The sequence below is a fragment of the Chelonia mydas genome, chromosome 7 (assembly GCF_015237465.2).
Source record: "Chelonia mydas isolate rCheMyd1 chromosome 7, rCheMyd1.pri.v2, whole genome shotgun sequence".
Taxonomy (NCBI): domain Eukaryota; kingdom Metazoa; phylum Chordata; order Testudines; family Cheloniidae; genus Chelonia; species Chelonia mydas.
Window position 1 is genome coordinate 94268466 of NC_057853.1, and position 573491 is coordinate 94841956.

The 573491-nt window shown below is 39.9% G+C and overlaps 1 protein-coding gene and 2 pseudogenes across 1 annotated transcript; 1 reads left to right on the forward strand and 2 right to left on the reverse strand.

Moving 5' to 3' along the window:
- Positions 1-11659: 11659 nt before the first annotated feature.
- On the reverse strand, positions 11660-476940 carry ADGRA1 (adhesion G protein-coupled receptor A1). Its single transcript, XM_043551597.1, is given in 20 exon segments — positions 11660-15640; positions 19947-20042; positions 64354-64415; positions 64417-64500; positions 72579-72702; positions 74154-74281; positions 82750-82958; positions 83886-84093; positions 195300-195515; positions 203542-203703; positions 207774-207923; positions 212593-212791; positions 218181-218345; positions 233338-233551; positions 268701-268864; positions 270020-270091; positions 279103-279174; positions 287509-287580; positions 406426-406497; positions 476456-476940. Coding segments are annotated over 20 exon segments (3912 nt in total). The 5' UTR covers positions 476677-476940; the 3' UTR covers positions 11660-14418.
- Positions 399262-399421, reverse strand: LOC114018971 (annotated as a pseudogene).
- Positions 476941-487194: 10254 nt separating the features above from the next.
- Positions 487195-488793, forward strand: LOC114018762 (annotated as a pseudogene).
- The last annotated feature ends 84698 nt before the right edge of the window (positions 488794-573491 follow it).

Genomic DNA, 573491 nt, shown 5'->3' on the forward strand with positions numbered 1-573491 from the left:
GCTAATGCAATAAAATGCATCACTATATTGGATGCATTAATATAGTATCTGCCTTATACTGCAGGTCCATGCAGCGGCAAAGTGTGGTCTTTGCAAAAACAAGAAAAATATTAAAATTCCTCAGCAACCCTCAAATTGTAGCATTTGTTTTGCTACTTAACAACCATGTTATGTATTTTATGAAAATTAGTGTGTGCAAAAGATCGTGTCATTATATGCAGCTGTTAAAAACCTATAGAGCAAACAATGTGCTGTTAACATACACATAATATGTTCTGTTCATAGTTAAATATTTGTACTCTTTTGCCAGATTTCAATCTCTTTGGAGGCCAACTGTAACAGCTGCAATAGAACATTAAAAATGTTGTGATACAGGGGCACAGGTGGTTGCAACTCAGTGTCAAAATAATATTTCACTTTTCCCCTAATGAATGGTAAATTGTGGGAGAAAATAAATCTTGTCAATAATACCCATAATCCCAGGTGTGAAAATGGTACTGTTTAGCTAACAAAGAATTATTTCAGATGTTCATTCATAAAATGTCAGTTTGATGGAGGTCACATACAAATAAAAGATCTGTGAGGTAATATATTTTACCTGACCACGAGGTTGGCATATTGGGAAGCCATCTGAGTACCCATGGCTATTCCAGTGGTTTGAACAAAGCGTTTATTGTTGGTGCGGTGGATATCTGCATGTTGTGCATTGTCTTATAAATATTTGAGGCAGGCAGTGATGCTGTCATTGTGAGGGGTGTTCATGTATAGGGAAGAGACATCCATAATGGCAACATCTCTCACAGTGATGGCATCGCCGCCTGCCTCAATATCTACAAGAAAATGGACAACACTCAGCCATCCACCCCAAAATCATCTATTTTATCCTCACCCATAACAATTTAACATTCCACAACAAACGTTTTGTTCAAGCCATAAGAACAACTGTGGGTACTAGTATGGCCAACGTTTTCATAAGCCACCATGAGAAAGAATTTCTGGATAAATGCATCATGCAACCCAGTGATATAGCAGAGATACATCGATGCTATTTTCATCATCTGGACAGATGACCTTGTCAAGCAAACTCACCACCTATCCATTAAACTCTCTGTAGAACACTCTCACACTAGGATCAATTTCCGGGACACAGTGATCAGCTTCAGTAATGGAATCCTACAGACAACTACATACAAGAAACTGCCCGGATCACCCCCCCCCCCCACACTACACCTTTCAAGATCCTTGGGTACTAAACATGCCTATCACAACATGTAATGTACCTCATCCAGTGTGCTAAATGCCCTAACAACAACTATGTAGGTGAAATGAGACAATTGCTAATCTCTCAAATGAAATCACACAAAAAAAGATAAAAGACAAAAACACTGTATCAACACCTGTGGGTGAACACTTTTCACAAAATGATCACTCTATTTCTGACCTGTCAGTCCTCATCCTCAAAGGAAACCTGCACAACATCTTCAAAAGATGAGTACATGAGCTTAAATTCGTAACTTTGCTAGACACTAAAAATCATGAACTGAATAAAGACAATGGGTTTATGGCTAACCATCCTCCCACTCCCACTTTTTTTCTCCTTTCCCCCCACTCAGTTGGAGAGGGATTGGCCATTTCATTTTGAATGGTCCCCTGTGTTAACTACTTATACTAAAAAATCTGTTTCACCTTGTGTTTAGCTGTGACACTTGGAGTACATTTCCCAGACCAGAAGAAGATCTGTGTAAGCTCGAAAGCTGGTCTCTCTCACCAACAGAAGTTGGTTCAATAAAAGATATTACCTCATCTACCTTGTCTCTCTAATATCCTAAGACCAACACAGCCACAACAACCTTGCATACAAAATAACCTCCCAAAAAGGTCTGTCCTTTATATAAATTACTTTAGACCAATTGATTTTCTGCATCTGAAGGGAACTCTAAAAACCACATTGAAGTTTGCAGCTTCAGTTCTTCATTTTGGGGCTGAAAGCTATAGTTATTTCAAAAAGGCAGGATGGCTTTTCATAGGAGACACACCTATTGAATGCAGTACAGACAATGAATGTGTTAAATCAACTAAAACTAGTCCATTTCTGCGAATAGAACAGGTAGAGTAGTTTGCAGATGCCATCTATCTATCTTTAGGAAAGTGTTTTATGGAGAAACAAACTCAGAAATTAAAATAATAGGGTCAAATTCTGCCCATAGGTAACACTTGTGCAATCCTACTCTTGTCACTGAGGTTGCCTTTGTGTAATTGAGGATAGAATTTGATCCAGAACAGCTTCATGGCATAGCTAGGGCCTAGTCCTGCATTGCTTGCACAGCGACAGCTTGGGGATGTGCAAGGAATGCAGAAATGGTCCCTTAGGAATCATATTCTGGCTCAAAGATGCGACCATATAGAGAAATAAAGTTTTAGGGTTTGACTCAGCTTCCGGGTGGTAGCCTCTAAGACAATGCAGTTTACTTACCGTTATGAGGAGGCTGTATTCCCTTTGTAGCTATAATGGAATGCTAGGTGTTCCTTGCTGAGAACTCCCTAAGGGCAGAGTTGCCTGGATATGATGTTGGGCTGCTCACGTGGGCATATCCAAAGAGGCCACTGGTATCACAATATTGGGGAAGGTTTTTGAATGTCTGTCAGTCAGAGACAACATTTAAAAGTGCTACGGCCTAGAGGTATGCGGCTCTCCTTGGTTTAGAACTCCATTGCTGAGATCAGCCAAAAACACAGAATGAACGACAATGTGGTCTTAGATGTCTTAAAAAGAATGAATAAAACAGTAATTAGACGAGAAGGATGATGACCTCCCAAATATCAGTATCACAGAGAAGAAGTAACAGCAGTTTCCACGATATGCTATGCATCCGATGAAGTGAGCTGTAGCTCACGAAAGCTCATGCTCAAATAAACTGGTTAGTCTCTAAGGTGCCACAAGTACTCCTTTTCTTTTTACGAATACAGACTAACACGGCTGTTACTCTGAAACCAGTCCTTATACTGCAGCACAACTGTGAAAACGATTCCCACACCTGACCACATTTTTATTTCTTGTTAAACAAAACCCAATTCTGCTCCAGCTAGTGGAGTAATAGCTCTCACCACACTATGCAAGCACAGTCCAGTCAGTCCCAGCAATTGAGCACGGGCGAGCCTGATGCAGGAGAAAGAACCTCAGGTAAGTGTGTAAATGTATTTCTCATTAAAATGATATACAGAAGATGGCTCCCCCAACTTAGCAGGACACAGCTATTGACTTTTAATTCATTTACTCCTACTAGAAGAAGTAGTAGTACAACAAGGAGAGGTAGAGTTAGGTAAGGGGGAGGAAGTGCAATGCAGAGCAGTTTGTTGATGTACATAGGATTTCCCTTGAATCGTCCTGAGAGACCTGGATGAAACTTTCATAGAAGTACTCTGTAATCATCTCCTGAAGGCTTCTAGTCATGGCAGTCTTATTTGTCTCCATGATAGGACACTGTCTCACGCTGGCTGGCAGAAATTTCTGCAGGCATGACTGCAGTAAACAGGCTAGTGGCATAGAGGCCCCGGCGGCTTTGGGACACCAGCAGCAGCTGTGCTGTCTGTGCCTTTGTTACCCTCAGCAGTGAGATATCTGCTAAAATCACCGCTGCCTGTGGAAAATGGTGCCAGTGTTCAGTGCCAGTGCCCTATACTCATAGTTTCGTGAAAGTAAGCAATTCCTTTGCTCATTTCCCTCACCCCTGGCTGGCCGTACTCACCATGCTAGTGCTGTGAGTAATGCCATGTACAATCACTCCCAAACAGACATGTCCACAAGCAGGTCTTGTTTAAAACTTTAGGGGAGCAAGGGAAGGGAGTTCTGAACCTTAACTTTCGCTTTGTGTTGTGACTACAATGACAGTTGTAGCTCTGTGTGTTTTATCTGCAGCTGATGCCGTTGCAGTTTGGGTGTTTGCAGTAGCTGTGCTGCTGTAAGATCTGTAGTGTAACCTGACTGCTCTATGCCGATGGCAGAGAGGTCTCCCATCGACATAATTAATCCACCCCAATGAGTGACGGTAGCTATGCTGGCAGGAGAAGATCTTCCGCTGACATAGTGCTGTCCACACTGGTGCTTATGTCAGTGTAACTTATGTCACTTGGGGGGGGTGGTTTATTCACACCCCTGAGCAATATAAGTTATGCCAGCAGACAGTCCCCCAACCTGAAGCAAATACTCACCAGCAACCACACACCACATAACAAAAACACTAACCCAAGAACCTATCCTTGCAACAAAGCCCATTGCCAACTGTGTCCACATATCTATTCAGGGGACACCATCATAGGACCTAATCACATCAGCCACACTATCAGAGGCTCCTTCACCTGCACATCTACCAATGTGATATATGCCATCATGTGCCAGCAATGCCCCTCTGCCATGTACATTGGCCAAACTGGACAGTCTCTACGTAAAAGAATAAATGAACACAAATCAGACGTCAAGAATTATAACATTCAAAAACCAGTCAGAGAACACTTCAATCTCTTTGGTCACTCGATTACAGACCTAAAAGTGGCAATTCTTCAACAAACAAACTTCAAAAACAGACTCCAAGGAGAGACTGCTGAATTGGAATTAATTTGCAAACTGGATACAATGAACTTAGGCTTGAATAAAGACTGGGAGTGGGTACACAAAGTAAAATTATTTCCCCATGTTTATTTTTCCTCCCTACTGTTCCTCACATGTTTTTGTCAACTGTTGGAAATGGCCCACCTTCATTATCACTACAAAAGGTTTTTTTCTCTCCTGCTGGTAATAGCTCACCTTACCTGATCACTCGCCTTTCAGTGTGTATGGTAACACCCATTGTCTCATGTTCTCTGTGTATATAAAATCCCACTACTGTATTTTCCACTGAATGCATCTGATAAAGTGAGCTGTACCTCACAAAAGCTTATGCTCAAATAAATTTGTTAGTCTCTAAGGTGACACAAGTACTCCTTTTCTTTTTGCGGACACGGACTAACATGGCTGCTACTCTGAAATAAGTGGTAGTGTAGACATAGCTTAATAGCTCCACAGTGAGTCCTAACAGTCCTTGTGTCTGGCTGTTCAAACTCAGCAGACAGCTGCTCCACCTTTGCCCTCCACTCCTGTGGCAACTTTTCCCCCTTTCCCTCACAGATATCATGCAGGACACAGCAGGCAGGTATAACCTTTGGGATGTTTTTCTCACTGAGATCCAATCTTATGAGTAATCAACGCCATTGTCCCTTCAATCTATCAAAACCACATTCAACTGTCATTCTGCACCTGCTGAGCTTGTGGTTGAGTCTTTCCTTGCTGCTGTTGAAATGGCTGGTATATGGCTTCATGAGCAAAGAGAGTAAGGGGTAGGCTAGGTCTACTAGGATCACTACTGATATTTCAACATCACCAATGGTAATTCATGGTTGTGAAAGAAAGTCCCTGCTTGCAGCTTTTTGAACGGGCCTGTGTTCTTAAAGATGCAAGCATCATGAACCTTCCCTAACCAGCCAACAGTGATTCGGTGAAGCATGCCTGGTGATCCACCCAGGCTTGCATAACCATAGTAAAGTAATCCTTTCTATTGATATTCTCTGGAGCACGATGGGCTGGTGGCAAAACAGGGATACCTATTGGTGCCATCTGTCGCCCCACTGCACTTCAGGAACCCTACTGGTGCAAATCCATCACTATATCCTGCACATTGCTGAATGTGACAGTCCATGAGTAATGGCCCTGAACACTTGCATGACAATGGCCCCCATGGTGGATTTTCCAATTCCCCTGTGATTTCCCACTGACTAGCAACAGCCCAGTGTTGCAAGGTTCCATAGTGTGATTGCCACTTGCTTCTCCCCGTCAGTGCAGCTCTCATTCTGTTGTTCCTGCACAGGAGGGAGGGGGTGGCCTTTAGCATCCAAAAGTTCTGCAGTCACTGCTCATCATCCCAAACCTGGGTTACAATGCCATCCCACCGATCAGTGCTCATTTCTTGGGCCCAGAAGAGGTGCTCCACCATCTGCAGCTGCTCCATGAACACTACCAACAACCTTGAATTGGTTTTTCACTATGTCCCACACAAATCCGTCTTCCATGATGATGTGGTTCTTTTTGCAGCTCTGCAAAAACTGGAGAAGCTGTGCTTGCAATGCCCATTACAACAATGCAGAGCTGTGCCAGTTCCATACTTCTATCAGAGATGGTGGACAGTGAGGAGGGCTGTGTGGTTTTATGGGATTTTTTAAAAAGGTGCTAAAATGATGGGATATGGTGATATTAGGGGATGGAGAAAGTTGCATGCTGGAACTTGACCCCTTGCTCCCAGTCACTCCTGTGTGACTTGTTTCTGCCCAGTCATGCATTACCAACCCCTCCAACCCCACTTTTCCCCAAAAAAGACAGTGTGCTGAGCAGTGGAGAGTTGCACACTGGGATGCCTACCCATCGTGCACTGTACTGTACATCGACACAAGCACTTTTGAAAAGTACATGCAGCACTGATGCAAGGAGCCAAGTATTCATGTGCACAAGTAATATACTAACTGCAGCAGCTTTATGCCAATGTAACTTGTGGCAGCCAAAATGTAGATATGGCCTGAGTGGGGAAAAGATATGAAAAGTAGATTTACTATCAGAATTCAGGAGGCAGCAAGTTCATTTACATGACATTTTATCCCTCCAGGCAACTCCATAACCTACTGCTGCAGAGCTGGGGGTTTTGTGTTTTGCCATCTGCAGCAAGGCATCTTTTCTGCGGGATCATCTAGCTTCCCTGGTCTGTGCATCTCAGAAGACTCTCGATGGATTTTGGCTCGAATGGGCCCTGCAAGACTAGAAAAGCTACTTCCATAGTAAAGAAAAAAACCAATCAGATCTAATCTCGGTTCCACAGTGCTCACTACCTCCATCTAAAACCACCTCAGACATTTCACCTTCAACAAAGTGTGTATCTCAAAGAGCTGCTTTGCAGAGGGTTTTTTTTTTTCTCTACTCAAAAAAAAAATGAAGCGCACTGAAATAGCATCTCTACTTTACATAGCTATTAGGGCTGATTCTCTGCTCAAGGATAAAGTGCTCCGGGGAGATTTCATAGGAGTGACCTAAGGAAGGGAGGGGAGAATTAAAAGGAGACAAAATGCATGCAAAATACTTGGGACTAAAACCTAAAGTTCCTCTTTTTATTTCTGCCTGTTGAGCAAAAAAGGTATGAGCCACATCACCCCGACACATTGAGGTGCCTTCAGAAGAGCGACGGGGACCAGGAATATTTGTGAGCCTGAATTTGATAAGTTCAATGGGGAAGCACGAGCAGTCCCCGACAGCACGACTCAGCCATGCCTCTGCCTGTGCTACACTACTATTTGTACTGGTGCTAGCTCTAATTGAGTTACCACCAATATGTGCACACGAGCAAGGGAATCGCACACCCCTAGACATAGCCAAAGAGGAATCAGGTCCGACCTATCTGCTCATAGCAAAAACAGCTGAAGGCCAATAATATGAGCTAATTCTTGATTAAAGAGACAAGGTGGGTGAGAATATCTTTTACTGGAGCAACGTCAACAATAAAAGATATCCCCTACCTTGTCTCTCTAATGTCCTGGGACTGACAACTACAACTACGCTTAATTCCTGCTGACAGAATTGGAATATCACAATTTACCTGGACAATTGAACAGTGGGTGCAGTTTAAAATGTCAAAATTTTGTTAGCAGTAAGATATTACCAGTACTAGTGGTATTCCTGTTCCACACAAAGGGAATACCTGCTCAAACAAGGCAGGAAAGGGTTATTCTGTTACACATTGTTGCCTAAATATTTTAGCTCTGCACTGTGATGTAATCCTATCAATACAAAGGCCAGCACTGTTCAGTCAGTGCTGAAGTCAGCACTGTGCCTGAGTGGGCGATGAAGCCTAGCTTCTTTCCTAAAGGGATTTTTTAGTGTCTACATCAGGAACAAAGCAGCTGGGTGCAGTCTGCTAGCCAGAGCAGCATATGGGGGAACATGAGAGAGAGAAAACAGAAATAAATAGAGATACAAAATCCCAGTCTCCACTCCTCAGGCTTCATATCCCTGTCTCCTTGCCTAGCCAGTCTTAGTCTCTCCCTCCAGCTCACTGTCCAAGTCCCAGTTTTCCCCCTCCCAGTCTTTGACTCTCCCCAGACGCACTCCCAGGTCAGTCTTTGCTCAGCCAGTCCCAGGTCCCCACTCCCAGCCCCCCATCACATCTCTCTTTCCCCTCCCTGAGCACTGGATCCCAGTTCTAGTGTCCTCCCAGCGTTCATTATCCAATCTCAGTCTCTCTCCAATGCTGGCTCTTTGCTCCACTGTCCTTTCTCCCTTTTTCCTTGTACCAGGCTCTTTGGCCAGCCAGTGCCAGTTCTCCCTCAGCACTCCAGCTCTTTGTCAGAGTTGTTGTTCCCTCCCCACAGCCCCTGACTACTTCCTAGTCCCAATCTCCTTTTCCCAGTTCCTCAGCTGATCTCAGTGTTCCCCACCTCAGCTAACTAGCTCCCAATCTCCACCCCATTTCCCTCACCAACTCCCAGTCCCAGTCTCCTTGCCCAACCAATCCCAGCCTCCCCTCACCATGTTGGCCCCTATTGCCAGTATCCTTGCCCAATGAATCCAGCCTCCACACCACCAACCACCAGCTTCCAGTTCCTGCCGCTACTCCCTTCCAGTCTCAGTCTCCTTTCCCAGCCAGTGACAGTCACAGTTTCTCCCTCTCCAGTCCTAATCTCACCAGATTCCTTGTCACACTCTACTCCTTTCCCTCCCTCTAGTTCAGCCTTTGTCTACTCTGCATTTGAATAGGACAACTTCCTTTTCTATGCTGCATAGGTGCTAGCAAGGGGGTCATTGAGAGCACAAAAAAGACAGGCTCCCTGCTCTCAGTTCTGGTACCTCGCCCCATCCCAGGCCAGAGCAGCTGGAGGAGCCATTACATGGAAAGTGCTCCTGAGTACCCATAGCCCTGGGCTGGAGCATGCTCAGTCACTCTGTGGGGATGACACATATGCAGTGCTTGAGAGGCTGTAGTGTGCTCAGTGAGAATGGAATCTTTGGAGAATTTAGTTGCTAAAATTAAAGGTGTTGAAAATGTGTGACCTGCTATTTTTCAAACACTTGACCAAATTTGGGCAGATTCATGGGGATGGTAATTGGTAAAAGCCATTTCCTTGACACAAAGGCCATCCTCCCGCCCAATTTCAACTCTTTGCTCTAGAGCAAGGGCGAAGCAGAGCTGTTCAAAGAAAAGATCACCAGAATTGTTTACCATGGGCAAAAAAACAATATATTTTTCCCTAGCCTTATTTGTGGTAATGGCTGAGTGGTTTTTGGATGAAATTTTCCAAATAAATTCAGGCTGAGGCAGACCATGGAAAACTTCAGCCAAAATGGTTAATGTGGCAAAGTTACAAGCAACTGAAAATGGGGTCTTGTGACAGGAAGTGTAAGGCAAACTTAATAAATAGTGCTACCAGCTCCACCTATCATAGGATAAAAGATGGGTAATGAATGAGTGCATTGTGCTAGGAATGAGTATAATTCACAAACCTGAGATTACCATCTTCTCTTTTTCTCCCAGAGTAGCCCCCAAGGTTAGTTTTTCCTTTTTCCAGCTGCATCCTTCAGGTATTGCTTAGTCTTACTCAGGGGGTAAGTGGATGGAGCCACGGATATGCTGAGCCAGATGACTTGTCTTCTATCTGCCAGACAGCTAGACAATGTACTGAAGGAGTGGAGGAGGAGCTACAACAGTTATAATGACCTGCCAATGAAAGAAGTCGGTTTTCTGCCTACCCAGAGCCCAAGAGTCTTAGGTGATAGATACCACAGTGACAATACATCAAAACAACCCCCCAAAACAGATAGTAGCTGGAAGCGTAGCCCCTACGGCTTGGCAGGGGGCATGCATTTAAAACAAACCTCTCTCTCTGACTTGACATGCCATAGCCTTAAGGCATGAAATTTATCAGGGAGGGTGGACCGCTTTAGAAATTGAAGAAGCTTGAAGACCAAATCCTGACCTTTCCCATTAGGCAGCAGTAAAAGCTGCATTAGCACTTCTATTTCATTTATGCTGTCTGCTTGGACCAGACCAATCCTGAGGACATTCAGGTTGTGTGGGAAGGTGGGGGTGAATTTACTCACTTTCACCTGGAGGTGCAGTAATTTCTGCAGAGAAGATATAGAGCAAGAAGAGAAGAGGGAACCAAAATGTATCTCTACATTTTACACACACACACACACACATTTATACCTTGGTAAGAGTGCAGCTGGCTTTGAAGAATCATAGGGGATTATGCCCTTCTCCATCTTCCAATCTCCAAGGTGCAGTGATTCTTCTCTATAATGCACACCAACATGCTCCTGATGACATCTCATTCTGGAACTTTTGAGTGGGCCTGGCCTTTTCTGTCAAAAAACCCCTTCTGTTTTCAAAATCTGCTTAGATTTATCCAGAATCCCCCACTGATTCTTTGAAGGAAGGAACATGCTGCACTGTGGAGCTAAAGAAGCACTGAGCACTAACAGGAAGGCCACGACAACATCCTCAAGTGTTCAGGGAGCACAGCATTATTGACTCCATCCCAGGGCACAGATCAAAGGGTGCCAACCATCGAGCAGCTTTGTGGCTGAACCTCAGGGGGTATTTCCCTCATAATATATACTCATGCTTCTCTGGCCACATGGCTCTACTAGACTGTTTAGCTCCATCTGGGCTCTGGATGCTCCTGGACCAGGATTTGTTCCTGAGCCTCGAAGTGAAAGTTGCTTAGACTCAATGGTGAGATGACTGTGTGAACACCTGGGAACAGCACACATGCCCCAGGCATAATTTTCAAACATTCATAATTTATTTCCATATTGAATTTCTTTACATGAGGTTAAGCAGGAATTCCTCATGCAAAACTGCATGTGTGCCATGATCCAAGTCTTAAAAGAAAGCCACTTTGAGGTGCCCAAAACTGAACTAATTAAAACTGGAAGCTGTGTACATACACAGAGTTAAGAATACATCCATCATAAGAAATTGGAGTAATAAATTTGATCCCTAATTACCTTTATTTAATGTTCAGTATAAATGTGAATTACTAAACCTCAAGTGATCTGTCTGGCAGAGAATTTTTTAAAAGTTTATGCTTTCTTGGATTATATCTTAATGGGAGTTACATGGGAAACAGTAATTGCCACACTGGATTTGACCCATGGTCCATCTAGTCCAGTATTCTATCTCCAACAGTTAAGAGTAAGACAGAACTTTAATTTTAACCCCCTGTTGTCAATTGCCTGTATCATTCTCAGAAAATTACCTTTGGGGCTGAAATTTCTCATGCTTTGTCTCAGGCCCGGAAGTGATCTATAAAAATCTGTTCTGCCACTTTTGTGTTATTCATGCACAACTAAAACTAATGTTAGTATTCAGCTGGGTTACATGTGCATGTCCAGGAGGGAATTTGTTAGTACAATATATCTGCTATACTGTACGTATTTCACAGACTTTATTTTTATGTCATAAGAAATCAGGTAAAGTCAATGATTCACTGACTCTAAATGACAAAAAAACCAACAATTAAATGATCCCATTTATCTTGGAAAAAAAAAGTCAAAAGCACAGAAAGAATTTTGGTCAAATCTGATGTTATAAAACATGTTGTAATTTATTTAATATCATGTTCTCCTACTCTGTAGTTATATATTTCTGAAAAAATAATATGCAAACAGATTATTGCATAACACATCTTTTCCAAATTAGCCCCAAAATATTTACTAAATTAATATTTTAACACAATAAGAAAGGTGTTTTCATATTTAATGTTAATTTTCCAGAGAGTTTTATCACATAAGATATTCTGTGGAAAGCAGCACCTATTTTACTTCTTTGTAAGCCATTATGAAGATCATACACAAGCCTCTCAGACAAAACAACACGAGTGACAGAAATGCAAGCTGAATAAAGAACCTCACTGGGTGTGTTCTAGCAAAGTGAATATTTCACCTGGCCATGTATGTGGGATATTTTGCATAATGATCTATAGACCCTCTAGGATTCATCTATTACAGCATAGATATATACTGCTGAGATACAGAGAAGTGGTATTTAGCATTATGTCTATGCTTGCTTAGGGCTCACTGTCTATGTGAAATGAGAATAAAATAATATTAAAATGAAAATAATTATTAAACAGAAAATATTGCATTATGCAAACAATGAAAATACTGTATTTTAGTTTTGAGACAGTTCAAGCACATACAGCATATACATAATAAAGCATAGGTTTTTTTTAAATTCCCCCCATCACTTAAAGAAGCAGTCATGAAAAGGTTGTATACTGGTTTAAAACTCAACAACCAACTAGTGCATTCTTCCTGCTCTTTCAAAGACACACATAATAGGAAATGGATACATTACATTGCTGTAGTTTACAATATATATTTCAAATTTACAAAAATACAGAAAAACAAGATTTCTTGCACTCAGATACTGAGCATTAACCCTTTGAGTACTAATTCCCACCTGCAACACTGCAGAACACATTCGTCTGACTTATGCACTTTTATAACATTGCAACAATTATAATTGTCACCTATATGTACACTGTTAGGAAATGTTTTCCTACATAATTTAAAAAAAAAGAGTAGGGACTAATAAACTGCAGCTAACAGACAAATGATGGGTTGAGGCATGTTAGTATTTCTGCAAAATATACATTGTAAATTGATGCTCCATCAAGGGGCTTTTATTATTTGTTCTGTGCTCTATAGCAATGTATCAGTTACCCAAGCCTGTGTTAGGATATGACAGACTTGTTCATATGGCCATACAACATTGTGCTTTGTCTTTTTATTTATGAAACCACTTCTCTCCTTTCATTGCAGACATTTTTCTTCCAGCTATATGTTTCTATTCACATTATATAACTCATTCTTACTTTGCAGCCTTCTTATTTTAAAAAGGAGTTTCATTTCACATAAGAATAATTATAATTCAGATCTGTCCTGTGAGTTGACGCTTTGTGTACAGACGTTCATGGACAAAGAATTTCTTGCCAAAAGCCTTGTTAACAGAGAATGTTACTGACCCTAACATGCCCTATGGTTGAGCGGAATTAATGAACACAAGTAACTGCTTTTGAAGGTCAAATTTGCATTAAAGGATAAAGACAATCTGAAATTTGCTGGGAGGGAAAGTGGCTTTCACATAAGATGTGAAATTAATAAATTAGTATCTGGAAAGTTATGTTTCTGGAAAATGATTAAACGTTCACTTTCCTGACAACTCTGGACTACATTGTTCATATGATTAAATAGACAATATAGTATATACAGTCTCTCTGAAGTAGAGTAAGCTATTTTTAAGAAAATGACAGTAGTCCTCAAAGAGTTAATGATAAAACTGCTCTACCTAAACAGATTTTGAAAGGTTATTGTGAAACAGCTTACAGATTTGTTCAAAAGGCATACTTTACAAAGAAGTGTAAAACTTGTTGAGACAATTGCTATTACACTGCACAGTGTCACATACAATGAGTAGTGCATGCTCTGTAAAGACATTAGAGTGGACCCTTATCAAAGCTATCATATAACCTTATACAAAGGATTGTGCCACTTAAACTAGTGCTTTAGTGATTTTTTGTAGATTCATAATGCTCTAGATTAAATACCAACAGGGTTTCCACAGCCTTTTACAATACTTGTTTTTACATATGTAACACTAGAACACAGCAAATGGTATATCCTGACATATGTCATGCAAAATACAACCAATACAGCACCATAGATGTAACAGACATTACCTAGTACTTCTCTCCAACAAGAAAAGAGGCATAACAGAGACTGTACATTACATGATTTTACAGGCCATATGCTACAGAAGATCTTTAGAGGCAGTATCACTTTGTAGGGCTAAAAAGCTGTATCAATAATTTATTAAAATCCTGCTCCTCATTTCTATTATTGTAACTTCTGATTAAAATCCATGGCACAGTAATAATATTTTGCTACAAAAATAAATAAGTAAAAGATGCGGATATGTATATAAAAGAGTCTGAAGTTACCTTAGAATTAAAAAAAAAACCCAAATAATGAATTAAAAGTGATGTATTTCTAAAGAAATACAGTTCTTTGTAACAAAAGGATATTGCCTCTTATATTCAGTTTTCTAGACTTCAGTTTCAAATTCTCTCCCAGAACAATTTTCTAACATTCTTTTAAAAATAACTTCACTTTTAAAACACTGCCACTACTTCTCTCTTTTAGTCGCTCATTCAGAAAACAGAAATAAAGGTGTAAAACCTGTACAATTTGCTGATGTGCTACACAAATGTAATCTTATTCAGTTTAGAATAAAAACAAAACTGAAGATGATCTGAGTTGAAAAAGACAATATAATGGCCCATGAACTACACAGTAGTTTCATTCTTCCAAGGACCAGTTTTGATATTTCCTGTACTATCTGAACTGTATATCATGGCTTCATGCACATTTCCCTTGAGAATTCCATTGTGATTAGTTGTATTAAATGGCAATGATTGTGTCCGCGGATGCATCTCAAAATGAGCTGTATGGTGCACAGTGTCACTTTCTGGGATTTTAGCACAACTGTATATTACAGTACTTGCATCGCTACTTTCAGGCTGGTTGATAGTAGGATATGCATCACTTTTCGCACAGCAAGCCCGTCTGTGCCCTGACTGACTATCATGCGTGCTGTGTGGACTGTCTGTATGTGAACTGTGGATGCTACCATCAATGCTCGAAGGAATGTGATAGGCATATTCTCTTTCTCCTGCAGATCTATGTCGACTGAAGTAACGTGGTTTAGTTCTGCTTTTCAGACATCTGTGAATGTGCATGTTGGGCCTGAAAGTTCCCTCGTTATGCACATGTATATGAGCTTCATCATCCAAAAGTTGATCACAGTGCATTTTTGCACAACATGGTGTAACTGGTGAAAGGCAGTTAACATGGTTTTGAACAGCTTGTAGATTAGTAAGCTTGCAGTGATTAGCAGGTGGATGATTAAAAACAGCTGATTTGTTAGGACATGGTGACTCTTGAAGACAAGGTGCATGAACCTGCGTGTCCCCATTGACATTAACCTTTGGGCGGACATTAACTTGTACAGAATATGTGCTTCTTCTAGATGGGCAACAGGACCACCAGCAATGCCATACATCATCTCGCTTTGCACAGTGATGGATGAGGATGAAAAGCCCTAAGGTCACACAAAATGCTCCATAGAGGCAGCTAAATATCATATCCAAGAAATGTCCTTGAGATACAGCAAGAGCTCCAAAGGTCCAAGTGGCAGTGAACAAGAACAAAGTGAATGCAGCAGCTCGAAGCTGAGCCTTAAACGAGTGCTCATTTTCCAACAAAGAAGAAGAAATCATGGAGCATGTTGTCTGGGAAACTGACCCAGTGTCCGTAATATGACTACGGCCCACTTCAGTACTTGCCAACCTCTGCTGATCTTCTGTCCTTTCTCTTAATTCATACTTGCGTTCTGGATGACGCTTCAATTGCACGTATGTGCAGAGAAAGTAAACACAGGTGACTAGCACAATGAATGCTACTGGCCCATAAAACGCACCAAGGCTAGGTTCCCAAGCCATCCAACAACTGCAAACAAACAAACAAAAAAGTGAAAAGTCAAATTAATTTTTAAACCCAAATTTGACATAATGGACAATAACTTCTCATATGTACAATACATTGGTTTTGCCTTAACAGCATGATATCCCCTTGATGTGTATGGAGAGCTCCCATTAATGTCAAGGAAACTATTAAATGTTAGCAATGGGAGGGAGAGAATATGATAATTAAGGTTCATTATTCTGAGTCATCACCCTCAGTCCCATTAAACACATATTTAGACTGAGATACTTTGGACTGAGGCTGTAGAGCAGACTCATTAATTGCTCTCTAAGTGGTCTCAGTGCCACTGCATGGGACAGAACATCACACCCAGGAGGTGTGTGTGTTACACTGAGACTCTCGGCCTCACCTTGCTTTCTGACCTCCAGTCTCCAAACGCAGTCTGACTGACCCTGACTCTGTCCTCCTGATTCCCACCTGGTAACTGCCTCTGATATCCAGTCTCTGACTCCAGCCTGCCTCTGACTCTTACGTATTGATCCCAGCTCTAGCAATTATTCTGATTCCTGCTCACTGACTACCACTTTGTGGCTGTCCTTGACTTGCAGACACCAGCTCAGTTGTGACCAAAAGGCCAGACCACTTATGCCCCCGGTCCTTTACACTGGGGTCATGAGGCAGCAGGAGTTACTTCAACCCTAGTGCTGTAGTCATTAAAGTAGTGTGGAGAAAAGATAACAGGACGGTATTCCTTTTCTATTTATTTCAAACAAAACAGCAACACATGCTAGCTGCGGGGTGGGAGGTGGGGAAAGGAAGAAGTCCCTTTCTGTTCCCCAATATGATTGCTATTTGGGATAACCTTCTCTCCCAGATGACACTCTTCTATTTCTCTTTGACTGAGTCCCATTTCTGAAACAAGAATTCTCTTAAACCTGCACCGACTCTTTTACAGTCTCTCCTGAGGCCCACTGACATTTAAACCAGGGAGGAGCCCACCATGAGCAAATGATCACTTCCACAGAAAAGCGGATGTTGAGATGGATGAGTGGATGTTGGAGATGGATAAGCAAGAAAGACCACATGTGGAATATGTTTGTTAGAGACAAGCTCAAAGTAACAGTCTAATGGAAAAATGAGGGCGTGCAGGCTTAGAGGGTTTGGTCATGTAAACCACAGTCCTGACAACTACATAGGTAAGAGAGTCCAGCAGATCAAGATTGAAGGAAAAAGCCAGAGAGGCTGACCCAAGAAAAAGTGGTGGGATGTTATAAAAGAAGACATTATTATGTGGTGTGATAGGGGATACGGCATTAAACAGAGCACTTTGGAAGGAGAGGATTCAGAGTGGACCCAATTTGATGCAAGGAAGAAGAACAAGAAGGGCCCACTCTCCTGCTGGGAAGTAGACAAGGTTCATTGCCTTCCCAAAGTCATTCTCCAGAGTTCACTATCTACATATGGCATTCAGAGTGATAGGTAACTTAGGCCACGTCTACACTACCCGCCGGATCGGCGGGTAGCGATCAATCTATCGGGGATCAATTTATCGTGTCTAGTGTAGATGCGATAAATCGATACCCGATCGCTCTGCCGTTGACTCCGGAACTCCACCACAGCGAGAGGTGGAAGCAGAGTCAATGGGAGAGCAGCAGCCGTCGATCCTGCACCGCAAGGACGCGAAGTAAGTGATTCTAAGTCGATCTAAGATACGTCGACTTCAGCTACGCTATTCTCGTAGCTGAAGTTGCGTACCTTAGATCAATCCCCCCCCCCCACCAGTGTAGACCAGGCCTTAGACTATTTGACGTGGGCTCCATAACACAGAAAATGTTATGCATGTCAACAATGGGCCCTTAGGGAAAGGAAAGTGGCATGGAAGAGGCATGATACTTTATTTACAATACTTATTCACAGTCCACTAATTAAAAATAGGGTTAGTCATTTATAGCCAGAGGTGTGTATGATTCTTTACAAGGAGAACAGAAGTCCCCAATTTTGGATGTGGTCCATCTAATACAATGGTTCTGAAACTTTTCCATGCCAGGACTCCCTCTCACGACACTCTCATGTAGCCAGAATCCCCTCGAACATTTAGTAATACGAGTGGTCATACTCTCTGGGTTCAGAACCCCCTCATCTAACAAAATTCAGCCCTGGTGTGTTTTGGTCAGCTTTAGTAGCATTTACATTTGATTATTACATTTACATTTTTGATTCTGGACGCTGATCTTTTACAAATGCACACAATTTATTATTTATTTCATAAGCACCACAGGGTTTAAGTATTATGCCCTTCTGGCAAATGACCAAGGTGATTTTACTCCCAGGGTCATAAGAAAACAGGTTAACTCCTACTTTTCATTTGATAAGTGTGAAGCACTGATATATGTGCATACATTAAATAAACTCCAATGTTGCACATTTGATGCAAAGTGAAAACCAAAATATTCCCCAGTAGAACATTGTCTCAGGATGTTGTTGGTTCACATGGAATCTCATCAGGATCACTTCAAAAATCAGTTCCTCAGTTCCATAAAAAACATGTTGAAGTTACTGCATCTACATTTTGATGTGTTAATATTATTAAAAATGAATCAGGCATATAATCCACTGTGCTGCTGTTCAATTTGTATCTTTCCTAGACAATTTTATAACCATCCTTCACCTGCTTTCCGTTTTCTGTACAGATTGTGATATCTGGTATTGATTGTCTATGATTAAAGTGATTAAAGTAGTACAACCTCTGTAATTGTGCCAAAATAAAAAATGTCTCACAGATTTATGAAGATAAATAATCAAGTCTTTAATATATTGTTGATTATAAATGATTGTCTAATTGTACATGTTTGAATAAATATGTTTTGAATATATGACAGGCATGGTCTGAGTAGGTACCAGGCTAAGCAGATAAAGTTGCCTAGGGTCTCTTCTAATTTACTGTCAGGTTTTACAATTTAATTCTCTCTGAAAATGATTTTGAAAGGTCAAATATTTAATTATTATACCTTTCACTTTGTTTCCAGACAACTCTATTTCTACTCATTCCATGGCTGCTTTGAGATGTGTCAAGATGCATTTTCAAAGCACCGTAGCATTAATTGAAACTGAATCCCTTCCAAGAATCCGTATACCTGTATTGACAGAATGGACTGAAAGTTCCATTAAAGCACTGATCACTGGCATGATGAATCATCTCCGTGCAATCAGTGTCAATTGCTATTCTAAACCACTTCCTGTTCAGCTCTTCTGGAAAAAGCCTATTGGGGGCCTCCTTTGGCACTCCCCACCCCCAGGCAACAAGAGCAAATAATGTAGCTAAGGTGCCTGAAGCACCAACACGTAACAGCTGTACAGCCACCTTGGTCAGACTGGGTACTAGAAGGTTGGGTCATAACTGCAAGACGATATTGCTGGGATGTTTCTGCGTTGCTGAAAACCCAAGAATGTTTTTTTAAGGGAAAAAATATAATTAAAAAAAATAATTTTGTTGAAATTACATTAACGATTTCTTCACTTACGAAGAATAGTCTCTCTCTCCTTTTAAGGTTGGGGGCTAAAAGTGTCAATAGCGCCCCTTAAAAATACTATGCATTAGGTATTTTGTAGCAGTCATAATGATACTAAGCAAAATGTGGAGGGACAACATCTGGGCACCAAATACGTGCATGCAAGTGGGGGTTTCTGGTCAGCTCAGTGAAGTGTGGTACTTATTCCTCTTATACCAGCTGGTGTACATGGGGATGTCCTTTCATCATTGCCCCCTTTTGGGTTTCTCTGCTGAGAGTCAGACAGTGAGCATTGTGACTGTTCATTGCACAAGTGGGCAAGAAGTAGGGAAGGTCATGTTGAGCTGTCACTCCCCACCCTGTGCAAACCCAAGCAGAGCCAATTATAGTCTGGTTGCACTGCTTTGAATAGGAGAATACATGGTAAATCAAACAGTAGTTAGAGGCGTAATCAAGATTTTGTTGTTTCTGATTGGCTAGTGTGGTCCTTTTTATACAATACATGCAACAGTACATGATTATAGTAAATGTAGAAACAACAGGTCTGATTCTCTTCTCATTTACGCTGGTGTAAATCAAATGTAACTCCATTGATATCAGTGAAATCAAACTGGTATAAAACCGTTGGTAAGTGAGCCAAGCATCAGACCCCAAAGTAAGACAATGATTTTTCACAGCCATTATTCCATGCAGGCAAATATGGAATTTTATCTTAAAGTTTTATGTTTCTGTCCCTTATGAAGGCAGTAACATTTATCAGCATCTGACAGAGACATATTACTTATTTCTGAGAGTATTTTATTACAATGCTATATACTTACTATGGGGCATTGCCTTCAATTCCATAATTATTGATGTTGGTCGCTGCTGTAATCCCACATATAATAAAAGGAACACCTCCACTAATTAGATAAAATCTGTCAAGAGATAACAATTGATATTTTAATTTTCTTGGTTTGCAATTGCTAGAATTTTTTTTAAACAGTTTTTCTTTCTTGATGTTTTGTAAAAAGATAACAATGCACAATATAGCCTGAAACATTAAATATCAGAGACATAAGATCAGAAAATCAAGAAAATAAAATAGTTTTGAAAACCCTGAAAGCCCAGTATGAAGCAATAGCAGAGGGCTAATGTTTGCATTGATCCATTTCAGAATTTCCTCACAATCTCTTGACTTGTAGTTTCAATATGTATAATTACACTCCAAAAAGAACCTCAGTAATGAGAGAAAACAATGAGGAGTCCTTGTGGCACCTTAGAGACTAACAAATTCATTAGGGCATAAGCTTTTGTGGGTTAAAACCCACTTCATCAGATGCATGGAGTGGAAAATACAGTAGGGAGGTATAAATACACAACATATGAAAAGATGGGATTTGCCTTACCAAGTAGGGGATCAGCGCTAACTAGACAATTCAATTAAGCTGGAAGTGGGCTATTCTCAACAGTTGACAAGAAGGGGTGGAAATCACTGTTGTAGTGCTACTGAGGCCAATGTAATCAAGGTGGCCCATTTCAAACAGTTGACAAGAAGGTGTGAGTATCAGCAGGGTGGAATTAGTTTTTGTAGTGACCCATCCACTCACAGTCGTTATTCAGGCCTAATTTGATGATGTCCAGTTTGCAAATTAATTACAACATCTCAAATAATAAGTTATTCCTTCTACTTAAATGTTTTTGCTTTATATACATATATGCACTATAAATTCAGAAAGTACAGCCAAGTCAGCTGTTTATGGTCTATATCCAACGTAAATTTTCTCAGAAGCTTCTGTCCTACAGAGGTTCTGAGGTCACAAAAACTGTTCCTAGCTGACAACTCTGAAATGGAAGAGAAAAAGAGGTGGTCCATTGGGCAAAGCTTGCCCTCCAAACAGGGATGCCCTGCTAACTGTGATGAGGGCCCTTCCCGCTAAGGTCTGGAAATCAAGATGATAAAACCTCCCTCTGCCTACTGCTCCTCACCATTGAAGGGTGGTGGGACAGCACTCTAACAATTTAATGCCCTAATCCTGCATCTGTATCCATGTGGGCAAACCTCTGAACCCCTGATCCCGGCCTCACAAAAATCTAACAAAATATATATTTTAATATCTTTCTTTTGTAACTTGTATGAAAAGAACGGAACACATAATTTCACAGCCCCTTAACTGGTTAAACACCACTTTACTTGGATCCAAATTAATCCCAATAAGAGGAATACACACTAATACTATCCTAGTTAAGCCACAGTCATTACCATTCACTATAATTAGGCTAAATCAGATTCCTAGGAGATGTCCTTTGAAGCAGCCATCCTGTTTTATGATGTTCAAATTCAGCAGAGTGTACTGTAATATTATTTTACATTTGCATAGCACCTTCCCTTCCAAAGCAAACAGCAAATTATGCATATAATGCAGCACTGAACTGCTGTGACCTCTGAGACAGAGAGCAGCAGCCAACTGGTGCACAGGAGACTGCAGAATAGTTATGGTGGAAAGGAATTTTGTTCAGTGGCCCAAGGAGAAAACTCAAATTTTACTAAAAGAAAAGGAGCACTTGTGGCTCCTTAGAGACTAACAAATTTATTTGAGCATAAGCTTTCGTGAGCTACAGCTCACTTCATCGGATGCATCCGATGAAGTGAGCTGTAGCTCACGAAAGCTTATGCTCAAATAAATTTGTTAGTCTCTAAGGAGCCACAAGTAGTCCTTTTCTTTTTATGAATACAGACTAACATGGCTGCTATTCTGAAACCTGTCAAATTTTACAGACAGTGTTAAGCTCTTTAATATCCACACAGAGAACTTTAGTTTGTAGAGTGTTGTTTGAAAAATCCATGCAGTAAGCTCTAGTGAACTCACTTTATCTACCTTTAGGATGAAGGGCTGAGATAACCCTGCTTAGCTTTGAACCTGTGGCTGCAGGGACACTACACATTTCAAACCAGAGAACCAAGCCCCTCCTGCAGACCCTGTAAGCTCTGTTGTTGCTCTCTGTGTACATCCTCTCTCATCTCCGATTTAAACCAGCTTTTCTCTCCGCTGAAACAATTCCTTTCTCTTCTATCACCTCTCAACTGTGGAAGGCAGTAGAGTTAAATTATAAGAAAGGATATTTTTTCTTCCCCACCCAGTACTTTCTGCTCCTCCAAACAAAAGGGGAACCTCTTACTTATACAACACATTATTGTGTGAGGTTCTGATCTGAGATTAGAATCTGGTCCCTATATTTTCCAAAGCCCTATTCAAACATTACATAATCTCACAGTTATTGTAAGATAGAGCTTGGGCAGATTGGCGAAACAGAGGTAGAGTGAGTGGAAGTGACTGCCCCAAGCTCACTCAGAAGGCTAATCAGAATCAGGGTTTTAATCCAGATTCTTTTGGTTCCCAGGCCCAAAGTTAGAGGTCACTTTATAAACAGAAAGATCACACAGCAAAGCTTATAGCACACTTTTTCCTAGGGTTCCAAGCTGTAAAAAAAAGCAAAGAAACCTACCAGAAAATTACCTCGCATACGCCTGAAAAATCTTTCAGATTTTATACCTTAAGCACATTTCCTTCAAACTTGGTTTAACTAGATCTCAATGAGTGCTACAGAATAAGCAAAGTCCAGACAAAATCCATTCAGCCATTGCTACTTTATGATTATGCAATCATTTTGTGATCTGGGCAGATAGGACAAACATAATGTAATTAATTTATCTTTTTTACATACACAATTCAAAACTGGATGAATGAAGTTTTCAGAAATGTTTTAAAAAATTGCTCTGGGTAGAGACAAAGCATGAAAAATTTCAGACCAATTTGTCTGAGAAAATTATAAGAAACACAAAAATAAGAATGTACAGATCTATATAGGAAATCACATTTCAATCTTAAGTATAGTAGTCACAAAAATTTCACAATATTACGTTCTATAATCTCACTTTCTATCTAGATACACATTTCTTCTACATTGAATATATACTCACACACATTGTATATCCTTTAACCCTATAAACACTTCTATTGTACATCTTTGAACACTATAAAATACTAATCTATTTTAGGTTTTCAAAAGAAATATATCATGTCAATATCACACAGGGCACTGTGCTGTGGGCTGGTAATTTTCAGATGCTCTGGAAGCAGTTACCTATACGATGCTCCAGAAATGAGGCAATGTCCAGCCAAATGTCTATCCTGTCTCATTGCTAAAAGTAGGAAAATACATTCTAGAAGTGACATAAGGTGAAGTCAAATGCTTTCCATGCACCCAACGTGCACTGCACTGATATCCATCACAGCACAGTGACTGCCCTGTCTCATTGCTAATTTTTTTTTTAAAAAAATCACAGGCTAGAAATGATACTATGTACAAATGATTCTTCAACTATAGTATCAGGCCTCCTCAGGAATAGGAAACAACTCCCCAGAAAATATACGGCTGAGAAATGAAACTGGGTAGCAGATGGATGGCACAAAGCAAAATGAAGACAAAATATGGAGAAATGGGAGTTAAAGTATAAGAACTAGGTTATATGCACTTTGGGGCAGGAACCATGTATTCTTGTTTATCTGTATAGAGACCATAACACTTGGGTGCTGTAAATATTATATTAATGAACAAACAATAAGTATCTGAAGATTGAAAAAAGAGGAAGAGGCATTGTTCAGGATGGTCCAGAGGAATATAACTAGTAGTTTAGGAAATTTAGACCATTTTTAATGTGGTCTATGAAATATTAGGAGAGTCTGCCAAGAGAAGAAATGGATGAAGGGTCATTATTTGAGTAATTTAAAATGACTGGACAAAGCACTGGAGGAAATAGTGCTGGGGACAATTTGTTAGGAGTCTGGACTGTGTGACATAATAGGTTTTTTCAATCACTAGCAATTATGCAATATTTTATTATTAAAGGGAGAAAATTTATAAATGCAAGTAATTTCTAAGAAGCAGCCAAGAACAGAATTCACAATGCAAAAGAAAGAAAAACCACAATAATGAATAAAAAAAAGTGAGGAAAAGGTTGATAACAATTAGTAACACTTAGTACTTATAGAGCACCTTTCATCTGAGGAAATTAAAGTGCTTTATAATATTAATTGATTTAACCTTACAAACCCCTGTGTGGTCAATAAGTATTATTAACCTTGTCATACCGATGAGAAAACTAGCAAAGAGAGATAATGTGGTTTGTCCAAGGTCACACAGAAAGTCTCTCTCAGAACCAGACCTCTTGATTCCCAGTCCTGTGATTTAAACACAAGACTATCTTTCCACCCTGTTAGAGTAAAATGAAGGGAATGGGTCACAATATGCCACCCAGGAAACAGTTTCCACATCAAGGAATTTACAAGAAATGGGATTTGCCTCCCCTTGGAGTGAACAAGGGCATCACCCTTCATTAAACTCAGACATCTCCTGGATCTTAAAAGCAGGACTGAGGATTCACAAGGAGGGCTGGGTGGCTCTGTGCTACTCCTGGGGCTTGTTGATGCCCGGGTGTCCCTGCTCATATCTGGCAATTACTCCCTAAAAGGGTTTGACAGCAGGTAGATGGAACCTGTGTGAGTTAAGCCTGACAATGTTAATCCTAGCTTCCACTTGTATTTTCTTCTTGGATTGCCAGGGAATGTCACAAGCATCAGCTTTTCACCACCCAAATCAATGGAGCCCAAACATTCAGAATTTTGTCCGGGGCGGTGGAGGGGGTGGGAGTGTGTTCCTCTGAGATCAGAGCATGGAGAGTACTGATCAGGTTCAGCTCCTCTCCCTGCAGCATATTTTCTGCTATTTCAACAGATTTTCAATTACTTTCATCTATACAGCAGGAAAAATCAGGGGGAATATTCTTGCCCAATGACACACACACACACAATCCAGTACAGCACCCAGTTTTGTGGTGTGAACTGCAATTATTCCCCATAAACAAACACACTTCTCTCCATCTCATTCTCGTCTCATGTTTTATACCATCAATCTTTTTTCATTCGCTTCTTTACAGTTTCCTTAGCATTTGTATACTCCCCTAAACTTACCTTATCTCCCTCTAGGTACATCTGGGTTTCAGAGCTTGGCTCTGTGCCCTTTGGCTTTTCAGTTTCTAATGACCATCTCCATCTCTGCATACAAGTCACTCAATTTTTTACAGTCCAGTTCTATTTGTGCTTCACTCTCTTTAACTAAGCCTGGCCTAAGCCAGTTTGCACAAAAGGTTTACAGCCAAACCAGTGCCTCCACTTTGAATTTTTATTTCTCCTTTGTTTTACTAACTACTTTTTATTTACTGTGTAAACACTGACTCATCATCAGATCTATCTGAAGTGTCTGATCTATGGAATAGATGATGCCATAACATCTTAGCATTATTTAAAAATGGACAGAGATATGGGTTAACTTAAGAGATGGATACATGACATCAGCTTGCCTACACCTCAAACAACAGGTGAAGGTGCTTGCCGTTCAGATCGTGACCTTGTTGGATGCATACAAACTCAGCAGTTGTATCAGCTGCAGGAATGCAGACTGCTAGCTAGAAATAATGCTTCTCATGATTGGGCACTCATTTGACATCTGCATACATTTATTTACTTGAATCATACACTCCTTCCATTTGAAGGAGCACCTATCCTTTGCTCCAGGGGACACACACACACACGTTATAAAAATAGACAAATCCTCTAACACCTTTTGTCCAATAATGCATATATATAATAACCCATCAGCTGAAAACATATGTGAGGTCTTTTCAATCTCCCATCAGACTTCCCAGTCCTTTGCAGACAGGGAAAATAAATGGCCCTTGCAACGTATCCTGCAGTTTGATAAAGGCCAATTGCAGATCTATATGAACCCCTGGAAGTCTTGGTTCCATATCTGTGGTCTGGTGAAGATGGAGTTGTGCAGCTGATTAGAGTTATTTTTCTTATCTTTCCCATTCCCATTCATAAGTGCTCTCTCTGCCTCCACAGCAAAACATCCAGTAACATCAGAGATCAGAGCTAGTTTCACCCATTAGCGTGGCTATTTCGTAACTCATGCAAGTTAAAGCTGATAACGTATGCTATCAGCAGTGAAACACACTCGAAGGTAGTAAGATAGAAAAGCCATGCTAGTGGGTGAAACCAGCTCTGATATCCAGGGCCGGCTCTAGGTTTGTTGCCGCCCCAAGCAAAAAATTTGCCGCCCCAGGCTCAGGTGGGGCTGGGCCTCGCAGGCGGCGCTGGAAGCGGAGGGAGTGATGTCTCCTTCTCTCAGCGCCTGCAGGGGCTTTACCCCCTCCCCCGCCAGGCCACGCAGAGAAGCCTCGATATAAGGGGTGGCACAAGGCCGCGCAGCAGCCAGTGCGCAGATGAGGTGGCACAACCCCAGCTCCCCGGTAGGACTCGTCCTCTCCTCGTAGCGGCTGGGCCCTGGCAGCTCAGCATCCCAGGGCTGGGGCTTCCCCTTCCTGCTATGGCCGGGGGCGTGGCGCCCTCGCCCTGTCTAAGTGGTGCAGCTCCGAGAGCACAACTGCCCCCCAAAAAGGGTGGCCAGAATGCCGCCCCAAGCACATGCTTGCTTTGCTGGTGCCTAGAGCCGGTCCTGCTGATATCATTGTAGGCTAATGTGTGGGGTTTGGAGTGGGAATGATGCACGTGCACACGCACACAGGAAATGGCTTCACACACACACACACAGGAAATGGCTTGAGACTCAAAGAAAACTACAGAGAAGAAATAAGGGTTTTATAGATAAAAACTGATTTTGACACACTGTTTATTTATGTAATATTTTAGAATTGTTTTACAGGGAATTTAATCCAGGGGCAATTCCACACACAAAGGCAATTGCCAAGCAATGTCTTCAGCAGTCCCTGAGGAATGCTTTTTAGTATTTGCACATTGTTGTTAGCATTGGGCCATGTCCTTGCCATCAGTCTGAGTCAGGGCCTGAAAAAACACCAGGCACAGAAACGATAAAAACGCCCACACTCCTGTTTCGGAATACACACACTGCACATATTTTGAAGTCATTTTTATATGCACTTAGAGCTATAGATAGGCACATTTTAGGAATATAAAAACAACAGTGAAACACTGATGCCTTCCTTCCTTTCACTCTCTCCACCCTCCAAAAATGTGTATCTTTGTAAAGAGTGACAGGATGGGTGAGGTCATACCTTTTATCGGAACAACTTCAGAGAAAAAAATGTTGAGAACACCTGTTCTAAGGGACTATTCAAGGTAGAGTGGCACTTAACACATCTGCAGCCATAGGCCAAAAAGAGGGGGTTAGTGGGTTACAGATTGTCGTAACAAGCCAGAAATTAGTGTCTCTGTTCAGTCTATGATTTTTAGTGTCCAGCAGAATTATGAATTTAAGTTCCCAGACGTGTCTTTTGAAAGGGTAGTGCAGGTTTCCTGCCCCTGTTTTTTCAATCCTTATCCCCTGTAATCATTTGCCATCTGCACTTTGTGGTTCATCACTCCTGGTTAAGGTGGTGGGCCTTTAGTTCTGAGCAACCATATGGCCGCCTGTCCCAGTATCTGCAATAGATACACACCTTCTGATTTCTACAGCAAATGAGGCAGGTCTCCTACAAACAACCTCCTCCTTCAGTACAAATCCCTCACCCCTATTCCTGAATCACCTATTAACTTGAATGGTTAAAGTCTAGCAAAGTTATAAGCAACTGAAAACAGTTATAAGCAACAGGAAGGATGAGGCAACATTAACTATAGATTAGCTCTGCCTATCATACCTATCTTTATGGCAGGAAAGGGGTTAACTCAGGGCCCATTACAGTACAGATAGAAACCTAAGGCATATAAAAGCTAAGGGAAAGGTTATACAAGGATAAGAAGTTGTCTCTCCTCCAAAATCGAGGCAAGAAGAAAGTGGAAAACTGAAAACTGATATTGAGAGTCATCAGATTTTGGTGTGTGACAAAGCCACACACTTTTGCTTCACTGTCATTGAGAATCATCCAAACTACACTCAGTTATAAAGGAACAAGTGCTAGGTGAATATTTTAGTTTAATATATACAGATTCTTTAGGTATTCATTTCACTTCAAAAATACATTTTTCTTTCCAGTACTGATAAGCCAGAGTTGCGTCAGCTTGCTGGAAAAATTTTAGTATTCATTTGAATCAGGCTCCTAAATGAGAGAAGTTATACTGCTGTTAGGTAATAACATGCTGTAAAATAATTGATTAGAATGTTCCGAGGTTTCAAAATCCTTGAGGGAAAAAAAAGAAGCTAATACCCCTAAGCTTGTCCGAGTTTTCTGAGTAAACCTACCACCTATATTCTGTTCTATCAAGCTAGCAAGATTTCTGTGCTGACAAGTTCTTTTTTATATTTTCAAACAGAATAAATAACATCTTACCATCAAAACATTTTTAATGACAATAGTATTTCACAACTGCAGACCAAAGATATGGAGAACAGAATGAGTCTAAACTGCAGAGCATTAGGTTCACTCTTGCCAGTGCAGGGAGGCATAATTTCAAATGCATCTCCCTACACTAGTTTGGGGAATTCACTTTAGGGAGTGCAGCTTTAGCTTCTGCCATTGGCCCTCCCAGTGTAAGTGGCCTGATGTGCTGAATCCACACATACCCAGCCTCCCTGTTTAAGCTCAGTGCCGCATAGAGGGTCTGCTATGGCTTTTTGCAGGTGGAAAGGAATTTATAGGCACCTAATATAGCAGCAAACTGCCGTTGTCTCAATAGCTTTTCTGTTGCCAGTGCCCCACAGCAGAGTTTGAGCCAGCAGAGGGAATCAGGCCCAGAAAATTTGTTCACAAGAATAGCATTAAATGAATAACTCCAAACATCTTAAAGAAAATAAAAATCGGGAGGAAAAGATATAGAAGAAGTTGCACTTGCACATAAGGGACTCAATTACTTCTTGGAGACAGTGAAACTGCACTGCCCCAGAAGGGCACCAGGAGGTTCCTTTCCTGGAGCTTCCAGGAATGCAGAGGCTTTCTTGCTACTAGGGCCCTTTGTGGGGGTGAGACTTACATGCTACAATCCCATAGTGAAAGTCAGCTTTGTTGGCCCGTGCACAGGGAGGGCAAAGTCATAGCCCTGCCTCTTCCCCAGCCCCTTACGGGCTCTATGAGTCCCCACACTGCCCAAAACACAAGGACTAAAGCAGATCCTAAGAATGAGGACTGCAATCTATTTGGTCCTTATAGGGACCATGTAAGTGGGGAAAGCTCTCCTCATGTAAGGGTCAGGCAGAATCTGGCCCAGAACGAGGGTAGCAACTGTAGAGATTTCCACTCACGCTTAATGAATAATAACTAAGTAGCAAAAATGAGTAAAGAACTAGTCATGCTGAAATAATTAAATAAAATATTTCTACAGCCTATTTGTGATCTGTAAAATAAAAGGAAAGTAAATGCACAAAAATCATATCTTTTTAAGCAAAGGAAAAAAATAAAGGAATGCAAAATGAGGATTCAAATTACAGAGAAAAAATGATTGTGTTAATCCTTTGAGAAGAATTATATAATGTAAATAAATACCTCTTTCTCCCAAAATATTCACATTTGATCCTTACCCCACCCCACCCACATGCATTTTCACTGTCATTTTCTCCTGAGGAATCATAAACAGCTTGTCAATACCGTTTAAAATGTTAATTTCTAGCAGTAAAATGGCTGATACTCTTGTCGTAAGCAATTCATTGCTTCCTCCTTCTTCCGGGCATTTGACTACATCAGTGTAGAGCTGTTATCTAAAATTCTATTGCAGCTCCAGCCTGCTGAATCAAATACAACTGCATTACCGAGCACCACAGAATACACCTTTCGAAAGTCAATTACCATCAAGATGTCCTTCTGCCTTTCAGTGAGGAGAAAAGAATCATTAACCCAGCAACCCTCATCTAGGCAACAAATTCTGATAAGTGCCTATTTATGACAATGCCATTTTATATCATACAACGCTGAATGGAAAATAAAGCATACACAGATAATAATAATAAGTTCTATGACCTTATATTCTGCTATATTTAATACATGGTTCACATTATATTAGTATCCATGTTTTATAGCTGTCAGTAGAATCAACTTGCATTTTAAATAGACAATATAGATTTATTTGGTTCTGCTCAATGTAAATTGCATTAAGTCTGCCAAAGGAACCAAATGAAACTATCACCAAAGGGAAATGCATTGTACTTTTGATCAAGAATGCAAGCCCTTGTCAGTGGTTCCCAGTTTGTGTTCCCCTACAACTGAAATATGAAATAGTAGTTTTTAAAAGTTATTTTCGCTAATCCTTTATGTCACGGGGGACCTTCAGTGTAGTTCCCTGATTAGTACTAAAGTTTATCTCCCATGCTTCAGAGCTGTTGGTTTATTTTGGCCATTAAATAACATTTAGTTTATTTGGCAGAATTCTCTCTCCTGTAGGAATTCTCTTATTTAAAATGGAATAGTCAGGCTAATGATTTGTAATCTATGCACACATCTTAAAACATCTTTCCCCACTTGTATAAGAAGCAGCATTTGTACAACTCTCTCTGCAGTATTTTATTCACTGTTGGAGATTTTTCCTTACAATATGAAAGATGGCACCATAGATTTAACCTATTGTATTAAAAATAAATATCCTGAAAATAATTACACCATGAGTTATACCACAAACTTAAGACTCCATTATTTGAATCATGGATTTCAAAGAAAATGTGTGGAACTGTTCATTTTCCATGACAAAAATGTAAAGTCTCTGAGAAACAAACAAAATGTAACTTTCTGCCACTTTTCTCTTACTACACATGCATAGAGGGAAGCTGGAGAGACCTGGAAGTGACTGAGCAAGCAATCTAATTGAGTTATAGACTTTACTGTTGGAGCCAGATGGTCTGTTCTTAGGCTCCCTCAGTGGAGCCTATAAATTAGAACTCTGAAAATGGCAGAGGAAGAATGGAAGACAACACACAGGAGGCTCAGGAGATAGGAGACCCGCTTCTATTCTATTCCCTTCTCCGAAGTTCATGAGTCTTCTTTTCCCTCCTCTCTTACTGCAATCAATAGTCTACCCTGAAGGTCAGGCTCCTTGTTCCAGCAGCCAGAGAGAATTAAATCACTGATGAGAAGTGGGAGAGTGGAAAATATCTCAAATAATTCAGAGAAAGGAGACCTGACTTTCCATCCTCACCTGCTATCAGTGTTCCAACTCGCAAGACTTGCAATCAAGTTTTGAGACATTTGATGTTTTTCTTAACCCCAGTTCTTGAAGTCAGATGATTATGTGAGAATCTCAGTGTTCATTAAAAAATTAAAAGTTTTCAACACTCGTGGTTGTGGAGAAAAGCTGGAAAATGGGAACCCTAGTGGCTCAAAAACCAGAAGACAAATCAAAGGAACCTCAAATTTAGTATTTTTAAATCTCATGATTTTGGGGCAAAGTCATGATTCCGAGTAGCAATACTGCCTATCGGAAAAAATACTATTAGGCAAGTACCAGCTCCAACAAGCTGAGAAGCACCTTGGAAATTATTTTTATCTTTTTCAGGTACCAAAACATTTTTAGCACCTTATGAAGCCTTGTTTGATTGATACTGGCCAATAAAACAATGTAAATTAGGAAATTTAATGTTACCCAAAGAAACTTGCCATTTTCTCCATAAAAAATGGGCCATTTAAAATGAAAACAAAAAACTACAGTCCTACACATACTGTATGTAAAATCAGCTGAAATGCATCAGCTGGCTTCCTTTGAATAATGGTCAACAAATGGTAAATATTATGGAGATTAAGCTGTCACAACTATTTTAAAATGATCTGCTCTCTGACCATAATGTAAAACATTTTTGAGCTATCTGGCACTATATATTCCTATTTTCCAACCAAGCTCTATATTATGAAGTCAAGTTTAAAGTGAAATGGTATATTTTGTCACTTTTACTGGATTTGTTGTGCATATCATAAGCATATCTGTGAATGAAGGCTTTTTTATACACCAGACAAAATAGATGATTATACTATATGTGCATGTATATGGAGCGACTTCCAGAAGGTTAAAACATACCTACTATTTCTGTGGGCATAATACACAAGATACTAAGAAACAAATCCTTAAAACATTCCTAAAGCATAGTTGCTACATCATCAAAATTAAACACAGTTAGTATGTCACGCTACTACATCTTTTTTCTACAATTATGTTCTAATCACAATTTACTCTTTCCTCCCATCTATTTAGGTATTCAGATGTATTTTCAACTTCATGAATCTAAAAATCTAATCTCTCACAGCTACAGCAAGATGTATCCTCAGGCCAAGTGAGAGAACAGCACTGTTTAAGACAGGAAGTAAACCAAACAAATAAAAATATCATCATTGTATTAAGTCTAGTTGGTCTAATTGAGAAATTCAGTCACAAACCCAGAAGGCAATTCAAAATTGAAGAGCCTTTATAGAAATGCTCCATGGATATCATCAAAACCCCAGCTGTCGAAGCTTACTAGCTGTCAGCTTCTGTCATGGACAAAGTCAGCCTGCACTTTACAGAACAGATGAAACATTCTCCTGAAAAGAATGGCTGAATATGTGAAAGAAATAAGAGATGATAAATTCTTCTAAAGTCCACCATGCAGAAAGCTATCTCGACGCCTATCACTTTAGGTTGCCTATCACTTCCCATTCTAAATATATTTCCAGTCTGTTTGGAAGGGCTCTAATGCTTTTATGGTTAGCAGTAGGAACTTGAAATTTGGCAGGGGGTAGTCTTGGGGGTGCGAGGATCAAAAAAGGTGCCCACGTGAAACACAGAGGACATGATTTTCAGAGGCCCTGAGCACTAAAAACTCCAGATGAAGTCAGTAAGAAGCACCTCCGAAAAATAAGGTCCCAGCTGCCTCAACTCGGCCACCTAATCATTGAGGCACTCAAAATTAGTGAAAAATTTGGTCTAAATAACTTGCCGAAGGCCACACGATGCCATAGAAAATAATTACTCTTGTCAAGGTATCTTTAGGACTTAAATGTGGAAATGTGCCATATTTCATCAGTTTTATTTCCCCCTTCTCGTTTCTACTCTCCATTTTAATCTGTCCACTAATATTGGCTGAGCAAACATCTGAAGCTCAGGACTGAAATAAGAGAACAGAGTATCCTTGTTTGAGGAATTTCCTTACAGTATATGAAGGCTGGAAGTTCAAAAATCTTTGATGGAACAATTCTCTGTAAGAAAATGCAATTTCCTCTAACCATTTCATGAGGACATGTTAATTTAAACAAAATTTTTGATGGGAAAGTCAAAATGTTTTCTTTAGACTTTCTTGTTTCATTTCAATAATGTTTAAATATTTCATTCAAATAATGTTAAAACCATTCATTTTGTATCAACTTCTATATAACATTGATTTTATTATATTATACACACCTTGCATTTAATATACAGTACATATTTTTTTCTAATATAGTGTTTTGATATTATTAGAACAAAATGTTTAGAGTTTCTGAATTGATTTTTTTCAAAATTTCTGTACCACGGGACATTTTGAAATTTCAACCTTTTGGTTTGATTTGGAAAAAACAAACTTTGAAATGTCAAAGTCTCCTGTGGAACAGAAATTCCATTTTCTAACCAGCCCTAATTGGAAGATACAGAGATATCTGAAGTGGGAGGTCCAGATATGAAATGCTACTTGTGACTAGATATATAAAGCTTTCAGAGTAGCAGCCGTGTTAATCTGTATCTGCAAAAAGAAAAGGAGGACTTGTGGCACCTTAGAGACTAACAAATTTATTTGAGCATAAGCTTTTGTGAGCTACAGCTCACTTCATCAGATGCATTCAGTGGAAAATACAGTGGGGAGATTTATATACACAGAGAACATGAAACAATGGGTGTTACCATACACACTGTAACAAGAGTGATCAGGTAAGGTAAGCTATTACCAGCAGGAGAGCGGGGGCGGGGGGAACCTTTTGTAGTGATAATCAAGGTGGGCCATTTCCAGCAGTTGACAAGAACATCTGAGGAACTGTGGGGGTTGTGGGAGCGGGAATAAACATGGGGAAATAGTTTTACTTTGTGTAATGACCCATCCACTCCCAGTCTTTATTCAAGTCTAAGTTAATTGTATCCAGTTTGCAAATTAATTCCAATTCAGCAGTCTCTCCTTGGAGTCTGTTTTTGAAGATTTTTTGTTGAAGAATTGCCACTTTTAGGTCTGTAATCGAAGAGATTGAAGTGTTCTCCGACTGGTTTTTGAATGTTATAATTCTTGACGTCTGATTTGTGTCCATTTATTCTTTTATGTAGAGACTGTCCAGTTTGGCCAATGTACATGGCAGAGGGGCATTGCTGACACATGACGGCATATCTCACATTGGTAGATGTGCAGGTGAACAAGCCTCTGATAGCGTGGCTGATGTGATTAGGCCCTATGATGGTGTCCCCTGAATAGATATGTGGGCACAGTTGGCAACAGGCTTTGTTGCAAGGATAGGTTCCTGGGTTAGTGGTTCTGTTGTGTGGTGTGTGGTTGCTGGTGAGTATTTGCTTCAGGTTGGGGGGCTGTCTGTAAGCAAGAACTGGCTTGTCTCCCAAGATCTGTGAGAGTGATGGGTCATCGTTCAGGCTAGGTTGTAGATCCTTGATGATGAGTTGGAGAGGTTTTAGTTGGGGGCTGAAGGTGACGGCTAGTAGCGTTCTGTTATTTTCTTTGTTGGGCCTGTCCGGTAGTAGGTAACTTCTGGGTACTCTTCTGGCTCTGTCAATCTGTTTCTTCACTTCAGCAGGTGGGTACTGTAGTTGTAAGAACGCTTGATAGAGATCTTGTAGGTGTTTGTCTCTGTCTGAGGGGTTGGAGCAAATGCGGTTGTATCGTAGAGCTTGGCTGTAGACGATGGATCGTGTGGTGTGGTCTGGATGAAAGCTGGAGGCATGTAGGTAGGCATAGCGGTCAATAGGCTTCTGGTATAGGGTGGTGTTTATGTGACCATCGCTTATTAGCACTGTAGTGTCCAGGAAGTGGATCTCTTGTGTGGACTGGTCTAGGCTGAGGTTGATGGTGGGATGGAAATTGTTGAAATCATGGTGGAATTCTTTTCCATGGGTTCAGATGATGAAGATGTCATCAATGTAGCGCAAGTAGAGTAGGGGCATTAGGGGACGAGCGCTGAGGAAGTGTTGTTCTAAGTCAGCCATAAAAATGTTGGAATACTGTGGGGCCATGTGGGTACCCATAGTAGTGCTGCTGATTTGAAGGTATACATTGTCCCCAAATGTGAAGTAGTTATGGGTGAGTACAAAGTCACAAAGTTCAGCCACCAGGTTTGCCATGACATTATCGGGGATACTGTTCCTGATGGCTTGTAGTCCATCTTTGTGTGGAATGTTAGAGTAGAGGGCTTCTACATCCATAGTGGCCAGGAAGATCACTGATGGATTGTAGTTTCCTCAGGAAGTCAGTGGTGTCTCGAAGATAGCTGGGAGTGCTGGTAGAATAGGGCCTGAGGAGGAAGTCTACATAGCCAGACAAACCTGCTGTCAGGGTGCCAATGCCTGAGATGATGGGGCGTCCAGGATTTCCAGGTTTATGGATCTTGGGTAGCAGATAGAATACCCCTGGTCAGGGTTCCAGGGGTATGTCTGTGCGGATTTGTTCTTGTGCTTTTTCAGGGAGTTTCTTGAGCAAATGCTATAGTTTCTTTTGGTAACCCTCAGTGGGATCAGAGGGTAATGGCTTGTAGAAAGTGGTGTTGGAGAGCTGCCTAGCAGCTTCTTGTTCATATTCCGACCTATTCATGATGACGACAGCACCTCCTTTGTCAGCCTTTTTGATATTGATGTCAGAGTTGCCAAAACCTTATCTTGATTAACAATAATGTAAATGGTTACACTACTTGACCTGATAAATTAGGTGCTATTTAATGTTATGTCAAATGCACTTTATCACTTCCAGTCTCTCATGGTGAAACATTAGGTGTAAATGCTTATAGATACACTTGTAATGCCAACATCACCGCATGTTTTCCTGCACTTCAATACTACAGGCTTTAAGCCAGCTTCAGTGTTTAAAACATGACATTCTTTTATGAGCTTCCTTCTTTACATGTGCTAAGCAATGAGTGGACCAAGTCATTAATTAATACTCATATATACAAATCCAGATGAATGTATTCTGATGACATTACTATGGAACAACAATGGCATCCAGTGGCCAAAACCATTTATTGTCTATCCTGTACAGAACATAATGCACCAGACAGTGATTGCTCTATGGCATACATTCCCCTTCATACATTTAGGTGTGTACATGTGGTGCCAAATCTGGCAAAGATGAGTAAATTCAAAGCTTCATAGCTTACAAGGCCAGAAGGGATCATTATGATCAACTAGTCCAATCTCCTATATAATACAAGTCAGAGGACTTCCCTTAATTAATTCCTATTTGAACTAGAGCACATCTTTTAGAAAAGCGTCAAAACTTGATTAAAAAATTTCCAGTGATGGAAAATCTGCCACAGCCCTTGGTAAATTATCCCAATGGTTAAATACTCTCTGTTAAAAACTGCACTGTATTTCCAGTTTTAATTTGTCTAGCTTCAACTTCTAGCCCATGGCTCTTATTATATTTTTTTCTGCCAAACTGAGGAGCCCATTATCAAATTTTTATTCCCCATGTAGATACTTATAAACACTGATCAAGTCACCTCTTTATCTTCTCTTTGTTAAGCTAAGCAAATGGAGCTCCTTAAGTCTAACAATGTGAGGCACATCTTCCAAGCCTTTAATAATTCTGGTGGCTCTACTCTGAATCTTCTCCACTTTACCAACATAAATCGCCTCCATCTCTCATGGTATTTGTCAGACCAGGTTTTGATCTCACGCTGATCAGAGAGTTTTGTAAGGTACTACTCATAACACAGGCATTGAGGTAAGAATCCACTTAGAATTGACTGGCTTTTGTCAGTTTGATGCATTTTTTTTTAAAACAAACATTTATTAAAAATACATAACTTCCTATTGAGAGCTATGTATTATTGTACAAACATGGGATTATGAAGTCTTTTAAAGACTTCTGAAACCTTTGCAAAGAAGGGATCTTGGATAATTAAGATTGCAGTACTGATAAACAGCTGCAAGATGGGTTGACCAACAGTTAAGAAATGAGGCATTTCTCTTACCTCAGGGTTGGCTAAATTGAATACTTAAGTCATGAATAATTTAGATATATTACATACATTTTTATGTGCACATTATACAGTAAATGTACATTACATTATATGGGATATACATTTTTATTAGGCCTGTGTAAAACTCAGTGACTTCAATTTTCAGGACCTTTGCTTCAGAATGGTTTGTATCTTTTGAGTTTCAGGTTTGAATGAACCAGAAAACTCAAAGTGAAATTGAGCCACATAAGGGAACTAATAAGGGGATGAGAAGCCCTGTAACAAGATGTAACGATGTTTTTAGCCCTAGCAGAACTGAATGTTAACTCATCAAAAAACAAACAAACAAAGGATGGGTGAGAGAGAAGGTATTTCTGTAACTCTCTTACATTTTCTACTGTAAATGAAATAATAATAGTTCATTTCAGTGTTTTATTTGCACTGTGCAAATATCAGTCTTTATAAATATCTGTAAATATTATTTTAACGTTATTCTCTGGTATGATCTTGTGATTCAATCCCTAATGGCAAATCCCTTACAGGATAGATGTTATATGTATAAAGATTCAGAACATCGGGTCCTAGCAGCCCATTTCTTGTACGGATTAAGAGGAAGTACAATGAAATCCAAAGTGTTATGTTCCCTCCACCCCAAGCAACAGTCTTGAAGAGGCTCAAGTAACTCGGTACAGTGTGTGATTTGGGAAAGACACTCTGGTGGCTACAGACTCACAGTGCAAGTCCCACAGTAGGTTCAGTACAATGTATCACCTTACAGCCTAGTTCTCTTTAGTTTTATTGCGAAATGATTTATTTACTTCGCGGTGGGTACATATGCACATATTGTGTTAATTGTACTCTATTACACTGCTTCACAATGACAATAACTGATAGCATTGGGAGATAACTTACATTTTGTTGACAGTCAGTGGCTTTATTTCAAACTGAACAGGCAACATCTTGTATTATAGCAAGCAGCTATATACTCTCCGATATCTAAATTTATGTGGTCACCATCAAAAAGTGGTGTTTTCCAATGGTTACCTCACTAAAATTACCAAAGTCTTCCTCTACTCTTACAATAAGAGATATCTACATGGTAACATTTGGCAAAAGGTGACTCTTTAAATGGTGACCACTGTAACGCATTTCCCATATCATTATATACCAAGTGATAATTTAAACAGAACCACAAGGGCTACAGACTTAAATCATTTGGTGCTATAAACTTTATTATATGATTTTATTAGTTGTTAGGTGATGACAGAGGCATTGGTGCTGCTGTATTAGACACAAAGTTAAGGATTGTCCCTGCTTACAGGCTAAAAGACAAACCAGCTAGGCTGAGTTCACTCAGAAATCCAGAAAGTGTGTTGCTTAACTTTTCTTTATTCCTTTTATTTATGAACTCATAATTTATAGGTATGTAGGAGAAGTGAGTTTTATATCTTTCTTCCATATTCTGGCTTAGGTTTTTTTCATATCTTTCTTGTTATCCTTTAAATCATGCCAGTTATCCCTCCTTATCAGCTGTTCTCTGTTCAATGCAGAGAGAAAGTCTCTTTAGTTCTACTCTTATTGTACTTTTATATGACAATGTAAATTGGAACTACATACTATTCAGGGAACTGATGTGTTTGACATAACAAGTTCAGATAAATATACAGTGGTGTCTCATGTAGAAGCTATATATTAATCTACCACTGTACAAAACTGAAAGAGATCTTATATTACACCAGGTGGATCACAGACCTATAAAACATATCTGGCCAGATTCTTTTCTGCACTCCTACCCATTGCGATGATCTGATAGTACAAGGGGTATGGAAAGCCACTGAATCCCCCCGGGAAGGGATTCTCTGAGTATGGGTAATCTGTAGCGGGCATAGATCTGGCAGAAGTGGATCTATAACACCTGCCATGAAACTATGAGTGTAGAGGTCAGGTCAGGGCTACAGGGGGGTTGGCAAAACTCTAGCTATTCTTCTATGGTGAATGGCCCCCAGGGACTATAGCCAGGCAGGGCACTTTGAGGAGCCCCAGGGTGCATTAAAGTATTCCTGGGCTGGTGTTGAATTGTTCTCAGATGTGAGAAACCACAACCAACTTCTTTGAGACTCATCCCTTCATCCCAGAAGATAATGCACGCAGCTGAGTATGTCACCCACAGCCTGTATGCTTCTTGCACTAAAGGAAATGTTTAATCTAAAGCCTATTTTTATCTGTGCTGTCTATAGAACCTCTCTGTTATAATACAGACATGAATGTAGAACCGTTACTCATGCTGATGAATACATACTGTGACTCATGCAAGTAGTCCCACTGACTTCAATCAAGCCCTATGTAAGTGTAGTCTAGACTCACACAATTCAGTACTACAGACACGCATTGTTCATCGCTGGGAACTCATTCATACTGTGAAGAACGTTCGCGAGGTTTCATCTGTTCAATTTTCATGAAGAAAAATTAACTCTTCTAAGTTTGTTTTCATGGATAAAGTCTCTCTTATTATTGGTGGTCCAATTTCACATCTTACAATTTATCACCCTAAAAAGATAACTATAGATAACCAGTGACTCAAACCCTTACCCAGCTGCTAACTATTGAATACAATAAAGTAGTACATTTGAAGCATGAAAACATGATGGAAACCACGCTCCCTGGTGACTTCTGACTTTTGGCTCCTTCTTAGAGATCTCTCTCTTTCATTTCTGCTTTCTCTAGCAGGCACAGTTCAATCTGCTAATAAAGAGACAGCATCAAAGCATGCTCTTTTAAAGTTATACACAAAGGATAGATATTAGGGATTATAATGCTATTAAGTCACAGAGAAACTGTAATCAAGTAATGATTTGAATCCTCACAACCAAGGAGATTTAGAGTTAATGGCAAAAATTCAGGTTGACATTTCATCCTTAGCTCACCCTACTGAAAAGTAAAAAAGCAAAGGTACAATGGCAGGAGTGTCAGCCCAAATTTTTAGCTTTAATGTTGAATTCTTTTGCTATTGTCAGTTTAAGTTGGATACCTAAATGGAGCTACGTGAAAACTTTCACATATACAATTAAATTCATGCATTCTGGCTCTCTGTTGTTTTTAAAAAACTGACACACACGAACACACAAATCTATTTTTGGTGACTCCTGTCCCAGATTTTTAACCAGAAGCTAAAACAAAACTTTTCCATCATCTATAAAAGTCAAAGGGTAAATTACAGAAAGTCACAAGCTTTTGAAGGACAAATCTTATTTTCCCCACCCTCAGCATTGTTTCAGACCAACAATGATGAAAGACTTCAGAAAGAAAAAAGAGAGGAGGGAAAGAATACAGCTATTTTCATGTGTTGTGGTTTTGTTGTTGGTTTTCTTTTTGTTTTTGCTTTTTTGGAGACACACACATCAGGTTAGAAAGAAAAATTGGCTAAATTGCCTAAAAATGTTGAGCTAAACATCCAGACAATGGGAAATTTGCGAGAAGAGGAATGAACAACTAGCATTGCGATCATCAACAAAGCTGCCAGTCTCAAAGTGCACATTTCTGCTCAGTTTCCTGTTCATTAGTCTGCTTAGTTTATAATCAAATGAATTTATTTTGGCCAGGGCTCATGATCTTTTTGCATTCACTTTTCTTCGTGAGATTGACTTTTACTGGCATAAACGCTCACAGAAAGCAAATTTCAAAGTGACATGCACGCACACACACTTGTGGAAAATAAATTTTGCTTGCACAGGCATTTGTGCTGGAAGTGCCTGCACACTCCATCCACTCAGGGAGCAGACGCAACACCCTGTGACCTGTTTGACTGTCATGACCAACATATAAAGCAATATCAAATATTCAGAGGACTTCCCACAATCAATTCATAAGTTAAAACAGTTGTGAATTTTTGTTTTTTTAAATTATGAGATAATTTAGGACAACAGATAAACCTGAGGAAATTGTAATCTTCTCCTGGATATTCTGGGAGCAGAAACAGAAGCTATATTTATTAGATAAATTATTAATTGAGAATTATATACTCCATTCTAGTGCCGATATACAACAAGTGCAGCTACAGATCGAGGCACCTCAGAAGAGAGAACTGTGCTGTACACCTATAACTTCCTACACTTTCAATGTCTTTCAGAATAAACAACAGAGCCTCTGTAGGTAAACTTATGCAGCACTTTAGCATACCCAGTTTTGCAGGCACTGTTGAAAAAAATCACAGGTACTAGCACAAATTATCTTGTGGAACTACTATTGCAGAATACATCCATTTACAGTCAGATGACTGGATCTGGATCTCATTGGGATCTCAAAAGCAAAAGAAATGGGCCAATCTCCACTCAGATGCACTGGTATAAATCTGGAGAAACTCCACTGATAGTGGCCCAATAAGTACGGCATTTCCCACCTAAAAAAGGAAGGACCCAGTAGGGGCATAAATTGTATACTGGACGTTGACCAGTATTGTTGGAGCATATGAGATATGTTAAATTGGTAGACTACTTGTATTGCAAACTATTTTAAACCGTGCTGCTGATACTAATAAGTACAGGAATATGCAGGTAGTTACTTTTATTTATTGGCACTAATAAAGGGGAAAAGATATGTGGATGAAATACTTCCCTGGGTTACACATGTGCAGCTGCCAATGATTTCAGTTAGGGGTGTGCATGTGTCTGTCTGTCTGTCTGTCTGTCTGATTGACTCAGAGCAGAACTTGGCCTAAATTTTTGGTTTGTATTGTAGAGCTCTACAGCAGTGTGGTACCTGAACAAAAATACCTGGAGGACCAGCAGCCAGCTTCTACTAGACTCACAACAAATATGCCTTCTGAACACTGCAGGCATATTTGGAACACATTAGTTTCAAAGTCTCCTCTGTCCGAGTTGGCTTACATAATAAAAGACTATAGGTTCCTACCAGCTCCATAAAGCTGTAGGAATCCAGCAGGAAAAAAAGGCTTTTGAAAATGAGAACACGGTTAACAAAAATGCTTATTTTTAGATTCCTTATCCCATATTAATTTACTTTTCAGAGAACATTTTTTGGTTTATTTAAAAATGCCCACGGCCCCTCAATATTTTCTATCTGGGAGGGACTTGCCATCTCCTTGTTTTATTTCTGTCCTCCTTTCCCTCATTCTCTGACTGCAAGACCTTCCTCCTTCTGCCTGCCTCTAACACCTCTACCTGCCCACTGGCCCCTGTTACAAGCAGTCATTTGAGGGCTGAGATGGAAGAGAACCTTGTTTCAACAGCCTGAGAGGACAGCTCCTAAGACCAGTGGTGAGAGGCCCACACAGGCTCTTAAGGACCTAACTGCCCACCTCTTTCTCGAGGAAACCTCTATTCTTGTAATTGGACTGTTTTTCTTGGGGAAGGGACCCCTTGGATCCCCTTTCTCTTAACTATCACTATGTCTATGTTTGGAGCTGGTGGTGTCGTTCCCAGCTTGAGCAGACATACTTGTGCTAGTGTAATGCTGACAGACCCCGGTCATCAGTGGGCGGGATTGAACCAGGAACCTCTGGAGCTTAGTGCATGAGCCTCTACCGCATGAGCTAAAAGCCAACTGCCTCTTAGCTAAGGCTGTAGAGCAGACTCATTTAACTCTGTCGAAGTGGTCTCGGCGCCACTAGATGGGACAGAACACCACAGCCAGAAGGTGTGTAGGTTACACTAGACCTGAGCAAGCTAGGGTGCTATAAACAGCAATATAGCCACATTAGCACAGGCAGTGGCCAGTGACAGCACAGTCTAGCTGCCCTGAGTATGTATGCACAGGGTGCAGGTGGGTTTGTAGCTGGGGCAGATAGCTCATGCGTTCTCTCAACACTTCCCATGGTACTGGGGCTATTTGTAATGTACTAGATCAATGAGCACCAGTGTGAGTTTATCTGCATAAGCTGGGAATCACACCCCCAGCTCCAAGTGTAGATGTAGCCTCTACACTGAGACTAGGTCTTTTAGCTTTCTTTTCCCTCCTATCCTCCACTATGCTCTCAATGGCCTGGTCTGCAGACTCCTCTCTCCCTCACCCCAACCTGCAGGGCCCAGTTCAGGTGAACCTGCTCCAGCAGAGGTCCAGTCTTTCAACCTGCTCCCTATCTGCCTGTTCTAAGTAGGTGAGCCAGACAAGAGTGCTGGTAAGAAAATGGTCTATTTCTTGGCCCCAGTTACCAGGTATAGACCAGAGTTCCAGAAGGTCATAAACAGGGGGGTCAGTATTCACTGACTCACATGGCCCACTAAAAGACTGAAACTAGGAGTTAGCTCCCCCCACCCCCCAAAAGCATGACTGTCTCCAAAATCATGAGATATTTAAAAAAATAATGTATTTTTGGTTCTTGTTTTCCTTTTGGTTTCTGTGCCTTTAGCGTACACACTGGTCATATTTTCATGCTTTTCTCCCCAGCCATGAGGGCTAGAAACTTTTGTTTTTAAACAGAAATTGAAGTTCTCATTTAATCACATGGCTCCAGTGGCTGGGGCTTTAAGGAAGACACAAAATATCATGACGCTCATGATAAAATGGCGAGGGTTGGTAGCACTACACTCCTGCTTTCTCTTTCCATTTCCCCTTTTCTGCCACGAAAATTCCTCTTACCTGATTGATGAGGGTCCCTGCAGCCTAGGACCTAGCCCACAAACAAGGCATTAGCTAATGCATATAGGGTATATTCACGCACTTATACATATACCATATTAATAGGTATTATGCACATGGTATTAATGTAATATATATGTGTGTTGGGTTGGATAACAGTGCTAAATTGTACTTTATTTATTCTTGCTCACTTATGCTTAGGGGCATATATCCCATGATGCCCTGGGACAAGTATAGCTCAGCACTTGGTTTAAGAAAATACAAAAGATGGCAAAAACTAGATCGACGAGTGTTATGAAACAAAGGTACAATGTAGCATAAGACAATAAGGTAAGATTTTTGAATATTTTGTGCTAGGGAGTATCTTCATACCCCTTAACATCTGGAATTTAATATTCAAACAAAAGATGGTAAAGTATAGGGAGGCACCAAAGGCAAAGCTGGCACAAAGTTGGTTAATTAAACTTACACATTAAGTGACATGATCAGTGTACTGCAACTTGTAAAGAGCCTTCCTATAAAAGATGGCTAGTTTAAAGGGGCATCTCGGAAGCACATCTTCTGTGAAGATGAACTGAACATGCTGCATGAATTCGCCTCCTGGGAAGGACTGGTGATGTATTATCCCCTTCTTTCCTGTACTGTGTTGGATTGTCTTCAGACAATAAATTTGGCTGAGCTTGGTTATTTGGTCTCCCAAACATTCTTAACATCAAATGACACATACAGTGAATTAGTTGACTATACCCTTTGTCAATAAAGGGGATGATTTATTATCTCAATTATTAGTGAATGTTGGGAGCTTTGATATCAAGCACTATCTAAATGTTAATCATAGTCATAATCTCTTGCCTTGATTTCTGCACCCCCCTAAATCCCCTCCCTGTTCCCCCTTATGTTACCGCAGCTAACATTTTCTACCTCTTCTGTATTCCATTAGCATCATCCCATCCTCAAATCCCTTCAACCTTCCTCTCATTTACTGCATTATATTGTCATTATTACCTTTGAGGATGTGGACAGTTCTCCCCATGACCACATCAACCTTTGTTTCCACCTGCACTCTGTCTCAAGCCGAAGGCCTTCTCGGTTCTCTCTCTCTCTCTCTTTCTCTCTCTACAGCATTCTTTGCCCACTCCGTTTTCTGCCTTTTTACACACTGGCCCTACACTTGAAACAGCTTCTTTTTTCTGTGCCAAACTTCCTTCTCCCCATGTGCCTCTTCAAGCCCATTTTTTTCACTGGCTCTTTCATTTGCCCTCATTCCTAGCCCTTCGGTCCTCTGCATTGTGCCTGTCCCAATTGCAGTGTATGTTCCTCCAGATGGGGAACTTGCCTAAATGTGTTTGTAAAGTGCAATGTACTCCCATAGCATTGTATAATAAATGTGGTAAGTAAAATCAATGTGAGATTACAGCTGAGAAATTCAAAAAACTAATTCCATCATGTTGCACAAGACGTATAAGTTAAGATGTAAAATTTATGGTACACAACAGTATAAAAATTAAAACGTTAATGTAAACATTTAAAAGCACATAGTAGTATTTTCCTATGTACAACATCATGGAATTAATGTTAAGAATACAAGAACTGCCATATTGGATCAGGCCCATCTACTCCAGTATCCTGTATGAGACAGTGGCCTGTATCAGCTGCTTCTGAGGAAGGTGTAAAAAACAATGCTGTAGTCAGTTATGGAGTAATCTTCCCCCAGCTTTCCTCTTAACATCCAATGGTCAGTGGTTGGCTTATGCGCTGAAGCATGAGGGTTTATATCCTTTCAGCACTTATGTTTTAATATTTATTATTATAAGTCTGGATATTGCATAAGAAATCTTCATTTGTCAAGGCCAGTGTTGCATTAACTTTAGTTATAGCATTTAGTTTTCCTATTTTTTTTGAAGTTAAAAGAAAAGTGAATATAAATGCAAAAAGCAAACAAAAATGCTTTAGATGTAAAGCGCTTGAGGTAGATATGCACTAAAAGCAGTCTTAAATGCTGAGTCACCTTACACTTTAAGGCCTTAAGCACCTCGCTATCTAAAGGTGGTTTTGTTGCTTACAGCTTTAATGGTTTAAGGGCAATATAAAATGATTTGATGCCTGCCAGGCATTTTAAATGGATTTACCTTTAGGGTGTCATGAAAATCAAATTAAAATACTCTAAAATACTTTAAAATTAAAATACTTTAAAATTAAAATACTCCATAGCTTTGTGCATATTCCAACTTTAAACATTCATACCTCTAAAACTACAGGTGAAATTTTAATTCAGATGTCTTCATATTTGGTGTCAAGGCTGATTCCGCACTCTGGCACTTTGAGTGCAGAAGGTGGGGGCCTGCAAGGATTCTAAAAATTACTAATGGTCACTCCAGGCTGGTATTAAACTCCCAAGGTTACAGCTTTTCTCTGACCTTGGATGGGTAGATGCTGCCACCACCCAAGTGCACAAAAACCCCTTTGGGAACCCAGGAAGGTGCACTTGGGAATTCCTTCCTGTGGGGTACCCTCAAGCCCTTTCACCCCCCATCCGGGGAAGGGCTGAGAAAGAAAAACAAAAGAAATCAGCTGTTGCCACAAGCTAATTAAACATGTGCACAAACCTCTTAGGACGCAAAAACCCAATCCTGTTCTTAAAAAAGGTAAATTTTATTAAAAACAGAAGAAAATACATCTGGAACTTAGGCTATTGCTAGATTTCAAAAGAGCAAATATAATAATTCAGCACCAAGAATGGTTTTCTTGAGGTCCAGCTTAATGGTTACAAACAAAACAAAAGCATTTGGGGGTTACCACAGAGGAGTCCACAAGCCATAAAGAAATAAAAGAGATAAACCTAATCACATCTTCCTAGACATTTCCTGATCTACTTACATATCTGGGGTTTCAAATGAGTAGTTTCTAGGTATAATCTGATGATTTTTCATACCTGGCTCAAAGTTTTTTACAGCACAGTTCCAGCCCTGTCCCTGCTCTCCGAGAGAACAGCACAGACAGACAAAGGGGAAGTTTTTCCCCAATTTTAAAAAGTTCTAGTCTTCCCATTGACTCTTTTGGTGAGATGCCCACTCCCTTCGTTTTACCTATCGACTTTTTAACCCTTTACAGGTAAAGCAAGTAGAGAACAGCTACTAACAGGGATTTTATAGCTAACTGGCTGGCTGGATGTCCATAAAAGAGAGCTACCCCCACTTCATTTGTCACATCAGGATTCTTAATGAAGATTATAAAAAAAGACAGGTTTGCTAGCTTCGACCACTTACAATGTACAAGCACAAAAATGCCATCTGGAACATATGGGGACAAGTGTATTTTTACAAGCTCCCATAACTCAAAAACAATTGAGCTAATTTAATTCAAACCTTTTCCCCCAAACACCAAAACCAGCCAGCCAAATACACACACTTTTGGCTGGAGATTAAGCATGGAAAATTCCAGCCCCAAGTGAATCTGTCAGAGGAGGTTATGAGCAACCAAATAAAAGGATGTTAAAATGGAAGATAGATTTCAACCTTAAGCATAGTATTTGCTTCCTGCCAATACAGACGTGAATACAAAAGCACTTACAACAGTAACCACCACACACTGCATTGTGTAATTAATAATCATGAAGTCCTGTAATCTTCTCTGGTGACTATAGGTGAATTATACTTTGGTTTGAATGCATTACAGGACACCAGTGTGTAGCTATCTCATGATCATTCACCTCCTCTGTGTGTTTACTTGTTCTTTAATTTTTAATTGTATTTACTATTTGTGAAATGTCCTGAACTGACAGCATTTACAGACTGAAATGCTCTATTTACTCTGTTCTCAATGCAGATTATCACACGGGAAACTACGCCATAAACTGCACAACATTATCTCACCAACCTGCTCAATCCTTTTATGGAGGGAGGACCTTCACAGACTGAAAGTAAGCCAAGGTCTTCTGCCCATTTCAACTTTGGTCTCCTGGCAGAGACTGCCAAAAAGAGGCCAGTTAGTGCCAACTGTGATGTGACACCTGTCCACGTGGGATTGATCTAAAACTTCCAACTCATTTGAACTGGCAACAGATGATGAAGCAAATAAACATTTTACATGCTAGTTGTCCTCTGTCCTCCTATTCACCTTGGGCCACATCCTCCGGGCTGCAAACTGCCTTAGCTGAGCAGCTGAGGATATTCCCCACACTGAGAAATTCCTGAGTTGAGTAGAGTTGGCACAACTGTTTCTACATCATCCTCTATCAGTCCCCTCATTAAAGGGGGCATGGCCAGTGGCAGGTGTGGCCAAGGGAAGGGGGCAATATTCAGCTGGTGTAAATACCTCTTGGGGGGTTACTACCAACTGGCACAAGTTAGAACAGCCCTAAGACAACCCTTACTTGTGCTGGAAACTGAACCAGCCTCTGATGCATAAAACCACCTTTGTTCCTCCAACCCTCCTTGGGTTCTCAGCAGACTCCACCTGGACAGATCCAGAAAACTGGGAGATTTAAGTACAGTAGCACCTTACAGACAAGCATAGTATTATACAGAAATTGTGTATTAAACTGTGCCACCTAGGGAGCTGTACTATTTGCAATGGTCCACTGGCCATATTAAAAGATACTGATATTACTCCAGGTCATACTATCTATAGCCACACATACTGTAGCCATACACATATACAACTGGGGCACAGCATCAGAGTATTTTCTTTCCAGTGTATATTTCCTGATAATAGTACTATTTTCTTTTCATGATAAAGCCAAGCAAAATATTTTGAAATGTAACAGCATATTTCAATAAATTATTGAAAAGGAAATTGCATGCACACACACACACACACAAGAGATAACTACTTTTGATTGACAATGTCTTTTTAAGATAACCCTTTGTTCCATATACTGCATTCTATACAATAATTTCTCTTGGTATCTTATAACACCTTGAATCCACAAGCGCTTAACAAATTAACTGTAATGCACGATCAAAATGCTATAGCCTTTCTGTACATTTATGTTATGCTGTCATAAACATATAATGCTTGTACAGTATTGCAATTCATAGAATTATAGAATATCAGGGTTGGAAGGGACCTCAGGAGGTCATCTAGTCCAACCCCCTGCTCAAAGCAGGACCAATCCCCAACTAAATCATCCCAGCCAGGGCTTTGTCAAACCTGACCTTAAAAACCTCACAGGAAGGAAATTCTACCACTTTCCTAGGTAACCCATTCCAGTGCTTCACCACCCTCCTAGTGAAAAAGTTTTTCCTAATATCCAACCTAAACCTTCCCCACTGCAACTTGAGACCATTACTCCTTGTGTAATCATCAATTATGATTGATTACTGAATCACATATCGTTAATTGTTGGCTAACTGCGTTCCAAGTTTCTGAAATGTTGCAGCGTGTCAATCACATATTATACTTAGTTCCTTGAATCACATCTTGCCACACTAATTCTTTAATCACTTCACTGTTTAGCCCCTCCTCTCCTGCACACATACCCTTACACATACACACAGTTGAAAAGTTCTAATTGGACGATATATTGGAAAATTCTAACTCCATTATTCACAGCATACCAGCTATGGAGTTGTACCATCTTCTGCCACATATTGATAGTTTTCATAAGCAATAATTTTTATCCTATATTTTATTTAAATAAGCCAATAAATTCTTTTTCTAATTTCCTTAATAAATGGTAGCTGTACTAATCATTGGCAATGAATGTCAAAATGGTCTTTTCTGTAACTGTAGTGAATATTATTCCCTATAGAGAGGAATGGTTGATCACGTATGTCACAAATCTTTGTTTTTATTATGGCAGTATCCGCAATATAAACATATGAAATGTATTCTTATGTGTTTGTCCTTACCACTCTTTGCATAATCAAGTCTCTACCTATGCAACACTGCATTCATCACAGAAAATATCTAGAGTCTCCAAATCTGACAGGATTTTCTGCAAAGCCCCCGCTGAAGTTTGAATATATTATCTTCAAGGATTTTCAGAACTTGCAAAGTTTACAATTACCCCTTTACATTTTGCCTGGAGCAGCACATTAAAGTTGTAATTTTATCTGTCTTACTCTATCCTCTACAATTACATATATGACTAGAACAGAGTCTGGAAACTGTAGAGAGATGTGCTAGGATTACAAGAATTCTGAATTTCTAGGAAATATGTAGATGTGTATTTGTGATAAAAGCACGAAAACATCCACTCAAATTGTAGTATTCCAGAGCAGCAGTTTGTGGTTATGAGTCTATCCAACTTGACAAAATCACAGCAGAAATCCCACTGAACCTATGTCATTTTGGAAGCATGAATTCAACTAACAACTGATCTAAACCATGATGATAGCTTTAATAGTTTCCATGTTACAAGCACCCTAAGCCTAACCTTTAATCTTTTTCTTAGTAAAATGACTGTGCATCACCCATATGTTGCCTCATTTTTTTCTCTGCTAAAAAGTTTGTACAGATGCACTGCATGCTTTCAGAATTTGGGAGATTTTAAAGCATACTCTCCTTCAAGTCATCTGCTTTCCCAACTGATAGCTCAAAGAAGGTGTCCAGGAGATATACATACTTGGCAAAGCAGTTAAGTATCTTGTTTACAAGTAAGGAATTTACCTACATAACTTTCTCTTTGAAGTACCTGTAAACCATCTGTATAGATCTGTAGTAAGTAGTTTATTCACTGTTCTTCTAATACAGAGGACAAACTTCATTGTAGATCCAAATTACCAATCATCTCATAAAGACATGGTATTAGACCACCTTTTATTATTGCACATTATATACATCATAAATACTGAATCTGAAACTATTACTGAAAGGCATAATTTTGCTGAATATATTTATATCTGATAAACAAAAACAAAATACCTAAGTGAATTGAAATATAGTATCCTGGCACAGATTTTCTTCTTCAGTTTATATTAGTTGTTGTTAGCTACTGTGATTCATATTTCAATATATAATGGATTAGTAACAAAAAAACCTTTCTTGTAAAGTACTGTATCTTCTATGATACATTTTCATCTACTGTGCTTTAGCCAGTGCAAAAATTGAAGAGGCCATATTGTATTTCAGCAATCTGGCAAGGACTTTGTTGGCAAACATATTAAGCTTCAAGCCAAGAGCTATATGGGCTACCGAAATGTAGAGAATGTGTCTAAAAGTAGCTATTATGCATTTTGTCCGCTAAGAGGCTTCTGGTATTCAAGCAATGTGGAAGCCTGGGAAAATACATGAGAATTGCTAACATTTCCATTGTTCAATAATGAATTAACCCAATTACAGCACAATTGGAAAATGATCTAAAAATATACATTACAATTATTGGAGAAAAAGAGACAAGTTTCTAGTATTAACTTCTTCTTAAGATTTTCCACAGCTAACATGAGAAGCATACTTATACTGTGGCTTTAGTTATATTCCTTGCTTTTCTACTGTACCAAACTTGGGTGGAAGAGACTAACTCTACCAATGCTAGAATTCACATTAATGGTCCAAACTATGTTGTCCTCTAAATAAAAGAGTGTACTTGGCTAGGACATGTGGTCAGGCAAAAGTCATGCAGGAATAACATACCAGTAAGCCTAGAAATTGGGAAAAAAAAGTTTTCCCCCGAAACTAGACATCAACACAAAAGTGTATATAATGTATATATGAAAATTGTGAATATTTTATTGTATTCTGCTGTATTCCTATGTACAGTGCTTAGCATAAATAGGCTGTTACATGGAACCTCAGTACACATAATAAATAATAATTATTACTGTCAATGTATTTTTTAATATGCCATCACCTAGAAGCTAGGTATCACAGATTTTTCACTGGGATCAAAAATCATTGGGCTAATCCACCATTACTATGACTATGAGAAAGCTTATTCAAAGAGACTCATCCTTCCATTTAGACATAAAGGTGGTGAGACTCCAGCTCATCCTGACTTCTTGTGGAAGAGAGTTCCGCAGCCAAGGGTCCTACAGGGGGAGCGCCCTGACTATGGCTCCTGAGCATTTTGCTCTGGGCTTTGTTAGTTGCAGCATTCGCTATTACTTGCAATATCCATGAGTTATAGAATCATAGGACTGGAAGGGACCTCGAAAGGTCATCTAGTCCAGTCCCCTGCACTCATGGCAGGACTAAGTATTATCTAGACCATCCCTGACAGGTGTTTGTCTAACCTGCTCTTAAAAATCTCCAATGATGGAGATTCCACAACCTCCCTAGGCAACTTATTCCAGTGCTTAGTCACCCTGACAATTAGGATGCTTTTCCTAATATCCAGCCTAACCCTCCCTTGCTGCAGTTTAGGCCCATTGCTTCTTGTCCTATCCTCAGAGGTTAAGAACAATAATTTTTCTCCCTCCTCCTATGTACTTGAAAACTGTTATGTCCCCTCTCAGTCTTCACTTTTCAAAACTAAACAAACCCAATTTTTTCAATCTTCCCTCATAGGTCATGTTTTCTAGATCTTTAATCAAGTTTGTTGCTCTTCTCTGGATTATCTCCAATTTGCCCACATCTTTCCTGAAATGTGGTGCCCAGAACTGGACACAACACTGCAGTTGAGGCCTAATCAGCGCGATGTAAAGCAGAAGAATTACTTCTCGTGCCTTACTTACAACACTCCTCCTAATACATCCCAGAATGATGTTAGCTTTTTTTGAAACAGTGTTATACTGTTGACTCATATTTAGTTTGTGGTCCACTATGACCCCCAGATCCTTTTCTGCAGTACTCCTTCCTAGGCAGTCATTTCCATTTTGTATGTGTGCAAGTGATTGTTGCTTCCTAAGTGGAGTACTTTGCATTTGTCCTTCTTGAATTTCATCCTATTTACTTCAGACCATTTCTCTAGTTTGTCCAGATCACTTTGAATTATAATCCTATCCTCCAAAGCACTTGTAACACTGACCAGCTTGGTATCATCTGCAAAACTTTATAAGTGTACTTTCTATGCCATTATCTAAATCATTAATGAAGATATTGAATAGAACTAATCCTTGTGGCACTCCACTCGTTATGCCCTTCCAGCATTACTGTGAACCACTGATAACTACTCTCTGGGAATGGTTTTCCAACCATTTATGCACCCACCTTATAGTAGCTCCATCTAGGTTGCATTTCCCTAGTTTGTTTATGAGAAGGTCATGCAAGACAGTGTCAAAAGTCAAGATATACCACATCTACCACTTCCCCCCTTCCACAAGGCTAGTTACTAGTTACCCTGTCAAAGAAAGCTATCAGGTTGGTTTGACACAATTTGTTCTTGACAAATCCATGCTGACTGTTACTTATCACCTTATCTTCTAGATGTTTGCAAACTGATTCCTTAATTATTTGCTACATTATCTTTCCAGATACAGAAGTTAAGCTGACCGGTCTGTAATTCCCTGGATTCTCCTTATTTCCCTTTTATAGGTTGGCACTATATTTGCCCTTTTCCAGTCCTCTGGAATCTCTCCCATCTTTCATGACTTTTCAAAGATAATCGCTAATGGCTCAGATATCTCTTCAGTCAGCTCCTTGAGAATTCTAGTATGCAGTTCATCAGGCCCTTGTGACTTCATAGAATCATAGATTTTAAGGTCAGAAGGCACTATTATGATCGTCTAATCTGACCTCCTGCACAACGCAGGCCACAGAATCTCACCCACCTACTTCTGTAACAACCCCTAACTTATGTCTGAGCGATTGAAGTCCTCAAATCGTAGTTTAAAGACTTCAAGGTGTAGAGAATCCTCCAGCAAGTGACCCGTGCCCCACACTGCAGAGGAAGGTGAAAAACCCCCATGGCTTCTGACAATCTGCCCTGGAGGAAAATTCCTTCTCAACCCCAAATATGGTGATCAGCTAAACCCTGAGCATGTGGGCAAGACTCACCAGCCAGACACCCAGGAAAGAATTCTCTGTAGTAACTCGGATCCCACCTTATCTAACATCCCATCACAGGCCATTGGGCATATCTATCGCTAATAGTCGAAGATCAATTAATTGCCACAATTAGGCAATCCCATCATATCATCCCTTCCATAAACTTATCAAACTTAGTCTTGAAGCCAGATATGTCTTTTGCCCCCACTGCTTCCCTTGGAAGGCTGTTCCAGAACTTCACTCCTCTGAAGGTTAGAAACCTTCGTCTAATTTCAAGTCTAAACTTCCTGACGGCCAGTTTATATCCATTTGTTCTTGTGTCCACATTGGTACTGAGCTTAAATAATTCTTCTCCCACCATGGTATTTATCCCCCTGATATATTTATAGATAGCAATTGTATCTCCTCTCAGCCTACTTTTGGTTAGGCTAAACAAGCCAAGCTCTTTGAGTCTCCTTTCATAAAACAGGTTTTCCATTCCTCAGATCATCCTAGGAGCCCTTCCCTGTACCTGTTTGAATTCATCCTTAACTTGAAGACATCTAATTTGTCTAAGTAATTTTTAACTTGTTCTTCCCCTATTTTAGCCTCTAATCCTACCTCATTTTCACTGGCATTCACAGACGTCCAATCACCCCCAACCTTTTTTGGTGAAAACTGAAACAAGAATCATTAAGCAACCGCTGCGATTTCCACATTTTCTGTTATTGTTTCGCCACCCTCATTGAGTAATGGGCCTACCCTGTCCTTGCTCTTCCTCCTGTTTCTAATGTATTTGTGGAATATTTTTGTTACCCTTTATGTCTCTAGCTAGTTTGATCTTGTTTTGTGCCTTGGCCTTTCTAGTTTTGTCCCTATATACTTGTGTTATTTGTTTATATTCATCCTTTGTAACTTGACCTAATTTCCACTTTTTGTATGACTCTTTTTTTTATTTTTAGATCCTTGAAGATCTCCTGGTTAAGCCAGGTGCTCTCTTATCATATTTCCCATCTTTCCTAAGCAATGGGATAGTTTGCTGTTGTGCTCTTAATAATGTTTCTTTGAAAAACTGCCAACTGTCTTCAATTGTTTTTCCCCTTAGACTTGCTTTCCATGGGATCTTACCTTCCCATGTAGGTAAGTTGTAGAGGGCTGGGAAGGGAAAGGCAGACAGTCTTTGGGATAACCAGTCAAGGCTTTATAAATGAGGACTGGTATGGTCACTGTACGATGAAAGTGGCTTCCATAAAGGAAGATAAGAGAAAATAACATTTAAGAACACAGAAGAAAGAGGAAAACAATAGGCAGTAACTGATGCTTATCTGGTGACCCCTCTCCCTCCTTTTACACTAGGAGACATAAATTCATAAGATCCATTTCTAATGAAAAATGCACTAGAGCTTAACTGCATACATTTCAGAGCCACTGGTGCCAAGGGGCTAGTACAGTCTGTGTCTGTCAGGGTGTGAATTATGCCACTTCATATGATTTCACCTGAAGATGGCAGGACTAAAGATGTGAACATGGCCGAGAAGAGAAATATCCACACATCTACGAAAGGATCCAAAATGCAAAGTCCAGACATTTACTAGAGGATCTATCACCCTTGGCCAAAATTCATCCCAAAATAACTTCATTACATTGATTGGTATTACATTAGGGATGACTTTGCACCCATGAGCTATACATTGATATGGGAAATTTCCTAGACCCTGAGATCAGTGAGATCTCTTGCTAAAGGAACTTGCAACTTCAAGTATATTAGATATACTCAATATACTAGATATACTGGTAAGTGACTATTATTGTGCCTCAGAGAACTAACTATAAGACTCTTGAAAAGTTAAAGGAGCACTTTTTATGCTTATACATGCTTTGACTCAGTTACCAGAATTCTAAACATTTAATGCCTTCCTTAGAGTCCAGAAAAATTGCACAGATGTGTTTTTATGATGTAGCTTAAACATACTGCAAGCGGCCAAACTGAGGAGTGCCACAGGGTGGTATAAGGCAATTATATGTAAGTTAATGTAAAACACCATGTAAACAGATGTAATTAACACAGTAAAGGGTGAAACAGGAAGGGGGTAGAAGGAAAAGAACAAAAGAGGGTTTAATAAGGTAAAAATAAATGAGGCGCATACACCATTCAGCATAATTAGATTCAGGCTCATCCTGCTTTATTTCATAACCACTTCTTAGCTGCTTTTCGTTACTTCCTCCCAAACTCCACTGAATTATACCCATTCACAACAATTCATCGGTCTGCAACTTACACAATATTTACCTCACCTCCCAATTTGGCCTTTTTTAAAAAAACAACAACAACCTTGGTTGGTAATCCTTGCTGATAAACTAGGATCTAGGGCAACAGCCGGATCAGGGAAGCTGCCTTCAATATTCATCATTTGCAGTGAGTGGAGGGTTGATCTATAAGAAGGATGTGGTTTGCCAGTCACAAGGGTAGACCCTTAGGGCACCCAGCTCTGATATATGTGCCCCAGATGACCCACAATCTCTGCAGTGAGGTAATTACTATTGCACATTGTTCAAACTGAACAAAAAAAGACGATTGAATAAGCAAATAAACCAATAGAACAAAAGTTGCAGCCAATTTGACTTGCATCCAGCTGCATCCAGTCTCTCTGGGTAGTCACAACCTGGCGAATGCATTAACATATAGCTGTAAAACTTTAAACCCACTTGCGCCAGTGACTTAAATATTGTGCTTGTCAGTATTCGAGCCATGCCTCCATTGCTTCATATGATTCACACTGAAACAAGCAAGGCTAAATCTATGGGACCAGAAGTTAAGTAAAGGACCTGACCCCCCATGGCATCATTTAGAGCCCCGTGAAAAGAACTGAGCTGCAAGGCCAGAGGGTTAGTGAAGGACTTGTTACCAGATGTCAAAGAGTGATGGGGGAGATTTTCTAAACTTTGACACTTAGCAAGACTTCTCTCACTGCAAAAGGTAAATGCAGTAGACAAGTTTAAGTGCTAGACGTATATAGCTGGATATCAATGACTCACTTTAGGGTACCTGAGAGAACTAAAGATAACATTATATCCTCGAAAGGATTAAAGGAGCACTGATGCATATTAATGTATTTCATAAGTGTGGGTTCTGGAAAAGAGTATCTGTAATTTAGTGATTTGATTAGAAATTAAGTAGGTTTTGTGGTTGATTTGCTTCAGAGTGATAATGATATGATGGGGAAAGCCTTTTGGCCTCATCTTTTAGATAAAACTGAAGAATCCAATGGAATTTATGTAGGAACATAAAATCTAAAGTTATACTGTAACTTTTAGTGAGCTTTCAGATTAGCTTTTCTCTTTGTGATCAATCCTATTTTCTAATTAATTATATGATTTCTGATAGTCTATTCCATGTCAGCCAATATTGTGTGTGTGTAAATATATATGTGTATATATATATACATATATACACACACCTGCACACATGTGTACACACACACACACACTGTATAGGAACCCATTCTCATGTCTGAAAGTTTGAGTGACAACTGGAATTAAAATTGCCTAAACATTTCCATTCTAGCCCACTGTTTTCAATCATTCATAGTATACACTCAACTCTGATTTTTGAGTTGAAATTTTCCAGGCTTGCACTGTGCCCAAAGGTGATTTTTTAAATGAAAAGTTTATGTTAAATGGTTTAGTCATTTTTTGGAAAGTGAAAATATGAACATTTCCCCATTAATTGTTCTTAAATTATAAATACACACTTATTTTTAAATTAGTGCCAAAGAAAATTTAAATTTGGCAGGTCAATAGTGCTCACTGAGAAGTGCTTCTGAGTGTTCTGGTGAAAACTGATTTAATTTGGGTGCGTTACAACCTGCAGAAAATTGCACATGTACATTTTTAATGACAATAATGCTAACCTTGATAAGATGTTTAGCAAAGGAAGGACATATTGCCCATTCATAAAGAGCTATATACTGTAAAGTGCTCTGTAGGAATGCAGTGTCTGAAGCAGCGACCCCTAGATGCCTTATTGCATTCAGTGGGCATCTTGGAAGATATATATTTTGTACACTGCATAATGAACAAGACAAAGCTCCATGGTCTCATTCATTGAACAACTTGGGCCTGCTTAGCAAGTAGGGCTGTATTTGATGACAAGCAGCAATGGGACTATTTATGTGAGCTAGGGTTTGCAAGGTTAGTCCCCCGCCAGGCATCCAGCGAATGAGGGAGAGGGGAGGAAACCAGGAGACCTGTTTGTCTTGCAAACAATTCCCAAGCTTTTCCAAAGAGGGAGGGGGAGGGCGGTGCTCTGGCCCTATAATTAATTAATTAATTTGTTCAAATTTTTAAAATTTAACTATAGGTGCCCATCCTAGGTGCTCTAGGTACCTACCCAATCAACTAAAATACACACCATTAACAGAAAGACTGCCACTAAACATACATACTGAGCCCACACCCTCCTCAGCAGTCTTAAAAAAAGAAGTAAAGAGATAGGCTTTGTAGTGTGCTCAAAAGGTTTACAAATCTGAAGAGAAAATAATAAATATGTCTGAGAGGAAAATAAAGCTAACAAAAAAATTGAATGAACTAATTTAATTACTAATACAAAATTATTTACTTGCACTCTGTGATGGACTAGTGCCCAAAGAAAAAATAGATAAGCTAATTCTCAGTTTTGCTATAAGTGATATGCTGCCCCTGTTGATTGTTGAAGGGAGTGGCTTTCACACTTTACTTCGCAAAATGATTCCCAAGGCCACTGTTATGTGTACAGAAACATTAAAACATAAGCTAGTGGGACAATACAACTTGGATCTTGAAAGAATTAAAAACAAATTGGCATCTCTGCCTTATGTTGTCCATGAATTGTCTTCCTTTTTGGAAGGAAACCTGGGTGTTATCTGTCACTGGACTGACCCAATTAACCTAACAAGAGAATCAGCAGTCCTAGGTTTCTGATGCTTCGCTGGAACACATTCATACAACAAGATTTCTTCTCTACTGACTGAGATCCACTAACAGTTTGATCTGGACTCAATACAAATAACGGATGTACTCACAGACAATGGCAACAATTTTGTTAAAGCCTTCAGTATGTTTTCAGATGCTGGAGAATGATGCTGGAAAGCAGGAGAAAGAGGATGCGGGTAAAGAAATGGAGGATGATGCTGGTAAGGAAGTGGACTCACCAGATTCTGATATATGTAGCCCAGTGAGTACTGATGAAGTTTTGTCAAGCAATACTGCTGACTGTTAGTGTATATTGTACTTGCCACCAAACAGGACCTGTTTTTCATACACACTCAACATGGTAGCAACTACTGATGCTTCTAGGGCTCTCGCCAAAAACTCCTCATACAAGTGTGTTTTTTAGAAGTGTGGCAGGTAAGTGCTCTGCACTACACACCAAAGTTCAAAGATTGCTGAGACAGTGAATGACACACTTTGAAAAACAATTCCCAAACCTATCTCTGTGTGCCGGAATTCAGAATTTGATTGCTTTCCACACATTTATGACATGAGTAATAGGATTTAAATTGTGATGCAGCATCTCCAGCTGCCAAAATTGTCCAACTCAGAGCTGGAATTCTAGGTGAGTAGTTGGACATGATGTCCCCAATTTCCACTACACTTGACAAACTATAGGGGGAGGAGAACAAAGTCTTTCTATGGTGCCGTTCTGCCTATTGGGTTTGTGCTAAAATCCAGACTTTACATGTTTTCTCCAAAATGCAGTTCTTGCTTGGTAGATAATTTGAAGGAGGGACTTAGAAAATGGTTCAGGCATATTTTGACCTTTGATGTAGTGGTGAATAACAAAAGTACTAAGTCATTTGTTGTTATTCCTGTGTCATACCTATTTCTTAAGTTGCATTAGCTGCAGAATCAGGGTAAGAGAAAAAACAAAGAGGAACTTTAAAAAAAAAAGATCTGGTTTGTTGTGACACCTTATTGAAGCCTGTAGATCAAGTTACTTCATCTAAAGCTGCCACTAATTTTGATGGCTTTGATGATTAGAGGGGCATCTGCATCTGACTCTGACTTAAGAATTCTTGGGATGCAATTCCTCAATGATCCATTGCATGAACTGGATCAACTGGACCAATGATCCATTGCATGAACTGGATCAACAGTTGTTATGCTTTTTATCAAATTTAATATCAAAGAGCCAAGCTCTGCTCCTGGGGCAAGAGTATCCAGTTATACTGGACGAATCCTTTTGCCAAGAAGGAACTGTCTTTAGGATATGTTTGAGATTATGTTGTTATTGAAGAAAAATGCCCACTTCATGGAATGATTGCTGTACATAATATGTACATATGTACATGCTGTATGTAATATTCTTATTAATAAATTTATTAAGGAAAGTAAATTTATACATTTATTTACATTTAGAGATTTTTTCGTTGTTATTCCATGCTTATTTGTATATATGAATAAAATTTAATTGTTGCTCTTTTTCTTTCTCTTCCATTATGTACTATATTATTTAGGCCATAGTCCATATATTGACCAAATAATTGCAGGGAATACAGGAGTTGAAAGTACTTGAAAGTATACTTGTACTTATAAACACATAAATACTATTTCCATGGAATATTTACATTTATATTTATAAGTGCTTCTGTAATACTATTCTTAGTTGCTTAAACTTAAGCTCTTTTTATTAGTTCTTACAGGAACACTGTAAGCAGGGCCAGGGTAGAATAATGAAACAGAAAATTCACAAAGGCTGAAACATAATCACCTTTGCTTGGCACATTTTTACTGCAGAGGTTCTATTTTAATCTAAAATGACACACATTTAGCAATAGTCTCTAGTTACACAATCCTTCTATACATTTATAAATATGTCTGCCATGTCAGTATAATTATACAGGTTAACACCCATATTTCCAGATACACTAACCGAGTTTATAGTAGTCTAATATTATTCTTCTCATCCACAATGTAATAATTCTAACAGAGCTGTTTAATGATCAATTTTTCCCCACTCCTCCTACGTCTCTCTAAAACATATTGTGCAGTGTTCAAATTAAACTGGTCAGTCCCAAGAGACCACCCTTGAAGCCCATGTATGCACCATGTGCACAACCTGATCCTATCCATGCCTGACAGTGGGATGATGCCAAGTTTCAAAGCCCAGACCCAACCACTAGAAGAGGACAAAGAGTTGGTGTTTCGTCTGCCAGCTAAGTACTCCTCATGTTTCAGGACAGTGGTGGGCACTTTACAAATGCCATACATAGACAGAATAGATTGATATATTTCCATTTACTCTGAAGCACATCACAAACTATGTTTATATAAACACATGTACAGCAATGACTTCATTTTTGCAGTGTTAATGGTTAGAATTTAATTGCACAAAATTCAGTGAAGCATTCATTAATTCATGTTTTGTAAGCATTCTAAAACATTAATCTGAAGGGCAGTTTGGAAAATGCCAGAATGTTAAGAGTTAATGAGTTTCTTTCACTAAATAGTTATGGGCTTATATTTAATCATTGAACTATGCAGAGAAGAAGTCACTACACTCAAAATAATATTGCCTAGGAGGAGTGAGTTTCAGTAAAAATGTACAAGTTTAATAAGCATATCCTTTAGGTTCCTAAAGCATTCTGGTTTTGGTCACTGTACCTATACATAACAAGAAAATAATCTATACATGGCCAGCATTTCTTTTGGCAACCGAACACCCATAGCATCAGTCAAGAAGCAGACAAAATATGTGCTTTTTAAAAAAACAACAACCCTACAAGGAAATACATCAGATACTATTTGTCATTTACTTTAATTCTTTAAAATTAAATTTAAAATTAAAATTAAATGCTATAGTGATAAAGCAGAAACCTTTTTGCAAGTGGAATTTTAACAAAGAATAGAATGAAAAAGAAGTTATAAAATTCAAGTTACAATAAAAGCAATAAAATGGTATTGCAAAATCTCAAAGACTCATCTACTGCAAAACTGACAAGAGAAAAACTTGATAAAAACCACAACAGGTCTACTCTGATTTTTACATTATTGAATTTAATAAACATATCTTTCTGGGTCAAATGTATATTTATGAGTCAATTTTTTTAAAATGGCACAATTAGGATGAAAATATATACCTGTAATTGTGCACACAATTAGTATAAAACTGCATGCCCAAATGGTAAAATGTACATGTAAGTGGCAAGATAGACTCTTGATTATTTGTACACATAAATTCAGTAATTGTATGTGTAACCTCAAATGTCTTTTCACATACAGAGGTCGAGTCTCCATTTTGAAAATTTGGCCCTTTGGTATTTATTCAATATTTTCCACTATTTCAACTGCTTTAAAAGGTGAATCAAGCCCTTTTAAACATGCATTAGGTTTTTTTAAATTTCTTGGTAAATATTTGGTAAATGCTGTTCTACTGAGTTATTTTTTAATTTCCTGCAGTAGAATCCTCCAGTGAATCACAACAGATATCCTTGTCTCCTATAGAAAGAGTACATTAAGAAGGTGTAAAAACATCCATATGCAAACTGGGAAGCCAGTCAACTCTACACATTCATTTTGAGGAAAGAAAAGTTTGTAGAAGAGCAGCAAACTGTGCAGTTTATGTGATATGCACTCAGACATTTTTGAAAGAGGTAGAGATACCAGCCAAAATAGACTTATAAACCTGAATTACTGATAGCAATTTACCTCCTAGTTTTTTTAATTGCCTTTGCAGGTCATATTATTTACATTTTACAAATGACAGCTCTTATATGTAGCAGTAAAAGGGCCTCAACTCAGCCTCTCTTACGTGAGCACAATTATTTATGAGTGCCAAAATTGAGGTAATTTGTTTGCTTTTACGAAAAATCAGTCCTGAAAAAATTTCATTATCCTTTACTTATGTGAAAATATTTCATACACACAAAGCAGCCAATGTCAGCTTTCAGGTCCAAAAAATTAACATTAAAACCTATTTCTTATTAATATAGTAACAATTTAAGCAGTACCAAATGGATGTTATGGAAATATTTTGGATACATGATACAGAATATTGTAGATATTAACTTTATTGAAAATAACCAAATTAAAATGACCATGAAATTATCTTTGTCTTTCCAAAAGAACAACAATTACTAATTCTGAGTTTGGGCATTCTCTGAATTAAAGGATTTTTTAATTTTACACATAACATGCCCATTTTCTACTTGAAATAGATCCTTCACTATTTTGAAACTAGTACTAACTATTATGGAATCACACCAGACATTTCAGTGGTTGAATCTCTAGGACATATGATGCTCTGAGTGAGAAAACTAACTGTAGAATAAATTTAGTTAGCTATTAAACAATTATTTACATGTGCTCTTACAGCTAAAAGTAGGTCTATCGTTTCTATTACAAAGTTTAAAATACCTACAATTTATTTTCACTGTCTGAGGAACTCTATACAATTGCCAGAACAAGGGCTCTAATTAGAGTAATCTTTTCTGTAACCTGATTGTCTGTTGTTTTCTTCTAGCTCTAACAGGATTTGAATTTGAAGAACATACAATACACTGGGTCTGTGTAACCTGAAACAATTTTCTTCCTTAATAACCTCACTGCAGTACTTGAAAATTAACAATTATTCATTTCGCCATGAGCAAATAACTGAATGACTGAAATTCACATCTGTGAAGAATGGTATAGTAAATCACAGATTAGCACTCACTCTCAACAAAAACATTTGCCTTTGCTTATACCTAACACAAAGCCAACCTTCAGTGTGAGTCTTCTCCTTTCCACCAGACAAATTTTATGTAAGTGTTAATCAACTTCGTCTTTGGAAAGAAAATATTTTAAAAAGCAGAGAACTAATGACGGTAATAAAGATTTCATTCAATGGGGTCTGGGTTATAAAACAAATCTTTTTACAGAACATGTGCACAATGCATATTTCTATATAATGTTAACAGTCTGGCTCATGTTCACACAGCATGGCCTATCAAGGCCATATAACAGATTTTATGTTCTCAGTAAAAAATGCTGTTCTAGACATTTTTGTACAGAATTTACTATTTTGGACTGAGTTCTCATGAAATTATGCCCCCTTGGTGAGAATTCTTTTGAAATTACAGCTGCTGTAAATTCAGAAGAATTCTTTCCAGATGGCCTCCTCTACTGAGCATCTTGACAATCTCTCAAGTAGTGACGGATCATCTCTGGTGTGTGGTGAGATGGGTGGTGGGAGGACTGGCATAAGATCTCTATGGAATGAAGAAGAGCATGAGTAAGATTTGCGGGCATAAGGGGAAAGTGAAGGCCATTATGGGCCAGTTTCTGATCACTGAATAGTACCTTACTCCACAAGTGGGCCACGGTATTTGGCTCAATAGGAAATCAACAGGATCCATTGGGGAGGTAGGTGCTATCTGGCATAAATAAGGGAATCAGAATCTAGCTGTATATAACTTCTATATATTTCAGTGTTTTGAGTGAAGTTAGCCATAACCAGTGCTGCAAAGTGGCAGATTTTTCCACATATTTAACAGACATTTCTGTAGTACTCTGAGGGATTCAGGTTTTCAGTGGTCTTACCTATAGTTTTCACAACTGAAGATGACAGCAAATAATGCAACAGACTATTTAAAAAGTTAGAATTGTTAACAAATCTTAGGCACTCAGATAAAAAAAAATCAACCTTTAATGTTATTAGTCCATACCTGAGCAATGGCTGTTTTGGATAAGAAGCTTGGTCACTATTTTGGCATGGCTGAGCTTTTTTTTGTGACTTGCTTATAAATATTCCTTGCAGTTACTCCGATCCATAGCATAGTGGAGAGGGTAGAATAATGCAATACTATGCCAACCTAAAACAAGAGGGTAATAGTTACAGAAATCGGCAAATGGCCAGTAAAACAAAAATACTTTGTAACATAAGCCTATTGTACAAATGCACAAGTAAACCAGAATAATTTTATTTTAAATGAACTGAATTTGTGATTACCTTAACAACATTTTTGCATTTCTCTGGTTACTTCTAATCAGTGCAAGAGAATTAAAATGATTTAAAAAGCAGGTGGCATCTCTTACTTAAACTAATGTTTAAATTATAATTGCTAATATCTGAGACACCCAGTAAGGTGTTATGAAATCAGAACACATAAAATGTGTTTTCTGAGAGCATCATTAGTGGCTACTCACTGAATGTGCAAATTTAAGCTTATGGAAGATTAGCTTGATTCTCAACGTTTTGTTAGCAAGGAACCTGCCACTGCTTTGCTAATTATGCTGCATATAATGCAAATTTCAAGTCTGGGGTCAATGAAAAGGCAAACGTTTTGTCTGAATTTGTACTATCAGCATTAATTTTAGTAAGTTTTGTGGAAGCAGTATATCTTTTCCCTCTCAGCTAGGTACAGCCATGTAGGACCTGATGAAATGACCCATTAGTAGGTTGGGATAGGATCCTAGCATCTCAGGCATGCTAAGAAAAAATATTTTTGGTGTCTTTAAAAACTGGCCATTTTAGCCACACCATAGCCAAAAGTAGGTGAAAAAGATTTGCATCTTTTAAAACAGTACTTAGTATGGAAATAAAAGAAAAAGGAAGTACAAACCTAAAAGTGTGGCTGTCCTGATCTTTCCAATAAAGTGCTGTGTGTATCATTAAAAGTAAAACAAAAACATCAACGCTAAGATGCTAACATGTTTACTCTGCTAGTAACTGTTATTCATTACTATGGAAATAGTAATTGGAATTTTATCCAATCTACAATGCTTTATTATATTAGCTAAGTCTCCATCTGATTATATAAAATGAGGTTACTTTTGAAGCAATAACCTGACATTTTGCTGTGACAAGTAAAATATTGCTATAATTGGAAAGCCCATACATTTTTAAGGAATACAGAGAATTACTGAATAAAGCTAACGCAAACCTATTATAATGATTTATCTAAACTAGAGTTCCATTTTTGCTTAAGTTGAAAAAAAATAATTGATAGAAAGAAAAAACATGAATTTTATTTAGGTTTAATAATACATCGTAATATTTATATATATGCACAGCAAATATTAATCAAGGCAAAGGCTGTTGGAATTCTTTTTTTTTCCTGGGCTTGTCTGACACATTAGACAGGGGAGAGTATGGACTTCACAGTGGCTGTCGCTTGAGGTGAGAGAAGCAGAAATAAGAGAATGAGACATCTATGCACCATCAGCTGGCAGATGTTGCCAATTCAGTGGCTAGTGCTGTCTAGGTTTATTTCATGTGCAGCTCACAGAAGAGTTTTGCAGGGACACAGTGAGTACTAGTATGAATCCAAGGGGGGCGGGAATGAGAAGAAAGAATCAGAAAAATATGAAGGACTAAATTGATAACATTGTTCTAGTTATTTCAGTGTAGGGCTGAGGCTGTGTATTGTATGGTTATTCAGAAAATATATCAAGAAAATATATATTAACAAATGCACGAGCATGAGGGATGAGTCTGGTGTCAGTATATACAAATGTGTGAAGTTCAGACACCATATGGGATGATAAAATTCCATTCCCTATTGATGTACCAACAGATATGGCCAACAATATAAATTAATGTGGATCCTAATAAAATAGTACAATAAAATAGCAACCGTTTCACTGCACTATCAAAGAAGCAACAGAAATGAGGCCAGAATAGAATTTCTGTGTCATACCCTACCCACATGACTTTTCTTTATACAATGCCCAACTTTCAGAGATTAGTCCCCTTCAGTAACATCAGATAAAACATGCTGACAAGGAAGACAGACCATACATATTATTAGCTGTTGTGCAACCTCTTAAATACTAAGCCTATTAAAAAACCTATTGGTATTTCCTGCCTTTAATAGAGGAGAACATGTTTTCAGGCCCTGAATGGCTAGTAAATTTGAAGGATGATGGTGGCTCCAGACTTATTATTTAGCCAGACATATATGCAGGCATTCATAAAATATGCTCAGTGCAGATTGGGTGATGCATTCGGCTTCTATATTCAAGTCAGAGGGCAACAGTGCCTTTTTTCTTCATAGATTCTAAAGCCAGAAGGTACTATTGTCATAATCTAGCCTGATTGCCTGTTAGTGCCTTACTTCACTCCATAAACACTGGATTAGAGGACAGATTTTTCTGATGTTAAATATGTATTCAATAGAACAGACGTGTTTGTCACACCTCATTTTGGAATGAGGTCAAGTGCTTGTAAGGGTACCCTCACTCAAATCCAGATTCAGGATATGGGAGTTCAAATGTATGCGGTGGGTATTGAAAGTCCTAATGGGTTACTTGTTTAAGGTGCTGAGTGGGGTTTGGGTTTATTTGTGTATATTGTGTTATTGGATTTGGGCCTAGAGCACATGGACAGATGCTATATAAAAATCCAAACAAATAGATTAAAAATTAAGTAGTTTAAACACGATGTGGATGTGGTGCTCAGGTTCATCATTGTGTACAGATGATGTACACACTTGCATGATGGGCCCTGTTTCCAATATGGAGAAAAGGATAAAGATTGAGGATACTAGATCTACACAAAACAGAGGGGGAGGAGGAGGGAGACTTTCCTTATAACCTTCAGACTAATGCTTAGAGCACTCACCCAGGATGTGGGAGATCGCGGGTTCAAGTCCCCACTCTGACTGATAAGGAGAAGGGATTTGAAGAGAAGATCTGTCACCTCTCAGGTGAGTGCTCTAACCACTGAACTATGGGATATACTGATGTGGGTCTCTCTCTCAGTCTTTTCTGCTGAAATTGTTCCATGTCAATTAAATAATTGAATAATTAAATATTAATTGGGCCAGAGAAAGAGTGAGAATGACGCCATAGCAGGGGTAGACAACCTATAGCACACGTGCCAAAGGTGGCACGCGAGCTGATTTTCAGTGGCACTCACACTGCCCGGGTCCTGGCCACCGGTCCGGGGGGCTCTGCATTTTAATTTAATTTTAAATGAAGCTTCTTAACCATTTTAAAAACCTTATTTACTTTACATACACCAATAGTTTAGTTATATACTATAGACTTATAGAAAGAGACCTTCTAAAAACATTTAAATGTATTACTGGCACGTGAAACCTTAAATTAGAGTGAATAAATGAAGACTTGGCACACCACTTCTGAAAGGTTGCCGACCCCTGCTCTATAGCCTAGGACACGCCCCTGAGAAACAGATCACTGGCAGAGATAGGCGCTTCCCTGCTGCCTGGACTTAGGCACATATCTCTGAGAGGGGGGGTAGGGTTTAGGACACACCCATCTCATCCGATGATACGCATCTCTCACTGGCTATTTTAGGAACAAGACTGTGACCCACAAAGCCTGAGTTAGGCACCTAGGTTCCCTATACAATGAGCGGATTGCCTGCCTGTCTCTCCCCACTCATTGTATAGGAAACCTAGGTGCCTAACTCAGGCTTTGTGGGTCGCAGTCTTGTTCCTATGATTTTCTAGGTACTTAAAAGTTATGCATAATGTTGCAATGCTTAAGTCCATTTGTGGATCAGAGTCAGAGAGACATGCTCAAGATCACACAGCAAGACTGGGGTAGATTAGAGTATTGAATTCAGGTCTCCCAAGTCCCAGGCCAGCACTCTAATCAGTGGACCATCCTTCCTCTCTTTACAAATGACAGATAATGAGCATCTAATAGGTAGCAAAATGAGGTAAACCATTTGAATGGGATTTTCATGTCTGAAAGGAATTTTTAGATGTTTGGATTTCAGATTAAAATAAATACTGTACCACAGAGGGAAGTAATTGTTTTTCTTTAGTTCAACTACTTGACATTCAAGGATATAATAAGATGAATTAGTGGCCTAGTGCAGAAAACAACCCTTGTTCATACCATTAACTCTTTCTCCCTAAACTGGGATCATTGTGAGACACTTAATTCTGGGGTAGAGCAATGGTTAAACTCAAATATTCTGCAAAGACATCTGCTAATGAGGTAGAGCCTTAAGGAAATTCACTTTATTATTTCACTTAGGTGAAAGAGTTGTAATGAGGTTTTGTCATGTGCAATAGAAAGTGCTGGGGGTATGGAGCTGAGTATGGTGAGAAAGCTAGGAGAAGATTCACTCCACAACACTCAGAGCAGTGACTCCATCAGAAAAGGCTGCATTTGGAATTTTCCACCAAGCATTGCACTATAAAACAACAAGGCAGACTTCCCTCTGTCCTTTCCTTTGTTCCTGGGCTGCATTTATGTTGCATTTGTAAAGCAGGGAGAGACACCGAAGGTACTGTAACTGTATCCCCAATGGAATATATGTTAACTTGTTTTAATGCTTCTTTGAGATAAATCATTTGAAACAGCCATCTTTACAAAATGTGTGATTAACAAGCAATGTTATGGTAACATCCTCTTCAGATACATCCTGTCGGAAAGAAGATCAGATAGTTCTGTACCAGTGTTCTTTTCTTTCTGCCCAGGTCCAGTTGTGCTTGCAAGAATTTAAAAAAAGGATCAGCCAATCCTCATTCCTGCTTACACAGTCCTGAGGGACACCTGAACCAAATATGGCTTTTTAAAAAGGTTCTGCCCTGGACTGACTGATCTTGACGATGGCTGCACTCATTGTGTGCACCCACTCCACAGGGCCTTGTGTGGAGCTGCTTGAGCGGCTATTGGGTATCATCATATAAATGAGCTCCCAGACACCCTGAGAAGCCATATGCAGGTCTCCCTTCTTTCCAGTACTGGCCTCTTACAGGTTACGTCAACGCTGCTGCAGCAATAATACCCAGAGAGCTGTCAGAAGAGGAGACAGGTACCAGGACTGAGGGCTCTGTATGACTTTTTTACATGTGTATGTTGGCAGGCAAGGAGGTTAGGAAGGGTGGTGGTGGTGAAACAATGGCTGCGAATGGGCAGTATGTTCAGCCTGTGGTATCAGCTAAAATATCCCCTTCATGGGTTTTTCAGTCCATTCGATCTCCCCTGCTGTCAATCAGCTCCTCTCAGGGAATCAGAGAAGCTGTATGCACGCTCAGTGAGCTCCGTGTCATCCCTGGACCCTTGGTGAAGTACGGTGCTGACACTCTCCATAGACGGGCATGGTCTTATGTGGATGATTGAACCTAATGCAGGTGCCTTGGGGGCATGTGTGTGGGGTCTCAGGATCTGTTTAGATTTCTCTAGCTGCACAGTGTGACTATGCTTTACAATGACTCAGGATTTGGCCTAATACCATGAGAGGAAATAACTACCATATGCACTGCATTTTATTAAAAAATTCCTGTAGCTTATCATAGAATCATAGGACTGGAAGGGACCTCAAGAGGTCATTTAGTCCAGTCCCCTGCCCTCATGTTATGTATTACTCATAACAGAATTATTAATAACTCATTTAACAAAATCTATTTTTCAATATCATTTTTACTGTGCAATCTGCAAGGTAAATAACCAAGCAAAAATTGTAACAACAGATGGTAATTTGTGACCATGTAATTACATGGCCATGGCTGTCCTATAAACTTTCAATCTACAGATAAAAAAAAATTTAAATGATGTTTAGATTTGTGAGAATTTAGAGATTAATTACCATGCAATTGGCTAGATATTAAGAGAGATTTATCTCAGAATAATGAAATAGACAAAAATGTCGTAAAAATAATGTCACGTAAGGCATATTTTACAACTTAGTGTTTATTGCACTAGAGAAGCTTATAATATTTATAGGTGCTGTCTGCTGAAAGTCATACAAATGTAAATGTTCAACTTTCAGAACAGGTTACAGAAAATTAGAAACAGAATTCCTAAAATTGGTTATGGGTGCTGTATTATATAAATTCCTGTACTCATATTAAAAAAATCTAATTATATAAAATGTAAAGGACATGCTTCAAACAGTGTTAGAATTTCAAGTTGTGAAGAACAGGAGAATTCTAGCATGGAACTGTTGTCTTGTGGCTAGAACAAGAGAACGTGAGTCAGGATTCCTGGGTTCTCCTTGTGGCCTTGTAATGCGACTTTCACTTAACCTCTCTATACCTTGGTTTATCCACCTGTGCAATGGATATAGTAGTAACAAACTCACTTGAGTGTTTTGATGTTATTTCTGTTCATAAAGGGCTCTGACATCTTCCAATGAAAGTATTATGTAAGTAGAAAGTATTACTTCAGCAAGAACAGTCTTGCAAATCCTCATTGGTATATTACACAGATCCTAAATATTTTATCACCATTTTTAGTTGAATTATATTTAAGAACTTCATAATACATTAAGCACTAACTGTATTAACTATGGGCCAAATACTGCCTTCATTTACAATCACACAGTGACATTGAATCCATTATAAAAATGGGGAGAATTTTGTGTCTTATTTGCTTTCCTCAGACAGGAATAATTCAAAGTAAGATGTGTAACTTGCTGTCTATTCCTTCCCTGGGTCACTATTCTAACTGAGAGATTGCATCTCAATTAAAATTTTACTTTAGAAATAAATTCTATCAGGAAATACAGAGGGGCATTTTACATGCTGCTATTTTTAGTAAGCCTGCTGAGCAATCATGAGTGCTTAGAAGAACAATTGCAACACTTTTTGATTCTCCTTGTTAGTAACAGAAATATTATAATGCATGAATGAAGAAATAATTTTTTAATTAAAAAAGTGGGCAAAGAATAATTTATAAATTAGCTAAAAAAAGGCAAGCAGACAAGTTGGGTCACTGTTCTCAAGTAAGATTTATTACTGGTGATGTTTTTTTATCCTCTTGTCTGCTAAAACCCCATGAAGCTCTGCTCACTTTTAAATTAAATGTGAGAACAGAACTTCTAATATATTAGTACTGCGGCTACACTGTGCAGACTCAGTTCCACCATGAGTAATGGAAAGAGATCAGCCACACATTTGTTTTCAATGGGCTGGGTTTCAAGACTATAGCCTGTTTAAGTAAAGGAGAATACACATCTCATATTAGAGGTCTCAGGGCTAATACCATTAGATAAAAGCTGAGTGTTGCATTCACAGATATTTTTGCTTCATGAAATTCTTTAGCAAAGGTCAGCAACAATATCATTCATGAGAACAGGGGCATCTGTTCTAAAAAATTCCAGAAAAAATTATTAGAAATACAAAGCTGGATTTTAACTGGTCCTTGTGAGGTTTTGCTGAGAGGGGAGGACTGAAGCAGCCTTCTTCCCTTCCTCTCCTGCCAAAGGACCAATCACAATCTCATTCCTTGTATCCAGGAGAGCACAGAGACTGCTCCCTCTGTGAGATTCCAGGGATGTATCTCCCCATATAAGATGTTTCACAGGAGGAGGAGGTGGGGATTGTGCAGCCTGCACAACACCCATGCCTGCATACCAGGAAACTCAGTGAGGCTCCCTAACATACAAGCCCTTTTCTGGGGACAGGGTGGTATAAGCATTGCCTCCAAAGCCTGCGCTGCACTTAAAATACATCGTTATGTTATAAACATTAAGTTGCTAAAATATATTCAGTGATTACACAGTGAGCATAAACGGCCTACATTACAAAGCTGAAACAGGTAGGTTAGTATGATATTCGCATGGTAAGCAACCGCAAGAGTAATAATTCTAACTTTGCCCCTCTAATCTGAAGATCTCAAAGGGCATTACAAACATGAATAAACCATATCCCCCAACACTCCTGTAAAAAAGAGAAATAGTATTAACTCCATTTTGCTTTTGGATAGGGAAATTGAGGCACAGAGAAGTTAATATATTTGCCCAAGTTCACACAGCAACTCAGTGGCACAAATGGAAATACAATACAGAGTTCCTGATTGCCACTGCTGCATATTAGCCACAATCTTCATAGTGATGACTAATTCTGGTACATATGTCTGACAAAATATAGAATCTTTGATAAGAAAGAATATCATCAGTATTAAGTCAACATGTATAATTTCAGTGGCTTTTTTTTTAAAATAAGAATAAGGTAACAAAGGTACTTACAGCTTGACATATAATTGGGTATTTTATGCGATTGATTCCACCAGCAAAGACAGCAAAAGTAAGAGCAGTATGGAAACAGAAGTTGAGAAGCATGTGCCATCCTTTTCTACTGATTCGGATTGTGCTGTTTAAAATTAACATATTTTTTCAATTCACATCTTTATTGTAAAAATCTTCAAATGCGTTCTTATATTTTTGGAAAAAATATATTTGACATATAGATTTCAAACTCTCAGATTCTTGACTACTAGACTACTTGCAGCATAGCGAGTCTGTTTTAAAGCCCATTGAAGTCAATGGGAGGTTTTTAAAATTTTTTTTACTGACTTCAGTGGGCTTTTTAAACAGGCCCAGAATGAAATAATACATGTATTTAAAAGGCTTTCTGCCAGATGTCAAATATGCAGTAGTCTAACTATGACAACTCTGAAGGATTACGTATAAGTTGAAGATCAAAATTCATTACATTAAATACATTCTTAATTAATGTTTATCAGCTTATACAGTAAAATACATTCCTGCTCTTTTAAATAGTTAATGACTTTTAACTACTGTGTACACACACACACACACACACACACACACACACTTAAAAATCTCATTCATATAAATGAAATCACAACATTTCTAAAACCAAACAGATTTAAAAGCAAGAAAACACCTTTCTGATAAGATGATATTTATCAAACCCTTTGTACAAGGTTGTTCTCTGATTCTAATACAATTAGTGTATCTTTCCAAGGGGCTGTCGTGGAACTGGAAGCGAGCATCTAGTAGTTTGATATCAAAGGTGGCCTTATATCACAGAGCTTTATATTGCAGTATCAAATTATAAAGAATATAAGAAATTTTAGGAACAATATAAGACCATCTCTAAACACACATCTGCTTCTTTTTAGGGGAAGCTACAGCTTGGGAACAAGCCCATCATAATATTTTATGGGTTTCTAGTTTTCTAGTCCTTAAATTTTGTTTGTGTGTGAAACCAATATTTGAATGGATATTTTTTTCCAAATGGAGTCAAGAAGGACACATTTCCATAAGTTACTGATTAGAAGAGCTTGTTTTGGTATGTGTTGTCACATGTAGAAAGATTAATTATGAATGTTTTTGAGGGCAAAGTTCAGTTTCCCTTTTCTCTCACAGAGCTTAGTACAGTGGTTCTCAAACTATTGTACTGGTGACCCCTTTCACATAGCAAGCCCCTGAGTGCAACTCCCTCCCCCCAATAAATTAAAAACACTTGTTTATATATTTAATACCACTATAAATGCTGGAGGCAAAGAGGGGTTTGGGGTGGAGACTGACAGCTAGTGACCACCCATGTAATAACCTCATAAGCCCCTGAGGGGTCCCAACCCCCAGTTTGAGAACCCCTGCCTTAGTATAAACAAAACAGATTATTTGACTTTGTATATATTTTTACTTATGAAACACCATATTCCATTCTTTTTTTTACTACATTATACTGTAAATTTTAGTATCCATCAGTAACTAAACCATTTAAGCATTTTATCTTTGTGAAAAGAAAAGATAGATAATGAATGTCTGTTTGCTTCTGTATTGAATTCTTACCTGTGATGCACAATGTAAGTGATAATGGATGCAAACAGGCACAATAACATGACTGCAGTACATGCATATACCACAGGGTGCAGGAACTCCCCTGGGTACTGGGGAAAGGAGAGCACTGTCTTCAAATCCTGCCAAGGAAGGAAAATAAAATTAGCATTTTAAGGGGTGAGAACCTAAGACTTCACTGCAATACTCCCATCATTCCCAATTAACCCCCTCTAGATTTTCACATGCTGCATTTTGGAATAGAAAAATAAGATGATGAATTTATCTGCATAAAGTTCATGAATTTACAATTGCAACAAACTGCTCTCCACGATTCTGCATATACTTCTCAGGAGGAAATTAACTTTCTTCCACAGGCAAGGCTGTCCTGATTAAAAAAATATATTCCAGAAAGAAAATTGTGCAAAATTCCACAGCAAACGGACATCAGTAACGTCTGTACTATCTGACACTACGAACTTTATGCATCTCTTTTACTATGATAGTGAGTACAAAATACCTATTTACCATGAACAGTATTCTACTTCCAACATACTCATTTCTTCTTAAGGAAACAGAAACATGACAAGGGACCCAAGATAGCTAACTGAGAGAATTCGTTATTAAGATACTACAGGAGTCTGATCCTCATCTGCTGTAAAGCAGCATAAATCCACGTGGGCCAACAGATTGGAGTAGAATGTCTTTCCATAAAATGCCACCTTTGATGCACACATGCATAGCTTCTGTTGATGTCAGTTGAACAGCAGCTGCACAATTACATCTAAGGCAAAACCTAGGTGCAAGAGTTCTTTTTAGGGAAGCTGGAGGTGTTGCCACAGTTATTCATGGAAACAGCATGTCAGTGAGAAGACTGACAAAGGATATACTTCGGTGGACTCAACCATAGCAGATTCCCATACCAACCGGTTGGATGCTCATCCTGGTTATGCCTGGCATAAGGTCCCAAATACAACTGAGGCTATTAGAGATAACAGGAGAATAAGAAAAACATAAGACCAAGGGTAAACACCGCTAGGTCAGTAGAAGAATTCCTCCATGGGGGAGGCTCCTACGTTTGGTCTGGCAGTTTTCTAGGTCTAGAGGCCTATCCTTCTGTACTTATTTAAAATATAAATCCCATTTACAGTGCACTTGTTACTTTAAATTAATTCTTAATAGAGAAAGAATTTAAAAAAAACGTGATTGGCTAAGAATTGTGCAGACAGTTAGTTTGTGCTAGAACATACTTAATACTAACTCATTATTCTCCTTCAAAACTATCCTTAAAACTCTCCTTTGCTGTGAGGCCTACAAAATCTTGATCAGCGCTAGGCTGCTGGTGTGCTGAGACCATAGACTAGCATGTTAACCAATATTGTTACATTGTTTTCTTGTACTCCCCTGCCTTTCTATATCTGTTGGTTCCTTCTTGTTTTATACTCAGACTGTAAGCTCTCTGGGGCAGGAACAGTTTTTTTGTTCTGTGTTTTGTTTTTTGTTGACTGGGGCTCCTAGTGCTACAATAATATATCTAATTCAAAATAATAAAATAACAACAACAGCAACAACATCCTATTCTCCAACACACCTATTTGTATCATCCACCTGTTATGGCTTATCTTTTAGATTGTAAGCTCTTTCAAGCAGGGACTATCATTCACTACAAACATACAGTGCCTAGCAAAACGGCACTTGGGTGTGTGACAGACCTCTATGCTACTACTATAATATACATATAATAAAATTAGACTGCTTTGCTGAAAAAGATAAAATAGTATCAGCTTCTAGCTCTCACTAATGTAGTCACATTTATGGTAAATAAATACCAAAACCATGGTCAGAATTTTATTTTGAGGCCCTTTACATTTCCAGAAATGTATATAATAGCTACCACACCTGATACAATAATAGTAATACAATTATTTAAACAAGTAACAAGAGAAGAAAGCACTTTTCTGACATTTCTGTAACCTATTATTGCAAAACAAATTATAAAAAGCTAACAGAGTTGAAAACAGAAATAAAAAAAACTGTCAATGTACTGCATTGAGATATATATAGTATACCAAACTTAAAAGGGTTTAACTGACATGGCATCATTTCACATATTAAAGAGCTAGCCTTTAATCATGTGTAATAGTGTAGATGCAGGATTCTACCAATCCTCTTACACTTGAGTGTTTACATGAAAGCAAATGCTATATGTCTTGCAGGAATATGGCTATTTTTGTCCCCAGAAGAGTCATGAACAATCAGCCTTTTAAACCTATTTCCAAGTTTAATCTTTCTCTTTTCTGATCTTGTACATCAAGTCTGTTAAAGAGTGAAATTCTAAAGAAAAATAGCTTAATAATAATTACCACTGTAGAATATCTTTTTTTAGAGTTCTGAACACTGAAAACTGATTTCACTACAGATAAATGATAAATGTATCTAGTCTGCTTTTTAATGATAATTAAAGCTTATTGATCTGTCAACCGCCCCTGAGTGATCTTCTGGGAGAGACAGCATGAGAAGATAAAGTTAATTTTTTTTCATGCCTTATGCAGAGTAGTATAATTGTACATTACATTGAAATAAGGCTGTTTTGATTTTATTTCCTGGAGCGGATTCAAAGAACGATGATATTAAAAACTGGCAGGAAATATCTAAGGGAAAAAAGGATATGCAGTGGAGCATTTTGACATTCTAAAGAAAGCATCATCTAGAATTATACGGCCTGTAAAATGCTGCCGTAATCAGAAATCTCCATTCACTCCCTCTAATAGTAAAGGTGTCAAGCTCACTTATCATAGGTATAAATGGCTGCACCATATGGAAGGCAGTAGACAATCAGGCCCATAGAAACTAGAGATGGAAAAGACTTATTACAGCATCTAATCACTACAGAATTTTTTTAAAAAAAGTTTCACCACAAACAGGGTTTTCACCACTTTCCCTTTGGAACCCAGACAAAAATAAATTGTCTAAAGCAGATAAATCTGTAAAGATGGCTTAGTGGGTGATATAAAAGTATAAAGAAGTGTTGATAAATTATATAACGATAGTCCAGAGATATCCAACAGCAAACACTGAGAAAGGAGGGGGAGAAGTTATTTTGCTCTAGAAACCAGGTAGACGCAACACTATCTGTGCTCGTTCACTAAAATACGTGGAGTTAACAAACAAGATTGTGCACTTTAGAAGAGGTAAGTTTTTGTAATCAGGGTATTTATATTGGTAAATTCTGAATTTATTTTTTTTGTAGGATTCAAAGTCAGATAAATACTGTGAGAGTATCCTCCCTTATAATATTATGACACTTCTGGCAAATGAAATTCAATGTTGATAAATGCAAAGCAATGCACATTGGAAAACATAACCCTAACTATACATATAAAAAGATGACATCTAAATTAGCTGTTACCACTTCAGAAAGAGATCATAGAATCATAGATCTTGGACTCATTGTGAATAGTTCTCTGAAAACATCCACTCACTGTGCAGTGGCAGTCAAAGAAGCTAACAGAATGTTAGGAAACATTAGGAAAGGGATAGATAATAAGACAGAAATATCATATTGTCTCTATAAAAATCCATGGTATGCCCACATCTTGAATACTGCATGCAGATCTGGTTGTCCCATCTTAAAAAAGATATGTTGGAATTGGAAAAGGTACAGAAAAGGGCAACAAAAATGATTATGGGTATGGAACGGCTGCCATATGAGGAGAGATTAATAAGACTGGGACTTTTCAGCTAGGAAAAAAGATGACTAAGGGAGATATGACAAAGGTCTATAAAATCATGACTGGTGTGGAGAAAGTAAATAAGGAAGTGTTATTTACTTCTTCTCATAACACAAGAACGAAGGGCACCAAATGAAATTAATAGGCAGCAGGTTTAAAACAAACAAAAGGAAGTATTTCTTCACACAACGCACAGTCAACCTGTGGAACTCTTTGCCAGAGGATGTTGTGAAGGCCAAGAGTCTAACAGGGTTCAAAAAAGAGCAAGATACGTTCATGGAGGATAGGTCCATCAATGGCTATTAGCCAGGGTGGGCAGGAATGCCAAACCATGCTCTGAAGTGTCCCTAGTCTCTGTTTGCCAGATGCTGGGAATGGGTGACAGGGGCTGGATCACTTGATGATTATCTGTTCTCTTCGTTCCCTCTGAAGCATCTGGCATTGGCCACTGTCAGAAGAAATTATACTGGGCTAGATAGACAATTGGTCTGACCCAGTATGGCTGTTCTTATGTTCTTCTCATCCTGGCCAGAATCAGGACAGGCAAAGGGTGTATGGAAAACTCTGCCAGTTTCCCCCAAAAGAGAGTTCATGGTTGTTCCAAGGTTTATGTTGAGCAAAGATTCAGATTGGTTCTATTGTTGTGAAATTGGCCTGGCCATCCCTAGTTATCAGGTACTAAATAGATGTCCCTGACTACGCCACTCTCCTGATCAAAGGAGAATTATTGACATTCATACCAAGAAAATTAACAATCATTTAAATTATTTTTAAAAACTAGAGTGATACAATAAGTCCTGTTTTACTGTGATAAAATATAGGAAACGATAATTTCAGACTTCTCATTTGTTTGGCAAAAATTCATTAAAAAGAAGAAGGAATCCTAACAGCATTTATTAATCAATTTTCTCTTCATTTAGAAGCATACTGTTTAGGCAAATTGGGGAATTTCACTTCTATTTATTTACTAAATGTGTGTAAATTATTATGGACAAAACCAATCTGATAGGGAAAGGAATGCACTGTACACAATTACAATAACATTCATCCCTATTAAATTGTGAGTGTGTTTTAAGAAAAAAGAAATAAAGAAAAACAAAGGAAAATATATGACAAAGATTTAATCACAGATTTGAGAAGTTCTCACTTTATCTCATTAAGAGTTACAATTCTCTGAGCTATGTGCTATGATTGCAGAAAACTATACTCCTTGAAAAAAATAAACACTGTTCTTGCAGAAATTAAAATATTAATATAACATTCATTTCATAAGTGATGCACTCATATTTGTCTATACCTATTAAAAGCTTCTGCTTGTTACAAAACAAACTTTGGTAATTAGGTATACTAAGGCTTTAGAATATATACATTTATAATGCTACAATAAATCAGAACAGTTTGCTTTATATAGGTGCATTTTTATCTTTATCTGAAGATCTAAAAGTGCTTTGCATAGAGTAAATAATAAAGCCTCAGAACATTTCAGTGAGAAACTAAGTATTACTATACCACTTTTATACACAGATAAACTGAGGAAGGGAGAAGTTAAGGTGACTTAACCAAACTCATGCAGCAAATCAATGGCTGACACAGGAATAAAACTCAATGATACTGTCTCACAGTAAGAAGAAAAGGAGTACTTGTGGCACCTTAGAGACTAACCAATTTATTTGAGCATAAGCTTTCGTGAGCTACAGCTCACTTCATCGGATGCATACTGTGGAAAGTGTAGAAGATCTTATTATATACACACAAAGCATGAAAAAATACCTCCTCCCACCCCACTCTCCTGCTGGTAATAGCTTATCTAAAGTTATCACTCTCCTTACAATGTGTATGATAATCAAGTTGGGCCATTTCCAGCACAAATCCAGGTTTTCTCACCCCCCCCCCCCCACAAACTCACTCTCCTGCTGGTAATAGCTTATCTAAAGTGACCACTCTCCTTACAATGTGTATGATAACCAAGGTGGGCCATTTCCAACACAAATACAGGTTTTCTCACCCCCCCCCCCCCCCAGTCTTCAGTTCTAACCACTAGCCCACACTTTTCAGCAACTGATCAAGGGAAAATCTTGATGTTATGCTTTCACTTCTAGCCACTTGCCCAAAAAACAGTGTGAGATGAAGGTACATTATACCCACTTGTATCTCACTCCCAATTCAAAGCACTGAAACTTTCAAATTTATATCACTTGAACAACATCACGGAGAGAAAAACAGATAAACATAAATACCTACAAAAACATTAGTCGTAGCTATTAATTATTATGGAGAAAAATCTCAAATTATATTTACTAAACGAAAACCATATTAAACAATTTTTCTGAAGAAGGCCTCCACTAAAGCTATGATTTTGTGGTCATAGACGGCAGCAACTCTAGAGAAATAACTCAAAGGTTCCTCTTTTAATATTCCAAAAAGTCTCCCTGTCAAATACATAATAGCTATGATGAATCTGAACGTGTGCTGTGCTAGCAGTACAATGCACAGCTGGATTAATTTAGGCATTTACTTCATCTTGTTCCACAGCAGGGTATACATTATCCTGATAGTGATGCAAACCTTCAGGATCACTGCAGCTTTATTGCTTCACTTCAGTTTAGTTGTATTACTTCAATTCACTGATATTGGCCCACACCATAATAGTGCTTTATTATTGGATGGTACAGTTGGTTTAAAAAAAAATATCCTATACCAGTACATGGCATCCCATTCTACTGAGTCACAAATAACATGCTACCTATTTTTAATTTACTGTTAGGTAAAATACATTAGGTACTCAGCTGATCTGGTTAGCTGAAGCTATGCAGTTTATTACTATAACTTAGTCCATCATTAGAATAATGCTTCACTATTCTGATATGAACAACAAAACACCTAGAAACTCTTAATCTAAATCAAACTCAACAAATATCTCATTTTATGCCCCAAAATGCCACATTAACAAATAAGGCACTAACATTTACAACTACTAATGCACTTAATTATGCTGCTAAAGTTTTCCATTGGTTCTTCCAGAAGATCTTGGAAGGCATGTCTGGATAAACATTGCAAAAAACATTATTGCTTTTCTTAACAGTGATTGACAAACACAGAACAGGTGCCATATTACATTATTTAGAGCTGTACCAACTACTAAGGCAAAGTAGGATGTGAAAGATTTTATTTTGATGATGTTTTGCACAGATCAAAAAGGAGATCCGCATATAGGGAAAGAAAAGATGGAGTAATGAAACAATATAAAAAAGCCTAAATCAAAGTAACAAATTAAACATAAAAAGTCCAAGAAAACCCATCATGTTACACTTTACCAAATGATATAAACATGGAATAAATTTGATATAAATGTCTAAAATAAAAATAAATTAGTCAATCTTTAAAGTAGTATATGATTTTTGTAAACAAAACAAGCAAATGAGTTGTTTGTGAGTAAATAATTAGTAGCTAATTATTAACTAAGCAAACTTTAAGTATGATAACTTGAACTGAAACAGTTCTAGAAAGAGACAGCCATTTTGGGTGTGGTACCTGCAAAGTCAACAGGTGTTTTCTTTAAAATTTTTAGAAAAACCTCTTCAGAGCAAAATTATGTTTCCTACTTAGAAAAAAAGACAAATGTCCAGAAAAAATAAGTCCATACTAGCTATATAAGGGTGAGACATGTTTGACACCATCTGATCTTCAGCAACAGGATGCTAAATTCGGAGTCATTCAGGTATGTGTGAAAAAATGATCAAATAACTCTGAGGGAAATCAGTTCTTATAAAGTAGATGATAATTCCGCATTTAACTACTCATTGTCACAGCTTCGTGCAATGATTGGCTGCCATCTATGCTCCATCTGACAGCAGCAGATTGGTATTCTCTGCACACGTCTTCTCAATTCCTGTCGTCTATGTTTGCTGTCCTTTACAAATACACACAATGCATTATTTACTTAACTATAAACCTATCAAAAACATTCACAAGCAGTACCAAACATGTACAAATGCACCAGCATTTAGGAAAAATTCAGTATTAGGCAAATACAAGTGACTAATCTATTTACAACCGGCTCACAATGACCCCTTTTAATGATGTAAAAGATTGTCAACAACATGTTCTTCAATCAGCAACCTTATATTTTTTTGTTTGCTTTTCTCTTTCTCAACCAAGAAGCCATTTATTATCGCATATGGTTGCCTTTTCTTTCATTAAGGTAACTTTCTGTTAAGCATAGTAGTTAAATAACTGCAGTGTCAACTGCAAGTGTGACTGAGAACAGACCAAAGCAGCCTGATTGTGTTAGCATTGCACAGAAATATCTTTCCTCATGAACACCAATTTAGCAAAAAGAATATTATCATCAGTATACACACTAAAGCTCCCAAAACACCAGCAAGGACAAAAAAGTGCTTGTTTAAAAGGGCATGAGATGTTATTCATTTCCATTTATTAAATGATTCAACATTGCGGTATGCCTGAAACTAATTAGTATGATCAACACAGTGTGAGGCAGGAACAAAAGCAGATGAGCTTTCTGAGATATATTGATGTAAAAGCATAAATGAGTATACATTTAAAAAACCTTCTCCTGTAATTTGTAACCTTCACATACTGATCATTCCTTGATAGAACTTTCATCTGACAAGATTGACTTAAATGTCATTTACAATTGGGCCTCTCTCTAGATATTAGGCTGAGATGACCACCAGGTTTATTCACTTATTAGCAGTTAAATAATTTACTTTTCTTTAAGGTTGTATTGTATAAAACATCATGAGAAATGAAACCTCAGTTACTGGCAAGCAAGGATGGTACATGTACATATAAGAGGAATACATCTGTGTATATATAGATATATATTTATAGATATACTTGCTAAGTCATATACTCACCATTAGCACTGCAAAGTTACTGAAGTGTGTACTCTGAATGGTGGTAATATTGCCTACAGAGCTAATTATGTGGCACCCTTCTCCACACCAGCCTCCATGTCCATCTAGAAGGTCAAAATCCCAAAAGGCTGCAATGGGGTCTATACCCCGTGCAAAGTGTCTCAAACCTATAGTAAGAGGCGTGGTGAGGTTTCCGAAACTGCATCCATCTGCAAAAGCAACAAACTGAATCAGAGAAATAGACTGGAAAATCCTTTACTGCTGAATGCTGTATATTCACAGATTCAAAAATGTACTGAACTATGGAAAACCAAGCAATAGCCACATATTCCTGTCTGTGTGAATTAAAAGCAAATACAGAAAAGTTTACTACAGTTTAAATTAATCTTAATGACTATTTCAGCCTGTTGAGGTGTCCGATTGATCTGATCATCCTTAATAAAGCTGGATTTGTTGTGTAAGTCTTAAATTAAGACACGTTATACTATTCACTCATGTAACTGAAAAAAGAGCTGTCCCTTAGTATGATTAATAGCTAAGGCAATTTTGCACTTTTAAAGTTACATTAAAACATTGTTTTAAAAGCAAATGGAAATGTGAATACTATTCAGAATAAAGTAAAACTATTAAAATTGCCTAGGTGACTAATTAACATAATTAGTCACAGTTCTGTAAGATTCATCACACTGAGACAAAAGCCTTTAGCAACACCTGTTTTAGGGCTTCATACCAAAAACTATTCTGGTGAATATTAAGATACATGCAACAGGGCATTAACACCGCCCCCCCCATCTTAATATTTATCTGAATCCAGAGTGATGGTCTTGCAATTTTCCTTGTATAGAGTAAAACAAGGTTCTTTTCTATTTCACCTTGGTTTGAGATATAAGCTTCTGTCACAACAACATAAAAAAAATGTAAAACCTAATTTGCCTTCTGTTCCTACAATAATTACACTTCTCTTGTGGACAAGTTAATTTGAATAAAACCATATACATATGAATAAATACAAACACTTGTGTTAAGAAACAGAGAGACCCCAGGCTCTCAGCATACTGTATACTCTGCTGCTCCATTCTGTAATCAAGTATACCGTAGCTTTCAGATTAAAAGAAATAATGAATAACACTCCTCACCTATTTTAGCAAAGACAGCTGGTGTGGTAACTGTCCTACGTTTCCCGTCATCTGCAAGATTTGATGAGTTTCCCGTGCTAGGAAAGAGTTTTCCATTCCGAAAGACAATAAACTGTAGCTTGCAAGTGGAGTTATCAACAGATTGCAAGGCTGAAGACTGAGAGAAGACAGACTGTGGCAAATGAACTGAAGCTACTGCTACAGCATTCTGTACAATGAGAGGAAAAAAGAAAAATTTAAAATGCAAATCACAACAGGGTTGCTTTCAGTATGTTTTAAACTCCTGTACAAGAAATGTATGCTGCCTCCCTTTTCCAACAGACTAGAAGCAACCAAAGAAGCAGGAGCGGTAACCATGGGAATAGGATTGGTACAGCGCATATTAAAAGGGAAAACGTTTTGATTGAATGTGTGAGCCTATATGGTCAAGCTCCCTGCTGCAGAGGTGCAAATGGTTCTTACCATGCCTGCTAGAGGGTCCATCAACACTGCAGATCTGATTTAAAGAGACAACCTCTACCAGGTTTTCTCCTTCACTTAAAACAGAATCAGACAATTTACATGAAAATATTTCTCTGAAAGGGTACTTAAAGAGTACTGGTATAATTTTATTAATACAAAAATTACAACAGTGGAGAACGCTAAACAGAAAAAATGCAGTGTAGTAAATATATTGTATGGGTAGTATTTAATACTTGCTTCACATAAAGAAAATTATTCATCCAACTCCATTTTTTAGTAAATCTAGCATTATAAATATCTCAAAGTACCAATATACCAGAAGAAAGCAAGGTTAGTATGAAGTGAATACAAAGACTGTCAGATCACGATAATGGCTTTGACTTGTGAATGTGTTATACATCATTATGTAAGTAGAGATGTCACTTACAAAATGCATATAAACACACCAGAATGAATGCTAGGCTGATTTTTCTCATCATTCATTCCTCTTCCTCCTGCTCTAGAGGGAACCTTATCAGTAAGCACTGAGATATGTACAAGAAAAAACAAAAGGGGAACAGAGTGTAAATAAACAGGACAAGAGATTGGCCTGAGTCTATTTATGTGAAAAGTCTATTTATTTAAAAACAAACAAATTGAAAAATGTTCTGAGTAATTTACATTCCCCCAAAGGCAAAGTACAGCTTCTGTGCACACAATTTGCATAGATTATCACACAATTTACTTATAGCACATGTGCAGTACCTCTTTGAAAATTAAAAAAGAATCATCTTCCCAATCATGCAGACAAACATGACATTAATATATGTATATGTGCTGGGAAGGATACATGTGTGATAGATACATAATGCTACTCAGGTGAGTGAGCAGAAAGGCTACAATAATGTAACAGAGGCTTCTTGTGACATCATAGGTATGAGAGCAAAGCTTGGGTGGCCTCTAATGTCATCGGAACTCTTAGATGAGTGGGTATAGGCTTATTCACAATTCTCCTCTGTTCCAGTGCACATTCTGGAAGTGTATCAAGATTTTAACATGACAAAAGCGTTTAAAAATTACGTAAAAGTCCTTCTGGACTGGATGGCATTTTCTTATCTGGAAGATGCCATTTGTTAGATAAAGACATTTCGGAAAAACGGAACAAAAAACAACACGAGAGAATCTTTTAGATATTTTTAACCTCACCATTAGATTTTAAAACAGCTGAGGAAGTAGTGACATGAGCGATAACTGGAACTGTGACATTATTGGTAACTCAGTCCATCATCATGCACTCAACTTCAGATAATGTTTATATTGCAGTCCCATTGTTTATAAAGCTGTAAAATTTCTGATTATTCCCTCATGCTTTTAAAAAAAAGTCATATTTCACTGTTATGATATCATACAGTAGCTGTGAAAATATGAACCTCTGATGACATCACCTTAGCCACAAATCAGTTTTCAACAACTAGAAGTAAGGATTTTTACTAGGTCCATTCATCAAATTTCAGCAAGTACCTATTGAGGACTTTTCTAGGGTCACATATGAGCATGAGCGAGGTTATAATTTATTTATATTGCTCTTTTATTATTATTACTGTGTGCTGGAAGCAACAAAAGCACTAAATTACACAAATTATTTAGTATATAAAAAGGAGAAAGCTAGCAGCTCTTGAATAAGATTATGATAATGAGACTGACTCCTAAAAGCATTGGGATAAATAATGATGTACCTTGACAAAATAGCTTGACAAAAGCAGCGGTGAATAAGCTGGATGAACACAAGGGTTTTTATAGAGTATTTACTGAGATAGAAAACTATTAAGCCAGTGTGACTCTTAAGCTCTTCCATACTGTGACTTCATGTTACAGAGAGAAAAAAAGTTATGGATCCCCCTTTCCCAAATAGGTATAAAGGAAAGTGGTAATAATGTCCTTCAGCTTTGAGAAGCCATGAACTAAGCCAATCAGACTTGGAATGCTGTCCATGTATTACAAATGATTTGTGGAAATACCTACACTTGGCTGAGGAAGTCTGATGTGCATAACACTACAGATTGGTGAGTCAATCAGAAAATAAAAAAGACTAATTATATTGTTGTATGCAGCATAATTGTAGCAGTGTTGGTCTCAGGATATTTAATATCTTTTATTGGACCAACTTCTATTGGTGAGAGAGACACCCACACCTTGTCTCTGTAGGATTAATTACAGACAACTGAAATTTTTTCTCCATTAGTAGAGCTGACAAAATAATCTGTAACAAGACACTTCATTGCTGAATTTTGTCTCTTTTTCTCTTTACAAAAATTGCCTACAAACAGATAGCAATTTTCAAAAATATAACAATTATTTTGAAATTATCTACCAACAAATCTCTGAATAATTCTTGATCTGTACTTCATTCATGAGCATGTCACTTTGAGCATTTAATATTTCAAATAAAAGTTGTTTTAAGTGGATATACGGGGCACATGGGTTTTTTGTTTTGTTTCCTGATTGGAGATGTGTAAATCCAAAGAGCAAATACTCGTGATTATGCATTCAAAATTTGCTTTCCATGGATATTCTGCAATGATAGATTAAAACTGGCTGTTTCAGCACACATTCCTGCCAATAAACTCATCTGCTAGAATATTCATGGAGCACACACACATTGGGAGTGCCTACACATTCACATTGCTGTTTAAAAATATGAACAAATATTTGTGAACAATTTTTACATCTTAGCCACATGAGAAATTTTTGTTCAACAGCATTACTCATATGAGGAAGGTATACTGTAGACTAGAATTCTCTCTCTTCTGCAACAGAAGAAGCAGCAGTGTCTTGTGGATAAAGCACTGGCCTAGTTGAAGGACTTGAGCTCTATCCTTGGCTGTACCATTAACCTTCTGTGTAAGAGCAGGCAAGTTATGTCACCTCTCTCCCTCAGTTTCCCCACTGGCAAAATGCAATAATGATATTCACTTTCCTTTATAAGACATTTTGAGAGCTATAGCTAAAAAGCATTATAGAAAAACAGTTTTATTATTATTGATAATATTAATATTACATCTGGGGAGACTTATGACTGAATGAATCAAGTGCCAATTGCGGTACTATATGTAAAATTGTTATTATGGTTTAAATTAAGACATTTCCCCTGTTACAAATTGTATTTGATCACTATAATATGAAACTGCCTATGTGTGGCACTTCACAAAATTCAGCTAACAGCATTATGAGAAGGAGCTCCACGGTTATGACAGCAATTATAACACTACCCTAAAAATGCCATCTGGTGTCTAGCAAGGGAACTGCAGTGTTACAATGATGTGAAGATTCAGAAATGACACCTGGCATTTGCTCAGGGAAAGGCAGGAAAAGCTGCCAGCTTGTGCAGTTTATTTAACCATTAGGATTTACGCACTTGGTGGGGTTTTGGAAAATAACCATATAGGTAATCCAGTCATGACAGCAGGGTTGTTTGCATTCCATTTTTCACGACTGTATTTAGACTAGACACACCCTTCAAAAGGGGAAATACTAGAGCGACTGGAACTAGTTCAACACAATGTTTTTTCCAGTGGAAACACTGATTGGTTGAAATCAAAATGTTCCATGGGAATGTGTCAACTTCAATGAAATTCTGATGGAACCCTGCCTGCCAGGAATGTTACAAAACCTACCTGGTTTCTTGCCAGCTTACCTGCCTGGCTCCTCAGCAGACCACCAGAGGAGCTGAGAGACTGCAAGCCCTGGCTCACAGCTTTTCAAAATCCAGGGCTCCTAGATTTCCTGGCTCTTGCATAGCCTGCCAGGTGGACTGTCCTGGAGCCAAGGCTCCCAGCCTCCTCATCAGCCTAGAAGCCCTGTGAGCCCCAGCTCCCTAAGCTGCTTGGCTCCTTCACTGGCATGCTGCTGGGACTCCAGGGAGCCTCAGAAACATTTAGATAAGGATGAAACAAAATACCATTTTGACTTTTTCTAAACAAAATTTCAGAATTCCCATTTTGTGGAAAATTTTGACATTTAAATTTTGTTTTATCTAAGAATTTTATTTTGGAATTTCCCACAGAATGGGAATTCCAGTTACCAGCCAACTCCAGAAAACTCTAAAAAGGGACATAAGAATCCAACAGAACAATACTGAAATTAACAAGTTTGTCTGCAGTGTTGTAGCCGTCTTGGTCTCAGGATATTAGAGACACAAGGTGGGCGAGGTAATATCTTTTATTGGATCAACTTCTGTTGGCGAAAGAGCCAAGCTTTTGAACTACACAGAGTTCTTCTTCATACATCACCCACTTTACCTATCAAAAGTTTAAAATTTCTCATACCATAAAGTGAATGATCCTCAAAATATTGAGAGCTACTGAATCTTGACGTTTTTTGTAGCTCATGCATGTGTGACTCTTATTAAAAATGTTTAAGGGAAAAACTGAAAGATTTAAAGTGAATTTCTTCCCCCAGGCAATTTTACTCTGGCCTGGAGCACACTTCCTCATAATTGATGCTAGCATTCAGGAGGAGTTTTTAAGAGTTTAGAGAAGACATTGCTTCAGGTACCTTTGTGATATGGTAACCTCTTCCTAGTTGCCCTCTACTTTCATGACCTTTACTTCTTTAAAGAGGCCTGCTCCTGTTTTCAGCATTCCTTGCTGATTGTCCTGCTCTAGCTAAATGAAATTGGAACGTTGTAAGTTATCAGAGGTTTGTTATTAATGTATTTACCTGCTTGCCCTGTGCTGGAGTGACATTCATTGGATGATCAGGTACACAAATTCTTCTTCTAGTGCTGTCCTTGCTTTTACCATTAGGATATTGCGCTGCAAGAATATGAGGGTCTTGTTCCATTGTAGCTGGAGTGCTACATCAGCTGTAGTGAGTCATGACACAACAGAAGCCCTTCCCTCCGGCTGCATATATCTTGTAAGGAGTGCAGTGAATGAGGCCAGGGCTGTCACACACTATTTTTCAAATATTACAATGTAATATCATAGAATATTTTCTGCAACCTTGGTAATTGCAGCTTGTATGGTGAGGAGTGATTGAGGCAGAAACCTGCAAGAGCCATTGTCTTCTTCATTATGGATCTTGTATATAAATGGATTTCATGGAGCCCTGTTTGTGCTGTAAACACAGAGTAGTACACAGCACTACAAGAAGACAAACACATATCTGGGGATCTATTTTATGGTATTATATTACACTACTTGAGAAACAGCATGTGCTCATATAGTTAGAAATTATGTGACAGATAATTCAAACACACAAAAGGAAAGATATAAGTGCAACCGTAACTTTTGCATTTCCTGATTTTCAGTGCTTCAACTTTGCTTGATTTACATTATTCTTCAAGTAATTGGGAATCCACCACATCCCTAGATGAGCTGTTCCAATTGTTAATTTTCCTAATTTAAAAATGTGCACCTGAGTATGAGGTCGGAAGAAAATAATCTCTGGCAAAAATGAAACAAATGTAGCCACCTCAATCCCACAATCTGAAAAAGAAGCTGGCAAGGAAATAGAGAAAGTAGGTGCAGTGCTTCCAAACATTAAAGAATTTGATGACTGACTAATGGATTGGGATGCATTAAGGATATAATTCATCATACTGATAGAGATCTGAGTGTGCCGCCAGAAATACATGCACCACATAAAGTTGCATTAGCAGTAAGAGAGCAAGTAAAAACTGAACTTGACTGGATGGTAATATCAGGTGTTATTGAACAAATACAGACACCAACGGACTGAGCTAATTGCATGGTCCCCACAATAAAATCAAACACAGGATTTATATATAAACAAATAGAGAATATCCAAAAGATGAAGACAAGGACCTAAAATGAGACTTCTGCTGCACACAAATTGCTGAGAAGGTCATTCAAGACTTCAGAATAAAAGAGTATGTTCAGTTTGAGTTGCATGCCAAGGGTTTAGGCAGACTGACTTGATACAAAAAGTGCAAAACTCTGCACTTTCAATTCCCCTTGTCGATAGATATTGGGGTTGTCTCAGCACATGTGACAGATTGAGGTATCACATTCCAGATCCTTGTGGTTCTAGATTGGGCAAAAGTAAATTTTGAGTTGCTGATTTGGGGCAAAAATAATTAACGAGCAATGAGAACCTTTGTAATGTTCTTCAACATGCCAATTAAAGGAACTTTAAATCAAACAGAAGCAAATGACAATTTGAATAGAATGTAGTTAGTTATAAACTTGGTGACAAAGTTTGACAGGACCTAAAAAAAGTAAAGCTAATTGTACAAATAGAAAGACCCCCAAGCAAGAAAACTTTACAGAGTCATAGCCAAGAAAATTATTTCCTGATTTGTCACAGTCAAATCCTCCACTTAGAATGCTGCTTGAACACAAGTGCAGAATGGTACAGAAATGATTGGCAATAAAATAAACCTTAATTTTTTGTCAATTAAATGACAAATATAAAATGACCTAACCCTACAACTGGTCAGACAGTGAGAAAAAGCTGGGTACCTCCAAGAATAAATATTTATTGAGACTATAGAGATGTAATTGCTGTATATGACAGGATTATTGTGCGCTACAAATATTATATAACAATACTGCATAGCATGAGGTTGGAAATACTAAACATAATGCACATCCACCTATGTACTGAGAAATGTAAGACTAGAGTCCAAGAAGTCCCATTCTGGCCAGACATGGATATGCCATAGGGTATAGTGAAAGTGGAATCTACAGTAAAGAAATACAGGAAACGCAAAAAAAAAAAAAAAAAAAAAAAACCCTGAAACCACATAGGATTCCAGATCGCTTTTGTTTCAGTGCTGGTGCAAATGTATTTGAATTTAAAAACAAAGAAAGAAAGAAATTATATATATATATATATATATATATATATATATATATATATATATACACACACAAATACTATATGTGTTGCACAATACACCACATAGCAATGTAAACCAGCTTTTCTTCCATGTGATTCTAGAGAAGTTGCTAACAAATAATGGCACATTTCTCTTTGGTATATTACCTCAAACACACCAAGTCACATCCTTTTTATGCAGTCAAACATGTTAGCAGAAAAGTCAGTATGAAGAGAAAAGAACTTTATTTTAAAAAACACTGGTGGATTCAAATGATCCATACTTAGACTACAACAACCCCAATGCTGTATTAGAATCACCATTTTCAGAGGTACTGAATCCACTGAAGTCCACTGAAAATACAGGTGCTCAGTACTTTTGAAAATCAGGGCACTTATTTAGGTGCCTGAATATGGATTTAGGAGTCTAACTTCAGGCACCCAATTCTGAAAATTTCAATTTAAATGCATAAAAATTAGAACAGCTACAGACATGTTTTAAACCTCAGAGTTAAACAACTTTTTATCTCATTACTAAGTACCATGAAGAACCAAGAGACCATCCACCCCTCCGCTAAGAAGCACAAGCTTCCAACCACTCTGAAGTGTGTGACAGTCTGGGCCATTCCACAAAATATCAATATTCAATGCAAATGACCTAGCTAACTACTAGCCCATGCTCAGCCAAATATTCCTGATGCTAAATCACAGAAAATGTGGAAGCAAGCAAGCAAATTCCAACAAAGCTAATCTTCTGCCAATGTCGTAGATTTGCCTTACCCATTTAGGCTAAGACTGGGACACAGCACGGACACAGTACTGGCAGCACATCTCAGTCACTTGTCCTTTGTTCATGGTAGCCATGGATAGAGCACAAACTGCTACACTTACACTGCTGGATCTGTCTGCAGCCTTCCACGTGTGACTGATGCACATATAAGCAGAAAGAACAGGAGTACTTATGGCACCTTAGAGACAAACAAATTAATTTGAGCATAAGCTTTCATGGGCTACAGCCCACTTCATCAGTTGCACAGAATGGAACATATAGTAAGAAGCTTATGCTCAAATAAATTTGTTAGTCTCTAAGGTGCCACAAGTACTCCTGTTCTTTTTGCGGATACAGACTAACACGGCTGCTACTCTGAAACATATAAGTAGGGTTCTATGTACTCTGTGACCACAATATTTTCTATAAACCCCTCCACTCACATCATAGAATTGTGCTCCACAATTTTTCATTGTTTGAAAAGTTCTTCCACCATGATGACTGCAAAGAAAACGTTTGAAATGTAAACTGAGTATTTCTACATTGTCTTGAAGTGTGGGCATCAGAACTGGACAAATATTTTAGTACTGGTATTACCCATTCGGTGTGCAGAAGAAAGACCACTTCTTTGTGTCTACTTGATATTCCCCGTTTTATACATCCAAGCATCACATTAGCCCTTTTTGCACAGCAGAGAGCTCATGTTGAGGTGATTATCTATAATGACCCAATAATCCTTCTCTGAGTCACTGCTTTCCAAAACAGTCTCCCTTCCCGTAGGTATAGTGTTTATTCTTTGTTCCCAGATATATTACCTTGTATTTGGTTGTAATGTTGGACTGTGACTATTTAACCAGGTGGTTCATATCACTCTGTAACAGTAACCTGTCCTCCTTATTTACTACTGCAGCAATTTGTGTGGTCATATGGAATCTTTACCAGCAAAGATTTCATATCATCTAGGTTTCAGAGTAACAGCCGTGTTAGTCTGTATTCGCAAAAAGAAAAGGAGTACTTGTGGCACCTAAGAGACTAACCAATTTATTTGAGCATAAGCTTTCGTGAGCTACAGCTCACATCATCTAGATTGTTGATAAAACCATTTAATAACACTGATCAAAAGAATTGATCCCTGAAGAAGCCCTCTAGAAAAGGTCCCATTCATTGGTACCTTCTCATTAACAACTACATATTGAGATCTGTCAGTGAGCCAGTTTTTAATCCATCTAATATATGCCCTGTTAATTCCATATAATGCAAGATTTTAAATCAAGATGCCATGTTGTACTAAATCAGTTTCAACAAGCTAATATGCTAATCCTGCAACCCCACACCTCTGGTACCTCCTAGACACCAAAACATCTGGCTCTCCAAAAACTTCTCTGAATCAGTTATGTGTTGACAATACAAAACTCTGAAGCATATTGAAACCTGAAAATGTGTGAACAACATTATGTCAATTTAAATATAAAAATAAATAGGACAGGGCTACTCTACTGACTGTATTATTCACTTTCATATTTAATTTAAATACAAACTTTAATTTTAACGAATCTGCCACAGTGCCCCATCAGAGCACTGCGAAAAAAAGGGACCTTGTTGCAAAATGTAGGTACAGCTTGATGCAGAGTCTCCAGAGGAATATATACAAGATTTAGCAGGATTAAACGGTACGTTCCAAGTGGATAGATCTCTTAGAGCTATGATAAGCAATCACTCATTGCTGCTAAGATCCGAGAGATGGGATGCCTCCTGAGGACACTGGAGAATACGTGCCTCCATCTGTTCCTTGTTTCCCCACATGCTGGAGGATAAAATGAACCATTATGGTATTGCCACAAGATGACAAAAATCAGACAGCTCATGTTGCGGGAGTTGTATCATATTCATAGTGCTCCTTTGTTTGGCTAGCCATCTAACAGTAAGACAGTCTAAACACTAGCGCAGTTCTGAAGCCCAGTAATTGTTATTTATTTTAAAATAAATCTGAAAATTCATCAGAATAAATGCACACAACCTTTCCAGAAGTGTAGGATTAGGACCCCCAGAACTCTGGTTTGCTTGGGAATTTACCTCCTTTTATTCATTATTAAAGGTGAGTATGTGTGCAATCCCATGTGCCTGTCCTGAGAGGGGATGTTGCAAAGAAGAAGGGGGACAGTTGGGGAAGTTGGGAGGACTTGCGCATTGCAGGAAAGGAGAGATCTGTCAATCAGGGGTAAAGAGGTATCCAAAATGAAATATTTTTAAAAATTGAAATCTGTAAAGGGAAAGGGCTGTAGTTTGGATTATTACTTGTGCTCTCAAAACTAGTTTACCCATCCCAAGTTGTAAATCCAGCATAGCCTCATTGTGCTTGTCACAATGCAGTGGCCCACTTACCGAGTGGAGTTTCACTCTGAGAATGCATGTCACAGGTATTCTGGAGCTGTGCTGGCTGCTTATGAGTTTCTAAGTGGAATTGAAGGTGCTGTTTTTGATCTTTTAAAGGTCTGGGACATAGTTACCTGAGACAACATAATATCCCCATTATCATTTGCCTCTGCAGAGATGTTCTCACTGGAGCTCCCTTTTCATAATGGAATGTAGCAGCTGGCAGTGTGTGTTCCAGAAAGCTCCATCAGATCTAGAATCCGTTTCCCCCTTGCCCCTTGCAGACTGTATTTGTTAAACTCTGGGAATGATACATTTTGTCCCAGACATGTTGGGTGAAGGCTGCCTGAGGTGTGGGGATGTATTTCTATTTTATAGGGAATGTTATTTGCCATCTAAGGCATGTTGGGAGTGAAGATTTTATGGTGGAATGAGGAGACAATTTATTATTATGATATTGATGGGACTGTAACGTTAATTGTTACAAGGGCACTCAGAGGATAGACGGGCACCTGTTGAATTCTTGGATTTTTTTTTTTTTATAAATCAAAATAAAGAAACAGACAAGTAAATAAATATCATCAGTGGAGCTGTCTGGATGGCTCATTCAGCTACATTCCATGTTTTGCAGGTCTAGCATAATGGGACGTCAGAGATAAGAATCACAATTAGACCCAATAGCCACTCAGCCAATAGCCTCTGTGACTCATCATCCACAGAGTTGAATTGTGGATGAGCACTGCCAGTTTTGATCAAGGACTCATGTGAATTCCAGCTCCAGTATATTAACAGATATTCTTTTTTTGCACATGAATATATGTGATTTCCATTTACAACTAGTTAAACCCTGTCAATACACATGCCTCATGAGCTTTTAGTTTTTATTTTCTATGCGGGTTCATAGCTTACTGACACAGACGCAGAAGATTCTCAGTAAAACCAGGAAAAAGTACTTTTTATCAACCGTGTCATCTTATTACTCCCACCACCCAAAAATAATAAAGTGACACCCAAAGGTTTTACAGCATTAGGATCAAAATATCTGAGTTAAAAGAGGATGCTTATGATATGTACAAGAAAAAAATATTTAAGACTGAGACTGTATTGCAAATTGTATTTGCATTTGGGTAGTAAGCAGAATATACATGAAGGCACCAGTCAAACTTTTACTGAAGTCTCACACTTAGATACATTTTACATATTTTTGCTTACTGAATCTGATGCAAACAGATTCAGCCATTAGGTGACATATAAGGCCCTGCTTGAACTCTAGGATGATTGTCAAAAAATTGCAGCTAAGTTGAGGACAAGGCATGGAAAATTGAGGGAAAGGAATAATGGACCTTATTATTTGCAGTAATAAAGTCCATTATTACATTTCCATGATTTTCCTCTGTCAGCTGCTCGGGTTTCCGAGCAGGGGCCCACACTGTTGGCCGCCCAGAAGTGACAACGGGGATCCAGGGCTGAGAGTGGCCACCGGAGCTCACAGCAGGGGATTCCACTCTCAGCCCTGAAATGGCCCAGGCTCCCACTGTCAAAATTGCAGTGGAAGCCTAATATCGCGAAATCTGTAACTTTTGCAATATTACAAGTTACAAAGGACCTTAGTGATGTAATAATTTAAATGACTGAATATTACAGCTCTTTAAGCATATTAGTTATTAAGATTCTAAACTTCACAGAACTATATTCACACTAACTAGATAAATATAAAGTTCATCAAGGAACATGAATGGGAATGCAATGCAAAACAAAATTCATAGAGCTCTCTTATGAAGTTTGTCATTAGAATGTTGAGACTGAAAAATATAAAGAACATACAGTGTACTGAAGTCTTGGTATTACATGATTTTTAGCATTCTTAGTTATTTCTTGTGGATAACAGGGAGTTGATTACTGAAGTGCAATACTGATATTACTAGTCAATGGCTATTGAGAAATTGCTACTTTTTGTTTAAGGAAAAACATAAACTCATTTAATGCAGTCAATGACAGCAATTCCAGTTATCTTTGTTTTTTTCTGGAAGTGGGTTGGGGAAGTTCCATACCATAAAAACTCCACCCATCATTCTTCATATTTTAAATCTGATTTTGAACAATTCACAGACAGTATTAAATCAGTATTCCCCAAGCTGCACACACTGCTACAGAAGGGTGTGAGATTATCAAGGGCTGTGAAGGCACTTCAGCTCCCTCTTCATGTGGTAAGAAGGATTTATGTAAAGGAAGAAGCAGTGAGGCTAACGTTAAGGTTTGCCTCAATTCTAAGAGCCATGTGTAGACCCACCCCCATCTTTTGCTGTACTCCAAGAAACAACAACCCTGCCACTCTCACACTACTAAGGGGCACAATCATCCCCAAGGTGGGGGGGAGGTGTCACATATTATTATTTTCCCTGTTCTTGTCCCTCCCCCCTGAACCAATACTGTCTCCCTGTCCCCAAGATAGACAGAAATCAGTCTCTCTTTTCTGAATTCCCAAAGGTGACAAATAGCAGTCTCCTCTCTGGATCTCAGTTAACACAGCTGATCTGATAGTTTCTAGAATGCAACTTGAAGGAATAAGTAATAGAGAGAATTGCCCTTGGGTCAAAAGGTTTCATTAGCTTGTTAATGAAATTCAAATGTCACAAAGGTGGTGATTCTTATACTGGAAGATAGATGGAGACCAAATCCTTAAAAAATGTCTTCACGTTTGGGTGAACAAAAAAGAGAAGACCATTGGATTGTGGGTTATATGATGGTATAATTGATGAGTGGACTTTAATAGTGGCAAGAGCTAGATCTGACTTTTCAGAGAAAACATGCTGTCCAAGACGTTGGTAATGGAGGAAGATAGAGACTGTATTCTTGCTGTATGCCCATATTGTAAACCACCTTTATTTCACAGCATGTATCTTTTTGTAGTACTCTCATGAAATTCTTTGGAAGAGCCAGTTGGATCTACTGTGAACACTAAGGGGGAAATTCTGACCCTATTGAAGGCAACAGGAGTTTTGTAATTTGTTCATTCGGGCCAGGATTTCACCATAAAAGCCCAAGGGCTTGTCTATACTACCGCTTAAGTCGATGTAACTTATATCGCTCAGGGATGTGAAAAAGACATCCCCCTGAGCAACAAAAGTTACAGCGACCTAACTGCTGTCTACAGCAGTGCTGTGTCAGCCGGAGATGCTCTCCTGCTAACTTCTGCCTCTCGCAGAGGTGCAGTAATTATGCTGATGGGAGAACACTCTCCCATCAGCATACAGCATCTTCACCAGACATGCTACAGCACTTCCAATGTAGACCTGCCGTAAGTCTAGCAGAATGCCATGCTAAAGGTCTACATGAACTGGACACGGGGCTGAGTGAAGGACCTAGCTTTGGGCCTGGGAAAAGAGACATGGAGATGCTATACTGGTAAGTGATGCAGAGGTTCCAAGGCTATGACTACAGGTTCCAGTTACTAGCACTGCTGAGCCCAGGTTGGAAATATAAGGATGATCTGAGCCTTGTCCTTACTTTAGCTTTCTGAAGACTTGAGGGTAATGTGGTAGAGAAGAGGATGCTTAGCTGTGCACCAGTTCATAAGATCTAGGGATGAATTTAGGGGCAAGTGACCCAGGCGACCGCCTGGAGTGCTGGGCTTGGACGGTGCTGGGCTGAGGGTGCTATTCTGGTTGTTAGTGACAAAAGGGAAAATAGAATGTTTGAAGTAAAATATTTCAGGTATTCTGTATGTGGATTCATTTTTCACTAAAATCCTACAATGTTCTGGAACTTTGTAGAATATCAAGGAACCTTCCAGACTTTCTGAGAACTACATTTTCCTTGAACCTCCTAGAATGTTGTTAGCCATGCCCTCATATGTGTATAATGGGTCAGGCATCACCTTAAGACTGCAGAACATAGACTTTTGCTTTCCCTAATACTGTCTGTTTTCCCCTGTAGAAAATACAAGATTCCCCCAAAGAATCCTTCAGGAGCTCAGTATAGGAAGCAAAAAGCTCAATTGCAATCTGGTTTGCAGCAAGGGGCAAATTTGATGGGAAAATATCTGAAACAGAACAACATAGAATGGACTTTAGGTACTAGTGATCGTCCCAGTGCAGAAGAAATTGAAGACGAAGCATAAATGATGGAAGTCCTATTACTAAGGAATTCGCAGATTTACCTGATGCACAGTTCAATTTCTTGATGTTAGTACATTTCAGTTATTCTTAAAATTCAAAAGTTTCTATAAGCTTAGAGGAAACAATTTTTTATTTGCTTATATATGGCATGAATAAATACAGATTTACAGATCCTGGCATACAAATTTACCATCTTGCATAACAGGGATAAATAAGGCATGTAAATCGTGCATCAGAGTCATTAAATGGGCTACAAATGCAATAAAAAAGAAGATATTCAAAAGTTTAACAAATGGGGCGGGGGAGCACCAAAGACACTCCTCACCTGGGGCACCATTCGGTCTTGGGCTGGCCCTGATAAGATCTATGTTCTTTAATAAACTCAGGTCAGATCCTTATTAACTTTTGAACAATGTAAAGGACACTTAGTATTGTCCTACAAGACAAACACATAATTGGGCGTCCCCATTGTTAGAATCAGCCTTTAGTGACACTTGTGTTGATCTTGTTGTTTCAGGTCCTTTGTAAAGAAATTATCTTTGCCTGCCAAATTTAGAATCACAGGGATGCCTGGATGAATAAACTACTGCCAGAACCATGTGAACAGTGAGGAGCAAACCCTTCATGTGGTAGTACATTCTGACTGTGCCATATGTCAGAATCTGTGGTGTCAGACTCTTGATTCAAGGAAGAGAGACATTCCAAGCCACAAAATCTCTCATAGTTCAAGCTCGTTCATTTAAATTCTGGATTATCTGATCATAAACTATTAGTCAGTCTAGGTTAACCTCCTAGGTTAACTAGGCTGGATGCACAAGCATTGATGGAAATGACTGACCAAATGGAAGCCACTCCTCACCCTGAATCAGTCTAGGTAAGGTTTTTCTAAGGCTCTAACCACAGAGGTATCTAAACATCAAAGAACATTTGCTATCACTACCAACAAAGGCAATGACAAAAATTCTGAGGCAACATATGCAAGGTCTTAATGTTGCTTTTCTCACGCTCTGTTGCCACTTCACAAAGTGCTTTCAATTGACAGTATTTTTTGGGAAAAACAAAAGACATCTTGGATAAAATTTCCAAAAGCGCCTAAATGATTTAGGATCCTAAATGACTTTTTTGAAAATGGGACTTATGTTGTTAAATCATATCAGTTCTATTGCAAATTTTACCCCATTATTTTTGCAAAAATAAAAGTATAATGGCAAAGTGGCAAATTATTTTGCAAAAGTGGATTGTGAAAAATAGTAAATTTCCAACTGAGACAAAATCTTGAACATTTACCATTTTGCTCATATAACATTAAAAGCTGGTGACATTTCATCCTGGGTCAAATTTGAAAATAATCACAAACATAATCAGTTTTCACCACAAATACTCATCATGTGAAAACTGATAGCTTAAAGTGAGGAGAGAGTAGCTGATATTTGAGGGACAGCATGGGAAGGAAGATTGTGAAACAGCAGCTCCTGCCACAGACTTGTTATATGGCCTTGTGTGAATCCCAATCTCTCTTCCCCACTTTCTAGATCTATAAAAAGGGAAGAAGAAGAATATTGTGTAATCTTCTTCTTCATTCTTGTGGGTGGTAGATTGACTTGCGAGTGATAATACAAGGTTAAGTCACTACAGTATTCCAGAAGTGGATGGAAAGAGCTTGTCTTCTAGTTTTTTCTCTTGCTTATGAATTCAGATAAGTTTTCACATACTAATGCTGCAGGGCCCTTATCCTTCAGAGAAAAGCATTAATAAAAAATAGCAGTTTATACACCATGCAGTACTTATTTTTGAATCTTGTATAGTAGGAGCAAATTTGCAATTTAATCAGAAAAAAAAGAATTGTTTTACGTTATTATATATAAGCATTGCTATAACTTGAATATTTTTGGTCCTCCCATCTTGCTCTACTGATTTTCTAATTCCTTTCAGTAAAGGTCAAATTTTCTGGCAAAAGTATATTTAATGTGTTCACAAATTTGTACCAAAGGCCTTTAGACTAAAGGGCTTCACTTTACCAGTCAGACACATCAACATTGTGTATAATTCAGATTTACTCAAGGGCTTCTACTGCTAAATCTGACTAATCTTTAATTTTTTTTAAAGGCAGCATTTTGTCATCCTTACTGAATCACTCCCAGTCTCCCATTAAATTGATATACCTTTTTCTATTAATATTCTATCACAATACTGTAATATGTTCACATTTACCCTATGTGTTACTTCCTCTTCTAGAGTCTCTAACTTTACTTTAAACATTAGTGTCCTAAAAGAATGGGAGTGCTTTGGTAAGTTTGGCACATGCATTTTTGCATTCTCACTACTCTTACAAGATGTTGGTATGAGGACCTGAGTGGAGGAATCAATTATTTAAGAGCCAAGAGCTGAGAAAGCATGCTAGAGAGGGGAAAAAAATCAGTAAAGAAAAAATTGGGTCTCTGATGCCAACTGAAGGGCTAACACTGCGTACAAAATTAATAACTTGCATTATTAGCTGAAAGACAGTAGATTTGAGAAAGTTTGGCAGAGTCCTAAATTGCCTACTTCAGCAACTGGTCTTGGAAACTACCCACCTAAGGTGATCACAAAATGCTCCTGACAAGGGCACAGAGTAAACTAATGACTAAACTCCTATTACTTTCTTCCTTTCTGGCTCTGCAAGTCTCCAGAATAGCCTAGCAGGAAAAAAAAATAGCTGTGATGATGACTGTTGTGGTTAGATGAAACTAGACTAGACTAGGATCGCAAGGAAACCAGTCAATTTTGACACAGCTCCTAAAAAAACCAACTTTAGAAGTGTGGTGTTGCACTTCCATGCAACATATAGCATCTGCAAAGCAAATAAAGACAATGCCTTTCCTACAGTCTGCATTAAATAAATGGCTTAATTTTGATGAAATGAAATATCATAGATTGAGGTCTCCTTCCCCTCCAGATGTAAAAACAAAAACTGAACACAATAAAAACTGATTGAGCTCTTTATGCTCTTCTGCTAGTCGAAATGATGATGCTACTACATTCTTCCTATAGTACATACTACAAATACATTGACAAACATATTCAAAACAACACAAGACTAATTAAATTATAAATATCTTACATCTCATCTCTGCATTTTACAACCATTTTAGGGCTCTTGAAAGAACCTTATTCAACACTCATTTTCTGGATTAGCTTGGGTACTCTTTAACTGGTTAGATTTTCAATGAAAATGTTCATTAACAATAAACCAAAATGATGTGCTCTCGGGTATCTGTTTTTTTTTTCTTTTCTCTTTTGTACCTTGACATGGAAAATGCAAGATACTTGTACTTGCTAAGCAATGGTCTATTCAGCACCATTGTGTTGGCATTACTCACCAAGTGGAATTAAAAACTGCACTACAGTTACCATGACAACCAGCTGTCTCCCACATACAGCATCAGTTTGAATTTTTGCAGACCATTTCTAAAAAAGATTTAAGTCAACAAATTCAGTCTTATCCTGAGGTAAAACCCTGGTTTAAGGACAAATAAATAAAATTACTAAACTGAAAATATTTAAGATCAATACACGTTTATCCCTTTCATATGACTTTGGTCTTCAAATATCAGCAGTGACTTTTGTCAGAAATTAAAGGTAAACAGAAATCTCCCTGTTCAAACTATAGCTGAGGGCCAGTGAAATTCTTGACCCAATATCTATCCAAGATTATTTAATGTGGTAAAGCTACAAGAAATTCTTGATATATTGTGCCCTCAGACATATTAAGCTTTTCCATTTAGCATTGCTTTTGCAAATCAGTCACATAATAAATGAAATAAAATATAGCAACCCCAATGTTTACAACTGCATTTCAAGTCCTGAGGTTCTTGAAACAATGGAACTATAAAGTTAGGTATTATGAATCTTTTGTGTTTCAACAAATCTGCAAATTAGCCACTGAACTGAGGAGTAGGGCTTGCATAACCAAATAAATAATTTAGGGCAAGCCAGACAGAAAAGACAGCACTGTTCTCAATGGTCTAATATATTATACACTAATATTTATCATCATCTGATTATGTTTTAAAACATTATACACCCTTTCCTCCAAGCAGGGGGTATTTCATTATGTATTCAGGGAAAACACTCCTACTAAATCTAAATTTTCTTTTTAAGCTACCTTTTTAAAAAATGAAAGAAATTCAGAGATTAAGAACACACATAAATAATGTTTACTTAAATCCTAACAAAATCAGACAATACACAATTCAGACTTGCACTCCCCTGGAAAAGTGGGACACTGTGACATGCAATTATGAAACAAAACAGTAAAACACCAGAAGTTAAGCACGACTTTAGCTTTAAATCTTCTTGCTGTTGATGGTTTGTATGATAATTGCATTTAAACAGCATCAAAGTTTTGTTCTGATTAACAAAGGGCAAAATAAAAGGAAAAGATCTTTCACAGAAGGACATCAAATATATATTATATTCACACAGCATGTGAAAGAAAGAGCTATTTTTTCTCCATCCCCAACTTGTTTTCAGGTAAGAGTGTGTATGTGTGTGCATGTGTGCAAGAGAGAGAGAGGGAACAAACAATAATGTAAACAACCACTCTTCTGACCAGAATTTTTGGATAAATAAATTATTGATCTCAAACATAAATCTGTAATCTCAAAGTATCTGGAAAACATACATTAATTAATCATACTTATTATTATAAAACAATTATATTGCACTATATATTTCCATTTTGCTTTACAGAACATTAAAGACACATTCCCTGCCTTGAAGAGCTTGCTAACCTGGTAAGGCCTGGATGGAAAAAAGGAGTATCACAGTGCCTAACTTTTAGGTGCCTAGAAAAATCACTGTGATTCACAAAGCCTGAGTTAGGCACCTAGACTCCTACAAAATGACTGGGGAAAGACATTTTCCTTTGAATATGATTCACAAAAGCCACTAGATTAGGCATTGAGCCGAATAAGCTAGCCAATGGGTGATGTCAGCTAGAGGGATGTGTGCTACCCCACTCATGCAGATAGATGCCCAAGTCCAAACTGCAGGGAGGAACCTAGCTCCATTGGTGATTCTGAGCCGTGAACCTTCTTCTCGAGTTAGGTGCCTATGCTGTTTTAGCAAGAACTGGGGGGAGAGAGGAGAGGGCAGAACAAGGAGAAGGAGGAGGAGCTCCCTCATAAGTTTTAGTCCAGTAGTCAGGGTACTCACCTGGGATGTGGAAGACCTCTGGTTTAAATACCCCCTTCACCTGAGGGGAAGAAGGGTTTTGAATGGGGGTCTGCCACCTCTAAAATGATTGCTCTAGCCAGTGAGCTATGGGGGCCAGTCCCTCAGTCTCTCCGGTGGAAGCTGATGCACTCTGGATAAATAACTAAGGTGTCACTTGGGACAAAGGGAGAGAGTGAGAGAGCACAAGCATAAGAATGACTCTGTAGCTCAGTGGTTAGAGCTCACTCAGATGGTAGAAGAACCAGTATCCAATCCCCCTACTCCAGTGACACTCATTATTTATCCAGAGTGCAACGGCTTCAAAAGGAGAGACTGAGGGACACCCACATCAGAATATCTATAACCCAATGATTTGAGCACTCATCTGAGGGGTGGCAGATCCCTGTTGAAATCTCGTCTCTTCTCAGGTGGATGGGGGACTTAAACCGAGGGTCTCCGACATCCCAGGTGAGTACCCTGACCACTGGGCTAAAAGTTCTGAGAGAGCTGCCTGTCCTCTCTAACATCCTATCCCAGTGAACTCACCTGAGGGACCAGTCTGGTAGGCATGCTCAGAAGATGCCTATTGGATCGGACCCTGCACATGACTCAGGCAGTCAAACACCTATCTTGCCCTGGTTTGTGAATCTCCCTGAGGCTTTGGTGGGAGATAGGCATCCAGATGCCTAGAGGGAGGCTGCAGAATGCATGCTGAGAGGCAGAAACACAGGCATTTAGGAAACTTCTACTACAAAAACTTAGATGCCCAAAGAGTTTAGGTAGCTACGGGATTCAGCAGGCATCTTGTGCATCGCATTGATCCTGAAACAGGGACATAGGCACCTAATTCCTTTTGTGCGTCCAGGCCTAAACAACAAGAAGGCAACAGATTCATTCAGAAGAGGCAGTGTCTCTTGGGTAGACTATTAACAGATCTTGGCCTCCATTTCCTAAGAGGTAAAAATCGTAAGAATAGTATTCCCTGTGCTTGCAAGGCCTCTCAAATTTTTATATATAGTTTTATTGTTCTGTCAATCGCAAAACTCCCATTTTATAGCTGGATAAACCGAGACATAGAAAGGTTGCAACACACCCACAGGAACACCTCAGAGGCAACTCAACTGCTCTCTGTTCTTAAGGTTCAAAGGTGTTTGTGTGCATGTGCACAGTAAGTGTGAGATTTTACTCTGTCTCTTTGAAATCTACCTGTCTGCACTCTTATTCATTTTGATAGCCTCTGATATTCACCAAATTGTCCCAAACAGCTGGGTTGTGGGTGTTTAAAAAACAAACAAACCTCAGACAAAGAGACCACCTGCCCAAACCATCCACCCTGACAAAGGGCCAACTCATCTCCTACTCCTGGAAGTGAAGTATCAAGGAAGAAAATCTTTGCAAGGATCCCCTTGTATCAATTCACTCACATCGTCTCTTTGGAGAGGTAGCTCAATTGATCTGCAGAAGGCCAGCACCATCCACAGAGAAGCCCTGTTACTCTACATTGGCTCTAGCCTGCAACACCCCTATTGCCTTGTGTTCCTGGCAGCATAACAACACTGGAGCCACACGACAAGGTATTCCCCCAGAGTGCTGCTGGCTTTGGGACCCCAGGGCAAAAAATGTAGTACAGCCTGACCGAGCTCCACATGGCCAAAATGAGGGACAAAGGGGGGGGATAGATCTAAGTTACGCAACTGAAGTTGACGTACTTAGATCGACTTACCATGGTGTCTTCACCATGGTGAGTTGACTGCTGCCACTCCCCCATCGACTCCGCCTGCGCCTCTCGCAGCGGTGGAGTACAGGAGTTGACGGGAGAGCGCTCAAGGATCGATTTATCGCGTCTTGACTAGATACAATAAATCGATCCCCGCTGGATCGATTGCTGTCCGCCGGTAGACATACCCTTAGACTTTGTCCTCCACAAGACTTCTACAGGATCCAGAGGACAGTGATAATATTATGTTAGCAGCTGAAGTTCACTTCCACACATAGGTGCTGGAAGTAGGGGTGCTGCCACACCCCCTGGCCTGAAGTGGTTTCCATTATATACAGGGTTTACAGTTGGTTCAATGGCTCTCAGGGAACCCACTATACAAATTGGTCCAGCACCCCTACTTCCACATGCACCCTCTTGTGCCTGGACATCAGGGACAAAAGCTACAAGTTACTCTGGTCAATATTACTCAAATCACTTTGCAGAAGGAAAAACAAACTCTGAAGAAAGGCACTGCCACAGCCAGGCTATTACATCAGCACTAGTGGGGAAGGAACAACCAAGGGAGCGAGATGGAGTAGGGGTTGATTGACATTAATAAATGACAAGGGGCCATAGTAAGAGTGCTTCAGATGCAGAAGTTTGTAAACCACAGGTCTAGTGGGTTAGATGTGGACCTTTTAGTCAGGGTCTTAATCTACTCAGCTCAAGTTGTAACCATGGTTTCTGAAATGGTACTTAACACTGAGTGTCCTCTTGGTTATGTTTGCTGTTAAATCATGTTCAGCGCTGATTCAACCACACCTGCTGGTGACAGCCATTGTCAACAATGGGTAATTCTGATCAGGGCCGGCTCTAGGTTTGCACGTGCTTGGTTTGCTGGTGCCTAGAGCCGGCCCTGATTCGGATAGTGAGGACAAAGCTTTATTACAGCTGAGATGACAACAGGCCACCAAGACAAAGCTTCATTTTATATTCTACTTTGTTACATTTGTGCTTTGTATATGTCTGTGTTTTCACATTTTAATACAAAAAAAGGGCAAATCTTGTGGAACTGGAGATCTGCAAACACTGAAGATGTAATACAATTGCAAAAATATTTTATTAATATTATTAATAAATATTATTAATAAATAATAATAATAATAAACATTTATATTGTGGTAACCCCCAGTGGCCCAATTGCAATTGGGACCCCATTGTGCTAGGAGGTGTACAAACTAAGGCCCTATTCCTGTAATGACTTATGCATGTGATTAGCTTTATCCAATGTGACTAGCCCCATTGACTTCAGTCAAGTTCAATATGTGTAAAGTTAAGCATGTGCATATGTCTTTGCAGGAATAGAAAACGGACCATCCCTGCCCTAGAGGACTTCATTTCACAGGCTTCCCAGATAAGTTTGGGAACCTTTCTGTCCCTATAATTTAAACCCATGGGATGATTCAAGTTAGAGGGAAGGCGACAATCATCCGAAGAGAAGGTCTGTTACTCTGCACTGGCTCTAGAATGTAGCACCCTACACTGGTCTGGGTTCCTGGCAGCATGGCTCCATTGGAGTCACACTACCAGGTATTCCCCCTGGCCTGCCAGTAAAAAGTGAGATGAACTCCTGTGACTAATAATAAATCACACCCACCCCCACGTGAACCTACAAAAATAAACAAAAAATGACTTAGGCTAGCATAAGTGGGCTATTTTTAATAGCACATACATACTTTATCTGTGTTTTCCATTAGGTTTTTTTCTCAGGTCTTCTCTATGCTCCTTTTCCCACTGATGCTTGGTAAAACCCTCCCTTTCCAAAATCAAAAGGAGTTGTAACATGGCCAGGATTTCATTCACTGTATTTGGCTTTCAATCTTCTGATCTATTTTTCATCCTTGCATTTTCTTTCTCTTGCTCCTTATTTCATCGTCTCTCCTGAGCACATCAGATATACAACAACGTTCCAATTCAAGCTGAACTTATGAACCCTTGGTCTCTAGGTGAGTTTGATATTAAAAGAAACAAGTTAGTCTATTTCAAAATAATAATGCTTGGGGTACAAAAAGAAAAATACTTTAATTCACAGCCATCTGAGTGGCATCTGACTATTTGCATAGTTAAAAAAAATAGGTTCTGGGTCTTTTGGTTTAATTCTTGTTTTTCTGAAGAAAAAATGCATTTGCCTAACTCATCTCCCACCCGCCACAAAACCTGAATAAACAGCATGCCTCTGTATTGGCCTCATCCTGCCTGTACAGTGGCACAGACTGAGCACATACAAGTGTGTGTCTGTGGACTTCCCCCTCTTCATGTGCCACATGGGATATGGAGGAAGAGGTCATGGGACATGGAGGAAGAGGTAGGATTTGACCCTATGTAAGTACTGAAAGGAAAAACCAATCCTTTATTGTGGACTGTAATAAAGTACAGAGAATACTTTTTGAAAAAAATCCTTCTTTCTTTTTGTGAGATCTTCTCCCACAGTCTGCAACCAGAGCCAATCTGCTCCTGGCTCTTACTTGCAGATGGAAGTGGTTAATTTCCCAAAAACCATGCAAATAACATTGCATTGTCATTTACACCTGTGCAAGATGGGTGATGGGCACCTGTGCCGCTACTAAAGCAGAGCTCTCTAGTTGAAACATTGTATCCTGCATTTAGGAGGTATGACAAAGATCCCAAATCAGAGAGACAAAGACATTATTCATGCAGGAAACTTAAAAGGGTGCAGGACTCATTTCTGTAGCATCAATAATTATTTCCATAACCTGTTTCATGATTCTGTATTTCTACTGTAAATACTTTTCTATAATAAAAGTGCTGAGGACACCCATTTTGTGTGGAACCAATGTGCATTTGGCACTAAAATAAGAGACGTCCCTTAAAAAAGTTTATTTGAGGCTATGTCTACCCTATGAGCTAAAGATGCCATTCCTCTGCTCGTATTCACATACTTGTTCTAGCTCTCATCAATCTAGTGTAAGTTAGGGTGACCAGATGTCCTGTTTTTAAAGGGACAGTCCCATTTTTTGGGACTTTCTCTGATAGAGGCGCCTATTATCGCCCACCCCCGTCCCATTTTTTCACAGTTGCTATCTGGTAACCCGAGTGTAAGTATCAACGTCTGGGTAGCTCTGGGTAGCAATATGGTGGCAGCGAAGGCACTTAGCTTAGCTGTGCCAAATATTTACCCACCGGTTTCAGGCAAGATTTTACCCAGCACAGCTCAGCTATGTCTCTGCTGCCACTTCCATTGCTACCGCAACTACAATGCTATTTATACTTGCACTAGCTCAACCAGAGCTAGTGCAAATATACATACATGAGAAGGGGAATTACATACCTAGCTCATACTACAGACATATCCTGAGAGGTATGTTCTACTTGCACCAAAAGTAGGGTTTAACATCTACCTTTTATGAAGGTAAAGGACTATATAAAATTCAAAGCAGTGGAGAGTCTAGACCCAGAATGAACTTTGGGATAATCCTACACAGTTCCCATATTCTGGTCAAAAGCATACAAAAAAATCTCAGTCTATATCCAAAAATTGTTTCTGAAAGTACCTTGCGGAAAACGTGAAATGCATAAGGAGCGCTGCGATTCACAGTAGTTTGTTCTAAGTTGCAGATGTGAAAGTTGCAAATTTGGATTTTTTGAAACATTTCTGAGCTTTGTGTTCATGAAGTGAACTACCATGCTCATGTACAATGAAAAGCTTTTCTAGGCAATCTTTGTCTCTTTTTGGATTTACATATCACCCAGCACATTTTGATCGAGAGTCTATCTCATGATGCATAGATATGCTTTTGTATAAGTTACACAAGAAAGGCATGTTACTTGATTGTCTTTATAATTAATATAATATACCTTATTATGAAGCCCTATGTAAAACAAAAATATAAAAATATTAAGATTAAGATGCAAATAACGATAAAAATCATAGACAAGCTCACAAAATAACTTTTATAGTAGACAAGGCTAGGTCAGCAAAACATGTCCAAATGCCATCATCAAATTGCCAAACTTAAGGGTTTAGATTCTTTATTGCCACATAAATGTCTTTTTAAAATAAAGTGGTCATGAATCTAATTTTTGCTGTGCTTTTCCTGTTGGATCCCAGGGGAAAATTCTTAACATCTGCTTCCTATTCAAAGGTGGTAAATTGAATTCAAAACTAGAAAAAGACTTTCTTCCCAAGAGTTGCATCACTAATTAAGATGTGGTCAAGAAGATGATCCTTAAATAGTCCTGGCAAAGTAGTAGTTGAGAGGCATCTACATATCCTGGGACAGTATCTTGAGGGTGATGGGTATTCTGATCACTGATGGGTATTTAAAAGCACTCTAACTTCTTATATGCCACCATCAAATATCAAGTCACTGATTTCTATACATAGCACTGTACAAATGTATTCTCTTCAGAGCCCTTGTTTAGCCTAGAAGGAATAACTGACAATGTGGTATATATAGCAATGTAATTGCTTTCTTTGCACTGCATTTTTAATTGTCTAGGAGTTGGCTTTCTGCAGGACTAACTACTGTTTGGCAAAGATGATGTGATGCAGAATGTGACACAAGAAAGTTACTGCACTCTTTCATAGAGACATTTATTTTATTCTAATGTATTTTACCACTCTCCTCAATCTAAGAGTCTTTAAAACAAAGCATATGATTAATTACTCATTGCGTATGGAAAACATAAGAGAATTGTATATTGTTTATAGCAGAGTTTGTGTGAACAAAATTTTAAAATAATCTTATTTAACTATTTTGTAAGTCTAGGTTTGAATCACTGTGTGTCGATTACATTGGAAAGCATGGCTAGTGTAGCCAAGCTCACGCAGTGAGGGAGGAATTTGCAATCCATGCTCACCTGAAGCATCACCAGGCAACAGCTATAGCATAGGTTCAAAAAAAAAAAAAATCTAAAACTTGTTAGTTCCTGTAGTGGAAATTCTAAAATGGGATTTTTTTCACTAAATCTGATGTGTTTCACTTGTACTCCAATAATGGGATTTCTACCAAACTTCTCATATCTTAAACAATTTGCAAAAACAGTAGAACCTCAGAGTTACGAACACCTCGGTAATGGAGGTTGTTCGTAACTCTGAACAAAATGTTATGGTTGTTGTTTCAAAAGTTTACAACTGAATGTTAAAATTACTTTTAATTTTAGCTCGGCAGGCTGGCCTACTGGTTAGCAACCAAAAGGGGAAGTTAGGAGACTTGGGTTCTAGTTTAGCTCCAACATTCGCTCACTGAGTTACCTTAACTTTTCTGAAACCCCAGTTCATGAAGAGCATGAAGTACCCTTCAAAAGTTTACAACAGCTGCGAAACTACTCTACAGAATAAAAATTCTGCATTCCCCCCTTTTTTAGTTTACATTTAATACAGTACTGTACTGTATTTGCTTTTTTGTGTGTGTCTCCGCTGCTTCCTGATTGCGTACTTCCAGTTCCAAATGAGGTGTGCGGTTGATTGGTCAGTTCGTAACTCTGGTGTTTGTAACTCCAAGGTTCCACTGTAAAGAGAAGGCAGCAAAGCCACAGCTGAGCTAATGAAGGAGAGGGGAAAACAATTATTGTTTCCAGCATATCATCTTTATATTCTCTAGTGAAGCTGCAGTAAGATGAATGTCTGGTTATCTGTATGAAGTAGCAGTCCAGCACTTTTCAAACCCTGTTGATCACTGAATACACTTACAATAGGGAATGGATGGTTTTAATTGCCAGTATGTTAAAATACAATGCAGCAACATCCCAAATCTGTCTGCAGGGGATTTGTCAATTTTGAAAAAAGAAAAACAAACTGAGCAAAATCCCACCTCCAGAATACAAAACCCAGCTGATTTTGCTCAAATGTAATATCAGCACAGGGGGCTGGAACAAAGAGTTGGAAAACACTGAAATAATGGCAGGAGAAATCAACCGTCTATTACAATTTTTTTAAATGCAATCTAATCACAGGGAATAAAATAACTTATTTTCATAAAGGAAACCATAACAAAAAAATCAAGGAGCAATTCTTAGGATGGAGAATTTGACAGTAGCTCCCAAAAATATTAATGGAAGTAGTAACAGCATGTGTTCAAGTCCCCACATATTAATACTATATCTCCAACTCCTCACTCAGTGTTCTGGTAAGATAATGCCATGATTTAGGTCATTACAGGTACCACTTTTCATCTAATGTTTAAGGTAGTAATTGAGGTGCTCCTGTTTTGGAGTCTGACATAGGACCAGTAGCATCACAGAACTTAAAATACACAACAAAAAAAGAAAACAGGAAGAAATCAATATAAAAAATCAGCATTGTAAACACCAGAGACATTATAGGAGCCGATGCTGTTTGTGAGCAGTTGTAATCTGTGACTGAAGGCTATCAAAGCCTAACCCTCAGCACAACATATATTTTATCCACACTAAAGCTTCTGATGAGCACATATTATTGCTTGCAATTTCATATTACTTTTCTTTACTTGGAGCACTTGCCAGAGGATAAAGTTAGAAAAATAAAAGAAATCTAGGAAGACTAACAAAGGCAGTAGCACAAAAAAAGCATTTAGTCCTGGATCGCTGTGGACACATTTTTATTAGTGACAGGTAATGTGAAATGAAGCATAAACTGAAATCAAACCCATCTTTAAGGTTACACTAAATTGAACTGACAAGAACACTACATGGAAGGGGGGGAAAGAAATGGATTGCTACATAGTACTTTGATCTTCACAAATGAGAGTGCACAGTGCTTAAATATAAAACCAGAAGAGGTGGAATTCAAGGTACAGGAGAGATGGAAAACAAGAGGAGGTGTAAACTTTAACCTGGAACTTCAACTCCCCAAGTCCAGATAGATGCCAGTCTTTGTTGGTAAAGGGGATTGAGGGAGAAAAGGATGGTGAAGAAGGAGAAATAACAGAAGTGAGTTACTGATATTTAACAGTGCTGTCAATATGTACTCTGTCCTATATTTAGCTACAGCATAAGACCATAAAAGAAACAAAGAATAGAGGAAAATCAAGTGGTAGCCTAGGCAGACATGTATTACTCTGAGGCTGGGTTTGATTCCTGAGATTACAAATGCAGTTAAAGAGTAACATTGCTAAAAACAGCTAACGGATACTCTCTCAGGGCATTTTAGAAGACTATAGACAATGTCAGTCAAAGGAAACATTTTTCTGTGTGGTTTATTGAATCTAGCAGCTCAAAAACAGGCCTCACAGATTGCTGTCTTGAAATGAGAAAAGAAAATTAAAATAGCAAGACAGGAAAATCAACAAGTTATGTTCAAACTTAATATTCCAGTACATATCTGCAAACATTCCCCACCAAAGCCAATTTCCAGGCCTCCTATAAGGCCATCTGCAGAAACCAATATGGGGAGTGGTGTTCTTTAGCAAGTCAGAACTGCAGGCATTTGCAGCTTGAGGTGGGCAGCTGAAACAGGTGTTGGATGAAATGAGTGCTGGTAGAGTGAAGTTGGTTCCGAAGTTATTTTAGATCAGATTCATTAGAATCTCTGGCCTTGGTACTGATTTCCTTATTCCAGATTCACAATGGTGTAACTTCATTGAGTTACGCCTAATTTATACCAACACAAACAAGGCAGAATCAGTCATTTGTCTCAGCAGAAAAAACAACTAGTTTATATAACTGGTAATGGAAAATAAAGCTAATTTCAGTCTTACCAACAGTACCTCTCTTAGCAGGACACTTTGCATTTGTTTCTGCAGTCTGCGTCCTCTTGAGCCTCCCCTGCAGGCAGAGGCACTAGAGAGATTTGCAGTGTGCTGCTGTCTCAGTACTATTCCTAGTACAACCATACAACAAAAAACACCTGAACATGGCATGTGTGTAGACAGTCTATGTCTGCAGAGACTTGGACTATCCTTTTTATCTAGAGGTGGGCACTTCATCTCAGGAAATAAATACATTAACAGAAATATCTTGGAATCTTTCAGTGCTGGAGACCAGCTGTAGATAAACTGAGTAGTTCATTATGAGTGCTACAGTCTAGTGTGCTTTAAAAGCATATAATTAAATATTTTTAACTAAAGGTTTCGGTTTTGTGTTTTTATTTTAATCTAATAAACATGGCACACAAGAATTATTTTGAATTGTGAAGCATTACTTCATCCCCAGTAATGTAATGGCAGTAATCCATATGACTTGTCCGAAGACGCAAAAACAGAAAGGAGTTTTGTTGTCTGACTTTCAGATTGGATCGAATCAATGAAAGAGCAAGTCAGGAATGTTTATTTTCTCCTGACCAATTTAATCTCTTCTCAGATAGCTACAAAGAGAAATGCTGGATGAGATTTCAATTCCACTCCCAGGAAGGAAACAACATTTTTGTTGTGCAGATAATCAAATAAGATATTTATAAGACTTGGCTGACAACCAATTATTCCAGTCCAAGCTTTGTGTTTCAGATAAACAAATAAGTACATAATGAACAGCATGTTCCTAAGAAAAGTGCGTAATTGTCTAAAGTGGAGGGATGTGAACAGTAAAAATTAGTCTGAAAATGGGTATTCTTGCATTCATCAATTTAAGTATCGACAGCCGTAATAATCCTACGTATCATCTTTGTCCTTTTCTTATATGGGTTCCAATACAAGGGAATGTTCAACAGATTTGTTGCCAGTCTATGCCCTTACTTATGCTGAATATTACCTTACTACTCATAATGTAAAGTCCTTAACTGTCAGTAAAGATGTCAGAATTTGGCCCTATGTTCAAATGCACAATCAGTCACTATTATCTCATGTAGTTCATAGCCTGCTTCTGCTATTCACATGATGAGAAATACAGTTGTGATTACTTCTTTAACATCCTCACCATAATGTAGGATGCTGCTATTTCAGTGCAACCCATGGACCTATCTCCATATTCTGTTATCTTACAGAGATCATCATCAAATAAATGGGCTGCAGGGAATGATGGAATATAGCCAAACTGAAGCTGAAATTGCTAGGCCATAGCCACAGATTGAAAAAAGATTGAGCAGCAATAGCAAGTGTACACATAAGTATGTCCTAGCTCTAAAAAGCCTTATACCCAAATGTGTAGGCAAAATAACAGCAAATCTTCTAAGACGCAGAGAGTATTATTAAATTGATTACAAGTTTAATGAAGTATCTGTTTAAGAGGATATAATACTCTGCTGTTCAAAGTGAGAATCTCCGAAGAGTAAGTATTCCGTCCTTGACTTTGTTTTTCAGATATGATGAGAGACGAGCAGATACTCCAATTCATTTAACTTATGAAAGCAGGACATATATAAAAGGAACGTTGGGAGTGAAAACAGGCAGAATGCTGCTAGAGATTACTTATGTGGGCAGGATAAGGAAAACTCTTACAGAACTGGCAAAGATACTAAATAGGGTTACTTTGACAAAGAGGGTCAAATATATCAAGTGAAAAATGAACTGCATTAAAACATTTAAGTAAATGTTCATAATCTAGGCATTAGAGGAAGAACTACTTAACGCTTCTCATTTACCCCTCTCAACACACTTAGTCATCTCGTTTTTCAAATATGAAATGTGAAAGCATGACAGACATATCTGCAAAATTATAACCGCCCGTCTATTCAACTTCATACCTTGAATTACTCAAATGTATTAGTATTCTTAAGCCATTTATATTTTTTTTTACAAAAAGGAAAGGAAAATGTCATAGCAAAATACTACTTTATGAAAGCTGTGGGTCTCATTTACAGTAGTATAGAGGACCCATAATTGCAAATGAGGTCACTGGGTGCCGCAGGTTCGCAGCACCTCTGAAAAACAGACCTATATCTATACTTCATCAAAAAAGAACTTTAGGAAAATATCAAGATCACATGGTTAAATGCTCAGTAGTAAAGAAATAAACAACCTTAATTATGCCTTGTAATAAATATACATTATGATGCTGTCTTTAATTATATACTATTTCTCAAATTATACAATGTCATGCCATTTTTTTACACTCAAATAGCTATGTGAAGAATATTTTTATCTTCTTTCATTATTTTCTACTTAAACTAACTTTCATAATAATCCTTCTAAATGTATTGATGTAAACATTTCATAATCTCAGTAACTCTATGATGTTTCTTTCAGTAATTTTGTGTACCCTTTCTTTTCCATCAGCCCTACAGACCTGTTTAGAAACAATTCAGAGAATAAAACTGTTGGCTATGAAGCTAATTTAGCTACATATATACAGCATGGGTTTCCCAGCCTGCAATTTGGGGGATGAGATTGTTAGCTATGAAATCCTGCCCTGTTGCAATTTAGCCATAAAATAGCTAATACTAGTTAAGAATCTTTCTGGAATAAATGTCAAAGGAATGTATGGTCCTGTGTATACAAGGCATGCGCAGGGTATCCTTTGCAATAACTGGGTTTCCTGTTTAAAAATGTATCATAGGCTTTAGTTAGATTATACAATTGGATTTCTGCCAAGTTTCAGAAACAGGTAACTCAGGAAAAGTTGCACAGTGTAATTTTGGATTTGGTGGTATAACATTTGTCCTTTTCATTGGGTATGAGGGAGAGTTAATTTCACATGCATACTGCTAACACTAATGATCACTTAGTTGCATATACCCTGTGGAAATACATTTCTCTAACAAATGCACAAATTTAAAATGAGAAAATGTGTATCACTAATAAATGTTTGCTCTAGTGAGGCTGATAAACTGCATCCAAACACTGAACACTCAAGCTACAATGAGGCAGATCCCCTGTTGGTGTAAACTGTCATAGTTCCATTGAAGTCTATGGAGCCATGACAATTTGTACCAGGTACTGCCCCGGTGTCTCTCTTCTGCTTTTGACCAAAAAGGTTATTAAAACATTTTAATCCTCCAGACAAACTTTATATTTCCATAATAACTTCTCAAGGGCTTCTTATCCTAAATGAGCGAGGGCCTGCTCTTGCTCCCAATGAATTAACAAACTCCCATTGATTTCAGTAGAAGCAGAATAGGACCCTGGGTGACAAAGCAACTTCCTCCCTGGTGCAAATGGCCTGTGTAAATCTCAGCTCTATTTAATCCCTCAGCACCAAATGACCAATTTTGTCATCTTCATTTGGACAAAACAATCACTAAAACTTTTGCAAAGAGGCTCGTCCGTGCAAGAAAAATGAGTCTACTCACTGGACTGCAGACTGGGAACTTGCTGCTTTATTTAACTGCATCACAACAGAGTTGGGGGTGGGACTGACTAAATAGGAAGTAATGCAAGGATAGAGCGTGGCGCCAACCTGTAATACTCTAAGTAACCCAGCTAACCCCTTGATATTCACTTACTACAGTAGAAGTTTTGCCTGAATAAGGACTACAGGCATCATCCCAGTGATGCAAAGGGGTTTACACAGGTAAGTTTACCCTTCAGATTTTATGTACATTTGCAAATCTCACTGTGATTTTACCTTCATTCAGACACCCTCTTTATCATATTGAATACCTGCATAAGTGTCTGCTATGCTTGACCTTGCAGTGTACTTTGGTCTGCAATGTCATTAAACTGATTCACTTCAGCTTTATGAATGAACCATCAGGAATCTCCCTAGTATTACATAGATTATAGTCTTCCTTAACTCCATAAAACACTCAGAAGAATCTGAATTTATGTGAAAAGTTCAAGAATGCAATTTTTAATTCTTTCTTAAAATCTCTGGTCCAGAAAACAAAATATGATTAAAATATTTATCAACTATTTGGTAACAGACCAATTCAAAGGGCAAAATTCTGCTCCCAGAGTTAGACATTGTTTCACTCTGGTATTCTGCTCTCTCTATACACACAGATCAAGGGACTGTCATCCATGTCATGAAAGCACAATACTGGAATTGAAAATCACTGTGTGAATCTGAGAGCAGAATTTTGCTGATGCTTTGATGGAGTATTTAATCAGTTACATGGAAGAAGTATGTGACAGGAGATAAAAAGAGAGAGATCATCTCTATGGAAACAACTATGGTCTACTTCAGCAGTAAGGGATATCACAAGAATGAACTATTCTAATGTTACAAGAAAGTCCAGTAATGGAGAAAGTGTGATTTGAAACTACTGCCTGCATGGCCAAAATTATATAGAATTACATAAAATGATTCACATAAATTGCATAGAAGATTTTACCAGCAATTACCACTAATGAAGTGATCAAAGATGAAGTGGTTCTGTTGTGCTATAGCAGAAACATGAGGTCCCCGAAGTTCCTGTCACTATTTCATCTGTTTAAATGAGCATAAGTAAAATACCATGATAGCTGTTTTGGAAGATAGCTTAATCTTCAATCTCATTTAATACAATAGTAGTCACTGATGAACTTCAGTCTTATGAAATAAAAGAAATGACCCCTTAACATGCAGTTCTACCTTGCAAAAATATCTCTGTAAAAATGGCATGGTCTTACTCAACAGATCTGCTCCCTGATGTATACTCTGAGATATATTTGCTTACTTCAGTGACAGCACAACATTTTTACTTGATTTTTATTCTTAACCCAGATCTAATAGTTAAGGCAGAGTGAACTAGATTCCGTTCTTCCTTGTGCATCATCAACAGAATTGTTCACCGTGTCTAATCAGTCACACCTGCACAAATCCATCGAAGGCACAAGTGTCAGTAATGGCCTAATTTGCTAGCTGCAAAATTTCAAAACTTTCAGTGTAAAATGGCAGATTTATCTGGAAAACTTCCCCCACTTTTCAACCATTTCTGACAACTGGTGATGATGCTCTAGAAGGAAGGACCATAGTGTTTACTATGATTATTAAATATTGGTACAGCACCAAAACATGCAAAAAGCACCTTAGAGAACAGATATTTAGGCTGGTCCCTGTGCCAAAGGACTTACAGTCTAAGGAAAAGCTAACATATATGAGAACTAGGGCAAGCAAGAAGAAATGGGTCAGGACAGGATAAGTTCAAAAGATCATGCGGAGAGGTGCTAATATATTTCACGTGAACACGTTTTATTTTCTTCCCAGTCACCTATAGTCCTTATTTTGTAAGTTTAATTGGTTCACTTCTAACAGGCTTTGTGTGAGGGATCGCAGCCCTCAAAGCGAGTCCTGCAGGTCCCCAGATGGTGCTGAAGACCACAGCTGCCACTCAGCAGCTCACCTAACCCCCTGGAGAAGGAGGCCAATGAAGCTCTAGCTTACAAAGGATTCCACCCAACAGAGCTCTTGACTGGGGGAGACATCCTGCCCTACCAATTGCCTGACTCCTACTTAAACCAGAAAGAGACACAGGAAATTGAGCAACTAGGTGAATCCATGACTGGCTGCTATTATGCACCCCACCTGCTTGCCTGACTCCTGAGCCCTGCCTGGTCCCGGTTCCTGCTTTCCTGCCTTGCTCCCGGTCCCTGCTGATCTGGCTCTGACTCTTGGCTTGGCATCTGGCTCTGGTTCCAGGCTTCTGACTCTAACCATTAGGCCTGACCGCCCATGCCCTGGTCTCTATTCTTTGCAGCAGTCAGGAGAGGAGCTGATTAGAATGTGGACAAATAGCATAACTCTCAAACTGAGGCTAAATTTGCAGGACTGAGTTTTAGAAAAAAATTGTTTTACTTGTGAAATGAGCAAATCTAATAGGCAAAAATCACTAAAAGGCAAATATGGAACTTTACAATGGAGCCTCACAATTTTTAGAATAGAACTTCACTTTAAACATCTTGGCCACAGTTAACTGGCTGTTGTTGTAAGTCTGACATTTATTATATAATTTCAGTAAGTAGAGTACTGTGATTGGGGAGGCTCATATTAAGCCTTTTAAAAACATTTACAACTTTGGGAGAAAAATTATCTCTTGGGCTAAAATTTCTAAAGTTACTTTTGTCTCTTAAATATGTATTTATTAAGTCTAGTAACATTCTATTTTGATAATTTTTACTAAACCAAGTACAGAAGACAATGACTGAAATCCTGGTCCCATTGGGGTCAATAGAAGTTTTACCATTAACTTCACTGGGGACAGCATTTCACCCAGTGTGTTTTTCATTTTTTAAGAACATCCACATGTGCCTTTCTTGAACATGGGTGTGACAGACTGACACTATCCTGCAATATTTTGAATGAATTTTATTGAATTAAGTTTACCATCTTTGGGATTCATTGTATGAAAAAAGCAATTGCGTATGTGTGATTGCAGAATTGAACGTATGCACCTTCTCTAGGAGACTGACTAATGCAATCTCTGGAAGGTATTAGGAACTTCAAAGGACTTTTTGGAACAATATCTGTGAATTGAATTTCATAGGAAATGTCTATGAAATGCAAAAGACCTACTTCAATCTACTCTTTTGAAGCTATGTCCTGGGGAGAAAAACCCACGGTTTATTAATTACCTGATCCTGGAAACTAGTTCAAACACCCCTGACCTGCATAAAGGATGGACTAACATGTTATGAATGTGTTTGTTCTGAACTGAAGCTGTGATGAACTTGTAACCACATGGAATCCCCTTGAATGCTTCTGACATGGTCCATGTAGGATTAGGTGAACTCTGGTAAATTTATTAGCATGCATGTTGGTTCTTTTATTGTTTTTAATATGTTTTCTCTGTAGTGGTTTTTACCTTAAGAATAAAGTAGAAAGAACTGTATGGTACTTATACTGTTTCAATCACTCTTATTAATCTCTGAACAGGAAGCAACCAGGTGTGCTTGGGTAACCTGTCCCTGCTGGTAACAACACAGTGAAGGCAGGAAACTGCAGCCTGGACATATCCCAGATGGAAGGAAGTGAGACATAGGTTTCCACCAAAGAAAGGCAATAGTTTGGGAGCTGGAAGTCTGTGAATGGGTGCTTTGCTGGGCCACTGAGGGGAAATCGAGGTTCATTTGCCCTGAACTGTGACACAGGGATTCAAAACCAGCTACTCAAAATTTCAACTTTTCCATAGACCTAGTCAATGAGAACACGTGCCGTTGACATAATTTAGTATGGAAGTATTTGGAGTTCACATAGTTTGTTAAACCATTTTCTCTGAAGGTGTTTGAAAGAAATAAATCTCTTGATGGTCACAGATTATGGTGATGTTGATATTCCCAAAGAGAGGTTTCTGCTTTAAGTCTATCCATCACTTGAGACATAATTGAATGTTTATTGGTTTTAGGCGAGATACAGATGAAAAGCCAGAGGATTTTGTAGCAATTAAAATAAGCTGAGCCAGCCCTCTGATAAAATTTATCTTTTAATACAGCTGAAAAATATATCTTCTGCTTTCTGACAGAGCTTCCAGTGGTTCTCTTCCAAAAATTGATAAGGAATATATTTGTTTATTTTGTATGAACATGGTATTAAGTTCCTTTAATGCCCAAAAGAATACTAAAAGAAAGTGGAGGATAAATCAAATTCAAAACATTAATCTAATCTGATCTTCTTCCCATCGGAGAAATATGGTTATTTAATCAGAAATTGGAATATATGTTCCAAAATTAATAGTAGAAACCTTTTAAAAAAGACAGATGTTTTCTGTTACATATATGTAGAGGTTATGCTGATTCAGAGCAACAAAGTCTTTCTGAGGCAGGGATAGACTGGAGAGTTCGGAGACCCAGCTTTCCATGATCTTGGGATGAGGTATGTTGTTACATTAAATCATGGCAAATTAATGGTTATGATGCAAAAATCAGGTGAAACTCAGTGGTTTAGAGTGAGCTTCGTGTTGAGAGTTTGAGCTCCTTCAATCAATGATCCAAAATTAAAGAGATACAAACCACCGTGGAATGAAACCAAAGAATATTTGCGTGACATGTAGGATGTGAAACAGCCAACTTTTGAGTCAGCTCTCACACTAGCAGACCTAGTTGACATATGGGGGTTAGTGCAGAACAACAACATTTTATACTTGACAGGTATCTAGCAACTAAAAATCTATTTGTAGCATTACATTATTTTAACTATAGAAATAAAAGATCTTGGAAAAGAAATAATAATAGTAATAAAAATAATACGGCCTATCTGTGAGATTAGGAAGGTGGTTAGGGTTTTTTGTTTTGTAAAAGAGTTACAGTGTATCTTTTAGTTAATGTCAGTTTTGATAATATGCAATGATTTTATTGTAACTGAACCACATCTAACAAATGTAAAACTAGGCATTGTTGATTTCTTAAGTGTACTTCCCACTCCACCTCATCCAAGGCTCTTGGGACCCTGCACTAAATTCAATATAAAGTAGTAAATACTCCTAGGCTTCCAGCTGAAACAGACAAGATGGTAGGAGATTAAATACAGAGAAAAAAAATGGATTTTAACATTTTTGAAAATGGACAAAACACTACACTAAACATACATACATGCATGCTTTCCTACTAATACTTTGCATTTAAGCAATTGCTGTATTTGCCACAGTGGTGATGTGAGAGGGGAAGGGATCTGATCTGAGCAGACATGAATAGAAAGACAAAGGAAAAGGAGATAGTTTTGACTGAAGCAAGGACTCACACCACTAAGGGTTTCTACAAAAACAATAGAATCAATTGACCCCTATGGAAGGCATTGGAAAGAAAGCAGGACAAGGGGAATGTAATCATGATACATAGTATATTTTCCTTTGGATTTATCCCCACAGTGATTTGCTGTAGTCAACAGAGAGCACTAAGGAGATGTCTTTGTCTTTTTTACAAAGCACATATTGGATGATCCTCTTTCAATAAGCTTTGAAAGCTGGAAAAACCTCTAGGTGCCTACAGGATGGGGTAGAGGAATTCCTTCCTGACCCAAACTTCCACCACTTCACAAGGCAATTTTACAAATGAGTTCTCAGTGATGTCAGCTAGATGATTCTTTCTTCCATATAACTGTACACTCTGGAAATGTGCCAAAATATTAGGAAAGGAAATTTCCAGGCCTTCTAATCTGTTATTAGAAGCTATATTAGTGTGTGACTAACTGGGGAAGGTGGGGAGGGGAAATGGGATAAAAATACTAGGATATAGGCCAGACTATTACCTATTTTTGGTTAGCAGAAAAAAATAATTTAATTGCACATTAGGTAAATTCTTCCAGGTACATGGCATTTAAGATATAGAAGTTTAATAGAATGAGGCACCCTTTCTTAACACATTTTATAAGCCTGTTTATAATATTATGCAAGATTGCTGCCATAGGATAAGTGGAATTAATAAACTATGATGCCTTATATCTGTCTCTGTTTTTATCTGCCTTTGACTCTGCTTTCAGGGAAAGACTGTATGCTCCGAAACAGAAAGTACAGTGTTGTGCAGTGGTTATGTCAATTTGGTTTGGTTTTACATTGTTACTTTGAACAATTACTCCCAGTAAGAGCATTCATGGTAATTCAGCCAAATGGAAAATGCTGCATTTGTGTCATACAGACAACATTACATTTGCTGAATTATGATGTTTTCAAAAATTTTATTAAAAAGAGAATTAAAAAAGGCAGGTGAATTTGGTTGATCTGATTACCTAATGTCAGTCCTGAGCTTTGACTTTTACAAAGCAAAATTCAGAGGTCAGAATTTCATTGGTTTCAAGTGGTGAATTTTTGCTATATTATATTCACTAGTCTGACCTAGAGAACCTCAACCTTATTTCACAATGGGATAAATCTTGAGAGGGGATGAGCTCCTAAAACATCCCTTGGATTTAGGGTCACCGTCAGGATTTGGCACAATATAGATGGTGTTTCTTAATGGCAAGTGTGATTTGTCAAGTATATTGTTGCTACAGATCTAAACTCTGGCACTCACTCACTTATTGCTGTATGGAAAGCAAACCACTGGGGGTAACACTTATGACCCTTCACAGAACTGAACATTCTTTCAGACTCAGGGATATTAGAAAGACTGTGGATCCAACACAATCAGTTCCCAACCACTAACTCATTCATTCAAGATCCAACATAGCTTTCGGAAGAAGTGGAGAACCTGCAGAAGCAATATACATAAAGAACTGGTTTCTTTGAGTTAACCTTTCTTTCTCTTTCAAAAATTGCATCGGCAGAACACCACTCTGTGAGATTAATAAGCAGTATGACCTCCTAGGAGGAATAGGGCTAAAGATTACTAATTGAATAAAGAATGTAGGAAAGGCTTCCTTGAGAAGCACGGGCTCTGATGAACCAGTCGTTCAAGTTCAAGCAACGGGAGGTGGACATACAAGAGCAAAAGGCCCCCCCATAACCACTACTTTCCAGAAGATTCAGACCCAGTGGTGCTATGGGTGAATGCATTCCGAAATTGGAATCTGCAGAGACAATTGTCAAAGGAGAATAAGATAATCATAACAATACACCCCTTTGTGAGACACACATTCTTTCAATTCACACCTCCTTACATTGAAGAGCATATAACTTTCAGCCTCATGCTTAACTTCACACTAGGTTAAACTAATGCAAAACAATTCACGCCCAGTCATATCTCACTATCTGAACATAACAATCTCAGGTAACAGAATTCATATAAGACAGAAAAGAACAGGCCAAATCCATCTTTGGAGTAACCTCATGAACTTCAGCTGGGCTACTCTGGGGACAAATTTAGCATAAATATAGCATGAAAAAGTCTCTGATGTGACGAATACTGATCTGACAAAAGAATGCTACCACACAAATATTAAATGCATTAGACAGTGGTTATCCTTAAAAACTTGTCAGTTGCCTTTGAGAATAGGTTTACCTCCTTATTTGGAACATTCTAATTGTCGCATCTAGTAAATATAGGAAAGTTTAGGTAGGACTGCAAATTCTGAGATAAAGTTATTTAATTAAGGCAAGATTGTCAAGTTTTTAAGAAGGGCTCTGTAGATTTAATTTATTTCACTCACTCACTACTTTAACTGCTATTAACACATTGTTTTGCCCAATTTCATGGTGTACTTAATTATTTTAAGAAATGAATGTAACAAGTATTTAACATTAATATGAAATCCCTCAACACAAGAAAATTAATGATAAATAATACAAATGCTTTCCATTTTTATAGCCGAATATCTTAAAGTGCTATATAAATATTTAATATAGTTTCACAAGGGAGTTAAGAATTATTATGCCTTAATTTTACAGAATGCAGAACTGAGGCATGGAGAGGTTAAATGATTTGCTCACAGTCACACAGCAAGTCTGTGGTACAGCCAGGAATAAATCCCAGAACTCCTAAATCCCAGTCCACAAGATCATCCTCCCTTCTTATTCCTAGTTAAAGCATCACAGCTCCTTTATCTCAGTTCTACTGCTTCCAAGCATCATAGTCTGATTAGGTCTTGCACTGGATTAAATCACAATGAGTAAACTTGCACACAATGGGCCAAATTCTGCACTCAGACATACAGGTAATGTGTTAAAGATAAGTATTAGCATCAGCCATCTGAAAACTGGAGATACCATTTCCTCCAGTTTCTTTTCCAATCCACCACACAGACAAACAGCAGTAGGGACCTGTGTGTCAGCTATTTTCACTCTGCCGTATCTCCCCACGCAACCCACCATGGGAGAGACCAAAAGCAGCAGCAACAAAGAGAGACTTAGAGCAAGCTTCTTCATGTATTTGTTGGTTTTTACTTCTGCTCCTGACCTCTCTAGGTCTAGTCTACACCTAAAACTTAGGTCAACCTGGCTATCTCGCTCAAGAGTGTGAAAAAATCACACCCCTGAGACACATAATTAAGCTGACCTAAACCCCAGAATAGACACTGCTCGGTCAAAGAAAGAATTTTTTTTTATCAACCTAGCTATCCCCTCTCAAGGGGCTGGATTAACTAGAGAGATGGAAAACCCTCTTCCATCACTGTAGCAAGTGTCTACACTATGGCGCTACAGTGCCATAACTGTGTTGATGTAGTATGTGTAATGTAGATATACCCTTAGTCTCAGTACATAGTTCTTCCCAGAGCAGGTCACACTGGCAGAGTGGAGTAGCTAGATGGATGGGCCTCCCTGCTCCCACTCAGCTCTCTTTTATTTTGTTCTGATGCTAGACCTGCTGGAATCGGATGAATGCTATAAATATCCTTATAAGTTTTTTTTGGCGGAACCAGCCAATCAGACATAGGAAAACCAGTAAGAAAATTAGAAACAAACAAAATTAGAACATAAATGACAGATAAGATGACAATCACTGGAGATGGGAGAGATGTGGGCACTGAGATCTCCTTGTCTAAAGATATTTTAACAATTACTAAAGGCACTGTGGGTAATTCTGGAAGGAAACTGAATAATTCATTTGATGCTAAAATAGATGATGCTGTTGACTTTGAAACACTGGCTAAAGTTACAGTTAGGATTCAGGAGGCCGAGTTTTGCATTGTGATCATAGAAAGGCAGCTGGAAAAGACTCTAATTCTGCTAGATGTTGGAAAGGCTGTGGACAGTAACTATGTGCACACGTGGTGAAGTTGTACTGTTGCACACGTGGTGGAATTGTTCTGTTGTTAAAACATTCTGGACAGCTGTTCATTCCAAGATCACCACACTGTTACAAGTTGACTTGCCATTGGACCCTGCACCATTTCTATTAGGTCGATGGACTTTTAAAATGTCGAGTGTAGTCTGCTGAATATTAACAAACCACCTTATTCAGTCAGCACTGTACAAAAAAGTCTCAGATAGCTTTCATATGATCATACTCAGCCAGACATCAAGAGGCTGGATGATTATGAATTTGCATGGAATCTGCTCAATTCCAGAACTTTGTGAGGCTCTAGTCCATTGTCTCTCATTCTTTCCTCACTCTGCTTACTAATGCTCACTTCTTGTTACCTAACTGCGGCTTCAACACGCTTGTCAATAGTGTTATAAGAGAGAATAGTTGTGCATTCGAAAAGCACATAAGAAAGAGAGGAGTGTCTCAGCCATTCAGAATATCAACAATATCTGATATATGTTAGAGACTTTACTTGCCATACTTTTCACATTAATCTATTTTATGTTACATTTCCCCAAAGAGGCTTTAACTGGGTTAAAAAACAAATGTGTTAAAGATAATCTGAATGAAATTCTAGTATGAAAATTTCCATTTGGACTGAAAAATTATCTCAGTGCATTTGGAAATGACCAAGGGCTTGATCCTGCGCTCTGGCCCTAATCCAGCAAAGCTCAAAACTTTAAGCACTTGAGCAGTTCCATTGAAATCATTGAGTGGCCAGTGACATGGATTTGTGACCTCAATGTAAATGACACAGCATACTAGAGAGCAGGATGCCCGCTCCTACAGAGAACTCATACTACTTACTCTAACTCCTCTAAATAGAAAAGAAGTTTGTGGGGAATGGGAGGAGTGGGGATATTCAAAACCTTTATAAAATTAGGCGTGGTGGTCTTAATTCACAGAAAGAGTTAAGGAGCACAGAAATCTAGAAAGTGCTTTATCTATAGTGTAGGTCCAAAGGTCGAACAAACTTATTCTCACAAATTCCATATACAGCATAACATACTGTTAGTACTGGACCATTATTTTAAGTACTTGACTGCCTCCATATTTATGTCCAGAGTTTATTTGCTTAATTACTGCTCCACAATCATTCAACAGTTAAGTAAGTATGGTTTCATAATAAATAGTAGTAGTAAATATATTATGCAGTCAGCTAGGGGGCATGCTGTATATATACAAGATAATCCAACTCATAGGTTTGCATTCTTGAATTTCACATTTTGTGCAGTGAACCTTTGAAAAACTGTATAAAAATGTAAACTAATACAAACATTTGGAATATTCTTATTTGATAAGCCCAAGCAACCTTTAATTAACAATATTGTTAAAAGGCTGTGTGATTCTTAGGAAACCCTTCAAAGCAGGTTATCACAGATTAATTTTATCATATTAATCCACATGCAATATTCAGTTTTTCACCATTCCAAGAACACATGTCAATTTCAGGAAGATTAAATAAAATGTCATATCAACCCTAGGATTCCTCTGCTTAGTTTACTTTATTTTGAGACTGTTCCTTTGTGACTTTACAAAACAAACATTTACACTCAAAAAGACACTAGTGGAAAGACCAATCATCGATATAACCCAATAAGTTGTTTAAAGTGGGTACATGGACAATGCCCAGCTTTTCTGTTCATTAAAAGCATAAGAACAGCAGCATTTTTGTTAGGACTTCATAGAAATGTGAAGAATTTTGTATTTGGATAACCATTTAGGACCAAATCCTGGATGGCTGTGCAAAAATCATGTAATCATGTAATCATGTCCTTCATGCAGTGCAGACTGAAGCAGAGCAAATCCTTCTCCCAGGATGTGGAGCATCAGAGCAGATGCTCTTCAGCCATTACTACAGTCCATAGGCAGTGGGAGCCTCCCCCACTCTGAACTCTAGGGTACAGATGTGGGGACCTGCATGAAAAACCTCCTAAGCTTATCTTTACCAGCTTAGGTCAAAACTTCCCCAAGGTACAAAATATTCCACCCTTTGTCCTTGGATTGGCCGCTACCACCACCAAACTAATACTGGTTACTGGGGAAGAGCTGTTTGGACACGTCTTTCCCCCCCAGAATACTTCCCAAAACCTTGCACCCCACTTCCTGGACAAGGTTTGGTAAAAAGCCTCACCAATTTGCCTAGGTGACTACAGACCCAGACCCTTGGATCTTAAGAACAATGAACAATCCTCCCAACACTTGCACCCCTCCTTTCCTGGGAAATGTTGGATAAAAAACCTCACCAATTTGCATAGGTGACCACAGACCCAAACCCTTGGATCTGAGAACAATGAAAAAGCATTCAGTTTTCTTACAAGAAGACTTTTAATAAAAATAGAAGTAAATAGAAATAAAGAAATCCCCCCTGTAAAATCAGGATGGTAGATACCTTACAGGGTAATTAGATTCAAAACATAGAGAACCCCTCTAGGCAAAACCTTAAGTTACAAAAAAGATACACAGACAGAAATAGTTATTCTATTCAGCACAGTTCTTTTCTCAGCCATTTAAAGAAATCATAATCTAACACGTACCTAGCTAGATTACTTACTAAAAGTTCTAAGACTCCATTCCTGGTCTATCCCCGGCAAAGACAGAATATAGACAGACACACAGACCCTTTGTTTCTCTCCCTCCTCCCAGCTTTTGAAAGTATCTTGTCTCCTCATTGGTCATTTTGGTCAGGTGCCAGCGAGGTTACCTTTAGCTTCTTAACCTTTTACAGGTGAGAGGAGCTTTCCCCTGGCCAGGAGGGATTTCAAAGGGGTTTACCCTTCCCTTTATATTTATGACACATGTAATCATGTCCTTCATGCAGTGCAGACTGAAGCAGAGCAAATCCTTCTCCCAGGATATGGAGCATCAGAGCAGATGCTCTTCAGCCATTACTACAGTCCATAGGCAGTGGGAGCCACAGCTGCTATGAACTACTCTAAGCGGGAATTTGGGACAGTAGATCCATGTAGTCACAGACCCAATGACCATGCCCCCATCTTAATAACTCCTCCTTACTGCCCAAAAACAAAAACAAAAAACCCAGAACCAAAGAAACACCACAGAGAATTGCTCTGTAGGGAGCAAGGAGTGCAGAGTTCTCTGTATGGCCATTCTGCAAATTAGAATTCCCCAAACTTTAAAAAAACTATTTTTTATATTCATGGTATTAATGCTTTTAAAGACATTTTCTGAACTCTTTGTTTATTCATGAGCATGTCTTCCTAAGACTAACTGTGCACTCCCTGCATTTTCAGTTCTTATCTTGTCAAAATCATAAATTGAATCTTTGATTAGAAAGTTGGATTTGATTGGACATCACATTGGGGCCATTCTTCCCATGCATTAAAATCAAAGCTATTCTTTAAAGGATTTCCATCTAGTCACTGACAGGAGGTTCTGGAACAAAAGGACAGCCTTTCTTGTCTATTGTTTAATTTTGCTGATGAATCAATATTTTCCTCTTGGCTCTTGTGACATTATGTCTTACTTCAGTGAATTTCACTCAGTATTTAATTACAATAGAGGCAAATTTGTTTTTTTCTTGCAAATAATAGATCAGTAAAGGAGAATCCCTAATTATTTGCAATATTTATATAAATATATAAAATTTTGTGCTGGAAATGTGTATTTTTATATTATTCAATTACTTTTCACATGAAGAACAGTGGTCACCCTTGTCAATTGGCTTAGATCATAGGTTTTTAAACTGTAGTCGGTGAGAAAGACTGTCCATCATCACAAAAAAGATGGGGTTAATAATCAGTTCTGAAAAAATAAATGTAATGGAACCCCACCAATTCCCAACTCAAGCATTACCTTAGAAGGCAAAGAATTGAGTCAATTCACATATCGTCAGTAACATGCATGCCAACGAGGATATCCAGAAGGAAATAATGTCACGCATTGGCAAAGAGGCAGCTGTATTCACCAGCTTAAACAAGATTTAGTCATCAAAAAAATCTACAATTAAAAAGACCAAACTACAAATTTTAAGTCAAATGTTATTTCCATCTTAACCCCTGGACAGAAAACCACCAAAAGTACAGACAAACATGTCAATACCTTTGAAAAATGCTAGGTATTAAATGCAATAAATTTATAAGGTATGATAAGATTTTGTCAGAGAGCTCAACTATTCCATCTCTCTAAAGTTATTCAGAAAAGAAGATAACATAGCTCCCAGATATTTCTAAGGATGAAGCCAGAGAATCTGCCATAGCAAGCATGCCATTGGGCAACTGGATGAACACGCAAAAGGATCTAACCCAAAGAATCCCTCCATGGAACACTGCTTAGAAAGGGAAAATATATGGCACTTAACAACATAGAGGACATGCAAAGAGCATCTCAGGATACACAGAGATGGCACAGCCTTGTTCATGCCAGTGGCTCTCAACCTTTCCAAACTACTATACCCCTTTCAGGAGTCTGATTTGTCTTGCATACCTCACAAGTTACATCTCACTTAAAAGCGACTTGCTTACAAAATCAGACATAAAAATACAAAAGTGTCACAGCACACTATTACTGAAAAATTGCTTACTTTCTCATTTATACCATATAATTATAAAATAAATCAATTGGAATATAAATATTGTACTTACATTTCAGTGTATAGGATATAGAGCAGTATAAACAAGTCAGTGTCTGTAGGAAATTTTAGTTTGTACTGACTTTGCTAGTGCTTTTTATGTAGCCTATTATAAAACTAAGCAAATATCTAGATGAGTTGATGTACACCCTGGAAGATCACTGCATACTTCCAGAGGTACGAGTATCCGTGGTTGAGAACCACTGCACTATGTGACATCTGATGGCACAGGAAGGATTCCAATTCAGAGTGCCTCATGGATGCTGCGTGGTCACTAGGGTAGGTCGAAATTTTGCTGTCAAAACAGTTTGCTGACTGAAATGGTTTGTAGATGAAACAACAGTTTATGTGGAAAGTACCTGCTTTCCTTCAAAACTTATAATTATTTTTACCACAAAATTGAAAACCTATTTTTTGTATCCAAAACTTGAACATGTTCAGGTTTTGTGTTTTTGACTAAAAAAAATATTTCTGTGAAAATAAACCTTTCTGACCAGCTCTAGTGACCACAGATGAAAGCAGAGATGTCTGTGTGATTCCAAATAGGACAGGAAGTATATCCACGAAATAGCTTTTTTACAAAAATGTGATCCACCCGCTGAGAAAGTTTGAGGACCTTTGCAGTAAACTAAATAATTTTACCTCACTGTTTGCAGTATTCCCCTAAGCATTCTTTATATTAAGTACAGGGAATACTGAGAAAATCTTTGTATTACTTTAAGGTAAAATTAACAAGTTTTAAAGGTTATGTCAGACAAACATGTCTGTGTTTAAGAGAACTGTTGAGATTAATATTGTAGCATTAAAGTACAGCGAGGTGACTAAGTGAAACAGGACTGAGCAGTTTGAACCCACTTGTACAGCCTTTTTTATTATAGTGAGATACAGAATGAAAGTCATACAATCTGCAACCTCTTTTCCCATAATAATGCAAAGGAAGTCTTTGCATATAATGCACAGAGGTCATTATCACATTTGAATTGTGCTTTGTTAGCAGTTAGCACTATACGTGATACTTCAGGTTTGGGAAATTTCATTTTGATAACTGGAAAGGGACAATATGAATGATATCAGGTTCCCAAAATCAACCTTTACACATTTCAGTTGAATGACTGCTGGCATTACATTAAAATAATGAATACACAATTGTGAAGCTGTCAGATAGTCTCCTTTTTCAATATTGTTTGGAGAAGATTCATGAGATAACAGCAAGTGAGAATATAGGATCTGCTGGTACAATATGCCCAGTTCCTAGTTACTTCTTCAGAGCAAGAGTTTTATATATTGGTAAGCAGGACAGTTATTCTTCTTGACTACAGAAGACCATTTCCAATGTACTGTAACTCAACACAAACTACTTATAGTTTACCAGAGTAAAAGGCAATATTTTGAAGTTGCTTGAAAAATGAATATGTCCAAAAGCTCTAAAATATGTTTGATCCATTTCTAAGAAAAACAGGGTGTTTTATTATATGTTGAAGCAAACATCTATCTGATCCAAAACATTTCACATTTTAAAAAGCCAAGTTAGAGAAAGAAAAGTTCTTCCATTTAAAAAGGTGACAATTATAAAAGCTGAAGAAGAGGACTGTTTAAATGACTAATTCAAGATAAACACAACAAGTAGAGCTAATTTGGTCTTTTCCTTGTTATTTGTCTTCTCTAGAGCTAAATACTGATACAAATGAAAAATAGAAATCACAAAATATTTGCTTCTGAAAGCACTTTCTGTATTTCATACATCTTAATTTAGAGCATGTCACTCTGAGATATCCACTATACAGAATTAACAACTAGCTTCACAAAAACACTACACAAATAAAACCTACTAATCCAAGTACCAGACATAGCAAGAACTCACCATAGCCACCGTGCTAGAATGTACCTCTGTGGTCACACACTACACATTATTGTAATAATCTTTGTACAAGGTATGCTTTGTGAAGTATGATTTGAAAACTCAGTAACTTGCTGATCAGTAATGTCATGGTAAAATGTATGTAGTAACATTATGTGTAAAATTATGAACATAAGCTAAAATCTGACTGAAGTGTGTTTCCCAGATAAGTCTGGGAAGTGGCTAAACCAGTTTCTCAAAGACAAAGGACAATGTAACACCCCAGCCAGCTGTCAACAAAGCTGATGGGCCCTCACTTATCAAGTGGCTATTCTTTGGCAAGAAAGCAGGAGGGACAAAGAGATCTGCATGTTATCATAGAAACGGTCCTGCACCAGACCCCATCTCTTGATTCTGAACTGGAAATACATTTCAAAGAGGGACTGAAACTATAAAAAGAAGGGGCAAACACCTCAAGATACCCCCCTCTCTCTTCCTGACCATCTCATTCTCTGCATCTGAGATGATAAAGGAAACAGCCGTTGGAAACTGGGGGAGGGGTCCTGACCTGAAAATTTGGTCAGTAATGCTGTTGGATGCATGTGGCAAGAAGCTTTGCTACAAATCTAATATAGTCTGTTAAGATAGGCACTAGAAAGCGTTTTTATCTTTATTTTCTTGTAACCATTTCTGACTCTTATGCCTCATTCCTTGTACTCACTTAAAATCTCTATTTTTGAAGTCAATAAACTTATTTTATTGTTTTATCTAATCCAGTGTCTTTAAGTTAAAGTGTCTGGACAACTCTATTCAAGGTAACAAAGCTAGCATATATTATTCCCTTATAGGAATAATGGATTTAATATATTTGTACTGTCCAGACAAGGGCTGGGCATTACAGGATATAGATTTCTGGGGGAGAAATCTGGGACTCAGAGTGTATTGGGGTCACCCTGCAGAAGTAACCAAGGCTGGTAAAAGCCAGAGTGTAACCCAAGTGTGGCTGGCAGGTTGCAGTTACACACAGACCCTCAGGGTATGGCTTGCACACTGTAGGGCTATTTGTGAGTAACCAAGGTGGGAATACTGCAGCAAGCCATTATAAAGCACCCAAGGTAGCAGGGCAGGGGGTCACACAGCCCCTCACTGGTTTAGATTGCACACCAGTATGTCACAATCACCAGCAAACCACAGTGAAGAACCAGAGAATCAAATTACTAATTCCAGCTTTCACCTATAAAATGCCATGACGGCAAATAAATTATTCAGAAATTAAGAAGTTATTTAGCAATTTAGTTGTAAATAATGAATTAAGGTAAAACATGAACACTGCTGCAGTTATCATGCTGCTTTAACATATTTAACCTCCAGGATGGAATTCTGCATAAAAGAAAGAGATTGTGCCATTTGAAAGCAAAATTATTTCTGCAATTACGGAACTCAGAATATACACTATAAATGAATACCTACTGTATATTTGGGATTGGGACTAAGTTTCATTTCAACTCTATACTGCCTCTGGTGTCATTAAGTTTTTTTTTAAAAAATCATATATATATTTTTGGTAAGTGCTCACCTTCAAGAGCTCAGTAGAAATGAAAATATATTTTCCTTATTGTCTGTGTTAAGAAATGAAACTATTGGCATACCACACAAGATGATCAACAGCACGATAGCATTAGCTCCTTGGATGCAACATCTCTGTCATGTGCATGTCCATTTATTTCAGGGCATTGACACTGATGTATCAGGTCACACAGTGTGTGGCAAGTCCAGTGGGATATTTTTGATATTAGTCCAACACATTTTGACAGCATTTTTACTATGCAGCAGTGAAAGTACTAGTAATTTCCACTAGTAATGGAATGGCTTTCACAAATCTCTCAAGATTCTGCCATAGCAGTTTTCTCATTTTCTAATTTATTGACACACAAAAGTTCAGTGCAGATATGGCATCTGTTTTCCACTGAAGTCCAGCTTTTTGCACAGTTCCAGCTGGGTTAACTGAGGCAAAAGAAAGTTAAATGATTTGCCTAAGGTCACACATTGAGCGAGTGGCTTACATGAGATTAGAAACCACTTTTCTCCAAAGTCCCAATTCTGTCTTGTACACGGAACACTAGAATTCTTTAATAACAAATTGTTTTGAGGTACTCTATGCTTAGTCAAAACTGTACAATTCCAATGCTGCTGCAGCTTACAGATTTACAGGTAAGGACTTGTGTCCTTTCTCTCTTCTCAAACCACCTCTGGAAGGTGCTCAGATACCATGGCGAGGGGTATAAGAGTGAGTAGAATTTACAGTCTCCATTTTCCAGAGCCTCTATTGAGTTTAAGAAAATGCATGCACAGTAAACCATGGCATAGGACTTTGGAGTGATTATTTGCTCCACAACTTTATTTTCAGTTTTAAAGAGCAAAACAACAGGCCTGAATAGCTACATGTGCTTTTAGTAAATTTATTTGACTAAATGTTGACATTGATGTTTTTAAAAGCAGCATAATTTTGGAAGCAATTTGTCCAGTAATCTAGTTACTTTTGATATAATTGAAACAATATGAATCAAATAAGCAGTATACCTGCTGTTTAAAATTTGGCTATAGCCCACTGCACACTACATTTTTCACACAGCATGTAAACAAAAACTCTACAGATACCAGTAAATTCAAACACAGTAAATAAATGTTTTATTTAAAATAATCCTCCAGTTAAATCAGAAGTCTAATATCTCCTCTTGCGGTGTCTCTAAATCCCAATAAGATAATGGGGAGCCATACACATGAAGCAGTATATCCAATATACATTACAGATTAAAAAATCTTTTTTTAGATAGGATATATATTTTTCTCAGTGTAAATATTACTTGATATTTTTAAAGGTGCCTTAGAGTAATCAGTAATGTCTTTTCTGTATAGCTGACTGTTAAATAAACAGTCCCTACGCACAGCCAGTCATATTCCATTAAAAGAAGACAGTAAACCTTACCTACAGGGTTTTTGTTCAAATCAACACTTTTAACACGTTGGAAGAGTGAGTAGAACCACCAGGACTGGAAGAACTCTGAGGAAGATCTGTCTGTGGCCAGAGTACCACTTAGTCACTCTGCTAACTTGCCAGGAAACTAAAGGGTATGTTACAAGATTTTTCTCTGCATCTACAAGTAATGTTTATGTTGTTTTTTCCTTCCCTTAAAAATATTTCAACAAAGGGCCATTACTCCAAGTAAAGTGCAGCAGTCCTGCACAGTTCTGCATGAACTATTCTCAGGAGCAAATTTACATAGCCAAGGATGATCTATTTTAATAGAATATGCATACATATATATATATTATATACATATATTTCGATACAAAGAAACTTAATTGAAGTGAAGTTGAGGTTGCAGGCTCTGCTTTCCCACAAAAACTTAACCACTAGACTCCTTGGATTCTTAAAGGTCCCACAAACATGCTGTCCATAGGGTAGGATGGCTGTGGAGCCTTCTAATACTTGTAAAGACTTTGGGGCTTTTAACAAACTTTATAATGGGTGCAAAGGGGTTGATACACTCTGAGAGGGGCATTAGTTATATTTTGTCCTTAGGTAGATTGTAAGCAGTTCAAACCATGCCTGCTTACATATTAGTACATTGCCTAGCACAATGTGGCCCTGCTGCTGAATCAGGCACTTGGGTGCTACTGTAATATAAATACACATATCATATCATAGAAGCATATATATTGTGATTGCATCTACGCAGACTGTCAAGTCAAATGTGTTACTAGCTGAGGGAAGAGCACTGTGCAAGTCCATGAGGAATACAAACGGTTCTTGCCAAAGAATGCAGCTTGCAATATGTGGCCCTTATCTTCTAACGAGCCACAGCTGCAAAGTGGGGAGTCACGAGGGTCCCACTTATAGTCACTAGAAGCACACCTGATCAGTCCACAGCATGGCAATTAATCACATGCCTGTGCCCATATCTCCTCACTCCTAATCCATCTCTCTGAGACTGGCCCTAGTGTTCCAAAAAACTCCCATTTAAACCACAAAATCAACTTGTTAAAGAAATGTCTCCTGTGGTATCCCAACAACATAAAGACCACTCAAGTGTAAATTCAAACAAGACGAAACCGTATTCCAGGGATCTTACTTAGACTTCTAGGCTTCTCTTCCTCATTACCCCCTCACTGGGACCTCTCCTCTCCCTCCTCCTGGCTCCACTTCCTGGTTTCTTAAAAGAGCCATGCCTCATAAGCAGCCGTTCCCAAATACGACATCTGCTCCTCTGGATTTCCTTCCCAGGCTGCAACTGCCTCAGGCCTAGAACTTTCAAGCTTTAGTTATGGTCCAGTAACTTTTAGGTCTCTAGACCTAAAAGTGTCACATCATTAAAGTTTGATATTGTGCATCCACCCTGCAAGGCACAAGGGTTTTTTTTTTTTCAGGTGTTTGCAGAGGCGAAGTTCTCTAGCTTCCTGAGTCTGAAGCAGGAACAAGTAGTAAATGGAGCAATGGGCGACGATGTGAGCCTCTCCGAGACAATACAGAAAATGTTGGTGCTCATCACTTACAGAGAAGGAGCACAGGCATGAAGCACAACTTTTGAAGCTGGCTTGCAGGGCTTTGTCCTCAGGTGAACTCCACAAGGGGAAGAACTCCACAACGGGAAGAAATCCAACTGTGGGAGACCTAACTAACAACTCCTGGAACTATATACAATTGACAAAAAGTATGTACAAATGGCAGAAAACGGACTAGTCAGTTCATAACTCTGGTGTTTGTAACTCTGAGGTTCTACTGTAGTTCCTTTGCATAATCTCCTTGAAAAGGATGTGAGGTGTGAATAGGGATGAAGCATACAAGAACAACTTTAATGAGATAAAACATTCAATTTCCACCAGTCCTTTTGATAAAAAAAATCCTATTCTGTCATTAAGATAGAGGGCAGTGAGTGGGTGGGTGAGGTTCTCTGGCCAACAATGTGCAGGAGGTCAGACTAGATGATCATGATTAAGATTAAGATTCTGTCATTGTTATTTTTAGTAAAAGTCATGGACAGGTTACAGGCAATAAACAAAAATTTCCTCCCAGCCATGGAGGAAGGGACAACTCCAGCCCCGGACGCTTGGGAGGCAGGGGATGACTCCATCCCCAGCCACTGGTGTGGGGACCACTCCCGCCCCAGCCCCAGCCACTGACAGCTCCTGCCCTGGCCCCTGACAGTTGTGACCATGGCCCTGGTCCTGCTCTGGCACCAGCTGCTGATGGCTCTTGTCCTAGCCATTGCCGGGGGGGTGGGGGGAGGGGAGAAACAGGGGGACAGCTCCAGCTCCTGCTGCTGACCAGTCCCGGCTGCAGGCACAGTGGTGGGGACTGAAGCCAAAGAAGTCCCAGAGGTCCATTAAAGCCTTGGAATCCATGACCAAATCATATCCTTAATCACGATGGTCCCTTCTGACCTTAAAGTCTGTGAATCTACAAGTAAGATACTGCAGAACCTGCCTTTGGGGTAGGAGATTTTTCTTAAGATCTGATCACAAACCTCTTTCAGCTTTATTCACTGCATGAGGTTCTGGATGAACACCACCAAGAATTGCCAAATGGGCCACCAAACTACTGGACTTTGTTTTCCAGACAGTTTATCTTCCAGGTTCCAAGAACACCACTGCAGATTGTCTGTCTCGCTTGCCATACCTTATCATGAAGGTGCAATACAGAAATAGGATAATAAGAGATTACTATTTCACAAATCACAGTTTCAGAGTTGGCAACACCCATGAGAGAAGACAAGGAACTTAAGGACATGGAGACTTACACAGTCAACGGATGGCCTTACAATATGACCAAACCAGAACACTTGCAACCATATAGACACACATCACATGAGCTGTTCCTTGCAAATGAATGGCTCTTAAGAACTGACCATCTTATTGTGCCTACATTTCTGAGAGAATGACTGATCCACCTGGCATGTGAAGGACATCTGGGGGTGACTTTAATTAAAAGTTGACTGCAACAAGACTTTTAATGGCCAGAGATGGACAAGAAGGTTGAGGAAATAATCAAGAATTACATGGCTTGTGCTGCTAGTGATAAATCAAAAGAAAACCTTCAGCATTCCTCTCACCATCTGAATATCAACCGTCCATGGAAGAAACTGGCTTTCAACCTAATGGGACCATTTGAAGATCAGCCTGCTATGCAAAGGGTTGGAATAGAAGTGATAGACTATAATTCCATGTGGCTGGAAGTTACAGTCACTGGAAAGGTTACCACTGAAATAGTGATAAAGTCTTTGCTCGAGAAGGCTTTCCCAAGAAATTGGTAAGTGACAATGAAATGCAATTGTCCTCTACCAGAAATGAAACACCACCTCAGTAACAGTGATATCAAGCACAAAACGGTGTCTCTATGCTATCTGAGAGCTAATGGTCTAGTCGAGAGAATGAACAGACTAGTGAAAGAAAGTTTGCAACTTAACAGTTTGCAAGCAAGACCATGGAATGATGCTTTATGTGAAACACTGTTTGGTTACAGGACCACTCCACACTCAATGGGAGTATCACCCTTTGAACTGTTCAGAGGAACCTTTTAGTGTTATATACATTTTAGACCAGATCCTTGGCACCATTAGGTTGTTTTTTTACTGTTCCAGCAACATAAACCAGCCTTAGTGTTATTTTTATTGGCAACTGGAGGAGTCTCCCTACACCCCCCATGTGGTCCTATTGACAACCCGATCTTGGCTCCAACATTCAGTGCTTCAAGATGGTATGTCTTTACAGAATGTTCTTGAAGTTCAGGGGTACTAGAGGAGGGTACAGCCTACAAATGGAATAACAGAGGCTGCCTTGAAGAAGTAGCTTCCATTTGCAGCCCTACCAGTGCCCATAGCACATGCATATGGCATGACACAAGGCCTGAAGGGGGAAATGATGTACGACAACTCTATTGAGAATGCAGCTCTCAGGCTGGTCTCTCAGTGGTGCCTGGTGTGCATGACATGCACATCTCACAGCTGTGAGAGCCTGGCACATATGTGGTTCATGGCCATGATTAAAATGTGTGGGCTATAATTATGCAGGTGGAGATGCTACATGGTCACATCACTTCTCACAAAACAAGCACAAACACAGTGAAGAAACCATGGGGACGGATTTAAATCAGTTGAGTAACTCTGAATTTGTAAAAAGAAAAGGAGTACTTGTGGCACCTTAGAGACTAACCAATTTATTTGAGCATAAGCTTTCATGAGCTACAGCTCACTTCATCGGGTGCATACTGTGGAAAGTACAGAAGACGTTTTTATACACACAAACCATGAAAAAATGGGTGATTATCACTACAAAAGGTTTTCTCTCTCCCCATCCCACTCTCCTGCTGGTAATAGCTTATGTGAAGTGATCACTCTCCTTACAATGTGTATGATAATCAAGGTGGGCCATTTCCAGCACAAATCCAGGTTTTCTCCCCCCCAACACCCCCCCTCCCCCCAAAACACACTCTCCTGTTGGTAATAGCTTATCTAAAGTAATCACTAAGGAGAGTGATCACTTTAGATAAGCTACTACCAACAGGAGAGTGTTTTTCTGGGGGGGGTGGGGGGGGAGAAAACCTGGATTTGTGTTTTTTGGGGGGGGTGTTGGGGGGGGGACAAAACCTGGATTTGTGCTGGAAATGGCCCACCTTGATTATCATACACATTGTAAGGAGAGTGATCACTTTAGATAAGCTATTACCAACAGGAGAGTGGTTTTTTTTTGGGGGGGGGGGTTTGGGGGGAAGGAGAAAACCTGGATTTGTGCTGGAAATGGCCCACCTTGATTATCATACACATCGTAAGGAGAGTGATCACTTTACATAAGCTATTACCAGCAGGAGAGTGGGGTGGGGGAAGAGAAAACCTTTTGTAGTGATAATCACCCATTTTTTCATGGTTTGTATGTATAAAAATGTCTTCTGTACTTTCCACAGTATGCATCCGATGAAGTGAGCTGTAGCTCACGAAAGCTTATGCTCAAATAAATTGGTTAGTCTCTAAGGTGCCACAAGTACTCCTTTTCTTTTTGCAAATACAGACTAACATGGCTGTTACTCTGAAATCTGAATTTGTGCCGCTGTAGCTGAGATCAGAATATAGCCATAAAGTGTGAGGGCAGTTAAAATGTTTCTTTTAACTTTTCACTGATATTTCCTGTTAAAGGTAAAGGGACTACCTGCTCAAACTAGTAATATCTTATATACTGCTACAAAGATAAAAGAAAATGTTTTACCTATATCTACTCTCTCTCTCTCTCTCTCTCTCTCTCTCTCTCTGTGGTACAAATAGGTATGAGTGAAAACTTTTGACCTTCCCAATTCATTCTTTTGGAAATTGAACTAGTTTAAATCTTCAGTAAGGTGATCATTATAGTATATATTTAAGATCTGAACTAGTCATACAACAGAGTAAAGGTTGAGCTTATTAGATTCTCTTCAGCACACATCAATTATACCCACCATTGAAGGTGATGTAAGTATGATTCCAGCTAATTAAGTCTGTACTATTAAGATGGAGTGCTTAATAAGGCTTAACATGGGAAATCAAGTTAACTGTCAATCTCCTTTGTGATAATATGTTTCACTTCTAAACAGTCAGCGTAGCTGTGATTTGCAATGTTGCCAACTTCCAATGCATTTGGGTGCTTTTTGTACAGGTTTTAAATAATAAATAATAATAATAATTAGGATAGAAGCTCTTGGGGTGGCCAGATGTGTGTCTTTTTTGTTAACATCTTTATTGGTATTGTTACGAAATATTCTCTAAAATCCAATAGGGAAAACACTTGTTTTGTATTCTACTGAGTCTAAATCTTTCTCTGTGTTTTGTTATCCATAAGAAGGAAAGCCAGAATAGTATATTGGAAATAGACTATTATCAGACCTCACTGAGTGATGTTACCCATTTAATGACTACATGGTCTTGTAAGAATCACATAAAGCCAAAACTTTTCAAAACAAATGTGAGTAGTTTTGTCTCCCATTTTCTACTCACTATCAAATCACAGTCCTCACAAATACACGACTAATATTAAGCCTGTTAAACAGTAGGTTGATGCAGTATAGAGCTCTCTACAGCAATTTTCCGGTATCATTCAATCCTTAAGTATAAAGATGCCAGGGTATAATGGATACTGATGTTTACTTAATTTGGTAATAATGCAACAAACACATAATGTGCAATAGCAATAGATTACCTTAGACTAGAAATAGTTTACCTTAGGTAGGTCTGAATGTCATTACGTTGTTCCACTCTTATCATGGGTCCTATTTAAATTGAAATTTATAGTCTTTGACACTGACTTCACTGGGAGTAGGATCTGAGTCGACAGGCCAGTCCTTGCTTACAGACAGCCCCCCAACCTAAAACAAATACTCACCAGCAACCACATACCACACAACAGAACCCCTAACCCAGGAACTTATCCTTGCAACAAAGCCCGTTGCCAACTGTGTCCACATATCTATTCGGGGGACACCATCATAGGGCCTAATCACATCAGCCACACCATTAGAGGCTCGTTCACCTGCACATCTACCAATGTGAGATATGGCATCATGTGCCAGCAATGCCCTCTGCCATGTACATTAGTCAGACTGGACAGTCTCTACGTAAAAGAATAAATGGACACAAATCAGACGTCAAGAATTATAACATTCAAAAACCAGTTGGAGAACACTTCAATCTCTTTGGTCACTTGATTACAGACCTAAAAGTGGCAATACTTCAACAAAAAAACTTCAAAAACAGACTCCAAGGAGAGACTGCTGAATTGGAATTAATTTGCAAACTGCATACAATTAACTTAGGCTTGAATAGAGACTGGGAGTGGATGGGTAACTACACAAAGTAAAACTATTTTCCCATGTTTATCTCCCCCCCTTCCACTGTTCCTCATACATTCTTGTCAACTGCTAGAAATGGCCCACCTTGATTATCACTACAAAAGGTTTCTCCCTCCCCCCCCGCCCTCCGCTCTCCTGCTGGTAATAGCTCACCTTAAGTGATCACTCTGGTTACAGTGTATATGGTAACACCTATTGTTTCATGTTCTCTATGTATATAAATCTCCCCACTGTATTTTCCACTGAATGCATCTGATGAAGTGAGCTGTGGCTCATGAAAGCTTATGCTCAAATAAATTGGTTAGTCTCTAAGGTGCCACAAGTACTCCTTTTCTTTCTGCGAATACAGACTAACACGGCTGCTACTCTGAAATCTGACAAATCAGTGAGCAAAAAAAGGCACCTCCTTTAGCACTGCACAGCCAATACAGCAGAGAGAGAGAGAGCATGAATTAGATTCTGTTCCTTCCTTGGGATGCATCAGGCGAGGTATTTCCAGTAGGGATAAGGAGGTTTTAGTACCGTTGTACAAGGCACTGGTGAGACCTCACCTGGAATACTGCGTGCAGTTCTGGTCTCCCATGTTTAAGAAGGATGAATTCAAACAGGAACAGGTACAGAGAAGGGCTACTAGGATGATCCGAGGAATGGAAAACTTGTCTTATGAAAGGAGACTCAAGGAGCTTGGCTTGTTTAGCCTAACTAAAAGAAGGTTGAAGGGAGATATGATTGCTCTCTATAAATAGATCAGAGGGATAAATACCAGAGAGGGAGAGGAATTATTTAAGCTCAGTACCAATGTGGACACAAGAACAAATGGATATAAAATGGCCACCAGGAAGTTTAGACTTGAAATTAGACGAAGGTTTCTAACCATCAGAGGAGTGAAGTTTTGGAATAGCCTTCCAAGAGAAGCAGTGGGGGCAAAAGATCTATCTGGCTTTAAGATTAAACTCGATAAGTTTATGGAGGAGATGGTATGATGGGTTAACATGGTTTTGGTAATTAAATATTCATGGTAAATAGGCCCAATGGCCTGTGATGGGATATTAGATGGGGTGGGATCTGAGTTACCCAGGAAAGAATTTTCTGTAGTATCTGGCTGGTGAATCTTGCTCATATGCTCAGGGTTTAGCTGATCGCCATATTTGGGGTCGGGAAAGAATTTTCCTCCAGGGCAGACTGGAAGAGGCCCTGGAGGTTTTTCGCCTTCCTCTGTAGCATGGGGCACGGGTCACTTGCTGGAGGATTCTCTGTTCCTTGAAGTTTTTAAACGACAATTTGAGGACTTCAATAGCTCAGAAATAGGTGAGAGGTTTTTCGCAGGAGTGAGTGGGTGAAATTCTGTGGCCTGCGTTGTGCAGGAGGTCAGACTAGATGATCATAATGGTCCCTTCTGACCTTAGTATCTATGAATCTATGTGAATCAACAGAATTGTTTATTAAGGTCCAAGAAATTACACCTGAAGAAACACCCAATGAAGGCTATTTGGAGACAATGGGCTTTCACAAATATAAGAGAGGGCCCAATTTGGCCTCAAGAACAACACTTTAAGTGACCATTGAGGGGACCTACAAAATTTGGTTCTTTTGACACACACAATCTTCTAATAGAGGAAAGAAGAATTATTCTATGCCTAGTTTTGCTTTCTTACACTGGTTTAAAGTTTGGAGTAACTCACTGAAGTTCTACTTGTATGAAACATGTAAGAGAAAGAAGAATAAAATGCAACATGGTTAGGAATTCTTTGAGGGAATCTCTTAGAAGGGGTTAAATAAGAAGTGTCTTTTGTAAAGATATTACTGTGATTTAAATCCTTAAGGCTGCATCCTTAGCTGGGGTAAAATGGTGAGCCCCATTGAAGTCTGTGGTGCTCTACTGATTTACACCAACTGAGGATGTGGTACTAGTAATCTGCACTTTAACAACATCATCAATACACAGTGAATTGCATGTGTATATTCATTTCTTTACTGAAAATGTCTTTATCATAAATCCCTTACATCCAGTGATCTTGAGGTTCTTTATGCATTTTTGTGAAGATTTTGTACACTTGCAGCCCCTCTATTAAATATTATTTCAGTAACTTCTTACTGACAACATAGGATCCAGCATTGTCTTATTTATCCTGTGATTAACACGAATGTTTTAGTATTATTCTAACTTATGTTTAATATGAACTAATAATTATACCCTTCAAACATAAATGTACTGTTACGAAGGCATCCTGTTTAAAATACAAAGAATGCAAAACCCTTCTATCAAGCTTTAGATGACAAATTAACATTCAACACTTGTCACAAACAGAGTGACTAATTATGCCCAGGCAGGCACAACAGAGATAACAGGTGTCTGCGATAAGGTCACACAGAGGGCTTTATATTCAACTTGAATGAGAAAGTGATTGTTGTAACAGTCTGCATAGCAACACCCAGCCACAAGCAGCATGTGTATTTTGAAAATTGCTAATGCTTCTAAACATGGGGAAAAAATCTTCATTTGATAGCACCAAGACTATCTTTGAGTTTCTGATTAGGATGCATACATAAAAATAAATGAATACAAATATTCCCAAACAGAATCAGTCAAGCAATATTAAAACACTCTACATTATTTAGTTTTGGTATTCCTTTAGGCACTCACCACTTACTACTGGTCACATGAAAGCTGACGCTCAAAAGGATACATGGGGACAATTTCCTGGTGCAAGTGCTGGAGGAACCAACTAAGGGCAGAGCTCTTCTTGACCTGCTGCTCACAAACCGGGAAGAATTAGTAGGGGAAGCAAAAGTGGATGGGAACACTGGGAGGCAGTGACCATGAGATGGTCGAGTTCAGGATCCTGACACAGGGAAGAATGGAGAGCAGCAGAATACAGACCCTGGACTTCAGAAAAGCAGACTTTGACTCCCTCAGGGAACTGATGGGCAGGATCCCCTGGGAGAATAACATGAGGGGGAAAGGAGTCCAGGAGAGCTGGCTGTATTTTAAAGAATCCTTATTGAGGTTACAGGGACAAACCATCCCGATGTGTAGAAAGAATAGTGAATATGGCAGGCGACCAGCTTGGCTTAACAGTGAAATCCCTGCGGCTCTTAAACACAAAAAAGAAGCTTACAAGAAGTGGAAGATTGGACAAATGACCAGGGAAGAGTATAAAAATATTGCTCGGGCATGCAGGAGTGAAATCAGGAAGGCCAAACCACACCTGGAGTTGCAGCTAGCAAGAGATGTTAAGAGTAACAAGAAGGGTTTCTTCAGGTATGTTAGCAACAAGAAGAAAGTCAAGGAAAGTGTGGGCCCCTTACTGAATGAGGAGGGCAACTTAGTGACAGAGGATGTGAAAAAAACTAATGTACTCAATGCTTTTTTTGCCTCTGTCTTCACGAACAAGGTCAGCTCCCAGACTACTGCACTGGGCAGCATAGCATGGGGAGGAGGTGACCAGCCCTCTGTGGAGAAAGAAGTGGTTCGGGACAATTTAGAAAAGCTAGACAAGCACAAGTCCATGGGGCCGGATGCATCGCATCCAAGAGTGCTAAAGGAGTTGGTAGATGTGATTGCAGAGCCATTGGCCATTATCTTTGAAAACTCACGGCGATTGGGGGAAGTCCCAGACGACTGGAAATGTAGTGCCCATCTTTAAAAAAGGGAAGGAGGAGGATCCTGGGAACTACAGGCGAGTCAGCCTCACCTCAGTCCCTGGAAAAATCATGGAGCAGGTCCACAAGGAATCAGTTCTGAAGCACTTAGAGGAAAGTGATCAGGAATAGTCAGCATGGATTCACCAAGGGCAAATCGTGTTTGACTAATCTAATTGCCTTCTATGACGAGATAACTGGCTCTGTGGATGAGGGGAAAGCAGTGGACGTGTTGTTCCTTGACTTTAGCAAAGCTTTTGACATGGTCTCCCACAGTATTCTTGCCAGCAAGTTAAAGAAGTATGGGCTGGATGAATGGACTATAAGGTGGATAGAAAGTTGGCTAGATTGTCAGGCTCAACAGGTACTGATCAATGGCTTCATGTCTAGTTGGCAGCCGGTAGCAAGTGGAGTACGCCAAGGACTGGTCCTCGGGCCGGTTTTGTTCAATAACTTCATAAATGATCTGGAGGATGGTGTGGATTGCACCCTCAGCAAGTTTGCAGATGACACTAAACTGGGAGGAAAGGTAGATATGCTGGAGGGTAGGGGTAGGATACAGAGGGACCTAGACAAATTAGAGGATTGGTCCAAAAGAAATCGGATGAGGTTCAACAAGGACAAGTGCAGAGTCCTGCGCTTAGGACGGAAGAATCCCATGCACCGCTACAGACTAGGGACCGAATAGCTAGGCAGCAGTTCTGCAGAAAAGGACCAATGGGTTACAGTGGATGAGAAGCTGGATATGAGTCAACAGTGTGCCCTTGTTGCCAAGAAGGCCAATGGCATTTTGGGATGTATAAGTAGGGGCAGTGCCAGCAGATCGAGGGACATGATCTTTCCCCTCTATTCGACATTGGTGAGGCCTCATCTGGAGTACTGTGTCCAGTTTTGGGCCCCACACTACAAGAAGGATGTGGAAAAATTGGAAAGAGTCCAGCGGAGGGCAAGAAAAATGATTAGGGGACTGGAACACATGACTTATGAGGAGAGGCTGAGGGAACTGGGATTGTTTAGTCTGCGGAAGAGAAGAATGAGGGGGGATTTGATAGCTGCTTTCAACTACCTGAAAGGGGTTCCAAAGAGGATGGATCTAGACTGTTCTCAGTGGTAGCGGATGACAGAACAAGGAGTAATGGTCTCAAGTTGCAGTGGGGGAGGTTTAGGTTGGATATTAGGAAATTAGGAGGGTGGTGAAACACTGGAATGCGTTACCTACGGAGGTGGTGGAATCTCCTTCCTTAGAAGTTTTTAAGGTCAGGCTTGACAAAGCCCTGGCTGGGATGATTTAGTTGGGGATTGGTCCGGCTTTGAGCAGGGGGTTGGACTAGATGACCTCCTGAGGTCCCTTCCAACCCTGATATTCTATGATTCTATGATATCCTGTAAGTTTTTTATTCTTCTGGTCAGAAAGTGCTAATGATATAAAAATAGTAACAGTAACAATACCGTATTATTTAAAAATTGAGATGGTCTTTGGTTTTGCTACTAAAGATGGACTGGAGAGGTATTTAAGTTGCCCAGGAACCATTAGCAATTATCTCCAAGAACTCATGGAAGACAGGTGAGGTCTCAGAGGACTGGAGAAGGGCAAACATAGAACCTATCTTTAAAAACAGGAACAAAGAGGACCAGAGGAATTATAGATCAATTAGCCTAACTTTGAGATCTGGAAAGATAATTGAACAAATTATTAAATTAAATTATTATTATTAAATTATTAATACTTACATTAAATTATTAAACTATTAATTAAATCATTATTAAATTATTAAATTATCATTAAAGAATCCATTAATAAGCACCTAGAGGCTATGAGGGTGATAAGGGATAGCCAGCATGGGTTTGTCAAGAATGAATCTTGCCAAACTAATCTAATTTCTTTCTTTGACATGATTACTGGCCTAGTGGATAGGGGGAAGTGGTAGATGTGATATATCCTGATTTTAGTAAGGCTTTTGACATTCCCACATGGCAGTCTCATAAGCAAACTAGGGAAACGAGGTCTAGATGAATTTACTAGGAGGAGGGTGCACCACTGGTTGAAAAGCAGTACTCACAGAGTAGTTATCAGTGGTTCAGTAGCAAAATGGGAGGATGTAGCTATTGGGTCCCGTAGGGGCCTGTCCTGGGTTTGATACTATTAAATATTTTCATTAATGTCTTGGATAATGGAGTGAAGAGTATGCTCATAAAATTTATGGTTGACTCCAAGTTGGGAGGTGTGGCAAGCACTTTGGAGGACAGGATTAGAATTCAAAATGACCTTTACAAATTGGAGAATTGGTCTGAAATCAACAAGATGAAATTCAATAAAGACAAGTGCAAAGTATTTTGCTTCAGAAGGAAAAAAAAACAAATGCACAATTACAAAATGGAGAATTACTGGCTAGGTGGTAATACTATGGAAAAGGATCTGGGGGATATAGTGGATCACAAATTAAATCTGAGTCAATAATGTGATGCAGTTGTGGGTTGGACAAATACCTGTCAGGAATAGCCACATATCTTAGGTATTTCTAAGGTGCCTATTTCCTTGGTATCTAAGTATCCCTTATCCCCAGTACTGAGAGAGTGATACAGTACCTCGGTCATATGGTCACCTACATTCAAAAAGCATGCTTGTCATTCAGTTTTATTAAATCCTTCATGCATTTTTAAAAAACCCCTATAAACTTTTATGATTTGACTTGGTCAGGCCTAGTAATGTTCACTGTCTACAAATAGAAGCTCTTGTTCTGGAGAGTTGTAATTATTTCTACTGAGACAGTTCTATTATATTCTCTTCATTTCATTATAAAGATGCATGTTTTCATATTTTAATATCCATGTCAGTGCTATGCTCCCGATTTAATACATTATATTTAATGTTAATGAGACACACTGTATTATTTTTAAATGTACTATCAACACTCTTTTAAAACAATAACAAGACCAACATTATTCATACTTCATCTAGGAGCAAGTTGAGATTTCAGTTTCTTTCATGAAAAGAGCAAACATAAGAGGATAGACCAATCCCCTCCTTCCACCCAACTGGCTCTGCCAATAGAACAAAAGATGCATATGTTTAATTGAAATACACTATATGTCAAATTCTAAAAAACGAAAAAACCACACGTGTTGTAGAGTATACTGAAAGATATGCATGAGTGTGCATAATGCTGAAATACACAAGATAAGTTGGTTTGTGTGTGTATATATATATCTATATATAAAAGCAGGTGTTTACTATTTGAATTTATAGATTTGTTTGGAAAGGGAACAGTGAATATAAGCATTCAATCTTCTTTTGCTTATCTGTATGCCAGCAACATCTGTGATAACTCTGACCATGGTTTCAAAAATTTTCCAAGCAGGGCAAACCTCTCCTGGGATTCTGACTCTGATTCCCTGAGTTCAAATTGAGACAGCTCTCCTTCTTCCACTGAGAGTGGAGATGAGTCACAGGAATAGGAGGTCTTTTGTTTCCTTTGAAGTGATTTTTCTTTTTCTTAGCATGTTTACATTTCTCCTCTTCTTTTTGTACGTATGAACTCTGATGCTAGACAGAGAGGAATGGTGATGTGCCATCTTCACTGACTGTTTCCTTTTCAGAAGCACTTGGAATCTTGAACAGCTAAGCTGACCCTATTCATTTCAGAGTTGAAAAGGCTCATTTACCTAGAATAATTCTGATACGTCTTTGCCATCAACTTCTGAAAGAAAAATCTAATGAAGAACTCAATCCAACTCCCATTAAAGTCAATGGAAAGACTCAGATTGCCTTCAGTGGGTGCTGGATCCAATCATGTTATATTCATTCCAACAGTAATTTACTGTTGGAATAATTTTTGATAGAAAATGCCATTTCTGGAAAGTCAAAATTTTCCATAGGAAAATTTGATTTTGCTGAAGTTTTTCAATTTTTTTAAATTGGGAAAACTCATACAACATATTTCATTTCTTATCCGTTCAAACAGCATCAAAATAAATGACTAAGTGGTGTGATGCTTCATGGGAGAGACTGCATTGCATCCTGAGAGATATACTGCAGCCAGGGAGTTGAGTTTGTTGGAGACCCCAGGGCATGGCCACTAGTTAAGTCGAGGGGATGGAAGGCCATAAGGGTCGAGGAAGTCTCCCTGCTGTAGGCCTAAGGGCTTCTTTTCAACCCCCCTTTATAGAACTCAGGCCTGGCTGGTTTGAGTAAGATCTTTTGCTCTTAAAACAATGTTGCAGCCGCAGATAATGCCTCATAGTGTAAGGTTTGCTGACGCCAAGTTAAAAATAACAGGAGAGACAGCTACAAGGCCAGACAGGATGTGCTGGTTGTTTAAGTTGCTAGAAATGCTTGTTAGAGGTTGCAGAAAATAAATATTGTTGTAATCATATAAGGAAGGCAGAGTATTTGAGCAAAGTTTTGATTGGCTGATGTGTAGTGCAGTAGCATTAAAAAATATAAAAGTGTGTGTAATGACCTGCTCTAATGTGCAGGATTTGAGATTCTATTCTCCCTGTACCTTGTTTGCAGCTGCAAATAAATGTTTCTGCTTCTCCACCCCGTTGTGTTTATTGGGTGACGCACGCCGGGCAACGAACCCCTGCTGTTGTTTGCCTCTGGCACTGGGTGCCGGCAACAGCTTTTGGCATCCCTGGGTGGGCGTAAGGCTGCAATTTAGCCTTGCCCGGATCCCTTCCGGCGGTCAAGGACTGCAGTGACAACCGACGCCCAGCGCGCACCGGTGAGTTCCACTCCCTGCAGCCCGGTAATTCAGTGCTCGTACGTACCTAAAAAAACGAGCCCCTCCAAAAAAAGTGGAAGGGACCCTATACCGTCCTGCTGGTCTCCCACACGGCAGCAAAGGACGAAAGACACAAAAATTGAATTCATTATACCCGTCTGAAAGCGGTGTCAACCCCCCCGGCTGAAAGCTGCAAATAAATTTTTCTGCTTCTCCACCCCGTTGTGTTTATTGGGTAGTGCACACCGGATAACAAACCCCAGCTCTTGTTTGCCTCTGGCACTGGGTGCCGGCAACAAGTTCATAAAGAGAATGGGGTCATCAGGCCTGGAAACTACAGTGAGGAAATGCACCACAATAAGGAAATGTATTTTAATGTTGAATTAACTCAAACTTAAATATTTCAGGTCAGTTCAACAATCCTGTCTCCTGCTGACTAAGTGGTGTGGTGCACCATGGGAGATGTAGTCTGGCCTGGGAGCCCAGCCCTAGAGGAGAATGGGGGCAAGGAGAGTACAAACTACAAAACCCATGAGGCAATGTTACTCAATAGGGAAATGCAGTTTAATGATGAATTGTTTGTCCTGATTTGTGACAAAAAACAAATGTTGAAATATTACAATTTCCTGTGGGATGGAAATTCTGGTTTTTGTCCAGTTCCATTCATTAGCATTATAATATGTCATATTCTGTTAAATGTATTAATCTGATTGAAGACAAGTTAACATACCATGGCTCTGATCTTGCAAGATGTTCCATGGTAGTGGACCCACATGCCACTGATGTCTTCATTTTGGCGCCATGGTAAATGAGAGGAGAAGGAGCAGGGTCTATGTTGCTAACACAAGAATTTTTTAAATTTGATACTTGTTTTTTAGTTAGTGGACACCATTTCCCAATAGATATTTTCTCACTAAAATGTCTTTCCTTGGAGGGAAGGAGTTGGGAGTCAGAAGGTGCAGAGTTTTAATTTGGGCACTGCCATTGGCTTGCTGCATGTCTCTGTCTCCATTTTCCCATTTGTAAAAAAAGTAATTAAATAATATGTACCCACTAACCTCACAGAAGTATTGTGAGAGCTAATTAATTAATTTTTGAACAGTGTTTTGAGCAGCTACAGCAATATTATAACTGCTAAATATCTGTATTATCAGCAGTCAGTTTGGAGAAGGTCTTGCACTATAAAACTGCCCAGATGTATCAATGCTCTCTTGAAGCTAAGATCAAATTCAATCAATTTTGTGGGAATAATCCCATTAATTTGCATTTTCAGCTATTTCTGTGCTTTACAAAATACTAAATGAAAACAAGAAAACATACAAACAATGACTTAATATATGAGGATTTGCATCAGTTTTGATAAAGAATTAGGTTGTAGCTCTATGATTTTCTCCTTTGCACAGATTTCATTTTAAATCAGCCTCAGTCTAAGGGTATATCTACACTGCAATGAAAACCCACGGCTGGCCCATGCCAGCCAATGAAGGCTCACGAGGCTGTGGCTGTGGAGCTGTTTCACTGCAGTGTAGACTTCCAGGCCTGAGCCCAGAAGTCTACAGAGCAATGAAACTGCCCTGCAGCCTGAGCCCAAGTCAGCTGGCACAGAAACAGTTCCATAAGCTGAAGGACCAGATGGTCTCAGCCTTTGGGGAATTCTCTCCAGCTAAAGAGGAAGTTCTGCTTCTTCTAGGCAAGACAGATAACTTGGGAAAGGGAACTGAACAGTGAAAATGTAAAGATTATTTAGATTTCAAAGAGCTCTGAAGACTGATTTCTGATGAAAAACTAGAGAAGATATGGCCTCAGGGAGAAAACAAATAGCAGTTTTCTTGATGACTCTTTTCTAAGAGTTTTTGGACACTAACAGATTAAAAAGGTAAAGGTTTTGACACCACTGTGTCACATCTTAGTACATGGAAATTAAAGTTATCTTTCTATCTATGTACTGCTTAATAAACACTTAATTGTCAGAACAGAAATCAATCTCACATCAGCTGAAAAAGCAGACAGTTTTCCCCTTTTTGTCTGGATTTATTTCTTACAATCATTTGACAAATAATTTACAAAAGTGATTAATGACTATAGTGTCATGTTAGAAGGCTGAAACTTTTAAAGATTCAAATTAATCAGTTCTAGTACACTATTTCTTTAGTTCAGTAGCGGTGCTGATGGATGGATATATGATTAGGCTTAATTATTATACATTTTTAAGTTTTTTGCTGGGAAATTTTGCACGACATGATTCCTTTTCCATTTACTTACCAATTTCTTTGAAAAAGCACATCAAACTTACTAGAGGGATATTGACAATGTTTTGCTTATAGATGATTCTTTCTGTTCCTAATAAATAGAGTACAACCTTCTATTTGAATTGTTAAGATTACTATAATTTAATGGAAAATTAAATTGTCCTGGAGGTAAAAGCCTATGTTGTTTGGAAAATGTGAAAGATGCCTTTATTCTTTTAAAAGAAACGTATCCTTTTATAAAGTAGTAACTCAGCTGCAGCTGGAGTCATTAAACTATTTTCTCAGCTTCCTAGACTCAAAATGAGATCCTGACTGTAACTACTGTAGCAGGGTGTTGAGGCTTGGGATGCATGGGTGTATCCCAGTGCGCTTGTTATAGCCCTTAGCTCCTTAGAAACAGGGAGCTGTATTTGCAGGATACATGAACAGGAGCAAGAATGTGACCTACAGGAATCTAGATACAAGGTTTCCAGCAGACAGGAAAAGAGCCAGGGTCAGAGACACCCTAGTATGGCTACACAGTAGCCAGAAATGGGTACTGAAGGGGAAGGATGTGTCCTCACAGCTGTCAGAAGCTGGGCTACCATATAGTTAGGGTATGTCCTTTTCCCTCCCAGGAAGTTGGGAAAGCCTCCGGTGGGTAGTACCACATATTCTGAGCTTATTTGCTCTTGGTTTGGAACTAGTACTTGTGTTCTGTAAAATTGTGCAAGCAAAGGCAGTGATAGGATATTTTAAAGTACAAGTTCTTTAAGTTGGCACTTCTACTCACGTCACCCTACAATTTTCCAACCAGTTTAACCAGAACTAGGTGAACTTATTGACAGTGAATTTTTTGAACCAAGTGAGAACAACGACTAAGAATGTTCTGTAGTGCTAATTCCAGTTTACCTGCAATGGTTCAGTGTATTCTCGCCATCTTGTGTGCCATGTTCATAGAATCATAGAATATCAGGGTTGGAAGGGACCTTGGGAGGTCATCTAGTCCAACACCCTGCTCAAAGCAGGACCAATCTACAACTAAATCACCCCAGCCAGGGCTTTGTCAAGCCTGATCTTAAAAACTTCAAAGGAAGGAGATTCCCCCACCTCCCTAGGGAACGCATTCCAGTGCTTCACCACCCTCCTAGTGAAAAGTTTTTCCTAATATCCAACCTAATCCTCCCCCACTGCAACTTGAGACCATTACTCCTCGTTCTGTCATCTGCTACCACTGAGAACAGTCTAGATCCATCCTCTTTGGAACCCCCTTTCAGGTAGTTGAAAGCAGCTATCAAATCCCACCTCATTCTTCTCTTCCGCAGACTAAACAATCCAAGTTCCCTCAGACTCTCCTCATAAGTCATGTGTTCCGGTCCCCTAATCATTTTTGTTGCCCTCCGCTGGACGCTTTCCAATTTTTTTACATTCTTAGCTCAACCATAACAAATGCTAGAAAACAGCTCAAAATTAATGAGACTACCAGCACTGGGAAAGGGAATGACATCTAGTCAGTGGGAGCCAGGGTAAGAAAAGTGAGAGCTGTGGAGAGGATCCACCTTGTTTCTACAGCACTCTGCAGATCATGGTGCTTTAGAGAAGAGAGCAAGGATGGCCAACAGGGGCAGGGAGTAGAGATTTCCACCACTTTCAGCATACCTATCAGTGGAGACCTGGAAAGGAGGAGCATCTTCAGGAGTCTATTCTACAGTTTGGTATTATGACCAGGAAGAGCTAAGAAGTCAAGGAATAAAATTAAATTATTGCATGCCTCACTCCACTGATGGCCTGAGGAGTGTTACAAGGGTGGCACATGATCCCAAATGGGTTCACTGGCAAGAAAAAATATCTATACTATCCTGGAAGACATTATACATCAAAATGAAGGCACCCAACAGATACTATCAAGTCTGGATGTACAATTTGACCAGTTAACAAGTAGTGCAGATAATACTGAAATTCAAACATGGAAACAAATGAACAGGCTGGAGTTAGTCTGCAAAGGGCTTCACAACTTTTAAAACAGACACTGAAATGACTAAAACAATATTAAACTGAAATAATGAAGATCTACTAAGGACAAACATTAGAATTTTGATATATCCAGTGGTCAACCAAAGGAAGTGCTGACAGAATTTGTGGAGCAGTGACCAGCCAGTATATTGTCTCCCATATTTAATAACAAACCTATGCATACTAAAAAGGCAGCCCCAGTGATGTAGGAGCAGGATTTTATATTTGTACTATAAGAATTAATGTATGATTTGATCATCCTGCCAGCCACACTTTTTGAATAGCAGAAAGGAATGACCCCCTGGGACATTGGTAGAAATGCATCTGACAGACTGCCAATGTCTGTACTGATATTAAGACAGACCAGAAGAATCCTTATGACTGATTATGTTCACCCTTTAGTTTTAGGATAAGTTATAATGTCTACTATGGTTTCCTATATGTATTATAAATTAGGCACTCTAGTTAAATATACATTTCTTTGTTTTAAGGTTTAGTAAGTAAGAGACAGGATCTTGTATTGTGTCTATGTTAAGGAGATTAGAGGAATGTTGAAGGCCCAGGCCACAATGTGAACTGTTTTGATTACAAGATTTAGTAAGGTTTAATTTACAATGCCTTTCTTGCTCAACATAAACTCTGCCGTATACCTCTGAAGGTCTCTGTAAAAGACTGTTTGTGTGAATGAGGAATGCATGCATCAGGAAAAGATAAGGTATGAAGGCCATTGTTATAGCCAGATGGTCAAGGAAGAAGGAGTGAAGAGACTTAACGACACCAGAGAACCATCAATGCACATCTATAATTAAGGAAGGGCAGATTTACCCTGAGGTGGAGGCTGGCAGCCCTAAAGACAAGACAATTGATTCAATCAGAAACCATGACAGGATGACCCTCTTAGAGGTGTTTTGGAATGTTAACATAAAAAGATAACACCAATTAAGGAGTAACCAGTCACAAGCTTACAAAGCAAAATCCATAGATTTCAACAGAGAAAAAAGACTATAAGAACAGGGTGCTTGGCCATGGGACTTTGGGTTCATCTTGCCTAAACTCCAGGAGCATCGGATTGTGACCGACAGAGCCCGGCTCCCCTGGGCAACCAATCTGGCTGGCCACTAGATTGATCCAGACTCTGGACTGCTAACTATAAACATCTATCAGGTTTCAGAGTAGCAGCCATGTTAGTCTGTATTCGCAAAAAGAAAAGGAGTACTTGTGGCACCTTAGAGACTAACAAATTTATTTGAGCATAAGCTTTCATGAGCTACAGCTCAGGACTGTGTGCATGGTGTGTTGTGTGTGTGTGTGTAACTGAAAAGCATATGGTAACTGCTGTATTCTCAATAAATGCAGCGTATTGCCTTCTTCCCTGAAAAACATCCCGTGTGCTTCTTACAAGTGTAACAGTGAGATCATTGCAGTGCAGTCAATGTTGGCAGAAAAGGCACGAGACAATTGCAGGTAGCAATGTGTTTTATTCCAAACCTCTGAACAACATAACTCATAAGAAATGTCCCTGGCTTTTCAGGGGACACACGACAACGGGGTGGGTGTGGGGGACGACTTTTTGGCCCGAGGGCCACATCTGGGAATAGAAATTGCATGGCAGGCCATGAATGCTCACAAAATTGGGGTTGGGGTGCGAGAGGGGGTGAGGGCTCTGGTTGGGGGTGCGGGCTCTGGGGTGGGCCCAGAAATTAGGAGTTCAGGGTACGGGAGGGGGCTCCAGGCTGGGGTGGAGGAGTGGGATGTGTGGGGAGATGTGTGTGGGGGTGAGGGCTCTGGCTGGGGGTGCGGGCTCTGGGGTGGGGCTGGGGATGAGGAGTTTGGGGTATAGGAGGGTGCTCTGGGCTAGGACCAAAGGGTTCAGAGGGCAGGAGGGGGATTGGGGCAGGGGGTTGGAGTGCAGGAAGGGGTGCAGGCTCTGGGATGGGGCTGGAGATGAGGGATTTGGGGTGCACAAGGGTGCTCCGGGCTGGGATTGAGGGGTTAGGAGGGCAGGAGAGGGATCAGGGCTGGGGCAGGGGGTTGGGGCGTGGGGAGAGGCTCAGAGGTGCAGGCTCCAGGGTGGCTCTTACCTCAAGTGGCTCCCGGAAGCAGCGGCATGTCCCTTCTCCGGCTCCTATGAAGAGGCGTGGACAGGTAGCTCTACATGCTGCTCCGTCCACAGGTACCACCACTGCAGCTCCCATAGGAGTACTGGAGGGGGCCATTGGAGCACATAGGAGACAGAGGGGGGCCATGTGGCTGCTTCCGGGAGCCACGTGGAATGGCCCCCGACCCTGCTCCGTGGCTGGAGTGCCAGAGCAAGTCAAGCCCCAGACCCCGCTCCCCAGCGGGAGCTCGAAGGCAAGTTTAAAATGGCTGGTGAGCTGGATCCGGCCTATGGGCCATAGTTTGCCCACCCCTGCACTACAGCAAGAGTTACAAAAGTCCAAATCAGACTAAGTTCAAAGTTGCTCACCCGATTATACTGTTCAACATGCCTACATGCAGAGGTCCTCCTAGCCCAAGTTCCAGGCATCATGTCCCTCCCTAGAACCAAGGACCCATTTCCCTAATGAAGCCTGGCAGTCAGTCCCTTCCTTACATGAACACTTAGTTGCCCATTTATCCTCTTGGTAGGGCAGGTATATACATTTTGCCATGTGATGCTACATGGCAAAAATAACTCTACACAATAGCAGGCTAACCTCATCTGCAAAATAAAAACTTCCTCATAGCAAAATGTGGAATCACCATTCATACACCTGGTAATATTGTAGGTTTAAAACTGGCGGGGGAGGGAGGGGAGAAAGGAGGTGCAGCACATCCCAAAAGAAGTAGAAATTCTACTACAAACATTTGGAGGTGGAGATGTCAATAGCAGCCCTCAATGGGAAAAAAGTAAAATCAGAGAATGACAAAGTCTGAAAAGAAAGACATTGTATAGTAAAGATTACTGAACAACAATGGGTGTATAATAGATAATTGAAAATTATTCTACTGTTGCTTTAAGATGCAACTCAGTAAATTGGCAGATTTTTTTAAATAAGATGTGATCTGATTGATTTTCCTTTTGCTAGTATTCTACTGCACACTCTAGGTATACGGAAGCATGTGCTGGACAAATTAAAGTTAATAAGGTGTTTTTTCTGGACCTATTGTTCTTGCAAGCAATGAAGGGATTATATGCCTATTAAAAAGCCAATGGCTGCACAACAATATTTCTAAAAGCAGATGCCAATACTCCCACATCCTCCAGCCCTGAATAGAGGTCAGACTTTGGAAAGCTGACTATTGATCATTTTTTCTTTTGTAAATGCCTTTTAAGGTGGAAGTTTGAAATCTATATATTAAAATTGACTAGAGGAATGTATTTAGAGTAGCTGCTGGTTCTTGTTCTTTTATACCAGTATGCTCCTTGTGACTTTTTGACATTGTATGATATTAAAAGTTATATAAAAATCACGAAACATTAGAAAGAAAAAGTGAATTCACTCCAAACTGCCCCAAAATCTATGGAGCTAACCTAAACATCGAGAAGAAATTATATGAGTAACATTTTTTCCTGTATTGGCCATTGGCCATAGTAACATGTTAATGTATGTTCAAGAATGCTACAATTTGGTATCACATAAATATTTCTCACTACAGCTATGTCAAAGACTAGAACTTGGTAAAGTATTTATAACAGACTAATTATTATGTATATTTAACTCCTTTTTTCCATCTGTGAATTGTCCATGAACAGACTTCAATTTCTATTAAATATATTCATTATTTGAACTATTCAATCTGTGGTTTAAACTAATGTAGTTCAAGGTATGTTGCTTAAGAGCTATTCCCACTGGAACCGTGTCGGAATCCTTGCCATTCTTATTTACTAACTGTGCTGAGAGACTGGTAACCTAAATCACATGGTATTCTTTTTGCTCTCTGGCTGATAAATCCCAAGCCCACAAAGATCTTTTAGATGGCCACTGAGCACTTCCAGCCCAAATATTTATGTGCATACATGTTTACATAAGTATTTGCAAGATTATTTTTCGGAAAATGTTCTTGAGAACAAATATTTGCACACACAAATATTCAAAGAAAGCACATTGAAGGGGTCACAAATACCACCTAGCTCTTCTTCAGGTGACCTGAAGGTGATGTAGCAGGTGATCTGAAGAATAGTTCTGTGGAGCTTGAAAGTGTGTTTCTTTCACCAACAGAAGTTGGTCAAATAAAAGATATTACCTCATCCACCTTATCTCTTTCCTGTCCTGGAACCAACATGACTACAACAACAACAACGGTTGATTCTTACAGGCCAGTGCAACATATGTTTGACACTGCCAAGAAAATAGTTATTTGTTTCAGCCTCTCCACCCAAATTGAATGTATTGAATGTTTCAGCGAGAAAACAATTTGGCAAGTAAACAACTACATCAAGGTATACAACAAAATTCCATTTTCTACATGCTACAATGGTAACTGAAGCAGAAAGAAGCAGTGTGCAGTTACCGTTTGCTCTTGGTTCTGATGGGGTAAAGCTAGCATATCAAGAGTGGGCATTAATGGAACATATCTTCCTTATACTCAGCCCCTTTGAGACAGTCTGTCATAAATATAAAGGGAAGGGGTTAAGAAGCTCTGATACAGTACTATAAAATCCTCTTACCTGTAAAGGGTTAAGAAGCTCAAGTAACCTGGTTGGCACCTGACCAAAATGACAAATAAGGGGACAAGAGACTTTCAAATTTGGGGGGCGGGGAAGGCTTTGTCTGTCTGTCTGTGTGATGCCTCTGCTGGGGACAGATCAAGAAAGCAAGCAATCCAACTCCTATGGAGTTGGTAAGTAATCTAGCTAGAAAAATGTGTTAGATTTTCTTTTGTTTTTGTCTTGTGAAATTCGCTGTGCTGGAGGGAATGTGTATCCCTGTTTTTATGTCTTTTTGTAACTTAAGGTTTTGCCTAGAGGGATCTCTATATTCTGAATCTGACTGCCTGTGAGATTATCTTCCATTCTAATCTTGCAGAGTTTTTCTTTTATCTTTATTTTGTTCTTGTAATAAAGTTCTGTTTTTTAAGAATCTGACTGGGTTTTTAGGGTCCTAAAAACCCAAGGCTGGTCTGTGCTCATTGTGTTTATTCTCAAGCCTCCCCAGGAAAGGGGGTGTAAAGGTTGGGGGGATATTTTGGGGGAAGAGGTCTCCAAGTGGTCTCTTCTCTAATTCTTTGTTAAATCACTTGGTGGTGGCAGCATACTGAATCCCAGACATGAGGAGTTTTGTGTCTTGGGGAAGTTTTAACCTAAGCTGGTAGAAATAAGCCTAGAGGGTCTTTCATGTGGGTCCCCACATTTGTACCCCAGAGTTCAGAGTGGGGAAGGGAACCCTGACACAGTCACTTGTAATATATTTTCTGATACTGCTGGTATAAGCCAGGTCATTCCTCTTCTCAGACTTCTGAAATGCTACTTGAAAACGCTCAAAAAATCATTTAGGAAAAGTCACGTTCTTAATGCTATATCCCTGATTGATTCCATGCAAGAAAGATTCACATAAGTGAAAATCATTAGTTTGAGATAATCTAAGCAATATGTCTTGGGTTGGCAACACCCAAAATCACACCTTAAAATATACAAATGTTGATCAACCTCCGTTGTAAATAATTATTCTGAAAAGGAACTGGCTCAGCCACTCAGTTTACAGATGCTATACAGGGGTTGACGTACAACGGAACAGCTTTGTTCACTGTACAATTTCTGGTTGTGAAATCTGTTTTACATAGCAACTGGATGGATGTATCTCAGTGACAGTATCTCAGTTCACAAGTCCTTGTACTGTCATCAGCTGCCAACACTCGTTAGCCAGAATGTGATAGTTTATATGACCACTGCCCAGTAACTTAATAATTTAGTAAAATGTACTGTGAATATGTAAATCTCTCTGCTCTATTGGCTCCAATAATTCCTTTTTTTATTTCCTCCTGTTACTCAGGAATAAACAATTTTATTTTTAGAATACTGAAATACAATAAATAAATTTAATTTGAGTTCTCTTAATTCAGTAGTGGTTAATGTAATCTAAGTCTTTATTAATTCTAATGCTACAGTTGTTGAGAGCTCTTCTGTATGATTTATATTGTACTTGATTAAATACTGCAAAACCTTTTGTTGAGCAAAAAGGACTTACAAAGACTGAATAATAAAAAGAATTTTGGGCTTTATCATGTATACAACCCTCTGAATATAAATGCACCATTGTAGAGATAATCTATGAGAAAATGTGAATTCTGGCTAATAACCAAACATTGTATCAATTCTACTCTATTAGCTTGGAAAAAAATAATTAGTGCTGACAAAAAACCTCACTAGTGGCTTGAAGGCAAACAAACAGGTGGATAATTTAACACATCAATTGCTAGTTAGTTAATATTGTACCTAATGTATACATAATATTTTGATGGTTTTCAGATGTTTCTATTGGACTTTAAAGACATGCTGAAGAATTCATTATAATTGCTCAACTTGAAAATGTTAGGTATATCATTGTCATCTGCTCGCATTTTTCAAAGAAATGCTGAAAAGAAGGAAAAGAGCGATGCTTCTGAACCATGGCACTGAAAAAGGCTGTTGGAGTGAGAGTTCAATAACTTGTGACTGATCATTAGAACTGAAGTTATGCAAATATTCAGGTTGCTTTTGACAAATGTCAGGTTTCAGAGTAACAGCCGTGTTAGTCTGTATTCGCAAAAAGAAAAGGAGGACTTGTGGCACCTTAGAGACTAACCAATTTATTTGAGCATAAGCTTTCGTGAGCTACAGCTCACTTCATCGGATGCATACTTTGGAAAGCACAGCAGATCTTTTTATACACACAAAGCATGAAAAAATGGGTGTTTACCACTATAAAAGGTAGAGATAAAAGGGAGGGAAAACGTTTTGTAGTGGTAAACACCCATTTTTTCATTACAACAATATTTGCTCTTCACTGGTGCATTTCTCTATGAAATCCCCGCAAAGTTCAAGTAATGGATAATTTTTTCTTTTCATTTACTCATGGCTGGAGAGGCCTGAATTATCATAACTCTGAGGTCATGGGCCTGATCTGCCACTGTATTCTAAATCTACTGGAACAGCTACCAACAACCTTAGGCTCCTATCTCTTTGGGAAGGGGAAGGAGAAGGAGAAGGATGGGAGGAGATTGTGTTGAATCATTCCTACAAGTGGCATGAATCCTCAAAGTGAACACCAGCTTGAAAAAAATGTCAGGGTGAAATCTTGGCTCCACTGATGTTGATAGGAGTCTTACCATTTACATCAATAGTACCATAATTTCACCCTCACACTATACCTCAAAAAAAACCTGGTTAAACTACCTTTGAGGAAAAGTCTGTATTACCATTTTTTAAAATTTGGCTTATGTCATTAACGGCCAGCCACCAACATGTAAAATAACAATCCCCCCTTCTACCTCCCCAAAGATTTTATGTTTAACTTTGTTGTTCTTGTACAAAGAGATATGCTACTCAGAAAAAGTTTATGTAGCATGTTTAGCTACTCAAAGCCTTTCATTTAATTGGCTAAATGGGCTCATCCTCTTTAAACAGGTAATTTTCTCTTGTCTCCTATAGGTAGCAGTAATTTTTAGTTCAGCAAGCTGTTTCCAAAACTCTCGACAAAAGGAGTTCAAACTCACAGCCTTAACTAGGGTTTTTGCCACTCTGTCAAACACATCTTCTTGTACAACTTTTATCGACATATGGTAGTGAGTAGAATATTATTTAAAGCTGCTGTTGCAATGAGAACTAAACTGATTTTGTAGCTCAGCTTTCTGCAATAATAGAATTATATGTTTTTAACACTAATACATTTTTAATATCAGATGATGTGCTGATACGTGTAATGCAACTTACAATGAGATTTTAGTTGCTACCATTGTGAACTTTTGCCGTAATTTTAAAAAGAAAACCCCCACATCAATACTGCATGTAATGACAGATCCATACCCTGCTTTAAAAAAAAGAGTAATTGAGATTAGAATCTATGATGTGCCTACAAGGCAGAGTCACTCCCACTTCACAAAAAGAAAAGGATTTTTAAATTGGTTAGTCTCTAAGGTGCCACAAGTACTCCTTTTCTTTTTGCGAATACAGACTAACACGGCTGCTACTCTGAAACTCCCACTTCAGAGCTCCATTGACTAACTTTGACATTTTCTGAAAAAGAAAACGGGCTTCAACATGCATAAGAAATGTGGGAGTGTTTTGTCAACAAACTTGCCAAAACCTGTTGTTAGTATTCAACAATAACAAAAACAAACAAATATATAGGTTCAGGGAAACTAAATAGAATCAACAGCAGCTTTCAACAGACAGCAAAATGCAAAGCTGGAGCCTGGATAGAGTAATGGGGTCTGTTCACTACAATAGTTTTCCCTAAATTAAAAATACAGCCAGGTTACTCCAATAGTACTTCTGTTGCAAAGACAATAGTGAAATGCCTATTATGTACTTTGAAATGAAACTTCCCATGAAGACGCTTGCCAAAAGGATTCAATACGGACTGGCTACATCAACTGCACCAGACAGTCCTAAAGGGTTGAACATATGGGTTAAACACGCTTTTCCATCTATATGGAGACTTGCAAAGAAGCCCCTTCCAATGGATATTGGTCAAATTTGTCTGAGTTACTCTGTGTTGCAGAGCAGTTGTCCAGAAGGGTAAATGTACAGGCTCACAGCTGATTCATGCTGAGTACTGAGAACAATTAGCTCCATTGGGGCAAGAGCTGGTGACTTTGGGATTAGAGGTGTTCCAGGTGAGAGTACAAGAGAGTACAATGAGACAGTGTGCTGAGAAACAAAAAGACCAAAGGTGAGAAAGAGAGATTTATTTCTGGCACGAATACTGGACACCCAGATAAAAGTTTCTTTATGCGGAGGTAGTTATGTGTAGCTTTGCTGTTGTTATTGCCATCTCTTTTCAAGGTAAACAGGAGCCATGTGCCTCTTATGAATAAATCAAACTATGAAATATCCTGAGCCTCTATGTTTGCTAAATTCTGTTCCAACAAATAATCATTCTACCCCAGAGGTGTAATTGTTCAAAGGGACATCAGTATAAATCCATCATATACATTTACAGCGTGCTCTCTGCCTACCACTTTGGGATATCCATGAATCATTGGGGGTGGGAAGGGATATGATTTAGCCAGTACTATACAATTACAATTCACTGGGAATTGATTTTTGTTGAAAAATTTCATTGGGGAAAACAATGTTTTTTCTTTCAAGTTTTGTAAAAAAAAAAAAAAAAAAAAAAAAGTCTTTGGAAGCTTTGGGGTTTTCACTGTAAACACCCAAAATAACTTTTTTTGGTGCTCAGCACCAACGTCTCACATTTTTCAGTTGCAGAAAATGGATTAGTTTTTGCTTTTTTGAGGAAAAACCTGAAATTTCCACTCTGTAGGAAAAAAACCTTCTCTTTATTTATGAAAAAAAAAAAAGTTACTGGAAAATGTTTTGACCAACCCTAAATGCAATGTACCTACATAAGACATTTGGGCAGGGACAAAGCTAGGGCAGTAAGGTGACTGAGCAGGCAATGCCACATCTAGATTTTTAAAAAGGACCGTCCCTGAAGTATAATAAGATGCTAATTCCCTGAAAATTCTTGCACTGAAAGATTGGGTGTTTAGTCAGCTGCTACCCAGTGCATCTTTGTCTTGAAGTGCACTGTCTGCATGTCCTTTGGCTCTGGAGCTGTGTGTCACCTTGTCTGCAGAGTATGAGCAGATGAGAGCACAAGCAGTCCAAAGGCAAGATATGCCTGACAGCTTCTATCACAAAGAGAAAAAAGAAGAGAGAACCAGCAATGAAGGAGTAAAGAAGAGTCTAAAGGTTAAACAATACTAATTTAAAGAGACAAATTACAGGAGCAAAAGGAGGAAATGCATAAGAAACTGAAGAAAACATTAACATCAAAAGAAAATAAATTCTAAAGGAAAAAGAGAAAAAAAGGATAGAGGAAGAAAAAAGCAGAGAATTTAAAAATGGAGAATAAACTCATACCAGAAAAGGAATAAGGGGGAAAAGGGGGAAATGTTAAAAAGAGAGTGAGAGAGAAAAAATGAAAGACAACAATTTGCAGTGATTATTTTGGATTTGTTCTGTTGACAACTACTTCCCCATGGCCAGGTGTGAAACTTTGTTTTGAGTTTTAAAGAGCTCCTATGAGCTGACACAATGAGCATAGGCCATTTGCTAGGAGAGATTTTAAAGCTTCAAAACCTGGTGACAGGTAAGCCTCAGAATAAAAATGATGGGTTTGCAGCCATTGGATCTGTGGACATGCAGATTCAACACATGTAGTGTCTTCTCTTAAAACAGAACATAAGCTCCTTGGGGACAGGATCCATCTGCCAATTGTGTGTTGGTATAGTGCTAGTACAATGAAGCCCAAATCAGGAGTGCTGGGCCTCTGGTTACTACTGTAATACAAATAATTAGAATAAGGCCTGCAAGCAACAGGATCCACAACACTTATGCACCCCTTCTATGAGGAAGTAGCTACAGATCTGCTGGATCTACTCTTCCTTTGTCCCCATCCCTAATCTCCAAACCCCACAGCATGCTGGAGTGCAATGAGCCATTACAAAGCCTCTTTCAAAGGGCACTGGAATCCTGCCCACCTAAGATGTATAACCACACCATTTTTGTTGCAAGCAATGTGCCCTGTGGCTATAGAGAAAGGAGCAAAATTTTACCCCTACAAACAGCATTTTAACTGAAACAGCACTAAGCATTTCTCACGCTGCTTAATGATTATAAGATGTTTGAACTACAAAAGGAGTTCCTATGAGTCCAATATCAATATTGTAAGAAGAAAAATGGGAAGATGTGAGATGAAAAAAAGCTATAGGATATCTTGAAACTGGTTGTTAGGAACTTTATGAAAATTTGTTGTACCTGAGGAAAAGCTCATGATAGATAAGTTGTCCTTCATTCATATCTGTAGGCTTTGCTGTCTGTTTACCCTATCAAGATAAACTTTGAAGTACTAATATGTATTTTTGTTAGATACAACATTTGATTTATGATTTCTCTGTTTTCCTTGTGTTGTGTGTGTTACCTTTAAAATAAATACAGATGTTCAGCTTTTAGTTGCAAAAAAACCCAATGACTCAACCTTTATTATCTATGTGCATTTGTGAGCTTAAGATTTACTTCAGCTTTTCTTGAAAACCCCCCCCCAAAACCAACCACATTTAGAAGAAAGGAAAGAAGGGTGAATTGCTTCCTATTTAATATTCCATTCAATTCTATGTAGTTTGTAAAACACCAAACTACGATTCAGCCTGACTTGACTTATTAACATTAAATAATCTTAAGGATTGAGAAGTTTGCTTTTTTCTAGGTGAAATTCAGCCCTTTGCTTAGGTCCAACTCAAGCACAATTTAAGGCCTTCTGCTGGCCCTCTGCACCAGAGTGAATTCCACCTAAGACACAGAGTATTCATTTCTTTTGCAATTTATTTGGGCCAACATAAAATTCATGGATTACACAGTTTGAAGGTCTTTCAGCAATTTCTTTCTTCAAAATGTAAGTTTTCATTAAAAGAAATGTTTTTCCATAACAGAGAGCCTTAAAAATGTAAACAGATGCACAATTAATATAGGCTTGCAAAAACAATATTCAAAACTAAAATGGTACCCAGACAAACAGCAGCAAATGTGTGCTATGCTCCTTCACAAAATACAGATTCCTGTAGTACAAGTGAACAGTTATGTACACTGTAAAGGAAGCTTGCTGCATTTGCATCATACCACTGTCTACTAGTCTGACCTCTTGCATAACAGAGGCCAAAGAACCACATCCAGTATTTTCTGTGTCTAGCTCATACCTTCTGTTTGAGTTATAGCATATCTTTTAGAGAGATATCCAATCTTAAAGACTTCTAGAGATGGAGAACCCACCGTGTTCCCAGGTAAGTTGTTCCAATATCTAATTACCATCAATTAGAATTTTTTTTGCCTTATTTAAAATTTGAATTTGTCTAGCTTCAGCTTCCAATCTTTAGATCTCATTATTCCTTTCTGTGCTAGATTGAAGAGCCTCCTCTCGGGGTGCTGGAACAATTTGTATAGTGGGGGTGCTGAGGGGCATTGACCCAAACTGTAAACCCTGTATATAATGAAAACCACTTCAAGCCAGGGGGTGCAGCAGCACCCCTAGCATCCCTAGGTCCAGCACCTATGCCTCCTCTATTATTAGAAATCTTCCCCCATGTATGTAGTTGTAGACTGTGAATCAGTCACCTCTTAACTCTCTCTTGGACAAATTAAACAAATTGAGCTTCTTAAATTTCTCATTGTAAAAGCAGGTTTTGCAAAACCTCAAATTAATCTTATTGATCTTTTCTGAACCTTTTCCAGTTTTTCAACATGCTTTTTGAAGTGATGACGCCAGAACTGGATACAGGGTTCCTGTAATGATCTCACTACTGCTGTAAATAGAGGTAATACCACCTCCCTACTTTTACTTGCTATTCCCCTGCTCTTACATCCGAGAATCATGTTCTTAGCTACACCAATGCACTAATAGTTCTAGTTCAACAGGTCGAGTTCAGCCATGACCCCTAAATCCTTTTCAGTGTCAATGCATTTCAGGATATAATTCCCCAATTTGTGTGACCTTCATTCTCTGTTCCTAGACACATGACCTTGTTTTTTACTGTATTAAAATGCAGGTTGTTCAAATGAGCCTGTCTCTCCAAACAAGCCGGGTTGGTCTGTGTAAGTGACCTATCCCCATCACTAATAACTATACCACCAACTTTTGTATCATTGGCAAATTTTACTAGGAATGATTCTATATTTTCTTCCAAATTGTTCATGAAGATTCTGAATACCATCAGGTAAAGAACAGATCTCTCTCGCACAGAAACAGCCCCATTAAATGACATTTTCCCACAATTGCTAATATTTTTATCAGAATGTCCTACAGGACTGACACTCCTGAGTAAGGTTTCAGAGTAGCAGCCGTGTTAGTCTGTATTCGCAAAAAGAAAAGGAGCACTTGTGGCACCTTAGAGACTAACAAATTTATTTGAGCATAAGCTTTCGTGAGCTACAGCTCACTTCATCGGATGCATTCAGTGGAAAATACAGTGGGGAGATTTATATACATAGCGAACATGAAACAATGGGTGTTACCATACACACTGTAACCAGAGTGATCACTTAAAGTGAGCTTTTACCAGCAGGAGAGCGGGGGGGAAAAGCCTTTTGTAGTGATAATCAAGGTGGGCCATTTCCAGCAGTTGACAAGAACATCTGAGGAACAGTGGGGGGTGTGAGAGGGGTATAAACATGGGGAAATAGTTTTACTTTGTGTAATGACCCATCCACTCCCAGTCTTTATTGAAGGCTAAGTTAATTGTATCCAGTTTGCAAATTAATTCCAATTCATCAGTCTCTCTTTGGAGTCTGTTTTTTTGTTGAAGAATTGCCACTTTTAGGTTTGTAATCAAGTGACCAAAGAGATTGAAGTGTTCTCTGATTGGTTTTTGAGTGTTATAATTCTTGACGTCTGATTTGTGTCCATTTATTCTTTTACGTAGAGACTGTCCAGTTTGACCAATGTACATGGCAGAGGGGCATTGCTGGCACATGATGGCATATCTCACATTGGTAGATGTGCAGGTGAACGAGCCTCTAATAGTGTGGCCTGGGGTTAGAGGCCTGCCTGGTGCTCTGGGGCTGGGAGCACTTGGGCAGCCTGGGGCTGGGGCAGAGGGGGCTGTGGCCATGGTGGGAGTGCTCTGGGCTCCTCCGGGGGGAGGAGTGTGTGAGGGGTGGGGCCTTGGGCAGAAGGGGAGGGCATGGTGGTTAGCCTCCCCCAATGGCCTGTTCGTTGGCTGCTCATGATCTCAGTGTTACTCACTGAATTCACCATTGGGGCAAGCACTACCTTGCAGGACAGGTGCAACTGTAAAATGTCAGTACTGTGCATCAGTACTTGCCAATGCACTTCACTGGAGGTACTCCTGATTTACACTGGCCCAGATTCTCCCCTCACTTACACCATTCCATGAGGAAAGAAATGACACTTTCAGCCCTCAGGGACAGGGAGGGAATTTCAGAAGTAGATAGACTTTCTCCCTGGTCTGTTTTGTAGATTTGATTGGGCAGAGATTTGAGGTTATTCTATGTGGCAGACATGGCATAGGGTTAGGTTCTCACACCAACACTGGTGAGACTATGAGAGGGAATAGAGAGGAAGCAAGTGCTAGACCAGAATAGGGGGAACAGAGAAGGTCTATGAAGACTTCTTTTTAACTGCTGCTACAATCTGTTCTATATATTTTAGAGCATTTACATGCTATGAAGTAACAAAATTTGCTTCTTAACTAAGGAAACTCAGTAGATGCCTTTGTATCTTGGTAGATGTCTAAGGCCCAAACAAATTCCCATAAATAACAATGGAAAGACTCCCATTAACTTTTGTCAATAAATGCAAAAGAGTCTAGGTCTAGGTTTGGCATTTCCACTTATTTCTTTATAGTTTTTTTCTGATTCTATTTGACCAACACATTCATTAACAAGCAGAAGGGATCCTTCACATCTATATTTGATTTCTACACAAAATGTCACATTTGTCTCTGCTCTGCCTAGAGGCTACAACACCGCCATGCTCAAAAAGACAAAAACTGAAAAGGAAAATTACATAATGAGGTTTAACCAGAAAATGGTATTATTTCATGCAGTGTCATTAACCTTAGATTTCATTTACTCTCTGGGAAAAACTCTCCCTTCAACATGGTATATAATTCCTGTGAATACTAATGGCACACACTGATGTGCAAATAAGAGAAAAATACCTCAAAATTTTGAAAATGCTCGATTATGTAACATGAGGTGCACTTCTAATATTTATAGGAACCAGCTCTATTCCTAATTAAGACTCCCAATTAAAGGATCTTAATAAAAAGAACATTTTTACCATATTTAACCTAGATGATGAATAGTTTGAAATAAGCAATAAAACAACAGTACCTTTCACTTTATGGTAAAGTTTGAGAGTCTCTCTAGGGCCTGATTTTGCAAACATCTTATACAGTGAGTACTCTATTTGCATGAGTATTCCCATTGCAACCAGGCCACACAAGGGAAGGTTTCTGGTGCCCTTCATGTCCTGAGCACCTACAAAAGGGTGAAACACACTCTGGCTATTATTTAATGATTATTAGATAGGTAAAATGCTTCATCAATCCTTCCTCACAATAAAATAAATGACAATTGCTTGAATTTTAAAAATATGTCTAAAAACTAGCATTATGCAGATTTTAATTAGTCAATCCTTGTACAGAACAATTAAATAATTGTCTTGTACTCTGCTCTATACTGGCTCTAATATTACCCTTATCATGGTGTCAACTGAATGTCCTCCGTATGTTTTGATTACTCATTAGACCTCTGAGTGAATTTCACCCTTGTGCAGAGTCAGCTGAGTCCCACTTACACCCTAAAACATTGAACAGGCCTTGTATTGGCCTGCTGCACAAGGGTGAGTTTCACCATTCTTGTAGAATATTTATTGAATGAATGAATATCATAGAAATTCTTGCTTTTCCCATGTGTCTTTGGACAGTGATTTTATAATTATTTTTACATTATTTTAGATTTAGAAATCTTCATATATAATGCTAAGATGTTATATGTTGATGATTTTTACTTTTCCTTTGTGTTTCCCATTTTCGTAACTAGACATCATATATAGAGTTGGTTAAGTTATTTGTATAAAATGTATGTCCTGCTAAAGCAATTATTTTCATTTCTGTTGTCCAAACATTTTCTTAAAATCATAAATACAAAGCACTGAATGTTTCAAGCAGCAAGTAGAGAATACTATACTCAGATATTTGTTAAAATGTTAATTTTTACACTATTACATAACTTAATTTAAACAAGCGAGATAAATTTGTCAGTAGTCATCTGAAACTCATAAAAGTTATTTCCAGCATAACTTGGAATAATTTTACTTAGATTTAATATCTAATTATACTGTAGCAGTTTCTTTAGGGGGAAAATTATTTGGGTCCCATCCAGAATCTGCATTTAAATTAAGATATATTCCTGATTCAGACCTCCAAGCTGAAGTCAGCATGCTCTAATTAGTACACAATTGTGGTAAATATTGAATACAAAACTAAATTAACTACTCATTTATAAGAGATAAAGGCAATGAAAATCAGGATTATAACTGCCATCGTGTTTTATGGTGAGCTACATTTTTTTTTTAAAGAAAAGCTCTTTTAAGATTTCAAGTCATTAACAAAAACATACAATTAAAAGTACAGATAAATACAGTTAAAAGGGTTTGCAGCTTACTTTTCATCTGCCAGGATGTAAATTCCTAATCTTGCCAGCATTTACTGCTCTGACTTGTCATTTCAATGTGCTATTCACAGCAATAAGTATTAGGCCTGGCAGCAAATGTAGGCAGCATTTCAGCCATAGATTATAAACTCCTCTCTGAAGTGCAGCACTGAACTTGCAACCTGGGTCAGGGGGGTAGTGGGGAAGAAGGAGTGCCAGGCTGAAAGAGTTTCCACCATGTGGCCACATCATTTTTTGCTGTGAGCTCACAGTTGGGTGAAGACATCGCCAAAGCTGTGTATGAAATCTGTAGCCTGTTCCTTCTTTGTATTGCAGATGTTTATATTTGTGCCCTGAAGTTAGCAACTCAGCTTCAACATTTATTCAATGGGCTAAACAGACATTTCTTCTCTGACTCTTCAGAGTTATAGAACAAGTTCATGTAATAAATCTGTTTACCTCTGCCAAGGTTCCTTCCCCACTCTGAACTCTAGGGTACAGATGTGGGGACATGCACGAAAAATCCCCTAAGCTTATTTTTACCAGCTTAGGTTAAAACTTCCCCAAGGTACAAACTATTTTACCTTTTGTCCCTGGACTTTACTGCTGCCACCACCAAGCATCTAACAAATATAACAGGGAAAGAGCCTACTTGGAAACGTCTTTTCCCCCGAAAATCCCCCCAAGCCCTACACCCCCTTTCCTGGGGAAGGCTTGATAAAAATCCTCACCAATTTGCATAGGTGAACACAGACCCAAACCCTTGGATTTTAAGAACAATAAAAAAGCAATCAGGTTCTTAAAAGAAGAATTTTAATTGAAGAAAAAGTAAAAAAATCACCTCTGTAAAATCAGGATGGTAAATACCTTACAGGGTAATCAGATTCAAAACACAGAGAATCCCTCTAGTCAAAACCTTAAGTTACAAAGAGACACAAAAACAGGAATATACATTCCATTCAGCACAGCTTATTTTATCAGCCATTTAAACAAAACAGAATCTAACGCATATCTAACTAGATTGCTTACTGATTTTTTACAGGAGTTCTGACCTGCATTCCTGCTCTGGTCCCGGCAAAAGACACACACAGCCGGAGAGAACCCTTTGTTTCCCCCCTCCCCAGCTTTGAAAGTATCTTGTCTCCTCGTTGGTCATTTTGGTCAGGTGCCAGCGAGGTTATCTTTAGCTTCTTAACCCTTTACAGGCGAAAGGGTTTTTCCTCTGGCCAGGAGGGATTTAAAGGTGGTTAGCCTTCCCTTTATATTTATGACAACCTCCTTGCCTATAATAGGCATATTTGAAAGTTCAGTTCTCCCATCCTTTGCATTACTTCAAAGGGGCCCTGTCACTGTGCAGGAAGTTTGTCCTCAGAGCATGATAGTGAGAAAAGGCTCCAGTCTCCGGGTTGATCCACCTAAGGTCAAGAATTTCTATTGTAATATTGCTCTTGGGAATATTGAGCAACATGTAAAATTTAACAAGTGAAAGCCCCTATCAGCTGCAGATGTTTCTGTGAATTGAGGACACACTAGAGGTGAAGATGCCACTCACCTCATGTTATAGGTAATGCTCTCTTAGGAGACTAAGGATTCCAAGCAGTGATTCAAAAGAGGCAAAGCATAGTAGAAGATTACAGGATCTCATAGATTAATAGATGACTGCTATAAAAGCAATTTGTTCCATTTAATGTTTATGCAATCCCAATATGTATCACATAAACTACTTTCAATTCTGTTGAAATGGCTATTACATCAGTTTGAAGGTTATAGACTAAAGATTTTGCCATAACAACCTTTGGGAGGGACTGCACCTCTCCCCAACCCGAATCAGTTAACAGTTTTGGGGGGATATCATCAACCTGAGAAAGTATTTTCAGCAACTCACTTGTTAATAATTGTGCTGGCTGTGGACCAAGTTCATCACTGTTCTACTCCAATTTTATGGTGGTGTAACTTCATTGGTTGCACACAAGCATAACATTGTGGAAACTCGCCAGAAAGTGCAGCAGAATGGTCTCTGGGTAACTGTTTGGACAGTTAACTATCACTAGATTTTAACAGCACCTACTACTTCTCAGCTTGAGAGATTCTATCTATCTAATGTGATCAAACAGCATGTACATTTATGATAGCAGGATGAGTAGGCCCTTTGATTAGTCTGGAAAAAAAAGAACTGGCACTGTGAGGAAAATACACAATTATCTTTGTGTAAAATTATTCCTGACCGTAGGAACTCAACCAACATTCTGTCCTGTTTCCTCATGATCTCCAAAGGGCCAGACCACTAAAAAGAATGAGCTAGGCTCTGTGTCGTCTGCTGAAAACCTTTTCTTACTAATTACTACTTAGTAAAGCTAAGATTTTCTTGTAAGAAGAGCGTCTTGTTTGGGTTGTTTAATGATCCTCCCCAGGTCAAAGTGGGGATAGCTGTACACAGGGTATCATCCCGCAGTGCCTCATTATTCACCCTTGCCATCCAAACATAAGCAGCTGAACACAGAGCCGTTTCTGTGGTCCTACATAAAATCCGCAGAACTAGTAACCAACTGAAAGTCGACTGGTGAGAGGGTATGTGGTGGCTAGACCTGAACTGGTACTCCACGATAGTCCAAATTATAAAGTCCCTCTAAGCCCCTTTATCTGGATCTTCTGGGGTTATAATTTAACCCTCATTTGGTCAACAGATATTCCCTCTGTTTTTAGGAGATGGAATCCGGGACAGAACAGGTCAGGGTCTTGAAGGGGATTTATTTTCTCTTCCACATATGCATACCTATATATACTTTCTCTCTTCCTCTCTCTATTTATATCTCCTCAACCATATATACACACTCTCACACAAAAAATCTGCTGAGTAAGATCTGATAACTCATTGTGGCAGATGCAGCTTGTTAATGTCACAAGGATATGAGAGAATTGCGCATAGCCTTAGGTCAGAGGGAACTAGGGGCAGAGACAGGGAGGTCCCACAGGAAAGCCTAGGACTTTTGTTGATAAATTTTAGGCTGAAGTTCATATTTTGTTATTATTTGTTACCAGTGAAGCCAAACGGCATGGATGGGGTACCTTTTACACCATTTATACACCATGTGTGTATTTCATTTGGAATATACACAAAGATATATGTGCACATCCACTCACTCTCTCTAAAAGTTGTAGCCAGAAATTAATTAACACAAGGTGAGAGATAAGCCTCTGAAAAACAAGCAATCTAAAAACAGATGGCAACTCAAATTAAGCATACTGCAAAAGTATGCCAAAATTCAAATTCAAATGTTCTGTGTGTAGACCTTATCTGCAACTATTAATTAAATAGTTTTGCATATTAAAGCCTATTTTTTCTTCATGTACATATTGTAATCATTAGTATCAGTTGAATAGTATGTTTTCTGACATCCCTCTAGATGATATTGCTCTTTTCTGATTAGGAATACTTAAGGCTTCAAAGACAGAGTGTATCTGTAAATAACTATTCAGTTCAGTGAGTCTGATAATTACATTTGACATTGGCAGATAATATTTAGCAAGAGTGTCAGCTCTGTTGAATACTTTATACCAGCGGTTCCCAGACTTGTTCCGCTGCTTGTGCAGGGAAAGCCCCTGGCGGGCCGGGCCGGTTTGTTTACCTGCCGCGTCTGCAGGTTCGGCCGATCGCGGCTCCCAGTGGCCGTGGTTACTGCTCCAGGCCAATGGGAGCTGCTGGAAGCAGCGGCCAGTACATCCCTCGGCCCACACCCCTCGGCTTTCAGCGGCTCCCATTGGCCTGGAGCAGTGAACCGCGGCCACTGGGAACCTGCGGATGCGGCCGGCAAACAAACCTGCACAAGCAGCGGAACAAGTTTGGGAACCGCTGATTTATAAAATACTGGTCACCAAAGCGAATTTATTAAATGCAGGATGCTTTTTGTGACGGACTCTCTTAAGGAGGTGGTGTTTTAAGTATAATTCTTAGGCCTATTCTTTTCTTTTCCAGTCGGAATTGCAGCATATGTTGATCAGTGAAGCATAAGCTAGACAGCTGTTAACCCTACTGTATGACCTGCACATACTGAATTAGCCATTGTGTTTTTCAATTCTGGTTCATCAAACTTTTGGTCTGAGGAGCTTTAATCTATATTTAGTAAAGAAATACAATTCAATGCTCTTTTGTCTATCCATAATTCATAGCCTCTAGTCTGCTTTACATTTACAGCAATTGCTAAGGATTTTTTCGCAGTTACATTGGAAGTATAGAAAAACAACACAGTTCATGGATTGATGGTAGTGAACCTAAGAATAGTTCTTTTGTTAGCAGTTTTGATGAAGTAAATGCTTATGGACACACAGAGGCAATTAACAGATGTTTTTGGTGTCAATATTTTGTATATTAAGAATGATAATTTAGCACATAAATACCATACAATACAAAATTCAATTGGAGATAAATAGAAAACAATAAGGGTAGAGCCCACTAAGACCAGAGGTGAAAGGGGGCCGGTATGGCATACTGGTAAGAAGTGCCTGCCGGTACCGGCCCATACACAGCCAATGTTAAAGCGCTTAACGTCGCTGGCCCTTTTGCCCCCCCGCCCACAGAGCTGCTGATGGGGTGGGGGCAGAGGCGTGGCACAAAAGGGGCAGCTGCCCTGGGGCCCAGTGATTTTAAAGGGCCCAGGGCTCCCAGCTGCCGCCTCAGGCCTTTTAAATCACCCCCAGAGTCCCAGGCAGCACAGGCTGGGCAGCGTGGAAGGGCTGGTTGGGGGAGGCCCCTTCTGCCCGAGGCCCTGCTCCTCCTGGGGGCCCAGAGCCGGGCCCCCGTACTGGTAAGTCTTTTCTGTTGCTTTCATCCCTGACTAAGACCTATTCCATTAAGACCTACCAGAACTTCAAATCTACCCGTCTGTCATGACTGGGGTGTGGGCAGTCTGACCTAATGGTTCGAGCACCAATCAGGCAGGGTCAGGTTACCAGGAGAGCAAGAGCAGGTATTGCAGGGGCAATAGTCCGAAGCAGGGTGAAACCAGTTGCATCAACAACTTCCTGATTCTGTGCTGGGTTTAAATGGAAGCTCTGAGCCAAGTAGTTCCCAGGACTGAGGTCCTCTATCAGAGTTCAGCTCCTCTTCTGACGACAGTTTGAAGGTCACTGGATTGCAGGTTGGAACTTACTAGTTTCAAAGAACCCTGTGGACCAGGCTTCAAGACGCCTGGTCTCTGACACCACTCCCTCCCCAAGGGGCACCACTGAGGCGATGTGGGACCAGACTTTTCAGGGGGATTCCTATGGAATGCTTGTACAAGCACAGGGGCATGGACTTTTTCCTCAGGTTCCTGAATCCATTCGTGAGGACCATATCTCTTCCAGTCAACAAGATACAACAGCTTGCCACATTTATGTTTTGAGTTCAGGATTTCATTAAACACGAATTTCTCGTTGCCCTTTATCAGTATCAGTGGAAAAGGTGTCTGGCTTCTGGGAGGAAAAGGGTTTTCGATCGAGGGCTTCAAAAGTGAGACATGAAACACCGGGTACACTAGTACATCTGTGATGCCTTGCTCCAGTCGGTATTGGCATTGAGGCAGAAGAATTGCATGGCATAAGTGGCTACAGTGCCCCTGTTGAGCTTCCTTAGGGAAACCTCTGCTGTTTGAGCTCAATGTGGATTGTCAAATAGCACTGACATGCCTTGGAGGAAGACCTCCCAGATGGACAATACTGGGCTGTCACACTCCATGCAGGGGGAAGCCCAGTCTAATACTTCCCTGGACAGCAGGCTGATAACCAGGCTCATCTTTGCACAATCAGTAATACAGGACTGAGGGTGCATCGTGAACAGAAGACGGCACTGGTTTATAAAACCCTGGAATTGCTGGTGATTACCATCAAACCATTCCAGCAGATATAGAGGGGAACAGGGCTCTGCGAGCCATGTCTGGAGTGCAGCATTTTCCGCATACAACTGCATGAATTGCTCCTGCAAGAGCACATTCTCCGAGGTCAGCTGGACGACACGGGCCTGCAGGGCTTTGTTGTCTGCCTGAAGGCAGGTGGCGCACTTGAGTGGATCGGTGCTCTCAAAGGGTTAGTCAGGTCCATTCTGCTGGTACTAGGACCAAGCCTGTGACCTAAGCGATCCACAGAAACTGTGTAAATGATACCCAGTGTGCATGCATAAATCAAATAGCTGCATGTACATGTGACCACTCAGCCTACAGACTCATTTTAAGATAATCTGTCTGAGTCTTTATTAAATCAGCTAGATAAGTTCCCTTCATGCATAATTCAACAGATATACATTGAGTAATTCCCCAAGATGCTATGAGAATAACATTCCAATCAGTCTATATTATAAACAAACTGGAAGTTTATCATCAGAAACATAAATGATGAATCAACAGACTTACTTGTAGAAGGAATTCACTTTAAGTTCATACAACAAATGTGTTTGGACTTTCAATTGTCTTTACAGACTATTTGTAGACATAGCATCTAGAAGTATTCTTGGAGTCAAAGAAAACTCATATATAAGCATGGAGAATGAATATTTGTAGCTCCATTGTGGATTAATGATGATGGAAAGAATAAACTTCACAGTACTCTAACTCTGGGGAATATATGTAAAGTTGCATCCTGGATATATATCCTGAATTCTTAACTTTAAAATCAGATGTAAATGGTTCATTAGAACTATTGAGGCATTAAAACTAAGACAAATCTTAACAATATGGAAAGGAAATACGAAAACTAGTTTAGAACAATAGATTAATTCGGTGCTGGAAATACGGAATTTTGAAGATAATTTTTTATAAAATACATTCAGTAGATTGGCTATGATCATATCTGGTAGCACTTTTTTAGATCTCCACAGTATGCATTGAATAAGAGCTTAATTAATTTACAACCTCTCCTTCACATTTTATATATGATATGCCAACCATACATAATTCAATAATGCAGGAAGTGCTCCCTATCCAAACATGAATCAGCAGATCAACATTTATTTAGATAAAATTACTTTCATTGAGATAGCCTTGTGAGATGCAGTGCGTATGTCTTCTTTGTGAGGGGCCCAGGGGAATGGTAGTCATGCAATCTTACTTCATATGTTACACAAATTGTAACGTAAGACACAGTCTAAAACAGCAGACAAAAATGAGTCACAGTTTCAGTCAACTCTTTTTACTCTGACAAGGCTTCTTAAGATAATTTAAAAAACAATTACTTGTTTTATTGCAAGAGACATTATTCCATCTCCCTGGGGCTTTAACCCCACAAAAGATCGACTCTACAATGTATTATCATACTTTGATATCACATCCCCCCTCCTTCTCTCTTTTCTTGTTTATTTCTTTCTCTGTGCTTTTTTTGGTTTGGTTTTCTTGTTGTTGGTTTATATATGTATATCTATACACACAAGTTTACATTGAACTCATAACCCATAAACTCATCATACATTCTTTTTATATGGTAACTAATTCTTATATTATTTCTTCAAAACTAATTTTGTAAAATATTGCCAATTGAGTACTGCCAACTCCATGCATTCAAAAATAATAAGACATGATCCCAAAGTTATGAGATTTGTTTTTTAAAAATAAACATTTTGGATTATTTTATTTGCCTTGCATTTTCTGAGCCATTAAGATTTTCTCTGAAACAATGAGGGCTACAAACTTGCCCGGTTTTTAAATGAAAGCTCAGATTCTCATGTCATTACTGGATTCCAGTAGCTGGGGATTTACTAAAAACAATTATCTCAAAATCGTGAGAGTTGGCAACTCTGCTAATTCCTGCCTCCACAGGAATTTACACTCCGTGTTTTGGTAAACACACAGGAATCCTGATTTGCAACCAACTGGGGCAGGAATATGCCATATATTCCCTCTGGGGCTGGCAGACGCTGATCGCACCTGTTCCAAGGAATTGTTTTATAGGGTGGCTAGTCAAAGAAACAGAAGGTCACTTTAGAGTGGTTCCATCCAGCCCTGGTTTTCCCAGTGACCTGAAAAGGAGAATGTGTAAAGAAGAAGAAAAAAATCACAAGGATTCAGACAGCCTCTAGAATGCCAATGAGTAACAACAACTACTGAAGTTACTGGATACTGAACCCTGTCATATGACAGGGGCAATTAATCTTTTGCAGCCTTGATGTATGTCATCATCTGACCAAGACAAGAAATAAAGATCAGTCTCTCTTCTCAGCATGCTTCTTAGCTTCAGAAGAGAACTGAAGAGCTGCCAAAAATATAACAAAAGGAAGCTGCCTGAAGTTGCCAATCTGAAAAGGAACTGGGCAGAACACAGGCACAGCTAGATGTAGCACTTTCAGGTTCTGCTGGAAGCAACAGGCATTGAAGACAAATGAGACAGGCTGAAATTCTCCACATAAACCCAGATGCATTGGAGATCTACAATACATTCCAATGGGACTGCAAACAGCTAGAAAATGTCATTCATAAATTTTGGCAATAATTTAATTCACACAAGGCAGTAACTTGGGAAAGGCCCATTCTCTTTACTTGAAACCAACTGACCATTACGATTTAGACCTGGGTAATAAAGCTAAGTCCACGTGAATTTGAATATGTGTAACCCCTTTAGAGGGGGTGCTTCTGAAATACCACACTGAGCATTTAGGGGACTCACCCCTGGACTATAGCATTAATAGTAGCAGAGGCTCAGGACTCTGATTTCAGGTTACCTAGAGTCCAGGACAGAGAACTGGCTAGCAACACTACCAGAACCAATCATAAGCCAGAAGTCAAAGACAAAGGGTTTGGTTTTACTTTCGGTTTTAGCTGTATTTGGGGAGTGGAGCAGAGAGAAAGCTACACACCTGGGGGTGAGCCTTCTACCCTCCACAGTCCTATGCAAGGGAAGACTTGGAACTCCTGGGATCCAGGGACACTGAGCAGTGTCATCTGAGCAGATATCAGAAACCCAGGAGGCTGAGGAGAGTCACAGTCAGGATACCAAGAGCCCGCCTAACTGTACATGGGAATCCAGATCAGAGAGCCACAAAGACAGTCTTACCATCCTTGGTATGGAGACTTTGGAAGAACACCCCTCTTTATTTATTTTTCTATTTTGTTCAAAGCTGGCCAATGATTGTCTGTTAAATATTTTATCTAGGGACAAAACCACTATGTTCTCTGCACTAGGAATGGTTTCCCTGAGTGGAGGCACCAGGCACTCTCATAGGTGAACCAAGGACCCATACCCCTGAAAAAGAAAAGGGAAAGGCTGGATCCACACCGCAGGGTGGAGTCTACAAACAGTTACTATATGGACTAGGTAAAGTAAGAATTATTTAATAGTCAGCAAGATTGTTATTGTGTGAAACTGACGTGACTCTCAATTACAAAGACAGCTGATATTTGTGAGGCTAGAGAAAACTTCCCAATGAAAGAGTTGGCAAACAATGAAAGAACTGTGATGCAATTAAAAGTGCACTTCACTTTATAATGTGAGCTGCCAAAAATCCACGCATCATGTAGTGCAATAAAGGTTTGATGTTTCCTGAACTTTTCTTTAAATAAATGTAAATGAAAATTGTTCACTTTTTGACATTTAATTATATAAAATTTAATAAAAATATTCTCTAATGGGATGGACGGCTGATAGTCAAACAGCCACTGTGAGCATATTTTCAAACTGGGTCACCTAAGTCCGATAACTGCATTTGGCCTCTCAAATCTTCATTCACACACCCAACCTATTTTAAGTTCTAATCTTCTGGTGTGAAGGTGGGCACCTTCAGTTAGTGATTTTCAACCTTTTTCATTTGTGGACCCCTAAAAAATTTCACATGGAGGTGTGCACCCTTTGAAAATCTTAGACATAGTTTGTGGTCCCCCGGGGTCTGCGGACCACAGATTGAAAACCACTGCTCTAAGTCATCCAAATTTGAAAACTGAGCTACCCTACTGTAAATAGGAGAAGTAGACAGTGTAGCGAAACTGCCCTGTAGAAAGAACACTTTGGATTAGCCAACTGTAACTATCCCCTGGTTGCTACTTTTGTAATATATTCAGCATAGTACATTTTGCTATTCAGTATCAAGTATATTTTGATGACTGAAAATAAAGTGGGCCTTGGAAGCCAAAGATTAGAAAGAGCAGTTACAGGTATTCAGCTCATATATGGAACTATGGTACAGCATGATATGGTATGTCTTAAAATGGGCCACATATGAAAAACACATCATAACGGCAGTAAATTGCTCTATTAGATTTAGGGTCTAGTTCTTGAGGTGCTCAGGGCTTCCTCAGAATCATGCCCCAGGAAACTTGTACAGTACTCAGTGTTCGACTCGTTCTTTATTATAGTTAATACCATTAAGTTAACTTCAAATATATTCTAACAACTAAAGTGCTATATTATTAACTGTTACAATATCAGTGTGGTTTTATTATCAGATTTATCTTAATTAGTGTACAAGCTATTATTTAACAGCACATTGCACATGAAGAAGTTTGGCAATTTTGCTTTCTTGGCTCATAATAATAATCCTATCTTCTAATGCACTTTGGGAAATCATGAAAAGTACTTTCCATAACAGGGGAGCATGCAAAGAGAAGAAGAAGAATCTTTCTTACACACACCATTTTGAATTAGAAATAGATAGCTTGATCAATCTTTCAGATATGTCTGACAAGTCATGTAAAATATGTATTTTACAGGATTCAAGAAAGTCAGAGGAGAGTGAAAGGAAAGAATTTCTTGTCAGATAAAATTTTTTCAATCTTGTGTTTCTTATTTCTTTTCCCTACCCAAATTTCATATATATCTATATTGGAAATACAAACTCCATATGTCTTTAATGGACAACCTAACATAAATTATACAACTAGATGAATAGATTTATCTTTGGTTTTGTGAACACTTTTTGGGAAACTGAACATTGCCAAATTTTGTTCAAATCTGGTATTTTTATCCAAACATTTGTTGTTTTAAAGATAACTCATGCCTACAGAAACATCAGTCCAGAGACAAAGTTATAGATGTAACAACTGCTTGGCAACTGATACTACTATTTGCATAATGAACATTTTATTTGCTGAAAGAAGGCGACATACGACAGTAAGAGGCAAGATGCAAGATATCTGTAGGATACATTTTAAAGATGTTTTTATTATTACCACAAAAGCAAACAGAAGCCATGTATAAAGTATAGGAAAATGAGATAAAATCCCTTTTCCTTTTAAAAAAAAAATTTTTGGAAGAACTTATGTGGAAGGATAAGTAACTGCATAGCTAAAAATCTAAAAGCATACATGAAATAAACAATGAGATGATGGGAAAAGTGGGAATGATTAGCGTGTACATAATACCTTACCCATTTGTTGTACATGTGAAATCTATTATTATAGCGCAATTTAATCTTCTTGGTATTTTTTTTTGTTTTGGATATTTGTAACAGGAGGGGAGCATTTACATTTAAAAGACTATAAAAATAAAACTATGATAAGGTAGGAAATATGAGGTGGCAAATTGTCGTCCATATAGATGGGATCATTGTAGGAACTATAGGTATTTACATAGATGATTTGGTTTTGGGAGGGGGGGGCAGGGGATGCATTCTGGCAATTTTTTTAAAAAAAGGAGGTGAGTAAATCTTCTTCTCATTAAAATGACCTGATCCAGCAACTGAAAAAAGATGCTCAGTTTTCCCCACAACTGTTTTTTACTTCTCAAAGTAACTACAAACAAATTCATTCCTGTGAAGAGGGCCAGCACAAGTCCTATGCCCCACTCAAGTCCAACTGAAAATAGATGATAGTTCACTCCAGCTGACTATTCCCATTCTCAACACTAGATATATTAAAGATTTATGCCTAATTATGATTTCAGGTTGCATCATCAACTTGATAGCTGCAACAATACAACAATGGCCCAGTGACTTCATTTTTAATATAGCTACCTTTCTATTTTTCCTAGATCTCCGTTCTTATCAAGAAGAATATTGCAAGTCATCAGTACATATTTTGGCATTGATATGAATGGAATGATAAGTACAGTACATGTGTATACAGTCTACTTACAACACATCCCATTATATCATAAATCTTGAAACTGAAAGCTTAATGGATTAAAAAAGCCAGTCAAATGACACAGGAAGGAAAAAAAGCTCGTAAACTGTCTATGGAATGTAAGGATATCCCGGTGTGAAAGTAGCAACCAAGTACACACACACAGAAAGAAGCAATAGATTCAAAAGAATTACTATACAAACATAGGTGCAGATTATGTAGCATTTGAGCCAATTTCCTCATGAATATCCACAGCAAACACCCCAAAAGACATCAACATTTAATATTACAATAGCAGGATGCTTTTTGCACTTGGATATCACAGTGGTGGGTGATGAAAAGGTAGAAGAACAAATTACAAAATTCTAGTCTGTAAACAGAACATTTATTACTCAATCTTGATTTATACACTGAGGAAGTGTCTTGCAATACTTGGATAAGAAAATCTGAAACCAATGTAAGTTATTGGTTATTGGTATATTATCTTCCCTTCTCTTTCTTATCAGCATTGAGTCTAACTGCCTCCAGATGATATACAGTACCTGTAAATTAGAAAAGTCAGTCCTCTGTTGTGTATCTGTTCTCTTGAAGCAGCACAAACTAGAAAAGACAATTTCTTACTAATCTTACATACACTTGCATCTGGACATTTTATTTGGTGTTACTGTACTATTCCATCTGAAGCCAGCAAAATGTTTATTAGGGAACTGGTGGCAATTAATGTGGCTTAGAGCACCATATCTTCTATTACACCCTACGCGTACCTATCAATTTACTAAATGTTACCACGCTGCGGCATCAGAGATACTGCTGTTCTCCCATCTTCTAAATATAGAATACCCACCATGGTATCTCTAATACTACTGTGCGTTAAAGGTTGACTTTTATGGCTATGATTTTGTTTGTGTGTGTATTTATACCCAAAGAGATTTCTTCGAATCACGTCACCTGTAACTGATGCATAGCCATCTCCTGACTGAAACAGTCATTGTTTCATCGCATAATACATTAAATGTAGAAGTGAAGAAAATCCAGTGAAGAAAATGTAGAAGTGAAGAAAATCAGATCTAACTGAATTTACTGGGAGAATTTTATGTTGGCAGATTTGGCTAGGACAATCTGGTTAAAGCACTCATAATCTTGTGAAAGTTGCCATGAAGTATTTATATGTCAGCAAGTAGAAAAAATGTAATCTGAAATTAGATTCTACTAACTTTTACCATTTTTTCATTTCCCTATACTTCTGAATTCCCTTATCTGAATTTATCTTGCCTATATTTTGTGGGTATCCAAATTTTGAGCAAAACTGAACTGTATATCTGTAATGGATGCACTTCCCATTACAGGCAATAGGCTTTAAACACATGCGTATTGTTAAGTGCTTTCTTGATTCAGGTTGTTATGTAGTTAGAGCTTTAAGGACTCAACTGAGCACACAAATCAGTTGTGGGCACAAATTGGAACCGCAAAATGAAGGCCACTCTTTTGAAACTTTATCCACTGGAGAGCTGGAAAAGCTGCTTCCAAATGTCTTCCCAGTCTTCAAAGTAACAGAAGAAGAGTTATTGTTCAAAAGTCAAGTCAAAACTGGCTGGTTTTATAAAAGTTCAGTATGAAAACCATTTTGAAACCTATAGCTGTTTAGCCGTGCATGTGAGACATTCTGGGTTTTGACACTTTCAGTATAAATAATAATTATTTATATAAGAACTAGCTTTTGCATTAATGGGAAAGTTAATTAGTGCACACTCTGCTAGGCAGCTTCTGAACAGATACAATTAATTATCCACAAAGATTCTGACAATTTCACACATGCTGAATTATAGAGTAGAAGGCACTTTCATTATGAGACCTATTTTCTGGACCTTATAACTTTCCCCTTCAAATTCCTCTTTGGGCTTCAGTTTTCCATGCTTGATCCTAGCTCAAAAATGTTTTTTTCCCTCTTTCGTGGTGGAAGCGGTTGTACTATATTCTATTCTCCACTCTTTTAACTCAAGCACTTCTACCTAGTGACTTATCATCATCATCTTTACAATTACTAAAATTTACATACTATTTTTATAATTTGAAATTCAAAATTGATTCTGGGCAAAAGGAAAACTGCTTCTCACAAGATGATTGCATATTTTTCAATTCACAAGTCATTGTGGTAATAGTTCCATTGAATAATATTATTTAACATCTGAAAATATTATACCGTGAACAAATAAGCATAGGTTTTTGTCAAGGTACTTTAAAATCCCAGGTACGTTTCTTCATGGTTGACATGTTTAAAGTTATAATACCAATTCAACTTTTAACATCCCAACCTACGAACATCTCCTGTAATGCAACCTGACAAATCAAAAGGCCAGTCTCACTCTGAAAAACATAAGAAGTAAATAGAACTGAAAAGCTAATAGGAATGTGTGGAGTGCAATGTGCCTACCTTGAATTTTAAAATGCAAGGCATACATACAGGAAAAGAATATCGTTATTGCACCTCTGAAGCATTAACTCGATGATTCACCTCTCTGTGAGATGACCCAAAGGGAGGTAAGGCTTTTTATTGTGGTTTATGCTCTGAAACAGCAATCACTTAAGCTGAGACCTGCAAGTAAAATGCTTTTTCAAAGTCTATTTATGACACTAACTCTAAGGCCCTATCTATATTACAAATGTGACTGTGATATTAAAAGGTTTTAAAAAGTTTTCTGCTAACAGAATTTTAATGATAGTATAGAAGGGCTATATATCTTAATGTACTGTACATGTTCAAGATGGGTCATATTAAGTTTAAACTGGATTTCAGGTCTGAGGATGAATCAAGACTAGAATTTGGGTTCAGATTTGACAGGATTGAAATTTCATGAGTTGTTCTCACAATATCTGACCCCAAAATGCAGGAATATCACTTCTTGTGATAGCTTGATAGCAACCAATGCAGCCAGAGCAAGGGATGGAATCAGTCCTAGTTGTGAGTTTTTAGGACAAGGGCCAAAATATAAACCAGAAGGATCAGAAGTCTGAAATTCTGGCAGCATATAATACAGAATGATTGATGTTCTTCAATCTCAAGCATTGTGGAAAAAATCGAAACCAACTTGTCCTTTCTTGAACACACACACACACACACACACACACATATATTATGGTTCCAGTATTTTCCCCTAAGTCTGAAGTCATACTAAAATACTTTATTATTATTATTGACTTGGTATAATCAAATTGTACTGATTTTCTTTCTCTTCAGAGGTAAGAGGTTTGATGACAATAATGGTAAAGCTCTGTGTGCGCGCGTAGGGGGGAACTTGCATGGTGCCTACTTGCAATACATTTCGCTCTCACTATTAGATACTCCCTTTCTTTTGTTCACTCTCCATTGGATTCTGGACTTACTGCCTTGACTTACTTTATGGAAAACATCCTAAAGTTGAAATGAAAATTAAATTGAAAATCTGTGAATCAGACAGGAATGAACTGCAGGCTTTAGGACATCTTGAGAACATTACAAGTTATTCTCCCAGAAGGGTCTTGCTGATAGTGGAATCAGAACTGGATGTTGAAATGTATTAAAAATTGTTTCCTAAACTCCTGTGAATGACTGTTCTCTCTCTCTCTGTCTCTCTCTCAGGTGCCATTTTTGTAATTTAGTTTTAATTTTTTTTGTCCCTATAATTTGTTTTATTTTACCTGTTTAACTCTGTATTCAGTACATTACGCCCAGTTTAGATTTTCCTCCTTCCCGAAGGCTACAACTGGATGATCTATTCACAGCAAAGTATTTAATAATTTTGCCATATTTTTCTATTTATGAAAATAGAAATAGCAGGCTCCAAATGTTAGGAGTTTATTATTCAAATGACAATATATTTCACCCTACATCAGTAAATTGTTTTCAAACTACTTATTGTGGCTACTGCTTGAGTATTTACTATTCTTTTATTGAGTAATTGGTCATCTACAACATGTGGGTTTTGTTTATGCTCCCTGAATTGGATGACTAAATATCTCATAAATAAATTGCAAGATAGTTATATACTTCCAGGACAAAATCATGTAAATATTTCTCTTTCCTCAAACGTTTTTGAGGACAACAACAGATAGTACTTATGTTGGTGGAAAGCAAATAACAGGGATTAGTAAGAGTACTGTTGTAGTGATTTTGTGGCTTTTGCTCCTCCGCCCCCACCCATATTCACCCAGCTCTAATTAAGGAAATGCTAAAAGAATAATTAAAAATGAAAAGTAGTCTTTGAAACTGAGACCATCAGCCTCCCATCACTGCCACTGATGGGCCTGATTCTCCATTTTCTTGCACCTTGTGTAGTCATTTACAACTGTACAATCACTATTGTCAATCAGTAAGGTTTCATTTTGCATCTAGTTTGCACAGGTATAAATGGCTTTTGCAAAGTGCAGGGCAGTGGGGAATCAGCATGGATCAGATAGCTGGAATTCTCCAGCTCATTTTATTGGGAGAGAACATGTATAGAACAGGTGAAATATAGCTACTCAACTGTTTAAAATAAATTAAAAGAGAACTGTTTAACTTACCAGTGGCAGAGAAAAGCCAGTCTATGGAAAACTCTCACTTATCAGAATTAAGTTAAGGAATGTACTTAATGCTGCAAACTCACATCTTAAATTTAAGCTCTGACTAATTTTTTTAGTCAAGCAATAAAACCCATGAAAATACGATAGGAACCGCCACTCAGCCTCATCTATAAACAGCAACAATGTGCTGATATAATATTTATAAATTCACATACACATTCACATGATAGGCAATGATCCACTTAATGAAATCACTTCTCTCAAAATATCTCATATACTCCAAAATTGTTTTGCATGCTAAATAAGTAAAACATTCTTTTCAATTTCCATCTTCTTCCTGTGTGTACATTCAGTATGGAGGGTTTCCCTTCAGTACTGCATATGGGTTTGAAAGCAAGCTTTGCGTTACCCTATAGCAGCATGGTAACAGAAGAAATGTTCTTAGACCCAGGGGAAAATAACTACTTAATTCCATACTTTCTCCTATTCCTAAGAGCTGGAGGTACAGACGAAACTTCACACTAAAGCATGGAAATGCAAACTGAGGAAAGGGTTTTAGTGGCGAGGCAGGGGAGAAATAGAAACGGTGTCACCGGTGACGGTCTTTAGTAACTGTAAAGATGGCTGCTCAGTGCTCATGAGGGTGCACACTCTGCACCAGCCATCAGAACAGAGCTGATTGCTCCTCCCACGCACATTCTAGTGCCAGTGTCCCACATTCCTCTCTGCCCCTTTCTGGATGATTTGCTTATCGGGGGAGGAAGGGGTAAACACTCCTATTTTCATAGGTAACCCTTGCACACACAGGGAGAGGAGACTCTTTGCGTTCCTCCCCCATCCCCAACACAAGGACCACTCACAATTGGGTCCAGCAATAATTTAAATGCTCTATGTTCCAAGGGCACATTTGTCTTTATACTCCTCTTAATTTGCAGAGCTTAATATTTCTACATTTTCTAGATATAAAAGTGTGCTGTATTTAAGGAGCTGAAAAAGATTGACTTGCATCTTGTTTCAAATTACATTGCAAACTCTTCTCCACTGCAATCGTGTCTGTTTACATGTTTGTCTACTTCCCAGCACCATGGGACCCCCAAAACGTTTGAGGCCTTTGGATGCTACACCAATAAAAACTGATACTAATGATGATGATAACGATAAAAATAATTAACAATAAGATGGAAGTGGAATCTTTTCTCTGCCAGTGCCTGATACAAATGTATCGGATCAAAGCTTATAATCTTCTCTCAGGTAAATGCCTTACTGATTTCAGTGCGGGTTTTGCCTGAATAAGGACAAAGGTCTGCAGGATCTGTCCCACTATCTCCATTTTACAAATGGAAGGGAAAAGAGTGTGTTTGAGCATTACTTTGTATGATTACTATTAGAAAAAATGCATTGACTTCTTATCGAAACAGCTTCTGTGCTCAGTCCGAGAATAAATCTGAAACCAGTTTAAAAAAGGTTCTGCTTGAGACATGGAAACCTTCTCATCTAAAAAACACAGATCAAGAAAATACGTCACCACTATAGAATTGCTTTTACTATGGTTAGTGTTGCTGTAGCCGTGTAGGTCCCGGAATATTAGAGAGAGACAGGGTGGTGAGGTAATATCTTTTACTGGACCAACCTCTGTTGGTGAGAGAGAAGCTTTCATGCTTAGATAGAGCTTTTCTTAAAAACTATTTCCTCATCCACCTTGTTTCTTTACTATATTTAGTATAGCTAAAAGAGAAGAAAAGGCAGCTTACAATGTTTCAAGCTAAATCAAGCTGAGTTTCACTCTATTTTATTTTATTAAATTGGGAATGAAGGATGCTTACGTGTACCTTTTCCTGTTCTAATATATCTTTTTTGAGATGGGGCCACGAAAAATGCATGCACTATTCAAGGTGTGAGAATAGCATGGATTTATATAGAGACAATATGATATTTTCTGTCATATTATCTATTCCTTTCTTAATGATTCCCAATGTTCTGTTTGCTTTTTTGACTGCCGCTGCACATTGAGTGGATGTTTTCAGAGAACTATCCACAATGACTCCAAGATCTCTTTCTTGAGTGATAACAGCTAATTTAGACCCCATCATTTTATATGTATAGTTGGGATGATGTTTTCCAACGTGCACTACTTAGCACTTATCAACATTGAATTTCATCGGCCATTTTGTTGCCCAGTCACCCAGTTCTGTGAGATCCTTTTGTAATTCTTTGCAGTCTGCTCTGGACTTAACTTGAATAGTTTTGTACCATCTGCAAATTATGCCACCTCACTGTTCACCCCCTTTCCCAGACCATTTATAAAGATGTTGAACAGCACATGTCCCAGAACAGATCCTTGGGGGACCCTGCAATTTATCTCTATTCACTGAGAAGGCTCACCATTTATTTCTACCCTGTGTTTCTTAACTTTTAACCAGTTACTGATCCAATAAAGGGCCTTCCCTCTTATCCTATGACTGCTTAGTTTGCTTAATAGCCTTTGGTGAAGGACCTTTTCAAAGGTATTATGAAATTCCAAGTACACTGTATCAACTGTATGACCCTTTCCCACATGCTTGTTGACTCCCTCAAAGAATTCTAATAGATTGGTGAGGCACAATTTCCCTTTAACAAAAGCTGTGTTGACTCTTCCCCAGCGTGTATCCATCTGTGTGTCTGACAATTCTGTTCTTTACTATAGTTTCAGCCTATTTGCCTGGTACTGAAGTCAGACTTACTGGCCTTTAATTGCCAGGATCACCTCTAGAGCCTTTTTAAAAAATCAGTGTTACATTAGCTATATTCCACCCATCTGCTATGGAGGGTGATTTAAGTAATAGCTTACATACCAAAGTTAGTAGTTCTGCAATTTCATATTTGAGTTTCTTCAGAACTCTTGGATGAATACCATCTGGTCCTGGTGACTTATTACTGTTTAATTTATCAATTTGTTCCAAAACGTCCTCTATTGACACATCGATCTGGGACAATTCTTCAGATGTGTCATCTAAAAATAATGGCTCAAGTGTTGGCATCTCCCTCATATCCCCTGTGGTGAAGACTGATGCAAAGAATTTTGTTTTGCTTCCCTGCAATGGCTTTGAGTGCTCCTTTAGCACCTTGATCTCCCAGTGGCCCCACTGACTGTTGGGAAGGCTTCTGGCTTCTGAGGTACTTAAAAAAAATTTGCTGTTAGTTTTTGTGTCTTTTGTTATCTGCTCTTCAAATTCTTTTTTGGCCTGCTTAATTACACTTTTGCACTTGACTTTCCAGGGTTTATGCCCTTTTCCGTTTTCTGCAGTAGGATTTCAGTTCCCATTTTTAAAGGATGCATTTTTGCATCTTTTACGCCATTGTTAAGCCATGGTGCCATTATTTTTGTCCTATTACAGTTTTTTTTAATTTGGGGAATTCATTTAGTTTGAGCCTCTATTATGGTGTTTTAAAATAGTTTCTATACAGCTTGCAGGCATTTCACTCTTGTGGCTCTTCCTTTTAATTTCTGTTCAATTAGCTTCCTCATTTATGTATAGTTCCCCTTTCTAAAGTTAAATGCTACTCTGGTAGGTTTCTTTGTTATTTAAGGATGTTAAATTTAATTACATTATGGTTGCTATTACCGAGTGGTTCAGCTATATTTATCTCTTGGACCCAATTCTGTGGACTACTTTGGACTAAATCAAGAATTGCCTCTCCCCTTCTGGGTTTCAGGACTAGCTGCTCCAAGAACAGTCATTAATGGTGTCTAGAAACTTTATCTCCATATCCCATTCTCTGGTGACATGTACTCAGCCAATGTGGGGATAGTTAAAATTCCCCATTATTATTGCATTTTCTGGTTTTTTAGCCTCTCCAATCTCCCTGAGCATTTCACAATCACTGTCACCATCCTAATCAGGTGGGTGGGAGTGTACTCCTGATGCTATATTCATTATTTAAGGATAGAATGTTTATTCCCCGAAATTCCATGGAACTGAGTCATTTAAGATTTTTATTATATTGGACTGCTTTCTTTCACATATAGTGCCACGCTCACACTAGCATGTCCTACTCACTCATGGCCTATATATTTTGTTCCTTGGTATTATTGTGTCCCAGTGATTACCATCATTCCGCCAAGTTTCTGTGATGCCTATTACATCAATATTTAATACCAGGCACTCAAGTTCATCCATCTTAGTATTTAGATTTCTAGCATTTGTATACAAGCACTTATATAATTTGTCAATATTTTGTTGTCTGCTTTCATGTGATGTAATTGAATAGGACTCTTTCGTTTGACTGTTTTTCTTCATTTCCTACCACTACTATCCTTTCCTCTTTACTAGGATATAGAATGTCCCCTTTAATAGATCCTCCCCTAACAAATGTTTCTGTCTGAACCGTGTGCTTCACATTATCTTTCCCCCAGCCCTTAGTCATATAAAAGCATCCATGCATGGGGCCCTTATGCCACACGATCCTTTTGCCTAAAATAGTATTATTACTTTTATTACTAATCTCTGTTCAATGTTCTGTAAAATCACAGATGACTTACAGCTATGTTAAGATACTTCTGCGTAAGGTATAAATAAAACAATAAAAGAACAGGAAAAATGTGATACTGAAATAACCTCTTGAGATGCCAAACCAAAATATGTAGGAAAGATTAGAGAAAAAAAAAAGAAAAAAAGTTAATCTTTTAAAGAATAATGAAACCTTGTATAGAATAACGTTCTTTTTCCTTTGGAAACTTGATGCCATTTAGAATTGTTCATGTGTTTGAATATCCAAATCTTTCTTATTCTACATCTGTGCCTGTAAACACTTAAGCACTCATATACTTACTGCCAATAAGTCAGTATTACTAAAATGACACAAGTGTGTTTGAAACATCGCACTGAAGAATCACACTGTCACATAGCAGCGTGGTGGGGGCCGAGGAACTTCGCACAAGGGCCAGTCCCTGTGCCTCACACTATATGCATTTTAGTATGCTCTTCACTGTGTAGTTAAGTTAGCTATGATGATTCAAACTCTATTTAGCTGTACAATTTACAAAATTAGCATAACTCCGGTAGAATGTATTGCACATGATCAATTTGCACTTTTCAAAGGCTCATAACTTGGTCAAATCAAAACCAATGCACACTAGAACACTTACAGCCACTTTCTCCTCAATGAGGGCTATTTCTATGCCAAGTTTTAAGACTCAACCATTTTATATGTATCATTAGATCTGTTTTGATTTTATTTTTTAATATTGCTAGAATTTCTTTTTGATAATAATAAAAGGAAAAAATTATCTCCTCCACATCTCTTGTATTCAAAAACCAGCTTTATTCAATCTTTCTAAACCAGCTCACCTTTGAACAGTGACAAAGCCTGGAACATTTCCACCTGCAAAGTGAAAGTTTTCAGTCATAATAACTTTTTAGAAACAGGAGGTAGAATGGAAAGCATAATTTAACCTTACCTACTACACAGAGGTCACTTCTGTTCTCAGTATAAGAAGAACATAAGAATGGCCATACTGGGTTAGACCAAAGGTCCATCTAGCACAAACATTCAATAAAGAGATGCTTGCCTCATGCCCAGCTATAATCTTTAAACTTACTAATGCACAGGTTAAAGAGACACTGTCAAATTTAATAGGGCCAAAATTTAACCTACTTTGTTATTTTTATCTCTGTTTACACAGTCCCTGCCATTTTTGTAAAACAAATGCTTCAGCACTCTTTTCTTCTCAAAAGGAATGATAGATTCCAGCAGGTCAGCACTCATGTGAAAAATACTTTTCACATGTGTTGGAAGGGAGAAATGTGTGTAAGGAAATGGTTTCATTTTCAAGGAGTTATTATAAACAAAGTGAAAAGAAAAATGAATTATAAAGTTATGAGAAATAACTTGACAGTCTCCTTTTAAGGAAGACTTGCTATATTTGCAAGCCTTAGTTTGGTATCAAATTTAGCAGTACATTCCTGATAAAATCTTACATTTGGTTATAATTATAGAACAATGGGGTTCTAAAGAGCATTATGAAATACCCTATTGCACCTGCAGTTTAAAAAAATATTTTTATCCACTGAAACTAGATATGAAAACGCAAATTTGGATGGAAATTCTGACTTGGATGCTTTCTATAAACATGGCAAAATATGTAAGAAAAGATTATAATGACCCTTTATGCAGTGATGCACTGCCAACTTTTTATAAAAAGGGCTTCAACCAAAATGTTCTGCCTTAGCCTGTGATAAATCTTGCATGCCTGTGTGCTTATAGACATGGAGGATGAGGGGCTGTGGAATCTATTTGTTTTCCTATTTAAACCAAAATGCTTAATCATAACCAAAGAAGGAGACATCATCACTTGGCAAACAAACTTCTATGGACTGCATTTACTGAAAATGTTTATTCTTTGTTCCTGAAAAATATACAAAATACATATATAGATTTAGATATTTTAGGGCCAGAAGGGACCATTATAATCATCTTGTCTGACCTTCTGCATAAGATTGGCCAAAGAACCTTACCGGTAAACTCTGCTTCAAGCTCACAACTTCTGCTTGAGTTATAGCATATATATAGCACAGTGCTCAGCTTGTGTAGTTTGAAGTGTGTGTATATAGCTATATTAATAAATAGATTGTTTTGTAAGAAAGTGCAGGAGTATTAGTCCCTAGGGATCTTTCTTTTTTTTCCTTTTTAATGTAATCATTGACATTAGGTTCTACCTTGTGCATTCCAAGGACTAAAAAGTTGCTCTTCAGAAGCATCTTTGTAAGTCATCCTCGGTGTAGATGGTGTTCATCCCTCCCTGGATGCTGCTAAACTATCAAAGGGAGGAAAGCTACCCAATCCTTCCTTCAATTTGGTGACAGAATTTTTACAAGGTTCTCCCAAGAGCTCCCTCCACTGGCATTACCTAAGTTACACAGAGCTTCAAAAGGCAGCACTAGGAAAATAACTGCAATCAAAGTACTCTCAGAGTTCAGTAAGCTTGTAGTATTACCTAGAAAAGTATCACTTTGGAGTACTCAGCATTTCCAGGAATAAGCCTATTAAAATGAGATGCTGTTGGAGGATAACTAAAATTCAACCCTAGTTCTCTTAAATTTAATAACACACTCAACCAAACGCAAAATTTCCATTTCCCGCTAGATAAAAATTTCATTGTACCACTTCATTATTTGATAATAATACTGCATTCTATTAAGAGGCTTATTTATTATTGTTTTCCTTAGGCTGTTCCAAAACTCCAAGGTAATGCTCTTCTTTTATATCAAGTTTTGGAGATAAAAACCGTAAAGTAATTTAGTGGAAGTAAAGACAATTTTTCTGAAAATGTCACTGTCCATGCAAGCTTAACTCACCTGAGAGTTCCTGACAAAACTCAGTACTTCCCATCGACTTCAGTGGGATTGCTCACATGTGTAGAAGTTTGTAGGATCGAGCCCAAAGATTATAATTGCAAAATATATACTCATTTCTGTTTATATGTTGAATTTTTACATCATGCATGGAAACACTTATGCAATATTTGTAAACACAGCACACTGGTATTGGAAGTAAAATATGCATTTCTATCATACTTGAAGTTAAATATTTAAGACCAGTAACAAGTTACAATTACTTCTCTTATTAATCAATTTACAAGATTAAAAGCTCATATAATTATTTAATATAATCAGTTTGAGTCCTGCAGTGGTAAAGTAGTAATCTGCTTTGAATACAAGATACAAATGAAAAAAAATATATATATACCTATGAGTCAGTTGTACACAACTGTTTATACCACTTACTTTGGTAGAAAAATTCATGAAAGAACCACTGAGACTGCCATCGTTGCACTTAAAATTCAAATGTTGGTCTGGGTGATAATCTGCTTCCCAGCTCCCCACCTCATGGATCAGTGACCTGTCTGAATTTTCAGATATTTTCTGGAAGGCAGTGCAAGTCATTCCTATGAAGCTAGATGGCTTGATCATAAAGGCTTCCAGAGCAATATTAAGGGAAATCTGTCAAAACACATTGAGAAACTGGTATTTTGCTAACATACTTTAAAAGGAATCCTTGGTACAAAATATGCATTTTGTATACATTGTATATTATATATATATATACACACACACACACGAAATAAACATAAACATTTCAATAAAATGCCTAAAATAGAAAACATGAAACATCCATACATATTCAATTTGATTTGTATAAAATCTTGAATGTATATGTAGTAGAGCTAAGGAGAGAGATAAGCTTTAGGTTTCGTTTCCAAATTATATCCTTTATAGTGAAATTACTACTGACTCTCCTTATGTTTCTATTCCACTCAGGAAACAATTAGAGAGAACTCAGGAAAGTTTAAGATACTTTCCCTACTAAAGCATATCCACGTTATGCTGTGCAGCAATAAAAGCCATTAATATGTCTGTTAAGATACAGGCCTGGAAAGCAGGGAAAAGCATTATCATTGGTGCAACTTCCCTTTCATACAAGAGCTGTTTTTGCACTTTCCGTGTTCTGGTTCACACAATCAACATGGGTATGATACATACTACAACTTACATAGGTCAAGCTGGCTCTGTGGATGAGGGGAAAGCAGTGGACATGTTGTTCCTTAACTTTAGCAATGCTTTTGACACAGTCTCCCACAGTATTCTTGCCAGCAAGTTAAAGAAGTATGGGCTGGATGAATGGACTATAAGGTGGATAGAAAGTTGGCTAGATTGTCGGGCTCAACGGGTAGTGATCAATGGTTCCATGTCTAGCTGGCAGCCGGTATCAAGTGGAGTGCCCCAAGGGTCGGTCCTCGGGCAGGTTTTGTTCAATATCTTCATAAATGATCTGGAGGATGGTGTGGATTGCACCCTCAGCAAGTTTGCAGATGACACTAAACTGGGAGGAGAGGTAGATACGCTGGAGGGTAGGGATAGGATACAGAGGGCCCTCGACAAATTAGAGGATTGGGCCAAAAGAAATCTAATGAGGTTCAACAAGGACAAGTGCAGAGTCCTGCACTTAGGACGGAAGAATCCCATGCACTGCTACAGACTAGGGACCAAATGGCTAGGCAGCAGTTCTGCAGAAAAGGACTAACGGGTTACAGTGGACGAGAAGCTGGATATGAGTCAACAGTGTGCCCTTGTTGCCAAGAAGGCCAATGGCATTTTGGGATGTATAAGTAGGGGCATTGCCAGCAGATCGAGGGACGTGATCGTTCCCCTCTATTAGACTTTGGTGAGGCCTCACCTGGAGTACTGTGTCCAGTTTTGGGCCCCACACTACAAGAAGGATGTGGAAAAATTGGAAAGACTCCAGCGGAGGGCAAGAAAAATGATTAGGGGACTGGAACACATGACTTACGAGAAGAGGCTGAGGGAACTGGGATTGTTTAGTCTGCGGAAGAGAAGAATGAGGTGGGATTTGATAGCTGCTTTCAACTACCTGAAAGGGGGTTCCAAAGAGGATGAATCTAGACTGTTTTCAGTGGTAGCAGATGACAGAACAAGAAGTGATGGTCTCAAGTTGCAGTGGGGGAGGTTTAGGTTGGATATTAGGAAAAACTTTTTCACTAGGAGGGTGGTGAAACACTGGAATGCGTTACCTAGGGAGGTGGTGGAATCTCCTTCCTTAGAAGTTTTTAAGGTCAGGCTTGACAAAGCCCTGGCTGGGATGATTTAGTTGGGGATTGGTCCTGCTTTGAGCAGGGGGTTGGACTAGATGGCCTCCTGAGGTCCCTTCCAACCCTGATATTCTATGATGGGCTTATTAGTGGGCTCACATTTGCTGAGTGCAGTCAATGGAAGAGCACCATCTTTACTAGTCCTAGAGAGACGGTGTTTCATCTTTCATTATGCAAAGTGGTAATTAATGATGATGGGAAAGTTTTAACAGCAGCAGAGCTCTGAAGAATAGCAAGTTTTCTACCCCTGGATTTTTGTTAATTGGGTATATTTGCTGCAGCAAAAACACAGTTTTGATGATTATTTGTAGAATAACAAAGGTGCACATGGCACTTTTTCATTTGTGGGGATGAGGTTGTCTGGGAAATTTTGCCCCTTGATTTAGAAAAGGAAGGGACTCTAGAGTGTATTAGGCTCCAAGCATTCTAGGATACTCCTCAACCCCTCAGGCAATAGTGTTCCACAATAAGACTCAACTCCACTCAGTATTGATTAGGATGGGGTAAAATTGTCACATCAAACCCCAGGAAATTTGGAGTATGGTGCCAGTTCTGCTGAAGGTTTATTTTGCAGAAAATTTTCACATGACTTCACACTAAAGGAAAGTACTTTCTACCTGGCAGGGAAAAAAACAAAACAAAACAAAAAACCAAGCAAACATAAGACTCAGTTTAGAGCTGGGTGGGAAACTGTTTTCCTGTCCCAGGAAAATGTTTGAAATTTTGAAAATATTTCCTGTCCTGATTGGAATAAAAAGCTGAAATTTTGAAGTTTTTTGCTGAATGGATATATCACATTATTTCATTTTGGAAGCACTGAAATGCGGTATTTCTGAAGGGAAATATATTCATCAGGATCCCTGACTGCCCACCTGGTGAGCTGAAATGGAGCTGGGGACCCTGGAAGCCCTAGCAGCTGCAGACTGAAGTTGACATGATTCTTGTCAGTTTCATGACTGCCCACCACTGAACAGCAAAGTAAAACTGACCAGACCCTGTTAACAAGAGTCTGGTCAGCAACACTGCTGCTGTTAGTGAGGACAGCAATGAAACTGACAAGAATTATATCAATTTCAGCCCCCTGTGGCCAGATCTTTGAGGGTCCTCCAGAGCCCCCAGCTCCAAAGCAGCCAACTTGGTGGGGGCTTTCAGGCTCCTGGTTTCCCTCAGCCTGTATGGTGGGCTGAAGTGGAACTGTGAGCCCGGAAACACTGGCTCCTATGTTCTGAGACTCCCAGCTCAGTGGACTGCCAAGGAGCTGGTCAGGCAAGCTGGAAGGAAACCAGGAGGTTTATGATGGAAACCTGACTGGCAGGCAGGTTTTGAAACCTGGGGTCCATTGGAAGTTTGTGAAAATCCAACCAGTCTCACAAAATGGTTTGATCCCAATGAACTGGCAAATTCCAAAAAAGAAAGTTTTGTCAGCATTTTTCTGATCAGCACTCTACTCAGGATGTTGTAGGCTTGGAGCCAAAACATTAAAACCTCATTGTAAGGTGGGGAGGAAATATGGTGGCTTTGCTGCTCTTAGGTCCTGCCTTGTCAATTCAGATTGCCTGGATTCTGTCATAAGCCAGTGGGGTGTCTCATGATAACCCTTCAGTGGCTGGTTTATCTGTGTGTGCTCAAAACGAAGCTATGAAGTGCAGTAAATTCCTGTCGGCCACAAGTGCTGCCACCTCCAACACTATATTTAGGCTGTAGCACTAATGGCTAATTATAGCAGGAACTGCAGCTTCTGCTACAGTTAAGGTTCCATAATATTTCCATTCTAATCCCTTGTTTTCAGTTGCTGCTAATTTTCTAAAATATTCACCTGTCCAGATTTTTTAAGTTTGAGTAAAAATGGTTGAGCCATTTTAGAACACACAAAGCAGAATTTTTTCCCCCACTAAAAAAAATATCCTGAGACTTTGTTTTGAACAGTCTAATTGCTGGAACAGCCAGGCAGGAAAGCTTTAAAATTGAAACCAGGTTTTCCTGGATAACTTGATGCACCCTACACATATAGATTTCTGTGCTGTGCAGACAAGTTTCACTGGCACATGTTATGCTTGTGGAAAAGTCAAAAGATATGGGTTCAATACCCAGCTCTGCCAAAGACTTCTTGTGTGGCCTTAGATAAGTCATGTAGTGTCCCCGTGCCTCAGATCTCTCTCTGGAAAATGGGGATAATAGAGACAATTTCATTAATGCTAACTTAGATATTTTCATGATGGAGGACATGTAAACAGAAGTAAAGTAATTTGCAATAATGAACGCTACTATTTTTGTAAATATATATAATTATATTGAAATATATTCTTGCAAATGCCATGCAGTTCTCTCATGCCAAGCACAGAAGAATATGTCGATAAGGTACTGTATATGATATGGTAAGGCATCCAAAGTAAATCCGCAGAATTAGATATATCATGGGCAAGGATAGATGCAGAACTAAAACTTTCCACCCTCTACTCCATTCACACAATCATAGCAAGTTACAGTCAGAATGGCAAGCATTGTATGGAAAGCTACCAAACTAATCTTCTTGTTTCCAAGTGCTATAAATATATAAAATAATATGGTATCCATGCATGTAACAGCAGGTTGGGGCAACACTTAAGATGATGGCAAGAATAGCTCCTTGGGTGTGCAGCTCAGGACAATGCCAAAGGGCACAAAGATGCCTACAAAGGGAAAGCCTCATTAACAGTTAACCTGAAATTCTCTGACAGTTTCAGTGGGATTATTTAGAGCAGTGGTTCTCAAACTTTTGTAGTGGTGACCCCTTTCACCTAGCAAGCCTCTGAGTGCAACCCCCCACACCCCCTTATAAATTAAAAATACTTTTTATGTATTTAACACCATTATAAATGCTGGAGGCAAAGAGGGGTTTGGGGTGGAGGCTGACATATAATAATAACCTTGCGACCCCCTGAGGGGTCCTGACCCCCAGTTTGAAAACCCCTGATTTAGAGAAAGATGTGAAAAAATATATGGAAGGTTTTAATACTATTTTGTGCATTTCCAAAAATGGGCTGAGGAATTAACATAGAACATGTTATTTCATGGCAAAGAGGCTGCCAACAAGGTCACTACCTAGTTATAGATAGGCAGGATAGTTTGCTTTTGAAAGCTAAACAGTTACCGTAAATTAGATAAATAGATAGACAGTTAGCCAGCCAGCCATGGAAAGATATTGCAAACTACTTAGAACATTTACACATACATTAACAATGAAGTTGGTTTAATCTGAGTGGGTCAGGTTAGCACACTAAGAGCAAAAAATAGTAGCTTTTTCACTTGTCTCTGTCCCATCAGAAGAATTTTGTGTTCATAGGAATTTATTCTTACTTTTTAATATAACATACAGAAGAAGAGTTTCTTTTTCACTCTGCACGGTAATATTAATGTGAAGACAATATACAATTTCCTACCTTAAATGCATTATTATATGGGATACAGTATCTGGGATTTATACATTTGAGAAGACGTAACAGGCCATTCCTTATGTAAAGAACAATGTTTATATATACACCACCCCAAACTGAGGGAGGCATAAGGAAATACAACTGATCTATTGCCCTATCTTTCAACTCAGGGGTTTGTTTGCCTTTGTGATAACCCATCCCGTAGTGCATGAGAAAAACATGTCTGTCTTCCCCCAAAAACCATTGCCATTTAAGGAATTTTTCAATAGACTTAGAATGAAAATGGCCAGTTTCATGTCATACAATTGACAGATTTAGTCGGAGACTTAATTTTTCAGAAATTATATCTAAAACCGGTGACCACTTCAAGCTGTGTGCAGTCTTACTCTGTTTAAAGAAACTAAAGCAATTTCTATGAGCCAGTTAACTGGCTAATTGTTTGCTGGCTGGTCTCCAAAAGGAACAGAATTGCATGAGACTACACAAGAAAGTCCACAGATTTGTTTATTTACAAGCTGCACTCGACTGTGCACTAAATCTCCTACAGAAAACTGTAAGAATAAAAAAGATAGAGCACAGCTAATAGGTTAAGGATACAGATTTACAGCTTGCATAAACAGAAAGAATTACTTTGGATAGGAATGTCAACATCCTCCCGAAGCAGTGACAAGAAAAATGACCTATGGAACTTGACATTTAAAATAAACCAGGAGTTTATACAAATAGAGCATCCCCTTAGCTGTTACATAAAAAGTCAGCCCTAGGAAGGCACTTTACTGTCTATACGTATTCTAAATAGATACATACATAAAAATGGGCATCAAAGTGATTCTTTTCTATATATAACCATTTAAATGAACAGCTTTTTTCTCATAGAGTATAATCTGCAAGTGAAAAAAGACTGGCTCTTCTAGCTCTTTCTTCTCTAAGGATATGTGTTTACTGCAGTTAAAAACCCAAAGCTGGCCCATGCTAGCTGACTCAGACTCACAGGGCTCGGGCTAAAAAACTGTTTAATTGTGGTGTAGATGTTCGGGCTCAGGCTATAGCCCAAGTTCTAAGACCCTCCCACCTCACCTAAGTTGTACTGTAGAAGAATCTAAGGATATAGGCAGGCCATCAATGCCTTTTTGTGTCTGTGCGCGCACTAGGGTGAACAGACAGCAAGTGTGAAAAAATGGGACAGGGGGTGGGGAGTAATAGCAGCCAATATAAGAAAAGCAATATAAGGGTGGGGGAGTGATAGCTCAGTGGTTTGAGCATTGGCCTGCTAAACCCAGGGTTGTGAGTTCAATCCTTGAGGGGGCCATTTAGGGATCTGGGGCAAAAATTGGGGATTGGTCCTGCTTTGAGCAGGGGGTTGGACTAGATGACCTCCTGAGGTCCCTTCCAACCCTGATATTCTATGAAAAAGCCCCAAATATCGGGACTGTCCCTATAAAATCGGGACATCTGCTCACTCTAGCGTGCACATGTGTGTTTGCAAATACACACTGTTCAGTAACTAAAATTAACAATGAATTCACTTTCAAGCAATACCCCCAAACAAATTCTGTAGATAACTGACCAAAATATGCAAGGTTTGCAAGTTGTTATTGTTTTTTTCTTTTTTACACAAACTCAGTAACTCTTTAAATATTTAATTTAAAATTGTGAAGGGTTTGGATTTAAGCTTCTGATTTTGGTCCATTTCTACTATTTAAATGTTGAAAATTTGATAAAACATATTCAGTGTCCCGGGAGTGAACTCTTGTGAACTGGAGGCTGGGCATTTTTGGTAGCAGGTCCATGCATCTACAGTTTGCTCCCCATAGACAGGACCAGCAAAATAAGCAGGTGCTTTGGGCAGCACATTTCTAGGGGCGGCATTCTGGTACCGGCCATTCTGCCCCTAGAAATGTGCCCCCGCCAGCCCAGCTCGCCTCCGCTCCGTCTCCGCCTGCTCCCCTGAGTGCGCTGCCGCCGCTCCGCTTCTCCGCCCTCCCTCCCAGGCTTGCTGTGCGTGAAACAGCTGTTTCGCAAGGCAAGCCTGGGAGGGAGGGGGGAGAAGCCGAGCGGCGGCGCACTCGGGGGAGGCGGTGGTGGTGGAGCGGAGGCAAGCTGGGGTGGGGAGCGGTTCCTCTAACCTCCCCCCCGTTATTTCCTGTGCTCCCCCCCGACCCTCGCTCACCTATGCTCTGCCTGCTCCCCTGAACGCGCTGCCTCTCCCTCGCCTGAGAGGGAGAGGGGAGAAGAGGGGCGGCGGCATGTTCAGGGGAGCAGGCGGAGCAGAGGTGAGCTAGGGCGGGCGGTTGTGGGGGGGGGAGCCACAGGAAGCAACGGGGGTGGAGGGAAATCCGGCATGCCCGGGGGAGGAGGCAGGGCCGGGAATTTGGGGAAGGGGTTGGGGGGGCACGAAAAAAAAGCGGGGATGGCCAAAATTTTTTTTGCTTGGGACAGCAAAAATCCTAGAGCCATAGAAATAAGCTTAAACACAAAACTAGCTGCTATCTTTACCAAGAGCAACAAGATGCACCTTTTCAGCCAGGCCTTTCTCACCGGTTTACGCTATTAATACCTAGAATACTCTCTGACAGCCATATCAAAAGCTGCAGGCAACAACAGAGCATGTTGTCTTATCCTCTTATTGGAAATGTTGATTGACCCAATTTAAGCCTTCTAAAATGAACACAGATCACCAACAGTGATGGGTAAACTGAAGTGAACAGCAATACCATATTTGAAGAACACTCCACAAACAAAACAATCCACTATGATAATAAATAGATAAATGTCAGTTATTGAGCCTATCTGTAATGTTCGATAAACCTGCTGTATTTGTGCTCTTTTTCTGTCTTCCAACGGTACTTTAATGTATATAAATTGCTAATGCAAAAATTCATAGAAAAATGAGAGATCTTTCGAACAACCCCCCCACCCCAAAATGTTTGTAATTTTATTACATACCTTTGATATAACCTGAGTATGGCTGCTCAGCGTCTGATTTGTAATGTGCGCCACACATTGTACAATCCTGGTACAAGCTTTGTTTTCATTCTGGGCCATCCACAACACATGGTCATCTACCAACATTATGTTGCTGGCAATTTCAACTATAGCATCTACGAGCTGAAAGAAAAAGTAATTACAAGGGAAACTATTATACCATTAAAACTGCAACAAAGAACACAAGAGTGAAATTGAAATTAGGCACCTTATCTCACCTAATGGCAGTCATTTTAAGGAGACTAGTCATTCTGTTAGATCATTACATTTCAACAAACACAGAGACCAAGGAGAAGAGGAGACAAAAGTGCCAACTGACATCAAAGAAAACACTTTCTGGTTCACTATTTAAGTGTAATATCCCCACAATACTCAAGTTTTTATTTTTTTTTTATGTATTTATTTAATTGTGTATTTCACCATTTTGGGTTAAAGCAGGTGCTATTGGTCATGTTTTTCCTATTAACTAAAATCAATTAAAATAAAGTAACACTGCTAATTTTTTATTTGTTTATTACAAATATGATTATTGATTATTGATCATTCCTCTGGTTATTTTGGTATTTTATTCTGCTCTGCTAATTTAATATGTTCTACTCTACTGTTTGTCTTATTAATGTGGGATATTTACAAGTCTTTATTTTTAAAGAATTTCAGTTCTCCTCTTACTATCTCAGCCACTGGATCTTCCCTATAACAACAAATATGAATTGATTTTGTATGGATTTATCTTTTCCCAAATTAATTTTTTAAAACTAAATCTGTTTGAGTTATATATGCCCAAGAAAGCATTCTACTCAGATGAAGTATATTTTTAACCAGGATTAACCAGGTAAAAAGTTTTCCTTCATGATTTATATAAAACCAAACCAAAATACCAGAATCAAACCCAAAAACAAACACCGCCCCCCACTCCACCCCCGAACTTCTTGTTTTCTGAATTACAATCTTTTTTGTTCAGAAAACAAGAGACTAAGATGGAAACAAGAATACAGCCATAACGGCTACAGTGCAACTTGCAATATCCCTTGATATTTTACAGCATTTTGTACAAGAAAGGAAATGCTCCATATGACTGAATACATGCCTGGCAACAGTCTGCATCAGAATGTTGGCAGTTTGTGAGAGTCTGACAAATTTCATCAGACAGCAGAGTGAACAGTGCCCCCAAACCAAGGTGTTTCTGAGATTAATACTGAGGTACCCAAGATACAATCATTTTATATTTTGATGGGTACAACGATTCATCAGAAAGCCTGAAATGTTTCTTTGACTTAAAAGCACAGTCAACTTAAAAAACACATTTCTACCTGAAAATTACTTTCCCTGGTGTTGTTTCAAGTAATACCTACACTTACTGTAACTGAGAGGGTTTTAAAAAACTGTATTTCTTTTTTACTTTGTGCATTTGAAAGCACTTTGTGTATAGTCAGTTTCACTCTCGCTCTCTATGTAGGGAGAGAGGGCCTAATTCTCAAAAGCCTGGAGAACAGACAACTCAATTTGAAATGAATGAGAGTTGCAGGTCCTCCGTATCTCTGAAAATCAGGCTCACAGTCAGTTTACATTTTTGGTTGATTGCTTCTAAGTATGAGCATTGCAGTAGTTCCAGGAAGCCTGTGAAGAGCCCCACTGTCCTAGGTACCTTAAATGAGCCCTTGCCCTAAATAGCAAAATTGAAGAGAAAACCATTTTAGAAAATGTGATTGTAATGATACTCCAAGGATTTCATCTTGAATTGAATCAATGATGCAATGGCTTCTTTCTTGACTTTTCATTCTGAAATGAAAATATTAACTTTTTTGGAAATTAAACTTAATTTTAATCAGATTACAAAGTCATATAGCCTTGTAAATGTACACAGCAGTTTCCAGAACCCACAGATATGGCATCCCAAAGAGTTTACTGATCAATTCACACAAAAATGATGCATGGAAGAGTTATTACATTCAGGGGCATAAAAATAACTAAAAAATGTTTCAACAGGGAAAGAGGTAAACTAATATATCTGGACATATAGTTCAAAGTACAGATATTCACTAGAAAAAAGAAACCTCTAAAGCAACAATACTGAGATGTCGGAGATGGCAGACATTAAGAAATTAAACAGGAGTTTGCAGTGCTAATGGTTGCTGAAAAAGCCAATGCAATTTTAAACTTTATATACAGCCGTCACACAACAATGGACAGAGATATAATGTGTCCTCTCTATATGGCTCTTTTGTGATGACCTGAAATAATATATTAATTTCTGGTAACCTAATTACTAGCAGGTTATTGACAAATTATGTTACTGATGCAGTGAAGAGTAATAAAAATGATTAGGAGACTGGAGGCAATGATTTATGAGAAAAGATTAAGACGTATAGCTCAGCTAGGTGAGGGATAGGATAATAGCCTATACATAAATAAGAGGTGGGAAAATGAGGGAGAGGAAGCAATTCTTTAGCATAATAAAATGTGCTAACTAGGAGTAATAGCATGAAATCAAGAAAATGAAAAATTGGGTGAATGTTTGCACATTTTCCTGACAACATGATGTACTAGACTGTTAAATTATGCCCCAGGAGAAGCAGTGAAAGCCCTATCATTTGACACATTTGACACTAGATGGGACAATGCAGGAGTAAAATGTGCAGTAAGGAACAAACATGCACTGGCTGCAATGTAGACTAAATGATCAAATTGGTCTTTTTCTGCTCTAAGCATGACCTCAACATAGAAGTTGCACAAATTTAACTAAAATCGGTTTAAAACAGTGCAAAACTGTGAAGCCACTTACGTTAAAAAAACAAAGAGTACTTGTGGCACCTTAGAGACTAATACATTTATTTGGGCATAAGCTTTTGTGGGTTAAAACCCACTTCATTGGTGGAAAATACAGTAGGAAGATATATATACACAGAGAACATAAAAAAATGGGTGTTGCCATACCAACTGTAATGAGACCAATCAATTAAGGTGGGCTATTATCTTTGATTATCTCTGATTGTGAGAGATTATGAAAGAAACGGGTGGAGAAGTCACACGCGATGAGGGGTAGAGTGGTGTGGATGCTTTGATAGTGCGGATCAGGAGTTTGAACATTACATGGCAGGAGAAGCAAAACCAACTGGAGCTGAGGCTAATTTATGTAATGAACAATACATAAGGAGCTAGAACCAAAACCAAAGTGGAATCAAAGGATTTTTGAGGAGAGCTATAACTGTGAGTAAGGCTGTTTTTTGTCAGAGAGAAAATTCTTACTTTTGCAGGGGAGAGGGGGTCAAAAAGCAACATCATCATATTGGGATTCTAAGCCAGGAGGCTGAAAAGCAATTGTAGCTTTGAAATATGACTCTGGGAAGCACTTAGTATGCACTTTAGTTCTGGCATATGATGATGAAATTAAAGTTGAAGGCACTCTCAAAGTGGCACTAAAATGTTAACCATTACAAACCCCAAAGCCAGAATGAAATGAACAATGCCAAACCAAAAGAAAAACAAATGTTTTAACTATAACGATCATGTAGTCAAAAATTACAGAAAATGAAATCTTTATGCAAGCAGCTATTCTGAAAATTAAACAATGAAAACTTTTATGAGTATCATTGCTGTTCTCTATAAAAAGCTATTTTTTCCTTTGGGATTTGCATAACTGATTAGATTTCCTTGTAAAATGTTACCCCCTGTGCTAGAAGTTTCTTCAGAAAGTTATACTTAAAGAGGCATTTTGTCCTCTTCACATAAAGTGATACATACACTCGTAATTCTTCAAAATGCAGTGAAAATATCCTCCATAGTTATTCTGTTGGTAATACAGAAGAAACAAAATAAACATTTGTGACACTCAGATACTGTCATGGAAATATCCAGAAGGAAAAGCATCTGGGGTTACTTCCAATACTTTATCCACTGTATAATTTAAAAAGGCACAAAGTAAAGGAAATGTGTGCATCCTAAAATATTTTGTTCCAAAACAGCAATGGATCTATCAGGCAGATGAGAAGGCTCAATCCTCCGACTAGACACTGAGCAACCCACTGCTGAATCTTTTGTACAAAGTATATGCATTCACAAGAGCAGGGAGCAGTTTTAGAATCTACACTGCAATGTGTGCCTGCATATGTTAAAACAGGACCATGCCCTAAATGTACAAATACGTGATTTCAATTTTAAGTGGTAGATTATTCAGTATTCAAACAGTGTCTTACATCTTTGACTTCATCCACGATGGCTATTAACTTTTCCATTATGTAAGCCAAATATATAATATCCATCTTATCTGCAAAGTTGGAAGCATCTCTTGTGTAGGCTGTAAGTTGGCGGGAAAATTCAAGAGCATTGGTGGCGTTGACGTGCATCTGGAAATACATCAGAATTGTTATGTGTAATATCTGGCTTGGCTTTTATCACTCTTTTCACATTTCTGAGGCTACATAACTTGTTTAATGTGTACCAATTTAGGATCTGATCATAGAATCAAGGAAGATTAGGGTTGGAAGAGACCTCAGGAGGTCATCTAGTCCAATCCCCTGCTCAAAGCAGGACCAACACCAACTAAATCATCCCAGCCAGGGCTTTGTCAAGCTGGGCCTTAAAAACCTTCTAAGGATGGCAATTCCACCACTTCCCTAGGTAACCCATTCCAGTGCTTCACCACCCTCAAGTGAAATAGTATTTCCTAATATACAACCTAGACCTCCCCCACTGCAACTTGAGACCATTGCTCCTTGTTCTGTCATCTGCCACCACTGAGAACAGCCAAGCTCCATCCTCTTTGGAACCCCCCTTCAGGTAGTTGAAGGCTACTATCAACCCCCACCCCCACTCTTCTCTTCTGCAGACTAAACAAGCCCAGTTCCCTCAGCCTCTCCTCGTAAGTCATGTGCCCCAGCCCCCTGATCATTTTTGTTGCCCTCCTCTGGACTCTCCAATTTTTCCACATCCTTTCTGTAGTGGGGGGCCCAAAACTGGATGCAATACTCCAGATGTGGCCTCACCAGTGCCGAATAGAGTGGACTAATCACTTCCCTCAATCCTTCAAAAGACTTACACACGTGAATAGTGCCATTGACCTAAAGTGAAGCATGTGTACAAGTCTTTGCAGGATCAGGGCTTTAGTCAGATGATTCCCACTAACATGGAAAAATGCAGCTAAGAATCAATACACTGCACTGAATCAGGATTCCCTAGGACCTGTGGTTTTTATCTCATACACACAGCTGTGAATCTGAAATAACTTTTGACTTCAATGGCATTTCTTTGGATTTACACTAACATGAAGGTGACCAGGATACATGGCTCTTGGAGTCTTTATGTCAGGAACATGTTCAGATTTTCAGAAATGTAGCTACTGGAGTAAAAAAATCAGTTTTAAAAGCAGAGGGGTATTATTTTCATTGACAATTTTCAGGTAGAAAAGCAAGTCCCAACTCTGAAGGTCTGGGAAAATTATAAGCAAGTAGTTATAATGGAAAGGGATTTTCATCCTTAACTATCACATGCACTACACACGTTCACTATACTATTTCTGATATTGGCTAACTACACAGTTAGATGACTGCAGTTCAAACAGGCTACACAAAAACAGGCTAATAATTACTCTGTGCACCTTGGCTCTATAGCTTGGATTTGACAGTAACATCTGATTATTGAACAATTTGTTAATAAACTTTCTGCTATGGCAACAGGCAGCACGATTTCTCTAAAGACTTGAGAGTCCTCCAAAGAGAGGAAGAGGTGAGACAGGAAACTAATGAATGGAAAAAAGAAAAAAGCAATAAGAAAAAAAGTCCTGTAAGGAAAACTCACAGGTATGTGTGAGATAAAGATATTTTTCGAGGATAAAGCCAGAGTAAGGAAACAGAATGTCTGGATTCATTAAACAGAACCACTGAAATCACACAGACTAAACAGATGACCAGGCAAAAGAAAGGCATTGCTTTGCTGTAGCATTCCTTCAACCCAATCTTTTCATTTCTCTTTCCTGAGATGCTTTTCCTCAGATTAATCTTTGACTTTTCTCACAAGAATTTTTTTAAAAAAATTACATTTGGTTTACCTATCAACTGTTGTAGATTATTATAAATGGAAATCATATTTCCAGATTGAACTTTCTGGCTGTGTTATGAAAATATGTTCTGTTTATGTTTTAGTTTAACTCTGATATTTTAATTCATTGTATCTGTGATATAATTCATCTGAAGAAGTCCAAAGAGTAGAAGAGGCAAGAGATCAAAGAGCAATTCTCTTCTTCCCCCTGTACCTTTTGGTGGCACTGTTTGTGTTAAGTATCATTACATCAAGACTTGTTTTTTTAACAAGCTAGAATTAAAAGGGGAGTTTTGCAGGCAGTGGCTTTAACAGGCACAAGTTAAAAATATTTAGGCTTACATATTTAAGCTTTGCACTGAGAACAAGAGGTGGAAACAGTTGCCTTGTGTATATAATACTCCTAGTAACTTTTTCAGACTGAAAGCAGAGTTTATATTATTAATATTATTTATGCAGCATTGTAGGTCTGCATCAAGCTTTACAGAAATGAAAGTAGAAACACTCCCTACCCCAGAAAACATATAATTTAAAGGCCTGATCCTGCTAATTGTTCAGCAACCTTAATTTCCAATGGAGTCTGGGGTTCAGCACCTCTGACCAGACTCTGCAATTTGCAGCATCAAATTAAGCAAACACAGATAACGGACAAAGCTGGTGGAAGAGACAGGAGGGATGAGGGTTTCAACAAACCAAGATAATGTGATCTGAACTGTTATGCTGTGTGCAGCCCACACACTTCGGGTTGGACGTATTAATGTATTTATTTCAAAGAGAAGCTTGTGAAAAAATGTGAAAGAGAAGCTTGTGAAAAAATGTGAAAGAGAAGCCCTAGGAGTGGAGGTGTGGTGGAAACCTAGCAAACAGAAGCAATTTCAGGCTAGGTTGGGTAGATTGATGCACTAGGAAAGGGAGGCTGTTGTCATACATCAGGGGCAGCGCATGAAAGGAAGTGCATGGAAGGAGACAAAGAAGAAAGAGTGTTGGAGTGAAAAGAGTGTGCTGAGAACAGAGGCATGGGATTGAGATGGGAGCTGAGGGCAGATGTGCAAGCAGGTACAGAGCTGTGCAGTTCCAACCACCGTCCTCCCTTCTATACACTTTCCTGCTCTCTCCCTATACCTCTTTCAACATCTCACTCATTTTTTTTTTGGACTTTGATGCTATCTAGACAATGACTGGAGGTGGAGGAGGTGATGGTAGCTGTATCCCTCTTACAAACTTTAGTCTAGTGACTAGGGCGCTCAGTTGGGATGGAAGAGACCCCAGTTTGAATCCCTACTCTGGTGCCCTAACCACCAGGCTATGGGGTATTCTCTGGTGGGTCTTTCTCTATCTCTCCTGTTGAAACTGCTCCATGTTGTAAATAATTAAATATTTATTGGAGCAGGGACTTCAACTTGGGTCTCCCACTTCTCTCTCTGGGCTAATAACTAATCAAGGGAGTGCGAATGACTCGATAGCCTGGTGGTTACAGCACTCACCTGGGAGGAGGGAGATTTGAACCTGTCTCCCTTACAGCCCAGATGAATGCCTTTCATGCCACGCTAAAGCTTGGTGGTGGGGGGAGGGAACACCACATCCCATTCCCCCATTTTGTGACTCTAGTCCTTTAAAAATGTTCAGAAACAAAACATTTTGGGTTAATGAAACATTTTGTTCGATTCACAACAGACTTTTTTGAATCACTGAAATTAAAAAAACAAACAAACAGATTTACTTCAACCCAAGCCATTCTTTTTTTCCAGTTTTTTAGAACTGCCACCAAACCAAAATAATCAGTTATTCATCCAGCTCTACCCAACCTTGCCTCCAGTAGGTGTTGAACACTCTTCATGCTAGTCTAAAGCTTTCTCCTTTCCTCTTTCTTACAGACCCTCTAATCTGTGCTCTGCTTCTTACGCAACTGAAATGCCCACAGAACCAGTATCATGGCAATGAGGAGAGACATTCTAGTTGGGGAGTCAGCCATATAAGAATTCAAGAGAAACTAACACCACTGTGGCAAGAATGTGTGTGTGGAGGAGAAAAGACAAACGAAAGTGGTGCTCTGATGTCTCATTGTTCTTGTCAGTGAGTACCAGCATGTCACTCCATTACCAATGTTCACGTAAGTTCCAGACACAGGGAGAAACACACATTGCAATGAAGGTGCTGATATGCTGTACACACTCACATCCACGGCACAATTATAGCACTACATTATTCCAGTTTTACCTCAGTTTAAGTATAGTTACACTGAAGTAAAACTGGAGTAATATAGGGTATATTTATACAGCAGTAAAATACCTGTGGCTGGCCTGGATCAACTGACTCGGGTTTGGAGGTTATAAAATTGCAGTGTAGACATACAGGCTTGGGCTGGAGCCCAGGTTCTGAGACCCCACAAGGGCTCTAGCAAGAACATCTACACTGCAATTTTATGGCCTCACAGCCTGAGCCCCATGAGCCCAAGTCCACGGACCCAGCCTGCCACAGATGTGCTGTGGGTCTTTTATCACAACATAGATGTACCCATAGTGGTGAATCTGGCCCAAAACATTTTCCTATATATATCATATTTTACAGTCTTTTTTGTGATAGAGAAAGCTAAGGAAGTGAAGACAGTATAGGCCCTTTCCTTATTCTGAGGGCATCAGTTTCCACAAACCCTTCGAATGACGACTGCCTCATTTAGATGAAGTACTTCATTTTGCCTTGCTAGAGTGTAGAAATCCCAGACTTGTGCCTAAACTCAGGTTTGCTTGCAAGCTGTGCAATAAATCAAAGCTACAGCAAGGTGGCCCTAGTTAGTGCTTTAAAACATCATGATCATATTGCTCCATGGTATTTGGATCCTGACAGGAACCCATTGTTGTATGCCCTAGAAACAGACGCATATTCTGTTTCATGTGAAGTACCAACAACCACCTCACATATATATGTGTACCCTAACAATAACTACAGTACATTCTATGAATAAGGACTTTGTAATATTACCTGACTAAAGGCATGAAGTACTTGAGTTACTTCTTGTGAATACGGACATTCAGAATAGTTTTCATCTGCCCAGCGTCCCGTCCGGTTACATTTACGCCATGCCTTTGACTCTTCTGCTCCATTGTGGAGGGAAATGGAGCTAAATGAATACTGAAGACAGGGGTGATAAGCAGTTATCCCAGCTAGAGTTTTGGGCCATCTATAAGGAGGATAATAATAAGCAATTTGAACTTGACATGCCTTATTTAGAACCAATTTACAATGTGGCAGCAATATGGCAGAACATTTGAAAAAAACTGTCAGTACAAAGTAATAATTTAAAACATTTTATTTTCTAAAAATAGCTTCCTGTTTTTGTGCTTTGTGGTAAATTACTTTGTTTTCTTGGGAAATGCCAAAAATACACGAACCCAGGGTCTGGCAGTGATGAAAACTGGCAACTGATCTGTTCTAATGAGGCGTTTGGTTGTTAAAAAAATATATATAGATGGCATGTTTCCTCCATTTGCGTCTATTCAGCTCTCTAAGAGCAGAGCTAAAGAGCACAGAACTATCTGGAAATGCAACATCTGTTATTAAAAACCGAATGGCAAATGCTCCAAAAAGGGACGGCCATTTGTACTGTGGATTTTGGCCCAAAGCCACAGAAGGGAAGATCATGAGTTCACTTGCAAGCTCCTCCTTCTGCCTTAAGCATGTGGAAACCAATCTATTGGGGGTCTGACGAACTCGGGATCCATGGGTGAGGAGGGTGCTAAGCTCCAGGTGAAATGGGACAGTTATACTCTAGCAGGTTTCACCTAAAAAGTATAGTGGATAAGCCAGTGTAAGTTACACATCAGTTCCTCTGCTTTGCTGTCAAGTCACTCCTGGAAAGAGGGCTCATAGGGCAACAGCAGTCAGCACAGCTCAACTAGGCTAGAGGGGACCAGTAGGCAATACAATGTCTCTGTACTGCTACTGTATTCTCAAGAGCCTCACAAATCCCAAAGAATCTGAAACTTTTGGGGCTGAATCCTGTGCCATTTACAGGGCAGTGGGAACAAAATGTGTTCAAATGATTAAACGGGGAAATTAGAAGGAAACATAACTACAATCTCATAGAGTTTCAGATGCCTTCATAAGTTTGGAGAGGATCAGGCCCTTTAGCACATGTCTAGTGAGCCTCCTAGTCTTGGTCAACAGACTTGGGCTAGGAGGGCTTGGGTCTAATCGTTACATCAGTATAATTTCAACTGAGGATATGTCTACACCGCATTTCGGAGTGAGTCTCCCAGCCTGGTTCGACAGACTGAGGATAGTGGGGCTTATACTAATGCTCTAAAACCTACGGTGTAGACAGTGCTTTGAAGTTGCAGCTCAAGCTGGAGCTTGTGCTCTGAAGTCTAGGAAGGGGCAAGAGCTTCACAATCTGAGCTGCAACTTCAAAGCACTGTCCGCACCGTTGTTTTTAGAGCACCAGTACGAGCCCTACTAGCCTCAGTCTGTTGAACCAGGCTGGGAGACTCACTCCAAAATGTGGTGTAGACATATCCTCAGTTGAAATTATACTGATGTAATGATTAGACCTAAGCAGTCGTACTAGTACTCAGCTTCTCAGTGACGCATGTAGCACACCTCGATTATTAATGTTTAGATTAACATGTAAATTAACCCTTTTCACTTGTGCTCTGTAGATTGATTTGAACACTAGTACATAATATGCTGACAGGTTCTGAGCCATCCACATCTTTTCAATTCCAAAGAAAGCTAAGCCAAGAAGAAAAATTATCTTCCTTTTCCACAGCTGACAAATCAATGAAATAACTCATCACATGGAGCAAAAACATTGGACGCAAAATGAAACACGAACAGAGTTGTGGGAAAAAAAAGAAAAAGAAAATACCACATATTTCCCTCTTTGCCTTTGAATGGAATGCTACCTTTAGTGAAAGGTAGTGTACTGTATTAGCTAAAGGCCCAGTTCTTACCTCAAACATAAAATCGATGAGGCTCCTCAGAAAAATAAGCACCTAATCTAAGCAAGGCTGGCAGAATCTGACCCTTTAGGATTAGGAATAATGCAACATAAAGCTTTTACCTTTAGCATTTAAGAACAGACTTATAGTGAGTGGAAAGCAAAGTACAGCATCACACAAAATATCATTTAGTTCATAGGATCAGTTCAGTCTGATTCACAATGCATAATATTCTTATTGCAATTATAAATACCACCTGGGCCTGCCAACTAAAAGAACCAATCTTCGACAGCATTTATTGCTTCTCTGCCCAATAAAGAGGCAGTTCTTTTTAGTTTTGCTTTTGTGGATGATATCTTTCTACCTACCTATTTGCTATGATATCAAAACCTCAAAGATCTTTCCATGAAAAATTACTGGCATGTTAGCTACATCTCAGAGGAGAAACCTTTGAAACAAGCTTCATGTGTTAATGCTAAGTTTGCTCAAAAGAAGTTCTCTATAATTTTACATTAATTCCCTTCAAATGTCAAAAGAATCCATGGATTCAAGATACTTTTGATCTATGCTTCAAAACTAAATTTGTCTGGACTTTCTGAAAGATGATCAATAAGGAAAGAAACATGCATTCCTGTTCCTTTGATTTATATAAAAAGGCAAAATGCCCTTGGCGTTAGTTTGAGACACTATGTAGGAATTTATATATCTTTTATTTATAAATAAAAGAATGACATTTACTGGCAAGTGTATAATAGGACTCTTAAAGTTGCCATTTGAAAGCTGCATTGTGTGGCACTCAGTACAATTTTATATAATCTATTTCAAAAACGGTTCATTAAAAAACACCCACAATTCATCCTTTTGGGGCTGGACAGAAAGGTAGTTTTGCCAGTAACAAATAAACCCAACAAGCTCTGCTTGAGACTTTTAAAGGAATCCAAGGGATTTAGCTATGTGTCTTCCATTATTTCAATATTTTCCTTGAAATTTGTGGTGAAGCAAAAAAATATGTTTTGGGGTGGGTTTTTTTTGGAGAATTGTGAAAAGAATCTTTGGTCGCAGTAAGTTTTCCTTCTCTACACAGCTCTATCTGTGCTGTACCATAAGTGAAAGCTAGAGGCAAAGTACCAAGAAAAATGAGTCATTCTCACAGTTTAAGGATAAATTAAAAGAGAAGATATTTATTCCAGTTAGAAGCTTGTACAGAGAGCACTAAGCTCCCACAGGGAAAGCTCCCTGCCCACCTTACTTTTCTTTTAATTAATTATGCAACATCATCCTTATCATAATCAACCTGGCAACAAGTTACCTTCTTGCTCTTTGGGGACTATTACACTTTGGTGTTACTCAGTCATGGCCCGCCCCCACCCCCCGGGACTCCTGCCCCATCCAACCCCCCGCATTCCTTGACGCCCCCCGCAGGACCCCTGCCCCATCCACCCCCCTCCCCTTTCCTCTGACTGCCGCAGAACCAGGCAGGAGGGTCTTGTGGGCCACCGTAGTGGGTGCCCACCGCGCCCCGCCCCTAAGAGCCAGAGGGACCTGCTGGGGGGTGAGGTGGGGAGTCCCGGCAGTGCTTACTTGGGGCGGCTCCCAGGAAGCATCCAGCAGGTCCCTCTGGCTCCTAGAAGTGGGATAGCGTAGCTGGGGGGGAACAGGGGGAGGGCCGCTCCCTCCACTGATCACATCAAAAGTGGTGCCTTAGGTGCTGACTCTGTGGGTGCTCCGGGGCTGGAGCACCCACGGGGAAAATTTGTTAGGTGCAGAGGACCCACGGCAGCTTCCCGCCCCATGCCCAGCCCCAGCTCACCTCTGCCTCCTCCCCTGAATGCACTGCCCCGCTCTGCTTCTCCGCCCCGCCTTCCTGTGAATCAGCTGTTCGCGTGGGAAGCTGGGGAGGGCTGAGAAGCAAGCAGCAGCTTTGAGCTCAGGCCCAGGGAGGCGGAGGTGAGCTGGGGTGGGGAGCAGTTCCCCTGCACGCCTCCGCCCTCCTGGGTTACCTACTGTGGTGTGGGCGGCCTTCCTCGCGCCTCCCTGCCCCAGCTCACCTCCGCCTCTCTGGGCCTGAGTGCAAAGCCGCCGCCTGCTTCTCAGCCCTCCCCGGCTTCCTGCGCGAACAGCTGATTCTAAAAGGCTTCCCGTGAGAACAGCTGATTCGCGGGAAGCTGGGGGTCGGGTGGGGTGGAGAAGCAGAGTGGGGCGGCGCATTCAGGGGAGGAGGCGGAGACGGAGCGGAGGTGAGGTGAGCTGGGGCCGGGTGAGGGGCTGCCGGTGGGTGCTCTGCACCTACCAAATTTTCCCCGTCGGTGCTCCAGCCCCGGAACACCACAGAGGTGGTGCTTAAGGCGCCACTTTTGGCTGGTTGTTAAATTTAGAAGCCCTTAAAAGGGCTTCTAAATTTAACAACCAGTTCCAGCGAACCGGTATGAACCGGCTCCAGCTCACCACTGGTGTTACTGCAGGACAGGTTAAAAAAAAACGTATCTTAGAATTTTATATTCATCACCATCATATTTCAACTTCTCCTACTTAAAATCTCTAGCAATAGTGGAATCCCTAGCAGATTTCATGAAGTCTCTGGTTCTCCTCCATTTTGGGAGTTAAAAACTTCTTAAAACATATCATGTGATTAAACTGGAGTTAAATCATAAGTTACATTTGGTCACCACTTTGTGCAGACTACAGGTTTAATATGTAATTTTAGGGGGAAAGTCTACCCAAATGCAACTAATATATCTAATCTCTTTCAAAATACAATTTGTGGGTAATATTCATATTTATTTAAAAGAACAAGTTTTTCTGAAAGCAGGGTTAAGTATTCTATTAATATTTTTTCAAATTTTATTATATATTACTAGGTATTTTGGGAACTTGGGTACTATATTCATAAAAAGTCATCTGTTTATCTGAACAGTTTTCACTTTAAATTTTTAGTACCTCCAGTGGAATATTCCGTAACAGTTGTATGCTATTTATTGCTCCTAATAGCACCTGAGCAAAACAATTTGAACTGGAATGGATTCATCAGAAGTGTATTGAAGATTATATCTTTTAATGTTTTAGTCCAGTGGTTATTGACTTATTCTTTACTATGATTCCGTGTTACAACAGAAAAAAGAGTCCCAGAAGTTTTCAGAGCCTTCTCTCATTTAGCCATAATGGAAAGGAAGGCAGTCACAACCCCCCCCCCCCGAAACCTTCCATGCCTCAGGTTGAGAACACATGCTATACTGCAAGCATTATAACAGAGTTTTTCATAATGCATTCTATGGACCACAGAGCACTTGCTGGTGGTCCTCAGAGATCTGGCTAGTCACAGGGTGTTGGTTCTTCCTCCTACTAAATCACATTAAAAAGACAGCAAAAACTAAGTGAGATACTTTCCTAAAGTTCCTTTTCCACATGAGCACTTGTTGTAGTTACCACAAGGATATTTATATAAATCATGGATGAGAGGGAAAATAGTCCACAGGTTAATTTCTTGCATCAATATGAGGTCCATGCTGAGAAAATGTTTAAGAACCTGTTGTAAGTAATGTGTCCAGGATGAATTTACAGATCCATTTTATAGAGGACAAAGGCTTTTGCTTTCTTCATGTTTGTATATTTTAAACTTAGAGGAAATCATACCTGAAATCTCCTTTATTATTAATTATTCTTTCTTCAGGGCAGTAGGGTGCTGCTGTTTCTAATACCACAATTTCTACGTGCTTAGTACTGGTTCCATAGGAGTTGTTGATCAGACACTCCCAATCTCCAGTTGCACCAATGTCAATGCTGGACAAGATAAGCTCACTATAGGTATATATAAAAAAATAAAATACAAATTATTGACCACACCTAATCTATGCATGGGTAGACATTTGTTACTTGAAAAATATGAAGTTATCTTTTAGGGCTTTACTACAGAAATACACAACCATTTGTGTATGTGTATTGCTATAAAGACAGAGAAACATGGTGATTTGGTATGAAGTTTTCATCAGCATAAATTTGGATTAGCTGTTCTGACCATGAGTGACAAAGCCACAGATATTTGTACAGGTCATCCCAAATGAGTATCAGATACATACAAAAAGCTACAGAAAAAGAATGTTATTTATGCTGCAAAGTCAAACAACTGAAAGTTAGAAAATGCCAGATTTACAGTTGCCACTGCAACCTTAATTTGGCCATGACGTCCTCCTGTCCTCCACCCCACAGCTGTTTTAGCAACTCCAAGGCATTCCCAGTGCAGTGCCTGATACTGCTGTAGCACGTGCATGGGCCTGGCTCTTTAAAGTTTTCAGTGACTTCGGCAAACTGTCAACAGTTTCCTGAGGAATGCAAACTAGAAGATGAAAATGATATTTTTTTAGTATTGTGCAACTCAGGGACATCTGAATGGCATTTCAAGGGACAAAGAAAAGGCATTTGTATAGCCAGGGGCTTCTCACTGTTGAATATGAAAGACTTCCTCCAAACAGTGGAGGTGTTACTACTTGTCCAAAAAAAAAAAAAAAAAAAAAGGGCATACAAACCTTTATACTGGAGTATTAAGAAACTTAAATATATGGGTTGCTATCAACATCCTCAATACTGAAACTTCTGTGCAGTACCACACCACACTAACATGTTGACTCTGTATGACAAATATTCTACAGGGAATTATTTGGGGAATTATTTTAGAACCATTTCTAAATTTTATTGATACTATTTTTCATAGACTTCAACATGTCAGCCCAGCTTCTCTTAGTATAATGAGTGAACCCTTTACCACACTGAAGTCAAAGGGAATTTTACCACTGACTTCAACAGGACCAGGATTTCACCCAATGAGTGCAATTCCATAGATCTTATAAACAAAAAATTCTAACTATTAAATTTTCGGAAGCAAATTCTACATTTAAGTCCTTATTAAGGATGCACTTCTGCTGTGCTACATACAGCAAATATTCTTGGTTTGAGTCCTACCTACAACAAATCTACTTGGAAACAAACATTGTTCCCCTTCCTCTAACTTGTGTGTCTGTCCTTACACTGGGAGATTCTTGTGTCATGGCCCATCCCTTTCAGAATTTCTGGGAGGTGCCTTGTTAATTATAGTCACTAACAAACAAACAAATAAATAATAAAACACCTTTAAAAGGTACCTAAAAACTTTTATTTACATAATTCATATTAATATTTAAAGGTGTAAAGTGTCATGATCTACCATGAAAAATTTACACCATTGAAAAAAGCTTGCTTTCTAATAAACAAATCACAAAATATTAGACCGTAAATCTGTCACTGATCCAGAACTGAATATTGCTCATTCTGATCCTCAAGGAAGTGCATTTCTAGAAAGAAACTCTAGATTTAAAAAGGAGTTGGGAGGGTGGGAAAGGCAACATCTCCCTGAAAATTTTTATTGTTTTACAAATATGGCAGCTGTTCAAATCTGCTCAGTGACTTGGAATGTTAGTTGTTCTGGAAGAATTGGATTATGGGCAGAATGCAGGGCAGGTAATAAATGTACATGATAAAACAACATCACATAGTTCAGTAACTGTCAAACCGATATCAAAACAAAATTTGAGGTAGTTAAAACAAGACCTTATCAGCAGGTATTTGGTTTTCCTTCAAGTTATCTGTAATGAGTTTGACAATTTTTAAAGGCAATGTGTAGTAAAAAGAATTGTACCAGTTATTGAATTTTGTCATCTTAAACTTGATAAATTTCCATTTTCTTTCAACTTAAATCATGATGAATAAATTAAACCACAACACATTAGCTGCATGAAGGTGTCCGATTTCCTCACATATAAACTAGTTGAACAGATGCTTTCATCTATATAAAAATGGACTACAACTGATTGATTCACTCAGCAACCTATATTCCCATTTTTTCCCCATAAACAATGGAGGACGACCGTCTCAGCTAGTCACTTCAATATCATTAACCAGTTGATAATGATTCCTAAATTAAATTTACTCTTTCAGACCACAAATATTTTCACATCACCTTCACAGTCAGCTGGGGACAAAAACTTCAAGCTGGTTGAAAAATTTCCATTGAAACTGTTTTTCAATAAAACATTGTTTTTTTTTTAAAATGACCTCACAGTAGCGTTGGGGCAGAATAACTTCTGAAATGCGTGGAATATGTGACAGTCAGATGAGTTAACCTATTGATATAATTGATAAAAAAGCAGATGAGATCACTGTTAAGGGTTTGCATTTGAGTACAAGTTTGATGAAGTTGAAGTTGCTTTTGGGTATCTGCTGGATACAGATGTGAAAGCCTTATGGGGGTACTGGACTGCATTATCAACAGCATTGTGGGGAATATGAAGGTGGAAAGGAATGTACATGTCTTTCCCCTTAACTTCTTATTTGCATTCTTTTAAGGTTCTGATTGCATGAAGTTTTGCCATAATCTTAACTACTACTAAACTTAGTCTTTGTTTGTAATTAAGTTAACTCAATTTTCACACAGCTCCACAGGCAAATATTTACTAGCATAACATCAGTCCTTACATTAGAAGTACAAGAGATCAGCGTTCTCCGAGATCATATGAGGAAGCTGACATTCAGACTCATTTAGCCTTCTATGAGCCTTGACTAATGGTGGACAAAATAAAAGGCCAGATCCAGCATTAAGCAAAGCAGAAGACCCTGCATAATGACTAGGGTACGAATTACCATCTGGCCATGGCAAATTAAGAATGAATTTATATTCCTCTAGGAACATTTTGGGTAGAGAGCCCAATGGTGAAATTGTTCATTTTCTTACCATCTGGATATGACAAATGATTAATTGATTTTTATCCCCCCCAGAGGCTTTTTGGGAACTGGTCAAGTAGAGAAACCTTTTACATTCTTAAAAAGAGAAGTCTGTAAATTGTCCTGCCACTCAACATGATGTCTTAAACATTTTTTCACCTATAATCCTTAGCAACTTCAGGTTTCTGGAAGACTTTAAGGAAAGCATGGGTCCGCATAGAATTTTAAACTCCTTTGTAAATCTTTCCAGGAGGTACACTGCTTATGCTGTGTCTTGGCATTATTACAGTAGCCTTCTCAAAGGTTCCAATAATAATAGTGTTTTTTGGCTCCTAATAACAGGCTGCTCTTGAGCTTCCTTGAGGATGGTGGTGAGTCTTGGCAACAGGTAGAAACTCTCAGTCCCCACATGAGCCTAGAAGAATGCTGAATTTAGGCAGCTTGATCAGAGAGGAATCAAGACATGAGGAGGATGGAGGCTTCTGGTCCCTCCTGTTCACAAGAGATGCATTTAGTTGTGCCTCTGGCTGCCATCTCTCCTTCAGACACCTGGCTTATCCCACAAAGGCTAAGGATCATTCCCACGAGTTCACTCAGCAGACCTTGGGGCAGTAGTGAGTTTTCCAAGGGGTGAAGCAGAGGACAGAAAGAGCCCACTGCAGCGGGCATCATGCCTTTCCTAAAATTGGAATGGATTCTCTCTCTCTTCTTGAGAAGTGCGGTAGTTGCCATTTCCAATAGAAACTTGTGACATGCCAAGAGGTACAGTGCAGGAAAGCCTAGGTGTTCACAAGAGGGGATTACTGCAATTTGGAATGGAAGTGTTCTGACTGGAAAGCTGCCTGATGAGGTCAAAGGGCCGAGTAGCACAAATGTTGTTCAATTTATCATGCACCTTATAACACAGAACCTTGAAAGCAAGGAAGAGGATTGTAGTGGGGTTCACCCAGAGGCCAGCTGGCTCAGTGGACATGCTGTGGCACAACAGTCTCCAAAGTCCGGAGGGATAGGGGGCTTTGTCAGGCAATCTCAGGGTCTGGCAGCCAAGTTACAGTCTGTCCTTCTCTATGTTGGACTGGGGCAAAGGGAAGAGTAAGGAGACCCGGGTGATCCCTCTGCACATGGTCCCAGCCCAGAGCCCAAGGGATGTGTCTGTCCCCTCTGGCTGATACCCCAGACCAGCCTCCCCTGGGCCACCTCCAACCCCCCCCCACCATCACCACTACCACCCACAGACTTTCTTCGTTTGGGGAATGGTCACAGCTCTCTGCTTCCCTTCTGACAGAAGGCTGTTCAAGTAGTGTCAGTGATTCTGACAGTTGGCTGGGGCTTCCCAGCTCACTTCGCAGTGTTCAACGATTTCCTCCTTGTCAGGGAGAAGGGGAGAGAAAAAGGGGTCAGGTTTCTGGCTGACTATTTGGGCCTTACCCACAGTCCTTCCCATGTATATTCCTAGAAGGTACTAACTGGCTTCCTCCCTGGGTACAGCCTCTTTTACACTCTTCCCGCAGCTTGATTGCCAGAGTCTCATTTCAAACAGGTCTCCTATTTGGAGCATGCGCCGCAGCTGCTGAGGGCCAGGGCCTTCTTGGCCCAGTACTGCTCCATCACCCCTTTAGTCTTAGTGAGGGGTCTGCAAACCCTATCACAAGGATATACATATTTTTTCCTCTTTGTGCTGGGAGAACTCATGCATGATTGGAGTCCTCTCTCAAATGTAATGATTGACATGCTGGAAAATTAACCACAATATGCAACTGAAACTATTCCATGAAAAGTCGTTATAATACTCTACAACACCCTGCAGTGTTGGTCATTGCTAAGTGAGGAAGCTTAATACAGGCAGAAAGCATATCCATTTAATCAGTTAACCTATGGCAAAAGATTTTCATTTGAAGCATAGATTTTCTTCGTTATAGCTATGCATAACTAATTAGGCAGATCGGAACTAGGTCATGTTTTGTAGAGTTACTCATTTCTTGTCCCCAAGTAATACCTTAGTGACATTTATCTTACATTCTGATAGTCATTTACATGTCAGAAAAAACAACAACCAAGGGAGGGGATGACTACAGCAGCCTATTTTGATAATCTTCCTTCAGAAAGGTTTTAGAATCTGACCGAATTTCCTATATAACACTGCAAGAACCTATCTCCGTACAGGGGAAAAACAAAAATAAATTATTGGAACATGAACAGGTTTTTAACATTTGTGGCACTCTTCTTCAGACAGACAGACAGACAGACGCAGAGAATTGGTTTCCACAATTTAGGCAAAAAGCCGGCATAGCCTATATCTAATCCAAGCCTCCATAAATTATTAATACTAACAAAGAATTTAAAAAATGATGATCCCTGGAGTCTGCTGCTGCTGGGAATGCAGTCTTTCACAGAGGATAAAAGGTTAAAGCATGGGAAATCAAAAGACAATGTGCAAGTCTGGGCATTTAAAACGAATTTATATTGCTAATCTGCTCTCTCTGACCAATTGTCAGAATTGCCCAGGAAATAAATATCTTTAGAGAACTGATGGACTTTTAAATAAAATTTGTGTCACGCAGCAGCAAGAGAAAGGGAAGATTAAAGTACTTATTCAGGATCTTCTATGCAACACAGAAGAGTTCTAGCAAATATATTCCAGGTGTAATCAATTTGTCAAAGTCATAGCAAATTCAATACACTGTATTTTCTATTTCTTCTGATCAAATATATAAAACACATTACTAATCATTTAATTCAATCTATGTGTTGAAAAAACAGACACTCAAAATATTGACTATATTAAACATTAAGTTTCATTGTGATTTAAATAGTGCCTAACATGCTACACTGTGGATTAAATTTAAGAGATGTTAATGGAATGGAGAAAATGATCTATTGCGGCATTACAATAAAAATATCTTGACAAAAATATAAGACATATACCATCAACACAGGAGACAAATGATCCTGGAGATTAGTTTTATTTCTGTTATTCAAATGAATGATACTGACTGAAGAGACATCAATGGTCAACATTGTCATAGGATAATACGCTCCATCTGCCACCAAGTACTTGGCCAAAGGTGAAGTATATGTTTTCAAAGTAGGGTCAGTGATTCTGTGACTCAGTCTACAGTTCCATTGAAATACTTTCTCATAAATAAGATAATAAATACAGCAATATTAATATTGGAGACAAGTGGCAATTTCTCACTGTGCAATGGGAAATCTGCTGCATACTGACTGTCTGTAACACATGACAGATTAGCTTTTTTAATCTCGAAGCCCATCAGATATAGTCAGAGCCCAGATACTCAGCTGTAGCTACAGAGTGCTCAAAGGGCTGCATGCAAAAGTGGTCTTAGGCCTCCTGGATCCAATCTGTACCAATCCATTCATCAGGAGGGTGAGCTGCTCTAATTTCTCCCAGCAACCAGAGTTAGCTGGGACATAAGAGAGCCTTGCCCACACAGAACTTGTCAAAAGAGCAGGTACAGGCCACTCAAGGATTCCCCTAGGTTGGGTAAATCATCTGACAACTGGGTTTTGTACCAGAAGAGTGCTATAAAGCTGCCCTAACAGGGCAGGATCTGGCCTGGTGTTTTTTTAAAGTATACTGTACATTTATTAATTAGTCAACGGTTCAGTAGTTGAAAGGTTTGGGGGAGGGGTGTAGTTTGTTTTATTGCTTTAAAAAAATATCAGCAGACAATAGTCAGCTATATTGGAATTCGTTCGACTGCCACAGCAGTTGTTTGGTACAATGCAATTAGACCTGTTGTACATCTTCCATTTGCTCTCAGAGAAGTAGTATTCTATAGACTGGAATATTGTATCCTGAGAAAGTTTTATTCCATTTGCATAGTTCTTGTGACTTGTGCACTAGGAGAGGTTTTCAGACAAAAATATCATTGTGACAATCAGTCCAACAGAATCAAAATTGCATAAAAAGCTTTTTAAGTAAAAACATTTCCCAGATGATTCACGAGAAGTGTTAACCTCTTTTTGATGATTCTTGATTACTTGATTACAGGCCTTTGGGACTAGCCAGAAAAAGGCAATGCTCAGTTCACTACACTAACTAATTTTTTAATTTGAAATTATTTCTTTCTCAAGTTTGTAGTTCAAATGCTTGCACAGCAGTATGGCTGAAGTGGGGCTGCTATCTAATCACTTGTACTTATGAATATTGAAATGTAACAATTTATGAATACTGTATGAAACCTGGTCAGTCAGGGTTACTGGGGTCAGAAGATTTGCCTGTGTGAATGCATTGATTTAGCAAGAGAAGGCTATGGGAATTACAAACAGGGAAGCAATCCAATGACTTCCCAGATAAGAACATCTAGGTAGACACTTGAAAGACAATGGGGCAAACTGTTGACTTCAAAAATCCTGTCTCCAACATGTTAGACATCTTGTTTTGCCAGAGTGGGCAGTTGCCAGATCAAAGGGCTATAAACAGTCAAAAAGTGTCTTGATTCCTGCCAGGGTGGTGAGTTGCCAAGGGCTGCTCAGGATGTTCTCAATGAGCCCTGACAGGCTCAGATTCCCTGTGGGGCTTGTGTGGGGAACAGTGTGCACTACCTGCACCCTCCAGTCCAGGCCAACTCTTTCTCCACACACAGATCCTGACCTGATATGCTGCTGATGGCTTGTGGGTGGGGGAAGTGAGGGAAGGGGAGATCAGTGCCACAGAGGCAGCTGACCCTTCCACCATTCCATGCTGGAAGATTCAATTGTGCAGGGTCCCCTCTAAGTACATCTCACAGGGAGATGAGTGGGCCCCAAGATAGCTAACAGTTCCTATTTTCTTTAGGAAACAAGAATTGTTTTTAGCCTTTCAGCCAAAACTTTACACTTTACAATACTTGTTTTGATTAATGTTCTTATCTCTTAATATTTCAGTATTCTCAAAATTAAGCAGTCAGATAGTATATCACAAGACAACTTTTTGCAGTTGCCTTTATTCCATCAAACAAGTAGAAAGTACCATATCTGCCCCTATTGTTTTCCACAGGATTCATACATTTAGTTCACAAATTTATTTTAAACTATTCTCACATCTTTAATAAGTTACAAATGGTAAATCATCTCCCTTGTCACTGGATTTTATTTAATCAATTCAGATTATTTCAGAAAAATCCTAACATTACTCTTCCAATTAATTAATGTGAAAACTCTCTTGTTCTTCGCAGATAATTAAGCCCTAAGTCTGTATCCTTCCAAAAAAACTGCACTGATTTTTAACATTTTTTTTACAGTCTAAAAATACTGTGTGAGATGGGATTCTTTTCTAAAAGTATTAGCAATAAGGACTTTTTGTGCTTTCAGTATCCTTTGTCTGTTGCACAGTCTGAAGTTTAAGGTAATCTCAAAATGTTGTAGGAGCATTGATTTACAAGTTAAATGGGTTTTTGCTTTGCTAAGTCATTTACCTAGCTGTTCAGCAATTAAGCATCAAATAGAACCCAAGATTGCTGCTCAAATGATGTACAAATAAAATATCAGCACTATACAATTACTGCTGATTACCACTGGCCTCTCAGTATGCCCTTTAGCTGCTCATCCATCACCAAGAGGTAACTGACAGCAGTACATAAAGTCCTTCTCAAAAATCTATTGGATGAATCAGATTTCTTGGTCTCTCCTCTTATCCTCACAACTGTTGTCTTTTTGTCTTGCCTAGATTAAGTCTCCCAGACTCTGTCATCACTTTACACTCATATAGCCTCATCTAATTATGCATCTGGTTGCAATCTATTTATCTCTGGAACACAACTCTCAGAATGCTCCTAACATATTAGCACCACCACAAGTTCACTCACAACTCTTCCCGAGGAAATGTATGGTTACCAGTTTGCCAAAAACTGATAAGAGAATCTGGAAATCACTAGTTCCCCACTTCCTTTCTACCAGAACTTCTGCAAATGTGTCATTCCTTCTGCTGGATCTCAAAATTGCCATGAAACTGACAGCCTAACTCTTGGCACGTCTTGATGTCCACAGCGTGTTCTCTCTCAACAGCCACACCTTGCCCCATCCTCATTTTGTTAGCATGCTTTTGCAACTCTTCCTCTCACCCAATGAAATTCCTTTGCTAACTGCAGTATTATCAATCCCAACAATTTATAAATAATGAGTCAGAAACTAAAAAATCATGAGATTGGCTTTAAGATCATGATATATTTTGTAAAAAGTGTTGAGCTTTTTATTTGCTTTCTGGTTTTTGAGTCTTTGTGGGTCCTGTTTTCGAACTTTCCTCTGCAACCATGAGGATTATAAACTTACTTACAAAAAAATCTGAGATTTACATCTAATCACTTTCCTCCAGGAACAGGAGCTTTAAGGAATATGCACTCTGCAGAATTTTAGTTCACTCCTTTTTTCTCCTACCCTTGCATCTCTTAAAGGATCAGTGGTAATTTTGTTCTTATTGTCTCAAACAGGTGTTTCCTCTTTCCTTAATCATTAACACTCAGTCCAAGACAGCTCATCACAACATATGCAGAGGACTCTGCTGGAAAAGCATGAGGAAATGCTACGTGCATGAAAAGCTCAGATTCCTAGGCATATTTCCTTTTGGTAATGTATTCTAAATACTCTAAATGTACATCTATGGCAGCTCACAGCTCTATACTTTGGACACATTTTAAAAGGAAAACTATCATTTGCAATGGTTCATGGGTGGGACATATCGGCATAAATTCATGGTGGCATTTGAATCTACATAGCATGACGATCAAGTACTTAGATGATGTGAATAATGTGCCTTCTAATAGCACCTACTATCTCGGCTTCAGTTAAGGGCATGCTAGTTTTCCCATTAGCAACATCTACTTTCATGGGTTCTTAACCTACTGCACAATTCACTATTTTCAAAAAGAGCCTCACAAACCATAATAGCCCCACAGCAACCACGAAAGCCAAATAAGTGCTGTTAAACACTGTCTAAATAAGTATTTACAGGATAGAACAAAGTATCTCTAAAGTAGTCATTACAGTCTATTGGGTAACTAATGCAATTATCTGAAAAAAATCTCTCACTACTGAGGAGCTGATGGATTCTTGACAACTACAATATTTTCTCTTTGAACAGAAAATCTAAAATTTTCTAAACTAAACTATATAATTGTAGTACCTGCTTACTGGCAACTCCTCAGAACAATAAAGTACAAAAATGGGTTGAAGTGTGAGGAGATAGCTGTCGTTTGCTGTACATAACGCTTCTGTTGGCAGAAAGGCTGCTTTTACCTGGAAGTAAAACTGAGCAAGTCCTTAGGTGGAAGAGAATTTTTTTGGAAAAAATAACATTATCTGCCCAGCCAGTGGAAAACAAAACCAAAAGAACAGTTTTAGAAAAGCGCTGATAATGTGTAGTCTCCTAGAATGTCTATAATTTATCATAAACTGTTATCAAACCTAAGACCTATGTGTTACCAAACCATTTCATAAGCTATAATCCTGAAATATTTACACATTAACTCACTGTACATATGCAAATAGCCCTCAACATTACTTGTGTGCCTAGAGGGTTTGCAGGATTGGAGTCCATGTGTGTAAACTCAAAGGACAGCAAATAGAATGGGACAAAAATGAGATGACAGTATAAATCAGAGTGTCAATGTCTTCACTGTCTATATATCAATCCTGCTCTTTATTTCACACCTTTACTTAAAATTGTCTCCTCAGTTTCATTTAAAATCCCAATTTTTAAAAGGTCCTTAAGTCCTAAAAAGCCCCCAGTAGCTAAGTCATCAGTAAAAGGGTGGCTACTATATCAAACCACTGGATTTATTTTCCCTACAAACTAAGGGCCAGATTGTGGCACACCTTGCATGCAAGCAGCAGGGAATACAGGGGGTATTAGTCATCTCCCTTACTCCTTGTGCTAATGCACTGTATTATAGCTTCCTGTGAAAGTGGGAAGCAGGCTACATTTCCCACCCTCACCCCAAACGTGGGTGGGAAGTGCTGAAGGGAGTAGCTGGAGCCTAGACTCCACACACACCTGTAAGTTTTAGTTATGCCAGTGTATCAGTAAGCAAATACTGTGACACCCTCCCCAGAACAGTGAGAAGATCAGGAGGATGATGGTGCTCAAATGAGTTAGTCTCCCTTCTGGGCTGCTCCAGAGATCATGTGTTATTGCCCTGCCCCTTACCTTGAGCTAGGCCCCAATCTAATGGTCTAGCCCTAAGAAACTAGCACTGCCTTGGTACAAACAAGTCAATTTCTGGATATCTCACACACACACACACACACACACACATACATATATAATGACGGAAAGTTCAACATGAGCGAAATCAAATACTATTATTGTTGGCAAGAAATGGTAAATGTGAGCTAGCAGCAGAATTGAAAACACCCTTTTGAATATCCCATAAGGAAATACCCTTTGCCAAGAAAAATATCAAGACAGAATATGGTTTCAAAAATCTATAATTAGCAGAAGAAAAAGTATTTATTTTATTTTGTTTTACCATAGGAGACATAAATATGCATTTGATATTCTATCCTTGCATGTTGCCAATTAATAAAATGGAAAGATTTAGGAGGATATTTTTGTTACAAATCCATGTCTACAAATATCTGGAAATCTGGAGCTACCAAATAAAATAATAATCTACAACTGTTTAAATAAGTTGCTTTTGGAACAGCACCTCTTTGTTCAAAGTCAGCTTCAGAAGTAGAACCATAAGCTGCTAAGCATTATGGGTCAAATTCTGCCCTCAGTGCAATCACAGGAACAGAATAGATTTCAATGGGAGCTACACGCATAGGAGGGCAGTAGGTAGTACTTTAAGAACTGCAGGAAGGAGTAGTTTTATTTATGTACTGATACTATGTAAGTTCCTCAGGGGAGGGATTTTTTATTTAGAGTTGTACAGTGCCTATCACAGAGTGGTAGTCTATGACTGGGGACCCTAAGGACTACAGTAAAACACAGTAATAATAACTGCAGCAAATATAAACAAAACCATTCTATACAATGACATAAAGCTTAGAAAATGCTGTCAAGTGATTTTAGGACTAAAATTTTACTAATGTATTTTTAGTATCTGTTTGCAGAGTCCAAACAACTTTTTTTAACATTAATTATTTGAAGAATAGTTTTGTTTAATAATAATAGAAGAACAAGAGAGACCAGTTTTAACAGCACTACACTCATAAGCAACGGTAAGCCCTGATGCTACAATGAGCCCTATTTTGGTGCGCCCCAGCACCCACACAGAGCCATAAGTTCAATGGCAGCACTACGCCAGCAGGATTGGGGCCTTGACATATAACAAACTGAAGTATTACAGGATAGGGGCTGTAATGCATAAAAAGTGAAATCTACAACCAATCGAGAAAATAAAGTCAGTCATGAAAATCATTTGTTTTACACTTCCAATTTTTAAATATTCTGAAAATACCTTGGGAGAGTCATTTTGCATATTGCATATAATATGCCTTTAGCATTGTACTGTTTAAAAAAAGAAACTTTCTAGTCTACAGTCCATCAGCAAATTAACGTTTCCAGATCCATCAATATTCCATACACTATTATAACATAGTAATTTCAAGCATCTGTTTAAGAGCACCCTTTAAAGTGGTAGACAGAAGCCCCGTAATCTTTATTGAAGTATTACTATAGGCCTAGATTTTTATTTTATGATTGGACACACAGCTGGCAATCATAAATAAATTCAGTTTCATTGCTCCATAATCTAACTTTTTAAAGAGGAAGCAGTAGCAATTTTGCAGACCCTAATATGATCAGACAATTTAATACTTTAGTGTACTATGACCCTCTCCCTTCCTACAAATTCTTCATATAGTATAAAATATAATTTGGTTGAAGAGTGTAATGATGGTAATTAAGAGTATGTCTCTTAATTCTGATATCATGGAAATAAGGAGCACATGCTTAAATTAAAGTGATTTAGCAGCACTTATACCAGCTCATACACTTGGCATTACCATCTTAATTGGTATAATATTCTTGTTCATTATCCATTACACCCCTTGACATTGCTATTACAAATTAATAGATGAAAGAATAGATCTCTTCCACATCTCTCCATCTATCAAAAACCAAATAGGGTCAAATCGCCAATAAGGAGACTCCGCAAAAATCACTAAAGTAGGAAAGCCCCAAATGGTTTGGAAGCAATTTATTATATACAAAACAAACCTTCCATAACCTTAGTTTGACAGTTCAAGAAGCATTTTGGGTAAATTACATTAATAGAAAGTGGTTGAGGTGGAAATAAATTAATGATGTTCCAAAAGGCAATTAGTATGGTTACTTTCACTGTGTTTTTTAGACAGAGAAAGGTGGTGGTAAAGAATACAAACAGCCTTGAAGGATTGATTCTTCCTGATCACATAGGGAAACTGGCTGGGGATCTGCTGAAGGGATATTTACAATAGGTTAGTTGCTTTCAGAGCTAGTTTTTGCCATCATAATGGGAACCAAAAACAAATATATGAATAAAAATAAAGGGAGGGAAAAACTAAAAGACAAAACAGAGGCACAAGCCAACATGGTATGTTCACTATCAGACAACCTTTTTATTAGATGATATTTTTAAAATACGTTTTTTATGCAATCAACCTTTTACTTCAATTATATGCTACTCTATTCTTTCAACATTTTTTCACATCTAAAACATCTGAGGATATCCAAGGATGGTCATAGCTAAGATTGTAGATACCTGTAAAGACAGGTTCTAACCAGATGCAAAAGACAAGTTTATCTAATTAAAGTAACTGTAAGGGTATGTCTACACTATGAAATTAGATCGAATTTATAGAAGTCGGTTTTTTAGAAATCGTTTTTATATATTCGAGTGTGTGTGTCCCCACAGAAAATGCTCTAAGTGCATTAACTTGGTGGAGTGCTTCCACAGTACCGAGGCAAGCGTCGACTTCCGGAGTGTTGCACTGTGGGTAGCTATCCCACAGTTCCAGCAGTCTCTGCTGCCCATTGGAATTCTGGGTTGAGATCCCAATGCCTGATGGGGCTAAAACATTGTCACGGGTGGTTCTGGGTACATATCGTCATACCGTCAGGCCCCCGTTCCCTCCCTCCCTCCGTGAAAGCAGCAGCAGACAATCGTTTTGCGCCTTTTTTCTTGAGCTCTGCATAGTCACCATGCTCTGCATGGTCACCCGCAGCTTGCCACGCTGGCCAAACAGGAAATGAGATTCAAAAGTTCGCGGTTCTTTTCCTGTCTACCTGGCCAGTGCATCTGAGTTGAGAGTGCTGTCCAGAGCGGTCACAATGGAGCACTCTGGGATAGCTCCCGGAGGCCAATACCATTGAATTGTGTCTACAGTACCCCAAATTCGACCAGGCAAGACCGATTTAAGTGCTAATCCACTTGTCAGGGGTGGAGTAAGGAAATCGATTTTAAGAGCCCTTTAAGTAAAAAAAAAAGGGCTTCATCATGTGGACGGGTGCAGGTTTACATCGATTTAACGCTGCTAAATTCGACCTAAAGTCCTAGTATAGACCAGGGCTAAGACTCCCATCATAATAGTATATAATGTGCTGGATCCTAAGTAAATTCATCCAATCTCTTCTATTTATAGTTTTTCGTAGCTGGATCCCACTTTGCTGTTCCAGGTAGTCTCAGCAAAAAGTGGTCTGGCTAAGAGTTAAAGTTCTCCTAGGCTACTGAGTTATTAAAACTTTATTTAATTTTTTTCCCATTCCTTTCATCACCCTCTGTGTCAGAACCACTAATCATTATCTTGGAGTTTTCTCTAGCTCCCAATTCCAGAGCAAGTCAGAGACACCAACATTTTCTCAGTGATTCTTCAAGTTCTAATCTGAATATGGTAGCATGTAGACTAGAAAAATGAGGGTTAGAATATGCATCCATGTATAGATACGACGATTCCATGCCTCTATCTCTTAAGGTTCAACACCATGCATATGGAACACTTCCATTTCACCAACTCAAACTAATCTTTCTGCACATTCCTGTTAGGCTTGTTATTTATTTTGCATTTGTTTGCACTGCCTGCAGTATTGTATATCATTAAAATGTGTATACATTACCGTGTAATTAAACAGCAGTCATGTATTATGCTGTCCTCCACAAATATGCCACTCTCTTCATCAGTTCCAATAAGATGACCGTCATGGTACCAGTGTACTTGGGTAGTGTTGTCAACGTATGTTGCAGTGCACTGAAATGGCAAGCGGTCTCCATGAAAAACCACCTGCCTTTGTGATGGTATCAGTTCAAAAAGAGGCAGCTCCAAAGGTCCAGCTGTGGGAAAAAAAATTTCCTGTTATTTAAGGAATGGAAAACAGGCCATAGTGTGCTTTTCAAAAATTGCTTGGATTTTGTTAATAGCTATTATTTCTACAAGTGTCAGCATGCATTATAGAAGAAATCAAGTGTTCTACAATTTAACACTTTCAGATAAGATCAAACATTTTTCATGCACAGGACAAAATATGCAATCAAATATCTACTCTACATCTACTGCTGCTTTTCTTGCATAAAGCAATAAAAATACAATACTGGCTACACACCATGTATAATACTGCACCCATCATGCACAGAATAGATTTTTTTCTGAATTCTCTTGCACGTGAGTTTGTCTTATTACTTTTTCATTGATTGGGATTCTCCGAAGTTAATTCATTCATTGCCTCTGCATTTATTTTACCAGGAACCAATGGCACAATGGCTGCCCAAGGTGACTTTTGTGCCTCATGTGCATTGTGAAGATGGGCTCTGCACCATCCCAAAATATGCTGAGGCAGAGGGAACTGTTGAGGGTGAGTTGGGGAAGGAGCTATTGGATCTGCTTACATAGATACAGTGTTCCTCACAATTAAGGTGGATGTGGAGGGGCTGAAGCTGCTTCTCAAGCCCATAGCTAGCGATAGCAGCTTCCAAGGAACTGAACTTCAGCTTCATCATGACTTGCCCCACTACTTAGTTCCTAGCATGAATAATCAGATTTTTTGTGGGGAAAATCTATTTTCTCTACAACTAGTGAAACACACACACACACACACACACACACACTCTGCAGCTATCTTTAAGTGCACACCTTAGACTTAAAGATGTTGTCTATCAAGGACCATCTGTAATCAGACCTGCTGAATTGTTTGTCAGCTGATGATTGTCTATGTCTGCTGCAGCTAACTTTAAAAGACATGCCCGCTAAGACAACTCTCCTTTAGGTTAACCATAACTTGGAGCAAAAGGTAAATTTGTTTTCTTCACAGTTCATCTATGCGATCAGCTGGCAACCACAATGGCTAAATCCACAGATTGTTATAGCCATCCACATTTAGTATAAAAAGTTAGTGTTGTTCTACAATAGTTGTTATTGCTGATTATTAAAGCAAAACAGGACAAATTAGAAAGTTTGTCTTTAAACATATAAATTATTACTCTAGCAAAGCTGTATTGAAAAAAGAATTAACAGAACTTTGACAAAAATTAAAGACATACAATCATTGCCACAACCACTGAGAAGGAGGAAGAGCAAAGAAAGGAATTAAGTTGCATTTAGCTGGAGTTTCAACAACTGAGAATGGTTTTGGATTCAGTTCCATTTTCTGAAAAATGTAGCCACATATTTGAGTTAAAAGGATGCATTCAAAGTAATCTGGTAATCTGAAATTCTCCTCCTTAAATGCTTGAGAAAAAAGCTTACCACCTTGGAAACTACCAGATGGAAATTTACCCAGACTAAAGCAAAATTCCTCTTTTGCCCAGTAAATTATGTCCTCCTATGCAATGATTTTTTTTTTTTACCATGAATACTGTAGAGTGTATGTTTGAGTGATTAGTGACAAAGCCAATAAAACTATTCTAGCGAACCTTAGACAGTGTGGCCATCATGGTCCAGACACCCTAAGGGGAGAACAGAAGGTTTTAACCCCCAAAATGATCAGTTAAACCAATTGATTGTATATTGTGTTATTGTACAATAAAAACATATCAGTTAAGGTCTTTTATGAAAGCCTGTAATGTTCTGAACTTAATGGTCAAGACTGGTTATGAATGTATATATTTGTGTATATAGAAAATTGTGCTTATAATCTCTGGCACAAATTCAACTACACCTCATGGCAGGATGGTGAGAAGTTAAGCAGAGAGCTGCACCTGCCAAGCCAGTTCTTTACGTGCAACAGGCTTAAAGTAACTCTCTGTTGTCCAATCCAGGAAAGGACAACGGTGGACCATTAGAGTTCATGGAAAGACATTTAGACAACTCAGAATTGAAAAGAATATCCTGACTCCTGGACACCAAATCAGGAGGAAATTTCCCCATTCTGATTAACCATGAGTCAGGGTAGACTTGGGGGGCAGGGAGAGGAGAAGAGAAGGAAAAAAGCCTTTTAAAAAGCAGATTTGGGATTGAAGCTCGGGGGACAGTCTTGAGAAAGGAGGATGCTCATGAACAGTGGATCCCGCCTACAACTAGGGGATATGCTGGGAAATTGTTTTAAGGCAATAGGTAACTCTTATTAGAAAAGTATCAGAGGGGTAGCCATGTTAGTCTGGATCTGTAAAAGCGGCAAAGAGTCCTGTCGCACTTTATAGACTAACAGACGTATTGGAGCATAAGCTTTCCAGAGGCAGTAATAAATACGCATCCGACGAAGTGGGTATTCACCCACGAAAGCTTATGCTCCAATACATCTGTTAGTCTATAAGGTGCCACAGGACTCTTTGCCTCTTATTAGAAAAGACATTTTACCTAAGAAAGTGTAAAGCCTGAGGTTGTATCTTTATCTTTATTTTCTGTGCAACTTTTATGTTTGCTTTCCCTTATGATTTCACCTTTCCATCTGTGATTTTTCTATTATACAAACTTTTTGTTTATTTTTATCCCAAGCAGGTCTCTGGTGTGCAAACTGTGTGGAGTGTTTATGCCAAAGGGAGCTGATAACTGGGGTTAGGTTTTCACACCTTGTGGGGGTGATGAACCAGAGGGGAATGGCCTGAGTGTCTGGTAATTAAGAACTCATGGAAGAAATATTTGGGGAGACTAGGGACTGGAAGGGCTGTTGGAGTCACCCTGCAAAGAGTAACTGGGCAGGTGAGCCTCCTTAAATGCTTGCGGGATGGCTACTACTGGTGTCAGGGATCCAAACCATAACAAACAAACAAACAAACAAAGGCTCTCAAGGTTACGGGGCAGGCAGTGACAACTCCTTGCTGATCTGAGTAGTCCCCAAAACGTCACAGTCAGCAAACCTCATTTACTGTGATGGAAAGAAACCACATTACACAGATGATTCACCAACCTGTATCCAGTGCTTTTGACATTTGTGTCTTTTACAGTACAAACAGGACATCTTACAACCTAAAAACAAGGTTTCAGTGCATTTAAAATGTTCTTTAAAAACATCACAAAGACTGCCAAAATGAAACCATGTTCATTTGCTGAAACACATCTTTAAATATATTTTGGTCAACAATAAAACTACCTGTGGTATGCTTCAGCATATTGGTTGTTCAAACTACAAGCCTGCTACCCACTAAAAGCCCCACAATCAGTGGGTCACTGTGGAGTAGTTATTCATCTGATTAAACTAACAGATTTGCTAAATCTTTAAATGTGCCCAGCTGTTTTTGTCTGAATAATATATTGCAAATTGAACAAAGTGTATAAAATTCTAGCTTCCACCAACCCGAATATTAAAAGCACTTAAATAAAATGTATGCCTATAAACTACCCACATATATTTAATCATATTTTCAGTTTGGCAGCACAAATATCTTTAAATAGGCTGAGACAAGACTATTATATGATTATTGGAAAATACTGCAGTAAATAAAATGTTCATTTCACAGCCAGGTACATGCAAAAGAGATGAGAGGCCAACAATATAGAATCATAGGGTTAAAAGGGACCACAAGGGTTATCTAGTCTAACCCCTTGCCAAGATGCAGGATTTGAGCGTCTAAACCATTCAAGACAGATGGCTATCCAGCCTCCTTTTGAAAACCTACAGTGAATAAGCTTTCACAACCTCCTGAGGCAGTCAGTTCCATTGTCCTACTGTTCTTACAGTTAGGAAGTTTTTCATGAGATTTAATCTAAATCTGCTATGCTGTAGTTTGAACCCATTGCCTCTTGTGCTGTCCACTGTGGCAAAAGAGAACAACTTTACTCTAGCTTTTTTTATGGCAGCCTTTCAAATATCTGAAGACTGCTATCATGTCCCCACTTAATATCCTCTTTTCCAAACTAAACATCCCCAGTTCCTTCAGTCTTTGCTCACATGGCTTTCATTACATCCCTTTGATCATCTTTGTCGCTTGCCTTTGGACCCTTTCTAGTTTCTCTACATCCTTTCTATACATTAGTGACCAAAACTGGACACAGTACTCCAGATGAGGCCTAACCAGCGCCGAATAGAGTGGTACTATCACCTCCTATGACTTGCATGCCATGCCTCTGTTAATGCAACCTAAAATTGCATTTGCTTTTTTTGCAACAGCATTGCATTGCTGACTCTCGTTTAGGCCGTGAGCCACCACAACTCCCAGATCCTTCTCAGCAGTGCTGCTGCCAAGCCAGTTTCCCCCCATTCTGTATTTGTGCATTTGTTTTTTTTCCCCTTAAGTGTGGCACCTTACATTTGTCTTTGCTGAATTTCATTTTGTTATCTATAGCCCAGTTCTCCAATTTATCAAGATTCCTCTGAATCTTAGCTCTATTCTCCACAGTATTGGCAACCACATCCTATCTTTATCTCATCTGAAAACTTGATCAGTATGCTCTCTATGCCTACATCCAGGTCCTTAATAGAGATGTTAAACAACACCAGACACAGAACAGCTCCCTGTGGAACCCCACTTGAGACCTCCCTCCAATCCCACATCATTCCATTAATAGCTACTCTTTGTTTGCAATCGTTTAACCACTCATTGGTAGCTCTGTCAAACCCGCATTTCTCCAGCTTACTTATCAGAATGTCCAATGGGACTGTGTCAAAAGCCTTGCTGAAGTCCACCTCATAAGTATATTATGTCCACCTCATTCCCCCATCTACCAAATCAGTTATGCTGTTAAAGAAGAAAATCAAGCTGGTTTGGCATGATTTGTTCTTAGTAGCAGCCAGCGTGGCTGCTAAAGATTACCCCTTCGTCCTCCAGGTATTCACAAATTGAATGTTTTATACATTGTTCAAGTAGCTTCACAGGTCAAGTCAGACTGTCGGGTCTATAGGTCCCCTGCACCTCCTTTTTGCCCCTCTCTAAAGACAGGCAGTAGGTTAGCCCTTCTACAGTCTTCCAGGACCGCTCCTATCATCCATGAGTTTGGAAATATTATTGCCAGTGACTCAGAGATTTCTTCAGCTAATTCCTTCAGTACCCTTGGGTGAATAGCATCTGGACCTGCTGATTTGAATTCATTCAAATTCATCAGAAGATATCTAACGTGTTCTTTACTTATCCTGATCTGCATCTCTTCCCCTTTATTGTCTATGGTAATTTCACTTGTTGTCCGGTCACATGTCATATTTTGTAAGAAGACTGAAACAAAATAGGCACTCAGCAGCTCTGCTGTCCTATCATTTTCTGTTACCAGCTCACATTCTCTATTGAGCAACAGATTCACACCATCCATGATCCATTTTTTCGTCTGATATATTTGAAGAACCCCTTCCTGTTGTCTCTAACATTTCTTGCCAGCTGTAATTCATTGTTTGCCTTAGCTTTCCTGATTTTGTCCCTACATACCTGCACTATTACTGTGAAAACTTCCTTGGTGACATGCCCCTCCTTCCATTTCCTGTATGTATCCCTTTTGGTTTTTAGAGAACTAAAAAGCTCCTTTTGCAGCCACATTGATCAGTATGCTCTCTATGCCTACATCCAGGTCCTTAATAGAGATGTTAAACAACAGCAGACATAGAACAGCTCCCTGTGGAACCCCACTTGAGACCTCCCTCCAATCCCACATCATTCCATTAATAGCTACTCTTTGTTTGCAGTCGTTTAACCACTCATTGGTAGCTCTGTCAAACCCGCATTTCTCCAGCATTTCTCCTGTGGCTCTTCTTATCTTTCCTCTGCGTTGGAATAGCTTGATGTTGAGCCTCTAGTATTACATCTTTTAAAAAGCAACCCCCTTCAGCTCCTTTTCTTCCTAATTGGTCTTTCCATGAACCTTTCCTACTATTTCTCTGAGTCAGTTGAAAGCTGCCTTTCTGAAGTCCAGTGTCCTTGTTTTGCTGTTCTCATGTCCTCCTTTCCATAGTATCTTGAATTCTATCAGATCAGGATCACTTCCTTCCAAGTTACACCTCCAAGTTTGCAACTAATTCATCCCTGTTGCTCAAAACCAGACCCAAAACGATGCCCTAGTTGTTTCCTCAACTTTCTGAATCAGAAAGCTGTCCCCTACAGGTTCTAGGAATTTTCAGGACATATTATGTTTTGCTGCCATAGTCTTCCAACAGAAATGAGGGAAGTTAAAATACCCCATTAATACCAGCTCCCGTGTGTTAGCTAATCTTGTTACCTGCTTGCAGAATGATTCATCCACTTCCTCTTCCTGATTTGGTTGTCTTTAATAGACCCCCAAATAACATCACTACTGTTCTTTTCCCTTGTTATCCCCCCCAGAGATTCTCAGTAGGTCTGTTGCTCACTTCCCCTTGGACCTTGGAGCAAATGTACACATACTTGATGTACAGCGCAACATCTCCTCCTTTTTTCGCATATTTATCCTTTTGGAACAAGCTATATCCCTCATTCTTGGTACTCCAATTATGGGAGTTTTCCCACCAAGTTTATGTGATGCCAATTAAGTCATAATTTTCTTCATATACCATGACTTCCCGTTCATCCTGCTTGTTCCCCATACTCCTTGCATTTGTATACAGGCATCAAAGATATTTTGCAGACTGCCATGCAGCTTTTCTTTTTGTCTTTATAATGCAGTTGTGATTTCTACATCCTTCTCCATAAAGTAGCCCCCCCATCTTAGTTAGTTTAGCCTAGATGCGCTTGGCCTGGATTTTTGTCACCATCCCCGACAGGACCTCATTTAAACCTTTCCTTATCAGGTTAGCCAGACAACATCCAAAGATGCTGCTCTGAGAATTTGATATATGGAGTCCATCTCAGCACAGTAATCCCCTTTCTTGGAACATCAGCTTGTTGTCAAAGAAGCCAAAGCCCTCTCACCAAAACCACCTGCATAACCACACATTTCCTTTCACAATTCCACAGTCCCTTCCAGGGCCTTTTCCTTCAACAAGGTGGATGGATGAGAACACCATTTGCACCCCAAACTCTGTTATCCTTCCTCCCAGAGCCACATAGTCTGCAGTGTTCTGCTCAGGGTCATTCTTGGCAGTATCACTGGTGACCACATGGATAAATAGCAAGGGGTAGCAGTCTGAGGGCTAAAATTACTTTAGCTTGTGCTTAACGTATTTTTTCTACTCTCTCTCTCTCTATATATGAGTACAAAACAGAATTGAGTCTCACAGCTCAAAGATCAGATCCTGACACCTTTCATCAGGTTGAGTAGTACCTTACCCTGCAAGTAATTCTATTTATTTCAACAATACTAGTCAGATTCCAATTGGACTATTCAGTGTGCATAAACACAACCAAAGCTTACTCCTACTTAGTAGAAAGTAGCCGTGTCCAACCGTGTGCTATACACAAAATCTGATGAGTTCCTGGGTTTTCCATTTTCCATTTTGTGGGGAAGTAAGAATATTTAGCCATTCTTTGGTCACTGTGGAATAAGTTATTAGGCATTCTGTAACTCCTCTTTGCCGTGAAGAGATTCTTGCTCAGCCCAGCTCATATGCCTTACAAATGGGCAACTGGCATTTGGACAGTGACACTGTGGACAGCCTACTAACTTTGATCATGAAAGAAGCAAGACACTCTGCTACTGGAGTGACCCCCTCCCCTGACTGAAACAGATATGGCCAGCCTCTTACACTAGGAAATATTTAAAAGGCCAGTCATAGAATCATAGAATATTAGGGTTGGAAAAGACCTCAGGAGGTCATCTAGTCCAATCCCCTGCTCAAAGCAGGACCAACACCAACTAAATCATCCCAGCCAAGACTTTGTCATGCCAGAACTTAAAAACCTCTAAGGATGGCGATTCCACCACTTCCCTAGGTAACCCATTCCACTGCTTCACCACCCTCAAGTGAAACAGTGTTTCCAAATATCCAACCTAGATCTCCCCCACTGCAACTTGAGACCATTGCTTCTTGTTCTGTCAACTACCACCACCGAGAACAGCCTAGCTCCATCCTCTTTTGAACCCCTGTTCAGGTAATTGAAGGCTGCTATCAAATCCCCCCCTCACTCTTCTCTTCTACAGACTAAATAACCCTAGTTCCCACAGGCTCTCCTCATAAGTCATGTTTGACAGAGCATAACCAATGTTTGATAGACCTTGACTACAGGTCCAATCCATTAGCCAGTGAGAGCAATTTATGTCAGCAACTTGGTTCTTGTTCCTTTAGTACTAAAGGAAATGTGTAAGTGATTGGATGATATGCAAACTTCTCCCTGGCTGACCTTAGTGGAGATCTTAGACCCATATGGGTCTAAGCAGTGTAGGGCTTCAGTCTACCTGGGTCCCTGCATCACATGCAGAAATCCAATTACACAGCCTGAGCCATATCCTCATTTTGCCGTCTCTTATCACTGAGGGGATGGTTACAGATTGGTGTTATGAGTATGCAGAGGTTGGGGGCCCTTCATAGGAGAGGAAGGAGCTGGATGTGTCTAAGGTGTTTATATGCCCCCCCACCACCACCACCACCACAGTATCTAAACCCAACACAACCTGTAATGTATTTATTTTTACAATGCCCCTGTAAGTTAGAGAAGTACTATTATCTGCAGTTAACAGATGGGAAAATGAGACAGAGAGAGTCTCTTCCTCTGTCCCAGGCCTTGTTTCCCTCTGTCTGTAAGAGATTGCCACCTGCCCCCTCTTGTTCCCCGGCTACAGTAAACAAGATGCACATTGCATTCTGACTCAGTAGTAATTACCTTGTGTCTTTCTGGAGGATTCTAGCACCTCGCATCAGGATGACTCATTAGATGAGCCTTGAAATCCTATACAGTATCCGTTATGCTTACGACTTCACACTAATGACTCGGATTATTGAATTTGGTGAATTAGCAAGTAAGTGAGCAAACAATACAAAGGAATGTTAAGACATCACAAAATGTACTGTATGTTGCCAAATAAATATTTGTAAGGATTTAACATGCTTCACCAACTACATGTAATGTAAAATGTTTTGTGAAAATAATGAAATCCTGATGGCATAAAAAATCTCGTAGAAGTTATATTTTTGGTTAATGTTAAGGAACTACTCCTTTCTTTGTGTGGATTACAAAGTGTGTGTTCAACAAATTGTGGTTTAGAATGGTTATTTTGTAATATTACCTACAAAGAAATGGCTATCCTCATCTTTCCCTCCTCTCCTTCATCCTTTTGTGAAGTATAGGAAATTTACTAGAGTTGCATGTTCGTGGGCAAAGAATTTTTCAGAATTCTCAAGAACTGGATATTGTGAGCTGAGGGGTTAAAATTATTTGCATGGGCTTTCCTCTTCCCACTTAGATCTACAACTTTTTGATACATACTGGTAATCTTATTTTTAATTAGGTTGGCGCTAATATTGCTACATATCAATTCTGTTGAGCGTATTGGCTTTTTGCAGAATTCAGATCCATGGCCTTCTGCGCAAAGCACATAAAATTAGTTAAATATAAATCAGACATAACTCTGTACCAGTGAAAGTTAAAACTACCAAAATGCACAGGTAGACATGCCCTCCAATCCATAGACCACATCCCATGCTGTGCTCCCTGAACCCTCTTCCTCTTATTACACAGTAGTAAATCAAGTGCAGGTTTGAGGCCAATGAGTAACATTAGTAGAACCTCCAGTTCATCTAATTTTGAAAGCACACTTAAAATATATTTCATAGTTTCAACTTCCAAAGTTATAATGCACAACCTGCTCTATGCAGCTTTTGACAGATAACTCAGATCACTCCTGATCTTATTCCGTCAGCATAATGGGATAATTTTCAATGCAGTTTAAAGAGAAGGAGACGTGGAATTCCTATTAACATGGAAAATGTACCACATTGTGGCATTAGATTGTGGTGTGTCAATCTCATGAATATGTAAGTACTTTTTGTAATGTATGATGGTCTGGGTGTCAAAAATGATTTAAACTTTAACTTGCCAGTTAATCCCTTAATGCTAATAAAACAAAGCCATTCATAATAATTTCCATGTTGATTATCATGATGTTATTCATAACTTGCTATGCACGATGCATAAACCTCACACATTCTCTTCAATTATAATTCTTTCTGAAATAAATGCAAATGGTTTTATTTATTGGCAGCATCCTACAGAATTTACCACGTCAAGTAAACGCATCAGCATCATACTGAAAGGATTAATCATTTAACTGAGATCTTCCATGAGGCCAAAAAAAGATCCTTCATATATTTGGCAATAGTCTCTTGACATATAATCATGTAATTGAGGATATTTTCTATTTTTGTATATCTAGACAAATTCACAAATTTTGGAAGCAGAAAAACATCAAAAAATGTATCTTATTCCACACCTCTTATTTTCAGCTGACAAACCCTTTCCTCCACATTCTAATATATGCCCTTCCCTCATGTTAACAATCCTCTCACTTTTGGTTCCTATTCTGTTTCTATCTCTCCCCAAACCAGAAAACTTTCACTACCTTTATTTAATACTATCCCCATCTCTCCCAGGTGTTCTCTTTTCCACCTTATTTCTCACCCTTCAGGTTCAACTGTTTTTCCCAAGACATGGCCTGGTAATACAAATGCTGCACATGCTTACTCAGGTAAATGGTTTTTTGCATATAACTATACTTCACAGTTTCTTCTAAGTTTTTGTCATGCACATCCTTAAAGTTAATAAGAATTTTTATTTTTTGAGATCAACAGTTAAACTCTTGAAGGTAAATTATGTTAATTTACTGAACTTCAATTTATGCTAAAGACCATGCCCACTCACACTTGAATCTCTGCACTGGTTTCCCTTTCCCCCCACCCCCATATACTTTTAAGCTCTCTACAGTTGTGCATCAGCATATTCTATGTATAATAACTTGTACATACTCATTATATAGCTCTTGCATGCCTCTCTATTCCTTGCAGAACGTAGGGCCCTCATCACTGCTTTCCAACTTTGACTGTCTCCTACTGCAATCTTCCCATGTCATTCTGATAGCTTTCAATTTTCCTTCTATTGTGCATTTCCATATTATTCTTGGTCTACCTCATCACCTCTTGCCCTGTGGGTTCCAGTCCAACATTTGTCTTGTTATATGTTATGAGAATATATGTACTCTTGCTTTAAATTTGTAACAGGAAGCTAGGCAGTAATGGGAAACAGGAATGGGGAAAGTAATTTAGGCAGAACCTCTGTAGTGAACCAGAGAGAGGCAGAGTACCTCCAAGGATAAAAAGATTTTCATTTTTCTAACATTAATCCTCATTAGGTGTTAGAAGAAAGTGACTCTCTCTACCTGTGATGCTGTTCCTCATGAATAGAGAAAGGACCCAGTCAAATCTGTAAAGCCACCATCTTATCCCCGATCTCCCTCCTCAAAATTCACTTCTGCCAAAATGCATACAGAAAACGACAACCTAAGAATTCCTAAGCAGGTAGCGAGTCGCAGTCACTGCTCCTTGGATGGCTAAGAACTGTGCACCTTCTGTTATAGTTGCTACCTTATCTCCCCCTTGCCTGCACCCCGGACCTGTTGGTTTATGTCATCCACCTGTTGTCTTGTCGTTTGGATTATAAATTCTTTGGGGCAGGACTGTCATTGTTATATGTTTGCACAGCACCCAGCACAATGAGGCCAGACCCAATTATAGACTTAAGGTGCTTCCGCCATAAATAATAAGAAGTTTAAAGCATATCTTAAACAGACGGCAAGAAGGACAGATACTGCTTAAAGTCAGATAAGTTTCTTTTACATAGTATCTTTCATACTCAAGGTATATCAAAACTCTTTATAGAATAATGGATTAAATTCTTGTAGTAGAGGAACAGTATAAGTAAACAGAAGCGATTGTACTCTTGGTAATAACTCATAGATTGCCTTTGTAATTAGAACTTGTCCTATGTACTTAGCCATGTATAGACAGGACTTGCATGAATGTATGATATTGCTTTCTGGGGACTGGCCTGCAGGAGATTAACGGATCTGCTGATATTACCTGGTTAAATGGTAGAGGTCGGTTTTGGCCATTATAGACAAGTGTTTAGTCCCCACTCCCTGTGCAGACATGTGTGTGTGGAATACCATTTATGTAGTAATGGTGTCTGTTGTGTGCAGACATGAATTTTTTACACTAGATTGCTTGGAATATACCCTGGAGTTTTAAAAAAATTATGTGATTTTTAATGTACATCTGAACAGCTAAAAGATATTAGAAAGGAAGCCAATTTAACAACTCATTCAAAGGATAGCACTGCTACTACTAAGAGGATATTGCATGGTTGCATGGTGTCAAGTGGTACATATTAGGAGAAATCATGGCATTGGAGGAGATCGGCCACCTGGCTGAATGAAATGACAGCTTAGCAAAATGTAAGCGTCCATGATCAGAGAACATGGAAAAATAACCTAAGAGAATCCACACAAGTTAAACATACCATCACTACAGTAACAGCAATTCATTAAACTAGCATCCTTAATTCATAAGGTGCTTTCTGTGAATGTGATCACTGTTTACTGAGGGTACGTTGTACTACTGAATTTAAGTGTTCATTAGTGCAGTGATCTATTGTGTCAAAAGGCACCTAGTAGAGCATGAAATATAACATTGGTATTTCATAAATCAAGCTAAATAACTTGCATGGTGTATCGATTTAGAGTAATGTTGGAACAGCAATACTTTGAATTTACTTCTCCCTTCACAACTGGTCTTAGATGCTCTTTTCTATCAGTACTTTGGTATTCAGCCTTGGGAATTGGACCAAAATGAGGAATGAAATAAGCACCAAATATTCTGAACAGATTTTTTAAGTTAAAGACTACAAACAAATTAAACCTTTGTTTACAGATGGATGTCAAAAAAGGAGAAAATCTTTTGTTTGACATCAAACATGCCATGTTCATTTTCTTGTTATTTACAAACCCTTGAAAGCATGAGGAGACATGCCAAGTGATACTGAATGGAACCTGCTACTGGTTTACCACTAATTTCTAGGAGAGCCTTGTAACCTTATGAACTCTTGAAGAATGTAAATTTTTGGTTTGACCAACCTGACAAAAAAATTGTGCACACACATTTTTTAACTGAAACTGATTTAATCGCTTGTGAATTATGTCATTTGCAGAGCATAGAAGACACATTTTAGTACTGCTTTACAACATCTGTTTTTCATTCTAAGGATGTCTCTGGAAAAATGATTGGTATCTTTAATCCTCAGCTGTCTCTTGGAGATAATCTTGATTCAAATGACTGAGCCCAATCCTGCAACTAATACTTCTGCAAAAAGTCTCATTGACTTCAAAGAGACTAATCACAGATGCAAGGATTATTCACCATGAAAGAGTGTCTCAGGATTAGATACTATATACCAAGTCATAAAATGTCTGCATAGCAATAGGAGCAGTGCAGATGGAGACACTTGTTTCTAAAACTATAATTTATCAATCCCTCAGTTTTGGAAATGTGTATAATTTAAAGTGCTTATTTACCAATAGAATACGCACATTTTCAAATTATACACTTTAAGCAAAGCACAAAATAGGAAAGAATCTATTCAGAAGCCATTTAAGGGTCTATTCTTAGTTATTTTCCAGTTATCTTTGTACAGATAGCACTTAATATAACTACAAACATGCTAGGATAATCATATCCTGGCCCTAGCACAATTTATTCATTGATTAAATAATTATTGAAGACCCAGATAAGTATAGAACAAAACAATCTTTTCAGCTAGTATTATGAAGACGTTGCACCAAACGGTTACAGCCCCACTGCTGAGTTTTATAAGGCAAATGAGAGTTAAAAAAAAATGTTCTGCTTCGTAGGCTCTCCTTCCAGACAAACCCACCCGCCTTGCAAAAATGCAGGAAAAGAGAAGTGTGATTCTGCTCCAGGCATTTAGATCAAGAGTTGGTAAAGTATTTTACAGTAATCTCCTATCTCGTCTATTCTGTCAGCACTGAACAATGATTGCAGTGCAGCACCACAGGAATCACTGATTACACAAGGTATTCAAAGGCCTAACACATCATTATAATAATTCCATCTTTTTCTTGATTTCTCTACCTCATTTTGATGTCAAAACAGGTTTTTGTTGAATGAAAGCTGTATTCTTTCTATTAAAAATGACCATTATCAATCCTAAATTCCAGATTAGCTATGGTTTATAAGACAGAGCAAAGATGGAACAGAAATCAGCTAGGTTCTATACTAAATGCTATGGTGGTGAGTTTGAATACTGCTAAAGGGCCCGTCTATTATAGTGCATGATAACAAGGTGCATGTACGATAGCAAAATAGAAATGATAGGACATACAAGATCTTGTGAATTGCATCTGAAATATGAAAAGCATATTTGGAATAGCATGGACGATTCATTGCATATCTCTAGGGCAACAGAAATTCTGTCCCAATTTCAACACACACACACACACACACACACACACACTTAATAACCTTATAATGAGATTCAGAACACAAATACTTTAAATAATTTACTGCTTGTACCCTTAAACCTCAATTTTGACTGAACACTTACAATATTCAAATTATAGTTCTCACTTGGTTTCCTTTTTAAATTTCTATTTCAAAAGGTGGGTAGGGGAAGAATGTACTGGAAATAAAGGAAAACTCTAACCTATCTTTATGCATAAAAGCAACACATGAATGTATGTGACAGACATCACCTAGAATACATCTATAACTCTGAATTTTAATTACATTTTAAATATTTTAAATATAGCTCTTTGTATTTGAATAAATTAAGCATTAATGTATTTTTAATGGACAAACACTCTTTCCTGCTGGGTAAGGGGTGAAAAACAAATGTTCAGTCTCAGTAGCCATCCCATGAAGTAGACATACTGGGACATGTTCTAAACATAGCTCTTTGTCATTCTTTGGCGAGACAGACCTACGCGGCATGCTGGAGATGTGGGAGCATGACCAGAGCAATTGTAGGCATGTCCCAACACAATCTAACTCCTTCCATGCTGACTTCCACACACACAAGCTACTACAGCATGAACAAGAAACTTCTCACAGCCAAAGAGTTGGCAAGTATACTTCGGGGTTACCACTCTATAGCATTTTGGTTGTTCAGTTTGCCATTCATTTCTATGATTCTTTCTTTCTGTTATAAAATTTAGTGAGCCACATTAGCTTATTTTGCCAGTTTGGAGTGGGTGGGTATAGTAGTGTTAGTGAGAAGAAAATCCAGTTTTTGTAGGTGGCTTACCATGCTTTCCATACATGCAACTGTTATGATGCTTATGCCTTAGAATAAAACGGTGAACTTGTGCCTCTCTTTGTGTATATTATTCAGCTCATTATAGCCTACTGTGAGCTTTGGAAGGCATGAAAACCAGAGTTTGGTATATTATTTCTTGTTAATCAATTGATTTGTTGTATTGTCAATGGACCTTTCTAGCTGAACTGCGTATGCACACTGAGTATAGCATGTACTGATGATGAAAGCTCTACTATTTGTATACAGTCTCAGTGGGAAAGAAATATGCAAGGCAGAGTTCAGTGGGAAGAAACTGGAAGCCATGACAAAGTAAAGTAACTTGTCCAATAATGAAGATAAATGAAAAACTGGAGGAGGACTGGAAAAAACAACTTTGAAAATGTTTTAAAAATTGAATTGCTGATAAAGCAAATTATCAAATAGTGACATTGACTACACAGAACCAAAGAAAACAGAAAAAATTGGAATGCTGTAAATGCTGGGTCTGCTAAGTATGGAAAATGTTAGTAAAACAATGCCAATTTATGTACTGCAAAACATTGTTGAGCATGACACAGGATTCTGTGCAGAAGGTCAAAAACAGCGCCACAGCATTAGAGACAGACCAGAATGAATAGAGAAGTGGAGACAAGTTTCAGTTTAATGAAATCCTATCCAGTCTCTGATTTCTACATAATTTATAGAAAACGTAGCAGACGATGTATAAAATGCATAAAAACAAGTCAAATTTTACTGGGCTGAGGGTAAAGACATTGTGAACCATACCCATACTGCTCACTAAAGAAGGGGAAGAGCCTCCATTCAAGTAATGGCTTCTCATTTCTACCAACTTTATACTACCAGCAAGGGAAATTGGGATTCCAAATCATTTTAACAACCTCTGCTTCCTTAATACAAATGCTCTAGTCAGTAATATAAAATGGAAGTTGTTTTCGCAGTATCTCAAAATTAAATCACAGCTTTATGTTTGTTTCTCAATGTGCAGCTGTACTCTGAAAAGTGATTGTATAAAAATGGCAGATTTTTACTTAAGAGAGGCTCCCTGTGTGTATGCAGAGTCATACTGGCTGCCTGTAGGACCAAAGTTTTATTACATTTACTCCTGTTATCTCTGCAGAGCTAACACAGCTGAGAGAGAGAGAGATGGATTGTAGAGCTTCTTGGTTAAATTGCAGTTGGTTACATGTGTGCAAAAACCATTGAATGTAGCAAAGTTACAAGTAAGGGCCTAAATTGACCTGCATAATTTTTATTGCTGGAGTTGATGTATAAAGTCAGTGTGTCCGAGAGAAACACATTCTAACACTGGCTTATTGTGTGGCATTTGGCTGGTCACTTCAAATTTCAGTCTGTTTGCCATCTGTAAAATGGGGGCACTTACAGGGATGTTGTGAGGATGAACTAATTCTGTACAGTACTCCAAACAGAGTAAATACTATGTGAATGAGAAATCTTATCATTAAGAGACTAAAAGAACCCTGTGTGTTGTAGACCCTAAGTTCAGTATGCAGGGCGGGGAGTAAATTAAGTATAGTCTTCTCTAGCAACATTGACACACTATCAATATTGCACCCTGCATTATCACTTTCAGAATAGAATTGCAGTGTGCAAGAAGATCTATCATTCTATTTCACTGAAGGAAATTGTACTGTGCAGTACTTTTGGTGTCTACAATGTGACAGAAAGGCCACAGAAGAGTTAATCCCCCATTGGATTCCCTCAGGGGCTTGAGAGAACTACCGCATGTCTCTCCCCATCCCTCCAAGTCTGCACCCTACTTACAAATTAGGGCCCTCTGTGTATGAATCCTGGGTGAACTATTTTCCATGATGACCATGAGCTTTTATTTACAACTCTGTATGTAGTAAGCGCCCATTCACCTCCCCAAAATATAGTATTTCTAAAGACACTCCCACACTATGGCAATGTTTTACTTACCTCGCCCAACATGGACATGCCTTATACTACAAAATGCTGTGGAATATGGCCACATGTAGTAAATGAGATGCCATCAGAATATCATCTAACTGGAAGAAAAACTGATTGAGGACTTTGGATTTACAGGGGAGTAAAAGACTAATAAGAAACTCCTTCTGGACCAGAGGCATTCCACACAATACAATGAATAAGGCTTTTTAGTCTGATGTGGAACTAGGACTCTGGTCATGGTGTCTTGTATGATAACTGCCTGAAGCATTTTTATTTTCTGTTTTGGTTCTCTCTCATTTTTTTACTTAAATAAATAAATAAATTATGTTAATGTTACTCATTTTATTACACCTGAGCAGAAGCTATAATTAAGGTTCCAATGCAGTGTCCATGATAACTCACTGTTTCCAATCACTTAACTTGTTTCAGCTTACACTTTTTGTGCTGACATTTTCAAAGCTTGGTCTCACAAAAAGTGATTTTATTTTAAGTCGGAGAAGAACTCTTCAAACTGGTAGGTGAATCAACAATCAACTGCAGGAGAAAGTCCTTCTCGGTGTAATTTAAACCAAGTTATCATTAACAAATCAATCTTAACATCCAGCCCTCCATAGCTGGGTGTGGAGTCCTTCCTTGCCACATACATTCTCCTGCTTTCAGTTCTCCAACAGTCTCTCCTATAGCCCAGAGCATCTGTGCAAGGGAGTTGGAAACAGCTGGAGTTGCACCAAGGTGAGGCAGTGTCCCTGCCTGCATCAGACCCATTCACCCCGTTTTGAGTAAGGCAAGAGCAAAAGTACACTTTCCCATCTAACAAAAAAAAGTCATGTTTCGTTTCAGGGCGGGTCAAGGAACAGTTGTAAGAGCTAACTCTTGAAATTTGACATGAATATAGTTCTCAGGGTATAATGCATACTCTACTGAGTTTCAGAAAAATCAGCTGTAAAATAGCTGTAGCTGTCTGAAAAATCTGCATGAGTGTATGTATAATATGAAACGGTAAATTTTATCCATTTTAATCCCAAGTGTGATCTGAAACTAAGGCCCTGATCCTGTAAGGAGCTCAAACAGGAACAGGGGTCCCTGAAGGGTGGACAGAGCAAAGGTGGCTTTATGCCCACTCTTGTCACCCCCCGATCCTTGGCTTTTACGTTGCCAGACCAATCTCCTGCCACACATCAAAGAAGCTGGGGATCAGCAAGTTGCAAGGATGTTCTGGGGTACGTGGTAATATAGCTTTACACCATCAGAGGATTCCCCAATAGAGGAAGGCTCCTCCACTGGTCAGATCAACCAGGTTTAGGATACATTTAAACTGGGAGACTAGTGCAAATTTTCCCTGACTCATCATAGAATCTGTCCTTTAGTTTTCATTTAGCCAATAACTCAAAACTAAACAGGATGACTCACAATTTTATTTTTAAGGCAAACAAGCTGAGGCTCTCTCTTGGCAGTGTGTGGATATTTCAGTTTATCATTGGTCAATAACAATGATCAAGCAATGGCAGAAATTAGGATATGAAACTGCACAAAACTTGGCAGCTATATCTGGGGTACTGGTCGGTGTCTGGGATGCTTGCGTCAATGCGTGCTGAAGGGTGTCTGAAGGATGCTAAGGTTGCTGTGGATGTCTGGGTTCTCTCTGGTGGGAACTGGATGTTGTTGGTGTGTCTACGACAGAAAGTGGAGTTCGTCCTGGGTGCTGTCTGGGAGAGAAACTGGGGTCTCTCACCGGGCAGTGATCTGGCTAGGTACCGTTTGCAAAGGTAACTGGGTCTGGTTGGGAAGTTTGGAGGCAATATTGATCACCACTACCTTATGTCACTACTAGTCAGGTGCCCATTGACACCATCTCTTCTGACTCCTTCCATGCAGAGATCCATTAGGGGGATCAGTAAGAGGGGAAGCAGAGAGGCAACTACCCCATTTTCCTGCAGTCCAGTTGGCTGCATGAGGATCCAGCTGGGCTGCTGGAATGAATGCCTTACAGGGCTGCCATATGCATTAATATCATGTGAGATGTGTAACGCTTGACAGTCCTGTCAGACTAAGAATTTACCCCTTTCTCATGCTGAGAAATTTCTCCTGTTCCCACTGCTCTGCAGTACCTTCAGCACAGATGGCTACCATGTCTGCTACTGCGGTTCCACGGAACTGTGTAATTACATTTTTATAGATACATTAAAGAAAGTACTTTGAGATGAAAGGTGCTACATAAATGTAAAATGCCATTACAGCATATTCTACGTAATTGGGACACAGGATATCGGGATGGCTGCTCTATTGCAATATCTCTCAATAAACTAATTTAAGCTACTGATAGTGAACAGTAATAACTGCTGCTTATCAGGCCAAATAGTATAAATTTAGCTAAGGAGTTTGATGTATTTTAAACCAGTGTAATATGTGTCAGAGTAACAGCCGTGTTAGTCTGTATTCGCAAAAAGAAAAGGAGTACGTGTGGCACCTTAGAGACTAACCAATTTATTTGAGCATAAGCTTGAAGTGAGCTGTAGCTCACGAAAGCTTATGCTCAAATAAATTGGTTAGTCTCTAAGGTGCCACAAGTACTCCTTTTCTTTTTGTAATATGTGTGAAATTCTGAACTCTAGTCTTAAATGCACAGGTTGCCAAATTAAGATTACATGACACATTTTCTTGGGTACTCAATAAGTCTCATTCAAGGGTGGCTGTGTTCTCATTGTCTTGGTTAAGGGTTGGGTTCTAGAGGCATCCAGCCAAGGCACTGGTGCTTAGAAGCTTTGGAGACTGAAGCTCTCTCCTTTGTGTTAATTTTCTCCTCTCCTTCCCTGCAATTTTAGAAAGAGAAGGAGGAGGGAATGTAGGAAATTAGACACAAAACTACACTAACAACGATTATGATAATCTGAAGTTAGGATACATGAAAAATACAAATTAGATATGCTTCCAAATACGAGACATACTGAAAGATGAAAACCCACAACATTTAACTCTTTCTCTGTGTATTTCTCTGAGGAACAGTATGAGATACCACAATAATAAAATATTTGTTATGCATGCACAATTCACTGAGCTCAATGAGTGTTGTAGCTTACAACTTAATTGCAGACTTTGGATTTAAGTTAATAAAGATATTCTGGAAAAATATGACAATGAAATTAAAGTATACAAAAATGAAAACAATATATTCCAAGATGCTACATATGTAAAGCTGAGAAAAATTAACTATATTGAATTACACAATATACTGTATTTCAGGAATTATGTGAGATCATTTAGGTAAAGGCTATTGCAATGCACATGCACAGGAGGAAAGGTCAACCTAACTTTGGTACTTCCTGACATTTGATGGTTTAACCATACAGCCTTGATGGTACATTTATGTTTTAAAAAAAAAAAATCAATCATATTTACACTGAACAATTAATTACTTTCTTTTTCAAAAAACAGACTAGCCAGTTTGGGAGGGGGTATCATTTTCAGGATCATTTCATTTTCTAGTATTCACACATTAGCACAGCTGCAAGAAAGTATTTAAATAGCAGTTTTCATTTACATTTCTAAAAATATTAACATTTAATAGAAATGCCTGATCTGATAAATGTGTGTAATCAGAGATTTCAATTAAAAAAAAATCACTAGAAACAGCATCCCATGGGTAGGGTAAAGGCACTCCCTTTGTAATGTGGTAACACACTGTTAAATAGAGAGTTCTGATGATTGCTACTTTATATTTCTCTGAACAAAGTCTCCTTGTTTTAATGATTATTGTCCTGTTTCTGATATTTACATGCAAGGATTTGTAAACCTGTTAAACCTTCATAAATAAATAGGTTTTTTTTAAAGTTTCTATTAATGTTAGATTTTGGTAGGTTTTAATTTTAATAAATGTTAGGACCAAAGATTGGCAGTTTTCTTTTATACTAGTACAAAATGAATGAAAATAATAATTTCCCTGTACTTTCACATAGATAACACATTATTGTTTTATTTTCCAGCTAAAAATGTCTGAGATTGGATGAGAAACCTAGGGTTTGTAGCCAGAGCTAGTTCAACACTATTGGCCTCATATCCTCACTGAGTTATCTATTGCAAAGTTTGACATATAAAATGAACCACTTAACTCTGGCAAGAAACTAGAACCCACAACCTCCCACTTTAAAAGACATCCAAAAACTTTCAGCTGCATTAGTTGATTTATATGTAAATCTGTTAAGAGGCATATATTGTTATAGCTACAAAACCTTGATTTGATAAAAATTTGACACAAATAAAATACCACAGGATATATTTTTACTGATCACTGGTAAATGTATCACAGTTCATCTCTTCTGAAACCTGAAGCATGTATTAAATAATGGTCAGATCCTGAAAAACATTACTCATGTGCATATTCCCATTTACATTTAATTAGAGCAATTCTCAAGAATTCCCCACAGGATTGGGCCTCAAGTCCTTGCTCCTGCAGCTTTGTAAAGTCAGTGGAGCTCAGTGAGGGTGCAAAACATTGCATGACTGGAACCTTAATTTGGATAATCAACCCATCCATACTTTGTACTTGTGAGTCTCAGTTCAGCAAATATTTTTTAAAAACCACTAATGTTTACACTGTACCAGATTTATCGTAGAGTAGAAAGAGCAGCTGAACGAAGAATTTGTATGAAGAATGTCCTGTCTTGAGTACAGGGGACTGGACTAGAAGACCTTTCATGGCCCTTCCAGTGCTACAATTCTATGATTCTAAGAACGAAGTTAGCGAAGTGTGCTAACCCTGGAGAATTTTACTACAAAAAGTACCAAACAACAGGGGTTGGTACAGAAAAAGGGAACGTTGAATGCCATTATTATATAAGAAAGTTATTAACTTCCCAAACTGGGACAAAGTTCTCATTAATTTTCAGCTAGTTGTTACTACTGCAATATGTTACATAGGGGAAGCATAATTTTCCAGAAGGGGCACCTAAATCTACATGTAGGCAACTAAAACTGTTGTTTATTTATTGCCCAAGTGCCAACGTGGGCAACTAATTTGTGGTACTCATTAGAAACATTTTAAACCACCACTTCCAACCAATGGTTGGCACATACTATCTAACAGTAGTCTATAAAGTAGCTGACTTGACAAGGTGCTGAATGCCCTCAATTCTTATTGAGTTCAGGATTGAAGCTCAGTGATGAAAAGGCTCTATTCAAAAGTAAACTTTCCCATCATCAATCACTCTCTATTTTTGTCATTTTAAAAGTATGTGCCCTCCAAGGAGCTTCTAATTATAAAGCCAGGCTGTTTCAGATAGCTGTGTCAGGGACGAAGGTGAAATTACATGTATGCATGTCAAGTAAAAGATCGCGGCTACCTCAACACATTTAGGACATGAGAATCATTAATCAACCACAGTTATGAAAAGAGCTAGTGCCATATTAGAAATACATCACTGGAGGAAAAGAACACATTTCTAAATAGGTGAATACTTCATGACAAAATAATACTTAAAAGGAAATTCTCTTCTTCATAAAGATTCCAGAGCTGTAATTGACAGATGTCTTGCATTTTCTGCATTGCTGTGGCATTATCTGTATAACTGTAGTACACACTTCTTATGAAGAGAAGTTAGGAAGCTGTGTACTGACCTGACAGAAATATGCCTTAGTGTGTTGCTTACACTAAAAGAGTGGAAAATAGACTGGAAAATGTCATAGTGGATATGGAATGATGAAAAGACTTGGTGTCCTTCTCACATCTAACAAAACAAGTCTTAAAATGATTAAGAATTCTGTGCGACTGAAAGTGGAAGAAGAACGTGAACATGTTCTTCTCCCTTTTTTTGCTTAGAGTCAATTTTAGTGTGAATAAGCAGAGTGCATCAGAGCATAAAGTGCTTACTTCTTTACCTGACTCTGCTCCTCTTGGGGATGAATACTTTTGATATTCAGTGAAGTGAGGGCAACTGCAAAAGACAGGCTGGTGAACTGTCTCACAAATAATTCCCTAACAAATGTGTGTTTTTCCTAAGAAAATGGCACAAAGATTTCATTGAAATGTCATATGAAACTTTTAATTAATTGGATCCTAAAACACACAGCAAAGAATAAGGTATCCTTTTGAAAATTCCTTCAAAGGCATCTTATTAGACTCCCCCCACCTACCCGGAAAAAAAGCATTTCAGATAACATTTTGTGTCACTACTTGCTAATTTCACTCATGACTTAACACTTAAAATTAAGGTAGTTTGCAAACTATACAGACTGGAAAATCATTCAAATGCTGGTGGTTTAAAAATGATTCTCCATCACTTAGGATAGGTACATTCTTTCACTCTTTTCGTCCTGAGCCTTAATAAGAGAATTTTTGTGGTCTTTAGTATTAACACATTTCAAAGTATATTCTACTTTAATGCCCACAACAGACTAAATCCTACAGACCTTACACAAACCAAACTCCCATTTGCTTCTGTAAGTTCTGCAGGATAGGGTTGTAAATTGCCAAGAGTAATATATCCCAAGCACTTACTCCATCAAAAAAAGAAAGTGTGATTTACTAGCAATTAAAGCTATATGTAAATTACCAGGGCCATTCCTAGGAAGGTGCAGGGCTGGGACAAATCAGCCCCCGCTGGCTTAGGGGCCCCACTCTGTATCGGTGGCCAGGCCAGCAGGATGGAGCCAGCCTGGTGCTGTGCCCTCTGCTGCTGCTGGCAGCTGCAAGCGCCTACCGCAGGGCTATTGTGGGCTATTGTTGGCTATAGGGCCATGACAGCTCAGGGCTCTGGCTGGGACAGAGGATTTGCTGCACCAAAACGTGGGCGGCAGAGCCCATGGCACATAAGGCCAGCAGCCGGGATCCCGGGTGAGCAGGGCCAGCAGCCCAGGGGTGCTGCTGCAGCACCACCCGACCCCCCGCACCCTTAGTTCCTGCGCCTATGTCTTCTGGGACATTTGTCTTCTGGCTAATTACACTGGCCCGCGGGGCCCTCGAAATAGTGGGGCCGGGAGTGGTCTCCCCAATTCGCCCTACGGAAGGGATAGCTCTGTAAATTACAAACCAATCAATAAGTAAATTCACAACGCAAATTTAATGTAATCAGTTGCGCTATTATTCAAATCCAGCATGGACTTACTAACCTATGAATCTCTTTTGTACAGTTTGTACATGCTGCTACCAACACTACTTACCACAGTTCTTGCCATTCAGAGACACTGAACTGTAACCATCATAAACCTTGAGCATACACACTTTTTCATTTAACATATTTTTGTCCATGTATAACATCCCCAGTGGAGTTGGTTGAAATACATTGGGTCCAATTTTCAGATGCACTGAGCACCCAGAATTCCAGTTAAAGTCAATGAGAGTTGTGGGCACTCAGCACCTATGAAAATTAGGTTCTAATTACATATAACTGAGAGACATCCTCACATACCAGCTTGGCAATCTTTATGAAAGAGTAGACTTTTTATTTTTAATATTAATTCTTATTAATAATAATTAAAGGGAAAAAGAAAGCTGTTCTATGTCATGGAAAGTACATTAATAGTCACTGAAGCAGGGATTTGCACTTGGTTCTCCCATGTTGCAGGTGAGTGTCCTAACCACCAGGTTATAAAGTCATTATCTCTCTCTGACCCAATATATATTTAATATTATTTATATGAAGTGGAACAGCTTCAGCAGTCCCACTCAAGAATCTCCCTATAGCCCAAAGGTTAGGGCACTCCTCTATAACATCTCTGAATTAGGCAGAGTGGTGACCTGAAGCCAGGTCTCCCTCATGCCCAGTAAGCACTCTAACCACGGTTTTCTACAGTACCTCCTTCTTCTCCCTCCACGAATGGTATTTCCAACTTTCCTTTGCTTTTAATGGAAAAAAAAGTGGTTAAAATGCCCCAAACTGAAATAATAATAATAACCCATTCATTTAGGTCATATTAAACATCATATTTGACCCAAAATGAAATTTTTGTTTTTTGTTTCACTAAGAGAAGTCAACCTAAAATGATTTTTTTCTGATTTTTTTGGCTTGGCCAGCAAGCAGAGAAATAGATTATTCACACAGTTCTAATTAGACCCAACTATCAAATAGAAACAGTCCATGTACAGTATCATTTTTTTAATGATGCCAAGACACTGCCATGAGTATGAGTCAAAACATGTTAAATATATTAATGTATAATCTTTATATCCAAGAGAGGAGAGATGCAATTTCTTAGAGCAATTCTTAGGGCCTCTTCTCATAGCCACCAACCTTTTAGCTGTCAGGCACCATAGGTCTTGAACTCAGCGGACAAGGTTGCCAGCTGAGAGACTTATCCTCTGCACCACTGCACTGCAGGATCAGATGAGGGAACTGCAGCTGATGCCCCACCACCTGAGGCTGCACCCTCTGACTCAGCACTGTCAGGTAATTTGCAGCAGACTCATGAATGGACACCATCGGCTATAATGCTTCCTGCCTTGTCCCACTCTTGTCTGAGCAGCTAGTTGCTGGCCAAACCTCTGAGACAAAGTTCCTGCCTATTGACCTGGTCCCTGCTCTTTGCTCCTACCATCACACTTTGTTCCTAGTTTCTGCTTCATCATCCTAGCTCCAGTTACTGGTTCTGGCTTGACCCTTGGTATGGCCTCTGTCTCCAACTCTGGCTTAATCCTTGGCGTAGTTTCCACCTCTGGCTCGGACCCTTGGCTTGGCTTCAGACTCTGGCTTTGACCTTTGACGGGACTTCCAACCCCTGACTCCACCCTTGGTTCTGGTCACTAGGTCAGACCACTTTCTTACTGCCCTGACACTAGTAGAGGATAACTGAATAGGAACAACTGGAGAATCCTCCAGGCAGTGAAGTCTGTATTGAGCATTGTAAGATACTCCCTCTACATAGGTGCCTTGAATGCTCCCTCAAGAGATGCCCTATTACTCCAACAAACAGAAGACCAGAGCCAAAAGTCTAACCAGTGCTTTCCACAGAGAAGTGCAGAATATTACCACCAAGTCATAAGGCCACCCCAGATTATAAAAGGATGTCACTTGTGCCCTTTATTGCACATTTATTCTAATAAATATTACATATTTTTATGTATCTCAACAACAGTTCCCTTGTTTTGTGAAGGGTGGATATGGAAAGAACATGGATCACCTTAGGAAAGCATTAAATTCCTGCAAGTCTGCAATAGCCTAGACAACAAGAAAATAATTAAAAACATTCCTGGTCTCCACATCCGGCAAAGAAAAATATACTTAAACAATGTAGACTGAAAATTTAAGTTAGTGCCTCCACATACAGGGAAAGCATTAGCAAAAATGATATTGCATAATAGCATGTCACTTTCTACTCTTAACTAGGAATCTGTGAAACACAAATTGAGGTGATTATATCATGAAATAACAGGTTTCAGAGTAACAGCCGTGTTAGTCTGTATTCGTAAAAAGAAAAGGAGTACTTGTGGCACCTTAGAGACTAACCAGTTTATTTGAGCATGAGCTTTCGTGAGCTACAGCTCACTTCATCGGATGCATAGCATATCGTGGAAACTGCAGAAGACATTATATACACACAGAGACCATGAAACAAAACTTCCTCCCACCCCACTCTCCTGCTGGTAACAGGTTTTCTCACCCTTTCCCCCCCCCCCCCACACACACATACAAACTCACTCTCCTGCTGGTAATAGCCCATCCCTCTTTGAAACCTCTCTTTATAATGCGCATGATAATCAAGGTGGGTCATTTCCAGCACTAATCCAGGTTTTCTCCACCCTATACCGGAAACCTACTGACCGCTATTCCTACCTACATGCCTCCAGCTTTCACCCTGACCACACCACACGATCCATCGTCTACAGCCAAGCTCTGCGATACAACCGCATTTGCTCCAACCCCTCAGACAGAGACAAACACCTACAAGATCTCTATCAAGCATTCTTACAACTACAATACCCACCTGCGGAAGTGAAGAAACAGATTGATAGAGCCAGAAGAGTTCCCAGAAGTCACCTACTACAGTACAGGCCTAACAAAGAAAATAACAGAACGCCACTAGCCGTCACCTTCAGCCCCCAACTAAAACCCCTCCAACGCATTATTAAGGATCTACAACCTATCCTGAAGGATGACCCAACACTCTCACAAATCTTGGGAGAAAGGCCAGTCCTTGCCTACAGACAGCCCCCCAACCTGAAGCGAATACTCACCAACAACCACATACCACACAACAGAACCACTAACCCAGGAACCTATCCTTGCAACAAAGCCCGTTGCCAACTGTGCCCACATATCTATTCAGGGGACACCATCACAGGGCCTAACAACATCAGCCACACTATCAGAGGCTCGTTCACCTGCACATCCACCAATGTGATATATGCCATCATGTGCCAGCAATGCCCCTCTGCCATGTATATTGGTCAAACTGGACAGTCTCTACGTAAAAGAATAAATGGACACAAATCAGATGTTAAGAATTATAACATTCATAAACCAGTCGGAGAACACTTCAATCTCTCTGGTCACGCAATCACAGACATGAGGGTCGCTATCTTAAAGCAAAAAAACTTCAAATCCAGACTCCTGCGAGAAACTGCTGAATTGGAATTCATTTGCAAATTGGATACTATTAATTTGGGCTTGAATAGAGACTGGGAGTGGCTAAGTCATTATGCAAGGTAGCCTATCTCCCCTTGTTTTTTTCCTACAACGCCCCCCCCAAGACGTTCTGGTTAAACTTGGATTATTGCTGTGCACATTGTAAGATGAGCTATTGCCAGCAGGAGAGTGAGTTTGTGTGTGTGGTTTTTGGAGGGGGGTGTGTGGGGGGGGGTGAGAAAACCTGGATTAGTGCTGGAAATGACCCACCTTGATTATCATGCGCATTATAAAGAGAGGTTTCAAAGAGGGATGGGCTATTACCAGCAGGAGAGTGAGTTTGTATGTGTGTGTGTGGGGGGGGGGGGGGGGGAAGGGTGAGAAAACCTGGATTTGTGCTGGAAATGGCCCTACTGGATGATCACTTTAGATAAGCTGTTACCAGCAGGAGAGTGGGGTGGGAGGAAGTTTTGTTTCATGGTCTCTGTGTGTATATAATGTCTTCTGCAGTTTCCACGATATGCTATGCATCCGATGAAGTGAGCTGTAGCTCACGAAAGCTCATGCTCAAATAAACTGGTTAGTCTCTAAGGTGCCACAAGTACTCCTTTTCTTATCATGAAATAAGTGTATCTCCAAGAAAAATGAAAGCATTCAGCCTCATTGTTCAGCCAGCTGAAACAGAGGCAAAATTAATGCTAATTAATTACTCATTAATGAGGAAACCCCAAATACAAGCTAGGATTTTTTTTAAAAAAATAGCAGAAATAATAGTATATTTTTATTAAGTATGTGAATCCAATACAGAATTTTGCTCTATTCCTATAAGAAATCAAAACCATTAAGGCTAAATGAATAGTGAATTAATGGACTGGTACCTCAGGGAGACCCAGGCTCAAATCTACTTTGATGTGAGCTAAAATCAGTGTCATGATTATAACTTAGTTCCTAGCAGATGTTGCGCACATCATAAAGCAACCTTACATTCACCCAAAATTCAGGTTTCTTTACACAAGAGAGGACTAGAATTTGGGAAGGGTGAATTTGAAGCTGAGACAAAGTGCAAATCTATTGTCTGTGAGAAAAACTTGCCCAATGGCTAACTATTTCTCCAGGCAGCTTCGGCCATTGCTATCACTCCCTTATTTTAATTAATCATAAGAATGGCCATCCCGGGTCAGACCAAAGGTCCATGTCTAGCCAAGTATCCTGTCTTCTGACAGTGGCCAATGCCAGGTGCTTCAGAGGGAATGAACAGAGCAGGTAATCATCACAGGATCCATCCTGTCGCCCATTCCCAACTTCTGGCAACAAAAATCAATCTATGAAAATACAGGGCCAAATTACTCAAGCCCTGAAGTCAATGGAGTTTCATCGGGTGACAACAGATTTGAATTTGGTTCATAAAGTACTATATTGCTCTACCCTAAAAAAATGACTGTGTAAAAATGATACCTTCTTAATCAACACTGCTCCCAATGTGTTTTTGTAGCAGAGCTGGCTTCTCTATGTGCTATGAGAAGTTTTCAAGATTTTGAAAATTTTTCCTTTCCTGAATTGGGACAAAGTCAAAATCTCAAAAATGTTTGCAAACCAATAAACCATATTTTTTTGGATCAGATCAAAATGTCTTATATCAATAATTTTGAAACATTAAGTTTTGATTTTGATCCTTTTTTAACAATTAAAATTTCTAAATGAGTCATTATGATTTGAAAAAAGAAACTTTCAAAAATTCAAAATGGGACATTCTGAGAATTCTGAAACATTTTACAATTTTTTGAAAGATCAAAACTGACCCTTTCCTGGGAACAATTTTGGCTTTGATAAATCAACATTTTTGGATGAAAAAAATGTTTCAACAGAAAATTCCCAACCAGGTTCTAATCTGCAGGTTTTCAGAACAAATAAGCTCTGATTATTTTGTACTGCTAGCTTGGTAGAGCCCACACAGCTATGTTGAACTGGGTCACTCAACATAATTAACTAAGCCTTAATTGCAGCACCAATCACTTTCACTTGTGTAATTCCATTTAAGACAAATGTCAGCACTTCACAAGTTAGGTTAACCCAGCGACTTCACTCATTGATGTGAAAAATCTAAACTCATGAGTGATATAGTTAAGCTGACGTAACCCCCAATGTAGTCAGAGCTAGCCTGACAGAAAAATTCTTCTGCCAGCCTCGTGACCACCTCTCAGGGAAGTGGACTAACTATGTTGACAGGAGAACCCTGAAACGCAAAATTGAAGTGCTACAGTGGTGCAGCTGCTGCGGTGCCACTGTACTGTTTCGAGTGTAGACAAGGCCAAAGGGCTTATACAGGTGTAACCAAAGGCACAATTTAGCCCGCAGAATCGTTATGGCTAGTGATGATGTGTGAAAAGGGGGGGGGAAAAACAGTCTGATCTTCAGACCTCAGGCTGAGTTTGCAAGCTGGTATTCAGAAAAGTCACCTTTTTGACTATAACCTGAGCAAGTTTTATCTAGAGTCAGAGAGAGAGTAACATGGAATCTCATCATGCCATTTTCAGCCACTTTTCAGAGCAATACTGTTCCTAAAATGTTATAAAACCACTGTAGTATCCTGTAGTTGTTTGGTCTGTAACACTATTTTTATTATCATCCAAGTTTTGACCCACACCTCGAAGATTCTTTAAAAATCACTTTTAACCCTGGAATTTATTCTGATGACAAGGGATGTGTGTGTGTTACATGCATTAGTTATAGTCAGGGCCCTATGAATTCAATGACTGTGCAGCTGCAAATTTTTGAAAATTACTTTCATACTGTTAGACACTACAAAAAGTGTCTACCTACCTCACACAGGGTACTTTTTTCTTTGTTTTAGAAATGGGGAAACAGACAGGGCCAGGCAGCTCTATTGATTTTAATGGAATTACGCCAATTTACATAAACTGAGTATCTGACAGAGAGTTTGGCACAGTCAAGATATATACCCAGGTCTCTGAAATCCCAGACCACTACCATCTAACCGTATGTCTACACTGCAATCAGGTGTGGTTATACCACATGTAGGTATAACTGAGCTGGTTTTGACTGTGCTAGGTCACTTAAAATAGCAGTGAAACCATGGCAGTATGGGTGGTGGCAAAAGGCTAGCAGACTGAGTATGTACTCGGGTCCTAGGAGGTCTTGCCCTTGGGAATCTGCCCCATGATGTTGCGGCTTCACTGTATTTTTAGCAAGCTAGTTTGATCAAAGCTCGCTTGGGTGTGTCTATATGTGCTGCAATCAAACCATCGTTTGCAGTACTGACATAGCCTTAGTTGGGAGACTCTTTTCTCTACTATTTGTGACAGCTGCTGCATGATCTTCTATTTTGGTGGCAGTTTTGCCAGTTTAGTTGCAACCTGCTGCTATTTTGTACTTTCTGACATTTCTCCTCTCTGCCCTCCCTCCAACAAGGCAGATTTCTAATTGTTTTTAGTGGACAGACTACACAACTAGATAGAGTTTTCCACCTGATCCATTGGAAGGCTCTTCTCAGGAAGAACCACGAAAGACAGTGTTTTCCCTTACTTCAAAAGTAAAAAAAAAAGAAAAAGAAAAAATCACTCTACAAAGTGCTTCAGAGGCTTTTTATTAAACCCAAGTACAAATTAAATGATTGAAAATTAAATTTCTCAGTGTTGTGAGCACCATGGGCTGCATAGAACCATGAAGTACCTGGAAGACATTATAAAGATTGTGAACCACTCAAGAATTATTATAATCATTGTGAAGCTCTCAGAGGATATTAAAACAGCATCAAGTTCTGGGCAGACATGGTAAACAAGTGTTCTATGGACATAATAAACAGCATTTTATAAATACTACAAGTATATCAGTGGTGTTATAAGGAGTATTATCCGAGTATGACTTTCTGAGAAATCATCGTTTCACTTCCTTTATAACATTCACTGGACTCTCTGGGAAGTTCACGTTAGTTAAGAGCCTAAAAATACCAGTTCAAAGCCTTCTTTGAGACTTCTCTGGCTTCTCCAGAACTTTCAATAGCCAGGAGCCCCTTTTTCCACCTGCACTGCATTCTCTATACTGGATTGCTATAAAGTAGCAGACTGACCATGAATGGTATTGCAGGTTTTGAAGTACTTAATAATGTAGGCTGTGGAATTATGGGGTAGTTCCTCCTTGAGTTTTATCCTGATGGGTATCTGCACTTTCTACCTACCCATTATTTAAGACTCTATCCTCATGACTTTAGCCTTAAGGATCATCTCACAAGTAGGGCCATCAAGAGATTAAAAAATTTAATCACAATTAATCGTGCGATTAAAAAAAATAATCGTGATTTATCTCACTGTTAAATAATAACAGAATACCATTTATTTAAATATTTTTGGATGTTTTCTACATTTTCAAATATATTGATTTCAATTACAATACAGAATACAAAGTGTACAATTGCTCACTTTATATTTATTTTTGATTACAAGTATTTGCATTGTAAAAAAACAAAATAAATAGTATTCTTCAATTTACCTAATACAAGTACTGTAGTGCAATCTCTTTATCATGAAAGTTGAACTTACAAATGTAGAATTATGTACAAAAAAACTGCATTCAATAATAAAACAATGTAAAAGTTTACAGCCTTCAAGTGCACTAAGTCTTACTTCTTGTTTAGCCAATTGCTAAGATAAACAAGTTTGTTTACATTTGCAGAAGATAATGCTGCCCACTTCTTGTTTACAATGTCACCTGAAAGTGAGAACAGGTGTTCTCATGGCACTGTTGTAGCTGGCATCACAAGATATTTACGTGCCAGATGCGCTAAAGATTCGTATGTCCCTTCATGCTTCAACCACCATTCCAGGGGACATATGTCCATGCTGATTACGGGTTGTGCCTGATAATAATCCAAAGCAGTGCAGACCGATGCGCGTTCATTTTCATTATCTGAGTCAGATGCCCCTAGCAGAAGGTTGATTTTCTTTTTTGGTGGTTCGGGTTCTGTAGTTTCCGCATCAGAGTGCTGCTCTTTTAAGACTTCTGAAAGCATGCGCCACACCTCGTTCCTCTCAAATTTTGGAAGGCACTTCAGATTCTTAAACCTTGGGTCGAGTGCTGTCGCTATCTTTAGAAATCTCACATTGGTACCTTCTTTGCATTTTGATAAATCTGCAGTGAAAGTGTTCTTAAAATGAACATGTGCTGGGTGATCATCTGAGACTGCCATAATATGAAATATATGGCAGAAGGTAGGTAAAATACAGAGCAGTAGACATACAATTCTCCCCAAGGAGTTCAGCTACAAATTTAATTAAAGCATTATTTTTTTTAACAAGCATCATCAACATGGAAGCATGTCATCTGGAATGGTGGCCAAAGCAAGAAGGGACATACAAATGTTTAGCATATCGAGCACCTAAATACTTTGCAATGCCGGCTACAAAAGTGCCATGCAAATGCCTGTTCTCACTTTCAGATGACATTATAAATAAGAAGAGGGCAGCATTATCTCCTCTAAATGTAAACAAACTTGTTTGTCTTAGCGATTGGCTGAACAAGAAGTAGGTCTGAGTGGACTTGTAGGTTCTGAAGTTTTACATTGCTTTATTTTTGAGTGCAGTTATGTAACAAAAAAACCTTATATTTGTAAGTTGCACTTATGCAATAAAGAGATTGCACTACAGTATTTGTGTGAGATGAATTGAAAAATACTATGGTTAATCGTGATTAATTTTTTTAAGTTAACTGCATGAGTTAACTGCAATTAATTAACAGTCCTACTCACAATCACACGTTTTGCTGCAGAGAAAGGCACTTGCATCCCTTGGTATCTCTCCCAACTTCTAAATACCTGAAAATTGTTTTTAAAACCAGAATTTGTACTAGGATCACTGCTGGGCCCTACCTCCCTCCTTCGTATTAGCACGGCCTACTCTTTGCTTTTATAGTTTTTAGTATAAGGGTGTGTCTACACTGCAGCTGGGAGCTTGCTTCCCTGTGCAAGTAGACAGATACATGCCAGCTCTGCTTGCACTAGCATGTTCAAAATAACAAGGTAGATGGAGGTAGCACCAGTGGCTCACACTAGCCACCCGAGTGCATACCCAGGGGGCCTGGACAGGTTTCTATCTGCTCTCAGCTACAGAACAGATGTACACACAGAATGCAACTAGTACACTGGTCTTTGTATCATGTTTTTAGAATATATTTAGCATGCATCGCAGCAACCTATTGTAATTCAAGAAACTCCTCATAAAGATCATATTAATATTGAAGGGTCTGTGAAGTGATATTTCTGTCTGTGTTAGGATTTTCTATTAAGGTCATCACTGTGGTATCTGAGAGCTTCTGATGTACTTTTTTGCACTTACTAATTTATAACATTGTTGCTTTGAGTCACCTGTTTTAGTCTCTTCCTTACTATAAGAGGCTGACCTTGATATATCTTTTATTCATTCATTCATATTCTTCTCTCTCACCTCCTCCTTTCCCCATCACTTTGGTTATGGTGGGAAAGCTTTTTCAAAGAGCTATTTCCTTTATACATTTTCAAATAATGAATTTTGCCTAACTGGAAATATAAAAATTCTATTCCTCTCCAGTGCACAGTGGTAAAGAATACTGTACAGGTTCATAAACGTGAGAGATGTAGCAATGTGGTTTCACATTTATGCCATGCTGTTAAGAGTACAACCTAAAAAAATATTGTTTTAATCCCTGCAGGAATACACTGCTTCATGTAGAACTACCACTATGGATTGATGTTTATTTTATACCATAATTAAATATTATTTTATATATGGGACATGACAGTTATGTTTCTGCGATTTACAAATTCCATTTTACATGAAACAAGACAGCTGTATTTTTTCCAAGTTGTATTCTCTTTCAATTATCAGAGGGGTAGTAGCCGTGTTAGTCTGTATCCACAAAAACAATGAGGAGTCCGGTGGAACCTTGAAAACTAACAGATTTATTGGGGCATAAGCTTTCATGGGTAAAAAATCCACTTCTTCAAAAGCAATTTTCCCTCTCTTGGTATTGACACTGCCTCATCAATTATTGGGAGTTGACCACATCCACCCTGACTGAATTGGCCTTCAACATTGGTTCTCCACTTGTAAGGTAACTCCCTTCTCTTCATGTGCCAATATATATATTTATGCCTGTATCTGTAATTTTCACTCCATGCATCTGAAGAAGTGGCTTTTTACCCACGAAAGCTTATGCCCAAATAAATCTGTTTGTCTTTAAGGTGCCACCGGACTCCTCATTCTCTTTCAATGTTAGTGCTATTTTCTGTGCACCGTACCTTGGTTTTCTTCCACTCATGAGAAGGCTATACATCAGCACATTCTGTTTGGCATTCATTCATCGGTTTACACCTTTTCCTGGGAAATCCACTTCAATTTATAATGTTAAATTAGTGTGCAACTCACCACATATCAGCTGGTTTTCCTTCAGGTTATGAAATGCCAGTCCTCGTAAAGTACTGGGGTAAGCACAAACTGTTTCTTCTGCTATTCGAACTGAAGCATTTCTAGCCCACTGCAAAACCCATTTTAGATTACAGTCACAGATGAGCGAATCAGTGTTGAAATGTCTAGGAAAATAAAAAAGTAACACTGAAGGACCAAAATGCACTTTTGCAAAATAAATTAATGTATACAGCACAAAATTAGACTGATGCATCTAAACATAAAGACAGGCATCACATGGCAAATAATATACATTTTCCTCACTCATATGGATTCCAAGATACTATGCCCAATTCTACTCTTAGGTACAATGCAACATCCTTTGACTTCAATGAGAATTTGGCCCACCATATTCCATATGCACGTAATTACAGTGACACTCTTTGTCCACTATACTCGTTAATTTTGCATCAGTGTGTGCACTCAAAGCTAAAACCTGTATGACCCTACTGAGCAAAATGATCCTAAGCTATTACTTTGTCTATTAAAAATTCCCCTTAGAGTATGTCTACCTTGCAATGAAAGACTCATGGCATGGCTAGGCTATGGCTTGCCTTGGGACAGCTGATTCAGGCTCAGTGGGCTAGGGCTGCGAGGCTAAAAAGTTCAGTGTAGATGTTTGGACACAGACTGGAGCCTAAGCTCTGAAGCCCTGCTGGGAAAAAGGGGGAAATGGGGACAGGTCTCAGAGCCCAGGCTCCAGCCTGAGCCTGAATGCAGTGTAGTCATGACTACACTGCCATGTTTAACCTTGCAGCCCAAGCCTTGTGCTGTGGGTTTTTTATTGCAGTGTAGATATACCCTCTGCCTCTAACACCATGCAAACAATATTTACCCATTTATAAAACCCTCTAATATGTGTATTTAATACATTCAGTAATTAATTACTGGAAATTTTCAAATGAAAATTATTTGGTATTAATTTGTTTTTCCTCTTTCCATAAAAAACAAAGGAAAATTATTGCAAAAGGCAGTACGTTTTAAGTAATTAGAAACTGACAAAAGAAGCCCATTCAAATTAATACTGCAGTTCTGCCATGCTGGTTCTGAGAAGTTCTCAAATTAGGGTAAATGGGGAAAAAGAAACACTATATAGTCTACGGTATCAACAGAAGGACTTAATATGTAGTTTCAGCCTTGATTCTTAAACCTCTGTGCTTTTGACATGTAAAAACTAGATAAAGCCAAGATATCTTAGCTACAATATTGTACACATATATGACAACAATAGATTTGTATGATATCCAAAATCGAATTTTACATAATGAAGCCATACTTACAAGGCTTTCAGAGCTAATAGCTCAGAAAAAAGTCCAGTCATGAGACTTGAAAAAATATTCCCTGATAAATTCCTAGAAAAGAAGCAACATACAGTTACTATAACAAATAAAAGATACAAACCAGTTGTTAATTTATATGGCAGAATTTTTGCTGCTGTTAAAAAAATAAAATAGGTTAGAACTTTGCTGCTTTCTTCCATGGGAAGAATAAATAAGATATACTTTCTTAAGGTTACATATTCTTTTTTGATGAAAGACTCTGTATAAACATGTATAAAGCAAATCACACACCGATTTTCATCTTCCTTTCACAGCAGACACATTTCTATGATGCAATATCTTCTAATAAACAGCTATTCATAGCTGTTATAGATCCAGTAATATTTTCCGTGTTTAAATTTGAAGTTATGATATAGTGATATAAACAGACCTATGTTAGAGCTATGTTGTGCTCTTTTAAATCTATGTAACATGATACTTCACGGTAATCCAGACCAAATAAATTGATTAATTTAATATTGAGAAGAGTTTAGAGAACATACTTAATATGTTTTATGTGTAAAATGAGACTAACTATAAAGCAAGTTAGTTTCATATTCTAAGGTTGCATTTCATTATACCTTCATAAAAATAATATTTTCATATTAAACTTCTTGGAAATGTAAACTTTTTCTATAAACTACAAAAAGATCCAGCTTCATGGGGTCAGTCAAGAAATGTCTGTTGTAAGAGGATTTGTCCATGAATTTGCTTTGAAAATTTATTACTGTCTTTAAGGAACAAGTCTGAACATCTCAGTTCTAAATAGCTCTAATTGTCTTTGGTAATTGATTCCTGATTGGTTTTTAACTTCATGACTACAAATATATTAATTTTCTTTTGCATAGTCTAATGGTATTGTTGTGCTCAATACATGTTAACATCAATGGCAAATGCCTAAATGTCAAGTCATATTCTCCATTGCTATACCAGTTAAATAAAAATTGGTGTAGCATCTAAGATTAAAGTTTCCTTTCAGATAAAGCACATATTTCTGGATTGCTGACAAACGTTCTTTTCTATCTATGCAAATAAGTAAATGCCTCAAGCCTTCTGAATTTACATGACTACATTTAAGATGGCTGCAAAATTTCATGTCTTAGAGGATTGTTCAGCAGGAAATGTGTTGTTACCAAGAAGAAAATAAGTTGTATCGAAAAATAAAGATGCAAGCCTTTTTGACAGAAAAATTGATTTTTTACTGATTTATATTTCTTGTTCTGTCTACAAAGTAAAGAACTCAAGCTATACTGAAGGTAAGAATTAAGTTTAAAATTACTGTTTAACAAATGAAGCCTCTGGCAAGCTGTAAATAATCTGATTTAAAAAAAAATCTTTGCAGGGACTCCATTATGTACAGGAACATGTGCCCTGATGAGTTCCTGCCAGAAAGATGAGGAAGTATCACAGGTCAAAAACGTTTATGGAATTCTTTTACGAAAATCATTTATTCTTGAAAGATAATATTACTTTTAGGGTGTTTATTCAAGAAAACTGTACCGTGCATGAAGCCCAATGACAAATATGCAGTGTGGATGATAATGTATGAAGCCATGAAGATAACTGAATAAATGTTGTAAAGATAGGAGATGCTAAAACCCATTTCCATCCTACTAGAAATGTTGGTGCAAGTTTGTGAAGTGCTGAGTACCTTGCATCTCTCATAGTGTAGCAGGAACTGCACCCTATTTAAGGCTCTATTACAGAACTCAGTTTAAACAAGAACTTTACATCTTTATTTAGTAATAATCTCATCAAAATGGCAAAACCCAAAACACAGAATATAAACTTTGAGTACAATGAATTTTATCATGCTTTGACGAAAAACAAATTTATACAAAAAAAAATAAATTGATATTTTATTTGCACTCTAAAGCAAACCCTTAACAGTGACCTCAGCAATGTTAAGGCAAAAGAACTTCCCAAGTGCGTGGAACATATGAGTCAGGTGTGCTGTTCTTTTGAGACACTCGATCTGAAAGGAGTGTGACAGGGTCAGGCCAGATGGCTATAGGAGAGTAATAGAAGGCAGATATATTAGCCCCAGGTTAAGTAGCTCCCTTTTCCCTGGGTAAGGTAATAGGGAAGGTTTTGTTTTTTTTTTGAAACAGAAAAAAAAATTTATTGCGACAATTACAATAGGGAAGGTTTTTTTGAAACAGAAAAGAAATTTATTTGTAACAATTACAGGAATTACAAAAGGATAAAGAAAAACTTAGCAACAAAACAACGCAATCAGAAGGTATAACACAACAGCTTTCAGGAGGGAGAGGTGTTCAGGTTAGCCCAGGCCCAGAGCGGGGGGGCTTCCTCGACACTCGTGGTCTTCCACCCTCCTGAGTTACCTGGTGGCCTAGAGCGGGGGGGCTTCCTCGACACTCGTGGTCTTCCACCCCCTCGAGTTACCTAGTGCCGCGCCCAGGGTCACCGACCCTCCCTCTCCTGAGAGTGCCCGACAAGATGGGACAATAGGGAAGGTTCCAGAACAATCAGGAACCTTCTGGAGACAATTAAGGCAGGCTGATTAGAACACCTGCAGCCAATCAAGAAGCTGCTAGAATCAATTAAGGAAGGCTAATCAGGGCACCTGGGTTTTAAAAAGGAGCTCACTTCAGTTTGTGGTGTGCGTGTGAGGAGCTGGGAGCAAGAGGCACTAGGAGCTGAGAGTGAGAACGCGGACTGTTGGAGGACTGAGGTGTACAAGCATTATCAGACACCAGGAGGAAGGGCCTGTGGTGAGGATAAAGAAGGTGTTGGGAGGCGGCCATGGGGAGGTAGCCCAGGCAGTTGTAGCTGTCACACAGCTATTCCAGGAGGCACTCTAGACAGCTGCATTCCACAGGACTCTGGGCTGGAACCCGGAGTAGAGGGTGGGCCCGGGTTCCCCCCAAATCCTCCCAACCCCTGGTCAGACACAGGAGAAGTCAACCTGGACTGTGGGTTCAGAAAAACAGCCAAGCTGAGGGCTGCTGTGAAGCGCCAAGGTGAGCAAATCCGCCAATAAGCGCAAGACCCACCAAGGTAGAGCAGGACCTTTGTCACAGGAGATGAGGTCCCTGTTAAAGTTTTGTGTCACCCTCCAAGTTTGATGAAACTGCAGTATGTATTGCTTGTAGGGATCTGCTGGAAACGGAAATAAAAGCCTGATGGGGTGTTGGAGCACATTACTGACTGTAGGAAATATGGAGATATAAAGGAATGCAATAGACTTTCCCCATAAATTCTTATGTCTATGCTTTTAGCATACCATAGTGTAGATGGAGCATGCTCTGTGCAATTTTAACTCTCATTAAATATAGTTTTTGTTTGCTGATATCAATGGGAGTTGGGGGCACTCAGCATCATAGAGACCCCAATTATGCAGATGCCTAACTCTAAAGTCAGTGAGACCATTCATGTGCTTACTGTTAGGCACATGCTTAAACACCTTGCTGAGGGTTCCTCAGCGTGAACTGGACGGATCAGGATTTGGCCTACACTATGGTAACCTAAATATTTCTGAATCACCTGCCATCAAGGGTTTTCTGTTTTTCTTATTTGCTGTAATCATGAAGGATGAGAATATTTTCTTCAGTGTTTTAATCAATGTTAAATGCTGCACAACTCTAACACCAACACACACACACAGAGGATAATGCTAATCTGTAGTCTTTTTTTCTTTCTTCTTCTAGTTGTATTTTCTCTTTCAAATGAGGGAGTGATCCCAGCATTTGATTGACAGGATGGTTTTTTGTGGTTATGGCAGAAGTGAAGTATGAGGAGGGATTTAAGTGAAAATAGGGAGGACACAAGGGGCATTTGAATAGGGAGTGTGTTCCAGGCATAAGAACAGCACTGAAGAAAGTATAAAGATGAAAGTGATGAACAGATAAAGGGAGAGGCAAGGAGAGATTAATTAAATGTGGGAAGAGATTGAGGGGGTGGGGGATAAAAATGAGAGGAGAGGTGTAGGCTGGGATAGGTTCCAGTGGATAGTTTCTTGATACCACTACAGTAGTGCCAATTGGATTCCCTACATGTTACTTGTTTTGTACTTTTTCTCTACAGTGTACATAGTGATTAGCTGCTTCAATGACATTAACAAAGTCACAAGAGAATTTATTATAAGATATTATCATAAAGATAACTGATGATGATTCAGAGTCAGGATGAAATATAAATCATATGTACTTTAATCAAATAATTGCAAGTAAGCAGCAAGGTGTGCTTCATACTTTTAAAAAGAAGATTCAGAAGTAACTGTTTGTCAAAGCATGTTTCGGGCTGGAACATTTTATAGTCTGAGGTGCTAATTTATCCAGGTTCATCAAAATAGACTCTGATATATCATTAAAGTGATACCCATAATCTTCTGCTGCTCCTGATACTTAGTTCCAAGTAGAACAGGTGTCTAAATTATTAAGAGCCCCATTACACACCAGAAATCCATTTGCATACCTGGTTCCTGGAACATAGCATTGAAACATGACCCTTGAGAAGGCCAAAAGGAGATACGAAAGACTTGTTACATTCAATTATGTCACTTATAATCATGTTTAGAATATAAGAAGCTCACCAAATATAAGCATGGCCAAAGGATAAAATACAAGCCAGGAAAGCCAAGCCAATAGATTAGCGAGTCATAACAAAGCATCTTTTGAACTACCTGGATTGCAGTCAGCTACACCTGTCATATAACATGAATATATGCGCTAGGATCATTTTGGTACTCTTCCATTTTGGCAAATTCATCAGCTCCAAGTAAGTGTAAAACCTGGATCAATCTCAGGGAAAATAATCACACATCATTGACAGGCAGTGATAAATTCCTGGAATAGTGTGAAAACTTTGGATTTCAATACTAACCAAAAGTTCAACTCCTATTCATTGCAAGGTATGAGACTTTTTTGGCACAAGCTTTGGGCAAAATCCTCCATCTCTATGGGTGCCATCAAGGGGGCTATGTTTTTAAGTGGATTCAGTGGTTGTACTTGAAACCCAATCTAGCTTAAACATGGCAATTATCAATGAATTTATTAACCAAATCAAGTCTGTGGTTTGGCCAGATCTAAAATAATTGTGTAGCCTTTTTGGTACTGACGAGAATATACTGTACCATGGCCCTTGGCTTTCAGAGCCAGCAGACAAAATCCTGCCCAGGTCAATGAACATAAATATTCTTCTTACTCCTGTTTTGAAGACAATCTGCTCCAAACTGCCCTCTATCCGCCCTTTAATTAAACTAGTTAAAGACCTTTGCATTAGAGTTGGTACCTCTGACAGTTTTTTCAGGGCAGCCCAAGTTGTCCTCCCTAATTCAAGCAAAGGATTTAAATCCTTCCCCATGTTGCTGGGTATGGATATATACCCTACAGTACATGATGAAAAACCAATATGAAATGAAACCTAAAGCCAGTGGTGTCCCAAAACGTTCTGCAAATTAAAATCAAAGGGTAACACATAACTCTTAAAAAACCTTGAATTATGTTAATCTAAATGAAACATATTCCAATTGCCTTTGTTTCACCCGATATTTATGCTTTTAAACACTGTAAGAAACCTAATCTCTGTAGTTAGCAGAAGATGACTAGAGATTTACCTCTCTTGCTCTTTCCAGTAGACTTATGGCTCTCTCTACTGGTTCTAATAATGGCCTACAAATGATTCCTTGTACTTTGTCATGCTAAGGTAGCAAGAGAGATTAGAAGAGTTTCTACAGTAAGTAGGTTCCAGAGTAGCAGCTGTGTTAGTCTGTATCCGTAAAAAGAAAAGGAGTACTTGTGGCACCTTAGAGACTAACAAATTTATTAGAGCATAAGCTTTCGTGAGCTACAGCTCCAGCATTCAAAGAGTATGTATGTGATTTCCATTTTGCTGTTTCAGTTACCTGGACCAGGCCTGATTGCTTTATCAGTGCCAGTTACTAGTTTAAGAACTTGTCACCTTCACATCACTTGCTCAGTGCTTTCAAAACTGTGTATATCAGCACTATTGTTATGCTAAATAAATGTTTCTACACAGCTCTTCTACAATTTAGCTGTCTCATGCTCCTCAGTTGACTAGTAAACACATTTCCAATTATATCAATGGCAAATGCATTACTACCAGACAATTTTCTGTATTTCAAACAGGTGCTAAAGAAGGGAGAGTCTGGAAAGTATTTGTTCATGAACCACCAAGAAAAACCTAGGGTGCTGCTATCCAGATTCAAAAGATGGAACTAGCATGGAATTAGGAGGCAGTGCACTTTTACCACCTTTTGGACAAGAGGAAAACTGAGGTATTAACCCCAGTGTTCCTGGCTAAATTCCAACTTCATTCTACTTATGTAAATAGCCTTGGCAGTTTCAAATAGATCCGATATTCCTCACTTATACAATACTGCTTCATAATGCTAGAAATGGCCACAGTCTGCCTCAGAGGGTGGCTTCCTTTTCTTGGTGAGTGAGGAGAATTCTATATATCCTATAAACATGTGTTTACTCGAATCAGGCCCAAGGATCATATTCTCAAGCCCACTGAAATCAAAGAGTGCTAACTGGTGGATCCATTTATAGAATTTAAGAACTTTGGTTACGTTTGTTTGACAGGTACTATATAAGTGTAATATATAGTTTTGTGTTCAGAATACACTACATATTCACATAAGAACTAAGATTTAAGAATAAACTGCTGACTTGATCAGCCAATAGGAAATAAGTAAACTTCCAAAGGTTCCTTCTGCTCATGAATAAACTTTTATCATCTGTTAGATGCAATGACACACTCCCTTCAACTTCAGAATGCTTTAGTTCTACTACTCAATCAATAGCTTTTACAAGAAGAGATTTATTAAATGCACTACTTGTTCTGCATTTCAACATCCTTGTTGCACTAATATATCATTACATACAACGCCAAGAAATTCAGGACTGAATGATCCACATGTACAATGAAGCAATTATACAAGTTAAATTAATGGCAAATAGGATGCTGACTGCTTCCTTAAAATTGAGCTGCCTAAATTAATATTTCCAGAAGCAACCCAATTTGAAGTACCCTGGTTTTCTAAATCTCTCCTAATTTAATAGTCTATGGACTACTTTTTCTCAGCTACTATTTTGAGTCTTCACTGTAATAAGTTTTATTGCACATTTAAGATGATAAAATATTATGCCATCTGTACGGAATATAAACAGGTGATTTTTTTTTACCATTATGAATACCAATATTTGGGATTATCATTAGCATGTTTGATCTGAGCTGAGTTTTCAAACTATGCAAAATGAAAGACATCATATTTTATCTCCTGCCTCTTCTTGGTATGAAAGTTAAACTTTCAGTTGCATTCTTTGTAGAGTATACGCTTAATAGGTAACTTGGCTTATATCATAATTACATATAGAAAGTATGTTAGAAGAATGTCAAGCCCTCAAAAGCAGAATACAACTTGAACGGGGTGGGGGGGGGAGAGTGGGGAGAAGGGAAAGAAAGGAGGGAAAAAATAGATCTACTCCTGTCATAAATATAAAGGGAAGGGTAACAACCTTCCGTTATACAGTACTATAAAATCCTTCCTAGCCAGAGGCACAAAATCCTTTTACCTGTAAAGGGTTAAGAAGCTCAGGTAACCTGGCTGGCACCTGACCAAAAGGACCAATAAGGGGACAAGATACTTTCAAATCTGGGGCCAGGGGGGAGGCTTTTGGTCTGTCTGTTCTGTGTGCTTGCTGGACACAGATCAAGGAAGCAGGCAATCCAACTCCATTAGAATTAGTAAGTACTAGTAAGGGAATGCGTTAGCTTATTTTTGTTTTGGCTTGTGATTTTCTCTGTGCTGAGAGGAAGGTGTATTCCTGGTTTTCTTTTTGTAACTTTAAAGTTTGGCCCAGAGGGAAATCCTCTGCATTTTTGAATCTGATTGCCCTGTAAGATTATCTTCCATTCTAATTTTACAGAGGTGCTTCTTTTACCTTTTTTCTTTATAATAAAGTTCTGTTTCTTTTAGAATCTGATTGGGTTTTTTTTTTTAGTATCCTAAAAAAACCCAAGGTTGGTCTGTGCTCATCTTGTTTATTCCCAAGCCTCCCCCGGAAAGGGGGTGCGGGGGCTTGGAGGGATATTACGGGGGGAGTAGGAACTCCAAGTGGTCCTTTCGCTGAGTTTTAATAAAACCACTTGGTGGTAGCAGTGTTACCGCATCCAAGGTACAAGAGAGAATTTGTGTCTTGGGGAGTTTTTAACCTAAGCTGGTAGAAATAAGCTTAGGGGGTCTTTCATGTGGGTCCCCATGTCTGTACCCTAGAGTTCAGAGTGGGAGGGAACCCTGACAACTCCCATTTTTCAATACCAACTTTTCACCAAAAAAGGGGATCCTTTTGAAAATGATTTTCAATTTTTTTGAATTTTTTAATGAACAAAATCTTACTTTTTGGATCAGTTCTATTCAAATGTAGGAAGTGCCAAAATTAAGGTTGTCCACGTAAACCTTAGTCTTGCCCCACATATCCCCAAATCTGTGATAGAACCAAGAAAAAATCCATTTATTCTACATCCCAATCCAGTGTTGTCGGACTTAAACACAGAGAATGCCCTTTTGCTTTTAGTATTGAATGGAGGCAGGAGTCTTGTAGTACAAATTATATAATCACGTAATTGAAGATGATACCATAATGCATAAGGAGAAAGAGTAAAGGTTTATTTTTGCATTTAAAATTAGTTTAGACTCTTTAAAAAAATAAATTTGCAGTCTTTCCCATACTCTGCACACCCCACTGTCTGGCTTACATAACATACCAAACAAATTGGATAATGGCTGGTTTACTTTTATGTTCTTCTACTTCACTCTTGTCCTAGCAGGCTTGAGTGACAGGATCCCATTCTCTGTTTTTCATTAAGTGTCCAGGGGAAGTCCACTGAAAAAGTTTGGCTTTCTCTAGTTTAAAATGTACAGACATGCCTGCTTTTAAAATCCTTTGCAGATAGTTCAGTCAACACAATTGACAGACAATTTCCTGTTCTCCTAGTTGTAATGTGTTAAAGGTTTTTTTAAAAAAATGATTATTACAAAATGGTATTATACTCACAATTTGTGAAGATTGTTAAGGCCCTCAAATATTTCTGGGGTCAGACATCCAATTCTATTATTGGAAAGATCCCTGAAACAAACAAAAAAAAATCAAAAACATTAGTTGTGTACTATGGGCGTACACAGCTACATAGCCACAAACAGCTTTGTTAGTTTTGATTTTAAGGAGTTAGAAAGCTACAAATGAAAGAATAAATATAATTTTTTTGTACTGTAACATATTTGAATTTAACTGATTTTTATAGCTTTTTAATTTTTATTATATTAACATAGTTACGAATCCCACTTAACAGTTAAACTTTCCTGTAACACATTGGATTGAATTTTACATTAATTGCTTTGTAAATGAGTGTCATGTCTCTAGAGGCCTCAAAGTAAAATCAGTCTTCATCTCATAGCAGTAATTTTTAGCAACATTTATTTAATAATGAGAAAATGGTATGTATTTTAGGAATTGCTGCATACAATAGTTTCTGCAGCCTGGTCTGAACCCTAGGTATCATCTATTTTTCCCCTTATTAAGTTACTCCATGCTCAAGGCCTCCTATCATTGCCAACCAGGATGGATTTGATTTCAGTCAAATTGATTTAAATCGTGATTTAAATCGCTATACAGGAAAACTCGATTTAATCATGGATTTCTACATAAAAGTGCATTCTTGTTGTTTGTTATAACCTTAATACATATTCTTCGCAACTCAGAGATAGATAGATGTAGGTTTCATTTTTAGAAGGCACACACTATGCATTTTTAAAGTGATTTATTTTGAAAACTTTTCAGATTAGCTTACAGCTATATCAGAAAATGAATGATTGTTTGGTTATTTCATTTACCAAAGGTAACTGAAGCAGATATTTATGAAGTCATTGGGAGGTAAACTATCTCCAATTCAACAGGTTAATCATTAATATTTGTAGAAATTTCTTGCCTCCAAATATTAATGATTAACCTGTTGAAGGTTAATCACCAGACAGACATTTAAACTGTTTTATTTAACTAAAACAACAATGTTATGTATTCTGGAATTTTTTCTTCAACAGCAAATGTCTAATGTTTTAACAAAACATGCATATGAATTTTTGAATTTAGTTAAACATTCAAGTTTTTTTAAAATCGGGTTTGTTTTTGTTACAATTGTTTTTAACTAAAATAGTTAAATGAAATATTAAAAAAAATTGACAATGTCAGCCAGGTTAACACAAGAAACTTAAAATATTGGCTCCTGCAGCTAACTCAGTCGTCTTCACCTTCATTTTCCTGTTTGTTCATAATCTGGAAAAGAAAAACAAGCTTTCCTGCTTTTTCAGGTCCCAAACAATTTCTAAATTTGGAATGAATTAGTCCAAAGGAAGAAAATATTCTTTCTACACCTTTCTACATTCTTTAACAGCTACTGCTGTTAAAAGTGAGATTATCACTTCAACAGTCTCTGAATCCAAGTGTTTAAGTGACTTCCACCAGTTCACTGGTGTGACTTTCTTTAAAACATCATCAGCAAGCATATATTTCTTGAATGGTTCACCCTTAGCTCTGAAGTTTATTATAGTTGGCATTATGGAGGGATGATTGCTGGATGTCCATGTCATAGCCAACTCCTCTTCTTCAGCAATTAGGGTTTGACCCTGGAACCAAGTATTGAGAATATCTGCAAGAAAATGAGATGGAGATAGTGCTTGTCCCATTCCTTTTCTTAATGCTTGTAATTTAACTCTGTCATTGCATATTTCTCTTTTTAAGATCTCACTCAGTTCCTTCCAAATTTCGACAGCATCAGCAATAAAACAGTGATTTCCCTGCATTTTGTTCAAGGCTACAGAAATAGGCTTCAGGGTACTCAGTATGTGTTCAACATTTCTCTTAAGCCCAGTGCTGAGAACTTTGGTTATGACAGTGCCATCTAGTTTTTAATTTTGTTCATAAAGTGTCATCAGATTAGGCCAGTTCTTGATATAGTGCTCAAAACAGTCCACTACTGAGTTACATCACAAATCTTGTGGGAGAGTAAGCTTGGTTCCTCCCACTCTTTTCAGAGCAGCTGCTGCAAAGTGGTTGTTACAGAAGTATTTTGCAATTTCAGCAACATTAGCAACCGTATGTTATTAGCTTGAGACTCTCTTCACTTTCCTCTAAATAATTTCTTCTCATTTTGGATACATTTCCAGCATTGTCTGTGACCAAGCTGCGTACCAGACATTTGAATTTTTGTTCACAGTTTGTTATAGCTTTTGCTGCTACTTCTTGTAAGTATTCTGCTGTGTGCGCATTTCCTGATGTATCAATTGTTTCTGTAAGAAAGACATTCCCTTCTTCTGTTGTCACACAAGCACATACAACAGGATCATTGTGGACACTGCTCCATCAAGACTCAGGTTAACAATTTTACCCTTACCTCTAGACCTTTTGCACACTGCTCAATTTCTCTTTCATACACTTTATCCAGCAATTTGCCTGAGACATCTGCTCTGTTGGGTGGACTGTATTCTGCTCTTAATCACTGAACCATGCTAATGAAGTGTGGGTTCTCAGTCATACAGAAAGGAGAGTTTGTTCCATAAACAAACTGGGCAATTTTTTCATCTATTACCTCTTTTTGTAATCTGCTAGTTCCTATCACAAACTTATCTATGGTTGTTTCTGGATGATGGATTTTTTTTTTCTTTTTGCTACAGGTGATATAATGTGGCTATGTGACATACATGATGTGACTGAAACACTATCATTGGCAGATAACTCTGAAACTATAGAAAATGATGGTGATCTTGAAGGTGGATAGTCTTCAGAATCCCATATGTTGAGGATGGATTCTCCTAAACAAAATAAGTCAATGCAGTTATTTAATTATTATTAATGTACTGCTCGTTTAGTATTACTCATTGCATTCACTGACACTCAGTACTACTTTAAAGGTGAAATTGTAAAAGGAAGATCTACCTATTTCAGCTATTTATTTTTTATCACAACTGCATCTAAAAGGATAGTACCATAGAGTAACAACCATATTTTTTGCTCAAACATGAGAATTCAAGAATAGTCCAGAAGGAAGACAGGCAGTCCTAAGAAAGAAGTATGAAATGAAAAAGTTTACCAACCTGAAGATCCTGCATGTTCAGACATGTTCCTTTCCATCATCTTCAACGCAGCTTCCTCCTGAGAAGGAACACTTCTCATGATGTTTCATTCAGGCAACTAGGCCTTGCATTTCTTTGTTGCACTGTTTGCATTTTGCATGGATGCCTGTCTTACACACAGGTAGAGGAACTTCATTAAAATATTCCTATACTGGGTCTCTTTTACGGCCTGCTGCCATTATAGGTTTTCGCTTCTAGTGAGAGAATGGTATGGTAGGTCTTAAATTAATGAAGACTACACTCAGAAAGACCGCAAGACTTCTGGAATATGCTGCTCAAACAATTTAATTGTTTCTACTGCCTGTCCCTCCCTTCTCACATTTATCTCCAGACTTCTTCTCCTTGTCCAGATCTATTCCACCCCAAATCTTCTCTTCATTGAACTTTTTGAAATTTTGCACTTTTAGAGAGAGGTAAGGGATTGACTCTGTGTGCACAAATTTGCAGGGGCAATAGGGTTGAGGTCTTATTTTTCACCTCTATATATTATTTATTGATTTTAAAACGTTTTTGCTGTTAACAAGCGTGTTATCTCTGGAGACACAAATCCACAGTTTGAGAACTGCAAAACTAAGCATCTCTGATGGTATCTTCTAGACTGAGCACTGAGTCCCATTGGGTAGATAGAAAGATTAACCTAAATAATCGATACAGAAGCCCCTGGAACCCCATAAAATTGGGTCCCTAATCCATGAACTATTGGAACTCATTCACAAAACTTTTCTTAAACATTACATGAATACATTGTCTCATACTAGAGAATTAGAATTTATAATCCCTATTCCATCATGAGATTCTTTGAGCTATAACGTATCTTAATTAAAATGATCTTTGGATAGATTTTGTCCTCAAAAAGCATTTTATAAAAAAAACTTATTTAAATTTAAAAAAATCTGATTTTTTAAAAATCATTGATTTTTATCCACCTTGTTGCCAACATTCTTCCAGCTGAGGAAGTCTGTATGAGAGTTTTGAAGCCATCAATGCCACTCTTTAATTAACCAGAAATATAACTCTTGAGAAATGCAAACAGTGTACCGCTGCCTCTGCAGCATGCCTTGGGTCTGCAGACCAAAAGTTTAGAGAGACTGGCCCAAACCATAAATTTTGGATCTAGATTTCAAACATCCCAAAAATTCAGAGAAGTTTGTATCCAGGAGTTTATCTTGAGATCTTGGGTCTCAAGAGGGAAACAGATTAGGACTGGAAAACTGAACAACCATCTCCCATGTGATATTAATAAATAAGCCATGAATGTCTTACTGGAGGTCCGTATTAAAAGTTATAAAAGCAAAAAACCAAAATATTAGCCTAGGGTAAATTTTCATTATTATGCCCATTTATACTCTAATTTCAAAGCTAACTTATATATAGCTGACTGATAGCCATAATAGAAAGCTTAAAGCACTAATTAATAGTTGTTATAAAACCCATTTGTGTTGTAGCTTATAAAACCCAGGTGGGGGCTGTTATGGAAGCCAAGTGAGTGGCACCAGTGGGGTATTTCTTCTGCGTTTTGTGTCACTGGTTTTCTTCATCTCCTTTTTCTTATATTCCAGTGTGCTTCTGACACAACACACAAAACATAGTTGCAACAGGGACAGGATATGAGCAGCTAGGACTGAAAATTCACAGAAGGCCCAGGTGAAGGAAAAGGGAAAAAATCACTTCTCTGGTTCAAGCAAAAGAACATAATTCAGCAAAGTTTCTGGCTACATTACTTGCAGTTTAACAGCCTAAACTCTACAAATAATATTAATCTAACCAAAGTAACGAACAGGGCAGCTGTTATGTCTCTTGAGCACCAAGTAGGGGGTGTTTGGCCCTCCTACAAGAGTATACCAGCCACTTCATAAAACACTAATCCTCACTAGGTTTTCAACTTAACCTGAATGCCTCCTGCTCAAGGAGGCACTTATAACAAGGACTCCAAAAATCCTCATCAAGGTATAACCCCAGCTCCCCCCAAAAAAACCTCCCCACAAACACACTGATTGTCATAGCAATGTTTATTATTAAATGTACAGATGGGATGGGCTATAACAGGTCTGTGGAACCTTCTCAAGGGTTCCAAAAGATTGGTACAACCCATTGCACCAGAGTAATAACATGAGGCATAAAGTCACTATGATGTGACTATAGTCTCCAGAAGAGTGTATGCAAGACTACACTCTATGTAATTCATAACTGCGACAGCGTACACTTTCAAGAGACAGCCACCAGGGCTCTCCCACCATTTACAAGATGACAGCAACTGCGTAATTCCAGATTTTCCACCCTATGTGTATTCTCAGCTATAACCTAATTTCCTGACTTTCAAATGTTTCGTTTGTAATTTTAACTTAAATTTCTTCAGCTCTGTTTTTTGTGAAAACTGCAATGATCTAATCATCTTTCAAATGAACAGATAACCTTTTACAATGTTAAATCTAGTCTGTTTGGGAACTAGATTGGTATTGCTTCAGGTATTGTGCCGCCTTTCTCTGCCGCCCTATTTTCTCCTATTATCCTCCGCATCTGTCAACACACATGTCCAAAATAAGAAAGCAAGAGTAATAATTTGCCATCTTGTAACTAAATCCTCAGAATCTTGGAGAGCCACCCAAAAAAATTACTGAAAGAACAGGGCATCTTTTAAATCTCACTGTGTTTCATGTTATACTTAAAAAAATGAAAGTTTTGGATAATCAAATATTACTGTATCGTTTTACTAGACATGAAAATATTCTTGTGCAGCTAAACATTTTAAAGTAATTTTTAAATATAGCATACATTTTTCTTATATACTTCTCAATTATATTAGCTGGACTAGTCCAGAAAAAGAGTAGTTTGTGTAAAAATATTAAAAATGTTAATTTATATTTTTTCCTACTGAAAGGATCATTACTCCAGAATGAACACAAGCATAAAACAGAAATACATCAGTAATTTTCCTAGTATGTCAGTGTCACTGGATTATCCTGGAAATCTGTAGTTTAACTTAAAAAAAGAAGGAAAAAATAACAGCCAAATCCTAAAATTGTTACTTGGGCAAAATTTTATCTGAAATCATTAGGAATTTTACCTGAGCAAAGACTGAGCAGGGATTTCAGAATATGGATCACTGTATGTGGCAAAACTGGGTAACAAAACTAGATTTCAGCCAAAAGAAAAAAAAAATCACAAAACTAAAAACGATCTTGCCATCCTATTCATGTAGTTCTCAAGAAGAGACATGCAGTAACAGGCTATTTCTAACAAAGCCACAGCACATGTATCCTCTTCTCAGCCTCTAAAATAACAAATGCTATTTTCACAACATGTTGCATAAGCTGGCAACAACTGAAATCTGTTCACTGTAAACCATTTTTCCTCATGAAACATTAGCAAAGAGAAATGACAGCTTGCACCAGCTTGCTGCACATACCTCTCAGCTGATCCTTATGATTTTAGGCCCAATTTGCTGCATGTTACAAAAATCTGGTGTTCATTTTTAGTTGTAAAATATTTACATCAGAAATGTTGACTCATGAAATTGATCTTACAGAAGACAAATATTCCTCTGTTAAAGAAACGAGTCCCACATGCTTTCTGTGCTTCCTCACATTTTAGTTTTTATGTATCCATCATTTTGTGTTAACCCAAATGGTAACGCAGTTTGCCATTGCAAATAATGAATTCTCACAATACGATCAGTTCTCAGAAAGGGTTATACACAGGAGAAATTGTTAATTTTTATAGGACCTTGACAACTTGCAATTTACCCAGCTCACTCACTGTAATTATGTCTCCTTCAGCGGCCTATGCTACCCTAGCTTCAGCTGCCTACTGGATTACTCATGGGACATATGTGAAACAATACTAAATGAATGCAAGTACAGTCAAAGTAATTACAGCATTCAGACTTCAGTAACGTTTTTTATTTAGAGCTAGCTCTGGTTGATATTGTGTAGTGATCTTCTACTACTCAAGAACATTTTCCTCGTGGATAAGAGTGGAACATATCAGTACCAAACACAGAATACTTCTTTTTAAAGTCTGGCATGGTAAATCTCAGGATTTCTGCGGGTGATGAGAGCTTCTGCTGAGGAGTCTTTTTGCTAGCTGTCCCATCTCCTAATACCTTTTCCCTACTTTGACTTCTCTTTTGCGGCCAACCTTTGACTTCCTCAAAAAGTTTCTTTTCTGTGACTCAGAAAGATTAAATCATGGCGTTTACAGGTTACCCATTCTTCCCACAAGAGGTCAGGGTTGTGTTATTAGATTATATGGCCGCATCAGTAATTAACATTCATTCTCATCATTGCACTACAATGTAATTATCTGTGTATGCAATACAGAAAAAATTCAAATATAGAGATCATAACTAAACAGCAAATGTGTATGATTATATAACATCATTTATTTTTCATAAAATTGCCCTCCACAAGCTCTAAATGAAGAATTTACGCAGTATAGGGATTTACTTATAAACATAACTGCATTCACCATTCTTTGATGTTTATTATTAACACTGCTATTTACAAGCCATGTAAAATTAGCAGATATCAAAGTCCTTTACTAAAACCAAAGAATGTTAATTGAATATGTTGTTAGGGAATTAACGAGTTAAGAATATAAAGGTGTATGCCAAAATGTATTATTTGAAATTTGACCCCAATATTTTGCATTAAATTAGTAGGGAAGTAATATTTTAAAACCCAACTTCAAAAATACACAGTTATCACATGATCACCAGTATTCGGAAGGATATGGTATACAATATGACCAAAGAGATTAAACAAACAAACAAAAAAAGACACAGAGTAGAGTAGACTTGATAGACAAGAAATTGGTGAACTTAACTTCTTCAGCATGCAGAATCCTCCTTCTGAGGAAATTGTTTTATAAATCTGGCCTATGGTATCTATGAGTAAAAGTGGACCTCATAACAAAAAAAGTGAGTGCGCAGAATTTTTATTTCAATGTACTAGTTAGGTCATTAGTTACACATTTTTAAAAAATGTATCAGCTACAGACTTATTTATTTAGATATTTAATAGGGTATTTCTTTGCTAGAAGACAAAAAGATATTTTCAAATACTCCAAAGCATGCCCCCAAATAGAGCAGAAAATAGGAATGGGACCTATGTAGAAGAAAAAAAATTAAAAGAATCCAAGTACAGTATGTGGTTTTATGTCCTTTGCCCTAAGTCCTTATGTTATTATTGCTTGGTGGCATACTCAAGTTCCCCAAGGACAGAAATGTTGATATGAACACAATTTCCAGGGTAATTCAATTGGAATTAATACTTACAAGCGCTTCAGTTCTGGAAGTCCATGGAAGGTTCCAGGCTCAATAGTGCTAATCAAGTTATTCTTCAGATCTCTAGAGATATATAATAGGAGGAGCAATTAATTAGCACTTTACCTAGAATACTAGTCTCACACATGAACAGAAGAACAAAAAAGATAACATACTAAGGCTTATCCTAAGCTTTATTTGGTTTAACTCAGAACAAGAATGCATGTATTTTAGATAGCAAAACTGAAAAATATTACCAAGCTCACAGTTTGGAAATCAATGGGGAGATTTTGCAATAAAAAGAGTTGGTTAAGATTGGGGGGAAACATATGTGGCTATGTGCCCTTTATTTTAAATTCTTTTTAAAAAATTTCCCTAAACAAGTTTGCCAGCTTTACCAGCCTAAGGAAAAATGCATTAGTCAACAGAACATTTTAAAGTGAGTGAAACAATTAGATCAACCTATTGGTTTGCTTATTCACTGTGCTGTGCCCTTTTACACTCAAAATAGTCTTCCTTCCCACCTACGGAAAGCAAAGCAACTGGCATTTGGTATATTGTGCAGATAGATCAGCACAGTGCATTGGCACACATACATATTTGGCAGACAGGTGTACTTGGTAACTATCCAGGGGATCAGATGTTGTAGAGATAAAGAATATTTTACTAGCATTAGTAGCCTCATCTGCTACCGGCGCAGTACTTGAGGCAGTGACTCTGCTCTCAATTCAATCTCCACTGAGATTTACTATGAGATTTTCTGATGCTCTCCAGGATTCGGACTCTGAAGTGTGTTTTGGGAGTAATTAGAAAGGCAGGCATAGGGGATATCTGCTGTAAATTCTTGTAGACTCTTGGTGTTCATCTTTTAAACAGTTTGAAACTCACAGTTGAGGGCTGGCATTCAATAATATTAGTGATGTTTTTCTCAGGACAAGTCTAAACTACAGCGCTACATCGGTGCAGCTGCGCCATGGTAGCACGTCTGGTGAAGACGCACTATGCCGATGGTAGAGCGCTCTCCTGTCAGCAGAACTACTCCACCTCCACAAGAAGCGGAAGCTATGTCAGCAGGAGAGCATCTCCACCAACAAAGTGCCGCTGTGGACAGCGTGAAATTTGCATCGCTTGGGGGCAGGGGGAGCTTTCATACCCCGGAGTGACGTAAGTGATATTGATTTAGGCTGTAGTTTAGGCCTGCTCTCAGATTGGTGAAACATTCTACAATGGATGCACTGCTTCTGGGAGTACCACAGGACAGCTATGTCAGCACCAGTATGAGTCACCCTACCTATGGCTTTCTATTTTATTGCAAATACAATACATACCAAGTGAAATCCTGGTCCAATTGAAGTCAACAGGAGTTTTGCCATTGACTTTAATAGGGCCAGATTTCACTCACAATATTTATTTCAAATATTTTCAAATAAGATCCACACATGAGAAACCAACTTTTTGTATCTTTTGCTAACTATGTAGGTGGACCTTTACATTCACTGGTTCAGTAAGGTGCTGTGCATTAATGCTGCTTAGATTTAATGCTGGTGGCCCGTTAATGCTCTGTCTCCCTCATATTCCTCAGTCACCCGTTGATTGAAAGCTCACTTCACATAACCACCCCCCAGTTCCATTAAGAAGGAGATCATGACCGCTTACAGACAAGGAGTTCCAGTAACTTCTACGTTTGTGAACATTTGAATTTTTCCTATTGACTTGACGCAAAAACTGTTTATATGGTTATCGTTATGGAGTAAAGAGCAAAGCTATCGGGCAAACAGTAGTAATATTCGAATCTTACTGGAAGAGACTGAAGGAGGAGTGAATGCCTCACAGCATTTCTACTATTCATCTCTCATTTCAGCCAGAAGAGCATATTTAGGTAGTCACTTGTTGAAGTTATAAATATAAACCTGAGTCAGGATAATCATACTGTGATTATTATTGCAGCTAATAAAAAGAGCCTAGTCAGCTCAAAGATTCTGCAACAGCTCAATCTACAAACACACATAAGCAAGAACTGAATACTCCAATATTCACATTTACTCCAATATTCATACTAACAAAGATTCTGTTAACCATAGTTCATTTTCATCAATACATTTTATGTATCAATGATTTATTTATATGCACATAGCAATAATGTGACAAGACCCAGATCTGCCTACAAATAAATGTGAAAATAATATGAAAACCCAGACCTTTAAAAATGAGTATAAACTGGTATTGCTTATGTTTAATCCAATATGAAAAAAACAGCAAGTTATTAAGTTATTTAACTTAATGTGATTTGTGGTTAAATTGCACTGTATACGGAGTGATTCATAATATTTTAAAATAAACCATTCGTAGTGTATTTCCCCCTGGCTTTGACCACAAAGATCATGTATTATAAAAATCAACTACTCTATTGTTCTTAAATCAACTTTTGTTCTTTACGTCAACATGTTCGACAGGGGCGGGGCTTTCATAATGAAGACGTCATATTTTCTCATCTTGTGACATCATTAGAACAAATCACATAAGAAAACTGAGAAGGGAGCTGCATTTTTAAAGCTGAGCTAAAATCCTTTTAAATGAAATATAGGTAGTGCAAGTAGTCCATGTTTACTTAATCCCTATAATTAAATACTTAATCTAAAAAAGTGAAGATTTAAGAAGAAAGAGTAATACATTGGTAATATAATTTTTCTCCTTGCCACCCCAGATATTGCAAGTATAAGTTTTATTTTATTTTATTTTTTTAAAAAAAAATATTTCAGTTGCTATTCTCCAGCCCTAATTTTCACCTATATCAGATATACATCGATCATTGTCTTATACAAACATAACTCATCAGAGTAAGTTAAACTTATTTTAACAAAAATAAATTGAACATTACGATGACATGTTGGCAAATATTAATATGTTTCAATTAAGCCAATATTGATATAACTTTTTTAATAAATATGCATGCATACACAAATATGCACATGTGCATATCCAACATTAGAGGTTTATTGCATTTTCATATATTTGGGCATGGTCCAGCATCCTATTTCCTTGGACCATAATGACTCCTTATGCATACTCTCTTGCTGCCTGCTACGTAGGCAGGAAGCAAGCATCAGGCCCAGAGGCTTCCTCTTTCCCTTCCCTTGTGTGGTCACTCTGCAGGAAGTGAATGTGCTAGGGGTTGACTGAGGAAGGGAGAGAATCAGTGCCCCCTTTCCTCCATTGTGGAATCCCAAGAACCTGGGAAAGTTGGCCACTGACAGGTTGAGTAGAAGAGAGGCAGGTGGCAAACAGTAAAGTGAGGAAAGCAATTGAGCTGCAGGACAAAGTGGAGCAGCCAGAAAGGGGCAAAGGGCTTGAGAGAGGAAACTTGATGGTGATTCTGAGACATAAGGGGACAGGAACAAAGGAAACTGAGATAAAGGGACAAAGAGAGGAAGAGATATGAAATTCAGAGGAAGAAAGAGACAGTGACTCTCCCTCACAGTGGACAAGAGGTGCTACCTCTCAAGTTGCACAGAGTGGATAACAGATCCATTATCTACCCCTAAAGATGCTAATTTTATTGCAGGCTTTTTATGGGCCCAAAATAGACGTCCTATGGTCAGTTTCCGCATAAAGGTCAATGAGTTAATAACCATAAATCTAAAGTATCTTCTCATGCTTGGGGGTCATCTCTCTTCAAGTTTGTAGCTGGACAGTCTAACTCCCGGGACCATTGTTGCATGGACCTGTAGTAGTCCTCCTCTCATTCCCTCAGTCACAGTAGTTTGCCAAAAGTGTGCAGCAGATAAAGTGGGATGGAAGGATAATGAAAGGCAGTCACTAGTTACTACAGTGACAGGAGAAATACATATGCACAGACTTGACTGGAGAAAGACTTGCGCTGATTCTGATCAACTGCAGCACAATCCTCCTCTTGCTCGAAGTGTATGTGAAACCGCACAGCAGATGACTGAGAAATTATGGGCAATGGTGTCATCATTACACTGCTGATACTCTACTCTCCACCTCTTTGTTATCAAAGCAAGAAAATGGCAGTGTCTGGATTTCTCAATGTCTGGTACAGATAGGAACTTGGATGAAAGCATCTGTAGCTGGGCGAGATACAGATGATGTTTATTAGTAAGGGGACACACCCTCAGGAATCAGCAAAGGCTGTGATCTCATCTTCTGTTTTTTGTCAAGGTGGTTTGCAGACTAGTGATAAAATGGATTCATCTGCTGTCCTAGGACTACAAGAAAGCAGCAGTGGCCAAAAGTGCCATCTTCCACCTTCAGTTGACCAAGAAGCTGTGAAATTTTCTTCTAGATCAGAACCTCACTATTTATATAGTAAGAGTGGTGTGTGTGTGTGTGTGTGTGCGCACACACACACACACATATATTCCTCCAGACTAGACTATTGTAATGCATTTGTAGATCTCTTGAATAGTGTCCCAGGCCTTTCAGAAGACATACTTGAGCCTTTGGTTAAGGTTAACCAGCAGAGTTTATTTTCTTTTGGTGATCCTGGGTTATTCACCCTGTATAAACTTCAACCACAACCGAATTCCCTTAACTCTCCAAAATCCAAAATAAACCTTGCAGCCTACTGAACTCTGTCCACAAACAACATCAGGAGTTAGCCTTCTCCAGTCAAGACAACTGAAAAATACCTCAGCTACTTACAGATGTAACCTTTTGCCTGCTTAGTATGTTCAGTCTATACCATCACAGCACTCTATGCAGATAAATTTGAAGACCACTTGTCAGCTTCATCTAGTGCAGATGTCCACATTTAGACAGGTTAAACTAACAAGAACACGTTACAACAATAATCCATATTCTTCATTGGTTGCCAATTAACTTCAATGTGAAATTCAAGTTGTTGATTATAATCTGTATAGCCATAAAAGATATACAAATTTAATAACTATTTGAAGAGATCCTCTCTCATAGTTAACAGTACCAATGGCTAGTGACAAATCTAAAAGAACCAGAATGCAGAGAACGTTGTTGATGGGTGCATTTTAATGTATGTCAAAATGGAAAAGTAGACACCAGGTTTTAGACTTATTGAAATTTGCTGTGTATTTGCCCATGGAAACAATGTTCTATTTCTAGGTAACTTGTGAAAGCCCATAGGAAAAAGAAGCATAATCCTGAACTATCATCTGCAGGAATTAAAAAGCACAGCCTCATGTTAGTAAAAAACAGACCATTTCCAGGAAAACTGTCTATCAATTGGATGGCCAAGCTAGGCTATCTGCTCTCCTTATTTTAGAAATTATACTAGAATTTGGTAGGTCATTTTAGTGATGGCTTTTCCCAGAAAACTGTAGATATACTACCCACAGTCTTGGCACCATATCGGTAAGTATGTTCTTCTTGTGATTATTCCATGATGTGTCAATACACTGTTAACTTTATCTTTTCCTATCTAGCACCCACTGTAGACTACAATACTGTCAAAATAAATGTGAAAATTACCACAACTGCATACCATCTATATTTCTTATTTCTGCAGTAGGAATGTTACTTGATTATTATTACTTCCTTACCTTTAACTGGTATTTTTGTTTCAAACAGAATGACTTTTGCCAAAATATTAAATACAGGCCTGTCATTTTCTAATTTAGCTAAAGCAGCTGGTTACATTGAAGCTTTATAGTAAGTATCAACTTTCACTGAGTTAAATAAAGAAACCAGGCTAATTTGGTTGTATGTTTACACTTCCTCCCAAGAAGATATTCCTGAGGTTTGGCAAAAGGCTTGATCCTAAACATGCCAAGCAGCAGCCCAGGCTGGACCACACACACACATACTCTGTGCAAGCAACTTTGGCATCAGCCAAGCATAGGAAAGGAGGAAAAAGACCTACCACCGTAATACTCAATGGCTGTAGGGTGACCCAGTTAAAGTGACCAAAAAATGCATTTTATAACTAACAGTTATGGTTTTATGATAGAGAATTCTAACTTCTAAGTTGCTGTTCTTAGTCTAAATGACGTGTCATTTGTGGTGTGGGTGTATACATCCGGTGGCACGACCTGAAAATAAATCAAAACTAAACTGCTGTTACAATTACAGATACACGAAGCTACATGAAGTCCACTCTAGTTGTAATAATTGAAATGTTTATACCAAGGTTGTACAGTTGTAAAACTATTACTAGAATATGTATTGGAAAGTCATATCTTGCATCATTTTATATTACTATTGTTAGAGGTACTTATGGTGTGGTACCATGATCTTGACTAAATATGAATGGGAAAAATAACAACAGGGTGGAGTTACTTAGTAGGAATTGCCTTGTCATAACAGAAAATATTTTCTGCAGAGTTAGAAAAAGTAACCAGAAGACAGTTTCCTTTCTATTTACAAATTAGAACATATGTAGAACAGGGGGCCACAAACAAGGGAGTTTGGGAGGCTGGGAAGGAGATACTCCTGCTGAATGAACAATGTGCAAATACTAATGTCTTGGGGTGAGTGAGTTTGTTTGGCTGTTTGTGTTTTTCTCTCTCTTTCAGATCATTCAATTTCATGGTGGATTGGGATTGTGAATCTGGGTACTATTTAAACCTTTGTTCCCTTGCATGGTGTCAAGTATCAGGGGGTAGCTGTGTTAGTCTGTATTCACAAAAACAATAAGGAGTCTGGTGGCACTTTAAAGACTAACAGATTTATTTGGGCGTAAGGTTTTGTGGGTAAAAAGCTTTCAGAAGAAGTAGGTTTGTTATCCACGAAAGTTTATGCCCAAATAAATATGTTAGTCTTTAAGGTGCCACCGGACTCCTTGTTGTTTTTGTTCCCTTGATCATCTTTGACCAGCCTCAATCAGCTTTGTGATCACCCTCCCCCCGTATGATTAATGAGGGGGTAGGGCTGACCTAGGAGAGAAGGCCTTAAAAGCCAAAGGCTAAGTGACCAAGGGGAGCTAGCGAACACGGGACCACAAACAGGGGAGTTAGAGAGGGAGTTTGTGGAAGGGAGACGTAATATAATCACTATGGCATCACCAGTGCCAACGCTGCTCCTGTCTCCTCCACCTGTGCCTGTATCCAGACAGACAATCTGACCATGGATGCCTCTACCCAGATCCCAGTGTGGATTTTCAGAGACTGTGGCCTGCATTTCCCATGCAAAGAAAGCCAGGCTGGGGGGAACATCCAGTGTGAAAGGTGCCTGCTGGTGGAATATCTCAGGAAGCAGGTGTGAGAACTACATGAGGAGGTGGCTAGGCTGAGGGGCATCTGTGCCCATGAGGAATTCCTTGAGAGTATTCATATGGAGACATCCAAGGCTGAGGAAACTATCCAGCTACAGAGGATGGCTGTCACAACACCGGAGGAGGAGGATATGGCCCTATCACAGGGAGTACAGTGGCTCCAACCCACCTACCATGGAAAACCGTTATGCTGCCCTAGCAACGAGCGATGAGGAATCACCCAAAGGTGGAGGAGGAGAAACCATTTACCCACAAAGCTGGGAGGATCACAGCCACCACTCCCGGGAAGAAACGTAGGGTAGTGGTGGTTGGTGACTCTCTTCTGAGGGTGATGGAGGCACCATCTGTCACCCTGACATGGCATCCCAGGAGGTATGCTGTCTGCCAGGGGCCTGTATCTAAGACATTACAGAGGGATTGTCGTGGATCATCTGGCCCGCTGACTACTACCCCATGCTACTCATCTATGTAGGCACTAATGATACTGCCAGATATGACCCTCAGCAGATCAGAAGTGACTACAGGGCTCTGGGAGTAAGGGTGAAGGAGCTTGGAGCGCAGGTGATGTTCTCTTCGATTCTTCTGGTCAAGGGTAGGGGCCCAGGTAGTGACAGATGCATCCTGGAGGTGAATGCCTGGCTGCAAGGATGGTGTCGCCAGGAGGGCTTCGGCTTCCTTGACCACAGGATGCTGTTCCAGGAAGAAGGACTGCTAAGCAGAGATGGGGTCCACCTATCGAGGAAGGGGAAGAGCATATTTGAATACAGACTGGCAAACACAGTGAGGAGGGGGCAGGTGACCAAAGCCCACAGGTAAGTCAAAAACATGGAGACCTGGGAGAAGGGTCAGAATCTGGGGGGTGAGCATGGGCTGTTATAGCAGGAGAAAGGAGAGACAAGACAGAACTGGGGAAGGTGGAATCAAATCAGTATCTTAGATGTGTGTATACTAATGCAAGAAGTATGGAGAATAATCAGGAAGAACTTGAAATGTTAGTAAACAAACAAAACTATGACATAATTGGCATCACAGATTTGACTTGGTTGAATAATACACGGCTGGAATATTGGTATAGAAGGTACAGCTTGCTCAGGAAGGATAGGCAGGGAAAAAAAGGAGAAGGTGTCACCTTATATATTAAAAATGTATACACTTGGACTAAGGTTGAGATTGAAATAGGAGATAGACTTGTTGAAAGTCTCTGGGTAAGGATAAAAGGGGTAAAAAACAAGGCTGATGTCATGGTAGGGGTCTACTACATGTATTAGCGGGAGAGTTGTAAGCAAGACACGAGAAGTAATTCTTCCATTCTACTTCACGCTGATTAGCCCTCAACTAGAGTATTGTGTCCAGCTCTGAGCGCCACATTTCAGGAAAAATGTGGACAAATTGGAGAAAGTCCAGAGAAGAGCAACAAAAATGATTAAAGGTCTAGAAAACATGACCTGTGAGGGAAGACTTAAAAAATTGGGTTTGTTTAGTCTGGAAAAAGAGAAGACTGAGAGGGGACATGATAACAGTTTCCAAGTACATAAAATGTTGTTACAAGGAGGAGGGAGAAAAATTGTTCTTCTTAACCTCTGAGTATAGGATAAGAAACAATGGGCTTAAATTGCAGCAAGGGAGGTTTAGGTTGGACATTAGGAAAAACTTCCCAACTGTCAGGGTGGGTAAGCACTGGAATAAATTGCCTAGAGAGGTTGTGGAAGATTGGAGATTTTTAAGAGCAGGTGTCAAATATAAAGGAAAGGGTAACAACCTTCCATTATACAGTACTATAAAATCCCTCCTGGCCAGAGGCTCAAAATCCTTTTACCTGTAAAGGGTTAAGAAGCTCAGGTAACCTGGCTGGCACCTGACCAAAAGGACCAATAAGGGGACAAGATACTTTCAAATCTGGGGGGAGGGGAGGAGCGGCGGAGAAAAGGTTTTGGTCTGTCTGTTTTGTGTACTTGCCGGACACAGATCAAGGAAGCAAGCAATCCAACTCCATTAGAATTAGTAAGTACTAGTAAGGGAATGCGTTAGCTTACTTTTGTTTTGGCTTGTGATTTTCTCTGTGCTGAGAGGAAGGTGTATTCCTGGTTTTCTTTTTATAACTTTGAAGTTTGGCCCAGAGGGAAATCCTCTGTGTTTTTGAATCTTTTGTTACCCTGTAACTTTACTACCCTGTAAAGTTATTTTCCATCCTGATTTTACAGAGGTGATTTTTACCTTTTTTTTTTTTTTTTTTAAATAAAATCGTTCTTTTCAGAACCTGACTGATTTCTCTATTGTCTTAAGACCCAGGGGTTTGGGTCTGTGATCACTTCGTAACCAATTGGTTAGGATATTATTCTCAAGCCTCCCCAGGAAAGGGGGTGTAAGGGCTTGTGGGGGAATATTTTGGGGGAATAGGACTCCAAGTGGTCCTTTCCCTGGTTCTTTGTCTAAATAACTTGGTGGCACCATACTCTTCAAGAACAAGGTGGAATTCGTGCCTTGGGAAAGTGTTTAACCTAAGCTGGTAAAAATAAGCTTAGGGGGTCTTTCATGTGGGTCCCCACGTCCATATCCAGAGTGGGGAGGGAACCCTGACAGCAGGTTAGACAAACACCGGTCAGGGATGGTCTAGATAATACTTAGTCCTGCCATGAGTGCAGGGGACTGGAATAGATGACCTCTCGAGGTCCCATCCAGTCCTATGATTCTATGTACAAAATGTACAAACTTGTACAAAATGTGATATAACAAGCACCCCCTGCACTCCCCCACACATTTTCAGCATCTCAGACATACCTATGCAGACTAATAGTCCCTCACATTTAAAAATACAACCATCCTACAGAGTAACACATGGTGCTTACAGCAGAGCTGGTTAGAAATTTTTCATAAAAAAAGTTTATCCAACTAAAAATGCTGATTTGAAAAATGTTGATTTTGATAAAGTTTTATTTGTCAAAATGTCTCATTACATTTTCATAACAGAACACTTTGATTTTTCATTTGAAAACAAAATTCATTGTTTTTAACAAAAAACGTTGAAGTTTTAAAAGGTTGAAATTGGAACAATACCTTTTGATTTTATCTACACAAAACCCAAAATGATTTTTTTTGGGGGGGTAGGAATTTAGTTTCATGGTAAATTTTTAGTTTTTGGTCTGTTTCAGAATTGATTTTTTTTTTTTCAAAATAACAGAATTTACCATTAAGTGAAAAATTTGGTTTCTGCCCTGCTCTAGCTGAGAGCTTATCACCTTGAGCCTCTGATTTTTGAACTGGTTCCCATTTACTAACTGGATACTTGCACTTCAGTTAAATGGAGATAACTGATTAAAGTCAGGGAGAGCTCTGTGTTTGAATGGTCAACATCCCAAAGGCCTTATGGTGGTAGAGAAGAGATGGGAAAAGAAACTACTAATGAGCCTTTATATGTAGAAACTTTAACGGCTTTAAAATAGCTGCTTACTTCTTCCCTCTCAGCCATCCAGCTTCCCTATCTAATTGAACCTCTGATTATCCAAAGATGTCCTTGTGACTTTTGATGATTCATATTTACTATATGCATTCATATAATATAATGAATTATGGTGAAATAGCTATATTTAAACCTAAATCTCATTAACAAAAAGAACATATTTCCCTTGACAAGTTAGATGCTGACAAATTGGGCATACTGTTTTAGATTATTGGTGGTTATACTGGAGGTCTTCAGATACTATGGAACTTGCTTCCAACTTAAAATATATGCACTGAAAATATTTTGAATACATATTTTTAACAAATATGTTTGGTCTTTGTTCGAGTTCTTGACATTGATACATCTTTCATAAAAAAATATTGGTTGTACAGAGAGTACATCTGTGTTTGGAAAGTTGTCATTGTGGTACTATAGACATTCCAAAAAAAGCTCTGAGAAATGCAATCAGTCATGGAGCAGATGCCAAATACCAGTGAAATATAACTGACATTGCTTTTTGCATGTTGTCTGTTACTATGAAACAAAACACACATAGAGAGATCAAATCCTCCACTCCTTACTCTTACAAAACTCCAACTGAACTATATGGGACTTATACCCAATTGTGACTGTAGGATCATGTACCTTAAAGAACAATGTGCTTTTACAATATGGTTATAATTAGTGGTGGTTGTGGAAGGCCACAGGACAGACAGGACCAAGCTGATCACCACATCTAATGCATATCATGCTAAGATGATCACTTTTCATCAGGTGGCTACAGAGACCAAGACCTAAGGTGAGTTGGCAAATCTATGTGAAGACATTTCAGGAGGATCTGACCATATTATGCCTGGCTCGTGCCAATGATTCAGTGCCCACCTCTCACCTCCCACAGCATAGCTATTTTTGTTAATAACTGCAACCATACATATTTGAGAGAGAGAGAGGAACGGTGTATAAGCCAACTCTCTATTAACCAAAGCTGTTAACGCCCTCAACAACACAGCACACAATGCTTCTCTGAAACTCTTGGGGTTTGCATTTTTTGGAAGGGGGGTGGGGTTTGTAGATTAAGGATGTTTACACCACATTTCAGAAAAGTCAAGGTTGCACTGAATGTAAATGTCAAGAGATAAGAATACATCCCTGCTTATCTTAAGAATTCCCCCCCAAGAGATATTTCTATTTACCAGATATCAGATAGACAGTAATTGCTTCTTTGGAGCCACTACAGTGTTTTGGATTAAAATTCATTCACTTTTAAATGTTTATGTCTTCTTTGTTTAATTTTCTTTATTAAATAATTAAATATTGTAGAACGTCACACATACGAATCTTATGTTTCAATTCATGATACTTACTAGTATGGCTACCTATGCCAATAGACCTGAGGATAGGAGCAAAAAAACCCCACAATCTCCCACCTCTACAAAATGCTAGGAATTGTCAGCAGTTCCTACCCTGCCATATTCAATTGCTGTAATGAGATATAAAACAACAAAGTCTCTCACATAGACTGAACCTATTGTGCTGCAATAACTAGGCAGCTAGTTGCAATTTAGAGACAAGTTTAAAAATACTAAATAAAGAGCATCAGTATATAGCTGAAACAAAACAGAATTTGATGCATTATGGAACACTTTACATATGAAAACTACTAAAGTATTTTTAATGTAATTAGTTTTAATGATAATAGCGCAGTGACTGTTATAATACCTTGTTACTGAACACTATCTCCCACAGCCCATTTAGATTTTTTTTTTTTTAAATTGTAGGAGCGTTATGTTGGCCAAGACGTATGGGTTCTTCTCTGACCTCTACAGAAAGTGCAGTGGGATGTTTCACTTTCACATCTGCTGCCATCAGAGTTATCTCAGTTATAACATTTCTTCTGAAGGACAATACCTCCAACAGTGTAATAATTCCCAGCATACTTTGCAGTGCTATCGTTTGGTATGACCTTAATTCCTGGCAGGGCTCTGAACTTAAACTTCTAGTCCAGATGTGAAAGTGCAACTCAGCCATATTAACACATTGTTAGTTTTGAAGTAAACTTTTGTTAGACTCCCTTTTTTGCTTCTTAGTATAAATAATCAAAATGTAAATGTATGGAATGGGGTTTTGGTCTGTGCATTCCATGTACGCAGAGAAAATCTAGGCTAACTATTTGGCATGGGTGATTGTCCAATGTTTCCTCTGCTATTGTCCCATCTTACTTGCTCTGACTTACTCTTGTAAGTGCTGGTCACATTAACATTGCCTGATGGAGTCAATTTTCCAGCACTGTTTGTACATATTTGTTCACTGTCATTGTTTTCATGATAAGCCCAGCGTTCCCTTATATCTTGTGATCTACCGACCTTGTTATTTGCTTATATTCCTACTCACAAACCTGATGCTCTATTCACCGGCACCAAGTAACCAAAAGGAATTAATTTCATGTGTATAATTTATACAAAAACAGCCACATATGAGTGCTACACACCACACAGCGCTCAACCTAAAGACATTTAAAGAAATGGAATCGGAACTGTAGTTAAAACAACACCACCACACTTGGTAAGTAAAGATAGTTGTCCTAAATGTTTTTTTTGGGGGGTGTTTAAATATATTTTGGAAGATTGCACTTTTGCTAATTTGGAATTTTTTAAAATATTAATTTATGGCATGCTGGCTTCAGAGAGGTACAAATTTGACCAGGTACAAATTCTAATCTAAGTTTAAACATGATGCCAACCAATGAGAAACTGGAGTGCAGATGCACAGAAATTAGAATCTGTCAATCACAGTTGGAGTTTAATTTAGGTTTGGTGTTTTATTACTGTATATAAATAAATATAGGGAAAGTCATCATGGCTGCAGCTAATCTGAAGCAGAAAACCCAGTTGAGCATTACATGCAGCTTTGAGTTCATATATCCCCATGGGATAGACACAGTAGTATATTGTTAAAAATAAAAAAAAAATGAATATACTCCAGATTGTTACTAATTAACAAGCAAATTTTAAATGCAGATATTTATTCTTCTAGAAAGCTTTCCTCTCATTCAACTCTGACATACTGAGATCTCCAAGAACACAAATTCTGCTCCTGTTACCTAATATACAAACCACAGTTTTAAACACATCCCTGCATACACTAAAATATCCCCTACTTAAATTAACATATGTAGTATCCCACCTTTGAATCATAAGATTCTTCTGAGCCCCATCTGGTCCATTCCAGAGGCAATGAATGGAGAACTACTGCACTGCATGGAGAAATCAGTCTGGAGGCAAAGGCAACAGCCACTCTGGCTGCAGACATAAGCCTTGTCTTCACTACAAAATGTGTAAACACAGTTGTGATTGATCGTGTTAACTGAACACAGTTTAACCATCAGTGTAAACTTGGATAAATCATCTTCAGCACTAGATCAGCCAATTGTGATTAAACTCTGATCTCAGCAGAACTTAATCACAGTTAGCCATATGCTTTGTGCTGGTCTACGCTGACTGCTAAACTGTGCTCAGTTAGGCTGACCTTTCACAATGGTACTCAAACACAGTAACATTTTGTAGACTAGACAAGGGCACAGAAGTTGCTGGCAGCAAAGGGTGATAGAGAGAGTAGTATAAGGGAGCTCAGGGCAGGAGCTGAACTGTCATGTTTCAGAGAAGAGAAAGTAGGTGAAGCAAAAGCTTCTGCAAGGCATGAATCCAGGAGTCAGGTCCAGAAATTATATCAGATAACAAGACTATTTTGAATTAGGAAGCTGTCATTCCAATAACGATTCCAATGACTATATAAACCGCTCAAGCTTTCTTCTCATGGTTTGTGGGGTGACTAGAACTCCTTGATGGAATTATAGCCTCATCGTGCATAGTTACCTGTTAAAAATAAAACTTATAAACATCTTATTGAAATGGAGCTTTTCTGTTAAAACTTATGACAATAACATGTGCATGCACCTATTAACATCTCAACCTTTACCAATTTTTACATTATTTGAGGCTGACCCAGAAGTCACAGGCTAGCAATAAATACAATCTCCAACCAGGCGAAAGAATCATTTTATCCTTCCTACACAGAATTAATGAGGTAGTAGCCAAGCATCTGACAGATGTTTAGGTTTTACTCATGAACTTATTTAACCTTTCATTTTCTAACCACACAATTCCTTCTCCACAAACAGAACAGCCACATATTATTAATTTCCTTCCCCTAGGTCTTTTCCTCACTATCTGTTAAAGACCAACAATGAACAGACAAAGAATAGATGAGAATAGGGGGTACATACCAGGGTCAGCTAAGGTCTGTGAATCAATGGCTTTAATTGTTGCAAAAGATACTGCCACATGTGGCTGGAGGTAATAACTAAGAGAACCAGCCAGGGGGTCCATGAATTAGTGCTACAGGGAACCAGTAGGAATGAATGGATGGAGGCAATGAATGCCAAGGGAGGCATACAGAGTGGAGGAGCTCAGCCTACACCAGTGTGTGGGTGACTCACTGGAAACAGGATTTTGAGCACTAGATATCAGCACCATACTGATATACAGTGAGATGTCCTACATGCTAAATCCTGTTCTCTGCTGATCACCACTGCTGATGGCTGTTTGTCTGTCCATAACTGGTTCTCCATGGCCCATAGATTCATTACAACCAGCTTTTAGAGAACCACACTGCATTCATCAGGCATCTTTTCCTCTACAGCCCTGCACATGCTGTCTCCACATCTACCTGTGGCTAGACATGCACAGCAGCCTTCCAGGAGTCTAGCTATTTCCGTGGAGACACTGATGAGCATGAAGAGTTTGGCAGCTGAAAGTAGCCGGAGGCTTCTTTAATTTGTGCACCCATTGGGACCCCTCTGAGCATGTATGCCCAGGGGGTAATTCTGTGTGGACTAGATTTCCTTAGACATTCTCAATCCTTTTTGTAACTGGCTCACTCACACATCTGCTTTCTGGGCACAAATTCAGAGCACAATAGCAGCAAATGAAAAAGCTGCCTGCAGAGAAGATGGGAAAATGTACGCCTGACCTTTAAAAAAAAATCTGATAGAAAATGATACTTTCACGTTTATATGCTGCTTTGTGTCCCAGGGCCACTGGTACTCACTGCACCCTAAGCATATAGAACAAATGAAATATAAAATAAAGACTGTGAAAATGAAATACAATATAATAATTGCTATTTGTGTGGCAGATTTCAGGTCTGTTATCGGAATGGTTATTCTCCGTTCTAACAATGCATTTATTTATGTATTTATTTAATTTATTTACAAAGTTCCAACATTATCAATATAATATTCTCCGAGATCAAATTCCAGTCACTCGTCTGAAGTTACCGGTTAACAACAGAAATATACACTTTTGATACAGTATATTAAATATCTCATGCCTGTATTTCAAAAGTATATTTAAATTCAATTTCTATAATAAATTAGAGAAGTGGCATTTTTACACTGAATTAACAAATACACTGGGTAAGTGATCATGCACTTTGTTTAATAATTTGAGAACTATAATAAATGAATTATTGAAACATGGACATAATATTTTAAAGGGAAACACATGCCTGATTCTCACTTTTGTTCTGCTGTGGAAGATTATCCCAGGCCGACACTGAAGAACACACACAATATGTCATTACATTTAATTTAGAACGTTGTAAACTATGTCACTTACACTGGATAAAAAGTCAGACTGGGCTATACTAAAAATGGGAGAAATTCAGCCCTCAAGTGTGTGTGTCTGCACACAAATCCAAATATTTGAGACCAGATTTGAGACAAAAATGAATGAATTTACTATTCTGTATAAATCAAATCTGATAATGAATCTATCCTCCTAGACATTTTTAGGTTACTCTAAAAACATCTTAAAGCGGATCTTAAAAACTTCTAAAAATTACTAATTAATAGTGTTAGAATCCAAAACCCCACAGAAGGAAATCTGGCTTCCAGTCCACTCCCTTGGTCAGTATAATTCTGCAAGAAGAACTGAGAGTTAATGTGGATAAATAGTGTCACAAAGAACCCTCTCAATTTGTTAAATTAATCGGAAATGGGTTTTTGGCCTAGTTAAGTCCCGCCGAAGTTCTCATGTTGCCTCCTATAACTGTCTAGTTGTTTTTTGCTTATTTAGAAAAAAGTTACCCTATGTACAACTGCTTCGCAGAATTTCAGCAAGAACTATATTCAAAGCTGTTCTTCCTATTTACATGGGCAGTTTAATACCCACAAGCAGTAACCATGACTGGATAAATTCTAACTACTGTATCTTAAACTAGCACTGGAAGCAGTTTCCAGAAAAAATAATTTTAAATTCAGTTTTACTCATCTGAACAGGACAGAGGCATTTTTAATGATGTAGAGAGACTTTCAATTAACTCTCACAATTACAGGTACTTTTCAGGGAAATTGGAAGTGGTTTTAGAACTGAGGACAGAGTGGAACCATTTGTCTGCAGTACTACTCACAGGAATTAAAATTAGCTAAAAAGGTGGCCCAGGAACTCTTCCCCGGAAACATTTGTGGACGTAAAACAGTAGCTTTTGAAAATAATTTCAAAAGCGTTCATGCATGCAAATGACAGAGCATGCAGAGTGGTTTTATACTGGGTAGCTGTGATTAATAATCTCCCTTTTCATACAAATAGAAGAGAGTTCACAGGGATTTTCACTGTCATTCTGCATAGATGAACATGGAAGGAAAGCGACATCTCTAGCCACCCAGGTATTGCTAGAAAACTTTATGAAATTTTAAGTAAGAAATAATAATCAATACAGATAAGGACAGCACACTACAAAGTTTGCAAAGCAAGGAGTTAGTGGACACATGTAAGGGTGGTGTGATCCATTGTTCTGTTATGCTCCGTATCAGATATTTTGCTTGTTACATCATCTGTACCCTTGTGCCATTTCTAGGGAAACAGCTTTCTTGAATTTCACCCACGTTGGTGAAATGCCGTTTAGACCATTCCTCACTCCAGGGATTCTCTTGGTACTTTAAGAGCCAAATTTTCAAAAGAGCTCATCTGATTTGGACAATTTGGGTGTGTCTACCCTGCAATGTAAGTCCAGGCTCAGACTCAAGTCCACCCTTCACTCCACACTATTCTGTCTACACAAAAGTCTGTCTGGCTTGGGCCCCAGGATCCCAAAGGAGTGGAGGATCTGAGCCCAAGCCATGAGGGCTTGGGCCCAAACTCCATTGTTTGCAGTGAGGATGCAGCTCAGGTCTGGTCTACCAGTCCTGCAAGTCCACCAACACGATCCCACAATCTCATGGGACAGTGTTCTTTGTCCTTTCTATCCCAAGACTGGACAATTGACTCCCAGGAAATGGAAAGGTATAGCTGCTTGGCGTTTAACCCTTCCCTTTTGTTCTGGTCACTGAAATGCAGAGTGAGCCTTCTCCTGCATTTGCAAGGGACAGCGACATGAAGAAGTGCTTTGCCAAGCATGCTGCTAGCTGATCATGGGAGCACACCTAGATTTTGGTTCATCTCTGGTACAAGACGAGCAAACCGTTCCAGGACCATGCATACCAGCTAATAACAAAGAAGCTGTCAGTGTTGGGCATTCACCGGACTAATGACCAGTGCAGGTAGAGAATTAAGAAGCTCAAGACCAACTATCAGAAAGCCAGGGATGCACACTGCACTTCTGTGAACTCCCCATCATCTGCCCCTTTTACGAGGAGTCTGACCAGGTGTCCAATACTGTTCCAAGCACTGAGGTATGCCTACAATTAGACACCTGCAGCTGGCCCATGCTAAGTGACTCCAGCTCATGGGGCTCAACCTAAGGGGCTGTTTAATTCCAATGAATTCCGATAGATATTCGGGCTCGAGCTGCAGCTCAAGCTCTGGGACTCTTCCACCTCACAGTTTCCTAGAGACCAGGCTCCAGCCCGAGCCCAAACATCTACACTGCAATTAAAAAAGCCCCTTAGCCAAAGCATAAGTCAGCTGGCACAGGCCAGCCATGGGTTTTAATTGCAATGTAGACATACCCTGAACCACCAGTGCTTCACAACAGCTTGATCAGCTGTGGCGGCGACTTTCTCACCCCTAATCCAGCATAGGACTGGAGGGGAGCCAGCAAGGGTTGGATGAGACTGCCAAACCAACTCTTACTCAAACCAGTCCCTGAGGAGGCTTTACCTCTGGAGCAGGTGCAGCACATTCCGGGTCCCTAATCAGAGAAACATTTTGATGCCTCCCTGCCCCAAAAGGAGCTGACCGCTAACCACCCTAGCACCAGCATCAGAAACAAAAGAAGCGGAAGTAGACCCTGAGTCCGGTAAGCTTCTGGCTCCATATTTATTATCAATATAGAGATGGGCAGGATTTCCGGTTTTAACCCAATGCAAAATGTATTGCAAGCCACATGCAGCAGCATGCATCTGCTCATGGTGGATTGCACGTCAGCGCCTCTCCTGCACCTCCCCAACACAACTACACCTCTACCCAGATATAACGCGGTCCTCGGGAGCCAAAAAATCTTACTGCATTATAGGTGAAACTGTGTTATATCGAACTTGCTTTGGCCTCGGGTATTTCCATTATTAATAGTCACTTCCCGCCCCCTGACTGATCCCCTCAGAACCGCCGACCCATCCAACCCTCCCCTGCTCCCTGACCCCTATCCACACCCCTGCTCCCTGACAGGCCCCCGGGACCTCATCCCTATCCAATGCCCCCGTTCCCCATCCCCTGACCGCCCCACCCCCAGAACCTCCGAACCATCCAACCCCCCCGCTCCCTGTCCCCTGACTGCCCCCCGAGACCCTCAGCCCCTTATCCAACCCCTCGCCCCGGCACCCTTAACACGCGGCTCAGAGCAGTGTGTCGGAGCCTCACGCGCTGATCCGCCGGAGCACGCAGCCCCGCCCCCCAGAGTGTTGCTTTACCGCGTTATATCTGAATTCATGTTGTATCGGGTCACGTTATATCGGAGTAGAGGTGTACATGGAGACCAGGAAGCACAAACGGCAATGAAACAAGGATTTACAATTAAAATTTTTATTAGAAACTCTCATATTTTTAGAGAGATGTGCTGCGGTATTAAAAGTAAGAACCTTATATTGCCTTCCCTTTTAGTACGCCATACCATACAAATCAAGCACACCATAACATAATGAGTCGCCTGTAAACAGAGAACTGTATAGGGACGGGGGAAGGGTGGTTAAATGTAGTCCATGGGTGACAAAAATCAACATACGGAGCATGGCTGGGGGGTTGTATGTAGTTCAGAAACATGCCAGGGGAGAGGGGGTGACTGTGTAGTTCTTTGAGAGTCTATAATATCATGTGTGTTTGCATCTACTAGTCCCTGACTAGATGAGTTCAAAGCAGCCTCCATTAGAAGTTGTACAAAGCCATACAGAGGTAGTCATTCACGAGGATGCTAACACAGCATACTGCTGAGTCCCCATGAATTTGAACCCAATCCCGAGCGCTGATAGCCGCAAACTTTTTCCGGTAATAGGAACTCCAGAAAGATAATCACATTTTGGAGAAGGGGGCATTTTCTAGGCCCAGCTCTATAAGCTCACTCCACTCAGAAAGGTGCTGCTCTGACACCACAAATTTGAAAACTCTGTGGCATACATGGCTAGATTGCCATGGCAGCTTGGAATAAAATCTCCCTTTGCCATTCTGGAGCCTCTCAGATTATGTCCTCAAGAATGTGGAATGCCTGAAAGCACAGAGAAGGCTTATGTAGTAAGCCGTGGCTTCTCCTCCCCATCCCACCAAAAAGCCCAGGGATCTCTGTAATTTTTTTTTAAAAAGTATAAAACTTACTACCATTGTCTGTGTAGTCTTTTCACTGTGGTTAGCTGAGTTTTATCCAAGGAGCTTCTGGGACCTGAGGCGTTCCTCTCAGAAGATAGTGAAGCTGTTTTACAAAGTCATTTGTGGCCTTGAGATTCCACAAGGCACTTTTTCGTGGGGGTACACTGAACTGGTTGGGAAGCACTGAAACAGTAATGCACTGTTTGATGTCTGGTTTTAGATCCTTCAAGTTCTGATGGTACTCCAACCTCTGCTGGTCCTTCCACCTCGGTGGCAGGCCCCTGGGATTCAGAACGGTCATGGACTGGTCTTACCGGAAGTGTTTCCTTGATGAACTTTTGGTGGATATTGTGGACATGGGCCAACAAGCATATGCAGTACCAGAGGGAGAAGGATTTGTGGCAAGAAGAAAGGTGCAGGCAGGTTGCAGAGCAAGAGGACAGAATTTCATGATGGGAGGAGAGGCTTGTAGTACAATTTCTGGACCAGAAACATAATCTGATGGGGGAGGATATAGCCGAGCAGAAAGATATTTAAGAGGCTGCTTATGCTTATGGCCCCCAGAGTACAGGCTCCTCTTCTATCCTAAGCAGTCGTCCACCCTCATGCTGACCCCTGCCCCTATGAACAGTTTCACCCTGCTGCAGTGGTGCCAAGTGCACACTAAACGTGGAAGGAATGGAAAGGAACATGAGGGACCAGGAGACACACAACAGTTGTGAAGGTTATTGTTTGGAACTAGATTCACTGTTTGCACTGTTCAAGCCCTTTGTGTTTGTTTAAGATTTTGCTGTAGGTTGATGACTGGTGTTTTGGTATGCTAATAGCAGCTGGCTTGCCCGGCAATGGTTTAATATTGTGCTTTTCTAATATATGTTCAAAAATGAAGGTTTTTATTTTATTAAGAAAGTTTACCGCCATCATTGCATCATCTAATATAATGTGTATTTCAAATAATAAAAGTAAACACATGGTAAGGGTCAACTGGGAAGTAGGATGCAAACACTATTTCTCAATACATTTCTTTACATCGAGCCACATTGATAACCCACAATTCTGGCCCTTACCCCAACCCCATTTCATAAGCAGTCAGATCATTCACAACTACAATGCATGGCAATCCATCACCCCACGCCATTTCACTGTATGATGTGACAGTACCTCATTTATTGTAAATATTGTACAAGCACATCCACAGATATACTATTTTTCCTCTTCCAATGGCCCATACAAGCCTAAGTGGCATGGACGCTTTAGCCCCAGCTTTGGAGCCTGGATCTAGAAATGCTAAACTTAGGGTCAATATGCAGTATGGATGCTCAAGCCCTAGGCTTATGAACCACAAAGGTCCACAAACTCAAGTCCCACTAATCCTCGGTTTATATTGCAGTTTAGACATACTCTTAAACAAAGTGACTAGAGTTTTAAAAGAGCACAGAAGCTCTCATTGAGAACAACGTGCTCACTGCAACCTTCATGTGGCTAGCTTGAAAGAAAAGGGATGCTCCCTTACAAGGGGTGAGGAAAGGGGAAGTTTACAGGGATAGACAGGAAGCATAGAAAACAGGTGGGGTCAGGTTCTTGTAGCAGGTTCTTAGTCCAAAGGATTTCAGTGGAGTCGTCTTGGAAGATGGGCCCTAGAAAGGATCCACATCATCCCATCACTGTTAAAAAAAGCTTAGAAATTTGGTGAAGGTACTCTATCAAAATTTGTAGAAGCTGACAGGAGGAGGCCTTGGTCAAGGCTACATTCCTGATAGTGTTTTTTCCAGCTTTTAGAGTCAGCAAGCTAGTGCTTGGGTGAGCAAGGGATACTTTGGGAAGCACTTTGGAGTGAAGGAGTTTACCATGGGAAGAGCAATCAGTCATCCCTAACCCTGAGGATCTTGAAAACCAAATTGAGGCAATGAGGTGAGTTCTTAATACTACAGGAGGGTGGCGGGACAAAGCAAGGATTGGCTCAATAAGGGAAGTGAGGACTAGACAGTAAAGAGACTCATTGGAGAGGGGCCCCTCTTTATTCATGGTGATGGAAATCCCTTCATAACATACCAATTTGTTACAGTTTTCAAAAATGGGCTTACAAAGTTACAAAACACAGGAATAAACAGTCAGTTTTCACAGTGAAGGGGTAAATAGTGGAGTCCCCCCAAGATCTGAACTGAGACCAGTGCTGTTCAACATATTCATAAATGAGATGGAAAAAAGGGTAAACCATGAGGTGGCAAAGTTTGCAGATGTTACAAAATTACTCAAGATAGTTAAGCCCAAAGCAGACTTCAAAGAGTTACAAAGGGATCATACTAAACTGGATGACTGGCCAAAAAAAAAAAAAAAAAAAAAAAAAACCAGATGAAATTCACTGTTAATAAATGCAAAGTAATGCACACTGGAAAACTATCGCAAGTATACATACAAAATGATGGGGTCTCAGTTAGCTGTTACCACTCAGAGAGATCTTGCAGTCACTGTGGAGAGTTCTCTGAAAATACCTGTTCATTGTGCAGTGGCAGTCAAAAAGGCCTACAAAATGTTAGGAACTATTAGGAAAGAGATCACAGAATCATAGAACTGGAAGGGACCTCGAGACGTCATCTAGTGCAGCCCCCTGCACTCATGGCAGGACTAAGTATTATCTAGACCATTCCTGATAGGTATTTGTCTAACCTGCTCTTAAAAATCTCCAATGATGGAGATTCCACGACCTCCCTAGGCAATTTATTCCAGTGCTGAACCACCCTGACAATTAGGAAGTTTTTCCTAATGGCCAACTTAAACCTCCTTTGCTGCAATTTAAGCCCTTTGCTTCTTGTCCTATCCTCAGAGATTAAGAACAACAATTTTTCTCCCTCCTCCTTGTAACGTTTTATGTACTTGGAAACTCTTATCACGTTCTCTCTCAATCTTCTCTTTTCCATACTAAACAGTCCATAGATAACATAGAAAATATCAGAATGCCATTATATAAATCCGTGGTATGCCCACTCCTTGAATACCATGTGCAGTTCTGGTCACCCAAAAAAGATACATTAGAATTGGAAAAGGTACAGAGGAGAGCAACAAAAATGATCATGGGTATAGAACAGCTTCATATGACGAGAGATTAAAAAGAGTGGAACTGTTCAGCTTGGAAAAGAGATGACTCAGGAGGGGTATGATAGAGTCTATAAAATCATGAATGGAGTAAGTGAATAAGGAAGTGTTATTTACCCTTTCACATAACACACGAACCAGGGGTCACCCAATGAAATTAGAAAAGGAGTACTTGTGGCACCTTAGAGACTAACCAATTTATTTGAGCATAAGCTTTCGTGAGCTACAGCTCACTTCATCGGATGCATACTGTGGAAAATACAGAAGACGTTTTTATACACGCAAACCATGAAAAAATGGGTGATTATCACTACAAAAGGTTTTCTCTCCCCTCACCTCACTCTCCTGCTGGTAATAGCTTATGTAAAGTGATCACTCTCCTTACAATGTGTATGATAATCAAGGTGGGCCATTTCCACATTGTAAGGAGAGTGATCACTTAGATAAGCTATTACCAACAGGAGAGTGGGTTTTTTGGGGGGTGGGGGTGGGGGGGGGGGAGGGAGAAAACCTGGATTTGTGCTGGAAATATTTTCCACAGTATGCATCTGATGAAGACGTTTTTATACACGCAAACCATGAAAAAATGGGTGATTATCACTACAAAAGGTTTTCTCCCCCCCACCCCACTCTCCTGCTGGTAATAGCTTATGTAAAGTGATGTGTATGATAATCAAGGTGGGCCATTTCCAGCACAAATCCAGGTTTTCTCCCTCCCCCCCCCCAAAAAAACCCCACTCTCCTGTTGGTAATAGCTTATCTAAAGTGATCACTCTCCTTACAATGTGGAAATGGCCCACCTTGATTATCATACAATTGTAAGGAGAGTGATCACTTTAGATAAGCTATTGCCAACAGGAGAGTGGGGTGGGGGGAGAGAAAACCTTTTGTAGTGATAATCACCCATTTTTTCATGGTTTGTATGTATAAAAACATCTTTTGTATTTTCCACAGTATGCATCCGATGAAGTGAGCTGTAGCTCACGAAAGCTTATGCTCAAATAAATTGGTTAGTCTCTAAGGTGCCACAAGTACTCCTTTTCTTTTTGCAAATACAGACTAACACGGCTGTTACTCTGAAACCAATGAAATTAATAGGCAGCAAGTTGAAAGCAAATAGGAAGTACTTCTTCACACAATGCAGTCAACCTATGGAACTAGTTGCCAAGGGATGTTGTGAAGGCCAAAAGTATAACTGAGTTCAAAAAAGAATTAGATAAGCTCATGGATGAAAGGTCCATCAATGACTATTCATCAAGATTGTCAGGGATGGAACCCCATGCCCTGGGTGTTTCTAAACCTGTGGCTGCTAGAAGCTGGGACTGGCTGACAAGGGATGAATCATTCGATAAATTGTCCTGTTCTGTTCATTCCCTCTGAAACATTTGGCACTAGCCACTGTTGGAAAACAGGATACTGGGCTAGATGGCTCATTGGCCATATTGAGTCAAAACATTCTTATGTTTTTATGTTCTAAAGTTTGGGCTACTATTTTTGGTTCCTGCTCTTTCCAGACAGGGGCTGCAAGATTGTGGCCCAACTAGAGCTAGACACTGCAATGATTCAGGCAATTGTGCAATGGCATTCAAGTACACACAGGACATATGTGAGACCCTCCCATTAAAGAATCTAAGCTGATTTTATACTTTCAGAACCAGGCAGAGAGACTAGTGATGTGGACTTGCAGGCACAGTATTGTAGACTGGGTGCACAAGCAGGGTTTCCAGGTTGTTGGGCAGTTCACATCTGGACCCAGGGAGTGAGGCAATTCTGAGCTGGCATGAAAAAAGGGGCATGCTATGGAACCAGCTGATGCCCCTTGTATCCTCTTGGCAGCCTAGGAGAGGACACCAGATACAAATATAGTTCACCAGATGCCTGAAACGCTGCAGTGTCTAGCTCTAGTTGGGCCACAGTCTTGCAGCCCCTGTCTTGAAAGAGCAGGAACCAAATAGTAGCCCAAACTTTAGAACATAAAAACATAAGAATGTTTTGACTTAAAAAGGGAGAGGGGGCTGGGGAAAAATCAATCAATATCTGGGAACTTATTAGAGGCGTGGGGGAGGCAGCCAAGTATTTTTTGGCACTTCCTTGCAGCAGTTGTACAGTCACTCTGTATGGAAGGGATACAGTTATCATACAAAATATATTGGAAAAGGATTTGAAGGAAAGCATCCCTTAAAAGATCTGAGTTAGGGTGATTAGGGCTCCTGCATCTCTTACAGCAAGGAGCCAACCCCCATCCTTTTCCTAGGCCCCTTTAAGGGAGCTTGGGAAGGGAGGTTGGGGCTCCTACATATGGAACAGTGGGGAGCCACCCCTTTCCTTTTATAGCCCCCTTTCACCTCATTTAAGGAGAGGGCAGGGGGGTCCCAGTAGCAGCATGGCTGGGACCTTGTTGGGGTTATGTAGAAATGATTAAGGAAAGGATAATGACCTGCATTGTACAATTTGTTGCTGGCTACTGCCAGATATTTTCAGAGAATAAAGTTGCAGCCTAATTAAACCACATCCATTGCCTCAAATCTTTTTTCCAGTGCACCTTGCTGACAACAGTGTGATGTTGACACCAAGAGCTGCCATCTTTAATAGTTAATCTAACCCACAGTGGTTTAGAGTAAACCTAATATGGATCCAGCAAAAAATCATCTACCAGGTGCACGTAGATACACTGATTTATCTGAGCTTCATTCTATGCAAATCAATCAAGGCACAATCACTTGGATGTCATCAAGACCGAGGTTTAAAGGTGTGATGTTAGCAAACATTATTTAAGTCTAATGTAGACAAAGCACATTGCCTTTAACATGTTAAACTTGCCCAATTTAAGCTAGCGTGCTTTGTGCACACCAAGCTTTTAAATGTGTTACTCAGGACATGTTAACTAACTCACCCTTTTAAACTCACTTTTAAATCTCAGTCTAGGTAAGGCCTTCAAGCCTGGAGTGTAGACAAGTCCAAAGTCAGGAGAAATATACATAGACATCATCCTCCAGCTGTATAATACTTGCTTTCACTGAAGGAATGGAGATTGTGGGGAATAAACTAGTTCACAGTGACAATTGACAATGCAAAGTTATAAGTTACTATCTTAATGCTAGAGCCCTGCAAATCTGTGGATATCTGCTTTGTATCTGCTGACCCTTTTTTCGGATCAGGGTCCGGATCGCGGATACAAATTTTATATCCGGGCAGGGCTCTACTTAAAGCTGTCTTACTGCTTCATTCCCTTTCATATTCTTTTTTGTCTTACTCTCCACCTATTTCTATTTCCTCTTCTGTTTCTACTGTTTAGCATTCTCTCATGCATTTATGTATTCCCTCTCTCTCGCTGAAAGAATTTATTTTCTCACATAATGGAGCAGCATCCCCGTGCCCTATGCATTTAAGGGCCTGATTTTCTCCCCATTCCAGCCCTTGGAGTTGCTCAGGTGGCACAAAGGGGCTGGAATCAGGCCAAATGAGAATTCTCCACACACAAGGGAGCTCTCCACTGGCCCTGTAGTAGAGCGTGTGCAGGGGGCATAGGTGGAACGTTGATGTACTCCAGCTATTCTTATTTGATGCACAGTTACTTTGAAATCCTTAACAACTGACTTAGGTTGGAGCTCAAAGGGCTGTGGACCAGTTGGGCAGAAAAAATAACTCCCCAATAGACTCCCCTCTGTGCTGAACTACCTCGTCACAGTAGAGAATCTGGCCTTTTGTGTTCATCAATGAAAATTACTGCTGAATGAGGACAGTGCTCAGTGCTGCATATGACCCAGATAAGGATATAGTCCCTTCCTCAGGGAGTTCACAGTCAGAGAAATACATTTTTTCTTCACAGTTTTTCCCCCGCATCCCCACTTTCATCTCCCAGCTTCCCTCTGCACCATCCAGAGGCACGGGAACTAGCAGTGTGTGGGGGGGGGTGCTGCAGCTGGCCCTGGGGTCCCGGCAGCCAGCCCCACGGTCCCAGCCGCCGGCCCCGCAACCCTGGGGTCCTGGCCCCACACCTAGGACTCCTAGCCTCAGCTCAGGGGTGGGGGGGAAGGGATGGACAAGAGTCTTTCTTAAGTGCTCCCTTTAGGCCTTAGATTCATCCAATCTGCTGCTCAAAAAGGTCAGCTTTTATGTCAGAAAAAGCCCATACAAGCCTGCAGGAGGCAGAAAAACTGAACATCAGCGCACGGGGAAGCAGCAGTCTGCTTTCTTTGCTCCCTGCAAGGCCTGATGGGTACTATATCATTAATAAGCAGGGAGTCAAACTGGAGGTGGAGGAGAGTATTTTAACATGTACTGTCCCTCCCCAAACTTGTGACCAGGTCCTATCCTGCTCCTACCCCAGTTTCAGAGGTATCAGTGAGGAAATGCTCGCGGAAGCAGAGGTACATAGTCACTATTTTAAATGCCTATTTAACATGGTAAAAGATTTTATTATGTTTGTAGTTTGTACAATCAGGGTACACTTTCAAGCCACACCAAAAGTATATTTTACATGATGTAAATTTATAAATCTGTACTTGATAAATCTTTCTAAAAGATGACAGTATCCAATACAATTTTTTTTGTCACCTTAATGACATCATTGTTTAAAATGTCAGATGCATATTTCATCTAGCTGAGATGGTAGACTGCACGTCAAACTAATTTGACTATTTGCACAGGGTTACTGAGAAACAGAAGACTGGATGCCCATAAATCCAATTATGTGACTTTCTGAAATACCGCAACATTTGTTAAAGACCTATTATATTGATTTTTAAAGATCATATTGTCCGTAATTTAAACAGCTCTATAAATTAATGTTATAGGATATTTTATTTTATATTTTTGCCATTTTGAATGCAAATATTGGAATTTTATATGGAACACACGCTATATATATTTGTTTTGTTGCACTATACACATCATAAATTGTTAGTTTAATCGTGTCTAATGTTATTTTAAATCTGTTGATGAAAATCATTGTAATGTGAAATGGAATCAGTATATAATCAGTAATGAATAATAGTTCAAAACAATACAACTTTTAAATAGTGACTGAAAAACAGGACTGCTAGGGGATACTCTGTATTTGTCTGTTTAATAAACAGTATGTATTCCAAAAAAAAAAAAAAAAAAAAAAAGGAGTACTTGTGGCACCTTAGAGACTAACCAGTTTATTTGAGCATGAGCTTTCGTGAGCTACAGCTCACTTCATCGGATGCCACGATATGCTATGCATCCGATGAAGTGAGCTGTAGCTCACGAAAGCTCATGCTCAAATAAACTGGTTAGTCTCTAAGGTGCCACAAGTACTCCTTTTCTTTTTACGAATACAGACTAACACGGCTGTTACTCTGAAACCTATGTATTCAAAGTTACAGCTGCTTTTTGAGCCTTATTTATAAACAATATCTTAAAGAATATCCCACAAAGCCCTGTGCCTGCAAGAATATATTGCTATAATATACCCTAAAACAAAAACAGCCCAGTAAAGGTTAATATAAATGAACTAATATTGTACTTATTTTGCATAAGTAATACCTATCACATAGCATGCAAGCACCAGACTCCACACCAAAAGTGTTATTTAATTCCAAGTTTACAACAAAGAATTTCCTTTTGGGAAAATACCACCAAGAGTTTAATTGCTTCTATTTTTTCTAGAAATGGCAAAGTTTTCAACAAAACCAACATTTATGCCAAAGACATACTGAAATTACACACACACACACACACACAGAGTCAAATTCTTATTTACACTGAAATCCAAATTGTGAATCCTAGCCTTTTGCCCCTGCTTACAGCTATCTAATACGTAAATATGAATTAAATCCTGCCCCCACCCCACCCCAAACAAGAGAGGTCAAACTTTCCCCTACTCATTGTTTCAACAGCAAGTGAATAATTTATTGCCCTTTGATTGCATGGATTGCCACTGAATTTCAAGCTGAGTAGATAAAGTACCTATTTTCTGTCATGTATTGTATAGCCTGTCTTCTTGCATCATCGGTACATCTTCAAAAAAAAAATTCAGTCAAACATACCATATGCTATGTCCATTTTCCCATTTTCGAGGAGTACATCTATTTTGCTGAATAATTTAAAGATAAAAGAAACGTACAGTATGTTTTTCCCCTTTAGGATAGTAAATCCACATCTGATTTTACCTGTTCATAACATGTACTATAGAGCAAGGTCCATTACCAAACAATTTTAGACCAAAGAAATTAAGTAGAATTGTGAACTTTCCTTTTAATATATCCAAACTTTGAAAAAATTAATCATACCCTATTTCAGGAAAATTCACCTCCAACACAACCATCCTCTCCCCCCACCCAAACTAGATTAATAAAATAATTAAAAGAATAAAGTCTACTGTATTATGAAGCACTTAACATACTATAGTGATGAATGCTATTGAAATGCCTATGTTCAAAAACAAAATTTTCCTGGTTACCTAAAAGACATAAGTATCCTTATAGGATGATAACAGTACAAACAAAAGTACAGCCAACCCATTAAATCATTATGATATAGAGAATTTTTCTACCCACTTCATTTGAATTTGCTACATGCCATTTGTAATGGTTAGCAAAGGACTGAATAGGTGAAATAGAACTTATGTGCAATGTGTCTTCTGCCTCTGTTCATAAAAGAAACCACTTTTCAGATAGAAATAAACTGGGGTTTACATTAGAATAAGTGTTGGGGAGTGTACTTTGACCTTTTAAAATGTTTTTTCAGAGAGTTATAAACAATATGACCAACAGCCAGAACAGTATCCATCTAAGAAAGAAGTCAGGGCGTAATGTCTCATTCACTAAATATTATATCTTACACTGGAGTTCATAAATTAAGTTTCAGCAGCTGATCTTTCACAAAAACATTCTGAAGCAGTTAACTCATTTGATGGAAAGATGACTTTCTGCATCTGTCTTTTTTATTCAAAACATAAAAATATTGCCTCTTCTAGAATAGATTTAAGGGAAAAATGGTATTTCAAGCTAGGATTTTTCCTTTTCAGGAGCAGCATTTTGCTAAACTAGCTCATAAAATTCATTGGCTTCCACAGCTGAGAATCAGTTGACAACTGTGCTTCATACTGATTCAATATTTAAGTAATTGTGCATTAAAAGAAGTGCATTTTAATTATTTGTGAATATAAAGAGTGGAGGAATCTGACCTTTGCTTCTTTCTCCAAATAAGTCTCTCTGGCTCTGTGTAATAGATGGCCTAATGTGAACCTGGTTTATCCGGGAGCAGGTCACTGATTCTCCTCTAAAGTTGATCTTAGATCTCATCATTTCTCTTGGGGACTACACAGCACGTACAGATGACTTTATAAGCTCTGAAAATAATTCATCTCACCAAGATCAGCAACTGTCCAACCATGCCAGAAAAACACAGGAGGCAATGAATGTGGTTTAATTAGGCTGCAACTCTATTCACTGAAAATAACTGGGAATACCTGGCAATATATTGTATGGTGCGGCTCATCATTATTTTCTTAATTGTTTCTACCTATTTGGAAGGGCTGCCACCAGCCCTCCCCCTTCTTAACCTGGTCCCAACCAGCCAGTTGCTGGGACCCCACTGCTCTCACCCCATGTGAACGTTAAGGAACCTTGAAAGGGGGCAAAGGCTGACTCCCCGCTATACCAAATGTTAGGAGCCCTGAACCCACTTTTCTCAACTTCGTTAAAGGATGCTTTCTTCTAAATCCCTGTTCAGTGCATATTATCTTATAACCATACCCCTTCCATAACAAGTCCCTGCATTGGACATCTGTCACATTTTTTCATTACTAAGTTGTAGCATTTTAAACTAACCGCCCTGCCCACCCCACCAGGTCCCTAACCCACTGTGGGGAAGGTGAAAACCCCCCACCCTGCCTAGGTGCACTCTGACACTGAGGGGAAAATTCCTTCCCAGCCCCCAAGCACAAAGACAATTAGCGTAATGCCCACAATGGATCATGAAGAGACCCAGTACTAGTCTGACTCCATAGGTGGGAGGGTGGGTGTTGCCAACGCAATCACAGTGAGAGGGCTTCTTTGGAATTGCCTGAGGTATAAATACCTCTTTCCCCTCCTCCAGTCACGTGGAAGGGCAGTGGCTCCCCACCTGGTCCAGCCACTTCTTGTTTCTCCATGTTCTATTCAGGTAAACTTTTCCCCTCTTCTGCTCCACCACCAGTTGCAGAGGGAGCCCCATATGGGGGAAAACACTTCTTTTCTTCTGGCCTGCCAGACAAAGGACCCAGTGCATACAGTTGTGGTGATGACGTTTCCAGAGAGCTCAATAGTAAATCTACTATTTTGGCAGTTTCAGAAAAGAAGTTTGTGATATAAGCCATCCTGAGATATCTTGCTCACATAAACATTTTAGATGGTGGATTCTAACTGGAGCCAGATAAAAAGCAAAATGAGCTAAACCTACCTTTAATCATGAGTGACATAGAAACTATTTTCAACACCTTTCAAAAGCCACAACCATATCAAAACCAGGAATCAAGTTAGAAGCACCTGGGCCTGCAATAACATCCAAAACACACCACCACCACCACCACACAGAGACTCCTTTACCCATCAAGGACCACACATGAGGCTTAACGTTTGTTCTAGATTGGTTGCTGCCAGTTGGGTATGGTTTAGATATGTTTAAATCATCTGTAAAATGCTAGAAACCTGTTTCTAACAACAAGAAATAGGCCTAGTCTAGGGTGCAACTTCACATTCAAATTAACCAGTGGGGAATACATGGCTGTGGTGCTGTCTGCCCCTTCTCCCAGAGTAGAGAGTATAACCAATGTGACACTGCTCCCTAGCAGTCCAGGGAGCAAAAGAATGTAACTGGGGAATGCAATTTAGATCTCTAAACAATAATGGCACAGTGCTATATCCCTGATCCACCAGAAATATCATGGATAGCACTTTAAAAATACAGAATTCTCTTTAATTCAGATTTCAGAGTAGCAGCCGTGTTAGTCTGTATTCGCAAAAAGAAAAGGAGTACTTGTGGCACCTTAGAGACTAACCAATTTATTTGAGCATAAGCTTTCGTAAGCTACAGCTCACTTCATCGGATGAAGAGACCCAGTACTAGTCAGATTCCATAGGTGGGAGGGTGGGTGTTGCTAACCCAATCACAGTGAGAGGGCTTCTTTGGAATTGCCTGAGGTATAAATACCTCTTTCCCCTCCTCCAGTCACGTGGAAGGGCAGTGGCAAGTCCTAGCTATCTCCGAGCATAAAAGTAAACTCAAATAGAATGCATCAAACCAACTTTATACTCAGTTTCTCACATCTCATATAGGCTGTTTTAGAAAGGGGTAGTCTTTGAGGATAGCGTTTTCCAGCTGTACAATACATTTTATGCACATATTCCACCCTCATCCCCTCCCCTCTGCTGATAAGTGATGAGAAAGGGCAGCTCAGAAACAATGTCCTGCCATATATGGCTCCCACTCAGTACACACTAACCCCATTCTCCCAAATCTCACCACAGCGTTACAGCTCATTAAATTCAACTGAAGGATGAGAACTGAGCAGTGCTACTAAATCTGCACAGTTTGTGTTTACCAGCAAGAACACTGCATGTAGTGTTGCTTACCACATAGTCCTGTAATATGGAAGCACTCTTGTTGGCAGCTTTGACAATTTATCTATTCATACCAAAGTGAAACAGTGGCTGCTTTAAAACTGTTGCTCCTTGTACTACTGGGAAAAAAGAGGAATATTAAAAACTATCACAGTGAAATCTCTGTTGCCATCAAAAGGTCGTTGATCCAAATACAAACAACCTAGTGTTAATGATTTAACTAAACATTTTTCACACAGATTACATGCTCATTCATTAATGTAAAATATTTTTCACATCATGAAAATAATGGCCATTTCCTTCCAAATGCCAATTACAATGAAATGTACACAAATCAAATACAGATTAGAAATTATCAGGTTTTTAATCTAATGAAATGCATTACAACACACACAAAAATAGAAAGGAAAAATGTTGCCATTGTTTGAAAGCTAGACACAGTTCTCTGGTCAATGAATCTAAATAGGAAAAACGGCATGGTAATGGTGAATATTTTCTTTATTGTCCTATTTTCAAATGGGAAAGCAACCTACAGGATATGATAAACTGATTCCTACCCTTGCGAGCCCCACTAACATGCCCTTTTCCTAATGTAAATGTGCACAAGTCCATTTTTCAAAGGAAAACTGAGGAACAGATGTTATGACATTAGCATATTAGGTAGCACATAAGGACCTTAGTCAGATGCAGAGCCCCATTGGCTAAGCACTGTGTGAAATAAAATAAACTAACATCATGCATACTATATAGGGGGAGAGGGAGAGAAGAAGAAAGTCTTACCACTTGCCAAATGTTATATATGAAATTTGTGGGAGAAGTAAAAAAAAAAAAAAAAACTGAGAAATTCCAAAAGCAAAAACAAAATAAAATTAGTAAGAGAATTGTTTAGATGACAGCCTATTACCTGATACATCATTTGTGAAACCCAAACGTTTAAAAGCAACTAAAAGAATGTTAAGGATCTCTTAACTCGTCAATTGTTCACATAGCACACACTAACTTTTCCCACCACTTATAAAGAGATACACACACACACACACACACACACACACACACACCACAGTAAGCTTAACTCTGACCCTTAAATCAGTAATCTCAGAATAAACCAGCCACAAAACCCTTCTGGGAAAGCAACAAAGATTATATGTGTACACCTTAATGCCATAGACTGATTAACCTCATATGCAAGTCCTCAGGTATTTTTACCATTAAATTAACAGTACTATGTCCTTTTCCTACTAAACTACATATACAGCATTGTTCTCAAGGAATTTAAAATATAAGTTCTTTACCAAAAGATATACTGTCAATTGATAAATATATTACACTAAATATTTACCATATTTACAGGATATATATTTAAATAATATTTAGATGTCATAGACAAAATAATAATAAAAAAAAACATTTTCTAACCCCAACAAAATTCATCATAATCAGTAAGCAGTAAAGTTGTATTGTTATTGTGGTTGCATTTCTCCATAATTGATTAAAACAATATATTTATTATGCAGGCATTGTAAGATGTATGATATCTTTAACTATTCATTGTCCTACTTTTAATTGCTTACATTTTTCAATTGCTGTTATTTAATTACCTTAACTGATTATTGAAAAAGTGGGTTTTGGTTTTTTTAATTTAAAGGCACCAGTCCTGCAAAATTTCTCTATGTGGGGGTAAGGCCAAATTCAGATCATACTATATATACACAACAAAATAATGTTCAGATAATATCTGTACTCGTGTAATGTAAATGTATTAGAAACACAACAGATGCATATTTGGAACAACAGCTTCCCTATTACAACTACTAATGCTTTAAATTTATAAAGTGTTTTGGTATGCAGCAAGATTACCTATTTAGGTAATTTCCATATATTAATGGGTTCTGGAATGGGTGGGGTTGAATTTTTTTTTTTTTTTAAACAGTTTCAGCACTGGATCTAAATTGTTTGTCTGTGGGCAACTTGCCTAAAATTGTCCAATTCGAGCTGTAATTTGTTCCACATCCCATGTTTGCCTGGCTATACCGAAAAAAGGACAGGAGACATTTGACATAGGTTTAATCTGGCCACAACTTTATTATTTGATGTCTGGGACTACCCGGCAGATAAAAGTGTACAGTGCAGGTAAATCCATGCTCATTCAATAATTTCTGCCAGTTCCCCCTCTTTTTCCATCCAGGTCCCTCATAGGAGGGTTAAGGTGGGCTATAAGCAAATCCATTGCCGGGATCTTACCATCCACCTCCCTCATAGGAGGGTTAAGGTGGGCTATAAGAATGGGGGTTGGCTCCCTGCCATACCAATCATAGGAGTCCCCAACCACCCCCTGTTGGTTCCTTTAATGAACACCTCTTTCCCAAGCCATTTATCCGCTCACTGTATACCTTTCCTATGGAGTACCTGCACTGGACTCCGCCCTACACTTAAATAATGAGTTGCAACATACGGCCTCTCCCCCTTCAGGCCATGCATGAACAGAGACCTTCCTGAACCCGTTGTGCAGAAAGCAAAAAAACCCCAACTGCACCCAAGCCAATATGGTGGTAAGGGAAAAATTCCTTCCCAGCCTCCCTAAAAAAGGGGCAGCTAGCGTAATGCCCACAGCAGGTCTTGACCAAACCTGGTATTTTAGCACCTAAAGGGGAGGGAGAGTGGGTCCTGCCTCAGCCTGCTCTGGGTAAAAGGAAGGTTTCCCTTTTAAAACCTTCACTCCCAGGAGATGAGTCAGCCGCCACGTGATCCTTTTGCAGCAGCTTTCATCTCCCCCCACCAGCTATAAAGCAGTTCCCTTCATTTGGCCAGCCAGCCAAATATTCCCTCCCCCTCCAACGCCCACTTAAATGTGTGCTGTGGTCATTCTTGTATTTTATTTAGATACAACTTCACTGTAGGAGTTTCTTTCATGAGCTGTACCAGTGTGATGAATTTCGTGACTACTGTTAACATTTATAATAAGTTGTCATTCTTTGGTGCTCTGAAGGTTGGGGTGGGAGCATCCCTCTTGTTCTTATAATGTTAGCAATTTTTAATGCATATGACCTGTCACAGACATACTCAGCTACATGATGTTACACAGAGAAGTCTGGCTATTATGTTCAAGTTAAAATGCTAGGACAATGATTACAGGCTGATATACAGGAGAATAATATCAGTGATTATGTCAAGTTTTTGAACAGGTGGTATTTCTTCACTTTGTATATTTTGAGTTCAATAATTTGTCGCCAGAAAAAAATAACTTATGAAAATAGTTAATATTTATATTGTGCAAGTGCCCAGAGGTCCAAATCAAGACTGGAGCCCCACTGCGTTAGGCATCTAGACCCCTGTCAAGGTACCTCCCCCACTCGGAAGGCTAGGAGACCTGCATGAAAACCTCCTAAGCTTATCTTTACCAGCTTAGGTCAAAAAGTTCCCCAAGGTACAAAATATTCCACCCTTTGTCCTTGGATTGGCCGCTACCACCATCAAACTAATACTGGTTACTGGGGAAGAGCTGTTTGGAAACGTCTTTCCCCCCAAATACTTCCCAAAACCTTGCACCCCACTTCCTGGACAAGGTTTGGTAAAAAGCCTCACCAATTTGCCTAGGTGACTACAGACCCAGACCCTTGGATCTTAAGAACAATGAACAATCCTCCCAACACTTGCACCCCCCCCCTTTCCTGGGAAATGTTGGATAAAAAGCCTCACCAATTTGCATAGGTGACCACAGACCCAAACCCTTGGATCTGAGAACAATGAAAAAGCATTCAGTTTTCTTACAAGAAGACTTTTAATAGAAATAGGAGTAAATAGAAGTAAAGAAATCCCCTCTGTAAAATCAGGATAGTAGATACCTTACAGGGTAATTAGATTCAAAACATAGAGAGTCCCTCTAGGCAAAACCTTAAGTTACAAAAAAGATACACAGACAGAAATAGTTATTCTATTCAGCACAATTCTTTTCTCAGCCATTTAAAGAAATCATAATCTAGCACGTACCTTACTTACTAAAAGTTCTAAGACTCCATTCCTGGTCTATCCCCGGCAAAGGCAGCATAAAGACAGACCCACAGACCCTTTGTTTCTCTCCCTCCTCCCAGCTTTTGAAAGTATCTTGTCTCCTCATTGGTCATTTTGGTCAGGTGCCAGCGAGGTTACCTTTAGCTTCTTAACCCTTTACAGGTGAGAGGAGTTTTCCTCTGGCCAGGAGGGATTTTAAAGGGGTTTACCCTTCCCTTTATATTTATGACAACCCCCAAACCTGCAAACTACAAGGATTCACTTGCATACAGTCATTTATAGCACTGGAGCCACAGACCTAGATACAGTCCATGCCCCAAAGAGCTTGGGGTGAAATCCTGACCCTCTAGAAGTAAATGAGAGCTTTTTCAGTCAAAATTTTACCCTTGAAATCTAAGATGTGTTTGTATTACAGATGTTGCAATTAGCAGTTTTAAAGAATCCAATACAAAATAGCACTTGAAACTAAACTTCATCTAAAACAAGATTTGTTTAAAAAAAAATTATCCAAACTACTCTAGTTTGGAAACAGGGGAAGGAAGACAATTTTAACTAGCAAACGTTCTGGCCTGTGAGCATTATGCTCAAACACAGACTATATGTTACTGATTCTACCCAAAATTTACCTTCCCAACAAGTTTGCACATCCTTACTTAGGAAATATATTCATGAAACATATATTTAAGGAGCCATATAAGATTTATAGGCTACCACAGTGTGAGCTCTTGCCAGTGAAGACTATTACTTTCAGAGGAATGTGGAATATAATGAGCACGTTTATTGTTGTAATCCTTTTTTTTTCTTCTGACTTATTCAAATGTGGTTTAGATGACTCCCACCGGACAAAATGTTCTTCAATAATTAGTGCACTGTAGTGATTTTATGAAAGTATTAGAATTTCACACTTTTTCCAATAGCAAAAGGTCTGTCTCATCTTGAGAGAAAAAATAACCTGGCACATCTTGATGCCCCTGGCATTCATAAACATTCACTGTGCAACCCAGAAAACAGATAGCTACTGTAGTAAGATTCTTGGTCCATCTGGTCTATTTTTGCCTCAACTTTAAAATCTGTTCCCAAAAATACAAAGCATTTTTTCTAATGGATTTGGATTTCAATGGTCCCTTTCTTCTTTTAAACATAAAAATCACCCAGCAGAAGGACATTTCCCTGCAAACAATCTGCTATCCAGGCCCACCCTCTCATCGATGTCCTTTGGAGCGGTTCCCAAACTATCCCCAAAGCACCAGCATTTCAACAACTCGAATGGCAATTTATTTTTAATTGTTTGAGATCTTACAGGCTTCTATCTGAAAACAAAGCATGCACATACACCACATTCTATGGCTATGATTCAAGTCCTTCTGAAAATAACTGATATATTGTAACAATACCATTTTACGTAAAACAGTGTAGCGCTCATGGGGCACTCAGCAATATACCTAATCATAGGCAGGTTCATTTCCTAACCATCTAATAGATTATTTTAGGGATTTAATGACAGTTACATAAATGTAATCTTTAAAAAGATAGTTTTAGCTAGTAGATGCATTAACAACAGTTTAAATCTAGAGCTGATTGAAGAAAAGATCCAAGGACTGGAGATGCAGGTGGAAAGTCTGGTTGAGTTTAGAAGGGGATTCGAGCGGATTATGGAGCAAAGACATGAGGCAGATGAAGGGAAAAGCTCAGACTTGCAGATGGAAGCAGGACCGAAGAACTCTGAAGGGAGACTGCTGGGTGAAGAAAATGGACAGTGGAAGCATGTGACTAAGAGAACCAGGCAGAGGAAAAGATGGGCTAGTGAAGGAGAAATAGAGCTCAAGAACAGGTTTGCAGAGTTGGAAAATGAAAAAGGGGCTCAGCAGGTGGTCACTGAAGGTGGAAGGGCAAGGAAGAAGAGAAGAGCAGCTTATCCTATAGGAAGAGGGGCAGAGTCAATGGAGACTACACCAAATATGAGCCCCAGGAGGATACAGGATAGGTTGAAGAGGATTACAAGGAAGAATAGGAATGGAAAGAACTTGCAGCCAGAGGGAACAGGGGATAGACCAGAGAATTGCACCGTCACCAGGAAAAGGCAGGTCTACATGATTGGGGACTCTTTACTGAGAAGAATGGACAGGCCTGTAACCAGAGCTAATCCAGAGAAAAGAAGGGTGTGCTGAGTTCCAGGTGCTAAGATATGGGATGTGGATCTGAGGTTGAAGAGGATCCTAAAGGGAGTGGGAAAGAATCCACTGCTCGTCCTTCATGTGGGAACAAACGATACCAATAGATTCTTGCTGGAACGTATCAAGGGAGACTATGCCAGACTGGGGAAGACGCTTAAGGAAATCGAGGCTCAGGTGATCTTCAGTGGGATTCTGCCTGTTCCTCGAGAAGAGCAACAAAGGTGTGACAAGATTATGACTATCAACAGATGGCCCAGGCAGTGGTGCTATAAGGAGGGCTTTGGGATGTATGGCCACTGGGAGGCATTCATGGACAGAGGACAGTTCTCTCAGGATGGACTTCATCTGAGTAGGGAAGGAAATAGACTTCTAGGATGGAGGCTGGCACATCTGATTAAGAGAGCTTTAAACTAGGAATTTGGGGGAGATGGTTGGGAGATGTCCAGGTAATCTCCACGCTGGATTTTAACATTGAGAGGGAAGAAAACAAAGTAAGAAAGGAAACAGCTGTGGGTAGGAGAATGGACATAAGGAGAAAGGGCAGTGTGGATACCAGTCTAATGGGTCATACTGGCTGTAGAATGTCCATGCCTAATTGGGTAAAGAATGTGAGCGAGGCAAACAGCAAAAATTAAGATGTTTGTACACCAATGCGAGGAGCCTAGGTAATAAAATGGAGGCACTAGAGCTACTGGTGCAGGAAGTGAAATCAGATATTATAGGAATAACAGAAACATGGTGGAATAGTAGTCATGACTGGACTACAGGTATTGAAGGGTATGTGCTGTTTAGGAATGACAGAAATAAAGGCAAAGGTGGTGGAGTAGCATTGTATATCAATGATGAGGTAGACTGTAAAGAAATAAGAAGTGATGGAATGGATAAGACAAAGTCTGTCTGGGCAAAAATCACATTGGGGAAGAAAACTACTAGAGCCTCCCCTGCGATCGTGCTTGGGGTGTGCTATAGACCGCCGGGATCTAATTGGGATATGGATAGAGCCCTTTTTAATGTTTTTAATGAAGTAAATACTAATGGCAACTGCATGATCATGGGAGACTTTAACTTCCCAGATATAGACTGGAGGACAAGTGCAAGTAATAATAATAGGGCTCAGATTTTCCTAGATGTGATAGCTGATGGATTCCTTCATTAAGTAGTTGCTGAACCGACAAGAGGGGATGCCATTTTAGATTTGGTTTTGGTGAGTAGTGAGGACCTCATAGAAGAAATGATTGTAGGGGACAACCTTGGTTCAAGTGATCATGAGCTAATTCAGTTCAAACTGAATGGAAGGATAAACAAAAATAAATCTGCGACTAGGGTTTTTGATTTCAAAAGGGCTGACTTTCAAAAATTAAGGAAATTAGTTATGGAAGTGGATTGGACTGAAGAATTTATGAAACTAAAGGCAGAGGAGGCCTGGGATTACTTCAAGTCAAAGCTGCAGAAGCTATCGGAAGCCTGCATCCCAAGAAAGGGGAAAAAATTCAAAGGCAGGAGTTGTAGACCAAGCTGGATGAGCAAGCATCTCAGAGCGGTGATTAGGAAAAAGCAGAAAGCCTACAGGGAGTGGAAGATGGGAGGGATCAGAAAGGAAAGCTACCTTCTTGAGGTCAGAACATGTAGGGATAGAGTGAGAAAGGCCAAAAGCCATGTAGAGTTGGACCTTGCAAAGGGAATTAAAACCAACAGTAAAAGGTTCTAGAGCCACATAAATAAGAAGAAAACAAAGAAAGAAGAAGTGGGACCGCTAAACACTGAGGATGGAGTGGAGGTTAAGGATAATCTAGGCATGGCCCAATATCTAAACAAATACTTTGCCTCAGTTTTTAATAAGGCTAATGAGGATCTTAGGGATAATGGTAGGATGACAAATGGGAATGAGGATATGGAGGTAGACATTACCATATCTGAGGTAGAAGCGAAACTCGAACAGCTTAATGCGACTAAATCGGGGGGCCCAGGTAATCTTCATCCAAGAATATTAAAGGAATTTGCACATGAAATTGCAAGCCCATTAGCAGGAATTTTAATGAATCTGTAAACTCAGGGGTTGTACCGTATGACTGGAGAATTGCTAATATAGTTCCTATTTTTAAGAAAGGGGGAAAAAGTGATCCGGGTAACTACAGGCCTGTTAGTTTGACATCTGTAGTATGCAAGGTCTTGGAAAAAATTTTGAAGGAGAAAGTAGATCGTGCCAAACCAACCTGATCTCCGTCTTTGATAAAGTAACAGATTTTTTAGACAAAGGAAACACAGTGGATCTAATTTACCTAGATTTCAGTAAGGCATTTGATACAGTGCCACATGGGGAATTATTAGTTAAATTGGAAAAGATGGGGATCAATATGAAAATTGAAAGGTGGATAAGGAATTGGTTAAAGGGGAGACTACAGCGGGTCATACTGAAAGGTGAATTGCCAGGCTGGAGGGAGGTTACCAGTGGAGTTCCTCAGGGATTGGTTTTGAGACCAATCTTATTTAATCTTTTTATTACTGACCTTGGCACAAGAAGTGGGAGTATGCTAATAAAGTTTGCAGATGATACAAAGCTGGGAAGTATTGCCAATTTAGAGAAGGACTGGGATATCATACAGGAAGATCTGGATGACCTTGTAAACTGGAGTAATAGTAATAGGATGAAATTTAATAGTGAGACGTGTAAGGTCATGCATTTAGGGGTTAATAACAAGAATTTTAGTTATAAGCTGGGGATGCATCAATTCGAAGCAACAGAGGAGGAGAAGGATCTTGGAGTATTGGTTGACCACAGGATGACTATGAGCCGCCAACGTGAAAGCTAATGCGGTCTTGGGATGCATCAGGCGACGTATTTCCATTAGAGATAAGGAGGTGTTAGTACCGTTATACAAGGCACTGGTGAGACCTCACCTGGAATACTGTGTGCAGTTCTGGTTTCCCATGTTTAAGAAGGATGAATTCAAACAGGAACAGGTACAGAGAAGGGCTACTAGGATGATCCAAGGAATGGAAAACCTGTCTTATGAAAGGAAGTTTAGACTTGAAATTAGACGAAGGTTTCTAACCATCAGAGGAGTGAAGTTCTGGAACAGCCTTCCAAGGGAAGCAGTGGGAGCAAAAGATCTATCTGGCTTTAAGATTAAACTCGATAAGTTTATGGAGGAGATGGAATGATGGGATAACATGATTTTGGCAATCAATTGATTGTTTACTATTCATGGTAAATAGGCCCAATGGCCTGTGATGGAATGTTAGATGGGATGGGATCTGAGTTACTACAGAGAATTCTTTCCTGGGTATCTGGCTGGTGAGTCTTGCCCACATACTCAGGGTTTAGCTGATCACCATATTTGGGGTCAGGAAGGAATTTTCCTCCGGGGCAGATTGGAAGAGGCCCTGGGGGTTTTTCGCCTTCCTCTGCAGCATGGGGCTCGGGTCACTTGCTGGCGGATTCTCTGCACCTTGAAGTCTTTAAACCATGATTTGAGGACTTCAATAGCTCAGACATAGGTGAGAGGTTTATTGCAGGAGTGGGTGGGTGAGATTCTGTGGCCTGCCTTGTGCAGGAGGTCAGACTAGATGATCGTAATGGTCCCCTCTGACCTTAATATCTATGAATCTGTGAAACTATGTAACTTGTGTAAGTAAATTACAGAATTAAGCTAAATAGCATGAAGGAAGGATTCAACTGGTTTAAGTTTGTATATTAAAATAGGTGTCAAAGGTGGAGCACCTAGTATACGGGGCAACCATTCACCTCCCTGTCCTACAAACATATTTTGTTACCAGTTTTCTAATCCATTCCCATTTATTTCATGGGTCAAATGGCTCAAATGTAACAACGTAAACTTGGTGACAACTGATTTTGCAATTTAGATCCAGTCCTCTTCCCTCCCAGCCCCCATATTTAAAAGTTGGCATGTGTTTCACGGACAATATAGATATCACATGTATTAAATTAAGCCTTGGGCCTTCAGAAAACTTTGCAAAAGGTTATGTTTGTAATCTTCAGTGTTTATTTTACTATGAAACGAACACATTCAGCAATAAGTCAGATTTATTGTGAAAATAAACACATTAGGGCATTATAAATAGCTGTTAGAAAAGTTCCGTATGGTATGCCAAAAGTTGAAAATGATTGGTTCGTGAACTTTTCCACTCCTGCTCTAAAGCCTGGAAAAAAATGTTTATTTTTGACTAGTTATGAAGAATTGAGGATTATATTTCATCTGCAGCCTCCATTAAAGTAACAGGATTTTGAAAACTTTCCCCAAACTTTTAGGGAATGCATATTAAAAAAAATGGTTCACAACAGATATTTTTTAATATGTTTAATGAAAGTGCAGAGAGGAGTGTTACTTTAAATGTAAATTTACAAAATGAGTTTCTCAGTTCACCCCATTATATCACCTAAAAAGAAAACAAATAGATCAATCTTCCAAAGTCACCGAGAGTCTCTCCAGGGATCTAGCCAACCCTACTTAATACATATCACTGCTGCAGCAACAGGGTTGATATGCATTTCAGCTACAGAACTGCCCATATTTCACCAAAGAGGACACTTTATCCCTAGCCTCTAACCGAAGCATATAGATGAGGGACTTACCACAGCGATGACCAATTTTAAAAAATAACCTAGAGTGATTATTTAAAAAAAACAGAGCATAGCTGTCATTTGGTTTGTCAGATGAATGCCTAAAAATGTTATTTGTTATGGTATAAGGCTTAGCCTTGGTATGAGCAGATAAGTAGTACTGTGAGGCAGAGAGAACTCTGAATGTGAGACTTGGGGGGAAAGTGCAGAGATCTTCTGTTGTAAAAAATTACATCTGCTCTGAAGTTTAACTTTCTGTGCCTGATATGTTTCATTCGGGGCAAACCTTCCCGTTCACAGGCATGGAGGATAGTAAAACCAGCAGAGTTTTACAGTGCAGGAAGAAGAAAAGGAGGACTTGTGGCACCTTAGAGACTAACCAATTTATTTGAACATAAGCTCTCGGGAGCTACAGCTCATTTCATCGGGTGCATGCAGTGGAAAATACAGTGGGGAGATTTTATATACACAGAGAACATGAAATAATGGGTGTTTCCATACACACTGTAACGAGAGTGATCAGGTAAGGTGAGCTATTACCATAGGAGAGAAAAACAAAAACAACAAAAAATCCCAACCTTTTATAGTGATAATCAAGGTGGGCCATTTCCAGCAGTTGACAAGAACGTGTGAGGAACAGTGGGGGGGGAGGGGAATAAACATAGGGAAATAGTTCTACTTTATGTAATGACACATCCACTCCCAGTCTTTACTCAAGCCTAAGTTAACGGTGTCCAGTTTGCCATTAACCATGTTTATTCCCCCCCCACACACACACACTGTTCCTCACATGTTCTTGTCGACTGCTGGAAATGGCCCACCTTGATTATCACTATGCAGCCAATGACCTCAGCTACATCTTAGCATAATTCAGGTTTAAGTGCAGATCCCTTTCTGAACGCACAGAACAAACATGTTCCATCCAAGTAAGAAAAACAATAGATAAGCAATCATGCAAAACAAAAATTTTGTTCTCTTCTGGAGGTCTGCTGGTTTAATCACCAGAATCCTGAGCTAGGCCTTGCATTAGACAGTTGAAAATAGATCTCTCTCTATAAAACAGGGTTATATACATTATTTCCATATGCTTGGATAACTTCTATTTCAACTTCCTGTTTATATTGCTTCATCTAGAAAATTCTATGAACCAAAATCAGCACTCTCTTATTTGAAGTCTTAAAAATCAGTGCAGAATCTGACCCTTTATTATTACTGATGTCATCATGTCCTATCAATAATGAAATGATTTTCCAAGTTGTCCTGCCTGCTGGATTATGGCAAGTCTCAGGAACTCTACAGGGGCACTCCTTAAAAAACTGAATAGATCTAGAAAAAAAATGAGTAATACACTTTTTTAAAATACTGTATACAGTATCAAATATGTATGAAGTAAATCTGTGGACAAGTTATTTATTACTTTTACCTACCTGCTTACCTGATTTATATATGCAAAGTCTTATCATTTTAGGAAAAATTAAATGGAAAAGTCAGTACAAAATTGATTTATTTATTGGCAATTATCTGCTAGACAGAATAGGTACAAAAGCCAAGTTATTGTACCCTGTTGGCCTGAAGTCTAGCTTGCTATCATTGTGTCCATATAGCAGCAGAGAAAGTATTTTAAGGTAAAATATTGAACTATGTATAAGTTATGACAGACTATCTTACAATGGAGAAATCTCATTCCCCTTTTCCAGGTATTTCCCAATTCCTAGAAGAGAAAAAGATTTGAGCTATCTTTACTTTCATTGGCAAGCACATATGTTTTTCTTATATTCTGAATTACTGTTTTAGTTTAAAAACAACGATTTGGTACTGTGAAATTTCTTCTTGATTTGTACACGCTTGAACAGCGGAAAAATTAAGGGTAATATACAAGAAAGATCAATGAGAGAAGGTATTAGACTATTGTGGTCCACTGAAAAGAATTTAACATGGTAACAAATATAAAAAGTATAACTAATATCGACATCTAGGATCCTCATGTATCCCTGAAAACCAGAAACATCTGTTTCCAGGGCCTGTTGGTTTAAAAGGGTGTTTTGTCCTGGTTTTTGTATATTCCTGCAGACTGAAAGAACCATCAATCATCTGAGCATCTACATGGGAGGGTGTATTACTTTTGTGTCTATAGGCCTTTGAGAGTGAGGGGAAACATGTAAAGAGGAAACCATACAGAAACCATGAAAAATCATATAGCACACGCAACTTAAAAATAAATCACCCATACATGAGTATATAGGTATAGGGGATAGAGTATGCATCGATACACATGGAGATAAGGAATACTCATTCCGCTTTTAAGAGCGGATTAATGAAATGATAATAGATAGTCAAATAATATTTCCATTTCCCAGGTAGGAAAACAAAGATAGAAAGAGGGGAAGTGATTTGCCGGAGGAACAGCATGTCAGAGAACAGATTTAAGGAACCAATCTTACATGTTTAGCTAGAAAGATGCTTGAAGAGGCTCTGTGCAATCGTTCTACAAACACACGAATCATGTATGCACTAAGAACAGAGAAGATTTATTTAGTGTTGTATACCAGGGTATAACTAGAAGTACTGAAATTGAATTCAGAAAGGCAAAATTTAGGCTGAAAAAAAAAAAATCAGAGAAAGCCTGTCAATGAGATGCATCAGGCCTGTGGAATAACTCTCACAGTAAGTGGAGGAAAAAAAACTGTGACAGAGTGCTAGCAGTAGCACCCTGGTCACAGGTTACTGCAACATGGCATCGGCTGTAGGCTCACATAGGAAAAATTAACCACTTTCTAGTGGGGGATGATGAGCATGTGGGTGGTAATTACTAAGCTATTGATACAATTGGCAGTAATTGGGAGGATAAAGTGGGAGGAACAGGAGGGAGGAGCTCAGAGGGTGAGCTGTGCAGAAAGCACCTTCTGAACTATGCCTGTGTTTTGTTGGGTTTGCAAAAGAACCGTGGAATAAAAAAGGTACACCTGGTGAAAGAGAAACGGCTTGGGTGTGTTTTTGACCATGAGGTGACAGAAGCAGGCAGTGCAGTGCAGCATAGCTAAGGGAGGACCTTGTGACAAAGCCTATTTGAACTAGACTGGACAAAGCAAATGTGCTGTGAAGAACAATCTTTCATTGGCAGTGAGATGGACTGGAAGAAATAGTTCTTCTCTATCTCTAACTTCTGTGTTTTTATCATGGGGCTTTCTTCCAATACCAAGCACAGACTAATGTGCATCTTTAAAGGGGAAAAAGAAAGCCAGCTACAGAGTTTGTACACACATGCACAACAGGTGCTTTTCCAAGATGCACACGAGTTGCCACCTAGAGCCTGATCGGATGGTGGCTCAGTGATGGATGACCCAAAGGAAGCACTGGAACCAAGGACTGCCCTATGTCACTGTCATAAATATAAAGGGAAGGATAACCACCTTTCTGCATACAGTGCTATAAAATCCCTCCTGGCCAGAGGCAAAGTCCTTTAACCTGTAAAGGGTTAAGAAGCTAAGATAACCTCGCTGGCACCTGACCAAAATGACCAACGAGGAGACAAGATACTTTCAAAGCTGTGGGGGGGGGAGGGAACAAAGGGCCTGTCTGTCTGTGTGATGCTTTTGCCGGGACCAGAGCAGGAATGCAGGTCAGAACTCCTGTAAAGAGTTAGTAAGCAATCTGATAAAATAAGTTGGGCTGAATGGGATGTATATTCCTGTTTTTGTGTCTTTTTGTAACTTAAGATTTTGCCTAGAAGGATTCTCCATGTTTTGAATCTGACTACACTGTAAGGTATTTCCCTTCCTGATTTTACAGAGGTTTTTCTTTTCCTTTTTCTTTAATTAAAATTCTCTTGTAAGAACCTGATTGCTTTTTCATTGTTCTTAAGATCCAAGGGTTTGGATCTGTGTTCACCTATGCAAAGTGGTGAGGATTTTTATGAAGCCTTCCCCAGGAAAGGGGGTGTAGTGCTTGGGGGGATATTTTTTTTTTGGGGGGGGGAGACGTTTCCAAGTGGGCACTTCCCCTGTTATTCTTTGTGTAACACTTTGGTTGTGGCAGCTTTTAACCTAAGCTGGTAAGAATAAGCTTAGGGGGTCTTTCATGCAGGTCCCCACATCTGTACCCTAGAGTTCAGAGTGGGGAAGGAACCTTGACAGCCACCATATGTTATCTTGCTTTACCTCTCTTCAAAGTGCCTCCATCTGAATCTTGACCACAGCAGAAGACCAACTCCAGGTACAGGAGAAGTGGGCATCACATACCTGTCGACACTTTTGAATGTCACTTCTGTTCTACAGAAAATTTCTTGGCCTGGTAAACCTCAATGCAAGAGCCTCTGCTCTTCCATCCAGCCTGGTTATTAATCCTCTACAGTGAGACATTTCAACAGCTCAAGATGTCTTGCACAGGCTAGCCCAAGATAGTTGCTGCCTCAGAGGCCATGAAAGGCTGCAGCCTCTACCACACAGTCACTAAAAGAGTGGATGGTTGACACTTCCCACATTCCAGGCCTGACCATCACAAGAACATGAATTCCTGCAGAGTGATCTGAGTACTCATTTGAGGGGGATCCAGCTGTCCATTATGAACTCAGACCCCTACACATGAGGGGGAACTAGTGACCTCTGCTCCAAGGATCCAATCTCTCATCAGATCTCATCTGTCATCAGGTGAGAAAAACCTAAGAGGAGTTGAGGGCAAACCTAAATACAGACTGTGTTGACATGCCAAATTTGAAGAAGATATGTCCAGGCCTTAGCGCCTGAGAAAATAACTCCATCATCCAGCACACTTTGGAGGCAGAAAACGAAATAGCCAACGTCTTCTTCAGAGACTTAACCTAAAGATTTCCTGCAAGTTGTCTCACATCAGAGGACCTCTGGAGCTAGATTTGTTTGTCAGGCCACAGAACAACAGACTGAAATTCTACACAAGAATCCCATGCAATACAGCAGCAGGCAAGGATGCTCTTTTCATCCTGTAGCATGGCCCCAATGTCTATTCCTGTTTCGTCATCTTGAAAGCCCAATATTCCAAAAGATACTGGAAAGGAAATGAAGGATTGCCCCCACTGGCCACCAAGAGCCAGAATTTTGTATAAATATGATGTGTGATATGGTGTGATATGCAGCTTGGTCACACCTCCCCACCTGAAAAAGAAACCAACAAAATCCTGTGGGTGCTAGGACCCAGCCTGAGTGCAGGCAAGGGATGGGAAAAACAACTTGCTTGCCCCCTTCTCCTCTTGTTGCCACTTCCAGTCAGCCCTGCTCCATCCCTTTTAATCACCAACTCCTCACTAATTGCCCAGTAAGCTACTTGCATCTCGCCTGTCAGGAACAGTGCTATGAGGGCCAGATCAACTCCTCCCAATCTGCTGCCTTTGCCACCCTCTCAAGTGTTTGGAGGAAGACCTTGGGTCATCTTCTGGTCCAAGATTCACCAGCCTCAGAGCCAACTGGCCTCCAGCCCCATCAACAACTGTGTTACTGGGTGTGGCTCAGTCTAACTGTTCCTGTATCCATGCCTGTTTGGAGTAGACTTCTTGCCACGTCCGTTGTGCAGCAAACTGAGCGTCCTGCTATTTCTGTTAATTTTCTGTAAATTGCATCAGCAGGGCCTGGGTCTGCTGCTGCTTCTCTTGTTGCTACTGCTGCTGCATAGGGATCACCCTTTGCTGCTGTTCTGCACCTAACAGGCAGATCACCTCCTCCCTCTTTCCCCTTATTCTAGGAGTAGGCCAGAGGCCTGCTTCTGGTACCACATATCATCGGGCCAGGTCTCTCCCCAGCGCCAAAGCACATGCTGCCACACCCAGTCTTTTGCACAGAGGCTCATTACTTTAACAGATGTTAGCAACAAACAGAAAAGTCTTAACTCAATGCCTGGCCCTGGACTTGAGGGCCACCTCTCCCAGGGGCCTTTGGCACTCCAGCTCCTGGAAGCTTCCCAGCCTGTTAACTCTGCTGTCTTCCTGCTGCTTTCCTGAGCCACTGGCCCCTTGCTTAGAAGCTAAACTCGTCTCTGTGGTGGCTTTCCCACCCCAAGGCTCGGTCTGTCCCAGTCCTTCTGTCCCAACTGCCTATTAGCAGCCTTTATAGGCTATATTATACCACAAACCCCAGTGCCCCTAAACCTGCCAACAACGGTTTCATTACATGATTCCAGCATTACAAAGGATAGAGATTTGAGAGGTCAAGTCAAGAAATCATAGACGGTGTTAACCATTAGGAAAGGGACAGATAACAAGACAGATAATAAGCAAATATCATAATGCCACTAAATAAGTCCATTGTACGCTGATACCTTGAATATTGCAGTTCTGGTGGCCCCACCTCAAAAAAGATATATTAGAAATGTAAAAAAGTACAGGGAAGGGTAACAAAAATTATTAGGAGTATGGAACAGCTTCCATATGAGGAGAGATGTAAAAGAGTGGGACTATTCAGCTTAGAAAAAAAGATGACTTGAGGGGATATGACAGAAGTCTATAAAATCATGAATGGTGTGGAGAAATTGAATAAGGAAGTGTTATTTACCCTTTCACATAACACAAGAACCAGGGGTCACCCAATAAAATTAATAGGCAGCAGGTTGAAAACAAACATAAGGAAGTACTTCTTCACACAACGCACAGTAACCAGTGGAACTTGTTGCCAGTGAATGTTGTGAAAGCCAAAAATATAACTTGGAGCCAAAAAAGATAAGTTCATTCAGAATAGGTCCATCAGTGGCTATTAGCCAAGATGGTTAGGAATGTAACCCCATTCTCTGTGTGTCCCGAAGCTTCTGTCTGCCATATGCTGGGAGTGGATGACAGGGAATGGACCACTAGAAAATTACGGTTAAATTCCTCTGAAGCATCTGGCATCGGCCACTGTCTAAAGACAGGGCACTGGGCTAGATGGATCACTGGCCTGACCCAGTATGGCCATTCTTATGTTTTACGTTATTTTATGGGTCCCAGGCTGGAAAATAAATTGAGAAACACTGTCTAGACAAAGGTCCCACTCAGTCCCAGAATTTTTGTAAGAGCCTTTAAAGCCATCACCTGCTACCCCTCAAGGATCAGTTGATAACCCCAATGTGAAATATAATGTGCCATAATTCCCGTTAAATGAGCAAAATTATCTCTATTTTAATCAAAGGTAATCTTTTTTTTAAGTGAGTTTTGTGTGCTGTAGTAGATGCACCACATAGCGTTGCTTCTGCATGAATGACTAATAGAGATGCGAGCACTTATATAAACAAGGAAAGGGATTTAATGAACATACTGTACATACTAAAGTGGATGCTTTACTTTGGAAAAGCGCAGAATGCATTCTTCCAAGTGCATAAAAATCCCACATAAATGATGCATGCGTTTCCTCTGAACTGGGCTAGTCAAAAATGGTCAACTATGCTGTTAGGGGGCTTATTCCTTCACCCACTTACTTCCCTGGTCCTTCTTGCATGAACAGAGAGCAACAATACCCAAAGTCCAAAGGTGCAAACAATTCGATGTTTATTGGGGTGAACTTCCAGCAAGCATGATTCCAGTTTCCTTCGTTAGTGTCCCCCTTCCCAGCTCTGATACCACAGATCCTTACACCTGTGTCCCTGTTCCTATTCCTGCCCTTAGCCAAACATGATTCCAATTTCCCCATTCCCATTCCCTGTTCCCATTTCCCCAGTTAGCAAAACATGATTCCAATTTCCCCACCCCTGTTCCCATTTCCCCCTCCCACCCACTCACCCACCCCACTTCCTGATTGTCTGCAGACTATATAGTAAAACTTGAATTCTGCTTAGCTATACCTTAACCAATCATTTTCCTGAAATTTAACTAACCAATCCTAACATATTATAACATGATTATTTAACCAATTATATCCCACAACCTTAATTAGTTTACACCCAGCAAAATTAATTATACAGCAGACAGAAACAATCACAGAACCAGACAGAGATTTTACAGACAAACAATGGGGAAATGCGGACTACAGTGATAGAACAAACACAGAAATGAGGATTTCACATCCCAGCTATTGATAAGTGAGTTCTTGCCAGACAGGATGCTATCAAACTAAGTTTCCTTTTACATCTTCGGGCACTTCCCTTTCTCTGGAGGTGATCGGCATTATCAGGACAGGATTGTATTCCTAACAACCCAATAGCACCTGATTTCAATGTGACTAGTTTGGAATGTGAGGATGTGACCCGTCACTTCCCAGCTTATGGCTGCCTCTGTTGCTTAGCCAAAGATCTTAGCCTAAGCACAGGGCCTCAGACTGTCACAGTAAGAGAAGGACCTTACACTGGCAGACAGTGATTTTGATTCTTTCTTTTATACCTCTATAACTAGCTAAGTGATAAGAATACATCTAAATTCTTAGAGTATAGGCCTTTACAGACAGGCCTGAATATCTATATCCTAACATAAGCTTACCAGACTAAATCAAGTATGGTAATTGTTCACTTCGATTTGATGTAAAAAAATAGAGCAGAGAAATTTTCTAAAATGATTGTACTATTTTTATGTTGCTTTTCATTAGAGACCATTTGAAGATTCAAGCTTGTTGGTCTCAGATGAATGTGTTTCTCCGGAGCAGCAATTTCACTTATTGTACTTCCATTCATTCTCATTCCTTGTATGTGAACAGTGACATTTCCAAAACAAAAAGGACACAGCAGTTGGAATCTCACATTTACAGCACATTTATAGAATCCTGTCATGTTCGTCACAATTTTATGAAAATTATTAGAATTTCAAGAGACTGTGTCCCAAAGAAAGAAAGGAAGAAAGAAACTTTTGTGATACTTTTGTTCAAAATAATTACAGCAGGAGGATGTCTCTTTTCTTGATTGCCCTTTCATCATTCCATTTACTGCAGTTGCAATCTTCCCACACCCTATATGAGGATGCATAAAAGGATGCTAGATGGTCTTCTGTTAAGCATGGACCTTGGATTTGGTTTCTATGGCCAGCTGTGCCACAAGCTTCCTGTGTAACCTTAGGCAAATCATTTTATTGCTCTAGCATCTCATTTAAAATAAAAATAATAAACACAAGAAGTCTGTATTTAACAACAACTCTAGCTCCCTACAATTTTAAATTCACTCTCTGCAGGAAAGGAAAGAGGAGATGAATCCTTCCCTTTCTGGTACAAAAACATTAACTGTCATGTATGCCAAAGAACAAAGTTATCTCCCTTCACCTTCTTGGGTGCCAAAAGCCCCAAATCACCACCAATGTCTTCCACTGACAGTTTTTACAAGGCTATAAAATGATTAAATGAAAAATATATTGTGTTTCTAGCCATGATTGCAAAGAAAACCATAAAAATATGACCCAAGTTTAACTCACACAGTGCGTCTTCCTGAGTCTGTGCAGAGCCTGAAAAAATAACTCTGTAAGGTGTGCCCCATTCACTACAAAGGAGCATTAACTCTGAAACAGTAAGAAGGAAAGGTAAGTCTCAGGAATAATATTTTCATTATTTAATTGCCAAACATTTGGCAATGGAAATATTATTATAAATCATCATTAATAATAATAATAATAATTATTATTATTATTATTATTAAAGGCACAACAGCAATTGTCCTGATGTAAAGGAAATGTAGAAAGAATAGCAAGAGACCAATATGGCTGTATCAGGAGCTCTTTAATGACCTGAAAAATCTAAAAAGAAATCCCACAACAAGTGGAAACAAGGACAAATTGCTAGGATGAGTACAAAAGAACAGCACCTGCATGTAGGGGTGAATTCAGAAAGGCTAAGGCACAAAATGAATTACACCTAGCAACAGACATAAAAGACAACAAGAAGAGGTTCTATCAATACAGCAGGAGGAAGAGAAAGACAAAGGAATGTGTAGGTCGACTACTTAGTGGAAAGATGAAGTTAGTAATGGATGACACCAAGATAATGGAGGTATTTAATGCTTATTTTGCTCCAGTTTTCACTAAAAAGGTTAGTTGTGACCAGATGCTTAATACAATTAATTCTAACAACAAGGAGGAAGGAACGCAAGTCAGACTAGGAAAAGAACAGATTAAAGAATATTTAGATAAATCAGATGTATCAAGTCATCAGGATCTGATGACGTTCACCTTAGGATACTTAAGGAACTAGCTGAAACAATCTTGGAACAATTAGAGATCATTTTGAGAACTCATGGACTATGTATGGTGTTCCAGAAGACTGGAGAAGAGCCAACATAGTTCCTATCTTTAGAAAGGGAGTCCCAGGGAATTATAGACAGCAGGATTTCAATAACAGTCCAGTACTAGTCAACATTTGCATTAATAACTTGGATAATGGAGTGGAGAATATGCTTATTAAATCTGCAGATGACATCAAGCTAGGAGGGATTCCAAGCACTTTGGAGGACAGGATTAGAATTCAAACAGCTAGACAAATTTGAGAATTGGTCTGAAATCAACAAGATGAAATTCAATAAAGGCAAGTGCAAAGCATATACTGAGGAAGGAAAATAAAATGCACAAATACAAAAAGGGGAATAACTGGCTAGGCACTAGTACTGCTGAAAAGGATCTGGGGGTTATAGTGGATCATAAACTGAATGTGAGTCAATAATGTGATGCAGTTGTGAAAAAGGTTAATATTCTGTGGTGTATTAACAGGAATGTCATATGTAAGATATGGGAGACAATTGCTCCTCTCTACGTGGCACTGGTAAGGCCACAGCTAGAGTACTGTGTCCAGTTTTGGGTACCACACTTTGAGAGAGATGTGGGCAAACTGGAGAGATCCCAGAGGAGAGCAATAAAGACGATAAAAAGTTTAGAAAACCTGACCTATCAGGAAAAGTTAAAAAAATAGAATTGTTTAATCTTGAGGGAGGACCGGATAACATACTTCAAATATGCTTATAAAGAGGATAGCAATCAACTGTTCTCCATGTCCACTGAAGGTAGGACAAGTAGTAAGCAGCTTTATCTGCAGCATCAGAGATTTAGGTAGATATTAGGAAAACTTTCCAACTGTAAGGATAATTAAGTACTGTAATATGCTTCCAAGAATCATTGTGGAAGACTCATCATTATAGGTTTTAAGAACAGGTTAGACAAACACTTGCTAGGGATAGTTTAGGTATACTTGGTCCTGCCTCAGTACAGGAGACTTGACAAGATGACTCCTCCTGGTCCCCTTCTAGCCCTCCATTTCTATCATTATATGATTCTACAATTTTAGCAGAAACATCCAATAAATGTGTTATCCCATAACCAGATTGCCAAGTGACTAATTTGGTATCAAAATAAACACAGCTCTTGTAAAGGGTATACAACCCTGCACCAGCATGGAAGAAGTTAAGGAATTGCTTTGTGCTAGAGTGGCCCCACCTCTCTACACCTATGAATCAGGACAAGAGGAGGAGTTAAAAGTAAGGACCTCCACTTAGGTGGGGTAACCCTGGGAAAGGAACAAGCTGTTGAGCTCTCCAGCTCCCAGAGAGAGGTCTGACAGCCAACAGAGCCTCTGCCCTCTCAGAAAGGAGAGCACAAATTCCCTGAACTAAGAAAGAAAGAGTCTGAGACCTGTACTGCAGACCCAGTGAACTCTGGGTGGACTGTGATACTTCCAGGGCACTCTGAAGTAAGAAAGGCCAATATTCTGACTAAAGCTGCCTACAGGTTTTTCTTTCTTTTCCTTCATGCTTTTATTAACCTCACTTGCTTTCTGTGGACTGTTTTGTTTGCGTCACCTGGGACCCTGTGAAGAAAAGAAACAGTCAGCAGGCTTTGGTTGGAGGTTCAGAGCATCAGCCTCCCTAAACTAACACAAACCACAGCACCTGCTAGTGTGGGGCAGTTGCGTGCTATCCACCCCCATCTGGCTCCTAAAGGGGGCACTTTGCTGAAGACAGATTTGTGACAGCCCTGTGTTGTTTTCCTGTTTAATTGATTAAAACCTACTTTTTAAAGCTGCTGCAGAATTTGCAATCTGCCATACTAGATTTAGTGGTAGAATCGAGAAATCTTGCCACAAAAATTAGGTCCAATTTACTGCAGAATACGAAGCCTTGCCTAAAGCAAACTGTGGTTAACAAAAAAGGTCACAGTTTGGAGTGCCCCAAACAAAATACATGCTTTGACAATCAAGAATAGCAAAACACTCTAGAATATACAACAAGAGCTGCCAGTGACAATTTAAAATAAAAAGAATTGTTTGGACTCTTGAACACTTGTTTAAATGTGACCTAGTAGAAAGCTCTTTGGGGTAGCAGGATAGAAATTAAGGTGGCAATTTGACATATCTGACAATGTCCTAACATAATGCAGCATAGTTATAGTCCTGTTGGTCCCAGGATATTTCAGAGACAAAGTGGGTAAGGGGATATCTTTTATTGGACTGACTTCTGTTGGTTTCCTGTGTGTGGCTCAAAAGCTCGTCTCTCTCACCAACAGAAGTCGGTCCAATACAAGATATTACCTCACCCACCTTGTCTCTCTAATGTACGACATTTTTGGCAATATGTTGGAAGTGTTATAAAGATAACAGAATCATATTTAACATCCCTGTGGCAGGGAAAACCACCACAGCAGCCCAACACTGTAGCATTTAATTTCAGAACGGGTGACTACACATAAATGAGGAAGTTAGTTAAATTAAAAATTAAAAAAGAAAAAAAAATTAAAAAAAGAAATTAAAAGGTAGAGTGCCAAAAGTGAAATCCCCGCAAGCTGCATGGACACATTTTAAAGACACCACAATAGAGGCGCATAAACTCTGGCAAATGAAATGTAAAAACATAATTAGGAAGGCCAAAATAGAATTTGAAGAACAACTAGCTAAATACTCAAAAAGTAATAGCAATTTTTTTTAAAGTACATTGGAAGCAGGAAGCCTGCTTAACAACCAGTGGGGCCATTGGACGATTGAGATGCTAAAGGAGCATTCAAGGACGATAAAGCCATTGCAGAGAAACTAAATGAATTGTTTGCATCGGTCTCTATGGATGAGGAGGAGGGAGATTCCCAAAACTAAACCATTCTTTTTAGGTGACAAATCTGAGGAACTGCCCCAGATTGAGGTGTTATTAGAGAAGTTTTAGAACAAATTGATAAACTAAACAGGAGTAAGTGACCAGGACCAGATGGTATTCACCCAAAGGTTCTGAAGGAACTCAAATGTGAAATTGCAGAACTACTAACTGTAGTTTGTAACCTATCATTTAAATCAGCTTCTGACAGAAAATGACTGGATGATACCTAATGTGAAGCCAATTTTTAACAGAGTTCCAGAGGTGATCCCAGCAATTACAGGCCAGTAAGCCTGACTTCAAACTGGTTGAAACTATAGTAAAGAACAAAATTGTCAGATACATACACCAACATAATATGTTGGGGAAGAATCAACATGGTTTTTGTAAAGGGAAATCATGCCTAACCAATCTACTAGAATTCTTTGAGAGGGTCAACAAGCATGTGGACAAGGGGGATCGGTAAATGTTTAAAAGATAGGAAACAGAGTAGGAATAAATGATCAGTTTTCAGAATGGAGAGCGATAAATAGTGGTGTCCCTCAGGGGTCTGTACTGGGACCAGTCCTAAACAACATATTCAGGATCTGGAAAAAGGGGTAAACAGTGAGGTGGCAAAATTTGCAGATGATACAAAACTACTCAAGATAGTTAAGTCCCAAGCAGATTGCGAAGAGCTACAAAAGGATGTCACAAAACTGGGTGACTGGGCAACAAAATGGCAGATGAAATTCAATGTTGATAAATGCAAAGTAATGCACATTGGAAAACATAAGCCCAACCATACATGTAAAATGATGGGGTCTAAATTAGCTGTTACCACTCAAGAAAGATCTTAGAGTCATTGTGGATAGTTCTCTGAAAACATCCACTCAATGTGCAGCGGCAGTCAAAAAAGCAATCAGAATGTTGGGAATCATTAAGAAAGGGATAGATAATATGACAGAAAATATCATATTGTCTCTATATAAATCCATGGTACTCCCACATCTTGAATACTGTGTGCAGATGTGTTTGCCCCATCTCAAAAAAGAGATATTGGAATTAGAAAAGATTCAGAAAAGGGCAACAAAAATGATTAGTGGTATTGAATGGCTGCCATACGAGGAGAACTTAACAGCCATACTGGGTTAGACCAAAGGTCCATCTAGCTCAGTATCCTGTCTTCCAACAGTGACCAATGCAAGGTGCCCCAGAGAGAATGAACAAAACAGAGCTAGATGTACCTTTGGTCTGACCGAATACGGCCATTCTTATGTTCTTATACATTACCACCTAAATCAGAACTCTTGTTTTCTATTAAATAAAATATGTTAGCTATAAATACATGATATATGATATAGGATATGTGGCTGGCAATTACCCTTTGTTGTACAACAAATGATTGAATCTTAGTAGTAGAAAAGCTCTTCTGCCACACTTTTGAAAGAATCTGATTGAAATGGAAGAAATTACTTTCAATGAGCATCTTGTTTATGATGCTGAGTATGGAGAACTGTACATATCAGAATAACCCCTTACCTGAAGGAGAAAACAAATGTGTATGTCAGAATTACATGAGATCCCTATAAAGTGATGTCACTGTCCAAAACTTTGTTTTAATGAAGGCTTGTTTGCTGCCTCTTCCTTGTTTTTTTAGTTATTCTCATCGGTAGATTTTACAGTTGTTTTAAAAATCAATAAAAACAATATTTTTTAAAAAGCAGCTCTGTAATGGTTATAATCATTACTGTGACCTAGATAAGGGAGGGAAAAGACTACATCACCCTAATTAGCAGATTTAAAAAAAAAATTCAGAAAGATTTTTATTGGAAAGAATAGGGTTCAATGCCTCGGTCACAGAGGCAACGCCTAGGAACCAATTGCTGGAAGCCAATTAACCAGTTATAGAGGAACAGCTTGGCCTTTTATTTCCAAGCATTTTTAAAAATATATATTTTTAAAAACTGAATAAGAAAGGCAACACATAAATTAAGGGGAAGAGGGTTTGTACCCACATTACCATATTACCAAATATCCTTTAATAATATGTTGCTGTCTTTTACAGCCAGTTGTTGGTACCCAAATGGGAATAAAAAGACTCTGAGGTCATTAACTGAAATACACTTTGATTAAATTGATCCCATTAAAATAAACACACAGGAATTGAAGACCATTTTTCTTCGTCCTCTCTAATCAATGATGGGAGAACAAGAGAAGAGACTCTTGATCGATCTCCACTCTAATTTGTGTGTTTTGTGGAAGGCACCCACAGAACTCTTGCAGTGGTACTGCTTCATGGACAGCCATTCTGCTATATTATTCATGTAGTTATAAGAAAACAAAGACACACAGAACACAGTGCAGTAGATTATTTCTGCAGAATAGATCCCAAGAAAGCACTTATCAATGTCAGGATTAACCTGATAATGGTAACCTTCTCTACACACCTCAGTGGCTTATGCAGGTAACGAAAGAAGATCTATTAGGTCAAACTGATTAGTAACGTTACAATCAATTCTAAACTGCAGCTGGTTGGGTGTGACTAAATGTTAAATATTGATTGTTAAGATACTATTAAAACAGATTTCTTTCATTTCAAACTTCTCATTCAGCTTCGTGAGTTAATGGATTAAGTAATCATTTTAAATTCTGGATTTACAATTAGTCATTCCCTTGTACCTAGAAATCTTAGACAGAATTACAGAGGATGCATATATCAGTACTAGAAAGTGATTTACACAGCTGCTCCCTTTAGCGGTTCTGCCTTGGGAAGTGTAATTTAATGCTTGAACTTCTTTTCTAGACTCACACACTATAGTGCAGTACATCTGAGTCATCTTAAATGAGTAACAGTTAAACAACTGAACCGTAAAACCTATATTACTTCTAAGTACCAAATGGCTGAAAATGAAAGTCTCCACTAGGAAAGGAAAGAGATTTTTAAAAAGCCAATGTGCAGCTATTCATGATGCCCAACTTTTCAATTCTATTTAATTTTAAATAGTTATTTAACTTACTGTACTTTGTAAAAATGGGTTGTTTACACAATGAGTTTGACATACATATGCTAAATAGTTAGCGGGTGTTTTCACAGTAAAACTACTGAAGAAGGTAACAAAAGTATTAAAAGTACTGTTGTTTCAGATAATTTTATAGACAGCGAATGACGGAAAGGGCTACACCCTGCAGACCATTGAAAATTGCACAGATGTTCTTACTTCTTCCTACTTAATCAGGCCAAACCTATTACTTAGCAAAAAAATACTTTAGGAGAAACGATTTTCATGTCTTATTCACATTATGTTGAGCTACAAATGAACGAATATCTTCAGGCACTATGTTCAGCCACAGACATATAAGGCATTTTTTGGAAGAGGCCATCACAATATTTACAACCAAGTATGAAAAAAAACTAACTGGAATATAAACTAATGATGATAAATTGTTTTATACACACTATTAAATTAGCACCCAGATAATCCAGGATACCTGCTACATTGGGGTAACTGCCAGGGTACAAATTCAGAATAATGCTTTTCGCTGGCAATAAAGAATTGATAAATGGGATATTTCGTGCATTAGTCTGGAGTTGGCTAGATCCCTGTTCACGGTATATCACTATATCCCTATTCACAGGTGTAAATTTAGTGTTTTGTTTTTACTTCACACTGTTTGAACACTGTTACAGGTGATAAGAGTCACTTGCTTTAGTATATTTTAATGCTTTGGAGAGAACTTATTTTTAAAGCAATTCACAAAAATATCTAGCAGCCCAGTGTATTTATATGATAGCCTGAGAACTGGCCAGGTACAGCAGGTTAATTGACACATTTTTTCTCTCTAGGGTGTGCCATTTAAGATTCTACTATAGCAATTCGTAGAAGCAAGGCACCAACAAAGGCTGTACCACATGATGGCAAACAACAACACTCCGCTTAACTCCCCCTCAACCATGGTTTGACAGTGCATAGACAAGGTCAAAAAGTTTTCAATGCCTGATGCAGAAAATATGCTTGCCCTTCCTCTCCCTCCTCTCAGAGAGGGAGCAATGTTTGAGATTGGGTTTCAAACACAATTTGTTTTTGGAGTTTGGACACAGGCAGAGAGAAGAAGAAACACTAAAATCCTAATGGAAGTGAGTTTGGTCTGAGTTAGACTTTTAGGTGGATGTATAGAGATGAATGATTATCTGAGATTAATAACAGTGGCAAACAAGTGAGGTCTTGGGCAAATTGGAGGAAGTGAGGACTAAAAAGAGGTGACAGAGTGCCTAGGTCCTCAAAGTTTACATCACTACAGGTGAGAAGTATTAACTGGAATACAGAATATTGATGGCTACCAAAGAAGCAAGGCAGGATGCAGAGGAGGTACAATGTCCCCGCACCTCCCCACAAACTAGTTTCCATTTTGGTAGATAAACTGCAGGGATTAACACTGCAGGTGAAATCTCTACCAGCAAAGAGAGAAGTCAAATCAGACAGATCAAAGACATTGCAGGAAGGACACTGCCTCTTCAGATGATATTTGGGCAAACATGCAGAAGGATCAAGGAAGATGGAAGACCTTGCAGTCGCAAGAAGGAAGGGAAAAAGGGCATGCATCAGACAATGAACGGATACTCCACTCAGTGAGTTGAAAGCACAGTCAAATTGATAAAGAGAGAGACTACACTATGGTCTGATGGGTAAACAGGTAATAATTAAGTGAGAAGTGTTAGAAAGAAAGAGGCAGCAACTGATCTGGACTGATGACTTGATAGTGAAGAATGTACAGTACCCCCAAAAGTGTTAGACAGACAAAGATGTGAGGCTAATCTCAATCTGGGTGCCAGAAGAGAAGATCTGAAAAGAAAGAGTGACAGAGAGAGAGTGCATGTGATTTTTAGGCCTATACCAAATAAATATAAAGATAACATCCCCATAAAAGTTAGTCCGAAATCCCCAAGGTCTGCTACCTAGCAATAGGGCTTGTCTTTCTCTTGCTGTATCCATTCTCTTCTTACAGCTTGCTCTAATACCCCTCAGCCTATGGATATTTTCCAGCTACACAGAAAATCATTTTAGTTTTTTTGGGGTGGGTGGGCTTTTTGGGGGGGTTTTGTTTGTTTTGTTTTTTTGTAGTTTAGCCAAAGTCAGACTTCCACTTCAATCTGTTGAAATTCATTGCTTGGCTGAACATTTTAAAATACAGCAGGATTCTTTAAAATACCATGTGATTATTTTAAAATATATATGTAAGAGTATAGCCATTATACTCAGAGTACATTAATCCCTACAATGTGAAAATGGATACTACATTTTTGTAACCCCTGATTCATGTCAGGCGACTGATGCCAGAAAATAAAGACCAATCTATTACCATCACTCTTTGATGTTACATATACATAAAATCATTATTCATTAGCAAAATATTTTTTCTATACTATTGAGAATTTTATACATACCCAAGCTCCTTCCTTGTTCAACTTAATCTAAAAATAGTATGTTGCCTAGCACAAGTAGAAACACAAGTGAATATTGTAGCTCTATTGAAGGGCCTGTCTGTGAATGGCAACACTTAACATGTTCCAGATGCTTCAAGCTACTGTAATTATGGTATAACTATAGACCAATTAGAGAAGTACATGCAACTTTAAAAGTATGCCAGATGTGTTGTGCAGAATTATGACAGCTGTCCTGAAAGCAACCCAAACTGGGACTTACTATCCTTAGTGGCAAAGTTAAGGTCTGCTTCTATTATGATACATACATTTCTCATCAAGCCCGGTTACACAACAGTTTGTTGAAAAAGTGCATCAAAACATGACAGAGAAGAGAGCTCATAAGGAAACATGAGTGCTGGGAACAACCCCACCTCCAGCAGTCTACAGCACACTGTGATGGGATATATGTATCCTGCCCACAGCAAAGGGAGCAAGGGGTAATTGAGCTTCTCTGAAAGGGAGGAAAAAACCTGTCCCTTCCCAAAGGGAGTACACAAGCTGTCATTTCTGGAGGGAGGGCCTGGCTAAACAGCCTCATTAGGGAGACTGTCTTTTAAAAAGAATTATTTGGGTTATTGCAGTGGTCCTTGGCTCTAACCAGGAGCCTGAGCTGAGAGCAGAAATTATGAAGGGCACAGACACATGCAAGTCTTCTGTGGCCTCTCAGGAAAGTTGGTAGAGTGTCTCCTGGAGAAGCAGAGAGACCCAGAATGAAATCCTATTCAATTCCGACCACAGTGTTGTGCCTCACCATGTGAGTCTTGAAGTCATGTGGACCCACTGATCTCACCGCGGTTCCCATGCGTCCAACTCCCCGACCTTGTGGGAATAGCATGCTACTTAACAAACATAAAATAATGTACAACCATAAAACTATATTTTGCACAATAAAAACATGTCATAAATCCAATCTCATAAAACTAAGTACTGATGGCGCATTTACACTTATTTTAAAAATAGTCCTAAATCACATCTCACAGTGCTTATTTATGATAAAAAAAAGTTGCGTGTCAACACTGATAAGACTTACTAAAGATTTAATGGCTACAAAATAAGGGATATAAAAACTGAACTTTTTTTAATCTTCCCCCACTCTGTATATTTTGCAGTCTTTAAAAACCCAATTTTATATAAAGAAACACTCTTTTAAAAAAATACATTTCCCAGAGTGAAAACATATTAATATTAGGGCTGTCAAGAGATTAAAAAACTAATCGTGATTAATCACACTGTTAAACAATAATAGAGTACCATTTAAATTTTCTGGATGTTTTCTACATTTTCAAATATATTGATTTCAATTACAACACAGAATACAAACTGTACAGTGCTCACTTTATATTTATTTTTGATTACAGATATTTGCATGGTAAAAAACAAGTATTTTTCAATTCCCCCATTACAAGTACTGTAGTGCAATCTCTTTATCGTGAAAGTTGAACTTACAAATGTAGAATTATGCATATAAAAACTGCATCCAAAAAATCACACAATGTAAAACTTTAGAGCCTACAAATCCACAAGTCTACTTCTTGTTCATCCAATCGCTCAGATTGGCTGAACAAGTTTGTTTACATTCGCAGGAGATAATGCTGCCTGCTTCTTGTTTACAATGTCACCTGAAAGTGAGAACAGGCGTTCACATGGCACTGTTGTAGCTGACATCACAGGATGCGCCGAAAATTCATATGTCCCTTCATTCTTCAACCACCATTCCAGAGGATAATGCTGCTGCTGATGGGTTCTGCTTGGTAATGATCCAAAGCAGTGCGGACTGACGCATGTTCATTTTCATCATCAGAGTCAGATGCCACAAGCAGAGGTTGATTTTCTTTTTTAGTGGTTCAGGTTCTGTAGTTTCCACAACAGAGTGTTGCTCTTTTAAGACTTCTGAAAGTATGCTCCACAATCAAAATCCCTCTCAGATTTTGGAAGGTACTTCAGATTCTTAAACTTTGGGTCGAGTGCTCTAGCTATCTTTAAAAATCTCACATTTGTACCATCTTTGCATTTTGTCAAATCTGCAGTGAAAGTGTTCTCAAAACAAACGTGCTAAGTCATCATCCGAGACTGCTATAACATGAAATATATGGCAGAATGCAGGTAAATCAGAGCAGGAGACATACAATTCTCCCCTAAGGAGTTCAGTCACTAATTTAATTAACTTATTTTTTTTTAAACGAGTGTCATCAGCATGGAAGCATGTCCTCTGGAATGGTGGCCAGAGCATGAAGGGGCACGAATGTTTAGCATATCTGGCACGTAAATACCTTGCAACACCGGATACAAAAGTTCCGTGTGAACACCTGTTCTCACTTTCAGGTGGCATTGTAAGTAAGACGCGGGCAGCATTATCTCCCATAAACGTAAATAAACGTGTTTGTCTTAGTGAGTGGCTGAACAAGAAGTAGGACTGAGTGGACTTGTAGGCTCAAGTTTTACATTGTTTTGTTTTTGAGTGCAGTTTTGTAACAATTATAAATTTGCACTTTCAGGATAAAGAGATTGCAGTACGACTTGAATGACATGAATTAAAAATACTATTTCTTTTGTTTATCATTTTTATAGTGCAAATATTTGTAATAAAATTAATATAAAGTGAGCACTGTACTCTTTGTATTCTGAGTTATAATTTAAATCAATATATTTGAAAATGATATTCAGGCCTGTCTGTAAAGGCCTATACTCTAAGAATTTAGGTGTATTCTTTTCACTTGGCTAGTTATAGAGGTACAAAAGAGAATCAAAATCACTGTCTGCCAGTGTGGGGGCCTTTTCTTACTGTGACAGTCTGAGGCCCTGTTCTTAGGCTAAGGCTTTTGGCTAAGCAACAGAGGCAGCCATAAGCTAGGAAGCGACCGGTCACATCCTCACATTCCAAAATAGTCACATTGAAAGAAGGTGCTATTGGGCTGTTAGGAATACAATCCTGTCCTGATAATGACTATCACCTCCAGAGAAAGGGAAGTGCCTAGAAAATGTAAAAGAAAACAGCATCCTGTCTGGCAAGAACTCACTTATCAATAGCTGGGATGTGAAATCCTCACTTCTGTATTGTTCTGTCATTATAGTTCCCACTTTGCTATTGTTTGTCTGTATAATCTCTGTCTGGTTCTGTGATTGTTCCTGTCTGCTGTATAATTAATTTTGCTGGGTGTAAACTAATTAAGGTGGTGGGATATAATTGGTTACATAATCATGTTACAATATGTTAGGATTGGGTAGTTAAATTTCAGGAAAATGATTGGTTAAGGTATAGCTAAGCAGAACTCAAGTTTTACTATATAATCTGTAGTCAATGAGGAAGTGAGGGGGCGTGGGGGTGGGAATGTGTGTGGGGGAGATGGGAACAGGGAATGGGGGTAAGGAAATTGGAATCATGTTTTGCTAAGGGCAGGAATGGGAACAGGGACACAGGTGTAAGGCTCTGTGGTGTCAGAGCTGGGAAGGAGGATACTAAGGAAGGAAACTGGAATCATGCTTGCTGGAAGTTCACCCCAATAAACATCGAATTGTTTGCACCTTTGGACTTCGGGTATTGTTGCTCTCTGTTCATGCGAGAAGGACCAGGGAAGTAAGTGGGTGAAGGAATAAGCCCCCTAACATGTAGCAAAACATCCAAAAATATTTAATAAATTTCAGTTGGTATTCTATTGTTTTACAGAGCAACTAAAACAGATCAATCAAGATTAATTTTTTTAATCACGATTAATTTTTTGAGTTAATCTCAGGAATTAACAGTGATTAATCAACAGCCCTAATTAATATGCCTCAACCTCTGCAGAAAGGGATATTTAGTGCTCAGTGGATTTCACTACAAAGAGCAGGAAATCCCCCTCAGAAATAGGAAGCTCAAGGTGCGGTTATTGTGCTCTGTATGCTTCTGATCTGTTAGCGTTATTACACACATACTTAGCTTTACTACCACGAGTAGTCTCATTGAAATCAGTGAGGCTTCTCATGCAATTAAACTTAGCACACCTGTAAATATTTTCAGGAACTAGGTCCTAGTCTCTCTGGGCTCAGTTCACCACCTGTAAAATGGGGATAGTAGTACTTCACTACCTCAAAGAGTTATTGTGAAGATAAATACATTAAAGATTCTGATGTGATCAGATACCATATACATACTGTGATACAGCATGGCCAGAAGGCAGCAGGAGAGTGATATAGGAGAGATATGCAAGTCCCAGGATGAGGAGAAGCCTTATTCCCTGTAGAGGGAAGAAAGGTTTCTATAGATTAATTAAAAGCACCTGAAGCCAATTAGAGCACCTGAAGCTAGTCACCTGATAAAAACCCCCTGCTTCAATCAGCCAGAAGAAGGAGTTGGAGCAGAGAGCAGTTTGAAGGAGTTGGAGAGTTTGGAGAAGTGCCGTGGCTGGCTAGAAGACCAAGACCCTAGGTAAAGAGACACCCGGCTTGTGCAGAGAGAGAGAGGGCAGGAAGCCCCATAAGCTGAAGAGAGAAGTAGCCCAGGGGAAGGAAGCACTAGTTCAAGTGGTTTACCACTATCCCTAAGGCCCCTGGGCTGGGACCCAGAGTAGACGGCGTGCCCAGGTCCCTCCCTCTCCACTACCCTTCTCTGGATTACTAGTGGGACAGTAGATACCCTCATTCAGGGGCAGGAAACTGCACCCTGAACCCCCCCCAAGAAGAGGAAGAGTGGGACCCATCATAATCGTACCAGCAATTTGCCACAATACCTAAAACAGACAGATTAGCAACTGGGCTGAATAATTTTTACAGTTAGGATTGTTTACAGAACAAACTAACTGCAGTCTAAAATATCTGTATACCGTATGATAATACTTCTGATTTGATAGTCTGATCTGATACATGAGTGCACGCTGCTATATATCATATGAAAACAGCTACAGCTATACTGATATATGCATGAATTAAATATTAGTTGTAGGCCAAAGGGGGAAGAGATTTTTTTCTATCCTCAAGTGTTATAAGGTACAAATAAGGTAATAAAAATAAAAGAAAATGCAAGACAGTTAAAATGTCTATATTAGTAAGACAAGAGAATGACAAGTTTCTTCTTTTTTTTTAAATTCTATCTTTATCACCTTAGTACAGAAGAGTACTCAGTAAATAATTCTTAAATAATACAGTCAAGGTAATAAAAATAAAATTAAGAGAATTCTATTAAGAGAAATGCTCTCTATAGGAGAAGGCTATTCTATTAATAGTATTTTATGACTTGCTGTTTGAAATACGAAGTTCAAGCTATCTTGCTTAATCAGAATTGGTGACATGTCACATGATATTTCCATTCCATGATTGGACAAATTATAATCTTATTAGATTTCTGTGAATGTTTGTAGAAAATGGATTTAAAATTTGCTTTCTGTAAGGTTTCAAGTGATAAATGCTTCATTTTAAAACACAAAGTATTTAAATCAAACCAATCTGTACACAGAACACAAGACTGTGCCAGGATAGTAGATTTCATTCATAGTATGTATATTTATGATTTTCTGACATGCTGGGATTTCATCCTTCTCTCAAGTGTGCCTCATCTATCCACAATTCATTATGTTAGTTTGTGTCTATCCATAACCATTTCAGAAAATCCAAAAACTCAATGGTGAACAGATGACTTCAGGATAATGTATTTCAACATTTTTGGCATTTTTTTCTAGTGGTATGAAAGCTATATTTAGATAAGTATAAATGTAGGAACTACAAAGAAGTCATACAAAACTTCTTGCACTGTGAGATGTTCTTGTATAAGGAAGAGTCACTGCAACAGTGAATGGGTGGGGAATACTGCCACAACTGGTAGACAGTGTCAAAAAAGAAAAAGCTTTAAGTACTTCCACTGTATTATGTTATTATGAAAGTTGTTTTGGTTTTTTGTTTTTGGTCAAAAATTCCCAGAGCATCATTCAGCTATCCATTATGTGGAAAACAGAAGATTTTCAGTCATATGAATCTCTACTGCAGGTTTAGTTTTAAGTATGCAAATGTGGTATTCTTCCATTATTAACATGAACAGCTTGACTCCTTTTATGTTTACAAAAACGAGTATCTGTATCCACTATTAGTAGGGCCCTCCCAAATTGACGGCCATGAAAAACGTGTCATGGACCATGAAATCCAGTCTTTTTGTGTGCTTTTACCCTATACTATACAGCTTTTACAGGGGAGAACAGTGCTTTTCAAATTGGGGGTCCTGACCCAAAAGGGAGTTGCAGGGGGCCACCAGGTTATTGTAGGGGGGTTGTGGTATTGCCACCCTTACTTCTGCGCTGCTTTCAGAGCTGGGCAGCCAGAAAGTGGAGGCTGTTGGCCCAGTGCCCAGCTCTGAACACAGCGCTCCGCCAGCAGCAGCGCAGAAGTAAGGGTGGCAATACCATACCATGCCACCCTTCCTTCCGCACTGCTGCCTTCAGAGCTGGGCGGCTTGAGAGTGGTGGCTGCTAACTGAGGGCCCAGCTCTGAAGGCAGCAGCACAGAGGTAAGGGGTGGCAATACCATACCATGCCATCCTTGCTTCTGCACTGCTGCTGGCGGAGGCTCTGCCTTCAGAGCTGGGCTCCCAGCCAGCAGCTGCCAGTCTCCAGCTGCCCAGCTCTGAAGGCAGTGCCGCCATCAGCAGCAGCAGCACAGAAGTAAGGGCAGCAGTACCGCAATCCCCCCTACAATAACCTTGCGACACCCACGACCCCCTCCACCTCCTTTTTGGGTCAGGACCCCTATAATTACAATACCATGAAATTTCAGATTTAAATAGCTGAAATCATGAAATTTATTATTTTAAAAATCCTATGACCATGAAATTGACGAAAATGGACCGTGAATTTGGTAGGGCCTTAACTATTAAGGACTGAGCCAAAAGAAGGTAGAAATATCCCAGTCAGTAAGTTTTCAGTGTGTTTTTTAAATATAAGAATGTCAAAGAGTCAATAGTGTACGTTAAAGTGACACACGTCATTAAATCAAAATTGGCCCAAGAAGTAGATTGTGTAAAAAGAGGCTTTTACCAATAAAACTAGGATCAAAAGAAATATTGATATATGTTAAAAAAATTCTAATAGACAGCTATTTTAAAACAAAGAAACATTCATCACCATTGTTACAACATTGTAGTATTGTGCTGGTGAATTTGATAAAGTTAAATTAACTAGAAACAGAAGCAAAAATTGAGAGTTTATTTTCTTTGACCTGCAGTGTTAAATGTGTGGGGAGCAGAGAGGATAGTCGGAGAGAAGAAAAAAAAATGTCTGGACTATCCAGCTTCCAAACACACTGGAAGTCATCCTTAATCAAGTACACCTAACCACAGCTGTCCTAAGCTTGCAACCTGAGCTAGAATTATTTATATTGTCAGCTTACACTGTAATATTTCTATATACAGGCTGGCTTGCTAGATCTTGTAATGATTTCTTACTTACCTGGTTTTACTACCAGTTACAATTATGAGCCTAACCAATGAGTTTCATAATTGTCAAATAAAAAGAATCCTAAAGATCATATGTAAAACCTCACAAAACATAACTAGAAACACTCAAACCTTTTGAAACAAAAACAACCCACCTTTTAAAAAAAAATTTTTTTTCAAAAATTAACTAGGAACCAGAAAAAGACAAAGATCTGACAGGCTTGATTATTATTGATTAAGAATAACTAGCATAGAAGCAAAAAGCTGCAATGTAGTATTTTGCGTTATTGTTTACTGTGTGCCACTGGATCTTTCATTGTTTACCAGCTTCACATGAAAAAAAACATGCGAATTATGTTAAACACAGTGAGCAATCCAGTTATAAACACACTAAGGGACTTGGACATCTAAAGGATGTTCCTGGGGTACTGGGGTTAATGCTATTTGAATTAGCGTCCTGATCATCAACCACATCTTTCCCACATCTTCATCATACACAATTCCTACAGTATATTCCACATGTAACACATATTGAGGATAAATTATTTACAGCTACTATTATACTCCTCTTTCTTGCTGGCAGCATTCACTTTTTTGGTCAGTAGGTAACTTGCTCTCCTCTCATTGTGGTCAAACCAGAAAACTGTAGCCAACTGTACTTCATGGCACCACCACCACAAAAAGAGAAGCTTTGAAAAGTTCACCATCTAATCCTGCTTGTTGCCACCATCCTTCTAGCCAATGAGGATCACCACTGGTGGCAGTTAAAATGGGAAATATGCAGTCCCAGTCCCAAAGAAGGAGGAGGGGAAAACGGAGTTCTAGTAGAAGAGTGCTCATGCTGAAAAAAGTTAGAATTGGAAAGTTAAACTGCAACTATTTTCTCATCTTTTTATATGTGCACAGTATTTGTTTGGATTAGTACTTCTTGCAAATCCGGGAAGCCGAATATATCTTCTATGGTAAAAGCAGCACTATTCATTATACATAAAACCTCAGTCCACTGAACAGGGTGTATAATACTGTGCTATCAGTGCAATACTGTCACTCTGTTTCATTACAGTAATGGGGAGCCATACCTTACAGCAATACTTGGAGCATTTTTTCAGCTTAGGCTTTTGCAATACACTAATCATTTTCACTAAGCTGACATTTTGTCTAAGAAGAGACAGTTCTCAGGGAATGGAAGTATATCCTCATAGCAGAAGGTTATTTCTTTGGGAAAAAGTTGTCTCAATAGCAAAGGAAACTAATATGGATTACGTAACTTTGCTGAGATGAGCTTAAAATGAATCTGTTTTTCCTCATACAAAATTAACTTATATAACCAAAGACTGTATCAACAACCAATTAAGACAAACAGTACTTAAAGATTAAGAGATCTATACTACCATCAATGCTAATTAAAATTAATAGGATTCCTATGTGTAATTCCTTGGTGCATCACGGGCAGAGTAGGCCCCAAGGAATTTATTAAACAATACCTATCTTTAGCTGGGAAAAAAAAGAGAGGAGAGGAGAGAAAAGGAAAGGAAAGTTGTTTGAAAGAGCTGGCGCTCCAGCAGTTCTTATTAACAGACAGTAAGAAGCTGTTTCTCCATTTTTCTCTCAGAAGAGTATTTTTCTCTCAGAAGAGTATGTATGCAGTTATTCAGGAAGGTAAGGGGAACTGTTTACCTGTTAACAGCATGCTGCTGCATTTTATTTGGAATGCATGACACCGAGAAAGCTGACTATATGCAAAACATGCTTATTAAAAATATGGACTATACATAGTGTTTCAGTGAATGATGTTCCTACAGAATCACTATGGTTAATATACAGGAACCAGAGGGTGCAATGACATCAATACCCATGATGACATACAACCACTAGAATTGGTGCTCTGTTTTAACCACTGGTTCTGTCCAACAAAGCAGCATTTCTTTACCCATTGGGTGTGACCCAGAAGCGATTTATAAAGGAGTCGGGGGTAAAAAAATTAAACTATGTCAAGTAGTTGCTAAGACTCAGTGGGAGCCTAGGGAGGACAGGTAAGGAGCAACTCACTCCCATTTCTGGCTCTCACCTTGTCCTTGCTCTGAACTTCTCCAAGCCCAATTACTTTGGAGTCCATTCTCTTAGATCTTTTCCCAACCTGTCCAGCACTCAGCTCGATGGCAGGAGAAATGGAGCTCAGCACCATGTCTGCAGACAGAGAGGAAGGAGAAAGAAGAGAAGCACCCTCAGCAACCTAAATCAGCTCCCCTACCTATTTCCATCCGGCCACCAACTAAGCCCCAGCATCTTCAAGCACCCCAATCACCAGGTAGGCTGGCAAAAATAAACCCAGCTCTAGCCACCCCTACTAAACTTACAGCTGTCCCCAGCATTGCTATCTAGCCGCCCTCCCTCCCCCCCACACACACACATACAGGCCTCACAGCATCAGCCATCCCATCTGACAGCAGTATCAGCAACCCTTGTACTCATCACCACACAAAATCATTCCATTGTTTCTTACTGAAACCCAAAGCTCACAGTTCTTCGTAGCTGGAACATGTTGTGTTGCTGGATATATATATATATATATATATATATTTTTTTTTGCTCTCTGGGCCACAGAACAAATGACACTTTGAGGACCATTGCAACACAAAAGAGTCATACACGTAACAGAAGAAAAGCCGGTATCACACCACATTTCTGCTTACAGGATTATGCACACCTACCCCTTGCAGCAATGGAATGTGCTATAAATTGTCAAATACAGAGCTCTCATAAATGGAGAGCCCCACATACTTCATCACTACTGGGTAAATTAGATGGGTGGACAGAAATTTTGTACTATTGAACAGAAAGAGATCTCAGATTGTCAAGACCTCTTGTGTCAGAGGTCAAAATTGCACAGAAGTATAGGTTAAGTATGACTTGCCCATTTTAGAGAACGTTTTGAATGAGTAAGTCAAGCACTAGAAGAAGTAACTTGGATTAAATGCTCCCTCACGCAATGGAGCAAATCTTGCTACACAGAACGTTGGGTGGGAGGTATGTGACTTCTAACAGAGATTTGAGAGTACAGTTGTCCCAAAAGGAATAAAACACTTTCCCCACCCCCCAAAAATACACACACACAACTTTCTGTGCTTTCTGAAGAAGACCTGCAGGACTAAACACTAGAGTTAGAACATGAAGGCAGATTTGTGTGGAGTTCAGCAGATTAGTATATAATAACTAGAAGACCTTAGACACGCTCCTGTACAGTGGAGGGAGGAGCAAGATAAAATGAGCCCTGAATTACTGCAGTTCTAGGCTGGAATAAGTCTTTGATCTCTTATGTTCCTTGTTCTGGGCATGAATTCTTGCTGCTATGAGCCAGGTCTGATTTACAAACCTACTGCAGGCTACCAGAATTTATTCTAGTGGAGTCTATCAGGATTTTTTTTTCTGTGTTTGCTTAGAAGCTCCCAAGCTCTGGCCCATTAATAGAAATGAATGATTTTACTATATTAAGCTTGGTGACTGGCTTGCTACAAAAAGCTGGACAAAAACAATACAATAAAAATGAGTGCAGCTTTTGTATCTACTGATTGTATTTAAATTCTGAAAACTGTTGCATAAGCAGTTAACTTCAAAGCCAGACTTCAACAGATGTCAATTGAAGAGGGTTTTTTTGTTTTGTTTTTGTTTTTAAATGAACTGAGGAAATGCGCTCATATATATTTAATCATCATTGATATTTAGCATCTTATTTTTTGCTATTTGGAAGTTTTTGCCTCATAATTAGTGTATTTATAATAAAACTTTTCTTAGCATTATATTACATATTCTACACATCCAATTTCATAGCATCATGGATATTTTTTATTCCCAATTTGATAATCTTTTTTTCTTCAAATATCACATATAGGCATAATTTTAAAAAAAATCCCAAACTAATTATGAAGACTTTTTTCTTTGTTTTGTTTTTTGCATTTTAACTTTACATATATACAGCTTATAGATGAGAAAATATTTAGGTAAGTTAACTATATAAATATACTTCTACAAATAAGAAAAAATAAGCTGAATATTGTATACGTTAATACCAGCTCAAAATGTAGTCATGATTCATACATTAAACACAAATCAAATCAGATTTAAAGCCACCCACTGAGCTGAAAATATTTAGAATTACAACTATTGTACACTGTAACAAAGAATTTCACAAGCTTTACATTCTCCCTAGCAGACAGCTTGTACATTAAACATCTGAAGATGTGAGAAAAACAGAACACACTTTACGTGCAAGATCAGTCTGTCTAACACAGCAACAAAAATAAATATTTCATCAAAAAACAAACCTGTAAGTGAGGTTACTTTTATTAGTCATACAGTATCTGCTTTATCTCTTGGGTGGCCAAATATGAACTGGTCAGAAGAAAATGGAGAAGTTCTGCAAAAGGCAACTTTTACACTATTCTGTATTTTAATACTGGCAATATTAAACTTGCCCTGGAAAATCAGAGTTATACTTCAGAAATCTTAACCTTACATAACATGTATTCAAGAGGGTTTGTCACAACCCAACCTCTTTGATATTCCAAAAAATTTAAAAGGCAGCCTACTGACATATAACAAATTTCCATGGACAGGAGCAGCTGCATGGCCTGGTGCTGTTGCCACTATTAACCTCTGTTACAATTTGATGGCTGAATTAAGTTGTCTGCCAGCAGTTCCAGCTGGCATAATACATTACTATAAGGTGTCATGCTGTTTAGCCATGCTCAGTGTTGTGACGTGCTGAGCTCCATTTATTTATTCTCATTTATAGATAAAGCATAAATACCAAGATCTCATAGAAAGTGCCAATTTCTTTAAGTACCGGATAGGACAAGATTAGATACATTTAGAACTGGTAAAAGTACATTGATACAAGCTAAGATACAGAACTAAACTGTATCCCCCCCTCATTTACACACTACAGCAATGATTCTGTGACATGGCTTATGAGAGCCACGATACACCTCAGAGGGAACTGGGGAAAATATGGTTTTTATAGAACCTTTACATCCTCTGGATTCTGGGCCACTGTAGGGGTTGAAACAGCCTCTGGCATAAATTAAAGCAGCCACTGGATTGTGCTAATTTATGGCAGCCTCTTCAGGGCTGCATATGAACTGCACAGCAGCCCACAATCCTTTAATTGTGGCACATCCCATCCTTCCCCCAACCCTATATTTTCTTTGTCTTAAAAGATTATTGTCTTAATAGAAATATAAAGAATACCAGAAAGAAATGGGTTGGTCTGAAGGCAACCTATACATGTGATGGTACTTGTGGCCAGCAGCCCTCTTAGATCTGAAAAGTTCTAACTCATCTCACTTGTATCATCATCATAATCATCATCAATTCCAGATTCTGAAGCAAATAAAGAACGCTTCCAGCTAAAGTTAGCCTCTGGAGTGGTTGATCCTCAAATTCTGCAGGCTTCCTTGGCTCTGCAAAAATGAAGGCTGAGCACAGTTCTAAGGGGAAGCCTTGTTTTCAGTAGCTACAGAGTCTCTAGAGTAGAGTTTTCAGACTCAGCCCAAACTAAACTGTACTGCTACTACAGTATGACTGAAATAGGATATTGGATGATTCCAGGGAACATGGTCTGGTTCTCTCCTAATTAGTTTAACATACTGATAAGTTCCTTACTTGGGGCTCAGTGCCAGCAAGGGAAGACCTTTAAAATGTACTATGATCAGAAGCTCGGATTTCTCTGTCTGACTTCAAGAATACATTAGTTAGGGAGAAAAGAGCCATGGATAGCCCAGATATCCCAGGAATAAAAAAGGGTGGTGGAATACTAACCTTCCTATGGTTTCTAGTTATAACCAGAAAATCATTTATAAAAAGCAAACATGAACCACTTCTGAAAGGACCTCAAAGTGCATTTCTGTTATCAACACTCTGGCATTCAGGCAAAAGCATATATTTTTAAGAACAACTTTCTGAAATGTACACTCTGAATTTTAATCACCTTCTTTGGTAAAGGAGATCACAGTTAAGAAAAAGGTTGAAATTTTCCAAATCTTACAAGTATTGATTAAATTCAGTATATAGATATTTAACTCTGAGGATAAGGTACAGATTAATTTTGAATTTTTTATTTTGATACTAAATTATTTTGTGACCATTGTGTTAGTTCAGCTTTTTTATTCCAATGCTATTTTCAATGGCATTGACCTTTATTATTCCCAATATTGAAACAAAACAATGAAGCTGTTAATTGTGGTTCCATGTGGAGTCAACAGGAAACAGCCTTGCCTCTGCCATTTCAGTGACCTCTCAAGATGTGCCTGGACTCATTGCTACTGTCCGCTCTGACACTGGGCCTGTTTTCCTCCCTAATTATAGCAGCAACTATAATAAAAACATAACTGTTCTAGCTAATACCTCTTCAGTTCAGAGTACGATCATTTCTATTATCTCACTATTTTGTGGTCATAAAAATTCACTTTAGGCTGACCCTTGCCATACAAAAACCTCAGAGAATTCTCAAGGAAACCACTTTTTCTGTTTTGAGATCAAAATGGTTTTGATTTTTCTGGTGCCTCTCAAATGATGTGAATGAGAGTTTTCCCTGAGCAGGCTGCGGATGAGTGCAGAACAAGGCCCTTGATGTATTTGGGGGGTGGCAAAAGAAATACAATTAAACTGAGGTGCTTCAGTTAAAAACATCTACTTTGTACATACACAGACATTTTCCTCATAGTTTCATAAGGATTTTATTGCTTTTATAGGCAGTGTTCCAATGCAATTGCCAGAATGTTTAGAAAGACAGATCAAAAGGAAGCATCTTCCTTTTCTCCCCTTCTCTCTGAAGCACCGATATGGCCCATCACTATAGTGTCTGAATGCCTCACAATCTTTAATATAGCTATCCTCACAACACCCCTGTGAGCTAGGGCACAGAGACACTAAAGGTTTGTCTACACTGACTTATCTTAAGTCAACCTAATTTTGTAATCAACAGCCACCACAGTAATTCAATTGGCTATTGATGTCCACTTCTTCTGCTGGTGGTGCATGTCCTTACCAGGAGTGCTTGTACCGACTGAAATGGGGGCATTGTGGGGCACTGATAGCCTTGCTGGGCTCACACCTGGAGCCCCCAACTTTCCCTGGGGTGACAGCACTAGCTGTGAGCTCAATTTCACAACAGGGACTCTATTAGCAGTGAAATTGACATTCTTGACAATTTCATGGCTCCAGCTGTGAGCCAGGGCTGCTGACAGAATGACAGCAAATAGTCAGTGTAAGTAACGCTGTGTCTACACAGACAGAGCGTCGCCCTAACTACACCAATATAAGCTCTATGTCTCTTGTGGAGGTGGAGTTATGATGTTGGTTAGAAGGCCACTTACTTCAGTGGAAGTAGCATTCTAGTGTAGACACTGACATAATTAGATCAACATAAGGCAGCTTACATCAACCTAATTCTGTAGCGTAGACCAAACTTAAGAGACTTGCCCAAGGTCACACACAAAGACTGTGGCAGAGCAGGAAATTGAACCCAGGTCTCCCAATTTCTAGGCTACTGCTGTAAACACTGGACAATCCTCCTCCTGTGATCTCCCCATTCATAGGAGAGCCCACACCTCCTTTTTCGACGTAGCCTGCATAACTGTAATACTGCATGAAAGGCCCAAAGCGGTGTGGAAGGGGACTACTCTCAATACAAGTGTAATTGATCAGATGCACATTCCCAATCACTGCCCATTTTCTACTCCCACGTTCCTAGTTTATCACACCCACTTTTTCCTGTTCCTTTAGCTAAAGAGGTCACATGGCTTTTCTACCATCAGCAAACTAATCAATCAGACTTTAAGGAAGATCTGAGGTAGGGTCTCACATAAAGTTTAAAGTTTAATAAGAGGTGAGAGGGCATTAAGCAGGGAAAAAACAGCCCAAGACAAATCTAGAAGCTGGTACAAAGAAAGCTTCAGCACTGAGCTCCTGTAGTTAGGAGTCAGACAATCATACCTCACAAGGACTCTACCCACAACTGCCTCCCCTCAGTTAATCACTCTGAACTTCTTTACCCCTATCTGCCTGGTAACAAGTTACCCTCTAAACCCTCTAGTGGAAAGAAAGGATTGTGGGATTTCAAAGATAGAAACACCAGTGCTTAAGACTAACCACTTTATTCTTCTGAAACGTGTTTCAAAGGAATGATTGTTCAAGTCTTGAATATCATTGATAAGTGAAACTGGGGTGGGAGCTTTTGATTCTGCTCTGGCAATGCTGTAATCTACACTATTGCCTCCCAATGTCTCAACCATTGCTGAGAAGTAGATGGTGGTGTATCATGCATTCAATTGTTAATTCTCTTCCTGTTTTCTTTGGCAGTCCAATTTATCCCTATAGGAGTCTCAATGCCTCATTTTCCCCTTTCCTTCCTCCACAGACTCTGTAAGAGTGGTAACCAGCATCACCTTTACATACAAGATAGACCAGTGTGGCATCAGCAAATCTCCACCAGATCTCCCACTCTCCTGTTGGGGCAGGAAGGGAAGATTGGATTACATATAGCTTCACCTCTGCCAACAGAAGTGAAGGGAAAGCCTTACAAAAGAACAAGCAACTGCATAGGAACCTCTGTGTATCTTGAGCAACTCTTACAACATGAGCTTTTCTTTAGGCTTTCACAAATCATTAGGCTGGCTTTTCACACGAATGGACAGAACTCCCTCCAGAGCCCAACAATGCAATTTCTAGAGGTGGGTCACTGTTTAGCAATGTGAGCTACATCCTTATCTCCCGTGAAACTGAATGGCACCACACACACACACACCCACACCCCTGATCCCAGATTTCCCATTAGCTTACCAGACCTTTCCAAGCCCGATCACTCATAACATTTGCCACACATTTATGCTTTACACAAATTCAGTGGAATTTTTGCCAGTTTCCAGTCTCACTTACCCCATTCCATCCTTTACCTCACCTCCTTCCCAATCTACTTCCACTCCCCTACAATTCCATGTAATTTTTACTGCCTCTGCTTTTCATATCCTGTTTTCCATCTTTCTATAACATTTTTCTCTTCTCCTTTTCCACTAGCCTACTTAAAGGCACAACCTTTACCTTATTTAATGGTGTTTTTATGTCTGAACAACATTAACTTTCATAAAAGTTAATCTTAATTTGCTCTCAATGAAGTAGATATGGTTAAACCAGCATGGCTTCCAGAGAAAGAATTTTGTTAATGTTCTAACTGACTTTGTGTTGTAACATCACAACACAGACGATGTGCTCCAAGATTACAGATCCCTGCTACATGTACAAAATGTAAATGCCTGGTATACGAAATGGTTTAAGCAGTCTTCCTTTATTCCGATTTCAAAATTGTGTGTATACCCTTTGTTATAAACACAAAAAAAGTCAGTCTCCCAGGTCCAGGATTATTTTAAAAATATTTAGTGCTCTATTTTTGACTTCCATTCTCTGCAATTAAAACATAGTCAAAGTTTTCCATATCCCAAGATAATTATCTCACTATTGGCCTCAGAAAGACAGAATACTTCTGTAGCAAATGACTCTACACCTGCAGTTCGTCAAGTTTAGACAGACTTCAATAATAGGTACTACTACTACTTACTCATAAATTTTCAGGCTTACAATATCTTACATCTACATTAAGAGTGACAGATTGTACAGTATATAATTTACAACAAATGTCAGCCATAAAAGCATATGAACTTAGCTGGCAGAAGCAATAAACTTTTGGGAGGGCAGCAAAAACCTACCTCAGAATTTAATTTTTATGTTGAATAGCACCAGTCCAAACTTCGTATTACTAGAAAAATTATACTTGTTATTAATAATACCTCATGTATTTATAGAAGCACACCAAAGCACCACATAAACTTTATTCAAACACTTATATCCACCTCTGGGAAGAAAAGGGCAGCAGACAAGAGGACAACTGACATAACGGCACATGGTAAACTGGAGAAATAGCTCTGACCAAGAAACCTACATCTTAGGAAAAAGACAATGAGATATTTCATACTAATGCAGATGATCAGACAGCACCTCTTTTCTAAAATCAATATACATAGATTCATAGATACTAAGGTCAGAAGGGACCATTATGATCATCTAGTCTGACCTCCTGCACAGCGCAGGCCACAGAATCTCACCCACCCACTCCTGCAATAAACCTCTCACCTATGTCTGAGCTATTGAAGTCCTCAAATCGTGGTTTAAAGACTTCAAGGAGTAGAGAATCCTCCAGGAAGTGACCCGTGCCCCATGCTACAGGGGAAGGCGAAAAACCTCCAGGGCCTCTTCCAATCTGCCCTGGAGGAAAATTGCTTCCCAACCCCAAATATGGCGATCAGCTAAACCCTGAGCATATGGGCAAGATTCACCAGCCAAATACCCAGGAAAGAATTTTCTGTAGGAACTCAGATCCCACTCCATCTAACATCCCATCACAGGCCATTAGGCCTATTTACCATGAATATTTAAAGATCAATTAATTACCAAAATCATGTTATCCCATCATACCATCTCCTCCATAAACTTATCAAGTTTAATCTTAAAGCCAGATAGATCTTTTGCCCCCACCGCTTCCCTTGGAAGGCTATTCCAAAACTTCACTCCTCTGACCTTCGTCTAATTTCAATAAGTGACACTTCAGGGATCCTTCTGATTTCATTCCAGAGCTTCCACACTGCAGGTCATTATAGGCTTAGGAGAATGCCTTATATATTTTGGCCCCAAGCAAACATGGTCACAATGTGACCCAGAAAAGTACACTTGACTTTAAAAAAAAACAAAAAACTTTACAAACTCAAGTAAAATCTAAATTAATTGACACAGGTTTCCTCTTTATCATTACAGTGTTGTAATGATTAATATTTATATTTTATGTTTCATTCTTCTGAATCTAAAACATATTAAGCTTTACACTTCTCTGGGATGGAACTGTTTTCATTGTTTAAGCTTTGTTTGCCAATAACCTTATATGTCCCTGAACTACTTGACTGCCAGCTGCCCCTCTACGGCTCACCTTCTGTGAGATTCATAGAGTTCATGGCCAGAAGTGACCATTATCATCATCTAGTTGGATGTCCTGTACACAACAATTTTACCTTCTGTAGTCTCTTGTCTTATATTTAGATTGTAAGCTCCTTGGGACAAAGACCATTTTTAATTGTGTGTTTGCACAATGCCTAGCACAATAGGGTCCTTGTCCATGACTGGGGCTCCTAGGCACTATGATAATTTTTATTACTAATCAATAATCATCCTTCTCCTCCACATTGTGTGAATTAATGAGACTTTAGCTTGACTCCATCAATGTGCTCCCACCACAGATCACATGCCATACTATCCTATATATCTTACAATTACTTTCCCAGTTTTGTCATGCATGCATGTGCAAATCCAACATGAAGTTATGAGAGTCCCTTTACAATGGAGATTTCCACTCCATTTATATATGATACACATGCATGCAGTGTCCCAAATGAATGTTGGCAGATATTAATTGTATTGTTTAACAGAGGTCTTTGTGCAAGTATGAAGAATACTGTTTAAATCCTTACAACTTAGCCAAATGAAAACAAATCACTGAACCATGGAAAGCACATCTGCAACTGCCAAATTTTAAGTTTGAATTCAGAAGTGTTAAAAAAACACCACACAGTTTTACAATTATTTTTTGTACTGGCTAAAGAATTTTTTCCACTCTGTTCTTCAAAATCACCCAGCCATTTTTGATCAAAACTTTCCAAGAAGTTAACTCCTAGACTGACATCGAATGTGCCAAATTACAACCAAAATCATAAAGCTGTTAGCATCTGAAATTGAAAGTACAGAATTAGAACATATCTGGGCATCCTTAACTATAGGCAAACACAAACACACACAAATTATATATAGTGAGAGGCAGGGAAAAGAAGAGGATGAAAGAGATGAATTTCTGTGCAGGAATTAACAGTAAAAATGACTATATGGATACTCTCCCCCCCCCCCCCTCTCTCTCTCTAGTATAATCATGCCTTTTGGAAGCAAATTGAAGAATAGAACCATACACACCAAAATGTTTTATACTAAGAAAATTCTGACTGATAAGTCCCCTTTTTGAAAGAAATGTTTATTAAAAGGATGCTTCTAAGAATATTCCCAGTTATTTTTGCTTTTAATTGTGCAACGTGATACACTGCAGAATTATATTCTGCACAATTAAAGAAAGCACCACTTATCAAAGAAAAGAACGGTAAGTCTTTTAAAGGGAGTTATATATTCTTTCAAAATTCACAAGTGTACAAAGTATATTTTAAAAGTGTACTTTAGTGTAGCACATTAAAAGACTCAGCAAGGAGTCTTCTTTATTGCAAGTTAATAGGTCTGAAATCCATTCAGGAGCTGCAGAAGATGCAGAGTGCAACTTTGCTATACCTCCTGGAAATGAAAAGATGGGGCACTTGTTCACAATGTGTTTGATGGTTTGACCATCTCTGCATTTGCACTGTGGTGAATCCTGAATTCTCCATTTATGCATCAGGTGTGTGCATCATCCTAATACAGTTGTTGGTCATCTAATGTCTTTGGCAGAGCAAGTAACCGTACAGTACAACAGTGGGATCATCTATGAGGTGCTTGTTGCTTATGTCAGATCCTGGCCATTGCATCCACTAGGTATATTCTGGGGTGAAACTGGATGACAGAAGACCTTCTTCAGCCATCCAGAATGGTCAGCGGGACTTAGGTGAGTACGAGGCGGATGAACAAGGATGTCACAGACTGGGAGCTTTTGGATGATATTTACACAACTCTTCATTTTATGGCTCACCTGCTTCAAATGTTGTTGGTAAGTAAGGCTGCAACTGAGAATGACTTCAAGGTAGCAGGGGTTAGGATCACGAATAACTGCCTTGCCACAGAAGTTTACATTCATCATCGTCTTATCTTGGTAACTGCTGAGATGGAAAGCTGATTACACCATTTTTGATGGATTGGAATTAAGCCCCCAATACCAAAAGTAGTTTTCCTTCCTCTTCAGATCAGCATTAAGGGTATCTTCTGCTTCCTTGAGGGTTGTGGCCTGTGTTGTTAGTGCCAGGTTGTTGGCATAACTTGCAGCATGTCATTTCAGGCACATCACTTATACACAACAGTGCTAGAACTGATCCACATGGGAGGCCATTGTGCAGACTCTGTTTTTCTAACCTGATATCTGAGATGGACACGGAACATTCTGTCCGAAACCATTGATCTAATGAGGCAAGAAGTCCAGTTGCATTGAAGCAGGTTGGATAAGCTTCAGCTGTAGGCCCTGGGCTAGACAGTGTCATAGGCTGATGACAAATCGAAAAGAGCTGTGACCGTTTTAAGCTTCTGCTGGAAGATGGCCTCCGTACGTGTAGTCAGTGCAAGCACTTGGTCTTAGCATCCTGCTCTGAAACCTGCCTGTTCTGGGGGACTGTGGCCTCCAGATAGGGGTCAGCCTCACCAGGATCGCACACTCCAGTAATTTGTTGTTGTACAAAGGAGAGATAGAGGGCAGCAGCTTTTAGCGTCATTGGGCCACTTTCCAGGTTTTAAAATGACAATGACCTTCGATCATCTCCAAGCTGCAAGGAGTTTGCTGGTGGTGCTGACTTCCGTGAACAGTGCAGCCATCCAGTCATGCCCTCTCAGCCCAAGATATTAAAGGAAGTCTGGAAAGATGCTATTAATGCCAGCTGCTTTTCCTGCTTTGGTATCAGAGAGGACAGTGCCAATCTTGGTTCTGGGAAGGATCGACAGAGATTTGACAAAGTGGGCACTACTCTTTTCATCTGTTGGCTTACAGTTGTCTTACATTTTTCGGAAAGAGGCTGGCAATGCTATTAGCAGTGACTCACACTGTTTGCGTGTGTGCTGGTGTGGCTCCACTTAGGAGTTAATGCCCTATATTCATAGCAAGATAGCATGACCCATAGCATCAGGATGGGCCACAAGAATGTATCTTGATCTTTAACTAATGTGTATCCCAATTACATAAATAAAACAAAACTAAGGTATTTCTTGGGGGGGGGGAAGGGGGAGGAAAGGGGGAGAACTAGCACTAAGGAACTGTGCTCTAAGCAGCAGCTATACAGGACCAAACTGACCTCTGACATAGAACTCAATTTACTTCACTGGAGTTATCAGTGATGAATTTGGCATAACGTGCCCACTCCAGAAGAGAGACCTGTCTAAACTAAGAACGAACAGAGACCAAATCAAGAAACAAAAGGGACCAAAATAAAAAGTTAGTGTATATGTCATGGTTACAGGAAGAGCTACACTTTAGACTCCAGTTAGTACCTCTCGAGTGCACCCCTTGGACAGGTTTCACTATCTTCACCCCTCTCTGGGTGGAACCACATGATCCTACCACTCTTAGACCAGATCACTGGGCTGTAGTCCTCTCTTTCCGAACTGCTTTAACCCAACAGACCCAACAGTGTTTAGCATCTGTAAATCCTTTTCAATGAGGAGCTTGCAACAGTGGCTGGCTGATTAGAGTGACTCAATCAGCTGCTTCAAAACAAAGCATCATTTATTCATTCCCCAAAATGTACACAGCACATGAAACAAAGAGTAAAAGCAATAAATGTCTATACACATACTTCCCCTTTCTTTGCAAGCTTTTAGTAAATTGCATTCATCCTAGTTTACCTCCATCTCCGAGGTGGGAGAAGCAGATTACCCTGTGAAGCTTCTGTCTCTTTTTCAGTGTAACTTTGTCAAGGACACTATCTGCATCTAGTGAGGAGAAAACTGTTACACAAATCAACTTGTGATTACATCTTTCATAGTGGAAATATAGGTTCCCTCCATACTGCTTCATAGAATCTCTTAGATTTATGCCGAGACAGATATGCTCTTTTTTTTAATCCACAATAGGCACTATAGAGCATACCACTCTGTTTCAGTAACATGATTTAATTTTTTTTTTATAAAAGCTAATGTTAAAATTATCTAATACACAGGTGAAGGAAAGAGTAAAAAGTCTCCTGAGTCAGCATGGGGGAAGGTCTGTGGAGAAGAATAAACTACAGGTGGACGGTGCTGGGAGGCAGAAACACAGATCCTGAGGGAGAAGGGGCTGAGCCAAACTGAAGCTGTGATGATACTGAGAGTTTGTATTCTATTTTGAACGACTGCGTTATTTTGGATCATCAGGAGAGCGACATTGAATTACTGTTGAGGCCTGGAGGGCCAGTGGACCTAAGGACTGAATAAATTGGACCCCAGGTAGGGGATGTTTAATTTCCTTTGCACGGTGACGCCCCGAAGAAGGGGAAAACACAGGCAGGGCACTGCAGAGGCCTCACAGCCACAAGGGGGTGCTAGAGGCAGTTGACCCCATTATACTTCAATATAATCACCAGTGGTTTCGCTGTAAGGAATCCATTTTCACCCAAAATATGCTTACATCCTCTTTTGCATTTGGTAGTCATATCTCAAAATGACTATATTTTAGTCTAGGAAGTTACTTAGCATAGCTCAATTAGTGATAAAGATGACAAATACATACTTCTTGCTTCTGTACCTACTGTGGCCTTTGAACTAACTCTAGCAACTTATCTGTTGTAATGAGCTATTGAGCACTATCCTGACTGCTCTAGTTTAGGGCCAGGGTTCATGTCCTAAAAAGTCTCCTTACAAAAATCACCGTCATCTCTGCTCTGAATCAATTTAAATTTTATAGCATTACACATCTTGAGATGAACAGTGCAAGCCTGCTCATGGATGCTGTATTTAGACAGATCCCAGGATATAGGCATTATTCACCCTTGCTTGTCTGTCTCTTCCTATTACTTCTCTGAAACACATGTCCTCCCAACCTCTACCTCCTTCCATTTCTTGCAAATGCTTCTACTAGCGTGGCTGACCTCATTTGTTCTGTGTTCTCCCCCTTGCTAGACCTGCCACGTGACCTCCCAGGACATTCAGTGCTCCTAAGAGGCATTTAATGCCACCCCTGTGCCCACAGTTTCACTAACTCAGAGCGCCATACCAGTTGCACCAACCTTTTCTAAAAGTCCCTTCTTTAAAACTCCAACCACTGGATTATCTCTTTTTTTGAGAGTTAGAATTCAGAGGGACACGGGACTGGCTAGGCAGTCATGGCCAAACATGAGATGGGTTTGGTCAGAAAAGTTTGAGAGGTGAGTATGGTACAGAGCAGTCGAACCAGCCCATTTTGACAGGGCCCAGAACAGCATGAACCACAAAGTTGCCAGAATCCTTTTTGGATGCAGGTGGCCCAGTGATCACACAAAAGGACGTCTGGTACAATGTCCCGGAGCTTTTTTAGGAATTATGGAGTACACTTGGCAGATTCAAGGAATTAACAATTATGGGACCTGGAGGATTGAATTAGGCTGGAAATAGCTACCAGGTGTGCAGGTGGCAGATGCGACCAAGCTAGTTTCTGGCGCTTTCAGTGGCCAGGACAAATATACTTTGTCTATACAAACATTTAGTTCACAGCAAGTGAGGGTCTGAACCCACCCTCCACTAGCCTAGTTTGTTAATGCACTTTCAAATAGACCTGTTTCAAAGAGGAGTAGATCAAATTGCACTAACGAACTGTTAATGAGTGTCAACAGGGTCCACACAGAAAGTTGGCCTGCAGCAGTGCAAGGTAATTTCACACCACATCTTTCCAGGGACTAATTGTTTGTGTAGACAACCTCAAACACTAAAAGTAAAAGGGGAAACTCAACAGACAGAGGTCCCTACTGGAACACTCTGTCCCCTTTGCTATGGGGAAGGGGATTCAGACGTGAGCTGAGTTCTAGGAGCAGGCTGAAGAGAGTCTAACCTGAGTTATTGGTTATATGCTGGGAGCCCTGTAATCCCACACTGGATGCAGTTAAATGTCTGGTATGTGAGAGTGGGGGTGAGCATATATATATGTTATGTTAATAAAGTTTCAACCTGCCACTTAAATCCATCCCTCTGTCTTTCATTAGCCCACATATCCCGATCAAGTTCCTTGTTTAAAATTCCAGCCACTGGGTGATCTTCTCTGCATACTTCCTTATTGATACCAAAGTCACAATGTTCTGCTTAATCAGAGTCCTCACAAAAGGCTTTGGTCTCTCCCTGAGCCTCAGCATACTTGGGTAAAAGCATGCCCATGTATTATATTCCATTTTAAAATGAAATGCTGAAAGTTTTTGTTGAGTATAGAATTCCACAGTTACCACAGGACCTGGATGTGCTGCAGCAGAGAGCTTAATAATCATGGGAACTTCCTAGTCAGAAAATTCTCTAGTTGTTGCTTAAAGCATGGCTCTGTGTATTTGTCCACACACACTATGGTGTCAGGAGTGAGTGAATCCCTTTCTCTAAAGAAAGAAGGGAGGAAACAAATGAGACCTCTCTGACTGCCAGAGTGGTAAGTGAATAGGAAAAGGGAACATCAAGGTGGAGGCATGTGAAAACTAGAGCAGAAAGAAGGCACAGCCCTGTCTCAGTGCAGCAATGAAGCCCACAGTGCAAACGGCTCTGTTAGAGAAGATTGATTTTTGTCACTCAAGCAGCTGGCCTTGCTGAATCCAGATATTAGAGTGACGGCTCCTGATTTAGCAGAGAAAACTCAAAAATACCAGGTAAATGCTATGATATTTGCCATGAGTGATGCTGCGGATCACATCATCTTCTTTTCCTCATCAGAGAGGAGTAGGGTAAGAAAGAGTACACCGAAGTGAAAGAGCTTTTTGAAAGACTTTGGATGCCCATTTCACAGGTAGACAGAATATTACATATCAAAGGTCTAAGTCTAATAGGAGGTTCCAGGAATAAGAGGAAAAAGCAGAGGCTTTTATTACTACAGTTCACAGGTTTGCTGAACCTTGCAAATGGAGAACTTTAAAAGGACTAATAAGAGAAGTGATAATTGTTAGTATAAGAGACACCGATTTATCAGCACAGCTTCAGTTAGACCCAAATCTCACACTAGCAAAAGTGAGAATGCAAGAAACAGCAATGTGACTTACATGCTAGCAGCATAGGGGAGAGTGCATCAGACAATGACGACACAGTAAAGAGAAAAGACAAGTGTAAGCAGCAGTCAGACCACATTTACAACATAAGAACAGTACACAATTAGACAGTGGGAGACCAAAGAACTTTAATAGAAAGGAAAGTTGGAAAAGCAGTGGACAATGAGACAAGATACCAAGCCAAAGACAGAATATAGAAGATGCCACAAAATGAGACATTTTTTCAATAGAATGCAGGTTACCAAGAGTAGTGGAAACAATCCAAAAGGGAGTGTTGAGACTTGCAAGAAACTTACCCAACTCTGCCAAACAGGGTGGGGTCAAAGAAGTCAACCATCAACTGACCTACTACCTGAAGAGCTCTGTGTAGCTCAAAAGCTTGTCTCTTTCACCAACAGAAGTTAATCCAATAAAAGATATTACACCTCAACCACCTTTTCCCTCTACCATCGTATCGGCAGCACTGCAATGACCTTCAGATGGCCAATGGCCTGCTTCTGAAAGGATGGCACATTTTCATACCTATGGTATTTCAAAGAAAATATGTTCTCCAAAATTCATGAGGGACACCAAAATATAAACAAGTGCAGGGCATGAGCACAACAATCTGTATGGTGGCCTAGTCTGAGTAGGCACATTCACACTTTAGTATAGGCTTGCAAGGTAGGTAACAACCACTACCACTGCCAGAACCATTATTCTACAAAGCTACCTGGCAGACGCTGGCAGCAGCTAGCAACACATTTGTTTTTCTGGAAAGGACACGAGCACATTATTGTAGCTGATTGCTTCTCCAGATATATTGGATTTGGCTATACTTACACAGACTTCATCAGCATAGGTCATCCAAAACCTGAAATAAATATTTGCAAGATATGGAATTCCTGAAGTCTTCCTATCAGATAATGGTCTCAATTTATCTCTGAAACATTCCTAGCATTTGCACAGGACTTCGATTTTGACCATTGTACTAGTAGCCCAGATTTCCCCCCAAAGCAATGGAAAGGTAGAGAGATCAGTGCAGATTTTGAAAAGACTTCTAGAAAAATCAGTGGACCCACACAAAACATTCTTGGCATATTAGTCAACACCGCTTGCATCTGCACTATCTGCAGCAGAACAAAAGCACTACCTGAACTGAGACCAGGGAACAAAAGTGGGCTCTAAAGTTCCTAGACATTCTGAATTGTTTAGAACAAGGCAGAAACTCCGAGATCCTACCTAGTGGAGACTCCTCCAGAGAAGTCCTTTTGGAATCAGGTTCATCTCCAATATTTCCAAAAGCAACAAAGAGAGGATCTATGAGTACTTTGACAGGATGTGAGCCCCCTGCCACAGGGAACTCCATGCACAAACTCAACAGAAGTCAGAACCTGATCTGGAAGACTGATCAGACTTTATCTTCACTGCTCAAGACTATTTTAATAGAATTGATAAGGGGACATAGTAATGTAAAGTTTATTTTGAAATGTTTGTATACACACTGGTTTATAATTTAAATTTTAATCTTTTACTATAAAAAAAAGAGAGAGATGAGGTGTGGTGATAGAGTTTCTGGTCCTCCACAATTATCAGGAGAGGACCAGGATGTTCTTGCACTGGGGAGCTTAGTAAACATGGGAGTTTTCAGGACAGGGAGTTCTCTAGTTGCTGCTTAAAGCATGGCTCTTTGTGTTGGTCCTCACACACTCGTAAGGATGATCTCATTATCACTTTAGTGTAAACAAATGATCACCATTTTTTCCAAAACTTCCCTCTCCATTGATTAACTTAATGAGCTGACCTCTCAGTCACTGCAGCTCAGGATCTAGGGGAACTCTTCTACCGAGGCCATGTCACGCTGGAAGTCTTGCAGAAGCTTCTTTCTTTTCCTTTTGTTCATGCTTTCTCAGCTGAGAGGAGTTTTAGTTGGCTTTTGGAAAAAGGGGCCATATATAGCCGGGCATTTTTTAAGAGTGCCCAGGAACATTTAAAACCAGAAATGTGTGGGGGAAAGGGAATAACAAATGAAAATTGAAAGGAAGCAACTGGGTGAAAGGAGGGAGAAACTGAAAGGTACAGAATAGGAGAAGAGAATATTGAAAGGAGAGGGCAATAGGATTTCCACAAAATGTTTCATCCGGCAACAGTACGCCTGTCATTTTGGGAACATTTTAGAACTCAAGATCATTTTACCACCAGATTACTAGCCCCAATTATTATTATTTATATAGTGCCATAAATGATCAGAGAGTGTTAAACAAATACAGAAAAGTATCTGCCCTGAAGAGTTCACAGTCTGAGCAAGACCAAAATACAACATGAGGATGTGGAAAAACACTGTGGGTACAGGTTTCAGAGTAGCAGCTGTGTTAGTCTGTAGCCGCAAAAAGAAAAGGAGTACTTGTGGCACCTTAGAGATTAACAAATTTATCTGAGCATAAGCTTTTGTGAGCTACAGCTCACTTCATCAGATGCATTCAGTGGAAAATACAGTGCGGAGATTTATATACACAGAGAACATGAAACAATGGATGTTACCATACACGCTGTAACGACAGTGATCAGGTAAGGTGAGCTATTACCAGCAGGAGAGCGGGGGGGGGGGGGGGGGGGGGGGAGAGAGGAGACAACCTTTTGTAGTGATAATCAAGGTGGGCCATTTCCAGCCGTTGACAAGAACGTCTGAGAAACAGCGGGGTGAGGGGGGGAATAAACATGTGGAAATAGTTTTACTTTGTGTAATGACCCATCCACTCCCAGTCTTTATTCAAGCCTAAGTTAATTGTATCCAGTTTGCAAATTAATTCCAATTCAGCAGTCTCTCGTTGGAGTCTGTTTTTGAAGTTTTTTTGTTGGGTTTCAGAAATGCCCGTCCCCATCCCCCGGAATAGGAATAATCGAGAAGCCCACAATACCCTGAGAGCTGAGTGCTCTGGTCGCATCCATTCCTTTCCCCCACACCTCCTATAATGATAGCTGTGAAGGAGGGTGGTACAGAGTTGTTATGCTAGCCCTGTGTAACCACCCCTCCTGATCTGTAATTTCAGGGGGGTGGAGAGGAGGAGACAATAGCAGTCTACTGCAACATAAAGGAGCCAAAGTGCAGCTCAGAATTAGGCCCATGGTGTTACAAAACAGCATATTTGATAAACATATCCTGTGCTTTGGTGTTTGTATTGGACAGAGTCAACTTGAAATATAGACCATTTCAAAACAAAATTAAGTAGTTTCAGATACTCCACCTGGGTTCCCTGCCAATTTTTATGGCTTCACAATCCCATTTGTGTTAAATGTTTTCCCTTTATAGTTTCTGTGTAACAGATCCACAAAAACAGCAGAACAAAGCAGGTAAGGTTATGGTAGAGAGGCAAGCAGGACAAACCACAGTGGAGCTGTTACTAAAACGAGTTTCTCCTCTCATGCAATGGAGATGTTCTGTGTGACAGAATACCAGACAGATTTGTCTGAACCTGAGAGCCCCTGTTGTGTGATGGACCAAGAGACCTAATACGAACAAATAAGCTGAAGGCCTTTCTTGGCTGTATTTTATTTGATTTACACTGGATTATGAAGGGCATGCCACTGTCAGCTAACCAGGCTCCTGAGTGCAAAGAAATCAAAAGAGAAGGCTCAGGACAAAAGGTCTCAGAGCTGTACTCTAGACACATGTACGATGTCATTGACAGTTTGAATAAATAAAAAGACTAGTTTACTGAATGTGTGATTCTGGTGACAAAACGAGTACCCTGTATTGTTAATGCTGGTCCTAAAGAAGGGGGAACATGCCTCAAATGCAGGAAAGATTCAATTAAACGTCATTATTGTGGAAGCTCTCCTTTTTGACTACATTTCTCTAACTTTATCTTGTTAGCATTGGCTAGTGCCACATGGGTCCTGAAGAAGTTTCTTTATACAGCTGTGACAGTGGACACCCTGGACCCAATGCCCCAGGCCTTTCCAGAGTGTGTGCATTGCATCTATTATGTACACAGCTTAACACAAGAGCTATTGAACATTAGACTAAAACCATCAAACTTGTTTTATGTATTCAATAAACCAAATTTGAACCCAGTCTTCAAGAATTAAAAGAAATACTGTACCAACACTCTGTGTAAGATAAATATTTGCAGATAAACTATCATCTTATTGCAGGTAAAATATCTGAAAGTAAACTATATGTTCACAGGCTTTGTGTCTGTGGAGCTCTCTTTTAAGGATATGTAATTCTTTAAAAATGTATTGTACTTTTCATGAAGTCACAAGCAAAAGTCTGAAACAAAAATTCCCTACATTGAACACCATATGCAGCAAACATTTATACAAGCAGACCCAGTTCTGTGCAGCAGGAATGCTTAATACAGTACTTAAACTACAGCCTAATGGACAATTGTCCCTAGTGAGGTACTTGCACTTTGTACTACTAATTGCTTGCAATTTTTCCCCAAAGAAAGAAAAAGCTATCAACAGTCTGAATTTAGCTTCTACATAGTGCAGAAAAACATTCTTTTGTTCTGAACATGATGTACCTTAAATTCTTATTTCAGCTGACAAGCTTCTTTTTAAAGACATTATTCACTTAGTTTTGTGAAGAAACAAATGTGAATATTGGACATTAGAAAATAAAATGAGTACTTGCAGAAAGTAATTAATTCACTGTGTGTCTACAGAAGGTACATCTGCTATAAAAGTTTCTTTCACTTGACAGTAATTATAGCATCACAGCAACAACGCTACAGTTGAGAAGGCACTTAAAAAATAGCTCTCATTTTCAGGTGCTTTTAATTTAAAAAAAAAAAGTCTTTTTTTATTAGAATTTCTCATGCTTGTCCACAGCCAGACACGAATTGATTTGAAAAGTCTCAAACAATTCTATCAGGCCATTTTTTGAGTTGTACAAAATGATAAAAAATGTTTTTCCATGTTTTAGAAGCCTTTTCATTATAACTCTAACAGGTTATTTTTAAGAGATCAGCATCCCAATCATTAAATCTAACCATCTCACTTTACACATTCAAGTGAATAAACAAACACGCTGAATTGTAGCATGTTTTTCTCTCTATTCCTCCCCGCTCACATTTTAAAATAAAGTACCAAAGAAATTCCATAAAAAAACCACACATAAAATGTGTCACTGTTGATGAGTTTAAACCCATAAAATACAGCACATGCTAGGGCTCACCTAGAAACAATAACTAAGCTACTTGCAGCATATTCCCTAGTTCATAGTAAAATGTATATGCCTAGATCCTCAACTATCCCAGTCATGAACCACATGTAAGACATTCGTTTTCCCAATTCCCTTTCTATCCTTTTCCTACCTCTGACATTCACTCCAGCCCACCATATGAGGTATGACAAAGTCTGCACTCAAGGAATCTGCAGCTACCTGTTTGAGATGGCTTTAATGCCCTTACTGTGGCTGGAGCACCATGGTGGACGCTTGTTCAGGGCCAAAAATTTGGCTCAAATTGTATTTCATGAAAACAAATACATACTGTATTACATAAAATACTGAGGGTAAATAGAGAAGGTGGATGCTGTACAAGTCTAAACAGTCTCAGTATATAAGGGAACGTTAACTGAACTAAAGACAGAGTATGTCTACACTGCAATTTTAAGTAGCTTTGATCTAACTAGCTTGAATAATAATAGCAGTGAAACCATTGTTCCATAGACTATCCAAGCCACCCCTTGGTATTTACTCAAGAGGTTAGCCCATGCTGTAGCCTTCACTTCCAGGGTTTTTCTGCTATTGCTACTCAAGCTAGCTAGATCAAACCTACCTCAGGTACACCCACACTTACTGCAGTTACACTTCTGACTGCAGTGTAGACATATGAGATTCTTAAGAGAAAACTTCATGTTAGGAATAGACTACCAAAAGCAACAATAAAAGTGACAACGATGCATTTTTTTATTTCAAAATCACAAGCACTTGGCATATATGTGAGAGATAGCTCAGTAGGCAAATTGAACCAAATGAACCATTTACCTTTTGTCCTGAAATGCTACCATCCTGTACTCTTCAATGGAAATGGGCACATTTATTGTGCACCAGAGGAAAAAAGGGACTCACAACTGAAAATAACACATTTTTATCATTCCAAAGAGAAAGCTTGGGTATTTTATTCCTGGATTGTAGAAGAAATCTCAGCACACAGTAATATGAGAGCACAAAGAATATATGAAAGTTGGCCAATGGATATAAAAAGGTCTATACAATTTTCTGTGAAGAATATGCTTTGGAACATTCAGATAAATAAAAAAAAAATCCTTACTCTCAGAGAAGTGTTACACTGGAGTGCCTCACATAGGAAACTTCACTTTATTCTATTTGGCACCCTGTTGAAAGAGTACATTCTCCAAAAACATGAGACTGTTCAATGCATGGACTAGTGTATATTAGCTTTTAACATTAAAGGAACCAATAGAATTATTAGTTACTAAAAGTTATAGCAGTTCTTAAAATATTAAGATGGCAATGTGAGGAAAAATGCTTTCATGAAGTGATACTTCCTAGTAACAAGTACGGGGGCAGCAGTCAAACACTTCTGTCAACCAGTTCATGCTGGACCAACTCGTGTATAAGAAGATCTATGGATGCCTAAATGAGTGTAAGGGTGTCTAACTTATACCACTCTATGCATCACTTCTAAATGTGACTTGTAGTATTAAGCTCTTAGAGTATGAAAGTGGAAGATTATTATTTAGACTGTAAACTCTTCAGGGTAGAAACCATCTGTTATTCTGTTTGTAGAGTGGCTAGCACAGTGAGGCAGTGTCTCTGTTGGGGCCCCTAAGTGCTACCATAACATAAATAAATAATACACAACCTGGAACCAGTAGAACATATTTATAGCACAATTATCTAACTGTTACTAATTGGCATTCTTTCAGTAAGTTTGCTATTTGGATTAGGTAAATAAAAGTTTATAGTCTAGAAATACTGTATCTCAGTATACCATTGCATTAATTGCTTACAAGATGTGGAGGTACAAATTAAGGCAGCAACACAACATGCAAGAAAAACATATGCTTATATATGTAGCAGCCAGAACCCTTCCACTTCTTCACGTACACAGTAAAAGTGTGAAGAGGCACAGATATAATATTCTGGAATGGAGCCACCAAATTTCCTTCACATGGCAGAGAGCATGCAGCTGACTGGGTAGTGGCACCTGACCAAGCCCCAGTAAAGCTAGACACTCATTATAGCATTATAGCTGGTCAAAACTTGGAAGTTCCATCTGGTGGGAAATTTCAACATTTCAAAATTTCCTTTCATCCCAGAATCAGAATGAAAAGTCACATTTTCAAAAATTCCCCACAAAATAAAGTTTTGGAAAATGATATTTTAAAAATAAAGCCTTACAGAGTGCTCTGTTTTTATACTATTATATTAATAGAATAAAGTCAAAATAATAAAGTTGAAATGAAGGATTTTGATTATTCCAATGCTGATGCATTCCAGCAAAATGTTTTGATTTCATCCAATCAGTATTTTCCTATGGAAAACAGTTCTGTCAGAAAATTTCTCAATCACAGCTCTACTCAAAACACAGATGGGGAGCTTGGCAGTCACAAAAGCCTTAAGTATCATTACTAGTACTACATATGTAAAAGTAGTTGGCAGCAACTGCCCTAGATTAAGCAGTTTTGCCATGCCAGAATTGGAGGAACATAATCCCAGCAGCACATTCAGAATTACAGAATATTCCCCCCATATAAATGAGCAATGTCCGTGAGGGAACACAGTGCTGGCAAGTGCTAGTGTCATATAGAAACATGGCAAGAAAAGCAATGAGATTGGATTGGTAGCCAGAGATCTGTGGGGGGAAAAAGACACTACTCAAAGGAGAGAGAATAGTAATGTCTTTAAGGAGAAACAAAGAAACAAGGGCCATTGAGTAGAAAGACAAGCCTCAAAGCACAGAAGAATGCATGTAGTAAACAGAACAAGAGCAACAGGGCCAACGGTGAATGGACAGGGTGGGGGGAGATGAAGTGTATTTCTGATCATTATAGATCCAAAAACACCCAGAGAAGCTATGACACAGACCTTTCTGTTCTTCTTTTCCAAAGTGTCGATTACTGCTAAATTTAAAGAACTGCATTGTAATCTGGAAAGCAGTGTCTCCTCTTCTTTTAGACTTTTTGTTTTATTGAACATTACAGTATAGAAGTCCTACAGCAGCTAAAATATAGGGAATTTAGCAGTTCTCTCATCCCCTAGAACATGAAGTGTATGACCTCTAACAGCTTATGTAGTGACTTTGCACTGGCAAATAGCAAATGACTAGAGGGGGGGAAAATACATTAGCTTTCTGTCAGATTACATTACAAGTGCTTTGACAATTACTTCGTGCTTGTAAGACACATTACCTATGCTGATTAGAAAGAGAGTAATGTAATCTTCTCTTTAATTTCCAAGTCTTGTGTTTCTGACACAGAGAAACAATGGTTTCATAATTCCCAGTGTAATACTGCTGAATTTCCTCCTGCACCAACACACACTGGAGCATATTAGCTATTGTAGCAGTTGAAAATATCTACTGAGCCTCTGCTTTACTAAATCATCACCACAGAGAGCAATTCATTTGTCAGTCACAGGGTGGAAAGGGGGAAGGAGGAAGGACAATGAATGTAAAGGCAATAATGACTTAACAAGATCTTGCCCAATCTTGTGTCTGACCCTGCTGCTGCCTCTGTTTCTCTTTCTTGGGCTTCTCAGAAACTTCAACCAGTTGTTTGCAAGTCAAGCACCACCCCTTTCATCATGTCTGGTTTACTAAAACAACATCATAGTTCAAATGTGAACTTAAATCTAGACAAGTCTTTCCTCCACTCCAGTTTCTTCTGCCTTACATTGGGCTCAACAGTTGTTTCCCCAAAATCTAGTACCTGCACCCCAGAGTTTCCTTAAGTTTCTTCAGGCTTCTAGTCACACTCCTCACTGCAGATAGCTCCAGACAGGCCTTTCCATCTTGCTGGTGTAGAGAACCCTTTCCACAATCTTCACTGGGTCCAAGCCACACTCCCCTCTTCCTCACTGTTAGAGCCTCCCTTTTACAGAAGTCTCACCCCTAGATCACTATCAGGTGATCCTGGTCACCGGACCCAATAACCAACCAAAGCCCAAGTCCATCCCCTGAGGCCAGATAATGAGGCACAGGCGGGACTGAGCCCAAGTTCCTTAACTGGCCAGCACATCCTGTGATATGACCCTTGAAGTAAACAGATTTGTAATTTATTTACAATCCACTACAATTCATCTCTGTGTGTCACAATAGCCAACCGCTACATTGTATCATTAATAAACCTGAACAACAAGATTCACATTCTCAAACCAAACCAAACCATTACATCAAAAACTCCTAAAGGCAAGAGAAAATGAGGAGGTAGAGAGCAGGAAGGAAGGCTAGGAGGACACACAAACAGAAGGGCAAAAAAGCAAGAGAAGCAGCAAGCTGGAAAAAGGAGAAATTTGTTCTTCCCCCCTTTCAATTTTTAATTCAGCACCAACTCTTCTCTTCTTCCTAGTTCCAATGTCTATCCTTCCTTTCTATTGTCCTTTCAAAGCAGCATTCTTCCTTTATCAAGTGGGCATTCTGGTGAATTTTGAGTTAAATTTTTTTCCTAGAATGGGTGGAGGAGAGGAAATTATCCACCCACCCTCCTCCCCAAACTCTACAGAAAGCAGTTTAAACCCTTCGGAGACTCCCAACCCTGTGCTGATTTGAAAAATCATTCTTTGAAAGCTGGAACGGCTACAACCCATAGTTTGGTAACCACTGTATTAATTATATCAGAGTTGCTTTAAACTATGGGCCTAATCACATTGCCACTGAGTTTGAGAAAGTATTACCAGGATTGGCGTTTTGGCACTGGATTTTTTATTATCAACTTATTTTATGTAATATTTCTGTTGAACACACTATGCTCATTACCTTTCTTGATATTAATTTTAACATTATGTGTTGAAATAGTGTAATTAGTAAAATCTAATGTTACAGCTTTCCAATATTTTACTTTGACTTTAAACTCTACAATATACTAAAATTATTTCCTGTATTTAACTAGTAGTAACCCAGATAGACCATGATATGACACATGATAATGCCAACTAGGTAGAAGTGATGGGTGGATAAGTTTTTGAAGATCAGAAATCACTTTTCTGTTAGCAATGCTATTGTCCTGCCATTTTGATATAATATTTCAAACTGCTACATGGGAAATACAAAGAATAGATTTTTGCATTTACACTAACTCCTTCCCTTTTTTTTGTAGGGGATAAGGGGCTAGGAGAATGCGAACTTCACAAACACAAAGTCCAGCTCTGATCCCAATAACTTGTTTTCTTATGTAAATGTCCATACTCTTGCTGAGTAGAATTGTGATTTTATACACTGTACAAAAAGAAAATTATTTAGAGACATAACTGCTGATTTTAATTCACTCTAAGAATGATGTGCACAAATTTGATGTCTACACAGGGCCATTTGCAAGTGGGATTATCTACCCCTCCCCACACACACCCATGATAATATATTAACTAATAAAAAGGCTTTATATTTTATCCATCTTACACTAATTTACACCATGAAATTTAACTAAAGCTAGACTATGTTGCTTTGGAAGAACAGAAGAAATAAACATTTGGAGTCAAAGCTTCATCAACATGGGCATCAGCAGAGCTACGAAGTATCATGTATTTATGCAATCATATCACATCTCTGAAGCCCAGCCGACATTTGACACATTCAGCTGAACTCCAGGTATGCCTGCGTGTGTTCTTCCTGGCCAGTAGGGGAAGCTGTGTCACCAAAACAGTAAGACACTCTGCCTCCCCATCTCACTGTTCCCATGCTGGATCCAAGCAGGGAAGAAAAGGCTGGAGATGGTGCTAGCAGCAGACCCAGAATGTGAGAGACAGGGGCCCAGTACTGGCTCCAGTCCCCAGCCACAGTTGCCAAGCTTTCTGTAACGACCTTTCTGCCCCTGCCACTGTTTAGACAGGGTATACTGATCATAAACTGAAGATTATGGTTATATGCAAATTTTCAAACATGCAAATTAGCTAGACAACTGGCATAAAGTGCTACACTTGGAGTTGTACAAAGCACACCAGTTATGCATCAATTTATTTTCTCCTCATCCATTCACTTACACCCAATAATGTTGCCTACCAATCAGGGTGGGAGCATGTTGTCATAAGGAAGTGACCCCTGTCAAATCAGGTGAAGCTGGGAGAAAACAACAACAACAACAAAAAATATGTGTAAAACAATCCAGTATCACATAATCATAATATTGTGCTCTTGTAACTCCTTCCCTCTGAGCATCTCAAACTCATACAAACACTAACGTGTTTACTTGAGTCAGGTAGGTAACTCTTTTGCAGATGGGGAAACTGAGGGCTCAGAGAAATTAAGAGATTTGCCAAAAAGGACTACACTAAAAGTCTGTGGCAACATTCAGAATAGAAATTAAGTCTCATATTTCCCTATCCTCGGACTCAAGCAGAAGACTATCCTTCTTCCAAAAAGTTACCTTATAATTGCTAATGATAATTGCTTTGTTTTAAACCCACATATAAGTAAGTGAAAGGGAAAAAATCCAGCACATTTGCTACAGTAAGTCATAGAATCATAGAAGAATAGGGTTGGAAAAGACCTCAGGAGGTCATCTAGTCCAACCCCCTGCTCAAAGCAGGTTCAACCCAACTAAATCATCCCAGCCAGGACTTTGTCAAGCCAGGCCTTAAAAACCTCTAAGGATGGAGATTCCACCACCTCCCTAGGTAACCCATTCCTGTGCTTCACCACCCTCCTAGAGAATTTGTATTTCCTAATATACAACCTAGACCTCCCCCACTGCAACTTGAAACCATTACTGCTTGTTCTGTCATCTGCCACCACTGAGAACAGCCTAGCTGCATTCTCTTTGGAACCCCCCTTCAGATAGTTGAAGGCTGCTATCAAATCCCCCCTCACTCTTCTCTTCTGCAAACTAAATAACGCCAGTCCTCTCAGCCTCTCCTCGTAAGTCATGTGCCCCAGACTCCTAATAATTTTTGCTGCCCTCCGCTGGACTCTCTCCAATTTGTTCACATCCCTTCTGTAGTGAAAGGGGCCATAACTGGACACAATACTCCAGGTGTGGCCTCACCAGTGCCGAACAGAGGTGAATAATCACTTCCCTCGATCTGCTGGCAACGCTCCTACTAATGCAGCCCAATATGCTGTTGGCCTTCTTGGCAATGAGGGCACACTGCTGACTCATATTCAGCTTCTCGTCTACTGTAATACCCAGGTCCTTTTCTGCAGAACTGCTGCTTAGCCAGTCAGTCCCCAACCTGTAGCGGTACATGGGATTCTTCCTTCCTAAGTGCAGGACTCTACACTTGTCCTTGTTGAACCTCATCAGATTTCTTTTGGCCCAATCCTCTAATTTGTCTAGGTCACTCTGGACCCTATCCCTACCCTACAATGTCTGTCTCTCTCCTCCCAGGTTAGTGTCATCTGCGAACTTGATGAGGGAGCAATTAATCCCATCATCCAGATCATTAATAAAGATGTTGAACGAAACCGGCCCCAAGACCAACCCCTGGGGTACTCCGCTTGATACCGGCTGCCAACTAGACATTGAGCCATTGATCACTGCCTGTTGAGCCCGACAATCTAGCCAGCTTTCTATCCACCTTATAGTCCATTCATCCAATCCATACTTCTTTAACTTGCTGGCAAGACTGGATATGGGAGACTGTAATAAAACCTTTGCCAAAGTCAAAATATATCACATCCACTGCTTTCCCCATATCCACAGAGCCTGTTATCTCATTATAGAAGGCAATCAGGTTGGTCAGGCATGACTTGCCCTTGGTGAATTCATGTTGATTGTTGCTGATCTCCTTCCTCTCCTCCAAGTGCTTCAAAATGGATTCCTTGAGGACCAGCTCCATGATTTTGCTGGGGACTGAAGTAAGGTTGACCGGTCTGTAGTTCCCTGGGTTCTCTTTCTTCCCTTTTTAAAATATGGGCACTATATTTGCCTTTTTCCAATCGTCCGGGACCTCCCCCAACCACCACGAATTTTCAAAGAAAATGGCCAATGGCTCTGCAATCACATCAGCCAACTCCCTCAGCACCCTTGGATGCATTAGATCTGGACCCATGGACTTGTGCATGTCCAGCTTTTCTAAATAGTCCTTAACCTGTTCTTACACCACATGTAAGTCTCTTTTCACAAAAGCATTTTTATGATTGAAATACAATTGATAAATCTGCAGATATTAATTAATACCTGTTAAACATGAGTCACAATGGCTATAAAAATATATTTTTCTTGTTGTAACACGTCTCAAGATTTTCGCTGCCTTTGTGAAATCTTACAGGATCGTGTGGTAACAACAATTTATTCATGAATAAACACGGTGAAGTTCACAATCATGAACAGGTAGTGTGCAATTTATATACTGTATCAGACAAAATTATTTGGTTCCTTAAGGTAACAGTGGAAATCTCCTATTGAATACTATTGCCACTTAATTTTATTAATTGAAATATTTAGCTGCACTTTCCACAAATCACAAAAAAGAGAACTACAATGTTCCTGAAGTGCTAGAGAAGTGTTGTGTACTTTGGGCACAGTCAATTCATAAGCTGAAGATATTACACTGAAAGGCAGCAAGGTGCTAACAGTATTCTGATGACCTTTCTGTGTTACCAGAGGTAATCTTTGTACCTCATTGAAACTTGACAACAGACTTGTATCAATCTGGCCAATCTAAGACTGATTATGTCATCAGAATTATGTGGCACTACAATGCTTCTACAATGTTTCAATGGGGGAAAAAATAAAGATTTTAAATTCTGTCATGCACTTCATTAATTTTACAACTATTCATTTAAAAGCTACCACCCTCATTGATAGATACATAAAGGTTAGTATTTAAACATATTCATTTAAATATTTTTCTTTAAATGAACCTCACTACATTGTTTTAGTAATAAGATATAAAGCCTTTCATCTCTAAATCACTAGTCCAGACAGGCTACAACTCCCCTTGAGCCTCACATTCAAGATTTTGTGCTGATAATTCTTCAAAAACTACCCCAATCCAGGTCACAAATGGCCTTCTCCTAGCTAGACTTAAGGGGCTCTTCTTTATCCTCACTCTTAATCTCTCTGCTGCCTTCTCTTCTGCTTTCTCTCTTCTCTGGCTTCCCTGATTCTTTTCCAATATCTACAGTGGATGTGCATGAGGTGGCAGTCCTTTAAAATGGATGTTCATGAGATGCTAAATTTAATGTGGCACATGCAACCTTAACTTCAGCTTTTCAAGGTTTTCTAACGTTTCAATTTTTGACCTTAATGCTTACCATTGATGGTGTGTATATATATTCAATACAAAGCCAATATCCAAAGAAGACTTAAGTGACCAGGGTTGTTTATGCTCTCTTGTTCCACACTAGGGTGACCAGATGTCCCAATTTTATAGGGACAGCCCTGATTTTGGGGTCTTTTTCTTACATAGGCTATTACACCCCACCCCGTCCCGATTTTTCACACTTGCTGTCTGGTTACCCTATTCCACACTCAGAAGTGGCATAGGGATCTACTAGGTCATATAAACACCAGCATGGACTGTACTCTCCAATGGGTAGATAGGTCTCTATTCCACTGTTTAGGCAGGGAGGTCAGGCAACACCACCATCCAGGATTTCAGAATGGGAAGATTTAAGGGAGGGAAAAATACACACAGAACCTGGGTCAGGACACAAAGCCATTCCCTGACATGTTTTATTTTCTGGCTAGCTCAGAGAGAGAACATAAAGTAAAGTAGAGACTCTCCCTCTGAGAAACTGATTCCAAATGGATATTCCTAACCCTCCTTACTACATGGAACAGACGCAACCAATCACAAACCAAAACAGCACAATGTGACTTGTAACCAAACGCAACAAACTGTCCTGACAAAAAAATTAAAGAAAAATGTGCTTCAAATTTCACCAGTATTCTTGGACGTTTCCAGAAAACAATTAGAAAAATGTTGATTGTTTATTAAAATTGATTTTATTTTGGGGATATTTTGCAACAAAAACCCCCTTTGTTAGAATAGTTAGCTAAAACTAGAGGAGTTGTAGTGAATAGCTACATCCATGTATTCTATTGTTAAACCTATCAAGAATGTGGAAAGAAGTGGCAAGAAGCATTTAGCTGTTTGAAAACATGTAAAATTTTCTCTTCCTTCATATTTCTCCTACTCTTCCCTCTCTGACTATCTCAACGGTTTTCCAAATTGTCACTGCCTAATTGTGACCAGGCCAACACATTGGAATTAGAAGTTTTTGTAACAAAATTACAATCTGTTTACATAGGTGACTATCCTGATTCATGTGGATTACAGATTGAATGTAAAATGCTAGACTGGTTGGCCAACATACAGGAGCAACCAATATACAGAATTATAGGGGTAGCACAGGCAATTATTAGCTTGAACTAAAAAGCCTAATTATTATGCTTTTTTAACTGAACTCTTTTAACACACAGAAGAACAATAAAGTGACCTGACGCTTTCCACCTTATAGCTGTGCTGAACAACTAATATTGTTTGCAGGCAGCTAATGTTATCAATCTATAACAAACCGGAGAAGAGGGAAGACTAACTGAAAGACTGCAAGGAAAGCTAAACTGGTGTAGTTCCAACATGAATTACTGATTTACATAGGAGCTGAGTTAGCATTTTGGGGGCAGGACTATAGAACAATTTTTTGCAGTACCCTTCAAATAACACCCGTATGACATTATCATACCTCTACACGTGGCTGTCTGGGGAGGGTTAACATGATTCTTTGAGATACCCCGAAGCTTAACCGACTTGTTCTAAGTGAAAAGTGTATGTGTGTAAACAGGAGTGGGGTCTTGAAGTCTCCTGCTGCACAAGTACATCCCAGATGTTTGTTATTTTCACCTCTCATGATTGCTTTTATTAGGTATTAGTTTATGTTTCCAGGGCTATCTTCACATGAAAGATCATGAAATTTTATCTTTAAGTGTCAGACATCCAAGATTTCTAACTCCCCAAAGCAAAGGGGCCACAGCCACAAGCTCGGATTTAAACTTTTCAGGCATTTTGTCAAGCCTCAGAAGTTTTAGGTTTCAACCAAAAGTTACCATTCCAGTCCTATTTTCGGATGTCTAAAGAGAGAGAAGATAATAAAAATAGTATGTTCTAGAAGCACATGGAAATGTAAACCTTTAACAGCTTATCCTTTCAACTAGGCTGAGAAGATTCCAAGTGCAAAACAAGAATGTGATTCTTCTATGGCCTAATTAGTTAACGTGCCTATCTTCCTGAGCCTTCTGGGCCATATAAATTTGAGTGTTTACATAATTTATTATAAAATCAAAATGGTAGTGGTCACAGATTTCAATTATGATGAAACTGTACAGCTTTATGTAATACATTTAACAGTAGCTAAGGACTGCTGATGTATTTTAACTACAATGGGATTTCTCCATAGCTAGCACCCTAACTACAAAGATGCAGGTTTCAGAGTGGTAGCCGTGTTAGTCTGTATCAGCAAAAACAATGAGGAGTCCTTGTGGCACCTAGAGACTAACAAATTTATTTTGGCATAAGCTTTCGTGGGCTATAACCTGCTTCATCAGATGCATGGAGTACTATATTTTCCACTCCATGCATCTGATGAAGCGGGTTATAGCCCACAAAAGCTTATGCCAAAATAAATGTGTTAGTCTCTAAGGTGCCACAAGGACTCCTCGTTGTTTTCACAAAGATGCAGTAAGCAGAGGTGCCTGGTCAGATGTGCAATACAAGACACACTCCATGGAGCCAAGATTTTAGAGATACAGGGCCACACAGCCTCCATCCCCCTCCTCCCTGGAACACCATGCTCTGCTATTCTCTATGACATTTCCCAGGAAAAGTGGTCCTTGCAGGTTACAGGGACTTTCTGAAATATGAAGAAACTCAACAGCATGCACTGCCAACAATATTCAGTAATTGCATCTTGTTCTTAATTAGACTTTAAGCTCTTTTGAGCAAGAGCTATGTTGTGCTGCACCTGACACAATAACTCAATCCCGACTGGGGCATTTGGATGCTACGATAATAAAATAATTATTAATAATTTGGTGAAAATGATCTGTGCTGGCCTACTGGTCGACAACAAGCACAATAGCAGTAGCTCTGGTTGTTGCTGCTGTACTTAACTCAGAAACAGCTAAATCTGGAGTTTCAATTTATGGTTTAACTATAAAAGTTTTATATTTTCAGTTATTCAGATCTTATAAATTGTCAATTTATTAAATGAGAGTTTCTGGACTGCTGAGATCTACTCCCCATAGGATTGCATGACTGTTCTGCAATTTCAGAAACCTATTTGACATCTGTATTGCAGCTGGGCCATGTGAGAGATCTGTGATAAGCCCTGTCCTGTGCAGTCCAACATCTCTCTCTCAAGGACACAAACATTAATGTGAAAAGGGAATTAGAGCTCGGAAACAATACAAAACCCAGGCCTGATCACTCCTGAGCCAGAGGTTTCAAAATCCATATTGAAATCTGTCAATTTCCGTCCAAGTGTCAAGCAGTTGACATTCGGTGCAACACAGAGATCTTTTCAAGCTGCAAACTCTGATCTGGCGGTTTTGGCACATGTTAACTATAGTTTAAGTCTGTCAAAGTTGTACTATTTTTAAATAACATCCCCCACCCCCGACCCTCTCAAAAAGAGGATTTCTAGTAAGTTTCCACTTAGATTCGTATTTGTCCCTTGATTTTTAGTCCAAGCTGTTGGAGTAGTCAAGGATTGTAATTCAAACAAGGACAAAAATGCAAGTTTGCAGAAAGTTTTTACCCCTCCAATAGCATTCAAGTGACAAAATCTTTTTGTTAATACCCCCAGATAGCACTACATAGCAGGCACAGTGGCACAGAAGCAATTGATTATGATCCAGATGTCATAACAAATTTGTGATTCAACCTAGTGACAGGCAGTAATTCTTAGTCTGGAGAGACAGTGAATTGCCATCTCTATAGAGCACCCTTGTGACTCACTGTTCACATATTTTGCAGGAATACAGTTCATACAATATCGGCACCTTCAAAAATCAGCATCTTCCAAAGTGTCCCAAATGTCAATATTTCATAAACTCCATAATTTATGTTGTCCTGTTACAATCTTCACAAAATATTTTAGCTTTGCATCTAATATTTCTTAGTGAAGCAACTGTACCTTCCCAAAACTGCATTTTCCTTAGCAGGGTTGGCTAGGTGCTAAATATGTGTTACTTGCCTACATATCAGAGCAATAACAGAATGTAAAGAAATGTGAATATTGAAAACTTTATAGCTCTAATATTTACGAGGCAAACAACTTCATGAGAAGTATGCAGAAACAAAATGTAATTACTAAGGGAATTCAAATACAAGACTCATACATTTAAATAACACTGCTTTAAGAGTCCTTCTACATGATTAATAATTTAAAAGGTAGAGTCAACCTTAATCTGACAATGAGCATTTTACGGAGAAATTATTTCAGCTTCTAGATTCATTTGAGAAAAGTTAAGGACAGATTTGCCAGCGCATTGTGAAATTGCTTTCTTGGGTGCTGTCATGTGGTGTATGTATCCCACACTGGTCCAGCAACCAAAGGGTTAACACAGGCACAGCGGGTCACTACTGATGGGCAGCCTCACAGGAGCTAGGAGGATAAAAGGACTGGGAAACTGAAGGATGGAGCTGTGGGGTGGCTACCAGAGGCGTGAGCAGGCTGGAAAAAGAAGCTCCTGCCAGCAAGCTACTGAAGTGCCGCCCAGAGACAACAGTCCAGAAGGGTATGAACTGACCGACAGACTGGAGAGCCTGCAGAGGCCCAAGGGGCAGGTAGTAAGGAGCTCAGGGCACTGTCAGAATCAAAGAACCGGGTCCTGCTTATCTAGCTCAAGGGCCCTGAGCTGAACCCAGTAGAGTGGGAGGGCCTGGGTTCCCCTACTAACCCTGATGGATTTGGGAGTGAAGAAAGGTTTTCAGACTCCTGGGCACCAGGAATAGACTGACAGCCCCACTAGGCCGTGTGAGCCCCGGGGCTGCACGACACTTGGCCAGAAGGGGCACTGTTGCACTGATGCATTGCCTCACGGGTGCCTAGAAACTCGGAAAGTGCTGTGAGCTGAGAACACGCATGACATTTCTGAGGTTCAATTCCTGTTGTGACAAGCATGGGAAGACGAGACAGCAGAAACCTCAGTGCTCCAATTTCTCTCCCACTGCTTTTGGCTGGGGTTTCATTTTTGGAGCATGTGATTTTGGCAGACTGGAAGCTGTATCCTGATTAATGCAATGCAATGTCAGCGCCTAATAAAGATTTAAAAATAGGTGAGGTTCCCGTTTATGTGAGATTTAGTATATGAGTCAGTTGGTCCTCTGGTTAGCTTCTTTCTCTACATACATATCATATGTAACATGAGCCCAGGGCGGAGGGAATAAGCATTTTCATCATCAAGAGGTTGTCTGGCTCCAAGGATGGATTAATTTGAGCGTATATTTGTGAATGTTAGGGTTGGATTAATTTGGGAATAGCCATAATGTACACATCACTCCACTGCACTTCAGAGCTCCCTTCTACATTAAACAGACTTCTATTCCGTTCTGGCACTGGAGTCACCAAGGCTTACTGCCTTCAGTGACCTCACTGTTCATGTGGATAATAGCTCAATTTGTCCTAGGATCTTATGGCTGCTATATAAGACTGGTATATCCCAAGTGATTTCTTGCTCTATACAGATGGCATCTTCTATCCCATAGAGCTAGATTAGCCTTTTATTTATCAGGTCTGTATCCCGTAAAACATTGGCTTAAGCAGACATGCATGAGTAAAGTGGGCCTATGACGCTTAGCATATATAAAATGGTCTGACAGTTACTTTAGATTTTGGGGAACTGGGAATAGCTTGCTCAAGAGAGTGGCTTGGTACAGAACGATACCAGGCAACTGCAGGAACAATGAACTGATATTGGGTTTGGATATTTTAGGTTAGAATCATTGGCAGATGTTTAACCATAAACTTGCTTTAGCAATGATGATGAATATGATAATAAGCTAAAAGTCATTAATATATTAAACTTTAGTTGATAAGGGCACACCAATATTACAAGGCTGAGGAAGTTAGATTTGGACATGGGAGGCTGGGCATCTGAATGAATATTCGTGATACTACCCAACCCCTATAATAGGCCAAGCCACCACGCAGCAGGGGCCAACTTTCCATCACTGACCCTTCAGCTCTTCGTTGTTATTATCTACCATTGACCTTTGGGCATTGGGCGTCTGGACCAGGGACAGGGCTTTGTCTCTCACCTCCAGGTCTTCAAGGAAGGGTATGAGTATATAAGTAGATGAGCATATGCAGAGGATGACATCAAAGATATCCCTAATGCTATATCACTGCTATTTATTTATGAGGTTAGGAGTTTTCTTGTCTTTACTGATTGTTTAACTAAAAGTAGCTAAGGCTTTGCTTTGCCTTCAGTGTGAGTGTCTTTGCCACACCCCTCAGGATAACCCTGCAAAATACAGAACTTGTTAGTTTTAATTCTGTGGAGCCTGATTCTGGGACAAAAACCCTGTTACCCCCAGTTCAATAAATTAATATCAATTGACAATCAATACAATTATTAACCATTAAAGGAATCCGGCTACAATCCACAACATTCCCAGCTGTTTTCCTCAACGGGAGAACAAAATGTATATCATAGTGCACCAGGGGGCAGAATTAGGGTTATATGGGTAATCTTAATCCTGTCAGGACACAACTTTCAAGTGTTTGAGTTTGGATACTTAATATTGTTAACTTAATATGGGGTTTGGGGGCGGGGGGTTGGGCAGGGGGTTGATATGGAACTTCCTAGGCATTTTAAACATTGTTTAACAGAAAAGTAAATTTTAAAAAATGCCATTATGTGCAACTGTAATATCCCGCATCAGCAGGGTTTAAATCTGGGACCTTTAAACCTGTAGCAAGACTTCTGCTGCTTGAACTAAAAGGGTAGCTTAGTTAGGTAGCAGCAACAGACCAGTCAGTAAATATCTGAACTTAGTGAGGGCTCCTTCTGAGCATCTGAAGTCTGCCAAAGTTCTCCTCAGGAGGCACATTTGTAAAATCCCTCTGCATAAATCATCTGTAAGGCTAGAAATGTAGGATATTTACCACTTCCCCAAAGACACCTAATGACTTGAGCTACAGGAGTAACTATTAGCTAACAGCAGCAGTAGGCTGTTAACCACTGTGGACTAGCCATTAGACGATAAAAACATAACTCACTACACAGTGCATAACATATGCAAGAGTAGCAGATTTACAGACAGCATACCCAAGGGCACAGATTTGGCAGATTTTCTCTGAGGTGTATCATGGCTAAGACTTGAGTTTGGCATATTACAAGTCTGGGGTCAAGCCCAAAGTCTGCAAGAGTGAGCTTGTGCAAACTTTTAGTTACTCCTGTAAAATGGAGAAGGATGTAGGCAGCCTGGTGACGGACGGGGAGAAGAGTATGAAGATACTTGCATGCCCCCTAGGGTAGGGATAAGGTCTTGCTCAATAATAAGGTGATCAATGGCACAAAATTAATAACCACTTTGTGGAAGAGGTGAGATCAGAACTCACAATCTTTTGTCTTCTGTGCTAGTACCTGCTCCCATAGGCCTAATGGTATTTTGCTAGAGGAAAGTGGCAGGAGTAAGATTCATTTTGTCTGTGTCTCATACAGAGATTCAGTTCTGTGTGGCTACTTCAGAACAATTCAGAAATCTCAGTGGGGCCTAGGATCATGCATGACCTCTCAAGGTCCCTTCCAGTCCCATGACTCTATGATAGTACAGTTGGAATGTTCAGAAAATTAAGCAGCAGAAAATGTCTGGACAAGTGCAAATTGCAATTTTCCACAGCTTATAATTTAGCCAACTCTGGGCAGATTTAAATGTCTCTGACCTCAGGAATCACTATTCTCCCTGCCAAACTTAAAGTCACTGCTCCAAATAACAGAAATGCTTTAGCAGTTTAAAGAAATCAAAACAATTTTTCAACATAAAGAGGCCCATTCCTGACTTAACTGGGAGAGTGTGCATGTAGGAATTGCCCTATACTGGGTCCTGGTTGGAGTGGGGGTGGGTGGGTGTGTGCCCTCTGCCACCAGTGTGAGTGGAGCAGAGATCTGCCCCCTCCCCCACAAGCTTCTCACTCAATTCAGTGGAGTGAGGGAAATGATGGGCTCCCAGAGCAGCCATTCTTGCTATTGAAAGCCATGCTGCCCTTTAAGCAGTGTAGTTGTTGGAGATGGGTTTCTCTGCAATACATTGTTAATTAGGGAATTTAGAAAATCGGATGCCAGGAATCACACTTTGGCTATGAATAATAATAGTTTAATTGCCCTTTACTTTTTCATCAATAGGGTTTTTTTTTCAAGTAATAGTTTACTAATGGAAAATTAACTGATATATTTTACTTTTGGTATATAGTTGCAACAGAAAGCCATTAATCTGTTTCATTATCTTGGAAATGTTTCATCAGTTTTAGACATTATTCTTTCAGCACACCGACATTTCTGTTCCACCTCAAAATAATTTGAAAAGAAAAAAAGGCAGTATATATGCAATTATTGCTCCACTGTAGTGCTTCAAGCTGACATACTGGGATGTGATAGCAAAATTTTAAAAATCAGTCAATTAGGTGCTCAGATGCCATGGTAATGAGCACAGCATAGATTAGCTAGAGTAACTTATTTTAGAGCAATTTGGAGACATCAAAGAATGTCTCAGTCTATTTTAAGCATCTGTACTAATATTTTTCATACATGGACTATTTTAGCGGAAAGAGATTGTCAGCACATGTGAAAGTAAGGCATCTCAACTAGTACTAGAAACCAGTCACAAAATCATAGAAATTAAAAGTAGAAGGGATCACCAATTTGACTTGTTATATATCAAAGGCTTCCAACACAACCCAGCACCTGCACGCTAAACCCAATAGCCAAAATTTGACCAAAGGATTATAGCTCACGGAAGATGGGAGGTTATCATGTGGGGCACAAACTAAGAGGGACTGAGATGCACCAGTGCCTGAGGCCCCCCTCAATGACACGTAAATGATTAAGTGAGATATGCCCTGATCTTGGTGGTTATCTTATTTTAAAAAATAACATTGTTCACACTTAAAACAACTCCATAATTAATGTTCTCAAACACATTTCCTTTCCCCTTCCCAAGTCCTTCCTACTTCCTAAAGTAGAAGCCTTTTCCTCTCCGACCTCTGACATCAAATGATTTTGTCTGTTTTTCATACTACATTCAATGGGAACCTTTATTCCCCGTTGCTGTTTCAGGACAATTTGTCTAAGGAAGTCAAGTGGCTCTCAGATATCCCAGCACCTGACAAGGCCCTTCAGCATTGCAATTAAAGTCCCTTTCAATCCCTAGGGACCTAGAGATCAGAGTGCCCATAGAGTGTTGAAGTACAGCATGCTGGATCAGAGCAGAAACCAGAGAAATTTAAATGTATCAAGCTATAAGAGATCTTACAAAAATGTTTTTTTTAAATAATTCCCCCTTTCCTTTGTGTTTACAAATTCCAATAAAAAAATATACCTAGCTCTTATAGAACACTTTTCACCTTTATTTCAAAGCACCTTATGAAGGAGGGAAATCATCCCCAATTTGCAGATGAGGTAACTGATGCTTAAAGAGATTGAGGGTATGTCTACACTACAGAGACTACACTGACATACCTGTGTTGGCATAGTCCTGAGAGTAGATGCAGCCTACTCTCTCACCAACAGAAGGGGGTTTACTGTCAATGTAGTGAATCACTTCCTCAAACAACGTTTGATAAGTAGACAGAAACCCTCTTCTCTAGACGTAGTTGCACTTATGCTGGGGGTTATGTCAGCATAGTTATGTCATAGAATCAAAGAATCATAGAACTAGAAGGGACTTCGAGACGTCATCTAGTCCAGTCCACTGCACTCAAGGCAGGAGTGAGTATTATCAAAAAAGTTCTCACCAGGGGAGATGCACCGTTCTTGACAGTTCTGCAATACCAGGTTAATGCGTGCAGTAGATGGAACAAGCTCCTATTTCAAACACCCAGTTAATATAAAGTTTTCACAGAGACAGATCTGATACTAAACTGATCAGAACAGATCTAAAAAATTGATTGAAGTGAATGTTTAAAATCAAATTTACACAAATTAAGAAGGAAGGTACTATACATCTGGGGTCAGGCTTGAGTTATGACAGATTACAAGTACTGGTTACAAGCTCCACAAGATACATACATAGTACATAACCAGCATAGACCCAGATTGGGGTGTGGGAGTTTTTAAAGAGAGTCAGTGAATAAGTGATCTCGGGTATGCCACACATAGAATGTATTTAGAGTCCAAGTCAGTCTTGGTGTAGCGAATCGGTACATGGGTGTGGTGTAACCCTTGGTTCATCAGGGGAGGAAGTGGGTTATTTCCCTGACCGGCAGTCTCGTTTACTCATCCTAGTACTGACAGTGTCCCGTGATGTGCTCCATGTAGATGTCTCTGGACCACCTGATGGTGTCGGACACCCTGAGCTGTCCCGTGAGCCAGGCGTAGCCACAAAGCTGACAGACAGGTGTGGGTTTCTCCACAGCCCTGACTGACCTACACCAATATATGTTTTCTGTGTAGACTAGGCTTTAAGTGACTGCCCATTGTCTTACTGTATAGTTTTAAGAATGGCTCTAACTCCAGCACCTTCCCCACTGGCCCGCTTTGCCTCTGATAAACACTTTAAACCACTAAAGATCTTAGTAGTCTCTTAGCAAAGCAATACATTTAGTTCTTATTATCTCTTCATAATCAATATATTTGGCTCAATCATTTTTGTTTCTAATTTCCAAACTCAACCAATTTTTCAGATTCTTTCTGGGGAAGCTGTGAGTGTAAGATTTCAGTATATAAGATGTTTTAAATAAGAACATAATGGCCATACTGGGTTAGACCAAAGGTCCATCTAGCCCAGTATCCTGTCTTCTGACAGTGGCCAATGCCTGGTGCCCCAGAGGGAATGAACAGAACGGGTAATCATCTAGTGATCCATTCCTTATTGCTCATTCCCAGAGCAGGGATGGGCAGGGACACCATCCCTGCCCATCCTGGCTAATAGCCATTGATGGACCTATCCTCCAGGAATATATCTAGTTCTTTTTGAACCCTGTTATAGTCTTGACCTTCATAACAACCTCAAGCAAGGAGTTCCACAGGTTGTGTGAAAAATACTTCCTTTTGTTTGTTTTAAACGTACTGCCTATTAATTTCATTTGGTAAGCCCTAGTTCTTCTGTTATGAGAAGGAGTAAATAACACTTCCTTATTTACTTTCTCCACACCTTAATCATATCCCCCCTTAGTCGTCTCTTTTCCAAGCTGAAAAGTCCCAGTCTTATTAATCTCTCCTCATATGGCAGCCATTCCATACCCCTAATCATTTTTGTTGCTCTTTTCTGAACCTTTTCCAATTCCAATACATCTTTTTTGAGATGGAGCACCCACATCTGCATGCAGTATTCAAGGTGTGGGCATACCATGGATTTATATACAGGCAATATAATATTTTCTGTCTTATTATCTGTCCCTTTCTTAACAATTCCCAACATTCTGTTTGCTTTTTTTTTTTTTTTTTTTTTTAAACTGCCACTGCACATTGAGTGGATGTTTTCAGAGAACTATCCACAATGACTCCAAGATCTCTTTCTTGAATAGTAACAGGTAATTTAGACCCCATCATTTTATATGTATAGTTGGGATTATATTTTCCAATGTGCATTATTTTTCATGTATCGACAGTGAATTATATCTTCCATTTTGTTGCCCAGTCACCCAATTTTGAGAGATCCTTTTGTAACTCTTCCCAGTCTGCTTGGGACTTAACTATCTTGAGTAGTTTTGTATCATCTGCAAATTTTGCCACTTCACTGTTTACCCCTTTTTCCAGATCGTTTATAAATATGTTGAATAGGAGTGGGCCCAGTACAGACCCCAGAGGACACCACTATTTACCTCTCTCCATTCTGAAAACTGACCATTTATTCCTACCCTCTGGTTTCATATCTTTTAACCAGTTACCAATCCGTGAGAGGACCTTTCCTCATATCCCATGACTGCTTACTAAAATCCAAATATATTCGGTTTACTGCTTTCCCTTCATCCACTATTTCTGTAATTCTAGGGGTTGGGGGGGGGAAAGCAGCAATCAAGTTTGTCTGAAAGAATTTCACACTTTGGTTCTTTCTATACCAATGCAGTGATTTGGTATAGTTTAGAGAGCTAAGCAAGTGTTCATTTATACATCACAGCTATTCCTCATTTAACCCATAATAATTAAAACTAACAATATTAAAAGTATTTATTAGCTCTAATGATGTATAGCAAAGCGTTTATATGTTTTGGCATATATTAGTTTCCTAAGTTAGGCCCTGATCCAGGGCCAGGTCAGGGTACTTTAGCAAATGCCTACATTTAAGGACTTGAGTAGTCCCACTGACAAGAGTTGGATTACTCACATGTTTAAGTACCTCAGTGACTCACCTGAACACATAACTATAACAAATCTTAAATGTTAACAACATTATTCATGCCAATTTCAACTGTAAATACTGATAAATGAGATTTTATATAGCATTTATTATTCTGAACAATCCTAAAAAACTCTGTAGAGATTGCATATAAAAACATTATCCATACATCACTGAAATGCAGCTCTGAGGATGAATACAAGCAGCTACTTTTTGACAGCAACTCCTTATTGCAGTTATTTTTAGGAGGGGCTGTGAAAGATAATTTCAGCGGAAAGTACACTGGATATTTTTAGACAGACATTTATTCTTACCCAATTTAGATACCCTGGCAAAATTAGTTGCCCACAGATATTGAAAAAAATAACATGCTAGACTAATTTCTAACTCTGTAGATTATTTTCAAGTGGTTTATCTAAATATGAACAGAAAACAAAACTCTCTTATTTCACTACACAAAGTGGGATTATTTACCTGTTCTGTAACCCAAGTACTTCAAGATGCGCCGGTTCCCATTTGTATTCCACTGTGGAGTATGCATATGCACCATGCACCTGAGATTGGAAATTTTTTCAGCAGTGGCTACTGTTCCATACCTATGCCTTTTGCCTCCTCATGCTCCAAACCAAGGGCATAAGGGGTGGTGCAGACTGACCACCTCTCCAGTTCCTTCTCTATGGCCAATAAAGTCATGCGCTGAAGTAGATGGAAAAGAGGGCAGGTAGTGGAATACAGACAGGGACCACACATCTTAAACAACAGTGAGCAGGACGCCAATGGTTCAAACTGAGTTTTCATGAGTGCCACTAGGACAAGATTAAGATCCCACATTGAAGTTGGCTTGCGTACAAGAGGAAAGAGCCAAAGTAAGCCTTCAAGGAAGTGGATCCTTATCGGATGGACAAAATTGGAGTAGTCATCAGTGGGGGAACGGCAGGTGTGGATAGCCACCAAATGAACATGCACTGACTTGAAAGTGTATCCTGAAGACTTTAGGGAAGGAGGTAGATCAGGATAGCAGAGATGTCTGATTCTTCTGGATAAGTGTAGTGGTTATGAGCCCTGATGGAAAATCATTTCCACTGGGCTGCACAACAATTGTTTAGTAGACTCCCTTCTATTATTGTTGAGAATAGACTGGACATCTCCTGGGCATGCAGTCTCTAGGTGGATGCCCATCCAAATACAAAGTGGTCAAGTGCAGTGAGTCTTGATTGGAATGCTTGATTCTGTCTTTGTGCTGCATCAACAGGTTCTGGAAGGTGACATGCAGATGAGCTGACAACTGAAGGAGGCTGGGAAACCAGAATTGCCTGGGCCGAATGGGAGCTATCAGTATGACCCATGTTTTGGCCTGCCAGATTTTCTTCAAGACTCGAGGTAATAAGGGAATGGGGGGGAAAGGCATACATTAGTTGCTCTGACCAGGGACCAGAAGCATATCTCCCATGAAGTTCTGACCCAAAGTCCCCCAGAGCAGTAATTCGTACTCTTTTTGTTCTTGTAGGATGCTAAGAGGTTGCAGGACAAGGAGCCCCAAAGATGGAATACGGTCTGCTGAGTCATGAAGCTTTCACTTGTGGTCCTGAGAGAAGCAACTGCCGAGGTTGTCTGCCTGGGCCTTGGGTACTTTCAGTATGTGCACGGCTGACAGAATTATCTGATGTCAAATATACCAATTCCAGAGTTATACAGCTTTTGTAGAGGGGGTGAATTTCGCTCCTCCCTGTTAGTTTACATAGAATAGCACGGCAACGTTGGCCCACATCACTAGAATGTGGTGAGACCTCATGATGGGGAGAAACTATTTGGAAGCCTCCCAGACCACTCTGAATTCAAGTTGGTTTATGGGCATTGTGGCTTCTTTCACTGACTATATGCCTTGTGCTGAATGTTCAACCAGGTGGGCATCCTCACCAAAAACGGAGGCATCTGTGCTGAGAGACTTCTGTGGTAAAGTCAGAGTGAACAGAACTCTGTTGGTCCTTGTTCTCCCACCAAGTCAGGGAGGCCCTCACTTCTTGACAGAGGGAGATTAGTTTGTTTATACTGTCTGAGCAAAGCCAGCCTGTAGACAGTGAAGACCATCTCCCAAATGAGGTTACATAAGCATAAGACACTGCTACCCTGGAGGGTGAGACAGGAGCACATTTGCAACTGTGGGCTCTCAGTTGCATGGCAAGATGTTTGATACCTGGAGCCATAAACCAATCCCCTCTGGACAATGACGGGATGATAGAAGCCAAAGGAAGCATTCTCAATCTCAGCTTACAAATAAATATACTGCATTGTCTTAGATCCTTTGATCTGAGGAAGAAATTTGAGTAGAACCTCTTCCCTCTGTGTTGTTGAGGTATTGGTTCTAAGGCTCCTTGAATGAGGAGGGAGACTACTACTTGGGACAAGGAAGCAAGGTTTGGAGGAGGAAGAGAGAGGAATTCAGTTTAGCCTGATTATACTATATCAAGTCTCCATCTGTCTGTTGTGACGTCCTGCCAAGTATGGAAAAAGTGGGCCAGGCGACTTCCAAACTGAAGAAGAGAAGACTTGGGTAGCGTGAATTGCATCTGTTGATCACAGCTCCCAAAGGTCTCATCAAAAGTATTTCTTGATCTGGGGTTGAGGCTGGAAAGGTGTTGCTGGAAGAGCTGTTTGTTTACTACAGTGTATCATCTGCCTCTTCCATGGACACTCATAAGCCTTTTGATGGTAGAAGGGCTGGAGCACTTTACGAGGTCTATAGGATATGGTTTTGTGGTACTTACTCTTCAGGCCAATTCCAAGTGACCGGAAGGATCCTCTTGAGTCTTTTAGTGAGTGCAAAGACTTCATCTGGCTTTTGCTGAAGAGATTATTCCAGTCAAAGGGCAGGTCCTTCTTCCTGGATTGTACATCATGAGGAAATCCCGAAGAATGAAGCCATGATGCTCTGTGCATAGCTATTGTTAAAGCCATGGCTCATGATGCCGTGTCAGCTGCATCTGCAGGAGACTTCCAGGATGATCTAACTATATCAGCTTTCCTTCCATACCCTATACCAAACTTGGCGGCATGCTTCTTGGTGTATGCGGGGGAGGGGGACTCTGATCAATCTGGGTCAGACTGTGGCCTTAGAGCACATTCCATAAAGCATTTCTTGAGTCTGTCTTCCCATGCCTGTTTAGTTCAGCTGGGAAAGGAGTGGTAGGTGTTGCACCTGGAGACAACGTGGGCTTCTCCAAATATAAACACCAGAGTTACAGATTGACCAGTCAAGCGGACACCATGTAAAACCGGAAGTATTCAATTAAGCAGCAACAGAGGCAACAACAAAAAAGCAAACACTGTACTGTGACTGTATTACATCTTAAATGTAGGCACATCTGGGTTGCCTGTCCCCACCCCATTCCCACGGCAGACACAATGTGCACCGTTTTCACCCCTCACCCCCACACACACACACTGGGAGGGAGACACACTGTTTTCACCCCCCTCTGCCAACTGGGAGAGGGAGGTGCTGTTTTCTCTCTCTCTCTCTCTCTCTCTCTCTCTCTCTCACAGAGAGAGAGCGCAAACTCAGTCTGACCCAGGGAAAGAAGCTGCCTGCAAGGAAGCTGCTGGTGCTGAGGAGGGAGCTCAGCTGTTGCTGAAGCCTGCCCTGGAGTGTCAGCTGCTGGATCTGGAGCCCGAACTGTACTTTGTTCAGAGTTACAAACATTTCAGAGTTACGGACAACCTCCATTCCCAAGGTGTCCGTAACTCTGAGGTTCTACTGTAACTAACATTAATACTATACTAAACTAATGGAAACTATTTAAGTGATTTAAAATGATATATTTACAATATTTACTGTTTCAAAAAGGAGAAGCTTTGGGAACACTGGAGAAGTTCCATCTCAGATCATGCAGCGGTAACATGGAACTGGAGCAGCAGTTGGTCCACACTGCCCCTTATGCCCTTTGCTTGGAGAGCAAAGGGGCAAATGGCAAAGACACAGCCAACAGACACGACTAAAAAATTCTGATCTCAGGCTCATAGTGCACATGCATTCCCCACAATGGCATACACAGAGACCAGCACTCAGAGAAGAACTATTTTATTGCTGATTTATTCACAGGAGGTTCTTAGATTCTTTTTCTAAACTCATTTGGGTACTCCTGAATAAATAACACAGAGTAAGCAATGCATCTTTCTTTTTAAAAATCTGTGAGTTACAAATACTCTGTAATGGAGCTCTACCAATTTCATGTCCACTCAAGAAATAAATGCTGCCCAATGTCTTTGCACAGGAAATTATTCAAAATAGAAGAAAGTGTTGGGAACTAGAAAGTTAAATAATCCAGGCTATATATCAGGTACATTACCATTACATATGCCAGTCTTCACTTTGATTAGGTATGCAGTGCAATACAAGCCTTTCGCTTCATGTTTATTTTAGTTCCAAATTAATGGCAGTGCTTTCCTGCGTTTTTCATCTCGATCCCAATTCACTCATTTCTCTTGTTTATTAACTTGATGATTGCCCAGAAAGCCCATTCTGATATACATCCAAGAACTTCTGAATTTTATTATCTGTTTGTTTTACATTTCAAATATGAGAAACATTTTTGAATGGAAAGTGAACAGAGGCTGATCAGTTACTCACAGTCTCTCCAGGGATCTCAGTCCAAAGAAAGAGCCATTCTTTAACCACAAGATCTTGTTGTTACTCAGAATTCTGCAAAAAGTCAAAAGAATCTGGTTAACAGATCACGATAATTTCGCTGATTAAGAACATGTAATTACAGTAAATGATGTCGCTGTAAAATACCAATCACAAAATTCTCTGCTTCATTTGCATTTTCTTTTTTAGCAGTAAATAAAATAAAGATTACCATTTTCACAAGTAGAAAGTTACATCTCCAACATTCTCCTGTTTAACAAGCAAGTAAGTCAACAAGTGCAGCGTGGTGCCGTGTGAAAACTGTGAAATTAATAGACATCTGCACAGCACACATTTGATGAACAGCTGGTGAATGTTAATTTTTATGCTTGCATAAGTCAACAAGCTGAGTGTGTGGGTGAGGGTGGGGGGAAATGAAGAAACCTCTTCCTCCAGGCCACAGGACAATAGTGGAATTACTTGGGACCTGCTACAAACAGTGATGAACTCTTCCCCCATCTCCCCATTGTCAATGACTAGTATATGTCAGATCCATACACCTATCAGAAATAACCTGCTCCCTATCACACTGAACTGGAGCTAGAGGGAAGTACCTCCCCACACAATTCTGGGTTTTGCAGGAGATTCAAACCTACTTTTCTAAAAGCAGCAGAACAAAACCTTTCCATGTTTATCAAAGATTTTCTTTTTTCCTTTCATATAGCATGTTGTTTTAAACCTATCAGATGCTAATTTATCTATCTCCTAGTATTTCCTACCATAATTAAAATATAATGAACGCTTATTTCAATAGTGCAGAGGTCTTGCCAGAACAAACTGCTGCTGGAGATATCGGTGTCTCACAGCCATACTGGCTCACATATGTTGGGATTGTCCCAGGATACAATCTTTTTGCCTAGAAGCAAGCAGGACGATTAATAGGATAATGAATACTTCCTTAAAAATTATGTCAAGAACTGTGTTTTGGAATCTATCCCATCACCTTGAAAACCCTCCAATTTATGGAAAGCTTGGTTCTCTGTCGCAGTGCTTGTAGCCAAACAACTCATATTGCTTAGACTGAAGAGCAGACTGCTTCCAGGGGCAGGAGCTTGGTACAGTGACTTGGCTGAGCTGGCAGCTAAAGAGTGGGTAAAATTTCGGAGAAGGGGGACCGCAGACAAATTAGAAAAGATTTGGTCTGACTTTTTAGAAATTTTTGATCGATGCCTAGTGGATGGACACCAAGATGTCACTCTCCTTTCCCCTCCCCACCCCCCTTTCTTCCTTTCCTTTCCCTCCCTTTCCATTCCTTTACCTTCCCCCCACCCTTCACCCCATCCCTGATTTTTTCAAGGGGTGCATCAATAAAATATTAATATAAAACATTTAGATGTTGCACACCACCATATATTGCATAGACATAACCTCTCAACCTGCCAAGGCCCAAATGTGGAACACAGTGTGTGACAAACTCCCAAAATGAGGGACACAAAAATAATTATCCACGCAGGAAAACTTAATATGCTGTGGAACTCAATCCTGTTGCGTAAATAACTCTTGATGAGTTTCATGATTTTTTTTAGACTAATGTAAATAATTTTCAACAATAAAAATGAGGGGACACCCGATTTGTGACCAGTGTATAACTTTAGGACTATATTGAGTGACATTCCTCAAAATAAGGAACACATCAGAAATATGCATCAGTGCAGTGCATCTCTCATTTAAATAGATTCCATAAACAAGAAGTTAGTTTAAAAGGAATTAAGGCTGGCTAACTGTGACACTTGCCCCCCCACAAACTCAAATCCTTAAAAGCAAGGAAGTCCTTAGGTATGCAACAACCCTTATCTGTACCCTTACATCCTCAGAGAACACTTCCACTGACAGTCACAAGATCTCCATCAGGTCAGGAAACATACTACGCACAACACATTAACTCTCTTCCACAGTATAACACGAAGTCTTAAACATAACCTAAGCAACATCAGCAAATAAACACCACAGATTAAGCATGTGCTCTGTTATAGGATTGTGGGATAAATATAAGGTCATAAAGGTCAAAGTCAAAATAGGGCTAGTGTTTGTTCTGATTTTGTTTTATAATCTCCTGAACATCTAAGGTAGCCATATTTGATGCATATTGGTTGAATAATTTTAAAATTGAGCATTTAAACTGAATATTTGACCCATATGCTGTAGAATTTTTCTGCTCTTTTAGGTTTTGGGGTTTTTTTGGTGTTTTTTAATTCTTTCCTTCCCTTTTATTGATCTAAACTTCTGAGACCAGGCAGAGTTTGAATCACCCCATGGAATATGAAGCCCCCCAAGTTAAAATTGGCTTGGTTTTGGAGGCTTAAAACGTGAAATTCTACTTTGTATTATATATTGTGTCATTTGGCTATATATTGTGTTATGAAGAGATCGTATTTTGAGGTATATTGTAGTGGCAGAGAGTATAAATATTACACTTGGACTGTTCAGTATGACCCAAATTTACAAAGATCTGTGTACCTTAGAACTACCATCTCACTTAGGTATGATACATGCATTCCTGTCTTCAGATATTTGCCCTTATATGTATATATCATTTGGTTTTTCCAGTTTTCTAATAATTATATTCTGAATACAGAGATAAGATTTAACTGCTGATAGCTCCATTTGTCAATATAATGTGTGCTTCATATTGTCCACCACCTGGATTTGCTTCTGGTTTGTCCTAATAGCATAGATACAATCCAATATTAAATTATCTGCATAAGGCAATCTCCTTGGAGTGGGAACGTAGTGAAGAAAAATATTTTCATGATGCTAATAAAACATGGCTGGTTTAAGTTAAACATTGAGCAATGTGGGCACATTCAGTCACTATGTTTGCCTGTTTTATTTTCTCTTAAACATGATTCTTTTAGTCTTCAAAATTTTTCATTTTTAAAAGATCATTCATGTAACCAATGTGAACCCCCCCCCCAAAAAAAGTTTAAAAATTAGAACTAATTAATTTTGCGTTTCTAAATTTAACCTTAAACTGTATTCAGACCTTCACATAATGACTACGTTTCCAACAGTTAATTTTTCTTTAGTGCCTCATCTTGTATATGTCAACTGCCAAGAAGGTTTTATAAACATGATAATGTAAAGACAGCAAATGCTTACTTAATTAGGTATAGTTAAAATATGCAATTCAAGCCAAAAATGCAAAAACTTTTCCGGGTGGAATATTAATAAGTCATGGCTTCAGAAAAGTGTAACATTCAGATAGGGCAGATGAAAATGGTTTCCTTATAATCAAAGCCAAGCTAGACTGTTCTAGTATGAACAGTATATAGTATGAATAGTAAAATAGTATGAACTTCAGCACTGGCAAAATTTAAGTTACATTATATTGTATTGTAGAATATTGCTAGATATTACATACTTAACTCAGTCTTCTTTTCTAAGGATATTCACTGTGGGGATAGGAAAGAGTCATATGGCCACATTGTTGAGTATCTTGATATGGAAGAGGACTTTTAAATGAAAAAGGTTAAATAATAAGCCCTTCCATGTAACAGAAGCCTGGCCTGATGTCTCTACTAAAAGTTCAATTTCTTCTGAAAACCGCAGTACATTCTTTTCTTTCCCAAAGCACCTGAAAGAATGGAAGATGTACCACATGTGAGTAGAAGAATGCTATTCATGCTATATTTTCTGCACCCCCTTTGGTTTTTTTGTAAATATGCTTCTAGCCTGCTTCTAGCCAAATGCAGTATTATGTTTGTAAATAGAGACAGGGTCTAGAAGTGATGTAGAAAAATAAAAAACACAAAGAAGCATCTTTTTTAATGTAGTTATCTATTGGATTCTTGTTTTTATGTACCTACTTACTTAATTATAATCGGCAGTTGTAACATATGCTGTGTTTTTATAACATCAGAAACTGATGCACTTGGGATTATTTTGATAAGAGAACATTAACCTAAACTTGAGGGTTTTTTTTTTCCTCCTTATAAACCACAGCAGAACACTACATGTTAAATATTTCACACTTACTATCTACTGTTCTCAGCATTTTCACTTGTCCTATTTTTTCAGATGTGTTAGTTGATTTCAGTGATAAAACACATATTGCTAAAAAAGCTGCCTACTTGCTATATTAAGGTAATTATCAGGTTCCAGCTGTGTGCTAGGAGCCTCACATTTTGAATTTTTTATTCAAATGAGACTAATATTTAGAACCTTTTATTTCTTCAAGTGCCACTTCCAAAAGAGTTTGTGTTTAAATGTTTTACTTTTTCTAAATAGTTTCCTGGCAAATTTGCTCTGTCACCCTATCTGCATTTACCCTCTACATCCAAAAAAGATACTTTCCAGCTTTCCAACTTTTTTTCCCAAAAGTTAACTGTAAGTAATATTCATGTGTATTGATCCAGCATTCGTGGGTCAGTGACAGACACATACTATCTGAAACACTAAACCAATCAGATATTTTAGTACTAAGGATTTTAGGCCTCTTGATATGGAATAGGACTTTTAAATGTTTTACCCAGACAAAGATTCCACCACAATTAGGAAGATGGGAAGTTATGATGGGGACTCATATCAATTATATTAATATAAAAACACCCCTAAATCATAAGGTCAAAATATAAAGAGTAGCTCTAGCACTCATAAGGGAATGCCAGGGTTATATGTACCTGCACCCTGTCCCTTTAAAGAGTGGAGGTCTAATGAGGAGGCCAAAGGAGACAGCTCTGGGGAGCAGTGTGTGGTTGCAGGAGTAGAGGTTTTTGGTGCTTGCTCTGGACAGACTCAGCAGGAGTTTGCATAAGCTGTGCTAGTTTTTTGGATACTAAGTTCAGTGAAACTCCAGTTTTAAAATAGTCCTTGGTCTGGCAGTATAAGAGCCTAAACATTAAATCAATAACCAATGGTAGGTTAAAGAAAATAAAATGAGTGACAAGATCATGGAGAGTCTTTGATAGTGGTAGATCTTGAGATAATGGAATTTTATTTGCGGGTAAAGATTTAGTATCTGCATAGATTTTGTGCTACGGAAGTATAGAGGAATTTGTCAGGTAGTCCTTCACTCAGAGACAACTGTTCTCAGCACTCTGATACAAAGACCCATGCTGAGGCAAAGGTGTTAGTCTGATAGGATTTGGTGAAGGAGTAGAGAGATCAGACTGTACCTTTCCATCTCTTTAACGGAGAGTCTCTGACTCTAACAAAGTAGCAGCTACAAAATGAGTGGAATAACCCTGACACTCAGGAAACACGGGCTTTCAAGGCAACAGTTCATTCCGGTGGAATATACAGTATATCAACATATGCACATTGAGCTCAGTCATTTGATGGCATCATCATAAGCCAGGTGGAGAGCCAGTAGCCCACCATCAAAATAAGTCAGTGGGCACTCAAAGATATGCTACATAGTCTGAAGTTCACAGCAGCTGCATCACAGGTCATTAGAAAAACCCCATTTAAAGAGACTGGCCGCACAGCTGCCCTGTCCTGTTCAAAATCAGTTCAGAGATGACCACAGGGGCCTTGGTAGATCAAAACCTGATGGACAGATGACGAAAGAGCGATCAATGACTGTCATCACTGATCACTCACTGTGTCAAGCAGATTCCACCGTCATGTCTTGTGGTGCCATAAATGACCATAAAAGGCATCTAGAAAACAGGCGAACTGGTCGGTGGTTGAAGAGTTCTGCATACAAAGGCAGGTTGCTATTCTCACAGATCTTGGCCAGCAGCACAACAGAGGCCTTCTCACAGTGAATGTGGGGTGGTGTTATGTCATTAAGTATCAATACAAGCAACTCCATTGCCATGGCTAAAGTCATAGTAACAATACTCATAGCTTTGTTAAGCTCTACATTGACCAGCCTTGTGTGAGATGAGCAACGCAGACAGAAGACAGAAGCATAATAATCTGCTGTTGAATAGCAGAGTGCAAGGGCTGATATTCTAAGTGTCCAGGCACTCACACCCCAGGTTGAACCAGCCAATTTTATGAGGAAGTTGTTGGAGTGTTGACTTCGGCTCTCATCTTCCTCAAGTGGTTGCAATACATTAATGACCTATCCAATGTCACATTGAGGTAAACCAGATTTGGATCATGCTGAAGGTGTTGGCCACTGAGGAAAATGTTTAACTCATGGCTTGTATTTGCATTATGCAGATGAAATACACTAGGAACTATCGTGGAAGAGCTCAGCTGCAGACGCCATCAACTATAATAGTCTGCCATGAGCTCCATATCACCATTCAAGGCCTTAATTTCTGAGAAGGACTGAGCTTGGTAGCTGCAGCAGATGTCGTCGGCATAGATAAACTTGAGAGAGAGTGTAGCTCGCAGGTATTTGAGGTACACATTGAACAGTAATCAGTGAACGAACTGAGCCTTGAGGAAGGCCGTTGATCTGACACTTCCAAGAGCTACAGCTCTAAACTGCCTGTTTCGGAGAAAGAACTCTACCATTTTGACCACCCAATGCAGGGCAATGCGAGAGAGTTTAAACAAAAGGCCTCTGTATCAAACTGTGTCATAGACAGCAGTTAAATCCAAGACGACAGCTCCTGTCTTTAGATTTTGTTGAAAACCGTTTTTGATAAAGGTGGTTGTCAAGGTTCCTTCCCCACTCTGAACTCTAGGGTACACATGTGGGGACCTGCATGAAAACCTCCTAAGCTTATTTTTACCAGCTTAGGTTAAAACTTCCCCAAGGTACAAACTATTTTACCTTTTGCCCTTGGACTTCATTGCTGTCACCACCAAGCGTCTAACAAATATATCACCGGGAAAGAGCCCGGTTGAAAATGTCTTTCCCCCCCAAAATCCTCTGAAACCCTATACCCCCTTTCCTGGTGAAGGCTTGATAAAAAATCCTCACCAATTTGCATAGGTGAACACAGACCCAAACCCTTAGATCTTAAGAACAATGAAAAAGCAATCAGGTTCTTAAAAGAAGAATTTTAATTGAAGAAAAAAAGTAAAAGAATCACCTCTGTAAAATCAGGATGGTAAATACCTTACAGGGTAATCAGATTCAAAACACAGAGAATCCCTCTAGGCAAAACTTTAAGTTACAAAAAGACACAAAAACAGGAATATCCATTCCATTCAGCACAGCTTATTTTCTCAGCCATTTAAAGAAAACAGAATCTAACGCATATCTAGCTAGATTACTTACTAAGTTCTAAGACTCCATTCCTTTTCTGTTCCCAGCAAAAGCATCACACAGACAGAAAAACCCTTTGTCCCCCCCCCGCCCGCCCGCCAAGCTTTGAAAGTATCTTGTCTCCTCATTGGTCATTTTGGTCAGGTGCCAGCGAGGTTATCCTAACTTCTTAACCCTTTACAGGTGAAAGGGTTTTTCCTCTGGGCAAGAGGGATTCTAAAAGTGTTTACCCTTCCCTTTATATTTATGACAGCGGTCAAAGCCAGGATCAGTGTTCATGTCACACTCCCTGTCAGTACCTGGCCCCGACAAGTTAATCATCTAACCAGTGGACCAAATTCAGCGACAAATCCTGATTATGTGCCACCTGACTGTGACCCCAGCGTATCGCCATCCTTCAACTTTCTGATGGAATAAGGTTAATTTACAGGCCTAGACATCCCTTATAGATTCATAGATTCCAAGGCCAGATGGGATCCTTTATAATGCAGGCCACAGAATTTCCCCAATTTAATTCCTAGAGCATATCTTTTAGAAAAATATCTAATCTTGACTTTAAAATGGTCAGTGATGGCAAATCCACTACAACCTTTGGTAAATGATTCCAGTGGTTAATTACTCTGACTATTAAAAATGTACACCATATTTTCAGTCTGAATTTGTCTGGCTTGAGCTTCCAGCCACTGGATCATGTCATACCTTTCTCTGCTAGACTGAAGAGCCCATTATTAAATATTTCTTCCCCATGTCGATGCTCAGGGAATGTAATCAAGTCACCCCCTTCCTTCTGTTTGCTAAGCTAAATAGTGATAAACTCAAAGAGCTCAATCTATCAGGTATGTTTTCTATCCTTTAAACATTCTCACAACTCTTTTCTGAATCTTCTCCAATTTATCAGCATTCTTCTTGAATTATGGGCACTGGAACTGGACACATTTCTCCAGCAGTGGTCACACCAGTGCCAAATAGAGACATAAAATAACCCCTCTAACTCCTTCTCGAGATTCCCCTGTTTATGCATCCAAAGATCACATTAGCTCTTTTGGCCACTGCATCATTCCAGGAGCTCATGTTCAGCTGATTACCACCACAACCCCCAAATCATTTTTAAAATCACTCCCTCCCAGGTTAGAAAGCTAATAGGAAGTCAGTTCTGTCATTAGACAATGAGTGTCACAAGCATTTCTTATGTTACTATGTATTGGTGTTGTACACAGATATGAGAATGCAGCAAGTCCACTTGACATTACTCCTTTCTGTAGGCTCACTGCTTAGGTTACGATCTGAAACAATTCCATTTCAAATCTTGTTCATGACAAGCTGACAAAACTATTTCAATTCCAGGATAGAGTGGTTGCCCTCATATTTTATTAGAACAAAATTACAGCAATAAATATCAATGAATCTTTCTTTGGTAGACTAATAATGGACTGGATATGTCATGTTCTAGGTTGTTTCTTCTCTTTGCATTGGAACTGCAGAGACAGGACTGTTAGGCAGAGAGAAGGGGAGTGAGACCAGGCACCCCATAAAACAGCAGTTGGAAAAAGTGTGGGTCGTGAGAGTGAGATTTAAAAATATCTTTGCTGAATTGGCATAAAGTGGGATGGGGGACATTTACATTGAGATGCTGTGGTATAAAATGACAGATTATTTTAAAGGTTTATAATGCTTCTTCCAAGTCAACAACGTATAATGTTTATCCCCACAGTATGCATAAGTCATTTGACTGTTGTAGTATAACAACTTAGACTAGAACTTGCAACACAAAATAGCAGGGGGTAAAAAAGCCATTGCAATTGTGGGCTATATATGCAGAGATAAACATCATTGTCATGGATGAGGACAATAACAGTCCCATTCTTTAAGATGCTGATGATACCAAAACTAAAATAGTGCACATAGCTTGGGTAGCTGAATACCAGAAGGATATTAACCTTAACCAGCTGGGAGGAAATTTAGAAAACTATAACAAAATGATTAAAGATCCAGACAGATTGACTTACAAAGAAAGAATGAAGTATTGACAGCTTATCTAAATGAATAAATAGGATATGCTAGCCACCTACAGATATTGATGACTGAGCAGGACAGAGAGGGAACTTGTGTTTGAGGTGTTCTAAGGAGAATTGGGAGCATTTTTTATATACACTTCACTTTTTTTCTGTATGGCAATTTACAAACAAGGTAAATCATGGTGTCTACCGAGATGAGTTTGAGCAGAAGGAAAACAAACAATTTCAAGAAATATTTTTCTAACAGCAATGTCTATTAGACTATCATAAGTGTGCAAAACATTTCCTAAACAAGTAAGTGTCAGTACTCCTCCCTGAGTTCACAATCTAAGAAAGCATTTTAAGAGCTAAATTATGTAGTCATCTATATTCTTACTCTCCCAGTCCTCACTCCACCTTTAGTACCTCCCTATTATTTTACCAAACTCCCCTCTCTTGACAAAATGATTTTTTCACTAGCAATATGGCCAATGCCAAACATTCAAAAGCAATGAGTCAGACACAAATTCACAAGATTGGCTTAAAATGGGGGAGAGGGAGGGTTAATTATACATTTAGGTATCTTTTTATTTGCCTTCTGTTTGAGTCTTTTGTGTGCTCTTGGCTCAAGTTCTCAAGCTTTTCTCTGCAACCATAAAGCTAGAGACTTACTTCTTTAAAAAAAAAAAAAAAAGAGAGAGAGAAATTCTCACCTAATCCCATGCCTCCAGGTGCTGGGGCTTTAAACATCAAATAGCCTGTGACTCATACTGAAATTGTGGCAACACTGCACTCGGGAAAATTATGTGACTTGAACCCTCCCTTGCTCCGCCCAGTTCTCCTCCTCTCCTCTTTGAGAGCTCTGGGAAGTGAGGGTATTGAATTCCTGGTTGTTCAAGGGCTAAAAGGAGAATATTTGTGAAAGACTGGCATTGCATGTGCTTCCATAGCTCTGCGCATGCTCCTGAGGCTGTACTTCAGGCTGAGGGAGTGCAGAAAAGCCTTAAAGAGCTCCTTGCCATCAGTGCAGGTGAGGAGGGACAGCTTCTTTCCAAGAGGAAGAAGGATCATTTCAGGAACAGAAATGTTGCTTCCTGTTGCTTACTCCTTTCCCTGCAGTAGCCCTCTGCAGCTCTGTCCCCTTCAGCTTTTTTCTTCTGTGCTCATCTGCTCCCCAGGGGAGAAGCAATGTGAGTGAAAGTCATCTGTCACATCTGCTTAAATGTGGAATGGAGCACCCAGAAGAACAAAGGGCATTTGAAGAATGGCTTCACGTAAATCCCGTCCACCACATCTCCACCTGAGACCCAAACCATGATCTTAGAGCTAATCTAGATCTGAGCACCACTGTCTGAACCCTCTCTAGTTAATGTTACATTGAATAGCAAGAGTATGTAACTTTTTCTGAATCACCTTATGTCACAGCAAGGTAAGGTATGGAGAATCCAGTACTCCACAACCTTAATGATTCCTTCTTGAGACAGCTAAATCTCAAACACACCAGAGGAGGCACTGTTCTCAATTTAGGGGTTTATCTACACTAGAGATTCACAACTCCACCACAGACTGCCCGTGTCACCCCAGACAAGTCACTTAGCCTCTTAGTTCCTCATTCATAAATTGGGGATAATAGCACTGCCCTAGCTCACAGGAGTGTTGTGAGGATAAGTACATTAAAAAGTATTTTAAATCAATTGTTCTGCCTCTGGCAGTCCTCCCACTGCCATCCCACACTGCTTTGCTCCACACCAGGGTTGGCCTGTCTATCTGTGAGCCCCTCAACTCCCTAGGGTCACCTTGACCAGTTGCCACCTGCCCATTTAAATGCTGATGCACAGCCAGGTGTGCCCCTTTTGCAATTCTAACTCATGGCATGTTCACATAACCAAAGTAACATATGGATTACATAGCAGCCATATACATACAGTCCAGTAACATCTTATCAGCAGTCACCAGAATACCAAGATATGCATAAGGATAACCAAGCCACATGAAGGCGAGGGGGCACTCCCAGGGCAAAAACCAGTGCCGTAACAAAGGAAAGGCTCGTCAACAGTGTTATAAAAACAACAGGGACAAAAGCAGGATCTCTGGTAGAGCTCAGGTGGTCTGTGCCTACCATGAGGAGCTGGAACACATGTCTGTGAAGGGGACTACCACCAAACCCTAGCATGTTTTGGACACCACCGAAAACACCCCGAACACAACTCTGAGCAGGAAAAGACTGACCTGGACAGGCAGGATCTCTTTGACCCACAAAGCCCTGACATAGAGACAGTGTCAGAGAGCCCAAGGCAAAAACCCAGTCTGATAGTGCTGGGAAGGGAACCTCTTCCATAAGTATCATGACCCATCGCACAATACAACTGTAGAAGGGGATTTAAACAATTTTCTTCCAGGTAACATCAGGGTGCTGTTGTGGTGGGCTGATGTGAGTTAGTAATTAACCGGGCCTTGCGATACAACTGCCAATGCATGTGCAGCAGCCAGTTTGTATTAATGACCACCGGGAACATAGCACTCCATAGTGTTTACTCCATGCTGCCTGACATCGGTTTGAAAATGGTGCTGGTTTGCAAATCAGATGAATTGTGGGATGCACGGTGAGGAATCTTGTCGGGATTAAGTATTGTTTATAAATTATTTTAAAAAGAAAAGGAGTACTAGTGGCACCTTAGAGACTAACCAATTTATTTGAGCATGAGCTTTCGTGAGCTACAGCTCACTTCATCGGATGCAGTACTCCTTTTCTTTTTGCGAATACAGACTAACACGGCTGCTACTCTGAAACCTGAAATTATTTTAAGTTATTTGAATGAAAGGGCCTCCAAAAGTGCACAGAATGTTTAACCATTTCACTACACATATACTATTTAAGATGAAAATGAGACATTTAATTATAATAGATTATAATACCGCATGAGTTTGTAGAAGGATCTTTTGGTGTGAAAGACACAATCAAAACCTTCAATTGAAACTTATTGGAAAATAAAACCCTAGGGTTAAAACCTAGACCCAGTGTTTTCTTTGGAACAAAAGTATATTGTTCTCTCACTATCCTTGCTGGATGCTTTTCCACAACACTCCTTCTGGGTGGTATGAGAGACTGTTAGGTCGCATTAAAAATAACAAGGGCAGAGAATTCTTGCATAAATCATTGCAAATCTGCTTTAATTAACTAAAACACATTTGAGAGCATGTTTATTCAAGCAACACCACAGTCGAGGCAGTGAAACTGAACATTCACATCACTAGCAGAACACAGAACTCTAGCCCTAACCCAGATTTTGGTTCATTTGAATTAAATCTTCAAAAAAACCTAGCTCACTGTCTATCTTTCATACAGTGTAGGATCTTAGTATGATTCCTTAACAGTGGGGAAGTTATAGTTCACAGCTTTTGAAACAAGCTCCCTCAGTCACAGGGCCACATTCATTAACTGAAAAGGACAAAAAGCAGCAGGAATCAAAGCATTACTAATGGAACTGTAAGTACTTCAGAAAAGCAATATGATTGGCTCTTTTACTATATTTGTCAAGCACTGGCAAACCTTTAAACCAGACTGATCCACTTAAGTAAAGCATATTCTTTTCTCTTTGTTTGTATACAGATGAATTTGACTGTCCAAATACCGTCAGACCTAAAGGCTTTCCAGTCATGACAGGAAACCCTGCAGAGAGCTTCAAAAATGCAATCAACTGTATCCAAGAAATTCAACACCTGGAAAATCTATTACATTAGTGGTTGACTATGGAAACAAATCTGATAGTATAAACAGTGGTTAAAGAAATCCAGACAGCACAAAAAATGTGCAGTCATAATTCACTAACGCTCATACAATCTTACAGTGCTAAAACCCTAAAACCAGAAACTTGCACGGATACAAAATTTGTGTCTGCATCCATCCATGATCCGCAAACATGGTCCACAGATATCCGCAGATTTGCAGGGCACTACCTAAAACATCTCTACATATCTGCTATCTATATTTCACATATTAACACAGCGTTCATATGGATTTGTAGCATCCTTATAATATGTAGATTAATTTCGCCCCCCCTCCCAAATTCATGACACAAAATTCATGACAGCTTTTTAAGGTGTTCTCTTAAAAATTTAACCATGATCTGAAATGTTCCTTGAGGAGACTATGCTAGTAGCTTTTAAAAATGTGTAATTTGGTAAGATATGGGTAGCATTGAGCCTCTGGACTGTGCTATCACACCCACCGTAATGTTTTCCTATATATGGTCCCGTTCCTGTACTTAACTTTACATGACTAGCCCTACTGATTTCAGTAGGGCTACCTACCTGCATGAAGTTAAGCATGAGAATAAGTGTTTGCAGATAAGGGCTTATATCATGTGTTCTTTGGAATAAAGAAATATTCCAGTTTACCACTATACAGCAAATTAAATCTCAATAGCCCGACTCTCAATAGCAATTGTGTGGTGGTTTACTGATTGGAGAATGGGTCAGGATATCTGGGTTCTATTCCCAGCTTTGCCTCTGACTCATTGTATGACCTTGACTAAATCACTTACGTGTCTCTATGCTTCAGTATACCTATTTGTAAAATGGATGTAGTAATATTTGATTCTTGTGGGAGTTGTAAGAATGTTTGAAAAGTGCTTTAAGAGCTTTTGAGAGGAAAGGTGCTATAAACTGTAAATGGATATATACTTTTAAAAGAGGTTATTCATGCATTCAGATACTAGATGGGTGCACTTTTATCTTAAAAAAGGATTTATATGAAAGATTAACAATGCAGTAAATAAAAATAGACAGTACTTCTCTTTATTGAGCACCTGGCATGAAAGTCAGTTTAAGGGATAGGGATGTAAAGGGATTGTTGAGGGATATGCTATTAAAAGAACTAGTTTTTGCTTTGTTTGTCTGGCAATCCAGTTGATTTTGTGTTACGGTTTTAATTATTGTATGAAATGCAGACACTTCCACAATTCAGTGCTCACCTATGGTGTAGAGGATATAAGGAGGAGTGAAACCACTACCTGAGAGTGGGACAGTAGCCACCAGCAGATGGTGGCAGTGCTGTTGAGTTGTTTATAGGCTCAACACTTACCACACTGCCTGGAGTCAGAAGGTGAAATCTTGACTCCATTGGAATCAATGTGAGTTTTCCCAGTGACTTCAGTGGGTCCAGGATTTCACCTAGAGTCCAACTCCATACACAACCCATTCTTTATGAGCATGAGGGCTGGCTTGAGATCACTTGCAGAGAATGGTGAGGTGAAGGTAACAACATGCCAAATGCTGGAAGACAGGAAGTTTCCAGAAGCAAACACATACGTGCTCAGCTAACCTAAGTCAACCTCCATGGCTTAGCTGACCAGCAGCTCTTTCTATAACAGGAGGGAATCTACAATGGTTTACAAAGACTGTTTTTGTAAAACAAGCCTTGACAGGACCCAGGAAAAAAAAAAAAGGATATTCCCTTTTTTCAAGGCCATGTGGTCAATCTACATATGTGCAGCCAGGAGATAAACTGTTTCTTTTCTCAGTTGCACCCCTGCTACTATATGCAAGTCTGCCTCTACCTTTGCTGCTGAGCTCAGAGATAGTACACAAGGCTGGTCAGTGAGCCTGTGATGGAGGTAGTGAGATGAGCAGTGCTGCTTCCATAGCTGAGCGGCCTTTCTGCAGGTGGCTCTCCTGTCCCTTCCAATCCCTCTGCTCTAGGATGAAAGTTTGGGGGTGTTGGAGAAAAGATATACTTGTCCTTCCTCAGATTGAAAAATAGAACAGTGAGGCAGCAACTGCTCCCTATAATTAGAAAAATGGTACTGCTGAACATAATGAAAATAGTTCAATTTATGAATTTTAGAGCCTCTTAGTCCATTAAAGGCGATGAATGTTTGCTCTTCTACAAACACTAACAACTTGAAATCACGAACAGTAACACAGGAATCGCCATAACTGATCAGACCCACGGTCCCCCTAGTCCAACAGTGGCCAGTAACAGCTGCTTCTGAGAAAGGTACAAGAAATCCAACATATGTACATGTGGCCTGCCCTCCATATGAAAGTCTCATCCAACAATCTTTACTCTTAATGTACTGAAACATTAAGCTTTATCTTCCTTTCAATACATTGTTGTTTGCATTAACTCTGGATATTCTTATCTATATAAAATATCCAATCCCTCTTTCAATTTTGCTAAGTTCTTGCCCTCAGTGACATCCTATGGCAGTAAGTTCCAGAGTCTAATTACATGTTGTGTGAAAAGGTATTTCCTTTTATCAGTTTTGAGTTTGGTACCTTTCAATTTCATTGACTGTCCTAAAACAAGATCAAATGGCAACAGGGAGAACAGAAGCGCCAAATCTACCTTTTCTATATGATTAGATATTTTAGATACTTTTATCGTATCCTCTCTTATTCATTTCCTTTACAAGGTAAACAATCCCAAGTTTTTTCAGACTCTCTTCATACAATTTTTTTCCCATGCTCCATGGCCCTTCTCCAAACTCCCTCAAATTCTGCAGGATCCTTTCTTTCTCTGCACTCTTCCCAGTTTCAATTACTTACAGTTTATCACTCCATACACTTCTCAGTGTCTCTAAGAAATACGTACTCAGAATTTTCTCTCAAATACTCATGTGTCTCGGCTCCTACAGCAGACATAAGCAAAATACAACTGAATACTTAAGGAAAGAACAGGGAACAACACTCAATCTCTTCATCAGTGTAGGCATTTATCTTACTGGCTTGCTTGTGTAGCTACCATATTTTAACCCAAAGGTACCATTAGGAGATTAACTGGATTTTGCTGAAGTGAAGCCTGCAATGGCATTTTTTCCCCTTATGATGGTGTATATTGGCAACGAAGTCACTAAATACTTTCCAAACCCCATGGGAAATTGAAGGGCTGGCCCTTGCATGACACTGACACACACACACTTCTTTCTGGCTGATCTATATGAGAAAATACTTTATCCTAAGGAACATTAGAATCTTTGATTTGAAAGAGCAGGATTCTCACATCTAAATTCTGTTTGTTTTTTACTCTTTGAGCCATTTGGCAGGGAGGTGTGGGTATCAGTAAGAACCTAATATTCAGAGCTCAGCAGTTCAGTGGGTTTTCTTAAGATTACATGGAACTGCACAGATTCCAAAAAGGAATGGAGCTTTAAGCACAAATAGGAAGTGGCAAAAAAAGTTTCTCCAAAATAAACACACCAATGAAAGCTTGAAAACAGATCAGCTCCTGGTACTATATTGTTCAAATAAGTTAAATTATAAGTTTATCAAATGACAATGCCAAGTAGAAAAATGCTAGCATACAATTACTATTATCTCTTGTACTTTAAGTTACTGAAATTTTCATAAAATATTGTATTGTATTTTAGAGATGGTATGTACCAGGATCCTTTACCAATATCACTACTATGCTTCAAACATAATTAGAAAAAATATTTTTCCAGTTATATCTGAATATCAATTTAGAATGTAAATTAACAAAGACTGTTCTTTGCAACAAAATTGAAAGATTGATAGAAAAATATTAACTATATGAGAACATAAATTTACTCCAAACAAATATTTGCATATCATATCATAGGAGTAGATGGATAAGAAAAAGAGATTAAAAGTTGATCCTTGAATATACGGTATTCTTGTAATCAAAAATATAAGAATGTGGAGTAGAACACAGGGACATTTAAAAGCTACTTATTACTGGAAGACTAGATTTTTTATTATTTTTTTTTAAATCAGAACAGCACAGTAATACTGTCCCATATCTACCGACGACTTACGTTTGCTATTATGCAGGCCAAATGAAATAACCTACAAAGAGCAGTCCCAACATAATACTGTACTTTCAGCATCAAATTTGAAAAACCCACCTCAGATATTGCAAATGGATATTTGGCTTGTAATTGTGCTCTAACTCTCCAATACTTGAGGTTCAGATAGAGGCGAAAAAAGCTTAACATCACATCCATATTTAAAAAAGATAAGCAGAATGATCCAAGTAACTATGGGCTACTTGGTCTGGTTTTAATCCCAGACAAAATAATGCAAAGGCTGATGGAATACAGTTGGTAAATAATTAAAGGATAGTAGTGTAATTATGCCAATTGTAAATTCCTAGTTTATAAGGCCTGAAGGGACCACTGTCATAATTTAATCTAGCTCCTGTATAATGCAGGCCATAGGATTTCCCTGAATTAATTCCTGTTTGACCTACAGCATGTCTTTTAGAAAAACATCCAATCTTGATTTAAAAATTGCTGGGGATGGAGAATGTATCGCAACCCTTATTACATTTTTTCCTGTGGATAATTACCATCACTGTTTAAAAAAACAAATGAAAAAACACTTTATTTCCAGTCTGAATTTGTTTAGCTTCAGCTTGGATATGTTATACCATAGTCTGCTAGACTGAAGAGGCTATAATCAAATTTTTGTTTCTCATGTAAGTACTTATAGACTGTGATCAAGTCACCCCTTAACTTTCTCTTTGTTAAGCTAAATAGTTTGAGTTTCTTGAGCATATAAGGCATGTTTTTCAATCCCTTAATAGTTCTTGTGGCTCAACTCTAAACCCTCTCTAATTTATCAACATCTTTGAATTGCAGGTACCCGAAATTGACACAGTATTCCAGCATCGGTCACACCAGTGTTAAATACAAAAGTAATATAATCTCCCTATTCCTGTGTGACATTCCCTGGTTTATACATCCTAAGATCACACTAGCCCTTTTTCACTGGGACCTCATCTTTAGCTAATTATCCATCGTGATCCCCAAGTTGTCTTCAGAGTCACTGCTTCTCAGGAGTCCCCCTGTCAAGGTTCCTTCCCCACTCTGAACTCTAGGGTACACATGTGGGGACCTGCATGAAAACCTCCTAAGCTTATTTTTACCAGCTTAGGTTAAAACTTCCCCAAGGTATAAACTATTTTCCTTTTGCCCTTGGACTTTATTGCTGCCACCACCAAGCGTCTAACAGATATATAACCAGGAAAGAGCCCGCTTGGAAACATCTTTCCCCCGAAAATCCTCCTCAAACCCTACACCCCCTTTCCTGGGGAAGGCTTGATAAAAATCCTCACCAATTTACATAGGTGAACACAGACCCAAACCCTTGGATCTTAAGAACAATGAAAAAAGCAATCAGGTTCTTAAAAGAAGAATTTTAATTGAAGAAAAAGTACAAGAATCACCTCTGTAAAATCAGGATGGTAAATACCTTACAGGGTAATTAGATTCAAAACATAGAGAATCCCTCTAGGCAAAACCTTAAGTTACAAAAAGACACAAAAACAGGAATATCCATTCCATTCAGCACAGCTTATTTTCTCAGCCATTTAAAGAAAACAGAATCTAACGCATATCTAGCTAGATAACTTACTAAATTCTAAGACTCCATTCCTTTCTGTTCCCAGCAAATGCATCACACACACAGACAGAGAGAGACTTACTTTCAAAAGCTGGAGGGAGGGAGAAATAATCTGGTCTCCTCATTGGTCATTTTGGTCAGGTGCCAGCGAGGTTATCCTAGCTTCTTAACCCTTTACAGGTGAAAAGGTTTTTTTCCTCTGGGCAGGAGGCATTTTAAAGGTATTTACCATTCCCTTTATATTTATGAATATAAATATAAGCAAGGCCTATGTTCCTTGTTCCTAGAGGGATAACTTTACATTTGGCTGTATTAAAATGCATATTGTTTGCTTGCACCCAGCTTACTAACCAGTCTAAATAACTATCAGTAATACTGTCCTCTTCATTATTTACCATTTGATATGTCTTTGTGTTATCTGAAAACTTTATCAGTGTTGATTTTATGTTTTCTTCCAAGTGATTGATAGAAATGTTAAACAGAGTAGGGCCAAGAACCTATTCCGGTAATATGCCACTAGAAACACACGTGCTCAATGGTAATATTCCCCATTTTGAGATCTGTCAGCAAAGCCAGGTTTTAATCCCTTTAATCCATTTTTTTTTTTTTTTTTTTTTTACTTTTCTAGGCTTTTTAATCAAAATGTTAGGTAGGTTTATGGAAAATGGAGCTTGTCAACAGTGGCCAATGCCAGGTGCCCAGAGGGAGTGAACCTGACAGGTAATGATCAAGTGATCACTCTCCTGCCATCCATCTCCACCCTCTGACAAACAGAGGCTAGGGACACCATTTCTTACATCCTGGCTAATATCCATTAATAGACTTAACCCCCATGAATTTATCATCTAGTTCTCTTTTAAACCCTGTTATAGTCCTAGCCTTCACAAACTCCTCAGGCAAGGAGTTCCACATATTGACTGTGCGCTGCATGAAGAACTTCATTTTGTTTGTTTTAAACCTGCTGCCCATTAATTTCATTTGGTGGCCCCTAGTTCTTATAGTATAGGAACAAGTAAATAACTTTTCCTTATTCACTTTCTCCACACCACTCATGATTTTATATACCTCTATCATATCCCCCCTTAGTCTCCTCTTTTCCAAGCTGAAAAGTCCTAGCCTCTTTAATCTCTCCTCATAGGGGACCCGTTCCAAACCTGTAATAATTTTAGTTGCCCTTCTCTGAACCTTTTCTAATGCCAGTATATCTTTTTTGAGATAAGGAAAGCACATCTGTATGCAGTATTCAAGATGTGGGCGTACCACGGATTTATATAAGGGCAATAAAATATTCTCCGTCTTATTCTCTATCCCTTTTTTAATGACTCCTAATGTCCTGTTTGCTTTTTTGACGGCCGCTGCGCACTGCGTGGACATCTTCAGAGAACTATCTACGATGACTCCAAGATCTCTTTCCTGATTAGTTGTAGCTCAATTAGCCCCCATCATATTGTATGGATAGTTGGGGTTATTTTTTCAAATCTGTATTACTTTTTTGCAAGTCCTCTCCAACCCCTTAAATTTTTTTTAAGTGACTGGTGTAATTTGGCATAGTCTATTTCCTGTACTAGGAAGCGTGACCTTTTGGCCATATTAAGATTTCCTTCAGTCTGTTTATATACAATATAAAAATTTGCAATAGAAGTGACATTCTGTAACTTATAAATAACCATGCTAAACACAATTTCATAATTTTTAGTATCTGTTTTCAGCTTGTTCTTCTTGCTGCTTTTGTTTTGTAAACTAAGCACATAGCTAATTGGAAAATCAACTTTGTCTGAAATTTTTAATTAACTGTCTTAATAAATATTTACATAATCTTAATATCTGAACCATTTATTGATACAAATACTTATATATATACACACTATATATTTAATACTACTACTTATATAATAATACTAAGATTTAGTACTGTTCATGTGTGGAAATCTTTCTCGATGTGTTCTATATAGAGAATAATATAAAACAGAAACTGTAACACTATAGGTGTAATTTAAGATATCAAAGGAAGAAAAAAATCTAACTGACACTTCCTCTCACAACTGTGTACCATTTATAAACTATGGAACAGGGTTTCTCAGTCCATGGGTCGGGATCCAAAATTGTGTGGCCAGAATGTTTCAAAGGGCACCGGTCCCAAAGGGCTGGCTAGGCTTGCCTCCCTGCTCCAGGCACTGCAACCTCTGGAGTCCCAGCGCCACATAGATTTGGCCAAGTCATAATGATGAAGGGAGTCTGGATAGGCCAAATTTGAGCGAGTGGCACCCCATGAGCCAGGTCACAAGTCCACTCATGCAAATTTGGTCCAGTCGGGGGGCTGAGCCAAACCTGTGCAGCACTGCAACTCTGGAGGTTGCAATGCCCAGAGCCAAGAGCCAAGCCCAGCCAGCCCCACAGCACAGGAGCTGCAGGAGCCGTGACTGTGGGGTCACTGCCAGGCTGGACCCAACTCCCCTGGGGGAAGGATCCAACTGAAACCACCCCAGGGCCTCCACCCCCAAACTATTTATTGGATCTCGACAGGCCATAAACATTTACAAACGAGTCCTTAGCCCAAAAAGTTTGAGAACCACTGCTATAGAAGACACTTCTTTTGACAAACGTGGCTGCTATTTATGAACTTCGGATCTTTAGGATTTTTTTTTTTTTTTTAAGGAGCTTAGTTATTCAACTTTCTCATTCACAGAACATCACAGTTGATAAGAGGAATTACATTTTAATCTGCTGTATAACTTCAATTGAAAAAAATCCAATGTTACGGGCACACCAGAGAAAACATTTGAAATCAGTAACTTCTACATTTTTTTCTTTCCTCCATGACTGACGTTTTTTAAGACAATGTGCAAAAAATTATATTCAAAAGTAAACTTCTTTGCCAGAATTCAGTAGCAGAATCTTTAAATGTTTTTGTGGTATCTATGCTACAGGCATTTAGGGAAGCTGCTATTCACTGGCTCTGTCCAGCACTCTCCATGTACTTCACATGGAGTTTTTTGAATCGCTGGATAGGGCCCTGTAGCTGAAAAGAGATGTCGCTCATTCCCTTCTACCACTGGAAAACTGTACTACAGTACATAGGAATGACTACATGCTGTCCGTATTTCCTAGAATGGCAGTTTTGTGCATTTTTTTTTTTAAAGGCAGTATTAACAGTCTACATGGAGATTGTTACATGGCATTTTTAGGGTTTCGCACATGTGCTCAAAGATTGTGACCGTTACGCATGATATTGAATGGCAAAATATAAATCTACATAGCATTTTGGGGAAAAAGATGATGCATTGTCATTGTCTTGACAACTGGCTGAACATAATACACGTTAACTGAGAAAGCAGAACCTGCCACACAGAGTTGGCAGCATTAGTAGATGGGTTTTCATTTGGGATTTCTAATAATTTATAAAAGATAATTCATGAAGTAGTTCATTAACAATAATTTCAGTATATACTTCTTCCCAAAAGGCCCATAGATTGTACAATGCTTTAATTTATGAGAATTACTTGTGGGGATGGATTTGCAGTCCTTCGGTACATTGCCAATGACTGACTTCAGTGATATTTTTGTGTGAAATGTCTGCAGGATATGTACCAAAGTTTGAAGTGCACAGCACATTTTCTGTATTCAGGGTTCTGACGGGAAAGAACAACATATATCATTTTAATAGTGAACTTTCAAGTCAGGTATGATGTGTTGATTCAGAAGGAGAAGCTTGGCAGTATCATTCTAAGACAGATACTGGAAACATGCCTTTGCTGCAGGATGATAGCCTGGTCGTTGTTGATCAGTCTTAATCCTACAACGGATAGATTCAAAATTCCCACTTTCTGTATTGGAAGCTGAGTAGTTTAACCATGGTAGAACGTTCTTATATTCTGTAGGTATTAGTGGTCCAGTTTTCTTACCCAAGAGCCACATATTCTTGAATGTTTATGCTTTTGTACATATTTAAAAGACAGATGTTGACTTACTTTCATTCATTCTGAGCAATAGCTTGTGGCCTGTTACCCTTCAAATGTAAAATTAGTTGTTTCCCTTAACTCCCTCCCCTCCCCCTCTTAAAGCATTTATTTTGGTTTTAGAAATTTTGTGTCTGGCCGGAAACTCTAAAATATGCTATTTTTCACCCTGTTTCTGTATGTTTTCAAGTATAAATATAAGAAAAATTAAACAGGCTTTTCAAATTTGTCATATGCACATGTGACGGGTTGTGCTCCCCACACCAGCCCCGGGAGAGTTGAATTAGGCCAGGTGGGCTCACTCGGTTGACTGAGCTGCATTTAGGCGGTGGGGAGACTGCTAATTAGAAGGAGACTCACCTATGAGGGAACAGGTAGGGCTTTTATAAAGCCAGGAGACTGGCAACCATTTTGCAGAGGGGAGGCCTGCAGTCTCTGCCTGAGGTAAGGGAGGGAACAACCCCTGAGAAAGGGTTTATCTAGGTGGCCAAAGAGACTACAAAGGTTTGAGAATGAAAAGCTTGAGGAAGCATGGTAGGAAGTAATCCAGGGAAGAGAGAAGTAGGTGTAGCTCCAGAGCGTAACTGTTTGCTGTAGGGCCCTGGACTGGAACCCAGAGTAGGGGACAGGCCCGAGTTCCTGGATCATCCGCTGTAGAGTGATATTGCTAGGGGAAGTGAATAGGAAGACTGCTGAAATCACTGTGGGAGTTCAGTAGTCAGGGCAGCAGGCATGAGGACTGCCTGATGCTGCTTGCTGAGAGATACTTTGAAAGACTTTCCTTGAAGTGGAATCACAGTGTGACCTGGCTGGAGAACCGAGTCACAAAAGCAGCCATGTTGCAACTCTGTAAGCAAGAGGAGAGCTGCAAATGTAGAGGGGGAGAAAGGAGGCACTGAACCAGACAGAACTAATCCCTAGAATTGCCAGAAGGAGGCACCACCCAGCAGTGTGTGTGTGTACTCCATTACAACATGGTATAAATGACTTCTGGAATGTTAATCTGCATTGTGCTTGGAAGAGATCAAGACACTTAGAAGTAGCACGGTCACATTTCTGTGCCAATAAATACATGTTGAAGTTTGGTCAGAAATGAGTGGTTAATAGCTCTGTTGGTTAAATAGTATGAATAAAGTCTCCAGGCTGTAATTTTTTTCCTTATGAGAAGAAATGAGTAGAAGAAAAATCCTGTAAAGGGAGCAGCTACAAGAATCTTTCAGTTTGTTTATTTATTTTGAACCTTGTCAGAAATTTCAGCAATGTTGAAAACTCGTTAAAAATAATAAATGTCCAGGTGGGTATTTGCCACAGTGGTACTGACATGCATACTGACATGCATAAACCAAAAATACGTTGTTGGGTGCCATTCTTTATGGTGCATTTGTATTTCCTTTCAGTCCCTTTTCATCTTCACTGCTGCTTACCACATTATTACCATTAACTTTTATTACGATAGCACCTATATGCCTCATTTATTATGTGCTAGGTGCCTTGCTCACTTATAAAGAAGTATGTGTCCAACAAATGTACAATCTGTATATGTGAGCCCACAAAGCCAGGAGGATAAAACAAATTACTGGAGGAGGGTAATCCTGATTAGCTTAATAAGTAGAAGTGTCAACATACCAACTGTCTAGTCCAGTGGTTCTCAACATGTGGCCCAGTCAACACACAGCTGTGGCCCACATGAACTCCTCAGGGCTGTAACTGGGGCAGGGCGGGAGGGGCACCTGTCCTGGGCTCAGAGCTTGTGGCGGTATGGGGGTGCGAAAATGGGACAACACAGGATCAGCCCCATCAGTGATAGGCCTCCCCAGCAAGATCAGGCCCAGTGGTGTCAGCCCCCATCCCCTGGCAGGATCAAGCCCAGCAGCATCAGTAGGAGGCCAGGGTGGTCATTGCTCCCCACTCTGCAGGATCACATGTCCAATGACCATTGCTGGGGCCGGTACCTTGGCACTAGGACCACAGTGGCAGGTGGGCAGGGAGAGCTGCATGGCTGCAGCTAAGGTATAAGACCAGCTAGAGTTGCCAATTTAAGCTGGATGTATTCCTGAAGGTTTCATCACATGACATAACCTTTAATGAAAGATTAATTTTTAATTCCTGGAGACTCCAGGGCAATCCTGGAGGGTTGGCAACCTAAGACCAGTGGGTGCAAGGAAAGGGCTGCTGGGGGCATGGGAGGGATGGGAGACAGACTCTTGGTGGGGGGACTGGTAGCTGGGGCTGTTCCTGGATGGGGGAGGTTGAGTGCAGGGCGCAGACCTTGGGGGGCTAGGTGCAGGTGCTGGAAGCAGTCCATAGGTGGGGGCTAGGTCTATAGAGGGCAGTCCCTGGATGGGGGACTCTGGAATAGTCGTCCCTGGGGTGCCACTCTGCTCTGAATAGGGCACCCTGTCTCTGCAGGGCAGGCACATGATCCAGCCCCGTGTTGGGCAGGGTCTGAATGCTGGAGGGACAGTGCCACGGGGGTTGGATGATGAGGGGGCAGTCTGGGGGCAGTCCCTGACCGGTGGGGCACCCTGCACTGGGCAGGGCTCTCCATCTCCGCAGGCAGGCTCCACAGCTGCACTCTCCGGGAGCTCAACCCAACCACACCACCAGCAGCAGCGTGGAAGTGAGGATGGCAATACACCATGCCACCTTTACAGTAAATTAATTTTAACAGTTAATGTTTTGACTTTTTTTTTTTTGCTCATTTAAAATACTCTTGATAAACATTTGCCAGTGTCGATATGAAAGGTACTACACTGATCTGAATTTTATTGCTGTCATAACAAATTCTAAACCTTATTTTTTTGGGTAGATGTACAGGTAGTATATCTGTTGTGTGGATGCGGCCCATATAACAAATAGAGTTGCATAGGCGGCCCACAATGGTAAATAAGTTGAGAACCACTGGTCTCTGCCATGATCCCTACAAATCACTCGGTAATGGCTAGCAGTTTGAGGGAACGATGTCAATGTATTGGCTTTATGGATGTTTACATGTAATTCCTTACAAATACAGGAGGCAGCATAGCTGGAAAAGTGAAGGTGTTTGAACTAAAGACTGACACAGCATCATGTCATTGGCAAAATAGAGACGGGAGCCAGTGCCTCTGTATATGAGCCAATTAATAGAAGAGACCATTGTAATGGTCTGTCTAGACTTACCACAGCCCCTCATACATACACTGACTACAGCTAGACAGTGGAGGGGCAGAAGGGCAACATTTGTTAGTCCAATGGATCCTCCCTTCACCACAGTGTTAAATGTGAAAACTGAAGCTATATAGTCAGAAAAGCAAGTCTGGATAATGATTTTAGCACATGCTTTGTTTCTAGAGGATTCTGGTCAGAGCAGTCTGGCAGAGTTGAAGAGGACTTCACACATGGGACACATTAAATTGCTGTGTGGATGCTGCCATCCAGAATTAAACTGACATTAATTCAGTTCACAAAAAGAAAAGGAGTACTTGTGGCACAGTTCACTTTGGAAGTGAATTAATGAGTTACTGATCCTGTTATGTATGTATATTCTGAATGACTTTCAATAGGTTTTTAAATATAGTTTTAGTACAAGGGACAAGAACAGAGCCTGACTTTTTAAAAAAAATAATTTGATAGAATATTTTGTACTCACATTTTCTCCTTTTGTGTAAATATAGCTTGTTTGTTTTCAGATACATCTACCCGATATGTTGTTCCTTGAAAGGTACATAGGTTAGCCTGAAAAAAATCACCGTTAGAGGAATGCCAGATTAAAATAGTTAGCAGAGTGCATCAGGGATGTGTCTAGCCCTGAAATTAAGATACCTGAGATGTAGGCTAAATGCCCAAGTACTGTAGTGCCTACCATGTCTACACTCCTATTTTTAGCAATGTAGAGTCCCATTGAAATATTTCTTCACACAACGCACATTCAACCTGTGGAACTCTTTGTTAGAGGATGTTGTGAAGGCCAAGACTAACAGGGTTCAAAAAAGAACTAGATAAATTCATGGAGGATGGGTTCATCAATAGTTAGTAGCCAGGATGGGCAGGGATGGTGTCCTTAGCCTCTGGTTGCCAGAAGCTGGGAACGGGGGACAGAGGATGGATCACTTGATGATTACCTGTTCTGTTCATTTCCTCTGAAGCACCTGTCATTGGCCACTTTCGGAAGAAACGATACGGAGCTAAATGGACCATTGGTCTGACCCAGTATGGCCATTTTTATGTTCACTGCCTCCCTGCAGCAGGAAAAGGTTCTGGCAATGGGGACAGGCTCTAGCAGCCCTCCGCTGCTGGAGCCTTTCATTACTGCATGTAGCTACACATCGGCATGTGGCTGCAACCTGCTTTTCACTGCGATGTGTAGCTGCATATACCCTAAACACTGCCCACAAGTGTAGACAAGGCCACAGAAACATTAAAGATGACCTACACATACTAATAAGGGTTCTACCTGGCAAATCCCTATCCATCACAGGCATGGTAAAGAGAGAATTTGTCTTAGTTCTGAATTTCTTAGGTGCACATGAGACCCTTAGCTACTGCACTTTGTTTTTTGAGCATCTCTATGAAACAGTTGGCAGTGTAATACACTTAATTCTCAAAAGTTTATGCAGTGATCCCTAACATAATCATGATTAGTATATCAAAGCCAAAGACGGATTTCATATGGCTATCCACAATATGCTTTTGTTTAAATAAAATATGGCCAGGGTCTTTTGGTAGTGGGATTGCATCTATGTAATTCACTCCTACTGGGAATATGTCTAAACTCCAATTAGATGAGGACAGATTAAGGGTAAGTGTGGCTTGAATTGATTTAAAAAACATAGGGCTCCAGAGACTTGCCCAGCTGGTAGTGAAGCTGTAAAACAATTTGAGAATCTGTGTGAGAGTGAGAGCTCAGTTTTGTACTGGAAAAAAATCCATAAGGACTGAGAGATATACTCCAGAACCAAATCCACAGGAGTGTGTGTACGTGTCTTTATATCATGGTACTTAGATCAACCAATCTGTTCCATAATACCTTATCTCACCACTGACTATTGCCCTGACCTAAATCCAACAGTGAATAGACCTCCAAACACGGTACTGTAAATCATACACATTACACCACATGCACTGCTCAGTGCAGATAGATTTCTTGAAATGAAAACAAATATCTGAAATTATTTTTCACTGCTTTTTTTTTTTTTGCGTAGCATTTAAAAATTGTGATTCTTTGTATTACATCCAGTAGATCATGTTGTCACTTTAGCTGTCTGTTCTCTGTGTGTAAAATCACCAGTGAATTATTAAGGAGTAATTTTTCACAAGTGAAGATAAATGACATTCCAACCTGTTATATAATCACTCAAAGTAAAGTACTGGAGACCTTAATAAAACAGAAGCCTGTTTAATAGTAGATAATCATTCTCTGTGTTAAAAAATTCTGGTTTATTTGTGCACAGAGATACTTTTTAACTCAATACATTCTGAGTTAGCATTTCTGAGTGCAGTGATAGACTGTACAGTAGTTTGTGTATGTGCTTGCCTTAGTGAAATTTAAAGAACTGTCACATTACTGAACTGTCAGAAGTGGCCTGACTTCAGGGCTTACTTGCAAGTGCCTGCAATAAGCTGCTTTTTCAGAACTCTGTAGGATTGATTCTGAACTGTTGAACTCTCTCACACCTATTGAATATCAATGAAAGCTGATGGTGATGAGCACTGATGCAGTGATATCCATTCCCCTCCTGAAGAAGTGTTTAAGATCTCTGATGTAGTCATTTTAGACTGCAGTATTGACAATACTGAAGCAAAAATAAATCAAAGTATCTGGGAACTGAGCTTATTCTAGCTGCTGAATGCTTTGCGCCTTTTAAATTCCCAGCACCAGTTACTTCAGATTTTGAGCATGATGATGCTGAATAAATATAAAGGTTGAGGGCAGAAAAAGCACAACTTGGAGCAGTCAGACAGCAAGATGGCTCATTAACTAAAGCTGTAACTTGAAAATCTCAGTGCTTTGTCACTTAAAGGAATCCCAAGACCAAACAATTTACAGTAGCTTGACTTGCCACAATGAATTCATTTTAATTGTAATTTCAGGTTATCTGACACAAGAATTATATAGTATCTAAAACACCAAAATTAAGTTCAGTTCTAATATATTAAAGAAATTGCATTAACCAACGTGATAGCTCATCACAGTCATTGCTGCATGGAGAATTTAACTCTCTACTTGTATCCTGAAGGCATCAGGCTAAACTCTGATTTGGGGTAAGAACTCATTAGGCAAAGGGGAATATTTCTCCGGCTCTTTCCAAAAAGTACTGTGTAATTCACAGAAGCTGAGAAAGTAACACATATGGGAATCCAACTGGACAAATGATAAGCAACTGATCTGCAAACCAATAATGAGACTTGCGGGGTGAGATCATTTATTTTTCCCCCCAACATAAAACCATTTTTAAGTCTGCTTTTAAGTCCTGCTGCTCCTCTCCTCTCTTCTGCTGGAATGGTTTCAGTTGAAACTCAACCCATAGTTACTTCCAGAGGATCTCTTAGTTTTAGCTGGCACAAGCCAGTACAATTCTAATCTAATATCTGTCAATAAAGTGGTTCTGGAAATAGAGCTGCTAGCCAAGGGAGACTTAACACAGGTTAGTCTCCTTAAAATTCATCCTTAGGTTGTTTGGTCTGTAACATATTTCTAACTGGCTTTCCCCCTAGCAGATAGTCACTAGTCTGTTGTAATTGCACCCTACCTTTGGATGGATGTAACATGCTTCCAAGCCAACTGGATCTGATCAGGTTCCAGATACTGTTTCTAGCTCTGGGTCTCTAAAGCACACTCCCAGATGTAAACTCTCCCATTCGGGCACTCTGCCTTGGGATCTGGGACTACATAATCCAACTACCTTAGGCCCGGAAGCCAGTCATGAGCCCTCCAAACCCTCCCCGGTTGCTTATCTGCGCTCCCCGACCACCCCAGGTTACACCTTATGTCGGTGCTCTGGTTTATAGTTTAACTTTTCAGGGTCCAAGTGGCAGGTAAAGTAAGGAACAACATAAACTTTGCATACGAGTTTAACCACATACAGGAGTTAAAAATGTAGAAATAAAACAAAACCTAGATGCTCTCTCCCTTAAGTCTACGCTCACCCTTTTTGTGAGTTTTAGGGACATTCTGGTGTCGGGCGGGTAGGCTTTTCCTGCTTTCTGCAGTCTCTGTTGTCTGCCAGTAGTCAACCATTAGGGAGAGGGGAGAAATGAAGAGAGAGAGCCCGTAAATAAGGTTTCTGTTCTCTTTGTCATTATGTCAGAATTCCAGTGGGTGGTTAGGCCCAGCCCCTGTAGAATCCAAGCATGGAAAACCAATTTCCTTCAGCCCAGCCACTATTTGTCACAAAACAATTGATCTAGGCACAGACCACTTTGTTTCGAAGACAATCACAGTTGATGGCTCTCGGGTTAGTCCTTCAGGGAGGTGGTGTCAGATATTACAATAAGATACCCTTGATCTGTCCTTGACAACTCTGGGCAGTTACAGTTACCTCCTCAAAATGTGGGTTAAATTCTTCAAAGCAGTGGTTACAATGTCAAATGAGGGTAATGGATCCAGACCATACAACACAGGGGGATTGGACTATTCCCAAGTGAGTACTCAATGTTGTTTGATAATACTCTGTGTGTTTTGTACTTCACAAGGAAATTTAATAGTTTGGTGACATGGGGAAGGGGCGGGAGAGGATCCACTAAAGGTAACCATGAAATAGCGGTCAACAAGGTAGGAGTATAATCAAGAAAAATAGAGCATAATGGAAGTCTAAGGAAAGAGTCTCATTAAGAAGTTGGTAAAAGCGGCAAAGAGTCCTGTGGCACCTTATAGACTAACAGACGTATTGGAGCATAAGCTTTCATGGGTGAATACCCACTTCGTCGGATGCAAAGCTTATGCTCCAATATGTCTGTTAGTCTATAAGGTGCCACAGGACTCTTTGCCGCTTTTACCAATCCAGACTAACACGGCTACCCCTCTGATATTAAGAAGTTGGTAGTCAACAGGGTCAAAGGCATTGGAGAGTAAGATAAAGAGACCCACAGAGCTAGAAAGGAAAGGTTATTAGGGAATTTTATGAAGGTAGTTTCAGTGCAGTGAAAAGGGTGGAAGCCAGACTGGAAGAATAGTCTGGAAAAGAGGAAAGAAATGGGCAAAATAGTCTGCTCAGAGAGTTTGGAGATAGAAAAGGAAAGATGTGGGTTATAAACAGAAATGGGTTCCTTTTGGATAGAACATCATGCTTGTGTTCAAGTGAAACTGAGAGTGTAAGTTGGAAGCAATTGAGTTGACAAATAGAAGTGTCTGAGGTGGAGAACTGAAGTGACCTTAAAGTGAGACTGACTGGAAATGAAATCTCTCTGAAGCAAGAATACACTGTTTAAGATTTTAATATATTTTAGACAAGGTATTACAACCTGGGGGTTACTGATAATCAGTGTATAACACATGGAAAGCTGTATTTTACACATTTTAAAAATAGAAAAATGTACATATGGGAGATCAGGGTGATAGCACAAATTCATTTCTCAGTATGTAAAACAATATATAGGATTTTACTACCCATGCTAAAACATATCTATCCACATTGATGAGACAAACTTCTCTTTCTCATGCATAGTACCTAATGACACCAAATTGCTGTACCTTAGTTGTGGTCTTGAATCAGTTAATCTCTCTCTGTTCCTTTTTCTCTATACAGTCAGTCCTTTTCCAGATTTTACTCTATTGCCACAAAGTTCATATTTCTACCCTTTCTGCATGGAACTTCCTTTTTCCTAACTCATACAAGCCCACAACCTTACCTCAGGCTCCCAAATGGTCTCAAATGTATTTGCATATTGTGGTTTCTTAGAGCTCCTCATGCATTTTAAGCTGCAATTTTTTCTCTGGTTATGCATGAAGAAGAGCGTCCAAAAACAGAGAATAATTGTGTTTGAGCTTTGGTTTTGCAAATCCAAACTAGTGGTGGTTCTGATCTGTTCCCTATTTTTTGCATACTCCAAACATAGATTTTAGAGAGCAGATGGTTTCAGATAATGATTCTGGGTGTGGTCCATTTCTAGTGGAAAATAGATCAGATGCTGAGAGTATCTTCTGAGGAAGGAAGATTTGAGAAAGGACAATGATCTGAAATTCAGAGCTGAGATGGTTTTTGAGCAAAGACATAACAATTGATTCTTTCAGTGAAGCTGGCATCCTGCCATACTGCCAGGAGATATTTGGAAAAAAAAAAACAAAAAAACAACTACTTTGGTGATAGCTCTTGAACTTCCTCACTGTCATTCATCACCCTAGAAGAACATAGCTCTGATAATTCGATATGGCGCACACTCTTTGAGAAAAGACCAAGTCTGGTCAAAATCCAGTCAAAACAACAAAGCAATGAACTGTAGTAGTACAGATACAAACTTTCTGGAGTACATGCCTTATCATTTTTCAAGACCGAGTATAACAAAATTCCATTATGGTGAGATAATACCGTATATTTCAAATATGGTTACTAGTTTCCTTTTTCCATGATGATATTCTAAGCATGGTGTGGGGGAGGTAACTCATGTTTTTTTTTTAGTACTATCCCTACCTTTATTGCTTAATTAACCTTGAAATGCAGAATAGAAAAGGTAACGTAGAAATGTCAAACATTCAAGGACTACATGTATGTGGGTTTAGCAACGACATCTTAAGGCTGCATGCAAGGTTCTAGAAAAAGCATAGGAAGAATTTGATCCCTGACCCCAGGGAGTAACCTCAACAATTCTAAGGTACTATGGCCGCCAAGAAGAAATTGCAATCTTGATTAGGGCAAAATTATAAACTTTGCATATGTTGACTTTAAAAAAAAATAGAAGCTGTCTACAGTTTTGTTATAAAAGATTTAGATTATCTAAATTATGAGATGAGAGAAATGGAAGATACATTTTAAGTGCCAGGACTATTTATTAATATATACAAGTCACTATCAAATGTTATGTTATTTTGGATACTTTCAATAAATGCTCTTGCACTGGACCCAGACCTTAGCATCAGAAAAGGTAGTAGTTTTGGTTGAGTTTCCTAGGAAACCAACAGATTAGGCCCAAAAGCAACAGTGTATTGGGTAGAATATTAGACTTATTAGGTTTGAGGATTGACGGATTTGGCCCAAATTTGGGATTTTTAAACCCTGCTCTATTTTGCACTCCTGTTTATTGATGACTCATGAAAAATCAGTACTAGTCTGTAGACACTCTTGGTTTTAACTGTCTTCTGAAGCTCTACTTTTACTTAGTTTTCTTTACTCTGTTTTACATGCAAATTTTGATATATCAAAGCACCTCTCAAATCAAGCAGTTCTTCAATTAAAGCATATTATCCTATCAGTTAAACAAGAAAACAGCTGTTAAGCGTATTTTCCAGTTATATGGGCTGCAAGCCTGTTTTAAGGTTTTGGAATTCGATCAAAAACACTTGCCTGGTGAATTAGTTTAAAACAGGATTTATAGGTAAAATTCTCTATAGGGGAAACTCTTCTCCTTTTTGACAAAATGAAAAACAAGGAAACAAACTTTTGAAAATGAACACACTTGGGACAACAATGATTCGAGGCTGTGGCAGAGTTGCTGTCCCAACATGGCCTGCAACAACTTTCCCTCAGTTTCTCTCAATGTCTTTTGGCCCCCTCTGGCCAGAAGGCTGTCCTGACTTTACAGCCAGACTGCTTTGCAGAGTCCTCCCCCCTCAGGGGCCACAAGGTCCATTACTAAAGTCCAACGGAAATGTAAAGAAAAACTTTCAGCATGGCTGGGCTCGGTTGGCCATCTCTTCCTCACAAGTGTGCCTTGTCCACCACAGTTTGTACTCTGTACCTTCAGAAACCCCGCTGCCCAGGGGACTGGCATGCTTCTCCCCTCACTCAGTGGTTCAGGCTGGCTACAGGTCCTCAGGGCCCCTGTATCCAGTCAGGAATCCTGCTCACCTCTAGAGTAGCCTGTCTGGTCTGCTTGTTCCTTCTCAGCCTTCTCTCAGGCTGCTTCCCAGAGAGACAAGGGAAACTTGCCACCTCCTCTTCTATGAGTCTTCCCCCTTCAACCTAGCTCTTTATGAGGAGAAAACCCAGCTCCCTCCATCGCTGGGTTTTATTTCTGGTATTTCTGGCCCACCCTCCAGGTGCACACAGGCTGGGCAATTGGCATCTCAGGGTATGTCTACACAGGGATAAAAAAAGCTGTTTAGACATTTGGGCTAAGGCTGAAGCCCAAGCTCTGGGACCTGCAGGGATGAAGGGTTCCGCAGCTCAGGCTCCAGCCCAAGCTCTAATCTTTACACAGAAATTTTTAGCCTTGTGAGCCCACGTCAGCTGACCCAGGCCAGCCGTGGCTGTGCTGTGGGTCTTTTATGCCTGTGTAAACATACTCTTAGGCCCATATTAACCCCTTCATGTTTTGTATGTGTGAAGGACGCACCTCATCACAGAGGCTTTTAACTTCTATAAGAAGAGAGAATGGAAAGATTGAGACTTCAGTGTCAGTGTGTTACTTCTATCACATCCCCACTTGCTTGTATGCTCATTACACTCAACATTAGGAACGGAGCACTCAATGAAATGAGGTGGTTAATCATAAACAACCTAAAGTGAAAAGTAAAGGGAATAAAATCTTTAAAGGTGGAACGGATGTTACTTACAAAAACAATAAGACACTCAGATGGCAAGAGTACTGCTGAATCTAAGCAGAGCCGGAATGGCAAGAAGTAAACCAAGGCCTAAATGGAAAGGTTTGAGAGGCTATTTGAGCCAAACAGAAATCCTTCAAAATTTGGAAATCTTACCCCAGTGAAGCCAGTAAACAAGAGCATAAATTATGGATGCAATTAATAACTGGGGAACGTAGACGGGGCAAAATGGATTTGAAGAACAAATAGCTAAAAGTGTTTAAAAACAAACAAGATTATGTAAGTATACCGGAAGCATATTATCCCACATCTGCCTATTGTGGGGTTCTTACAACTTCATACAAAGTTCTGCTGATGGCCACTATCAGAGACAGGATATGGAACTAGGTGGACCTGGGGTCTGATCGAGTTTGGCAATTCCTATAGTCCTACATACACAATAATGAATCGTATAGAGAAGGTAAACTGGGCACTTCTGTTCAGCCTTGTGAGAATATAAGAAGAGGACATTCTGTGAAACTCAACAAATTTAACAGAGATAAAAAGGAAGTGTGTGTGTGTGTGTGTACACACACACACAGTTTAACATATGGAACTCACTGACAAAAAAATATATCAAGGAAAGCTGCTAGGTTTCTAGATTTTTTTATTTTATTTTAAAACCTATCTGTATAATGAGAAAATCCGGTTACATAAGATCACCTTAAAAGGGATATAGGTCCTCATGCTTTAGGCTATAAACACTATATCCATTAATTGGTGGAGTTAGGAAGAACCTCTGTGTTCCAATTATTCCATAACTATCAACTAGTAGGTTCCTTGCATCTTCCTTTTGAAATATCTGGTATTGCTCATGGTCAGATTCAGGATACTGAAATAAATGGACCAGTCTTCTCCGTTCCAGTGTGACAATTCCTTTATTCAGTGTCCATTACCCAAAACTATCAGGAGTAAATTATAAACCAACCTTCAATAGTCTAATTTCAAATGTTCGTCAAATGCAAACCCACCCACCCCCGAAAAAACAAAAACAACCCAGTAACTCCTGAACACTGCAAAAAAGCAGTTAGCCTGTGCTCCTTAGGTTTATTTGTTAAACTGCTGAGCTTTTGCTTTTTTTTTTTTTTAAGTTTTTCTTTCCTGATTTATTTATAAACAGTTGTGTGCTGCTATTTTAATATAACCTAAGTTTAGGACAAAATAGTCAGGGTAATATTTATTTTTGTTTTTTGGCATGTTCAGGTTAGCTGCACATTTTGTTATTTTACTTTTTTCTTTCCATCCACTTCCCTTAAGTCAGGAACCATAGCTTCCTGTAATGTGGTTTTCAGCTATTCTCTGAGGAAACTGAATTTCTAGATTCTAAAGCTGTCCATTTCAAGTTCAAGAGCTCTTCTTTCTTTATTAAAACATTTATGAAACTATATAGTTTAGAAATGTTTTAATCAGCCTTCTAAACATTCTTTTTCTCTTTAAAAGCACAGAAAGAAAGCAGAAGGAATTTAAAGATAAAGGCACGCTGTCTTGAAGCTTCATAATATCAACATAGGCATTAGGAATTTAAAAACCTATTATAGAAGGGAAAACACCCCTAAGAATTTAAAATACTTTGTCTGGTTTACAGACTTAACATTCCAAAGAGGTATGGAAAATAACTCCTTTTTATTCTGAGCTTATGAAATTAATAGGAGCTCTTGTTACCCCTCTCTGAGGAACAGAGTAAATTTTGTGAAGTACCAAGTTTTCTTTGAAAAGATATTTCTGTATATTAAAATAAATAGTTAGTGTTACTTTAAAGTAAGAAATTATAATTTATATTTGTTTAAGTGATTATATATATAAAATGGGAACAACATGGTCATGATTGAGCGTAGTGTTTTTGGGTTGGCCTTTTACAGTTCCATTTTTTTTCTGAAATGATACAACTTAAATAACGTAAGAGGAACCTTCAAGCTAGTATTTGTCCTCATTTCATGAGTTTTATATATTTTGGGTTAGTGCAAGTAATAAACATTAGCTGTAGGCCTGGAGAAATATAAATAAAATAGCACATGTACTTTACATTCTCTAACAAGCTTGCTGGTTGCAGATTTAACATCACATTCTAGGAAATAAACTAACTAAATAGTGAGATTACTAAATTTCTTACATCTCTAAAGCTTGCAATAAAAAATAACACATAGCTATAAAATGTTTTTGTAACTGATATTTAAAATGGGTGGCTGACTAGATAATGGTTACATAACAATTAATAGATGGGATGGAAGATAGTTTAGTTGATAGGTCATAGAGCTTTTTGCTTCTAGATCTATTTCCTATATACCTCAGGTATATTGTAATACAAAACAGTTACCATATGGTGGCGGTTCAGAGGAAGTGCAATCAAGCAGTTACAGTAGGGTACCTGGAGTAAGATCTCTTTATAACTAAATTCCTTCCTCATTTGTGCAGGGCAAATACTCAAATTTTGTATAAATGAATTCAGTTTGGTCATTTTCACACCCCTTTTGGTTTTAGTTTTACTCTCTCAAAGGCATGTTTGAAGACTGTACATATAAGTAAGTATTTGCATCTGAAGCAGTATTTTATATGGCATGCAATGCTATTTGGAACACTCCCTTTCCCCTCCCCGCCGCCTCTCTGACTTGGTAATGGGGTAGTATCTGCAGAGCAGAGCCGGTGTTCTGCACCAAACCAAGATCCGGAGAAGCTGAGCAAGAAGGTAGTTGGGGGGTATGACATTCCCCTCTGGTGTTGTCTGGACCGGTGATCTGCTAGGCCACTCCAATCCTTGAGTCTGGGAGCCAGCCTTACCCTGCTCTTCTGTGAGAACCCCCACTCCTGGGCTGTTCACACACAGCCTCTGGCATGTAAGCTGTTCCCAGCTACTTGCAAGCGAATGACACTAGCCAATATCTCCAGTCCCAGAAGCACCCTAGGAACCTCCATCTTGCACTGTCCAGTTATGCCCACTAGATGCTGCAAGCTTATATAAATTCATCAATTTAACAAAGCAATTGATCTGTACCAGGCTTGTTCTCCCAAGTGGAGTTTCTGACACACTGCAAACCAAATGCACTGCTTCAGGTAGAATAAACAAACAGATTTATTAACTAGAAAGACTGACTTATAATCACTTAAAATCTAAGTCAGATTTGGTCAAATGAAATAAAAGCAAAATGCATTCTAAGCTGATCTTAATACTTTCAATGTCCTTACAAACTTAGATGCTTCTCGCCACAGGCTGGCTCTTCAGCCAGGCTCTCCCCTTTGATCAGTGGTTCAGTCACTTGGCGGTGGTGGTGTCTGTAGATGTAGGCGGAAGAGAGAACATGGCAAGATGTCTCTCCCTTTTATCATGTCCTTTCTTTCCTCTTGCCTTCGCCCCCCCCCCTTCAGAGTCAGGTGAGCATTACCTCATCGCAGTCCCAAACTGCCCAAAGGAAGGGGGTGACTCTAAGATTCTTTTGCTGCTGCCTGAGCCAGTGTCCATTGTTCCTTTGAGGCTGGGCTGGGTTTGTCCCATCCATGCCCTGATGAGGTGTGAACTGCCTCTCTGTTCTTGGAGAGTTTTTGCATGGGCTTGCTTTAAGCCAGGGGTGGCCAATCTGTGCCTGAGAAGGAGCCAGAATTTACCAATGTGCGTTGCCAAAGAGCCACAGTAATACGTCAGCAGCCCCTAATCAGCTCCTCCCTCCCCCCGCCCCTGGCTCCCAGGGCCTCCCTCCCACCAGCAGCCCTGCTGATCAGCGCCTCCCCCTCTCTCCCCGCACCTCCCAATCAGCTGTTTCATGGCGTGCAGGAGGCTCGGGGGGGGGGGGGGAAGGGGGAGGAGCGAGGGTACGGCAGGCTCAGGAGAGGGGGCGGGAAGCAATGGAGTGGGGGCAGGGCCTGTGGCAGAGCCAGGGGTTGAGAAGTGAGCACCCCCCGGCACATTGGAAAGTTGGCGCCTGTAGCTCCAGCCCCAGAGTTGGTGCCTATACAAGGAGCCGCATATTAACTTCTGAAGAGACGTATGTGGCTCCGGAGCCACAGGTTGGCCACCCCTGCTCTAAGGCATGAGGATATATTTTCAGCCTCATGAAATTATAACATCACTGTAACAACCATGCTCAGTGCATTACGAGCCTTCCGAAGACACCCAACATAACAAACTTTGCATTGGATACCACACAAGCATTTTATAAAGATGAACATGGGGGTGTAGGGCTTTCCCCCGAGGTACAGAGCGTCACAGGGAGGCCTTACTCCCATGCTGAGCCAAATAAGACAAGTGCCATTCTGGTCCATTCTCTAAAGTCCCAGATTCATATACCCTCATTCACATTGGTTACTGTCACTAGTATTCTGACTCCCTTGAAAGGGACTACTTGTGACAGTTGCTGCTCACCAGTGTGAAAAAGGGGTTTATAACTTGGCCTTCTTGATTTCAATGGGACTACTTAGTCAGGTACTACTCAATCTGAGAGATAGAGTCTAGAACGAAAGTGATTTAAGGTCTGATTCTGCCACTAACTTCTATATATAGCTAGAAACTGGAATTTCTAGTATAAACATTGTACATAGAAACTGTAAATATATAAAAAAGTAAACAGTTACCTACTTGAGACAAAGTCCTAAAATGAAACAAAACAAGAAACAATATGATACCGTACAATAGTGTTAGCACTTTCCCAAGTATCTATCTCCTCCATTTCTTTATACTCAGATGTGGAGTATTTCTAAGGGTTTCTATTACACGTGCAGTCAAAAAATACTGTGGATGTTCAAATAATCTTAACCTCAGGATTCCATATTTTATATCTTGCTTTCTATCTTATAACATCACTATTTTATGAACAGATAGCATAAAGGAAATCCATATATTTAAAGAAAATATAGTTATGCTTCTAATGGAACATAATTGGTTTAATGAACACTATTAAATAAATACCTATTTTTTTTTAGTTTGCCATGATTGTGGTAAGGAGTTTGATATTAGGAGCCATTTTCAGCTCTGGTTTAAACAGATGCATTCCTCCTGCTTTCACCAGGGTTAAAATTATCCATGTAGGTGCAAAGTGAATTCTTAACTTTAACAGTTTCTGTATAATTATCACTAAATTCCAAAAATAGAAAGCTAATTTGCAGCTTAAGGGCATATGCTGAATGGTCCTTGAAAATGTAAATCTAATTTAAGATATCTTTTGAAATAACCAAGATTGCATCCTTCAGCTGCATATTAGCATTTGTATCCCCCCATGCTTCATAGCTCAGACGCAAGATTTATCTTTAACTTTTCTAAAGTGTGTTATGTGAGTGAAACAAAGTGCCACATGTTCATCATTTTAATACATCAGCAGCAGTGATAAAGACGGAAGGGCAGAATCAGGCTTCTGCATTCTGTAATGTATTCTCCCTGTACATGAGTTTAGTAAACCTGTACAAATAAAGTGGTTTTTAAATTTATTCAGAGTCTATCTTTTGCTAAATAGAAGAAAGATGGCAGATCAGATTTTATATTCTATTTTAAGGCTGTTAAATTGTTACTATAGGCCTTTGTTAACCTCTCAGTTATAGGCACGGGTTGGTTTTATACATAATCTTTGATCTGCTGTTGAGGCCAATCTTCATCTATTTGGCAGTCCACTTCTCCCTCACGTACCTTAGCTGTGGGGGAGGAAACCACCTAACAGAAATGCATGTCCAAACCAGCTTTTTCCCCTTCCAATCTCTTAAATTTCATTTCTGCCTCGATGCCTACTGAACACTGGTGTCTGCCAATAAGGAGGCAGGTGAGGAGTTAGGACTATAGCTAATCATGTAAAACTGTGCTTGTTTTACTATTTCCTCACCTGTCTCCATTCTCGCCCCTCAATGACCCCATCCTCCCTGCAATTTTTCTGTTTTATCCACTTGCTGGATCTCGTCATAAAACCAGATTACATAAATTCTTGTTGTCAGGAAATGCCTTCTTGCTAAGTTTGAGTCCCTAGCACAATGGGACACTGATCCACGATGGTGGCATCAAGTCTCTATTGTAATACAAAACAATACAAAACAATAAAGGTGTTCTCACACCTGATTCAAACCAAAACTATATACTTAAGGTATGAACTGTATTCTATTAATATTAGTTTCAAAAGCCTGATGAACTTTCATTTCTGATTTATATACCACCTGATTTTCAGTAAGATTATTCCCACAATTGAAAAATAGGATTTTTCTATGGTGGATAGTAGTTTCCAGAGGGCAGCTAACTCTGTATTGTGCTGCATTTGAAGTCAATGTGGTAGGCAGGAGAGACTACTGTGCAGCTCAGTGGACTGGGTCTTGAGACCTTGGTTCAATTCCCAGCCCAGCCTCAGGCTTCCTGTGTGACCTTGAGCAAGACATTTAATCTACCCTGAGCTGAAGTTCGCCATCTGTAAAATGAGGTTAATGGAGCTTCCCTACCTCACAGGGATGGTGCTATAAGGACAAAAGCCATTAATAAGTATCAGGTGCTCAGATAAAATAGTGGCGATAGGCATATAAGTAACTACATAGACCAGGAGTGGCCAACCTGAGCCTGAGAAGGAGCCAGAATTTACCAATGAACATTGCAAAGAGCCACAGTAATACGTCAGCAGCCCCCCATCCACTACTTGCCTCCAGCACCTCCTGCCCATCAGCAGCCCCACCAATCAGCGCCTCCCCCTCCCTCCCCATGCCTCCCACCTGCCGCAATCAGTTGTTTTGTAGTGCACAGGAGGCTCTGGTGGGGAGGGGGGAGGAGTGATGGCATGGCAGGCTCGGGGGAAAGGGCAGGGGCCTTGGGGAAAGGGGTGGCAGGACCTGGGGCAGAGCAGGGGGCTGAGCAGTGAGCACCCCACAGCACACTGGAAAGTTAGCATCTGTAGCTCCAGCCTCAGAGTCAGTGCCTATTAAAGGAGCTGCCTATTAACCTCTGAAGAGCCACATGTGGCTCCGGAGCCACAGGTTGGCCACCCCTGCCATAGATTTTATAGAGTGAGTGGCAAAACTCCCTTTGACTTTAATGGTGCAACAGCAAGGATGCAGTAAAGATTAGCTCACATTTTCCTCCTGTTATCCCTCCACCCACACCCACACCCATCCACACTATTTCATTAGTTTTTTTGATGAATGACAAAAAACAGCTAGTTTGGAGCTTAAAAACTATGGGATTAAAACAACTTTCCAATTTTCCTCACCCCCTATTAACACTGGGCCAAATTCTGGCTAGTTGTGCATTGTGTGTGGGGAAAGGAAGATGAACATTCTGTGCTGATTCGTGTCCTGTGCATTCTCAATGGCTTCTGTGGGATTGCCCTGTGTGCATGTAAATCATTGGAATGTTTGGTCCAAAGAAGGCCAGCATGATTATATTGTCTGTCCTTTTTGTGTTTCATCAGACAATTTAATTTTTCTGTAATCTTAATGTTCTCTTCCCAGCTGCAAGAACATGCTTGGATGACAAGCGAAATATGTGGACCACCAGCTAAATATGAGTCAACGGTGTAACACTGTTGCGCAAAAAAAAAAAAAAAAAAAAAGCGACCGTCATTCTGGGATGTATTAGCAGGAGTGTTGTAAGGAGGCAGGAGAAGTAATTCTTCCACTGTACTCTGCACTGATACAGCCTCAGCTGGAGTGTTGTGTCCAGTTCTGGGGCCACATTTCAAGAAAGATGTGGACAAATTGGAGAAAGTCCAGAGGAGAGCAACAAAAATGATGAAAGGTCTAAAAAACATGAACTATGAGAGAAGATTCTAAAAAATGGGTTTGTTTAGTATGGAAAAGTGAAGACTGAATGGGGACATAATAGTTTTCAAGTATATAAAAGGTTGTTACAATTAAGAGGGAGAAAAACTGTTCTTGTTAACATCGGAGGATAGGACAAGAAGCAACGGGCTTAAATTGCAGTGAGAGATTTAAGTTGGACATTAGGAAAAACTTCCTAGCTGTCAGGGTTGTTAATCACTCGAATAAATTGGAATCTCCATCATTGGAGATTTTTAAGAGCAGGTTAGACAAACCCCTGTCATGGATGGTCTATATCAGCGTTTCTCAGACTGGGGACTGCAGACCCCTGGGGGTTCCTGAGGATACTCCAGGGGGTCTGCAGGCCCTGCTGATTAACTGCTCCCCTCAACTCCTCCCGTTCCCTCCCAGCAGCTCCTTCATGCCGGGGAACAGTTCCCTGGTATGAAGGAGGCACTGGGAGGAACGGGGACGGTCCGTGCCACTCCCGGAAGTGGCCAGCACGTCCCTGCAGTTTAGGCGGTGGGACAGGGGGTCTGTGCACTGCCCCCAGCCCAAGCACTGACTCTGCAGCTCCCATTGGCCGGGAACTGAGGCCAATGGGAGCTGCGGGTGCGGCGCCTGAGGGCAGGAGCAGCGGACTGAGGCACTCTGGCCCCCCGCCTAGGAGTCGCTGACAGAGATGTGCCGGTCGCTTTTGGGAGCTGCCTGAGGTAAGTGCTGCCCCGCTCAGCCCTTCCCACACCCAAACATCCTCCTGCACCCCTCACCCCCTCCCGCACCCCACATCCCAGCCCTGAGCCCCCTCCACCACCCAAACTCCCTTCCAGAGCCTGCACCTCCTCCTGCACACAAACTCCCTGCCCCAGGCTGGTGAAAGTGAGCGAGGGTGGGGGACAGCGAGCAACGGAGGGAGGGGGAATAGAGTGGATGGGGGCGTGGCCTTGGGGAACAGGGACAGGGGCATGGTCTCGGGAAGGCAGTGGGGCAAGGGCTGAGCGGGGGTGCTTGGCGGTCCCTGAAAATTTTTAAATCAAAATGGGGGTCCTCAGGTTGCTAAAGTTTGAGAATCTTTGGTCTAGATAATACCTAGTCCTGCCTTGAGTGCAGGGGACTGGAATAGGAAACCTCTTGAGGTCCCTTCAAATTTTAAATAAGTGTGCAACATAGGACAATATAATGTTTAATCATTATTATACAGGAATCAGACACATCCTGTAGTTTAACTGAAGAATTCTTTACCAGTGTCCATGAAACTATTTGTGTCATTCAGAGTTTGTTTATCCAGACAAATTATTATTGTGGTAGAATCTAAACAAAATCACTTTCTTTGTGAGCTGTAATCACCAACTAAATTTGTGATGTCAGGTTTTATTTTTCATTGTGGAACTTCCTCTGAATGACAAAATGCAGATGAGTTTCCTACCCATAAAGCCAATGAAGGCAGCAGGTGCTGGAACAATCTGTATAGTGGGGATGCTGAGAGCCACTGAACCAAACTGTAAATCCTGTATATGATGGAAACCACTTCCAGCCAAGGAGTGCTGCTGTACCCCAAGTACCCTTAGTTTCAGCACGTATGATGAAGGCTAAACTTCTGTTTGACCTAATACAATTTTGTTCTTCTAGAGCAAGGACTACTCCTGTTTTGGTTCTACAATGTGTATTAGAGGACATCTGAACACATTAAGACACTGGCTGTTCTCTCCTCCTTTGTATTCACTAATTGCTTTTGGTCCATGAGTTCAGACCTGGGTTTTCAATGCCCAGAGAACAGGTTGACTAGTTAACACTTTAACACAGAAAATTACTTGAGCTAGCCATATTATTGAATTAGAATAATAATAATGTATATGGACCAAAATTCAAGTAATTTCTTGAAATACAGTACTATAAAATTGTTAGTTAGTAATGTGATAATACCCATGTACAGTTGAATATAACAAAACAATTGAAGAATGATATTGTGAAAAAAATATGAATGTCTTCATTGCAGAGACTTAAAAGCTCAAATGATCTTTGCTTGCCATTAGGTAATGATTAGATTAACACAAAGTAATATGAACCGTGTTGTTGCAAACCTTACCACTACAATGAGGTTATTCAAAAATTTACTTCAGTTTATAAATAATTATTCTGAAAAAGTACCATCTGGGAAATGTATATTAACAGTTTATTACTTATTCTTTCCACACGAAGATTTACAGCACTTTAAAAAAATCTCTTGGCTGGTACTGAATTTCAGATTACATCATAGCAGCTGTTTACTAGAATTAAAAACATCTTGTACACTTGTCAGATTAGTGATTTTGTGTGTATCTTTAGAATCTGTGCTCTCCGTTTCTGAGCTAAGTAAATCCAAGCCATAGTTAGTACTACAACAATCTCCATAGGCAAGTCTCAAAATAAAACTCCTCAGAAGAACACATCCGGAGGTTCACACTGTGGCCTTGATGGCTGCCGCCTGCAAAAAAAATACCTGTGATTGCAGGACACTATGAGGCTGTCCTCCCAGTTTTCACTAGTTTTTCCAACTGGGGAGGTGGGAGAGGATATTTCATTCTCAGACCCTGTGGATTCCAGGACCATCCACACAAAGGCCTTGTACATGCTTGAATTGCTGTCCTCCCCATCCCAGCTCTGACAGTCCAGCTCTGCTGCCTCTGGGACCCTACCCTACAAGAGCATTTTCCCAGTTTTCAGTAGGTGCCCATCAGTTTTTTCCATTAAGCCCCATATGACTGTGCACGTGTCCCCCACGCCTGGCTCTCCCTCTCTCACCTCTGGCATCCCTCCCCTAGCAAAAGATTCATCTCTTCAGAAGTGCTCCTGTGGGGCCAGAGGAGGGAGTGCTACAAAGGTGACCAACATCATCCTTGCTTGTTCCATGCAGGATCTAGTTGATGTACAGGGAGGGTTCTCACTACATTACTAATATTGGTGGGGGAACAGGGGAGAATTCTTCCTGTTCAGGCAAATTTCCACTGAATATCAGGATGTCAAGATCTGGTCCATTATACATTTTTTACTGTGTTCATACTGCAGCAAAAAGTGTGAGGGAAAGCAAGCAGTACTGCCAAGCTTAAGGGTCCAAAAATCATGAGTCTGCTCTGCTAAAAGGAGATCTTCAATTTTTTTTAAATGGGTTCTTATTTGCCTTCTAGTTTTTAAACCCATAGGGTATAGCGAGGTCACATTTTCAAGCCTTTTCTCCACAATGGTGAGGGGTAGGAACTTTCTTTTTTTAAAAAGCTGAACTTCACAGTCACTAGAGTCCAGGAGCTAGAGATTTAAGGAAAATATTGAGAGACTTACAATCAGATCATGAGAGTTGGTAACACTGAATCAAGTTGCAGCTCTTTGAGTCAGTTTTTTTTTTTTTAAGGTTACTGGGTTGAAAGGAAATTTTTTGCATTAAGCAGAAAATAATGTTGCTGTAGGTGAATACCCTATGTGCTTGGCTTGAGTTTGGTTTTTATAGAAAAGCAACATTGCTGTAGGAATATGTGTTCATATTTTCCAAACATAGAAGGCTTTGAAGTGGTCAAGGATTCTTATACAGTTCACCATAGATGTTAAAATTAGTAAAACCAAATTCATGTATAAGTGAGGTATTTGATTAATTAAGGCATCTAGGTAAACCCCATATATAATTTTCTGTTCTTGTACCTATTTAATACCACTGATTTTGTCAGTTTGCCTGTGCACAGGAGCAACTCCTTGTATGTGGTTATAACTGGTTCAACATTGTTTGAGGCTTTTGAAGAATTTCTAACTAGGACAATTTTAATTTGTATGGGCACAGTCTTAAACTTTAATCTCAATGGAACATTTTTTCCCCCAACAATATCTCTTATAAAATTAGTTATCCATTTACTAATTAGCAAAAAAGCTGAAGATAGCTGTTTTCAGGTGTTCTTGCTTTCACTTTTCATCAGAACTGCATACAGTTACTTAGATTAAATTATGTAGATCATTAGTCTGCTTTGCGGATGAAGTCTCTTTAGTATTTTTTCCTTAATTTTTTAAACAGTTGTTGCGGCATTTGTTTTGCTTGGCTAAAACACTTATTATTATTTGAGGTAGCACCCATGATCTATTAAGTACTTTGGATTCACTCTAAAAGAGATGCACCCTGCTCTGAAGAACTCATCATTTAAAGTCAGACCAACAAGTAGACAACAGTTAGCGGAGGGAGACCAACAAATTGGGAATAATTTAATCTGTCGGCTAGATTCATCATAGGAAGCACAGCAGAAGTAGGTGTTTAAGAGAAATCTCCCTTTAAACTAAACTTTAGGGAGAATTATCCCATTTTCCATCTATTAACCATGACAGTGTCCCCTTAGCTATGCAAGCTCACTAGTGCACAGATACACAACATACTGGGCATATGCTGTAACTGTACTGGATGCAGTAATTCTATATTGTGGTACCATTACTTCCTAGCCCTAGGTAGGAGCACCTGAAAATAAAGGATTATCTTCTGGTAGGGACTTGGCAGTCTACGAAGACAGAATTGCTGATCTCAGTCCAGCTTATAATAGAAGGCCATCTAAAACATTAACTTAATTAGCAACAATGATCATTCCCAGCTTCCAAGATACTAATATCTAGAAGTCCAATAACATCTGTTAACTTTAAGAGGACAGAATAAAGTGCCTGAGCATTTGAACCTGCTGAGGGAAGTCTTATGCGTCTATTCAGCTAGCTATTTGTTATGCTGCAGGAACATGACCTCTTTTTGTAAAGGGTTCATTCAGATGGGTTGCAGTGATATCGATAGCCATGTTTTCTATTCCTCCTTTGGAGCTGTGTAAACTTTCTTGATAGCACTTTGGAAATAGGATGAGTCTGAGGCCTGTTTCTGGGAAGGAACCTGGTTATATTGACCCAGCTGGATCTTAATCTTCTTTTAACTAGTACACCAACAAATTTTCTTTAGATATTCTTGGCCCATACTCGTTATATTCTGTCTCTTCAGTTGAAATGCTGAGGTTAATGAATGGTCCCTTACAATATGTGCTAACTACTTCTTGTAAACAATATTGTATTTTGCTGCGATGCTGGAAATACCTTTCCCAGACCTGAAGAAGAGCTCTGTGAGCCTTGAAAGCTTGTCTCTCTAACCAACAGAAGTTGGTTCAATAAAAGACGTTACCTCACCCATCTTGTCTCTTTCTGGTTAGTTTAGAAAAGTTCTAAAAACCACTAAAGGTAAAGAACTGGGAGACATTTGGCATAACTGAACTTCATTTAGTAGAGCTTCAGGACGTGATTTCCTAGAAAGTCTTTATAATTCCTTGTGGATATTACTGCCAGAGTTCATTATCGTTAAAGCAATGCAACAAATTACAGTAACCATGCATTAAGTGTTTTAGGAGGTATTTGACAGGAATTTAAATGGTAAAGTAATGCTTAATAGTCATGGAATACATGAAAGGTGATCGAACGGATTGACCATTGTCTTTGTTTCCTGCACATTAGCCAAAGTATGAATCAAACATTCTCAAGCTAGAAAGAAACATTTGGGCTGGAAGTAGGGTCAAGTGGTAGGAACTTTGTATTAATTATACAAATGGCTGAACAGTGGTGTTGAAAGCATAGTTTCTAAGGTTGCAGATACTGCTAAAATGGAACGCACATCAAATACTGAACAACGTAGCCTCAGAAAGATCATTTAACTATCTGAACTGATAGATGGCAAATGCAGTTAGAAATAGGTTTTTTTTCCTTTTCCTCAAAATCTGTCTTGGCAGTAATATTGGGGACTAGATGGATTTGGTGATAGACTTAACTGTCTGTTAATAGAGCTGGTCCCTCCAGAGTTGAAGCATGTTGCCGTGGGGGAAAACTTACATTGCTATAGTATGTAGTGTGTTTGGACTGTGGAGAAACAGTGGACTTTGAAAGTATCTGTCTCTCTTTTTTTTAAACCTAAATTCACTCAGGAGCCAAACCCAAGTTCTAGGTAGCACTAAAGTAAGTGGGCTGGGTGTCCTCTCTTCCCCTCACTACCTTCTGTATCTGCATTGTCATGAAAGTCTAATAAGAATGTGAATAGTTGTAATGAAGTTAGAGTGCCTTTTTCTTGGCTCAGAGCCAAATCCTGGCCATGCTGACCATATTAGTGATCAAGAGCTGGGGTTCTCAACCTTTTTCTGTCTGAGGCCCCCAACATGCTATAACTACTCAATGGCCCAGCTGTGCCACAACCACTGTTTTTCTGCATATGAAAGCCACGGCTGGCATTAGGAGGTAGCGAGCAGGGCAATTGCCAAGGGCCCCATGCCACAGGGGGGACTACAAAGCTAAGTTGCTCAAGCTTCGGCTTCAGCCCAGGGTGGCAGGGCTCAGGGCCCCGGGCTTCAGCTCTGTGCAAAGGAGCTTTGGCTTTCTTCCTTGGGCCCCAGCAAGTCTAATGAGAGCCCTGCTTGGCGGCCCCCCTGAAATGTACTCACAGCCCCCCATGGTGGGCCCTGGACCCCTGGCTGAGAACCACTGATCAAGAGCATCTCCAAGGATTTGACTTTAGACTTCTTATATGATCTGCTCTGCAAAGTTGCAGTTTATTAAATCAGGTTTCAGAGTAGCAGCCGTGTTAGTCTGTATTCGCAAAAAGAAAAGGAGTACTTGTAGCACCTTAGAGACTAACCAATTTATTTGAGCATAAGCTTTCGTGAGCTACAGCTCACTTCATCGGATGCATACTGATGAATGCATCCGATGAAGTGAGCTATAGCTCACGAAAGCTTATGCTCAAATAAATTGGTTAGTCTCTAAGGTGCCACCAGTACTCCTTTTCTTTTTTTTTTTATTAAATCAACCATCTTTTCTTTTGCAAAAAGTACACTTATGAGAACAAATTATTATTATTCCAAGTGTTTCTAGGATAAAAATGTTCTGATACCAACTAATAGTAATAGTGTATTTATTATGGTTTCTCATTTGAATATGTATCTTACGGAAAAGTGTAGTTTTGTTACCTATCCATCAACTATCTTTACATTTACAATGTTAATTTCCTGAATACTGGCTGTAATTTTTTTAAATGGTTAGTGTTTCTTTAATAAGCAAAAATTTGTGATCAGAATTCATAATTTCTTCAACTGATTTCAAATTCCTCAGTATATTTGGACTAGTACAAATAAATAGTTGTGCTCAATGGGAACCAAACCTGGCCCAGAGAGCTACACCTATTCTTTATCCCTAGAAACCATAAATGGCCTTTTTGGAACAAGCGGAGCATAATTGTTTTCTACCCTCCTATCTCTACCCTTCCAGTCACGAAGAAATATGATAAGGAATCTCTCCACAATCAAGCTTCCTGCAATTCTCTTTGGTTACCCAGAAAAGACCAAGGAAATGCAACAAAAACCAAACCAAAACATTGATAAGCTGCACACCACATGACTGTCTAGCCTGTGTTTCAACAAGAGCATCCAAACTATAGGCAATTTGCTCAAAACACCACCATATTGGGAGATAACTTTGGGGGTGGGGGGTTGGAATCTCTTTGGATCAATTTGGGTTTGCCTTTTACTGGTATCAAGCCCTTACTGAATGACAGTACAAACAATAAAGCAACTTTCCATTCAAAGGTAGGTGGTGTAACTTAGGAAAAAAGGGGCACTGGACATGTGACTGTCATTTTGCAGAACTACCTGGTACAGAATTTATGACTTCTTCATGCAATTGTGCATGACAAAAGTTAGGACACACTAACATGTTGCACCAAATTATTGATAAGCCCTGGAGGAAAAAACTAATTCCAGGAGAGTTATTAAATAACACATTGACTCTTAATGTTAAAATCAGTTCCATTTTAATTTAATTCAAACTTTTAAAAATATATTTATAAATAATAGCACCCTTATAAACAGAAGCCCTAGCTATAGGATATCTTTAAGAACGATATCCAGTCTTGATTTAAAGACTTCAAGCAATGAAGCATCCATCACCACCTTTGGAAACTTATACCAATGATTAATTACGCTTACTGTTAAAAATGTCCACCTTATTAAATAGTAAATTTTCAGAATAGAGAGGGATAACTAGTGGTGTTCCCCAACAGTCAGTCCTAGGACCAATCCTATTCAACTTATTCAAAAATGATCTGGAGAAAGGGGTAAACAGTGAGGTGGCAAAGTTTGCAGACGATACTAAACTGCTCAAGATAGTTAAGACCAAAGCAGACTGTGAAGAACTTCAAAAAGATCTCACAAAATTAAGTGATTTGCCATTTTGTTGCCCAATGCATCTGCCTCAGTGATAAACATTTGTTCCATTTTTTAAAACTGTGTATGAAATACATCACCACCTTCTGAATCAGTTTGGTTCTAACTAAACCTTTTTCTGCTTGCATACAAATATGATGCCCATTTAGAAGGTTTTTTAAAGGAAAAAAACCACAATAATGGTTCAGAGAGCTCCTTGGCCAATATTTATAATAATTGGGTGCAAGTTATCAGGTGGTATTTTATCCTTAACCAAGATTTTCTTTTTTAACCCAAAGAAGGTTCTTTTGGGATTGCAGAAATTGGAGAGGGGGGGCATCTAATCAAACAATTCCTAATTATTCACATTCTGTGTTTACATTTTTCCTTCCACTCAATTTTACTCATGATTGTTTTTCAGCTTTGGGAAATGGGCCTTTGTAAAGTATCAAGTACATATCACTAATCAGAAATATATTTTGTTGGCACATAAATAAAGTTAGGTCATGAATATTGGCACCTAAAGCAACTCGGTGATCAATTCATCTTTATGAGGCAGAATAAGGTCTAATATGGAACAACACTGAGTTGGTTGCAATACTTTTGGAACTTAACACTTGAAAGCCAAAGTTTGGGTGGGCATGCCCTTACATTCATCCCTAAACTCAAGGCTGCCAAGCCCTGTTCCACAACACCAAGTTAAGGACACAAGTCATCAGGCTGATTGCTTATACATTCCAACGAAGAAGTGGCCAAGGTACATAGCGAGCCCTGTCACAGATAAACATCCATCAGTCCCTAATGATGGCTTATGTGCAGGAGTAGTTAGTCTACCTTCCATTCAACCACATCAATATGGGCCAGTAGCAAAAGGGGAGAAAACTAGAGTCCTCTCCTACACCTAAGCACAGGGAAAGACTGGTACTTTGTAGCTAACCTGCTCAGAGATACAGATCTTTATAGTCTGAGCACCTGTTTAGCTAGGCCCCCCGGACACAAAAGCAACATGGAGAGGCTAATTGAGTCAAAAAAGGAAAAAGTACTTTGCATGTGTGCATTTTAGATCTGGTTGAAAAACCTTAAAGCCATACAGTATATGGAAGTTTTCAGTGATTCTTTCCCGCACTCTCTTCTGTCCCCCAGTCAAAAGTTGAATTTTTGGATGAAAATCTTCAGTCAAACTCAGAACTGAGAATTTTTTTAGCTACTTCCCCCACATGCATTGTGGCTTAAAGGAGCAGTGACCCAAATCCAACAGGTGGAATAGGATCTATTACCACCAGCATATACTGAAGGCAGCCTAGGAGTCGTGAACTTATGTATCTGCAGAAAGGGAAAGCTGAAACTTAACCCTAGTGACCCCGACACAGGTAGTGGCACAACCACTATCCCACAACCTCTCTTTTTAAGGAAGTGACCAACATCTACCCCATTAACAATGCCTTATTAGTAGAAGCAAAACAAGGCCCTGGTCCATTGTTTTTGTACCTTGTGTGGCCATTTACACCTGTACATAGCAAGAAGTCCCCCTTTTTTGCTAGGTGCTATACAATTCTGATGTGGTAGCTTTTACACCCATTGTGCACCTACTTTTCACAAGTGCAAATGAATACATAATACAATGAAGAACTGGACTCACAATGTTTATGGACAACAAGAACTGGATCTCAGATTGAGGCAGGTAGAGGGGAGTAAGAACAAAAGGAAAACCCATATAGCCCCATATCAGTCACCAGGAAATGAGACCAAACAATAGGGAGGGTGGCTTTTGGTTTTTATTTTTATTACAGTAGTGCCTAGAGGCCTCATTCAGGACTGGAACGCTTTTCTGCTAGGTGCTGTACAAACACATGGCAAGTGAGCCTGCATCCTGAAAAGCTTTCAGTTCAGCTCCCTGGTAACCAGTCAGAAAGGAGATTTGCAGCAGAATTCCTGCTGCAGCTCACCCTTCACCCAAGAAAGGTATTGGAGAAGTTCAACAAGCGATGTTGTTTCCTTTCTCTTACTTGTCCTTTGCCATGCACATCCCTACTGAATTATCTCAAGCGACCAATAAATGATTGATTAGAGATCATATCTAAAGTTTTTAACTAGTTTATAACCACCAAGTCAGAGGTGTCTATTTTTACCAAATACACGCATTCAAATCTTGGTTTTGAATATTTCAATGTGCTATTGTTATATTTCTATGCATAACTATTTAAAAGTGACTAAATTTCATCTACATTTTTCCTATACTCCACGTAAGCAGACCATTCAACTCATTTTTGCCAGAACTCTTAGAATATAACAGTTCAGCCTCTATGCATTAGGTTATAACCCTATATCACTGACTATAATGAATGTGTTGTTCTACCCTGCAAACTGACAGCATAGAAATGGCACAGTTTTGTTTAAACTCGCTTCCTGTGTGCTTTCAGAGTTAGATATACTCACTTAAGTTATAAGAAGTTTTAATGCTTTTCTCTCCGTTTAGCTGAGATTTATTCTAGTCTTTCTTGTATATCATTAAATAGAATAGCTTACTCTGGTTTCTCCCAAAATCTCATCACCTAACCTTGTTTTGTAGTTTAACAACAACAATTAATTGGATCATAACAACAAGAAGATAAAGTAAACAAAAAGTTACGCTAGCCCAAATAGTCCCTTGTTTATAAGCTATCTTCTTACCGTACGTACAGCGTGCCTCCAGTGGCACATGACCAGGATTCCTCACCAAATTTAATCTGCTGGTTTGAACATTAACTTTCCCAGTCCAGGCCGGGTAATGACGGGGAGTGCGATGTGAACACGGATCCTGGTGTAAGGGTACTGTTGCCCCCTTACTAACATTAAGTGGGGGTGTTTTCGTTGGCTAGCTCCCAGTACTAAAAGGGGAAGGGTCTATGGGAAACCAGGACCCTGAGACTGATAGTCCCCAGGAACAATGGGGAGAGGCCAATGCTCCAGGTCAGCCTGAATGACAGGGCGGGCAGGCTAATCAGGGAGTCAGGAGGCCAGTGAGGTCCCGTCCTCCGTGTGAGCTGGATTTGCCTGGGTCAGACAGAGTGGGGCCAAGCTAAGGAGAAAGCAGGGGCCCAAGCTGAGCTGGGGAGCAGAGCTGTGCCAGATCCAGAGGGACCAGAAAAGCAGCTCAGAGAGAGCAGACCCTGTCCTGGGAGCAGAGCTGCAGCCCCAAGGCCAGAGGCACAGCCCAGAGAGAGCAGACTTGCCCTGGGAGGAGAGCTGCAGCAACCAGAGCCAGAGGGGCCAGAAAAGCAGCTCAGGAAGCAGGTCAGTGCTGGGAGCAGAGTCACAGAAGCAGCCCACAGAGCAGACCTGTCATGGGAGCAGAGCTGCAGCAACCAGAGCCAGAGGGGCCAAAGAAGCAGCCCAGGGAGCTGGAGGCAGAGCAGCAGAAGCAGCAGCAGTGCAAAGACAGGGTGGTGCAGCTGGGGCTGGAGCAGTCCGGAGCTGGGTGTAGTGAGCAGCTGGGGAGAGCGAGGGGGACCCTGGGCAGCGAGCCCAGCACAGGGAGACGCCTCAGCCAAGAGGCTCTGCAGGCCAGGCTTGGATCATAACCCCGACAGGGTGGGGGCGACACTGGGAAGAAGGGTCCTACCACTTAGAGCCTGAGAGCGTGTGGCCACCACCAGAGCAAGTGTCCAACCCACAGCATCCCTGCAGCAAAGCCAGGGTCTGAGAAGGAGGCCTGGGACTTACAAGGAACAGACTGTGAACTGCCCTGACATTCCAATGTTTGTGATGTTCCCTGCCACAGAGCGGGTTGATGTGTTTCCTTTAATCTTTCCCATTTTTCCTTATTCTTTTTAAAATTAATTGTTGATTAAATAACTTGCATTTGCTTTAACTTGTATATAATGGTCAGTGGGTCAGAGAAGTGCCCTGTGCAGAGAGAGTACCCCGGAGTGGGGAGACCCTAGCCCCTGTCCTAGGTGACCACAGCAGGGTTGGGGGTCGAGCCCCCCAGGAATCCTGGGCCCAGCCTTGTTGGGGTTACGAGGACTCTGCCAGACAGGAGAGTGGAAGGGGAGTCCTCAAGGGTAGGAAGGCCGCTGGGTAAAGGAAGTGGGAGCGAGGACTCGGATCCTTTCGCTAGCCCACTTCACCGGGATAGTGCAGAAGCCAGGAAAGTTCCCCACAATAGTGGGACTATTCCCCCGCTTACACTGGGTTCAGTCTGCAACCCAGCTCTAGTTGCAAAAACTTCCAATGGTAAGTCCTTTGAACTCTGCCAGCCCAGAACACTCCAGACTGTAGAAGGTACCGTAACAAAACACAGACGTCACAGTTCTTAAAGCTCCATATACCACATTCAGCAAGTTCCAGCAGGATCAGTAACTATGCAAACCCATTGAAGGCAATGCAGTGACATCTGTGGCAATTCATAACCCATGTTGGCCAACAGAACCTTTATTTTTAGTCACTATTTTTAGTCACTTTTCAGAGAAAGACTCTACCTAATCTGAAATAGTGCTTTGGAAAGCTATAATTTAATAAAACATTACCTATTTTAATTTAGTCAAAATTTGATCCTGGCCTTTGATTCATTTTCATTACCAAAAATCTTTGAAATCAAGTATTCCATTTGTAAATTAGGTGCCATAATGATATCAACTAGTAATATTAGGCTGGGATTTTCAAAGGAGCCTAAGAGAGTTAGGCACTTAAATACTGGTCAATTTCAGTGGGATTTGGGAACCTAATTTTCTTAGGCTCCTTTAAATATTTCCATCTTATTTTTAATATATTTATAAAGAAGCATGCTACACAAGTTACTGGTGCTACTGTAATGCTTGAGTAAAGAAAAAAAATACTTAAAAATCAAGATGTCTTACTGAGCAATTTACATTTAAACAGTATAAAATGTTGCTGTGAACACTATTTTATGACATGATTATCTAATGAACCAATAATTACATGGGGGCACAAATTAATCAGAAATTGTTTCTGGAAGAATAGCCAATTAGAAACAAGTTTATAATGATAACCTGATGAGCATGAAGTATTCTAAAACAATGACTTCACTTACCCTGAAGTATTCAAGGAGATAAACAACTGATGTGTATCTGTAACAAATATGCATCTCTCATTTATTTACTGCTTATTGTTATTTTTTGTTCATAAAAAGCTATTGTTTTTCATTAATTTTATTAAACAAATGATCTTGCACAGAATGGAGACAAAATAAACGATCACATCTGCATTTTTGTGAATATTTGATATTACCAAAGGGTTTACCTATGCATCATGTTTATTGTGAAATTAATTGGGAATTTTAAAAACATATTAAGCAACACAGAAAAAATTAATGTAGTTGCTGGTTTGGGAAAATGTTCTCACTTCTTTATTGTCATAATGCGAAGAGCATAGTTTTAGATGTTCTAGTTTTTCCTTGACATAGACCTTGAAGATTAGTGAATACAAGAGAGATATCTTTAATAAGATCTCATTTTAATAAGTAGCAATAAGTATTAATTCAATACATTGTCTGGGTTAGCTCATGTACATTTTATATTTTATGAAATGTTGGCAACACGAGGCATCTGAGATTGAATCTTCTGATATTTCTGTCCCAAGTCTTGAATCCTCATGGGCTTCCTAAGGTTTTCTGGTTACTCTGGAGTATCTATGAGGTGCTCTCACTCCAAATTCTAAGTGGGCAGCAATGGGAGCAGCATGCTGCTGAAGAGAAAAGTAAGGTCACAGAATCATCCCCTGAAGATTGTCACCTGCCAGTGTCCTTAAGAGCCCAAACCTTCCTGCCACTGAAGGGAAAAGGCTCTGGAGCCTCCCCATGAGAGGAAGGTTGGTGGGTGGAACCCACACAATTTCCTAATTTTTTTGTTTAATTTCACTCAATCTCAGATTGATGATTTCTTTGCTGATGGAACAACAATCATTGTCTTCCTACAACAGAAACCAGCCATTGTTTTAGTTTGCTTAATAGAGTAATGCTAATCACAGACCAGAAGTTCAGAATCTAGCTGGTTAAAATGCTCATCCATTTCTGATCAATAAATGGAACACTAGTGGATATATCAACGGTGCTTTTTTTTCTATACCCCAACTCCAGTATAAATGGGAAATGGTGGCTTTTGCAATAGTAGTATGGCTTTGTCAGCTGCAGCCCCCATATCTGAGAACAATTCATTAATTAGATTTAAGGTGAAATGCCATGGTAAGCTTGTAAAAAGGCTGGGAACAATACCAGCTATACCACAGAAAGGAGGAAAACTGTCTTTTAAACTTAGATTTGTATTGCATATTGATAAGTTTTAGTTTTCTGGCTCAAAGACAGTAACCGAAGTAACAGTGCATTCTGGAGAGATTTCATCCTCAAATTGCTACACTTTTTATGTACGTACTGCATACTTTATTTTCTGTAACAGAGTCATGGGAATAGTTACATGGGGCTGCAAAGGATTAAGAGGGGAACTCCTCTCCCTCCCCTCTTTGCGCCCCCCCCCCCCGGGATTGCCAACTTTGTAATATTTTTTTTTAAAAAGAGTGCCAAAATCTCCCCCCACAACCCCATCCCCCATTTGCTCCTCTCCCCCCCTCCCTTCCCCCATCACTCGCTGCTATTCCCCTCTCTCCTCTGCCCAGGTTAGGAGGGACTTGCCTGCGGATCCATGGCTGGGAGCTTCAGCCACCCAATGCAAGTAGGAGGTGTCCCTGGCTGAGTAGGGGCTGGCACAGGTAATGACCCCACATCTCCCCGCCACCCCTGTCCACAGTAACTCGACTTTGCATGTCCAGTCAGTAGATATGACCGGACACTTTCAGCTCCCCTTTTTGACTGAACTTTCCAGTCAAAAACCAGGCACCTGGCCACCCTATCCTCACCCCTGCATGCCATCAACACCCAGCCCTGGGTGGGGGGTGGGCAAGGAAGATTGCAATGTCTATTCCTTCCAGCTGACAGATGGAGGGGAGGCAACAGAGCCACCATGAGGCTACTGCTCAGTAAAACCACACTCAGAATTCTCCTCCCATTTCCTAGCCATTGTTTAGGTGATGAACTGAGAAGAGAGGAGGAACTGCAGCGATGACAGTAGGACTGCTCTGGTCTTCTACTAGGCAGATTGAGTTTATGAACCAGCAGTTGGCAGTGGAGAATAGAGGAACTGGAGAAGGCAGAGATGGGAGCAAAGAGGCAGGAGGGAGCAGAAATAATCAGATTAAAATGGATGAGGGGCGATCCTAAAGAGAGGATGAAAAAAAGGAGTAGGAACTGGGAGTGGATGAGGGTAGAGCTGGGTATGTCAGAGACAAGGAAACTGGAGGAGGAGAAGGAGAAAGTAGGAATAGGAATGCAATCCACTATCTAGGGCTGAATGAGGGAGGGTGAGAAAGGGAGACTGAAGAGCAGAGGGACTGTCTGGGGACTGAAATACAATGGAGCAAATCAACACAGGGTCACTATGGATGTATTTCTGAAAGACCTTTGTGACAGAGGGACATCTGTGGAAGGGAGGAAAGACTATAGAGTATGGGAAGGAAGAGAAGAATGAGTTGGGGAGGAAGGAGGAGGAAACTTGTGGATGCAACAGTGCAGACGCAGACTGCAACAGCAGAAGGTGAGCGTGACTATGTGCAAAGGCTGGCTAGTGGGAGAAGTAACAAAGAATGAGCCTCTTAAGTAGGGTGTTCTTTAGACCAAAAGGTAAAAGATAAGAGGAACAAGGCTCATGTTTTGGGGGATGGGAGGGCAAAGAGATACTCAGAAAGTCTATACTTGTTTTCAGAATCTTAATAATGCATTGCCCCAAGTAACTTTTAGGTACTATTGCAAGGAAACTCAGTTTTTAGTCAGCACTGACCTTGTGTCCTAGTATGTCTGAGTGTTAAAAGCTGAAGCTGGTTTTTGTTGTGCTGTTGATAAGTTACCATAACTGAGAGAAAGTTTCACACGCTCCTTAGGGTGCATCCTTCCCATCATTTTTGCTATATTTTTCCAAAACGCTATAAGTAGAGCTGAGTGAATAGTGACCTTTTCAGTTCACTGGCAATTTTGGAAACTTTTTTTTTTTTTTTTTTTAAGAATTAAAGGTAATTTTGAAACAAGTATTTCAAACTGAAAAATCAAAATGTTTCATTTCAGTTTTTTCAGATTTTTTTTCACCCCCAAAGTGAACAATTTGGTAAATCAGATACAAATGCATAAAATGTTTTGGTGTCACTGATTCTACATAGTTACCAAAAATGTTTTGTCCAAAAAAAAAAAAAAAAAAAAAAAAAAAAATTCACGCAGCTCTAGCTACAAGGCTAATTGTGTTCAGGTTTGAGGTTTGGTAATCTAACCTCCATTTCTTGTATTCAAAGGTATAGGGTCACTTGCTGGTTTGATCTAGCGTAAATGGTGGATTCTCTGTAACTTGAAGCCTTTAAATCATGATTTGAGGACTTCAGTAACTCAGCCACAGGTTATGGGTCTATTGCAGGAGTGGGTGGGTGAAGTTTTATGGCCGGCAAATGTGCAGGAGGTCAAACTAGATGATTGGGATGGTCCTTTCTAGCCTGGAAGTCTATGAGCTTTTCCAGTGAGTTTGTAGCATATTTGTTCTGCCCTCATACAAAATGCTAGAGTTAATATTAATTTTCAATTAAAATCTATTGTCAGGGAGCTAATAAATTATAGCAAATTTGACAAACTGTTTAGCTCCTCTGACAACAGTGTATTCTGTTTCCAGTTTTTGAGGTCTCGTTTTAGGATATTACCAGGTTTAGGTTTATTTTCCCATTCTATTATTTAGGTTGGCGTTTACTTTAATTCCAATATATATAAATCCCTTTATCTTTCCAGTTACAATTCTGGTCTATGAAACAAACATTGAAGCACCTATTTTGAATTGGAATTGGTTCATCTTTACATAAAAGAAGCTATTTATAAGAGGGTCACCTCTGCTACCTTGATTCTGTGGTTCCTTCTTTTTACAGCAAACTCCTCACTAGCCAGGGAGAACCATGAAGGTCCATATCCTAGTAGGCCTGCAAGCCCTAGGCCATCAAAGTTTTTCAAAGCTATAATGCTGCATTAACAATGAAGAGAATCGCAGTGGGCTTGATTCTCATTATGCTGAGGCCTCTCTACATTGCCAGAAGGGCCTGAGTGTAATGGGGAATTCAAGACAGTATATTGAGAACTCTGGAAGGTAAAATACAGCAAACCCCAAAGCCTCAGGATTTACCAAGGGGCAGCTTTTTAAAACGAAAAAAAGGTTTAAAAAGGACATTCTTATTTATGTGCTACCTGACAGCAAGAGCTAAATTTTATCAGACCCAGAGGTAAATCTCAGAGTTTTTTCATAGGTTTTTATAATAAGACTGCCAGCATACAGCAACAAATCCCACAAGTCTTCTCCTGCCTGTGTTTTGTTACTGACAAAACAGTTTATATAGTGGACATAATCTTATCTGAAAAAGAATAAGTCCAATTTAATACAGACAAGTAACTATCACCAATGTTATTAAACTATAATAAAAACATCAGAAGTGGAGCAATGGCATGAAGTACATTCACTATTTGGAGATAAATCTCTCAGCTCAGTTTCAGGCATGAGAACAAAGTAGGAACTACTGAAAAGGAGAACAGTAGCATGTTACCTCAAAATCAAAAAACAAAGTGAATATTCTCTATACTAAGAAAAGAGAGAGTGTGTGTATCAGAGAGAGAGAGAGAGAAAATCAGAAGAGCAGGAAAGCGCTTGAGAAATCTACAACTCCGCATTAACTCCCAAGAACTTGAAAGTAAATTTATGGAACACACGCTACCTTAGCCAATGAAATAAAGGTTGGTCCAGTATGACTAGGGAGGCAGATAGCTAGCCGACTATTTTATGTATTTCTAATGCTGTAGAATTACTCGTCAGGGACAACGAAAATGAAGGAGAGCTAAGATATCAAGTGGCAGTTGTACACAAAATTAGAGACAGAAGGCATGCTTGAAAACTTTCACTGCTGGTTTAATTCTGAATGTCAAGTCAGTACAGTGCTCTGAATCTCAGGTGTACATGAGAAAAACAAGTAAGCCTCACAAATACTTCTTAGGAGTTGTTAGAGCAGAATAGCTGTCTTAGTGGAGAAAATCTGCCCTTTTAGCTTCCAGATTTATGCCACAAAACAGCTGTGTATAATAGAAGCAGGGCAAAACACAGTCTGAGGAAAGAAGGATGGATTATCTGGAACAGGGCCGGTTTGAGCAGCTGTGACAAGGCCCCCGCAGAAGAAAACAGTGTTATGTCTACAGAAGTTTTACTCAGGAAGCTGCTGGGTCCTTCTGTGGAGGGATGGAGGCAGCCACAGAGAAGTGTTCTTTCTGGAAAGGGAGAAAACAAAGGGAGCAGAGTGACTGGAGAAACCACTACATGTGTCACAGGATAGGAAGGGGACAGGGAAGGAGTAGAACAGCCCTAAATTGCAGTTTTTTCACAAGATGGGAGGCAGGAAGCATAGTGGCCTCAGAGCTGCTGCTCCTTTAAGAAGAACAGGGAGCAATGTGCAGAGTGTCCTGGCAGAAGGGGAAGCAGCAGAGCCCTACAAAGAGATACTTGAAGCAGAAATGATTGATCTGATTGGGGAGGGTAGAATTGATAAGAGCATAATTGACTGAGGGGAGGGAAGATGTGACAATGGAAATCAAATATGCATAGCTTTGGGGGGAGGTATTTCACTTGGGATAGTAGGTATAAGTTTTGGAGGCCCAGATTTTCACTCTCTCTCCAGGTCACATGAAAATTGTGTACACAAGCTGTGCCTCATGACCAGCGAAGACACTCAGCCCCTGACTATCCCCATCTGTACATTTTTATAGTTTGATCACTCTTGAAAAACGTGGAAGATACTAAGATTTCCAGCAATGCTGTAAATGTGTCAATGTTACTTCTGAGAGTCACTTTCATCACCTGCTTTTTAGGGAAAAGTTCCCTTTCAGTAGCTGGAAAAAGATACTATGATCCCCAAGAGACATGAACTCCTAGAGTCTCTTTTAAGAAGAACTTCCACGTGCATAAAAGTTACCGATGAGAGCTGGAATAAGAGACATAACCAGTTGGCGGGCAGGACTTCAGCTAGTGACCAAGGGTGGGATCCACAAAGGTACTTAGGTGCCTAACTCCCATTTTTAGGCACCACTGCAATTCACAAAACTCCCACTTGGCTGCCACCTAACACTGTAGGAGCCTAAACTCATTTGGCACCTAAGTTTTTTCCTCTGGGCACGCACACTGCCACCTCATTCTAGGTGCCTGGATACCTATCCCCTGCCTGAGCACATGCACTACTGCCTCATGCTAGGTGTCCAGACATCTCCTGCCTAAGCCACAGAGTGTTTCACAAACTAGAAAGATAGGAGTTCAGCTAGCCAAGTTGTATGTGTGGGCCTAGTCCAGTACGTGATCTCTGAGTATGCCTACCATATCGGGGCCCTCAGGCAAGTTCATACAAAGACAGCTGTGTGCACGGGGAGAGAAAACCTCCCTTGTAATCTTTAGCCCTAGTGAATAGGGTACTCAGCCAGGATGTGGGAAATCCCCAGTTCTAGTTCCCTCTCCTACTGAGAAGGAGAAAGGATTTGAACAGGGATCTTCCAACTCTCATGGGAATGCCCTAACCTCTTGGCTATAGACTCATTCTTTTCTCTCTCTCTGGCCCAGTTAATATTGTTTAATTAAAGTGGAACAACTTCAAGAGGAGAGATTGAAGGTGCCCACATCAGAATATTCTATAGCCCAGTGGTTAGCGCTCTCACCTGAGAGGTAGGAGACTCCTGCTCAAATCCCTTCTACCCTCAGGTAGAATACTTGGCCTGTGAGTCTTTCACGTCCTGGGTGAGGACCCTATCCACCAAGCTATACATTAGACAGGAGATCCTCCCTCCTCCCCCCCAGCTCTTTTGACTAGAATTCCACGTGCAACTCAGGCAGCTGAGCACCTATGTTCCCTTACTTCATGGATCACTAGCAGAGCTAGGCTCCCCCATGGAGCCCAAACTTAGGTGCCTATCTTTGAGAGAGGGGCAGTGCATAGCCCTCACCCCTCCGGCTGAAGTCTCCCATTAGCTATCCTAGGCAGCTTCCCACCTAGCATGCTAGCTTTGTGGACTGAAAGCTAAGGCGCCTCTCTCTCTTCATTCATTGTATAGAGAGCCTAAGCCTCTAATTCAGGCTTTGTGGATTGCAAAGGCATTCCTATGATTTTCTAGGCCCCTAAAAGTTTGGCATTATTAGGCTCCACATTGCAATGCCTCCTTCCCTTTGTGAATCTCACCCCCAGTTACTGACTGCTTTAGAACTGCCAATGATCCAAACATAGGGCCCTACCCAGACACAACAGATGAGGGTACATGCACTTGAGACACAATTTGATTTTTTTGCCGCGTATATCCTTTGGGCATTAAAAATAAATCTGTGCAGCACATATTGGCCTAACATAGCAAAACATGCAGTGGCATTTATCAAATCTCTTCTAGCTTGACAATCAACTAAGGTCAATAATGGATCAACTGGCAAATTATCCCATATGGCAGAAACCTACATATGAGGGAGCAAATTTGCAACATAACACTTTACCTAGGTCTATCTTCCCTGTTAAAGATATATACATATATGTTTACATATACCTATTTTTCCTAAGCAATCTTAAGTCTTTTGTCCCTCTGGAAAGAGTCTACCCCAAAATTAGAAAGCCAGCGATATGCAAGTTGCCTAGTCTCTGATATATATTCCATGTTGTTAGTGAAATGACCAAATAGATAAGTGATCCAAATAATAGTAATAGATTGCAAAGATTGCAGTCTTGTCCTCTAAAGAGTCACCTGTCTAGAAGAACAGGGATAGAATGTTTAGACTGTGGAACTGCAATGATCACTTATTATCCTTAGATTAGTCAGAATGAAAAAGATGAAAAAAGGCCCTACTATATATTTAAGAATGTATTATGAAAAAAAACACAATATAATAGCTCCTCTATTGTTCCTCTGGCATGTAAAACTGGTATCAGCATGGCTAAGTGTCAATTTGAACACCAAAATGTCAGGATTTAGTTATTATATTAGGTACTGCCAAATTAAATAGAGAATTCAGGGCTCCTTCTCCCCTCCCCAGAAATAACCTCACCCACCATGTCTGTCTAATGGAGAAAATAAAACATTTAAATTCATGGTATTTTGTACTCATTCTGGGTATGTCTAGACCAAGAAAAACAATCAATTTTAGGCTGACCTACAATGCCCTACAAATCTCATCCTGCCTGACATGTCTACTCTCTTTTCCTCCTGTTCCCCATTCACCTCTCCCTGCCACTCACTTCAACTTTCTCATATCTTCTGTCAATTTTCCTTATGCTTGGAATTTCTTTCACCATGGCCGATTGTCCCTCCAACAGATTTTTGGGAGGCTGCATGGTCCAGCACATAGATAGGGAGCCAGAAGATTTGGCTTTCCTATTCCTGTCTGACAATGATCTGTTGTATGACCATGTGCAAGTCACTTAGCTCTCTTCACCTTAGTTTCCTCACCTGTTTAATGAGGATAATAACTTATCTGTCTTTATACGGTGCCTTATGAATGGTCTAGAGATTACAAGTGTTATGCAAGAGCTAAGTATTATTAAAACATTTTTGAAACCCATTCTCAGGAACCCTCTTTTTCCATTATCTTCTCACCAATAATCTTTTTTTGTTCATCCCTGCCTTCCTAAAATATTGTCTTGCATTTGCTAGCCTTGGATAACTTAGATCGTAGGCTCTTAGGGACATGAAATGTGTTTTATACTGTAAAAGTACAGTGCAGTAAAATTTATTTGCTATATAATTTATTAATAACAACCGTTATGAACCACCGCAGCATAGAACAGGAAGAGACAAGACTGGGCATGAAACAAATGAAGTAGTTTTTTGTTTTGTTTTTTAAAGTATATAAAGCAAGTGCTGATGTGACATAACATTTAAGTAATTTGGGGACAAGGGAAATGGGGTAAATCCAGCCTTTAGAGAATTGGTTAATGTTTGCAAAGTGCTTTGAGTATGAAAAAAAACTATGTATTATCATTATCGCAACAGAGCGTCTCTGAAATTAAATATCTGAGGGGCTCACCACGGCCACTGATCTATGAAAATGTGGGTCTTCAGCTCAGCACATCCACTGCATTTGTGATAGTTATTTACTAATGGCCAAGTTCTACCTTTAGTGAATCTGTGTAACCCCATTTAAGACAACAGAGTTGCATAGGGATAACTGAGGGAGAATTTGTCCATAAAAAGGGACTTGGTGTGAGAAGAGTGCTGGATTTTCTTTCAAAGGAAAAAGTAAGTTAATCATGTACCACTATCAGAAACAGGTGAATTTTAGTAATATTCTGAAACTATATCACCTTCCAGCCAAGGCTATCAAGGCATTTAATAAATAAAGATTCACAAGCCAAGAAGGAAGACTACATTATCCTCATTTTACAGAACATTTAAAAAAAAAAAAAAAAAAAAAAAAAAAAAAACCAGAGGTACAGACAAGGTAAATAGCTTGCCTCATAAAAAGAAAAAAAAAAAACAGACAGCATCTCTGTGCTAGAGCTGAGAACAGAACCCAGATCTCTTCATGACCTAGAGGTGATTTAACCTCTAGACCACAGTGCTTTGCAATAAACGAGTTGCCTGTGTATATCTGAGGTCAACAGGACCAACTATCATGTTATGCAGCCAACCATCACTGGAATGACTCCAGAGCCACTTCATAGCTTGCAAAGACCTTTCTGATTGCGTCTCTGCACATTTTTCAATTGCATCGGAGATCCAAATGCAAAACCAAGCAGTCTAGGGCATCATAGGGATTTTCATTAATCCACATGCATTATGTAGGTCCACAAGTCAGCGACGGCTGATCCAGCAGTCCATATTTATCCAAAATTCCCTACTAACATCTAAAAGCAATAACATCATCCAAGGAGTGCAAGGTCCTGAATGGATCACCGTAATTCACTTACCAATAAATCTTTACATCTAGAATACCCACTTGTATAGTGAATGGAGATTATAAAAAAAAAAAAGTCTGGTCAGTATTTTTGGGCATATGTTTAATTTAAACAAGTAAAATTTAATATATACTCTCTTAACTCTTATAGAACGCCTTTTTATGAGACAATGAAACCAATGGTTATTACCCAAAAAGTTGTAATACATCTTGGTTAGTAATATTGTGAGAGTTTGGATGATCAGCTCAAGAGCAAGCTCTCACATCAACCAGAATTTAGACTGCTCATGAGGGAGAGAGTATCTCATCTGTTGCACACTCTCATGAGCCTGCAGGCACACTCAAGGAATAGAATAGACAGGATCTGAAAGGGCCAGATGGAAGATCAACACAAAGCAAAGTCTTTGTGATTGGAAGGAGGAAGTGTGGAAGAATACTGGAGTGTTCAAAAGGCTACTGTCCCACTAGGGAAAAGAGTATTATGGAGTGGACAGCCAAAACAAGTTATATGGCAGGCAAATGCTTCCAAGACTTAGATGGACAGGGTCACAGGATGATCTTGTTTGACAACAGCAAAAATATAGAAACCTGAAGGGAAATAAAAAAAAAAGAAGATCTGCCTAAACTTTAAGTTAAGTTTAGACACAACAATAAGAACAATAAAAGATCAGATCATTGGTCCTTCTCATCAAGCATCTTGCCTCAAAAAGTGGACAATAACTTAGCCAATTGCAGACTGATCTGCACAGAAGTGGAGTAGGATAAGCCTTTTGCTGACCTCTGCGGACACTCAAGAAACCTGAGATTGGATTATCCACATCATTAGTTTACATGACTACAACTGTCTTGAACACTATTTTGTCCCTTTTATAATCCAGCCAAATGTCTTTATTACCTCCGATGGCAATGAATAAAGTCTCTCTCTCCCTCTCTCTCAAAAAAAAAAAAAAAAAAAAAAAGCCACCACACCCACCAACATGGTTATAGCAACTTTATTGTCCAGAAGTGAAATGTGGGCACTGAGAAAGGCTGAAGAACACCAGACTTGTGGTGTTCAATTCTCATCTCATTTTTCAGCATGAATCTCCTTCTCCATAAGTACACTTTAAGGCCATTACAGCAAAAATAAATAAGAATAAAGTATACAAGCAAAATACACAATTTAAGAAAATATAAACAACTACCAAGAAAAGTGAACACATGATATAAAAATCCCATTAAGATCCACTCTAAACACAAACAAATGAAATATGCAAAAAGCAAAATGAAAGAAACGTTACGTTATGTTACTTCTACTCATTGTGGGTCTGCACATGAGTAGATATTCGTATCAATGTGGAAATAGCAGATGCCGTAATTTAACACAGCTTTGGAACAACAGTATACTGCTGTAGAAAGACGAAAAGAAATCCCTCTGCTACAGAAGGCACATAAGTCTCTGTCGCAAGTCACTGAGGAGTATCACTGTGGATCGGAACAAACCCATTTCAATAGAAGATACACGCTTACTTTCAGAAGCTATAGTAAAATTAGACAGCCGTTTTATCCAAGTGTTTACATTTCCTATTTCAAAGGCACCGAGATAAATATTGAATACAGACAGATAAACAGTGCATCCAAAAAATTTTAACAAAATTTCTTTAAAAAAAAAATTAGGGTGCTACAGCTGACTGATCAGCTCATTTTCTTAAATTTTGCTTCTCTTAAAATGCTCTTAATTTGTTGGGGCCACCTGACATTTTATAGTGCAGATATTACTGAATGTAAAGATTTTGAAACCTGTATGAGCCCAGTCAGTGACAATCTCTCCCACCACTCAAACTGAAGATAATTGGTTAAGAAACCATCCAAAGCCCACCGAAGTCAACGGGAGTCTTAACTTCAGACCAGACCCTAAATTACCAAGACATTTAGTAAAATTTATGTCAAATCCTGCCAAGTCTGCCCATCACAACCAACTCCCATAGTTAATCAATTAAAGAAACATTAATACAAACTCTCTTCCCTAACAAAACATACATATTGTATTAAATTAGTTGATAAACTGCATCACATAGCATGTATGTACATATGTACTTACAAAGTATACAGTATGCACTATAACTTCATCTTACTGATTTATTACTTCTCGATGGTGGTAAATTTTTCATAACTGCCCACTACGGTTATCAGAATATTGTAACAATTTGCCGTAGATCTGCCCTTCCAATTAAATAGCACCAAAAAGAAAAAGCAACTATTATTGAATGAATTATTAAAATCATATGAAACGTTATAATAATTTGCTACACTTGTTTTATTTAATGTTACTGCATCTGCAACACACATTGACCTTTATTCACATCTATATTTCCTAATTGTTAAAGCAATCCAAGACTTTGTATTCCATATGTTATAGCTTTCTCTGTAGGCCAATAAAACTGAGTGGAAATAGGCAGCGTGTCTGCAAGCAAATGCTCTTTTACTAGATCTTTTTACACACACATTCAGTTTTGAAGTCAGCAGAAGCTGGTCCAATAACAGATATACCTCACCCACCATGTCTCTCACAGTTTTGATCAGTAATAAATAACAAGTTACCTATTAAGATTAAGTGACTTTCATATGTCACTTTCAAAAATGTAGCATAGTGTATTTCTGATACTTGAACAAATGTGTTTGAGTGTCCTCTGAACTATATGGTATTATCTACCTTGAGACTAGTGCCTTAAATCTTAGATATTAGTGGGCAGCTCCTCATTTTGGAGCTATGACAACTTGCGTCAGCTGAGGATCTGCCTGTACATATTTATTCCTGCACTACCCTCTTTCAATAGTACACTCCTATTTGAAACACTTCAACTGTTAATCCTATATTAAATATGCTGAATTTACTTTCTAATACAGTTTAAAAGTATAAATGGTCATAAAAGAAGTGTTTCCAAAAAGTCTGGAGAACTTTTTGCAAATAAATATTTAAAAATAAAGCACAAAGGAACACCTTGTAGACATGCACAATTAGAGAGCTTCTAGAAATGTCTTAAGTAATGGAGAAAAGTAGTTAAGCCTGCACAAAATCTTTTTGGAAAGTTAGAATGCTTTATGTTCTTAAAGAAAATTATAAACTGTGAAAGTAACATTGCATTTATATGGTAGTTACGAACTTATGTTGATTTAATAAAGTTATTCTACCTCAGTTCAGCAAAATTCTTTGAGAAGTGTAGTTATCGTATCTATATATTAAGACGCACAAGTTTCCCAGATGAAAGATCTGCATAATCAGTTTTAGCAAAACCTGAACTGGATCACACTCAGCACATCTGCACATTTACAAGCACAAATTCCCCAGATGTCATAAATTACTATCTTTACCACTTGCCTCCTAAAAGTGTTGACTTAAAGAAAGTGCTGTGAACATTGGAGATGTTCCCAGCATGAGTTGTCAAATGAACTAAATTCAATTGCATAGGATCAGTTGGATATATGCATCATCTAAAAGGGCAAAATGCCAACAATGTTAATGCTTGGGTCCTGTTATAGGAACATTACTTTAACATCTCAGTGATAGAGGTACAAAATACCATTAGTTATGTTTACTTACAATGAATATCATATATTCAAGTTCATGTATGTGCAATAGACAACACTATATTTGTTGCCTATTTCCAAAACACATGCAAGTCAACAATGCACAAATTGTGAGTCATTTCCCCCCTACTGGATTACTTAAACAACAAACAGATCTGACATATTCCAAATAGTATGTATACAACCAAAAATGTATGCAGACAAAAATGTAGACATCGCAGCTTCCAAACTTTAATTAGAGAAGAAAACATCAGTTTCAGATAATTTGTTAAATAGCCCTTAAAATGCAGCTCTGCAGTACAGATGGCATGTTTTAATCATCCTTGGGGTTGGAAATTATCCTGTTTCAAGTTTAAAGGTGCATCAGCTGGTCTAATCAGCTTAGCTATCACCAACATTTTCAAAGCCACCCTACAAGGTAGTATGCAATTTACATTGTAGTAAATTCTGCTTCCCAAAAACAAACAAAATACCAACAAGAGTTTTTAAGCTAGAAGTGAAAACAAACTCAAATATTTTTTAAAAGTAGGGCCAGAGTCACAATTGCCCACCCAGGTTGATTAGAGAGACAAAGTGGGTGAGTAATATATATTTAGAGGACCAACTTCTGTTCTTCTTCAGGTTTCCTCACCCACCTTGTCTCTGTAATATCCGGGGCCCGACTGGGCTACAGCTACACTGCATACACCCAGTCTGATCTCAGTTTCTACTCCATTTTGACTCTGATTAAGATGTTTGATGTATATTTCATAATTTGTTATGCACACTGAACCATTTCCTCTTTTGGAGCAGAGAAGTTGCTTTCTTCAAACTTTTACAGAAGGTTTGAGACCGACACTGCACAAACTATTAGTTTATAACGTTTTTCCTAGGTGGGCTTCCTTAGTCCACTACTCTCATTTCTCTCCCAGAAAGGAAATAACACGCTCTTTAGAGTCCAAACTTTCCTCGTCCCCTTCGAAGCTGTGACAGCTGTCTGGAAACACCAGTGACTAGATTAGTGTCCATAGTTTGCATCGGGATGCGTGCGCGCTTTGGGAGAGGGGATGCATCCCCGCCTGGAGTCGGTGAGCAGCTCGGCGAGGTATTCGGCTCTCACACTTCAACTTCCAGGCGCCCAAAGTGTCCTCCAACTTGGGCTCTCTCCCAGGCACGACCCGCTGCCTCCTGCATTAGCCAGAGGCTTGCCTCTCTAGATCCTAAGTCCAGCCCTGTCCGACCCCCTCCCGCCGGCCCGGAGAGCAGCAAAGCCAGACCCTTGACAGCTGGGTTTCCTTTCACACGCTCGCCTAGCCAGCTCCACTCACACACCCCCACACCGGCTGTTTATCCGAGGCAGGCTCCACACGTGCCCCCGCAGCCCAGCCGGGCTGTACTTACAGAGACACCGTGCGGCTCGGCAGCAGAGAAGGCTGCAAAGTTTCGACCAACTCCCCGCCGCTGCAGACAACTTTGATGCGGACGGTTTGGCGGCCGGGCCCCTTGGAGCGCTCCGCGGTGCAGAGGCAGCTGTCAACGATGAGGTCCGGGCAGTTCCGGCTGGCCCAGGAGAGCCCTGCCAGCGCGGCCGCCAGGCAGAGGCAGCGGCAGAGCCCGTGCATGGTGGAGGAGCGGACGCCGCGGCTCTGCGCTGCTCATGGCAAGTTCCGCGCACAGCCCGCTGCGAGGGCGGCTCGGTGCCCGCCACGCCTCCTGCACAGACCCGCTGCCGGCAGCGCGGCCCCGGGGCAGGCAGCGGCCCCCGCCCTCGCGGTAGCCGGACCGGGCGGACCCGCGGCCGGTCACGCCCAGCAGGAGCCTCGGCGGCGCCCTCCCGCTCACCGGAATAAAACTCCCCCGGGAGGGGAGCGCGCCTCCCACCGCGGCAGAGGGGCGCTCCCGCCAGCTGATGTCAGCGCGACCCGCCCACCGCCAGGCTCCGCCACCAGCTCCGGGCAGCGCCCCCGGGCTGAGAGGGCGAGCCGGGCTGCAGCTCACTCGGTCCGCGCCTGGCGGGGCTCGCTGCCGTCTGGCCCCCACCTCGCAAGGGGTAGGGCCTGGGCTGGTGCTGCACAGGGCGAGCCCCCCGGGGCAGTGACAGCGTGAGGCTGAGGGGCACCGTGGGAACCCAATTTACAGCCAGCCTACTCCTCCCCCTGTGGGTTTGGAGAGCGGAACTGAGTGGGCAGATGCCATTGGGAGTATCCTGACCATGGGCTTGTGGTTAAGGAACTGGAGGACTCGGCCTTTGGAGATCTGGCTTCATTTCCCAGCTCCGCCACTAATTTCCCTTGCGACTTTTGGCAATTGGCTTCATCTCTCCATGCCTAATTTTCTATCTGTGAAATGGAGAGAATAGTTAATTTTAAGTTAAGACAACGTTAGGTTAAATTTAGCTTCATCAGTGTTACCAGCTACTACAACCGCTGTCACAGAAAAGCTTACACCTAAAATAAGTGTTGCTTCATTAGGGCAGCATAGCAAAAATACACAGAAGCTCAAACTATAAGAGACTCTGCAAGATATTATGTTTATTTTCAACATACATGTACTCCAGAACGCCATGCAGAGCTGAACAAACTGGGATGGGGTTTATTCAAATGGTGTTCCAAATCTACACCTTTTAGTTTGGCCAGCTTCACATGCTCTTTCATTCCCTTTTTGTGAACACTCATGTAAATTTCTTTGCTCACAGGCAGCCAAAGTTAGGTGGCTAACAAAGATTAACTTAAATCAAGAAACAAAGATCCCAATCCTGCCCTGATCTCTGTATGGGCAGACCTGCCCACAGTGCCAATGACTTCAGTGGGGCTCTATGCAGAGGTCTCTTGGGTGTGGTTCATTCTCTCATTCCCCAAACATATGTGTAAATAGAGTAATGTATATTTAACCTAGGCTGAAAATTGTTCACAATATGAGCAGTCATGATCTATTTGCAGACAGTTCAGGAACAGAAAAGAAGGCTAACTTCTCAGCATGAATTACAACCAACAATTCATCTAGTTCTAGCTGAGAGTGAATGAAAAGACAGTTTGTAAAGAAACCCCAATCCTGCAATGAACTGTATTCTGACAGACTTTGGTGCTCACAGAGAGCCTTATTTAAATCAATGGGGGTCTATGGCCTGGAGCTCGTTGCAGGAGCTGGGTTACAGATTGTAACTTTATATCATTTGTTACCATAAATATAATGCATAGCTATTATAAGTTACTAGTTTTGAGGGCAATAGTGATACTGTAATATTCCCTAAAGCCAAGGGCTGTTTTTTTGTGTGTGTACAGCCCCTAATACAATGGAGCTTTAATTCCTAATCTGGAGCTCTTGGCATTAATATACTAATAAATAATCCATAATAGAAAAGTTACTGCTATTATGAAATATCATGCTCAAGGTAATGTTACACCTCTTTTTAAAAACAAAATGCTGTAAATCTTACTTAGAGAATAAAATGGGATGTGTGTGTTACATGAGGCATTTCAGCATCCTAACGGTTGTGCCCCTTTTTTTCTTTTTTAAGGTAAAGAAAGCCTAAAAAGTATTTAAATTCTTACATGAATTTTTAACCATGTTAGAAATTCAGGTCCACCCTGTATTTTTTTACATCTCTTGGGACAACTAGAGAAGTTATACCATGTGTATGTGTATAAACCTGATTGAAAGGGAAGTGATTTTGTTAGAGTGTTAAAACTCTGCTTTGCTTGTTTTTAATCACTAATCTAACTCATGCGCCCTAGGAAGTATTGGACAAAAAGATCTTCAGTTAAGGGACAAGAACATTCACAGAGTACATCCTAGCTGTCTGCAAAGTCCTGCAGTAAGAACAGACTTGACATTCCTAATATTTAAGGTAGAAAATAACAGGTAAATTACTCTCCAACCCCCAAACAAACCAACCAACCTTTCAGGCCATTCTTATAGATTATAATGCAGTAAAAACAAGACACAAATCCACATTGCCTGTTGCCTTTAAACATTTATATAATGTCTGATGTATATGATACTTTACAAGCACAGATAAAATGTTTCCTGCCCCAGAGAGCTTACAGTCTAGACAAACCGAACACAAGGTTACTGTGCATGTACTCAAAGAAAGCATACCTTCCTGGCTATAGTTTTCCCACTTAATTTGATCAGCTGCCAGGATTTTGTATGTGTCATCTGTAGGAAATGCTTGAGGGTGTTGTTAAAATGAAGGTTGTGCCTTCTGTACAGCAGCATGAACTTCTAGCACAATTTGAGAAGCATTCAGAGTGTTAGAACAATGTGGGCCCAGCCCAACGCAGATTAATTTCCTGGAGCACAGAAGCAAGCTCTGTTAGCTTTGCCTGAATACTTAAGGTCTGGAGACTCATGTGGGACATGGGAGCCTAAAACCATCTGGTTTAATATAATTTCTTTGCAGTCTAAATATGTGCCTTAGTTATTGGACAAAATAATTATCTGCATAATGGGGTAGACTTTCATGTGACAAACAGGTCAGGCCAGTATGAGTGTAGACAATAGGCAAACAAATAAATGTGAGTATTTTCTATTTATTCTTTTTGGTGACCAGATTTTTTTTATGTGCACTGAAGTAATCCTGAAACATACACGTCTTACTCTGTGGCAGAAAGTATGAGTTAAAAAGGGACATTTATAAACATCAAGTAAAGTCATGGATAATCCTAAATATTGAAATGTTGCTAATATGAGTGAGGGCAGAAACAATTTAAAAAATGAATCAGAAGTTAGCAAAATAGGCATTTCTCTGACTTGCAAGTTTACATTATACTTGGATCACTTCACCAATCAGATATGCAGCAGTACCTGTTTAACGTGTGTAACTTGGGACACTGCACAAGAGTTATGTAACAAGAAGTGAAGAATGTTTCATACAATAGATAGGAAATATAGAGAGGCACAATGTAATGATCCGAATTAGAATTTTGACAGGATTTCCAAAGAGTATGTTACTACTGGAAAAGATCCATGGAAACTTTAATAGCCACAAGTTTGTTCTATCTCCTGTCCCAAAGATGGCAACTCCAGCAACCCTCTAACTGCTAAGGCATTGGTTCTATACCAATCAGAGTGAAGCAGTCAGTTATCTACATCACTTTCTGCAGCACCTAGGTACTGTTTCCCACCCAGGTACCAACCAGATCTGATGCTGTTTACTATAGCTTGTGAATTCAGACACAATCACACCACATGGTGGTATGGCTACGAGCCATAACAAAGGAAATGGGCAGAAAATAACTAAATAAGATTCAATTTAGAAAAAATGATGAGTAAGTATCTGGGGGAAAAATAATCCAGAACAGATTTTGAATGGGTTGAAAATACTTGAATGCTGAAAAGATACCAGGAAGAGTGACAAGGAAAATGTAGAATGAACCCAATCCTGCAATAAAGTGTTTGGTGTGGCAAAAAATCCCAAATAAAACAAACAAGCAAAGAAAGAAAACCCACACACACACCAAAACACCAATGATTTTTAGCTTCATATATAATGACTTCATGTCACAAATGAGGGATGTGATAGACCCTGTCCATAAACACCTAGTATAGAGCATTGCACACAGTAAGAATTATAGAATCATAGAAATGTAGGGCTGGAAGGGACCTCAAGAGGTCATACAGTCCAGTCTCCTGTGCTGAGGCAAAACCAAGTGTATGTAGGCCATCCTGTACATGTGTTTGTCTAGCTTGTTCTTAAAAACCTCTGCTGGCAGGGATTCCACAACCTCCCTTTGTAACCTATTCCAGTACTTAACTACCCTTATAGTTAGAATGATTTTCCTAATATCTAACCTAAATCTCCCTTGCTGTAGATAAAGCTGATTACTTCTTGTCCTACCTTCAGTGGACACAGAGAACAATTGATCACCATCCTCTTTATAACAGCCCTTTACGAATTTGAAGACTGTTCCCAGGTCCCCTCTCAGTCTTCTTTTCTCACAGCTAAATGTGCCCAGTTTTTTTAACCTTTCCTCATAGGTCAGGTTTTCTAAACCTTTTTCATTTTTGTTGCTCTACTCTGGACTCTCCAATTGTCCACATCTTTCCTAAAGTGTAGTGCTTAGAATTGGACCCAGTATTCTGACTGAGACTTCATCAGTGCTGAGTAGACTACATATGACACTATTATGACATAAGCAGAGTCAGAATGAGCTCTACCCTGACATCTGGTGGTGAGCTGTGGAAAAGGACTTCAGGGGCTGATCTCGTTTGCATGGGCACTCTCGTTTGCATGGGCACACCTACCCTGCCTAGCATGATGGACTGCTTGCCCAAATGGTCACTTTGGCTGCTGTGGGATCCCCAGTCTCTCTGTTATTGGGGCAGGAGTAATAAAGGGTTGTTATCCTGGTTATGTGAATCAAGGACAGTAGAACTGTACTTGGCATTTTATGATGGAGGGACTTGCCCTCAACTAAGTAGGACTCGCTAGGCAAGGGACATGTGTTGCAATGCCTAGGGAGTTGAAAGAGGCTGGGGATAGGTATGTGTACCTGGTAGTGTGGGTCTCTTCTGAGGGTCCTAAACACTACTTTGACCTCTCTTCTCTCCATGGTGTAAGAACAGAGTTAATGTTAGCTCCATTAAGTAGTCTTGTTACATGCTGCAGAGCTGAAATCGCTGACACCTAGGTCTAAGCATTAGCCCTACTTTGGGCTAGTGGTGCATTAGTACTGAGGCTCTGCCTCCTACCAACTAAAAATCACTGAGAGCTGAAGTTGCTGAGAGCTGTGTTAAGTAGGGAGGGGGGGCTGAAGACAAGTTGGTGAGCAGACAGCAGGAGGGCTAGCACAGAGAGCAGATAGCTGGGTGGCTGGCAAAGAGGAGCAGACAGCAGGACAGCTAGCGGAGAGTGGAACCGATAGCTGGGCAGCTGGCGGAGAGGAGTGGACAGCAGGACAGCTAGTAGAGAGGCGTGGAGAGCAGTGTGGAGCGGATAGCAGGGCAGCTGATGGAGAGGCACGGCTGGTGGTGAAGACTGCAGCAGAACCCCATGGAGAGACATGGCACTTGGCCATCGACCCGAGCCTCAGAGCATGTAAGATGCCCCCCCATACTTTCCTCCACTTCCACCCAGGCTGGGAGGTAAACTCTGCAGATGAACTTCTGAACTCTGGAGGGCTGCACTGACCAAGGACAGAAACTGGGGGGGCGGGGTGACTATTGGGTTGCTGGACTTAAGACCCTGAGGGGGAAAGGACACTGCCAAACTTACCTGGGGGTGGGTCTTTTGCTCATGGTTGGTGTTATGAATCCTGTTTGTGGTGTTTGCCCAACATAATCCACATTGTTTCCCTCCTTTGTTAAAAGGCTTTTGCTACACTTAGACTCTGTGCTTGCTAGAGGGGAAGTATTGCCTCTTAGAGGTGCCCAGGGGGGTGGTATGTAATTGTCCCAGGTCACTGGTTGGGGGCTTGAGCTGGTTTTGCATTGTGTTATTGAAACGGAACCCCTAGATACTGAACCCGGCCCTTGTTGCTGCCAACTCTGATGGGCAGAAGAGTTACACTTAATACACCCCAGGATATTAACTCTTTTCGCAACTGCATCATACAGTTGACTTGTATTCAGTCTGTGATCTACTAAAACCACCAGATCCTTTTCACCAGTACCACTACATAGCCAGTTATTGCCAATTTTGTTGTTTTGCATTTGATTTTTCCTTCCTAAGTAAAATACTTTGCATTTATATTTATTGAATTTCACCTTGTTAAATTCAGACCAATCCAATTTGTCAAGGTCATATTGAATTTGAATCCTGTCCTTCAGAGTGTTTGCAATCCTTCAAGCTTGGCGTCTTCTGCAAATTTTATCAGCATACTCTCCCCTCTTTTAGCCAAGTTTTTAATGAAAATATTGAATAGTATTGAACTCAGGACAGACCCTTGTGGTATCCTATTAGTTTCCACTAGCAAACCATTGTTAACTGCTCTTTGAGTACAGTCTTTCCAGCAATTGTGCACCCACCTTACAGTAATTTTACTTAGACCACATTTCCCTAACTTGCTTATAAGAATGTCATGTAGGACTTTGTCAAAAGTCCTACTGATATAAAGATATATCGTGTTTACTGCTTCCACCTCCCACCCCACCAATCCTCCAGGCCAGTAACCCTATCAGAGAAGGAAATAAGGTTGGTTTGGCATAATTTGTTCTTGACAAATCCATGATGGCTATTCCTTATCATTGTATTATCCTTATCCTCGGGGTGCTTACAAATGGATTGTTTAATAATTGGTTCCAGTATCTTTCCAGGTATTGAAGTTAAGCTGACTGGTTTGTAGTTTCCCTTTTTAAAGATAGGTACTATGTTTGCCCTTCTCCAACCCTCTGGAACTTCACCCATCCTGCCTGAATTCTCAAAGATAATTGCTTGATCTGGCCCTGCTGAATTTAATAGATCCACTTATCTAAATATTCTTTAACCTGTTCTTTCCCTATTTTTGGCTTGTGTTCCTTCCCCCTTGTTAATATTGTGTTGAGCATCTGGTCACCATTAATCTCTTTAGTGAAGACTGAAGCAAAATAGGCATTAAACTCCTCAGCCTTCTTGATGTTGTCAGTTATTATCTCTCCTTCACCCCTAAGCAGAGAAACTTGCTCTTAAAGTATTTAAAGAACTTCTTATTGCCTTTTATGTCTTTTAAGCACGGATACATGTCTGAAAGCACACAATGTGCTTTTTTGTCTTTAAAAAGTGATTTATCACAAAAATTGTGGTCAGGTGTTTCAATAAAGTTAAGTAAATGTGTCCCTGAGGTTAGAGTCCTTCTGGGAAAAAAAAATGCTATTCTATTTGTTATGTAGCAGAATGAAGACCAATATATTGATCACATTTGAAATTGTGATTGTAGCTGGGCAATAATACACTACTAGAGGGGTAAATACAAATTCAGAAATATTTGGAGAACAAAACAGGATCAGGAGTTGTTTCTCAAGGATGAACTGAGGTTTTCCATGAAGCCATTAGAGTTATTGCAAGAAGCCAAATATAGATATCATTAAAAAATCTTAATACTGACTTTTACTTGCTAAATGAACCTCAGCAATTAATAAGATACCTTGCAGTATGCACCACAAAAACCTGGAATAACATTTCTTCATAATTTATTACAAAGTAATTCGTTCCATAACTTTCAGTTTTATTGACGTTCTAAACATTCAAAGTAAAACTGTTTTTTCATCTTTCTCTCTTACTTGCATATTATTTATTTGTAACAGAGGAACAACTCTCCTGCATGTCTTAGGAGCTGCCCAGGAGAGCAGACTTCTTGGACTATGCACTTACTGCGGACTAGGGTGGGACTGGGGTCATATAGCATCATGAAGGACAGAAGAAGCCGAAGCACTTGTAGGAGAAATAGGAGAAGTTAGAGGCTTGGCAAAGTGAGACCACTGCCACTTAGGAATCCTAAGCCACACAGGAGGAGAGGTTCACTGGATTTGATTTTATTATAGCCACCTTACGTATCCGACACAGTTTCTAAGATGCATGAGATCAGGGTACGTTCTTTTTCCACTTTGATGCCCCACATGTCAGGTACTTTGCTGTGTAGTTCCTACACAGTCTATATTAGAAGCGCTGCTATAGTGCAGTTGCACTGATGCAGTTGTGCCTCTGTAGCGCACCTGGTGAAGACGCTCTATGCCAATAGGAAAAAGCTCTCCCATCAGCATGATAAAACCACCTCTATGAGTGGCGGTAGCTATGTTGGTGGGAGAAGCTCTCCCTCTGACATAGTGCTGTCCACACTGGTGCTTAGGTGGGTGTAATTTACGTTGCTCCGGGGGTTGGCTTATTCACACCCTGACTGACATAAATTATACTGACATAACGTATAGTGTAGACAAACACTTAGACACAAAGGCTCCCACATGACTTAGTACTGTAGCTGCACAGCAAAACAAGGTACATGTCATAGAGAGTACCTAACCCTTCAGTGGTAGATCTGTGCTTCTGTATTGTTTAGGAGCCTACTTCAAGCATTACCTCACCCCCACCCTGCAAAAACAATGCTTCACCGCTTTCTACCTCCTCTTCCCCCTCACCTCCACCACCACAGAGAACTAGTGGGGCAGACTATTCTTGTCCTTACTGTCCTGACTTGTGAATATTTCCCTGTCCCCCTGCTCTATCCTGTTAGGGGCAGCAAGGAGGGAGGATGTGCAGAAAATTGGTAAAATGTCAGGAGGACAATCTGGGTACATGGAAGAGGGCAAGAAAATGCTGCAAAAAATGTATGTGGGGGGAAAATGTAAATCATACGAATTTTGTGCAGCTGTAAAACTGAATTTTAGACAAGAATCTGGCTAAAAACACACTTTTATAGTAATCAGTAATAGGATTTGGGTTTTTTGAACGATTGTACTTGTCATAATGTATTAACAATACTACATAAGAATAGTTTGTGTTCTATTACTTCCTATTTTAGTCAAGTGAGAACCAGGAGATTGTGTCAAGAATATTTAGTGAATTTCTAGGTTACTGTGATAATGCATTCAGTGAGACACAATGACATTACTAACTCAAGCTGTACTCTGCTGTGTGTTATTTTTTCTTTGCTTTTAACTAAAAATTGCTGTGTATGGAAAGAGAATATTTCATACTTTGGAAGAGAAAGTTGAAAAGAGGGCTATTCTCATACAATGGATGTTTGAATATGTCCAAGTGTTAAGCAGCCTATGTTATAACATTTTTCTCTAATAAAAGATTACAATACCTTGCCACCCAATTATATTGAATTCCATTTTAAATGCTAAGGATGGCTTTATAAAGAGCGTTCAGTACATTACTAGTGGTTCAAATAATTAATTTGTTTTATTGTATGTTTGCTGGTCAAAAATTTGCATGACTGTATGGGAGACACAAAAAGATTTAGAAGCGAACAAACAGTTTTAAAAGTATAGACTATTGCACTGAGGCTAAAGTTTTCTTTAATCAAGGATTTAACCAGAATCACATTTTGCACCCAAATGAGAAATTCCATGAAATAGAAATTTCGCTTGTATGTGCTGACATATTTAATTATAACAATGGGAACAGCTGTGCAACAATCCTACCAACTACAGCAACCTCACCTTGTCTCCAGGCTCTTACTGCCACTTCTTCCTTTGTTATATTTTTAAACGTATCCTTTGCTCTAAACCCCACTGCCAAGACACAAGCTCATATGCTAGTTATCTTTCAACCTGACAACTGGAATGCTCTTCTCGGGACCCCCCACTTTCCTATCTTTCCTCACTGCTGTCCACTCAAAACTGTTGCCACCAAATTTTCTTTCCCACAATTCTGGCTATACCTTTTCTCTTTCAAGTCTTTTCAGAAAGATTTTTTTTCCACGCAAGATTCTCCTCCTTAGTTTTAAGGCATTTCATAAAGTGACCTTATGCCTCATCTCAGACACCTCCTCTCGTGTTCTAATATCATCCCTACTTGCTCATTCTCATTCTTGAACTTTCTCTCCTTCCCCCTCCACATTCTGGAAATAGTCGAATGCTTTCTTGATGGTCTCCTTCAAAAGACCAAGACTCTTAGCCCACCTCCTCCATGGCACATTTCAACCACATACCACTCTTTCTGTATTGTCTGGCTCTACTTTAGACTGTTCCTGCTTGGCCTTACAAAGGAAACCTTTCAGCCTTAATTTTTTAGCATAGCATTATTTTACGTGTAAATGTACAGCACAATAGTCCTATCAGCAAAGAAACACAAGTATTGCAATACTGATTACTTCAAGTAAAATCAGAAGTTTCAGAAAACCTTAATGTCCACTATTAGTATAGTGTTGATCTCACTATATAAATATTAGCTCTCCTAAAGGATCCCTAGCCCTCTACCTGTAGCCAAGTTTTATGGTTTTTAAAACTAGTGATTTAGCCTATATTTTCTTGAAACCAAAAATGCTTATATCCATAGTTAGCTGAATTGCATACAATTAACTTTAGAGTAACATTTTCTAATTTTCCCCTGGCTACTTGAGTTTACCTCATGAGTTGAAGAGCACCAGTCTCTTCCATTCCAACATAATTAGGCTGAAAGTAAAGACATCCTACTACTTACGATAATTTGATGACGAAGAGGACATGCATGAAATTAGAAGGAAAAATGGGCAAAGAATACAGAACACTAAGAAATTCATATGACAATCAAAGAAGACTAGGAAGACTTTAGAAAGAAGAAATTGAGAGAGGCGGCTGAAAAGAATGAGAGCCTGAAGAAGGTAGAAAGGGATTTTAGGCTGAAACAGATTATCCCGGCAGTGCTGAAAGATAAAAATGGTGAAATGACATAGGAAAGGAGCAAGATGAATGAAATATGTACACAATTCTAGAATGACCTCTACTCCTCACATGTCTATGTCCAGCATACACCGTCAAGGCAGCAACTTACAGAAGAAGTTCCCGACGTTATGTGGGAAGAAATTGAATACGCAGTTCATAACATAAAGAGAGGGAAGAGTCCGAGAGTGGACGATGTTTGGCCAGAATATCTCACAGTAGGGGAAGATACTCTCTTCAAAGTGTTGATGTAAATGGTGAACTGTTGCACCAATAGCAAGCGTGTTCCAGATACATGGAAGAAGATATCGAAAACAATACTATTGATGAAGAAAGGCTATCTAGAAGAACTGAGCAACTACTGTCAATCATGCTCCTCTCACAAGTGTATAAAGTCTTCACCCATGTCAGACTCAATCAGATTAAGAAGGATCTTGAAATGTACGAAAGCAGAGAACAAGCTGGTTTCTGCTCAGGGTATTCGACAATTGATCACATCCACTCAGTTCGGCAGCTCATCAAAAAATGCAAGGAATACAAAATACCATTGTGTATTGCATTTGTCGACCACAAAAAAGCATTTGACTTGGTAGAGATTAATGCTGTACCTAACGCCTTCAATGAAATCTGAATCAACCCGAGGTACATCGACCTGCTGGAAGAAATTAACTGCAATTGCTTGACAGAGATAACATTATTCAATGTCCCCTGCATTATTACAATATGCAGAGGAGTCAGACAAGGCAACACAATCTCACTGAAGCTGTTTGCAGCAGTACTGAAGTTGCTGTTCAAGAAATTGAACTGGGAAGAAGGAATCAGAATTGATGGAGAACAGTTAATGCAGCTTTTCTTCTCTGACAACTGTGTAATACTGGCAAAGGACACAGCAGAACTGGAGAAGAAATTGCAGCAACTGCAAACACTTTCACATGATATAGGGTTGGAAGTGAACACATTGAAGACAAAGTGGATGTGGAATGAGCATTATGTAGAAGGAATCATCCCTATAAACAGGAAAGAAATTGAGGAGGTCGACAAATATATTTACCTGGGTCAGCAGCTGAGCAGAGACAACTCATTCGAAGGGGAATGCAGTAGGAGGTGAAAGGCAGGGTGGGCAAGTTTCAACAAAATAAAGATATCTTTAATGGATGATGCACTGAAAAGGAAAGAACTGTTTAACTCCACTGTTCTGCCAGCAATGCTGTACGGAGCAGAAAGCTGGTCAATGACGAAAGCGGAGGAAGGAGTCACCCAGAGAGCAATGGAAAGTCAAATGTAAGATATCACTCCATGATCATATACCGAATGAGGTGATCAGAAGGCGTACGGAAGTGACTGATGTAGTGCAGGCAATGTACGATGCAAAGCAAAGATGGGCGGGTCATGTAGTCCGCAGGCAAGACAACAGGTGGACAACCCACATCAGTGGCTGGATCCCCAGAGACCATAAGTAACCACTGGGCAGACCAAAAACATGCTGGACGATCCCATGACAAAACTCTTTGGCCAGAAATGGAAAGAACGTGCTTGCAACAAAATAGAATGGTGTGACATCGACTTGCTTTCACGGAGGGACGGATGAGGACAAGCCAGACAAAGGCAACAAAGGTGACTACTTATGAAATTTTCAACAACTCCATAACGTTCAAGTAAACTTGATTGTAAAGACTGTGGTGGGTTAAAAGAGAACAAATTGCAGCCTAATGTGAAAATGCAGCTTGCCAACATTGTGAGGAAGATGATTAGAACCAAATTAAAGAGTTGCATTTAAAATGAATCTAGAAGTACACTGCATGAGTAAAAATAATGTTCAGGAGAGCCACATTGCAGCTGTATAGGGATTATTGAAACAACTGTGGTTGCTGATTTATAACTGTGCTGCACAGTGTACTATAAAACTGGTTATCAGTGTGCTAACGCTACAGTAGTGCATGAAGCTTAGGATCAGTGTTAAATGATATCCATCAGCTATTGAGAATTGCTAAAAAACTATTGTTCCTTATTCATTTCACTCTAAATGTACCATTTTCCCACCCCTTTTGCAATTGTGCTCTCTTAACATGTGCATTTGGAACTGGAATAAAATGAATCACCCTCCACACTGGTAGCAATTGGTATGCATAAGATGTTAACTGAGACAGGAAATGATTTTTATTAGACTGATATGGATTTTTGGGATTGTGTAATGACTCTTTAAGAAGCCCAATATAAAAGTATGAAATGGGGGCCTCTTGCAGATGGCTTTCTGAGGCAACATTGCTAAAAGCAGATAAATAGTTCAAGATATTTGGACATGTATTTCAGCACACATCGGGAGCAGACAAAAGGAGGGAGGGGAAGTAGAGAACTAGAACCCAGGCCTCCTGATTTCCAGCCAATGCCCTCTGCCAGTACACTGTACTATTGCTTATCAAGCCTAATAAAAGATACTGAAGGAAGTTCTCATGAATTTCTTGAACTGGACCATCCACGCAACATTCTTCATTATCTGTTTTCTTTATTTATATTTTCAGTACTGCTTTGTAGACTGCATATGCTTTTCTCATAATTGCTTGTAACCTTTGTTTATTTATACTAAAAAAAGTCCTGACTATTTCCAGACACTATTAAAAATAAACTATTTTAATTGTTCTGATGTTTTATGCCCTTCTCCCCTTTCCAGCCCAGTTTGACAGGATGGAACATTGTTTTTGCTTGGGATATAACTATTTCTACTGGAGGAGAGAGAGCTAGGGGGAATCAGCAAACAGACAGTAACCAAAGTTCCAGTCAAGTGAATGCACTTTGTCTAGGAGCTGTCAGGTATCCTGTTACAGGCATATACATTTGCTTAATACATTCACTCCTCGTGGTTTCTTTACCAGATAAGCCATAAAATAAATGTACTTTTTCATATGACTGTGAATCTCACCGCCTTCAGTTAAAACTGTATGACTCACCTCTGCCCTTGCTTTCTCATTACACTATTAAAATTTACATATTAATAATTTTTAAAAGATGCACACCCTCTCCTCCCTACAGGAAGAGGGGCAAGTAAAACAACACAACTTCTAAAGGTTCCTGATGGTCCCATGTAAGGCACTCACCATAGTGGTGAGTATGAAATAGTTACATAGATTCAAGGGACTCTCACAGGCCCTTTTTATTATTATACCACATCCCTGATTTTGAACTCTAGTTAATCAAGACTCCCAGTTTACCGAATACCCCGAGAGAAATAGGCACCAGGCTTTGCAATGCCTTGCACCCCCTCCTAACAACCCCATTTCTACAAAGTTCCCTGAGGGCTTTCAGAAATGTGTTCTCCTGTATTTGTAAAAAAAACCTTCTAATTTCTAATGAGATTTTTAAAGGAGGGTTTTGTGGTTGAGGCACTAGCCTGACTCAGGAGATCTGAGCCAGACTTCCTGTGTGACTTGGGGCCCTTAAGAGGTTCTCAAGTTCACTGGGACATGGGGAATAGTACTTTGATTTTCTTACTCTTTGTCTCGGTCTTGTCTATTTATATTGTATGCTCTTCAGGCAGGGACTCTCTCTCTCTCTCCATATGTGGTTGTCCAGTGCCTTGCCCATTAAAGCCCTTATCATCATTGGGGCCACTAGGTGAAACAGTAATAATAAAATAAATCAGTGTAGTAGTGGCAGCAAGCAACTTGTGCCCTGAGGGTTAAAATAAGGGGGAGTATGGGAGAGCACAAATCCTCCTCCTCTGCTAGAGAGAGACTGCCCTGTCCCATGCTCTCCCTGGCTTGGGGAATCTTGGTTCCCACTCCACCTGCCACTTCACTTTGCTGGTGAAGTAAGAACTCCTCTGGTGAAGTACAGATAGGAAGAGCTTGTGGGCTCAAGTCCTATCTGTAGATGTTGCAAAACCAATACCACCTGGGAGAAGAATTATTCCAGCTGCAAGTCGACTATCTTCTACAGAAAGATCTCTCCCCATTGCTGGTTCTCCTGCCCCTCCAGGGAGACAAAAGGAAAGAGACAGACTGCCCCTTCAATAGGAAAATGGAGATACTGTCACATGCTTCCCATGACTAATGAAAATCCAGGGGAAACACAATGGGCCTGTGAGGGCCCTCTCCCCTCCTGGCCATCCATGGTGTGGCTGGGGAGTGAGTGGAGCATATGATTTGTGAGCAATCCTGTACAGTTTCATGCTGTGTACACACATACTTCTGTCTGGGTTGCCCATGGCCTGTCTTGGAACATGTATTTCTTTTTCCTTTGTCCCCTTTCACTTCCTGATGTCATACCCCCTTACACAAGATGCTGCAATCAAACACATGGCAATATAAGTCCATGAGAATTGCTGATCTTCTCATTCCTATTTTCATCTACTTTAATCTGTTGTGCTAAGTCAGTAATAGAGGCCCGTGCCGTGGCTTGAGAAGTAAAATGGGCTTTGCCAGCAAGCTGAGTCCATGACTTGAACTGAGTCTGGCAAGTTACAGGTGTTTAGCCAATGACTTTGGAGGCCTATTCCTGGACCTTGGGCCAGCAAGTGATAGGCCCTGAGGAGAGATACTGGATCAGAACCTGAACTTCAACCTTGATCTACTGGGAAAAGGGTTTAACCAGATGACACTAAGTTGACTGTGACTTGACCTTGTCTACACTAACTGCAAAATCATAGTCAATATAATGCTAGTGAACATGACACCTTATGGTCATATTCAATGGCAAGCTATATTGAATTAGAAGACAAGCCTTCAATAACTTTCACATCAACTAATTTAGATCAAGTAAAAATAAGATGTTTCCAACTGCTAGTGCTGCTATTTACATCTGCTGTCTGAAAAGCGCCCTGTCATCTTTCTGCTTTATATCCACCTAACAAAACATACAGTTTTCCTGAGAAGGGAAAACATCATTGAGCTTGTTTTTCTACAGCTATTGTTGCACAAGGCTTTCTTGTGCTTATTATTCAGATATTGCTAAGATGATACATTAGTGGCAAATGGGTAGTAGCAAGGAGACATTTATCTAACCCTAAACGTGCATAACCTGTTTTAGGGTGCATGTGTTGCAATAAGGCAGCAAATTCTACATTGTTTTTTACCTAGAAAGCCCGTGCTAGGGGCTGAATGATGAAGTAACTTGCAGAGAACGGTGTCTTGTTTTAGTTATTAATCCTACAGTAGCTTTGGGTACTTAGAACTCCAGTAAAGATGTAACAAAATGGCTCAATTTACATTAGTGGCTAAATTCCTGTTGACTTCAATGAGGCCAAGATTTCACCCAGGAAATTCTGCTGAATCAATGAAATGTTCACTTGCTGAAAAGGCCAGAAGGGACAGTTATGATAATCAGTTCTGAACTGCTGCGTGACAGAAGCCTTGAGACTTCCCTGAATTAATTCCTAGCTGACAAAGCATATCTTTAAAAAAAAAAAATCAAATCTTGATTTAAAAAGGTTTAAGGATGGAGAATCCACCAAAACCCTTGCTGGGTTGTTCCAATGGTAAATTACCCTCATTGTTAAAAATCTGCACTTCTTTTCTAGTTTGACTAGCTTCAGCTATCAGCAGTCGATCTTGTTATACCTTTGTCTGCTAGATTGAAAAGTCCTGTTATCAATCTTTTGCTCCCGGCCTAGATACTTGCAGAATGACATCAAGGCTACGCCTAACACTAGGAGCCAGAGGTGCGATTCCGAGCTCATGTGCATGTACTCGCGCCAGCTCAATGTGAGCTATAAGTGTGAGTATAAATAGTTGAGCAGTCACGGTAGCATAGGCAGCAAAGGCACAGCTTAGTCGTGCCCAGCATGTACCCACAGGATTCAGGTGGGTGGGTATGTATGCCTGCAGCAGCTAAGCCATATTGCCACTGCCTAGGGTGCCAGCATCTATACCACTATTTACACTCGCAGTAGCTCTCATTGAGCTAATGTGAGGATGTGTATGTGAGTAAGGAGTCACTGCCCTACCCTGTAGCGTAGACATTGCCCAAGTCATCCCTTAACCTTCTGTTTGTTAAGCTTTATAGTGGAAGACTCGAGGAGCTCAGTCTATTAAGGCATGTTTTCCAATCCTTTAATCATTCTCTTGGCTCTTCTCTGAATCCTCTCTAGTTTTTCCTTCTTGAATTATGACACCATAAATGGACATTGTGCTCCCATATAGGTCACACCAGTACCAAATAGAGAAAGAAAACAACTAGCGGGGTGAGGGTTGAAGTTGACCATTCCCTTCTACATTGAATGAAGGCTTTTAGAAACTCTCCTTTGAATGCCTGTAATTGGAGGAGATCTAGTCCTAGAAATAAATCTGAGTACTTGCAACTGGAAACAAAAGGCAAGAGAAGCTCATTGCGCTTTAATGAAAAGTACTATGTTAGTATCATTTTAGGTAGGTCCTATTGCTATATCAATAGCAAATTAGAGATAATATCATGCTGAGATGCTACTTCCAAAAAGGTATATACGGTTAGAGGAAGATAGAAAACAGTTGTACAAAATGCAGGACTAGGCCAATAAGAAGGATGTAGTCTCATAATCCTAAAGACCGGGAGCCAAAGTCTCTTCTTGTTCACACTAGTATGAATCAGGAGTAATTCCATGCAAATGGAGTTATACAATAAAACTTGGTGGAAGTAGATAATCGGGAATATACATTTATTTACGGATCCTTATAGTTAAGTCCGAGATTCCACAATACATCTGGGTGTATGCATCTCTTTTTATCATTATTGGCAGTTATACATAATCAACAGGAAAACATGTAGCTTCGAATAATCATCTAATGAACAAGCTTTGGAGTTGTACACATTGGTTTTTAGAGACAGATTTTTAGAGAAGTTCTCCAATTTATTTATAGGAAGGTGGGGAGAGACAAGGATATCCTCTGAATTACTACAGCTCAGAACTTGGAGAATGCTTCCTCCTTCCAGCTGTGTAACTAGGAAACAGGAAAAAAAAGATTTATTAAAAGATTCCCTCTGATTGGCCATGTTAAATCTAACTATTATTACTGGACTTGTAATAAATAATAAAAACATCTTACACAAGAAGCCCTGAAAGGGCTTTAATACCTCTTATACTACAGACTTGTGTTATGCTTTTGAAATCATGGTCTATACCAATAAAGTTCTACTTTGTTCAGAATGCATTCATAGGCTGGGAATAGCTGTAGTCCACAGAGGAAATAAACTCAAGGGCATGAAAATGCTTTTTATGAAAATGGATATCAGATGGCTTGCATAACAATCCTTCTGTGGAATGTTTGGTCATTATTGCACAGTCTATCTTTCTGTGCCAGCAAGGGCCATTGCCTCTGGCAGGTAAAGGGAACATCCACCCCCATGGGAGGGCAGCCAGCATTTCCAGGTTCATTAAAGGTGAGCAAACTTTGTTCTGTACTCCACAGAGGCTGCTAGAGGGATGTATAGAATCAGTACATTTCCTATTCACCATGACTATGCTTCATCCCCAACTTGCTCCTTTTAGAGTAGAGTTGATTAGCTTCAGTTCTCCCAGAGGAAGGGGGCTTATGGATACCTTGTGCCATCACTAACTCTTTTCCTCCTGGGTGACTTCCTGCCACCAGGACCTCTTCTAGGGTCTGTATCAGCAGAATGCAGAACAGACACTATGTGAAGCACTGTGCTTTAGCAAAGCATTAAGTTGTGATACAGGAAAAGGGAGTGTAGTAGTAATGTGCATAATTGGCCTTCCATCATCTTTGTAACTACACTTTTAACAGCATCAATAAGGATCTTATTTCTAGAAAGAAACATTCCAACTTTGATCTACGTAAGTAGGAGAGAGTTTTCTTTTACCCCCGTGAGATGAAATGAAGGGCAGAAGTTTAATAAATGATCAAGCTTAAGGTGAGAAGGGACCATTAGATCATCTAGTCTGACCTCCTGTATAGCACAGGCCATAGAATTTCATCCAGTTACCCCAGTAACGAGCCCAGTAACTTGTGTTTGGCTACAGCATATCTTCCAGTAAAGCATCCACCAGTCTTGATTTGGAGACAGCAAGAGATGGAGAATCCATCACTTCTCTTGGCAATTGGTTCCAGGGGCTAGTCACCATCACAATTATAAAGTTCTTAATCCATTTAAGGTGTGTTCTACTGATATTGTATAGTGCGAATTTTTTAGTCATACTATCATCTGCTACTAAATCAAACACCTTACAAGAGTAAGTATATTACCCCTATGCAGTTATCTTCATCAATAAAATTTGTAATCTCAAAAAATGAAATTAGGTTTGTTTTCCAGAAGACCATCTTGACTGGTATTAATTATATTCCTATTTTTAATTTTCTTAATTAAATTCCATACCAGTTTTTTATTATTTTGCACAGGATTGACATCAGGCCAACTCACAGTTACCTGGATCATCTTGCATGTCCTTTTTGAATATTGGCACTATATTAGCACTCCTCCAGGAGACTGGATTTATTAAAAATTAACATTAGCGGGCCAGAGAACTCATCGGCCAGCTCTTCTAGGACTCTCGGGTACTAGCTATCTGGCTCTGATGGTTTAAAAGTATTTAATCCTAGCAGATTTGCAGGGTTTTTTTTGTTTGTTTGTTTTTTTAAAAAACCACATATCCTCCTTGGTTACTAGTGCACTGGAATGTACTTAATCCTCCGCATGTGATAAGACTACATCACCTGCTTTTCCCCCCAAATACAGAATAAAAATATTTATTAAATTTACCATCTCCATCTAGTAATAGACCTATACCATTATTAGGATTTCTTTTGTTTCTAATATACTTAAACTCCCTATTGTCCTTAGTCCTGACAGCCATGGATTTTTCCCCCTGATGCTTTAATTAATTATTATTAATAATCCCTTATTAATTTTCTACTTTATGAACATTTATATCAGTTGGTATTTTCCCCTTTTTCCAGTTGCTATATATGGTTGTGGGGTGGGGGGGGAAAGGAGAGGGGGAAAAAAAAAAAGACTTTAGTTATCCCACACAAACTGCCCCACATACTTTCTGCACTGTCTAGGGCTAGGCTAGCTCAGGAAAGTTTGTGAATTTCATATAACTGTTTGTGTACATCAGAGAGTTTATAGATTACTGTGATAAAGTTTAGAATTTTGTTATGCTCCTCTGCTGGCCACCACCGACCTCAGTTATGGAGGTGGAAGAGGGAAGAGTCGACCTCATGAATGAGAAAAAGCATGGAAATTAATGGTGAAAGGGAGCATACAGGGGCTTAAAATAAAACTATTCAAGGCTCTCCATCTAGAAAATTCTCTGGTCTTGTCTGATCAAGGAATGAGTGCCTCAAATTAAATTAGCCAGCACAGCTTATTCCTTGCCCTTCCCTCCATCACCATTCCCTCCTTCCCACAAAAATGAATACTTCCCCGCCCGCCGCCTACATCCCCCAGGAAGCACAATATTCCTTAGAAAAAATTGTGGCGTCAATACAGAAGTGGTAAAACACACTACAACAAACAGGAGCATGGAGTCTTACAGAAGATCTCTACATAATGCACTAAAATTTTGGCCCAGCTTTCAAATTCCCTCATACTGAGAGTCTAATACTGATATAAGTATCTATCTTCTATAAAAAATAATGGTTAGTTTTCACTTACTTTGCTAGTACATACAAATGCTGCGTCTACCTGTATCGGTTTGCAAGTACCTCTAGGAGTCTGCTAATTGCAAGTCTCCTAGCGGTAGAGGGAATTAGCAATATTTGTGTTGAAATATTACTCAGACCTGGTCTCTTTTGTAGGATAGCCTGCCATTCAGGTTTCGGCCAAGATAAAAACAAAAGCATCCACAAACAGAACTTCCACTTATGTTGTAATTTCAGTTTTCTGCATTCCACCACCCACACCATCACCTTTATTCTGCCCTCCAAAAAAATTCATTATATCAAATAGAGTTGTGTCATTAAATCTTGTAGGAAACTGAACAGTTTTGTGGTGCCATCCAAATTTGGCTTCACATGTAAAGAGGGTTTTTTATTATTATTTCAGAAAAAAAAAATAGTGATAACTGATCATCCTCCTCACAGGTACCAGATTTCCATGGACTTCCAGAACAATTAAAACAAGTTTTCTGCAAGCATCTCTTATTTTTGCATATTGCCTAGGAAGTGCCATTTGAAATTATGGCCAAATCCCATGGTCTACATTTTTCAAAATGCATTCAAGCAAAGTTGCACCAGTCAAGACGCACATAATAAAATATTAAATTGAGCTCTGTTTTTCCAAAATAGAACCAATGAAATATAAAGTTTCTGAAAACATGCATGCACTAAAGGGATGGTTTTCTACCCTAAGGCACTATGAAAGTAATTGGACAGGGAACAGTTTATAGTAACAGCAAGTTTCCCTTACCCCTGTTTTTGTGTAGACACTTTATTTCTGCTCTAAAACATCATTGAAGTAAGGCAAGGCTCTTGTTCAAAAAGTGTGTATAGAGAAAGACGTAACAACACGTGTTGGATTTTTGGGTCCCAGCTAAAATGCTCTGTGGCCTAGTGGCTACAGCACCGGAGTGGGACTGGAGATCTGGGTTCTATTCCCGGCTCTGCCACTGGCCTGCTGGGTGACCTTGGGCAAGTCACCCTGCCTCTGACTCAGTTCCCCCTTCTGTAAAATAGGGATAATGATACTGACATCCTGTGTAAAGTTATTGGATATCTGCTGATGAAAAACCATGGTGTAAGAGCTTGTTATTAATACATTTGGAGATTTTGCACCCACGCCTGTTCTCATTTCAGTGAAGTGAGAAAACTCTGAATTAGTTCAAAAGAAGCAGGATTGGGCATTCTGTCACCCAGTTTAGGAAATGTATTATTTTCCTGCTACAATTTAAAGACTGATTCCACAGATTGTCAAATAATTAGGGTCAATACTTGCCCAAGAGATCTTTCTGAAAATCCTAGTTAGTGCAGGAAGCTTTCCCCTGACTGTATGAGATGACACTTGCTTTTTCATTCCTGGCCTGGTAACAACTGAATATGAAAATATATCCCAAATACTGTGTTTCCTTTCTATAAATCCAGTCACATTTCTGGGGCCTAACAGCACAAGGCCTGATAAAGAGTTTGCTGCCGAGGAGGGCGGGGGGGAAGCAGCAGCCCATGTTCCAACCTCCCCCTGCCATATGCTTCTTCCTTCAATTAATCAGAAATTAAAGTGATTTTAATGTTTTTCTTTTGAAAGAAGTGACAGCACATTGCAATGATTTCAACTTCACCTTCCCAAACCCAAGTAACTGAAGTTTTATTCTGCATCATTCAATCATGGGCCATAGGACCCAATTATATAACTCACAGTCCAGTCACAACTCTACTGTATTTAACTTTGGCCTAAGCTCATCCACACAGTGATGGAGCTCTTAGTTGTTCATTAGGCTTTTCAGGGAAGCCACCACCTTCATACGTTTGAGTAGCAGGATAGAACCTGCTGTTCTTTGGGCCCAGGTTGTAAATAGCTATGACGTTACTTTAAATAGATTTAGTTTCTTGAACAGTTCAGGTTTACAGTGGCCACATGGCATGAGTGTAAACATGAATACCAATAAATCTTCATAAACAAGAGAGGAGTGCAAGTGAATGGAATCTCCTTCCTTGGAGGTTTTTAAGGTCAGGCTTGACAAAGCCCTGGCTGGGATGATTTAGTTGGAGATTGGTCCTGCTTTGAGCAGAGGGTTGGACTAGATGACCTCCTGATATTCTATGAATCTCATTAAGTTAAGGGGTAAAGAAGTGTACAATATACTGAATTGCATATGGTCACTGAGTATGCATGCATCTTTTATTGGATGCCTTCAGGCATTGTAGATGAGCTGGCACTCTGGTGAACTTGGTAAAGCATTTTCAGTGTCTGGAACAAGCAATTTTGTACCTAGGATGTAGCAAAAAAAAAACAAAACAAAAAAACACAAACCACATACCACCACCACCACGCAAACTTCAGACACTTAAGCTACTACCAAGATATTTCCCTCTCCTCCCACCCCAAATATCTTTAACACACCTTGTCCGAATAGCCTCAGATTTGTTCCAAGAAGAATGGTCAGCTGGCCACAGACCACACATACCATATATGAAGTAGAAAGGACTATGGATGGGGGAGAAGAAAAATCAGGTTTAGAATTGGAAGCAAGACTTAACTAAGAGCAGCTGATGTACACTGTGTAACAACGTTCATTCTATAACCATTCCATGCCCTTGTACTCAAAGGAATAAGACTGACAAATTTATTTGAGCATAAGCTTTCATGGGCCCACGAAAGCTTATGCTCAAATAAATTTGTTAGTCCCTAAGGTGCCACAAGTACTGCTTTTTGCTGATACAGACTAACACGGCTGCTACTCTGAAAGAAATGAGTGCAACTGTAAGTTTTTGTCATTCACACTTGCATTACCTTTTTGTTTTTCCCTTACTGAATCAGTGTATTACCATTCTGAGATACTAATGCCAAGGGGTAAATTTGCATGTAGCAAGCAAGAGCTGGAGGCTCTCTATACACCTCAGAAAACTATGTCATCAGCTCATTGACCTACAACCTTTTATTCAGGATGTTGTAGAGCCTCAGGAAATACCAGTAGAGTCGTCTTAGGATATGAGGAGTCTTGTAAGATCTAGTAAAAGATGAGGCTGGTTAATTCAGTATCATAAATATACAGGGCCTGACAGCAAGTGTGAATATCACAGGAGATTAGTATACAAATCAATTATAAACAGATTGGGGTTAAGATGGAGACTGAAGGTTTCTAAATTAGCCAACAATATCAGGGGATTCAGTACTGTTAAATTAGTATTAAGCAGATCTAGCATTTCAGAAATAGTTGAATGTTTATCTGAACTGTGACCTTGCTTCCTGCCTTTCCTCCAGGCCAAACAGACATGAGCTTAGCCCCCTCTACTATTCAGTTAGGGGGGAAAATGATAACTTGGCATGGCCATGCCAATCCCTAATCTCTCTACTAGGCAGAAACAGTACGATGTATTCTCCTGCTTTGCTTCCCCTAAATCTCCTAATCCATCACCCCTTTTGCTCCTCGCTGACATCTGCTATCTGTCAGTATGCCCTCTGTTCCTGGGGTTGTCCCAATGGCGAGACTCTGCTCAGTGCATGGTGGGATCAGAGGCAGCAGGAGAGATACCATCAGGGACTGAGACCAGTCAGCAAACAGCACCAGACAGAAGCAGGAGTTGAACTGAAGGATAGGTGAGTTAGAAGGTAGAAGGTATTTCTAGGGCTCTAGGGGCAGTTGGATGGGTGAATATGTGAGGAACAACCCAAGAGACACTTTAAAAGGCACAGCTTTTAATTTTCCTGTGCCAAAAAGCCTGAACATGTTTGGAAAGGCTCTTTGCCAGTCACTTTTTTTAAAAAAAAGTGTTGGGGGAATTAATTGGCCAGTATTGTTTATGAGATGCTACCCCCCTCTACCCCCATGTTATAGGAAGAGATTCTTCTTCTACTGGGAATTACTACTTACGTGGTCAGCAGAAGCAAAAGCAGCACACATTGCCAGTGGGGACAAAGTCTGTCTAAAGCTATCCTAAGAAGAGGAAGATAAAAGTACCTTCGATGAAATGAGCTCTTCTGGCAGAAAGTCATCCCACCCCCAAAATGGTAAATGATATGGAAGCTCTGTAGAGATGGTAGGGCTGCCTTGCTGGGGGCAGGAGTTCAGTGGCTGGACAGGCAGGCAGCAAAGTCAGCTCTGTCTTTGAAATACTGCCTACTCCTTCTCTGTGCTAAACAACTGAGCTGGCCAGTCCTAGGTGTAATTCCCTCCTGCCATTCCCTTGACCTGGTACAAAAAAAGTCATGTTCTGCTCTCCCCCCCAAAAATCAGGGGAACTGGATCCAAATAAGGGGAGAGAACACACAGGATTCCTCCACTGGCAAACCAACAGACTACGGGAAGGCATCAGAAGTCAGCTGGGTGAGCTTACCTCTGAAGTGCAGAAAGTTCAAAGACATGGCTGATTTTACTCTGACTTCTCCCCCATTCGAGCACCCAGATTAATACCTCCTCGCCCTCTCCTCCTCTGTTTTGAGGGGTTTCCTCCTAGCAACAAGCATCATTAACATGCTTGCCTCTTAGAGGCTTTGTTTAATACTGTTTTATGTAAGGGCAGCCAGCTATGTCCCAAGTGCTGTTTTTGCTGCCCCCAAACTATACTGATGACAATTAACAGAGATTGTACTGGGGGCAGGTTTGCCTGGGAACACGGTAGCTCAGGGGAAGTGGAAGTGTGCCATAGTGTGCTCCAGGATATAGCTTTCATTTAAAAAACATTTTATATATATAAGTCTTATGCTTCTGAAGAAAACCTTCAAAGCAGCCAATACAATGAGGTCTGAGTATGCAAAAAGCCTGAAATAGCAGCTCCAAGATATGAGAAATGAATAGGGCCTTTAAATGGAATGCCAACAATGATGATCATTTATATTTTAAATGCAAAAGAATTTAGCACATATTCAATTCACAAAATAGAAACCTATGTATGCAGCTAATAAGTGGCAGCAGCAGAAATGCATTATCTGTGTAATGACATGCATTTTGATAGTCATCATTATAAGAAACTTCACACTAATGTAACTGAGGAGATAGGAAAAACCAAGATTATCCGAGAGCTATTTAGTTCAGGTCATAGAAAGTCAGTGTACTAAATGCTTCCATCTCTGATTCCAGGTCCATAGTAGGACCTTTTAGATAGCATGTTAATTTATGACTATTTATAGTTTACTTCTATTATGCATACTCAGTTGCTGAAATCTCTTCTAACTTTCATAGTAAACAGATAAAATTGAGCCATAGATTAGCATCAGAGGAAATCCCAGCAGCACACCACATTACTGGATTTCTATTACAACCTTTATGTCACTAGTTTCCTATTCAAAAGGGAGGTTAAACAAGCCACAGGCATACAGGAATTATCATGTCTATTTGCCACCTATAGCCTTATGTTAAATCCTCAATCTTCAGTGCCAGCTGCTTCCAATGTCAAACCTGGAAAAAAAGGTGTGCGTGTTGCATGCACACACACAAGAGGGAAGAGGAAAGGACTGAACCTGAGACAACAAGCTAAGGCCTGGCTTCACAAAAGGACTTCAGTGTTACAACCCTAAGCCAGAGAGTGAAAGAACGATTACAGCCTGGAGGGTTAGGGCATTCACCTGGGAAATAGGCTATCCCATTTTGAGCCCCCTTGCTCCAATAATTATTTATCCAAAGTGGAACCACATTAACAAGAGAGGCTGAGGGACCCCCACCTTAGAATAGCCCATAGCCTAGTGATTAGGGAACACTCCTAGAAGACTGCAGTTCAAATCTTTACTTCACATCAGGCCTATGAATTGAACCCTTATCTCCCACATTCTGGATGAGGGCTCTAACCACTAGGTTGGTAGTTAAGGGAGGCACCACTACCTCTTACAGCTGGATTTTGTGTACAGCCTGATCCAGTAAGCATAATCTGAGCGCACCTACCAAATCAGGCTCCCCAGGATAGATGTGGGGAACATTTACCCTCACATGGCTTGAGGATCCCATGGAGGCTTAGAAGTCTAGATCTATAGAAGGAGACATCATGCATGTACCTAGAGACAGAAACTTAGGCACCTAGCAGCTTTTAGAGGGGGGAAAAAAGTAGGCACCAGGGAATTGTTGGTGTCTGCAGGATTACATAGCAGGCCAGCAAGGGTTTTGAAGGTCTCAGTTACGCCTAAATTTTGGACTTCAGTCCTTTTGTGGATCTGGACTCAGATACCTACTTTTTACCCACAAAATACTAGTTTAACATAATCAGAGTGTAAAGTATTCTATTGCCTTCTCACAGAAGGCAGCTATAGTGGAGCTTAAGAGTATATCCAGCCACTGTTTTTACTGGGGTAATACAGTACTGTAATTTTCAGCTAATGGGATAGATAAAATGCCCCAGAGAGTGGGGTGACTCAGAACTACTGTGACATTATCTTCTACCTGTAGAAGAATAACCCAGGAGGTCACCCTATATAGCAAAGCTTACCTGGTAAGAAGTTTCTTCTATAACTAAGCTCTCTCTCTATCTCTCTCATGCTTGCTCTCTCTACACACCTGAGACTCATTGCCTAGGAACTGGGAGGATTGTTGCTGTCCTCTTATATAGCATGCACCTGTAGAAGGCTATCCTGCAGGAGGAGGTTACAAAAGTTACAAAAGCATTATTGGAGAAGTACTCCTGTGTTCAGTGTATAGGGAGGGGCTACCATTCTTTAGAAGATAATGAAAAATAGAGTTCTGTTCCATCTGAGCATTCAAAATGCATTCCTTATCTTTTATAGGGGCCTAATAAGTATTTGCTTGTTTCTAGTTTAAATTTCTACCTTTTTTGATTTTACCTGCAGTGCAAGCTCGCATTATTAAAAGTTTCTCCCCACCTGTGGCCTCCCTTTCTAATTCTAAAGCTACCACAACTGCAGCTAAGGGCTTGGCTACACTTACATTTTATAGCGCTCTAACTTCCTGGCTCAGGGGGGTGAAAAATCACCCCCCCTGAGCGCAGCAAGTCAGAGCGCTTTAAAGTGCTAGTGTAAACAGGCTCCGAGCTAATCCCCTTGTGGAGGTGGATTACCAGAAGCGCTGGGAGAGCTGTCTCCCAGCGCTCGCGCGGGACCACACTCGCACTTCAAAGCGCTGCCGTGGGAGCGCTTTGAAGTTTCCAGTGTAGCCATGCCCAAAGTTTAATTATAGGATTACTTACCAAACTGATGGGGGAACAAGCTTCTAGTTAGCTTCAGGAACTTAAAAGTTAACCTTGAACAAAAAATACTTAAATCTCAGATGTTCTGATTACAAAATTATTTCAGCAGAAGTAATCAGTGAAGCTAGTGTAAATATACTACACCTCATTAAACACTAAAATGAGCAGCCAACTTACTTTTAAATATATCAAAGCCACGATAACTCATATCTTTCATTAGAGAGAAACATTAAGAGCAATTTAATTAGGCAACAGAGTAAATAATCATGAATCCTACAACATCTAAGGGAAATTTCACTCCAAAGATAGAGCAAGTTTGATACCATATTTCACAATTCCAGTTAAGCCTTTAGTTTTAAATTATCTAGATTTAGCGCACAGAGTCCCCAGGTCCAGCAGTCTTTAACTCTTTAGCAGCATTCTTCTTGCTTACTTAGTCTCTGCTGTCTTCATCCACAGCATATATAGCTTAGTTAATAGTCTTCTAATAACTGAAGCCATTTAGCCTCCCATGTAGGCAACGAGAATCCAAGGTTGAAGATTTTCACAGTAGTCTAGAGGATTTAATTTTAATAAATGATGTGTCTAAATCCTCTGGACCGCTTTGAAAAACCTCAGCTCAAATCCCTAGGAGTCTGAGTCACAGGTGAATCTATTATTATACCAGTCTGTGGAAATTTGTTTCCTTAGTAGGGAAAGGAAATTAGGGAGAGGGGTACTCAGAATATTCCAGAGAAGCCATTTCTCTACCCTAAGTCTTAGGAGCCTTTTGTTTTTAATGTTACATAATTTATCTTGTAATTTTATTCAAATCTTTTGACAATGTTAGACTTCACATTATGTTAATAATTCAAGTGTGGTAATTTTATATTTGGAAACAGACAGCAGACTGTGGCTTTCTACGGTGCTTACTATATCTGTGATAGAATTGTACCTGATATTTAACTGACGGTACAGTGCCTAGCAAATGGGCTTCTGGTCCATAATCTCAGCTCTCTACAATAGAAGCTAAAGGTAGCGTTAAAAACCCTAACAAAGTCTCTCTATAGGTGCAGTAAATGTAGATATTTTAGAGTGGGCTACTTTCTTCTGTTCAAGAGATGTAAGCAACTATCATTATTCTCTCAGTAGTATAATGAACATTGCTGTAGTGACTACTGGACAGTACGTTGCATAGCTCCTCCATAGTCTGGACACGAAAGCAAGTTTAAAAAAGCATTACATGATTTTCTGGCAATGGTTGAATGCATATTAAATATCGTGAAATCTCATTTCCCAATATATTGTGCCTTCTAATGCTTGAGTGATCATCAATTTGTAAAAATGGCTTCAGTGACATGATATAAATAGTCTTATAAGTACATCTGGAGGAGCAACTCCAGTAACAAAGACCCCATTTAATGATATGGGGCAACAACTGGCCTTGATCTGGCCAGTCACAGGCTGTGGAGTGCCATTTAAAGTGATAGGGCATAGATTTGCTCCCGCACCTGACCTTTTTCTTCCTTTCCAGCCAGCCCTGCTCACAGCCCATGAGCCCTCCGCCCACCTCTCCAAATCTGAATGAGTGGCAGGCAGGGTCACAGCATCGCTCAGGTTTGTCTCTCTCAAAAAGTGGGTGGACCCTGGCCCTGACAGTCCCCCAGCTCCACAGCCTATGCTGCAAATACTTAGGCACATGCTTAATTTTAGTGCATGTGAGTAGTCTCATTGAATAGGATGAGAAGGACTTAAGTGGGTTTACCCATATGCATAAATTTACAAGATGGGGGACTTGATCTTGGGAAACAGTAACTCAGAAAAAAAGATTTGGGGGTCATGGTGGATAACAAGCTCCCAGTGTGACACTGTGGTCAAAAGAGCTAATGCAATTCTGGAATACATAAACAGGGGGTCAAGTAGGAGTAGAGAGGTTATTTTACTTCTATATTTGACACTGGAGTGACTGCTGTTGGAATATTGTGTCCAGGTCTGGTGCCCACAATTTAAGAAGGCCGAGTCAGGGATAGGGCATGGGCAGCCCGGCCAAGGGGTTAGGCATCAGGCACAGGTCAAGGGTCCAGGAGCCAATTACTAGGAATACAGGATAGGCTAGAATACCAGGAGGTCAGAACTGAAAGACAAACCAGAACACAGGCATTGGGAATCAGTTACCAAGAGCCAGACCAAGTCAGGATACCAGAAGGCTGGTCATCAGTATTATCCATTCCCTGAGTAGAGGTGAGTGGTGCAACTTGAGTGGACAGAGGAGAAAGTTTCCCTTCCTAGCCCCCCTAAAGGTGTAGGATTTTTCTACATTAATAAATAACTTCACAAGGCATGCTACTGAAGCCATATTTGTGATATAAGCATAAATGTAATATGCCATGTATGCTAGTTGTATGTAGGGTTAACGCTACTGGAATACATTAAAGATATTTAGTATGTGTGGGGCACAAAATGTGTGTCTTTTGAAATATGACTGACAACCTAATGGGTATGGGTGTGATAGTGTGTCTACCCTACACAGGACTGGAAGGGGCCTGCGGCCATACTTGACCGAACGGCCCCGATGCCATCCGATCTCGGAAGGTAAACCATCCCAATGGGACTACTCCAGTGGCTTTCCCTGCAAGGGAGGGCACTGGTGCTCAACCAGCTAGTCCTGTCCATGCTCTGGCACAGCCTCAACACCCTGGTCCCAGCCCTGGGTTTCCTGGCTGATATCCAGAAGCTGGTTCTGGACTTCTTTTGGCCAGGACTGCGATGGGTCTCTGCCGGGGTTCTCCATCTCCCCCTGGAGGAGGGAGGACAGGGCCTGACATGCTTGCGCACTCAGGTCCATGTCTTCTGCCTCCAGGCCCTGCTGAGACTCCTCTATGGTGCAGGTAGTCTGGCTTGGAGCACGTTGGTGCACGCCTTCCTGCGCCTCTTGTGAGGGCTCCGATATGACTGGCAGCCCCTGTTCTGGCTCCTCCTGAACATCCTTTTATAGTTTTTGGCTGCACTTTTCACTCACCTTTTCCTATATTCGCACCCTATCTGTGGCCCCACAAAGTTGTGGGACATCCTTGTTAACCTCCTCCTAGTGCTGGCCAAAGTGGCCATCTACAACACCAGGGAGAGGAGGTTGGCTGAGAGGGTTTTCTGTGACTGTGGGGCCTATTTACGATCCTCCCTCCATTCACGCATCCGGGCAGAGTTCCTTTGGGCGACATCTGCTGGCTCCCTTGACACCTCTGAGGAGCAGTGGGTGCTGTCTGCGGTTCTCTGCTCGGTGTCCCATTCAGGTTCCCTTTGTTTGACCCTTTGACCTTCACGCCTGCCCCGTTACGTTTTTGGTTGTCCCCCATAATTATTTGAGTTCCTGGACCTTGTGGACCCTCCCCTAAGGCTGGGGGAGGGTCCTTTAGCAGTTGGTCCTTTAGCCTGCCCACTTCCAGAACCCAATATGACAGGACTGGAGGGGCTTGAGGTGGCCAAGTAGGCTGGACCTGGAGGAAGAGCCAGGCAGCAGAGAATTTATTGCAAGCAGGTTCAGCTGTGCAGAAATAGGTGGGGCCTATAAAGCCAGGAAGCTGGCAACACATAGGTGCTGCTGTTGGCAAAGGGCAGCTATTTCCTGGGAAGAAGGTTTGAAGCTGGTATTTCCAGAATAAGTAGGGGGCACCAGGAGTAGTAGGAAGCAGTCCAGGGAAGGAACAGTGAGGGCTGGAAGAGGAAAGCCCAGAATTGCTGGGCTGTGCCAGACTTGGTGGTGGGGCCTACGTTCCCCTACCAGCTATGGAGGGTGAGGCATAGACCAGGTAAAGGGGCAGTGAACTGAAAAACTGCCAGTGTGACTGTGGGAAGTGTCATAGATGATTTGAAAGACTGTACCCTGGAATGCTGAGTGACCTAGCTGGATGGCTGATTCATGAAGATGATGCTGTAATTCCTGGAGTGAGAGGGGCTGTAGACCTGAGAGAGAAACAGTGTGATGGTGTGTGACCACAGGAAGGAGTGTTGACCTCAGGAGCTAATCCCCAGAGTGACCAGAAGGAGGCCTTAGATAAGTGGTGAGTGGTGCACTCCATGGCAATGGGAGCATATAATGATAATGACACAAATGATGCACAGCTATGGCAAGAGATAATTACACCCTCCCTTCTCCCCCTCCACCCCCCAAAGTTATTAGCTGCAGGCTGGGAAAGAAGTTGACTACGTAGTGATCTACTATAGATAATTTGGCCCTAATCCTGCAAAAATATAACTTTGTGCCCATTCTATTCAGATTGTTATTACTACAGTTATGAGGGTAATATCTGAGCATCTTACAGTAGTGCATTAAGTGACATGACCAATATTGTCACTGGTGGTTCATTCTCTCTCTCTCTCTCTCTCATCTTTTTCCCAATGAGATATTTGTGTGTACAGTGGAGTGTTTTGCTTCAGCCGTATTTTTTGTTTTTAAATGTACACGCTGCTCTGTGTTTATGTTAAAATGCAAAGTACACTTCTTCAACCTTGCCCTCAAGTGGAAGTTGGTGGGGGATTGTGATGGTTCATGGTGTCTGGGGTAGTTCATTCCACAGCCTCATATCAGCCCCTTGAGAAAGCTCTGTCTCCTGCACACATGAGCTTTACCCTTAGGTTAGAAAGCTCTACTGGGCCTGAAGAGTGAAGCTATTGAACACGACCTTCATCCCAGAGTTACCTATCTTTTAGAATCCTGGACCCAGGCCATTGAGCACCTTAAAGATAAAGACTGAGAGATTGAACATGATTTGATAAGAACGGCCATACTGGGTTAGACCAAAGATCCATCTAGCCCAGTATCCTGTCTTCCAACAGTGGCCAGTGCCAGGTGCCCCAGAGGGAATGAACAGGTAATCAAGTGATCCATTCCCTGTCACTCATTCCCAGCTTCTGGCAAACAGAGGCTAGGGACACCATCCCTGCCTATCCTGGCTAATAGCCATTGATGTACCTATCCTCCATGAATTGATCTAGTTCTTTTTTGAACCCTGTTATAGTCTTGGCCTTCACAACATCCTCTGGTAAAGAGTTCCACAGGTTGACTGTGCATTGTGTGAAGAGATCTGATGTGCTCACAGTAGCCCGTGTTGCTGAGGAGATGTGCTGCAGTGTTTTGTAGTAGTCTGAAATTCCTAAGGGATCATGGATTTATCACCAGGCATGTTGCATTGCTGTAATCCAAATGCAGGGCGACAAAGGCATGTATAACTAAGGCCAGGTCATGGTCTGCCAGAAAGGGATGGAGTCTCCTAGCCAACCAGCAATGGTAGAAAGTGTTACTCAAGGATGTTGCTGCAGTGCTGATGTATTGACTTCAACAGCCATACTTACATAGTTTTCATAAGATCAGGGCCTTAATTTGTTTCCCTTGAATCTGATTTTTTGCAGTTTCATTCCTTTTAGTATATTAAATAGTTTTCACTGATAAACCACCATTTCTTAATATAAACAGATCAGACCCAGAAATTCAGGACCTTCTCATAAACATCTCCTTTCTGGATACACTTAGACAAATGTATTCTGTTATATCTCTAACAGGAATTTCCAGCTGTAGAGCCCCAGTCCTGCAACTGGATCTGTGCGGGGACAAACTAAATTCAGTGGGAATGCATGTGTGGGCAAGAATCTGCCTGCACAGATCCAGATGTAGGATTAGAGCCAATAGTCTGACATCCTTAAAATGTAGTTTCCACAGTCCCCTAAACTTTGAAAGCATTGCATGAGGCTTTAGCTGTTCAGTTCCCATTGACTTTACTACAGCTCATTCAGTCATGAGGAAGACTGAAATGATTAATGATACCTACGAAAAATGAACTGCAATCCATGATATTACATAATACAGGGTCTGGTATATTCCATGTGTCTGGGGAAGTCAGTCATTTCATGTATGCTTCATTATTGCTGATACTATTTTAAAAGATGACAAACTACGGCAAAGCATTAAGGTATACATTTTCAGCTTGATAGAACTATTTAATAATTTAGGAGTAAATATTTAGCTGTATCCTCCAAGCTCTACATTTTATCTTTTACTTTGTTTATTTGCAGGCTTTCTTGGCCATGCCATTTGTGTGTCTGGCTTTATTTGCCTATTTCCATAATTCTCTATGCGCACTTACATAATTAATAGCTGATAGTTCAGGACTACACATCCATCACTGGAGTGGTTAATTATAAACAAATTCTAAAAAAAACCCAGACAACAACCTCCAACTCTTCAACTGGCTAACAGCATTTAGAGAAAACACAAATTACAAATTTCCTGCCAGTTTAAATGTCAACATAGCAGACTGTGCTGATTCAGACTTTTTTGACTTAAATCAAATGCAAAGTAATTATCAAACAAATGCCACAGAGTCGAAGATTTCCAAGATAAACCTGAAGAGTCCTGTAGTTGCCTCTACAGGCTCAGCTTGGGGAGGCATGGATGGGTAGTATGCCACTTCTGCAACATTGTTGCTAACATCCCAGGTAACTTGCTCTACAGGGACTGGACTCCCTAGCTCAGGAGGGAGCAGACCAGAGGGCTAGCAGTTCTCATTGGCTTTGTTTGCCTGTCCAAAGCCAGGATTTTTGTGGTATCCAGTCCACTTTTTTCCAATTGGCAGAAGAATTTGTAGGACTCCTGCTGCCTGGGAGCTGGAGTGGGTATATGGGAGCTGGATTCAGTACAGGGGACTAGATCTCCAAATAGATGATCCTGTGTTTCTTCAGATACAGAACAAGTTCTGTATCCACGGTGGTGGAAAAATCTTCATCTACCATCCGAAGAGTGAGGAAGAAATCCTGCAAGTGCAGACTCAGTTTTTCCAACCTCCTCTCTATGCAGGAATGGCCTGTTCAGCAAACTTAACATTTTATTTTGTAAAGGTTGTTTTTTATGAGCACAACAGTCCTGCTCACACTGAAGTTAATTGGATTGTTTCTATTGATTTTTGGGGAGATTAATAAGGTCACATCATAGAAATGTAGGGCTGGAAGGGCCATCAAGAGGTCATATGGTCCTGCCTCAATGCAGGGGGGCTGGACTAAGTAAACAGATCGTTCCTGACAAGTGTTTGGCCAAGCTGTTCCTAAAGATTTCCAATGCTGGGGATTCCACGACCTCCCTTGAAAGCCTAACTACCCTCGTAGTTAGTTTTCCTCATATCTAACCTACACTTCCCTTGCTGCAGATGAAGTTTGTTACTTCTTGTCCTACTGTCTGTGGACATGGAGAACAATTGATTGCCATCCTCTTCATAACAGCCCTTAACATACTTGAAGACTTGTCAGGTTCTCTTTTCCTCTCCTACCCACTCCCACAAAGTCTTTTCTCAAGACTAATCACACCCAGTTTTTAACATTTCCTCATAGGTCATGTTTTCTAAACCTTTTATCATTTTTGTTGCTCTCCTCTGGACTCTCTAATTTGTCCACATCTTTCCTAAAGTCTGGCACCCGGAACTGGACACAGCGAGGTCCATTAAGAGACACTTGGGAGGACTTCCTGTTCACTGGGACCTCCCCTTCCCATTTTATTTACACATTGTAGACATCTTGGGAGGGGGGAGTGTCTGAGCTCAGGATCCAGTACAATTGTCTGCTTTATTCCACACACACACACACACACACACACCCCAGCCCTGGACACAGTACTCCAGCTGAGGCTTCACCAGTGCTGAGTAGAGCAGGACAATTATCTACCATGTCTTACATTTGCCAGTCCTGTTAATACACCCACCATCCTTCTCCTCCACTGCATCATATTGTTGACTCACATTCAATTTGTGGTCCACTATAACCCCTCCGTCCCCCCAATACTTTCAGCAGTGCTACTACCGAGCCAGTTATTCCCCATTTTATAGCTGCACATTTGATTTTTATTTTTTTTCCCTTCTTAAGTGAATTACTTTGCACTGGTCTTTATTGAATTTCAGCTTGTTGATTTCAGACCATTTCTCCAATTTGTCAAGGTCATTTTAAATCCTAATCCTGTTCCCCAAAGTGCTTGTATCCCCTGTCCCTTCAGTTCAGTGTCCTCCACAAATTTTAGAGGCATACTTCACACCCTTATCCAAGGCATTAATGAAAATAGTAATGAGTACCAGAGCCAGGACTGGCCACTGGAACTCCACTAGATATACCCATGTGCTTGTAAACAGCAATGACTGGGGGCCTGAGGAATCTATTCATTTGTTTTCTGATTTAAACAAAATCACTTTCTCATAACCAAGGAAGTGCCACTTGGCAAACAAACAAGTGTCACATGCCAAAAAAAATTTCTTCTTGATAACTGTATTGATTTGACTGATAGTGTTCATCTTGTGCAATTTGAAATGGGTGATGTAGATGAAGACCCCATAGGAGTGTCCAGGGAAAATCTGTTAAACTTGACATCTAGAGTAGCATGTGGTGCATTTCAAAGGAGGGGGGATTGGTCTAAGTGTATTCATCATTTTTGATGGGGATGATACAGCAGTGCTCAGGGAAAGGGTAAACTCCATCAACGGTCAGCAAATCTCTCCAGCCCCCTCTTTGGATTAGTGGGGGGATTTTAAACTAAGGGTTCACTTGAGACTCTACCCATCCCATCTTTCCACTAATTCAGGTTTCTGTGCCAACAGTTTCGCTGCTGGCATGGAACTGTCTGAGTTACCATTCTCAGTGACATTTTAAAAGCAAATTAATTGCTCTGGCTTCAAAAATGTCCATTTGGGTTTGTGCAGAGCTGCCCGAATTGTACTTTCCATGTGCTGATATCGTTTTCCACATGGAAGAAGAGACTAGCAATCAACATGACACCATTGCTCTGTCCTTGCATCCCACTTAGGGCATTCCATGAGGACAGGGATACATACATGGAGGGGGTCAGGTCAAGCTGGATATCATCCTCCCTGTACCAACTTCAAGGGGAATCCACAGCAATGGTAATATTATCTGTAGCTGCTTTATTACATTTGAACTGCCACCTCCACAGGTAATCAGAGGTGAATGGTTCCCCATTAGCATGGCTCCATTGCAGCGAGGCTGCCAGGAGTCTGTGAACAACACAGGGCCCTTTAGAAATGCAGATACGCAAGACTTTCCACACTGATAGCCCTGGCTTCTTTGGGCTTCCATTTCCCCCATACCTGCTGGAAGAACTTATAAGCAGCAGTGAAAAGGACCTCACAAAGTCCATTCTCCTTTGTTGGTTTTTCCATGAAGGGAATGGTTTGAAACACTGTGACCATGTCACTTTTTCAGAGAAAAATAAAGCACTGCTTTGCCGCTTGCTGCAGTCTGCAGAGTACCTTGTGCATTTCCGTTTCTGAAAGGGTTTTGTCATGTTTCATGATACTGTATGCCTCTTTCATGATATGCCTGTAGATCTGTTTCCATGAACCAAATGTACAGCTAAATACACTGAAAGGGTAAAGTTAATTTTAGATAAATGGCAACTGAGTGATGCCATTGTCATTGATTCACAAAACACTAGAGCTCTAGGAATTCCATTTCCCTCACTGGGCAGCATTAACACAGTTATAAATTGCTAAGTGTCACAAAGGGCAAAACATTCCTTTTTGCTTTTACTGAGGAAGCTGGCCACAGAGGTAACAGAATCCAAATGTCCTTGTGTGCATGAAAATGAACCCTCCCCCTTAACACACAGAAGAAAGTTGAAATAAGTATTCAGCAAAATCCAACAAAGAATGGAAAACAAAATCAGCAGACATCTACAGTGGAAATCCAGGAGTCCTTGAGAAAGGAGGGAAGCTGACGGGACCCTGTCAATGCAGCTGCAGAAATCTAAAATATAGCTGCCAGAAGATGGGGATCATTGAGGCAAACAGCCCCTGGGGCTAATCCCCAGATAGTCACTGTTACAGTCTTTCTCTTGCCTTCCTCCAGTGTGCACACATACAAGTGCAAGAGCATGTGGATTTTTTCCAACATTAATCTCTCTGGACTGAGTAGATCGCAGAGAGACTGTGACAATCCATGAAGGGCTGCTGGGTGGCAAGGGAGCTCCCCATTCATAAACAGTATGGTGGCTCCCACCCACAAAGTTGGAATCTTCCAACTGTTCCGTTTGTACCAGCCCCAGCTGTCCTTAGGATTGTTGAGGCACTTATTGCTCCATAAAATGGGCCAGAATTAGATCCTTTATGCTTAACGAGGAGTCGTCATTTATTGTGGCTGGAACTGGTATCAGTGCTACAAATGTAATCCTCAGTTCATACCCAGACCTCCACATCATGATGGGTTGATGGTGCCTGACCATTTTAAAAGTGCCCCCCTTTTGATAACTCCCAGTCTTATTTTGTAATTTCCTAGTTTGACCTATTATGTGAAGGAAGGGAGATCAGTGTTACCAATTCTTGCAATTTTATTTCAATTCTTGTGAAATTTGGTGGTGTTTTTTTCCCCCCATAAAGTCCCCGCTCCTGGTGTCATCAGCTTATGTGAGACTCTCTGCTTTCGCTTTAGATGTCTAGCCCTCATGGTTACAGAGAAAAGCTTGAAAATCTGGACTCTTAAAAACTCAGAAGCTAGAAGGCATAAGCCATAAGATGAGCCCACAATTTATTACTTCAAAAAAAATCTCAGTTAAAGCTTCTTTATTTTTGGAGGACTAATTCATGATTTTTGAATGCTTGTGTTTGGCAATACTGTAAAATTGGCTTAGGGTTGTGCATAAAACCTAGAATAGCTGTACAATATCTGTAAAATAAACAAATGCAAATCTTTTAAAAGCAAATAGAGACATGACTAATCCTGATTACCGTGGAGACACAAACTAAATGTGTCTAGTGTATCAACACCACAAGAGCTGCTGTTGAGCTGCAGGAAAGTGTCTGTTTACCAAAATCTGCAACTATTTTTTTTGAAGAGGGTCAGGGGAGAAATAAGCCAGATTTGATCCTGAAAAAGCAGGGATTTGGTGGTTGTTGTGTTTTGTTTTTTTTTCCCCCCAGAGGCAAAATATAACATCTCTCAGTGGCCATAACCTCTACTTGATCTGAGCGACATGAATGATAAACTAGTTTTTTACTCCTTTAAATGTTTCCTTTTCATCTTGAAGTGAAGACAAGTATGTCTGTAGTAATGCAAACATTTCAGGCAGCATTTCCACAAGGAGAGGAAAAAATTTTAAAGCAAAATTTTGAGCAAGATGCTGGCACGACTAATTATCCCTCATTGGAGGAATTCTGCATTTCTTTTCTATCAGGCAATGAATTATAAGGTAGAGTCAGCAGTCAGGGAACAAATGGAGCTTTCTGAATGGAGATTGCCATATTCCCTATCATATCTTATTACTCACTAAGAATACTTAATGTTTCCATTTCCTTACCTTTTTAAATTTGTTAGTTCCATTTCTTAGCTACAAGAGACAGTCTGATACATTTCTAGAGAATTACAGTACATTGCAGGGTCGGATTAACCTTTTTTTTGGGCCTGTCTCCAAACATATTTGTGGGCCCCCATGGAGGCAATGGAGCATGGTGCGGGGAGGTCAGTCCCCAGAGCAAGGGGCTAACTGGGGCAATGGGGCCTGGCATGGCAGGAGTCTCCCCGCTCTGCCCAGCCCAGTGAGAGGGCACTAGTTACAAACCAGCAGTTGCCAGATGGCCAGTGGCCCACCCTCCACCCGCTACTGCCCCAACACACACATCTTCCGCACCCTCTCACAGCCCAGCACCCCCCCAAGCTCCCTAGAGGCCCACTCCCCCGGGGCCCTGCCAGGAGGTGACTATGTCTGCCGGGCTGAGCTGGCAGCGCAGCCAAAGCTGGTCCCAGGGTGAGGAATCGCTCCAGATCTTCGCAAGTGGCACGATCAGCCGGGACAGGGCCTGCCCTGGCTGGGCTCCCTCAAGACGCACTTGCCTAGAGGGGCCCAGCCAAGCCTCAGACACTGCCCCCGCACCCCACCCAAACTGGCCAAGACTGGGCAGGCTTCTGCACCAGTCCCAGGTGGCTCAGCTCCGGGGAGACAGCTGGGGCCTCACAGATAAGCAGAGACTGCCTGGAGCCGGAGGTGCACTGGGGTCCGGCCAGGGGGCAGAGAGGAGCCGAGGGCTGAGGCCAGGGGGCAGAAAGGAGCAAGTGGTGGGCAGTGAGAAGTCGGCCAATGGGCAGGCCGAGAGAAGCAAGTGGTGGGCAGTGAGAAGCCAGCGGGCTCGTGGGGTCTTGGGGCACACTGCAAGCAGAGCAGGCCAAGGCCCCTTCTGAGCATGGGCCTGGCTCCATGGTGCCATTGTAAACCTGGGACTGTACTTTGTGGGAGGCTAAATGAAAATACAGAAATCTGTTATACTCCAAGAGGTAAAGAATGCTTCAGATGGTAAATATTGTTAGACTGAGGTTAACATAACATGGGTGTGCAAGGAAGTGGGGAAAAGAGGGTGCAAGTAGCCTTCTGTGGTTTTCTTCTATGCACAGGGACCAGTCATAGCTTCAATGTTTGCACATCCAGAGCACAAGCACTGGGAGAATCTCACCCTGGTACCCACTGAAACCCCAAAGGGAACTGGGAAAGGTTGGGCAAGGTGATAGCTTTGTTTCCCCCTCATACTGGCTGGTGGAGTTGAGTTAGTGACCGTCTGTACCAGTAAGGATTGGTGGAACTCAAAACTGGGTCAGCAGAGGGACCAGGCAACAGGCATCTCCACACAACTACTCAGTGGCAGCTGTAACCGGGCTGCTCCTCATGACCTGCAATGGATGTATACTATGGCAAGTCCCACCGAAGAGACTCTATTGGCAGCTGACTTGGAGGCTTCTGTTTGGCCCTTTAACCCTATAAAAGCCCACAGGACTACCATATTGATCTCAAGGGCCAGAAAAGTTAAAGGTGTTATAAATTCTTTCACTGTCCAGACATTAAAATGGTGATTCCAAAGTTCAGGTGGCTTCCTACAGAGGACCTGGTTTAGTCAGTTTCTTGGCACCCAAGAGCTTTTATTCTAAAGTTAGAAGTTCATTGATCAAAATGCAAGAAAACAAGCAAACAAAAACTGAAAGTGAGTAATTATGCAAAACAAACTTAATCAAAACTTAGTCTGATATTTTGCCTCCAAAAGGAGTCTCTTATTTTCACCAACAACCTTTCTTTCATAAAGAGAGGTTAACTTTACTCTCAGTCCTCATGTGTGAAGTGAATTCACTTCTATTTGTGCCAGACACAAGTTGGAGGAGAGACAGGATAAAACAGAAGGAAATACGGCTATTGTTGGTGTTCCCGGAACAGTGGAATGGATGCTTTAGGCTGGCAGGTCAGCCACAGCACCTATTGCTTGAACCCAGGCTTGCATTCTAGTCAGACATTATCTGGTTGGGTCCTTTCTCCTCAGACAGGGCAGGGCCCAATAGGCCATTTCACGTTGCTGTGATAATGCATGTGGTGCAGTTAATTTTAGGATCCATTGAGAAGCCAGTAGAGCTAGATAGGATACCAGGGGGAAAACAGTGGGGCAGAAAGTAACAGGAAGGGAGACAGAACAGTATCTTATGTGCCTCTGCAGTGCTGACAAATAGGTATCTCCACTGGTGGGCTGAGGACTGGGTGCCGTGATGATGTGATGTGTATATAACATTGTAGCTGTGTTGGTCCCAGGATATTAGAGACAAGATGGGTTAGACTGTTGTAATAAGCCATAAATCCAGTGACTTTCAGGACTCACAGATGAACAACAAAATTCCTTTAAGAGCAAGGCCTGTTCACCTTCCACATGGGAAGAAAATCTTTGTCTGGTCTATTCCTTCTGTCTTGGAGTGAAGGGAGCTGAGCTGGGAAGAGATGAGTCAAACTGATATGTGTCAATGAGCTGGGATCCCATGATACTTTGTCAAAGTCTCCTTTTAAGGAACCCCCAATAGGGGGTGTATTTGGTGGGGGGAAAGGAAGTGTGTGAGGCAAACTTGCAGCCAAACCAGGGCTGCTCCATCAGCTGCTGCAGTGAGCAGCACTTAGGTATGCAGCAACTACCTATCATCAAGCAGAGCCTGGGTCAGAAGACCTCAGGCTCAGGTATTTCTACCACCCCGACAGAGCTTCAGATCAGTCTGAACAATAGTGTTATCTAGTCAGGAACCACCCTGCTGCCTCCCAGTGCAGCAGACTCCAGAGACTCCCAGCTTGCTCCCACTCTGACTCCGGCTCCCCCCGTCACTTTGCCTCAGCCTTGTCCTAGTATTGTCCTTGTCCTGCACTAGCTTTGCTCCAGCCTCATCACCTGCGCCAGTCTCTGCCTAGTATTCCCTCTCCCCCTCCCCCCAATGCCCCTCTGATTAGTCGGTTTTGACCTTCGGTGTGTCTCTGGATTCCAGCTTCATTATCAATTTGGTTCATCTTTAGACTCTTTGACCTCTTGCCTGCATCTGGATTCTGGCTACAGTTCTGATTTTGGTTTGGCTACTGACTCTAGTCTGTGTTGACCCTAGCATGTCCCCAGATCTCAATTCCAGGACCGCCCTTGGCCCAGGCCCAACCCTATGCCTAGCTGCAACCCACGCTTCAACCACTAGGCCTGATTATCAGAGACAGTGCCTGATAAAGTGGGAGGCACAGTTCATCCCCTCATTATTTCATTCACGAATTAAACCCCTTTCTGTAAGACCATATTTTCTTAAGTCCAGTCTCAACAGCCCTTGAGTCACATTGGTAGGCCCTTTTTGTTTGGACTAATTCAGTTTCTCTGGTTTTCTTGCACCTTCTTATAACATACTTTATTGAAAATAACTTGACCTACTTTCCATGGTTAATTCCCACACAGGCACAAAGTTATAGGTTATTGTGAAATCTGTGAGCTCAACTGTAAGAAATGTGAAAACTCATAAATTAGGATAAATTTGTCATCCCAGTTATGAAAACAGGACATACCAGGCAACATCACAGATCCTCAGTGAGCTACCACGACTGACTCTACTTCTGTGCTGCTGAACTCCTGGCATTGACTTTGGCTCTGTGTTGGACTCTCACCCTCTCTCCGGAACCGCAACACAAGTTCTGACCTCTGCTCAGAAATCTGATCTCGAGCCACCCCTTGCCCGGGACCCTGACCGTTTGCCTGGATCACCCCTAACCCATACTGAAGGCCAGCCTTGTGGTAACGTAGAGGCAGCAGATCATTCCATACCTGGCATGCCTGTGCGGGCACCAGAAATGCATGAACGAGTTGACCATCTCCGGGAAGAACTCCCCACAGTGAAAGCACAAGTGTTTGCAGCTCTCATTGGAGAACCACATGCTGCCGCGCAGACTACCCAGCTACAAGGAGAGAATGCTGCTCTTCAGACTCAGCTGGCAAGGTACACCACTGAGAGCCAGTCCCCGTGGGAGCAGACTGCCCCAGCTCTGTAGCAAGAATACTGCACTGCAGACCCATGCTAGGCCCATGCCCCGGAATGCAGGGCTGACCATTCCCCTCCCTGAACACTTCAGTGGCGTGAAGAAGAGGATGGCAAAAAATGAAGCTGTATCGCTTCTTGCCCCCCCCCTTTAACTTTGGATTTGGAAACAGGAAAAAAAGAACTGTGTACATCTCCCTAAAGAGCTAACCGTTAATCTCCAGAAGCTGGCATGTTATATTAATTTAAAAGATTTTGATACAACTTTTTAAATTTAGTCATTTGCCTTTCAAAGCTGTCTGCTGACGTGAGTCTGAGCTGACCTTCTGATGAAGTATCAGAATAGACCATACAGTGTTTGGTTTCTTCAACAGAGGCTCATCAAGAATGCAAATGGAGGACAGGATAACATTGCAAGAATCTTAAACTCCAGGGTAATATGAAATGATGAAGGCCCAAGACAGCATTTAGTCATGGAGAATGTTAATGAAGTCTTTTGCCACATGGAAGCCTGAAATAAACTTTGGTTCTTCAATAACTTAAATTTTTAAGTCGTGCACAAAAGGTAGATGTTCAAAATCATCCTACTCATGTAGTCAAGGGGACATAGGCTCTCAAGTGACTAAGGCTCTCTTGCACGTTTTACCCACCAGGACTACAAACTGTTTGGTTTTTACACTGCTTTTCATAAGATCTTTTGAAGATTAGATAATCTATTAACAAAAGCCTATGTATGGCAACATTTTTCACCCCATCCACCACCACCTCCTTTCTATTTTATTACTTCACATGGGGAATAAACAGCAGGAGCAAAAGAATCCTGTTTTCATGCAGATAGCCTTAATTTAAAATTCCCAGGGATAGTCAGATTTATCTCTAGAGAAAATATTTCTAAAATTTTCCCTAAGGTGTAAGCTGGTATAAAACATCTTTGCAAATGAAATTTTTCTGTAGGAACTCTATAGAGCAAATATACTCCAGGGCTGAGCTGAGCTTGGGGCAGTATTTGACTTCTCCTTTCTCTCTCTGGCCTGCCCCAAGCTCAGCTCAGCCCTGGAGTATATTTGCTCTATAGAGTTCCTACAGAAAAATTTCATTAGCAAAGATGTTTTATACCAATAGATGGTGGAACCAGTCACAATGTATCCCCAATATAAACCAGAATGGCAAACATTTTAATATGGTGTTCTATTGTATGAGAACATGGTAAATTTAATAGCTCCAAGAAATAATGAAAACATTATGTACAATTGTAAATAAGGAGTTTTTTTCTAATGTTAAAATCACTGTTTGAAAAACAAAAATCAAATCTCCAATAATAAAGCCTAGATATCTATTCTAAAATGGAGCTGGCCTTTATATATGGTACTAAACCAAGTACAACAGTAAACAATAGGATACAAATATTCTTAATCTCAAAAATGAGGGTTGTACAATGATCCATTTTGGCATGAATAAATCAAATGAAGGACCTGATCCCACAAGGTCCTGAATGCTCTTTGTAAGATGCTGAGTGCCTTGAGCTCTCATTGGCCTTCACAGGAGTTGTGGGTTTTTAGCATGTGTCAGGATAAGGCCCTTATCTTATGATGTTGTGAGTACAGTCAAATAGCACATGATAAATAACCATTTCATGCTGTCAGTGTAAAAAGTGGCAATTTTTCAGAGTTGCTTCCAGTGGCTCTGATGCTTAGAAACTCCCAGCAAATTCAGTGAGAGTTTGCCTGCATAAGAATTGAGTAAAGCAGTGTGGGAGCCAGGCTCTTCTCCAGACACACAGTGATAAGTTGCCTGAATCATAGAATATCAGGGTTGGAAGGGAGTCATCTAGTCCAACCCCCTGCTCAAAGCAGGATCAATCCCCAATTTTTGCCCTGATCCCTAAATGGCCCCCTCAAGGATTGAACTCACAACCCTGGGTTTAGCAGGCCAATGCTCAAACCACTGAGCTATCCCTCCTGCCCCCCCCCAAAAAATTAGCTTCCCTGACTGGGAAGAAAAAAGGAAAGAGGAAAGAGGGTGTTCCACCGGGCCCACATGCTCTCCTTTTCCCTTCATTTTGTGGAAGCCTGTTCCTAGGGCTTCTACTGCATCAGAGGGGGAAGACCAACCACAGGGAAATTGAGCAAGTTAGGCTCCCCTAAATTCCCCTCCCACCAAACCCATGGGGGGAAATAGTGGTAGTTAAAGCCTGTAGTTTTATTGATTCCCATGGGTCTGTTCATGTGTGCTGTGGAACCTGCTTCTATGGTGATTCCACAGTTAAAGTAGGCAGGGGTATCCCTAGTAGCATGGGTCCAAGAAATGGGGTGGGGCAGGCAGGAGGCCCTAGAGGCTTGTGGGTAGCTATGTGAGTGGCCCTCTTCATTTTGTTGGCTCCAGCCTTCACCAGGACCCAGGAGATCAGCAGCTTCTGGAGGCTAAACTCTTGGCTTCTTCTACAGGGGGCTGTGGGAGGAGGCAACCCCAACCCCCTGCTCAAGGGGTGTTTCCTAAGAAACCCTGAATTGAAACTCAATTTCTGATGAGGAGAGAGAGGCCCTGACTAAGGACCTCAGAATTAGACCCTCACTTTTTAAACAAGGCATAGTATGTAACAGACAGCCACAATTACAATGTACAGTGTGTTAATCTTCTACAGTGCTTTGATTTTAAATTGCAATTAAGCTGAATAAAAGGTTTTATAAAAGACTATCTTGCATAGATTTTCAGCTAGACAGTAGGTTCTCCTGCTTGATAGAGTGGCAGCTTTTAAATCCTCTGTGTCCAGAATAGGAGTTACAATGTAATCATGTACAAAGTTAGTAAATATTGTTTAATACCATTAAATCCACATTTTCTGACTCACTAACATTTCACAGACTCTTTATTGAAATGTTCCAAAATAGAAATATTCAGTGAACCCTCTCTCTTTAATAATCCATAACCAGAATTAATTATCACATTGATGCTTTTGCTTGTAACTTGTCATCAAGTGATTATTATGAAGCAAGAATGATTCAGCTCACTGAATTAGTCAGTGACCTATATATTCTGGAACTTCTGCTCTGATTTAGTTGTGGTCAAAATGATGAAAGGTCTGTCCAATTGCATTCTTGTTAAAGGTTTTCAACTGAATAAGTCTGGTTACTATCATTCCAGTTTATAATGGAGCTTTTCACAATACTGTCACACGTGCTTTGGTATATTGATGGGGGTCTTTAATTGATCCAGCCATATCTCCACCCCACTCCCCAAAAGCACTGTGCAGGAAATATAAGATTGGTCCTAGTGCCCTGAAGTCAATGGAATTTCTGCCACTGAATTCACTGAAAGCAGGACTGAGCCCTAAATTATTAAACTACTCTTTTCTTTTACTTTTAATCCCTTTAGGAGTACTATGTACTGGAAAAAATGTCTCCTTGTCACAGTGAAATCATCCAAATGCTGTGCTGGCAAGTAGTAATCCAGCAGTTAACAATCAATGTACTGCAGCAATTCATTAGTACCACACTGGATGCCCAGGAGAATGGAAAATGTGATAGACCTTATAACTGCTGGCTGATGATGCTTAACAAAGAGGCGATAGTTATTTTAAGAGATCAATTTTGTGCACCCATGTATTTAAACAGAGGTGAGAACTTTCTATATGCAACATTTCCAAAACTGCAGGAAGGAAAATTATTAAATACACATTCATACAGTATTAAGGCTGCACAGTTAAACACCCTCAAATTCAGGAAATGCAAAAATAAAGGTTCCAACATCATTGACTTGGCAGTATGGTACTTCCTGGATGCTTTACAACATACAGTTAAGATAAATTAGTCACTTCTTAAAATCAGCAGTGTTCTGTGCTGAGAGAGAGAAGAGTGGTGGGAAGGAGGGGAGGTTTTAAGGCGGGTGTTTGAAGGTGGGGTCTATGCAGCTAGGTGGGCACAAGAGATGATGAGACTGGAGAAGTTGTGCCGTTTGAACAGGAAGATGGCAGAGCTGAAGGAGGAGAGAATAAATGTATAGTGGAGGAAATCCATGCAGTCATGGGACTTTCTCCGGAATGGGAACAAGAAGGGAAAAGCTGCCGTTGTGAGTGAGCCAGGGTTAATGGGACAGACTTTTCAGTGGAAAGGGGTAAAGTGTGGTGCTGTGAGTGGAGTGAGTATTCAGTATGTATTGTTTCTCTGGCCTTGAAATGAGATTATAGCAATACTCTTCAAGAATCACAATATATACCCATATACAGTAAATCCCATACAAGAGACTACCCTTATTAACCCACCTCCTTTCTTAAGACTGCCCTAAAATATTCCTAGGTAAAATGGACAAGATTTTTTTAAAAGAGCCTAAATTAGGCTCCTAAATCCTGATTTAGCCATTGATTTAAGTGGACTGACTTTTCAAAAGGTATGAGCATTCACCAGCTCCCACTTGACCTTCTCACACAGAGAGAGCTTTCTCCCAAAGTAGAATATGCTACTAGTATCACAAAGCAGTGCAAAATCATAGCACTGTCTCTTCTGCATAAATAGCAATCAGTCCTATTCTTATGGTGATGACCCCAAAAATATAGCATTAAATTTGGTTGTTCAGGACTGAGATATTAGAATCTCTGTCTTTACCCTGTTCATTTATTCAGATATAAATATTCCTGTCTCATCATTGGTTCCATATTGCCAAGCAACAGTCAACCAAAAATGTAACCAAACACTTGTCTCAGTGTTTGAGGAGTTGACATTTATTTTCACTTTCCTTAACTACTTACCTGCAAATGAAAAACCTCTCTCTGTAATGGTATCAACTTAATCCAGTCTTCAAAACTTTAATAGACACATTTTAATATATAACTTTTTTTATGGATTATTCTTTTTTTTTTTGTCTAACACACACACCCCCCTCCCATATATCCTTAAAACTAGCTTGTCAGCTTTGGCTCTACCAGCTGAGGGCTTTTTGCTTCTGATTTAGTAGGGCATATATTATCACCACCAAAGCAAAAAGCCATCAGACATTACAGACGCTGGAAAGAACCAGATGGACTCAAGGCATGTGAAGAAAGCAGACAGAGTCATAAGTTTGCCTCACCAGAGCATAGAGGTTACCTAGTATAGACTCTGACTTTTTTCCCCAGCAAGTCTGTTTCCTATTTCACTCCATACTCCTCTGCTTTGTTGAAACAGCTGCATCTTTCCAGCATGGTATGAATGGATATCACAAATAATATTTGTATAGCAATTTCTAGCTACTATGCAAACAGAAAAATAATCACTCTCCTAATTGCTTTTTCTATACATATAGTACATTCTTTCTTAAAAGATGCAATGACATTTTATGAATACCCAAGGGAGTGAAAATTTGTACCATTCTGTTAATTCTACTGCTGATTATCACTCTCTGCTTTACTTTTTAGTAAGAAAAATGAAAATAAAAACTTGTTTCTTTTTTATGGAGGATGTAGAGACAATATCTCAAAGAGAATTGTACCTTCTAAAGATTTCTTGGAGTAAGGAGAACAAAAGATGGTGCATGTCAGAGGTAGAACATTTTGAACCACGCTTATTTTGTTATCTAGTAGAGTACATGCATGAATCTGACAGTATGTACTATTAATATAATACACTATCAATTACAACTATTTACAGTACATCATGTGGACTACCACGAAAGCTTATGCTCTAATACATTTGTTAGTCTCTAAGGTGCCACAAGTACTCCTGTTCTTTTTGCGGATACTGACTAACACGGCTGCTACTCTGAAATTTATATGGAATATGAATAGCTGGATTTTTGAGGTTTCCTAATCAGAGAAACTTTTCTATATTGAAGTCCATAAATTGCTCTGAATCTACATGTACAATTCCCATTGACATCAATAAATTATGCATGTGGATATACTTCAGTATATGGCCTTTGATATGGAAACTAGGAATGGACTTATTTAGGGTGGCTTAATGCCTCTTTGTGCCCCTAAACTAGTGAAGAGGGGCCCTACTGCAGGTTAGGATTTAGACCTTTGGGTCCAGCCCTACTCCCTTTGAAATTAAGGAGAATATTACTGATAACTTCAGTGTGAATAAAATGGAACTCCAAAATACTAAATAAATGTACAAATGGTGATGGCAAATATCAGTAGTGAGAGAGAACCTAACTAATTTACAAAATATGTTGTAGTGGAAGCACTTTGTCATTGTCAGTAACACTTTATCTATATTTTTATTGTAAAATAATTTGCTAATAGATATCTGACCAGATTGGGATATAAAGATGCATTCTTCATTTCACAAGTATCCCTTTTCCTCTGGCTTCTATCAGGGACATGATACTTTCATTGTTATAGAAACAAAATTTGCTGCTGGGCTAATGCCATGTGAGACTTGGAAAACACCGATAGTTGAACATCTGCTCTTTGAAAGTGAAGCTGGGCAAATTTTTAGGCTCAAGGAATGTGATGAATTTGTAATATTGGCTAAAGCTAGTTAATGTATCCTGCAGGCAGGTGCTGGGTGAACTTTCCCAAATGGTTCTGCTTAAGTCCTGCTGCCCTCCTACTCTTTCAGGTTTTGAAATTCTCTTTAAAAAATAAAAAATAAAAAAAAGTGGAAATGATCTCAAATTGGCTTTGTAAGGTAGGAAAATGCTCAGGATGGACTAAACTATTAATAATACTTGTGCCTTACATAGTGCTTTCCATGCAAGTATCTCAGAGAGATTAATAAATACTAAGTTAGTTCTCACAGCACCCCAATAAATATTAATATACCCATCTTAGAGATGGTCAGCTGGGCCACAGATGTCCATTAAAGTGAATGGAAGACCTGTGGACAGAACTTACTGTAGAAGTTCTGTATAGATAAAAAACAGTCCAGTCCTTCAAAGTCCTATGATGTACTGAGCACTCTCAAAATTCATGGAAACTGAGAGCACTGTGCATAACTGAACCATAGAGAGAAAATAAAATGTTCCTATTTGAACCCAGTTTTTCAGGCTCCCCAGAGCTGAAAGGATAATGCACTAATCCACTGAACACTTAATTGATATTTAGGCTTGAGAGAATTACTTTTTTAATCAATAAATGTCAATTTCACCAGATATGCACAAACCAAAAAGAAATATGTCCATTGATATTTTTTTTTTTTTTTTTTTTTTTTACAGCTAGGCGAAGTAAGTAAAATGCTGCTTGAGAACTTAAAGTTTGATTTAAGGAGATCTTTTTCTATATTTTGGCATGTGAGGTTGACAATTTTGTGTTTTAACCATTCTAGAATGTTAACCTACTGAATCTCAAGGCTTACCATCTGGGCTCCCTCACAACCGCTCTAATTTCCCACAAATTGGAGTATTGGTTGATCAAAGGATGACTATGAGCCGCCAGTGTGATATGGCTGTGAAAAAAGCTAATGCGGTCTTGAGATGCATCAGGAGAGGTATTTCCAGTAGGGATAAGGAGGTTTTAGTACCGTTATACAAGGCACTAGTGAGACCTCACCTGGAATATTGTGTGCAGTTCTGGTCTCCTATGTTTAAGAAGGATGAATTCAAACTGGAACAGGTACAGAAAAGGGCTACTAGGATGATCCGAGGAATGGAAAACTTGCCTTATGAAAGGAGACTCAGGGAGCTTGGCTTGTTTAGCCTAACTAAGAGAAGGTTGAGGGGAGATATGATTGCTCTCTATAAATAGATCAGAGGGATAAATACCAGAGAGGGAGAGGAATTATTTAAGCTCAGTACCAATGGGGACACAAGAACAAATGGATATAAACTGGCCACTAGGAAATTTAGACTAGAAATTAGAAGAAGGTTTTTAACCATAGAGGAGTGAAGTTTTGAAATAGCCTTCCAAGAGAAGCAGTGGGGGCAAAAGATCTATCTGGCTTTAAGATTAAACTTGATAAGTTTATGGAGGAGATGGTATGATGGGATAACATGGTTTTGGTAATTAAATATTCATGGTAAATAGGCCCAATGGCCTGTGATGGGCTATTAGATGGGGTGAGATCCGAGTTACCCAGGAAAGAATTTTCTGTAGTATCTGGCTGATGAATCTTGCCCATATGCTCAGGGTTTAGCTGATCTCCATATTTGGGGTCGGGAAGGAATTTTCCTCCAGGGCAGATTGTAAGAGGCCCTGGAGGTTTTCCGCTTTCCTCTGTAGCATGGGGCATGGGTCACTTGCTGGAGGATTCTCTGCTCCTTGAAGTCTTTAAACTACGATTTGAGGACTTCAATAGCTCAGGTATAGGTGTGAGGTTTTTTTTGTAGGAGTGGTGGGTGAAATTCTGTGTCCTGCGTTGTGCAGGAGGTCAGACTAGATGATCATAATGGTCCCTTCTGACCTAAATATCTATGAATCTATGAACTGTGTGAAGTTGAAATCAATAAAAATGGAAAATTGTTTAAAAATAAACACTGATATCCATCAATTATAAAAAAATATACCAAGCCTACTGATATTTGTGTGTGTAATATATTGGCTAAGGTGGTCACTAGTATCTAGTTCTAAGAAAGGTCAAGAGCCTACTCTTCTATCTATTGAAGCTTGTTTTGCTAGGTCAGTGATAGAGACCTATGCTTTGGCTTCTAGAAGATGGGGGCTCTATCCCCACAAATGATTTGTGATGGTGTTCGTTCACTATGCAGCTAGTTAAAAAGTTGTGTATGATACAGCATTTATCTGGAAATCATATGGCTCATCATACATGCTTACAATGTTCGCAGGCACGATCCTGTCTTTCCTAATAATTTCATATAGATTTGACTCTATGTCTGAACAAATAACTTGGCTAACTTTTGTCAGGAATGGCACAGCTGCAGTTAAGATTTTAAAATCCTTGGAACAGGATGCAATTTTTCATCAGGAGTGCAGCCAGGAGACTTGGTCCAAAGCTTGATGAAAGTGTCAGACACAGAAATATATCTTTATCAACTCCCTTTCATGATTTGTTTCTAATTCACTTGACATTTCTGTTACTTGATGGAGAAAGGTGCATTCTTCTTCAAATACTTTCAATAACTACTGAGCAAACATACGATTCTTTGTAGCCGCTTGTCAGCAGCACCTAGTTAAGTGGCCTCTGCAAAATGACTTTAACTGAAAGAAAACCACTCTAGAGCAGTGTACCATATTTAAACAAAGGAGCCTTAAAACACATGCAGAACAAAAAACACCTCTGTCAAATACCCTCTACACACATTTTGAATTATTTTTATAAGACGCTGCTCATTTGCACTGGAAAATGTTATTTTACATAAATGCCAAAAAACTGCATACATAGCAACGCTGTAGTTAATATTTTAGACCCCTATGAAAAAATTCAGGGGTATAGATCCTACAGCAAACATAATTTGTCCTCTTTATGCCATGCGGTAAAAAGTGTTAATATTCAGCATGTGATGCCTCCCCATTCATTCGTGATCCACAGAAGATATGACGGTTACAACTCTCAGCCAGAGGACTTAAGGACAGATTTTTAAAGACATTTAGACACCCAGTACAATTTTCAAAAGCACCTACGTCCTATTGATTTCACAGAGTTCATTTTGAAATTCAGTGCTCCTCCTCCTCCCACCCCTGATGTAGGGAGTGTGAGCAGGAAAAAAGGGGAGCATAGCCAGAGTGAGTGCCACTGTGCTACGTTGATTCGTGGCTGCAGACTGGCCCTTTGGGCCCCTTTAAAACTGCTCTAAGGTATTCTGAGAGTCAACATAGCATCAAGAGACTTAACAACTGCTTAAAGCCACCTTGGCACTTTCCTGTCCCACCCCACTCCAAACCCAGCTCAGATAAACCAGAGTCTGGAGCCCATACTACATGGCCTGACAAACAAGGAGAATTCTCATAACAGTTGAGCAATGAGGTTATACCCCTAGACCCATATTTGTCCAGAAGCTACAAAGCTTGTCTTCAAATAAGCATTTTCTCAGAGGTTCTTGAGAACAAGTTTCCTTCTTTTTGTCTTACATTTCCCCACTAAAAATCAAGTGCCCCTTCTCACATTGCCAGCAATGGTAGATGTTGGGCGATCAGCACTTTTGAAAAATCAAACCACTATTTAGGTGCCTAAATACACTTTTTTAAAAATAAGTACTCATCCTAAGGGTGTAAAAAACCTGGGGCTCACTCCATACAGATTTTCCATTAGGAGCAGCAATAACCTGTGTGGGGTTATGTGAGAAAGGGCCATTTCTTGAGAAGGGGGTATATGTCCATCACCATACAGACCATGCCCTTTGACCCATAGTCCTTGTCCTAGAATGGTCTTTCATGGTTTCTGTCATGGAGTGAGTACAGAGTTGCCTAGTTTGGGATTTGAGGAAAAGCCCAGATAAGCATGATGACCTGACCACAGTTATACATTCTTTCATCTGGACTAAGGACCATCAAAAATCTTACCACCTTCGACTCTAAGTACAAGACACATTTCTTTGACCTTGCTAATACATAGCAACATTTTTATTTAAAAAAAACCAACCCTACCAAAACAAGACACTCCATTGTACCCGCTTCTCCCCTGGGGAGAGGATGAGTGAGCAAACAACCCATGCCAGATGTTAGTCATGACACTTAATGTACTACCAGAAGGCATGGTAGGTCATGATGAGCATGATATAAGAACCTATATAGAATAGAAGACGGACAGTTTCCCACCTGCAGTACTGTTGCTAGCTGCAAATTTTGTGTTGGCTGACTAAGCATAGTGCCTGTTAGAATTTGGCCCTAAAACTGGCTGTTTGCTAGCTATAACAACTGAAGGATAGATCAGCTGCAACAAAATGAACAATGATGCTTTTCTATGATATCTTAGAGATTTTTCCTTATTTTAGTAATCCATTAAAATGTGATATTTTTAAAATGTAAATATTAAAATGTGATATTTTTAAACTTGACTTTGGAATGTTGGAGTCACTCTGTGGGAAAATCATTTGTCCATGGTTGTTTAACAATCACTTTTCAACAGTCAAAACTCTGGTTACAATCTGTTTCTAATTACTCAACAGGACAAGACAGGGTGAGCATTGTCCTAGTACAATGTCATATATTGGATTCACTGAAAGCACCCCAGACAAAAGTGTTTTTAGTAACCCAAGAGGAACATTTTAATAGTCAGAATTACCAAGTTATTTTTTGCAGTGAGCGCAAAACAACTATGAATTTAGATTTTAAATGCAAAAACTTTTGTTTGTTCTTAATTTAATTAAACTGATTTAAAAATACTGTAAATGTTATTTAAAACACTGATAACTGTGTAATAATATAAAATAGTAGTGCCCAGTCCAAAAAATTTTGACATAGACTGCTATGGCCATCATTATCCTAGTATCTGATCATCATTCTTGTGGGACATACAAAAAATTCAGGAAGACTGACAATTCAGACTGTTTCAGGTCCATACTCTCCCATTTAACCCAGTCCTTTCGTTACAGGGGTTGTTGCATTTTTTATATGAAGTAGATACAGTTGAAAGTTTTTGAATTTTCAAAACTCTGACCTTCCCCCCCCAAACCACCTCATTAGAATGATTTTTTTCAAAAATTCAAAATTTAAATGATTTTTGTTGCAAAAATATTTCAAAAATGTTCTGTGAAAATGCTCCTGCATTTCTTCCAACCAGCTCTAATTTTAAATTGCTAATGTGAGATTCTATCCTGCAACCTTTCCTCAAAGTTCAACGGAAGTCAGTGGGAATATCCACATAAAGACTATTTGCAGGATCAGACCTCTAGACAAAAGAAAATGATTTACTTTAGAAATTCTGAATTCTGGGTTATAGAAAATATTCTTTGTTGAATTACAGCCCACTCATTTTAACATTCCTCTACTATTGTTGTTATATCCCTGATTTTGTCTGAGAGTAGGAATATCATGAATGCTGTGTGTTATTGCTTCTCTGAGTCATTGTTATAACAGGAATTACTCTTGCAACAGGCCTCAGCAAAGTTAGCCAGCTAGTATGTGTATGATGGGGGAGTACTGTCCTGTAATCTCTCGAAATTAATCTTTTTACCATTTTTTTCCAGAAAAGGATTTCTGATTTTATTGGAAATATAACTAAAAAGCCGAGATATATTATGTCTGTTTTTTTTTTTTAAATAATGGGTATGACGTCTCTGATAGATAAAGTAATGCACAGCCTTGTAGACTTGTGTGTGAGATTGTCCTTGTACTCTGACCGGGGCATAAGAGTGACAGAGGTGATAATGCTCTGAGCATGTCAATTTAGGTGAAGGAGAGGTTTATATCCTGTTTTGTCTTCCATTGGTGGCCAGACACTGCAGTAGCTTTTCCAGTTGGTGGAGTCCCCTGTCTGGCGTTTGGGTTAGCTCTGTGTGCAGTACCCTCCCACAACTGAGACTTGAAACTCCAGGTGCAGCTGTACATAGCTGAACCAAAAGAGAGCTTCTTTCTACCTAATCCAGGAGGAGCTGTACTAAGCTTGTGTTCAGTATGCCACTCTGTGCATATCTCAAAAAGCCCTCTCAGACACAAGTAATTGTTTCTGCACTTTTAGTAAGGACATGAGAACGGGTCTGCAAATTATGGAATACCCTCACACAACTGGTGTTCCAAGCTCCTCCACCCTCTCTTCAAGACCCATTTCCTCTTGGGAATAGCCCAGAACAAATGAGTCAACAAAATTATTTGTGATGGCAAGATATCTGTAACCACATTGTTCCATCACGACGTGCATTTAGGCTTTACCCAGAAAGGCCATCTCACTATGCCACGCCTGGCCTTTTCTTTCTTATCTGCTCCATACAGTTGTTGTTTTCATCTGTTGTGCTAGATCTGAAATTAAATTGTATGCTCTTTGGGGCAAGGAAGTTGGGTGAATCCTGCCTCCATTGAAGACAATGGCAGTTCTAATTGACTTCAATGAAGACAGGATTTCACCTCTTGTCTTCTAACACAGATAAAAAGACACTTAGCATTCTTTTGTGCACTATAAATATATTAATAATAGTCACAGAAAAAAGCTATCTCTCAATGAAAAGGTGATTGAAACCACAATAACTTCTGCTCAGATTTAGCTAAATGATATGAGTCATTTCCACGTGGGGGTAACTTTTGGGGCATATGTTCTGACCATAGGCTGCAAAGGCAAAAGAATGCTCATCTTGGATACCTGGGATCACCGTTATATGGTAGAGAGAAAAGTCTGATCAATTAATTGTCAGTTAAAAACAAATCAGATGGACACACACACAAGCCTTACAACAAAGATTCTCAGCGGTGGTCAATGGGCCATGGATGGTCAGTGGAACAAGACTGGATGGGCAACTAATGCCACTCAGCATGGTTTTATGGAAAATTGGTCCCATCAAACAACCTGATTTCATTCTTTGAGACTGCAAGTTTGGTTTAGGAAGGTAATTGTGTAGCTGTAATATCATAGAATCATAGGACTGTAAGGGACCTTGAGAGGTCATCTAGTCCAGTCCCATGCCTCATGGCAGGACTAAGTATTATGTAGACCATCCCTGACAGGTATTTGTCTAAACTGCTCTTAAAAATCTCCAGTGATGGAGATTCTACAACCTCCCTAGGCAATTTATTCCAGTGCTTAACCATCCTGACAGTTAGGAAGTTTTTCCTATTGTCCAACCTGAACCTCCCTTGCTGTAATTTAAGCCCATTACTTCTTGTCCTATCCTCAGAGGTTAAGAAAAAAAAAATTCTCCCTCCTCCTTGTAACCTTTTACGTACTTGAAAACTATTATAATGTGCCTCCCTCCCTCCCAGTGTTCTCTTTTCCAGACTAAACACACCCAATTTTTTCAATCTTCCCTCATAGGTCATGTTTTCTAGACTTTCAATCATTTTTGTCACTCTTCTCTGGATTCTCTCCAATTTGTCCACATCCTTCCTGAAATGTGGTACCCAGAAGTGGACACAATACTCCAGTTGAGGCCTAATCAGTGCAGGGTAGAGCAGAAGAATTACTTCTCGTGTCTTACTTACAACACTCCTGCTAATAGATCACAGAATGATGTTCGCTTTTTTTTGCAACAGTGTTACACTGTTGATTCATATTTAGCTTGTGGTCCACTCTAACCCGCAGATCCCTTTCTGCAGTATTCCTTCCTAGGCAGTTATTTCTCATTTTGTATGTGTGCAACTGATTGTTCCTTCCTAAATGGAGTACTTTGCATTTGTCCTTATTGAATTTCATCCTTTTTACTTCAGACCTTTTCTCCAGTTTGTCCAGATCATTTTGAATTTTAATACTATCCTCCAAAGCACTTGCAACCCCTTCCAGCTTGGTATCGTCCACAAATTCTGTAAGTGTACTCTCTATGCCATTATCTAAATCGTTGATGAAGATATTGAACAGAACCAGACCCAGAACTGATCCCTGCAGAACCCCACTCATTATGTGCTTCCAGCATGACTGTGAACCACTGATAACTACCCTCTGGGAACAGTTTTCCAACCAGTTTTGCAGCCACTTTATAGTAGCTCCATCTAGGTTGCATTTCCCTAGTTTGCTTATGAGAAGGTCATGTGAGACAGTATCAAAAGCTTTACTTAAGTCAAGATATACCACGTCTACCGCTTCCCCACTATCCACAAGGCTTGTTACCCTGTCAAAGAAAGCTATCAGGTTGGTTTGACATGATTTGTTCTTGACAAATCCATGCTGACTGTTACTTATCACCTTATTACCTTCTAGATGTTTCCAAATTGATTGCTTAATTATTTGCTCCATTATCTCTCCGGGTACAGAAGTTAAGCTGACTGGTCTGTAATTCCTCAGGTTGTCCTTATTTCCCTTTTTATAGGTTAGCACTATATTTGCCCTTTTCCAGTCTTCTAGAATCTCTCTTGTCTTCCATGACTTTTCAAAGATAATTGCTAATGCTCAGATGTCTCCACAGTCAGCTCCTTGAGTATTCAAGGATGCATTTCATCAGGCACTGGTGACTTTAAGACATCTAATTTGTCTAAGTAATTTTTAACTTGGTCTTTCCCTATTTTAGTCTTTTCTGATCCTACCTCATTTTCACTGGAATTCACTATGTTAGATGTCCAATCACCACCAACCTTCTTGGTGAAAACTGAAACAAAGAAGTCATTAAGCACCTCTGCCATTTCCACATTTTCTGTTATTATTCCTCCCCCCCACACACACACACATTGAGTAATGGGCCTACCCTGTCCTTGGTCTTCCTCTTGCTTCTAATGCATTTGTAGAATATTTCCTTGTTACCCTTTATGTCCCTAGCTAGTTTGATCTCATTTTGTGCCTTGGCCTTTCTAATTTTGTCCCTACATATTTGTGTTGTTTGTTTATATTAATCCTTTATAATTTGACCTAGTTTCCACTTTTTGTCAGGACTCTTTTTATTATTATTTTTAGATCCTTGAAGATCTCCTCGTTAAGCCAGGATAGTCTGTTCCTTTACATCCTATCTTTCCTAAGCACTGGGATAGTTTGCTCTTGTGCCTTTAATAATGTCTCTTTGAAAAACTGCAAACTGTCTTCAATTGTTTTTCCCCCTTAGACTTGCTTCCCATGGGTTCTTACCTACCGACACCCTGAGTTTGCTAAAGTCTGCCTTCTTGAAATCATTCTTTATTTTGCTGTTCTCCCTACTACCATTCCTTGGAATCGTGAACTCTACCATTTCATGATCACTTTCACCCAATCTGCCTTCCACTTTCAAATTCTCAACCAGTTCCTCCCTCTTTGTCACTTGGACTTCTGCAAGGTGATTGACTTAGTACTGCAGAACATTTTGACTTAAAATATTAGCACTATGCAATATCAATACACATTAAATGGATCTAGAAATTGCAAACTGACCAATCTCTAAAAGTACTTATTAATGGGGAATCATTATTGAGTGGGGTGTTTCTAGGAAGATTCTGCAGCGTTTGGTCCTAGGACTAATGATAGTGACTATTTTCATCAATGAGGTGGAATTCACTGTGCCAGCCACCAATTTTATTAGCAATGATTCGTGGAATGGGTCTCTGGATTGCTTGGTTATCTGGGTCTATTCAAACAAAATGTGTTTCAGTAAAGCCCAATGCAAAGTTATATTCTTTGGAACAAGGAATTCAGGCCATACTTACAGCATGGGGGTGGGGGCTGTATCCTGGAATGCAGTAACTCTGAAAAGATTTAGGAGTCATAGTGGACAAAGCAACTCAACATGAGCTCCCAGTAAAGCTGTGGTAAAAAGGGGCTAATATGATCACTGGATGTATAAGTAGGGAAGTAGTGAGGAGGAGTCAGGAAGTGATTTTATCATTACATATAGAATTGGTGAGATGTATGCTGGAATACTGTATCCAGTTATGGTGTCTACCTTTAAAAAGGATGTTGAAAATTTGGAGGGTGGATCCCACTCCCCCTGAAAAAAAATCCAAAGGTGAAGAAAATCCCCAACTTTGAGCTCAATCTGTTTATGTTTTCAAAAGTTTGAAAGATGACTTGATTATGATGTGCAAGTATATCTTCCTGGGGAGAAAATATTTGCTATTAATTTAGCAGAGAAAGCCATAACAAGAATCAATGGTGAGTAGCTTAAAACAGAGAAATTTAAATCAGAAATTATGCACAGATTTTTAATCAGGACGATGATTAATCATTGGTAAAAACTAAGCAAAGTGGTAGATTGTCCATCTCTTGGTGTCTTCAAATCAAGACTAAATAGTTTTTTGGAAGATATGGTTTAGCCAATTAAGTTACTGGCTCAATACAGTGATAACTGGGTGAAATTTAATGGCCTGAGTTACACAGTGGGTCAGACTAGATGATCTAATGGTCCCTTCTGGTCTTAAACTATGAATCTATGCATCACCTGCTGATGTGCTATGAAGAACTGGTTGGTCAAATGGTAGCGTTCCTTATTTCCAGCTGCTTAACTGAATTAAAAGAAGCTAAAATATATAGAATACTTCCCTAATTACTGTTCCTTGTATCCACAGGGCGGTAATTCAGCTGTCAATGGGAGTGTGGTTAGTCTGTTTGCAATTGAAAATAAGGCAGGTTGTTGATAGGACAATCTGTATTCAAATGTCATAGAGAATTTCTGCCTCAGTCTGTATGCTTTTGGGGACAGGGCATATTCTGCTGGAAAAGTGCGATTAAGTAACTAATGATATTTCAGTTCTAAAAGTACTATGATTTTACCATATTGTGTTTACATACATCTCATCTATATAAAATGTGCATGATTGTTGCAATTAAAATACAAATAGAGCCTAAAGATTTTTATAATGTTTGTTAATTTTAAAATAATGTAATTCTATCTGAACTACATTAGTTGTTGGCACGATACCTGTAATTATAATAATTAGCTTTAGATATAAAATGAATCCTGAATGAAGAAGTTATTTATGGAGATCAATCTAATCTATGAAATTTTTCTTTAAAAAAAAACAAAAAACAATAGTTTAGGAGCAGATGATTTCACTATAAACACAGCACATATTGCTACCAGAAGTGATATGGAAGCAAAGAACAAAATGTTTACACCAAATAAATAGTTGCATTTATTATATCTCCATCTAGTGATCAGAAATGTTGCAAACTGGCTGAACATTTGCTCATCCTAATGGAAGAACTTGGCTACATGTATTTCTGGAACACACAAATATCATGGAAGGGAGTTTAGCCAAGTAGAAATTACTAGAATTGTTTCACTTTTAAGGATAGATTTGTTGCCCCTTTTTCTTCTGAAAGTCTTCTGACCCCTTGGCAATAATTTTCTCCCTCTCTTGTGCTCAATCAATATAATTCAGATGAGAAGAAGATGAGCCAACTCCTTTGTCTCGCAGTTTACGAGTTAAACTACAGTCCTATGATATTTGGGTCACTTATTGTGTACTTTGACAGCTGTTGCTTGTTCTAATATAATTTTAAAAGTCACAGATAACACGTACCTGTAAAACAGGCAGCTTTAGGTGCCTCTGACAAGAACTTGAAAATACCATAAAGAAGACACAGCAACCCTATAATACTGTAAGTAACATTTATATGGAGCACTGACTGTACAAAAGGATCACCATGTAAAATTTTAATTTCTGCAGCACTTGAACTGAACATCTGTGGTTTTGATTTTGCTTTAGGTAAACTGACAGCCAGTGCTCAAATGGTAAAGAATTCATAAACAGCTTCCCTTACTTTCTAATATGTATCCAGGTTTATTATGATACTTCCATTAGGTGTTTTATCAATGGGAGAGTATTTGGGAAGAGGGGACCTTAAGAATAGGGAACGGACTGGACCTTAGGAAATCTAGGTACAATTCTCAGCTCTACCAGGAGACTTTCTGTGTGCCCTTGGCAAGTCATTTAATCTCCCTCTGTGCTTCAGTTCCTCTTCTCTAAAATCTGAATTAGTAATGCTTCTTTACCTCAAAGGAATATCTTAATATCATTAATATCTGTGGGGTACTCAACTATGGTACTATAATGACACCAACCATATAAGTAGATTGATATTTTCTCCTCATTTCATATCGGTCTTTTTGATCCTGTGTTAAGTTTAGCTAATATTAAGCTGCTGACTAAAGTTTCAGACAAAGCTGTTTTTCTTGTTTGTGATTTTAAGCTGATACTTCAGTTTCTATGCTAGAAGAATAGGGCTTGGGTATAGCAAGGGTGAGCCTGAAGAGAAGGACTTTCTGTGCTTGAATAATACATTTCAAATGACAGGCTTCAGAGTAGCAGCCGTGTTAGTCTGTATTCGCAAAAAGAAAAGGCTTACTTGTGGCACCTTAGAGACTAATAAATTTATTTGAGCATAAGCTTTCGTGAGCTATAGCTCACTTCATCGGATGCATTCAGTGGATACATAGGAACTTACACATCTGGAAGTAGTGAATGAAGCAAGGACACAAAGTCTTACATTTTACACTCCACAGACTTATAAGAAAGAGTTGCCCAAATCAGGCTCCAGGTGAACTGAGATAATTTAATTTCATACCTCAAATACTAGATCAGATCTCCAGTGGGGGAAAAAACAACCAAAGCAAAGAATGGTTTCTTGCTAAGAGACTGGCAGCAAGGGGGAATTGATACATAGGAACGTACACATCTGGAAATAGTGAATGAAGCAAGGACACAAAGTCTTAAATTTTACACTCCACAGACTTATAAGAAAGAGTTGCCCAAATCAGGCTCCAGATGACCTGAGATAATTAAATTTCATACCTCAAATACTAGATCAGATCTCCAGTGGGGGAAAAAACAACCAAAGCAAAGAATGGCCATACTGGGTCAGACCAGTGGTACCTGTAGGCCAGTGGTTCTCAAACTTTTGTACTGGTGACCCCTTTCACACAGCAAGCCTCTCACTGTGACCTCCCCTTTATAAATTAAAAACACTTTAAAATATATTTAACACCATTATGAATGCTGGATTCAAAGCGGGCTTTGGGGTGGAGGCTGACAGCTCGCAACCCCCCCCCCATGTAATAACCTTGCAACCCCCTGAGGGGTTCTCACCCCCAGTTTGAGAACCCCTGCTGTAGGCCAATACCGTATATCGGATATTGGCCAGTATCAGATGCTTCAGAGGAAGGTGTGAGAAACTCTATAGTAGAGGTTTCTGGAATAATCTTCCTGCAGAGTAAGTTTCTTCCTAACTCCCTCTCATCCCAAAGGGCCACATTAACAATTTCTACCGACAGAGGACCCAGTTCCTCCCATTGGCCTTTACAAACCAGAAAAGACATGGGTCCATCCAGCTCACAGGTGAAGCCCAGGACTTCCATCAAACTAAATAGCCCATTGAAGGCTTCTGCAGATGAGTAGAGAAAACAACATGCAGAAACAAGCCTCCTTTCTTTCCCATTCTGGGACTAACTGACAAGATGAATGTAGCAGAGTTGGCTGCCACCTAAGCACCCCCTTGTGGCCAGAAATTACTCTGCAGTGTCCCACCCCTGTTTTCTCCTTCATAGGGTTCCTTAAACTCACGACAGTCCAAAAGAAATTAATAGATTCCCTTCATGGGGTCCAATTTGTTCACTCTTTAATTATACACTGGTCACCCAGGCCCAAACCCCAGTTCAATATCTCTCTCCCTTTAGTTGGAGAGGCTAACCCTCTTTCCCAGAGCTAGGCACAGTTCAGTCCCTGCAACGGCTAATCTAGCTAGGTGCAGGTGCTTCATCCAGCCAGCTACAGTTTCTCAAGCCTCTATTTCCTGAATGTCCCACCACTCTCTCCCTTACTGCAGCCACCTGCTGCTCTTTATAGGGAATTTCCCGATCCCACTCAAGTGGGGCTCCTCCTGTAATCAGAGTTGGGTTAGCCCTAGCTTTTCCGCACGATGGGGCAAATCATCCTGTTATAATGGACATACACTATTAGATTTAGGAATGAGACATTTCTAACATTTAAGGACAGATAAATCTATCATCACTTTGCATAATGACAGGTTTCAGAGTAGCAGCCGTGTTAGTCTGTATTCGCAAAAAGAAAAGGAGTACTTGTGGGACCTTAGAGACTAACAAATTTATTTGAGCATAAGCGTTCGTGAGCTACAGCTCACTTCATCCAATGTACTCCTTTTCTTCTAGCATCACTGTGTTCTCTCCACAGGGAGTATTGAAACATAATGTGTGTGTGTGTTGATCTTCTAAATGTTCCCACTCATTCTCCCATCCCCCTTTTCCCTTTCTGGAGATCTGCTTTATAAAAAGTGTAGGCCAAGAGGTATTCAACAAAACGTGTAAGTGTGTAATCACCGTGTCAGCAAGTTACAATGTACTGTAATGAGGGTTCTTGTGTGTGCATAATTATGCCAATTGAAATAACTGTATTTTAGCAGAAATACTGATTTCCAAAAATATGTATTGAGTTTTTGACAGTTCCGACTAAAAGTACCTTTTTTCATTTTCGGAGACCATTGTTGATGGTGGAGCCAACAGAATTTTAGCCTAGAACAACCACTGAGTTTCATTTCTGCAGGTACAATTTCCCCCCATGGGATGTCTTTGAGATACAGCCCAAAAAATCACGATTGGGAGGGATAAAAGAAATATAAGGGATTATATGAATGATTGTATAATTAAGTAGTCATGTACATTATGAACTCAATTCAAATTTTTCTGTGTGGCCATGTCGACATCTACCTTCCACAAATACAAATATTAAAACAAAACAGAATATAAATAAAATCCTTAATCTGTTTGTGGCTTGTTTGTATAGGTGAAGAAAACACACACTCACTCACTCAACAATGCATCCCTTTGAAACTGACCTCTGTGTGCTCAGCTGAAGTAAGAATCTGTTCTAAATGAAGGCAACTGGAATTTTGCCATTGTCTTAAGTGGTAGCAAGACTGGAGCACTGGTGCTTTTTCCTGATTTATATTGTCTATCTAATTTCAAATGCAAAGTCTTTAGAACAGGGTCCAAACCTTCCTTTATGTTCATTACATCCTGAAACAGACTGTCATAATAAATACATTAAATAAAAAGTCTCTGTATTTCTAAGCTATTTGTTTTAGTGAAATAATGCATTGTGGGAATGAAAAGCAACTTGGTACAATGTATCTTCTTCCTATAGAAAGACAGAATTTATAACCCTAATAGTGCGGCATCTGGGTACAAATTCATAGAATATTAGGGTTGGAAGAGACCTCAGGAGGTCATCTAGTCCAACCCCCTGCTCAAAGCAGGACCAACACCAACTAAATCATCTCTGCCAAGGCTTTGTCAAGCCGGGCCTTAAAAACCTCTAAGGATGAAGATTCCACCACCTCCCAAGGTAATCCATGCCAGTGCTTCACCACCCTCCTTGTGAAATAATGTTTCCTAATATACAACTTAGACCTCCCCCATTGCAACTTGAGACCATTGCTTCTTGTTCTGTCATCTGCCACCACTGAGAACAGCCAAGCTCCATCCTCTTTGGAACCCCCCTTCAGGTAGTTGAAGGCTGCTATCAAATCCCCCCTCACTCTTCTCTTCTGCAGACTAAATAACACCAGTCCTCTCAGCCTCTCCTCATAAGTCATGTGCTCCAGACCCCTAATAATTTTTGCTGCCCTCTGCTGGACTCTCTCCAATTTGTCCACATCGCTTCTGTAGTGGGGGGACCAAAACTGGATGCAATACTCCAGGTGTGGCCTCACCAGTGCCGAATAGAGGTGAATAATCACTTCCCTTGATCTGCTGGCAATGCTCCTACTAATACAGCCCAATATGCCATTGGCCTTCTTGGCAACAAAGGCACACTGCTGACTCATATCCAGCTTCTCATCCACTGTAATACCCAGGTCCTCTTCTGCAGAACTGCTGCTTAGCCAGTCAGTCCCCAACCTGTAGCGGTGCATGGGATTCTTCCTTCCTAAGTGCAGGACTCTGCACTTGTCCTTGTTGAACCTCTATCAGATTTCTTTTGGCTCAATCCTCCAATTTGTCTAGGTCACTCTGGACCCTATCCCTACCCTACATCATATCTACCTGTCCCCCCAGCTTAGTGTCATCTGTGAACTTGCTGAGGGTGCAATTAATCCCATTATCTAGATCATTAATAAAGATGTTGAACTAAACCGGCCCCAGGTCCGACCCCTGGGGCACTCCGCTTGATACCGGCTGCCAACTAGACATCGAGCCATTGATCACTACCCGTTGAGCCAGATCTAGCCAGCTTGCTATCCACCTTATAGTCCATTCATCCAATTCATACTCCTTTAACTTGCTGGCAAGAATACTGTGGGAGATCTTATCTAAACCTTTGCTATAGTCAAGATATATCACATCCACCACTTTCCCCATATCCACAGAGCCAGTTATCTCATCATAGAAGGCAATCAGGTTGGTCAGGCATGACTTGTCCTTGGTGAATCCATGTTGACTGTTCCTGATCACCTTCCTCTCCTCCAAGTGCTTCAAAATGGATTCCTTGAGGACCTGCTCCATGATTTTGCCAGGCACTGAAGTGAGGCTGACTGGTCTGTAGTTCCCCAGGTTCTCTTTTTTTCCCTTTTTAAAATATGGGCACTATATTTGCCTTTTTCCAATTGTCCGGGACCTCTCCCGATCGCCACAAATTTTCAAAGAAAATAGCCAATGGCTCTGCAATCACATCAGCCAACTCCCTCAGCACCCTTGGATGCATTAGATCTGTACCCATGGACTTGTGCATGTCCAGCTTTTCTAAATAGTCCTTAACCTGTGTTAGAGAGCTTATTCCTTCACTCTCCCACTTCCCTGGTCCTTCTCGCATGAACAGAGAGCAACAATACCCGAAGTCCGAAGGTGCAAACAATTAGATGTTTATTGGGGTGAACTTCCAGCAAGCTTAAATACAAGTTCCTTTTTCCTTATTTTCGAATCCCAACTTACTTCCTGTTTGCCCCTAATTTATATAGTAATATTCTTAGCTATACCTTAACCAATCATTCTACTGAAATTTAACTACCCAATCCTAACATATTGTAACATGATTAGCTAACCAATTATATCCCACCACCTTAATTAGATTACACCCAGCAAAATTAATTATACAGCAGACAGAAGCAATCACAGAACCAGACAGAGATTATACAGACGAACAATAGCAAAGTGGGAACTATAATGACAAAACAATACAGAAGTGAGGATTTCACATCCCAGCTATTGATAAGTGAGTTCTTGCCAGACAGGATGCTATCAAACTAAGTTTCCTTTTACATTTTCTAGGCACTTCCCTTTCTCTGGAGGTGATAGGAATTATCAGGACAGGATTGTATTCAGGACAGGATTGTATTCCTAACAGCCCAATAGCACCTTCTTTCAATGTGACTAGTTTGGAATGTGAGGATGTGACTGTTCGCTTCCTGGCTTATGGCTGCCTCTGCTGCTTAGCCAAAGGCCTTAGACTAAGCACAGGGCCTCAAACTGTCACAGTAAGAGAAGGCCCTTACACCAGCAGACAGTGATTTTGATTCTTTCTTTTATACCTCTAGAACTAGCCAAGTGATAAGAATACCCCTAAATTCTTAAAGTACAGGCCTTTACAGACAGGCCTGAATATCTATATCCTAACAACCTGTTCTTTCACCACTGAGGGCTGCTCACCTACTCCCCATGCTGTACTGCCCAGTGCAGCAGGCTGGGAGTTATCCTTGTCTGTGAAGACCAAGGCAAAAAAAGCATTGAGTACTTCAACTTTTTCCACATAATCTGTCACTAGATTGCCTCCCCCATTCAGTCACAGATACATTAATTGTAATTGGAAAAACAGTGCTGCAGATTCTCTCACAGGACGGGATTTTACTGCCTCTTAGAATATTGCCTAAAATGTGGAGAAAAGCAAAAGTAAGAGACAGATTCTGGAGGAGGAGAGGAGAAAGTAACTGAACAGATCTGTGAGATTCCTCAATTGAATTGGCTGGCTCCCTAATTAGATACCCAGAGCTCAGCTACAGTTCATTGCTGCAGCTGGATTCATTACCAGCTGCCTGCTTCTTTCAGGGATAAAGCATTGTTGACCTGACTCTCTTGGAAAGTTGAAGATGTAGCTTGCTTTTGTACCTGGAAACTGACCAACATGTTCCAGTATATCTATTTGTCATTGTAAGAGGATGCGTATCCATATTCTGTTTTCATATACCCAAAGTTTTGCCCTATAACAATATTTCCATGTAGTTAGTTTAGGTTAAAGAGCCCTCTGGGAAATGAGAATCCACAATCTCTGCTTATTAGGGGCCTGAGGATTTGTAGCACAGGATATCTGCTTGTATGCATGAAGCACTCCTTTTGCTCTTATCCTTACATGTGGTTTCTTTCCTAATGTTGTTTAAGATTCTACCCTTCACAGTGACCATGCATCCAGCTATACTGGTTCCAAGCACTGGGCCAGAAAACCCAATTATAGTATTATTAGCTGGGCATGCACTTACTACCAAGATCATTCGGGCCATTTTAGAAGTCTCCGGGATGGGGCTGGCTGGGCAGAACATTGCTGTTTGCTTGCTAGTCTGGATGGTTTGTTGTTTGCTATATTGATAAATATTTATTTCTCCCATGATCCCTTCCCCCATACTAAATTTCATCTGCCTGGTTTTGTGCTAGTAGTTCTTCTATTCAGCTTCTCAACTTCACCCATCAATGTGGCATCTAAATGCCTATCAATACTGCACTCGGCAATGTAACTGTTACTTTGTCCACTGATTCCTTCAAGCATTATGCAGATTATACTCTTTGTTAAAATAGTTTGGCAGAACATCTGTTGCAAACACATTCTCGTAAAAGTTAGCAGTACCATGTGAAAAACACTAAAGACTGAGGAGATGACTTACTATTACTAGTGAATTAGATGGTTCTGCAAAGTTAATAGTACTTTGGCCAAAAGTCCTAGACCCCTCATATATATTGCCAGTTAATGAAACAAGGGATGATGTAATCTTGATGTAGCTCCATGTAATTCTTATTCACAGTAATGGCAGGTAAATTTGCATAAAGAGAAAAATCTGCTGTTTTCTGTATTATTACACATAGATTATTCAGCTATAAAACAGGCTATAATTAGCTATTTGCTGTTAAGTCCAAAAAAAGAAGAGAGAATTAAACTTGTAACGATACTATGCAGTATCCTGGGAGTAATGTTTCTGAAACAATTCTCTGTACCTCTTGAAGCAGGCTGTTTGGGTTTCCCAAAACTCTTGTAAATGTCACTGCATTATTGCTCAGCATTTGGAATTCGCAAAAGCTAGACCCCAGGAGTTAATATAAAGTGTTACCTTAATGATAAATGTGAGCTTGAGCAGATCCAAGAGATAGACCTGAAATCATTCTATCAAGCTGAAACAGGCAGGCGCATGTTTCTCCCCTAGATGCTCAAAAGTAAAGCTTTCACATCAGTTACACATGAATAGTTACCCAAATGCTACTGTTCAGTGTCTGTCAAGGTTGAAAAAATGCCTTGCAGTCTTAATTTCCTCAGTGAGCACACTAGTGAGTTAGTTAGCATTTGGAGACAAACACATTTGTTTAGAAGTAGAATGTACAATCAGGCATTATGGGTAAAAATACTATTAATCATTTTCGTGCAAAAGAGAATTTTAGCATATAGCAAGTGCAATAATATTCCTACCGCTAGCAATAAAGTCAGTTAAAGATAGACACAAGGAAAGTGTTTCCGAACCAATGGGATGTGTGGAATGGTTCTGTAAGTATCATTATCTATGCATTTGTGCACACAGGAATTAAAAAGCAATAAAAGGGAGGTCTGGGAAATTTTCCCCTGAGAACATTTCATGTTAAATGGTGCATTTTCAAAGTAAATTCAAAACAAGCCATGCATGCAAATCTTTGGGGCATGCCAAGGGCTTTATTCTGGGCAAGCTGTAGAGTAATAACCCCCTTTTTATTAAAAAAGGGAGAGGGAAACAAGATGGCTTCTAGATGAGCAGATTCACCACTGCTTGCTGTCTCCATGTTGAATTTCTCACATCAGCAGTGATAAGCCCTGCACCTTTTCCCTTTCCAGATATAGATCACTGGTTAACATTTTTCCTTTTTGTTGTCATTTGAACAAGAAGGTCTATAGACAGGTGAATATAGCTGCTTCAAGCTACCAGACAACGAAGTGATGGGGTTCAGACAACAAAAGATACAGGGAGAATGTCTCCCCATGCTATGAGGTTTCCTCCATTAGCTTTAGACTCACTAGGTAATTGTTTCTCATCTATCTCAGTTTTTTCACTCCCACCAATTTAATAATTACTGAGACAGAGTAGGCTCATGGCAGCTTTATTTCATTCATCAATGTTGATTTTTTTTTATTTTATTTATTTTGCCCAAGATGATGACAAAAACAAGCAGAAATCTTCAAGACTCCTCTAATAACATAGGAATAGATGCACTTATGGAAGGGACCATCTGCAGATGGATCTCCCCCTCTTGAGCAGAAAGAAGGTTCACACACCTCTGCAGCAATCTCTAGTACTCATTGGATTCTGCTGAAGATGGGTCCAAGGTTTATATAAATAAATGCAAAGTAATGCACATTGGAAAACATAATCCCAACTATACATATAAAATGATGGGGTCTAAATTATCTGTTACCACTCAAAAAAGAGATCTTGGAGTCATTGTGAATAATTCTCTGAAAAAATCCACTCAATATGCAGCGGCAGAAAAAAAAAAGCTAACAGAATGTTGGGAATCATTAGGAAAGGGATACATAATAAGACAGAAAATATCATATTGCCTCTATATAAATCATGGTATGCCCACATCTTGAATGCTGCCTGCAGTTCTGGTCACCTCATCTCAAAAAAGTTATATTTGAATTGGAAAAGTTTCTGAAAAGGGCAACAAAAGTGACTAGGGGTATGAAACCGTTCAGAAAACCCCAGATAACACATCATTTGCTGTTTCCAGGTTGGCCACAGGACGGATTTAGCAGATGTGAATGGCTCTGACTCCTGCCAAATATGTCCTGTGGCCTTTTCCCGAGAGGTCCCACTGATGGAATGATCAAGGAAGAACTCTGAGGGGATCCTTGCTGGCAACACTTTCCCAGAATTTCCCACAAGAGAGGATGATTCAGGACATAAACTTCAGTGTGAATATTATAGTTGAATCAATTGAAGAATTAAAAATGCCATATCTATTCCAGGCACCAACCTGGAAACAGCAGTTGATGTGTTATCTGGGGTTTTCTGAACTTGAAACTATGGTAACTAATCCCTATTTTCCAGGTGGTGTCACGTCATAAATCAATGGGGACACAGATCCTCCATTTGATAAATGATTGGTACACAAGTGCTTTCACCCCAAAATCCTTATTTTTATTGAGTCTCAAGCACACATCTAAAATAGCAATAGTCTACAACATCCCAGATATTGTTACCCAAAATCTGAGATGGTGTAGAGTGGTCAGCAGCAGTTTTCCAATGGCCAGCATTCATCTTAGCTGCTGGGGAGTTGGATGTCAGTCTCCTAGTTCATTGAAATGCACTCCGAAATTCTCCAAATTACATACACTAATCTCTTTATATGTTTCTCCAAACAAAGCACATAACTCATAGTAACCCCTAGAGTGTTAATTTTCCTAGCATCAGCAAAATAACTCATACTACTACTTATCAGCAAAGCAACTCCCAGCAAAACTCAGAGTCAGACACCCAGATCAGAGGTCAACAATCCACACTCCCTTTCATTCTCATGAATCTGTCACTGTCTATTCTTATTAGCAATTCTACAGATGTGCAGCTGTTTTTGTCTTGTCTGCTTAGGCAAAGGCCAAATTATTTCTGACTACATGGTGCTCTTGCTTCCAAATAATGGTGTCTGAGCACACAAAATGGCTGTGGTTACGTCAAATCCAGTTCTCTCATAACAGGCGGTCAAAGCATTAAAGTCAATATTACATTATAAAGAAGAAAATAAAAAATAGAAAGTTCCCGCCAATACAAAAACTTAAGCATCTTTCCAAGACCCAGCAGCAGCTATAGCTACTAGAACTTTGGGGGATTACTATTTATTTTTTTTCTTAAATCTAGGCTGGAAAGGATTAGATTTGCATTGATAAAGGTCAGTAAATGTTGATTTCATTGTACACACAAACTGATAAATATTTTCATTGATAATAGAAATTTACAGATAGACAAAGTAAGAAAAATGTCACTTGAGAAAGTAATAGAGTTTGATTTAAGGATATATACTTTGTATATTTTAACATATGATGTTGACAATTTGTGTTTTAATTGTTACAAAGCTTCTAACTTTTTGAATCTTAACAACTGTCAGTAAATAATTGTCTAATCCCCCCAATAATTTCCCAGAACTCTGGAAATTTAAATTGATAAAAATTGAAAGAAATGCTTAAAAATAAACATCTGTCAAAATTACAAAAATATAAAAATAAAATTATTTCAAGCCTACTTAAAACATATTATATACAGGACAGATGTAAAAGACATATATCTCCTGAATCTGTCAGGCTGCGCTTCATGAAGTTTGTCTCTAAAACAGACAGACAAAATTTCTGATTTGGATTAGATATCAATGGGAATCAAAACCTTTGCCTTTCCTTCAGTCTGAAAGAGACAGCTACATTCAGCCCACATGGTAGTGGAAGCAAATTCACTGATATTGAAAGAGTTTCAATTGCTTGAAACAGGGCTGGATGGGCCCAGGGTCTTCATGCTTTTTCAGCAATCTCATAACATTTAATTTTGTGGGGTAATATCCCACATTTCAGGAGCAACAATCACAGTGGCTGTAATCTCAATACACAGGCAAGAGATTCTTAATTCCAGTGCAGACTTCTCCCTACAGTTGTTGATGTCATATAAAGTATCAAGATGCTATATTTAGGGGGTTTTATCCCAACCGGTTGTCATCATTTATTAAATGAAAATCAACTCTCATGCAGTGAAAAGACACGTCCACTTCTACTAAGGTAAATTGAATCTATCTTCTCAAACATCATCTGGAGAATAATTACAGGTTTCAGAGTAACAGCCGTGTTAGTCTGTATTCGCAAAAAGAAAAGGAGTACTTGTGGCACCTTAGAGACTAACCAATTTATTTGAGCATAAGCTTTCGTGAGCTACAGCTCACTTCATCGGATGCATACTGTGGAAAGTGTAGAAGATCTTTTTATACACACAAAGCATGAAAAAATACCTCCCCCCACCCCACTCTCCTGCTGGTAATAGCTTATCTAAAGTGATCACTCTCCTTACAATGTGTATGATAATCAAGTTGGGCCATTTCCAGCACAAATCCAGGTTTTCTCACTCCCCCCACCCCCACACAAACCCACTCTCCTGCTGTCCACACAAGAGATCCACTTCCTGGACACTACAGTGCTAATAAACGATGGTCACATAAACACCACCCTATACCGGAAACCTACTGACTGCTATTCCTACCTACATGCCTCCAGCTTTCATCCAGACCACACCACACGATCCATTGTCTACAGCCAAGCTCTGTGATACAACCGCATTTGCTCCAACCCCTCAGACAGAGACAAACACCTACAAGATCTCTATGAAGCATTCTTACAACTACAATACCCACCTGCGGAAGTGAAGAAACAGATTGATAGAGCCAGAAGAGTTCCCAGAAGTCACCTACTACAGGACAGGCCTAACAAAGAAAATAACAGAACGCCACTAGCCGTCACCTTCAGCCCCCAACTAAAACCTCTCCAACGCATTATTAAGGATCTACAACCTATCCTGAAGGATGACCCAACACTCTCACAAATCTTGGGAGACAGGCCAGTCCTTGCCTACAGACAGCCCCCCAACCTGAAGCAAATACTCACCAGCAACCACATACCACACAACAGAACCACTGACCCAGGAACCTATCCTTGCAACAAAGCCCATTGCCAACTGTGCCCACATATCTATTCAGGGGACACCATCACAGGGCCTAATAACATCAGCCACACTATCAGAGGCTCGTTCACCTGCACAGCCACCAATGTGATATATATTCCATCATGTGCCAGCAATGCCCCTCTGCCATGTATATTGGTCAAACTGGACAGTCTCTACGTAAAAGAATAAATGGACACAAATCAGATGTCAAGAATTATAACATTCATAAACCAGTCGGAGAACACTTCAGTCTCTCTGGTCACGGGATTACAGACATGAAAGTTGTGATATTACAACAAAAAAACTTCAAATCCAGACTCCAGCGAGAAACTGTTGAATTGGAATTCATTTGCAAATTGGATACAATTAACTTAGGTTACCTTGCATAATGACTTAGCCACTCCCAGTCTCTATTCAAACCTATTTCCCCTTGTTTTTTCCTACCCCCCCCCCCAGACGTTCTTGTTAAACCCTGGGTTTGTGCTGGAAATGGCCCACCTTGATTATCATACACATTGTAAGGAGAGTGGTCACTTTAGATAAGCTATTACCAGCAGGAGAGTGGGTTTGTGTGTGGGGTGGGGGGTGAGAAAACCTGGATTTGTGCTGGAAATGGCCCAACTTGATTATCATACACATTGTAAGGAGAGTGATCACTTTAGATAAGCTATTACCAGCAGGAGAGTGGGGTGGGGGGAGGTATTTTTTCATGCTTTGTGAGTATAAAAAGATCTTCTACACTTTCCACAGTATGCATCCGATGAAGTGAGCTGTAGCTCACGAAAGCTTATGCTCAAATAAATTGATTAGTCTCTAAGGTGCCACAAGTACTCCTTTTCTTTTTGGGGAATAATTGTGATTGAGTCTTTAAGCTTTTGTTTTTCAGACAGATTTAATGACTTTTGTTTGTGGATATATTTCAGAAGATAATGTCTGCTTTATGAACTTACAAGGGTACTCTAATGAGAGCATGTCTGCTCAAATGTATTTATTCCTTTCATATAAGATATTTCCTTTGAGGACTTAGAGTTCAATCCAAAGGCTGTGGAAGTCAATGGGAAGATTCTCATTGGCTGTAGTAGAAGTTGGCTCAGGTCCCTGCACTGCAAAATGGTGTTGCCAAACATTAATATAGCTAAGAGTATTTTTACTTCATATTAATACTGATAGCATTTCCTGGATCTATGAAAAACTTTTGCATGATATATATTTGAAGTAAAATTTGAAAAACCTAAAATATAACTCCAAGCCCAGGTTGTTTCCCTGGAATGTTTATAAATGCCCTATTAAATGCTCCACTTTTGCATGAAGAAAGTGAACCTCATCCCTTGCCAAAAATTATATTAAAGGCTTCAAGTCTTGCATGCTTTCTGGGTTAAATTCCGGCCCTCAGTGGGAGTTGTCATTGACTTGAATAGGGCAAAATTTTCACTCTCCATGTTTGGAACTCCTGTTGAAAAGAAGGAGAGTTCTGCATCCGGAGGGCTTGCAGCATTGAGATCTATGTTCACTTAGTAAAACATATTGAGAGCCAGGCATGCTAGAATACAATTTAAACCAGGGGCATGGGCCTTTCCAATGAGAATGATTTGATTATTAACACCAGGGGGGCCACAAGAATGGGACCAGATCCTTACCACACTCGCACCCCACATACATATATGAAGATATAGGCGACATTGACTCTGGAGGAAAAAGACAGTGATCTTTAGCATTGTGGAATCTTGCATCAACATAAGAACATAAAAATGGCCCTACTAGGTCAGACCAAAGGTCCATCTAGCCCAGTATCCTGTCTTCCAAAAATGGCCAATGGCAGGTGCTCCAGAGGGAATGAACAGAACAGGTAATCATCAACTGATCCATCCCCTATCACTCATTCCCAGCTTCTGGCAAACAGAAGCTAGGGACACCATTCTTGCCCATCCTGGCTAATCGCCATTGATGGACCTATCCTCCATGAATTTATCTAGTTTTTTTTTTAACCCTGTTATGGTCTTGGCCATCACAACATCCTCTAGCAAGGAGTTCCACAGGCTGACTGTGTGTTGTGAAGAAGTACTTCCTTTTATTTGTTTTAAACCTGCTGCCTATTAATTTCATTTGGTGACCCCTAGCTCTTGTGTTATGAGAAGTAGTAAACAACACTTCCTTATTTACTTTCTCCTCACCAGTCATGATTTGAAAAGACCTCAATCATATCTCCCCTTAGTCATCTCTTTTCCAAGCTGAAAAGTCCCAGTCTTATAAAGGAATAGCAATATAGAGCCAGATACGACCAAATTCTTGTATTGAATGGCCAGAGGAAAATTCACATCAGGGAACTCTCTGCTAGCATTAATCCAGAGGAAGCATCAGCTGCACGAGTCCTCTCCACTCCCCTCCCCTGCCCTCTCCTAGCATAGTGAGTTTGCCAGGGGAGGGAGGAGTTGTGTCAGAGTTGGGATGGGGACATGTCACGAATGTGACAGAGCAGAGCTTTGATATGCTGATCCTCCATTAGCATAACGTCCTCCATTCCATGGGTCAATCCAGAATCATGGAGCTATAGCCAGCTCCCTAACACCCTTCCCCTGTACCAAGTTGAGTTCAGATACAGGGGAGAACTGAGCCTACAATGTCCACACCAGTGATGCATCAAAGTTACTCAGAGAAAAGACAACGAAGCCCCCTGTAAGACTAATACCAAAACAATGCCAGCTTGTTTAATCGTAAAATAAGATTTTTAACTCCAGTATACAGAATACGTGGCCACCATTATGAAATTCATATATGTGCTCAGAGTAGCAAAGTCATCAGCAGAGAAATTATTCTGCTTCTACCAGTATTGTTTGCAGTCTAGAATCTAGTAGAAGAGGCAGCCAGGGGGTAGCATTCTTAGAAGCATTCTTGCTGCTTGGCTAGACTAGTTGACTAGTGTAACATTCTTCCTGGCTGACCAGCTGGCTGAAGAGTAGTATGTCTGTGTCCCGGCTGGCAGCTGGTAAACTGGACCAATTACATCCCTTTCCTGTGTCCCCCCTTTGAAATCCCTTCAATTAAAACAAAATCATTTAAACCATCTCTGCTTCCAAATCACTGCTGGATATGCCAGGGTAGGTGCAGGGGAAGAATACGTGCTTCTGCAGCATGTCATTTGAAAAAAGTATGGTCCGTTAAGTAGCAAAACCAACAGTAACTGAATAAATCAATAAGACTGAAATCCCCACAGCAACATCATTCTGCCAGCCCTCTCCCCCAGACTCACAGAGCTGTGAGATGTCTGGCAGGGAAATACAATAAAATACTGGAACATGAATAAATAAAATACAGTTCCCTCACCCACAAGTTCTGGTGTGTTTTTTCCCTTTTCTTTAGTGTCAAGTCCCTTCTCCAGTTACTCTTTACGCTCCAGTTTGTTCAATGGTTCTTTCTCTTTTAACCTTCTCCTCATCTTTCTCTGTCTTTTTCTCTTTGGAACTCCCCCTTTCGCCTCTTCAGAGTGCAGCAAGGGGCAAGGACATTTGTACACTTGACTGCATCACGCTCTCAAGGCAGCATGACTCCCTCTGGATCTGTGCTTCTATTGCCACCATCCCAAATCCCCACCAGGAAGCTGCAGCAGAAAATACTGACCATGTCAGCGGCTTTATCTTCCAAAGATTGACTGGGGGTTGTATTGATGCTCTGGAAAGTGGTCTTCTCCTGGCCTGGCCATCATCACACACACACATCACGCACCACTGAGTGTGAACCCTGCTGAATGGATGGATGGATGGGCTTCCAGGAGAAGCACACTATGGAGCTACCTCTACCTCCTGCTGCATCTCCCCAGGAAACTTCCACCAGGTTTTGCCCCCTCCACTCATGTTAGCAATAGGGAGTTTTAGGGCCTGATCCAAGCCTTTTGAAGTCAATGGGAGACTTTCCATAGGCTTTGGGTCAGTTCCTCTATTAGATAATCCATTTATTTTCAATGGCCTATTTACAAAAGTGTTCATGTGCATTCTGTGAAATCAGGGGAAAAGAAAACAAATGCCATCCTCTGTCAAATGGCAAGTAAACTGTGTTAGTTGCTGTACAGATGTTAAAGAAGAAGCTAACATGTGAGAACACCTTGTAGAGGAGGCCTCCTTAAGCAATCCTTGACACTTCACTTTGCAGTGCTATAACAATGGCAATGATCACAATGCAGAAAATCTCCTTAGTTAATAGCGTGTAGCTGGGTGATAGAATGAACAAATTGTTCATACTTCATTCTACCACTGATGATATTGTGGGAGAAATTTCCAAGTTATGACTAGTATGTATCACAACTACATCGCTCTTAAATCTTTATCTAAAGTGTCTAAATATAGGGAGCAACCCTGAACTCCCTACTCCAGCAAACCTCGCAAGGGGTGTCAATCTACATTAAGTCACTGGTAACTTAATATTGAAACCATATCCCTTAAATAGTATCTTAAAAGTACAAGAAAAGCAGATTGTGCCCTTGAAAACAGTGAGAGTGAAAAGTCTTTAGAAGTTAGCTATATTGCATGACGAAGAGACTTTCCTAACACAGCCCTATAGACGGCTGAAATCACTGTTGGTGTGCGTCAGGCTTTTGCAAACTGACATTCAATCATTTAGTTTATTTGCCAGCTGTGATAATTCTGAAACGGATTAAATTTAATGGCACTATATGGTTCTCTGTTCTATGGGGTCATGTCTGTGGTGTATTTGAAGCAATACAGTCATACTCATTGTGATGAGGAAATAACTTTGTGGCTCTTTACACATAACTTTTAACTATACCATTTTCATTGTACTTTTTATGATTCTTGGAGAAAAGGAAATGGGAACAATTGCATATTTTAAGTTAAAATTAATCCACTATGTGAACTGGGCACTGTTTGTAAACCTCTGTTTTTGTGATTAAAAGAGTTGGATCCTGCAGCATTTAAGCAGGCTGGCAAATTCCCATTGACTCCATTGGCAAAGTAGGTTGAGCAAAGGATGACTTCAGGATCTGGTCCTATATCTTTTGTGCGAGATTTGTTACAGAAATCTGTATGATGTAAGTTCTTTAATCTGAGATCTCTTCTAGGATTCCTCCATTTTTTCTCCCCTGTACTTCCTCCTGAGCCTTCAATGGTCCCACATCTTGGTGACCCAGACTCTGGCCAAAGGAAGCTGGATACTTCCCTCCAACTGCATTCCTAAGTCAATGAGCATAGGGTGGATGTCACTCAAAAGCTCTGAGCCCTTGTTGCAGTTATGATGGAAAGTAAGAATTAAGTGCAGGACTTTAACCTGGCAGGTTGACCAATTTTTGTATTTGTGTGTAACAATTAGAATAAATGGTGTCTCCATAATCAGAAGGCTTTCTGAAGCTGTAGCAGCACTGAAATAAATGTACTGGGGATATTTTATGTAGAAATGTTGATGACTAGTAGAAGTAAGTCAGCCTTACTAAAAGCTTTCAGATTTTTATGAGAAGGAAAATATTTATTAGCAAACAATATAAGCTAAACAAAAAAGAAGAATGTGGGGCTTAAATCATTAGCTGAATCACATGGGGCAATTCACAGAGCTCTACTCTTATATATATAATCAAGTCAGGCTTTCAGGAGCAGCCTTAAGAACAATACAAACAACAAATCACTGTTTGAGAACAGGCAAAGCCTTAACAACTTAGGGCCTGTTGCTCCCTCTCATATTGGGGCCAGAGAAGCAGCTAGTCACAGCCCATTTACTTCCAGTGCTAGCAGGGGTTAAAGCTACCCCAGGCACAAATATTCAATGTAAATTCTTCTTTGGGACCTATGAAACAGAACACTGCCCTTGGACACTTTTAGTAATGAAGTAGTTCAGCTACCCATTCTTTGCAGAGTGAGGCACTGAACAGAGCAGATGTTTGTAAGATTTCTGCTAAGAAAAAAAAATCCCTTCTCACAGAGTTATAAAAAGTTTGAAATATGTTACTTAATTTTTTAATATATATAAAAGACTTGTTTTACTTGAAAGCAAACTGGTTTGCAGCTAGACATGTTAGATGTAAGCAGAGTCAGGATGAGCTCCACCCTGACATCTGGTGGCAAGTCATGGTGGGTTGTGGAAAAGAACTTCAGGGGCTGATCTCATTTGCATAGGCACACCCACCCCGCCTAGATGGTGACTTTGGCTGCTGTAGGAGCTGTTACTGGGGCAGGAATAAACTGTTATTATCCTGATTATGTGAATCAAGGACAGTGGAACTGTACTTGGCCTTTTGTTATGATGGAGGGACTCACCATCAACTAAGCAGCACTCGCTAGGCAAGGGTCATGGGTTCCAAAACCCAGTGAATAGAGAGAGAGGCTGGGGATAGGTATTAATACCTGGTAGTATGGGCCCCATGGGAAAGACAAAATGTTTTTATTCTCCTTCTCTACAATTTCTGTCTTTCATTTTTCTGCATTTTTCTTAGAAACACTACATGCTATGAGTCTGAATCTGAAATGGCTATAGACAGATTTTCCTCATGGCAGAGCCCTGTCCAATATCAGCCATTTCCCCATTAGTGTAAACAGATTCAAAGGAGCAAGGTTGCTATATTTTCATTCTCATGCTTTCTTAACTCTTTCCCTAAAGACTACTCTATGGCGTAACCTCTCTCAGCATGTCGACACCCAGGAATTCTGTTTATTACTTGGTTTGACTTCTGCCCTGACTGTTGATGCTGGTAATTGAAAAGCAGTCTCTTAACTGTTGAAAAATCTACCGGTTAGAATGCTCATCCATAAAGCCATGTTTTTCAAGTAGTGTGTATAGAGAGAGCGAGAATGTATCCTGTTATGATGTGTTAGTCTCTAAGGTGCCACAAGTACTCCTTTTCTTTTTGAGGATACAGACTAACACAGCTGCTACTCTGAAAGATTTCAGTCACAGTTATTGAATACCAGGAAGCCCAAAAAGCAATGGTTTATTCCCAAGTGATTCAAGAAATCTAGCTTTAGGGGTGAGTGGAGTGTGCGTAGATTCTAGTGTGTGCGTTTAGAGTCTGTTTCGGCCATAAACTGAGATTTTACTGCATTTCATCCTAACGCTAGATTAGATTCAAACATTGCATACTGCATTTTGCATGCAAAATCCATAAATTCTATATATGCATATATTCAGGATTCGACACTCATGTAAGTTTCAAAGCAGATGCAATTGCATGTGAATGTGAATTTTTCTTTACCTCTTAAAAATAACTGATGAAGCTAAGATTCAACACAAGTGTAAACTTCAGAGTAAAATTGTGAGTGGCATTTTATCAGGCCAGATGATATTGGAAGAATAACAATACTAGCCAAAGCACTTTCATTTTAGCTACTCTTGGTTTACTGGAGAACGGTTTTGGGGCGAGTCTCTGTAAGTAGATGTGAGAAATCAAGCACATATGGGCCAAATAGTAACACCAATGGGAAAAATAATGGGTCCTCTGTTCTGAGCTCTTGAGTTCCCTAATCCCATGAAGAACTACAGCAAATGTGAGATCTCCACACAGGTGCTTGACAATACTAAATGTACACATTTTAATGGTGATTAAAATACCACAGCTGCAAAAGAGCAGCTGGGGAAAAGAAGGAGGAAAATTTCACAGTGGTTGGTTCTGGAGAAGCTTTAACAAAGTAACTGCAGTGTAGTTGTTTAAAAAAGGTTGACATACAATTCAGAATATACAAAATGCAGAGGCAAATCCTTAGGAGAGCAAAGCTGCAAAGTCCTCTGGGAATGAATAGGGCTATAAAAACCCAGATGATCACATTTAGGGTCATGGAGAGAGTGCTACTGAGACAGAAACGTTCTTTCCCAGGCCTCAAAGGGTACATCTACACTGAAAAACACCACCACCAAGAAATACCCACGGCAGTAAGTCTCAGAGCCCTGGTCAACTGACTTGGACTTTCCCTATGGGCAAAAAATAGCAGTGTAGATGTTCCCACTTAGGCTTTGAAACCAGGCAGGAGTAGGAGGGGGTGTCTAGAGCCCAAGCAGGAATGTCCACACTGCTATTTTTAGCCCCATAGTGCAAGCCCAACCAGGCTCTGAGACTTGCTGTTGCACATCTTTGCAACTTAGCCAAATGTCCAAAGATGTCCAAAGTGAAGTTTGAGGTAGAGGAACTTAACTATGGGAGAAAATCCATCCAAGGGTCATAGGCACAGGAAGTAAGTGTGAGGGGGGTGCTACAGCACCCCCAGGTTTTATGTGGGGCTGCCGGGCCCATGTCTGGGGCTCCACTTCCTGGCTTGGATCCCAGGGGATGGCCCCACGCCCTGCTCCCCAGCCACTGGCTCCGCACCTGGGGCCCTGCTCCTGGCCCTCTGCCCGGGATTCCACTCCCCAGCCCTGCGCCCGGGGCTCGAGTCCCTGTCACTGGCCCCGCTTCCCAGCCACTAACCCCATGCCGTGCTCTCCGCTCCCCAACTTCGCACCTGGGGCTCAGATCCCGGCCACCAGCCCCACTCCCCGGCTGCTGGTCCTCTGCCCAGGGCCTGTACCCATAGCCCCACTCCCGGCCCTGTGCCTGGGGTTCTGCTTCTAGGGCCACGGCCCCACCCCCCCCACTCCCAGACCTCCACTGCCGGGGTGCCGCACCCAATCCCCGCTCCCAGGGCTCCACTCCCAGGGACCCACATCTCCAAGCTTCAATTCAAGCTTCTATTTCATATCGGCGTGTCTCTTCCTTCCTGCATTGATGCTGCCATTGGGATAGCATGCGAATGAGAAAAGCAGGCTCCCTTAAAGAGTACCCAGGCATGTGTTTCCAAAGTGTGTGTGCACACAAGTAGGGAATTATGCACGCACACACAAATATATATATACACTGAGTATTGAAAACATGAAAATCAATAATGCACAATCTGAGAACTTGGAGGCTGCCTTACTACTGCATATGTGTTCTGGTGGTGGCAGTAAACATAATGGGATCATCTTGGAACACTGGCACCTCCAAAAATTTGAAGGAGCCATAGACACCAGGGAACCTTTTTGTAGATTTTGTTCTATCATTAGTATTTGAAACTATTTTATTAAAAGAAATAAAAAAAATCTGGTATTTTCAGATCTCTACCTGTACTCCTTAAAGTTAAACCAGTGCTAAAACACTTTACTGAATCAAGGCTCAAACTAAAACCAAAACAAAATGGATTTACTAATGGCCCTGGCTCTTTGTGAAGTCAATCTGGTTTATTTATCTGTACAATTCAATTCATCAGTTGTCTGTGAGATAGTTATAATGTCTTGGCTACTAGTAATTGGTCCTCTAAATCACATGTGTTGGTGTCTGTTTTATAATTAGATAAACATGCAGTCATTACGGGTATTAATATGGGCTCATGCACATTTTAAATTTGTTTTCCAAAAACACTTATTCATGGATCTTTGGAGCTCACTTCTTGCAAATATTCATGGCAATAAAACATGATTGCATGAATGAATGTGCCTGGAAAGTAAACATGCAAAAAAGATGTGAGTATAACCAGAACAAATACATTATAAGTGAACTTACATGAATATATATAGGGGGGAAATATCTAGTATTTACAAAGCTCTAGAACTGATCCACTTGTAGTAGTCAAATCTAATTGTCTTTACAGGACAGGTTGGGGAATGAAATATCTACTATAATAAAAACCCTTAATGAATTCTTTCATAATAAACATTTTATTCATCCCAACTGATTAAAAAACCCCAAAATGATCAAAACAACATCCAAATAACATTTGAGCTGACAGCACCCTCTTCTGATTGCTAGATAAAACTGACTAAAACCTCTACTGAAAGTATTGCAAAATCCCTAGTCTCATTGAATTGCACCATAACAAGGATTGCAGAGAGACAAACTGCTTGGAAGGAGAATGCAGTAATTTCATTTCCACTGCAAACCCCCATCTAAATTTAGGCTTTAGTTTTTATAAGAAGAGGAAGCCTTTTCTAACCACTTCTAGGTATAGACCCTTTACGATACCTGTGGTCAGTTGTGATGCTTATTATTCTTGCAAAATATTCCCCTTCTAGCTAAGAACTCCGACACCCAGAGACTTTCCTGTGATTTCTCCATTTTATTCTGCTTTTCCTAGCCCCACAAAGTGAAAGGCTGCCTCATGCAGGCTTTACTCTGATCTTCCCTTTCCAGGTTGTATTCCTGGGATCTCTCTCTGGACCAGGGAACTGCTATACTCTCTCCTACAACTTCTTGGAAACAATCTGTTTAGCTGATTCACGGTAGAATTTGGGTCCATCGGTATGTTGCTCTCTCAGTTCAATGCTGCAGCAGCTGTGTCCCCTGCTGGTGAAGGACAATAATCATGCTTATAAAGCCCATTACAATAGTAATTGCCTAGCACAAAGATAGGGAAAAGAGATAAGGAAATGAGAGAGAATTAAGATGAATAATGCCATGATGGAACTAGTGTCAATAGAATAACTTAACTGTGTGTCATAGACCTTATATTACTAAGCTCAAATGGAGGTTCTCCTCTAGCTCAAGTGTCCCAGTTCTGTGCTTTTGAAGCAGAAAAGTCTGTGTTCTATCCCAAATGCAGCAGTGGTAGGTGTCTGATCTCATGAACATTTATCTCTATGTCCATCTCTTCACATGTACTGCAGGAACATCCTCCATCTCCTCACTGCAACTGCCTTTTCAAAAGCTCCAGCAGAAAAACCTTCCTTGCTGAACAAGAAAAGCAAATGGAACATTCATCCTGGCCTCCATTTAAAATAACTGCTTAGAAATGACATCATCACTAAATTTCCCTTAGGAAACTCTGAAAATTTTCTAGGATGCTGTGGTAGATTGATCTGTACTTCTGCAATATACCTGTGCTCTATAACGTAACCCCCAAGGACTTTTGAAATCTCCCATAATCTGCTGATTCTGGTTTCTGTTCCAGGACCTAAGCCTGTGAGGGCTTGCAAATTAGAGGCAGGCTCACATTAAGATGCTTTCTTGGCTACTCCCAATGTCCCTTCTACTTTAATCTGATGCATTTTTTTTTTATTATTATGAAGGTCACTTTCTTTTGACAGGCCAAAGCAACAGACACTCACATTATGTTAAAGAAAACCAAACGAAACCCACAACAGCGGGTGACAAGACAAGTCATAGTGCTATAAGAGTGTGGGGAAGCTGGGATTGGCTCTGTCAAAGCAGTACACGCAGACTGGCTTTGTGTGGAGGTTTCTGGTGCCAGGCCACTCTTTCTTCACAGGGAAGGTAGTTCCTCAGAAAAGCAAGAGTCCATTTGTGGTGATATCAAAGAGTGTGCGTTGTTGATTCCATTTGTTTAGGATTAGAGTGGTTACATCCACAGCACAGCTTGGAACAGGAGCCCAACAGCTTCTGGCTAACAATGGGGGTATCTAAATGCATACAAGGGTACAGAGGCCCCTGTTGGGAGGGATAATCCAGTGGTATACATGTGCTTATCCCTTCCTTCAGGATCAAGAGAACGAGTCAGAGGCATTGGTGACTAGATGCGTGGGCGCAGAACAGTGCATTTGGCCCACAGATGCGTAGCCAGTTCTGAAAATTCACAGCTGGACTTCAGTGGTGAGAGAGCTCGGAGTTGGCATGAATGGAGGGACACAGTCTGCAGTCAGTGGATGATGCTCTTGCATTCTTTGGTCGGGGGGGGGGCATGTGAAGGGATCAGTGTATACATGGGTGGGAATTAGTAAAGGGGTGAAGTTAAGGATTAGGACAAGGAGTGATGGGGTAGTGGTGGAGCTTGATCTTTTTCCCAAGGGTAATTTTAACCTGGCCTGAGATGCTGCCTCAGAGGTTTCTGACAGGCCTGCCTGGCCTTTGCAGGTCGAAAAGGCCATGAGAAGGTAGATCAGCTGGTGGGTAAATTGTGTGAATGGAAAAGGTTAACGGTTGCCTATTGTGAAATTGCATATCCTAATACTGGAGTTATTCAATGAAGGGGCAATACCCCTCTCTGAATGGGGTGTGGATAGGATTCTGGCTGCTATTGGGGAAGTAATGGTTAACAATGTGGGAATCTGGCAGGGGTGTTGTGGTGACAGCCAAGTAAATTACTACCATCGCTGGTGGCAGGTGCCCAGAGCAGGTAATCATTCAAAAGAGAGGGGTATGGTAACCAAATAAACCAGAATTGGAAGCACATTTGGACACGGCCCCTCCTAAAGAAGGTGTGGAATGGAATCTGGGCACCTAATGTCTGGTACAATGAGGAGACAAACCCCTCTTTGCCACCCTCTTAACACTCATAAGGGGTCCCAGCAATGGTGGGGTTGGGGCGGATGGTAGCCCTCCACAGGTGGAATGGATTACAATAGGAAGAATGACCTGCACTGGATAAAGTTATTGCTTAGTAGTTCTCATAGAGTTTCGGCCTAGTTAGACCACATTCCTGGTGTCTTTTATCTCTTCCTGAGGTGTCTGGGACAAAAGGAGAGATGGGTGTGAGCGCCTGCTGTAATGTGCGTGGGGAGAAGTGTGACATGGCCAAATCTGAGCCAGGTTATCCAAAATGACAAACAATGAGCATGGGATCATCCATCTCCACTCTGGCATATTTTCTTGCAAGTTTGCTCCTATTTCTGAAACACAATGGATGCTGAAAGTAATAACATTATTAATACAAATGCAGGGGCTTGGGACATGTGTGCAGGAAAAGACATTAATGTGCATTTCTGGCTGCAAATAAATCTTATAGATTCATTTTGTTGTGTTTTCTCTCTCTCTCTCTCTTTTTTTTTCCTTCCAACTGGTGCAAGTGTCAGGATTGCCAAACCGAATTAGAGGTCAATGCTATGTCAGCTTGTGCTCTGGCTCCCTCCCAAGATTGGACTCTTTGCCTTGGACTCCTATTTAGAATTCAGACCCTTCCATCACCCTTCAAAGGAAGCTATACCAATTGAATGCCCATGATTTAAAAATATTGTTATGGATGAGTATAGGCTGAAAAGGTAAATTTGGATTGTTTCATTTGAGATTAGGGCTTAATACTGAATCAGGGCTATGGTTTGTGTTCAAATTTGATTATGCTAAAATCTCGTGTTTTTTTTTTTTTCTTCTAAGAATTTGGCTACATTTGAACTGGATGGTCACAATAGATCCCTTCCAGTCTGGAATCTCACACAGATCCCAAATCAGGAGCAGGTTCTCATCCAGGGATTCAATTACCAACAAATAGCCCCCACCCCTGCTGTCACCAAGTTGGAAAGATAGTCTGTACAGTGGGAATTGGGGAAGAAAGATGACTCCAGAGGGAAACACATGAAAAGTTGAATTTAGCAGTATTATTAAAGTGGAACCTGTTTCTTAATTATAAAAACAAAAACAAGTAACGGTAAATGCCTTACAGAGGCTTCAAATTCAGTATCAAGCCTATATGGCAATGTAGGATTGATCAAATGGAAAAGAGAACCTCTTGAATCAGATGTGAGTAACAAAACTGTTGGTGCTTTTCCTTGTAAAAATTGCCGTAAACATTCTTTAATGTCTTTGCTGATAACAATTTAGAGGGAACTAACGTGAGTACTTGCAGGCATTTACAGCAGAGTTCATTCAAGCGTTCATCAGCCAGGTTGGGATAATTTGTTCATGCAGTGATCTGTTTAATCAGCCTAATAGAATCCTGCTGGTCACACTCCCAATGTTTCAATAAGCTCTTCGAGTAGGGAAACTATTCCAAAAAAATTGTGTTGTCTTTTAAAATTATGTTGATCCCAGTAGTGTGAATTGTTAGCAGTGATGCCATGAATTACTTGAAAAAGTTTATTCGGGATTATTAAATCTTTATAGGAAAAAAGTATCGTGTGTAATGCAGCTGCCAGACTGAACTGGAAAGGCTATAATAATAGTGGAGGCATATTGACAACCCGTGGGAAGAATTAGCCATGTTCAGAGTGATAGGGATAAAGAAAATGTCATGTTCACATTAGTAAATCACTAATTGTTATGGTTATGATGTCAGGCAAATAGTGGTGAGCATATAGGTTCTTTAAACAATCCATACCTAGGTAGGGTAGTCTGGATTTGTAAGGAGGACCAAAACATCTGAATTCTGGAATAGAAAACAAGAGGCCCCAGTAGCCCACCTGACAATGTTGCTTTGTTTGCTTTTAATTAATCTGTCACTGCAAACATGACCCAGTTGCCATAGCACAGATGTCAGCTTGCAACAACCTACCCCTAGAGTCATCCATAACTAGGATTTGACATTTATATCTGCTCACCCAGTCATGAAGAGTAGTTAATTAGCTCCATCTACTGCTGCATGAAGTGAACTGTACCAACAGTAGTAAGTTCTTTAGTGGTCTCCTTACATTACTTTCTTCGCTATAATTCTAGGGCTTCCTGCTTCACCACTCAACTGGCAAAATATTTTAGTGGGCAGAAGTAAGGGGACAGTTTAATTAGTTTTCTGTTTTTTGCAATCCCCTTTGGTCTTTATAATGTATCTTTTCCTCTGTGTGTGGCTTTTTTGATTGCTTGTTTTGAGTTTTTGAGTGAAGTTGTTTGTTTTTTCTTGGCTTTTCTTTGGCTTGCTTTTCCCCTAGTATGAGAGCAATGATAGTGCTTCAATAGTAATTCCTGGGAACAGTGTTCAGAAGAACCAAGATAAGTGAGATACTCAAGCTACTAGTGTCTTGAATGAAGCTGGTCCAACAATTCTGTTTCATGAAAAATTTTGAGGTTTCAAAATTTGTTTGCCTTCTGCTTCAGAACAAAAATGAAATTCTGGAATTTTTCAAGAAAAAACAAGACCAAGAGGGTGACTCACCCTAGAATAGCCAATAGCCTAGGAGTTGGGGTCCTCACCTAGGATGTGGGAGACTCAGGTTCAAGTTCCTGCTGTGAATCAGGCAGAGTAGGAACTTGAGTCTGGGTCTCTCACATCCCTGTGTGTGCCCCAACCACCAGGCTATAGGTTATTTGGGGAGTGGCTCTCTCAATCTCTCCTCTTGCAGCTGTTCCACTTTGTATAGATCATTAAATAGTCATTGGGCAACAGAAAGAGAGCAAATATTGACTCACTCCATAGGCTGGTGGCGTTCAGCTGGGCTGTGGGAAATCAAGGATCAGACATACTCTGAATCAGCTATTGGCTATTCTGGGGTGTCCGTGTCTCTCTGACCAAAAATTCTATCATGGATTTGAGAAGGCTTTGACTAATTGGCATTTTCCAATAAAAAATCATTTCATCAAAACATTTCCAGCCACCAGCTCTAGTTCTGAATACAAATGGGCTGTAACTGGACACCAGAATGCTGCATTTGGGTACTCATGCCAACTCCTAAGTATATAGATGCCTCGGTTATACACCTATAATATGTGCCAATTTGAACATCCAAATGTGGATTTCAGCAACTGATACAGTTGCATTAAGTCACACTTGAAAATAAGTCTCCTTATACATATATTTCCTCATATTGATTGTAAATACACACTTTGATTTATTAGAGAGATAATGAATGTCTGTTCTAAGATTCCTTCCTTCTTAGTACTACCTTTCTGAATTCTGCTGAATATTCCAGGTACATCTAACAGAACACATCTGCTATACCAGTGACTGGACCATATTATGTACTCCTTAACATTCCAGTGAATGTCAATCGAATGGCAGCAACAAAGCAGGTAATATGGAAAACTAGCAGAGAAAGGACTAATACCCCAAAAGCCTGACATACACAGGAAAATTCATTGGTATGATGAAATGTAAAAATGACCTAGCAATTAGAGTATTTTAATAGTACACAGGAATGAGACCTTGTTAATGTCAGAGTTGTGTATCTAACGTATGTGATTAAGCAACCGTAGGGAGCTTGATACACCAGAAAAAAGGAATTGTGGCTCAATACCTTTCAAAGTGTATGTGTGCGGGGAGTCATGTTTATTGCACTAAATGCTACCCTCATGAAACCCATGGTCAGCTCCCATGAAAATCAGTCGGAGTTATGCATAACTACCTAGGCAGAATTTTGCAATATGAACGTATACGGCAGGTGCCGTGCTACCATTATGTATGATTTTGCACATTTGATGTCCCTCGTTATTTATTCATCTGAAGTAGCTCCCCAAATGTGCTAGGTGCTTTCCAAATACAAAGTAAGAAACAGCCCCCTGTCCTGAAGAGATTACAATCAAAATAAAGAAGACCACAATAAACAGACAGACAGACAGACATACGAGCAAAATATCTCAGGTGATCTTAGGTATATATCAAGATAGAGCCTTTCTCCTTTACATCCCAGCACCTGTGAAAATCAGGCCATTTTTGTTTCTCTGCCTTAGACACCTGAGCTTGTATTGTGGCCTCTGGTCTTAGTACCAGCAGAGGCTTACCCATCTCCACTCTAGACCTCATATCTTATCTTAAAAACTTCTTCCATAAATTTTGTGTATTTAGAGTATCTATTGCAGCCAGTTAGCCAGGAACCTGGAGCTGGTCACTTGTCACTGTAGGATAAATGCTGTGTGTGAGAGAGGGATCATACAAGTTTTGCTACTAATTCTTCATGCAATGCACTGAAATCCAGTCCCCTGTCCCAGAAGATTACAACCACTTCTACTTAAGATGCATTCATGCCAAATCAAGTTTTGCTTTTATGAATTCATCATTAATGCAGAATTATGCAAATTATAATTATACATAAGATGGCTTTTCAGTTTATTCTTTCATGCATGCATGGGGAATTTCCATGTCTAACTCCCATTACTATTAGCACATCAGTGGGAGAGAAGATCCCATTATAGGATTTTGCACTTCAAATAAAGTCACTTTGACCGAAGACAGCTTTCAAAAAAGTACATTTACTATGAATTGTCTCTAAATTAATTTAAAGTTATATTACCCAAAGGGGTAACCTTGTGCTTCTAGCAAAAATACCCCCCCACACACAATTTACTATGTTAATGTAACCAATTTGCCAAATACAAATGGCTAATCAAAAAGATATAAGATGAATTTAAGCTATAGATTTGAAAATCCAAATACAGAGCTTTATTTTCTACTTTCTGCTGAAATAAAAGAAGGGAAACAAACCTGGAAGTGGATCCCAAATAAAGCCCAGTCCCATAGCTTATGCTCAAGTGCAGCTCTCTTGGAATTCATTGCATGAGTAAAGACTGAAGGGTCAGGTCCATAAATTCGGTATGTTAAAGGAAAAAATGGTTACTTTCTCATAACTGTTGTCCTTTGAGATGTGTTGTTCATGTCCATTCCACATTAGGTGTGCGCACGCCGTGTGCACGAGCTTCGTAAACTTTTTCCCTTAGAGGATCCCGTTGGGCTGGCAGGTGGCACCACTGCACCCCGCATATATACCCCCGCCGGCTCAACCCCCTCCAGTTCCTTCTTGCCGGCGACTCCGACAGAGGGGGAGGAGGGTGGGCGGTGGAATGGACATGAACAACACATCTCGAAGAACAATAGTTTCGAGAAAGTAAGTAACCGTTTTTTCTTCTTTGAGTGCTTGTTCACATCCATTCCATATTAGGTGAATTACAAGCTTACCTCTGGAGGAGGGTAGGAGTCACAGAACAACTGCTCGGAGGACTGCTCTGCCAACTGCCGCGTCCTCTCTGGCTTGCTGGTTGACCGCATGGTGGGTCGTGAAGGTGTGCACCGAGGACCAGGTGGCTGCTCTGCAGATCTCCTGGATTGGGACCTGTGCCAGGAACGCCGTGGAAGTTGCCTGCGCCCTGGTCGAGTGGGCCGTGACCGCTGGGGCCAGAACATCTGCGAGCTCATAGCATGCCCGGATGCAGCTTGTAATCCAAGACGAAATCCGCTGCGCCGACACTGGGAGGCCATTTAACCTCTCGGCCACAGCCACAAACAGCTGCGCGGACTTGCGAAAGGGCGAGGTGCGCTCCAAATAGAATGCCAGCACTCGACGCACATCCAAGGTGTGCAAGCTGCGGTGACTCGGGTCCATATGGGGTTTTGGGAAGAACACCGGCAGACAAATGTCCTGGCCCAGATGGAATTGGGACACCACCTTAGGGAGGAACTTGGGGTGCGGCCGGAGCTGCACCTTGTCCTTGTGAAATACTGTGTATGGTGGCTCAGAGGTGAGGGCCCCTTCAGACACCCTTCTGGCCGAGGTAATGGCAACCAGAAACGCCACCTTCCAGGAAAGGTGGAGGAGAGAACAGGTAGCGAGGGGCTCGAAAGGGGGTCCCATGAGTTTAGAAAGGACCAGGTTAAGGTTCCATGGAGAGACTGGTGGGTGGGAGTACGGGAACACCTTCTCCAACCCTTTAAGGAACCGCCCCACCATTGGGTGGGAGAACACCGAGCCCCCTGAGAACCCCGGACGGAAGGCGGAGATGGCTGCCAGGTGCACTCTGAGTGAGGACGGGGCTAGCCCTTGCTGCTTGAGGTGCAGGAGGTATTCCAGAATGGCCTGCACCGGGGCCTGGCCTGGCCGCACCTGTCGGGGTTCACACCAACACGAGAACCTTTTCCACTTGGCCATATAGGCCGCCCTGGTAGAGGGCTTTCTACTGCCAAGCAGAATCTGCTGCACAGGAAGGGAGCACTGGCTCTCCAGGGCGTTTAGCTCTCCATGCCATCAGGTGCAGTGACTGCAGGTCGGGGTGGAGAAGCCACCCACCGTCCTGTGTAATGAGGTCCCGGTGTAGGGGAAGGACTACTGGGGTGTCCACCGACAGCTCTAGGAGCTATGTGTACCAGTGTTGGTGGGCCCAGGCTGGAGTGATGAGGATCACCACCGCCCTGTCCCTGCACACCTTGAGCAGGACCTTGTGCACCAAGGGGAGCGGCAGGAAGGCATACATCAAGCCCTCTCTCCATGGGATCACAAATGCGTCCATGAGTGAGCCCGGGCTGCGGCCCTGGAACGAGCAGAACCGCGGGCAGTGGGCGTTGGCCCTGGTGGCAAACAGATCTACACGGGGAAACCCCCACCTGAGAAAGAGCGAAAGCATGGTGTCCGCCCTGAGCGTCCACTCGTGCATGCAGTACGACCTGCTGGGGGAGTCCGCCAGTTCGTTCCACACCCCTGGGAGATAGGACGCCTGGAGGTGAATCGCATGGGCTATGCGAAGGTCCCAGAGGAAGAGTGGCGAGGAACAAGCCCCACCCTGCTTGCTTATATAAAAAATGGCAGTAATGTTCTCTGTCAGAACTGTCACGCTGTGACCACTCAGAATGGCGTGAAAGGTCTGGCAGGCAAGACGAACCGCCCTGAGCTCCTTCACGTTGATATGGAGTGACCGCTCTGCCTCAGACCACAACCCCTGCGTCATGAGGTCCCCCAGGTGAACCTCGCATCCATGCTCTGATGCATCCGTCACCAGCATCAGGTCCGGAAGTGGGGCGGCAAAGGGGATGTCCTCGCAAACCACAGGCTGGGACTGCCACCACAGCAGGGAGTCCAGCACATCCCTTGGGGCAGACACTACCAAGTCCAAGGGGTCCCTGCCTGGGCGGTACACCCACGTGAGCCATGCCTGCAGAGTCCTGAGTCTCAGTTTGGCATGCCTGATCACATGTATGCATGCTGCCATGTGGCCCAGCAGCCGCAGGCAGCACCTGGCCGTTGTTGTTGGAAACTGGCTCAGGGAGGCCACAGCTTGTTGGATAGCCCAGAATCGGGCTACCTGAAGGCTTGCCCTGGCCTGCACCGCGACCAGGACCACCCCTATTAATTCCACTCTCTGTGTGGGTACAAGCGTGGACTTGGGGATGTTGACCAGGAGCCCCAGCTCACAGAACAATCTCAAGGCCACCTCCATATGGCCCCGCACTTCCGCCTTGGATCAGCCCACCAGGAGCCTGTCGTCGAGGTACGGGTACACCCGGATTCTCTGCCTCCATAAGAAGGCCGCCACCACCACCATGCACCTCGTGAACACCCTTGGGGCCACGGCTAGACTGAACGGGAGAACCACAAACTGATAATGTTCTCGGCCCACGGTGAAACGTAGGAACTGCCGATGTGCTGGGAAAATGGCGATATGAAAGTACGCGTCCTTCATGTCGAGGGCGGCGTACCAGTCCCCCAGATCCAGGGAAGGGATGATGGTGTCCAGAGAGACCATGCAGAACTGGGCCTTGACCAGAAATTTATTGAGCCCACGCAGGTCTAGGATTGGGTGAAGGCCCCCTTTGGCCTTGGTGATAAGGAAGTACCAGGAGTAGAACCCTTTTCCCCTTAGACCGTGAGGCACCACCTCTACCGCCGCCGCCCGTAGCAGCGAGCAGACTTCCTCCTCTAGGAGATACTCGTGAGAGGGGTCCCTGAAGAGGGACAGGGAAGTGGGGGCGGGAGGGGGGGAGGGAGGCAAACTGCAGCTAGTACCCATTCCGCACTGTGCGTAAGACCCAACGGTCTGACGTAATGGTGGACCACACACGGGAGAAACGGGACAGGCGGTTCAGGAAACAAAGGGACAGATCTGGTGACTGGTCTAGTACGCTGTCCTCGAGCGTACCTTCAAAAGCCTGGCTTAGTGCCCTGCTGGGGTTTGTGCTGGCCTTGGTTCTGGCCCGGCACATTATTGTTATTATTGCTGTTGCGCCGTCGCCTGTTATCCCTGCCTCGCCTACGGTAAGGCTCATGTCTATGGCGAGGCTGGTCCTGGCATTGGGGGTCGGGGCTGCAGCTTAAAGGGCTTCCTCTGGGTTGCTGGGGTGTGCATACCCAGCGACTTGAGTGTAGCCCGCGAGTCCTTGAGGCTATGCAGCCTCGTGTCTGTCTGATCGGAGAAGAGCTCGGACCCTTCGAAGGGGAGGTTCTGGAGCGTGTTCTGGACCTTGGGGGGCAGGCCTGACCCCTGGAGCAATGCTGAGCGCCTCATGACCACCCCTGACACGATTGTTCTAGCCGCCGTGTCTGCCCAATCCAAGGAGGCCTGGAGAGAGATCTTGGCTACTGCCTTGCCCTCGTCCATCAGGGCCGCGAACTCCTGTTGGGAACCTTGCTGGAGGTTGTCCTTAAACTTCCCCACCGCCACCCAGGAGTTGAAATTGTGCCTGTTGAGGGTGGCCTGCTGGTTAGCAATCCTCAACTGAAGGCCCCCAGATTAGTACACATTTCTATCAAAAAGGTCCAGGCGTTTTGCCTCCTTGGCCTTAGGGGCAGGGGCCCCCTCGTGGCAGGGGCCCCCGCTGTTCATGGCACTCCCTTTTGTTCACCGCCAAAACCACTAGGGAGCATGGACTCGGGTGGAAGAATAGGAACTCATAGCCCTTAGATGGGGCAAAGTATTTACGCTCCACTCCTTTAGCCGTTGGAGCACTGGAGGGTGGGGTCTGCCATATAGTCTTATAGTTAGACTGAATGGTCTTAATGAGCAGGAGCGCTATTCTGGATGGCCCTTCAGGGCTCAAAATGTCCACCATGGGGTCCTCCTGCTCAACCATCTACTCGGCCTGCAACCCCAAATTTTGGGCAACTCTGCGCAGCAGTTCCTGGTGGGCTCTGTGGTCTATTGGCGGAGGGCCGGATACCTCTGTACCCGCCACCGCCTCATCGGGGGAAGACAAGGAGGTTAGCTGCTGCTCGACCCCCTCTGGTTGGTCCTCCTGCTCCCCATCTCTCGTGGCAGGGGCCCCCGGCTCAGGCGAGGGCGAGAGTCCATGGGACGGCACCAAGCTCGGTGCCGGACTCTCCAGTCTAAGCTGGGGGGATGCTGGAGGCCTGGATACTGTTGCCTCTGGCACCATCTGGCGTCGGGGTGGGGCCTGGGACCGCTGCACCGAGTAACTTGCCCTGGACGGGGCCCCTTGGCGCTCCTGATAGGCCCAGGAGGTCCAGAAGGGCCAATGGCCTGGAGGCCCCCATTGAGGTTGCCAGCTCCCCTGAGGGTCCCTGCTGTCCGGGCCCTGGTGTGGGTAGCTTTAGCGGCTGGAGCCGGTGCTGGACTGCGGCGACGCTGATCGCAAAGGCCATGGCGGTGCCAACGATCTGCGCTGGCGGCAGAATGAGCGGCTCCTGGCTGAGCGGGACCGGGAGCGGTACCGGGACCGGGACTGGTGCCGGTGTTCCCTGGACCGGGACCATCGGTGGGAGACCTCTGGCAAGGGCCGTCTCAACTCCTCCCAGTGCCGGTCTCTGGGCGGTGCCGGAGAGCAGTGTGTCCTTCCTGGCGCTTCTTTTCGTCGACCCGCTGCCAGTGCAGCAACCTCCTTCTGGGCCGCTGGCAAGTGCGAGTCTGCAGAGTCGGAGCTCAACTGGGACCAACTCCGGGAGCGGTGCTGGGATGGTGTCTTTGAGCAGCACACCATTGCCGGCTTACCCCTCGACGACGCCTGAGGCATGGGTGACAGAGGGTCCTCCCCATACAGGAGGGGGCTCGCCGCCAACAGCTCGATGAGGTCCTTTGCAGCCTCAAAGGTGCCAGGCATAGAGGGCTGATCCATTATGCCCTTGAGCCCATCGTCCGCACTTAGGTCTGGGCTCGGTGGGGCTTGTGCCACCAGGACCGACTGTGTCAGCGCCGGTACCGCGGCCTTCCCCCTCTTGTCGGTGCTCGGTGCCTTGGGAGGCGCCAGCCTCCTGTGCAGGGAACGACCATGCCTTCCTTTAGGCTGCGCCGGGGGCCGCACCGGGGAGAACGATCGGTGCTGGGGCCTAGCCTGGTGCTCTGGGGCCAACAGTTTACAGTGCTTCGCCGGTGCCGGGTCTCCTGATGGCTCTGGGGCACTACGCACCAAGGAAGCCTGAGCCGGTGTCGGGCGCTCCTGGCCCAGCGGCTGCAATGTGGCCTCCATCAACAGTTGCTTTAGGCAAAAGTCTCTTTCTTTCCTTGTCCTTGGCTTGAACGCCTTGCAAATCCTACACCTTTCAGTTTGATATCCATCCCCCAGGCAACGTAGACACGAGTCATGGGGGTCACTAACTGGCATAGGTTTGCGGCACGTGGTGCAAGCCTTGAAGTCGTGGGCCTGCGGCATGCCCCGTGGCCTGGGGCTGGTGCTGGAGGCCTCCAAGCATCTGATCACTTAAGTGTTCACAATCTATACCTAAATGAACTTATAACAGCTACTCTAAAGGCTAAAGGACTGCTCTTCTACGAGAGAAAGAGAGAGAGAGAGAGAGAGAGAGGTTGTTCCAACGCCACCACGGATGGTAAGAAGGAACTGGAGGGGATCGGGCCGGCGGGGGTATATAATGCGGGGTGCAGTGGCGCCACTCGGGGGGCCCGTCAGCCTCACAGGAGCCGCTAAGGGAAAAAGTTTCCGACGCTTGTGCACGCAACGCGTGCACACCTAATGTGGAATGGACGTGAACAAGCACTCGAAGAAGAAAAATTGTTCTGTTCGACATTGTCATAATATATAATTACTGAGGCTATTCTACTGATAGATATTCCAGAACATGAATTAGAGGTCTTCTTTTTCTTGTCCTTAATGCAAGTGCTTGTACCTTGGTTTATCAATTCCACATTCTTTTATATGAATGGCAGGAGAGGTCATGCTGAACTCAGAAACCCTCAGACCAGGTAGGCGTTCCCTATTCCTTCGAAAGGGTTATAGGAGGAGAATCTGGAGTTGCCCTTCTGCAGTCCCTGTTGACACAAAAGCCTCTGAGGCCTTAGAAATCAGGCACCAAGGCCAAGATCCTCAAATGTACTTAGGGGCCCAACTGATTGTCTTTTTCATTGGCTTGTTTTTTAAAAACACTCAACTGCTATACATGGAACTATATCAAATATGTTCTAAATAATGGCTTACACCTGCTGCTATTGAACTGATGGTACCAGTCCCATTGACTTAACAGGGGTGCGGCAAACCAGTGCCATATTAAGAACATGGAATTTTCCTCCCTAACATGTAGTGATGTCTTCCCTCACAAGTAGAAAACTGATGGGTGGATATGAACCCATCGGTGTCAGTATTCTGCACAGGTACATATATGTGTGCATTA